This window comes from Camelus dromedarius, chromosome 8, assembly GCF_036321535.1.
Source record: "Camelus dromedarius isolate mCamDro1 chromosome 8, mCamDro1.pat, whole genome shotgun sequence".
NCBI lineage: Eukaryota > Metazoa > Chordata > Mammalia > Artiodactyla > Camelidae > Camelus > Camelus dromedarius.
Genome location: NC_087443.1, coordinates 6,720,336 through 7,297,051, shown reverse-complemented (window position 1 = coordinate 7,297,051; position 576,716 = coordinate 6,720,336). Strand labels below are relative to the sequence as shown.

At 42.7% G+C, this 576,716-nt stretch overlaps 1 protein-coding gene, 1 long non-coding RNA gene and 2 other non-coding genes across 10 annotated transcripts in view; 2 read left to right on the top strand and 2 right to left on the bottom strand.

Annotated features, from left to right (window-relative positions):
* Positions 1-115,942: 115,942 nt before the first annotated feature.
* On the bottom strand, positions 115,943-510,919 carry TSNAX (translin associated factor X). Of its 6 annotated transcripts, XM_064487870.1 has the most exons (17): positions 510,715-510,918; positions 510,070-510,174; positions 507,526-507,640; positions 503,049-503,179; positions 390,628-391,634; positions 383,611-383,680; positions 349,456-349,591; positions 339,469-339,598; positions 334,963-335,198; positions 314,238-314,292; positions 308,516-308,618; positions 297,065-297,253; positions 191,445-191,505; positions 149,970-150,246; positions 131,176-131,292; positions 121,143-121,308; positions 115,947-119,600 (listed from the first exon to the last, which is right to left on the bottom strand). In XM_064487870.1, exons 1-16 carry the CDS (start codon positions 510,728-510,730, stop codon positions 121,168-121,170), a joined length of 2,889 nt encoding a protein of 962 aa, XP_064343940.1. In that variant the 5' UTR covers positions 510,731-510,918; the 3' UTR covers positions 115,947-119,600; positions 121,143-121,167. The 6 variants fall into 6 exon arrangements, 4 of the variants coding, with proteins under 4 accessions (XP_064343941.1, XP_064343940.1, XP_010993726.1 ...); XM_064487871.1 differs by lacking the exons at positions 503,049-503,179; positions 507,526-507,640; positions 510,070-510,174; positions 510,715-510,918 and adding an exon at positions 430,409-430,509 and having other exon boundaries at positions 115,943-119,600; XR_010381833.1 differs by lacking the exons at positions 115,947-119,600; positions 121,143-121,308; positions 131,176-131,292; ... (1 more) ...; positions 191,445-191,505; positions 314,238-314,292 and having other exon boundaries at positions 297,235-297,253; positions 510,715-510,919.
* On the top strand, positions 346,771-346,844 carry TRNAS-AGA (transfer RNA serine (anticodon AGA)). The gene has a single exon. It is a non-coding gene; the product is annotated as a tRNA-Ser (tRNA).
* Positions 365,291-365,364, top strand: TRNAA-GGC (transfer RNA alanine (anticodon GGC)). The gene has a single exon. It is a non-coding gene; the product is annotated as a tRNA-Ala (tRNA).
* Positions 510,920-563,612: 52,693 nt separating the features above from the next.
* Positions 563,613-576,716, bottom strand: part of LOC105102154 (uncharacterized) — a 16,345-nt gene continuing 3,241 nt past the window's right edge. For both annotated transcript variants that reach the window (XR_010381832.1, XR_838355.3), the window contains exons 2-3: positions 566,483-566,533; positions 563,613-564,859 (exon numbers count right to left, since the gene is read on the bottom strand). This is a non-coding gene — a long non-coding RNA (uncharacterized LOC105102154). The remainder of the gene's footprint in view (positions 564,860-566,482; positions 566,534-576,716) is intronic.

The window sequence follows — 576,716 nt, the reverse complement described above, 5'->3', positions numbered from 1 at the left end:
CACAAACTGGATGGTAGATACTGAGATATTCCAGCCCTGTCTTTCAAAACACCCCAGGTTTCCTCTCTTACTCATCTCTGAGTCTTCAGCCTCCCTTAAACACCAGAAAACTTTCTTACTAGAATACCTGATCTAGTGACTAATTTCCTAAAGCTGCATATCATGCTGGTATCTGTCAGTGGTTGTTCCGCTGCTCCCTAGCTTTGTGACTTTGAGCAAGTGTCTTAACCTCTCTGAGCCTTGTTTTCACTATAAAAGCCACCTTTAAGGAGTTCCATGAGGAGTAAATGAGACAGTATGTATAAAATGCTTAGCACAGTTCCTGGTCCAAGACTGCCTTTTAAGAAAGGTCAGCTGTTACTATGGCTGCTGTAATTTTAGAAAGAAATTAAATATACTCACAGAAAAGTGAACACAACTATGAAATCAGCACCCAGATTAAGAAACACAACATTACCAACACCCCAGGTGACCCCCACCCTTTCCCTTCCCGGTCACTAACTACCCCTTTCCCAAGGGAAATCATTCTTCTGCCCTCCGACATCATGGATTGATTTTTGAACTTTCTGAAAATGGAATCAAACCATATGTTCTCTTTCTTTCACTCAGCACCGTTCGCAGGACCCATCCACTCGGGTGCACGCCGTTGTAGTTTGCTCTCAGTGCCGTATGTGATTTTATGGTATGATCTACAATGATTTATTTATTTTTCCTGCTCTACGGATAGTTGGATTGCTTTCAGTTTGGGGATCCTCCTCATTCTGCTGTGAATACTCTTGTTTCTGCATCTTAATGAACACGTGGAGAGCATATACTGAGAGCAGGAATGCCTGGTCACGGGGCCACCAAATGCGCTGTTAATAATTGCAGGCAGAAAACATCCTCCACTTCTCATGAAACTTTCACCCCCTATAAGGAGACCGAGCAATTACTGATAAATCGATCCAGATCCCAGACACAATGTATATTTCAGAAACTAAGGGGTGAAGCGTCTCTAAACGGTTTGACTAGAAAATAAAACTTCTTCTCGATCATACAACGCACGCTTTGCTCTGAAGCCACTTTAGCTGAAGAGGTAGGAAAGGGCCTTGAGCCCCAGGTGACATGCTGGCTGTCTTTATAAATAAAGTTTTATTGGGACACAGCCACACCCATTCATGCACTGGAGAGTCTGTGGCTGCTTTCCCACTGCAGCCACGGAGCTGAGGATTATAATGGAGACTAGGCGACGCACAAAGCGTAAATTATTTACTATCTGGCTATTTCAAGAAAAAGTTTGCTGAAGCCTAAAGGAAAGAATATTTCAAGGTAGGACGAAGGTAATCCCAGCTCTCCTGATGCCTTGGGCAGTGTCCTCAATTCCATCTCCTCACTGCAACACAAGTCCTCCGCTCCTGTTGCTCAGAGGTCATCTCTAGGTGGGGGGGAGGGAGAGCCTTTACTTTGTCCAAAGGTCTTAGCTGACAGTGATCATTTATGTCTTTGATAGAAAAAAAGTTAAATAGGATCAAAATAGTGTTACAGAAAAGTATACAGAAGATATGGCAGTCGGAAGGAAGGGAGCTGGCCAGCCAAGGAAGGGAGGAAAACAGGAATGAGAGGTCGCTGCTGGCAGGGTGCCTCCATCCTTGCTCAGGAATGAGGGCAGCCTGGTCCAGGATCACAGGTGGCCCCTCCGCAGGTGGTATGGCATGGAAGAGAGGGTCAAGTCAGGGGGTCCCAGGTCAGTGATTTCAGCATTTCAAGTCCTGTAAATCTCCCCCTGCTCCTTTAGGGTCCACATCTGCAATGAAAAATTCTCATTTTAATTTGATTTCCCTGTACATTTGCCTAGAGGGTAGAATAAACTGAGCAGCAAACATGACTCTCCAATCTGCTTGTTGATTTTATTTCTCATTACGAATGAATACACCGATGCTCTGTTTTCTACAAAATCATTGCATATTCAAATGAGCGCTTTTGTTCTTATTTAACGTTCAATGGGACCAGGGTTAGCATAGAACATACAAAAGACGTATCCCCTCTTCCTTCTGGCCTAAACTATCCTCATTTATTTATATCTTTGTTTGCATACTTAAGAAGCTGGGTGAGGTTATCCTAACCTTTTTTTTAAACTTCTTTTTGTTTTTAATGGAGGTACGGGGGGAATTGAACCTAGGACGTCACGCATGCTAATCGCGTGCTCTACCCCTGAGCTATACCCCAACCTCTCATCCTAATCTTTTCCATTGAAACCCACTTACTCTTCCACAGCATCATGCTCTTTCTTCTCTGTCTCTTGAATCTAAATCTTAAACTATCACCTTAGGCAAAATGTACCTAAATTGTATTTTAGCCAAAATGTACACTTGGCCATTGCCACTTCAATCAACTAACTTGGTGGAACGACCGTCTCTATTTTGTAGTTAGGTTTGTGTTCCAAATCTAGGCTGCAGTGATAGCTCATAACCCTTTTCACCTTGGGAATCTTGGATATAAATTATGCACAAAAAAGAAAAAACAAAAGGTATTGCTTCTCAAAGCTTATCCGTGAAAATACCTTCTGTACTTTTCTGAGGATGGTCACGGGGGTCTCGATGTTGGCATGTAACTTCTTGTTCATGCAAATACCTCAGGCCCTTCAGGTGGTGTCTTAGGCCAAGTTCCCTAGAGGCAGAAGCTGAGAGTTACTGGGATTCAGGCACCTGTGATTTACAGAGCTTGTGCTGCCTGGGGCAGGATGGAGGGACCACGGTAGGCAGAGGAGGACATTAACTAAGGACATAGTCTTGGCTGGAATCTCACCAGCCTGACCCCACGAGGAGCTCTGAGCAGGAACTGCACCAAAGATGGGTCCCACCTTGAGCAAGGGGGTTGGTTTTCTGTGCGGGCTTCCTCCATCATCCCATCATCACGTGTGGGGTGGGGCAGAGCTAGAGGAGGAGGTATAATTTCCCGGGCCGGGGCTCCCGTTCATCCAAGGGCCATTCTTTGGAGAAGGGGCAGCTTTGAGCCTTTAGCCGGCAACAGTCAGAGCAATTGGAGGATGAACACAGTCAGTAAAGGAGTCCGCATGGGGCAAGAACGGCCTTCCCTCCAACGGAGAGACGTAACGTCCCTGAGTGAATGTGGGCCGGACTTTCTCCGATAATGTGTTGGAAGGCATTCTTTTATGCCCTACCCTGGGCTACAAAATAAAGAATAAAAACAACAACAACAACAAAAGTACATTATCTCTGAGAGGCTTTGGCTTTAGAAGACCTGAGAATTAATTGGCTGCTGTCTGGATTGTATGTTCAAAACGGAAGAAGTCTTTCAGTCTTTAAGTATATATACATATATACACACATACATACACACACACGTATATATATATATACACACATATATACACACATATATATATACGTGTGTGTGTGTGTGTGTGTGTGTAAAAATCAAGATTAAAAACAGAAAAAAACGGGAGGGTATAGCTCAGTGGTAGAGTGCATTCTCAGCATGCATGAGGTCCTGGGTTCAATCCCCAGTCCCTCCATTAAACACAGAAATAAATAAGTAAATAAATAAATCCTAATCACCTTCCCCCTCTCAAAAGACAAGTCCATTTAAAAAGAAAACAGCAGAAAAAAAAATCTTTCTTCTGCCGTATTTAAATTTACTAAAATAAATGTCCCCGTTTTCCCACAAAATGTGCCCCTGGGAGATGTACCAGTGGCAGACTTCTCAGATAGTGTCTTGCAAAGGAATCAGATGAAATTACACTAAACTTAGCTTTTAGTATTCAATACTGGGAGACTTTATTAAAGACACGGAAAAGTTATAAACCTGGGCCAAAGCCTCCCCTTAGTATAGTTAAGAGATTAATTTCTCTCTGAGAGGATCATTGAGAATCATTTATAGAAGACGCTTTTGAGATGCTTTTTAAAAATCAAATGAAAACTTACTCAAAAACGAGTTAGCTCAGGCGTGCCAATTAGTCCCGCATTAGATCTGTGTCAGATGACAAGCATTTCTTCCTGAAGAGCCACACAGCTGACCCCACCACGGGGTCAGCCCTCCTCCCATCCTGAAGGCTGCCTCCTCCTCCAGCCCAGCTGGAGGGGCTTAGGTTCCGTGCCAGGTTCTGCCTCCTTTGACTGAAAACTCATTAAGGGCCATTTCCTTCACTCTGAAAGATCCTGTGGGTGTAAACTCAATAGGGGATGAGAGAAGGCTGGTTCCCCAACGCAACCTTTCTGGAAGGTGGCCAAGAATTGAAAGGCTGTGGTTGAGAGAACCAAACAAAATTCTCTTGGGAAACCAGAAAAGCTCAGAAAATATCCCAGTCCAGCTCTCCATCAGCACAACGGCAAATGCAGAACGCACTCCTTGTGGGGCAATTTCAGTAATCGCCTTGGTTTATTTCATTTTAACATATTACTCTGGGTGTGGCGGGACAGCCAACTTGGCTCCACAGCTTTGAATTAAGAAATTTACTCATGGAGTCCTTCAGCCCATACTTACCTCATCCCACCCTGAAAACTTTGAAGAAAAAAGATAGTTACAGTCATCAAATTCTGATCTTTTGTCTTAAAAATGTATACTGATGTAAGATGATGACAAATTCGAATATAAATATATATTTAAATTTGGTCAGTGGGTGGAGCTGTTTTTAGCTCTCATGGACAGTGATTTCCTTTCAGATGCAGAAAACCCACATTTGGATTTTCCGGTAGAGACAGCAGTCAGTCCTTCTCCAAAGCGGGTCCCTAGAGGAGGAGACTCTGGTCCACCCCCCGACCCAGAAATGACCTCCCTACCAAAACTAAGCCTGCCCAGCAGGTACACAGAGGGTCCCAGGCTGCTCCCACTGTAGCTGCTTAAAACCACAAACCAGCGTCCCTCCCAGATGTGTGACAGCTTTGGAAAGGAGAGGGGCTTCTGCGGACCTGCTGGGCTTCATTTCAGGAAGGGGCTTTCATTTAAAAGATAAAGCCTGATTAGCTTTTCATCTGTGAACCTTACTGCATTAAATGCCACCCAGATTGCAAGCGTTTCCTTTGAGCTGGGAGTGGAACCAGGCAAGGAATGCTCCAGTCCCAAAGGAGGTCACGGGCTGGGGCCGTGCGGAATGGCAGGGTGGCCAGGACAGGAGGGCAGGTTCCTTCAGCAGCTCCAGACACCAGGCTCCTGGTAAATTCTCTGCTCAAGGACCCCAGAGCAGGTGATGCCATCAGCCTGCATAAGCCCTGAGATAGATGACTCAATAAGGAATTCAAGCCATTAGGAAATCAGCTGGGCTTAAACAAAAAATTCAAATGAGAGCAATGGAGGGAAGGATGTTAAAAATGGTTTTTAACATGAAAAAGCTAACCAGGAACCCAGAGACCGAAATGACAGGCACCAGGCTCACGGAGAAGCCCACCTCCAGCGGAGGAGGGTAGGAACTTGGAATCTCAGGGCTGGGCACGGGATGCCCTGGGTTGACAGGGATCCACTGCCAGACTTGGCCGAAGGGGACACTCAGACCACCTGGAGCCCTTTCCAACGTCATTACCACCAGCTCAGTTTCCATCATTCTCTCACTGATTAATAATTAAAATGGCCAGCAAATGGAGTTCCCTGCCGCGAATCTCTCGCCCTCACTCCTTTCCTCCTCCTCCCGTCCTTCCTTCCATCTGTGCGCGCATGACTCACTCCGAGAACGTTACGGAGCTACACACAGCAGGCGTTACGTCTACCGCACGTCAGGCATTGTACCTGCTACACATCGGTCATTTTTCTAGTTCCTGGGAAATCACATTGATTGAAACTCATAGGGTCAACATTTTAGTGCGGGAGAAAGATGATAAACAAGATAAAGAAAAAAGATAGAGACCACATAGGATGAAGATCAATTTTTTAAACGGAGGGGGTATAGTGCAGGAAGAGATCAAATTAATTATGCAAATTCATTGAGGTACACTGTCTACATCTTAGAGAGATGAACTAAAACACAGTTCCTCACTTGGGAGAAGACACAGCTGGGTCTTTGTGTCCCGTTACACACCCTTCCTCTGGGGGGTGAGGCCCCCAGGGCTCGGGCTTGGCAGGTGGGTGAGGGATGGACTAGAGATGGGTTTCGGAACCCGCCTGCCCCTCCATCAGAGGCCACGCAGCTATGGGCTGGGGGGGTGGGGCGTGAGGGCACCTGCGTGTGCATGCGCCCGTGATTTTGGGTCCTAAGGCCCAGGCAGCCCTCCTGGGGAGGTGACAGTAGATGGAGACTGGGGGAGGGAGGTGGCAGGACGAGCGGGACCTGAGGAGGGAGCCTGCCAGGTGGGGTCCAGAAAGGGGGTGGGGCAGGGTGATGGGTGTGGGCGGAGCAAGGGGCGGGGAGGGCGTGTCAGGACGCGGGCTGCGCTGGGACAGTGGCAGCAGGCACAGGCGGCTTTGGCCCTGGGCCTGCCTGACGTGTGGCTGCTGAGCGGAGGGCGGGCTGCGCAAAGTGAAGAGGCGGTAGCATCATCCGAGCACCGGAGGCCCCACGCCGCGTCTTCCCTAGTTCATCTTCCACTGCAGCGAGCAGACTTTAACAAACGCCTAATGTGATTTAGCATCTTCCTGATTAAAACAAAAAACAAAAAACAAAAAACAAAAACAAAACAAAAACAAAACAAAAACCGTAGCGGTTCTGCAGCGCCCATGGAATGACTCCCCTTGACGGAATAACAGGCTGGTCCGAGCTTCGCGTTCAGCCTCCTGGCCTGGCCCCTTCCCTCCCCGCCTCAGCTCCCTCTGACACCCCGCTTTCCCGGATCTCTAGCTCAGAGGTCTCAAACAGGCAATCTAAAGGCCGCCTCGGGACTGCAGACCTGGATGCTTAACACTGCAGGTGACAGGTCAGGTTCAACGGATGTCGTGCCTGGGACCGGGCTTGGATGCTTTCGGAAAACACCTGTGATGGAGGAAAATGCACGGGCTGGGAAGGGGAGAAGGGGGTGTGCAGGGGTGGGGAGAGTGGCCTGGGAAGCAGAGAGCCAGCCAACACAGAGAGTGACCGAGGGGTACCGGGCTCTGAATGGGGCTTAAATTGTCTTTTCTTTTTAATTAGTTTTTTAAAATTAGTTACCAACGATTAAAAAACAAGACATTTGTAGAAAATCTGCACTGCTGACATCTTTCTGAAGATGAGAGATGAGCTCCTCCTGGACCTGCTGTCTTGCAGGGTGACAGCTGTCCCCTCCACACAGGCCTTTGCGTCCCACAGCCTCTCTGGCCTGTTGCATTCCCTCACACCTGCTGGACCTGCCCCACAGCCCTCATTGCCCAGGTGTGAGTGTGTGCCTTCATGTCCTGTGTCTTTGAAAAGTCTGCCCCAAGCTTCTGGCAATATACCTGCAGATTCCTACCTGGTGCTATGGCCTGAAAGTGTGTCCCCCTGAGAACCCCCCCCACCCCCCGCCACTTTCCTAGGTTGAACTATCTTATTGCTGGTGCCGAGGTCATGAGGTCATGAGGGTGGAGCCCTCACAAATGGGATTATGTCTTGTGAAACAGGGTCCCCAGCGCTCCCACCCCCTTCTACCTTGTGAGGATACAGAAAGGATGAGATGATTGTGAACCAGGAAGAGGGCCCTCACCCGACCCTGCTGGTGCCTTGATCTTAAGACTTCATGCCTCCAGAACTGTGAGCAATAAATTTCTGTATTTTATAAGCCACCCATTCGATGGTAGGTTGTTACAGCATTTGGAAGGGACTAAGACACCTTGCAAAATATATACCCTTTGAGACTCTGCTCAAAGACCTCCTCCTCAGTGGGGCCTTGCAGGACACCCCCAGGAAGCTCACTCCTCCTCTCAAAGCCCTTCTGCAGGGTCGGTGAGAGCCCAGAGGCACAACCCATCCACAGTTGTACGTCCCTCCAGCTTCTAATGTGGCACCTGGCTCAGAGCAGGGAACCCGGGACCTCTTGTTCAGATGAAATCAACCCGAGTTAGGTGAATACAGACCTTCCTGAGTCACAAAATCTCCAGTATCTCATTGGAAAGAGACTCACATTACTAAATATTCAAGGTTTAGGGAGCTAATTTTCAAGGTTTCAGAAGGGAGTTCATCTTGCATCCGTCCTTCTGGTTTTCCTCCGAGGTGAGGCGATGGGTCCCCGGCACCCAGCAGAGGAAGCAGGCAGTGCACACAGGTCGGGGCAAACAGCCCCCCTCCCGCGAGCTGCCCAGTTCTCATCAACATCTGCATTTATTTTTGCCACAACTCCACACACCCACCATTTCTATGATGTCTGTCCAGGAGCACTGAGGGGAGGGGTGTGGAGTGGAGGGATGGGGTGGACGGAGGTGAACCTGGGAGGGAGAGTCACTGACGCATGTCAGCCAGGGACACAGTCAGATGGCGTTTCTGCTGCAGCGAGCAACTGCGTGGCCTGGAGACTGTAAGACAGGGTGGTCGGGGGGGCTGACCCGGGGGACGGCCGGACCACACGTGCTGTACTGTGAGACACTGTTAACTGTGCAGCCATTGATCTGTGACCACCACCGGCTGCATCACTGTTGTTTCCACCTTTAATCTCTTAATGGGGCCCCCATTTTTCATATTCAAAGGTGAACTGCAAACAGAGAGCAGATGAAGATGAATGTATTGGAGGATCCTAGCACTGATGTAGGATATATTTATAGTTTGCTATTTGCAAAGGCTCTCCGTGTATGTTAATCTGTCACCACGACAGCCCCCTGCTTGGAGCAGGAAAGGTAATGGAATCTGCTCGAAGTCACCTGACGAGGATGTCATTGGTTTTGAACTCATGTCTCATGGCCCCAGGACAGGTGCCCTTGTGGGGTATTAGTCGGGCTCACTCAAGGTGGTCAGGCAGGGCACCCAGGAGGAGCTGGGGCGGCCACCAGGCTTCCTGCCTGCCTCTGTGCTCCTTGGGCTCTGCAAACAGTTGGCACGTTGCTGGTGCCGGCTGGCTGACTTTCCGTCCAGCTCTGCCATCTGGCATCATGCCCTTCCTGCTCACCAGCCTCTCTTCTGCCTAGGTGGCTGGGCCTGCTGCTCCTGTCTGGCAGGACCTGAGTGGCAGAGGGTTAGCTGTGAGGTCCCGGGCATTGGCTTCCGGTGAGGCTGTGGTCGTTCAGTCCTCCTGGAAGTCTGTCCTCCTCAGCTTTGGCCGGAGGCTCACACAGCCCTCCCATTGCCAACTCCTATCATCATTGATGAAATGGGCTCCTCCTGCCCAGAGAGGAAAAGTTTGGGGCTCCAGTCCCCTCTGTGGTCAGCATTCTGTCCTGGAAACCCTGCCTGGCCTATGCTCTGTGCCCTTCTGCAGTACATTCTGGAAAATGGGGCTGTGTTAGCAGAGAGGTCTTTCCTGTGTGTGCGGTCAGCCCTACACACATACACGGCCTTCCAGATTCCAAGCAATGTGTCTGAGCTCTTCAAAGCCCCTATGGACATCTCATTCCTCAGTTTTTCTTTCTAGCTTTTTGGTTAACCTATTGTTTGCCCCAACCGTTATCCACTGCCTCAGACAGCCAAGATGCTAAAAAATTGCCTCTGATGGTTTTCAACAAATGCTCCCACTCTCACTCCCACCCTGCAAAAAAACTGTTTGCATTAGGCAAACTGAGTCATACCAAATAAAAACAGCCTTTCAGGGAACTACAAGACAGGTCGAGTAATAACAACTATCTGGGAATGAAGATTTAAGACCAAAATGTTTGCGTGATTCGCCTCTAATTTCAGAATAAAATGGAAAATTCAATAACAGAGTGTGTAAATTCTTTTAGAATCTGGTCTCTGCCTGAATCTCCAGCCTCATGCACTAACCAGCTCCTTAATTGCTAAGCTCCTCCTCCAGCTGGCTGCCACATTGCCGGTTTCACCTGATCGTGACTTTGGGTTTCAAGACTGTTGTGGAGCAGGGAAGGGGGGTTTGGACCAGGGCAATTAAAGTCATATGGAGCTCTCTGTTCTTACTGAGATTCAGCAGTTTTCCCTGAAAAATGCTCCTTGGATTGCTGCAAGTGTTTGGCTCAGTTTGAGACTTCTGAAAATGGCCGTTCTTACAATTTTTTTTCCACCAGTGTTCTCATTGTTTTTATGGAGAAGAGACTTTTCAGAGGACTTTACTCTGCCATTTTCACCAATATCCAAACTAATTTTGAAAGAGTGGATAGAGGAGTTTATCACTACAGAGATGACAGCTTGGAAAAAGGAAACAGATGGGAGAAACAGTGGACACTCAGGGGAACTACAGGCAAGTTGGTCTTGGTGGCTCATACAGTTGCAGCAAAAGGGTGAAAGGGGAAAAGGCTGAGGGAGTCGATCAGATAATGTGTCGCTTGTGTGCTACATTAAAAGGTATTTAAGCTTTTTTCCCCCTCTCAGCCACTTTCCGCCCAGGGCCAATTTCAAATCTCAGCTATTGCAGGAACACTGACATAGCCACTCAGGGTCACAAGTTTTGAATTCTCTGACACTACTAACCTTCCTCACCAGCCAAACATTGCTTTCCTACTGTCCATACTCCAATTAAATGATCTTTCAAGTCTTTCAAATATAGTCTTAGCTGATCCTAGCTAGGAATCTTCATTGCAGTATTATTCACAATACCCAAAAGGCGAAACAACTCAGGTCTCCACAGATGGAAAAGAGATTTTTGAAAATGTGGTCTATCACTTACCGTATAACCCAGGAATCCCGCTCCTGGGCGTATATCCAGAAGGAACCCTACTTCAAAATGACACCTGCACCCCAACATTCACAGCAGCACTATTTACAACAACCAAGACATGGAAACAGCCTAAATGTCCATCAACGGATGACTGGATAAAGAAGATGACTGGATAAAGAAGATGTGGTATATTTATACAATGGAATACTATTCAGACATAAAAATCGACAACATAACGCCATTTGCAGCAACATGGATGCTCCTGAAGAATGTCATTCTAAGTGAAGTAAGCCAGAAAGAGAAAGAAAAATACCATATGAGATTGCTCATATGTGGAATCTAAAAAGCAAAAACAAAAACAAAAAAACAAAGCATAAATACAAAATAGAAATAGACTCATAGACATAGAATACAAACTTGTGGTTGCCCATGGAGGAGAGGGTGGGAGGGGATAGATGGGATTTCAAAATTGTAGAATAGATAAACAAGATTATAGTGTATAGCACAGGGAGATATATACAAGATCTTGTGGTAGCTCACAGAGAAAATAATGTGACGATGAATATATGTATGTTCATGTATAAATTGTGCTCTACACTGGAATTTGACACAACATTGTAAAATGATTATAAATCAATAAAAAATGTTAAAAAAAAAAAGTGGTCTAGCCTTGAAAAGGAATATTATTCAGCCATTAAAAGAAAAGACATTCTGACACATGCCACAACATAGATGAACTTCATGCTACATGAAATAAACCAGACACCAAAGAACCAATATTGAATGATTCCACTTATGTGAGGTACCTAGGATAGGTAAATCCATACAGATAGAAAGCAGAACAGAGGTCACCAGGAGCTAGGGAAAGGGGAGAAACGGGGAGTTAGTACTTAACGGACACATTGTTTTCGTTTGGGACAATTAAAAAGTTGTAGAAATGGATAATGGTGATGGTTGCACAACACCATGAATGCACTTAATGCCAGTGAACTGTGCACTTAAAATGGTTAAAATGGTACATCTTATGTATATTTTGTCATAATTTTTTTTAAAAAGGAGATAAAGTACTGATACATGGTTCAACACTGATGAACCTGAAAACATTGTGTTAAATGAAAGTAGAGCAAAGAAACTCGTATTTTGTATGATTCAATTTACACAAAAGACACAAAATAGGCAAATTCATAGAGGCAGAAAGGTGGGTTGGTGCTTGCCAGGGGCTAGTGGGACGGGAAACTAGGGAGTAACTGCTAATGGCTACAGGATTTATTCTAGGGGTGATGAGAACATTCTGGAATTAGAGGCTGGTGATGATGGGGCAACATTTTGGATCTACTAAGAAGCACTAAATTGTACCCTTTAAACAGGTGAATATACGGAATGTAAATTGTATCTCAGTAAAATCTTGAAACTAATAAAAAATTATATAATCTTAGCTCCATCATCACTTTCTCCAGAAATGTTCCCACCTTCTTCCGTCTCTCCAAATTGGGTTTAGTAATTTTTTCTGTGATCCCTCAATGTTTCATAAATGATTTGATAGTTATGAGCATTATTTTTAAAAATCTTATTCTCCATTGATAGACTAAGAGCTCCTTGAAGGCGAGACACCACACTTTGTCTTGTAATCGCAAATGTTAATACAATATCGGGAACAGTAAAGGCGCTCAGTAAATTGTGGATAAAGGAAGAAAAAGAATAAACTTTTTAAGAGAAAACAATCCTGTCCTGAGGGATTTTTGCTTGTTTTAAATTGGGTTCCCTGGAAAAATAAACTCTGAATGGGGACCTGAAAAAAGGAAGTTCATTGGGATATAACTTGGATGGATGATTTTGGGGGAGTGAAGGAAGGAGAATTGTGGAGAGGTAGGAGTTTATCCTCGATGCAGTCACAACAGAGGCCCCAGCCAATCGGTGGGGAACTGGATGACCTTTCAGAGACCCTAAGGTGAAGGGTCCAGTTCTCTATGTATTTTCGATGAAGTAGTGTCTTGGGCGCAGGCATGACCTTGGCAGAGCAGCTCTGGCCGTCAGCCTCCAACAGTTCAGCAGCTCAGGAAGTGATTGGGTGCCCAAGTCCTGAAGAGAGATCTGGGCACCAGAGCATTTACGACCCTGCTCAGATCTGATGCGGCTGGACCAGCTGTGCTGAATCAGTGTAGGATCCCCTGGGGTAGGTGTCATGAGAGGCCAAGAATGATCTCCATCCTGTGTCCTCTTCTTGCTAACCGTGTTGCTTGGGTCAACATTTACCTTCCCTCAAGCTCTTTCTCCTTCCATGGCAAGTGGATATTCCTACTTAAATACTAGACAAGTGGCTGGCATGCTGGGATAACACAGGAATGGGGTCAAAGTTGAATGCACCGTGGCCAGGAAGGAAATCCAGTTCCTATGATTGCCTGGAAGGCCAGCCACCCTGTACTCCCTCCTCCTAACCCACCGAGGATCTCCCATACTTCTACCAGAAAAGTACAAAAGAGGTCTATCCTGGGCACATATCCAGAGAAAACTCTAATTCAAAAAGATACATGCACCCCAATGTTCATAGCAGCACTGTTTACAGTAGCCAAGACATGGAAGCAACCTAAATGTCCATCCACAGATGGCTGGATAAAGAAGATGTTTTATATATATATATATCTCCACACACAATGGAATACTACTCAGCCACAAAGAAAGAATGAAATAATGCCATTTGGAGCAACATGGATGGACCTAGAGATGATCATACTAAGCAAAATATGTCAGACAGAGAAAGACAAATATATAATATCACTTATATGTGGAGTCTAAAAATAAATGGAACAAACGAACCTATTTACAAGACACAAGCAGACTCACAGACACAGAAAATAACCTTATGACTACCAAAGGGGAAAAAGGGGAAGGAGGGGAGAGAGAAATCAGAAATTTGGGATTAGCAGATACAAACTACTATATATAAAACAGATAAACAACAAGGTCCCACTGTAGAGCACAGGGAACTATACTCAGTATCTTGTAACAACCTATAATGAAAAAGAATCTGAAGAAGAACTGAATCACTATGCTGTACGCCAGAAACTAAGCCAACACTGTGAATCAGCTATACTTCAATTAAAACAATTTTTTAAGGTGATAAAAAGAGATCTCGTTGCCTCTCCAGGGTACTGAGAAGTAGATCAACTGTGTTTTGAGATAGCTGGACCCTGATAAAAGTTAGACACTTTTGTTCTTTTTTCTGACACTGGTCAGTGAAAAATCAAAGTGGGAGAAATTTTTGTTGTTCCTCATCCTGTATCAAATCGTACATGGGTTAGTGTCTTGTTGGTAAGGAAAAAATGAGTCAATAGTCTATAGTAAATCTCTGTGAATGCCGAAGAAATCTGAGAATCAGAGATGTAGAGAATCCTGAGTGATGTAATTCCAACCTCTGCACTGTAGCTAATGGCTTCTCAAGGGGGACAGGCTGGAAGGGGAAGCTTATCAGAACCACAGGGGGAAGGTGGGCTCATGCAGTTTGAAAAAGCACACTGTGCTTTGTCCCCATAGGAGAGCTTTGCACAAAAGTCTTTCCTGTTGCAGGTATGCAGAAAATAGTTGGAGGGACTGTTTTAGGGGGAACAAAGTTCGAAAAAAGCAGTTGAGAAGTAGCTTTGGGAACATTCTGAGCCATCTGAAATGGCTGTTTGATGTCAAAAATTTTTATCTCTAGCAGCTATATTTGGCTTAAAATTACACACTTGTTTTTACAAAGCCTTAAGTTAAGGAGTGTAGTTACTCTTGCTATAAATGAGACTTCCAACCACGGGTAGGGAGCCTCTCAAAACTAAGGATGACAAAAGGATAACACGCTCTGAAAAATGTTTGAAGGTTGCTCTCAAATTAAAATCACCTGGATTTTTTTTTACAACTCCTGTTGGATGTGAACCTTTCGCTGAAGGAGATGAATCCTTGTCATCTCTGAAATGCCAACGGTGCCCAAACTTTCCTTTAAAGTCCAGAGTAAAGAATTGAAATAACAGCTCCTTTCAGAAGGACAGGGTCCCCCCAGGTAGGTAAAGAGACAGCATCAGCATCCTTCTTAAGACCATTATCTGGCGTTTCTGTGACTCAGTTACAGTTTCACCCCGCGTATCAGTTGCCGTGGCTGACAGCTCCCGACAGTGCCGGAGCTCACGTTCCTATGAGCCGCAAGGTGCAGGGAAGCTGCAGATGAAAGCAAATTTACTCAAATTTCCAGCAGCAGCACTTCTCAAGATTTGTTGGTTTAGAATATGAATCTGGACTATTTCCGTGGTGTCAGCAGCAACCAGGAGTATAGATTTCAGGAGCAATTAATAGTCTACACTCTAATTCTTTACTTACGAACAAGCAACACTAACATAGTTTCCATTGTTGTCTATTGATTCAATGTGTGTGAGTATAATATATATAAATTACACATATTACATTTATATAAACTACATACTGTAAAGTCTCTTAATGAAATGTCATTCCACTTACAAACTGTTTCTTGCTAATTTCTGCAAAAACTACCCAAGTGGATTTCATGTAACCAACTGTGCATGAAGATATCTCTAACCAAGTTTAATACCTCAGTTTTTCTTTCCAAAAGCTGGGCTAATATTTGCCAGGCTCGTCTCATGGACTAGAAGCAGGGGTCAGCATTTACAGCCCGCAGCCCACCACCTGTTTTTGCCTGGCTGGGGGACATTTTGAAATGGTTGAAGAAAAATCAAAGAAGAATAATAGTTTGTGACATATGACAGTTGTATGAAATGCCAGTTTCAGGTTTGGTCCATACAGTTTTATTGGACACGGCCACACCATTCGTTCACAGATTATCTGTAGCTACTTTCCTGATAAAAGGACAGAGGGGAGCGGTTGCAACAGACCCCAGAGAGCCTGTAAAGCCAAATCATTTACCACCTGGCTCTTCACAGAAAAGGTTTGTCAAGCCTTGACATGGCTTTCCTGGCCTTAGAAAGCCTTATTAACATTCTAGCCTGAGACTCCCTATTGAAAGTTCCAACACAGACAATTTAAAAGAGCCTATATGATCAAAATAATCAGACTTAACCTGTGAACAAATTAATCTTGATTTGGCTATATTTGAGAAAAATGAGGGTAACTTTAGAGAGAAAAAGATTATATTTTAGTGGATATTAAATTCTAGTTTTGTTAATTGAGGTCTATATTTACTAAGACACTTCCCAGGTCATTCCTTGCTGTTATGTCACATTGCTGCAAAGTTTAATTGAATTATTAAAAGGACACTCTAGGGGGACGGGGTTGGGAAGGGACTGGGATTTCAAAATGTAGAACAGATAAACAAGATTGTACTGTATAGCACAGGGAAATATATACAGGATCTTGTGGTGGCTCACAATGAAAGAGAATGTGACAATGAATGTATGTATGTTCATGTATAACTGAAAAATTGTGCTCTACGCTGGAATTTAACACAACATTGTAAAATGACTATAACTCAATTTTTAAAAAGTTAAAAAAAAAAAAAAAAAAGGACACTCGATTTGTTTCTGAAGCTCAGTAATCTTTCCTTGGATGAAGGTCTGATGCCCCATCACCTGCAACCAGGGGATTATACATACTGGAACAGGCATGATTTAAAGAATTATCTCCAACCTGAATGGAAGGATCCTTTATCAGGTACTCTTAACTAGACCATACACAGCAAAAGCTGAAGGAAACGGACTTTTGGATTTGTTTCCAATCAGAAAGAGCCCTTGCAGTGGACTGGTCTATAGAGTAGAGCTCACCTTAAAACAATGCTCAAATGGAGAAGAAGCTACCAGGCCAGGATGAGAAGAAGATGACATCTGAGGTAGACAGCTGACCCAAGACACCGGACCAGGCCTGTATACCAATTACTTTGATAACTGCTCCTACCTTTGATTATGAACTATCCAATTGCTAGGTTTATGATAAATTACCTATACCTGGTACATCTGTGTTACCTTGGTGGGTTTCCCTGTTCCAAGGCTCTAACTAGATAGCCCTCAGAAAATTTATTCTAAAAAGAAATTATAGTTCTGTTTAGGCCACTATTGACATTACAAGGTGGATAACTCACCTGGCCAATTAATAATACCTGCTCTGAGCCTGACCATGAATATAAATTTTCCTATAAGATCAATCAAGCTCAATCAGAAACACAAGCAAAATTTTAACCCAAAAATGTAACTTCTCAACTATTAAATCCTTACTCGTGACTTTATTAACGTTACTAGCTGTATTACTTATATCCTGTGTATTTTTTTAAGATTGTTTTCTCTTATACTCCCCAATGTGTAACTAGGCCCCCAACAAGACTGATGATGGCTAAACATCTTGAGGAAAAAAATAAAATGTATAACCCTGCATAGAATAATTGTAATAGTGTGATTCTAGGTATGGGAATGAGCAACGAGGGGTAAACATTTCCTGGATCATAATAAACTAGTAAGATAGGTGATCTAGAGAATTTTTAATATCAACAGGGCCTGATCCAAAAACCTAACACTTTGAGTGGCATGTCAACAGATTCTTCACCTGATCTAGGAATGAGCCTTCCTACTAGCACCGTGGGACAAAATTGGTCATGAAATGTCTCCCAAAATATTGGTCGAATTTAGGACCAAGGGGGAGCACTGTGAACGAAAATACTGCAACCATATCAGTAAACAAAGAATGCTGAAACCAAGTCATCAGCGGCTGCCGCCACCCCCCAGTGAGGACAGGCCTGCAGCCCGGCCTCTGCAGCCACTCACAATGGTGCACTCAGAGCATACTCAGAATAAGAAAGGACAAAATAATGGCCCTAGATGGCTAGATGCTTGTCTTAGGAATAAATTCAATGAGCCCAAACGTTTGCTTCCTCCCATACATAGAAAAGCACTACATTCTTGAAGTTGAGGTACCTGGTTTTCTTTAGATAACAAGTAATCTTTTATTGTTCCAACTCCCTGGTCTTTGTTGTAAAGCTCCTATATATCCTAGCTCCTCCCCTACCTCTTTGGAGCAGTCCCTCAGAGCCATCTGAGGGGCTGTCAACCGGGCTTGAGTCCTCCAGCCAAATAAAACATAACTCTCAACTTTTTATTTTATTAAAAAAAAGAAAAGAAAAGAAAAGAAAAGGTTTGTCAGCCCCTGGCCCAGAGCATTTCTCTATCTGTTGCTAGTTGTTTTAGAGCCTCCTTAAAGATTAGAGCATTGCAACTGTAGAGACCTCATACAGTGACTCCTGGACATATACTGGGTTAATATAACCCAGGTCTACGTAACTTCACATGACACCCATCTATGTGTAAATAGCATTTTTAAAAAATCACATTTAACCACATTCTTCTCTTTATAACAAAAACTATTGAATTCTATTGGGAAGAATCCTCACTACCTAATTTCTTTTTTTAGGATAATCAGATCTGTATAAAACAGATTTGTTTAAAGTAAGATTATAACTATCAGCAAATAAAAAGGTTTTCTTCTAAATGTTAAAAAACATCCTTTCGTTAGTAAATTAATTGTAGAAAACAAAAGGAGTAGTGCTGTTGTGTTCTGTTTAAATGTAAGGTATTGTTGGGTCTAACAGACACTGAAGACCCTTAGTTATTGAGAAGTAATGCGTTTATCCCATCAGCTCAGGAAAGGCACAAAACCCTGAAGGACAAAATTATATTGTACATGATCCTTCATTTTAATTCTGAAATACTTGGTGGGAGGGAGATGATTGGAAAAAGGAGGGACAGGGGCCCTCAACCAGAGCAACGAGCTGTCAGAGAGCAAATACGAGTTCATTTTTTAATGCTTTGAAAGAACGATGCTTGTCTAAATATGGTCAACTGAGGATTCCAGTTAAACTTTTTATTCTGAGATCAGCGTAGGGCCACACGTAGTTGTAAGAAATAATACAGAGAGAGATCACATGGGCCCTTCACCCTCTTTCACCTCCATCCATCGCACCGTGACGCACCCCTCAATTTCAGCTCAGTTCTGATTCCCCTCCTCTAAGAAGGGATCCTACACATAGCAGACAGGAAGCGGTCATTCCTGGTCTGAGCCTTATTCGTATTTTATATTTATCCAAGGTGTTGGCCAAACTCCTTCTATCTGACCTGTCAGATTTGGAGGCAAAGGCAGTTGGTCTATGTTTCTCAGTTTCTGCCCGGCCACAGTGCTGGTACACCTAGCAACACACACACACACACACACACACACACACACACACACACACACACAGCACTGCTTACCTCCCGGTGCGCACTCCCCAGTCATATACCAGCATAGGCTGTCTGGCCAGTAGTTGGGACGAATCACACAGGGGAATCTCTGGTGTGTGGTCGCCATGACTGCGTGATGGAATTGTGAAACGAAAAAGGAACACTGTCTGTAATGAGAAATTCCATTAGAAGAATCTATTACTCCAAGTTAATGAAACAAACCTATCTTCAGCTGGTTATTAGGGTCCAAAATTCCAGGCTCCTTTGCCCGAAGGCTTTATGGATCACAGTTAAGTAGGGAAATTTAATAAAGCCACAGCCTCGGGTATGATTATTCTCAAAGTACAGCATTCACATCACTTCACCAGAATTTTTCCTCTAGGCCACAATGTTTCAGTATTTTGGGTCTTTAGTAGGGGAGACAACATTTTTTTGGCAGGCTATAGGTTCTTTTCTTTCTTTTAGGTATGTTTTTCTGCAGCCAATGCCAAACCAAGAATGTTAACAGGCCATCAATTTAGCTTTGATTCCATTAAGTGTGAGGAACGTGGTGGCAGGCTGTGGCACTTTTGCCAGGGGGCAGCAATTAGGCAGGTTGAGAGGAGACTTGAGCAAGGCAGGGACTCACTCTGAAATGAAATTACGGGAATTTGCTCTGTCGGAACTGTGATTCACACAGAGATCTGAGAGGCAAGCCTAAAAGACCAATAAAACTGCCTTCCTTTAAACTCCAAGCTAAGAAGCTGACCAGCTCTCTTAGCCTTGTTGGCGATGTCAGAATTTTTCCAGCTCTCACGGCAGAAGTTGTCTGTGATAACCGTGTCTAGAATATTCCACGTTGATGGAGAACCTTCCTTTTCCACTTATTCACATGGTGGCTGCATATGCACGTGTCTCTTAGGGACTTTTAATGGCAGTAAACTGCAAAGGCTTGGGGATTGCGTACAGCTCAGTGGTAGAGCGTGTGCTTAGCATGCACGAGGCCCTGGGTTCAATCCCCCGTTCCTCCATTAAAAAAACAAAACAAAACTGCAAAGGCTTCCTGAGGCCTTTGCCTGGAAGACTTGCCACAAGGGATTTCTGGACCTTGACTGAGGTGCCCTCTGGGACTCCAGGCTTGTTCACGGGATCACCAAGTTCCAAGACCCATGTCTCAGTCCAGAAGATACAGAACTCAGCCATCAAGGGGACCCAACACTTTTGCTATCAAAAGATCAATTTATTAACTTACATGAGTGGATCAGCTTAGGACCTGATGCTGGGCATTTACCTGAAATATCATTGCCTTTCCAGGTAGGATGCCCAAGAGACAGATACAATTACGGCTCAAATGTTGTAGTATGTACAAAAGAGTAAAAGATACTTTGAAATTGCTGGATTTGTTCCAACCAACATTCTCTGAGACATCTCGCATCACAGTTATCTTTTTATGTCTCCACCGTTCTTGTTATAACATTAACTCTTAAGCTCAAATTCTGGGTATGACTCCGCAGTGGGTCCCTAGTCCTTAAAACAGAGTCAGCACTCACGAAAGGCTTGCTGATACCTACTGAATCAAAGAAAGAAGCATTTGTTTTTGTCCTTGATAAACAAGCTGGTTTTAGGGCAGGGAAATTATTCCATATGATACTATGTACAGCGGATGCATCATTATGGCCCATAGAACATACAATGGCAAGAGTGAATCCCAGTGTGAACTCTGGCCTCCGGGTGATGAAGAGGTGTCAGCGCTGGCTCATCTCTTGTAACAGAGGTGACACTCTGGTGGGGGCTGTTGATAATGAGGGAGGCTCTGCATGCGGGGTCGGGGGGCAGCTTCGTACTTCCCACTCAATTTTGCTTCGAACCTAAAACTGCTCTGAAAATAAAGTCTATCTAAGAAACTAAGTTGGATTTCAACATGGAGTGATGGTGAGTGAAGCTATTCCGGGCAGAGAGGACAGCACAGGGAAGCGTACCCCAGTGGTGGTTTTGGGTGGGATGGGGGATTAGGAACACGGACTCTGGAAAATCAATGGCAGTTCAGTTCGGCTTGAGGAAACCATAGATGTAAGGCAAATATCAGAGATAAGAACAGAAAAATAGTCAAAGGGTGGAGGCTGAGGGTCTTGTATGACAAGTGAAAACAGTCAACTTCATCAAGGAGGCAACAGGAAGCCGCTGAACGTTTTCAGGTTATGTTGTAGTGAGGATTAAAGTTGCGGCGGTCAGATGATCAGGTTTCTTTATTCCTTCTAGACTGGAGATCTCCAAGTGGACTGCACCAATGTCTTCTTCAGATATGAGCAATGGAAACACTCCAAATGTATCTGCCTAGAGTCACACTGTGACTCCACCTCCTTCCTGTGCAGTCAGGTAATTTCAAAGTGGCTTCTTACCTGGGCTACACTCATGGTGCCATCTATCACTTTTCCCCACTTTTACCCTTCTTTTTAGCCGAAATCCAGTACCCAGCCAAGATCTCCTACCAGAGGTGTCCCGGGGAGAAGGAGGAGAGAGGCAGAGGTCTGGTCAGAGAGGGTGGAGGGGAGCCAAACGGCACAGCACCCAGGCAGCATGAAAAGCACTGATCTCAAAATTTCCCAAAGCCCAGACTGCAGAGCCCACCCCACGGGAATGCGGAACCAAAGAGAAGTCTCCCTCGGGATTAAGAGGCGCTCACAGAAGGCAGACACCCTTCCCCAGGGAAGAGAACTCACCCCAGCTGTGTTACTGTCACGAGAAAGAGCTTCTCCATCCACTGCAGGGCAGCGGCCATGGACCACGATGTGGGTGCAAGGCCCCTGTGACTGGACCTTCTTACTGGGCTTCTGGGAAAGCCTGCCTCCTGCATAAAGGTTGGCCTTTAAAACTCCTTCCATTTTAGCCATTAGTATTAACATCATTCAAATTTTGGCCTCCTCAGGACTCTTCCTAGCCTAGCAAACTTTGTCCTGGCCACTCCCTGTCTACCTAGCAGTCAGTCCCCACCATGGTTAGAACCCCAGAGGAAGTTAGGGGCTTTCCCAGGGAAAGCAGTGGAGGCTGCTGTCAGCGCCCAGCCCGATTTACCCAAACCCGGTTTCTTTCACCATCTCTCCTCTGTGCTTCAGGGTTGCAGATAATTGACTTTCTTTCCTAGCAGCTCAGCATCCCTGACCATCCCAGTACCCCGTCTCAGCCCGCACCTGGCATCCTCACGGGTGCTTCTCATGTCCGGAGCGATTCCCCATAATGCAGCCTTCCCCAGAAGCCCAGTTAGAGGATCCAGTCACAGGGCAATCACAGACAGACGGACGGACAGACAGACAGATGGACTCCACCATTTGCTTGTAAACCTCGTGTCCCCATCTGTAAGAGGGGCTTAATCATGGCACCCTGCCTTCCAGTATCTGTGAAGCCTGAAGAGGAATGAAGATCTTTTCAGACTAGCTCCCTCCTTCCTCCTTGGGCTGAGACCAAGAATCCAGAGAAGTCATTTGTTTTCCAATAACATAAGATCGATAATTCCATTTTGGTCTTCCAGAGCCTTGAATTCAGTCAGGAAACCATCCAATAATGAACAGAGCAGCGTGGAAAGAGGACAGGGTCAGAGAGAGGGATGTGAACTCAAACTTCCGGCTCCACGCCGACAAGCCAGGTGACCGTGGGTGAGTTACTATCCCATCAGTTCCTCACCTGAGGAATATGTGGTTCATCCCAGACAATGTAGAGAGTCGTCACGGGCGTGAAGTTCACGTTTCCCAGGACTAACCCTATGCTTGCACCATGGCTGGCCGTAGGAAGTGCCAGGAATTCTTTATTAATTCTTACAATCGTCAGATGCGTATCCGGTGTTAGGTAGCCTCCTGGAGACAATGTTATGCCCAAAAAGAGGCATAAACAGGTGCTGGGATGCTGTGGAACACCATGAATATGGACGAGTTCTTTTTCTTCCAAGAGTGTCCCTCCACTTGGTTAAAAAGGCTTCCAAAATACAAACAAGAAATGCATCATATAGAAGGGTCCCAAGGTAAGGCAGGTCCCTGCGCCACATCCCTCCGTCTGGCAGGTTAACCGAGTGTTTCTCTGACGTGCAGTGACTCTGCGCTCAAGGCTTACAGTCTCGTGAATGTTTGGGAAGTTTGTGCAGAGGAGACCCGTTCCAGGACACAAGGAAAGAATTGGGGGAAGTCCAGTGTCCACCCCCTCTATTTCTACTCTCCCCTCCCGGCTTCCCACCCTCATGGTTTCCTTCCTTCCCAAGGTCTTACTTTTTGCTTCAATCACAGTGGTTAACAGTTTCCTAACCAAGAATCCTGACCCTGAAATTTCAATCCGGTCCAGAAACTAAACAAGAAACAATAATTATACTCTGACCAGGCAGCATCTCCAATTGGCTTTGACCCCATCGGACCAGCCCTCGGAGAAGCTGGTGAGGAGGCAGCAGGACCTGCCTGGTTGGGAACAAGAGGGGCACTGCCCAGATGGTGAGCGCAGAAGGAGGGGAGCCAGGCGGGCAGTCTGGTTCCAGACCCATGATTGTGATCACACTGGGGGTCCCACAGGGGTGTCATTGCACAGAGGCAAAACCTGGTAACAAGGATGCCGAGGGGACAGCGGGGCTTAAAGCCAGCGTGCCCCGCCCCCACGGGAGTTGTAGGAAGACAGGAAGATAAAAATCCCAGCTATGGGGAAAGCGAGGAAGGAACAGATTATCAAGAAACAAACTCGAGCACAGGAAATAAAGCGGAACCACTTACTCGAGCCCTAAGAAGGGGCCCCTTGGTCATGGACATGAAAGGGGGGCCGCTGGCTGAACTACGACTCAGGGCAGAAAAGCCTATAAGAAGGACGGAGTGGGGGCACCTCACCCGAGTAGCTGAACCCCTGCCACCAGTGAACCCCGCCGCAGCTCATCATCACATCGCCCCCTCCTGGGAGTGTAGCTTTCTCAGACCCCAACCCAGAAATGTCTGCGAGCTGCCCGACACCTCTGTTCGCGAGGGGCAGGCGGGGAACCGAAGATGCCCCCGTGGGACAAGCCCAGAGGTGACAGGTGGGGACCCCCAGTGCAGCTGGAGAGGGTGGGGTCATGTCCCCCCAGCGCTTCTGTGGTCAGAATTAGCGGCATCGTCACCTGCGCTTTGGATGGAGAAACAGAACGTTTGCCGTGGGGCCTGCCTGTAACCTAATTCTGGAGGGCAGAGAAGACAGAACGACTCCGGCTGTTGGTCGAAGTTTGCCTTCATCGGAATCCTCGGGGGCCTGGACGGAACTGGAAGCTCTGGGGCCGGGGCAGGGGGCAGGAGAGGCATTTACGCCCCCACCCCCGCCCCGACCCTCCCCCTCTCCCCCGGCCACCCCTGCTCAGGACTGATCGGCTCTGCTTAGACAGCGGACAGCCGGCAAGTCGAGTCCCAGCCCCGGTGTGGGTCTCTGTCTCCATCCCTCCATCCGGGCCCTGGCCAGGCAGGGGTGAGCGCATTGCAGGGGTGGATATTATGGATTGGATCTTGGGTTTTGGCTTCTGAGTGTGAGCGGTCCTCGGGAGCCTGTGGCATCCCTTCCTCCACCTCTCCATCCCAGGAGGAAGGGAAACCAATTATCCCTGCTAAGCTCTGCGTTACGTGGAGCTCAAAATATTTCCCCCAGATTCACCTGTTTAAGAGAGAAGCTTATAAATAAACGCTATTGTTGCCACTTCTGCCCACGTCCCAGCGCACATCCCTTTTTGGGGCGCTGCCATCACAAACGCTGGAGCTGCGTACGATGGCACTGAAGCATGAACGCCGATGGCAGCTGGTTGCAGGGAAATGAATTTGCTATTTCCTCCTTCCTGAGGATCGTGACAGCATCGAGAGAACCACGTAGGTGCCCGCCTGTGATCCCCTCAATTGTCCCTGGGTCCCAAGGGGTGACCCAATAAACTTGTGTTGGATGGAGGTAGGAAGGAATCTGGGGCTGAATCCCACAGCTATGTTGGCAGGATGTGGGTTACAAGGTTAACCTTACGCCTGTGTCCAGGATCACTGGGCATGAGAAATATTCCTGCCTGCTCAGCTCAAAGGGAAATCCTGTTGGAGGCTGAAAGAATAGCTCACAGAACCCTGGCAGGGGCTGGAGCCAGGACCTGCAGACTCAAGGACAGAGGTTTCTCAGCCCACTTTCTCCAGGGCTGTTCACTCATCTCTGCACCCCTCAACCCCTATCTTCCCTCTGTGTTTCTCTCTGAAAACTGAATGTACTCTTTCCTCCATGTGTGGATCAGACACGGCTGCCCCAGCCTGGGTGTTAAATCACCTCATATTTCAAGACCCCAAAGGGAATTATGAGAGTCTCAGGTCCTAATTCCAAATTCTAAGAGAGAAGATGCAGTGGGTCTATCTGAGTGGGGGAGGGGAGGGCGTGTCCAGGCCGGGTCCGACTAACTGTGGCTTGAGGCAAATTCCACCTTCCTTCTGTCCACCCAGCGGGGGTGCAAAAGGCTCACTGCAGGAGGGATGTGGCAAATTCTATAAGAAGTCGAGCCACCTGCCCAGGAAAGTGAACGGTGTCTCTCCCCACGTGGCTCTCAGTAGAGCCTGCTCTGGTCCTGGCTGGCACTGGCACACTATACAGAGGGAAGGCATCAGAGCCTTCACTGCAGTCCTCACAAATGTTAGGACATGCATGGCTCGCAGAATCTAATGTCACATCACACCCCTGCTTCCTGTGTCCCACCCCTCCCCCACAGGACCGCTCTGTTAACCTGGAGTCCCGGGCCCCGTCGGAAGGAAGGTCTGCACCCTTTTTTGTGCCCAGTGCTTTTTCAGAGCTCATAGAAAATAGCTCTAGGACAAAGAACAACTCTAGGACGAAAAAATTCCTCTCCTTGGCTGAGACCCCTTTTTACATATATATATGTATTTTTTTTTTAAACAAAAAACATGGAATGATGTTTTAAAAATGCATATGGTACCCATACAAAGAGACCATCCAGGACCAGCAGGCTTGTTTCTGCTAATTTCAGAGCCACCGGGTCAGCTCTCCTGGCCCAGGTCCACACCCACTAGAGCCCAGGAGGCACAGAACCTCAGCCGGATTCGAGTTAGGGATGAATGGAGGTTGGGTTCCACCTCACGCTCCCCTGCACATAACCTGCTGTTGCCATTTGGTGTGTGCTCTCTACCCTTGGAGTTTTCAATATTTTATGAATGACACCTTCCAAGCTTTGCTGGCCCACGCCGGGACACCTGCCGGGCTGAGGTCCTGATGTGCTCTCGGGAAGAGGCTGTGCACGCTGAGAAGGTCCAGATGGCACTGGCTGGCCTCCACCAGCACTAGCTCCTTGCCAAGCGAGACAAATGCAGGTTCCTGACCTCATGGAAGTAGGATTCTCGGGGTATTTTTTTTCTTCCTGTGGAACATTTACCTGGCCTCCCACTGGGTCAATGCCACACTCAGCGGACAGAGTGCTAACCAGAGATCCTGGGGTTCTGAAGCCTTCATCACCCCCTCCATGTCTCAGCCCCGACTGGACGTGAATGTAGAAAAAATGAGCCTTTGGGGAGAGGATATAGCTCAATGGCAGAGCTGTTGCTTAGCACGCACAAGGTTCTGGGTTCAATCCCCAATACCTCCATTTTAAACAAACAAACAAACAAATAAATAAATAAAAACCTAATTACTCTCCACCCCCCACAAAAAAAATTTAAAAACTTACAGCGTGCCTTCTACTGGTCTTCTGAGCTTTCGACCTCGCAGTGCCTCATGATGAAGCTGTGGATAAAGTGTGGGCTCAGAACTTTCCCCGCCTTCCCGAATGTCCCTGCCCATCAAAGGACTCTGTCCCTGAAGCATGTCTGGCCCACCATCTGCAGGCAATCTAGAGCATGGTCTGGACCAGGTCTCAAAGGAGAGCATGTCCACCCTTCAGTGACAAGATGATCTGCCAAGGGAGGGAGGAAATAGAGAAACTCATTTACTTTTTTCTACCTCAATAGATAGAAAATGAATCCTCCTTTACTTCTGTTGGTGTACATAGTGATCTTAGCACACACATAAAATGTAATTAAAAACTGGTTTGTGTGTGTGTTTCTTTTTTCCTTCTGATGGAGTACACAGTTCAAAACACCTGGAGACAAGCGATTCAGAGCAGGGATCTGGGTCAGACAGAGCTGCCTGTGTGTCCTGGCTCTGCTGCTCTCAGCTTGTGTGACCCTCTGCTGCTGCTTACCCTCTCAACAGCCCTGTTTCCTCGTTTACAGAATGAACTCGATGGGAGACTCTCACTCACGAGACTGTTTGAGGATGCAATGAGACCACGCAGCAAGAGCTCTGTGCCTGGAACACGGGGAGCCCTGGATGAGCAGCAGCTGTCCTTGTCACTGTCACTGCTCACCTCCGTCCTCAGCAAACGGCAAAAGCCAAAGCCCCCAGACGGCTCCAGCTCAGTTGAGTCTCCAACCCTTCACCTAAACTCTGACCCCAGAAGGGACTTCATAGACTCAGGAGTTATCCTGTGTCCATTCCGTGGTTCAGCTGCATCTGTCCCGCCATGAGTAGCACTGGAAGCAGAAATAGAGGTGGAACCCGCATGGTAGATGGAGTGGGAGCCGTCGGTGGGACTTGTGTTGAAAGGAAGGATGCCTGAGCGGTCCAGGGGTTCCGAGGGAGTTGGGCAGATATGAATTATTGCCAGTCTTCCCACTCCCTGGCTGTGTGATCTTGGCTAAGTTACTTCCCCTCTCTGTTTTAGTTGGATAACACTAGCTGCTGTGTGACATATGAACTTCAGAATCTCAGGAGCTTGGCGTGATAAATGTTTGCTCCTGATTTACATCTGCACTCCACCACAAGGGCTCCTGGTTGGAGCACAGCTTCCCTCCACATCCTGATTGGGGGATTTTGCCTCCCTCTGTCTTGAGGCCCCAAAAAGGGCTCAGAGTTGTCAGCAACCAGCAGACACGGGGCCAGAGGGAAGGCATGTTCTATTGCAAGGAGAGTTGAGAAACGTCATCTCTGAACAGGCAGCCACTTCTCCACAACCCCTGGGAACGTGACAATGGGCAGGGGGACAAATTTTGGTGGACTATAACCTCTGTGGGCCACAGTTGCTTCCTCAGTGAACTGGGGGTCATAATTATAATACTGGATTCCTGCGGTTGGCGTGAAGATTAGATTACCATGAGGAACTAGACCTTGTTATCATTTACCAAAGTTGACAGCAAATCTACATGCCCATGGGGCTGAGTTCTGGGGGCTTAAGGAGCAATTCAGGTACAAAGCTCCATGCAGAGAAATCAGGATTTTTTTTAACGAAAGTATAGTCAGTTATAATGTGTCAGTTTCTGGTGTACAGCACAGTGTCCCAGAGAGAGGTCAGTTCTGATCGCAGGTCCTTCACCTGGCTGTCCTATGCCCCCGCTGTTTTACACCCACGTGTGCCTTGCGTATTGGTCATGTCCACTGTCCTGGTGGCCGCCTCCTCCCCACACAACATTTTGCCTCCCCCATCTCTGTCTCCTCCAGCTCTCTAACCCCCTAGTCTGCCCACTGGTTTCCGGCTATGTATTTGCTGCTGTGGTGTTCCCAGCCCTCCCAGCTGGACCTCTCATTCCACACAGACAGAGCACTGCCCCCAGGGCCAGACCCTGTGTGACTGGGGTAGCTGATTTATTGAACTGTCTGAATCCAGAGTGAGTTCAAATGTGAAGTGATTTTTATGGGTTTGTTTTTTTTTTTTTAATTATCACTCCCTGCAACTATAGCTTTTCCCATCACTTACAGACACTGGGGGCGGCTTTCATCACATTCCAGGCACTTGCAGTAACCGGAACAGTGCAGGTCAAGTTTCACATGCCAATTTCACACCCAGTTTAATGATCACTTTCTCCCTCCCCCTCCTGCTCACAACCAGACTCCAGCCAGTGGACTAGAAGAGGAGGGAAGTGGTTTTCTCTCCTTTCTTCCTACCCCCTGTCTTCTGGGTGTCTCCCCTGTAGAATTCTTTCAGGAAGAAGGACGGGGGAAAGGGTCAGGGTCCCACAGGTGTCCGGCAGGTGCTACCTCTCTGGCAGGGGCAGGTGCCGTATGTCTTGTAGACCCTGGAGCGAGGACCGAACCAGCGACCTTCTGCAGCAGCCTGCGGGCCCTCACACTCTTTGCCAGGCCCATCTGTGGGAATACTGACCGCCCCATCCTCTCTGCCCGCCCTCTGGGCACCGTCTCCTTTCCACCTGCTCACCGGGTCAATCTGCTGCCTGCGTAGATATTCACCTGGCTAAGGAAACAGCCGTCTCCTCTTCTCCCCTGGGCACCCCTCCCTTGTTGGAGACTTGGCTTCACAGAGGACATTTGCAGGTTAGCTCCCTGGGGCAGGGCTATCTGGGAACACCCTGAGATGCCCTGGAAAATTGACCAGAGGGCATGAAACCCCATCTTGGCCTCCAGACCCTCATGGAATAGGCTTGGCTGTTGCCCGGCCCCCAGCTTGGCCCTATGCTGACCTTTTCTGACCTTCCCTCTGTCATCCCAGCCAGATTTGCCATGCTGGCTCCTATTCCTATTTGAAACTAGGGCCAGACAGGCATGTGGACACCCTAGGCGGGCTCGCAACTTGGCACGCCTTCAAGATAAAGCACTTCGAATATTGGTTAAATAAAAATTTAGTAGGGCTGAGGAGAACTTGATTTTTTGTTAATGATGAGAGTAAAACAGATTTCATTTATCATTTACTTCTACTGGCCACAGAATTAGCGTTCCAAAAAAGAAAAAGCCAATGTCTGGTAAAACAGGTCTCACCGTTTTCTGTTCATTTTCTTTTCAGGCTTTCCTGTAGTTTCTGAAAGAAAGTAGCTTCTTAGGAGGCATAAACAAGAGTTTGAATTTAAATAACAGAACAGAACTCATTATTTTTTTAATTGAAGTCTAGTTGATTTACAATGCTATGTTAGTTTCAGGTGTACAGCAAAGTGATTCGTTTATATATATACATATACATTCTTTTTATTTGTTTTTATTAAAGTACAGTAAGTTACAATGTGTCGATCTCTGGTGCACAGCACAATGTCCCAGTCATGCATTTACATACATCTATTCGTTTTCATATTCTTTTTCATTAAAGGTTATTACAAGATATTGAATTCAGTCCTGTCTTATACAGAAGAAATTTGTTTTTTACCAATTTTTATATATGGTAGCTAACATTTGCAAATCTCAAACTACCAAATTTATCCCTTCCCACCCCCTTTCCCCCCCCGGTAACCATAAGATTGTTTACTATGTCTGCAAGTCAGTTTCTGTTTTTTGATGAATTCATTAGTGTCCTCTTTTGTCTTCTTTTTTTTCTTTTAGGACGCATAAATAAGAATTTAAAATGTAAATAACAGAACAGAAATTCTTGTTTTTTTTAATTGAAGCACAGTTGATTTACAATATTGTGTTAGTTTCAGGTGTACAGCACAGTGATTCTGTCATATACATACATATATATTGGTTTTCATATTCTTTTCATTGTAGCTTATTACAAGATACTGAACGTATTTCCCCGTGCTAGACAGTAGGACCTTGCTGTTCATCTATTTTCTATGTAGAGTTTAGGATTAGCCGAGCTCCTTCTTAATACAGAGCACCACTCTGCTTTATTTGTCTTCAAAATTCAAACTGACTGCGTCTGTCAGCTTCTAGCTGCTATCAGTGTGAAAGTGATGAACGCATGGAGGACAGAAGTCTGGCTGGGTGAGAAATATGTTTACTTCCTTCTTTCTTTTTCTTTTCTCTCTTGTCTTTTTGTTGCTTGTTTGTTGTAAATGTCCACTCCAGCCTGTCCATGTGAGAGTGGGAAACATTTGCACCCATGGTTAGGTGAGGCGGGCATAGGGACCTGCGTCAACCAGGTTTATTCTGGAGATGCTTTCGTGCCTTCAGGTGCTTCCTAGCAGGCACATTCCTGCTCTGGACCCTTTATAGGGACCCCCACCCCTGCTCCAAGGAGCACCTCCAACTCTCATTCTCCCGGTCTCACCCTCAACCCAGGTTGTCCCCCTCGGCCTCACCTCCAGTTCTTGGACAGCTGTGCCATCTACACACATTTCCCCTGGTGAGTTCCTAAACTGACTCTTGACACATTAATGATTGCAATAGGGGGGAAAATGTTGTTCACCTGTTTAAACTTGCCTGGCCCGAATCCAGACCCATCCTTTTACTAGCTGTGTGACTCAGCAAGGAATTTAGCCTCTCTGAACCTATGCTTAGTCAGCTATAGACGGAGCAATGGTCCCGACCTCCCCAAATTATCCAGAGGATTCCAGGAAACTCGCAGCTCAGGGATCCTAGTCCTCTTAGGGTTACCAGCTCTGTGGCTGACTTCCTTGCAAGTGAAATCAAAGTTCCTCAACTTCCATGTAAAGATCTCAGGCTGCTAACTTCTGACCATGATTGGAAGGTCACCCAGAGGTTGGTTCTGATTTCCCCCTTTCATGTCTTGATACCTCTAGGTGGAATTAATTAATTCTTGTCAGTGTGGAAGTGTTGATGGGGACCCAATCTTGCATGCACCAGCCAGACCCCATCTCCTGCCCGTGATGACATCACATCAAAACACACCAAAGGGGAGAGACCACAGACGGTCAGTCACCATCCCAAACTCTGGACATGTACTTTCCTGCGTCCTAAGCAATGACTTAATTCCTCTAACCAGCGGATTGCTCTGGGCACACTGGAAGAGGGCCATCTTCATCACTGGCTTTTGTGAGGACTGAATAGGGTGATGGACCTAGCGCTCGCAGCCTAAGTCCAACAGGAATGACTAATCCTGTCCCTGCTCCCCTGCTCAAGCTGGCCTGTTGCTGGTGCTTGATTTGTTTCTTGGAACTTATTCTGTTAAGTAAATTAAGAGCCCACTATCTGACCATAGTTACTTGAGGGAAGGGGGGCCTGGACCCCATTATGCCTCTAGGAAGCATTTGAGGAGGCTCCGAGCCACTAGGCAGTGTCACCGAGTGCTTGCCAATCTCTTCTGAGAGGCAACTAAGCTCTCACCTATGACACTTATAAGCAGTGATGGTGACAGAGTAGAGACTGTCCACAATGCCCAGGCTTTGTCCGTCCCAGAGTTGGAAGGACGAGTCTCCGGGATGAACTTCAGGTCAGTACCGCCCCCACACCAGCGCTGAGCAGGGCTGGCTGCCCGAGCACAGGGAGCCCGGGGCAGAACTGCAGGCACAGGTCAGAAGCAGACACGTAAGCATCACATTTCAAGCAAGCCAAGAAAGCAACCCACGCCTGTCAGGGAAAGCCAAGCTGTCTGTTGGAATAATTAAGTATCAGGGGGAAAAAAATCACAATTGTATCAAGGAAGGAAAACAAAGAACCTTGAAATACCTCCTGTGACTTGGAGAGTGGTTCTGCGTAGATTTCCTGGTAAGGTAAAGCTGTGCTGAGTCAGAGGGAGAGAAAGAGCTCTGAACAAGATAATGACACGTGTGGCTCGCAAGGAAGTAACAGAGATAAGGTTAGTCAAAAGGGTTAAAGGAATAGGAGGGTTTTTTGCTAATGCATCAGGGGAAAACAGATAACTGATGCGAAGATAGGTCTGCAAATAAATCAGGCTGGGTGTGAAATTAACGATGGGTCTGAAATGACCAAGATATTGAACTCATTCTTCAAAACTGTCTTTGGCAATAGAAATAAAAAGGAAAATGCAGACAGTGATGGGGGTAATAGAAGCCTTTTGAAAATAACTACTGGCAGAAGCAGATGTGGGACCCTTGGAGCATCTAAGGACCATACTGAACAAGGATAGACATGCTTCTCGGGGCTATGAGACATCGATTACTATCCACGGGATCATTTTAAAGAGTGCCTAAAAATGGCTTTGTTATCATTATTGTTATTTTAAATCAATAAAGTTAGAGGAGGTTCTGAAAGAAGATGGCCAACATTCTTGGTGGAAACATTCAAAGGAGAGGGAAGTCCAAAGAAGCTGTGATCCTGTTTGGTAAACCTGATAGCAGTTACCGGGGAAAACCATGACGCCACGCTGAGGATCACCTCGGAGCTCAAGGGGTTAAATAAGCATTACACTTATTTGAAACAAGATGTGTTTTAAAGAAAGTGGTTTCCTGCCCTCTCTTCCCCACCCCAAATGCCAAACTGGCAAAGAAAAGCGCTGCTCGCTGGTCTACTTGTATTTTCCGTATCTTTGCATCCGCTAAGTTCACAGGACACAGCAGAAGACACCAGAACAGCCGATGCTCTCCCACCGGGGAGCCAGGGTGTAAACGTTCACCTCGAGTGTCCCACTATTGTCAAGGCCACCTCTGGGTCCTGGAAGCTGAGGCATACAGAGCTCCTGTCCCCTCCCTCGAGGCCCCCTCCTTCTCTCGACCGTGCAGGCACAGTCATTGCTCCCTGCTCTGCCCCGTCCGGGTACCCATGAGACTTAGCATCTTTCAGTCAATCTTCATGCCCCTGCCCAGAACTCCAGGCTGGCCTTGTTCCCAGCTTTACCCACTTAGAACCTCACTAGCTGTGGGGTAACAAACTGAATTATGCTAAATGCTGAGTGGGTCAATGTGCCGGCATTAGTAAGTCCCTTTAAATGGTAAAGTCTTTTTTCTTTTTTTAGTGGAGGTACTGGGGATTGAACCCAGGACCTTGTGCATGCTAAGCACGTGTTCTACCACTGAGCTACACCACCCTCCTTAACTGATAGAGTCTTAATCCAGAGAAATAACTCATGTGCTAATTCAGGCTCTGTGTCAAATTAATGGAGATGGGTGAGGCTGTTAGGAGTCTCTTAACTCATAGTCAAGGCAGTTGCCCCTAAGTAGGGTCAGTTCTGCTCCGATGACAGGCGTTACTCATGGCTGGACCCAGGGCCAGGGTTGTGGCTTTCTAATCAGGGGCCACATGTCTGTATATCAGGGACACAAAGAGTGAGTCCCCCTCAATAGGACTACGAAGTCCTGACTAGCATTTTGATTATCTCACTACTGACCTTTCAGAGAAGGAAGAGGCAGTGAGACAATCTCATTTGTGCAAATCCCTGCGTGGTACCACCAAATATTATTATGTCAGGGCATGCATTTATTTGGCCATAAATTATGGAATTAATTTTGCTAAAGCATAATTCAATGTGCATGTCAAATCTGCACACACCCCTGGGCTTCTGGTGTGAGGAAAATGATGATACGTACTAGACGCAGTCTTGAAAAGTCACACGGAAATATAAATGGATACCATTTTTAAATGCACTCAGACATCCTACTATTTAAAGAAAGCCTATAATGATACCTATTTTAAAATAAGAGTCCTTTATAAAATGACTAATCACCTCTAAATTTAGATTTTTAAGCTGCAATTTCTCTTACAAGTCTACTTGAACATGCACGAATATACCATGACTGTATACATGTAATATATGTAATATGTATTAGCTACATGTACTTAAACCAGTGGTAAATTCCTCCCCTCGATCTTGCAGTTTTTGGATTTGTGCCCTAATCTGCAGCTTTGAACAATTCATATCCTACTGAAGGCCAGAGCAGCTGTCCCTGCGTCTTCCATGGGAAGGATGCTCCCCGGGGCCCCGGCATGCAAACAAATCAATATAGCTCCCCGTGGTGGGTAATTATTAAAAAAAAAAAAAAATAAGACCTTCTATTTCCAAGAAAGATTCTGCAAACTGAGTCTTTTTGTTACAGCATTTCCTTTCCGGCAAATTGTTTTTCTTCTTTGGCTTCTGATTCTGTCTGGGACCAGGGAGACCTGAGTGGACCATTTCAGATGGAAATGTTGCTTGGTTCAGCTTGGTTGGGAAAAGGGAGGACCGTAACCTTATAGATTTGACTGCAATTTCCTGCCCAGCTTCCTGAACAGAGGCTTTCAGAACCTCTTAATCCTGTTATTTATTATCCGGACTTACTGGTTTTGTGAGCCACTGACTGTTACTTTATTCTCTTGCTGTTTTAATGAGCAAGTCCAGAAGCTTCCAGTCTCAAAAATGTCAAACAGTTACATCTGTGATTTCTGGGCTGGCTGTAACTGCCATATACGAATACGTTTTAGGAACACTTTAAGCACAGAATTAAGATGTTTAATTTACAGAAAATACAACGTGACACTCAGGGAGTCAGTAAGGAAGGGAAAGGAATGTCTAGTTCCTTTCTTAGCTATTCCATTTTGTTTCTTTTTTGACTCAATGCTAATATCATGGACCGGGGTTCTCTAGGATATTGAAAGATTGTATCTTCCCACTAAATTAAAGTAACTTCTCTGCATGCCATTCCTTGTTGAATACTATGAAAAGTCTTCCTCTGTGATGTCAGTCATTTCCCCAAATGTCTACTTACTTTTTCTCGTCTACCTCCATATGCCTCCAAATTGATCATCACATTTTCTAACAGCCCACTTCTTTTTTGTTGTTGTTGTTGTTGTTGTTAAAGTATAGTTGATTTACAATGTGGTGTCAGTTTCTGGTATACAGCAAAGGGATTCAGGTGTATATATATATTCATGTATACATATTCATGTATACATATATATGTATTTTATTTCATTATAGGCTATTACAAGATATTGAGTACCTGTGCTCTACAGTAGGTCCTTGTTTTTTATTCTATATATAGTAGTTAGTATCTGCTAATCCCAAACTCCTAATTTATCCCTCTCCTCTCCTTTCCCCATTAGTAACTATGTTTGTTTTCTATGTCTGTGAGTCTGTTTCTGCTTTATAAATAAGTTCGTTTGTGTCATATTTTACATTCCACATATAAGTGATATCACATGATATTTGTCTTTCTCTTCCTGACTTACTTCACTTAGTATGATCATCTCTAGGTCCATTCATGTTGCTGCAAATCGTATTATTTCATTCTTTTTTATGGCTGAGTAATATTCCATTGTGTATATACACCACATCTTCTTTATCCATTCATCTGTTGATAGACGTTTAGATTGTTACCATATCTTGGCTATTGTAAATAGTGCTGCTATGGACGTTGGGGTGCATATATCTTTTCAAATTAAAGTTTTTTTTCCAGATATATGCCCAGGAGTGGAATTGCTGGATCATATGGTAAGTCTATTTTTATTTTGTTCTTTTTTCCTCAGGATTGCTTTGGCAATTCTGGGTCTTTTGTGATTCCATATAAATTTTAGGATTATTTGTTCTAGTTCTGTGAAAAATGTCCCATGGAATTTGATAGGGATTGCATTAAATCTATAGATTGCTTTGGGTAGTATGGCCATTTTTACAATATGAATTCTTCCAATTCAAGAGCATGGGATATTTTTTCAATTCTTTAAATCATCTTCAATTTCTTTAATCAAATGTTTTGTAGTCCTCAGTATACACGTCTTTCACTTCCTTGGTCAGGTTTATTTGGGAATATTTGTGTGTGTGTGTGATGCAGTTCAAAAGGGATCTAACAGCCCACTTCTATGCCAATGCTATGAAATCCAGGAAGCTCTTATATTATATACTCTGATTCAAGCTTTGAAAAAATATAATCACAGTACTTATGAGCAAAGAAGCTCCAAGTCACAAGGGGAGTGGGAGAGCAGAGGCGCAGGGGTGAGGCACGTGTGTAGTTACATGGAATGATTTACAGTGATGTCAGCTCACTCTGCCCCTCTTTCTGTGGCTAAATCAGAGAAGGATCACCAACAGGCAGCTCCAACTGACCCTCTTACACCAACACAGGGAGCAAACTTGGGAATGAATAATCCTCAGAGCAGGAAGGGAAATATTTCACCTTATCACTTGCACATCCAGAAAGATTCCATGTTCTGAAGATGAGGGTAGAAACGCTAATCAGATTTTTGTTCATAAATTGTTGAGTTGGTGCCTCTATTTGGATGGCAGAGTTAAAATGTTAATGATATTCAAAATGGACGGCATGTAATTAATTTATAAATCACCTCATTTATATTTCATAGGCATTGGATTTTGGGTCTTTCTTTCCAACTGTCTCTCCTTGATGTAAAAGAGCTGTAATACAATGACAGGGGAGAATCCAGGCAGTGCCATCACAGTTTCCTTTTTTAAGTACACGTATTGATTGTACTTTAATGTGCATTTTCTCCTTTATACGATGGGGAATTCTAATGAAGTAGGAGCACTGGGTCATAACACTGGCACTCAGATGCTCACATAGCATCTCCTGCTGGATCGGATAGGTTCTTGTACCAAAAAGACAAGTCAGGCTTTGGAATGTGACAGAGACTCAGAAAGAAAAAACCAAAGTAAGAGACCAGAGTCCCAGCGTTGGTCACTAGCTCTGTGGCTCTGGACAAAGTCATCTCAGCTTCATTTGGCAAATGACAGGACAGCAGCCAGTAGTCTCCAAGACCCCTTACAGCACTGACATTTTATGTGCCCGTGGCATGGAAGCTCTAATTGTCAGGGAAATGGAGAAGTCAGGAGTGGCAAAATGTCACTGAGTTCCTTGTTGTGGGGCGGCTGAGTAAGAGGGCCATCTGGTCACAGTAGGGGCATCTTGGGGACAAGCTAAATCAGGAAGACTCATAAACAGGGGAAAACTAGAATTATTGTCAAGGGGAGCCAAGGTTCTGATGAGAAAATCAGCACTCAGCAGCAAACCAAAACTTGTGATTCAAGGGCAAACCTGGGCCATCGTCAATATCTGGGAGACTCCAGGCAGACGACTTCACGCTTGAGAAATGACCCCAGAATCAAGACCACAGGTGGTGGGTGTGTCCTGGGCCCCCCTTGAAGCAGCTCCAGGCTGGTTATCTCAGCATGGGCATTGCTTAATAGAATTGCAGATGCTGTACGGTGATATCCTATTTTTGGAAATCCAAATGACGGTACCAACCAGGGTTTTTGAGGACGTTCTCAGAGCAATGTTTCAGCATCAGTGGCTGAACCAAATTGCTCATGTCACCCAGCTTTCTTTAATAAAGGACAAATAATTAGCAATTAGTCTTTTTAAGGGAAGATGGATTATTCAATAAGTGATGTTAAAAGATGGGAGAGAAAAAAACCAGAATTTAGATAAAAAAGTAGACTCCCTACTTCATATCCTATGCCAAAATAAATTCCAAAAGAATCCAATATTTGAGTGAAAAAAAATAACTAACTGGAAAAAAAGTTTTTAGTTATTCCTGGGGACAAAGTTTAATATCTTTAATGTACAAATCCTGCTTATAAGTTAATAAAAGAGGAATTTCCTAATGAAAAAAAGCAATGAAGAACAGAAGAAGTCAACTCCTAAATTAAGACATAAAATGGACCAGTAAGCTGATGAAAAAATGTTCAACCTCATACAAGAATCAAAGAAAATGCAAATTGAAACATTTGAAATACCACTTAAGTCCGTCAAAGATTTTACTTTAAATGGTGTTCGGTGTTGGAGAAGATTTGAGGCAAGCGTGAATCTGCTTTTAATAGATTGTGGGTTGCTTGTTGGGTGTCCAGGCCCCTGGGCTGCCTTCACATGGGTTATACTGGTACCCTGGCATGGAGAGAAGCCACTGTTCGCCAAACCTGTTTTTCTTCCTTCTGGACTTACAGCTAAACCACATTTTCCAGCCATCCTTGAAGAGAGGTGTGGCCACACGACTAAATTTTGGCCAAAGTAATGTAGGCAACAGTGAGGTCCACCACTTCCAGGCCTGCCCACAGACGTCAGGCATGGGACCTCTTCACTGCCTTCCCCTTGTCTGCTGACCAGAGGCAGAGGACCCAGGAGAGGACCCCAAGGCCCTACGAAGCCACCAGATAGAAAAAGCCTGTGAAAACCATTTCCCTCTCAGCTCTCTGCTGCCGTTTTGTTCTTCATGGACAAGGAATATAATTCTTTTGTGTTAAAGCCCTGAAGATGGAGGCTTATTGTTATCTCAGCTAATGAGCACTGCTCTCAGAGAGCTTTTTTTTTTAATAGTGCCTCCAAATCAGGTGATGTCATGAAAAACTTGGCAAGTGGCTTAGTGGTTGAATTGCAGGTGGAGAAGGAAGTGGACGGAGTAGGCTGGATGTCTTGCAAGCTGTGTAAATACAGCAAATATTTGGTAAATCCGTTGCCTAGAATGTCTTAGAAGGGAGACCTCAGGCCTACTGAGCCACAGCTCCGGGCAAAGTGGTGGTAGGAATTAAGGTGACCTACTAAGACTGTTACTGGATGACTTGAGGAAAGTGTTACAAGAAAGAGATGACCTCTAGCATCAACTGACTGGTTTTCCAGCAGAGACAAAAGGAAGGAGAAAATCCACAAATAAAAGATCCTAAAGGTAGAAATGTCAATTGTTTCTGGACCCCAAATAATAAGACATAAGACTAGAAAGTTCTCATCAACCTCCTCAGTCAAACAAAGAGATGTGGCTGGTGGCAATGATCCAATTACCAAATCACATTCAGGGAATCACCCTGAATTTGAGAGATGGAAGCTTGGCGAGGAAACCTCAAGAAAAGGCAGATTTGAGAACGCTGCAAGGAGAGGCCCCCAGTGAAGCTGGCTCGAGGCATTGCCTGGAAAAGACAATGAACAGCCACTCAATATTTGGGGAAACCATACTGTTGTGGAAACCAAAAGACTAGACCAGAAAGGTCTTTCATTTGTTGAGACTCAAACACTTGGGTCTTGAGCGGGAAGTGGATTATACAGACTGAGCATTCTCCTCTATTAACCATGTCTTTTATCTTCTGCATTCTGATGCTTTGACATATGTGGACTCATGTGTGGACTTGCCCACCCTGGAGGAACTGCCCCTTCCAGGGTTTGCCAATTCGATTCCTTGAGATAGTAAACAACTCTGGAGCACCAAATCTTTTGAATGCAAATGAACCAATCCAGAGCTCCCATCCCCACAACCTTCTCTGTAAGGTTTTAACTCTATAAGTCACTATCCATCGGCCCCAATCACCTGGAGCTGGGTACCAGACAACTAGGGACAGCCTCTATGTCCCTGAGACCTGAAATGATTCAAACCAGCCAGTCCTGAGCCTGCATGACCGGTCTCACCCATCCCTCCCTGTGGGAACCACAGTAAAGGCTCTTGCCCATCCTCCCCCTGCACCCATGCACCTGCTGACCCCAGTGCTTCCCTGTGTGGCCCCAATGTGGCATGGTGTCCCCCCTCCTCTTGGGAGCTGTAAGTAACCTTTTCAATAGCAGTCATTCCCTGATCTGTTGGCCTTACTATATTTCAATTTTTCTATTAATACATTCTATTTTAAAACAACCCCAGGAATGGCAAACTCATTAATCCCATTTTACATGTGGCCATGAAGAAAAATGGGTGAATAAAGTCCTTTCAATGAACAGAACCAGGTTTAATTGAGGAGCCTCCCTATCTTCAGGGTAGCAAGCTCTAATGACACCTGTCTGGCAGGATTTCAAAATTGCTATGGACAAGTGGCTGCTCTGTGTTTCCTGTCCTTCCCTCCTCTGAATGAGAGTCTTATTGTGTTACCCTGTCCCTGGTCCACAATTCTGTGCTGGGGATAAAGAAGTTGGGGGGAGACAAGTTGTCTTTTGACTTTATAGGTGCTGGTCATGGGGAGCTGCATAGGGATGAAGAGAGTGACTTATTACCCAGAGATCCTGGACTTGGGGGATGGGTGGGTCTCTGGGTTATTCTCCATTGGGAGGTTAAGTTTCCTTTCCAAGTGGAAAAGAAAAAGGGAAAATAAATCATTGGTGATCAGAAAGGTGGACCACAGCTGAGACAATTAAGTTCTTTCTGAGATTCTTCCTGTTTCCTAGACTCACAGCTGATTTCCATCTCTCAGTCTCCATTGGCAGCAAACATGATGACATGTCTGACATCAAGCCAGGGGATGGTGCTGAAATGATGAGTGCAATTTCCAGCCCTGGCTTGGCCTCCTCTCTTTCCCTGGAGGAATAGAGGAAGAACCCAGCATAGGAATCTAGGGCCCTGGAGACACAGGATGGAAGGAGCCTGGGTCCCTGAATGACTGCCTGGAGCAGAGCTCTCTCTGCTGCTACGTGGACATTATGTGAATGAACACACTTACTCCCTAGAGAGTAGTGTCACATGGCAGCCCTGACAAGGGCAATCTGGAAACATACCACGAGCCTTACCACCTGGTATAACCCTGATCCATTGCAGAGTAGTTACAAAGAACACGAGATCCAAAGCCATGCACCTTAGCTGTGTGACTTTAGGCAAGTTATTCAATTACTTTGTGCCTCTGTGTTCTCATCCATGCAATATGTATTCTAACAGTATCTTGTTCAAAGCGTTGTGGGGAAGATTCAGTGAATTAATATTTGTAAAGATTTTAGAACAGAGCTAGGCTGCAAATGTTGTATAAGTAACTTTCATTTGAATTTTCAATTTCACGTCTACTATTACTCTAAGGTTGAAAGTGTAAATTTTATTTATTTCTTCAACAAACATTTAGAGACCTCTGACCATCTGCCAGATGATCTGATAAGCACTAAGAAAATAATAGTGAAAACCAGATGTGACAAATGACTTAGAAACAAGAATTTTATTGCTATATTGTTTGTGCCAAGAAAAATCTAAGAACAACTTGGATGTCCCCAGACAAGAGATTATTACATAAATGATGCTATATCCATGCAGGAGAATAAAATGTTGACACTAAGTGGATCAAACAGAAAAGTTTCTAAATGCCTAGAAATATTGAAAGATCTTCACAATGTAAATGCCTACCCCAGGGCCTTTGTATATGAGCTTTTTTCTACTTGGAAAACCTGAAACATAGAAATTGCTAATTTTTTAATAATTGTGAATGAATGAATTAAGTGAAAGAGACAAATTGTTAACACTACATACCATATGAGTGTATTTTCTGAATGCATACATATTAGAAAGGCTTTAGAGTTTATACGAAAATATTACAGCTGTGGTTGTTTGATAGGATTGTGGGTGACTTTGATTTTATTCCTGCCTATCTATATTTTCATAATTTTCTAGAACAACTATGTATTTTTAATTTTAAAAGGTAATTCATTTTTAAAAGGGAGTCTAGGTATGAAGGATCAAATGCAGTTCACTTTCTGAGTAAAAATAGTAACATAAGACAGAATCCTGCCCCCACCAGAAAAACAATATAGGCTAATTTTATCAAATGCTGACCATGGGCCATACCATGTGCTACTGTTCCATGCACATTATTCCCTTTAAGCATCACCACAATCTTACATGGTGGGTACAACTGTTATCCAGCAGTGTCTGGCTGAAACTATCCTGAGATTCCTATGCCTGGAGTAACTTGTTCTCCCCAGAAACACATGATTTTCTTTTAGTCTATGGCCTAGCAATTTTTAAACTTAAAAAAATTATGGTTAAACATATATAACATGGAATCTACCATTTAACCATTTTGAGTATAAGGTTCGGTGGTATTAAATTCATATTATTGTGCAACCATCACCACCATCCATCTCCAGAACTTTGTTGTCTTCCCAAACAGAAACTCTGCCCCAACTAAAGCCTCACTCTCCACGCCCCCCTCCCCCAGCCCCTGGCAACCACCATCCTACTTCCTGTCTCTATGAATTTGGGACATCACAGAAGTGGAATCATACGGCATTTGTCCTTACTGTGTCTGCCTTATTTCACTTAGTATAATGTCTTCAAGTTTCATCCACGTGTCAGAATTTATTTCCTTTTTAAGGCTGAATAATAGTTTATTATATGTCTATACCACACTGCATATCCATTCATCTGTTAATGAATACTGGATTATTTTCACCTTTTGGCAATCATGAATAACGCTGCTATGAACAGGGAAGTAGAATATAAGTTTGAGTTCCTGATTTCGGTTCTTTTGAGTATATATATCCAGAAGTGGGATTGCTAGATCACTGGGAATGCTAAGTTTAACTTTTTGAGAAACAGGCATACTGTTTTCCATACTGGCTGCATCAAACCACGGAACTCAGAGGAAGCCATTCAGGGTGCCACTTTCTTGGTCTCTCAACACTCCTGGTCTTACTGTTTAGCAATTCACTGCTTTCCTTAGAGAAGGCCACAGGGGAGAAAATGGTGTTAAGTAGTTGCAACAGCTCAATGCCAAACTTGAAGTAAGATGCTTTTTTTTTTTTTTAACATTTTTTATTGATTTATAATCATTTTACAATGTTGTGTCAAATTCCAGTGTTCAGCACAATTTTTCAGTCATACATGGACATATACACACTCATTGTCACATTTTTTTCTCTGTGAGCTACCATAACATTTTGTATATATTTCCCTGTGCTATACAGTATAATCTTGTTTATCCATTCTACAATTCTGAAATCCCTGTCTATCCCTTCCCACCCTCTGCCTCTCTGGCAACCACAACTCTGTATTCTCTGTCTATGAGTCTATTTCTGTCCTGTATTTATACTTTGTTTTTGTTTGTTTGTTTGTTTTGTTTTTGTTTTTTAGATTCCACATCTCATATGGTATTTTTCTTTCTCTTTCTGGCTTACTTCACTTAGAATGACATTCTCCAGGAGCATCCATGTTGCTGCAAAACAGCCTAAATGTCCATCAACAGGTGACTGGATAAAGAAGATGTGGTATATTTATACAATGGAATACTACTCAGCCATAAAAACTGACAACATAATGCCATTTAAAGTAAGATGCTTTTGTACTCACTTTCTTCCTGCATAAGGAAGCTAAGACCCTGTGTGTCCTCGAGTTCTGTGAAGATGGCAGTCATGTTGGGACTCTAGCCCTGACTTCACAGATTACTAACTGGAAAGCACTCCAGGAAAAGTCAGAAGCTCACTTTTCTTCTCTATAAAATGCCTTTTCTTTCTGGTTCTCAGAACTAGGCTCCAGGTGATAACTCTAGACATAAGCTTGTGTGGACTAGAATGAAATGTTCTGCAGAAATATTTCAGTTTTGATGAAATGCTGCTCTGAGCAAGGAATATTGTCTCACTGTTGGGATAACAGTCCTGACCACAGACTGAATCCATCAGGGGCCAACTCGGGTAATGACATACCTGGACCCTCCATCCTGCCACCACTGGCTCACGGGACCCTGCGCACCATGGACACTTTCTCTCCCTCCTGCAGGGGCGCTGCCCCTCTCTGTTGCATATCACCAGAGTTTTTTATGCTGAAAAGATAAAGTCTTAGAGGTGATACTTGAAAAGTAGCTGAATCAGAAAACCCACAACAGCTACAACAGCTAAGACACTGGGAACCGAAAGGAAAATGCTGTCTTCTTTGTATCTAATGGGTGGCCAGACTCTTTTATGGTCCATGTATCACTTTTCCTTTCCTTGCTTCTCCTTAGAGATGAGGTTACACTCCACCACTCAGGGACTGACCATCACAGTCAGGTGAGCAGACTGGCAGCCTTTCTGGCCCCTCCATTGCAGAGGACTGACGAATCTGCATGAGGGGAGGGGAGGGGGCCCCCCAAAGGACCTCAAAAGATGGACCCGGGAGATTTCCCACAGATTGCCCTAGCCCTGGCCCTAAAGGGATTTAGCTTGGTTTATGGTTTCTCTTCCAGATGTTTGTTTTTCAGAATTACTTAAATTGATCTTCTGAATGTGCAGCTGCCTGGACTGAGCACACCTTCAAGTCTGGTTGTAAACCAGACAACCTACTTAATCCATCACCTCGGGTCTACACTGACCACGGACCAACCAAGAAGGAGTGGTAGCTACTCTGTCCTATGGCCTTTTCTGTTATTGTTATGACTGTATGCTTTGCAATAAATTACAGGTCCACTTTTCCCCACCCTCAGTCTGCCTTCTTTCTGCTCCAGGAACAGAGAGAGAATATTGCAGCAGATGAAAGTGGGTGACCTATAAACCTGGCCTTTCTACTCACCTGCTCTGAAAACTTCACTGCATTGCCAACTCTAATTTGAAAAGATGCATGCACACCGATGTTCATAGCAGCACTACTTACACTAGCCAAGGCATGGAAGCAATCTAAGTGTGCACTGACAGACAGCTGGATAAAGAAGTTGTGGTGTGTATATACAATGGAATACTACTCAGCCATAAAAAAGGAATGAAATAATGCCATTTGCAGTAACATGGATAGACCTGGAGATCGTCATAGTAAGTGAAGTAAGCCAGAAAGAGAGAGAAAAATACCATATGGTATCACTTACATGTGAAATCTAAAAAAAATGATACAAATGAACTTATTTACAAAACAGAAACAGACTCACAGACATGGAAAACAAACTTATGATTACCAGTAGGGAAGAGGGGTGGGGAGGGAAAAATTGGGAGTTTTGAATTTGCAGATACACACTACTATATATATATATATATAAAATAGATAAACACCAAGGTCCTACTCTGTAGCACAGGGAACTATATTCAGTGTCTTGTAATAGCCTATAATGAAAAAGAATATATATGTATATACACATATAACTGAATCACTATGCTGTACGCCAGGAACACAACATTGTAAATGATCTATACTTCAATAAAAAAATTAAAACTTCACTCCATTGTTAAAAATATTTCTAAATGATAGCATCCTAATGACAGCTTGGACTGGAGGCGTGGTGACGACTTTTGTCCTAATTTACTTTTAGTGCCCCTTCCCCCACCCTTCCACTGCCCTCCTATTTGGCTTGACAGTGATGTTCTCCAGTGGAGGAACCTCCTGTCTTAACTCATCTTTGTAGCATGTCATAGATGCCAGACAAATGGTCGTGGGGAAGAGACATAAGCTCCTGCAATCTCAGATTCAGCGCAAAGTGGCTCTTGGAGCAGATCTGGAAGCGCACCATCCTTGGAATGGCAAGCGGGGACTTAAGAAGTCTGAGGATCCGCCGTGCTGACCCAGAGCTCCCCTCCAGTCCTCGTGTCCGGATGGAGGCCTGCCCTCTCTCAGGCGGAATAGCTGCACACTAGCAGAGGAGAGGAGGGGTCTGGCTTACTGCGTTCTCCCACACGTTCCGAAGCCCTTGCTACATCTCAACAAACTCAGCCTTGAGCCTCACAGTAATGAGGGCTCCCAAGTTCTCACAGGTGGCAGCAACCTTGAAACCCCATCTCGTTGTCTTTACCTCCTGAGCTCAAGAGAATGAACACTGACATCATTACTTTTCGTGTTTTATAATGCTAGGGCCACCGTACCTCATACGCCTTGTAAAGTAAATGCATTTACCTGTGATGATGCGTTCGTTTAATTTGGATGCTAAATAGAAAATGAGTAATGTGATAAAGACAGCGCTGACTGATTCCGAGGAACCCTTCATTTCTTGCAATTGTTCAAGAAGGAAATTGAAGGGAAATACTAGTGCTTTTTATAATGATTACTGCACTTGGGGTAAGCAGAAAGCCACAGTTTTCTCCTAGGATATTGCTTGTCCCAATTTGATGTAATAAATTCAATTAGAGGCCCTAGGGCCATTTTAAAAGCCATCTTTTAGCAGATGGAGAATGTTTTTAAGCTTTCATGTGGATACATGAGACTGTAGAACTAGAAATTACCTTTGAAGTTACGGAGTCCAATAGTCATGACAGACAAGGAAACAGAAGCCGCGTTCATTAAAGACCCTGTCCAGGGTCCTACGGGTAATAGTGACAGAGTGGCATGTTTTAGGGAAAAATATTTGGAGAATAGATTCTGTCCACTGGAGCATGTGTCATTGACAGGTCTTGGCAATCATATAAACCAGGCTCATTCATCTTTAGCCAAATGAAAGCCTTTAGCGAGGTACCACACACTGCTTCTCTCTTATGTGCCTCTCCCAGGCTCACTTCTCCCCACAAAGCTATCAGATGTCTCTCTGACATGGTCCAAGAGGGGAGAACTCAGTCTGGGGTTGCAGACTCTATGAAAGGGATTTGGGAGGAAATTAGCAGGTACTCGGAGGAGGGCTTCCCATCTCCTTTCATATACGCACCACCCAGACCACGTTCTGGGATGCTGACCAGGTGCTCCTGGCTGGGCGCAGCTGACTCAGGGTGTCCAGCTGTCCCGGGCTCAGGAGATCAATACCTCCTCACCCCTCCACCTGTTCCTGAAACACCACCTGGATAGCTGGGGTCTACCTATAAATGTGTCCCAGCAACTGGGACCCAGTTCTGAGGGGTCACCAAGACCCAGCTCCTTGAGGCATCGGTGGCAGAACTTCCTTCCTTTCCCTTCTGTGTTCACAGTGAGCGATCAGTCATCAAATAACGCCTTCAGTATAGTCTTGACCTAACCGGAGCCTAGCAGCTCACCACCCTGTGAGGTCATGTAGATCTAAGTATTTCAGTATTCGCAGTGACCTTGGGTATCTCAAAAGGACTGCCAGGTGAGAACTCAAAAGATTAACCCTGCAGGACAGGGTTGGATAAGGAGCTGCCCCCGAAAGGCTTGCTTCATTGCTGTCTTGATTCCTTTGGTGAGCTGTATCTTTAAGCATGTTCATTGCTACGTCTAGTCAAGAGGCCAATAAGGTATTGGGGATTTCATCTGACCTGTCCCAAAAGAGACAGCATTTGTCACACATCCAGCTTGATGTGCAGCCTCTAACAGCCACTCTAGAAATGCACCTTTCCTGCCTTCCTTTTCTCTGCCTCTTTATATAGTTTTTGGTGGTGGTGGTGTTGGTGTGTGTGTGTGTGTGTGTGTGTGTGTGTGTGTGTGTGTGTGTGTGTGTGTGTGTTTGTGTGTGAAAAATAGTACCTAAAAATTTTTAGAACTTTTAGAGGGCTTGCTATATGCTGGCCACTCTTCTAGGGACTGTGCCTGTTGCTGCAAATATTATAAATTGTTACCAATAGCCATTCCAACTTGGCTCTGTACTATAGAGGCTGAAAGATGAACTCTGTATTTGCCGAACTTCCTTGCAGGTAGGATGCTATGTGTGAGCTGGGTTCTGATTAGTGGATGTACCTGGTAGGTCTGGGCTTTGGCCACGAGCAATGTGAGCAAGGGAAGGGTGTCGTCTGCTGGAGCGAGCAGACCTCTCCAGGCCGGCACAGCAGACGTTCAGGGGTGCAGCAGGCATGGTCAGATTTGCTGAGGGGGAGGAGCTGATGGGAGTTGTTCACTACTTGGGGCGTCCTGTTCCACACTGGGCATTTTCCCCAGCCAAGCCTGGTTCTCAGACACTCTCAGAAATTCTCAAAGCTAACAGATACCTTTCATTGCCCATTTGCTTGTGGCAGCTGAAGTTGACCCTGTTGTCTTCAGTTAAAAACCCCAACTAGTACTACCATTAGTACCAGAAGTGATCGTAGGTAATAGAGGCTTGAGTAGAGGGCGATCTAGGATGGGTTACACAAAGACCCAGTTGACATTAGAAGGTGGAGCAGTGTTGGTCCACGGGATGTGGTGGTGAAATATTTGCTTATTGTCTGTGTTCATCTGAAATGGAGAGTCACGAAGGCAAGGCTCCTGCTCTGGACCAATATGGAGGACATTAAGAATATCAAACCCGTGATGCAGTTTGACTACTTCCACCTGCTGGAAGCTTAATGAAAGAAAATAACAAACTCAAGGTTTTAAACTCTCAACTCAAGGCACAGGGGAGCAGGCTGCCTCCAGGAGGGCCTCACTGATCCTTGTCCCCTAGTGTTCACACCTTGTGTTTTCCCTCCCAATGAGTGTGGGCTGGATCTACGGACTCGTTTCTGATGATGGAATACGGAGAAGTGAAGGGATGTCACTTTCAAGACTAGGTGATAACAAGATGGTGGCTTCCATCTTGGGTGCAGTCTCTTCTTGGTCTTGGAAGGTTCACTATCCAGCTGGAAGCCAGCCGACATGGCATGAGGCAGCCCTGGGAAGAGGCCCATATGTTTAGGGACCAAGACCTGCCAACAACCACATGCGTAAGCTTGGATGAAAACCCCTCCCCCATCCCCAAGAGAGTCTTCAGATGAAACCAGAGCCCCAGCACAGAGGTTGACTGAAAACTCGTGGAAGGCCTTGAACCAGAGGCACTCAGCTAAGCCACACTGGGATCTGTGACCCACAGAAAAAATGCGAGCTAGTAAATGTTTGTCACTTTATGCCACTAAGTTTTGGGTAGTTTGCTACATGGCAATAATAACTAATGCAGATTTCTTGGAAGACCACGATGTTTCTTTGATGGTCCTAAAAGAATGCCTTACCTGTTTTAGTTACAGGTAAAGGCAGATTCTGAGTGTGATTTTGCAAGGCAATGGATTTCCAAAGTCCTCCTGTGCAGAGGAGCTCTCAATAATCAGGTGAACAAGAGGAATGTCTCTGAGCCTCTTCCCGGCCACTCTAATGCTTGTCCAGTGAGTTCATGAATAAAGCAGCCATAGCAGCAGGGAGAAGAGGGTACATGGGCTCTGAAACTGAACTTAACTTCACCAAGACTTTGCTAGCTACCTTCCAGTAGAAACAAAATTGAGCCCCCAAGACAACACCACATCTCATGGGAATCTAGCTGAACCAGAGGCAGGTTTTTATTTTTAACTCTTTCCATCATTGAAGAAGAAGGGATTTGTTCTCATGAAAAGGGCATACGTTCTAGATTTACATTTGTGTTGTCTATCTGCCAGGCTTCTGCAAGGAATGCAAGCCATGCAAGCCATGTAACTATTATTCATCACAATAGTATCTTACACAATATTGCTTCTGTGCAAGGATCTGACTTGACAGTGAATACACACATCAGGCAATGAGCTGATCTGGGTGATGTTTTAAAATGTGAGCTTTATTGTTATTCAGGTATGCTGAGGCTAAAAGATCAGGAGAAGAATGCCATGGAGAAGACAGCTTATTACTGATGGCTCCCAAGAGGAGGGGGCATGCCACACCATGGAGGGGTGCATGGGGAAGCATCAGGACCTGTCAGGGATCAAAGGGAGAGGGGAAACCATGGTTGGCAGCATTTATTTGGGGTTTTTGCAGAGGGGATCAAGGGAGAAGGGTAAGAAGGGTAGACTGAATCATTTCAGGGCTCCGAGGCACAGGGCTGTCCCTAGTTGTCTGGAACCTGATTCTCATGTGATTAAGGCAGAGAGATAGTAGCCTGGAGCATAAAAGCCAGAGAGAGGGGATGGTGGGAGTGGGGGCCCTGGACTGGTTGGTTTGCGTATGAAAGATATCCTCACGCTTGTTTTTACAACTTCCAGGATCTGGCTATTCTGGAGGATCTCTTCAGGGGTCAGCAAGACCTTAGATGTCCAAGCACCAGAATATGAAAATTTAAAAATATGATGGATACAGATGGGATTCTCTGCTCCAGCATGCATCCCTTTACCCAGAAAGCCTTAGAGGACATGAAAATTAACATATTAAAGACTCAGGGATGACTGTACCTGAGAGACACCTCATGAAGTTGGAGTTTTATCCTACAAGAGGGAGTATATGCTCCATATTGCTATTTCTTTCACAGCCAGAATTCAAGAGTCCAGAAACCAAGAGGTGGAAGTGGAGGTGCCTTTTTGCACTATTACAATTAATAATCCATCTGCAAAATGGTTACTTCCTAGCCCCAGGGCTTCAGGCACCTCTAGGTTAGAGGAAATAGGAGCTCATACTCTAGGGTTATAATGTTGGTTCTACTTGGAAGGAGTTGAGACTTGCTCCAAGTCTTCTGACCTTCCTCATGCTCTGGAATGAAAGGCAATAAAGGATAAGGTGACAGATCCTGATGATGGAGGGAAAATGAGATTGAGGCTCTGAAGACGTGGCTCAAGAAGTGAGGACCCAGGCCATCCTTCAGGATGTCTCCCTGCAGAGCCCTGCTGAGTTATAAGACTTAACAGATGACTACAGCAGCTTACACCACCAAGAAATCCGAGGGGCAAGACCACTCAGGAAGCAAAGTCTGGGTCCTAGGTAAAAACCTCAAATGAGTGAGGTGATACCTGAAGGCAAAGAGAAAAATGGAATGACCAGTAGAGGAAGAAGTTTTAAATTCCAGCTAGAGCCTTGTGACCAGTTGCAGAAATGAGGACTGCAAGACTACGGACATTTTCTTTCCTGCTTTTTCCCTCCCACTCCCCCATTACTTCCTGGAGGGATGTCAGTGGTGATTCCATCGTCATATCAATGTGGTCTGTAGTTATAAGATATGAAGCAGGGATCATGGCTACACTAAATAACCAAGAATATGGACACAATGACTGTTGAGACCTGGGGCTCCTGTCATGAGGGAAAGGTTGAGAGATTTTCCATTCTTGTTAGAGATGGTTAAGTGGGAGCATATTGTTCAGTAAACTTAAGTATGGGAAGAGCATGAATATTGAGAACCCCAAAGTATGGACTGTGGCAAATACTCTTACTTGGCTCTCATCATCACTATCTTCTAATTTTTCTACTTATAATTTAGAGACAGGTAGGTTTACAAAACACATTTTCCAGACTCTCTTGCAGCTAAAATTTCACCTGTGATGACGGCTTCCCCAGAAGTCTGGAAGGCGCATTTGACAACCTAAAATGGTGACAGTACATGGAAGGACTGGGTCATCTGACTGCATGGTGGCAGTTATAATGGTGTTTTGGGCATCCAGTCCCTAACAAGACCCTGGTGTTTATGCAGGTGATATGACTGGAAATATTCTCTGGGTTTTTTGTTTTATTTTGTCTTTTATTTTTTTTTCTGGAGTAGGGAGGTTATTTATTTATTTATTTATTTATTTATTTATTTATTTATTTAGATGGAGGGACTGGGGATTGAACCCAGGACCTCGTGCATGCTAAGCACGTGCTCTACCCCTAAGCTAAACCCTCCCCCACCCCGAGAATATTCTCTGGATGATTTGTACTCTGTAACTTCTAAGCCTGGTTCCCTGAATGACTCTCTAAGAAATTCTATAGGAAAATGAATATCTTTTGATAAGCCATTTTTATGTTAAAACTAGTTAGGATGGATATTTCTCTACACCTAAGAGCCCTGTTGCATTCAAACTGAACTTCATCACAATTATGAGGAAGGGTCTATTATTAATGCAGTTCTACAGATGAAAAACGGGGCACCCCATGGCTCAGGGCCACCGAGCTAATAAGCAGAAAGGATTTGAATGTAGATGGTTTGATTCCAAAGCCCACACTATTGTCCTTTATGTTATGTTACCTCCATGAATCTATCCGACCAGGCGAAGATCATGAAAGGGAAAAAGAGGGGGTAGGAGAAACAGACAAAGAAACAGGTGCTGGGAGAGTTTAAATAACTTATCCATAGCCAAAATTGTAAGTGGCAGATGCTAGGTTCAAACACAAATGTATGGATTCAAATCTCATGTTCTTTTTATGACACCACATTTAAATTACAAGTTGCATTCATCTGAAATTAAAAGCTTACTGATGGTAAAGCTCTCCTATACACCAGCATGAGAGCATGAGGACACTTAGCAGTATGGATACTCCTGACAGTTCTGGAAGGCTTAATGAAAGGGAAAAAAAAAAAACACTCTCAAAGTTTAAATTCTTAGTTCAAGCCATGGTTTGAGAACCAGAGAAACAAGAGTATTCATCCTCCATCTGAGCATCAATTTGGCAATTAAGTTTTTGAATGAAGGATTCATCCACATTTAGGAATATTAGATGCAATTAAATTTAGCTACGTTTCTCACAAGGATTACGTAAAACTAAGTTAAATGCTAAGGGAACTATTATAATTAAGATTGCTCTAATTATTCAAAATACTTAACATAGTTTGATTGACTCATCCCTCTATAAGTCTATAATGGCCATGAGAGATTTGCTTCAACTAAAAATTCAGTAGATGAGGAGTATTATTGTCTAACTCAGCTTCCTTCCACCATATTTAAGTCCAGCTCATATCTCCTTGAATATTGTCAGTAATTTCTCAAAGTTTCTGGTCCACTATCATGACTTTTTGTGCCCCTCGCATGGTTATGTTAAATTTAAAAAAAACCCTAGGCTCTGTCATTTACTAAGGTGAAGCTTAGAAAGATGGGGAGATGGATGCTTCTGCCATTCATATGAGAAGCATCGTAAGCAGGTTTTGCTAGTGTTGTCAAGAAGACACACTTGCCTAGAATTCAGATACTTTATCACTGAAATTCTGTAGCTACTGAACATATGAATCAGTGATATACGTCATTTAAAAGCATATCCAATTATTTTATTTATATCAGTTTGGACTCATTACAAGCTACCATTCAATGCTATTTTTTATTTTTCTCAGATTTTCTCAGAGATGGACTTTTGATATGTCCCCATTCTTTTTAGAGATCTTCCTTACTTTCTATCACCTCCAGATGTTCCAGACTTCCCTGGTACTTTCCTCGGCCCAGGCCTGGAATCAGAATGGGACAGAAGCTTGGGGCACCAGGTGCATTTATTGGCATCAGTTGCCACTGCTTCTACCCCTCCCAGTGACTGGAACTGGGAACACATCCATGATTCCACTGACATCAACATGTAATTGAGCAAAGAAGTCAATGGAGAAGGGGCAGCCCTTTGCTCAGTAGATTTCCAATTAATAAATGTAGAAGACATGAAGAAAGGAAAAGAATCACCATATGGCAAATACTACAGAGATAATTATCCTGAGCAAGAATCATCAACAGAGGCTAAAATTAATGGGCAAAAGTGTGATAAGAAACAGGACACTTACATCATCTCAAGGTATCTCCCCATGAGACATTTACTACTTACAAAGAAAAAGTAATCAATTTACAGTGAAGGAAACTGGCAGACACACAACTTAACTGAGTGATTGGAGTTTCCATCACCAGGAGCAGGACAGGCAAATTGGTATTGTGCGATCCTTCACAGTGATGCTCTGAAAAAGACACGTGACTTCCGTGCTGTGTCTGCCCAAAGTCCTGAATCTGAATCTCATCACCAGGAAACCGCAGGCAAACCCAAACTGAGGAGCGTTATCCAAAATAACTGGCCAGTTTTCCTGACATGTGTCAAGATCAGAACAGACAAATGAAAGACTAAGGGTCAATTCCAGGGTAGCGGTGACAGGAAACAAGACAATAAAAGACAACGTGGGATCTGAAATTGGATCCTGGATTAGAGAGGTCTCAGAGGACAATTGGCGAAATTTCAATAAAGTCTGCAGATTAGGTAACAGTACTGAGTCAGTCTCAATTCTTGATTTTGTGAATTATTCTGTGGTCAAGTAACATTCTAACCTTTGGGGAATCTAGGTAAAGGGTCATACTGAAAATTCTATTACTATTTTGGAAACTTCTTTTCTAAATCTGAAATTCCTTTCAATGGAAAGCTAAAATATTCCAAACATTTTCAAAAGCATAACCAGAAATACCTATACAAGAGGAACCAAACACCTGGGAACGAAGCGTTGATGGTGGTACTCACAGAGACCAGGCAGAGCCAGCTCAGAACCATGAGCCATTTACGACCGACCCTTAACATTTCTTTCATCTGCAGGTTATGTGTATCAGCATCAAAATGCCGTCTTCCATGATCATAGAAGAATCTGGAAGCTATACCTTCCAGAAGGCCAAGTAGAGGAAGGGTACCTTACAGGATATTTCTGTTAGAAAAGACAGTACTTTTTTGTTTGAAATGTACTTTTTAATACCATCTCCAGCTCCCAGAAAATCACTCTTGACATGATATATATTGTTCATTTTTATTTTTTGCAACTTGGCCGCTATGGTCCAAAGAGCTGGTGAAACCCGGAGCAAGGGATATTTAGAAATCTGGCCTAGGTTAGATTTACATTATGGAGGATAAGCACTTTTTCTCAGCACGAGAAAATGTTTTCTGAGTTCAAGCACTTGTAATAAAAGGCAATATTAGTGAAATGGTAATATTTTTATCACATCCCTGAGGGCAAGGACTTTAATGACCTGTCCTTTACCCATGATTTATACAGCACTAGACTCATAATAGATTCTCAAATAGGTTTTTAAATGATTTAATATTTGTTTGACTCTCAAAGCTCATTTGTTTTGGAATGTTGGCCTCTACATTGACTTTTTAAATTTATTTGTTGTGTTTGACATCTACCTTGGTGTGTGTTGTCCTCATTAGAACAAATATCTAACTGATTCTCAATGAAAACAAGCTTATTTTTGAATTGAGAATTCAGTCTTGTTTTTCACTTTTGATCGTTTTCAGTGACTGTAACCTCCAGGGAGGGACTTGTGGTGACCTCTTGTCTCCCTGGCCTCTCCCTGAACTCTCCTGGATGGGCCCAGGGTTCCAGACCCTTCTTTTTCTCCGGTATGTCTAAACACAATCATGCTTTCATTTTTTACCTCGTAAAAAGGAGGCTTCTGCCATGCTGAGTAGCCTTAACAAGGTCTGCGAGCCAACTGTTAATCTGTAGGCTGCACAGAGGATATCTGAGATATTTTGGTGTGTTATAAACCGGGTAGCCGATATACCACATGCATTCACTCATGCATGCAATTCTGGGTGTTTATACGCATCCAACTAGGAATCAAGAAGTTGAAGCTTGCATAGATGAAGCAGACCCTTTGCTGAAGCCATGATGTCTTAGCTAATGAACAGTAAATCCCTGACACTCACAAGAGCTCCAGCTAGGACAAATGTGTACCCTATATTCAAGTAACTGGTAACTTTTAAATGTTGGAGGTTGGCACTGTGGATGAGTGAGTGGAGGGAATACTGGACTTGAATTTAAAATACACAGATTCCAATCCTGACTCTGCTGCCTTTTAAAGCCTCATCCAACTTGTCTGCGTCTCAGTGTCTTTATTTATCACATGAAGTAAATATGCCTATCTTCCAAGTCAGAGTGGTTTAAATAGGAAATGAATGTCGTCACTCTCTGTAAATATGAAACTGCTTTTTTCAGGCATTCCTCAAATATGTATTGAGTGCCTGTGCATCACATTCTAGGGACATAGCAGTGAATAGGTGAGAAGTTACCCTGCCCTGACAGACTGTACCTTTGATGGAAGGCAAACATTGAACAATAAGCCCTTGACAAGAGGATCTGACCTGGCTGGGGCCGGGCAGTCAGAGAAAGCTTTCTTGGGTCGATGCGTGCTGAGCTGAGTAGGAATCAGAAGTAAAAGTGGGAGTGGGGAGGAGAGATTTCCAGGCAAAGGAAACAGCACGTCCAAGGGCCCAGTGCCTCGTGCTTCATGGTAATGACAGTGATAACTCATTTATCCCAAATGCAATGGGAAAGCATCCAGCGTTGTTGTCATTGTCTTAAGAGATTTATTTTTTTTAGAGTAGTTTCAGGTTCACAGCACAACTGAGCAGAAAGTAGCTTCACACACTCCTCCACAACATACGTGCTCAGACACCCAACTGTTGACGCTCCCCACCAGAGGGGGACATGTCTTAAAATGGATGAGCCAGGAGTCCACAGTTTACACTGGGGCTCACTCTTAGTGCTGCATATCCTATGGACTTTGACAAATGTATGACATGTGTCCATCGTTATAGCACCATACAAAGTAGTTTCACTGTCCTGAGAGTGTTTTTTTTAATTTTTTTAAATCTACAATTTAACAGTTTGTAGTTTATTCATAAAGTTGTGCAACGACCACTGCAATCAACTTTAGAACATTTTCATCACCTCAAAAAGAAATCCTGTACCTATGAGCAGTTACCCCCATCTCTCCTCAACCCTCTCCCCTAGTCCTACACAACCACTACATCGACTTTCTACCTCTGTGGATTTGCCTGTTTTGAACATTTCATATAAATGGAATCCTATGTGGTCTTTGCAATTGGTTTCTTTCATTTAGTATAGTGTTTTCAGGGTTTGTCCATGTGGTAGCCTGTTTCAGTATGTCATGCATTTTCATGGCTGAATAATATTCCCATGTGCTGGGCGAGGCTGTCTGAAGCCTGGCACTCAGTCCCTGGGGTAGGAGGGCTGGCAAGGAGTGTTGGGAAGGAGGGCAGGTGGCCTCCAGAACCGCCCCCCCCCAAAGAGGCCCAAGAGGGAGAGCTGAATACCTCCAGGCGGATGCATTTTACTGGATCTGGTATCATCACAGATGAGGGGATTTGAGGAGTAAAGACACATGTCTTGGAAAAATAAATCACATTACTGTTGGAAATATTTGCAAATTGTGATCTCCATACCATGAGGTGCTCCTGAGAAGCCTTCCCTTTCTCGCTGTTAACTTGTCTCCTCTGTGTTTTGTGGGGTTGCGTGCTCCTCCCGGATGCACGTTGAGTCTTATTTTCAGGAACATCCTACTCACAATAATCCATCAGCAAATATTCTCCAAATTTGGAACATTTGTCTTTTTGTAAATGGAAAACGTCTAATTCATCATTCAACTTTACAACTTCAATTTATTTGCCTTGAGATTACTTATGTATAAATTATTTTCATGGTCACTCTCTCATTTCGGTACAAAATATTCCAATAAGCCCTTTTTCTAAGATAATATCTGTAGGACGATTGACAAAGGGTCTAGCCTGGCCCAAACTCTAGCCCATTCCTCTGAGTCTGATACTCAAGTAAGGACTTGAACAAACACTGATGTACTTTCTAACATCCATTGGATGACCTTCACTCACCTCCCTTAAAGAGCCCGTCTGAGAAAACTCAAGGCTGCCAAAGGAATTTACTGCCAACCCCTAAGGATAGGGCACCTGTCTTCCAGCCTTGGTGGGAGGGTAGGAACCTAGCTCGATAAGTGCCAGTCAGCAAACCCAGCTGGTTTCGTATCTCCATATTTCCTATCTCTCCTTCCAGTTTTGTGTAATTTTCCCTGACTCTACCTGCTCCCTCATTTTCCCTTTAGAATGCCCAGTCACGTCTGTGCAAATCGGAGTTCAGTTTCTTATTACCATAGTATATCACCAATTAAAATCTGCCCTTCCCACTTTAACCAGTGTCCAGCTTTGTTTGCCTTTGACACTATTTAAGCCAAAAATAGGTTAACTGCAGTAGGAAGAATAAGCACGAGAGATGGCTGCTGTTAACACCGAAGCCACGCGGAATTCCCAGGGAAGAGCAGTTGCTTGATACAGACTACGTCGAAACCCAGGTGTCAACCTACGTATTAAATACCAGTAAAGCTTACATTAAAAAAAATTTATTAGACCGAAAAACAAGTGACGATCGACCTAGTATTTTCCTTCTGCCCTCCTGTGGACCATCCTGCCCATCCCCCAGTGCATACACCGTGCTTGATCTAAGGAGCGAACTTCTGTGCAGGGAAGCTGAGTTAAAATCCATGCCCCATGGTCCCTGCCCCATGGGAGATGGATTCCGTACGGGGTGACTCAGACTTCACCCCAGTCAGGCCCCCTCCCAGAAATGCCAGGCTCTCCCCCGGCCTTGACATCATGAGCACATATGGTATTTCCATCTGACAAGCAGGCTTTCTTGGACCCACTGGCACTATGCCCGGGAGATGAAAAATGCAAGCAGGACAGATTCAAGCCACTCTTGTCTTCTTAAAATAAGCAATTCATTTTTTTTTTTAAGGGAGGAAGAGCTATTTTTAATAGCATTAGTTCCTTGGCAGCTGTTTCCAAAATGGCTCCCACAATTCTAAGAAGCTGTGATTCATCCTCTGGCCGGGTGAGGTCCTGGGTACATGGAAATTCCAGTGGGAGTTATAAATGTCACTTTTCATGCTCAGAGTTCACAAAGTCCTCTGTAAGGCCAAGAATGAGAGTCCACAAATTCCATGACAATGGGAGACAAGAGCCAGTATTCAACTGGTTGCCGGTCAGACGCTCTTGTGTTGCCCTGTATCCTGGCGGAATCACAGTCACAAGCGACAGGAAACCGCTGAGGTCTGTGAGTCTGTTCCCCGGGTGCCTGGAGGGAACATTTCCTCACGAGTTGTTGTCTGGCAGATATTTGTCCCCACATTTGTTTGTATTACTTTTTTCTTCCATTCTTATTATGTAAATATATTTTAGAAAATCATAAAGTATGTGTAAATGTCTTTTACTTTCTGACTGTATTTTTTCCCACAAGCAACATTTATTTGTTTATTGTTCAAAGAATGCATGTATAATTACATTAAGACTTCCTTTTCCAAAAATATGAATAGACAGCATTTTTTAAAGATAAAATTCCAAATAAACTTAAAGAAAATCTATGATACTCTGGTTCTCATTTTAAGTAGATTTCCTTTAAGTGGCCCCCTTTCCAGTAGTTGTTCTTGGATACCTAGAGTGCCCCTGGTGCTTAATTAACCTCCCCAGAGGTGGGACCAATTTGTGTTTCCACCCACAGTGTATGAGAGTGCGTGTTACTCCTCGTCTTGTGAGCTTCTGAATTATTGACAATCTGATGGGTGAAAAAGGCACCTTCATTGCTGTTTGTCTTTGCATTTCATTCATCATGAATGAAGCTGAGCATCTTTTCAAATGTTCAATAGCCATTTGTATTTCTTTTCCTGAGAAATGCCTGTTAAAATCGTTTGCCTGATTTTCTTTGAGGGGTGTTCATTCTTTAGTCATCGATTTGCACAATCTTATTATAAATGAAGGGACATGGTCATTTGTCATATGCAAGCACTCTTCCAGTCTGTCTTTTGTTTTTGACATTTTCAGTTAAAAAAAAAAAAAAAACCTTACATTTGTTTGTGGTAAATTTTACTTGTCTTTTTCTCTTTGGATTCTGAGATTTGTATCCAGCTTAGAAACCACTTCTAACATCAAATTTATGAAATAATCTCCATAAGTTTTCACCTCATAATTTTATTGTTTTGTTTTTTTCACTGTTGAAATAGTTGATCCATTGAGGATTTATTTTATTATAATAAATGAGGAAGAAAGTAAGCGCTTTTCTGAGAGTCACATCACATTACTGTCATGAAATAAATTAAACATGTCTTCTTTGCTGATAAGAAATGCCACCTTTGTCTTACACTAAATCTTCACGTGTATACTCCCAAGGGGGTGGGGGATGGGAAGGGACAGACTGGGAGTTCAAAATCTGTAGATACTGACAGGCATATGCAGAATAGATAAACAAGATTATACTGTATAGAATTGGGAAATATATACAAGATCTTGTGGTAGCTCACAGTGAAAAAAAATGTGACAATGAATATATGTATGTTCATGTATAACTGAAAAATTGTGCTCTGCACTGGAATTTGACACATTATAAAATGGTTATAATTCAATTTGTTTCAGTTACTTTTACTTGCCCTTCATATTTAGTATAAAAAAATGTAAGCAATACAAAAGTGTGGAAAATGAAAAGTAAAAGTCCTGCAGTCGACAGCCCCTTCCTCGCCCACATTTTTCAGAGTTAAACACTGCTTGGGTTTGTCTTTTTTCCCTTTTTATATGTGAGTTTATTACGCTATGTTTAAGACAGATGAGGTAAGCACTATTACATTTTGCTAGATATGCTTTGATTGTCCAAGCAGACACATACACACACCTATATTTATGTATTTATTATGTTTATTCTCCTGTTTTTAATGGGATTTCACTATGTACACTGATCTGCATTCTCTATTTTGCACATTTAACTTTGTATTTCTTTCCACATTGACATAATTGCCCTTATAATGGTTGCACAGCATTTCTTTTATGGAAGCACTATAATTTATTTAATTGCCTCATTTAATAGAAATTCAGGTTGCTGCAGGTTCTGAGACAATGTGCTACAGTTAACATCCACACACTTAGCAATCTTAGCAAATTGGTAAATTTCTAGCCACATTGGGTCATTAATATGTGAATTGGAAATGGACTAAATAACACCCAAATGCATTTGGAGAAAATTTCGCCTTAATAGTCCCACCAATCATCATCCCTGTTGGCATGGAGAATTATGATTAATGTAATTTTAAATTTTTTTAAATTGTGGTTAAATACACATAACATAAAATTTATCATCTTAACCATTTTTAAATGTTCTGTTCAAGGGCATTAAGAACATTCACATTGTTGAGCTACCATCACCACCATTCAAGAAACTCTTTTTACCTTGTAAAACTCAAACACTACTTATTTTAAACATTAACTCCCCATTCCTCTCCACCCCCCAGCCCCTGGCAACGACCATTCTACTTGCTGTTTCTCTGAATTGCATTCCTCTAGGTACCTCATATGAGTGGAATCATATACTATTTGTCTTTTTGTGACTGACTTATTTGATTCCACACTATGTCCTCAAAGTTCATCTATGTTGTAACCTGTGTCAGAATTTCCTTCCTTTTTAAGGCTGAGTAATATTCCATTGCATGAATATGCCACCTTTTGTGTATCCATTGCAAATTTTCTGTGCTTGAAGTTTGGTCTAACTTCAAATGGAGAAATGTAAGAAAAACATACACAATGTAATCAAAAGTCTATAATCCCCTGCCTCCCCTCACAGACAAGGGTGTATCTATGCTTTGTGCTTTTCCTATACAAGTATCTTTGGAAAATTCCTTCACGGGGAAGATGCCATTGCCACCCTCCTCACTGAACCAGAGGACTCAGACTTTACCCTCTGTCCACTTTGCAGGCACAGCCCATGACCCTGCTACCCAGTCAAAGGAATGCATTGCGTCTTTGCTAATATTAATGAGGAGATCGTTGAACAGTATGATTATTCCACTATTGTATTTTTTCTGCATTTTTTCTTAATTTCCATGAAAATTTGCAGAGAAATTTAAGAACTATAGTCAAAGTATTTGGAATTGAATTTTGAGTCCCTCATCTGTATTCAGAGAGATGCTATGGGCTTAAACTGCCACATGACTTTGTCAGGTTAGATTTGGGGAACTCATTTTGTCAAAATTCCAATGGGATTACTTGTATTGACATTTTTTTAAGTAAAACTTTCCCTCCCAAATAATTATAGAACACAGAATCTTGATTCCCTCTTACTTACTGCCTTGAAACTCCCAAGTCCACCTCACAACCAGACTAATAAATGGCAAAACTGAGATGGAAAACAAATTGCAAATGCATTCCAGCTGCTGCATGATGGAAACTAATAAATCTAATTTTTAAATAAAGCAAAGAAAATTATTTTTAGCAATAACTGTTGTCCTCAAATCCCAAGATTTTCTACAGTGATTTCCTCTTAAGTTTTTTTAAAGGCACCATGAAATAGACAAGGTACATTAGGCTGAGAGAACAACCAAGGCTTTGAGCAGGCAGGCACCAGATAACTATTTAATGAAGAAAAGGCTAAAGTGTGTAACAAGCCATGTTACAAACCACAAAGTTATTTATTCTACCACTGGGTAAGAATCTCCATCTTTAAAGCCACAGGCTTTCCTACATACACTTTTTGTCAAAACCGAATACTTCGAAGTAGTTACACTGTTTTATTAAAACCAATTTATAAAGGGTGTTTATAGAAAAGAGCCTCCCAGCACATTACCTCTTATAGTTTACAGATACCTTATTTTTCAGAAACATTTCTAGTACCAAAACCAGTATACAGTTATATCGCATTTCCTCTCAGATGGCTTCCTGTTCTTTAAAAAAATTTTTTCTTGTCACTATTTTAATTTCTTATTATAAAGTTTCCTTAGAAAACATGATGACCATTCTTCCAAGGAAATGAGCAAAGCATAACTTTTTTTTTAAGGGTATAGGCTTAAGGAAGTCAAGAATTCCCTGGATGAAATGAGAAGCTTTTATTTAGATACATCAATAGAAAAGACATCTAGAAAATATGAAGAAAATGGTTTTCAAGGTCCACACGTGTTCAGAGGTTGGCCGACTTTTTAGACAGAAAGCAGACAAAACTATTGGATGTGAATGCACCAAACAACATGAATAAAACAGGCATCCGCAGATTCCCCCACCTGTCCCTCAGCTGGGTCTGCGGCAGGTAGGCACGTACCCTCCCTGCATGACTGGGGATGATTTTGCTAAGCAGGGGGGACAGTGGCCCTCATAACACTGAACAGAGGCAGGAGAGGGGAGCAGGGCAGGATGCAGGGAGCAGGGCCCAGGATTCTGTGGAATCACTCTGCAAGGTAAGTGCTGAAATCAGAACTTTGAGGGCAACCACCTCAATAGACTATTTTTTCTTTAAAAAAATTTTTTAATGGAAGTACTGGGAATTGAACCCAGGACCTCGTGCATGCTAAGCAGGTGCTCTACCACTGAGCTATTACTCTCCCACCTCAGTAGACTTTTGGTGGTAACTATCCTGTCACCACAACACTGGAATGGAAGACAAATAGGAAAGGCAGCGACATCTTCTACATCCCTCTCTCTTTGCCTCCATTTTAGAGCAATTCACATTTTCCCAAGTAAACTTCTAAAGGCAATTAGAAAAATTGACTCGTAGGCTTGTTTTTTGAACACATCATAGATAGATCAAGGCATGATTTAAGACAAAAAGAAGAAATTAAATGAAATTAAGCAAGCAGGTCTTCTTTTATCTCAATACTGACAATCTTCAAGAAACCATAATCCACAAAGAAACATAATATCCTACTGAAAGCTTGGGCATCAGGGTTGTGAGCGGTCAGCTGTGTCCCCTGCAGTCAAACAGTGCATGTGAATGCTCTTGTGTTACTCTATGGGCCCTTCACTGCCGTAATTTTTTAAAATTTTTATAGAATATTTTTAAGCTTGTGTTTTATTTTGTGGGGGTGGGGGTAGTTATTTAGGTATTTACTTATTGGTAATGGAGGGGCTGGGGATTGAACCTAGGACCTCATGCATGCTAAGCATGCGCTCTACCATTGAGCTACACCCTCCCCACCTGCCATAGTTTTAACTTTACCCTCTCTCTCCTGTTCTTTCAATGCGAGGACTTCAGCTATATCTCAGCAAGAAGAAGTGTTTGTTTTCTTAAACCCTCCCGCGTCCTGAGCCTGCTTATGCTTGAATGTGGGTTTTGCCTCCCTCTTCCCATCACTAGACTTTGCTTAGGATTTATGCTCACCAGGAGCCAGAGGAACAGCAGAACAAAACGAAAGGCCAGCATGAGGGAAAAATAAACATGGTGGCACTTTTGTGCAGCCCGAGATCAAATTATAATGATCAGGCCCAGCTCTCAATGGTAATAGCTGAAAAGAGCAGCTTTGGGAGGCAAGAGCCTGCACAGGAGGGAGGGAGGTGGCCCTGAATGTGCACCACAGCTTCCTGCCCCCCGACCAGGGACAGTCATTGCGGTAAAGCTCCTCAGAGGAGCGAGTGTGACTAACCTAGGTTGCTGGCGCAGCAAGTCATCCACCTGCCTCCCCATCCTCCCTTTCCTCCCAAGATGATAGAAAGTGATTTCATTCAGCACTGGAAACACAGCCCAGCACACAGGGCCTCCTGCTTTCCTCACAGAAGCTTCCCAGCCAACAACAGGACTTGGGTTTGGCTGAAGAGGAGGAAAGAAGCCTCTGCCATGGTGAACATTTCAGAACTTGAGCTCCCGAGAGTTCACCACCCACTACAGGACCACAGGTCCTCTTGGGGTGACTGACACTGCAGGCAACATGATCCCAACTCCCAGAAGCTGGCACCACACGAATGCACAGGCTCCAAGCAAAGTAACAGAGATCGTCTTAATGCTGCTCATTTTGCCTTAAGTTTTTCTTTCAGGATTTTATTTGCATCTCAGATGAATATGGTATTAACTACTTTTTGTATTCTGATAGTTTGATACCTGGGGCCTTACTGACCCTGTCTGGACTGCCCATCCCAGGGTTAGAGAGTTTCCAGAGATGGTAAACAACTGATCTGAGAGCAGGCCTTTTAGTCCACAGTGCACACCTGGCCTCCTCATGCTATTTCCTCCACCTTAGGGCTAATATCAGAAAACCAGAGACAGCCTGTCCACCCAGAGTCCGCTGATATTATTCAAACTGGCCAGTCCTGAGCCTGCTGGCTCTGTCTCACCAGTTCCCGCTCATGGAAAACACAACAAAAGCTTCTGTCTATGTTTCTTCCTCCACCTGCCTCCTGACCGACCCTGGTGCTGCTCCTGTGGCCCTGCATAGCACAGTCTGCCTGTCTCCTCTTCTCGGGAACTCTCAATAACAAACTCCCTTTCCCACAGCAGTCATCTTCTGATCTGTTGGCCTTATGATACCTCAAGTTTTTCTTATTAATACATTTTATTTTAGAACAAGTATCAGCCAGAGTGTGTCCCTGAGGACCACCGTGGTGTTTCCACAAGAGCTGAATATAATCTCAGCGTGCCGTAGGCTTAAAATCTGGGCTTCCAGAGAGTCAGCAGTGGGGGAAGGAGACCAGGACAGTGTTCAGGGCCCGGCTCCCGGAAGGGACCCAGGGCCGGCTGTCTGCACATCAGTGTCCAGCCTGTGAAGGGTGTGCGGCCCCTGCTGCAGGACCCCTGCTTTATCCGTGAGGTCCAACCTGCTCTTGACGGCTCTGGCCTTCCAAACAAGCTCTTCCAAAAGGCTTTTATTATTACTAATTTAAAAGGTTATTATTATTATTTTAAAATTTATTTATATAAATTTATTGTTTGGTTCGTTGCTGTTACTTTGGGTATTTTTTAAGTAAACTTGGACATGCCTGTGATGTTTGCCATCGTTTGATCCTTAAATTTGCAAAACCAGCTCTGTAGAGGTTGCCTTCTTTCCTTCCTCTTTCTTTTATGTTTTCTTTCTAATATTTCTTTTAATTTTGAAAACTTTCAACAATTTTAGAAAAGTAGAGAAAATCCTGAAATAAACATATGTGTGCCTCCTTCCCAGATTAGCAATCATTATTTATCATGTTTGTTCTGACTTTATTTTTTAATTCTTTTTTTTTTCCATTGTACCATATTTTGGAGGGGGAATACTTTGGTTTGTTTGTTTGTTTAATTTTTTTAATGGAGGGACTGAGGACTGAACCCAGGACCTTGTGCATGCTAAGCACACACTCTACCTTTGAGCTATACCCCCCCCTTGTCTTTTTTAATAAATGAAATCAAACATTAACAAATAAAACTACAGATTCCTTTGTTGTCTATTCCAGGCCAATCACGTCCCTTCTTCTTAAAACTTACCACTGTTATCATCTTGATATATGTCTTTCTAGTCCATTTCTTATAACTTTACATTGCATACACATGAATCTCTGAGCAGGAGAAGTATTGTGCTTTGAACTTTGGCATACATGGTTTCATGCTGTAAGCAGTATTTTGCACCTTGTGGAGTTTTTAAAGCTCTATCTGTCTATTTCATCTCTTTCAGTAATTTATTAATGATTATATTGTATTCTATCATATGAACTGTCATATTGATTTAGACAATCCCTTAGTGATTCTGCAATGAAAACTCTTCTATGTGTCTCTCAGGTAGACATGCCAGGCTTCTCTTGGTAAAGTCATAGAACTAAAGTATGCTGGGTCTGAAATTATGTTCATTTAATGGATGGACCTGGAGATCATCATACTAAGTGAAGTAAGCCAGAAAGAGAAAAAAAATACCATAGGATATCACTTATATGTGGGATCTAAAAAAATGGCACAAATGAACTTATTTACAAAACAGAAACAGACTCACAGACATAGAAAACAAACTTATGGTTACCAGGAAGGAAAGGGGGAAGGGAGGGATAAATTAGGAGTTTGATATTTTCAGATACACACTACTATATACAAAACAGATAAACAACAAAGTCCTACCATAGAGCACAAGGAACTATATTCAATACTTTGTAACAGCCTATAATGAAAAGGAGTATGTATATATATGTATAACTGAATCACTATGCTGTACATCAGAAACCAATGCAACATTGTAAAGTATCTATACTGCAATAAAAATAAAATAAAATAAAAAGCTTATGCAGCCACTGTCAAATTTCCCTCCAAAGGGGTGGTGCTGGTCATCTCTTTATCCATGAAATTGATCCTTGCAAGGTCACTGTCTATTCAAAGCAGGCTGTTAGGCCCCCAGAATTTTTGGAAAAGTAAGAGAAATGCAAATGAGTTTGTGAAACTCCAAAGTTCTATTAAATAATGACAGGAAACATTAACAAGTTATCACTACTCCCTTTTATTATGTAAACTTAGGTCGAGATAAAGTGCCCTTAAATTTGAGATCATATAAACGCTTGGTACCCAGGCCAACTCTCACGCACAACCATGTCACTCATGTTTCTTTTCCACCCTCTCTGCTTTAAGGAAAAGTCCTTACTTTTCCATTCTCTCTGTCACATCTCGCAGTTGCACGACCTAGCTCTTATAACTGCACAGCTCCTCACAGGCTCACTTCTGGGACTTCCATCAATGCCTCATTCTACGGCTGTAGCCACCCTGGCCCCGGCACTTTGAGAGACTGTGTGTTCACAAGCTCTCACCGCACGGCTTGTTTCGTGCTTCATCCTTGCCCTTAAATTGCCCTTCGAGACATTCTAGTTTATTCTCATCTTCATGGGCAAGGCAGATTTTAGGGAAAACCATCTTTAGCTTTTTTTTTTTTTTTTTTTAATATTATTAATGCCTAAGATACTCTCTTTCCAATCAGAAAAAGAAAAACCCGTAATGGTTATTTCACCTGTTAATCACTCACTCAATTCTAACTGAAATGAAAAGGTAGGGATGTTAGAAAATAATAAATGTACACGGCTGACTTTAGGGGGCAAACATGTAAAAATGTTAACTGCCTTTTTAGAGTTTTTCTCACTCTTAAGTTGAATTTTTCCCATTATAGTTGAAAATATTAAAATTCATTTCAATTAAATAAAACTTATACAATTTAAAAAGTTTTTAAGGATTTTAAAAAATTCTTAACTGAGCATAATTTACCCAACTTTAAGCTTAATTTGTACTTTTTATTCATTAAATGATCAATGGGGTTTTCAGAAAAAAAGCAAACCCAAGAAAAAAGTGAATAGATTTGAAATTCTTCAATTACATGTATTATATAGGAAGTCCACTAAGCATTCTAACATGTATACTTTGTACAGTGTGCTCAAGCAGGTTGACAAATGCTGTGGGTATGACATATCATGACCAAGAAAGGGCATCCCCAGAGCTATAGTATTGCTTATTTTAGCCCCTGACCACTCAAGGAAGTAAATATGATATTTGGAGTGAATCAGACTCCAAATAATGTCTACATCAATTAGATCCAGCCAGAAAGCTTACATTAAAAAGGAGCACCTTCATAAGCAGGGCCAGAATCTATAGTTTCTGCCTTTGGTCTACAGATCTCCATCTCTCTTTTTAATATTTTTTCTTTTACTATCTTTACAAGCCAAGTGGCCAGCTTTCCTGGTTTGCCTGGAACTGAAGAGGTCTCCAGGACACAGGATTTCCAGTTTTAAAATGGTGGAAGTTCTAGGGAAGTCAGGTGAGTTGGTTACTATATTTTTACGATTACAAATACAATCAGTTTGGCTGCTGCAAGATCAGAGGAATCTCCACCAGGCAAAGATGGAAGAGAGTAGCTGGTTTGGGGGAATCTCCTGGGGACACTCAGCTGACGAGTGATGTCAGTGGCCTAGTTGTAAGGTCTAAAGCTAGATGAGAAAGCTTGGGACATGATTAGTCGAGATGGAGAGGGAATGAGAGTCAAGATCAGACATGAGCCAGGATGTCAGCAAGAGTCCCAGAAGTCAGATAGCATTAAACACTTCCACACCAAGGCTTCTCCTTTGCTTTTCTTTCCTCCTTCCTTCTCTTACTTGTGGATGTGCTATCAAAGAGCTTGGGTGGGTTAGCCATGTGGGCTTACATGGCAAAGGAAGGTTACTGGACAATTATACACTAGAGCTAGGTTGCTACGGTACATTATACAGATTCACTCTTGGAAAGTGAAAACTTACTTCTTGTTGCTTCCTATTAGACTCTGCCCATTCTTTCAAGATCTCAGACTTACTGTGTTGGGATAGTCAAGGGCTTTAACAACAATTGGTAATATCTTAATGTTTGCTTAATACACTTAGTTTCTCAAGATACTTTATGTATATTTTTATTATTAGCTCTAGGAAGTGCATAGAGAATTATTATTACCTCCTTTCTTGTAGGTGAAGAAAATAAAGACAAAATGATGATAAACACTATTAAAATTCCAAGGCTGTAAACAGAAGAACCAGCCTAGAATCTATATATTCAAATTTCTAATCCTCTCCTGAATTAGACTATGCACTTGAAAGAAGTACAGAAAAGATTTTTTTTATCTGAAAGAAAGCTTAGAGATTATCTAATTCAATGGTTTCAAATTTTAAAGTTGCAGAAGTTGTATTTTCAAATAAAATCTTACATGGAACTCGAATAAATAAAGCATTTACAAGTGGAGCATCTCAGACTGGTGTGGGGAGCCTGGAAATCCCTCCAGTTGCCCCAGTCTCCCTGGGAACTTCTTCCAGCTTCCTGGGAACTCAGTTTGGAAACCACTGATGAGGTCCATCCATCCCAGTCACTTGCCAGGAGAGGACAAGCCAGAGAGAGGTCACTGGGATGTGCCTCAGGCTACCCAGCTGGTTAAAGGAAGACCTGGAATGAGGCCCTAGAGCTCAGGATTCCCAGTCCATAACTATTTACCATTGCTTGAGTTTTTCATAGTCTTCCACATCCAAGCAGCTACCATATGCTGTGCTCTTGTATAAATTCTTTTATTTTCCTGACTTCATTTGTGGTTGCCTATTTCTTCGTAGAGCAAAATTGAAAATGTAAATGAGGAAATTATTTCACACTTTACTCCTTTAGTTTGTTTTTCTAAAATGCTGTGTTCTTTGTTGTTGTTGTTTTGGCTTTTTAATCATTCCTTTACTTTCTTGGGTTTTTTGTGGGGGGAGGGGGATAATTAGGTTTTCTCATTTATTTTTAAAGCAGGTACTGGGGATTAGGGATTGAACCCAGGACCTCATGCATGCTAAGCATGCACTCTACCACTGAGCTATACCCTCCCTGCCTTCATGTAGTTTGTTAGTGGAATTCTTTTCAAGCATTTAAGCAATCACATGGGTAAGCTACTGTAGACACTATAAAATATGATACTTGGCAAACTGAGCCTATCAGTATCAACATATTGAACGGAGAAAAGTTTTCTCAAGAAAAAATTACAGTGATAACAGCAAAATGCAGAGTAGGTAGCTCCAAGTTTGCATCCCTCCATAGAAACATTAAAAAAAAAAAAAAAAAAAAAAGTAGAACAGCCAGAACTAACATTGACAAAACTCTTGAAAACAGTCAAAGGTTTATAGAACCAGGTGAATGCTGAATCAAGGAAAAGACAACTTAAAAATTCTATTAATCAAAAAGAATAAAATATCCAGGAATAAATTGAGCAAAGAGGTAAAATATAGGCCAAACTGCAAAATATTGTTGAAATTTAAGAAAACCTAAATAAATGGAAAGATATCCTGTGTTTATGGAAGACTTGGTATTTTTGAGAGGCCATTATTTTACCCAAAGCAATCTAGAAAGTCAATGCAATCCTATCAAAATTGCAACCTCATTTTTCACAGAAATGGAAAAGATGATCCTTATATTCATATGGAAATGCTAGAGACCTAGACTGGTCAAAACAATCTTGAAAAAGAAAAAGTTGGAGAACTGACATTTGCTCATTTCCAAACTTATTGCAAAGCTACAGTTATCAAAAGAGTGTGGCAACAGCATAAGGATATACATATAGACCAACTGAATAGAATTGAGAATCCAGAAATAACCCACACATCTGTGACCATTTGATTATCAACAGGTGTGGCAAAACCATTCAATGAGGCAAGAATTGTCTCTTCAAAAAAATGATGCTTGGACAACTGCTCATCCCATGCAAGAGAGTGAATTTGAGCTTCTGCTTCCGGCTCTATGCAAATTTTAACTTAAATTGGGTTAATGACCTAAATGCAAGAGCTAAAGCCATAAAACTCTTAGAGAAAAAACATAAGGTTTCCATGATCTTGGATTTGGCCATGAGTTCTAAAGTATGACACTCAAAGCACAAGCTACAAAAGATAAACTAGATAAATTGGACTTCATCAAAATAAAAAAAAAAAAACTTTTATGACATCAAGAAAGTGAAAAGACAGCCTACAGAAGAGAAGAAAATATTTGCTAATCACATATCATACTCAGAATGCCTAAAGAGCTACAACTCAACAGCAAGAAGACAACCCAATTAAAAACTGGATAATGGACTCAAGTAGACATTTCTCCAAAGAAGATATACGAATGGACAATAAGTTCACACAAACATGCTCACCATCACTAGTTGGATATGCAACGCAAAACCAAAATGAGGTACCATTTCACAGCAACTAGGATGGCTATAAAAAATTTAAATAGAGAGAAAGGGACAGAGACAGAGAGAAAGAGAGAGAGTGAGAGAAACAAGTGTTAGCAAGACTGTGGAGAAATTGGAACCCTAATATATTGCTGATGAGAATGTGCAGTTGCTGTGGAAAACCAGTCTATAAAAAGAAATCAATAATTTCACACTCAGCTGGCTAATGTCAACTGTTTGGTGGTTCCTCTAAAAGTTAAACATAGAGTTTCCACTATTCCACTCTTATGTTTATACCCCAAAGGATTGAAAATGGGTACTCAAACAAGTACATGTACTTGGATCATCTATTTAGCCAAAAAGGACATTATCTGATTATTTGGGGAACATATTTTTCCTGATGTTACTTGGAACCCTAGTTAATAATTTTGATTAATCAGATAACCCTAAAGTTAGCCAAATCTTGCCATTAACCAAGCATTCCCACATGTAATGGGTTTTGCTGATACTGACAGTGGTTGTACAACGTTATTTAGACAGGAGTTGTCCTGTGTCCTTTATTTATTTCAAAATCCATTAGGTCTGGGTTAGGCACAGAGTAAGCAAAATCTGTAACTCAAAATAATTATCCCAAACCAGGCAAATGCATAAACTATGTGCCTTTTCATTTCCAGTGAAGTCTTTCATGAATTTAGCTATTGGTTCAGTCTTGAATGTCCTCTCTAGACTTTATTGTGTAAACATATGCATTAGTTACATATTATCAACAGAGAGATGTCCTAACTTTATTGTAACTGGTATGACACAAATTAAAATGACCCATGGGAAGAGACCTTGATGTGCTCAACTGAATACTCAAATCTTGAGCACCTTGTCATCTCATTCTGAACCTGCTCTGCTGTGTGTATTGAGAGCAAAATTAATGCTGTTGCCAAACAAGGCATGATTTAGGTCTTTTCAAATGATAACTTTCTAATCTCTCTTTATAAAGCTAGACTCTTCTAACTCTTTCCCTACTAAATGTCATAATCAAATTCAGGATGCTGGGGGAAAAAAAGCTGACTTGGTAGCTAAGATGCTAAGTCCAAATTGTATTGTGTATGGACTGCAAGTATTACATCAGGAGTCAAAGGGATAAGAGATTACTCAGAAGGTGGTGATAAGAGATTACTCAGAAGGTGGTGGTGAATAAAAATGCTCAGTAAATTGCCTGCTCTCATGACCTTGGGTTGGAATATCTGGTAGTAACTAATAATAACAATAATGATCATGTATTAAAGACTTATTGTGTGCTGGGCCCTGGGCTAAATGATTTATTCTACATAAGTCCATCTTACAAAGAAAGGAACAAAAAAGTTAAATATTTCACTTTTCTGTAGCAGAGCCAGGATCTGAGCCCAGGTCAGTATGACTCCTTCGTGTGACTCCTTGACCATCACCATGTTCTAGAAACTTTCACACCATGTTTCTCTTAACCTCCAGAGAGGACAGGCATGAGGTGGAGTGAGATTATCCCTTTGGCCAATTTCAACTTGATTTAATGAAAGAGGGTTAGGAACTAAAAAGGTACTTTGTACAACTGGCTAGAACGTTAAAAATGTCTCTAAGATTCCTTGCGAAGATCTTAACAAGGTACATATAAAGGGAAAAAACAAAATCATTAACATAAACTATTGACTGAATCTCACCTTTATCAAGGGTTTAGCCTTGAAATGTCCATGGGCTTTATTGCCAGTCACTTCTGAACCACCACCTGCCAGTCTGGTGTATATGGCCCTGTGCTATCTCAGTTGGATGGAAAAAGAGAGGTTCACTTGAGTTTGGGGTTTGATGCTTGAAAGCATCTCACTCCCTGGACTAACTCAGGCTGGGTAAAGAACAGTTTCAACATCAATGCATCACTGTAGCATTTCTTTTATGGAAGCCACTGAAAAGGGCGATCTAACTCTCAATTCAACTCCACACTAATCCAATCCAACTGGTAAATATTTACTATGTGCCTTTGACATCACATGGGACACAGACTCAAGGAAAAGATCCCTGAACACAAAGAACTCACAGGCAAGTGTCCAAGACAGTGAGTCAACTTGGATTCCACCCTGGGAGACAGAATCTGAGATTGTTAACTCAACCAGGGAAAGAGAAGGGCTTCCCAGAGAAGGCCGTCACTGAGCTGAGTTTTGTGGGATAGGTCAGACTTTGTGGATGAACAAAGACACAGTGATCATCAGAGGGACTGGAAGGGCATAGTGCTAAAACATAGCAGAGCTGTTCAGGAAACTATAAGTAGTTCTAGAAAGGATCCTATCCACATGGTCCTAACCCATCCCTGCACTCTCGATTTTGATCCACCCTCTCTTGCATCTGAGTCTGCACCTCCCCACAGCCCCTCCTGGGCACAGTTTATCCAGGGTCATTCATACCTACTCTCGGTTTAGGGAGGGACCAGTAAAGACCCAAGACTCCCAGCGTGAGGCTGGACAGACTGGGAAAAGCTTTACATTCTATTTTTTCTGATGAAGCCAAGATAAAAAGTCTCTCCCAGCAAGATACTATTATTATTCTTGGATGGTTCTCTATTTTTGAAATTTGGGCCAGATCACGCCTATTGCTTTGGAGTTAGGTCAACTAAGATCATTCTACTTCCCAGCCCACTTTATTTTTAAAATCTCCGTCTGTATTGAATTTGAACTTGAGCAGGATCTGTCTCTGAGATTATCTTGTCACAGCTGACAGTGCTCTGGTGCCCTCTTGCTTTGTATAGGTTGGCTTATACGGTTTACTGGCTGGTTTAAAGCTAGCGTTCGGGCCTTTTCATCTTTCCATGTTCTTTATGCAGAAAGTCAGGGCAAGGAAGGGTAAGAAAAAAGGAGGGGGGTTCCGGGAGAGGAGAAAAACAATGAATAGGCCATTCTTTCAATATGCTTAGCCTGATATACATAATTCAGGCTGAGGGGAAGAATTACACTGTAAATAGAAACATCTCAGCCATCTGCACAAAGCTCCTCCAACATAATTACATCACACTGCAGCTGATGGCTGGTTGTTGATCCAAATATTTGGCAGAGAGAGTGATACCCTCCTGGGATGTCACAGCCATCCACAGCTTCCTGCCTCATTATCTTTTAACCAGTTTTATATAGACAATTAGGATCAGTAGAGAATCCAAAGCTTTTACTAGGATGAAAAGTCTCTGACTTGGTAAGTTAAATTGGCAATTGAGAATGTCTCAGACTAGCAGCCTGTGTGGTTTCAAGATTTTTTAACGTAACGGGAAACACATTCAACCTGAAAAAAAAATGCCCAAGAAAAATTTAAAAGCCTCTTTCATGGTCATCAGTCATTAAACTCAAGTGTTTACACACTGCAGCCTAGTCAGCCTCTTCATTTTGTTAACAGTTAAAGATCCTTTCTGATTCTTTTCCATTATAGTTTATAACAAGATACTGAATACAGTTCCCTGTGTGATACATTAGGGCCTTGTTGTTTATATGTTTTATGTACAGTAGTTTGTATCTGTTAATCCCAAACTCCTAATTTACCCCCCCTTCTCCTTTGATAACTATAAGTTTGTTTTCTATGTCTGTGAGTCTGTTTCTGTTTTCTACATATGTTTTGGATTCCATGCGTAAGTGATAGCATATTACATTTGCTTTTCTCCATCTGACTTACCTCACTTAGATATACATATATATGTGTGTTAACCGAATCACTTTGCTGTGCACCTGAAACTAACACAATACTGTAAAACAACTATACTTCAATTTAAAAATTAAATTAAAAATTTTAAAAAGGTCCCTTCCCTCCAGTCTGCCTGGAAAAGAAGAAGGAGTTTGAGTTTCAATCACGGAGATTTAAATCAAATTTGAAAGAAGAAGAGGGCCAGCCTCTTAGCGTTTTTCCCTTGGAAGAGAAGTCCACTTTCTCTAATTGCCTCCCAGAGTCTCTGGAGATCCTTACTACTTTCTGGATAGTCTACTGGGCTAAACGTCCCCCAGAAACATGAAAATGAGGCAAGCCAGGCCTTGAGCACCCTGATCCCTCTGCCTCCACAGTTATCCTGCAACCTGGCCTGACCTCCAAACAGAACGGTTGAGTTTATTGGTTTGCTCATCTCCCCCTCTTGATTGCCAACTGAACTTATCTGAAGTGGCCCTCCTGGGTCAGATTTCTTGCACCGGGTCAACAAAAGATGTGGGGCAGACTTCCAGCCCCTCAGAAAGCCCTACAGCCCACATCATTAGGTCATCCTGAGTACTGCTGTTTATTCTATCCCAACCCTTTTATAAACACAGACACAGCCTGGTGTGGAACTGATGATAGTATTTTTTCTTTCTCACCCCCCTTTTAGGTTTCTGTCTTTTTATCCACAACACCACACAGCAGACAGGATGGACTCACAGCTGGAACCTGGGGTTACAAATTGCTCAGATGGCCAAGAGGTGAAAAGGCAGGGTAGTGTCTGTGCAGGGTTCCCAGACGTCCACTCCTCCTGCTCCACGGCTCTGAGGCCTCTAGCCAACACTGGACTCCCCTGATGACGGTGGGAGATCAAAGTCAACATTCGGGGCAGACAGATGACCATGCTGAACAACTGCCCAGAGGTGCAGCTGTGAGCAGGCAGCTGGTTGGTGGTGGAGAAAAGTATTGGCGTCTCCCCTTCAGAGGGAAGCGGAAATGGTATTGGTACCTGAGGGACGAGATCACAGCTGGGGGCCTGGTTCCCTTACTCAAGCGAAGTTGCTGGTTTGGGGGCAATGGTGCGTCTTATTCAGTCCTGGGGCCAAGTTGCTTTTCTTTCAGTTGCATTTCATGCTGCTGGCCCCCAACTGTGGGCATCATTCTTTCATCCCATGTGGGGTCCAGATGTATATGACCGAAGGGAAATTCTTTTCCCTAGAGATGCTGGGTAGATAGGAAAATTACTTCAGAATTTCATATTTTTTTAATTAATTAATTATTTTAATTGAAGTATAGTCAGTTCCAATGTGTCGATTTCTGGTGCACAGCACAATGTCCCAGTCACGCATATACATACATATGTTCGTTTTTTACATGCCTTCTTTAGCACTCCATAGTAATGGGACGGGGCCCCGGGGATTGGGAGCAGCGTTCATAAAGGAGTTGAGCTTACTCAAGCCAAACAGTGAAAAAGAAAGAAAAAGACTAAAAACAAACTCCAAGAGCTTGGCAGAGGGTAGACAAAAAGAAGTAAGAAAGAAGCAAGGACTGAATTTGGGAAGATTCTTGGTTGGTCAATTGCTTGTATGATCAACTCAATAAGAAGATGAGAGGGAAAATGATTTTAATTGACTTGAGAGAACCCAGTCCTTCCATAAGCACAATCATCAGATCTGTCATCTCCTCTCCTCTGACAATGGCAACACCAGTAACCTAAGAGTTCTAACAATAACTTACATTTTCTTAGAACTCCTGCTTTCAAAGTCTTTTCTCCTTGTTTCTATAGACTTTCATATGCACTATTTCATTTACCATCTTCAGTCCTCCAACCCCATCCCAGGGCTCAGAATCACCCTTGGGCTTGTAGAAAAGGCACAGGAGGCAAGGAATTCTGAGAATCAGATAGACCTGGGTCCAGATCTCCACTTTGTTGCTCACTACATGTGACTTAGAGCAAATTACTTAACCCTGACTGTCCTCAGTTTCCTCATCTGTGAAATGGGGGAAAACAAGGTGTAATCCACACCACACTTTTGCTTAAAGGCTTAAAAGAGGCACACCTAAACACTCAACAAATGGTAGCTATTAGCTTCTAAGCCCATTTTACCTACAAGGAAGTTTGTCTAATTTTCCAACTCTGCACTTCAAGCCGAAATTGCCTGTTGAGATCTGTGGTCACCAAGCCTGCAAATTAAAACAAAAATGTGTTCAAAGAAACACTGAAGTATAGTAGAATGCATGATGGCATAGAGTGAAGAGACCCTGGTTTGCCCTAGCTCTTAAAGTGTTTAATGAATTAATTGAGATAATTCACGCAAAATACTTAACATGGTGTCTAGTACATCAAATACACGATCTCTAAGTGTTCTTTCCTTCTTGCTTTACATTCAATTGGCTAGAAATCCCGTTGAATAAATAGATGATACATAGATAGATAGATAGATAGATAGATAGATAGATAGATAGATAGATAGATAGATAGACAGACAAAGCAGATGGATGGATGGATAGATAAATGGATGGATGGACAGATGGATGGATGGATGAATGAATGGATAGATAGATACAGAGATAGAGAGATAGAGAGAGAGAGAGATAGAGAGAGAGAGAGGATAGATAGATAGATAGATAGATAGATAGATAGATAGACAGACAGATAGATAATATTAGAGAGAGAGAAATAGAGAGAGAGAGATACACTAACTCCTCACCATCCTCACTGCTATCATCTGATTTAATATGCACCATCTCTGGGTTACTGACCATAGATTCCTAACCAGGCTTCCTGTTTGTTCCCTGACTTCCTACTGTCTATACTTAACTTAGCAGCCAGCATAACACTTAAAAAAATAATTCAAACCATGCCATGCCTCTGTGCAGAGCATTCCAAAGGCCCCCAGCCTCACTCATAGTAAAAGCAAATATTCTTAAAATGGCCTATGATGTCCAGCCTAATCCACTTCCTGCCTTCCCCTCTCCCCTACAGATCCCCTTACCGCTCTGATCTCTGACAGCACCTCTCATCACCCTCCTTCTGGTCACTCTGCCACAGACCCCGGGATTCCTGGCAGTTCCTCCAGCCCATCCCACAGCAGGACTCGGCACTGGCTGGTCCCTCTCCCTGCGTCACCTCCCACTCGTATCTGCGTGGGTCACTTCCATACCTCCTTCACCTCAATGCTCAAATGTCACTTTGTCAAAAGACCTACCCTGACCACCCTCTGGAAACGTGTACTGCCCCCAGCTTGCTGCCCCTTCAACTGCCCTGAACCTGCTCCCTTTCCCCTCAGCCCTCACCACTCCATACCTCACCTCCAAAGGTCTAGGGATTCTTGTCAATCTATATACACTTCTCTCAATAACACCTACCTCAACCTCCTTCACTTACTGGTTTACAAATATGCTTCTTCCAGTAAATCAGGAATTTCTTGATATTAGAGAATCCATTACATTTACTTTTTTTTTTTTTGCATCCCCAGCATTTGGTAAATGCTCAATAAATATTTCTTTAACAAATGAAGGAATGGATACATGAATAAATTTTAATTGACTTCCAGAGCTAAAAGACATTTTTCAAATTCACTTATTTTATTCCCCCACCCCCATCACCTTTATACAGAAGGAGAATGACTAATGCTCAAAGGTTGAGACTTTCAAAAGATGATCACTTCTCAATTTACTCAGCAGAAATTTATTGAGTCCCGACGGTGGGATGACACTGTTTTTGTTGCTCAGGATATTGTGGACATGGACACAACAGACCACAGAAGTGTCTGCCCTGATGGAGATGGGAGGTTGGGAATGGGAGTAGAGAGAAGAATCAATTGGAAAAGACTTTACAGAGGAAATTTATCAGCTGAGTTTGGAAAGATGGATACGAATCTGTAGGTTGACATAGAAGGACGGCATTCCAGGCAAAGGTGTACAGCTCCCTGGAGGAGTCAGTGATGGACTTGGGTAGAAATGATAACCACAAGGTAGAGAGGGGGCTAAAGCCACTCGTGGGAGCCCCCGACTTGATTTCAAGCTGGGCGGTGATGTGATCACACTTAAACTGCCAATTGTCTACTACGTCAGAAAAAGTTAGAGATGAGGAAATACAGGTGGAAGTCACTACATTGATCTGGTCCTTGTATGTAACGGTCGTGAGCCCAGTGGCCAAGACTCAGATGCTTCATAGAGGTCACATCCAAATATATTATTTTATAATCTACTTTTGTATCACTAACTACATTATAACCATTTTTATGTCAATCTATATAGATAAACCTCATTCTTGCCCTTAGTGATTGCAGGATTCCATTCTCTGGTATACCTAATATATTTAACAGTTCTCCTAAATCATATTACAATATCATGAGTTTTTAAAGCATTCATACCTATATTTACCAATTTGACTGTAATTGTATTAGCTTGCAGTCTCGGATAGCCTTAACTAATTCTGACCTATAGCAACTTGACAATGACTCCTTGTGGTAGGTACCCTGATTTTCATTTAGTAGACGTGGAGACAAAGGTTTAGTGGGATAATTCCCTTGCTTAAAACAACAGAGCTACAAATGACAAAACCAGATTCCAATGCAATGTATGTATGAACTTTCAAGCTCGGCCCACTGCATTAACGTTCATGGAATCCTGTAGCTGGAAAAACAATTTATAGTCATGTAATTCATTCTCACCAAAGTTCTATCAGGTGGGCAAGTCTCTTTATAAGTAAGGATTTAGATATTTTGTATCTTGCCCTCCTTTGTAGAGCAATTTTACCCTAAACTAAGCAGCCAGTGACCAGTCTGGAGCACAGTGTCTCCTAACCCGCTGTCAGGTGGAGTTCCAGCCTGCAGAGGTCTTGTCAACATCACAGATTCCCTTCCAAGTTGTTTTTATTTTTTCCCCCACAGTTTTGCCTCTGAAAGTAGTTCAGGTTCATTGTCTGGAAAAGAAACTAAGAACTCGATGCTACATTCAGAAGGAAAACACACTCTAATTTTGTTAGCAGCTGGACCTCCGAGCCCTGTATCCTCCGGCCTGAGATGAGATGTACTGGGTGGATCTTTGCAAGCACACTTGCTCAGCTGCACCACTGCCTCAGAGCATCTTGTCCCTGGCGCCTGGTACCCATGGCGACTATACACTCTGCTTGTCCAACCTCCCTTACTACCCACAGTGTGCTTTCAGATGGATTACTCCATCTGATCTTAGCTGAAATCATGGATTCGAAAACTGCAGCTAGAAGACACTATAACTTGACACGTGGGAGGGAGTAGGTCAATTTTCATCCACTAAATGTCAAGCAAGTGGCTTCACTGATTGTTTTTTACTTGACTTGGCCAGATCCGTAGGTTGTTAAGTCATCGTGTTGACAGTAATTGAATCAATGCAGTTTGATTTGGAGGGAAGAAGGCAGATGATTGCAGCCAACATTTAAGCAGCAAGCATTCGAGGGCTTATTGTGTGTCCTGTAGTCCTCATGCTCCATCAGCATCCCCTCCATACTCTCACTAACTCTGCAAGGTGGGCGTTCTCATTAGCCTCATCTTACACGTGAGGAAACTGAGTTTGAGAAAAGTGATGCACCTTGCCCCAGATCATCCGGGTGGTGACAGGGCCAGAATTTGAGCCTGGTGCTTAACCATTATACTTACTCTCTGGCAAATTGCTTGAGAAAGAGTGCAGGACTCAGCCCTTGGTGGAGGCACATGGCCCCGTCGGGGCCCCCCTGCCCTCCAGATGAAGGGCAGAGAAGGAGCCCCAAACCTTCACCAGACCCCCCCCCCCTTCAACAGTGAGCAAATCAATGCTTAGACTGCATTTGTGGCACCAACGGGTCATTGCTGTGCTTTCTTTTGTAGCCGAGTGACAAAAGTGTGTCTTGGAAGTTGCACACGAAGATGGAGGGAGTTGATTTATTTGGATTTTCATGGTTCAATGCCTTGGGGTTGGAGGTGGGGAAATAGAAGGGCTTAAGCTTCGGAAAACTCACTCAGCTGGGCGCCTCCCATGCACAGCTCCGCCCCATGTGTGTGTTTGTAGATATTTATTTCCGATCCTGTGTCAAAATCATTTGAGCCCCTGTGCTTTGTACTTGAAAGGATCTTCAAAGGGTGACAGCCTCTCAGATGTCTGGACTTCAAGCTTCTTTCCTCCTGCTCTTTGTCTGGTTGCTTCACATCACGGTGGATTATCACGTCTCCCCAGACTGCCGTCTCACTGTTCTTGCAGCCCCAGACAGACTCAGTGTTCTGCACCTGTCCCCGCCAAACTGCCCTGGTGTCCGGTAGGCTTCAGCAGAAGGAAAGGAAAACAGTGCTCAAAGTTTGGAGCCATTTAAAAACTTTTGTTTACCTCGTTTTTGCTCATTATTTTTAAAAAATTTATTGAATTATAGTCAGTTCACAATTATAGTCAGTTTACAATGTTAATTTCTGGTATACAGCACAGTGATTCATATATATTCTTTCTCATATCCTTTTTTATTATAGGCCATGATAAGGTATGAAGTATAGTTCCCCGTGCTCTACAGTAGGACCTTGCTGTTTATTTATTTTATATATAGTACTTAGTATCTGCTAATCCCAAACTCCCGATTTATCCCTTCCCACCCCATCCCCCCTGGTAACCATAAGTTTGTTTTCTACGTCTGTGAGTCTGTCTCTATTTCATAAATAAATTCATTTGTGTCCTTTTTTCCCCTTAGATTCCACATATAAGTGATATCATATGATATTTGTCTTTCTCTGTCTGACTAACTTCATTTAGTATGACAATCTCCAGGTCCATCTATGTTGCCACAAATGGCATTGTTTCATTCTTTTTTATAGCTGAATAGTAGTCCGCTGTATGTATGTATGTATGTGTGTGTATGTGTGTGTATATATATATAGATAGATAGATAGATAGATAGATAGATATAGATATATCCCACAATTTCTTTATCCAGCCGTCTATCGATAGTTGATGGACATTTAGTTTGTTTCCATGTCTTGGTTGTTGTAAATAGTGCTGCTGTGAACACAGGGGTGCATGTATATTTTTGAATTTGAGTTTCCTCCAAATACATGTCCAGGAGTGCATCCCACTGTATCATTGGGTAAGTCTATTTACAATTTTTTAAGGAATCTCCATACCATCCTCCATAGTGCCTGCACCAAACTACATTCCCATCAACAGCGTAGGAGGGTTCCCTTTTCTCCAGCATTTATCATTTGTGGACTTTTTTGGGGGAGGGATGTCACAGGAACAGGTATTGGGACTTTTTATTCTATCATTTTTTTTGACTGCACATATACATTGTATTGCATGTAAATACATATAGACAGTATACTGCACATTATTTTTAGTTGTCATATATGTACTAATTAATATTCCTAAGAACAGATTAGATCTTTAGCTTTGTAAATTTACATAGTTATCAAAGGAATAAAGCCAACTACAAAATAAGAATCAACAGAATGCGTAATCCAATCTTCAAGGACAGTCAGATGTGCTCACACATATTCGAGAAATCAAAATAATAATTAGTTCATTTGTGTCATTATTATTGTTATTACTTTTAGATTCCTCATATAACTAATTTCCTATGTCATTTTTCTTTTTCCTTCTGACCCACTTCACTTAGAATGACAATCTTCAGGTCCATCCATGTTGCTGCAAATGGCATTATTTTAGTCTTTTTTATGGCTGAGTATGTTCCATTGTATATATGTACCCCATCTTTATCCAGTCATCTGTTGATGGACATTTGGATTGTTTCCATGTCTTGGCTATCATAACAGCGCTTCTATGAACACTGGAGTGCATGTGTCTTCTTGAATTTTATTTTTCTCCAGATATATGCCCAGGAATGGGATTGCTGTATCACACGGTAAGTCTATTTTCCATTTTTAAAGGAAACTCCATACTGTTTTCCATAGTGACTGCACCAATCTGTTAGAGTAGGCAGATAGCTAGAGATGGGCAGAGAAAGGGGGACACAGACCAATGGCAGGAATTGGGCAGAAAGGAGGGGCACAAGCCAAATACAGAAAACCATACATCATGTAAGCACCAGGGGTCCCTGGGCAGAGAAAGAAAAGCAGGAACTTTTGGGCTGGTAAGGGGTCACACCTTTTGGGGTGATGAGTGGCCTGGAGACCGACAAAGGTGAGAAAAGGCAGGAATTTCCAGTGTCCAAATGTAACTTTTTGTTCATTATGCCCTCATTTAAATAAAATTAACCTTGCAGATTAGAAGTACCCATCATGCACCAATCCCATGACACTTGCAGTCCAGACTAAATAAGGACAAAAATCCCTCCTCCCCTTGGGAGGGTGGAGTTGGGATGATAATCAGGGAACACGACCCCAAACCCTTCCCTCCCTAGTGAATATTCCACCCATTCATTTTTACACCCTGTGTAACCAACTTGCCAAAGAAATTCAGGGCAGCCGCTCACCTGAGCCTGCCCGCTCTCGCCTTGAGAGTGTACTACCCATCCTTTAATAAATCCTCACTTTACTTTTTTTAACCACTATGTCTTGTCTCTGAATTCTTTCTGGGGTGGGACAAGAACCTGGAACACCAGTTGCACTCACCAGCAACAAATCTACTCTCCCACCAACAGGGTAGGAGGGTTCCCTTTTCCCCACACCCTCTCCCGCATCTAGCATTTGTAGACTTCTCAATGATGGCCATTCTGGCTGGTGTGAGGTGATACCTCATTGTAGTTTTGATCTGCATTTCTCTGACAATTAGCGATGCTGAGCATTTTTTCATGTGCCTATTGGCCATTCGTATGTCTTCACTGGAGAATTGCTTGTTTAGGTCTTCTGCCCATGTTTGGATTGGGTTGCTTGTTTCTTTATATTAAGGTGTATGAACTATTTGTATACTTAGGAAATTAGTCCCTTGTCAGTCACATCATTTGCAAATATTTTCTCCCATTCTGTAGGCTGTGTTTTCATTTTGTTGATGGTATCCTTAGCTGTGCAAAAGCTTTTAAGTTTAATTAGAACCTATTTGTTTATTTTTGCTTTTATTTCCAATACTCCAGGAGCTGGTTCAAAAAATATATTGCTGTAATGTATGTTATTTGTGGACTTTGTAATGATGGCCATTCTGACTGGTGTGAGGTGATACCTCATTGTAGTTTTGATTTGCCTTTCTCTGATAATTAGCAATATTGAGTGTTTTTTTTTCTTTTGTCTATGGGACATTTGTGTGTCTTCATTGTAGAAATGCTCATTATTTTTATTTCAGTGGGCAGAGATATAATAGTACAGTCAAGAAGCCATTTCCTTGGGGTTTCTGATGTCCCTGTGAGACCTGTATCTCCTCCATCCTCCACAAAGTTATGACTGAAGAAGAGGAGAGGAGAGGAACCAGCAAAAAGAAACAATTTTCCCAGTGAAAATGGAGTTTTAATGCTCTTTCTGCTATTTAGGAAGTTCAGTGACCGATAAAAGGCCATGACTTTCTACAAAAGGACACTCATCTGAAGCCTGGGAGGACAGCATGGAGGAAGCCTGCTTTGGAGGATTGGAATAAGGAAACGTAGCCCGGCCACCTCTTCAGGAAACATTGCAGTGGGTCAGAAAGAGTCGAGATTGGAAATAACAAAGGGTATGCCAGTCGTAGAGGGTGGGAGGTGGTGGATTGCAGTAGGAGTGGTGATGGAACAAGAGATGGAAGACTTGGACTTGAGTTGGTGTCAGCAGTCCTTGTGTTAGCTAAATGCACCTGCAGAATGACATCGCTCAAAGAACGTTGAGAATCTGGTAGCTGAAATCTCCAAAAATAAAAGAATCAAAGTTAACACTGGGGAAAAAAATTAAAATTTTATCTCACTTCTTCATGCTTATTTTATGGTTGTGCATTGCATTGACATTTCTTTGTGTGCCGGGGAGTTGAGTGCTGGTAGGTGGCACTCAAATTCTTTGATGCCTGGGACATCTAAAGGTCAGTCTTTCTCAGACTCTCTCCTGGAATCGGCCACCATCTGTGTGAGTCTCTGAGGCTTGGCTTCCTTCTTTGTGGTTGGACAGGGTTTGGTGGCATCAGGGGGTTGAGGTGGAGGGCAGGTAAGCTTTAAACTTAAAAAGTGTGGGATCCCAATTAATGTGGACTCACATCCTTCTCCCCAAAAGAAAGATTGTTGCTACAAAGTGTAGACTGGTTAAAAGAAGATTCATATTCCAAAGGACTAGGTGATTGGAAAGCCATCATAATTTCAGACAGAGGGGGCTTTGCTGGAATGTGGCGTCTACCAAAACATCAAAAGGGGACAGAGTGGATCTAACCTTAGGAACTAGTCCCAGGGATCATTTAACACCTCTTGTTAGAGATGTGAGAACAACACTTAAACATTTCTAGTGGTGACTTCATTGTTGCTTCAGGTCTAGAAAAGAAAACGCAGATCCACAATTGATTTTCTCAAGTATCACTGTCCTTTGACAAGCATTGCTCAGGAGCTGGCTCTCCCAGTGCTCCATCCACCAGATAGGACAGCCTCCCAGGTACACGTGGGACTGCCGACCCAGAGCCCACGCCAGGAGAACTCCTCATATACTTTGTGTTGAAGACTTAAATCTTCATGGCCTTAATAGGTAATTTCCAGTATTTTGCACACAAGAGAAAGAAGTTTATGCCAACCCATTTCTGCCTGGATATTTAACCTCGGAGAAGAGTCACCCCACCCCACCTACCCACATCCATCAAACTAGTCAAGGAGTCCAGCAGCAGTCAGTAGCCCACCAGAGAGTGTGCAGTAAATGTTGGTTCTCCTTTTAGTAATAGTTAAGAGGTTAACTGAAATAAAATCATGCTGTAACAGTTGCCACCACTTGTCATAAAATGCCCTTCCTGAAAACGCACACTGTCGGGGCAGCAGTAAAAACCATGGCCTTTCTAGACCTGCTGTTTTTTCTTGCTGTCTCTTTCCAAACTGAACATTCCATCTTGAACCATTTATTTACCTATTTCATAAGAGTAAATTTTATAGTCCCCAAGGCACGATTACATTCTCCCTCCCAGGAAGCGTGCCTTCTGCTTCCTTTAGATTGCCTCAAAAAAAAAAAAAAAAAGTGTGCAATGATTGGTACATAACAAGTGCCAGCTGAGATGAAGACATTATTTAGAGCTAATGGTAAGAGGAAGTCTTTTTTAATTTTATTTTTTATTGACGTGTAGTTGATTTACAATGTTAGTTTCAGGTGTACAGCAAAGCGATTCAGTTATACATACACATACATTTTTTTCATTTTTTTTCTTTTCAGATTCTTTTCCATTAGAGCTTATTACAAGAAACTGAATATAATTCCCTGTGCCATGCAGTAGGTCCTTGTTGTTTATCTCTTTTATATACAGTAGTGTGTGTCTGTTAATCCCAAACTCCTAATTTACCGCTCCCCACCCCTTTCCCCTTTGGTAACCAGTTTGTTTTCTATGCCCCTGAGTCTATACATAACAAACACAAGCTGAGATGAGGACATCATTTACAGCTAGTGACCAAAGAAAGTCTTTTTTTTTTTTTTTTAAGTTTTAATCCTCTTTTATTTACATGTTTTAAAAACATATTCTTCTGGTTTGTTTTTGCTGTTTCTGTATAGTACCCACTATTAAACAGAAGTCTTTAATGTTCTTGTAACCAAATCTATTAATTTCCTTCTGTTTGTGATTAATCCATTTGTTCCTTATTTAAGAAATATCCTCCAGATCCAAGGTCTAAAGATACTTTTCTGAATTTTGTTCTCATAGTTGTATAACATTTCCTTTCAAGTTTGGGTCTTTAATCAATTTAAAATTTATTTTATTTTATTTTTTATTGAAGTGTCATTGATAAAAGAACGTCTTAGCAGAGCTCCTGGTGAATCATTCTGGGCTCCCTCCTGTGTGCTGTTGGGCTCTGTACACTGCAGGGTAGGCTGCTGCCTAATTTACTCAAGGTCACGGGGATTGTACGTGGGGAGAAAAGGGATCCAACCTTTGTCTCTGAGCCTCAGGTGCTCCTGCCAAAATCTTTTCTGCCCACTTGTCAGTTCCCTCTGTCTCTGATCAAGCGTCTACCGAGAAGCTTTATTACGGGAGGTAGAAGGAAACACAGCCTCATGTATATACGGCCCCATGGCATGCAGTAGGGAACCCAGAAACTGGCCTAAACATACAGTGGAACGTGACATAGGATGAAGGTGGCACTCTAATTTATAGTGAGGAGTAAAGTTGTCAATAGAGGTGCCGTGGCAATTGGTTGCCCATGTGAACCAAAATAAATCCAGGTTTCCTATCTTACAGCACACCATTCTAGATCTATTAAGGAACAAAGGTGAAACATATAACTTGAAGCTTTTGGAGAAAAGAGATTGGATTTCAAAAGGGAGAGATATTTTTCTTCTCCAGGGGTGGTGGTATGGATTCTGGAAAGGCCACCCCCACTGAGAATGCGGCCAGGGATGTGACCAGCCACCTCAGGAAGGCAGGAGACACCTCTGTCAGGGGCTGTGTTTTCCTGGGCCCCTCTTGACCTGGTTTTCTTGAAGTCTGGGGAGATCGATAAGGATGGGGTGGCTTCCCTGTGGCCACTCCTCCAGGGTGTAGGAGGAGGATGGAGGGCACTGAGCCTCAAGATCACGGCCACACCGGGAAGCTCCGAAGCTAAAGTTTGCTTCTTGATGCCCCCTCCGGTTTACAATGTGCTCTTAGGTCTTCAACGTAAAAGTCCACGGGGGCCCTCAGTGCCCCTGGAGGAGCTGGGCGACGCTGGCTTGAAATCCCCAAGCCCTCATCACACGTTCCGCACATGCTTTTGTTCTCGCGGCCATGCTGGACGCCGCTCCCCATCACACTGCCTCCACTGGGCATCTTTCCAACTCAGATTTAGAGCCCAAGCTCCCGCGCAGTTGCCACAGGCAAGGCTTCTCACGGGCACGGCCAAGTGTGAGCGAAGTAACTGAGGTCTGGGAGGAAGAGGGGCCAGCACCACGGCAACAGCACCTCAGGGGAAATCATTCTCGGCACCAGGGACCGCCCACCGCTGTGCAGCCGCCTCCTGTCTGGCCCCCCTTCCCACCCATCCTGCAGCCTCCCGTCTTCCCATCCTCCTTTCCCTCCTCCATTCACTTCATTTCTTTTTAACAGAGGGAAATTTTAAAGCAGTTTTAGGTTCATGGCAAAACCGAGCAGAAAGTACAGAGAATTCCCTTCGACCCCCTGCCTGACACATGGACAGCCCCCCCCCCCCGCAGGATCACCCGCCCCCCGAGTGGTGCGTCTGTTACGATCAACAAACCTGCACTGACACATTGTCATCGCCCAAAGTGCGTCGTTTACGTTGGGGTTCACTCTTGGTGGTGTACATTCTATGGGTTTTGACAAATGTATAATGACACGTACCCACTATTACCACCACCTACTGCATAGTTTCATGGCCCTAAAACTCCTCTGAGCTCCACCTGTCCATCCCTCCTTTCCCCCCAGAAACCCCTGATCTTTTTACTGTCTCTGTGGTCTTGCCTTTTCCAGAATATCATAAAGTTGCAGTCATACAGTATGTAGCCTTTTCAGATTGGCTTCTGTCACTTAGCAATATGCATTGAATCCTCCTCCTCATCTTTCCATGGCTGAAGAGCTCATGTCTTTTTAGCCTTGAATAAAATCCCGTTGTCTGGGTGTCCAAGAGTTTATTTATCCACTCACCTATGAAAGGACAGCTTGGTTGCTTCCAGGCTTTGGTGACTATGAATAAAAGCCGCTGTAAACATCCTTGCTATTTGGTTCCTTTAGAGTAAAAAAATACCCAGTAATTCCGCTTTCCCATGCAGAGCCCCACCCTTGGCCCTCTGGAGGTCTGAGGCCTCCGCCGTCCTCAGAGTCTAACCCCTCCCCTCCCGCGTGGACTTCCCGGGGAGTGTTCTCAAAGACACTGTCCCCCACGGTGGACGTGAAGCCAGTCATCCAGATAAGCCTCTTGGCTCACTCTGGCCCACAAAGAAATTAAATGAATTCTTATAACATAGCTTCATGCCTGGCGTAGCCATGAGGGGGTGGAAACTCACAGAGCTTGGGCGAAGGTCGTCACTGCATCACCATGGGGACTGGCCACAGACGCTCTTGGTCCTCTGTCTGCCCAGATGCCCTCGGACCCTTTTCACAGCTGTGAGCCCCCCACACCCCAACTTCTGCCCCCTTTGCTGCCATTAGCAGCACCTGTAACTTCAGAAGGTCCCGTCGGGCACAGGGGTAGCCTCTCCCTTCAGGGACCTGGATGTACATGGGAGTTCTAGACTCCCCTGCCCTCCCCCAGGGCAGCCCATCGGTGGTGACTAGATGAGGAGGACCTTGATGAGGGACAAACTCTGAGGTGTCGTCTTCCCACTGGGGATTCCCAGGAGGTCAGGTGGAGCTCGGGGCTTTACCTGAAAGCCACCTCTGCCTGGGGCCCTTCTCCTTCCTACCCTGCTCCATCCCCCCCAGCAGATTCTCCTGGGAGCACTTCCTATATAAAGTGGTTGCATCGTCACAAATTCTGGCTTTGAGTCTGCTTCTGGGAGGACCCAACCTAAGATGGTAGGGAAGCAAGGAAAGACTCAGTGTGTTCCCCTCTCCCAGGCCCCCGCAGAGGGAGTGCAGACAGCCAAGGGGAAGGCCGGGGCATTCGGGCTTTCCATCTCTGAGGTCGAGCTACATTGGCTGACCTGTCACACGCACAGGTCCGCTAGTCAGCTTTTCTCTTACTTTAGTCTTGAGAAAGGACAGAAATACGAGATGACTCAAGATCACAAGGTAGTCAAGGAAAGCCTTTTTAAGAGGATCAAAAGAGCCAAATAAATAACAGCAACAATTAACAACAAAAACCTGACTTTGGAAGAAATGGGCTAATGTAGAGAATAGAAAAGAACTTCAAAATAAATTCACTGAATTTATTTGAAGTTCAATAAGTTAGTGTGCCCAAAAAGTAAGCAAAAAAAAAAAGGGGGGGGAAGCAGAGAATCAGAAAATGGTCTTAACATTTAACAAAAGTTGATTGTGAAATAACAGAAATTCAGAACAAAGGTTGGAAGATAAAGTCAAAGTGATCTCCCAGGAAGTTGACTCAACATATCAAGAGATGAGACAAATAAAGAGAAAAGATGAAAGGGGTCTGGAGATGGGTCCAGCACTCCACTACTAACAGTTCCAGAAAGAGATAACCAAGAAAACAGATATATTATCAAAAAAACAACATAAGAAAAGTCCCTAAGCAGAAGAGAGGCACACATCTTCCCCATGAAAGCCAAATGCATGAAAAGCAACACAAGAAACATCCTCGGGAAACCCCAGGACACAGCGGACAAAGACAAGATCCGAACAGCTTTGAGAAAGACAGCAGGGGAGAAACGGATCCGCACTTCCAGAGACGTGAGAATCAAGTTGCTATTTGCTAAAAGGGGTTGGATGGAACCAGACTGGCATCAAAAGCTACAGGAAAACAGTGATGACAAACTGTGTAAGAAAAATATGGCCCAAATATGGCATAATTTTTAGCAAATCATGAATACTAGAGAAAGAAGCTCTTTTCGAACAGTGTTTGGTGTTGGATGTTGACATTGGAAAGGTGGAGGTGTGCGCATACCATTGTGCAAACAACTTCACAAAGCAGGTGACGTTCAGAGGCCCAGATGAAAGTTCCAGGAGAAAGTCTCTGTCACAAGAGGACTCACAGAGGATGGAGGGTTGAGGGCTGTCACTTCAAGTCCCTCCTTACACTATAACTCCCTTTCACAGGCACCTGGTAGGGGTTTAAACTACACCGGGAGCTTACGAGGGAGTTAAGGTAGTATGTATCTCATGCTGGCGTTTGTGCTAATGCAAAAGGCAGATTTCCTCTCCTCCTCTGGGTTCAGCTACTTGGGAACAATGTTAAAGGTGGTATCCCATCCTCCTTGCCATCAGGATGGTGAAATGGGCAACGAGTGAGACGTCAGAAGGGGAAAGTGCATCTGAGGCTAGAAAGGAGTGGCATAATGCACCTGCCCTTCCCCACAAGGACAGTCTCCGTTGTCAATCATGAGAGTATAGATTTTCATGGTTTTTATTCATTTATCCAACTATCACTTGCTGAGTAGCTACTTTGTGCCAGCACTGTTCATAGGTGCTGGATAGTAAGTGGTGAACAAGATGAAATCTGTACTCCAGTGGACAAAAGGAGACAGTATCCTTATCACAAGAATATAGGAAAAGTGTTAGATAAAATTCAAAATTCACTCATAAAATTTCTTTGCAAACCAAAAGAAGCAGACCCCTATCTTACCATGATGAATCATTTCTATCAGAAACCTATATAAACATTGCATGGAACGGTTGAGGGCAGGAAGACAGAGACCCCCTCATCACCAAGCATCATCCTCGGAAGTCTGATTGTTACCATAGAAAAGGAAAAGAAATGGAAAGTAATAATCCGAAAGAAAAAGGAAGATATTGTTTTTATTTCCAGGTAAAATGTCCACATACATAACCTAAAGAAACATTAGACAAGTTATCCAAATTACTATGAGACTCCAGTAACGTGGTTATGTAAAAATAGACCAAAAGACACTTTGGACTATTTTGAAGAAAATCTAGGGGGGCATTTTTTGTCACTTCTGAGTGAGAAAGTATTTCTTAAAACAAAATGTTAAAAGATGGGATATTTGATCACATTAAAGGGTTTAAATTTGTTGGCATGAAAAAGCTTCATAATTAAAGTGAAAAAATAAAGCCAAAGTCTGTAAGGAGATGTTGGAAGTCATATGACTGGAAAAGGATTAGTCTTTAAGATGCATACACACATATATATCCATGCATGCATGTATACACACATATATAACAGGATATAGATAGATAGATAGATAGATAGATAGATAGATAGATAGATAGATAGATAAAATTTAAGATATATAAAGTATATAAGTATTTGTCTATAAACTACTATTAAACTATTTTAAAACTGTTAAAACAATTATTAAACTATAAAATTAGTTTGATATATGTATATGTATAGTAAGAAATGAATAAACCTATTTTTTTAAAGGTTAAAACAAATAAATTCACAGAGTAGGAAACCTGAATGCCAGTGAGGATGTAGGAGAAGAATTCTCATGCAGACAGACCTATAAAATGGATAGGATCGTATTTTGGAGAGTGGATTGGCAATATCTCGTGCATTAGTCTGGGTTCTCCAGAACCTATAGGATACTATGGGGGCGGGGAGCAATTGGCTATGTGACTTGGAGACAGAGAAGTCTAAGATCTGCAGTTAACAAGGTGGAGACCCAGAGAGCAATGGTATGCATCCCGTCCAAGTCCAAAGGCCTCGGAACCAGGAAAGCAGACACTGTAAGTGCCAATCCGAAGACCAAGGAAGATCCAGACACCAGCTCAAAGACAGCTGGACACAAAGAGAGAATTCTTTCCTACTCAGCTTTTTGTTCTATTCAGGGCTTCAGTGGATTGCATGAGGCTTACCTACACTGGGGAGCGCCATCTCTTTAATTGTGCCGATTGGTTCAAACGTTAATCTTATCCAGAATCATCCTCACAGGCACGCCCAGAATAATGTGTACCCAAGTATCCCAGCACCCTGTGGCCCAATCAAGTAGATACACAAGATCAGCCATCACAAGCCAATCCCTTGTCAGTATGGCACCCTACTTAACCTCCAGATAAACACAGTAACAAGATCGTAATTCCACCTCACGTGATACAGCTATCTTATGTCCAACTGGAAACACACTAACCTTTTCCCTAGAAGAGGAAGTGAAGTCCTTGAGTGATGTTTACTTTTCTCTTTGCTGTCCCATAACTTAAATACTAGGATATAAAGTTCATACACCTTGGGTTCCATGAGAAGGGACTAAGAGAGGGAAGAATACAAAGATTATACATATAACATATAATACACAGACACAAATATATTCAAACAAATAACCCAGCAGTTCCACTTCTATTAGTGACTAATGTAACCAGTTGTTTTCTCTGATCAAGAGCTGACTGCTCATTATTTTGAGGGCTGAGATAGCAAAACAGCAAACTAACACAGTAAAAATCCACAAATGTGTACTATTTTAAAGGAGTACAATCTTACCTAATGAAAATGCCAAACTGCAAAGTTTGGTATAGTGTTGCATAGTTTAATTGACTTTCTTTTTTTTCAATAATAATTATAACTCAGCTATAAAATGTTGTAAACCTTTGAGAACTTTGCTTTAATGAAAATAAGAACACAAGGTAACTAGCCCCTCTCTGATCTGTAGAACATTTTTTAAAAGTTGGTTCTCCAAATGCGTAGGTATTTTTCTTAAACTTGTCGATATTCTGTGCTTAACAAAGCTTTGCTTTTGCTGCCCTTCGAGTTGTAACTAGGATCTGGCTAGAATTATTTCATTTCCAGGCCTAAAGACTTGTATAGAACCACTGCAATGCAACGTCCTACAATAGAAATAAAGGTAATTATTAAAAGGTGGCGCTATTTCATTATTTCAGATCTACTTCCTATGAGATCGAGCAATGCTAGGTTCTCATTGGTGGTCTAAGGTTTTTATAGAGGATTAAAAAAAAAAAGAGGGAATGGAAAATATGAAATGGATTGAAAATAGGATTAAATGAAAGAATGGAGGGAAAGAGCATTAGAGAGAGAAATAGAATAAAAGGAAAGAATGGAGAAATGGTGAAGGGAGAGGAGAGAGAGAGAAAGGAGAAGCAGATAACTGAAAAATGAGGATAAAGATGTCAAATTGTCATTGGCATTAGGGTCTTGATCTGTCTCCACGTGGCAGAATGCCCTTTTTTCAGGATACCCTTTGTATTACAATTAAATCAAGACACATGTCACTCTAATGCCACATCAGAACATTCTTTTCAGATAACGGTTTATTGGACTAGAGAACTCCACTAATCTCTTCACTTCCACAAAGATTCTGGTGAAAAATAGCCTCAAAAGACAGTCGACAATCTGATATTTCCATATTAGCTCCATGAAAAGGGAGTCTTTCAAATAGCGACAGGCATTACACGTGTGTGACTGTGGATTGTGTTCACAGCATGGAAGTCAGTACAATGCAGCCTATGTCCCTTAAAGCCAAATGATCTGCTCTTTTTAGTTGCTGGTATCAGAAAAAAATAGCAAGACTGTCCAACAGATAATCCCAGAATCATGGCAAGTAATAAATCTGCCTGCTGAAAAATCTTTAAGAAAACTTCCTCTGAGGAAAGAGAAGACGTGGGAGGTAAAACCACATGTGCAGAGTTGCTGATATCAAAATTGTAATATTGCTCCCAGCTCAAATTTCATGTCTTATCCTTGTTCAAATAAGAGATAGGACGATGCTGTGAAGCCACCTTTATGGAACTTGAATTTTTAATGCAGCGTGGCCCATGAACCAGCCTGAAAGGAAACAGCAGGAAACCAGTACACTTCTGGCAAATGTTATTTTTGAAAAAATAGTGGCAGTAATAAGACATCAAAATTGTCTTTTAAATTCTGTCTTCAGCGTGAAGCTTCTACCCTGGAGTGGGGAAACCGAAAACTCCAACTGACTTTGTTGATTAATGGAAATTTATGATCATACAATGTCACCCCTAGAAGAACGGGCATCATTTTGGAAGCTCAGGAACCGGAAGGAGGCAGTTCCTGGTACTTGCCTCTGGGGAGGTCACATGATGGGGGTACAAGGATGCTAGTTTATGGAAACAGAACATGAATCCCCACCCTTCTGTGATTCAACATCCTGACACAAATTTGGGGTTGGATGGGGAAAATGGAAAAGGGCATTGTTCATTATTGGATCTTTTCAAGTCTACTTATGACTCAGTATGTACCATGAGGTCCTACAGGTAATTCTTACATGTTTCCCCTACTTAAACAGTTCTTACTTTTTCCTAAATGTATTTAGAGTAAATCTACAATTCTGTCCAGTTAGCCTGCAAGCTACCAACTTCAAAGAAAAAAACCCTCAAACTATAATGACTGTCCTTTAAACCAAGTCCTCCCCATCATTGACCTCTCTCTCGGACACCCAAAATCTGGAAGGGCTCTTTAAGCCCTCTCCTCAAAATTTATACCATAAACATCCTCAATGGAGGCAACCTGAAGGGGCACCTGCCACTTTCTCATTATCTTTCTTTATTTGCACAAAGTTAAAACCATCCCTTCAGTCTTCAAGCAAAATGTAACCCCCAGGAGGGTCTACTTCATTCAACCTCTGAATTTTACTTTCCCAGACACACCCTCCAGTCTCCATACTATAGTTTGAAAAAAATGCAGATTTGGGCGTCTTTTGTTGTAAATACTGCTAAAAGAGATGACTAGATAAAGAAGTTGTGGTATATTTATACAATGGAATACTACTCGGCCATAAAAAAGAATAAAACAATGCCACTTGCTGCAACATGGATGGACCTGGAGATGGTCACAAATGAACTTATTTGCAAAACAGAAACAAACTCAAGACATAGAAAGTAAACTTATGGTTACCAGGAGGGAAAAGGGGTGAGAAGGGATAAACTGGGAGTTCGGGATTTGCAAATACTAACTACTATATACAAAATAGACAAACAACAAGATTCTTCTGTCTAGCACAGGGAACTATATTCAGTATCTTATAGTAACCTATAATGGAAAAGAATCTGAAAAAGAATATATGTATGCACATGAATGACTGAAACATGATGCTGTGCAAGCACCAGAAATTGAACAACATTGTAAACTGACTCATCTTGGCAAATGCGCACTCTGTGTGAGGCGGACTCGTCACCACAGAAAAACAGGAGAAAGGAATCACTTTCATTTTCCTTTCACGACATTCATTCCCTCAACAATATCTGCTAAGCCTCTATTATCTGCCAGGTACAACAAAGTTCCTGTTTTTCCAAGAAATATAATAATCATATTCTTATTGATTGAGAAAAAATCTTGCAAATGTATATGAATTTGCTGATTATTTTTATACACACTATGGAAATTAAATTCATGAATATGGATTTATGTATCCCCCTACCCCTAGCCTTCCCACGCATACACACATGCACACACTCCATTCACGTCTATGAGTCTCTTTTGTGGGAAAAACAGGTAAGGTGAGATGCAATTGCATGTCAATGTCAGCGAGCCAGCAAGCCAGAGATGAAGGGGGTGTCTCCTGGGGAACAGTCATAGAACCACCTGCCCCGGGGAGAGAGGGAAAGGTGTGTGTGCACCAGGGAGGAGGCAGGAAGCCCCGTACCTTTCATTCCTTTGCTCGCAGAAGGTGTCCCACATGGTCTGGGGTGCTAACCCTGAGTCAGTGCTGGCACCGCAGGGCTGGCTTGGGTGGGAGAATTGGTGACATGAGTCTTTCGTGAGCAGTGGAGCCATGCAGAGATGGGCTCCCTTGGATGTCACAGCCTGCTGACAGCAGTCGGGTTCAGGGAGAGGAAATGGAGAGACGGTTACCTGGTGCCACCATGGCCCAGTTTGTCCCCATGTAAGCGTTTTATATCTTGAAGGGCTGTGTAATACAGGGGAGTATGTGGATTGTGAGAAGTCATTAACCTTTACAAGTATGTCATTATATGTAATTAAACCCCAGCAAAATAATAAAACTACAAAAAGGGAAATTCAACACTCTATACACAAAAAAAATATATCAAAGTTAATCAATACAAGCAAGCTCTTTCAAAGAAAAAATGATAAAAGATATGGAAAAAATCAGCTCACAAAAGGAGAAATACAGCATCCCTATGACGCAATGACTGTCTTGAAGCCATGCAAGCATTTAGTGGCAGAGCAAGGGCTAAAATTCAGACCTCCTGATGCCTCTTTTGTTATATCAAGGGAGTGGTGATTGATGTCAGCAGATGTTGAAAACATTTAAGGGTAGGAGACAACAAAGTACAATAATAATAGTTATCTCCAAATGAATTACATGGTTATATATCAACAGAATTTGCTTCTTGTACCCCAAATAAGAAATTCTGAATTTTGACAGGACAATCACTATGGAAGAATATGGAGACAATTCTGGGAGAAAACCTTTTAAATTGGCAAATAACAATGAGTTACAGACATGTTACAATGTAATCATAATTAAAATGTACTGGTGCAAGAGTACAAAAATAAGTTATTGGAAGAGAATATATACCTCCTTTGTGGATAGAATTTTTTAAAGGAAGGACACTGCTAGTTAATAAGTTGCATTGGAATAACAAGTAAGTAATTTGGGGGAAATGTGTTTAGATTCTCACACCATATAAAGATTTGATATAAATATTTAAACATACAGAAAGCTAGAAGAAAATAGTATGGAATATAAATAAAATATCTCGGGTTAACGTTCTAGGCATAGAAGCAATTGAAAAAAAAATCTTCAAGGAAAGATGTAGCATTCTTGACTTGTTAGATTATGATGAGCTTCTGCCGATTTCTCATAAATTCAAAGAGAATAAGAGGCAGGATTTACCAGGGAAAAGATTACTTTTAAATAAGATTTTAATTTTAATTGAAGTATAACATTTAAATGAAAAGGTGCACAAATCAGCAGTGTGAAGTCATTAACCTCTACTTAAAAGTGAATAGCAGCACTATTTACAATAGCCAAGACGTCATGGAAACAGCCTAAATGTCCATCGACAGATGACTGGATAAAGATGTGGTATATTTATACAATGGAATACTATTCAGCCATAAAAATGACAAAATAATGCCATTTGCAGCAAGATGGATGTCCCTGGAGAATGTCATTCTAAGTGAAGTAAGCCAGAAAGAGAATGAAAAATACCACATGAGATTGCTCATATGTGGAATCTTAAAAAAGAAAAGAAGAGAAAAAGACAAATGAACATAAATACAAAACAGAAACAGACACATAGACATAGAATACAAACTTGTGGTTGCTGGGGCGGGGGTGGTGGGTGGGAAGGAACAGACTGGGAGTTTGAAATTTGTAGATACTGACAGGCATATGTAGAATAGATAAAAAGATTATACTGTATAGCACAGGGAAATATATGTAAGATCTTGTGGTAGCTCACAGTGAAAAAGAATGAAACAGTGAATATACGTATGTTTACGTACAACCGAAAAATTGTGCTCTACACTGAAAGTTGACACAACATTGTAAACTGACTATAACTCAATAAAATAAAAAAATTTTTAAAAGAATATATTTGTGATGAATCAGAAAAAAAAAAGTAACCTAAATTCCAGTTTCTAATACCATAGATTAGGTTTGACTGTTTTTGAACTTTACAGACATGGAATCACATGGTATATACTATTTGGGGAATGACTCATTTCAGGAAACATGTTTGTGAAATTCCTCCATGTAATTGGATATAGCAGTAACTCATTCATTTCCATGGTTGCATAGTATTCATTTTACCATTTGCAATTTTGATGCATTAAAAATAATGGTGCTATGAACATTGTTACACATGTGTGTTCATTTGGTGCACATATGCGTTCATTTTTGCTGGTATATATCTAAGGTAGACTTGCTGGCTTATAGGAATATATATTACCTACTTAGGTATATCCACCAAACAGGAGATCAGAGTCCCCACTCATATGTTCTGTATTTGGTATTTCTGCCACCTTTTTCAGCTGTTCAAGGATGGGGGTGAGCAGTCAGGGGTGCTGTAATATCTTGCATTTTTATTTCCTATTCCTTCAATTAGTAATGATGTTGAGCTGCTTGGTACATCTTTTATAAAGCATCCGTCGATATTTTTGACTCATTTTTTACTTGGTTGTCTATCTTTTTCTTAATGATTTTTGGGAGTTTTGAAAAAATATTCTGAATTGAGTCCTTTGTCAGCTACATATATTGTAAATATCTTTCTCTTGCTCAGTGGATTTCCTTTTTCATATCTTTTGATCAAAAAGTGTTCTATGTTTTAATGAGGTACAGTTTATCAGTCTTTTATGCTGTTTTTTTTTTTTTTAACATACATCCTTTTAAAAAAAATCTTTGTTTTTCTCAGGGTCATGAAGTTACTCTCTTATGTTGTCTTCTAGAAATTTACTGCCTTACCTTGCACATTTAGAGCCACAGTCCACCTGGAATTTAGTTTTGTATGTGGTGTGAGGAAGGATTTAAGTTTTGTGGGGTTTTCTAGTGCAGGTATTCTTCTAGCATACCCCTTTCTGCCCACTCCCACATGCATATTTATTGAGAAGACCATCTTTTCCCCTTGCGCTGTAAGAGCATCTTAAGTCAAGCACCCATATAGATACAGGTTTGTTGAAATAGACTCCATCTATCTATTTAGAGTTGAAGATGTAGTCAATGAGCTGATTAGCAACCACCAAAATGAGTGTAGTGGATTATTATTAGTGCCATTTGTTCATAGTATTCCCTATTTCTGTTTACATTTGAATGAAAATTCTGTCAGAAGTTGGGAGTTCCAAATTCCTAGCATTGTCCATTGTTTCTGTTTCCCTGAAATAGGAATTAATAACCTAGTTTGAAAAAAAGAGTCACTAAAGAAGGATTTTTGTTTTTTGATGAGGGTAATGAAATGATGAGTAAGAAAGAGGAGAATAATTTGGAATTTGAGAATGGCAAACTTCTAGATATAGTTAGGATAATAACTTTATAAAAATATAACTTTGTATTTTCAATTATTTAGATTTGGAAGTGACTTTTTGTGCCTGCTATATATAGCCAATAAATGTTTCATTCCCAGAGAGCTAAAAATATTTTAAAACCCCCATTTACCACACACTTGAGATCCGGCCGTTGGTACTTAATTTAGTATCTCCCATGATCACCTTTGCTCCTTTCCTTCCCGAGTGAACATGCTATTGACGGGCTCACGTCCAATAACTGTCTTGCTGAGGCTGAAGGTTTGATACTTTGGGCCCATCTTAATGCTCTGTCTTTGTATCAACTCAGTTAATCTTCTCATCACTGGAGCACCAGTACTTTTATCTGCCCATTTCCTACTCATTTTATAAATTAAAAAATGAAAAAATAAGTAAATAAATGTTGCATGAGCCAAGACCAAGGAGTGAAGATGGCAGATTTGCCCAAAAGAAGCCATGGACTGGGAGATGCATGCTCACAAACCAGACCTTGAGGGGTCCCACTCTCTGCTGATGTAATGGGGCACATTGGGAGGGGGCATTGCCTTCAGATCACTTACAGATTGACTGTGCAATATTTGAAGTCCCTTTGTCATTACATGCTGCCTCTTAAACAGTTCCATCTTTTTTTTTTAACATTTTTTATTGATTTACAGTCATTTTACTATGTTGTATCAAATTCCAGTGCAGAGCACAATTTTTCAGTTATACGTGAACATACATATATTCATTGTCACATTTTTTTCACTGTGAGCTACCACAGGATCTTGTACATATTTCCCTGTGCTGTACAGTATAATCTTGTTTATCTATTCTACATTTTGAAATCCCTTTCTAAACAGTTCCATCTTTATTTGAAGTATCTACAAATAGGAGAAGGATGTGAGACTGAAACTTCAAGTCCAGGTTAAAAAAGGAATGATCAGGAGGAAGGAGTATCTTGAGGTGAAGATGTAGAGCAAAGAAGGTGCCAAGAAGGAGGGTTTCACCTATAATTTAAAAGTAGGGAAAATTTTAGTTTTAGCAAATTGTATCTATATAGTTGCACATAGGTATATGTACATATGAATACAATTAGGTGTATATGTTTACCAGTGTGCATATATATAGAGAGAGAGAAAAAGAAACTATTTCATTTCTCCAGAGCTTCCTTCTCAGACTATGTACCATAACATTAACAGTACCCTTGAATAATAGTAATTCAGATATGGGTTTTTTTTCCCCTTCTGAATTTTCTACATTATGTACAATGAACAGGTATTACTTTAATAAAAAGAAAATATATATATGGAATTTTAAATTATTGATTGGAAAAATAAATCTCCAGGGAGCATTGTATTTTCAAGTAGGAAGACTGTGCTAGGAGTGAAGAGACTTTCCCTCTGTAGGTAGAGACCCCAGGAGAATCTCTACAGGAAAAAGTCTCTAAACAGAAAAGCTCAGATGTGGGTAGGGTCGGGTAGAGCTCAGTGGTAGAGCACACGCTTAGCATACATGAGGTCCTGGGCTCAACCCCCAGCACATCCATTAAAAAAAAACAAAAAAACACCTTGGGTGTCACAAAGCAGCAATAGCTTTATGTCAGTGCATTATTTAACCTTTTTCATTTTGAATCAAATTATATCTGGCTTCAATTTGTCAACTTTGGTAAAAGATTCAATCTCCAGATCCCACTGCTGCCACCAAAAGAAGAAAAAAAAAAACCAGATTTAATCTTGGCCATTTTCAGGAACCCCTCCCTTCTTCTGGACTTCCTGGGGTTTTATAAAAGCCTCATGGCTAATGCAGCCCAGGACACTGGAGAAGGCCTTCTGGATTTCAGTCTTTGGAGACTGCACCCCAGCACTCTGGCTGCTAGTGCCCTGCCCTCCCCAACCCTCCCTCCATCAGACTCCGCCATGGGGACATTTGCTACTTGCCTCCACCCACAGCAACCATCCATCCACCTTGAAGCTCTGCTGTCTCCAGGCTGGGGGATCTTCCAATATTTCCAAGAGAAACCAGAAAACTATAATTTAGGGGAAACTGTCCCCCGTATTCTAAGACTGGAAACACAGTAAACTTTTTATGTGCCCTAGAGCTGTCGGCTTGCCCAGGGGGTGACTGGCCGGAACCCAGACCACAGTGACCCAGCGGTCCTTCCTGTGAAGATGCAGTAGACAATCCTGCGTTCTCTTTTTTGCGGATGAGCCAGAAGAGCAAAAAAGGACAGCACTACTATTAATTTTTCAGTAACTCATCCTGGCATAAAAGGGAGCGTAGGCGCTCACTGCACGTGTTCCAGTTTCCAGGCAATACTAACACCATTATCTCTAAAATGGGGCTAGTAAAGCCCTTGCCTTACAGACTTTACAAGGTTGCTGTGAAGATCAAGTGCGTTATGAGATGCTAAACAGCTCCCGATACATAAACACATTATACAAAATCCGGGTAGTGCCTGGTGGAAGAAGAGAAAAGACAGGAGGCTGGGAGCAGCTGAGGGTTCTCCCCTGCCCCGGCTGAGGCTCTGTCGCTGGTCGGAGCCACTCTTACTTTCTTTGTATTTAAAATAACTGCTGGTGACAGTGAGCAGGGCCGGGGCCATGCAGCTGGGGAGGAAACGGACAGTCCCCCTCCCATGTCAAGTAGCTTTGGAAAAAAATTACACATTAAATGGACACAAATCACAGGTTGCATTACCCAGAAAGAGCAAAATCGTGAGCCGTAGCAACATCATGTTTTATGGATGAGAACGTAGTCATGACTCATAGTCCCGTCTCCCTGCAGGAAGGTCAGCCAGCCAGGGTATGTCCATTCTAGAGTGAAGATGTGGTCCCACGCACATTGCTCAGCCCCCTGGTGCTCAGACAGGGAAAGGGACCGGAGCTGGAGCGGCCAGGAAAAGCGATTCCGAGCATCCTGTGTGTCTTCTCCTTCTTCTTTGTTGTTCTGCTGGCGTTATTTATTCATGATACCAGGTAATTGGACTGTGTCCTTCAGGGCCAGCTCAACAGATGTGAAGTGAGGAAAATGAGCCTCTGTGTGTGTGAGTGTGAGTGTGTGTGTGTGTGTGTGTGTGTGTGTGTGTGTGTAAATGTACATGAAATATGGATGGGGATACATAAAAGCTTCATAAATCACACCACAAATATTTTATATGTTTTACAAAGCTTTAAAATTTTCAAAGCCCTTTCTCCTGTGTTCTTTCATAAATTATGCATTTGGATGAACGTCGTTATGTCTGTGGGGTTGGACAGAGGGACACGCAGGTATTGGAGATCTCGGGTCACAGGCACTAGCAAAAGGAGTCAGGTCTCTCTTGAAATGGCCATCAGACTCCAGGACTGCCTCCTCCTTTTGCAGACACATGCAGACACACCGATATACACAGGCAGACACTTTCAGGCCCGGTGTCCTCCCAAAGATTCACCTGGTGTGGACAGCTGGCTGGCTCTCAGGAGGGAGAGTCGGAATAGAACGGAGCAGATGTTAGCCACAGGAAGATGCTGAAGGGGAAACTCAGAAGGACATGCCCAGCCAGAGCAGGAGGAAGAAGGTGTTTGAGAAACTGCAGTTAGCAGTCGTGAAGTGGTACCTGAGTCTGGGTACCACACCAGCTCCCAGCCAGAGAGCAGAGGGCCTTCCTAGCATCCCTGGAGAGGGGCTGTCACTTCCATTCTGGCTGAGGAAATGCATTAAGGGAAAAGAACTGGATCCACTTGACCAAGGGCAATGGGTAATCCTGATGGGGAAAGTGCCCCGGGTCCTTGCCCTGAGCCCTCTCTGTTAGATTGGTCCAAATGCCTGGGAGCCCAGCCTGCACCGTGACTCCAAGCATCCTCACCCTGGGCACCCCTAGTGACCCCGGGTTGGAGAACTTTCTCTTGCATTAATTACAAATCACATGCCACAGAAAGGGAGGTTCATAGTCAAGGGCTTTGTCTTGAGCCCCACCCTGCTAAACATTTCTAATGATTTTTATAAAAACCAACCCACTTACCAAATTTGCAGCCATCAAAATCCTGGGGAGAGGGCTCATTTCTTGGATGACAGAATTGCACTGTGAAAAAGCTTTTTTTTTAATTGGAATAATGAACCCTAAAACTAACATGATAAAATTTAAAAGGAATTGATGTGAGGTCTTTCACATCAGCCTCGCTGGTTGGTACATGACGTAAGAAATCAATGATCCCAATCTCTGTGAAAAGGACCTCGAGTGTCTAGTTGAAGCCAATGTTCATAAAAAATTTCCATGAAAGCTAATTCGACCAAAGTCAAGTTCATGGATGTATATGGTGACGTAGTCATAGAGAAGTATTACCCTAGGTGACAGTAGAGGTCATCTGACCCACCTTTTTCATTACGTCATGGAACTGAGGTCTTGAGAGATTACATAGACCAGTAGATGGAAAGGATATGAGATGTGTTGCATCTTGGGTACCAACTCTAATTGATGGGAAGTCAGTCACTACCTGGAGGAGTGATTTTGAGAAGGATGCTGTATCCTTGCCTGGGCTCAGCAGAAGGGAGGGCTGTGATGGTTGAGTGATTCTGTCATAGTCTAGAGAGGGAGCCTTAGGGCTATTCATGCAGACACTGTGGGGGTGCCCCCCCACCTCCCCAGCCCCATGGAGCTCACCATTCCAGCTTGCAGTGCATCGTGTCCTATTACAAGCTCCTGTGGTCTCTGCCTGGAGACCTGCACCGAGGGCTGGCTGGAGCCATGGAGTAGATCCCTCTGATGGATGAGAGCTGGAGGATTAACATCCTTAACTTCCGCACCCCTTGGAGGGGACTGTTCAGAGGCGTGCTCTCCGCTCTCCCAGAGCTGGCCAGCAGGGTCACGGCTCGGTGCTCAGGGCAGTAACTTCCTCAGCAGTGCGTCCTTGACTTTCTGGTCTGTCTCACCTCCACTCTCCCTACAGGGGCTTCCTGGAATCACCTCCCCAATAAACCACGTGCTCTCAAACTCTTCTCTTAAGATCTGCTTCTGCGGGAGCTGACCTAAGACAGCTACACATTTGCCATCGTGCCAGAACGAGGGAAATAATATTCACCCCAGGTGACCCGATAGTGTCAAGCCCCAGATCAGGGTCGGACCAGGAGGAAACCTAAGGACGGAGAGCAGGGTCATGAAGGGGTTGGTGTCCCTCAGGCAGTAAGGCAGGGCTCCGATCAAAAAGGGCACTGGGTCTGGAAAATAGAGAGGGTGAGTCTTTAACAACATAAAGATAATTTAGCACCGACTTTGGTTCATCGGTCCTGGGTATACAGGTCAGATCTGCCACTGACCAGATGTGGGGTCTTGGGTGAGTTTTTCAAATTTTTCAAAACTTCTCTAAACCTTAGCATCCTTATTCATAACATATGAGTTGTAATAATGTCTACCTCTTAGAGTGACTTGGTGAATTAGATGTGATAAATGCCAGACTCATAGTAAGAACAAAGTCAGCCTTAGCGATCCATAAGAAAAGTAAGATGTCCTTTTTGGCTCTTGGAGGCATTGCTGGAGCCAGTGTTTTAACAGTATAGACAGATGCAGCCATAGGCTAATCAGGGGTGATCATCATATTTAAATCAAACTAATAGTGTCATCTGGTGATGAGACTGGCTTCCTTATGACTGGCCAGGAGGAGACGCACGTCAGCTGTGGGTGGGGTTGGGAGAATGACCTCGGTTGGCCAAGATTCTAACTGCCCCTCTGCCCACCTCCAGCCCTTTCTGCCAGCTTTCTTCCTTCCCTCCCCTGTTGACCATCCCAGGCCTTAGGCTGTTTAAAACCCCCGAGGGCTCCTTTGTTGTCTCTCCTTATAAGCATGTTCCCTGCAAATGCCCATCTCAAGAGGCTCATTTGGTGCCATCTGGAGACAGCGCTTCCGTCCCTGCCCCCAGCAGTGCGCTTCAGAGCTGCGTTTGCAGGGAAACTCAAGGCAAGTAGGCTCACAGTTTTGGGGAACATATGGAAGAGGGAAGCTGTCCATGGGCATCCTGGAGAGGAGCTAAAAGAGGACTTCCTTTCACCACTGAGCTGGGCTGTGAACAAAACCAGTGTCTGGCCATCACCCCAGAGTGGGAGCCAGCCTGTAAGGACTGGGCAGCTCAGACTGGCTGGATTTTAACACCAACCAAAGCTACCTCCTTCTTTATCCTCCATGACATCTACGTTCACTGCCTCTCCCCATCCCACAGGGCTGCAGGGATCTTTAGATTTTAGGGAGAGAGTATACACACACACACAAATTGTTACTTTATAAAAATATCTAAAATATGAAAAAAATTTGGCTCCAGATCACACACCAAATACTCCCAACATCAAAATTAACAAAGGATTATTCACATAATATTAGATCTATTCATTACACATGTAAGTTACTACTCATAGAAATATACTGTATTTGCAAATAATTTGCAGGTGAGAATTTCTAACCGCCCAAGTTCTGGCATAGGCTTAGGATGCTAAATAAAACACAGCCAGCCACACACTGCTGACAGCCAGTCTCCCATTCAACAAGGGTTGGTTGACCATCTTCACACAGGCACTATTTTAGGTGCTGGAGATTCAACCTTGAATGAAAAAAAAAGAAAAAAGTCCTTGCCCCCATGAAGAATCTCTTTCAAACACAAGATAGCATTTAGTGTGGGGCATAATTGTCTCATGATGTGGGTGGAACTGTCAAAGACAGAGTGCCCGGGCCTCCAGAAGTCTCGACACACCAGCCCTAAATGTTGCCTGGACCATCTTGTACATTGTTAAATCATAACTAAGGAAAGTGCTCAAGTTTGAAAGTCTCACGGTGGGGAAGTTTTCCTTTTCGTATGAGGTCATCTAGAGAAACGAGTAGAGATGGTCCACCAAGTGGTAATTCCCTGGACCCCACGGTTATTTTTCATTATTTTTACGTCTCCAGCACTTAGCACATCGCAAGAGCTCAATAAATGGTTGTTAAACTGAAAAACCTCAACTGTAAGGCTGGTGTTACAGTTAGTTTTTTATCCTTAAGACTCTACTCCTGAATGTTGTTTGATTTACTGGTCTCTGCAAATCCCCTGATTATAATTACATGGGAGCTATTCTTACACACGGTGAGGTATTTCTTAATTATTTCTCACTTTAGCCTCTTAAAACTTACATGTTTAATTGCAAGAGAAGCTGAGTCCATTGCAAAAAAAAATCAACAAACAGAAGAAAAGGAAAAATGTTCCTTTGCCTGCCACCCAGCAGTAACCAGCATGGTACTTTTTTGTGACGTGTAACTGGCTCAGTCCAAAGGGGATAAAGGAAGCTACAGAGATACAAAGACATAGCTGATAAGGGCATGGACACAAACACACAGATATCTCCCTGACCAGGAACAAGAGATCATACATTTTTATGCTGGTTATTGTCAATTTTCAGGCACACTTGGGGGACTCTCTCCTGCCAAACCTTTCTCCAGCCCAGTGTTGTTTCAAAGTTTAGTCCTATCCGTGTGTGGCCCTAGGTTGGCCACTGAAGGCGGATGGCTGTGTTGTTAGAAGATGCATCACGTTGCAGGGAGCGTGCAGCTCAAGTGGTGGCATGTTTAGCATGCATGAAGTCCTGGGCTCCATCCGGGTGTCCTCCCTGAGAATAAATAAATAAACCTAATTACTTCCCTCCTCACTAAACAAACAAACTATTGAGTAGTTGGGAAAAAAATCAAAATAATAATAAAAGATGTATTAAAAAAAATAAGTTGTGTTTTCCATCATAATTTCAATGCCACTGGCACCCCCGAAACATTTACTGGTACATAATTCCTTGTTCTCAGGGTTGGGGTATAGCTCAGGGGTAGATCACGTGCTCAGCATGCGCAGGATCCTGGGTTCAATCCCCACTACCTCTATTAAAATAAATAAAGTCTAATTACCTCCAAATAAATAAATAAATAAATGTCACTTGAAAAAAAAAAGAAAAAGAAAAGGCATCGTGCCGGACCCTGTTTCTCGTGCATCGGGAGAGCTTTGGCGGAGTCTGAAAGCAAGAGGCAGAACAAGTTAGAACTGATACTCCTCTGCATGAACTTTATCTCTGGTGTGGGCGAGGCAACTTTTGGAGATGTTGTTGCATCGCAGAGAACGTTTCTCTTCCTTACTGTAGATTTAAATCCTGGACCCTGTTGCAAGCCTGTGTGTTTCGTCCAGCAGGTGGCCAGCGGAGGGTCCCAGGACGGATGAGGCTCATGCACACCTCACAGCAGGTGAATGACCCATCGGGAGGCAGTGCTGACTCGAAGTGAAATTTCAAATATCTTCCTGGAAGTCCCCACTTCTCCACTCACTTCCCAGCGTAGACTCTTCTCTGAATTGTTCAGAATTTGGGAGGCATTATTGCCCTGGCGGTTGAAGGCAAGAGGATTCTAATCCTGTAAGTAGGTAGTGAGATTTTCCCCAAAGAAGGATGTAGTTTGTGTTATGTAAGATAGAGGTAAGGGGCTCTCCTTCCAAGGAAAGGAGAGAGGGCAGATTTCAACACAAGGGGGCACCCCCATAAAATGTTAATTTCTTCTTTAGACTCCCAGAGTAACATATTCAGCACCCAGGGTAACTTTCAGCTGTCAGTCCCATTCGTTATCCTAATCCTACAGGTAAACATGCACGGACTCACACCGGGGAAGTCACAGGCCTCGATGAAGGGCAGTAAAGGAAAACGTGCCCCCACGTCAGCGCTTCCCAGGGCTGGTCTCTACCCTCAGAGTCCAGCCCAGTATGTTTTTCCATTTATTTAATTCTATCTTAGCGTCTTTCAGGACTGTTTCTAAGTTTCCTTCATGTAGGTCTTAAGTGTATCTCTTTGTTAAAATACATATATTCTTTATGCCTCATCATTACTGTAGGTGAAGTCTTTCTTTTCATTACATATTCTAATTGGTAGCCTCCTCTTTTCTGTTGTGTTCTATTCTATGCCCCTATATAGAGATTACTGGATTTATGTAAGTTAAATTGTTGGCTGATATTTCAAATACAATGTGAAATAGTAGTGACTTGGTGTTCCTGACTTTAGCAGGAATGTCAGTGTTCTCTCACTAAATAAGATGCTAGTTTGGGGACAGAGATACTGAAATACTGGTGTACTTCTTACGTTTAGGAAGTATCCAATTTCTATTTTTTTTCAGGGTTTTTAATCATAAACGGTGTGAATTTTTTCAAATGCTTTTTCAGCATCTATAGAGGAGGTCATGTGATTTTTCCCTCAGATCTAGTAATTTTTGAATTACATTAATGGATTTAAAGATACTGCATTATCCTCGTATTCCTGCAATAAGTCCCATCTGGTCATAATGTATTGTTAGGTATTCTTGGAACTATTCTCTGGTCATATAGTTTTCTGGGAACAAACATTAAGTAAGGTCTTACCCTGTGAATTTATCCATAATCCTAAAATAAATAAAAAGAAAAATCAATTAAATGGTAACGTACAATCTTTTTCTCCCTTTGTGTATTAGTCCTTTGTAATTTTCTAAAGATTACTTCGAGTGGTTCTTCGATAATTTCAACCAACCCCTTGAGCAATCTAGGATATAAATTGTTGGATTTTTCAGGTTTGAACACCTTCCATTAATCTCAGCAATGTTTAAAACTATATTCTTCCCAAATTCTGTGTGTATGGTAGCAACACAGCTGTTTGTGACATGGATCAGGTCAAAATTATATGATATCCAAAGAATCTTTGGAAATTTCTATATTTTCAGTCTCCAAAGATTTCTTTCCTTTTTAGTTACATGTGGACCAATGTATTCCTATTTCCTTTTATGGCTCTTGGAAAATGCATTTTGCTTTCCAGTTTTGTTCTTATTACATTGGTTCTTTGGCGAGTTTGCTTCCTTCCCCTCTTCTTCTTTTTTCATAAACTCTTACGATAGATTATCTTGTTTTTTCCAAATATTTCCTTCCCCCTATGCTGTGCTGCCTAATGGGAGAAGCATCCATCCCACCGCACTGCTGTTGGACTTGGCCCTGTGATGTGCTTTGACCAATGAGAGTAAGCGGAGGTTGACAGATGCCATCTTTGAGCAGAAACTTTAAGAACCGTTGCAAGTTTCTTAATTTATACAAACCACCAAAATGGTGCTGACTCTTTGGGAAGCCCTTTATCCTTTCTAGTGATACCACTATAACGCAAAATAGTTTTGAAACTTCTCTTTTGGAATTGTCTTCAGAGTCATCTAGGGAAATCTTTTTTTTTTTTTTTCATTTTTCAGTCCTATTAGGTAAAATTGTTACAGTCTGACTGCACATATACAATATATTGCATGTGAATACATATATATAATATACTGCATGTTTTAAAAAACTTACATGTATATACTTTTCATTGTTTCTAGGAACATTTAGAGCTTTGACTTTTTAAACTTATATAGTTATAAAAGGAATATACCCAAGAACAAAATAAGAATCAACAGAATGCAGTAATCCAATCATAAAGGACAGTCAGATGTGATTACACATATTCACAAAATCAATCGTGTAAGTTATAAATAATAAGTAGTTCATTTGTGTCCTTTTTTTAAGATTCCATATATTAGTGATGTCATACGGCATTTTTCTTTCTCCTTCTGGTTTACTTCACTTAGAATGATGATCTTCAGGTTCACCCATGTTGCTGCAAATGGCATTATTTTATTCTTTTTTATGGCCAAGTAGTATTCGTGTGTGTGTGTGTGTGTGTGTGTGTGTATACCACATCATCTTTATCCAGTCATCTGTTGACGGACATTTAGGTAGTTTCCATGTCTTGGCTGTTGTAATTAGTGCTGCTATGAACATTGGGGTGTGTGTGTCTTTTTGAATTATATTTTTCTCCAGGTATATGCCCAGGAATGGGAAGGGGGAAGGCATATTTACTTTCTGAAAACAATGTAAAGTCAATCACAGCCAAGTACATTGTAATGGTTAAGAACACGAGCTTAGATTAGGGTAAACCTGTATTCAAGTTATGGTTCTGCCCTTTAGTGACAGTTTACTCATCTGCAAATGGGAGCAATAATGGTGCTGGATATTTTTGGTCACAAGCATTCATTCTCACTTCCTTCTAATCTCTTCATTGTATCACAGGAAAGAACTACATTTCCCAGGCGATCTTGCCTCTGACCATCTGCATGGACTGAGATAATCCCTTGAGAAAATCGGACACAGAGGTCAAATCCACGTTACTTCTCTGGTTGAGGGCAGGGGTGCCCAGGCATGGGGAGCTTCTGCAGTGACCTCCAGGCTCTCCCTCTGCATTCACTCACCTTTGTGCTGTAGGCTGACTAGGACACTGATGGAGTGTCTCATGCTGTCCTAACATGGACTGTCGTAGCAAGTTCCTGGTTCTCTGAGCCATAATGGTGAACCTGAAGGTTAGCGGTAACCATCCATAACTTACTCCCCTCTAGTTCTTCTACTGGCTTCTTCCTTACATTAAATCCTAAACTGCTTGGAATACTTAGCAACGTTCTGTTTTTCTGAGTAAATGTATTTAAAATGCTTAAGATGTTCCCCCCAAATATACCATGGGTATTATGACTATTACAAAAGTGATCAAAATTGGTAACTCACCCTTAAGTTAAAAAAGAAGTGTGACTATCTAGGTGAGATGGGCATTCACGCCTGGTGTAGGAGTTGTATCTGAAGACAATTGGGAAAGAGGAATTCGACTCACTAAAGCAAGGCTATCATCTCCTGGAAGCCCTGCGTTTTGAATGATACTCACTTGGATGCTAAGTTCTGATATATCGGTTGTTGTATACTTCATTAGTTTTTGACCGTGCTTTGGAGTATTCTGCTCAGTTCTTGCTTTTATGTTAGGAAACATAAGGCTTGTGAATCAGGGGGAAAAAAGCATCTCCTACCACCATCATTTCGACTACTTTTTCTTCTCCTTCTCAAACCCCAGGAACAGGGAAGAATTGAATTGACCAGCATCTTATTATATTTCCCATGACTATTGTCCTGAAACTCAACGGCATCAGACAAAACTCCAACCATTGCTTGCGCCTTGAGAAGGGATTTACCTTATTCCCATTTGATGTGTGTATCCAGGCTTCCTGGACAAGGAGAGGAGAGGAGTGGGGAGCAGAGGTGGCCTCCTTACGGGCAGATTAGGCTGTCACATACCTGTAAATGTGGAGCACCAGAGAAGTCTGATTGCTGCAAAGGACCGAGAACATGGGTCGAGGAACTGAAGTGCCTCAAAGGGGAGAAAATGATGTAGAAAGAAGCAGGAGGACCCGAATATGAATGTGAAGTAAGCTGAGATCTTGTTGAAGATGGACTCCCCTGCCAAGGACAATTAAGCAATTTACCGGTTAACAGCGGGGCACTCCTCAGCTCCCACTGTTCCAAGGATCAGGATCGCTGCAGACAACAATTCGTTCATGTAAATCACAAGCTGTGGATGTATTAGTTCTGTTCCTACCTAAATACTGTCTAATTTGCAATAAGGGAAGGAGCAGATCTGCCTGTGCGTTAGCTAAAAGTTGCTCTGTTTTAATCATGAGACAGCACAGAAATGAAGGAGAGGTGTTTTTGTTTTCTACTAATGTTGCTCTTTTTGAATGTCTGAACTGAGGGAATCCAGTATATCCTCCTTGAATGCAGCGGCCTGTAAGTTTAAGTTTCCTCATCTGTAGAAGAGGGTAATAGTAACTACCTTGCAGGATTAAGATTATTTATGCAAATCGCTGGGAGGCTCCCTGCCATCTACTGCACCATGTGTCTGCCATTCTTTACATCAAACCCTGCCAAGTACAGTTCCCTGTGCTCTACAGAAGACATTTTTGAATCTATTTTTATATATAGTGGTTAACACTTGAAAATCTCAAACTCCCAAATTTATCCCTTCCCACCCCCTTTCCCTCAATGACCAGAAGATTGTTTACTATGTCTTGGAGTCTGTTTCTGTTTTGTAGATGAGTTCATTAGTGTCCTCTTTTTTTTCTTTTTCTTTTTTTTTCCTTAGATTCCACATATGAGTGACATATCTTGTAACAACCCTTAATGAAAAAGAATATGAAAACAAATATATGTATGTATATGCATGACTGGGACACTGTGCTGCACACCAGAAATTGACACATTGCAATTGACTAGACTTCAATTTAAAAAAACCCTCCCCCGAGCATACTGTTAATGGTCTCCCGTGACTCTCCTTTTCTCCCCTTGGACATCTCTCTCTTTTAAACAGTCCTCTCTCCCTAATTGTTCTTTCACAGTACTACAGCTTTAAGTACCATCTACGTGACATGACTCCACAATCCAATTCAAACTCCTTCCACCAGCTCATCATCTCCACTAGTAAGTCTGAAAAACATGTCAGCTCAACATGGCAAAACTACGGAGACCCTTTCTCCTTCCCTGCACCCCTCCCATAAACACACACACACACACACACACACACACACACACACACACACACACAACACAGCCTCTCTTCAAGGCCTTCTCTGTCTCAACAAATGATATTGTCATTGACCCACTTGCTCAGAACCCAAACCTAGCAGCTCATATTTGATGTCTTTTTTCCCTCACACTCTTGACAAATGAGCGTAATGAGATACTTGAAGACCGGGATTCAAGGCTGAGAGCACAGCCATGAGAAAAGGCCTAGGTGGAAACAGAGGGGAAGCTGAGGAATGGTGAGTAACTCAGAGCAGTTGGAAGGAGGCCGTTCAGGATGAGTTTGGAAGGGTGATTCAGTTACAGACAATGATCATCCTTGAATTAAAACCTTTATTTTTTGGGGCAACAGCAAATCCTTGAAAGATTTTGAGTGATCCAACCATTGGTTTAGGAAAATAAACTTTGACCATGAATTTAAATTATGAGAAATGAAAGCTAAACCAGTTAGAAATGTCTGGTGATGGTACAAGAAAGTATAATAGAGTCTGGAGTAGGCAGTAGACAGAGAGAATGAGAGAGAGAGGAAAGCTTAAAATGCTGAAAACACTACGACTTGCCTGCTTGGATACGGGACAAAGGCGGAGGGGGAGCATAAGGTAATTGTGAGGGTTCCAGCCAGTGTCCCTTGGAAGATGGGAGTGCCAGGAACTGTGGCAAAAGACAGCTGGATGGTAGGCAGATTTTTAGAAGGAAGAAAATGAAGCTGGTTTTTGACATGTTGAATTTGAGACACGTGTAATGTAGTGACGGGATGTGCAGCAGACTCTAAAGTTCAGAAAAGAAGATAAAATCCGAGAATGACCTGAGGGTCCTGGACCACACACGGTTTGGAATTTAGGACTGAACCCAGGACCTCACATATGGTGGGCACTCAATAAATCTTGCCCACTGAATCTTATACCTTGGGGAATAATCACTATAAAGATGATGTTAAAATTGTCAGAGCATATGAGATTGCCCAATAAGAAGAGAGATCTGAGGACAGGTCCTTGGGGTATCTGTCCTTTAAGCACAAGAAAGAACAGTCAAGCTGGAACACTGAGGAAGGATGAGACATTACAGGGATGTAGGGGCCCAGATCCCCAGAGATAAGGGCGATTCAACAAGGAAGAGGTTTGTTTCAACACCAGATGTTGCCTTCAAACTGCAGTCGAACGAGGGCAAAGAAAATGCAGTTGGATGTGGCAGATCATGTGTAAGAAGAGTTTTAATGAAATGGGGGGAGCCAGAGCAGTGCTGCAGGGGCTACAAAGTGAACATGTGATATCCGAGGACAGTGAGGTATTACTGAATCTTTGTAAACCATCCCGTATGTTTCCATGGTCAAGTTTCATAGCTGCATGGGCATGGATGAATTTCTTAGCCCTTCTATCCAAGGATGTCATCTTGAACATAGGAAATATGCCCATTTTGACAGTTCCATTCAAGCTTTCCATCACAATTCAAAACCAAAGTACGAATTTTCCCCCAATAGCATGATTTGGCTGCCATGTAGGAATCACGTCTGCCCCAGAAAATGTCTGGGGAATAAAAGCTTTCATTCTGTGTGTCTTTATAAACTTCTTTTTCCCCTAATTTGGGAAGTCTTTCAGTAGTTCAAGAGAATCCTTTATTTCCTCTGCAGGATGGAGGAATCTCTTTAGGATTGAAGAAACACATCACGGTAGAGTGAGTCATAGTCTCTTGATAGCATAACAAAGTGACAAATAAGAACTAGGCATTTGAGAGTGATTATAGCAATCTTCTTAGGGGCTGTGATTTCAGATTGGCTGTAACTATCGTAAATGAACAGATGATTTAACAAGAGTTTTAACGAGAAAGGGAGAGGGTGTGGGGTGGGAGGAGCAAGCAAATGATTCAGTGTTGGCCCCCCAACCTTCCCAACTGAGTGACTTCTAATTCCACAAGTGGATGATCTGGTGTCACCCCCAAGGACACTTGCTTCAGGTCAGTCTTCCACTGGTCCGTGCCCTGCCTGCCTTTGGAATTCTTCCCTGGGCTCCTGGCACAGCACAAACTCCAAAGGCAAGGACGCTTGTTCCCTGTCCTGCCCCTCGCCTACTGCTTGAAACCAAATGAGCCCTTTCACGTGACTTTGTAGACTAGCTGAGCATCTCCCTCACAGCTGAGACATACTGTACGTGGTTCCCCGAGCCTGGAAGAGATGCCTTCCTATACTTGCCCTTAAAAGTCAAAACCCCACCTGGCAAGATCCCAATTGGCACACATCCTCTGCGTGTCTGACTTTTCCTAGTGTGAAAAGTCATAAATCAGAGATTGTTCTCTGTGCCTTGTGTAGCACATGCCATTGTACAAAGGTCTTTTATGTCTTTTTTTTTCCCCATAGGCTACAACACGTCATTTGCCTCCCCCTGGCCTCTGGACTGATTTCTTTTATTGTTTTTCTTTTATTTCTTTTTCTTTGATTTGTATCTCTTTTATTGCCTGAATTTTGTAAGGGTGCATTATTTTGTGGTCATCTTCCTGTTTTCAAACACCCTCTTCATACCTCCAGCAGCATCTCTGCCCACAGCGTGTATGATCCACATCTCTCCATCTCCCCTCGTGTTCCTCTGTCAAGGAGTTCTTCCTCATCCTGCTTGTAAAGAACAGAACTCTGGGGGCAGACACAAAGCATCGGACGCTTCCGTCTCAGTGGTGAAGGACCTGGTGCAGGGTTGGTATTTACAGAAGGCTCACAGGGAAGCAGTGTGGTCCCCATTCCCAGCATCCCCAGCTGTGTGGTTGTTACAGATGTTCTGGTTCTGCTGGAGGGCGGGAGCCCCCACTCAAGGCGGAGATAAACCCCAGAGCCCCAGCCAGAGTCCCTTCAAGGTCGTTAGTAAATGAAGAGGGTGCTTTAGAATCCCTGAGTCACCTTGGAGCTCTCAAGGCATCAGGAACTCCCACTTTTTCTTTCTCCTCCAAAACAGGAAATGCAAATAAATGAGGAAAGACAAAGAGGTCTAAATAATAAAACCCAGGGCGGAAGTATTAGTAAAAATTAGGAACGTGGGTCATTGAAGTCGGTTGGAGATCAAAAGAATGGGAAAACAAAGAGACAGATGTTGAAATGCAACTTTAGTACACCTGGAACTTATGCAATATTGTAAATCAACTATACACATTTTTTAAAAAAAGAAATGCATCTTTGGGAAAGAGACCAAGAGCTGGGGTAACTCACAGGGGCTTGGAACCCACATCGCCACATCGCTTGGGAGCTAAGGATGTGAAATGTGTCGGGTACCAGTGCTCTGGCCCTGGTCGTCTGAAGCCAAGCTCAGGTCCATGGGCAAATCTGAGGTTGGGAAGGATGCTTTAGAAAGACCTTTGGGTGTTTATGTTTCCCCTTCAGACAGGTGAGTAGATTTAGTAAAAGTTACTCAAAGCACTCTCTGTTTCAACCTTTCATGTTCTCCTGAGTGTCTGAGACCCCCTTGGGAACCGGGGGATGAAGGGCGGCACAAAGCCACAAATGTGAAACACCCCTTTTTATACAAAAATAACCGCTTGAATTGCCATGTACATCACAAGGCTTATTCCCAGCTGCATTCTCTGTTGGACTGATTCTTTTCATTCCCTACTCTAGAAACTTTCCTCACTTTAAAAACCTTTCTTAAATTTTTATTTAGTTTTTATTGATATACAGTCAGTTTACAATGTTGTGTCAATTTCTGGTGTACAGCATAGTGTTTCAGTCATACATATACATACAGATATTCCTTTTCAAGTTCTTTTTCATTATTAGGTTACTATGAGATATTGAATATAGTTCCCTATGCTATACAGTATCAATTTGTTATTTATTTTATATATAGTAGTTAGTATCTGCAAATCTTGAGGTCCCAATTTATCCCTTCCCAACCCTTTTTCTCCCCTGGTAACATAAGTTTGCTTTCTATGTCTGTGAGTCTGTTTCTGTTTTGTAAATATGTTCATTTGTGTCATTTTTTCTCTCTTTTTTTTTTAGATTCCTCATTTTTAAATGCCTGTATCTGTTGCTTTATTTTTAAAAAGCCTTTCCTATACATTGACTTTGGGTTTTTCCACACCCTTGAATGGCTGGCTTTATTATTATCATCTTCATTTTGCAAAAGTTCAAACAAAAGTTCAAGAAGACAGCTGGCAAAGTGGAAAAACTTTGTGGTCTTTAAATCCTGGATCCTTGTGTGACTCGGCACATGTTATCTGGAGACAAAACAGCGTGGCCTCAGACCAACAAGAGCAGCAGTGAAGGAGATCAGTGAAATGGGGCTGCAGGCTCCACACTGCTCATTTTAATGGTAGAAACTGTGCATCTGTGATTTGCCTGATGCGGTGATCGTGGGTATATTCATGAGAGGAAACACCAAAAAACCAACTGAACCAATCACTAGCTGGCTGGGAGTCCCGCCAGCAGAGGAGGGGGCTGCTTGCGGGGCTGGCTGTTACCTTCAGTTTGCTCTCTAATGCATGTTCCATTTCAAATGTGGTACTCACAGTAGGGTGGAGGGGGAGGGTACAGCTCAGGGGTAGAGTGCATGCCTAGCACGCACGAGGTCCTGGGTTCAATCCCCAGCACCTCCATTAAAATAAATAAATAAACCTAGTGATCCCCCGCCCCTGCCAAAAAAAAAAAAGAAGAAATAAGTGATGACAGAATAAAAACTTCAAAAAAAAAAAGTGGCACTCTCTCTTACCTTTTATTTCGGCATTCTCACTCCTGGGAATTTCCCCTAGGGACATAATTCAATGGAAAGAAAAGGCCATATGCATGAAGATGTGGTTGCAGCTTTATCTATAATAGCAAAATATTGGAAAGACTCAATGCCATTTACATAGCAATACCTAAACGATAGTGGATCAATTTGATAGCATATTATGCAGCAACAGATACAATGATTATAACGATTCTGTAGAAAAATGGAAAATACCATAATGTTAAGCATAAAAAACAGAATAAAAAAAAAAGGCTGGCTACAGTTTGGTGAAAATCTGTTTTTGTACAAAGACTGGAAAACATGAAGATAGTGGATTGGTTATACATGAGTCTTTCTGAACACTTAGTGATAATGTTATTTTCAACTTCCTCAAAGGGTCTGGAATAGAAAATTCCACTGCTTCCTGACTGGTTGAGATCTGAAAGTAAACACATACACAGTTTTTTAGCACTGCTTTATTAGAAACATTTCGTGTGATGTAAGTAACTGTACAATGAATCGTCCTGGAACAGAAAGATGAGATGAGTCAAGGTGATAAAAATGTTTCTATCACCCACATCCTAGAAGTCAAAAGAAAAATGTTAAATATCCAACCATGGCTTGGATCACAGTTTTAATTTCACATAACGAAAAGTAAATTTCATGAAGTAATAAATTATATAATAAAATTCAAAGATTAGATAAGGTGAGGTTATTAAACATGAGTATCAAATCGTTTATACAAGGAGGCATTAACCAATGGGCACAATGTTGCTTCCTGAAATGCTTTCTGAAAAATACCAATTGGATGGGGATTTTCAAGAAAATCTGCATGATGTCAGGCAGTAAGTGGTTGTTCCTGGCATGGCGTTTGAGGTGGATGGGGAATGAACGATTGGTGAGGACGGTGATGGGTGGTAGGCTCAGATTCTCTGATTCTCAAGGCAGGATTCCCAAGGTGGACATGTGTTCTTTTTATTTTTTTTTTTAATGGAGGGACTGGGGATTGAACCCAGGACCTCGTGCATGCTAAGCACGTGCTCTACCACTGAGCTATACACCCCTGCCCCCAACATGTGTTCTTAAGCGAGCAAATATGCTCCATGGCTCATAGTCCCCAAAAGACATTACAAGTACGCTAGGAAGAACACAGTTAGAAGCATTCTACCTGTCCCCAAATGCCGCTGCCAGTCCACTGCCCTCCACCTCCGTGCTGTGGGGTACATTAGCAGTCTCCTAAGGCTCAATTTCACCAACTACAAACACCCACCCTGTAAGACTGAAATGAGGATTAAAGGCGATAATGATTAGAAAGGTCTTAGGACAGTCCCAGCGCCCCCATGTGAGCCTCTCCATGCTCCTGGGGCGGGGAAACCAGCCCTACTGCCCAGGAAGAAAAGCTCCCAACGTTACACGTTAACTTGATTTGAGGAAGATCATTATGATGTTGAAATTTCAGGACGTAGGAAGGAACCAGGACTGTTACTGACTCGGAAGACGCCCCGCTAAGTCGGGCTGGAGGAAGTGCATAAGTGGCCATTTGGATGCCGGCATCTCAGCACGGAGGACCCTGTAATATCTCATCTGTTCTCTCGCACGGGCCACAGTGGACTCAGACCCAAAGCCATCATTCTCCACCTGCACCTTTGCTTGTGGTCTTGATTGTCTCCACGAAAGCTTGGATTTGTGTCCTTATTGCTTTGCTGCTTTTAGATTCAAGCTCTCATCTCTTTTGAGGTTGCTCTGCAGACACTGCCCTAGGGTTTGAGATGTACAGTCCTGGGTCTTCTAGGGTCACAGTGACTGAAGAGGGGCTTGTCCTGAGAAGGTCAGAGGGTCAGAGGAAACACCCTGGCCTCGGGCAGGCTTCCTGGCTGCCTCTGACAACAGCATAGACTGCGGATGAGCTGAGCTTGTAGTTAAAGCATCATTCACCTGCCTGGGTCAGGGTCTCAACAAGGAAATGGGCACACTGCCCACTGGAGGCACTGGAGACCCCTTATTTGGGGCACACTCAGACAGTAATTAGCTTCTAGAATTTTCAAGGCATAATGACCTCTCAGAATTATTCATGATGATACCTGAGTAATAGAAAACGCTCGGGTTAGTGACTGTTAAGATGTCTTGTGGGGCTTGTTAAAACAACGCTTGTCAAAGTAGGGATTTATTAGAGACAGTCTTGACTCGTCCCAAATTTTGCTTCACTGGAATTAATTCAAGGACTCAAGAATTCCATGTGCCATGTGACTTGTACATAATATTTTTTTAGACATGATTATAAATAATTTAGGCATTTGCTCTATTATTGAAAAACCAAACACTCCTGGAACAAACTAATTATACGTCTTAAAATACGTATAGTGTATTTTTTAATGCTCAGCAGAAAACTGTCAGAAACACAATGAGAAAATTCATGTTGTGCTTTTGCTTCATTCCCTGGACCCTGGCCACTTGCTGGCTTAAGCAGGGGCATCTTCTGATGGAAGACGGAAGCGCCACACAGCACAGAAGGCTTAGCAAAGAAGCAGGTGCCTCCCAGGAATGCCAGTGTGACTTCGGGAAATGACAGAGATCGTTCGGTGTCCCTGGATCCAAATGAAGACAGGAGCATCACTGTTCTGTGGGTATTAACGAGACAGAAGTGCAAAAAGACCGATTAGTCGATTACACTTCCCAAGTACGGCAAGGAGGGATGAAGCTCAACCCTGCGAAGGGTTCGGGTTTGGTCTCTAACACACGTGTATAAGTGATGTAAATCAGCGTTCGGACCACAACTCCCCCAGAGAATGCAGCGCTGCACAACACTAGACTGATGTGCTATGAAATGAAATGAAATGAAGTGAAAAAAAAGCTATGAGCCATTAAACTTGGGAAGTTAGCGGCTGGAAAAGATCAGGAGGGCTCACAGGCTGACATGCTAATTGCGCCTGGCTCTGCAAGCGGAGACCATGGCGACGCACGTTTCCCAAAGGGGCCTGAGCCACGGGAGCGCTGTGGGTCTTTGGGGCCTCTCTCGAGGCTGCCTTCCTCGGTGCACTTTGGGAAGTGCTGCCTAATTGTGCTCAGCCTGTTTTATAGCTGCCTGAGCCGGGACGGGCTTGCGATGCCCCATGTCACTGAGTATACTGTCTTACTGAGTACAGCTCTGCTTTACTGAGTGCTACAGTGCTTTACTGAGTACAGCTCTGCTTTACTGAGTACTACAGTGCTTTACTGAGTACTACAGTGCTTTACTGAGTGCTACAGTGCTTTACTGAGGACTACAGTGCTTTACTGAGTGCTACAGTGCTTTACTGAGTATGGCTCTGCTTTACTGAGTAGCGCACTGCTGAGAACTATACTGCCTCATTGGATACCAGACTGCACTGATGGTTTCCACCTCCACGTCCTGCCTGGCACTGAGTGAAACCAGTTCAGGAGGGAAACAGGAGAGGCTCGAAAGTTTAAATACATCACCTGACCCATTCCTGCCCCCTCCTCCCTTCCTGCTCTCATTGTAGGTGGATTTCAGAATTTCCTGATGAATTTTCAGGGGCCCCATGCTGGGGAGACAGGCATTGTCACCACAGAAGAACCGCAAGGCTGCCCATGAGAGGCTGTTACTTAAAAAAAAAAAAAAATCTTTCAGTTTTCATCTTGATTCTTCTGAGATTACAGAGAATTGCAGGGGAAGGAAGGAGAAAAACCGCTCAGTCCAGACTCAGGTTAATTAGCTCCCTTATATCCTGTGCCTGGAAGGAAAATGTAACAGGTACACATGTTTGGTTTCTTTCTTAGAGCTTCTTAAATCAGGAGATGCTTTAATTGCGGCAGAAAGCAAGATGGTACAGGAAAAGGGACATTTTTCTAGCAGAACTCACCCCACCTTCTGCCTGACGGGGACTGAAAGGAAAAGACTTTTCAAGTCCGGTGTGGGACGCTCCTGTTAGTGACACAGTCAAGGTGCCCCTTGACTGGCATTTAGAAGGGAATCAGCAGATCACTGCCCCGCCTTATTCCAACTGGCTCCCTGATCTCAGTCCCAGGACAGCGAATGTGGACCACCTTCCTCCTGGGCGACATCCGGGCTCCGCGTCTCCATCACTGGTCCATCACATCGGCTTTGCAGCGGAGGCGGAAGAGGCCCCCTGAGCACCCGTGTCGATGACGTGGTCACTCACCCTCCTTCCCCCATCCTGTCACGCCTCAGGCCTGTGACTCCTGGATGCCAGCTGTCACACAGGAAGCAGCGGGCTCCCTCTCTCCCACCTCCTTTGCCGGCTGGAGCTGCAGGATCATGGCCTGCAGAGTCTCCTTCACCATCTGGAGCTCCCTCTTGAGAGACTGTGCACATATTGTTAAGGAACACATGTGAAGGTGACGGGCGGCCCCTGCAGCCTCCGAGGGGCCTGGTAGGAGCCACGTGCCTGCTGGCAACAGATGGGCCCGGCTGTCTAATTGCACTTTCAAGTTCTTCCAAATTGTAGGAATTAAATATTAATACAAAAGTGTCTTTTAAGAGCGATTGGGATTTCAACGAGGCCTGGGGTCATGAACTATCTCAAGTAAGGCGTCCAAAAGGGAAAGGAAGAGTCAGCTCTTAGACCAAGACAGATGGCAAACGGGCTGCTCTAAGGTGTATGGTCAGCGTGACGGTAATTCCCGCTAAACCCCCGCGGGGGCAGGGCAACTGTCTCATCCCAGTGTTCGGACTGCGGAAAGGGCAGGCGGCGGGAAATCGGAGCCTCCTGGAGCAATCCAGGGTTTGGGGCCGCCATAGGTCCAGACTCAGAGTCAGGAGTTACAGTCCCTGTTGGTCAGTCACCTGCCTTGTTACCTGTGCAAATCACTCTCAGCCTCAGTTTTCTCATGAAACAATGACTTCTAAACCACTTCAGATTCTAATCTGCTGACCCGTGGTATTATACTCCCGGGTACTTGCAAAATAGCTATTCAGGGCACCCAAGATTTGATGGAGTGCAGGGAGCTTGCTTTTTCTGGGTTGGTTAGTTGGTTTTTCTCTAAACTGTTGGGTTCCTAGTTTCTTAATCTGTAAAGTTATGTCACATAGAGATAAAACAATCACAGAGAACTTAGCAAATAATTATATGGAATAAATAAGGCTGTTTAAGCTGGGGGAACATTTAACCAATGGTGGTTTTTCTGTCTATCCAGTTAGACCCCTCTGTTCTTTCCTTTTGTACCTGTAGTCCGAACAGTTCTAAGACAGGTACAGGATGAGAGATGGATTGAATTCTTTTAATTCAATCAGTAAACTGACTGAACTTCATCCAACAGAAACTAAGAGAAAACATAGACGTGTGTTAACACCACTGAAGTGCTGGTAAATCACCACATGAGGTCAGACCATTTGAATATCACGAGATCAGACATGGGGAAAACAGAAAGCTGTGGGGAGAGTAGTTTGCAGAAATCTCACTGTTCCCAGATGTCTGCATCTACTGCAGCGTTGCTTTATCCAAGTACAATGTCAATGCAATGTCAAGAGAAAGAGACGCCTTAGGTTATGACGAAAGAAAGCATCCTTTTTCCTTTTTTAAATAAGGAACTCCAGAGGATCTTGGGAATTATGCAAATGAACCTGTCCTAAGCCAAAAATGCAGAACCACCTGACAAGCTTTCGGCAGCTTTTCATCCTCTTAAAGCTTCGCCAGATTTCATCATTACGTAATTTACACACATTTACTACAATGATTAACTCCTTGCACGTGAACTTGGGGGAATAAGGGCGTAAGGGAAGGAAGTATCCAATACTTGTCCTTTTTCTCTTTTTTTCTTTTTGAGAAGGCTTCGTTTCCCTCCATTTCTCAGGACAGCTCTTGCTGAGCTTTTATGAAAACACACAGGACTTTATACAAGGAACAGCATAAGTGGTCCCAGACGGACAACCAAGCTGCAAATTAATCACGAAGTTCTGCTACACTGACAAAGAGTAAGCAAGGAGCTTAAGCGGCTTATGAATCTCAACACACTCCTGAGACTTCGTCACCTTTGATACGCAGCCCGGGACTCCCGGCCCCTCTCTGTGATCTGCTCAATGACAGCAAAGGTTTTCCGAGAGAGACACTGAACCAAAACGAGATGCTTCTTAAAGAATTCTTAAAAGAATGCATAAAATTTCTTCTATGGGCAGAACACACTGAAAACGTTTTAGAAAAGAGAGTGAGAGAGAAGCCACAAGAGAAAATGACTAAATTATCATCTAAGGTAACATCAGCCCCTCAAACGTCAATCTCCACGGGCACAGGGAGGAGTGAGAGGGCGGGGAGTAGAGGGTCTCACCACCAGCTGGGGGAAGCCGGCCAGTCACTTCATGCTTTAATTGTCTCACTTACAAAATGCAGATTCGCATGCCTTCTGCACGGGGCTGGGGTTAAAAACATTTTTTTTTTTTCTTGTGAGATTATAACGCTTTTTGTGAGGCACCACGAGATTTAAGGTTTATTTGCTGATACAGCAGAGGTAGCAAACAGCTCCGGTTCTGTCTAAGCAGGGCTAGACATCAGAAATCCTGGAAACCTCAATTTAGTGAGCCTATGGAGTCATACTCATCAAAATGATTAAAATCATGTTTTTATTTACAACTACCTCTCTGTAATCAATTCGCCTGTATGATTCCATACTACATGTGAGTTCCAAAACATTCTGAATGTACTTATACAAAAGGGAGTCCAGGAGAAAATGTGGAGTGAGGGGGGGGGGAAGCAAGCTGCAGAACAATTTGTGTGCAATGATCCTAATTTTGCCAAAAAAAAAAAAAAAAAAGAAAGAAAGAAAGAAAGAAAAAGACTACAGAGGTAAGCCATTTCTGGCTAGAAGGCACCTTAGGAGGACACAGAGGTGGACTTCTAGATACTGGTACTGGGAGGAAGATAGAGTTCCTTTTTCTCCCCCCATACTTCTGTAATATTCACGGTGGATGTGCGTCCTTTCATACTTTCATATTTAAATCAATGTGTTTACCAAAAAAAATAAATAAATAAATAAAAACACACTGGAAATATTTCCCCAATAAGCATCTGGGCAAATAAAAGTGTAGCCAGAGTTCCTCATTCTTCCCTTCATTTTGTTCAGATATTCAGGCATATCCAGAGCTCCTACTGTGTGCTCAGACACCGTCTGGAGGCGGGAACTATGGGAGTGAAAGGAACAAAGTCACCGCCATCCTGGCGCTGACCTGCGTGAGCGGAAAATGAACACACGTGGGCACGTGGCTAGATCGGGAGTCAGGAGCCATGGGAGGGTTTGGAGCAGGGGAGGGTCATGATCACTCTGGCTGCTTTAATCCTTAATAGAGTTAAGGTGCGAGGGCAGAAATATGGAAATAAGAGGAGGCAAAAAAAGATGATGGTTTGGAGGCAGTGGAGATGCCACGAGGTGGTCAGATTCTGGGTGTTTTTTGAAGACAGAGCCAACAGCACACGGTAGTGGACTCGGTCTAGAATGTTGGAAGAAGGAAGGGGCATCAAGAGTGGCTCTCAGATTTCTCTCTAAGCCATGAACTGAGAAAAGACTTGCAGTTTATCAAAAAGGAGGAGACTTGGGAATGAGTCTGGTTTTCGGGGCAGGAAGGGGGAGGAATTGGATTTTGGACACGTTAAGTTGGAAAAGCCCATTTGTCAGCCAAGTGGAGGTGCTGAGTAGGAAGTGGACGTGAGTGTGAAGGTCAGGAGCGGTCCAGGCTACAGACGTGCCCTTGGAGGTTATGCTGAAAACCTTTTTTGCAATATTTTCTCACTGACTTACAGAAAAATAAACTATCTCTTTGATACATCTCACTAAAATCTTAAGGCTACTAAGAGGTAGAGTAGGACTAGATCAGATTTTCTCCTTGCTGTCCAACAAGCTCATGGTCAAAGCCAGTGGATATATTTGACCTTGATTTTTGTCAAAGTGCTGAACAAATAAAGTAAAACTCCAGCACTGGAATTTATGTATATATGACAGAGAGGTTCACTACATCTACGTGCAAAACAGGTCTCAAACGAGTTAAATGATTCTTAGAATGTCTCTCCATCGAACCCTCTCTAGCTAAGTATGTATACAGTTCTCCTGTAACAGATATGCCACCAGACATCTGTGGCATCTACGAAAATTAGCACATTAATTACAACAGTGGCACCAGGATGGGCGTGCCAATGTCTTTAAAAACACTTTTGGAACCAAAGACCATTCCTTACTACCTTGAGATAGACTACACATGTATTCGGTAAGTGCATAACTTCTTGATAGCAAAGTTGTGCAGATTTGTGTTTGCAATGAGTGAAAGGAAACATGTTCCACAGATGTCTTCCGGTGGCGAGGCAGTCTCGTCCTTTAGGGCAGTCGTGTGCAAAGGTCCTCAAATGCTTTCAAGGGGGTCTTTTGTTTATATATAAAAACAATCGAAGATCTGTCCAATGGTGTCAGTGGAGTGTTATAAAACAGATAAACAAGGTCCTACTGTAGAGCACAGGGAACTGTATTCAATTCCTTGTAATAACCTATAATGAAAAAGACTATGAAAAGAAATATATGTGTGTATAACTGAATCACTATGCTGTGCACCAGAAATTAACACAACATTGTAAACTGACTATACTTCAATTAAAAAAAAAAAAAAACCAAGCAAAAAGCAATTGAATGTTTTCCTGCCAATGGAGATTCCAGGCGGATTGTTTTAGTCAAAAATAGGTCTTCATTTGTCTGACCTAGTTTGCTTCAAAAAGAAACAACAATACATCCTTGGAAACAGCTTTTCATTTGCTAGATTCTTTCTTCTTATCAACAGGGATTCCTCTGCAGCCACCACCGCCACAGTGCTGGGAATTCTCCTTCGTGGAACAGCCAAAGGTGAGGAACACAATTGCTGAAGAGCAAAGAGCAAATTCTCGCCCACACACGCCCTGCTTCAGTGGATGTGATGGCGGTGAGCACACGCTCTCCTAGGCTCCCTCTTCCCCCCGCATTACAGTGCGCCAACTCCTCCTCTTCCCGCCCCACTCCCATGGGTGGGGGCCCGAGGGTGGCCCTGGACACCAGAAGCGCATCAGCCCAGCATACACCATGCTTAACAGCAAACTCCTAGGGTCCCCATCTTCTCATCTATAACACACATGGAGCCCCGTGTTTTTCAGCTTTTTAGCTCTAGAAGCAGAAAGCATTTCCAAGGAGACAGAGCAAGTTCCCCAAACTCTCATTACCTTTGTCTCCTTAAGCTGCACATCTGAAAATGCCCTTTAAGGGGATGATGTGGTGTGTGTGCTGCGCCTGGATGTATTCAGGCTATTTGCAGCCATCGGGTACCACCAAAACGAACTGACTGGGCACCACGCATCCCAAATAAGGAAAGAGAAGAGAATTCCAGGAGGCTTTCCCAGACGGGGATGTAAATAGAGCCACAGATAGAATCAGTCTGTCCCCATCTCTTCTGTGACTCAGAGGCAGGCAGAACTACCCTGTGGGGTCTGAAATATTCGAGCAGTGTCCCAGTCCCGGGCGCACTTCTGTTCTTTTGAAAGTGCATTGTAGAAGCTGAAGGAGAAAAAGTAAGCAAAATCTCTGTGAAAAAAATAAAAATCCGCCGAACTGAGATGGTTTGCGCTTCAAGTGTTTCAAACGTGGAGGAGCCATTCCACACCCTCAACATGTTTTTCAAAACCTACCTGCTAATTAGGACCCCAAATGGCTGTGAAATTGTACTAGAGACTCGGGCTAGCGCTCCTGGAAACCCTGGCTTGAGTGGCAGTGCAGTCACACCTCCCCTCCTCGCCTCAGACACCAGGCGTGTCACCTCTGGGAGGCTGGCTTTTCCAATTAATGGTGCAGACTCTTAGATGCTGGGCGCCGCGGTGGCTGAAGGGCTGGTGTCACTGTTTGGTCGCGCTACGTGTAATTCACTGAGCCTGTCAAGACGATGAAGAGACCAGCCCTGTCTCCTCCCCCTTCTCCGATCTGTCAACCCAGGGTCTTCTCCATAAAAGCAAGAGACCCCCAGCAGGCTGCCTGTGGCTCTGATGTTAAGTCAGGGTACCCGGAGGGTCTGTTTGGAAACAACTCCACTGCTGGCGACTGGCCTACCCTCTGCTGATACTACACTAACAGTGCTTTCTCATGCACATGCCTTATGCAAAGTTCCCTGCCTGCCACACAGGGAACGAGTGTCCATAGCACCCAAGACTTGAAACTTCTGAACCTGGACGTCCGACGTGGACTCAGGTTAATCAGATGCATCCCGCATCTAATGCATGGGCGGCTCTGGCCGAGCACTTAATGGAATCAAACAAAAATATTACCCTTGCTGGGAAATGCTTCTGCGTTGTTGACAGCGAGCTGTTTCTTTCATTCAGATTCAGCTTTGTCTCTTTGATCAAAAATGGGAACACAAAACAGTCGGAGTCTGGCTGGAGGATTCCAGCAGCCCCTTTGAATCTCCAGATCAGTTCTAATTTGAAACGAGCGCTTTGGTTTGTGTAAGAAGCGTCCGCAGAGTAAAGATGTCTTTCTATCTTAGGGCATCACGTTCCACTCAAATCCAAGCACCGCTTCTTATGAATTCAAAGATGCCTTCTGCGTATTTACCTGCAATCCCTGACACCCAACAAAGCCAGGGTTTCAGAGGAAAGTCGGGGTTGAAATCTATGTTGTGGTGTAGATTTTATTTGAGGGGAGTGGGTGACTTCACTACCTAAGCTTGTGTTTCCCAATCTTGGTTTGGCACAGTCCCTCTGTGTCTCCACTTTCCCCAGCAAGGATGAGCAAAAGTCTCACAAAAACGTAGCTTTGTTAGGTAGTTAGATAAGTGGGGGCACCAGACAGAAAGATGGGGGAGAAGGGGGGTGGTCTGGAAGACGGCGGTGTGCCTGCCTCTGGCATAAAGGGGCTTTACCTCCTCTAAATGAGCGCCAGCAAGAAACCAGTTAGAACTCGGCAGCCGCAACTGTGCAGTAGCGACAAGGACCTAACCAGACATGACCCAGCGCTCACTGTAATGTAATTAACACTGTGGTTTAGCGCCGCCCCCCACCATGGGCTTTCCTGTGTGCATCATGGGCAAGGACATGGGGAAAGGGGGACGAGCATGACTAAGAACTCCAGGGGCGAGAGCCGTCCGTCAATCAAGAGCCCACCTCTAAGCGAGGGTGTGAGAGGAGGGGGCAAACCAAGCCCGCTGCTGTGTGCCCTGGGATCAGCCCGCCTCCCGTTCCTGGGGTGTCCTTTCCCTTTGCTAATAAATCCTTTCAAATCTTTTGCTACACAGCACTTCTGTCTCGCATCTGAATTCTTATCTTTCAGGTAAGACAGGAACTGGGGTCTTTCCTCTTCCTCTTTTTGGGGTAACACCTTCACTCAACAACTTTTATTACAGCTTAAAATTTTCATAGTAAAATTTTATGTACGTTCCGCATGTTCCGCAGAACAGGCTTGTCCATCTACTTAGAGGCATAGCTGCTTCCTGTGTGGCCAAGAAGGGCCAGGGGATGGGGTGGCTGGAAGATTCCACCACTCCCCAGAAATGACTTTGGACCAGCTGTGTCATTTCTAAGCCTCAGTTTTGTCAACTGTCAAGTAGGAACAATAATCCCTATCTATGAACAGCAGTTTTATTTGAATCAATAGAATCAATTGACTTTTCATGTAAGTCATTGTGTAGTTACCAATCAGTTCTTTCAAGCATTTATGCAAAACAGTTGAATCAGCCTATCTTGAAACCTCATATAAAAATGAGATGTAGATCAGCTTGTGACAAAGACTTTAAGAATGATTTTCTACCTAAAACCAAGCACTTGACAGTATATAAGAACTGCGTTAAACATACTTTCTGAACATAGTCTCGTTTAGTCCTCATGAAAACCTTAGAGGTACGTGGTATTATCTGAGTTGTACGGATGAGGAAGTTGATGCTTAGAGTGGCTTTATCAGTTGTCCGTGATTCCACGGCTACTGAATCTGGCTTGGATTGGCTGTGAGAAAACTAAAAAGATCTTACTTACGCACAGCTCTGTCCCCTCTCAGCCTCCTCCCCACAACCCAAATCTACTCAAGAAAAAAAAAAAAAATTCTCTAGAATGAAACTAACCTTCTGGAAAATTGCTAAACAAGGGACTAACACAACCTCCGACCTGCTACCGGAGCCCACCACAAGCCCGGGGTGTTTCCCACGGGAAACAAGCCCACCTGCCGGGGTGGGGCCAGAAAGCCCTCCAAACGCACTGGCTCTCTGCCTGGCGCTGCTCCCAGGCGCCAGCCACAGATAGTCACTTGCCGTCTGCTGGAGGCCACGCCCCCTGATAACTGCTCAGATCTGCGCTCCATGAATGTGGAGTACACAAAAGCACAAAACAGAATTGCCTCTACTGTTTCTTTGGCCGACCTTCTAATAAGAGCTTAAACATTAGTTCATAGGAGGCAGGAAGTTGTGGAAAACAGAAGATCTGCTTTTAAAAATCTACCTTGAGTAATGTGGCAACAATCACGGATTAAGCTGAAGAAATTTCCTGCTAAGTTTAATAAGCAAGGTGAAAGATTTAAGGTTATAAAGAGGAAGGAAACATAGCATTGAATCTGTCATTAAACTGCAGATCTGAATACTTGTGGTTAAGATTCATCCTTGACCAGAGCTATTAAAAATACACAGACTTACACACACACACACACACACACACACACATAAGATAAAGTATGGTAAGAACTGGTCTTTTGGAAAGTAAGACAGCAACAAGAAGCCAAATCCAAAACAGCTGCGTTTCTCACAAATACCTCTAATAAAAGTCATACTACTGGGTAGGATGCGAACAGAGAAGTTCTTTCATCTAGAGGAGTGTCAGCTTGTGACTACAGGTTACGCCGAGCCATTGAAAACACTCTCTGTGCTCTACAGCAGGACCTTGCTGTTTATCTGCTCTGTATACAGTAGTTAGTATCTGCCAATCCCACACTCCCAGGTTCTCCCTCCCTCCCCCCTGCCCTTCTGGTAACCAGAAGGTTTTTTTCTGTCTATCTGTGAGTCTCCTTCTGTTTTGGAATGAAGTTCATTTGTGTCATTTTTTATTCTTACTTTTTATTGAAGTGTAGTTGATTTACAATGTTAGTTTCAGGTGTACACAAAGCGACTCAGTTATAGGTACACATACAAATGTATATATTTTTCCAGGTCCTTTTCCATTACGGCTCATTACAAGAAATTGAATCTAGTTCCCTGTGCTATGCAGCAGGCCCTTGTTGTTTATCTATTTTACATACAGTAATGTGTGTCTATTAATCCCAAACTCCTAACCTATCCCTCCCCACTTCCCATCCCCCCATTTATGTCATTTTTTAGACACATTCAGTGGCTTGTATGCAACCTATAAAGAGAGCGAGTATGGAAAAGAATATGTACGTATGTATAACTGGATCACTATGCTGTATTCCGGAAACTAATACAACATAGTAAATCAACTGTACTTCAATTAAAAAAATAATAATAATTTTATTTAATTTTTAAAACTTGTGATTAAATAACTAAAAGATATAGGACGGGGCTGTGTATCCCTTTATCCATCCTGTGCCCACTCATCTGTCCTCAGAAGAGCTACCCGGAGGCAAACTGACTGCACCCACAGACCAGCAGGAGGTCCAGGGCTCCACGCGAACCCACACCTAAGCTAGTCGAGTCCCGTGACAGCTTGCCCACTGGCAACCAGTTTCGTTGATGAAGGTACTTGCAGGTGTGACACCAAGTGCATCCAGTCTTGTACAAGAAAAAACTGGAAAGGAGCGATCCAAAGTCCTGTTAGTTGTGCTATTTTTCTGCCCACTACATGGCGGAATTGTAAGGTAAAGAAAACCGAAGCTGGACTTGGGTTTCTCGATATTACGAAAGCCCCTAGGAAACTGAGCCAGTCAGACCCATGACCCTTTGAACCCTGCACATCCAGTTCACATCCTATGAAAACTTCATTTTCTTTGGCTTCACTGTGTGCATGTCTGGAACTCACTGATATTTTTAGTTGTCAGATCAGTTAATCATCACATATGTTGACTATCAAGAACTGGAGAGAAGACATTGTGAACTGGATAATCTCAGAAATCAGAGGTAGGCTGATCTATAAATAGTAGCAGCAACTATTTGCTTCCACCTGCAGAGGCATGGGGAAGGGATTTTTTTTTAAGACTTTCTTTTACAAAATAACCTAAAACAGGTGCTTAATCTGCCAGATTAAAAAGGATATGAATGAGGTCTTCATCGTGACTGTGGATCGCTGTGTGAAGCTGATCGTCTAGGTACAATAACTTCTTGCCTATGGCTTCGCATTTTTCTCCAAGTTCTGCAGAAAGGATGTAGGAGTCCTGGCCAGAGAAAAAGAAAAAGATCGTGTGTAAGTGACAGATTTTTTCAGGGCCATGAGCACATCTGTAACTGACCCAGGGGTCCACAAGGGGAAGATTTCCCTGCAGAGTTCCACCAGCTTCTGCACCCCATTCAAATTGTGCCAGAACCTTCGTCTTTTCTGGAGGTCATCCTTGAGAGGACACGAACAGGTTTCAGGTTATGACCGAATGAGAAACTGTGTCTATGTAGCTGCACAGTTTACCTCCCATATCTGGTCATTTCAAAGAGACATTTCCAGTATATCAACTCCTAAAATGGATTCATAAAGGGGAAGCCTGAGTGTTTAAGCTGTATCCCCGAGGAAACTCACAATATAACAGGAATTCTAACCAAAGAGGGACTGGGCAAGTCACAGGAGCAACTGGGCTGACCTGTAAGAACAAAAGATGTTCCTTTGTGGGGGTCAGGGGTCTAATAGGGCACTGAACATGTGTTTCCATGCTGCTCACAGCCCCTGAAAGCAAGAATATTAAGGAGACTTTCAGTGCCATAGCTGTGTATTATATGCACAGCCCCTGCCACCGCCAGCAATGGTATTAATTTTCTCTCTCCCTTGCTGGAGCATATCCCCAGAAGAGCAAGGACAATGGATGCCAAGCCCTGTATGAGTCTGGACGATGATGTCTTGCTCGGGCTGGGGCCAGAGCTCCTGGCGCAATGTCAGACACATGGTGGGCACATGGCATTCGTTGGTTCTATGAATGAATGAACAGCCGCTTCTCAGAGCTCCCTCCTTCTCAAGTGTTTCCCCTTCATACTTCCATCCCACACATGAACCAGCCAAGAGCCCTCAGACCCAGTCAGACCCAAGACCCTTTGCACCTGCACAGAACTGTAACAGAAAAGAACAAATCTGACTCCATATTAGATCTGTTTCTTTAGCTCTAACCCTGTGCTCTGTTTCCCTTGCTGAGTCATGCTGGCTCTGCACCTTTTGTAAAAGAATGTTGCCTAGAGCCTGAAATAGGCAGTACAGCCCATTCTCAAGGCTCTGACCTTTAAGGGTATAACACTTTCCCATTCATATAAAGATAAAAAGTTGCAGAATAGAAAATAACATTTGTCTTGTTGGAGGTTTATGGGGGCACCATGACCTGACCTAGGTGGACAGCTGCAAGAACAAAGGATTCAGACACCAAGAAGTTTGCAACAACCAACCACACCCCCTCCCCTTTTAGTATAAAACGAGCCTGAATTCTGACTTGGGGAAGCTGGTTCTCCAGGACATTAGTCCCCCATCTTCTCAGTCTGCTGGCTTTCTGAATAAAGTCGTTATTCCTTGCTCCAACACCTCATCTCCTGATTTATTGGTCAGTTGTGTGGTGAGCAGAAAGAGTTTGGACTCGGTAACAAAACCACCACAGAGCAGAGACGAAACTCTGCCCTTCCACAACATGGCACTAGGCCCATCCTTCATTTGGTCCCCTCCGCCCCCTTCTCTGCAACCCGACTGTGCCAACTGATCCGACCCTCATTGCCTTCCATCACACTGTTCTTCCTGCCTGTGCCCCCTCTTCCTTTCCTTCAAGGCCCCCAAACAGTGTTTCCACCTGTAGCATAGATTCTGATGTATGTCAATTTCTCACAAGAGACTGCAAGCTCCTTGGGGGCAGGGGCCCTGGGTGATTCATTCATCCCGGGCCCTCAGTGTGATCCTTGGCATGGATTTTTAAAAAGAAAAGAATACACAAGGTCCAGAAAATAAGGAAAGAAAATAGAGACTCTAAGAATAAAGGAAACAGGGGAAAAGGCAGCATTATGCTTTGCGAGATAAGCCAGAGAAAGACAAATACTGTATGATACTAGTTCTATGTGGAACCTTAAAAAGCTGAACTGGTAGAAACAGAAAGTAGAGTGGTGGGTGTTTGCCAGGGGCTGAGGGTGCGGGAATTGGAGAAATGATATTAAAATTGCAGTTAAAAGATGAGTAAGATTTGGATCTAATGCATAGCATGGTGATTGCAGCCAACAATACTATACTGTATTATATAATTCAAAAATGCAAAGAGACTAGAGTTTAAATGTTCTCACTACAAAAAAAGAAATGGTATGTGTCAACAGAGGTGTTAGCTAAAGCTCCAGCGGTAATCAGTTGCATAGGGATGTATCAAACCAACACGCTGCCCACCTTTAACTTACACAATGTTATATGTCAGTTATATCACAATAAAATTATAATAAACAAACGAATAAATAAAATACATAAGCAGCAAAAGTGAGCTCAGAATTAAAATTTAACCAAATGGAAAAGTAATATTTCACCAACAAATAGCAAAAAGTCTTAGGTCTACTAAAAATAATTTTGCCTAAGGGACGCAATTAAGACACACATTCAAACTAAACTGCAGAGTTGCTACAAAAGCTGCAATTAGCATCCAACAAAAACAACAAAATGCCCAGGTGTGGTGACATTTTAAAAGTCCTTGGAGATCAGGAGTTATATAATATTATAACCGGAGTCCAAGAATAGCCATTTAGTCCAGTTATGTAAGTTAACATTCACCATATTAATTCCAGAGGGCTCTAAAGCTTATATCCCAAATGATCAAGTACATCAGGAGAAAACAGTGCTGATGGGAACTATAAATAACTACTGTAAATATTGGAGAAATCTAATAGACTGCAAATAAATGAATGTACCAGAGAAATCTAGAGACAGCAACATACAATTTGGGGGACAAATGGACACAATTCTACAAGAAGGCATGTGAACCATGCATGAAGGTTTGCTCATCATCGACCACAGCAGTGACAATGAGAAAAAAAAAAAAGCACATATATAAAAATCCCATATACACTAATTCTAAAAGTGGTAACATCATCATTCGAAGATGCAGAATTACAGAGCAGACAAATTGCATGGAAGCTGAGACAATGAGCAATAAGTAATGCCATCATAGTGCGTGAACTAAATGAGACACCAAGAAAAAGAACATCTGGAGAAGAATGACTGACAGCGGCAAAAACCAGTCATACACGAAGGAGAAAAACAGTGTGAGTGGGAAAAGACACAAGACCGAGAACACACTTGCAAGAGACAAAAAAGCGTAGAATCAGAACATGGAAGAACCAAGGAATTTAAAACATTCTTTGATGGAATCAAATGATTCAACCCTCCTCTTGAGGCTAAAACAAATATAAATCAAAGCGGAGTGAAAGCCATTTAAAATATGGCTTTACATGTTCCCCCAAACACATAATCCCTGCCTGTTTTCCTTTTTAAATTATGTACAGATTGATAGTAACTCCATCAATTTGGGAAAGCAACTTTAGACCAGAAACTTTCAATTGTTTTTATATCCTATGATCCAATATTCCCCTTCTGGAAATCTATCAAAAAGAAAATTTATGTATTTTCATTTAAGTGATTTTTATTAAGCATTTTTAACATGTATAGAAAAATCTTCATCATGTATGTTTGAAATATATTTTAGTAATGCAAAATAATTGCATTAAAACTATGAGAAAGTAGAAATAACATAAACGCCCAACAATAAAGAGGATGAGTAAACTAAGTTCTGATGTATTCAATTTGTATTTAGCCTTTAATGGAATTTTAATACAAGAATATTTAATGAGGAGGAAATACTCAAATAGGCAAAGCACTAAACTAATAACAATCATTATTTGGAAGGGCCGTATTGCAGCACATTTTTATTTTTGTCTCTGTACTCTGTTGTATTTTCCACTTCTCTGAATAATAAAGGAAAAAGTTACTAAGAACACTAATTTGAATCATAATGGTAAGGTACGGAAGAAATATACCTGAATATTTTTAAAAAAACATTCTTAAAGATTAAAAAGCACAAAGAGGTAGAAGGAAATGAACTCAGCGAGCTCAATTTTCTCTGATCAGTAACAGATCCTACTGGCACTCCCTCAAGGGGCTGCTCCTCCCAGTTACGGATGCTCCCCCGGGCTCCTGCACCAACCACTACTTGTTGATCTGAGAAGATGCTGACCGTGACTTGGGTCAGCATCCTCTGAGTGGTTTATGGCTTTATACCGTGATGCGCTCTCACAGAATCTTGGGAATAGAATTAGTTTAAGACCTAACACTGGGAAGTGCCAGCTGATCAGAAGGCAGATTGACATGTTTTATCAATCTGACGAAGAATTCTGCTCTGTCCGAAGCAACCCCATCCGTCCACGGAGGGCAGGACAGGACCAGAGTCATGAGTATCAGAGGGACAAAGTTGCTGAGGTCCTGCCTGTTAACCCTCCACTTCGGGGGGCTGCAGAATTTTCTTGTCTGTTTCCATATGGTGCCCGAGCATCACAAAGTGCATGTGTATCCATAGCAACAGTGCCTTCCGGAACCTTGCCCCCCTGCCATCAACAGTTTATTACTTCTCCTCCTTGAACTTGGATGGGCCTTTAAGGACCCTCTGATGGAAAGAACACTGTGGAAGTGGCATGCCTGACTTCCAAAGCTAGATCATACTAGGTGACACGTCTTCTCAGCTCACTTGCCCTAGAACCCAGTCTCCATGTCGTGAGGAAGCCCAGGCCACCTGGACAGGCCAGGTATAGGAGTCTGGTTGAGAATCTCAGCTCAAGCCCCTGCCAACAGTCAGGTATGGGAGGGACTGAGTCTTTTAACAATTTCAGGCTCCACCTTCACATGATCTAGCGAATACCCAGACATTGTGGGACCAAGAGAGTCTCCCCACAGTGCCCTGTCCAAATTCCTGACCCAAGGAGCCGTGAATCTAATACATGGTTGTCTTAAATCCCTAAGTTGGGGGTGATCTGTTATGCAGGCATAGTAACTTAAACAGATGAATACATGGGTATCCCCTACACAGAATCCCACCTGGACGGACAAGACCATTGCAAAATGCTAGTGAGAAGTGCACCCTCACTGGTCCCTGGATGGACTGGATTTTGAAGCTTGTAAAAAATGCTAATGCCCAGACTTTTCTCAGGATGGGAAGCTCCTAGCTATGCTGGGAACTGTGGCCGTGAGGCTGAAAAGTACAAGACAGGGCTTTCCGTGAGTGGCCATTGCCGCTGGTCACTTGTCCCCAGATCCCTGGCTTCTGGTCAATTGTGCAGGCACGTATTTGCTTGCATTACGACCAATGGGACCTCACTTCGGGAGAAATGACTCTTTAGTGGACCCTGCACAGCAAGATGCTTCCATTACAAGAGGCAGGAGGGTAAGAGACAAATGGATTCCTGTCTCGGGATCTCACACTCACGTTGGGGGCACACTCACTGTGTGGGATGAAGGACAAAATCGCCACCCTGCTTAAATGATTACATCCTCCTGGGAACTTGAGCGTGTGGAAGCTGCGGTCCCATGGGATGGCAGAGTCTCTCTGCAGGAAGCATCAAGCCTGCTACGTCACCACTGGTCTCTCTCTTGCTTTGAGAACACTTTTCTCAAGTGTGCCCTTGTAAGCCAGTGGGTTTTAGGCTTAGTCTGCAGAGATTCTCCTGGCAGCAGAACAGGGGGCTTTCTCATCAACGCTACCCCAGTCTCTAATTTTATCCATGTTATCTAAGTCATGCTGGAAAGTTAAAAGTAAGTAAAGGAAATAGGAGTTATTGGCAGGGGGTGGTGTTTGCTTGTTAGTCTTAACAGAAAGGAAACTTCAAAGAAGAGCTTTGGAAACACCAGCAATTCTCGTTAAGCCAAAATAATGAACTGTAAAGAGAGGCGCACCGCTCAGGAGGCTCTAGCTTGGATGTAACTGCACGAAAGTGCAGCCCCTCATTTTCCTTCCCATCTTCTTTCCCAGGACATCAAACACCAGCATTTCCAAAGGACCGTCTCAGTCAGGGCTGCTGAGAATGCCACAAACCCTTCCCCGAGCATCTCTATACGGAGCAGCAGAGGATCGGAGCAGGCAGGGGGCTTAGGAAACCCAAGGTGGACCATCTAGTTCAATTCCTCCTTATCCACCCATGGAAAGTGTCTCCAAGCGCCCCCATGACTTGCTGAAGGTCACACAAGGCGAAAGTGGTGGGGTGGGATCCAAGACGCAGGTCTCCCCACAACTAGCCGGCTCTTTCCTCTGGATCTGACTTCGCCGCACTGGGAGCAGGGGAACGCAGAAAGGGATTGTGTTGGGCTGACCCCGGCGGCGGGGAGGGGGGGGTAGTGAAGGGGCCACAAAGTGGGGACAGAAAGAAATCAGGGAAGCACACAGCGCCTGAAGATGGCGCTCCTCCTCCTTCCTCGGGCAGCGCTCCGCGAAGGCGGCTGATTCCCCCAGGGCTCAGCCTCGCCCAGAGGGGCCGCTCCCCGCGGAATTCGATACACGTAACCGGAAGTGGTGATGACAGTAACCAGGGCAACCTGGGATGCTGCGGTGAGCAAGGGACCTTTGGTCCCCATGTCAACACAAGGCTGGAAGCGGAGGCCAGCAGGTGAGTCACACGGGAAAGCCCGTGAATTTCTTCTTTCTAAATAAGACCGTGAAATCCTTGATCTATCATCGCTTCCATTGCCTTCCAGATTCCCAGTGAACACTCCCTGATCCCCATGACCAGTAGCTCTTCCTGTACTGTGCTCTTCTCAGCAAAAAATTTGTAATGTTTGCTTCCATTTTTATGGTTCAATTAAATGTGGCAAAAAAAAAAAAAAAAGAAACCTGACATGACTGATACGTGAAAATTAAAACATCGTTCACGAAAAAGTCATTGGTATTCCTAGCTGAAATGGAGTTTTGTAGGATTTGCAATTCTGAATGGATGAAGTACAGGTTGTTTGGCATTTCAAAGTGTCTTTGAAAACTCTCCAGTAATTTGTCCCATGAGGCAGTCTCTTCAGCAATTCAAATTATTGTGGTTTTTTTTCCTTTCTCTACATCCACTCCATCATTTAGCCCTAGGAATAACTATTTCCCCCATGGGCCAGAATGAAAGAAGCCATACCAGGAAAAGAGTCTCGTTACGGAGACTTTCCGTTCTCTGCAAAGCCCTGCAGATCCCACTTCTTCCAGGCAGACTTTCGGATCCCCGAATCTCCTATCACTTCAAATCCGGGTTGTGGGTGTTCCTCCAGCATCACGCACTTCCCTCAAGCATAGAACTTCTTCCGTACGTCTAGACTTGCCTGTTTCCTCCACAGGACAGTAGCAGAATGGGGTCCTGCCATCCGTGTAGCTCCAGTGTAACCTGCCTACCTCTCAAAAGATGCTCCAAACACATTTGTTAAAGAAAGGAATGGACACTGTTCTGTTTCACTGGTCTTGAGGAAGCTATGCTGTTGCTCAGAGTGCATTAGCCAGGGCTTCCTCCCAAAGATGAAGAACCAGGCAGAGACAGGTAGAAGACCTCTCTGAACACAGGTCCTTTCCCTCCATGCAGCCAAGAACAGCCTTGCCTGGAATAATTCCCCTTTCCAGGGCAGCCGGCAGGCCCTGTGTCCCTGCCACCACCCTTCCACCCAAACCTGTCTGTTATTGGCCTTAGAAAGAGCCATCAAATGAAGTAAACCATACAGAAAAATACCAAACACTGCATGGTATCACTTATATGTGGAATTTTAAAGTCGAACTCATAGGAAAAGAGAGTAGAATGGCCATCATTCCAAAGTCCACAAATGACAAATGCTGGAGAGGCTGGAGAGAAAAGGGAACCCTGCTACACTGCTGGTGGGAATGCAGGTTGGTGCAGCCACTGTGGAAAACAGTATGGAGATTCCTCAAAAGACTAGGAATAGACTTACCATATGACCCAGGAATCCCGCTCCTGGGCATATATCCAGAAGGAGCCCTACTTCAAAAAGACACCTGCACCCCAATGTTCATAGCAGCAGTATTTACAATAGCCAAGACATGGAGACAGCCTAAATGTCCATCAACAGATGACTGAATGAAGAAGATGTGGTATATTTATTCAATGGAATACTACTCAGCCATAAAAACGGACAACATAACGCCATTTGCAGCAACATAGATGTCCATGGAGAATGTCATTCTAAGGGAAGTAAGCCAGAAAGAGAAGGAAAAATACCATATGAGATCACTCATATGTGGAATCTGAAGAAGAAAAAAAAAAAAAAAAGAACAGAATACAAAACAGAAACAGACTCATAGACACAGAATACAAACTTGTGGTTGCCAGGGGGAGGGGGGTGGGAAGGGACAGACTGGGAGTTCGAAATTTGTAGATACTGATAGGCATATGCAGAATAGATAAACAAGATTACACTGTATAGCACAGGGAAATATATACAAGACCTTGTGGTAGCTCACAGTGAAAAAGAATGTGACAATGAATATATGTATGTTCACGAATAACTGAAAAGTTGTGCACTACACTGCAATTTGACACAACATTGTAAACTGACTGTAACTCAATAAAAAAAAGAAAGAAAGAAAAAGAGAGTAGAATGGTGATGGCCATGGACTGGGGGGTGGGGGGAAATTGGGAGAGGCTGGTAATAGGGTACAAATCTTCAGTTAAAATATGAGTAATATCTGAGGATCTAATGTATAACAGGGTGACTATAGTTGATAACATTGTGCTGTATAATTGAAATGTGCCAAGAGAGTAGAACTTAAGTAAAATAAAAAAAAAGGTAAATATGTGAGTGATGGATGTGTTAATAAACTCAGTGGTAGAAATCCTTTCACAATACATACATAGAGCAAATCATCACACTGTACCCTGTAATATATTGCAATTTTATGTAATTATACCTCAATGAAGCTGGAAAAAAATCCTAAAAAAAAAAGCCCTAAGTCTTCCCTCCCGTCCCTCCACACATGGATGACTCGGTAGCCCTAACTCGGTTGGGTGATATTTCAAATATAATTTGCTTAACTCACGTCATGATCAAAACCTGTAGCCTTGAGTGCGTGGGCAGAAATGCTCAGCTGTGTTGCATTAGAGCCGATGTCAACTTTCTGTCCTACTCACCAAAGCCAGGAGGCGTGATTTAGAACAGAAAAGAGGATTTCCTAGGTTGGGCAGGATTTTCTCATTAAAATGACTTTCTGAAAAGCTTTATCTGTAAAAGTTTATACTCAGATCTAAAAATGCATTCCATTGCTAGCCTGATCCCTGTTGCCCCACACGCTGGTGGAAACCACAGCCGCCAACTCCAGGGCCAGGCTCCCCAGGGACTTTGTGCAGTTTCACTTCGTGATATTTCTCATAAAGAAAGTTACGGCCTTGCCTATGAAATTTGGAAAATATCAACATTTAAAGTTTTAAAGCTAGAGCTCATATTGAAAGGGTAGGGATATAATACATAATAATAATAATAATTGTTTTGATAAGAGCAAGTTTCTGGTAACAATGCCTCCTCTGGCCTTATCTAGAGTGATGAGGAAATCAGATAGATGTATGTATGTATGTATGTATGTATCTGTCTGTCTATATTTTCCTGAATAGAAAAAGTGTTCGGAATAGAAACTGTTTAGGTTAAATTATTAGTTAGGTACAGCTATACCTGCCAGCTCTACTTACAAAAGACCACCACACCTAATAGAGCATATGTTACTGAAGGCAAGTTCATGTGCCCTATGCACATGAGGCCAGAGAAACTGAAACATCAGAGCTTGGAGCAGAGAAAGGTTTACTGCAGCGCCGAGCAAGGAGGACAGGGTGGCTTATGCCCAAGAAAACCCCGAACTCCTTGAAGAGTTTCAGCAAAGCATATTTAAAGGCAGGTAAGGGCTGGGGGTCAGAGGGTACCATGATCAGCTCGTGCATGATTCTCTGACCGGTTGATGAAGAAGGAACAGGGAGTCAACACCATCAACCCCCAGGCGCCAGAAGGTCTGGGGGCCATGTGCTCATGATCATCGAATAGTTAATTTCTTCCCTTTGGTGGTGGTTTTTAGCATCTGAAAAACTCAGGAAATACACATGAGATACTATGATCTGGGTGCTTCAGAGAGGGGCTGCAGCAGAGGACATGGGGGAGGGGTCTGTCCGGGGAAGGCCCCCCAGGGTCCTGCTCGGTCACACATTCATTTTCAGAGATACTATTCATCAGTGGTGATCTGCCACAGATTGGAGCAGACAGGCTCCACCTTGGGTGAAGTCACTGGGTCAAGAATATCGAAAGAGTTGATGTTTTAAAATGCCGTCAGAAGTAGTTCTAGAGGGAGAGGCAGTGTGATGTCTGAAATGGTATCAAGTAGCAGAACAAGAAAAATGTCACAGCTGAAGTCAGGGGTATCGCTATGATTTAAAAATTAATCTGAGGAAATCCACGTACCTATGAGGGCCACCCTCCACGTGGGAAATGCACTGTGCTGGGTGCTCTGTTTAAAGTCATCAATTGTCCCCACCCTTGCTAGGATCGTTGGTGCAGAGGGAGGTCCCGTCTTGGATAGACCATTCTTCGCTATAACCCAACCAGCTTACTCAGATCCCTGTTTTGCTTGGCCACGTAATACGGCATCAACAATAGCCGTCTATCCATAAAAATATTTAATTCCTGCAGTGAAAGTCACAGGCTACACCATAAAGAAAGGACAGGTGACAGAGCATCTCCCCTCACGGCTGTCAAGCCATCTGCATTGATGGATGGCTGAGCCCCCACAGTACTTCAGCACAAAAATTGATTTAAAACCCTGCACGGCACACACATACCTACTTAGGAACCAAAAGTGCTGCGACTTGAGCCTCCTGCTGTTCTGTTGCTAAGTTTCATTCCCTCTCCTACAGCCTGAAGTAAACCAGATGTGATTACCACCATCCGTGGGCTTAGCTGAGGCATTAAAGCATTTCCTTAGTTCGGTATTAAAATCACAGCCTTAAATACATTCCTTTGGGCTGTTTTCCAAAATATTTGCTTGGCAAATACATTCCAGAAATGCTATATGGTTTTCTTTCTTTCTTTTTTTTTTTTTGTCCACATAGAGAATATTTATCTCAAACTCCTGTCCACGCCACAAAGAATGTCTTTCACATCTATTTGAGATAGAGTTTTCTAAGTATTCGTGTTTTCACGGAAGTGCTGAGTCCTGCAGTCATTAGGTAACGCCAACCAGCGGAGAGGCACAAATTAAGACACTGAAGGTACATCTTGACTACTCCATAATACAAGTATTCATCCAAATATGCAAATTATATGGTTACACCCTGAGTAAGTGCGCATTTCTTTTAAAAGCATCCAGATGTTGTAAGTGGTAAAGAAACATCTGAAATATTTAGATGTCTTTAGGTCAAAATGAGAAATGAATTTTCTTGAAGTATCTGCATGCTTATTACACAGAAGATGCCGAGAAACAAGCTCTGAATAGACCCATTAACGGAATGAAAAATATTGATGAAGAAGAAATGCCCTGATAATTCTGGAACGTTCATTGGCCTGAGACTTCTACGTCACACGAAGGGCGATCTTTAGAAAGCTGCATTCTCTTTTTTTTAAAAAAAATTTAAATATTTTGTTTTGGGGGTGTTGGGCAGGAGGGGAAGTAATTAGGTTTGTTTGTTTACTTACTGGAGGCGCTGGGGATTGAACCCAGGGCCTCGCGCATGCTAGGCACGCACTCTACCACTGAGCTCTACCCTCCCCCATTGGAAAGCTCTATTTTCTTCTCCATGATCGTGCGAGAGAATATGGACTGCCTCCCCTTTCAGCACACTTTGGTTGAGCCCCCAGCATTGAATTAGGCCAAACTCTACTAGAAACTTCTGAAGAAAAATCTATTGGTAAGTAAGGAGTACTTAAATAATCTCTATTTAAAACGAAGATTCAGATTCTGGAGAGAGCGGCGTCCAGCGCTAAGCTCCCTTTGCATGAGCAAATGAAGACAGAGCCCAGCTGGGGGGTTTCCATTTCAGGGGATGCGCCCTGGGAGCTGCCCACTGCTAAGAACTACTAAACTCCAAGGAGGACAGAGTCACATGCCAACTTTCCTCGGTGTTCATTTTAGATTAAAACATTTCTGCATTTCTAAATGTTTTTTTGTGCATGGTTTTATGCAACTCTGAGACTACCAGAATTACCGGTAATTTGACAGAGTCTTCATTCATTCTCCGGAAATGTCAACTCCTGGATTGAAAAAAATCTCAGCTACTCAAAGGAGGCCCCTGCCTGCTCATGAGACAAGCCGCCTGCATCACAAATGCCGTAAGTTCATCCTCGCCATCCAGGTGGTGACCATCCCCTGTCGATCTCTCAGTGTTCATCAGTGAATGACAAGGAATTTCCAAGGTGGAAGAGACTCCGAGGGCCCTGAGGTGGTTTTCCCCAGAAGCACTGAAGTATTTTTTATTAGTAGAAGAAGTGTCACAGTTAGGCCCTGGAGCACAGAAAGTGGTTCCGTAATTTTCCAAAAGCAGGGAAAGCAGGCAGATCAGAAGAGTCTACTTGCTTTCCTAGGGCGGGAGGTTGGCAAGCTGAAAACATTAATTAACCAAGAGAACAGGCAGGAACCGGCTAACCCACGGCCCAGAAGCCCCCTCTCCCCACCTGCCAGCTTGTCCCGAGGCTCTGTTTCCTCCCTCAAAGGCGGGGACCAAGGCCAGGGCCAGAGCGCAGCCTGGTGAGCCCAGAACTTCCATTCTTATTGCTTGAGTTGCTTCTTAATCTATTTCTGCCAGTTGTGCCTAAAATTCCAATTTTTTAGAATTTTAATACATACTACATAAAGCAACGAAACACTAGTGTGAAAAGGGAGTTCTTGTCTCCGTTGTAAACCAAGTTGAAACCCCTGGGAAAACTCAATTAACATTTAAGAGAGGGCAAGCATGGGGAAGGCTGAGGACTGCTTTGCAAGTGCTCTTGGAATTTCCAGTCCACTTGAAAGAAGCGCAAACTGGAAATTGTCAATGACGCCTTATTGGCAATGTTTCTGCGTGGAGGCCCATGTGAAAAGCCAGCCAGTAAGACCTCTACAAACAAAATGCCTTGGTTTTACATCAAATAACTAGTAAATGAATGTGTGCTTTCGGTTTTAAAAAATAAAGTTTAAAATGCACACGTATCATGTTTTTATGATTCTCTGGCTTTTTAATTAATCAACCAGTTACTAAGCCTGACGGCATCCTGATTGCTCCAACTGGCCTACTCTCAGGGCAGGGCAACTGGGTTTGCGACACAAAATACTAAATTGTAGAGAAGGTGGAACATCTCTTCACGCTCTGATTGTCTGCTTTCTCCCCAAAGGCGCCAAACAAAAAGAGTAAAACTGTTAGCAAGTCCAAACTCGTTCTGCTCACCACACAACTGGCCAGTAAATCAGGAGACGAGGTGCTGGGGCAAAGAATAACAACTTTATTCAGAAAGCCGGCAGCCCGAGAAGAGGGGGGACTAACGTCCCAGAGAACCATCTTCCTCAAGTCAAAATTAAGGCTCCTTTTCTACTAAAAAGGGGAGGGGTTGTGGTTGGTTGTTGGAAACTTCTTGGTGTCGGAATCCTTTGTTCTTGCAGCTGTCCGTGAGGGTCAGGTCATGGTGCCCCTGTGAACCTCCCACAAGACAGACGTTATTCTCTGTTCTGCACCGTTTTCTCTATGTGAATGGCAAAGTGTTAAAACTTTAGAGGCCAGAGCTTGAGAATGGGCTGCCCTGCCTATTTCAGGCTCTGGGCAACATTCTTTTACAAAAGGTGCAGAAGCAGCATGACTCAGCACAGGAAACAGAGCACAGGGTGACAGCCAAAGGAACAGATCTAATACGGAGTCGGATTTGTTCCTGCTGATGACAGCGTCATCTGATGACTAAGTGAGCATTTTCCCTAGGGGGCTGTCCCGCAGATTCGGAGGTGGAAGAGCTGTCAAGAGGACACGTAGTTCAGGACTTGTTCTTTTTACGCTGCTTAACTTAACCTTTGAGAGCTCAGTTGAGCCAGGAAGTGACAGAGAAGAAAGAGAATCGGGTCTATGGCTGCCCTGACTGAAGAGGAAGCCCTCTGACCACTAGAGATGTTTCTAGAATTAGCGATCGGTTTCAAACAGTGAGGACACCTGTCTTCACCACAGAACCCCTTTCCCAGCTATCTTTTCACATGACATGGAGTAAAAAGGAAGTGGGAGAAACTGACAATACTGTTTGGAGACCTCTATGATTTAATAAATACAGCAACAATGCATCTTATTGCTAATTCCTTTCATTGCAGACATTGTAACGCACTGGCCACTCAAATGCTGCTGGGTGAGGTGGCTCAAAGCTGCTGGGCCTTTAGGGGACCTCTTTTGCCATGGGGAAGAACAAATCTGACTCCACATTAGATCTGTTTCTTTAGCTCTCACCCTGTGCTCTGTTGCCGGCACTGAGTCATGCTGGTTCCGCACCTTTTGTAAAAGAATGAAATATACAGAGTAGCCCGTTCTCCAGGCTCTGACCTTTAAGGTTATAACACTTTCCCATTCATATAATGATAAAAAGTTGCAGAATAGAAAATAACATTTGTCTGGTTGGAGGTTTACAGGGACACCGTGATGTGACCTACGTGACAGCTACAAGAACAAAGGATTCCAACAGTTTGCAACAACCTCCCTTTTTAGTATAAAAGGAGCCTGAATTCTGACCTGGGGAAGATGATTCTCCCGGACATTAGTCCCCCATCTTCTAGGTCTGATGGCTTTCTGAATAAAGTCATTATTCATTGCCCCAAAACCTCGTGTCCCGATTTATTGGCCAGTTGTGCAGTGAGCAGAACGAGTTTGGACTCGGTAACACTTTGAGCCTCTTTGGTGGCAGCTGCCGGCTGGGAAGGGAAGCAGCTGGAGTGAGAAGTCAGGGGAGAGGGAGGCAGTCCAGGGAACTCTGTGGGAGGGGGGCCTGCTTCGTCGTGAAAACAGAAAGCTCCCCAGCAGGACAGGCTGCAGACAGGAAAGCAAGACTTACGCAGGCATAACGGCCAGAACAGGGAGTACAAACGCACAACTTCAGAGCAGAGGAAGCTGGCTCACTGATTTCCCCAGCTCCTGTCTGGCCCCCATGTAATTTCTGTAATGTCTATAAAGCAGGGCCAGCAGCAGCTGATTGTTTCCAGAGTCCGAGGAAAAGCCTGCAGGAGGGCTGTAATGAAACCGAAAAAGAAGAGGGCTCCTACCATTTGAGGAAGCGCATGCTGAAATTGGCCCTTCGCCCCACGGCCGGCTTCCTCTGTAACAAAGCCCACAGCAAATTACTTTGCCTTAATGGGCCCAGCTGTAAAATGGGGGAAACGGTGCTGAGAAGCCGGGTGGGACCGTAAACACAGCCAAAGCTTTAATTAATGGTAAAGCACTTGCTATAACCAGAGTACAACCGGAACACATATAACCACGCGGGACAGATAAGCACAGGGAAGGCTTTGAAAATCCATCTCCCTGTGGACCACCGTAAGAAGGCAGCGATTTTTCATGGAAGATTTGGGTTAAAAAGAAATTGACTGCCTTCGAGGCATCCTGCTTCAAAAGAGAAACCAGTGCAGGGTGGCCAGACCCAGCAGGGAGTTCCACACCCAAGCCAGTGCAGGGCTGCAAAGCAAACAGGGACTGCAGCCACACAAGAACCCAGACTTCAATGGCTCCCCGGAAAACCCAGGCAGGAAAACAAAAACACCTTCCAAATGAGACCCCGGGTTATCGTTTCTCTGCGCCTCAGAGCCTCCATCCAAACACAAACAAGACTTTTCTTTTATTGAGCCTTTCTTTTCTTGGGTATCTTCCACTAATTCACTGCTCACTTCTGCTTCTTGATAAAGGAAGCAAGCTATATTATTTTTAAAAAAAGGTCTTACCGAGACTTGTGACTTCCAGAAAGAGTGATACACACACACACACACAGCACAAAGACTAAGCCTCTACCATGTATGTATCACTTTTAAGATGCATTATTTTTTTAAATCTTCACAACAGCATCATGAGATAGTTTTCGTTATCCTCATTCTTCGTCTTTTTTTTTTTTTAGCAGATAAGGAAATGCAACCTGTAAATGACCTAGAAGCCTTGGGCCCCACCCTCCCTACCGTACTGTCTTCTGATAGCCCTGAGCCAAATGCAACTCGTCCACAGCCTCGTTTTTACATAGGTAGGTGCCATGTTTTTAATCGTGATCACGTTTGTAATGTTATATACAGTAAAGATTTGGGGGTAAAGTGACAGATTCAGACACAGTTCTGCTACCACGGCCAAGATGCAGAATAGTTCTGTAAAAGGGAAGAAGAAATCCAACTCCATGTGAGATCTGTTCCTTTGGCTCTAACCCTGTGCTATTTCCTGTGCTGAGTCATGCTGCTTCTGCACCTTTTGTAAAAGAATGAAATATACAGGGTAGCCCATTCTTGAGGCTCTGACCTTTAAGGGTGTTAACACTTTCCCATTTATATAACAATAACAAGTTGCAGAATAGAAAATAACATTTGTCTTGTTGGAGGTTTACAGGGACACATGACCTGACCCACGCAGACAGCTGCAAGAACAAAGGATTCCGACACCAAGACGTCTGCAACAACCAACCACACCCCCTCCCCTTTTTAGTAGAAAAGGAGCCTGAATTCTGACTTGGAGAAGATGGTTCTCCAGGACATTAGTCCCCCATCTTCTCGGTCTGCTGGCTTTCCGAATAAAGTTGTTATTCCTACCCCAACATCTCATCTCCCTGTTTACTGGCCTGTCATGCAGTGAGCAGAACAAGTTTGGACTTGGCAACAGTTCTCTCACATACTCTCCCTCAAAATTCCTTCATGTCACCCTCTGTGATCAACCCCTTCCCCTAACCCCAATTCCTGGTAACAATCAATCTGTTTTCTGTTCCATAATTTTGCCCTTCCCAGAAGATAGCTACCATCTTAACACTCTGGCTACCCATGAGTTCAAAAGATGCCCACCTTCCTCTGTGAATATCCACCCAGAAGAGCAATGCAGGAACAGCACGTGGGACAGGGCAGGGCACAGGATGACATGGGCACCGTGAGGAGGGGAGGAAGGAAGGAAGGGAGGGAGGGAGGGAGGGAGGGAGGGAAGGAGGGAGGGAGGGAGGAAGGGAGGGAGGGAGGGAGGGAGGGAGGGAGGGAGGAAGGGAGGGAGGGAGGGAGGGAGGAAGGGAGGGAGGGAGGGAGGGAAGGAGGAAGGGAGGGAGGGAGGGAGGGAAGGAGGAAGGGAGGGAGGGAGGGAGGAAGGGAGGAAGGGAGGGAGGGAGGGAGGGAGGAAAGGAGGGAGGGAGGGAGGGAGGGAGGGAGGAAGGGAGGAAGGAAGGGAGGGAGGGAGGAAGGGAGGAGACTTCTCCCACACAGTTGGATCTGCTGAGTCAGGTGTGACCTCCAGTGGTGTCCACCGTCCCAGCAGACCCCACCACAGACCTGGCTTGGGTCCTGCCTGTCCTGGCCCTGAGCTCCCGGGAGCTCACTTTGGAGAGTCAGTTCTACCTTCAAAGACCTGGCCCCAGGGCCTGCAGTTCCCTTCACCCAGGGCTCCCAACCCTTTCTTCCGACGGCACATTCCTCTGCACCAGAATATTCTTTCAAGCTGCCCAACTGCAACCGGTGGCAAGATTTCAACCAGTCTACCTAGAGTACTGGCAGCCAGGCGTTGGAGGAGGGTTCCACCTGCGGCACCTCAGCTAACAAAGATGTTATCATCCTCTATCGTTCAGCGCAGAGCCTAATGTTATGAGGCCAGCAGGGTTCCAGAGAGTGACAACAGCCTGCTTTCTCAGAAGGTTATTCAATCCAAATACAGGATCAAGTATCAATTTTCCAAGCAGTCCAGAAGGCAGGGACTGTCACCACACGGTGTCAGAGAGTGTGTGCTCTGTAAAGACCATGGTCTAGCAGACAGGACGGGGAGGCCCACCCAAATGGGGCAGGAAGGGGGGGGGCTTTCCCTAGTGAGCCGTGGCAAAGGCCCTACAAGGAGGCACAGCTAACATCACGTGTGAGATATGAGCGTGAAGTGACACGTTCCTCCAGCTTCGCCCAGGAAGATTTGTTTTCTTTAATATTCAGATCACTTGGGAAGCTGGCCAGAAAAGGGCTCTGAAGCCTCCTATCATGGCACTAAAATTGGAAAAAAAATTCCTAGAGCCCTTCCATTGAAAGGGTCTTCTTAGGGTTAGAGGGGAAAGCGTGTGAGAGGGGAGGGGAAAGAGGAGAGGTGAACCGGGGGCGGCAGGGGAGCGGAGATAGAGACCTGGGAGGCGAGGGGCAGGGAACTCTTCTCTGTTAATCTAGGTCAGCCTTGGGGTAAAGTAGTAAATAAATCTGCACATTAATTTTTAATGCATATATCACAGATTAAGTATTAGGTTTTTTTTAATGAAAAGAGAAGATTCTAATAATCATTATGTTCTTGCTTTGGCAAAAACTGTTAATGGAATATACACATATATTTGATTCTGAAGAATAATGATATATTGTAAGATGGATTCTAAATATAGAATTAAATATCATATATGACATATAATATATAGTATATATAACAATATGTTGTATATGACATATAATATGGGCCATAAATATATAGTAATTACACATTAAACTCTATATTTGAACTAGAACCATGAAATTAGAATAAAAAAACTAAACATGCCCAAAGTTATTCTTTTCGCTCTTCTATGTTTTAAACAATTTCTACAAAAATTCTACATAAATCTGTAATTACATTGAAGAGTTATTAAAACTTTAAAGAGTTTGGGTGGTTCATTGGGAAGCCCACCCACTATTGCTGCTCTCCCAAAGCACCCCTCAGAGTAAGGCCCCTACTGAGACTATGAGGATGGACAGACCTCTTTCTGTTCACTGCCAGCACAGTGAGGAGAGGGGGTCAGGTGCACCTTCCATTCTTCACATGCTTGCAAAGGGGTCTTCCTCTCATCTTCAGAGTGGAGCCTGTGGGGGGTGGCCAGAGATGTTGTACAAGTACCTCCCCCTAAGTCATCCACCTGCCTCGCGTCCTCTGCAGACAGGCTGCCCCTGGCCTCCTGGAGCTGCAGGCTCTGGATAAGCAACCGACAAGCTTCCAAGTCAGCTTCCCACACTTTTCCAAGCAGCGGACACTTGCAGCTAAAACACAGAGGAAACAAAGACATAAAAATGAATTCAGTGATGTTTCATCGTACCAACTCAACAGCTTGTCTACCTGGCTAATGGTTAGCTAGTCATCTTAGAGTTAACAATGTCATTTTGCACAGTGATGCAACTTCAACCAGAAGACTCAGAGGGGCCAAGTTTGTACACCATCAAGTAACAGGGAAATAAGTATTGTCCTTCTTAGCTACTTGATCTGCAAGGACATCCAAGAGCTAAGGATTTTTGCAGACTTGGTGGCCCAATACAACACCCGCTGTGCTCCAGCTCTGCTGGTTTTCTTTGAGTTCCCAGACCTGCCCAACTCCCCTGGGGTTAAGTACTTTTTCATGTACGATTTCAACTGCCTCCCCTACCATTTCCCCCTCCCAACACACACTCACCAGGTGATGTAAATGAGTGAAGCAATGCAGGGGCAATATAAACCGTAACGACTGATATTCAGCCTCAGTGGCAGAAAATAATAGAAAGGAGTGAACTTTTGAGCCCTTTATCAGCTCAGACCAAGTAAAGCTATGCAGAATATAGATTCAAAGTTCACAAAAATTTTGATTTTTCACGGAAAGCCAAAAATTGGGAATTTTAAATGAAAATATGTAGTTTTCATCCATCCATTCAGCTTTAAGCTGGATATTTTTATACACCTATCTTCCACTTAATAACCCTTCCTTCTGCTGTGTCTAATCTGCTATTCAACTTATCTCTTGTGTTTTCAATTTGAGTTACTTTATTTTTCAGTTCTATAATTTCTGTGTGATTTTTTGAATATATTTCAGTTCTCTGCTGAAATTATCCATCATGTCCTCTATCTTCCTGAACATATGTATCATTATTTTAAAGCCTGTATCTATAAATGATAAATCCAGAAGGAAAAAAGAAAGAACGAGGCAGAAACAATATAAGGAGAGCTCTTAGCTCAGCATTTTCAGATAATTGACAAGGGACATCAAACTACACACTCAGGCAGCATTATAATCTCAAAGTGGGGGAAATCAAAGATAAAACACACTTAGGTTCATCTTAGTGAAACTGCTGAACAGCAAAGAAACAGATCAAAGCTCTTAAAAACAGCAAGGGGGGAAATACTAACAACTATATATAAAATAGATAAAAACCAAATGTCTTCTGTGCAGCACAGGGAACTATATTCAATATCTTGTAGTAAGCTATAATGAAAAAGAATATATGTATGTGTATGTATGACTAAAACATTATGCTGTATGTCAGAAATTGACACATTGTAACTGACTATACAATTTAAAAATCAGAAAAAAAAACAGCTGGGGGGGAAAAACAGACATTCACTTCAAGACAATAACATGGGTGAGAGAAATGGATGCCAGGAGATAATAAAGCTACACCTTTAAAATAGTGGAAAAAACCTAACAATCTATAAATTACACAATTATTTTTAAAAGCCTTCAAAAATAAAAGTAAAAGAAAGATATCTTCAGATAAATAAAAACGGAAAGAATTCCTTGGCAACACATCCATGATAAAGGAAACGATCCCAGCTGGAAGCACGGACATGCATAAAGGAAAGAAAAACAATAAAAAGACTAAACATGTGGGTAAATCTAAGTGAACAGTGATGCAAAAAATGGCAATAATAATTTATTTTGCAGTCTAACATATATGAAGAATTAAAATACATACCACCCAGCCTAAAGAGAAGGAAGGAACAAAAGGAATTAAAATAGCTTCAAGTCCTTGTGTTGTCTGGAAAGTAGTAAAGTGTTCATTTGCATTAGATTTTAAAAAGCCACAGATTCATATTGAAACCCTTATGGTAGTCATAAAACTGAGATTAAAAGAATGTATAACTGGCAAGCTAATATGGGAGAAATATTCCTAAATTTAAAAAATACTGAAGTCTTATTTTGATGAAAGCAATAAAGACAGGAATAAACATGATACAGATAGGGAAAATGGTAAAATATAACTATTTATGCCCAAATATATTAGGAATTATATTAAATATAAATAGGTAAATACTGTATTTAAAAGGCAAAGATTTTAGACTAGAATAAAATAAATCAAAATCTAATTACATATTGTCTATAAAAGACACACATTAAATATAAGACACAAACAGGCTTCAGATAAAAAGATGGAAATTGTATGTCATCAAAGTATCAGAGATAAAGTATAATGGGAAGAGGACAGTCTTTAAACACATGTACTACGTCAACTGGATTATCACTACAGGGAAAAAGTCAAATCATGATTATTGGCTCACATCATCCAAACATCAATTTCAGGTGCATTATAGATGAAAATGTGAAAGATAAAAGAATAAAACGTTTAGAACATAATGCAGGCATACCTCGCTTGTTTGTGCTTCATTTTACTGCACTTCACAGGTAGTGCATTTTTTTTACAAATTGAAGGTTTGTGGCAACCCTGTGTCCAGCAAGTCTGTCAGCGTCATTATTTTCACAGCATTTGCTCACTTCATGTCTCTGTGTCATATTTCGGAAGTTCTCACAATATTTCAAACCTTCCATCAGCAGAAAGATTATGCTGTTACTCGTTGAAGTTTTAGCTGATGGTTAGCATTTTTTAGCAATAAAGTATTTTTTAAATTAAGATACATACCTTGTTTTTTAAGACTGCTATTTGCACACTTAATAGGCTATAATATAGTGCAAACATAAATTTTATATGCACTGAGAAATCCAAATATTCATGTGACTCACTTCATTGCGATATTTGCTTTATCGTCATGGTCTGTAGCCGAACCTGCAGTGTCTCTGAGGTGTGCCTGTACAGAACATCTTTATGACTTTGCAATAAGCAAAGGTCTCTCAAACAGGATATAAAAAGTACTAACTATAAAGAAAACACATGATAAATTTGACTATTAATATTAAGAACTTGTATTCATCCAAAAACACCACTGAGGGAATGAAATGGTAAGCCACAGAGTGGAAGAAATTATTTGTTAACATATACAACCAATGAAAGACTGATTCCAGAATATAAACAGGACTCCTACAGACAACTCACTTTTTTAAAAGGGTGAAGACTTGGACAGACACTTCACAAAAGAGGGCATCTAATTGGCCAATGAGTAACTTATAAAAAGATACTCAACGCCATTTATCATCAGGAAAATGCATATTCAACTACAGTGCGATGTACTGTACATTCAACAAAATGGCTAAAATTTAAAATCCTGACAATACCAAGTGTCAGGAAAGGCGCAGAATTATCTGTACTCTCCTATACCGCTGATAGGAGTGTACACGAATGCAGTGTCTTTGAAATCTCTTTGACAGATGTACTAATGTTGAAAGTGTCAATCGTATGACCCAGCAGCAGATTGCCTAGGTATACACTCATGAAATGCACACACGGTCCGTTCTCATTATTCACAGTAGTCACGTTCTGTCACCTCACCACTGCAAGCACTGAAATAGCAGATGCTGAAACATTGCTCCCAGGGGATATGCAGGGTTAGAGTCCCACGAGCTTGTGGTGAGAAAATTATCATCAACATATTGATTTATAACCTTGTTTTATGTTAGTTTCTGTTTAAAGACTCCTTATTTGATATAAATCGTTGATTCACTAATACTGGACTCTCGGTCAGGAGCATCGTAACTCAGTTCTGAACAGAGCTTACCTAACACATGTGTTTTCTCCACAAGGCACGTCACAGCCCTCCTGCACCTGGGAACACCAGACGGCACCTCAGTGCTATGCTGGGGCCACCATTTGAACAGCAGAATCACCAAGAAAAAGCACAAAGATGTGGGGAAAAAAAGGCATTAAGTAGACAGCAGAAAGGACACTTTGTACAGAATAAGAACTATAACAAGAAAGCAGGGCATTGCCTTGTTTGACCTCACCTGGGATCGTGTGCATCAGAGGACCCAAGTTTTCAGCCACTCTGGCCACATCCATGAATGACCGTGAAAGGTCTGTAGGTATTGATTTTAGGGTCACAAATAAATCTGAGTAAGTAGACAAACTCACACATACAGAGTCCACAAATAATGAAGATCAACTGTCTGTGTGATCAGACAACATCATTTGTAACATCCAAAACCCAGGAGGGGAAACAAATGTCCATAAGTAGAAGAATGGATAAACTGTGGACTGTTCTTTTGTTAGAATGTCACATTGCAAAGAAGGTGAATTAGGACATTTGCAACAATACGGGTGAATTCTTAAAAACATAAGGTTAGACAAAAACAAAGAGGAGGCGTTATGATTCCATCTATTTTATATTTCAAAATCTGCAAAGCTAATTCATCGCGTTCAACACTAGGATGGTGGCTACTTTGGGGAGGAGTGGGGTCACGACAGGGAGAGATGTGAGCAGGGCTGCGTTTTATTTTTCAGCGGTAGTGGCGACGAGCATGTTCATTATATACAAACTCATCAAGCTGTATATGCGTGATGTGTGCACTTTCTGATTGTGTTATGTGCTGGTAAAAGTGAAAAAGGGAGAAAGAGAAGGCAGACGTTCCGAGCCGTGTCCTGGAGCAGGAGAGCAGGAGTGGGGTCTGGTCCACAAGGGAAGAGACTGTCCGTTTTAGGAACACTGGACTCTATTTTCCAGCCTCCCATTTGTAGCCAATCTGATAGGTGACAACTGGCATCTTGTTGGAAGCTGTGTTTCTCCACTATGGTCGCTTCACAGCCACTCCGATTTTCTTCTGTGACTCGTCTCTTCCCATCCGTTGCCTGTTTATTCCGTTCTTGGGTTCTCCGACCTTTTCCTAAGGCTTTTGTCGCAGGACGAGTTTTACTGCCACATCAATATGATCATTTTTATAGTCTACTCAATTTTCTCTTTCTTCTTGTGTCCAGTTTACCACTTTATATCTTTGATAGAAATCAATCCATTTTCTCATAGGTCTCATATGAACTGTGATGCTTGTTCATAAATTTACAAATAATTTTTTAAATCACTTGTCTCCATAGACATTCCCCGTTTTCATTCTGTATTTTATTTATTTAACTCTTTTCTGATTTACCTTGCTCAGTCTTACCAGAGGCTTGCTACCTTATTAATCTTTTTGCTTTGGTAATCTTTGATACTGATTTTTGTTCTCTAGTTTCTTGTTTGCTGATCTTGTCTTTATCTTTACTTTTCTCTCATTTCTTTAGATTTATTATTTTTTATTAGCTGCTTCCGTTAAACACTTGTTTTCTTTCTTTCATGTTCCTCTTGCTATTTTAATTTTCTAATAAATGTGTTTAAAGCTCTAAATTTTCACCTAGTAGTACTTTAATCATGTTTAATATTTTTAAGTTTTATTATAACATGCTTTTTCAATTTTAAAAAGTATTAAATATTATAAATATCCAGAAAATATGGAAAATAGCTTAAGAAACACTTGTATACCTACCATCAAACTTACTGGTTTTTCATACTTTCCTGTAATTGAATCTGATTCCCAGCATTGGCAACATTATTGTCCCCAAATTTGACACATAGTGTTTTCACTGTCTTTCCTCATGAGTCCCTCTTTAACTCAAGGGCGATTTAGCAATAGTTTTGCAATTTCTAGACAGAAGCCTTTATCAGCTCCTTCTGTGTTAGATTAATATCTGATTTTATTAAATAGTTGGAAATCTGCTTTATAAACTGTAGACTTCCTCTCTCGCCTAGGAGTGCATGCTCACTCTGTGTAAATGTTCTTTATGTCCCAAGAAAATGAGTGCTCTGTTCACTGACTCTAAAGTTACAGCATACTATGTTATTGAATTTAATTATATATTTGCTTTTATTTTGTCTGCTTTATCTACCATTTTCTGAAATGAATGTTTGAAATTTCCAGCCTCTGTTTTTCAATTGAAGTATAATTGACGTACGAAGTATTAGTTTCAGGTGTATAACAAATGGTTTGAGATTTACATACATTGTAAAGTGATCATCACCTTAAGACTAGGTAACATCCATCACCACACAGAGTTACACAGTTTGTTTTTCTTGTGAGAACTTTTAAGATCTACTTTCTTAGCAACTTTCAAATATACAATACAGTATTGTTAACTCTAATCACCATGCTGTATTTTACACTCCCAGGACTTAACTATTTTATACTGGGAAGTTTGTAACTTTTGACTCACTTTATCCATTTCACCCAACCTCTTCCCCACATCAAATAGTATGGAGATTCCTCAAAAGACTAAGAATAGACTTATCATATGACCCAGGAGTCCCGCTCCTGGGCATATATCCAGAAGGAACCCTACTTCAAAAGGACACCTGCACCCCAATGTTCACAGCAGCACTATTTACAATAGTCAAGACATGGAAACAGCCTAAATGTCCATTGACAGATGACTGGATAAAGAAGATGTGGTATATTTATACAATGGAATACTACTCAGCCATGAAAACTTGACAACATAACACCATTTGCAGCAACATGGATGTTCCTGGAGAATGTCATTCTAGGTGAAGTAAGCCAGAAAGAGAAAAAAAATACCATAAGAGATCGCTCATATGTGGAATCCAATTTCAATTTTTGATTCATCTATTTTCTCCCAAAGTGCTATTGATTGTTTTATGTATTTCAGATTTTGTTAGATGTATATGTTTCAATCATTAATTTTTCTACTGCTTCTTTTAAGTATATGATGATCTTATTTGTTGATACAATATTTTTTCCTTAAAATCTATTTTGTCTGATATTATAATTGTTACTCCAATATTCTTTTAGTTCAATTTGTTCCTGGCTTCTATTTTAACCACCCTTTATTTTCAACTTGTTTTTTACATTCTTTTTTCAAAAATGAATGCAATACAAAACATTTGGCTGAATTATATAAAAATCCATTCTGGAATTTTATCTTTGGGATTGGTGACCTTAACCCAATTGTTCACAGTTACTGTAATTACTGTTTAATTGTTACTATTTTCCTGATTGATTACAACTAAGATTTTTAATTTTTTTAAACTTTTGTCTTTATTTCTTTTTTCCTACCTTCCTCTTTCTTTTTATTAATTCACATAAAACTGTGAGAAACAATAGAGAGAGCGCCACGTATCCTTTACTCAGTTGTCCGCAATGGTAACATTTTGCAAAAATAAAATAGTGTCACAAGCAGGGAATTGGCATTGATACAATCCACTCATCTTATTTGGATGTCCTCTCATTTGCATGTATGTGTGCATGTGTGTGTGTGTGTGTGTCTACAGTTCTATATAATTTCACCCTTGTGTAAGTTCATGTATCTACCACCACATTCAAGATACAGACCAATTCCACCATCATCACAGGTACCCCTAAGTCCCATTTTATAACCACACCATCTACATCCCACCCTGACCCTCCCCCCATCCCGAGTCTCTGGAAACCACTAAATCTGTTCTCCATTTCTAAAATTTTGTCATTTCAAAAATGGTACAGAAATGGCATCATAAAGTATGCACCTTTGGGGACCGGCTGTTTTCATTCAACGTAATTCCCTGGAAAGCCACGTATGTATCAATAGTTTATTCCTTTCTACTGCTGAGCCGTGTTCCGTGCTACATCTGGACCACAGCTTACTCAGCCATTCCCCCACTGAAAGACATCTGCGATGCTCCCAATCTGGGACTGTGAATACAGCTGCCATGAGCATTTGTGTACTGGTTTTGCATGAAATTAAATTTTCATTTGCTGTCTGAGGGACTCCCACTAGGTCAGGGGACGAATGAGCCTACCTGGGCGGCACCATAGCAAACTTTCACCTCGCTCTCCTTCGATCCCCATCCCATCTCAAAGGTGATGCAGTTATATGTGTTTTGAGGCTTCATTTGAGTTCTAAATTTTTACTATGATATGTTTTTATTTGTAAGTTCTCCATTTCATCAACACTAAAATTACTAAAGATTTTTTTTCCCCTGGACTCTCTCATATAACTCAAACTGTCCTCCTGAACTTACTTTTCATCTTGTTGAAATATTTCCTTTAAGAATGCTTCAAAAAAGATACATACTGTAAATCTTTTAAGGACTTACAGGTCTGAGAACACCTCAATTTCACACTCAAACACTAAATAATGGTTTAGCTTAATACTCTGCCTTCCTGAATTTCCTGCTGTTACTTGAAAGTCTGAGATCAGTTTAATTCTTATCCTTTTCTAGATGATCTGCCCTTAGAATTTTCTTTTTATCTTTGGTATATATAAATTTTAATTGCAAACCCAGTAGGCTCCCCACTTTTTTCTATTCTGTGAGAGTTATTAAGCCCATCAGTAAAAGATCGTATATCTTTTCCTTTTTTCTGAGCAATTTTCAGTCATTAGTCTCTCAAATATTTCCTCTTTCTCCTCGACTAATTGTTTTCTTTTCTTCTGGGATTCATTTCATAGGAACGTTGATCAAATAACTCTATTCTGTATATGCTTAATTTATCTTTTTTTCCTTTCTGTCTATTCCTCAGGCCCTCAGAGTTTTTTGATCATCTGGTTCACTAATTGGTTCTTCAACTGAATCTGTTTGGCTATTGAACTCATTTACTGAGAACTTTTTTTTTTCCTTCAATTTTTAAATTTTGCATTCTCTAAATTTGCACTTGGGTTTCTTTATGACTTCTTGTTTTGCTTCCTGGCTCCAATATCTTCCCTTCTCTTTGGGAAATATTTGATCCATCTATCTTGTGTCTAATTATGCTTCACCCAGTGAGAGTCCTTCCATTTGCTGTTGTAATTCTACAGCAGTGGCCCTGCTAAGAGTCTCATGCATTTTCCCTATGAGTTCATGTTTCTGCAGCCGTGTTCACCTCCTTGGCTGCTGAGGAGTCTTCGGAGAAGGGGAGCATGCCAAGGCCCTAAGTTGTGCCCAACCTAATAGGTTTAGGTGGTGGAAGGGTGGGGCACCATCCCAAGGAAAAGAACTTCTGTTTGGAATAATCTGTATGTCTGTGCCTGCAGAAATACACAGACTTCCTCAGTGGTGATGATCTACCTCTCACAGAACAGGGAGGGCTGGGGGTACACTCATGATCCAAGCCGTCAGTTTGATACCCTCCCATGTCAGTCCTTCTCTGATGCTGGCTTTCTGGTCCTGTCTCCCCTGATACACCGGCCAGCAGGTGCTTGTCTCTTTCCAGAAGCAGCACGGTGGGCACTGGCCTTCTCAGGCAACACGGGAAAAGGAAAAGGGCATGCCTGAAAACCTTCACTTTATCATCTGCTTCTTTCCCACGCGGAGACCAAATCACCTTCAGTTGCCTGGGCGGCTCTCTGTTACTTTTTGTTATTAATTTGTCAGATCCATCAGAATCACTCATGGCTTCCAGTGGTGCGTGCAGGGCTGGGTTTAAGGGAAAGAGCCGACAGCCCACCTCTCATAAGTTTCCTAGGGGAGGAGAGCTTGCTGATTCTGTAAGCAAGTTTTGACATTATAGTGATTTGAATACTGTAACTTTGTGTCCACCTTCTATTTGACAAAATATAGTATGTGTAGTCTTTGAGTCAGTGGGGCTTATCCTGAAGTCTCTCTTAGGATGCCGACATCAAAATTTGGAAACCAATTTTAGAGACACATGCTGAATGGAGAGTAAATCCTGTAGGTGTAAAATTGCAGTGCCTCCTTACGGCTCACGTAATAATCTCATGGAGCTTTCAATGTTTTAAATACCTTCTTATTGAATCCATTTGTACAAAAGAGAGAAGCCGTTAATTTCAAAGCCTTGAGATGTGCTATTCCCGTTCAGGAGAATAATTAGGTCATTTAGTAAAATCATCCCTTAAATGAATGACTCCCTGCTATTTGAACTATGTGAGGTCTTCGGTGATGTTCTCACAACCCAAAATGAGGCAATTTGAAGATACAGTTTCAGCGTTTGGGGGAAAGCTCTTCAACAGAGAATTGAGACTCAACATTTTTGTTATTCCTCACAGTTGGAAGTCAAATGAGGTCCAAGAGAGATCATCTAATTGTAGCTTGAATCTTCATGGAACTGAAGCATGTGTGTGTTATTTACAGAGAATGATGTTAAGAGAGAGGAGGCAGGAAGTTAGCAGGCAAGCGTCTATCCATTTTAGGAATGGACATACTGAATTCTAACACAGACACCAATCATTTCAGCTCTTATCACCAAACTCTCTCTCCTGATTTATTAATATTTATTAATATTTTCACTAAAAGAAACACTGAAGACAGCCAAGTCTTTTTACAGAACCATAATGGAGTAAAATATCAAGCTAATATGTGAATGCCCAACGGTGCAAAGCTTTCAACTGCAAATTGCTTAACCACTTCTAGTCCTCGTGTGTCTGAAATCTTTTCCTTCCTTGGTCAACAAAGACTTAATCTCTAATTTTTAAAATAAAGGTTTTATTGGAAATATTTAAATTTTATCCCTCTGTCTTCAGTTTCCCAAGAAAGGAAGATGAACACAATTCTCCACCAAACAAAGACGGTTGGATATTTCAGCCTACTTCCCAAAATTTCACCTGACAATATGACAAGAGGAAATGTAGTATATATGAAAGAGTGTTTGTCTTGGAAACTGTAGTGGACACTGTTGTCTGCTGAGCCAATGTCCCTTCCTCTTTGTCCTTCCTAACAGAACTCAGGGAGTATTCAGGTAACCATCCCTCCCTCCTTGGGACATATTGGATGGTAGCCCCTCCCTGACTCCTCAGGTAAACTGTGATTAGATGAAAACAGCTGACCTGTGACATTCCACTGGACAGGCTTTTACAGTCCAGGGGTCGCCAACCCCAGACAGCTGAACTAAACTCAGGCAGACCGTGTTCTGTGGCCCACGCTGGGACGGTGGTCAGTGGGGGGTAGGTTTTACTTTCTCTCGCAATAGTATGAACCAAGAAACCGCTGCATCTATCTTGTGATCCTTATGGAGTCAGCCTATGGACAAAGCTGATGCATTACAAATGGAAATGGCTGAAAAAAGAAATGGAAAGAATCTGGTTTTTTGATGACAAGTCTGAACTGCTGAACCAACCAACCCAGGTGTCCATCCTACTCTTGTTTAATCCAGTTAGAGCTGGTTTTCCTCTTAATTGTGGCTGAACACAGAGTTGATTCAATCAAAATCAGATGACTGTGATTGGAGTTTAGTCTCTAAAGGAATATTTTATCTCAATCTGAGTTTCTACATTTTTAATCTAAGATGTCTTATGTCTATCTTAGAGGATAGATTGTAGAAAAGGAAATACAAAATGATGTATACAATATATAAAAGAGCAGTAATAATAGAAAAAGGACACAACTTCTCAAATCTTGAACAGTAGGAGGCACTAATAAAATGAAAATCAGTCTTAAATGTGCACATATGATGGTAAAGACGTGATCATTGTGGGCCATATCTATTTATTATTCTCCTATTGTTAGGTAAGGAATACAGATTGGGTGAGACCAATAATTAATTCCATCCAAGGTGCAATCTGCCATCAGTAATAAAAGATATTGTGCAGAAGAGCAGAGCAGGTCCTCATCACCATCATCATCGTCATCGTCCTCATCTCCATGACAACCACCACCATCATCACGATCGTGAGTTAACAGTGATTAGTCAGGTGCTGTTCTGAAAGTTGTTAGTCCTCAAAATAACCTTATAAGGTAGATAGTGCTGCAGCACTGTGGCCGTATTAAAACATAATTCAAATTCTTTGACGTTCCAATGATTGAGAGATGGAGTCTTAGCTCTCTCCTCTTGATTTTGGGCTGCCCTTAGTGACTTTCTTGTAACCAATGGATCGCAGAGAAAGTAATGCCATATAACTCTAAGGATAAGCCAGAAGAGGACATGCATCACCCACCAACGGTTCTGGGACCCTTGTTCTGAGAGAAGCCAGCTGCCTTGCAAGAAGTCTGTCCATCCTGAGATCGCCACACTGCAGAGACTACATGCAACTCCTTGATCGAAGGCACCAGCTACAATCTCAGCTGCTGGCCACCACCAGCTGCTAGCCGTGTGAGTGAGGCAACTTCTTGCCTGTCCAGCCTAGCCGAGCTAACATGAACACAACCTCAGTCTCATGACTGTGACCGCAACCCCTAGGGAGAACTGCCTCGCCATGTCCTTCTCCAGTTATGACCCACAAAATTCTGAGCAAAGTAGAATGATCACGCTGGCTGGGACAGACCTCCATTTTACAGGTGAGAAAGCTAAGGCATCCTCAAAAGTCAAAGATCTACTCTGATCCTGAGTCTGCTCAGCCAATCAGCCACGGATTTTAGAAATCCTTTCCAAATTTGCAGCCTCTTTAAAACTCCAAGCAACAAGTTACTTTTCTTTTTCCTGCATCACTCAGTAGTAAACACCCAGATAAAGAAGGAAAGAGAGTATCACCAGAAATAACTGGAGAGAGAAATATTTGGAACAACAGAACACTCAGTTTTCGAACATGAAATTAAAGTCAGTAGGGATCTCCATCAACTCAGCTCCTCCTCTTAATTTCTCCATTTATATTCATGGTCTCTTTATTCCTGCCTCACTCTGGCTTATTCATTGTTCTCTCATCATTAGAAGTCAATCCTTTGAGAGAAGCAACCCTGTCTGCTGTGCCGACCACTTTGTTCCCAGGACCCAGCACATGAGACATGTCCTGGGCACTCAACATGTGTTAAGAGTGTCTGGGACATTGTGCTGCACACCAGAAACCGACACATTGTAACTGACTATACTTCAATTTAAAAAAAAAAAGTGAGTTGATAGAAGGCCTGAAATCATGGTCACTTTCAACCTCTTCCTCCCTCAGTCCAACCATAGATCATAAATTGAGAATATTGCTGAGGTCTGTTTCCCACCTCTTGGGCTGCTGTCCCAAATTAAGCCATTCATTTCTTCACCCCTGCAATTAATGATGAATCTTTCTGCCTTCAGCTATTTCACTCTTCCAACCTATCCCATCTGTTATTGCTCCAAAAATGTTAGTGGCTCTCATTGCTTGCCAGGCGGAAAGCAAAGTCCTTCAAGATCTCTCCCAAGCTGACCTCAGCCCTGCTCTGGATGCCTCCTCACTGCTCTCCTGTGTGTTCCAAGATGTCAGCCAAGGGGACCACTTGCTTTTCCCAGGACAAATGCACAAGGGTCTAATTTCAGATGCCTTCTTCTCATGCCTTTTCTTTTCCAAAATCTCCACCCATTAAAAAGCCAACCAGTTCATCAAGGCCCATCTCGAATGTCACTTTAATAAGGAACTCTTCCTTGATCCCACACCATATACAGCTTCCTTTCTCTGAACCCTATGGGATTTGGTAGAAGTCTTAACACAGATATTACATTCTGTCTTAATGTCTGGGTTTTGTGCACATATGCCGTCTTCTACTGTAGGTGCTTAATGAGGTTGGAGAATAGTTTATACTCTTTTTTTTTTAATCCTATGACTCATATAATCGAGCAAGGTATTAACCACGATAGGAGCTCAATAATTATTTAATTAACTGGATGACCTTCCAGGGAAGTTACTCTTAAAGGATTCTGCCAATTTGAAGCAAAGAAAACAATTAACTTAAAAAAATATATCCATCCTAAGAAAGTTAATAGGGGAAAAGCTTTCCTGATAAGTGATCCCAGTGGACTAACTACATTAAAAATTAAAGGCTCAGGGTAAATCTCAATATGCCACTCGACTTTGCCAGTGTTGCAGTGTTTCCTCTGCTGTTCAGTGACTAAGCGGAAATTTTAAATCATTTGATGACAGTTTTGAAGTGGGGAAAACACAAAAACTGGGAAGTCAAAAAGGAAAAAAAAAAGTGATGAATCTGGATAGATATAAATTTCAACTTCTACATGGCAAAGATACCATACATGAAAATCAAAATCTATCAATGATTTATTATGAGAAAATGTTTCTAATACATGGCATAGTCCGAGAGTCAAACTCCTTAACCTTCAAGAGTTTTGAAAAATCAATAAGAAAAGCAAACATCCCAGGTGAATATAGGCAGACGAGGCAGAAGAAGAAATACACAATGACCAGTAAATAGATAAAAAGGTAATTAGCCACATTCAAGGTGAAGGTGTGCAAATGAATCAGTACCGTCTTTTTTGAGGAAAATCATTTGGCAATGCTTGTCAAGATTAAAAAAGCACATGGTCTTTGAGCTAGCTTTTCTAACGCAAAGTGTGTACAGTATAGATATATTCGACCAGAAAAAAAAAGAGCTGTGTGGAAAAGAACAGTAATTGCATCGTGAGAAACAACTGGAAAAACCAAACGGAGAAAATCAACCCGTTACTGCTACATGCCATGCAACCATTCACAACAGAAAGCTAAGCCCTGCCTCTTAAAATAGAAAGCTTTCCAAGAAAAATTAAGTGAAATTAGGTAAAGTACAGAATAGTATTCTGTTAAGATCTCATTGGAACTTTTAAAAAACAGCAGGCACATACAGCCACATATGCCCATGTGTGAGTGAAATATTTCTGGAAGGATCTACTTGAAACTGTTTCCTTGTGGTTGGGGGAGGGGCAGGGGATTTTGCTTTATATTTTATCCCTCTCTGTTGTATTACTTTTTTTTTTCTTTTAAATAAACCACATGCATCCTCACTTGTATAACAAGAAGGAAATGTAAAAAAAAAAAAAAATTTTTTTTTAATTTGTCCCCTTCTTTTCCTTTGGCCATTTTACCAAAGTTTGCACAATCTTACCTTCAGTGCTAAACACCCCCCCCCCCGCCCCCAACCCCGTGCCAAGCCCTTGTCGTGGTTTGTGGGGACACATTTGATGAGACCAAGCTGGCAGTCAGGGAAAGGGCTTCCTAATCAGAGCTCTTCAGAAGTCCGAGAGCTGCGCTGAGTCCTGAGAGCTGGAGGATAAATGGAAACACGTGCCACCCGGAGGGCAGCCAAGGAATTTTAAAGGGAAACAGGAGCAAAAGGCGGAGGAGCGCGCAACTCGCAAATCGCGTCTCGGCGCATCTCCCGGCGCGATCCAGGAGCTCGGTCCATGATTCTTCTACGCTTTCCAAGGAGAGCCCAGGAGAGGCACCTGACAGAGAGCCCCCACCTGAGTGTTTCATGTGACAAACCAGGGAGTCAAGGAAGCAGGGCTTCTGGGTAGCTCCGAACACGTGCCTCTGGCCGCACGGAAAAGAGAGAAACGTCCCCAAGTCGTGTTCCAGCGAGAACAGTAAGAGCTGCTGGGCAGTGAGCGGAGCCGCGACGCCCCGTGTACCAGCCTGGAGATGCTCCGGCTCGGCGTGGGGACGGCGGGGACACAGCCGGCCGGAGCCGGGCAAGCGGTCAGCGCGTCCCGTCACTGTGGGCGCCTCGGGTGGGCGTTCCCTGGTATTCTCTGGCCTCAAACTGCAGGAGGTTTACCGTGAGCTCCAAACAGACAGTACTCAGGGCTCAGGAGACGGTGAACAACCTGCTTGCGAGGGAGGGAGCCTCTGTATCTAACTTTAAAAAGAGGGCCCAGCAAGCCAGTGGCAGCTTCATTGGGGTGTGGCCACAGGCTGGGCCCGGGCAGAGTAACTTCCAATCTCGAGAACAGAAGAGGGGATCAAGAGCTAGCTCGAGCAGAAGCAGCTCATAAACTCGACTTCTTTGCAAAATAGGCCACAGGGGCGAGAAGAAAAGGGCAGAAGGGGTCACCTGTGCAGTCTGACAGCGCACGCGTGGCGGCAGTGAGGCACGGAGGGAAACCGGATGCTAATATAATGGCGGTGCGCACCGTGCACATCTGTCTCCCTCCCCAGCAGCCTCTCTTATTCACCCCCAGGTTCCTGCGGTGTGAACACAGTCCCTGTGAGAACAGTAGTGCCTGGAGAGGCGGGGGCGGGAAGGGGGAAAGGGCGGGATGTGGAGGTGGGGGCGGGGGGTGATGGGCACCGGCAGGCTGCTGCGCATTTGCTATCATTTGGCCATCTTTTAACAAATGGCTCAGACAACTCAGAATCAAAAAAACAAACAATCCAGTCAATAAATGGGCAGAAGAGTTAAACAGACATTTTTCCAAAGAACACATACAGATGTCTAACAGAAACGTGAAAAGATGCTCAACGTGGCTAATTTTAGAGAAATGCAAATCAAAATCGCAATGAAGTTATCACCTCACAACTGTGAGAATGGCCATCAAATGACTATTATCAAAAAAGACAAGAAATAACAAATGTTTGTTAAGGGTGTGGAGAAAAGGGAACCCTTTTCATTGCTGATCAGAAGGTAAATTGATGCAGCCACTGTGAAAAGCAGTATGAAGGTTTCTCAAAAAAACTAAAAATAGAACTACTTTATGATCTAGCAATTCTACCCTTGGCTATATACCCAGAGAAAAACAAAAACAGTAATTCAAAAACATACATGCACCCCAATGTTCATACACAGCATTATCTGTAATAGCCAAGACATAGAAGCAACCCAAGTGCCCATCAACAGACAACTGGGTTAAAAACACTTGTGTGTGTATACACACACACACACACACACACACACATACACGTAATGGAATATTATTGGTATATACTATATATATATATAATATATGTATGTAATGGAATATTACTCAGGCATAAAAAATGAGATACTACCATTCACAGCAACATGGATAGACCTAGAGAATGTTATACTTAGTGAACTAGGTCAGACAGAGAAAGACAAATACTATGTATTATCACTCATATGTGGAACCTAAAAAAAAATACAAATTAATGTATATATAAAACAGAAACAGACTCAAAGATATAGAAAACAAACAAACAAACAAAAACCTTGTGTTTACCAAAGGGGAGAGGGAAGGGAACAGGGTTAACAGACACACACTACTGTATATAAAACAGATAAGCACCAAGGACCTGTATAGCACAAGGAATTACACCCATTACCTTGTAATAACCTATAATGGAGTATAATCTGCAAAAATACTGAATCACTATGCTGCACACCTGAAGCTAACACATTATTGTAAATCAACTATACTTCGATTGGAAAAAAAAAAGACCTCGCCGGTGGCCAGGCGCTGTCATCTGCAGTGAGTGGCATGCCCCTCACGCACGCCTTGTGTGTGTTTCAGATTCCCCCCAAAGTGGAGAACAGAAATACTAGATGGTCCAGGTGCCTTCCATCTCCGCTGAACAAAGATAACCTGGAGTCCCAGGTGTCTGGGCCTTTCTTGATAGTTTGGAAGGAAATCCAGCAAAGAGAGAGTTTCCCTCATTCTGGCTTTCATCTAACGCCTCTGGGAAACTGGCAAGAAAAGCAAGAATGGTCAAGTGAACTCATTTTGTTTATGGAGAATTTGTGCAGCACTGAATATCTATACAGGTGAAAGATGAGAATAAACCTTCCGGGGGAAACTGCAGCCTGGGTGGTTGCTGGTAGCAAGTTCCACTGGCAAACGCTGTTGACACACAGTGTGTCTTAACCCCCTCGGCCTGGCTGGGCATTCAGCCCACAAGGAGGGCACTGCGGCTGAGTGATGCTGAGATCTGGTCCCCGGAGAGAAAGTCTGCCGGGGCAGGTAGAGACCCGAGTGTTTGACAGCGGAATTGTACACCAACTGCTCCATTCCCCCGTATACAAAGTATCATAAAGGCTGAAATCCAAATTGAAGTCTAAAAATAGCGCCTGGAAATTATTTCCTTCCTTTCCTCCACCAGAGAGCAGAGCGGCTGACACCAATATCTGCGGGGCACGGCTGACTTCTCCGAGTTTACGGGGAAAGAACAGTTACGCAACTGCCCTTTCTCACTGGCAGGCCGACTGCCCCAGAAAAATAAGGAAGGGGAAGCAATTACACTGTTGCTGAAAAACCAATAATGGATGTTTGATTATGATTATTAATGGGGAAAGCAGGAGCCAGACCGCTGAGCGGCAACCAACCAGGAAGGGAATCCGCATGAGATTCCGAGAGGGGGATGACTTTTTTGTTGTCTTTTCATCTCTCAGCCAGTCGTTAGAATGTGACACCAAACTTTAAGCATGGCCTGTCACATCCTTGTCAGTATTCAATGCCACTGCACCGTGGTCACATTATCTCCCCTGGATTCCCAGGTGACAGGCTCCTCGCTGTGGGGGACTGTCTTCCCTTTTCCTCTAAATGCGCGGCGGATGGAGCAGGGAACCGACTTGTCAGGTGCTGGAAATTAGCTAGTTTTCAAGACGTCAGAAAGACGTTTTGCAGCAAATATTTCTCTGTTTCTTTCCTACTGCTACTGAACATACATTATCTAATCTGGAGGATGCTGGATTTACAGTCTCTGTGAACAAAGGGATGTTATGGTTCATTCTTAAAAAAAAAAAAAAAAAAAAAAGAATGCTGTGAATTCCTTCAGCCCCTGGTGAAAACACTACACCAGCATCAAGTACATTTGTCACAAATGAGCAGAAGGGAAGGTGAGGGATCTAGACAGAGAGGAGAGTGTGCAATTTTTCTGACTTTCTATGGCGCCCTGAAAACCCGTTCCCCAATTACTGCCTACCTATTCATTGAATTTCCAATTACTGTCTGCCTCAAGGTCCACATAAACATGGCAGCTTCATCCAAAGTGGGCCATGAGCAACTCGAGATCCCCAGAGGGGAAGGCTGGGAACAGGGAGGACAGAAAGAGGATGCTGGGTGAGGAGGAGGCTGGTGTGTACCATGCTCTCTGTGCCCGGCGGGGTTCCAGGCAATTTTCAAGTATTATTTCACTCTGTGGTACGACTTCACCATGAGGTGAGTATTGTGGGGAGGATGCTGTCAACCTGACAGATCAGGACGTGGACTCAGGAGATTCTGGTGAGTGCTCAGTTACCCAGCTAGCTAGTTGGTGGAGCTGAGACTGAATCCCAGCCTGATGACAAAACCCACGACCTGATGGCACCAGGCGGTCACTCATTTTATGAGAAATATTTGGTCTTCTCCACCTGCGAATCTCAATTTCCTCTTCTCTACTGAAACCGAACAGAACACTGAGGAACTCATTTGACTGGTCTCAGATACACCGAATAAGACCCATAAAGCCACCCTTACCCAGTAATTTTTGTGTGTGCTCGATCTGGCTCATTCTTGTGCAAATACAGGAACATTTCTCGTGAGATGACAGAAATAACAGGACTTGTTGTAAACGGTAACAGACAAAACAGGCATTCATTATTATGTGCGAAACTGAACATTTCCTGGGCTGCCTGTTACAAAAACAGAGATTTCAACTGAAAACTATTTCAAAATTCTATATTCATATACACACATGCACGTCTATGCCCATACATGTTATAAAACACTTTTTATCTAATCCTTATTATTGTTTCCCTGACTCTAATATTCAGCCTTTTTCAATAGTAATAGTAATAATTATTATCATAATTGTAATGTATCAATAATATATTAATAAATATAATATAATAAATGTATAAATATTATAAATAATATTATTGTTGCAAATATGACAGTAAACATTTACTGAGCATGTGTCATTATTGGTGGAAACAGGCTTTAAGTATCTCATTTAATCAGCATAATAGCTCTGTGCAGAGGTTACTATTATATTTCTTTTTATAAACAGGCAAATTGAAACTTAGATAAGAATAATTTTCCCAAGGGCACAGAATTAGAAAGGATAGAGGAAGCCAGGATTAGGTCATCTGACCCCGGAACCCATATTCTCGGCCCCATGTCACCATTTTTCCTCAAACCCGCATCAGTCCAGGTCCTTGCTAGGCACTGGCCCTAAACCGACAGCATCTTCCTGTCCCCGGCTGTCCTGGCCAGCTCTTCACCTAGCTCCCCTATTGCCACCTTCCCTTGACGCCCTCCCCAGGCAGAGCCACTTGGCGCTAACACCTTGCCTTGGACCTGAAGAAGATGCCCTGTCTCTCCCAGACTTCTCCTTTTTCTGCTTAGATAGCCCGGTGTCCGGTCCACCATAGGGCTGCCCACAGCCCCGTTCTCTGGGCCCATGTTTCTGTGCCCCCTCCCCACCCATTAGTGACAGGAGTTACATGGTCAAAATCTTCAGCGGGACATCTCTTCACACCCCTGACAATACTTGTGAACTTGCCCCCTTTTCTATTTTTGTTAAGCCAAAGGAGCCCCCAGTCCATCAAACCATACTCAAAATATATTATTTTCTAGTATTTTAATCACTTTGGTCACCCAATGTCTTCACCTTCCCCATGTGACCTATTCTAATGTGTTCCCTGGTATATTTGTACCTTATTTTAAAACTGATGAAAATGTCTGCATTTATAAAATATATAAAAACAGAGGTGGCTGGCTTAATCACATAAGGGTCAACTGCAAAGTTTTCTTAAGTACTTATCTTTCCTGAGAGATTTCTCTGTTTGCTCAAAGATCAGTAATGAGCTGATAGTCTGCCAGGCAGATGTCAAGTCAGACTGCCCACCTTTGAATCTGGGCTCCATCCCTAACTAGCATTCGACTGCGGGCAAGTGACTTAACCTCTCTGTGCTCCTGTTACCTCACCTGTGAAGTGGGGATAATGACAGCAACCGCCTCACTGGATTGTGAAGATAAAATGAGTTTAAAATATGTAAAGCACTGGGGGAGGGTAGAGCCCAGTGGTAGAGTGCATGCTTAGCCTGCACGAGGTCCTGGGTTTGATCCCCTGTACTTCCATTAAAAAAAAACATTACCTGCCTCCCCCAACTAAAAATATAAATTAATTAAAATTAAACAAACAAACAAAATATGTAAAGCACTAAGAACAGTGCCTAGACATGATGGAGACCATCACCAATGCTTCCACTCTCACCACCACCGTTACACGGCCCTCCAGGGCCAGGGCACTGATGACCGCTACATGCCAGTTACGAGTGTATTGCTTCTCAGCTCCAAATTTGTCCCTCACTGCCTGCTCTGCAAAAGTTTAGCTGGGCCCTTTAAAAATGTTTCCTTTGCCGGCTGGCACAGTGTTAAGTATTGCCAGTAGGGGGAGCTGGAGAGACCATCTAAGAGGAGGAGGTTTCCCTCCCGGTTCTGGTGTGCTATCAGCAGGCTCCCAACGGGGCTGGCTTCCCTGGACGCTGCTCCCCCAGCATGCACAGCTGCTCCAGCGCCCAGCTCCTGAAGCACATGCGGTCTCCCGGTCCCCAGCTCCTGGTGTGTGGGTGGTTTCCCCTGGCTCCTTCAGGTACAGCTCCCCTGGCGTCCGGCTGCTGCTGTGTGGGCAGCTTCTCCAGCACAAGCCTCTGCAGCACACACAGCTCCTCCGGCACCTGGATGTCAGCAGCTCCCAGAAGTTTCCCTGAAAACCCCCGCAAGCACTCCGTTAGCTGACTGCCACTGGAGAGAAAACTCCTTGTGAACAGTCTTCTTTGGCAGCCTGGAACGTAGGTTCCGGAAAGTTCCAGGGAGAGGGCTCCCAGCAAGGTGCACTCGTGTGGCACCACAGGGACTCCCTTGTTCTCCAGATTGCCATTGCCACACCCTCTCTAAGGTGGTCTGCATCTTAGCCTGGGGGCGGGGGTTCCCGATCCTGGCCCTGTGGGTGGGGGCGGTGCTGTATCTGCTGCTCCTGTGTTCTCTTTGCTTCTCACTGGTAGACCTCTCGTTACCCCAGTCCTTTGTTATAGTGAGTAATTCTTCATATTGCACTACCACTGTTGGGGTTCCGTCTCCTGATTAGACCTTGACCGAAACCCTCTGCCCTCACCTCCTTGCCCTCATTCAGGACCGTCCAGTACCCTCAGCCTTCTTTTCCTTTCACACACTCCAAGTCTATCCTTGTCTTAAGAGAGCTGTTTTTTTTTTCATTTTCCAGAATGTCCTGAAAAGCCACCAAGCCTTCACAAAGCTGGTTCCTTGGGCGCTTCCTCTGCGTTGCTGTCCAGAGTTTCCAACCTACAGGAGTCCCGCCTTGTCCTTACAACCTCCATCACCATCAAGCACATGGTTTCACTGTCTTCGCAGCACTCACCACTGCATGAGTTACCTTATTCTTTCCTCTGCCTCCCTCCCTAATTAAATGCAAGTTCAGTGACAGCAAGACTGTGCCTGTACTGTTTACTACTGGAGCTCCAGGGAATAGCTGTCAGATATAAGGGCACTTGATAGATGGTTGTATAAAAAATATGAGAAGGATTAAAACAGAAAAGAATCCGAAAATATACGTAGCCACAGATATAAGTGTATGTGTATATATGTATGTATATTTATAACTGAATCACTGATGTACACCTGAAACTAACACCATAAGTCAACTACACTTCAATAAAATAAAATTAAATTAAAAAAAAAAAGATAAGAAGGAAGAGGAAAGTTTAAAAAAAAAAAAAAAAAGGAGGAATCTAGTTCTCAGGTGTAATGCCCCTGATTTAATCAACCGCTTTTATAACCATTCTCCCAATCACTGATGCTTCAAATCCTGGAATCACCACTGTCTGTTACTTCCCAAGCTCAGTCACTATGACCCAGAAATTTTTTTCTTTAAATCTGTCTTTATTTCTATTCTTTCTTCTCCAGTAGTTTCATCATTTTCCTCCATACAGCATCCTATCGCTATGAAATCATGACTTATTATCTTAGTAGCCTCCTTACTGGCATCTCTATTTCCAAGTTCCTTCTCCTTTTTAATCTGTTCTGAATAGTATTGCCAACCAATTTTTTCTTTTCCTCGAGCCCTTCCCCTCTTGTTTGCAGCCCATTGTTACTTATTTCATCCAGTTTAGACATATTCGTCTCCTTCCTGAAGCCCTTCTACATGGGTCCATGCTACCTAAAAAGCCACACTGCCCATCAAGCCACAAGCACCCTTCCTGTCTGTTCAGACTGGTTCTCCTCAGCCCCATGGAGGAGCCATGCCATCTCCACCCAAGGGCCCCCTCACAGGGGCTCTCTTCCTCCAATATTCTGGAAGGGGGCAGCTCAAACTCTCCACCCTACAAAGGTCTCTTTGGTAATCTTGGGATCACTGGTCAACCCCTTCTCTGACATCTTATGCTCCAGAAAACATCTGGAAATTTTTTAACATAAATGTATGTTGCCTTCTCCCCATCTTATCAAAAGAAATGTGTCAACTCCTCAGTTCTCGGTGGCTTCAGGTAAGGTACGGAACAAGCAGTGGAGGATGAATAACGATAAACAATTGACAGCCTCCTGGTTGAGGATCAATATAAATTCTAGGACCCAGAGAACCTGCCTTGAGCAATCTAAGATCATATTTCACTAGAACACTGAGTCTTCTGAGCAAAATCACAGCCTTTCTTATTCTTCACATACTAAAACTAATATGACACATTTTACATGTACCTTGTAGAAAAAATTTATTTTAGAAAAAAAATCAAAAGAGAATTTCACACACAGTTTTTTGTTCTGTTTAAAGGGCTTCCTCTGGTCTATTTCCATCCCCTGTACATTTCATATTTTCCTTCATTTGAAATTGTTAAGAAAAAAGACTTTCTTTGGGAAGACCTACATCTTTCCTCATATTTCCACCCGTGGACACAAGGACCTGAGGAATGAACACAGGTGCCTGTTAGTGAAATGGTGACAGTCCCATCAGGTCAAAGCTTCAAGGCTCTTAAGCAAAGAAAGAGGAATTTTTAAATTTACTGTATAGCAAAAAAGTTGGAAAACAACAAAATGTCCTTCAATGAAATATATAGTTCAGCAAATTGGAGTATGTGTGCTTATTGAAATGTTAATTACTGTTAAAATTGTGGTTGTAATTATAACATTAGAAAAATATTTTTGACAAACTATCTGCTTGAAAAAAAAGGGGCAGTATTTCCAAAACCAGTACAGACAATAACTGTTGTGAGTCCTGGGAGATCTTCGGGTGGTATGCTCCAAGTATGACGAGGAAAAGGTAAATGTCAGCACAGAATGGGTCACAAACAGAGCTCTGCAAAATTGAAATCTAAAGAGGACCCTGGCTCCCGGTTCTTTAGGACTTGACCTCCTTCTGATTAAATGGACTGCTGGGCTTACGATACAAAGATGCTAATAACATGCAGGTTCTATTTCCTATGCTCTGGAGGTTTTACATTCAAAAGTCATGTTGGCAGGTGTAGAACAGCATATATAGAACTGCATCTTTTTCATCTAAGAGGGGATTACGAACACATACGTCTACGTCATTAAAAAGTAGTGGATCTGTACATTTAACTTTGAACTATACGTTTGTGTTACATATTTCTAAAAGCAGAACCCACTCACCTAAAAGGCAAAATAAAAGAGGTTAGCCTACTGTGCACTGAGCTAACTATGCATCAAGTTGATGGCTGAACTACACCAAGGGGAACTAATTAAAGTGACTTTAAAACTCTGTAATTTAACTGTGCACCGCTAGTGGAATATATCTTAAGAACAAAAAGACTGCAAAGAAGTCTTAAGTTGTTTTCAGTTATGACATTATTAGTAATAATGTCAGCATTATTATTCTGCAACTATATATAAAATGGTTATACCAAATATATTATATATAATCTATATACTACATATAGTCAGTCAAATATACTTCATACTAGATAGATAAATAGAGAAATAGGTATAGAAGTTTTTTAATGATATTACAAACAAAATCGTTCAGCATAAGAGAAAATAAATGCAAGTATAAAATCAAAGAAGTAAAACCATGTAATCCTAAATTTGAGTGAGAAATAACACTATGAATCTGTGATATAATTTCTTTGTCTAAAAAAAATCCTAGCTCTATCAACTTAAAAGCCAAGAAATAATGACCAATCCAGGAGCTTTTAGCACCCCCAGAGCCCAGACTGTGGTCTCTAAATATCATTTACCACTAAAAGTAACAAGAGCTCCTCGCAGAAAGTGCTGATTCCCGCTCTGGGCCATGAAATGTACAAGATGAGACTGAAACATCTTGTTACATCAGAAAACTAGGAAGCTTCTAGGTCGATGTTAAGAGATGCAGGAGCCAATTTGAAAAGGGCCCTCAGTCAAAGATGAGAAAATTAGAAAAATAATAATTTCTGCAAAGAATTGAAACATAAAAAATACGTTAAAAATCCATGACCTCATAATGATATACACACATGTGCATGCACACACACACTTTTTTATTCCCCTTTAGAGGATGCTAGAAAACCAATTATAACTCTGAATCTGGCGCATGAAGAGAAAGAATCAAAGTTTTTTTTTTCATAAATTGTAACTTGGGACAATCAAACCAACGTCGGAGGAGATTTTTTAAAAGTTGGAGACATTTCCCTACTTTCCCACAGCACCCGTCATGGATTATCATGAATGAACTTCAGTGTCTGCCTCTTTTCATCTCTTCGGGAAAACATAGCACTATCAAACGACTATGACATCTTACAGAGAAACTTTGATCTTTGGTTATAGTGTTTGTTGACATTCCTGGTTTCACAAAGCCACAAACCCTCTTTAAAATGACCTAAAGAAATTTCTTTTTTCCATAGAAGAATTTGAGGTTAAAAAAATGAGGACTGTGATGGAATTAGAATATTGCTGTTTTGCAAGCCACTAATCAAATAATGAATCTAGTCAATAACCATCAATTTAAGTAAAAAGCTGATGGGGAATTTGATACAGAGAGGGCAGGGCTCCCAACAGCTGAACCCAACAATCAACCTCAACACCACAGGAGAGAAAGAACAGATGGTTTTGGCTTCCTTATAGGATTCAGTAGAAAATTACAACACTATCATTGAAGCACTTGTGACAATACAATCAAATCTCAATATAATCAAATCTATAGATCTAACTGTCAGTTTATGGGAAATACATGAGAAAAAGAAACATGTTGTGACAGCAAGGATACAATTAGCCAAATTCTGTAGGGCAAAAATATTGGTTTATTCAACTACAAGTCAATAAAGTAAAAGGGATGGGAACCTGTATGTTAAAAGAGATTTATGACACATTTCTTAATTTGAACAAGTCACATGTCAAAATACAATTATGAGACAATTTGGGAAAATTGGAACACTGACTGGACATCTGATAATATTATGAAAGTCTTAATGTTTTTAGGTCTGATAATGGTATCATTGGGCTTTTTTATTTTTGTTTTTATCTTTCGAAGATATGTACTGACGTATTTATGGTTAAATAAAATGGCTTGAGGTTTGCTTCAAAATATTTTTGTGGCGGGTATGGTGGCTAAGGTAGGCTGAATAATAGCTCCCCAAAAATGTCCACGTCCTAAACTTCAGAACCTGTGAGTGCTACCTTATATGGCAAAGGGGACTTTGTAGATGTAATAAGGATTGTGGGGATGGGGGAGATTATCCTGGACTACCTGGGAGGCCCAATGATGTAGTCACAGTGGTCCTTGTAAGAAGGATGCAAAAGGGTCAGAATCAGAGGAGAAGGTGATGTGATCCCAGAAGCAGAGATTGGAGGGATATGCTTTGAAGACAGAGGAGGGGGCTGCAAGCCAAAGAATCCAGGTGGCCACTAGCAGCTCAAAAATGTAATGAAGCAGATCCTCCCCTCAGAGCCTCCAGAAGGAACCAGCCCCGCCAACATCTTGACCACAGACCAGTGAGCCCTGCATCAGTCTTCTGAACTCCAGAACTGGAAGAGGATCAGCTTGTGTTGTTTCAAGCTACTAAATTCACAGCCATCTGTTTCAGCAGCAGTAGGAAACTAGCACAGTGGGGAAGTGGAGGGGAGTATACCTGAGATCAGTTTGGCCATGTCTTGAAAATAGTTGAATTTGTGTGATGTGTACATAGGGGTTCATATAATTTCTCTAGTGTTGTATATGCTTGAAATTCATCCCTTCCCCCCTTTGGTAACCGTAAGTTTTCTATGTCTGTGAGTCTATTTCTGTTTTGTAAATAAGTTCATTTATATCATATTTTATATTCCACATATAAGAAATATCACATGATACTTGACTTACTTCATTTAGTGTGATCACCATCCATGTTGCTGCAAATGGCATTCCTTCATTCTTTTCTATGGCTGAGTAGTATTCCATTGTATGTATATACCCCAACTTCTTTATCCAGTCATCTGCTGATGGACATTTAGGTTGCTTCCAAGCCTTGACTTTTGTAAATAGTGCTACTATGAACACTGGGATGCATGTATCTTTTTGAATTAGAGTTTTCTCTGGATATATGCCCAGGAGTGGGATGGCTGGATCATATGGTAAGTCTATTTTTAGTTTTTTAAGGTATCTCCATACTGTTCTCCATAGTGGCTGCCCAAACTTCATTCCCACCAACAGTGTAGGAGGGTTCCCTTTTCTCCACACCATCTCCAGCATTTATCATCTGTGAACTTTTGAATGATGGCCATTCTGGCTGGTGTGAGGTGATCCCTCATTGTAGTTTTGATTTGCATTTCTCTAATAATTAGCAATGTTGAACATCTTTTCATGTGCCTGTTGGTCACCTGTATGTCTTCACTGGAGATATGTCTATTTAGGTCTTCTGCCCATTTTTTTTTATTGGGTTGTTTGTTTTTTTAATTATTGAGTTGTATGAGCTGTTTGTATATTTTGGAAATTAAGCCCTTGTCAGTCACATCGTTTGCAAGTATTTTCTCCCATTCCACAGGTTATCTTTTCATTTTATTTATGACTTCTTTTACTATGCAGAAGCTTGTAAGTTTGATTAAGTCCCATTTGTTTGTTTATTTTTGCTTTTATTTCTATTGCCTTGGGAGACGGACCTAGGAAAACACTTCTATGATTTATGTCGGAGACTGTTTTGTCTATGTTCTCACCTAGGAGGTTTATGGTGTCACGTCTTATGCTTATGTCTTTAAGCCATTTTGAATTTACTTGTGTGTATGGTGTGAGGGGGTGTTCTAACTGCACTGATTTATATGTGGCTTGGTTCATTTCCCTATAATGCTAAACTAGATTTAAAAGAGCTGGCAGAAAAATCACTGGTTGACAAAAGAAAGTGTGACTATAAAAGTTTAAATCAATGCCATCACCCTTCTTTTAGTGGTATTTAGGTCTTTCTCAGGCTTCTTATTATGGAAATTAAGAGGACAGAAGCATCCACCAAACTGGACATACAGTAAGGTTCTCCTTACTACCCACATGAATGTGAGAGGTAAGGTAACGTCCTTTACCAGGTTTTCATCAGGCTCATTTTTCACATTTTGAGGAACAGAACATAGGGATGGTATTTATTCTCATGACTTAAAAAAAAAAAAGACTAATCCAATGGGCCAGTAAAAAAAAAAAAAAAAAAACCATAATGTTGATTTTAAAGGTTGTTGAGTTTATTTTACATGCCTGACATGACTTGATTGTCTATTTTTGTTGCTCTTGTTCAATCAAGCTCAAACTCTGAGATGATGTAGAGGCCACACATGCAGAGAAGGGCTGGCCTGACCACATGGGGACCACGGGAAGACCAGCCCAGTGAACACACACACATGCCCTCCAGACCCCCGAATCATGCTTCTCTCCCACTGTCACTCCACGGGACCCTGCTTGGTTTGGGAGCTCTGGAGGTGACAGTGCGAGGCGTGCAGCTGCAGGTAATGCCATGTTGCAGGCACAAATATCTATACCTACAGGGAAGAGAAGTTACGACTAACTCAGAAGCACAGAAACAGCCACAGGTGCAGAGAAAGATAGCAACAGCTTGGGTGGGACTAAGGAGGGTCTCTCCTGCTGTAACTTGCCTGCCAATAATTAAAAAGTGGATATTCTAGCTTTCGACCCCTTGAGCCCTGGAATTACGGAGTACCGTGTAGAGTATCGCACTGTCATTGTTATTAACACGACTGTTTCTTTGTAAACAGATGCCTGGCTTCCATCCTGAATCTGACAGCCTCCGTTGGTAAGGAGACGGGAACCCCACTGCTCCGGGTGTGGGGAGAGCAGGTGCAGGGCTGGGAAAACGCACCTGACTGTGCAGTTGACACAGATCTGGGTCCAGGGCTTCTCTCAAGAGGCAAGAGGAAGCAATGGAAGCTTTGGGGGGCTGTTGATGATGTTCGTAAACCACATCCTTAAAGACAACCTGTGTGCCTGTGTGGGAACTAGGTCAGCAGTACCAATGCCCCACGTGATGTGGCAGATTGGAAGGACCTTGACCAAAGTTATCCCGAACGAGCAGTCCCCGTCCCAGTAATTCCTGCATCTACACCTTTGAATAAAGTTGTGTCCATCTCCCAAATGTTTATTGATTCTTCCTTGAAAGAATGAGGCATTGACCTTAGCCTCACAGTCCCCCAAATTACAACTGACCAGGCTCTGTCAAATGAGGCTAACGGGGGCTGGTTATCAAGGGTGCGGAAAGGGCACGTGAGAAAGACACAGACATGGAACTGTGGCCCGCGTGCCCTGGAAGAAACATATGGTTGCCACTCTCTGGGGCAGCTTATTTGCTTTTTCTTTTCTTTTAGATTTTTTTTTAAGTTTTTTGAGGGGGAGATAATTAGGTTTGTTTATTTATTTATTTAATGGAGGGACTGGGGATTGAAGCCAGGACTTCATGCATGCTAAGCACACACTCTACCACTGAGCTATACCCTCCCCGCCCCCATCTGCTTTTTCTTGAACCTTATAGTCACTTTCATTCTCTCCGTTTTACTCTTGAGTTCAGGTGATGCTCACACTTCAGCACAGACGGCGGTAGCAACAGACTGATACAAAAATTGCCCCTTTCCGTCTCTGCCTCCACCATCCTCATGTCCCAGGCGTGGTGACTGTTATCAAAGAGTCCAACCCGGAGAGGGAAGCACAGAGTCTGGAGACACGTGGCTGGCTGATTCGCTTTCAGGATGTAAATCTCTCACATTGTCCCACTGATCTCAGAGGAGAGTCCTTTCTCCTAGACGGACTCACGTGGCTAGAGAAGAAGTCAAGCTTCCATTGTCACAGCTGCCATGGAAGGGTCTACATTCTGACAACCCGGAAAACAAAGATGGAACCAAATTCATTCTGAAGTCATGCAGTTAACACTTGAGTAAACCCTTCTAGCTGAAAGGATTCGTAGTCACAGAGGGACAGAGTTAGATGAAACACTCCAGGTGGGACCCTGCCCCTCGGCAAGCAAGACAACTTGCACAAACCCATGTCCCCTTCATTCTCCAATAAGCCACACAAATGAGGACAAGGGCACCAAAGCAACATCCTAGGACAATTGCCATCCCATAACTCCAAGAGCTGACAAGCGCCATCATCAAAACAAAAGTAAATTCCCCCGAATGGCAATACCTCAAGAAAATTCTAGATCAAGGGTGTCAATGAAAGGAAACAAGCCTGAATCCCCTCACAAAGTGAGATGGTGTGTCACTAAGACCAGTCTGCGCTGGTGGGACACAATCGTGCAAAACCACAGCTTCTAGCTGGCGGAGAACTTCACTCACTGCCCCATTTACAGAATAACAAAGAAAATAATTCATTCTCTGTGTCTTTGCATCTAACTTTGCATCTTTGTCCCAAGTAATTATCTTCATCATTCTCTTCTCCTCCTTAGCCCACTAACATTTTATGATTTCTTTGGGAGACTTTTTTTTTTTTTTAAAGAAGCACAACTAAAAGGAAGCTAGAGAATTTTCTTTGGTGATGAATGAAAGCTACCGAATTATCTTCAGCAGTTTAGCATACAATACAATCACATACAATTCTCCCTGCTCAAGAAATGTCATCCTTACATCAGCAGCAACAGAGGGAAAATAAAAACTGTCTCCTGCCTGAGGCAGTTGTGATAAGGAATTTAGAACCCAGCCTGGGGGTGAGTTCCCAGAGAGAAGGGGACACAGCCCAGAACAGAAAGAGTCTGCAGGTCACTACTCTGCAGGTTGGTCCGCCCCGCTGTTGTATGACTCGGGGTGACTGGGAGGGGTAGGGGAGTGAGAAGGGAAAAAGCAAGTCACAGAGAACATTCGGTGTGCTATTTCGCCTAACCCACATCTGCCAAGGCAGAGCTGCCAGCTCTTTTTACCTAAGGTAAGAGCACTGAGCTGAGTCTTAGAAATGACTGCACGCTAGAAGCCAGCATCAGAGAAATTCCAGGAGGAGTTTTGCTCAGATTAATCATGCGTCTCAGGCTAACAGGTTCATACCATATGAGCAAATTAAACTATCACACCATCTTGACAATGCTTCCTCGAGTCGTTAAAAGTCTTCTCATTTTAATTAATGACAAATTGGGTATCTACCTACTGGGGCTTCCATTGATACTGCAATTAATTTTTCTTTCAGGTTTCTCAGCTCCCTGCCAAAAATGCATCAAAAACACTCAAGCTATAATGGTTTCTCTTGAGTTTGTAAAAAAATCATCTTAGTTTGGACATTCCCTATTGATTAACTATAATTGCCTTTTTAAGGATGGGAGAGGGCCCTTGAAATGAGCATGACGTGGCGCACCCCGGCGTATCCGGGGGACAAGGCACACGGGCCCATGGAGCAAGGGGACATAACTGCACTCCACTGCCTTCCCAAGTTCAGTCTTACACAGTAGTCGCAGCGGAATGGCTTTCTGCCACCTCAACCGAATGTAATAAAGAAAAAGGCATCACTGGGCATCTTGCCAAGCCTCAGGCCTCCTTAAATATTGGTTGATTTCTTAATTGATCTCAGTGGGCAGAGGGATCGCATCTTTGCTTTAAAACAGACACACTTTTGGTTGAACCGCACGAACCACAGTGGAGTCTGTGAGCACAGCCTTCTGTTTTAAGTACCAGTCAATCTCCTGTCTATTTCCTATCAGGCAAGATCACGGTCATCTTTCTTTCTTTTTTTTTTTTTTTTTTAATTTTTCAGGCTATGTTTGAAGAACAGCCCCACATCCAAGTAAATGTTGAAATATCAGTGACAAAGAAAATGATGACAGGTGCCTAAGACCCCTCCTCACAGGCAGTCCAAAAATCTGTCTTCATGGACCAGCCACATGGCTAACGCTACCTGGCTTCTTCCCATCATGCATCGGGCAGAAGCCCCTCACCAGACAAGTGCAAAGGATGTCCAACCAATCCTTCATCTTCTTTCCTTCTGCCTCCCTCTTCTCTAGGGCAACATTTTTACTTTCTGGAAGGAAAATATCAGAGGGAGAGAAGCAAGTACATTGGAGTCCTCCCCAGAATGCTCTCCCCAAAAGGCTCCCCTTCTCTCTGAGACTGAAGTGTTTTCACTCTTGGAGTAAGGAAGAATAAATCTGACTCCACATGAGATCTGTGCCTTTGCCTCTCACCCTGGGTTCTGTTTCCTGGGCTCAGTCATGCTGATTCTGCACCTTTTGTAAAAGAATGTTGCCTATAGCTTGAAATATACAGAACAGCCCATTCTCAAGGCTCTGACCTTTAAGCCTAGGACACTTTCCCATTCATATAGAGATAAAAGTTGCAGAACAAAGAGTAACATTTGTCTTGTTGGAGGTTTACAGGGACACCGTGACCTGACTCATGTGGACAGATGCAAGGATTCTGACACCAAGAAGTTTGCAACATCCAACCACACACCCCCCGCCCCTTTTTTTTTAGTATAAAAGGAGCCTGAATTCTGACTTGGGGAAGATGGTTCTCCAGGACATTAGTCCCCCATCTTCTCGGTCTGCTGGCTTTCCAAATAAAGTCATTATTCCTTGCCCCAGCACCTTGTCTCCAGATTTATTGTCCTGTCATGTGGCAAGCAGAACAAGTTTGGACTCGGTAACATTCTGAGCTCCATGTAGGGTCAAGATGAAGGGCTTGAAGCTCCGTGAATCAGAGGAGTTGATCAATTCCTGGGGCTCTGGAGCTAGGACTTTCTCTGTTTCAAACACCCCAAAACCAGCCAGAAGTCTGTGCTGGATTCTTCCCATTATGTACCGGGCAGAAGACCACTCCCCTCTTTGAAGCTCTTCACTGGACAAGTCCAAAGGATGTCCGACCAATCCTTCATCATGCCCCCTGGTCATAGAAACCCTGGGAGGCTCCAACCCTCAGCCATTAACAACTCAATTACTTCATCTCTTTTCCTTTCCAGCCTCTGCAGGGGGTGCTAACAGCTGGCCAAGTGGCAGGCAGTGGAAAAAGCTAAGAGGTTAGATTATCAACAAGGTTTGGCAGACCCTTAATGGAGGCAATTTGCTACAAAGCAAACATCTCTTCTCTCTCCACAATTTCACTAGGAGGGTAAGAGATTCTCTTCTGCTTTCATTTAAAAAAAAAAAAAAGGATTTTTTAATGTAGATTTTTTTTTTTTGGTTTCATAATTTTCATGGTGGTATAGCTGCTAGTAAAGTAATAATAGCATTTATTAAGTCCTCTTTTTAGATGAGAATCATTAAATCTTTGCTCTCTTCTTGGTCTATTTTCATGACAGCTCAGAATTGGCCACACGTGAATTCAGACAATCTGCTTCCAGATGCTGCACTTCATCTAAATGTCTCAGCTTCTACACATTAGTCAGGAGAGAGATGATGTGTTTGTTTGAAGGTTATTTTTTTTCTTAATGGCGAAACTTCCGGAGGAGGGAGACCCTTCATCTTAATTCCCATGTCTGGGCGGCACTGCTCAGCATCCTTAGACGGGAAGAGTGGACCCCGTGCCCCGTCCGTGGACCAGACGTAGATGGGGGTGCGCTTCAGGGGCGGAGCTTCTTCTCTCGCCTCGGTGGGGGGAGCTGGGTGGGGTTCCAGAGGCACGCGCTCTGCTTCCTCTTTCTGAAGCACTACATGTAGGTTTTTAAAAATTGGCTGGAGCGTTCTGGAAACTAAATTCATCATGAGCTGAACATTTCAGGGGAAAAGGTTATTTCTGAGTAAGAATTCATTACTAGACTTCTCAGAGAATGGAAAGTTTTATAGTGACTTGTAAGGCAAATGCAGACCTCCAAGGTTTATTATAAATTATACCACTTACATATACTTTAAAAAATATTACTTAGTTTTATACATATATCAGTCACACGTCACACCACATCTAGAACAGTAAACCTCATGGTGGTGACTATAATCCCTATAAAAATGTTACCAAAATTTACGTACGCTTGTTTTTCCTTCTTTTTCTTCCTACTTTTTAAATTCATGCCATCTTGTTGTTTTTTTTTTTAATTTTCTGTGGGGGGAAAGAATTAGGCTTATTTATATTTTTAATGGAGGGACAAGGATTGAACCTAGGACCTCATGCAGGCAAAGCACACGCTCTACCAGTGAGCTATACCCACCCCCCACCTTGTTATTTTTTATATATTATTCTTCTGTACGTATGTATCTTTATATATTTAGCATCATTATTTTAAGTATACTTAAGGATTTTCTGGTATAAGATGAAATAAGGTTAAAAATTAAATGTAAACAGTCCATAGTTATATATTAAATTAATGATTTTGCAGAACTCTGTAGAATTAAGTGCTTTATGATTTCTTATCAGTTAGAATTTCAAAATAGTAAGATATTTTAGATCCTTGTTTCCCCCTGGAAAATTAGACAATCTAGTCAGATTGCTTCAATATTCAAAAGTGGGCGCATCTAGCCATGAATATTCTCATGAAGGCTTTCATGTGCAAGACCTATAGGACTGATTTATCTGGTTTTGGAAAGGAAATGTGGGCTTGCAACAAACGTCTCTTTCAGCCAGGGGGTGAAGCCACAGTGTTTCCTGTGTGTGAGGACTGAGCCCCGGGAGGGCAACTGAGGTGAGAAGGCAGAACTTGGGACAGATAAAAGAAAAATTCATGTTCTAAGACGGTGTGATCAAAGGACAGGAGAGAGGTAGACAGGAGACGAGAGAGGAGCCAGAGGACGGGGAAATCCCTGCAGGCTGCGCCGTCTTAAATAGAGCCTGAAGGACAGACAGGATTCAAGTCAGCAGAGAGACTAGTGATCAGGCAGGAACGAAAAGGTGCGATGTGCTTCCCAGCCTCTACATCTTGAACGCCTCCTTCTGCTAATGAGAGAGAGAGAGACAGAGACAGAGAGAGACACACAGAGATAGAGAGAGAGACACAAAGACAGAGAGAGAGACAGAGAGTGACAGAAAGAGACAGAGACAGATACACACAGAGAGAGACAGGCACAGAGACAGAGACAGACAGGGAGAGACAGAGATAGAGAGAGAGACACAGAGACAGAGAGTGACAGAGACAGACACACACAGAGAGACAGGCACACAGAGACAGACAGGGAGAGACAGAGACAGAGAGGCAGAGAGACAGAGACAGACTGACAGACACAGAGAGACGGACAGAGATACAAAGAGACAGAGAGGCAAAGAGACAGAGAGACAGACAGGGAGAGACAGAGATAGAGAGACAGACAGAGGCAGAGGCAGAGATACAGAGACAGAAAGGCAGAGAGACAGAGACAGAAAGACAAAGAGAGACAAAGGCAGAGAGCCAGAGAGGCAGAGAGACAGACAGCCTGCTGATACGAACACAGACAGCCTCCGCTGAGGAGGGTCACGGCATCGCAGGAGGGCAGCCGCCGAGCATCCGAGAGCATCCGCGCACCCGCCTCCCTGAGGCGGCACCGGGAGGAGGGCGCACGGCTGCAAGGCACAGCGAAGGGCACCGAGCTCCCCGAGGAGCAAGGAGGTCTGGGGAGAGAGCGGGACTTGTTCCCGTTCAGAGGGAGCGGAGGAAGGCCTGTGTCGGCAACAAAACAAAGCAGTAACAGTGCGAAAACGCAGAAGGAGGTGCCCGCGCGCGCCTGCTCTCTTCCTGGGCGCCGAGCGGGGAGGGCTCCCGTGGCAGCCGGTGGCCTATCTGCGGGGCTGCCATTTCTTTTATTCACTTCCCTCCGCAGCGTTTGAAATCGGGTCAGTGCGGGTTGAAAAGGGCCGGTGGCAGGTGCCCAGGAACACCACGAGCTGCCCTGCATGACTGGGAACGAAGAGCACTCTAGGTGGGACCCCGGAGGAGTCCATCCTGTGTTAAGCTCCTGTCGGGAAGCCGGTGAGCAGCCCCCACGCCCGCCTCGAGAGCCAGCGTAGCTCCCCGGGTAAGGGCACGCGTGGGCGTCCGGCTCCTCTGCCATTTAAGGGCCACACACCTGAACAAGGCTCCCGAGTTCTTGCCTCAAGTTACCCATAGCTCCACATTTAAAGTTCCGTCTCCTGTGCCGTTTGTAACCCTTCTCCCTCCGTCTTGGTGTCTCTGCGTCTTTCATCTTCTTTGTGTAATCTGAGTGCTGACTCTTCCGTTGCGGAATTAACTCCCTTTTCCCTTTGTGGATGTGAAGACGAAGTCGGCTGCCGCACAGGGTAGACGTGACATTGGGTTCAGTGCTGGGAAGTAAGTGAATGAATGTGACTGTCTCTGATTTTTTTTTTTTTTTTTTTTTTTTACGTGTGCACTCTTATCAGTAAGAAAATCATGAAATTGCACTCAGGTATTTGTTTCCTGAATTGCATACATGGGCTACTGTCTGTAAAACATTTTCAAAGACAAAAATGAAGTGGGTGAAATGAAAAAGTAAAATGGGAATTCTAAACTGTTCTCCCCACATCTTGATGGACTATCTTGTATGCAGCTGCCTTGGAAACAAGGATTCTAGGGACCCCATCTTCCCCACTGATTTCCATCATCATTAGATCGTGGACTGAGAGGCTCTGGGAGCCGCGCATGAGGGGACAGACCTTGGACTCTGAGGCACGCATGGGAGCGTCCCCTCACTGGCCTGGTTCCGCGTGTGACACTGCCTCTGCCCCAGATGGCACGCCCTTTGGCCACAGAAACGTTGCCTTAGTCTTCTGTAATGTACCCTGTGCCAGCTTAGAGAGAAGGTCAGGACAGCTGTCTAACTCTCTGGTTTTGCTGACTCTGTCCGGTTAGACAAGGTGGGAAGGTGGTAGGGGGCCCAGGCAAGTGTTACCAGGGCTCTCCCCTCCCGGCTTCCCCCTGCTGTTCACCAGTAGAGTGAGTTCACTGAGCTACCATTTCCCATCAAGCTGTCCATATTGAAATTTCAGGGGGACGGTATCACTCAGTGGTAGAGAGCATGCTTAGGATGCAAGAAGTCTTGGGTTCAATCCCCAGTACCTTCAAGAAGAAAGGAAGAAAGAGAAAGAAAGAAAGAGAGGAAGGGAGGAAAGGAAAGGAAAGGAAAGGAAAGGAAAAGAAAGGAAAGGAAAGGAAAGGAAAGGAAGAAGGAAGGAAGGAAGAAGGGAAGGGAGGAGGGAAGGGAGGAAGAGACAGAGGAAGAGACAGAGGAAGAGAGAGAGAGAAAGCCAGCCAAAATCCATTTTAAAAAAGAAATTTCAGAATAATGCAAAACTAAACATTATTTTAAAAAAAACTAAATTAGGAAAATAAATGTCTCCAAATAAATTTCAGGTAAGACCAATGAGTCCCCTCCAAAGCTAAGAAGGTCCCTAAGAAAGTTTCTAACTACCTCCATATTCAAAACAGACTGTAATGATTTTTTCCGTTTTCTCTTCGGCTTATAAAAGTATGATGCACACTCAAAACAAAAACAAAAACACCTCAGAAAAGGAAAGAAAAATAACTTATAATCCATTAACCTGCATCTATAGTTTCTGGCAATTTGTATGTTCAACTTCAGAAAAAAAATGGTAGAAAAAAGAAATTTTCCCATTGGTCTTGCTTACAAGAGACTCCACGAGTTTAAGTGAAACAATTACACATAGCCATAGGGTGGAGGGCTTGGTGCCACAAGCCAGACACAAGAGTCGTCCATTAGACAATAATAAATGTCCCCTGCACAATAGTTAGAGACACAAGATATAACATATGATCAATAAAAAAATGTAACCCATTTACAAGCCTTTTGAATATTTCTTTGGCCCCTTTGAAAAACATGGCTACAGAATACTTAGTAATTGAGAAAATAGATACCACATCTTCCATATACAATGGAATACTACTCAGCCATAAAAAGAATGAAATCATGCCATTTGCAGCAACACAGATGGACCTGGAGATGATCATACTAAGTGAAGTTAAGTCAGGCAGAGAAAAACACTGCATGTTTTCACCTCTATGTGGAATCTAAAAACTAAAACAAATGAACAAATAGAACCCACCAAATAATAATAATTGTGAAAACAGAAATTTAAATGAGGTTCGGCTGTAAAGGGAAATGAGCTAGACCAAAATACCATGTTAGCTGCTGCCTCTGGAAACAATTCACTTAAGGAGTAAGAATAAGCAGAGAAAGCTCCTTAAGGGTAGAATTTTTTCCCCTTTTCTATTATATACCACTAAGATTTGATAGACATAGTAAACAAACTTATGGTTATGTAGGGGAAAGAGGGTGAGAAGGGATAAATTGAGAGTTCAAGATTTGCAAATATTAACTACTACATATAAAACAGATTTTAAAAAATCTGTATAGCACAGGGAACTATTCAATATCTTGTACTAACCTTTAAAGAGAAAGACTATGAAAACGAATATATGTATGTATATGCATGACTGGGACACTGTGCTGTGCACCAGACATTGACACATTGTAACTGACTAGACCTCAATTTAAAAGAAAAACACTTGATGCCAAGACAAATGGAGTCCTGGAGTATTGCATCTTCTTAGGCTGCCTCCAGTCTTTGAATCTCATGGTTGAAAATAACATTTCAAGATACAGTTGCTATGTATCCATTCATTCTTGCATTAAATATAATTGTATTGGATATTTGCATTAAATATAATTGGACTGAATTTTACCATCTGCCAAACAGCATGCCAGCCACTTGGAATACAAAGCAAGTGAGGCATGGACCCCACCCTCAAGGAGCTCACGGTCCAACAGAATCAGACAGAAGTCAATACAGCTGATTGTTGTTAAGAGGCTCCTGCTGTGTGGACCAAGAAGGAAGCCAGAAAAGTAGAGAAGGGATATTGTGCTGAGTGCGAGGGTGAGTGCAAATCCAACAGCTAGGAGGGGGAGGGCTCCCCAGAGGCACTGCGTGGGAGGTGAGCTGGGGAATTGAAAGCATCAGGGTAATTTGGAGCACTGAGCCCCCGGAGAAGGTGGGGATACAGCGATGAGGTGGGCAGTAGCCTGGGGCTGCTGCATGGAGAGCCCTGGGGGTGGGGGTGGGGCTGATGAGGACCTTGGTATTTCTATTGGCTGCAAAAGGAGTCTAGAAGGATTGTAAGCAGGACAATTAATAGGCACTCTGGCTACGGGGGGAAAGTGCACAGAAGTGGTGTGAGGCCACCAGATTTAATGAGCCCAGTCCAGGGCAGCAGCAGTGGGGATGGAGCAGGTCTGACTGCAGCTGCCCTCCTAGCTATCTGAAACAGGTGGGAAAAAAATCCACAAATCCTGTCCCCTTAGTAGAAGTGGGGAACAGGAACACACATGCATCTAACTTACAACTCAGATTGTTTTTTCATCAGTTCATTTTCTTCTTGAGAGCACAGTGTGTTTGCCAGCGGTTTGCTTCTCTACCGCTCACTGATGGAGGAATAATAAGCCAGGTTCTCCCCAGCATCCAAGCCGCTCCTGGAGAGTAAGGTTGGGGAATGCCACTTCCTGCCGATCCACAAACTCAAAGGCATAGTTATGAAAAGGGGATTTTCAAAATAAATGGAATGACTATGAAAATGTTTATTCTTTTTCAATTGCAAGTCTGTGTGTTTACATATGTGTACGTGTGCACACACATACATAGAGGTAATATGTTTATATTTATTCTCCTGTATATTATATGAAACAAAGAGTTTATGGGTATAATTTACAAATGATGATTCTACTACTTATGTATTTACAAGTATCCTTGACTGAATAGATACAAAGTAAATTAATCGAGATACTTTTAAGCACATCAGATATTTGGCAGCTTCAACATGGTTTGACAGCAAATAAAATCATGGTTTTAAAAATACAGGTTTTAGACTCACAGACATAGAAAACTGTGGTTACCAAAGGGGGAAGGGCAAGGTGGGGTAAAGGAGGGCTGGGGATTAATAGACACACACTACTGTATATAAAAGAGATAAACAACAAGGACCTACTGTGCAGCACAGGGAACTATATTCAATTTCTTGTAATAACCTATAATGGAAAAGAATCTGAAAAGAAAAAACATGTATGTATATGTATGTATAACTGAATGGTGTTGCTGTACACCTGAAACTCACATTGAAATCAACTACACTTTAATAAAAAAAAATTTTTTAATTGCAGCTCTACCACGTATCAGCTGCCTACCCTCAGGTAAACATTCACCTGCATTTTCTTTATCTACAAAACTGAAGGAAGAGTGCCTCCTCCAGTAGGTCCACAGAGCTGCCATTTAGATGGGCGTCTCTCTACCTATGCCCAAGTCTTCCAACTTCAACCTGCTGTCCAGTAACCTAATGGGACATACGGTGTGTCTGGGGCTTTTGGCTAAAAAACAAATGGTAACCGGGGTTAAGTTCAAAAGGGATCTGCAGAAACCTGCCTCGGCAGAATACATGGGAGAGGAGGATGCTGGATTCAAGGCAGTGCACCTGACCCAGGTGGGTGTCCTACTGTCTCAGGATGAGAGATCTTCCTTCGGAGGATGCCTCTTACCTACACACCCTCTTACCCCATACTCTCCACTGGCTGCCTCCCCACATCTGGGGCATGGGAGGCAGGGAAATGCCAGCCAGTGGTTAGGAGAACTTGCTTTCCAATCATCAGAATCCATCCTGCAGTACCCTACTTGCCCGGAGGAGCAGAGCTCAGTAAGGCAGCCCCTCTCAGCATCTCTTAAGGGAGAAGCAGTATCTGAGCCAACGGCATTCTACGAGCAGACAAAGGTTTAAGGCATAGCCTATTTAAAGAGTTACTTAACAATTTTCAAAATAGTAGCGAAACATTTTCCGGAAAGCCGACTGACTCCCAGGGAAGAAAGCACGTACCACATTCTCGTCTTGTTCCCCTAATTAGGAGCAGATCCAGTGGCTGGGATTTATTTTCCTGAGTACACAGCCACAAAAACCAGAAACATCTTGACATGCTGCAGCATCGCTAATGTTTCTCAAATCTGAATTCCTAATTGGGTTTTTTTTAAAAAAAGGCAACCAAGAATTTTCATGCTGGTTTTGATTCAGGATTCAAAACAGAACCTAAGATGTGCTTTTTTCTATTGTTCCAAAACATGTATAAACTGGGTCAAAATCCAGAAGCCCCATTGCAGACATTTAAAGGAACAGAAAATCAGACCAAGGCATGAATTCTGAATTGAACGTACCCGGGAAAAGTCTTCTTCTGAAACATGAAAACTATCCTGTGATCTCCCACAGACACTTTTCGACATCTTCATCTAGTTACTTTTTATAAGAAGAAAAAAGCATCGGGAGGGGTTTGTATGGTACCCACTTCTTCCGTTACAGGAGTCAAAGGACTCCTTTTCTGTGTTGTTCTTTGTTGATTTATTACAGACATTGGCTACCCTTTTCCTCCGCTTTCACTAAATCCTGTTGTCATAAGGAATCCAGACATGCCCTGGAGTCTGTCATGACGGCATCATCATCCCTACCTGCACAGTTTGTCCTCCAGCACCTCCATATACTTCGTAGCGCTCTCCTTCACGCTCGTTTCTGCAAAACAAAAATCCAGCGTTGATGCAACCATCATCAAAGATTGGACGGAAGTCAGAACTGCTCAACTAAAAGCCCCAGACCAAAGGATCGTGGTCAAGTCACTAACAATGATAACACCCTATGTTTGGAAAACACTCGAATCCATGGGAGGGGCTGCCTGGAAGGATGCGGTGGAAGGAGTCAGAGCCAGGAAGCAGGAGTGTCATGCCTTGCTCCAAGCATTAAGCAAGCTTGGTACTTTCAAAGGCAGCTCATTCGGTGTCTGGCCCCTCACCTTTCCCACCTGGTAGCCAACAGCCTGGCTGTAGAATTTGGGAAAGGGAACTAGAGCAAGGGACAGTCCCATCCTATGGATGAACCAGAGACCCTCACCAGTGGTCACTGAGGACGACAGACCCTTCAGTTGCAAAACAAACAGAAACCCGATCCAGCCAGTAAGCAGACACTCACCACTCGGCTCCCAAAGCTGTGAGATTGCCTACCTCGTAGAGATAAACTCAGTGCCTTGTAACCACCAAGCACTGAAGGAATAGATGGCTGTTATGGTTCAGTGGGTCAAAGAGGCACTTTATTAATAAAAAAAAAATGGTACATTTTAGGCAAGTTCTGATACCCTTTGGTCAACATGTCTGTGTTGGAGTGAGGGACAGGAGCTGTACTGGAAAAAGTACCTTGAAATTTCTCATAAAGAAACCAAATCTTTCAAGAGAAATCAAAACAAAAGTTCTGGTTCATTCATTGATAACTGTTAAGACAGAAATTCACACAATGAAAGGAACTGTTCCAGTTGGTCCCTTCTCTTATTGATCTGGGTTGGCTGAACCTAAGAGTTAAGTTGTGTTAAGTTTTCTCTCCAGAGAAACTAGTTCAGTATTTAGTTTCAGTTCCTCCCATGTGCCAGGGAGTGCACCACTGTGGGGATTTAGTCATGGTGATGTGGGTCCAGAAAGTGGACATCTCACTGGCTCATCCAGAGCGAGGACTGCACATTTGGAATACCCCAACCAGCGATGCTCCATTTCAATCCTGTCCATATTTATGTGCCCTGAATACATATTCTAAGCCTTGAGTATAAGCCAGTGAACAGAATCAATAAAGATTCCTGCCTACGTAGTGCTTCATTCCGGTAGGGGTGGGAAATAAAGAGGAAACATAAAGTTCCATTGACAGCGGGAGGGCAGTAAGTTTTATAAAGCAAGAGGAGGGGAGGGGAGTGAGTTTGCAGAGTGATCAGAGCAGACTTCAGTGAGAAAGTGACATTTCAGTAAAAGCACGAAGCTGGTGCAGGGAGCACGTGTGCAGGCAGGCTGGGAAGAGCAGGGCAGCAGAAGTGCCACCCAGGGCAGAGCCTGAGGGCTCCAGCAATGTGTGGCTGGAGCAGAATGCTCTCCGGGGAGAAGTGATGAGGCCAGAGAAACAGCCCAGGTCCGGTCGTGTAGGTCACCGTAGCAGACTGTATTTCCAAACATGGCCACAGTGATATTTCCAGTCCCACCCTCTCTTCCAGAATTTGATCACTCTCCATCAAGCAGGGAAATATATTTCCCTCCCCTTGAATCTAGACAAGCTAAGACTATTCCAACCAACGGAGTATGACAGGAAAGAAGGATGCTGCAGAACTTCTGAGGCTGGGGTCCAGCTTCTGCCCTGCTCTTCCTCCTGGGAGCCCAGCCGCCACGCTGTGAGGAAGCCCTAGCCTCCCACAGAGCCTTCGTGTAGCTGTTCCAGCTGATGGCCAGGGCACAGGTCTCAGCCTACAGCCCAAATCAACCACCAGACATGTGAGGGGCTGAGCTTTCAGAAGATCTGAGCCTTGCAGTCAGAGGGACCTGGACATCGTGGAATGGAAGACAGGTCATCCCTGCTGCTTCCGGTCTAAATTCCTGCCTCACAGAGTTTGTGCAAGTAATAAACGATTGTGGGTGATTTGTTACACAGCTGTAGCAACTGGAAAGCTATGTCAGGATTTTGAGTGTTCTGACTGAAACGGGAAAATACTACCTAAGAAAGGCAACAAATCGGCTGATGGCTGCTATGCTGAGAAGAGCCTGCAGGAGGACACATGAGAATCAGAGAGATACAGGGAGGTTAGTGCCATCATCCAGGACAAGGTGATGGGGACTGAGACCAGGGTGTCAGCAGGAGCTGGTGATAAGAGCAGATTTTAGATATATTTTAAAGATAGAGACAACAGGAGTTCCTGCTGGACTTGGATTTGGATGTGTGAAAAAGAGATAAGTCAAGAATGACTGTCTGTATAACTGGAACATGATGCTGTACACCAGGAACCGATGCAACATTGTAAACTGATTAGACTACAATTAAAAAAAAAAAAAAAGAAACACAGTACAAACACTAAAAAAAAAAAAAAAAGAAAAAAGAAACAGTACAAATACTTAAAAAAAAAAAAATGACTGACTAAGAAGGTTTTTGCCCTGAGCCACCGAAATAAAAATAGAGTTGCCATCAACTGAGATGGGAAGATAGCGGGTGAAACCGGTTTGGGGTTCAATTTTGGATTGAAATTTGCAAAGAAAGTAGAACTTACATGTTCTCATCAAAGAAAAAACAAAGGTAACCATGGGCGGTGATGGATGTGCTAATTAACCTGATGAGGGGAAATTCTTTCACAATGTACATGAAACATCATGTTATTCACTTTAACGATCTTACAATATCACTTTTCAATTATACCTCCATAAAGTTGGGAGGTATAAAAGCACTTGAGAAACTTAAAAAAAAAAAAAAGAGTCCAATTTGGGATATGACAAATTCAGGTTTATTAGACATCTGTGGGGTGCCAAGTATGATGTTGGATAGATGAGTCTAGAAAGGGTCTGGAATGCAGGTGGATAGTTGGAAGATACTGGCAGTTGAAGCAATGTGATGAGATGACACCCTTCTGGGAGTGAGAGTAGCTTAAGAAGCTTGTGGTTCTAAGATTCTAGTTTCTGATGTGATAGTACTTTTCATCCAAGCGACAAATACTCACAGCACTGCCCTTGTGGAAAAGCGAGCCACACTCTCAAGTTTAAAACAATCCAGAGGTATCTCCTAGGAATGATTCTACTGAGACATCAAATGCTGAATGCTTGACTCATCTAAGCATTGGAAACTCCAGTCAGGGACACTCGGGACCTACACAGGAACATCCAGGCAGTTGCACGTGCTTTTCCACTGGCCTGGAGGCTGTGACCAGCAGAAGATGCAGCGTTGATTGTCTTCACTGGATCCTGGCCCGTCTCCCAGGCCAGCTATGCACACACATTCACAGGTGGACTCACAGCCTTCCAGGACTGTAGACAGGGAGTCTAGGCTTCTAACTTCCTGAATGATGTGTCCACAGACACACCAATTGAGAATAGAGCTCATCTTTTCTTCCCTTCTCACCCTCCCTCCTTTTCCTTCCTTTTCCCAACATCCTAGAGCAGGGGCCAAGAGCATGGTAGTGAGGGTGAGGCAAGGTTCCAAGAACCAAGGATGATGCTAAGGGAAGCTGAATATGAAAGGAACAAGGAGACCAGGGCTCACCAGCCATCCTGATGGGGGAAAGGCAGGATATTTCCCCACCTCCCCGCATGCTGAGGGAATCTGCTATCCAGAATTGGGCCAAAATATCAGAATGAACTTCATATGACCAGTTTTATGAATCCAATTAAACAAAAACTGATTGATAATTAAACGCGGTAAATCTACAAAAACATTTATAAGAGTGCATGGCACACACACAAATCTGTTACAGGAATTTAACCTGGGTCCTACTTCATGCAAGACATTATATTAGGCACTATTTAAGTACAGAAGAGACATGGCTTCGATGGGCACAGAGAGCTCTGTGGGGCCAGGCACCAGGACTGATTTCTCCCTGGAGCACACAGAAACCTTTTCCATAAATCTTCATCATAACCAATAACCCACAAATGTTCCTGTGAGTCTAATGAAAACAAATTACCAAGCTACCCAGTAACATCCATTTTCAGTGTAAACAAGGAAGGTAGGAGAATGTCAAGAGCAAGCAGATCTAACTAGGTCTCACCGCATTACATCCTTTATTTGCATCATAAAAGGACAGCAGTGTTTGTCATAATAATAGTACAGGTAATGAGTGACACCCAGGCAGACTCACCAACAGATTGAATGAAGCGGTGGTTCTGAAGAACTTCAGCCCCATCACCCTCAATTAATAAGGACAGCGTCATGAGACCATTTCAATATGATCTTACATTTGAAAATGGAAGCCAAGAGGATCTCATCAGTTTGGCATCAATCACAAATTTTGTCTAACATTAGCCATTTTATTGAAGTTTTCTAAAATGACATAAGTACCAAGTGAGACCTGACCTTGTTATACAAAACCAAGTCACTGGATTTCAAAGATCATTATTCAAGGACTGATTTAGACAAGATTAAGAAGGAAGATGTCAAAGACAAAGGAGAAATTTTAGAATTCTGAGAAACTTTTGAACATCTTAAGTATTATTCTTCTGCTTGAGTTGATGAAAGGACTTCTGTTTATCTGGGTAATTAAATCACACACGGAGATGAAGTAGTAAGGTAGTACTGACAAAGATCCAGGGAGGACAACCACTTAGAAAAATGGACTTGCAGTTGAACTTCTATCATAAGTGGGATGGAATACAATTGTGTGACCTTGAGAGCTGGCAGAATCTGGTATAGGAGGTGCTATGCAACTCAAATTTTACTGAAGATGGAAATATCAGCCTGAACACCTGCTGATACCAAAGTGATCTTGACTGTCACACTGGAAACCCAACATACAGAAATTCTTGATACCCAGATAATGACTTTGAGATAGGAGGGAAGTGGGCAGGGCACAACCATTAAAAGAATGACACAGCCATTGAGGATACGACATAAACTGGTTAAAACCAACTCAGCCCAAGATGGTGGGAGATTTGATTTCCAGCAGACTTTAAGCCTCATTATAGGTTCACTGTAATACATTAGCTGCCAAATGACTCACCCACAGCCACCATGACAGCGCCCAGGCTGACTATTAAAGGTCAAAAATGGGTGGTGGCCCAATTCCTAGAAACCCCCACCCCTGCCTCAAAATAGTTCAAATAATCCTCCCACTCATTAGCATATGAACCTTCCCAGCCTATAAGAACTAACCATCCTCTCCCTGGGGCCACCTCTCTGGCCTTCTGAGACAGCCTGCACTGTGTCTATGGAGTGTGTACCTCTCTGAATAAAGCTACTTTCACATTACTAGGGCTCACTTTTGAATTCTTTCCTACTCGCATCCAAGGAGCCTCCCTTGATGGGGTGCATCCCAGGGACTCACCAGAGACCTGGGACGTGACCATCCTCTTCTGTCCCATTTTCCTGCAGCAACATCAATTTAGTTAACATTCTACTCAGCAATTCCTCGGTGTCAGGTACCATCCAAAACGCCTTGTTCTAAAGGCAAAACCACGACAGTACCTATGAAATGGCTCTATCGTCACCACCACCACCCCTTTTTACAGTTAAAGAAACACGCGGGCAGCAAGGATCCGAGTCACACAGCTGGTGAGGGACAATCCCAGAGCCCGCAGTTACAGAACACAACCTCCATCCTAAATGATGTAAGAGGGGCTAGGACGTGCGCATTGAATAAACGCATGGGGAATTTCAGCCACCGGCAAAATGAAAGCAGGTGTTCAAAGACAGAGTAAATTCAGGAGGGGCCAAAGACTGCTGTAAAAAAGTCAGCATTACAGAGAACACTGGCAATTATAAGGAACAGCCATCCACAAATGGAAATCAAATTATATGTAAAGTGTAGGGAAGAATTCTGCTAACATATCAGCATAAAATACATTACCATTGTGTAATATGTATGTATATATTGTATATATGTATATATACACCATATATACACATCTATATCTATATTTATGTCAATAAATATATATGTGTGTGTATATATATATGTATGTATGTGTGTGTGTGTGTGTATATATATATATATATATATATATTGTGTATATATATATATATATATATATATAAATATAATAGGCCAAGGTGATTTCAAAGTAGTTTGCAATGAGAAAATGATGAATAATTTTCCAAGGTTCACATTCATGTTGGGTCATGCCTCCCAATAATAAGATGTCAAATTCATGTAGTTTTACAGAAACATTTATATTTTCCCCTATAGATTTGTTTACAGCATTTTTCTGCCATCACTACGCCTGGTGGTCATTTCCACAGAACTCCCAAGAGAGGGCTCCTGAGTTCAACAGGACATAATCTGCCCTAGGCTTCAGACTAGTCACTGCAAATTCTCTAAGGTTGGAACCAGAGAAACACATCTTCCCTAGGTGAGCAATGGATTCACTTCTCATCAGCAAGACCTCATCATTCAACGTGTTCTTGTTCATTCTCTCACTCCCTCTGATGTGGAGAAGAGATTTGCAGAGAAAAGAAAAACGGTCAGATGTGGGACCTACAGAATTAATCGGTGCTGACAAAGACAAGGCTTATCTCCGGAGTTTATCTGCCTCTTATTCGTACAACCATCTAATGTGTCTGAAACGCCTGCCATGTGGCAGGTGGTGCGTTAGGCACCGGGGCTGCAGAGAGGAGTGTGACGCTGCCCTGAGCCTGGAAAAAACCCACTTTGGTGACAAAGATAGTCACACAAACAGATGGCTAATAAAAGCCTCCAGTTCGGTCCAACGATAGAAACTTACAGCAGCATTCACCCGGGGAGGACCATGGGAGGCGATTCCATCCAGCTTGAGGGGGTGGAAAATGACTCCCAGAGGAAGTGACTGAAGTTGAGATCTTAAAGGGTTTTCCATGCTGGCTGAAGCCGGAGGAGGCGTGCATAATCCAAAACAGCAGTTGCACATAAAATAAGATCTGTGTTTTAGAATATCAGGCATTTAATGCCATATCCCATTTTCCCTTCCCAATAATTTCTGAATCACTTTTCCTGGAGTTTTACATCATGATCAGTCAGTGGAGAGCACGACCCCACAGCCCACGCCAAAAGAAGACAAGGTGGGTAGAGGAGATGGGCAGGTCCCAAACCCCAGGCTCCGAGCTACCATCACCCCTGTGCCAACTACACTCGGAAGTGGACGGAGGGAGTCGCTCCTTGATCCAGGTTCTCAGAACTGGAGCATCATAATACGATTCAGGTGTCCGTGAAGAAAGTAAAACCAATTGCTCTGAGCTGTGTTGATTTTGAAGCATCTACTTCCACTGTTTCGCCCTGGGTGATGGCTGCATCTGCGCAGTGAGAAGCCCTGCCCTGTCGCCCTCGAACCCAGAGCGCATCTCAGGGACTTGGAAAGTCACGTCTGTAGAAACCATGTCGGCTTAGATAGGAAGAGACAGTGGGCAGGAGGAAATGGAGGAGGATGAGTAGGTATGCTCCCCCAGGTTTAAAAACTTTACATACACAGCGAGTGCTTATGCTCCGTAGCAGATAAAGCCCCAGCTCCAACTTCACCTGCTGTGCTTGTCACCAGTTAATTGGTGTCATCTGATACCGTCATTCTCACTTTCGCAGCTCGGACCTGCTCCTACACGCTGTGTGCCCTTGAAGCCCACAGCCTAATAAATCAGCACTATTCAACGACAGAGAGAAAACCAAGCGTGCGTGGTATGGAAAGCAGATCGCAAGAAAGCTAACACCATAGGTTCCGAGCATCGTCCCTCCACAGACCCCCATGCACGTGCCCTCTCCTGCCACGAGCCCCCCACTCACTCCCCCCAGCTCGCCCAGCTGAGAGCAGGGCTCGGGTTTGCTGTCTTGCCGTCTAGTGTGCATCCTTGAAAGCACTGTGACCTGGAGATCCATTTACCACATTTTTTAAGTTGCTTCAAATCTTTATTTTTTAAATTGAAGTATAGTTGATTTACAATGTTGTGTTAATTTCTGGTGTACAGCATAGTGATTTGGTTATACATATATTCTTTTTCATAATAGGTTATTGCAAGCTATTGAATATAGTCCCCTGGGCTGTACAGTAGGCCCTTGTTGTTTATCTCTTTTATATACAGTAGTGTGTGTCTGCTAATCCCGAACTCTCAATTTAGTCTTGCCTGGTCATGTACACTCATGAACACACACCCTGGTTCTTTGATTCCTTCTCCCTGCTTCCCACAAACACACACACACCCCACACGCATTCTTTTCAAAAGGCAGACAAGGAATGGAATTGGGGACTTTATTTTGAAAGTGGAACACGATTTTCTTCAACAATATATATTCAAACAAATTTTTTAGAGCCCAAATCCACACTTGATCTTCTTAAGCTAAGGAAAGGAAGCGCACACGAGCTTCGGGCATGAGCCTCTCACTTGCGTGCATTATCTGGCTTAATTCGCACAGTCCCTCTCTAAATCCCTTTTGAGGATAAGGAGACTGAGGCTGAAGGAAGTTTATTCAAAGAATATATTAAAAAAATAATAAAGCTGCATTTGCTTTCATTCCAAAGTGTATGGTGGTTTTTTTTTTTCAAATATGCAATACCGCTGCCCAATTGTTAGGGAACATGATACACGAATTTCACGGATGGAAATTCTGTATTTCACAGAACAAAAGAATGTACTTTTCCCTCTGAAGCAGAGACTTTAAATCTCTTGAAGGTTTGAAACTGGAATCTCTCTATTTGACACAAAAGCATCCTGCGTCTGACGATCTGTCTGAGCTATTGCCCTTGGAAGGCTGGCAGGACAAGTCAGAATGTGCTCCAGGGTTGGGAAGGGCAACCGTGTTATGCTGAGCAGATCCCCAACGACACATGATGTCTCCTGTATTGGAGGCGCCCTCCTGGACCACCTAGGGAAGTAACTGGCACCCAGGGGATTCTGGCAGGGTGGCACTTGGGAAGGGGAGGGGAGGGTTTCACATCGACTCCTCTGCTTACTGACAGGTAGTGCATGGCACCCAGGTTCACCTCCTCCGGCAGAGGGACTCCTACCAGACACCTTTCCCTTTGGGGGCTATTCCTCCTCATCCCAGCCCTCTGCCAGCAGGTCCGAGCCCTCACCACCTTCTTGGCAGAGTCTGTCCTCCACTTAAGGGGACATGCATCCAATCAGGCTCACTGCCTCTGAGTTTCCAAAGCTGAGCTAACTGAAGGTCCTTCCCTCTCCAGTGTCCACGCTGGAGAATGAGGGCTGGACCTGCCCGCAAGCCTGGTTCAGTCACAGGAGGGGGATGAAGCAACACTCAGAGGTCAGCAAAGAAGGGAAGGAGGGCGTCTGCACAGCTCCCGAGGCCCCTCCCAGCACCCTACCGCCACCCCCGGGGGGCTCACCTGGGCCAGTATAGTGCCTCAGACTTGCACCTTTGCTCCTACTGTTTCCTCTGCCTGGAATACCCTCCTCAAAGTGTTTTCTGCTTTTCTCCCCAACAAGATGCTCCTGGGTTCCCAGACATGGTAAAATGCAATGATTAGATTGATGAATCTTCTCTATGCACTTTGGGAAGGCACTAGCTACAGTTTTTTCACTGCCTTATTTCACAAGCCTTTTACAGAAGACGTGGGTTTTCAGTTGGCTGTGAGATTCCTTCCACCACTAGTGACACCCCCCCCAACACACACACACACACTGCCTACATCCCCGCCTGCCATCGCCCCACGTGGCCCCATGACCGGGCCACACAGGACTGGACACCTCCTGCTTACAGACCACGTTTTATCAGAGGCAAAATGCCAAACAGTGTGCCTGCCCTCTCTTTCATCATTGGACGGATGGGCAATGCCTGAGCGACAAAACAAATATGTTTATAAAATTAACAGACGAAAAGTAGGAATCTATGCCTGCCGGCTTCCTTGAGACAAACACACTCCAGGGGTGAAAGGACCAGGCAATAAAAAATCTTATAGGAAAACAGCCTGGATGGCACTCATGGTGAGGCGCTCATGGTGAGGGATGACAGAGATGTGTAAAGAAGAGAGGCAGCCCTTGAGGGCAGGGGGAGGCTGGGGGCTGGGGCCAATTCTCCGTCACTTCTCCCTTCCAGCACAGAACCCAGAGGATCCAAGAATTCTAAACTCATACCTGCACTCCTAGCCATTAAGGAGCCATTAGTTTTCAGCTGTGTTCACCATGTTTTTTATTTTCCGTATTTTAGGGTGCTCTGACATCTGGGCTTTGCTGACCCTGGAGGGACTGCAAACCCTGGGATGGCTGGCTCCTAGAGAGAGAACACAGCTAACCTGAGAACTAACCTTTCATCTGAAAACCCACCAATCCAGAGCCTAGATCCCCAGCCACCTCCTCTCTGGTTCTTATTCTCCAGGCCACGATCCCCCTGCCCTAATCGCCCAGGGCTGGGCACCAGACAACTAGGGACAGTCCTACACCCTGGAGCCCTGAAATGATTCAAACCAGCCAGTCCCGAGCCTTCTGACTCTGCCTCTCCCGTTCCTTCCCCCAGAAACTGCAGTAAAGGCTGGTGCCTGTTTCCCCGCTCCCTCTGCCTCCTGACCAACCCCGGTGCTTCCTCTGGTGGCCCTGCATAGTGCAGTGTGTCCCCTTCTCTCAGGAATGGCAAGTAACAAACTCTCTTTTAATTTTTTTTAATTGCAGTATAGTCAGCTTACAATGTTGTGTTAGTTTCCAGTGTACAGCACAGTGATTCAGATATATAAAGATATATATATTCCTTTTCATTTTCTTTTTCATTATATGCTATTACAAGATATTATATATAGTTCCCTGTGCTATATAGCAGGACCTTGTTGTTTATCTATTTTTGCAAATAATAGTTTGTATCTGCAAATCCAAGACTCCTAATTTATCCCTCCACCACCCGCCTCACCCTTTCCCCGTTGGTAAACATAAGTTTGTTTTCTATGTCTGTGAGTCCAAACTCTCTTTTATTATTTTTTAAGGTTTTTTTGTTTGTTTGTTCTCATTTGTTTAATTGAATGATTGTCAGTTTACAATGTTGTGTTAATTGCTGGTGCACAGCACAGTGATTCAGTTATACATACACACATTCCTTTTCATATTCTTTTTCATTACAGGCTATTATAAGGTATTAAATATAGTTCCCTGTGCTCTACAGTAGGACCCTGCTGTTTATCTATTACATATATAGTACTTAGTATCTGCAAATCCCAAATTCCCAATTTATCCTTCCACGCCCCCTCCCCCCCCCCCCCGGTAACCACAAGCTTGTTTTCTACGTCTGTGAGTCTGTCTGTTTTGTAAATAAGTTCATCTGTCTCGTTCTTTCAGATTCCACATGTAAGTGACTTCATACAGTGCTTTACAGCCGTGGTCTGACCTGCTGGCCTCCACATAATAATAAAGCCTACAATTTAAGCCTCAAGTTAGGACAACAGGACATGCCGCACTTAGCCACCTACCAGACTGATACACAACTTTAAACACCCAGATATACCGTGTGTGGGGTTCATGCTGCATCGCTGCCCAGCCCCACGGGTGTTCGTGATGAGCCTTCTCTCTCCCGCATTTGCAGCAAATTCTATACCCGACAAAGGGAAAGGAAGAGACAAGCCTGATCAGCTCCAAACACAACGTTGTGAAAGAGCTGAACTTCAGCCTTATCGAGACAGCTGACAGGGAGCATCACCCCTGATCTTTCACAGCCCAGCCTACGACGACGCGTGTTAGGAGGCACCCAGATGGCACCTTCCTGGGGGGAACAGTCAGGGATGGAGCCCCCTCGTGTTGGGGGCTCAGCACAGGGGGAGTGAGTTGGCAGCTGAGAAGGTTCACCTTGGCTGTGCCCCTGATGACCCCAACACAGTGTCCTAAATCAAGGTTTGGCACATCTGGCTCCTGGATTTGCCATTTCCATGCAGCAGAGCTGGGAGACACAGAAGCTGAATGCAGAAGTCTCATGGAGACTTCGAGAGCTCCCTCCTCCAGGTGCACAGCTGGGCTCCAACTTCCCCTTTTCACACCACCCTTCTCATTGGAGAGAGAACCCATGAAAATCTGTCTAACACTCAGCCTTGGCTTCCCTTTGTCCTTGGAACAAAACCCAAACCCTCCTCAACGCCTGCAGACACTGCGGATCGGCCCCCTGGTCTCCCTGTATGCATGTGGTCCTCTCATCACCTCGGCCCTGATCTGGCTTCATCTTCGACACACAGACACACCAGGCTTTTTCTCCATCCTCGCCTGGCACGCCTCCCCTGCCACCCACCACAGGAGGGTATCCTATCCTTTCGGCCTCAACCTAAATGTCACCCCCTTAGAGGATGCTTCCCCTGCAGTCATTGGCTGCTTGTCACTTGATTATTTCCCCCCGATCCTTGATTGTTGCCTCCATAGGCCTTGTAGCATCTTGTAATTATTTTATTTATGGGTTCACTGATATGTGGCTGTTGTTTTCTGTTTCTATTTTTTTGTCCCTCCCATTAGAATTCAACTTTCAGGAAGACAGCAAGCCAAAGTGGGTTCTCCTTATGTGTGTGCGGTAGTTAGATTATTTATTAGCTCTATTACAAAGTGTGTCTGATTTCATTTTCCTGGCCTTGCTGCTGAGTTCCGCTGTTTTCATAAAGCTGAGGAGGGCACCTGGGGAAGCATCCTGGTTATGAGCACAGGCAGTGGGCATTTGGCACCCGTGGGGAAAGCCCAGAAGCCAGCTGGGTGCCAGGCATTAGGGGCCACTGGCGCCTTAGACGCTCAACCTCAGTGTCAACACTCAGCGCTGCCCAGCTGCGAGGAAGCTCAAACTCACACTCCAGGTGTGCAGAGCAGCTCGAGGAGGCAGAAATATATGTGAGATCGGAAGGCTTTGTGCCAACTCCTAACCTGAGAGCAGGGATTCAGGACTGTGGATGAAGAGGAACCCCTGCCCCATTCACAAGGATGCTGTGAAAGCCGTGTCTGTAAGCCGGGGGCTCTGACCTTACTGCTGAAACACGGCCTCCGTACCCCACTGACCAAATTGAGACTCGAGGACAGAATTTTGGATGAAGCAGAAAAGGCAGCTTTCTTTCTTTGCCAGGCAAAGGAGGCACAGTGGGCTACTGCCTCTAAGACTGTGAGCCTGCTGGGGAGAGAAGGCAGGGGGTTTTATAGTAAGAGTACAAGAGTTCAAGGGGCGGAGCTAGTTTCCATAGAGATCGCTACAGGGTAACAAATTGTTGCAAAGTTGTTCTTGTTTTTGCCGATGCAGTGGTACCCTTCCTTCTGCTGCGTATGAAGTTCACCTCTGGATTTGGGACTCTCTTATTATTCTTGTACCTAGAACAAAGGATGCATAGGAAAGGGGTCTGTGGAAAAGAGCTCTATAGAAAAACTTGTGCAGTTTAAAGTCAGATTGGTAAACACTTTTAGCCTTTTAAGCAGGCTGAGGCCTGGGACCTCAAACAACAGGATACAAGGAAACCACAAGGGTCCAAAAACAATGGCAGACAAGCACAGTTGGGGTGAGTTATGAACAACAAGGTGCACAAAACACCCAACAGCCATTTCTGAGGTGTTGGGGTCAGGAGCAGGGCACTGAGATTGATCCCTGCACACAGCACCCGCACCACAGGGAGGCTGAGTGGGCCACTCAGGCCTCCCTCCTCTCCAGCCCAACCCTGGTCAGCAAGAGCCTGAGAAAAACCCTTTAAACCATCATACAGTTAAGCAGTTACAAGCACCAATACAGATGTCAGATGGTCACCGATGACAATAGGGTCCTGCCTGGTTAAAACCCCCTGCCAGTGTTGAGGCTGACTCTGATGTTCAGTATTTGACTCTGGTCATTGTATTTGGGGTCATGCTAATGTGAAAACTGAAGGCATTAAAAACAAAGTGCTAAAACATCTCTAACAGCGTACAAGCGCCCTCCATCCTGCCCCCCACACACACACCCGAAAGAGCACAAGATCCACGAGAGTTTAAAAATAGCCTAACACGGATTTCAAGCAGAGTAAACGAAATGAGTCCAATTTTCTATGCCTTTCATTTTAAATTATGTGCTAACTGTCTTGAAGCCTGAGATGCGAGTGAGGAGGAGGGGACATTTAAAATCTAATTTTCAAAAATTGGGTCCTAAGGCAGAACAGTGAAAATGCATTTACACATACAATTGCACCTGCAAATCAATCCTGGCAGAACCAGTGTCCCTTCGGCTGGTGAGAGCGCCTGGCCTGGGCTCACCTAGCTTCCAAAAGCCAATTCACTGGCTCACAGGAATTCGCTGAGCCCCTGCTGGGTGCCAGCTGGTGTGCTAGGTGATGGAGGAGACCCTGCTTTCCAGCCCACTGCCTCAAGAACCTTGTAAACTCACCAGGGCACGGCACAGGTAAAGAGGTCTTTACAACACACGGAGAGAGGCCAGGATGGACTAGCTGGTGAGCAGAAGACAGGCACTTCCCACGGTGGAGATGGGTGGAGGCTGGGGGGTGTCATGGGGAGGGAAACAGCCAAGTAGAAATAGGGCAGGTAGCAAGGAGTGAGAGGGGCAAGGAGCCATATGCAAAGGCTTGGAAGTCAAGGGAGAAGGAGCCTATTTGGGACACTGAACACTGAGGCCAACTGAAGATAAAAGTGTCAGGCAGGGGAGGAGGGTAAGAGGGAGTGGTGAGAAATGAGGATGAGGAAAGTATGTCGGGGGAGGGGGAGGGGACAGCTCAGGAGCAGAGCATGTGCCTAGCATGCACGAGGTCCTGGGTTCAATCCCCAGTCCCTCATTAAAAAATTAAATAAATAAATCTAATTACCTCCCCCCAACAAAATAAAATAAAATAATTAATTTAAAAAAAAGAAAGCATGTGAAGAAGGGTCATTCAAAGGTCTACCAAGGAGCATGATGCGGCCAGGCTTCTTGTCCCTGAGAATAATCTCCCTACAATATACAGAGAAGATTGTAGAGGAGAATGGGATTGGACGTAAGAGGGTCAATTAAATACTGCTGCTGGGATGCAGGAGGCTTGTGAGACGGATAAAGGTGGGTTGATACCAAAAATATTAAGAAAATAGAATTGACTGCATTTAGTGTTCAGTTGAATTCATTCATTCTTTCATTCACTCAACTACTGTATAGCGAGCAGCGACTATGAGCTGGGCACTATTCCAGAAGCTAGACACACAACACTGAAAAAAAGAGTGTCAAATAAGTGGATTTTTTTTTTAAATGCTTAAAGTCGTGCCTGGTATTTGGGAACTATTAGGTTATGGCTTAAATAGAATGAATAAAATAAAACATACGTGGAGCTTACGTTCCAAGTGGGGAGAGAGAGATGCAAAGCAGTAAGTATAATACACCAGCAGCTGCGAAGTGAAAAAGGACCCCATGTGTAGTGGCCGAGGGCCGCTATTGTAAACAGGGTGGTCTGGGGAGACCTCCTTGAGGCAGTGACAGTTCAACAAAGAAGTGAAACTACACAAAAAAAGTCAAAGCAGAGGGAAGGACCAGCCTGATGCCAGGCTTCTGGCTTGGTCAATTGGCAGAACCCTCAAAAAAGAAAGATTTGGGAGGAGAGAAAGTGCATTCCCTCTTTAGTGTATGGAGTTGGGTGTGTCCTTAACATACCCAAGTAGAGGTGCTCAAGAGAAGGTGGTCATGAGGGGAAGGAATCCAGCGAGGTGGTGGGTAGGGATTCAGCCAGGAGTGGTTCTCAGCTTCTAGAAGCTGCCCAGATTCCCTGGCTCACGGCCCCTCCCTCCGTCTCCACCGCCAGCAATCCCACGTCCAGCCCCTTCACGTCCCAGGTCTCTCCGACTCCCCTTCTGCCTTCTCTCCCCTCTGCTCCCAGCCTGAGAAAGTCCTCTGCTTTTACAGGCTCTTAGGATTAGATTGGGCCCCTCCTTTATAACCCAGGACACCTTCTCCACATCAAGGTCCTTAACCTTAATCATGTCTGCAAAGTCCCTTTGGACTAGGGAGTGGACACTGTCGAATGAAATAAAATGCACAACCTAAAAGTTGAGAGTTATGTTTTATTTGGCAGACATCTCTGAGGACTTAAGCCCAGGATGACAGCCTCTCAGATCTCTCTGAGGGAATGCTCCAAAGTGGCAAGGGAGAAGCCAGGATACATGAATTTTTGCAACAAAGACCAGGTGGTTGGAACATCAAAAGATTACCATTAGTTAAAGAAAACCAGGCATCTCAAGTTAAGGAACTTAGCACCTTTCTGTGTACGGGAAGGTGCAAGAGTCTGGGCTCGCTGAAATCATTCCTTTGAGATGCACCTGGCTATTTAGGGCCAGTGTCCTCTTCTTTCCCATCCTGAGTTCCCTCAGGGAGCACCACTGGGGGTGGCTGCCAAGGCCAGGCAGCCTTTTTGTCTGCATCCTGAGTTCCCTCTACTCCCTGCCGGGGGTAGCGGTAGCGGCTGATGACTTGATGGCCACAGCATCCTTGGTTTACTGACATGGCTGGCAATACTTCTCATTCATAATTTCTTTGGGGGCTGTTATTCTACCTGACATGCCAGCCATGCAGCATGAAAAGAAAACGTGACTGGGGACAGAATCCCAAGGAACAAAACCTTAAAAAGACGGGCAGAGAAGGAGGAGGTAGCAATGGTCACAGAGATGGAATATGGTCAGAGAAGTAGTAGGGCCCCAGAAGGGCAGGGTCTATAGAGGCAAATAAAGGACGAAGTGTCTCCAAGGGTCAGTAGGACTAGATGCGACCCAGAGGGTTGGAAAGCGTCACCTGGGTTTTGCAATAAAAGCATAATTGGTGATCTACAGCTGCCTTCACACACACACACACGCACACGCACACGCACACGCGCGCGCGCAGAAATTGCTCTTTTACATTGCTTTCTACCAAGCTGCGGTGCCCCAGCCCCTCAAAGCTTCCCCGCCCTGCCATCCATCCATCCGGCTCCACCTAGGATGCGGTGGCCGAGCTGCGAGGAGGGGACGAGGTTTCAGTGATGTCTCGCTGGCTGGGTACCAGGACCTCATCAGTCAAACAGACATGAGTCTGGTTTTAAAATAATCAGCATGACTTTCACCCCACGTGCACACTGTCCCTCCATGGGACAAAATGAAAGGTTTGTGTGCGGAGGAAGCGAGGAGGGAGCCCTTTTTCACTAGATCCGCTGAAATTGATCCTCCCGATACGGGAAAGCACTAAATGCTGACAGAAAATCCATTCTCCAATCCCCACAGCCTCCTGGTATTTGTTTTAAGTATTTAAAATGCATCAAGCTTGACATGAGAATGGTTAATAAGTTAACATCCCAAACAGTTAGGAGAAGGTAGGTATAAAATGATTGGCTTAAAATGATCCCAGTGAAACCATTTCTTCTGACAAGATCATAAAATGCACTTTCCCTGTGAGTCAGACGTAACTAACTCAGCTCTGTCATAAAGCGGGATGCTGGCTTCATGCAAGGCAGAATCTGTTAGACTGCAGATTAAAGTGTAATTTCCCTCTCGCATCGCCGTGTGGCTGAGGGATGGCAGTGCCTTTTCTGACACTCTTTCTGTCATCGGACGCAGAGATAAGTGAGCAGTTCCTCCTTATCACGGGGCCACGTTATAAATACGTGAGTTGCACACCTACGGCCAATCAATCTTCAACGAAGGAGGCAAGAACATACAATGAAGAAAAGGCAGTCTCTTTGGCAAGTGGTGCTGGGAAAGCTGGACAGCTGCGTGGAAATCAGTGAACTAAGAACACTCCCTCCCACCACACACAAAAATAAACTCACAATGGCTTAAAGGCTTAAACATAAGACAAGACACCATAAATCTCCTAGAAGAAAACATAGGCAAAACATTCTCTGACATAAATCACAGCAATGGTCTCCTAGGTCAGTCTCCCCAGGCAATAGAAATAAAAGCAAAAATAAACAAATGGGATCTAATCAAACTTACAAGTTTTTGCACAGCGAAGGAAACCATAAACAAAAGGAAGAGGCAGCCTGTGGACTGGGAGAAGATATTTTCAAATGATGCAACTGACATTGGCTTGATTTCCAGAATATACAAACAGTTCATACAACTCAATAACAAAAAATAACAAACAGCCCAATTCAAAAATGGGCAGAAGACCTAAATAGATATTTCTCCAGAGAAGCCATACAGATGGCCAATAAGCACATGAAAAGAGGCTCCAATATGGCTAATTATCAGAGAAATGCAAATCAAAACTACCATGAGGTATCACCTCACACCGGTCTTACACGGTCAGAAAGGCCATCACCAAAAAGCCTACAAATGGTAAATGCTGGAGAGGGTGTGAAGAAAAGGGAGCCCTCCTGCACTGCTGGTGGGGATGTAATCTGGTGCAGCCACTGTGGAGAACAGTATGGAGATTCCTTAAAAAAAAATAAAAATAGTTACCATATGATCCAGCAATCTCACTCCTGGGCATGTATCCAGAGAAGACTCTAGTTTGAAGAGGTACATGCACCCCAATGTTCACAGCAGCACTATTTACAACAGCCAAGACATGGAAGCCGCCTAAATGCCCATCGACAGATGAATGAAGAAGATATATATATGTATGTATACATATTGCCATTTGCAGCAACACAGATAGACCCAGAGGTGATCATACTAAGTGAAGCAAGTCAATCAGAGAAAGACAAATATCGTATATCACTTATATGTGGAATCTAAAAAAAATGATACAGAACAGAAACAGACTCACAGATATAGAAAATAAACATTGTTACCAAAGGGGAAGGGGGGGAGGTTAGGGACAAATTGGGAGTTTGGGATTAGCAGATACAAACTACTATATATAAAACAGATAAACAACAAGGTCCTACTGTACAGCACAGGGAACTATATTAGATATGTTGTAATAACCAATAACAAAAAAGAATATATTTTATGTATCTATATATACATACATACATATATGTACAACTGAATCACTTTGCTGTACACCAGAAATTAACACAACATTGTAAATTAACTACACTTCAATTTAAAAATTAAAAATAAACAAATAAATAAATAGGTGAGTTGGATGGTGACCCCTTTGGCCAAAATAAAAAAGAAAAACTAGGAAACCCACATTTTCTATTTTACAGACAATATAGGAAGGCCCTGTTACCACTCGAGGATCCCACTGAGGTTTTAAGAAGAAGTTCGTCTTAAGGGTTGCAAAAGTAGATTTGTTTTGTTTAAATATCAAGAAACAATGTGGGTGAAACTCCTATGGGCTTATTCTATTTTTTTTTTTTAACTTTGTTGAAGTCTAGCTGATTTATGATATTGTGTTGGTTTCAGGTACACAGCAAAGTGATTCGGTTATACATATACCTACATTGTTTTCTGATTCATTGCCATTATAGCTTATTACAAGACATTGGATAGAGTTCCCTGCTGGGCTAATTCTTAATTACAGGTGTCGAGATCCAGAGACATTAAGGAAAGTGGCCTCAGCCTCTAGCAGGGTAGTTGCCACCTTGACAGTGGACGATTTTGATAGGTTTGTCTGCCTTTTCGTAAACCCAGCCCGGTCAGTTTCCCACCTGTATCATTTCATCCTGCCTTTCTTTCTGCCATCTACCTTCCAACAATAAAAACATTTAAAAAAAACCTCTCTCAAAATGAAGAGTGCAGTGTTGTCACTGCTCTTCCTGGTGTGGGTGGAGGGGCGGCTTAGGGACGAGCTCCAACCGACACACTCGCATGTGACCACCCGGTACCCAGAACGTGTCACTGGTCTTCTGGACACAGCATATTGTTCTGGCCTCCGTGGCATTCCCACCTCTGTCCTCTCTGGGCTGCTCTGAGGGGTGGCAGAACTAAGAACAGGGGCCGGGTGGGATGGGGGCTGGGAGATCGTGGACAGGACGAAAGCAGCAGGTCTGTGTGGCGGAAGCAGAGTAGAGGGCGGCTGGGCTGGGTTCAAGGTGCTGCAGGTAAGTCCCCTGAACTCAGCGAGGTGTGCTATGTGGCTGTTTCATGCACAAAAAACACTGGAAAATTACATTTTGCAAGCAGATTCCATTACAGGTCGTGCACTGTACCCTTATACATACTCAAATTAGGAAAAAGACATATATATATATATACACACACACACCTATATATAGAAAATCTTGTATATTTTATTTCGTGGGCATCTTAGGAGATTTCAAGGGCAACTTTCAATGTGATTCATTTTTGCCGTAAGTGTTACCTTTAGAACACAACCCCTGCGTAAGGTAAATGTCCCTCTACCAACTGAACTGGCTTTATAAGGCAGAGCAGTTAACCCCAGGATTACACAGGGACACACAGTGTTTGAAAGGTGTTTTCTCGGTTTTCCTCGTAAAATGACATTCTCTGAAATACAACTGGTGCATTTGGGAGACCTTCCCAACCTTCAATCTAAACTTTCCTGCTTTGGAAAATCCAGGATCTGAATTTTGAGAACAATAAAATTTAGTGATTTCTCCCCACCCTTTTGTGGATTGCTTTCCCTTGCCTTCATGAGGTGGTTGGAAAAATAAATAAATCTGTGTTTTTAAAAAAAAGAAGGGTCCACTCATCTTTGTTCCCAAGTGATTGGGCTTCCCCTAATAGATGCCACTTGGCTATTAAACCCTCAGGATACACTACGGTGCCCTGAGGCTCAGCTCTGGGCTCCCCATAAAGTCCAGAGAACAGACTGGATCATTCTGCTGTATTAAGATATCCTGAACTCTCTTTACCACAATCCTTCCTTGTCCCATTTTGGCAAGTGCTCCCTCTGAAAGTGAGCACACAACGGCTGTGGCCGCGTCGTTTATCTCTCTGGCTCAGACCCAACCACAAGTTAATCCCTGCAGGCTGTTCAAACAAGAGCAGGAGGCTCAGAGATAAATTCGTTCCTCGGTTTCACCCAACCCCTCTCTAAGTCACCTCCAGTGGAAGGTGCACCTCCCAGGAGGCAGCCCTGCCTTCCAGCAGGGGGGGTCCGGACACCCGCTTCCCTGCTGGAAACTTCAAATCACCTCCGCAGAGATAGATATCAGCTTTGATTGTGAAATTAAACCCTTTTCCACCTGATCAAAATAAGGAATGACCCATTTTCTGTAATTTCATTAAACAGATCATTCACATAAGACTCCTAACAATAATTGATTTAACTGGTTTTTGTCCGGTTAAGTGACCATGTATAAAATACACATCTTACAACTCCAAAGGAGTGTATATTTAAGAAAAATACCACTAAGAAGATTTCACCTTACAAGTTTAATATTTCTACTGGGATTTGTTACTTAAAAAAAAAAAATTCCCGATAAACAAATTTCTACCATACAGCACAGGGAACTATATTCAATATCTTGTAGTAACCTATAATGGCAAAGAACATGAAAATGAATATATATGTATATGTATGACTGAAATAGTATGCTGTACACAAGAAACTGACACACTGTAAGTTGATATACATCAATAAAAAATAAAATATTTTAATTTAAAAAATTGTTTTAATAAAATAAAAATCATTCTCGTTTTCTTTCGTTTATCTGTACTATGCAGTGTCCATTGAGATCCAGCACAGACACTCTGTCTTGGACTCTTAGAAAACGTGGTTCCCCAAGTATAGTGGACAGGCGATGGGTCTACACTGAGGAGGAAAACTAATCCCTTAAAACAAAAAGGAGATGAAGGGGACAGATGGAAATGCTGGCCCTAGACCAGAGGGTATGCCTGACCGCGACTGGGTGGCCCTCAGAGCTACTGCAGCGCATCCGTTTCTCTTCCTCTGCTCCCCCTTTCTCTCCCTCTCCCACTTCCCTTGCTGTCTCCTTCCCCTGCCCTTCCTTCCAGAAACACCATGGGCTGAGGCAGCTGTGCTGAAGGCTGAAGAGGTGGGTTAACCTCGGCTTCCTGCCTTCTGCCTCCTCCTCAAGTCTCACTGTCACAACTAGAATTTGGGGGGGTCTGCCAGCAGAGCCTTAGAGGCTGTGAATGACGGCTCGTCCAGTGATGCATGTCCCAGGGGAGGTGCTCAGTGACCCAAGCTCACTCAGATCTGGGGACAGTGGGAGACCCGGTTGAGGAGATGACTCTGGCCAGTGCGGGAACTAACTGCTCCATTTTGTCCCAAACTTCCGGACTGTACGCAACTTCTGGACCTACCCCTACTTAATGTAGGACACCAGGTCTACCCCGCTGTCTTAGTCCATTCAGGTAGCTACAACAAAAGCACTGTACACCGGGTAGTTTGTAAACAACAGAAATTGTGCATTTCTCACCATTCTGGAGGCTGGGAAGTCCAAGATCAAGGTACTACTGGGCTTGGAGTCTGATTAGAGCTCTTTCTGGTCAGTTCACTGTATCCTCACATGGTAGGAAGGGCAAGGGACTTCTCTGGGGTCTCTTTTATAAGGACACTAATTCCATTCCTAAGGGCTCCACCCTCATGACTTAATCACCTCCCAAAGGACCCCCCCCCATGCCACCACACTGGGCATTAAGATTTAACATATGAATTGGAGGGGGGCAGAAACATTCAGTCTATAGCACCAAACAATATGCTTAATGCAATGCATATTTAATTTTAAAAGAAGCCAGGTTAAAATGAGCTTGGAGAATTTTCTGGAAATTCACAAATCAACCTTACAAAAATCAGACACCATGAAATGTCACCAAACTCGGGATATGAATAAATGTTTGAAGAAGATGCAGCTGATGGGTCATACTCCAAAGGACAGATGCTTTTCCCAGAATCGTTACAGAGGTGACACTAGAGAACTGGATGATTGCCTTTTAGGGTTATTGTTATAATTCTTGTACCAATTACAATACTATTACTTGTATTATAGTACTTGTTTTTGCTTCTTATAATTGAAGGACAGTACAGTAGAAGTGGTTAAGAGTAAGTCTCCGAGCTCAGGCTAATCTGGATTAATTGAGCAACTTCTCAGCTCAGTCAACTTGCGCAAACGAATCAGTGTCTCCACATGAAAATCAGGACAATGCTTGTACTTCCCTCATAAGGGTGGCTGTCAGGAATAAATGGTACCTAATGACTTGTATCATTTCTTGCTATTGACGTTATCATCAGATACACCAACATCATCATGATGGGGATGCTGGGGTGGCACAGGGACATTGGTCTCCATTTCACATATTATGACCTTGGATTTTTCTAATATCACTATAAATTGAGCTTTATTTATAGAGGAGCTTTACCACTCGATTGGAGCTCTCCAGGGTTGAGAATCAGAAACATGGTATGGTTTTTCACAGGCTTCAAGAAGAATAGAAGTTTTTAATTATAGTATATTAATACTAGATAAATATTCAGTACATCTAGTACAGGATATATTATGCATTTTAGGATTATTTCACAGCCTCGGTCACACACTGAATTTAGAATACTGAGCAGACATACGGAATCAGCTCCTGAAGGGTCCGTGGGGTGAGGTAGAAAGAGGACAGTTGCATGTTGCACAACTTCAGAAGCACAGTGCACACGAACTCAATGTGGATGGTGCCCCTGGAGTTAGGAGGTGCCACTGAGGCTCAGAGGAAGAGCACAGACTTTGAGGTCAGACAAAATGGGACTCAAACCCCAGCCCCTGCTATGAACTCGGGCATATTCCCTAACCTTGGATCCACTTCCTAATATGTAAAATGAAAAAAATTAGTCCTGGGTTCGCTTATTGTCCGAATTAGAAATTGAATCCAGACCATTTAACCAGATGGACCTAATTATGCAGCCCTAAGAGAGGACAAGAGGCTCACTGTCATTTTAGTAGGTTATTTTGCAAGATTTCACCTTCCTAGGTAGGGCGACCACTCTGCGTTAACTCCGAGCGCACCATTCTCATGGAATAACACGCCATGATACCGCCACTGATTTAATGGGCATCGTGCTTGCAATTAAGGACATGGCCAGTAGGTGTCGGCACTGAGCAACAAGCACGTGGTACAAACAGTTCAGCCCGGCTCTCCACAGCCAGGAGCAATTCACAGGTCAGTGCTGAAACTGAACTGTAGGACAGGTAGATTAACGTGTGTGAGAACAGCACAGACATCCCACTGCTCCGGAAACACTTATTAGCCTACTTTGGTTCATTCACTCACTCGCTGAATCAACAAATACTTACTGACCCCGCCAGGAACTGCTGAGTCAAGTTAAAGGCTCCTAAGCAAGCCCTCTCCTGGGCACCATGACATAAGCAAGTCCCTGAGTCAGCTTCTGTAGATCCACATCCCCACAAACGCATCACAACAGGGAGGAGCCGGGCAGACTCACCCACTCCTGCACCAACATTAGCGCCATTCCTAGCAAGGGCTGGAGGAGGCTTGAAGGCGGGGAAGCAGGAGGAGGCGGAGCTCACCCTCTCCCACGAGTACATCAAAAATACATCTGCGTGTGGGACAATTCTCACAGAATATCTACTGAACTTGGACAGAAGATCTTGTACAGCTGGAACGACAAAGAAAATCTTCACAAAACCTGACAGACAACAAGGTCCTACTGTACAGCACAGGGAACTATATTCAATACCTTGTAATAGCTTATAATGAAAAAGAATATGAAAAGGAATGTATATATGTATAACTGAACTGTGCTGTACACCCGCAACTAATGCAACACTGTTAACCGACTAGACTTCAAGTTTTTTTAAGTAAATAATTAATTTAAAAAAAAAAAAAAAGATCTAACTAGGGCTCTGAACATCTTGAGTCCAGGCTGGTTCCGGCTTCTTTCACACAAGAAACCACCAGGGAATCGGGACCACCTTAAAGTAGCCAGGGATGGTCCAGCTCCACAACCTAGAACCAGCTCAATCTCCTGGGGTTCCTCCCAGGATGAAACATGCCCCCAGGGTTCAGCTACAGTGAGTCTCTGAGGCATAGTCTAGTTTGGGAATCAACATTCAGAGGTGGATCAAAAGGGGAATGACTGAAAGGGAAGGACATTTCCCAGCCTTGAGTTTGTCAGGTGAGGGGCAGAAAGGTGACAACAGCACGTGGGAAACTGAGAGTAAACCCACGTGGTTTCCGGTCCTCCGTCCAGCCCTCTGCTCAGCAGTGGAGCCCTGAAACCAGACTTGCGTCAGGATTACAATCTCCTGCGCTCAGTTCTCAAGCCATCAGCGCCTCGTATGACATCATTCTGCATCCTTTCTGCCAAACAGCTGCAGCGAGCAACAGCCCTGAGTTCCCGTGTCCCCTCGGTGCCCATCTGTGCTGAAGAGTCCCTTCTTTCTCAGTAACTAGAACACACGTCTCCCCCAGGGATAGGATGATACAGCTGGTGACCAGGATCTCAGACCAGCTACCTAAGGGCTGAGCACGCTGTGTGGGGTAGCGGCCAGGGCGCAGCTCTGAGGCTCAGCGCCTGGCTGCAATCCCGCTGTCACTCCCCAGCTGTGGGACTCGGGGCCACAGACTGAAGCCCTGCTATGCCTCAGGCTCATGGTCTAAAAGTGGATCCAAAGAAAGGCAGCAACTTTGCACCTTTACAGTGAAGATTTGTAGATACATACTACTATACATAAAATAAACAACAAGGTCCTACTGTACAGCAGAGGGAACTATATTCAATACCTTGTAATGACCTATAATGGAAAAGAATCTGAAAAGGACAGATATATATGTATAACTGAATCACTGTGCTGTGCACCTGGAACTAACACAACATTGTAAACCGACTAGACTTCAACACAGAAAAAAATGATTAAATATGTTTAATGTGCAGATCACTTAGATTGATGTCACAGAAACATAAACGCTCAGAAAATGTTAGAGTGAAAAGAATCTTGGACCAGCGGCCGGAAGAGTCACATGTGGCTCCCTGTGAACTCAGGCCTCTGAAGCCACCACTAAACTTGTCCGACCTCACCCATCTTATCTGGAAGTTGGAAGGAATCAAATCCCTGATCTCTGAGGTCCTTCCAATTCAAAAGCCAAAGGAAAAGGATAATGGGGAGACTTTGTCAGTTTGTTTTCTGAAATTCCCTATTTAGTAGGGTTTTTTTTTTTCTTTATCAGTGATGCTGATGGTTAGAGCCTGGTTGATCTCAAATCCCCTGCCTTGTAAGAGGCCCCAGAGGTTTCGGGCGACCTCTCATCCCGGGCTTGAGGTCCACAGCCTACAGCTGGGGTCCACGGGCCCCTGTTTCCCCCAGACCCCTGGCACCATATTAGCAGTCAGGTTCCGGAAGCCACTGCCCCCACCACACGCTCATCAAATGACCTGGGCAAAGTCAGGAGTAGCTGTCCTTCAAGGAAAAAAAAAATGGTGGAAGGCCCGCTTTTTTGTTTGTTTATTTGTTTTTCTTTTCATTCATTTTAAATATTTTCTCATTTCCCCTGTGATTTCTTCTTTGATCCACTGGTTGTTTAAAAATGTGTTGTTTAACTTCCAAAATCTTGTGAATTCTCCGTTTTCTTTGTTACTGATTTCTAACACCATCTCATTGTGATCAGAGAAGACACTCTGTTATGATATCTATCTCTTTAAATCTTCTGAGACTTCATTTGTGGCATAACATGGTTTATCGGGGAAAATGTCCTATGAGCACTTGGGAAGAATATGCGTGCTGCTGCTGTTGGCTGGACTGTTCCGTGTATGTCGGTTAGGTCTAGACGGTTTACGGTGTGGTTCAGATCCTCTGTTTCCTTACTCATCTTCTGTTTGGTTGTTCCATCCACGATCATGAGCCTGGTATGACGTCTCCAACTATTGTTGTACAACCATCTGTTTCTCTGGAAGGCCCTCTTTCAAAGCAACTTTCTCTCACAGTCTCCAAGAAAACCAGGCTTCCCCTTCCTTTGTTTCCTTCTTCCCATCTGGTTCTCCGGCTCCCAGAGCCCCTTTCCTGCCCCCGGCACTCCCTGAGCCACACTGTGCTTCCTGACCCAGGATCTGCTGAAAAGGACCAGCGAAAAGCATCTGCCGGCTGGTCCTGAGCCCCTTTCCCTGGCGGTTCCAGGAAAGGCTTTTGACTTGAACTTGGAAGAGCGGGTCTGTCTGAGCTGCCAGGGCTGTGAAGCCTGGGAAAAAAACCAACCCAGCGGCAGACTAACAGAGACGGCGGCAATGATTTACGCCACTTTCGAAGTCTCGGGGTTAAAAATACATTCTTTTGGCTGTGAGATGGCGTATTGTGATCAACACGACTTTGGGGACAGGATTTCCATATTTTGTCCGGAGTCGGGGAGGCGGCAGGACAGGAAGGGTTACGGAACAATGGGCTTGCTGGAGGCTGGCTGTGCGCAGGGCTCGCACGTCGCAAGCGCCAGAGGGCACAGCCCTCACGCCCAGGGCCCCCAGGCAGAAAGCAAGCAGAGGGTCCTCTCCACACCACCGTCCTTCTCACGACACCAGTCACCTTACCGGTCCCTCCAGAAGCTCTGCGTCATCACGTCGCCCCTGCCATCGCCTGTGCCTTCCGGCTCCAGTTTTAATATCAGGGGAGCAGAGATCGTCTCCTACTTTTCCCTTTAGAGGATGTCTCAGAGCCCCTCACTAAGTAGGCGCTTTCCTGAACTTAGCGGAATAAACACAGAATGGAGTGTTCATGAGATGATCGAATAAATCTTCTCTGCAGAAAAGTCTTCCTAGGGGAAAGGATACAGCTCAGTGGTAGAGTGTGTGCTTAGCATGCACAAGGTCATGGGTTTGATCCCCAGTACCTCCGTTAAAAAAATAATAATAAATAAATCTGATTATCTTACTCCCTCCAAAAAAAACCAAAAAAGTTTTTTAAAAAGTCTCCCTAAACCAGAGCACATGCTCCCCACTTAGGGTGGCCTCGACAGAGACCCAGGAGTTGCAAGGGACTTTCTAGTCCCAGAGCAGGTCCCAGCATGAGACTCTAAAGGATGGAGTGTCCTGGGAGGGGCAGGGACCCGGAACTATACCCTTGAATTTCTTCCCGTTTTTTTTTTAAATTATAGTTGATTTACAGTGTTGTGTTAGTTTCTGGTGTACAGCAGAGTGATTCAGTCATACATACAAATATATACCTATTCTTTTTCATATACTTTTTCATCACAGGTTATTACAACCCATTGAATATAGTTCCCTGTGCTATACAGTAAGACCTTGTTGTTTACCTATTCTGGGCATAGTAGTTTGCATCTGCCAATCCCAAACTTCCAGGTTATCCTTCCCCTCCCCTCCCCTTTCCCCACCACCAGTAACCATAAATTTGTTATCTATGTCTGTGAGTCTGTTTCTGTTTTATAAATAAGTTCATTAGCATCATTTTTTAGATTCCACATAGAAGTGATGTTATATGATATTTGTCTTTCTCTGACTGACTTCACTTGGTATGAGCATCTCTAGGCCCATCCATGTGGCTGCAAATGGCATTAGTTCATTTTTTACGGCTGAGTAGCATTCCATTGTTTGTGTGTATATATGTACACACACACCCTGGAATTTCAGTGAGACAGGATGGGACTCTAGCCAGCTGCAGGTGTTAGGAGGAACTTGAGTCTGCCCAACAGAGCCCATTACCAAAGGGGTCCAGCACGTGGAAGTAAGTTCCTGGGCCACTTGCCCAGCCTCTCTGTTCCTGAAGAAATCCACCTACGTAACTCTCATCACATTTCACTGGGGGCTATCAACTTAGTTCTATGTCCTCTCCATCACTTACCTCCTTGGCCTTCTAAGTGTTTGGCACAGTCCTTGGCACAGAATGAGCACCCCTGAGTGGCGTCCAAGGAAGGGTGATCCGGGAACAGGAAATGTTGGCAATGCAGACAGGTGAGTTTCCAGGAAGACTGAGTCCACAAAGAGGCAGAACTACCCCAGATAAGACAGCAGTACAGCAAGACTGATACAAGTTCCCTAATTCTTGGGGCACCAGACATGCCCAAGAGAGGATGTGATATCCAGAACATGGTAAGTTTCCAACGACCTCAACTACCCTGTGTAGGAACTAGGTCTCGGGAAGTTGAAGCATCAGGTTATGCACAGATATATCAACAGTAAGAATAACCTGATGACTGAGAAATGCAAATCAAACCACAAGGTGCTGTCACCGCACCCTTCTCAGAATGGCCATCATCCAAAAGACCACAACTAACAAATACTGGTGAGGATGCGGAGAAAAAGGAACCCTTGTACACTGTTGGTGGGAATGTAAATTGGTGCAGCCAATGTGGAAAACAGTACGGAGGTGTCTCAGAAAGTCTAAAGATAGAGCTACCGTATGATCCAGCAATCCCACTTCTGGGTATATATTCAAAGAAAACAAAAATATGTATTTGAAAAGACGGATTCACTTCAATGTTCATATTCATAGTAGCATTATTTTACAATAGCCAAGATATGACAGCAACCTAAGAGTCCATCAACAGATAAGTGGTAAAGATGATATACACATACATATATGCATATGTCAATTATATGTACATATCATCTTGTATACATCATATGAGATCATACAGATACATACGTGTGTGTGTGTGTGTGTGTAATGGAATACTACTCAACCATAACAAAGAACAAAATTCGGCCATTTGAAACAATGTGCATGGACCTAGAGAGTATTATGCTTAGTGAAATAAGCCAGACAGAGAAAGACACATACTCTATGTTGTCACTTACACGTGGATTCCAAAAAAATAAAACAAATGTATACAACAAAGCAGAAAGAGACTCACAGATACAAAGAAAAAACTAGAAGCTACCAGTGGGGAGAGGGAAGGTGGGAGGGACAAGTTAGGGGCAGGGGATTAAGAGATACAAATGACTATGTATAAAACAGATAAGCAATAAAGGTATATTGCACAGCACAGAGAAACACAGCCATTATTTTGCAAATACTTTAAATGGAGTATAATCTATAAAAAATATTAAATCATGGGGGAGGGTATAGCTCAAGTGGTAGAGCACGTGCTCAGCACAGACAAGATTCTGGTTCAATCTCCAGTACCTCCTCTAGAACTAAATAAGTAAACCACATTACTTCCGCCCTTAAAAATATTTTAAAATAAATAAAATAAAATAAATTGAATCGCTATGCTGTACACCTGAAACTAACATAAAAGTGTAAATCAACTATACTTCAATAGAAAGAAATTTTAAAAATCAAATAAATCATCTGATGATTAAGATGAAATAAATAACCTGGTGTTTTCACGCTGCTAATCTCGAAGTGTGTGTATATATATGCCTCGCGCTTCAGATCAGGCTTGGTCTTGCAATTATAGGCCAATAAATGGAGATGCTGTGACCCCAACTGCAGCAGGATGGAAATCGAGACAGGGAATAAGATTGGCTGAGCCTTTCCATCCTTTGTCTCTAAGCGAAGAGGACTGTCCTTTGCAGCTGGAGGACACTGTTGGAAGGACAACCCAGAGCACTATTTCACCATTCCCAAAGGCTTTGTGATTAGGCTAGAGAAACACACTACGGCCAAAACGTGCCAGTGTGGCATGGGTGAAAATCATGGCACTTAAAAAAAACCCATTGTTGGGCTAGCTGGAATTCTCAGTAAAAATTCCAGGAAACCAATGGAGTTCTGAGAAAAGTACATGCAGTGATGAAGACAATGTATCATCCCCTTGGGAAAGCTTCATTTTTCAAAGCTGGTCTTTCTTACAGGAGGTCACACGGGGAGCATGAGAATTGAATTCACACTTGAACCCTCTCGCCATCCAGGCTTTCAGTCCTTAGATCTGCCCCTGCCTCTAAGTCCAAGGAGCTTCCTCTATCTTTGTTCCTCTTGGCTTTCCTCCTCCTGTGTGTAAAAGTGTTGGTACTCCCCCAGCACTCTCTTCAGCCTGATCTCTTGACATCCAGACTCAAAGGCAGCCCTTGAAATTGGGTCAAGTACAGATATGAGTGCCTGAGACCAGCCGTCAAGTTTGTAAAAGTTGTGAATTGCAACGGCTCAATCTCCACAACCCATTTGGCTGTCCTGTGCCGTGAGGATGCAAGCGGTTGGGATGAAGCAACGTGCAGGGAAGACAGACTTCCCTCGCCCAGGCCACAACTGATGTGGTAATCCTGGAGCCGACATTCAGAATTTTACCCTCTTGAACACACTAGTGCTTTTTTACATAAACCTACCTTGGACATGGGTTTGGATTGGAGAGACATCCTAGCGATTAATACCACAAGGGGTTGATTTGTTTATTCCTAAGTCAGCATCCTGTTCTCTGAAGTCTGTCCACGAACGGGAAGCAGGAGAGCTTGTGTTTTCAGCGGGTTAGCTGACACCAACAATCTGGGCTCAGGACCGTTCTTGGAAGTGGAATAACAGATTCCGTGGGAACACGCAGTCCTCCTGGAGCGGGCGGCCACCACAGTGGCCGTCTTAACAGCTGGCATTCATGGGACGCTTACTACAGGTCAGGTATTGTACAAGTTTCCTGAGGCTGTGGTAACAATGTGCCACGAACCCAGCGGCTTAAAATAACAGAAACGGATTGTCTCGCAGCTCCACCCACAAGTCCAAAATGATGGTGTGACAGGGTTGGTTCCTTCCGGAGGCTCCCAGGGAGACTCAATCCCATGCCTCCCTGCCAGCTTCTGGTGGTTGCCAGCAAGCCTCCACGAGCCTTGGCTGCAGGTGCCTCACCCCAGTCCCTGCCTCCGCCTTCCCGTGGCTTTCCCCTCTCTGGGTCTCCGTGCCTCAGATCTCCTTCTCCTTTCCCTTGAAGGAACGCCAGTCATCGGATTCAGGGTCCACCCCAACTCCAGGATACTTCCACCACAAGATGCTTAAATGAATTATATCTTCAAAGGCCCTGTCCCCGAAGTTCACGTTCACAGTTACCAGAGGCTAGAACCTGTACATACTTCTCTGGCAGCGGACGCAGTTCTCCCTCCTTACAGGTATGATGAGGTGCACCTTGTGAGTGTTAACTCGCTCGCAGAGGAAGCCTCTGAGGTCATCTTGCCCCCGCCTCCAGGACCGGCCGTGAGCACGGCTCCGCCCCTTATCCCTGACGACAGCCAATCAGCTGCAGCTTCACTAGCCCAGCGCGAGGGAACCTCGACTGTGACGCAAGCCTTGCCTGCTTCAGACTGTTCTAGCGTTTCTGCAGATCTTCCTGGGAGCATAACTTCACCATGGAGTTAGTAGCCTTATTATTACCATTTTTTAGATGAAGAAACCCAGGCGAGGGCAGCCTCCTGCAGGCAGAGTGAGGGGGAGGAGGCAACGTTTCCAGACCAGTTCCGAAGTCCTTCCGTAACATCATAAAGATGAACCTCGAGGTGCCAGAGTCACCTTGCCGAATATAACGCTGTCCCAGCCTCACTTTGTCCATAAGACAAACGCTGAGCTCACTGAAGCTGTATCAATAATCAAGGAGAATCATTTAAAAAAAAAAAAAGTTACAAACATCCTTCGGTGCTATCAACCATGCCTTTTTGACAAGGATGTACCTTTCCCTCCCAGTTCCAACATGTGAACACACGCACAGCCTCCCTTGTATGTATAACTCTGCACACTGGGCTGCCAAAGATCTGGGAGCACCAGGTGTGGGCGGCCCTCCCAGAGACAGAGGGACAGCAGGTGGGGGGGCCTTCCTTGGACCTGTCTTCTGCTGCTTTACTTTAAAAAAAAGTTACTGAAGTGGAGTTGACTTACAATGGGAGTTTCAGGTGTACAGCAAAGTGATTCAGTTATACATACACATACATATATATTTTTCTTTTTAGATTCTTTTCCTTTATAGGTTATTACAAGAAATTTAATATAGGGATTGGGGGTTAACAGACACACACACTACTATATATAAAAAAGGTAAACAACAAGGGCCTACTGTAGAGCACAAGGAGCTATATAAGTATGTTCCAAAATTGCTCAGAACATATTTTTACTAAAAAAAAGAATCATTCATAAGCATTAATGTTCATGACAGCACTATTCAAAATAGTTAAAATGCAGAAACAACCCAAATGTCCATCAACAGATATATGGATAAACAAAACTGTGGTACAGGCATACATTGGAATATTATTCAGCCTTGAAAAGGAAGGAAGTTGTGACACACACCACAGTGTGAATGAAGCTTGAAGACATGATGCTAAGGAAAATAAGCTAAATGCAAAAGGACAAATACCATCTGATTCCACATGCATGAGGTCCCTAGACTAGTCAAATTCATAGAGACAGAAAGTAGAAAGGTGGTTGCCAGGGGCTGGGGTGGAGGTGACAGGAGAGAATGGGGGCTAGTGTTTAATGCAGACAGAGTTTCACTCAGGGACGATGTTCTAGCATTGGATGGTGGTGATGGTTGCACAATAACATTATTGTACTTAACACTACTGAGCTCTACACTTAAAAATGGTTTAAATGGTCATTTTCATGCTATGCATAATTAACCACAATAAAAAAAATTTATGGTCTAACCTGAAATTCACATTTAACTAGGAGCCCTGTGTTTTTACTTGCTAACTCCAGCAGCCCTAACCCCAGGGGACATTTGGCAAATTCTGGAGACACCTGTGACTCCCATATGTAACTCCAATGCTCAACCATGCCTTCTTTGACAAGGATGTCCCTGTTGTGACTGAGGAGGAGATGCTACTGGCATCTCAAAGGCAGAGGCCAGAGGCACCGCTGAACATCCTTCAAGGCACTGGACAGCCTCTAGCAAAAAGGAGTATTTGGTCCAAAACCTCTAGAGCACAGAGGTTGAGAAACCTGCCCTAGAGGGACGCAGGGAACACTCACTGGAAATTTAAACTTCAGTCACTGAGTGCAAACAATAGGTTCCCACAGGAAAATAAAAGTACACAAGTCCTATTTGTCTCTAGGTACACCTAAAAATTATTTTTAATCACTTGGCACATTATTTTTATGCACAAAACTTTGTTTGTGAGAGAGACTATAACAGCTATTACTCAGAGCCCAAACCGGGCGCCCTGAAAGAACTCGTTTTGACTCACTCCCATAAAGATTAAGAACTTGTCAGAAAAGGTCTTTCTGTCCAGTCACAGCAGCAATAATGCTGGGCGAGGCACTTCGGCCACAAAAAATAAAATCAGGAGATTAGCTACGGATGGATTTAACCCAAATCCCCATAGCAAAGTTCCATGCAGTAGCCAGAAAGACAGGCCACTGAGACCAAAACACCCAAGCGGAAAGTCCACGTGCCAGGGAGAGGCTCAGCTGTCCCCACGTGGCCTTCCATCCACTTGCTCAATCTTTTAAGCATCAGAAGAAAACGGAAATCCGCCAAGAACTCGAGAACCAGCCCGGGGACACCTGAAGCTCATTTTTCACTACCATCGATGACAACCCAAGTGGACATTTGATCAACGCTGAATTCAGAATCAAAGACAAAGGAGCAGCTTCTTGTCAAAGCGGTCTAAAGAACCACAGCACAACGAGATTAGTGCCACTGAGCTGTGTATAAACTATACTCACGATCCATCAAGAAAATCAGTCAGTGAGGAGAGAAAATGGCATTTCCTGCTTCCAGTCATCAACAAAGTTTTTTTCAGTGCAACCAAAAGGGTGAAATCAGAAGGAAAATAGACACTGGACAACTTAAGCACTAGGACTGGGAAAATCACAATTTCTTTAAAATTTATGGTCTAACCTGAAATTCAAATTTAAATTTTAAACACAATTCACTTTGAATTAAGTAAATTTTAATTTTTAATTTTAATTTTTAAATTTAATAATTTTGATTTTTAATTTTTAATTTAATAATTTAAATTTTTAATTGTATTTTTAAAATTTTAATGTAATAATTAAATTTTTAATTTTAATTATTAAATTAAAATTTAAAATAAATTCTAATTTTTAGATTTAAATTAAATTTTAATTTTTAAATTTTAAAATTAAACATACTGTAATTTTTAACTTAAAGAAAGTTATACAAGGAAAAAACTTGATAGAGAGTGAAATGTAAAAAACACATATTAAGGAAATCTATAGCCAAAATTAGGTCACAATGGGACAGCTGCTACTGAGGTTCCGGAGGTGGGCACGGGTGCACGCTGCCCCCTGGGTGTGGAACTCGGCATTTGTTTCCTCTGGCTGCTCCCACCTCTCACCTTCCTTCCTCAACTGTCTCTTCCTTCCTGCTGGCCTAGGGTCTCCTGGTCACTGAAAGCATTCAAAGAGACGTTGAAATATATCAAGAAACACTCAAAGCAAGAGAGATATATTTCTCCTAACTGAGGGTCTTCCAGGATAACCGTCGGTGAAACGCAAACTTTAAAACCATCTTCAGATTTTACAAATGTTCTATGCCAGCATAACACCTGCTCGGGACCAGTTTCCTACAGTCACAAGGGTAAGATGCGTGCGCACAGAGGAACGGCAACAATTGTGAGCTCGGATGGAACGCAGCCATCACAAGCTGAGAACCAGGAATCAAACCTGAACAGCCACCTGGGGACCCACCAGGGAGGCCACGGAGTTTGCGGACTTTGTGGAGAGACTACAGCTCAGTTCAGGGTCTGTGCTCCTGACACATTAAAAGTTCTAGTCGTCTTAGTTCCCTCATTTCTGAGGTCCTAGCAGGTGAAGAGAAATTAAAATAGGAAAGGGCTGAAATAGACAGGAACATCACTCACACGAATGTAGCTCGTAAGCTGGAAGCGGGGAGCGGGAGAAGACAGAAAATGATGAGGGCAATCACATCTCAAAACACAGCAGCCCCTCAGCCTCCCGTGAGGAGGCCTGGGCCACGCACCCTCCACAGACCCTGAGGGTGTTGCCGTGCAGACACAGCCGTGGCCTTGGAGTCAGGTGTTCCGGCTCCGATTCTAATTTTTGGTGTTACAAGATAAGCACAAGTAATTTAGCATCTTTAAATCTTCATTCATCAACTGAAGATAATCACATTGTCTTCCTGATCGTCATGCTGAGTATGAAAACTGTCTTAGAAATAAAGTGCGGTCATGACGGAGACTGTTCCTTAATCGTTAGTATACACGAAATTAACCCGAAGTCACTGAGAAGAGGTGAAGGTCTGTTTCTGGAAAGCAAATACTCTATTTTTTTATAGCTGTGCAGGGAGGGTGCAGGGAAGGCTCTGTAGGGGGAGCAAAATCTGCCACCCCAAAATGTGCCACTCTGGGATGCAGATTATTTGAAAACAGTCAAGGCCCAAAAGACTAAGGAAGAAGCTCTAACCTTCCCCTTCACGGACTAAGAGAATCTGGCTACCCAAACAGGACCTGCTTCAGGAAGGGAGCTTCCCCCGTGGATCACTGTAGTGTGAACCAGGTGTGTGGGCACGGGAACCCAGCAAACTACGTTAAATTCCTCTCTGAGTTCCACTGTTCCTATATGGCTCAGCGAGCATCTCTTTACCAAACATTTGCTCTTCCGTCTCCCTGTGAACTGTCTTCCTCGGCTCTGGAGTCCCAGACCGCCCCCCTTCTCCCTTCTCCTGAGCTCAGAATAGCATATAAACCTCAGTTGCCTGATTATCCCGTGTTCTCACAGAGTCCCCATACGTAGGGAAATCTGTCTTTTCCTCCTGTTGATCAGTCTCATGTCAATTTAGTTATGAAGCCAGCCAGAAGGACCCAGAGGAGGACAATTATCCCTCCCGATCAGCTCATCTCTCTGGGGTCAGGCACTGTGCTCCCGACCCCCGGCCCTCGCCCCCTTCATGGTGACCCACCCCTGCCTTCCTCGCATTTGCGGGATGCCAGACAGAAAGCTACAACAGCAGCAGGAGGAAGGAACGTGCTCTTCCTGCGGAACCTCAGGAAAGTGAACAAAGCTTTTAACTGGAATTCTCCTCTTTCTAAAAATGCCTGCCTGTGGGATTCTTAATTGTACATTATCCTATCTGCTGCCCACAATACCACAGACATCTGCCTGGAAGCTGTAACACACTCCTCCAGTGTAAGAGAGAGCGCTGGGAGTTATAGTGGCCCGAGCACCGGGCACGAACACACACCTGTGTTTTCCTTCTGGAAACTGACATATACTCACTCAGTGAGCATGAAATACACTCCGTCTCAAATTTGCCTTCTCCGCAGTAGAACAGAGGCCCTTCAAACAATTAGAATTGTCCAGTGCAGCTCTAAGAAAGAGGTGGGATGACCCTTTCTCAAGCACATCAGAGAGAGAGACAGCCTTCGTATGGGGAAGAAGGCTGGTATTTCCAACCCTTCTTTGCTTTTAATGATTTAATGAGAAAGTATTTGTGTTTTAACATTATGATCATTCCTGCAGCTTTTCCATTTCCATTTCTCTGTCACACCCCAAAAGAGAGTTGGATGAGCCAACTAGGCCTAAAAAAGGTGTTTCTGGCCCAACAGAATCCCTATAAAAAGGCAGATTCTGAGAAGAGGCCAGTAGGGTGTGTGACTCTTAGGGAGAGTCAGATATACAGAAGCCTATCTACCAGCTCAAATGTTCATCTGGGGGGTGTCCCCCGGTAATCAACTTGCCTGACAACACTCCGCCACTAGAGCTGAACTCATCATCTCAGGGAGAATAAACTCATTGCCCACTGGATTGGCATCAGCAAGAGGGGTGGGTTAAATACAGCTTTGGCAGCTTTTCTCGACACAGCTAGAGGCTGTCCAAAGAGAAGCAAAAGGGAGCATCAAATAAGAGGTCTCAGGTCAAATGAAATGTGCCTCTGGGGTCACAGAAGGCATCCCATGTCGGGCAAATACTATACAGAAAAAAAAAACGGCAAGAGATTTGAGATCTAAGAGCTCAGAATCCTTTCAAGAAGTTCCGACCTACAAAATCTGCTGCTACGATGCCTCCTTGGAGCATTCCGTTAGGTGACTTCCATGTGGAAACTTGCTATGACTCCTTTCCAAGTTGGCTGAAAAATCAGTGAAACTTCCTTTGGCTGCAAGGGTTTGGAAGTGGTCCCACGGAGAAGAGCGATTCTTCATAACCCAGGAAGAGCTGCTGCTGACGCACTCCACGCTGTTTTCAGAGGTACAGTTCACCCCTTGGAGGAAATGCCCACAGGCTGCTGGCGGAGGTAAATATAGATTCACACGAACAAGGCACCCCTGGAAACCGTGGCTTAGAGATGCCCACGGTGACCTTCAGATAGAGCCACTGAGAAAGCACTTGTGCCTCCCAATATCCGTTCTCCCATCCATCCACAGCATAGAGCTTGGAGCTGGGCCTCCCAAAATACATTTCTTGGCCTCCTTGCAGCTAGGCATAACCACGTGACTGAGACCGGGACAAAGGGCCTGAAGGGGAAGCGCCACGGGGCGGCTTCTGCGACCTTTCCTTAGGGGACAGCACATACATGCGCCTTCTGCTTTGTCTCTGCCCCTACCCTGACGCCTAGATCAAGCGTCTACAGGCCAGGAGGTTGACACCATGTGCAGAGAAGCAAGGGAGCAGGAGCTTGGGGCTCTGAAACAGTGAGGCCCCACCCAAGCCAGCCCTGGATGGCCTCCCTGCGCTTTTATGTGAGAGAAGACAAAAATCATGTCTATTTTAAGTAACCATGTAAGTAATGATCATTTGAGATTCTTCTATCACAGCAGAACCTAATGCTAGCTACTGTCAAAAAAAAGAGAGGGTGTGGAGAAAAGGGAGCCATCCTGAGTGGGAATGTAAATTTGTGCAGCCACTATGGAGAACAGTATGGAGGTTCCTTAAAAAAATAAAAATTGCCTTACCCAATGATTCAGCAATCCCCCTCTTGGGCTCATATCCAGAGAAAACTCTAATTTAAAAAGATGCATGCACCCCAATGTTCATAGCAGCACTATTTACAGTAGCCAAGACATGGAAACAGCCTAAATGTCCATCAACAGGTGACTGGATAAAGAAGATGTGGTATATTTATACAATGGAATACTACTCAGCCATAAAAAGAGAATGAAATAATGCCATTTGCAGCAACATGAATGGACCTGGAGATGATCATACTAAATGAAGTAAGTCAGACAGAGAAAGACAAATATCATATGATATCACTTAAATGTGGAATCTAAAAAAATGACACAAATGAACTTATTTACAAAACAGAAAGTGACAGACATAGGAAACAAACTTATGGTTCTGAAAGGGGAAAGGAGAGAGCGATAAATTAGGAGTTTGGGATTAGCAGATGCACACTACTATATATAAAAGAGATAAATAACAAAATCCTACTGTATAGCACGGGGAACTAAATTCACTATCTTGTAATAACCTGTAATGAAAAAGAATATGGGAAAGAATACATATATATATATGCGTGTGTCTGAATCACTATGTTGCACACCAGAAACTAATGCAACATTGTAGATCAACTATACTTCAATAAAAAAGAAAAAAAGTATTATTTGTAGCCTCTCCCAGTTATCTGATGACACCCACTGGTGCTTGACATAAGATGCATTTCCAGCAGACCAGGACTGTATTGTTCCCCAAATGAGGAAAGGGTGCTAGCCTGCCTATGGACAAAGAGGATGTGAGCTTGAATTTTTCAGGCCTCAGTGTCAGCTGCTAATAGCCATCTCCTATTTACAGACAAGGAGGAAGAAGAAGATTAAACTATAGTCCCTTCCAAAAACAGACATGAAAGGTGCAGGGGGCAAGAGAAATTTAAATCTCAGACCCAAGCTGGGCTCTTCAGAAGAATGCATCTTACTTTAAAGCTGTAATACATAAAACAATTTTATCTGCACAGCTTCAGAAGCTTTTACTCTGGAAAGAAACTCTTCATCCTAGATACACTAAAATCACTTACATACTACTGTATAAATCACGAAAATCTAATAAATCTAGTCTTCTATGTTTATTTTGGGAAGTAGGGGAGGAGTGGGATGTATAAGCTAACATGGAATGAAAAGCCTCTACTTTCGGTCATTGTGGACAAACCTACCTGGTACTATATGTACAAAAAGTACTTTTTTATTGGCAATTAGTGCAACATTTGACAAACTCAACAGAAAACAATAATCAAATGCTTGCGCTTAGATACTAAAAATACACTGGGGTGATGGTGATCTTTGATGGCTAATTTCAGCTCTTACAATGATGACAATCAAAATATATGCAGAAAGAAATCAAACCTCAGGCTTTGAGAGGGAGAGGAGCCAAGCTCTAAAGAAAAAATTCTTGTGGTAGGAGTCATTTCATCCTCAAATTAATCAGAGAATCCAAACCCCAAAGCAGCATTTTAATCACGTAAAACTTACAGCCAGATGAAGTCAAAAAATGAAATGCACAGATCAAGTGGTCGACCAAGATCTTCTTACACGGTTTGATTTTTTTCCCCCCAAAGTTATCTCAGTGTTGAAAAGAGCCAAGGAGCCAATGCGAGGAACCTGGAAGTAGGTCCTGGGCCACACTCACCCAGAGAAGTGGTTCTCAAAAAACGGTCCCTGGACTAGCGCATCAGTATTTCCTGGGAATCTCTTATAAATGCACATCCTCAGGCCCTACCCACTACCTGTAGAATCAGAAACTCTGAGGGCCCAGCAATCTGTGTTTCAATGTGATTCAAACCAGATGAATTGGATGCACACTGTAGTTTGAGAACCACTGCCCAGGAGCCCCAGGTAGGGAGTGTAAGAGAGAATTCTATCCTTTTCCTGAGTCCTTGGGAACTCGTCTGAAGATCCTCAGGACAGACAAGCAGTTAGTGGCTGACTGATGGGAAAAGCACACTGTTCATGAAAATTATCTGCAATATTTGTTGCCTGGCTCTCCCATCTGGTCTAGTTAGTTACTGATGTGGAACAGTCAGCAAGTATTTCCAACTTTACTTTCAACATCAATTCCCACATTACATTTTATTTTACGGTAGTTTATTGACTCCAGAACTTTCCAAGGGGAAGGAATAAAAGTGCAGGTTTTTCTCCTCTTTGCCTCCCTGGCAATTCAGTTAAAGGAAATTTTTGTTCCATCAACATATCCTTCTTTCAGTTCCCCTGCTCAGCTCAGACCCGGCCCTTCCTGGCCGCGCATCCCTGGTCCTCTGGACAGGCCGTCCACTTGAGCCAGCTGCAATCCCCCTCAACACGAACATCAGTGGAAAATCAAGAATATGTGATTCTCTCTTTCTAGAATCAGTATGTTACTTTTTCAGGCTCCTAAGGGCAGAGACATGTACATGGTTGGATAATCATATGTGGTAGTATGAAATCTTACAATTACCATTACTTAACATTCGCTGGAGGTCAAAGTCATGACTGACCTAAATCTTATAGATGTAGGTCATATAGATTTAGTCATACAGACTGACCTAAATATATAGATTTAGCCCTTTCTCAGCTCACATGCCTGTGTACATTTTATACAGCTTTAATTCCCTCGATTACCTTGCTATTTTATCTAATACTAACCTCTAATATCCAACACAGTTCTCCATGGTTCTGTTACAAGTTCTTTGAGGGCCACAGCCAGACCTCTACTTTCCCATGAAGTAGAAAAGCACGTGTAATGAGATTTAATAAATATTGGCTTGAGTAGATTTGATAAAGCACCTCCTCGCCACCTTGCCCCAGGAATGAGCCTCTGAAATCCTACTTTGGTGATTTACCACTTGAAATGAGATCTTCTCTGATTTTAGGGGGAAAAACAAAACAAAACAAAATGAAACACCCCTGGTTGACACTAACCCTAAAGGAGAAACTGACAGATCAACCTTTCTCTGTTCCTAAGTCTGCCGGCGATCGGGTGTGAAATAAACAGGGTGTCACAATGCACCGAGGGGCCTGCCTGTCACCGCAGCATATGGCGACCAGCACAGGATCAGCCCCGTAACTGGGCTTTCGAGCAGCGACAGCAGCCCACGGCGGTAGACTCGCCAGGAAGTGACTGCAAAAATGTCACTGCAAAGAAGCTTCTCAGCTGCTACAAGCAGGCTGAAGGTTGTTGCAGAAAAAGGCAAGGAAAGGACAATTCAGTCAGCGCTCCTGGTGCGAGAGAAATATTTTGGCCTTGTTTCCTTACATGATTACTGAAATACTATCTGGACCAGTCAATGTATCCGGGGAAAACAAAGCAACCTGCCACAGTAACCCCGAGAGCAGACAAACCAGGATAAGAGATGAAAAAGCTCTACTTGTTTCAAAGAAAAGACACAGTGACAAGGAAATGGCAGCAAGGTCGTCTGTGAATTCAAGACCTCGTGTTATTCTCGCAGAAGTGCGCCCAAGTCAGGTCACCGAGGGCTGGCTGCAGGCCCTGGCCACAGCCTCTAGCTGATGAAATTTCACTCTTCCTTCCAGATTTGCCTCCAGGGCCACTTCCTCTCTGAAGCCTTAAAAAACCCTGCCGAGCAAAATTCATCACCTGCCCCTTCCCGCTTCCAGCTCCCACTGCTCCCCGGGTACAGCACCGACCCTCTGGGTTCAGGTGCTGATCATGTATGATTCTCAATCCCATGCCAACCAATGATGCCGGAGGGGTGGGGCCCATTTCTCAATCGCCTTATTTTTGCGCACGGAAACTGACCAAAGCCCTGGCAACTCACAAGTCCGTGCTCAAAAAAATCTTCTATTAAATTGCTCAACTGAATTACAGGACTTCCATCCCTAGTGGTGGAAAATTTAGTGAACGTATTTTACAGATATCAACTGAACAACGCAGTGTAGGACACTATACTTTACGTAGCACCTACTTTAATTTCCCAGGTCAGTCCTGTGAGGAAACAGATGCTCAAAGAAGTGAAGAAACCACACACTGAGAACAAAACCAAGTCCACCGTCAGGCATATTTCACCTCCCTCCTCTACTGCATGGCCACATGTGCCCCGGGGCCACTCGCACAATCTTTGTCGGCCTCCCTGCCCTCCTCAATAAAACTGGAATGATTCTCTCCTTTTTTTTGAACTCTTTCTTTATTCAGGTAAAATTGACATATAACATTATATTAGTTTCAGGTGTACAATATAATGATTTGATATTTGTATGTCTTGCAAAATGATTAACACAATAAATCTAGTTAGCATCTGTCACCAGGCAGTTACAAAATATTCTTCTTGTGATGAGAACTTTTAATATCCACTCTTAGCAACTTTCAAATATGCAATACTTGTCACTATGCTGACCATTAGATCCCCGTGACTTATTTTTTTAAAAAAGGACACAAGTGAACTTACCTACAAAACAGAAACAGACTCATAGACATAGAGAACAAACATGGTTACCAAGGGGGAATGGGGTGGGAAGGGATAAATTGGGAATTCAAAATTTGCACCTCTTGGGGAATGATGGAAGTGTTAGCTACCTTGATTGTGGTGGTGGTTTCATGGGTGTGTACATCTATCAAAATTCATCAAATTGTACATCTGAAATATGTGTAGTTTACTGTACAGAAATCATACCACAATAAAGGTGTTTTTAAAAAGTGGAATGATTATCTTTTACTGTAACAGCCCGATTTCTACAAGGGCAACGGAAGGTAAAGGAAGTTCCACCATTTATTTAAGGAAGAACAGTGAAAAGCGTAAACTACAATGGAAAAAAAAATATTGCACTGGACATAGTTCTTTTCCCAAAGTTTCAGAAATGGCTCCTTATCTGCATCCCCGGCAGGAACAGCTCTCAGGAGAAGCTATAGCTTCGAGGGTTGTCTCCCCCTCTGTGAAGACGCAGCTTTAAAATGGACAGATTTTTATACCAATTATTTCAACACTCTATCTATCTCTGTTGTAAAAGTCTGCCCTGGACCCTAAATTCAGAGAAAATGCAGAGAATGTCAGGTCGCTGCACCTGCAGTGCCACACTCACACCCATTCCCTGAATGTCCCCCATCCAGCTAGACCCCGGATCATTCCACACAAGTCACTGCGTGAAAAACGGTGGCGGGGTGGTAGCTGTTAACACCACCCTCGGTGACACGGAAACATTGTAGAAAGTGGGGGTCTAGTGACCTACACAAAGATGCACACACACACACACACACACACACACACAATCGTGGCAGACCCGCAGATGACCCACAAGACCATGGATGAGTAAGAAACACGTTTTTAGGTAAACAAACAACTGAGAATTGGGGGTGTTTGTTCCACTTCACATCATCAAAACAACTGACTAATTAATATCTTTGTATTAAAGGATCATTTCGAGACCATTTTATTCCCTAGACTCTGTTATTCTATGTTGAGAACTGCAATGATTGCCTGCTAGACTGAGATGGTCCTTTCTTTGTCCCGTTGAAAGCCTTCTAGACCGCGGAATTTCACTAGCCACACACAAACACGTGACCCGAGGTCTTTTAAATCTGGGTTCCCGCTTCCATTGTACCCTTACCTGATCCTGTGATCGCCCACAGCTGCCACCTACCATGCTTTTAATTCCAGAGCGTGCTGAGTTTGGAAACATCCGTTGGGCTTGGCGATCATCTGCGTGGGACGCTCCCTACGCAGAGAACTGTCTTCCTCCCTTTATCCACTCAATACTTTTAATGTATCCATTCACACTCGGTTCAAATATCTTTTTCAAATGGGGTTATGACCCTGACAAACCCAGAAAGTGAGGTCCTTCCTCCTGTACGCTCCATATGAGGAAACTCATCGAGTTGTTCTGTAATTGCCTGTCTTTATACTCATTTCTTCCAGTCGATCCCATGAGAGTGGGGACTACATCTCACTTGCCTTTTGTTTTTTGGAGGAGGAGGTAATTAGGTTTCTTTATTTGATGGAAGTACTGGGGATTGAACCCAGGACCTCTTGCATGCTAAGCAGGCACTCTACGACTGAGCTACACCCTCCCCTCCCCTCCCCTCCCCTCCTCAACGTCTCACTTGTCTTAATACCCAGCACAGATAACAGAGCAAATCGCCCTTATCACCATCCTCTCTAACATTTATCATTCTGATCGTTGTACCAGTGCTCTCATTCTGTCCTTACAAGAACCCTATGACCTTCGTATTATTATCTTTATTTTACAGGCAAGGATACCAAGGCACTGAGCGGTGTAGCAATTTACTCAAGGACGCAGTGTGCAAGTGAGGGAGCCACCGATAGGCCCCGTGGACTTCACCCTCCGCACCTTTCACCATCATAAGTGCTGCCTCCTGTGGAAATGTTCCGAAATGAATAAATCGACCAAGAATTCTCTGTTCCATGCTTAACAGGAAAAAAAATCATTTTTAACGGAATCAGTGTTACTGAGCAGTCATTATGGGGGACGAGGCATTACTCCTGCAGAATAATACATCCCCCTTCTTGTTTCTGACACCCACCTCCTCCCCCTGAGACATCAACACTGTCCACCTTTGCGTAGTCACTCCCAAGTGTGTAAATATGCTGTTGAACATTAGATTTTCTCTCTGCAGAGCAATGAAGCCAAGAAAAGCTTCTGAGGGGCGGCGAGGCGAGGTCTCTTTCTAACAGGGACCTCTTCTTGTGATGTATTTAGAACCTCTAGCCCAAGACATTCATGGCACTGGGCCAAACAACCCCTCTGGGTCTGTCAACTGGGGTAAGCCCCTGCAAAGACAGCTGTGAAGTCTCTGTTGAACTGAAGCCAGAGTCTGCCTTGCTGTGTAACCCAACAGCCACTTCTCAAACTCGGATGCTGAAGGCCCCGTGGATTTGCGGTGCTGGAAGGAAATGATCACTTTCTGCTGGGAAGAGATGGCCTGATAGGTGTTAATAGAGTTATTTAAAACATTCTCTTGACCCAGTTTTAAGGTCCTGGCTAGACGCTAGTCAGTTCCCCCTTGAGCAGCGAATTAAGTCCACACGCCCAACCACCTCCTTTATTGGCCTTTCACTGTCCCTTCTGCCCTAGTCACCCCAGGGCCAGACAGCAGACAGCGAGGGACAGCCCCTACACCCAGAGCCCTGAAATGACCCAAAGCAGCCAGTCCTGAGCCTGCTGACCCTGCCTCTCTGGTTACTTCCTGCAGAAACCACACTGAAGGCTCCTGCTACAGTTCCCCCCTCTCACTCCGCCTCCTGACCAACCCTGGAGCCTCCCCACGTGGCTCCCCACGGCTCGGTCCCCTCCCTCTTGGAATCTGTGAGTAACAAGCCACCTTTTGTCTGTTGCCCTAACTCATCCTCAAATTTTCTATTTAATATACTATACTTTAACACAGTGGAAGGCAGGTTTCTCCCGAGCTGGTGGGCGAGGACGTGGCAGAGCTGATTTCACGTGAGCATCCTTACCCTTCCATAAGGCTTCAGTAGGGCTGTCAAGCAGATGGTGAGAGATGAATGCCCTGATTCCCACTCTCTGCTATGGGAGGAGAGTGTGAGCATAGCTTTAGTTATTAAGAAAAAATGTTAAATGCTGAACACAGCACCCAAAGGAAAAGAATCAAAAATGCATTCAGCATAGAGAGAGAATGCATGCTTAGGTAGGATTGTCCGTAAGTGGGAAAATCATCTGAAATTACCAGGATAAAGTGCCATTTAAAAAATTTTTATTGTAGTAAAATATAAATAACATAAAATTTATCATTTTATCCATTTTTCAGTGCATGATTTAGTAGCATTAAGTATATTCACATTATTGGGCAACCATCACCACCATCCATTTCCAGAACCTTTCCATCTTCCCAAACTGAAACTCTGTCCCCATTAAACACCAACTCCTCACTCCCCTCCCAGCCCCTGACAACCACCATTCTACTTTCTGTCTCTATGAATCTGACTCCTCTAGGGACCTGATGTAAGTGGAATGACATAGGTTGTAACTTTTAAGGAATTCCAAGTACTCTGTGATGTTATTTAAAAAATAAAAAAAAATGCAGCAGATGTGCCTTCTTTCTTTGACTTTTATTTTTGCTTTGTGAAGGTAAATTTGTGCTTGATGAATGCTGTGTAGACAATTTCATGTTTTGTGGATATGCAGGACATCATTTCACAGGGGCTTTACTAAAAAAGAAATCTTCTTCCCTGTATCTCGGCTGTCACTGCGCTTTTTGCTTACACAAGAGCAGAGCCATCAAAGGTCCAGATCAACCGCATGTGCAGAGCTAAAATATGCACAGCTTACATTAAAGCTCGGTACAGTGAAAAAGCAATTATTATACAAGTTATGGCCCCCTTTGAAAAATCCACGAGAGGAAATCAAATTTTTTAGCAAATCAGAGAGAAAAACACTCCCTATGAAAAATCTGGGGTCTAGGAGAAATAATTTCTCCTAACAATTCCCAAATCCAAAAAGTACTAAAACAACCAACATGGAACAAACCACAGCTCCCTTTAGTATTCTCCGATTTCAGACTTTTGAGCACAATCTGAATTATGGACTATGCATGTGATAAGCAACATTGCTTTTCTAAAAAGCTGTTGGGAAGGTGATTTTTCAAAGGGAGCTCCTGGTACTTCTTATAATCAAAGTCATCGCCATCGGTTCATGAAATGCCTTCTATTACAGGCCCTACTTGCTTTACAGAGAGACATTAAGAGTAGATGGGCACAATGGAATATTACTCAGCCATAAAAAAGAATGAAATCATGCCATTTGCCACAACATGGATGGACCTAGAGATGATCATACTAAGTGAAGTAAGTCAGACAGAGAAAGACAAATACCATATGATATCATTTATATGTGGAATCTAAAAAAAGGGCACAAATGAACTTATTTACAAAACAGGAATGGACCCACAAAAGTAGAAAACAAACTTATGGTTACCAAGGGAGGAAGCAGGGGGAGGGATAAATTCGCAGTCATTCTTCCTGACTTATAAATCCCTCCCTGTCCTTTCTGATACCTCATCCATTGCCAGCGCTTCTCCTATTTAAACGTGTTATGCGATACTGAAAACAAATGAGGAAAGAAGATTATAAAACAAGCACCACCAGCCAATGGTCCAGTTTGTAAAATATTTTACTGAAACTGTTGAAGCCCCCCAGACTGCACTGTGCTCCACCCCCTGCCCCAGAGGTGACGGTTTTTAGATGCTTCTCATTCTCATTCATGGATTTACATAAAATATTGTTTTGTGTAATTTTAAATTAAATAATTGATATTCTACTTTATGTATATTTCTGGAACTTGCTTTCCTCACTGAGATTATGTATATGGAATTTGTCCACATTGATATGTGTAGCTATAGTCCATTCACTTTCATAACTGTATAGAATTTTTTATATAACTCACTTATTCATAAAAGAAATACTTTCAACTATAAAGCAAGGATTGTGGGTATCAAATCGATGTGAGGGGGAAACATAAAGGGTCCTAAAAGTAGAAAGGAACAGATACAGCTGTCAGTCTCTGCTTTGTTTTCCTACCCCTGCACATCAACTTGAAATTCATGATTAATTTAAATGCCAGGTTTGTTTCTAGAGTGATTACTTACAGGTAATCCCATGTTCTAAATAACAGAAATAGGTATTTGTAGTAGAATACAGAAAACTGGACTAATGGCCAGATAGCAACTACCTGGTTCCCTAGATTTAGTGGCATAACTCAAAACAGACACATTTGAGGGAAAAGGTGTGGGGAGAAGGTAACACATCCATGGAAAGGATGGGCCAGGACTCGGATGCTCCATAGAGGGAACGAACTCTTACACAAGTGGGACAAATCCATCTGTCAAGGAGTCCAACAATCCAGTCTGGCACCTTATTTATGTCCCTCTTCCCAACATCCAATGGAAATAAAAAGTGAACTCTGGAAAACTGCCTGGTGTCAAGGAGAACTGGGGTTGGCGTGTGAAGATGTCATGGCACTGAGAGAGTCGGGAACTTGGCGGCCAAAGGAAACGCCATTGCTTTGAAGAAATGGTTGGTCCATCTGTCTTTACAAGTGGCTTCAAGAAGGAACCAGCTATGTGATATTGGGGAAAGTAGAGCCATAACTCTGCATTTAAAATAAAATGATATCAGAAAGCAGACTGTGCTGTTTGATTTGTTTCCAAATCACCTCCAATGTCTTCATCCTGTTTTATTGGCTTTCAGGGGATGAGCTCTGGGCATTTAAAATCATTTTGCAGAATTTAGCTAAGAGGAAGAAACTGCCAGAAAACTTGACAAATCTACATTATTTGTATTCCGTAAGACTGGAAATACGTATGTGAACTGGACTGACTCAGCCATGGTGGTCAGTGCCCAGGGGAAGGAAGAGGAGAAAAGGACATTTTTGTTGGCCTCATGTTTGTGTCCTTTCCTTAAAAACTCTGGCACACCTTTCCTTCGTGAAAATTTTCCTTAATAACCATCCTCACCTGGAACTTTTAACCCACAGAAACTACCCAAGGGTTTTGAAGATATATCATAAGCAAACCCTAAAGAGGGAGCTTTGCCAATATTGTTTAGTAAGTAAAACCACCACGAGGTTATTTCTCATGGTTATAAAGGAGTCCAACAGCTGAGTAAGCTCATCTGAGATACATGCACCCCAATGTCCACAGCAGCACTAACTACAACAGCCAAGACAGGGAAGCAACCTAAATGCCCATCGACAGAGGAAGGGACAAAGACGATGTGGTCTATATGTACACAAGGGAGTACTATTCAGTCACAAAAAGACTGAAATGATGCCATTTGCAGCCTCACGGATGGGCCTAGAGATGATCATACTAAGTGAAGTAAGTCAGACAAAGACAAATATCACATGATATCACTTATTTGTGGAATCTAAAAAAATGACACAAATGAACTTATCTACAAAACAGAAGCAGACTCATAGACATAGAAAACAAACCTATGGTTACCAGAGGGGGAAAGGAGGGGGAGGATAAATTAGGAGTTTGGGATGAGCAGATACAATCTATTATACATAAAACAGATAAACAGCAAGGTCCTACTGTACAGCACAGGGAACGACATTCAGTATTTTGCAATAACCTGTAATGAAAAAGGATATGAGAAAGAATATATATGTGTGTGTAACTGACCCACTGTGCCACACACCAGAAATTAACACAACATTGTAAATCAACTATAATTCAATTTAAAAAAGAATGATTTGACTTCAGCCTCCATTCCTTTGATTTTTGCAGTAAGCTCTCCAGAGTCTTTCCCCTTGCTCGTTCCTCCTCCTCCTCCTCCTTTTCTACTGCCACCACAGACACGATCAGGGAGAAAATTTCCGAGAACCCCATTCATTCCTAGAATGCATAACCACAGGGTTGACACATAGACTTACTCGCTCAAGACAGATCCGGATAACGGTGGCAGAGACCACACACACACACTCCCAGGCCATCCACAGGCAGTGAGGGACGTGAGAAGGCACTGTTTCCAGCTTTTGAAAGAGGGGAGCCTAGACGTAATGCCATAGTCCTCCGCGGAGGTGTCGAGTCCCCCCTGGGTTCCTTGGGACCGGCTACTCTGGGCTCGGATGTCTGGCCTCACATTTTCAGACAGAATAATTATCACAGGAGGGGGGCAGCAACTTACACCCCTCCTGTACTCCTCTCAGTCTCAGCTCCATAGTTCAAAAACGCTAAAAATATAAGCTATGATTCAGCTTTTAAAAATCCTGTGGTTCTGTCATCATAACAGCAAGCGAGACGCAAGGGGGCCAGAGAGAAAGAGCCAATTAATCCTTCCCCTGTGGGCAAAGCGCCTTATCAGATATTTTCCTTGAACCCTAGCAGAAGTTTTGCATGGAAGATCCCACCTGTCAGGTTTTCATACGTTTCAGTCCAAAATCTCAGAGGCAGCATTTTTATTTCAACTCAGAGGGGAGTTTTATTAAAAATGCTGGTTACAGCCAGCTGGTGTCAAACTGCTGGTTTGCTAACTACGCGGCAGAGGAAGCGCCTGGAATTCTCTCTGTGTCAGGAAGATGAGCACTGCAGAGTGTTCATCTCAACCTCCAGAGCGGGTCTGCCGTGAGCCAGGCGGACGGCGGACCCCAGAAGAGGGGAAGTGGGTGGAGGAGAGAGAGGGGAACCTCCCTTTACAGCCTCTCCAAGTCACATGCTCCTGTCTTAACTCCATTCTTTCTCCCACCCTGGACTGCTTCCTTCTATAAAACCAGGTCACCCACAAAGACACAACCCCGATCTGCCTTCCCATTCTCCTGTTACTGGATTTGTTACATTAGCATAACATACATCATCACACTCCAACAACATACGTGTCAGACACAAAAAGCACCAGAAAAGACTCAGATTTGTGCATGCAGGGAGGGTATTTCCATGAGTGGGAGCATCACCACCCAGAGAACTTACCCACTGGACATCGGCAGACGTACTCGGGGTGGAGGGGATAGTGGGTGCAGACACAGCATTTCTCGGATACACAGTTCAGACCTGCCCTTCCCCGTCACCCTCCTGAGACACAGGACCCTGAGAGCATCACTTCAGGACACCTGGGGTTGCCATCCATCAGGCTGACCTTCAGCCGTGCGCATCCTGAGGCTGCAGCGGGCAACCTGGGTACAAACTGGGTGGTTTTAGAGTCAGAGCACTACATCAGGAGCCGTTAACCAGGGTTCACACTCTGGCTCGCCACACGCTGATTTTTAACAAGCGTGAGTCTTGGTTTTCCTTTCCTTACAGTGGAGGTGTTAATCATGAGCCCCTCACACACGGAGGGCATCCGACATCTTTCATGGACATACTTTGGAAGCGGAAAAAGATTCACAGACATTAAAAAACAAACTTATGGTTATCAAAGGGGAAAGGGGTGGGAAGGGATAAATTAGGAGTTAAAGATTAGCAGATACCAACTACTATATATAGAACAGGTAAACAAAAAGTCCTGCTGTACAGCACAGGGAACTCTAGTTAATATCCTGTAATAAACCATAATGGAAAAGAAAATGGAAAAGAATATATGTGTGCATAACTGAATCACTCTGCTGTACACCTGAAACTAACACAACATCGTGAACCGATTGTATTTCATAAAAAAATTTTTAAATACCCTTTGGAAAAAAGCTTCCCTAGTCAAACACCAGTAAGAAGTTCTTGTACCTCTGACGTGCCCTTGGGTGAAACAGACAGAATTCCAGAATTCACAAGGAAGATGGCCAAGCCTGAACTGGTCACGTTCCCCGAGACCTCATCATTTTCATCGACTCCACCCCTCAGCCGATGGCACCATCACCTGGAGGAAAGCTAGAACTCGGGGGTCACCCGGAAATCCTCATTCCTACCCTCCCCCTGTGCCCCCAACTATGAAATCGATCACAAGAGCCTGCTGACCTCCAGCCCCCGTGACCCGTGAGTGTGTCCACAGGTGCGGGCCCCCCTCCTGAGGTCAGGCTGTGAGCTCTCGCCAGGCCTCTGCCCTGTGTCCTGAGTGGGCTCTGCCCCAGCACTGCCCCTCCACCCTGCACGTGGCCACCAAGTTCAACAGCATGACCCATGTGGAAACCAGCAGGGCTCTGGGCGGCCCTCAGAAGACATTTCATGCTCCCGGGCTGGGCATACAGATGCCTGACTGGGGATGTGACACTGGCCCTGCCTGCCTCCCTCCGACCCACTCCGAATCCACTGGGTTGTGCAAACCTCACTCCAAGGCCCTGTGGGATGGCCTGCGGGGTTCACCGCCCCTGGCCCGCCCCTCCGGCCTGGCTGCCAGCTACCCAACACCGACAAGGACGGGAGGTCCCCAGGGCCAAGCGGCAGGGTGGGGACATCTTTTTTGTCCATTGATCTATCTCCTGTATCCAGAACCACGTCTGGTACATTTTAGCAGGACTCCAGTGAATAGGGTTGAAAGAATAAAAGAATGGTCATTCAAGATTCCGAACATTTCTCCGTTACTGGTCTTAATCCTAGGGGCCCCAAATCTGCTGTCCCCCACTCACGTGCCTCTTTCTGCCCACATCGGCCGGCAGGTGCCTGTCATTCAACATCTACGGCTCTGCCTTCTGCCGGCTCTGTCTCCCCGCGTGCCTTCCGCACCGCTCGATGGGCCTCCTGGGAGCGGGCGCTGTCTCCTGTTTGCTCCTGTGTTCTCTCTCCATCTCTTCCCCTCTCCCCCATTCCATTGTCTCCGGCATATCTGATACAAACAGATAGGTCCTCGGCCCTGCATCCTCTGTGCAGTGAGCATCTCCAGCGTCAAGCACAGAGACGAGTGCATCACGGGCCACTCCACACTCACGTCCAGATAAGGAATCTTTTTCCTGAGTTAACTCATGGACCTAACGTTACCGGGGACACGTTCAAATGCACACCATCCATTCAGTTCCACGAGGCAAATCTGATGAGGGACAGTGATTGAAGCTTTCTCGGATATGTAAAACCACCCTGTTGTCCAGACAACAGATGATGTACAAATGACCACACACAGCTACTACAGCGAGACAGGCCGCGATAAACGTTATGTCCTTTCCTATTTAATATGCTTTGTTTATTCAAGTGATGCCTGAAGGATTCGTGCAAGAAAAAAGTGAGACAAAGAGACAGAGGAGACGGGTACAAAGTCAACTGTTCTGAGGTGTAGGACAGAAAAACTCAAACACGTTTTTTTCTGCACGTTTTCCAAATCTTATTCCAGTCGAGTTCACTTCTCTTTTTCATGAACGAACGAGACAGGATGTGGGCAAATCTGGAGATCACTTAGTTTGAAGTGATGGGAAGCCTCGCTCTGTGCTACCTTTCCAGAAAGATACTTCTTTCTCTGGTGTTCCTCATGGCTCTGGGGCGTATTTAAGATTCTCTCCTTCCCCAGCCAGAGGAGCCCTGACTATGAGCCCTGGCACGTAAGTCAGCCTGGGCTGTGGAGAACAGCACGCTCAGAAAGGTAACTGTGAAAAATCGTTGTGCCGAGATTTGCTCTGTCCGGCTAAATCGTGTGTGTGAGATCTGGGCGAGGAGCCAGGCCCTCCTGCAGCAGGAAGGAGAGGGGCCGGCCAGCGGGCTGGGGTGCAGACGCCACATCTCCACTGACCAAGCGTGCGGCCTGGGTCCCAGGTGCTGCTCATCAGGTCAATGAGGTGGGAAATCATACCCCCGATCATGATTATCATGGTTTTGCTTCAAAATTTCTGGTTGTTTAGAGGCCTTGAATGACAAGAAAATTTTCACCGAATCTGGGAAGTGTAACTGACTAGCTTGGTTGCCAGGGAGACACAAGCGGGTACCAGTTAGAGTCCTCTGAATATATGTGGTGAAGGACGTGGTGAAGGTAAGCTCTGGCCTGGATGCAAGACCTTGGCTGAGAGGGTATCACAGGACGTCCCCCTAGGAAAGATAGGTTGGACTCCTTAACCGCCAGGACCTCAGAACGTAACCTTACTAGGGGACCGGGTCTTTAAAGAGGCAATCAAGTCATCAGACCGGGCCCTAACCCTGCAGGGACTGCTTTCCCTATAAGAGGAGATGAGGACACAGACAGGCACAGAGGGAGGACCACGTGAGGACACTGGGAGAAGACGGACACTGACAAGCCAAGGAGAGAGGCCTCAGAAGGGACCAGCCCTGCCAACACCTTGATCTTGGACTTCCAGCTTCCAGAACAGTGAAGATAGAAATTGTTGCAGACACCCCCGGTGTGCTCCAGCCACACTGGCTTCATTGCTCTCTCCGTCCCTCGCAGCCACAGCTCCTCCAGGCCTGGAGTCCTCGCAGGGGCTGCATGCTCAGCTGGCCTGGTCAGCAGGTCCTCTCCCTTCCCCCATTATCTTCTAAACCCATCCTTCAGATCTCAACTCAAGCCTCACTTCCTTGGACAGATCCTCCCCTGGCCCCTGGCTCCAGACTGCATGCCCTCTTTACTCTCTTATAAACCTTCCTTCCTGGCACTTGGCACAGTTTATAATCACCTGTTTGTGTCTTTGATTAATATCTGTCTCCCCCACTAGACTTAAAAGCCGTGTGGTCGGGGAGCGTGTCTGTCTGTCCATCACTGTAACTGTAGCATCCAGCTCAGCACCTGCCTTTCAGCATCTGCTCACCCCGTAACTACTGACAAGCCCTGGGAAGACTGCAGGGGTGCCGCTTTGCATCAGCCGTCCCAAAAGACGACCCTCCAAAGTTATGAAGTTTTCTTCTTAATGTCTGATTCCTTTCTGCTGCCATCTGAGTCCATTTCTCCCCATCTTGCCCTCGGTGAGTACAAATTGAGATGACACTAAATTTTCATTCTCCATACACTCTTTCCATCTTTGAAATTATCTATTAAGTCACTTTGGATTTTCATCTGTTCAGTCAAAAGACGCTGATCCACACGGATCAGTCATTCACTCCTGTTCTCAAACTGTGTTTTGTTTAAATGTAGACTCAGACACGCAACGTTACGTGGGGGTTGGGGGAGGAATGGACCTGAACATCTATGTTTCACCATTGATGGTGGACATCTGCCTCGCACAACCTCATGGAACGTACCTAAAGTAATACTGACACCCAACCTCCACTGATCGGTTCCTGGATGAGGAACTGGGACCTCAGAGCACTGGAGTGTGTCTCCAGTAACCAGCCCCAAAGAACCCATGACAGGGACAGGATGAGGATCCAGCAACATCCCAACATCCCAACCCTGACTCCGTGAGAACACAGTGATGCTTCTTACTTTCCTTCCACCAGTAAATAAGCCACAAAAAACACCAAAACTTTGCATGCCTCTATCTTGACTTTTCATTAAACAGTAAGGGAGTTAAGTTTTAGTCCCACTGCCCATGGAAGTTAGCCATTACTTCGTGATAATTCACTAAGCAGAACACGATCCCATCCCCTTAGTGCTCAGAGTCATACCATAACTTGTCGACAACCTAGGTCAGGAACACTGTAAAATAAAAAAACATATGGGACCATCCAGTGACTCCCCCAGGGCTCTAAGACCTTTTTCAGCCTGCAGTCCCCCTGGCTCTGCCATCAGATTGTCTTTGCCATTGCTAGAATGGTGGGGGTAATGCCTTCTCGATGAGAAAAGGCATCCTCTTAGTAAACAAAATGTCCCCCTTCTCATTTTCTATTCAGCATTTATGGGGGAAGAGTTCCTTGTGACTTGGCCCTTGGATCATGGAACCCCCGTCCACTCTCCCCCCAAAGTGGTCCTGTAACTGGGTATAATGTAAGCATCCATTCTATGGCTCGCGCTAGTGTGACAGGGAAGAACAAATCTGACTCTATGTAAGTTCTGTTTCTTTTACTTTAACCTTTGTATCCCATTGCTTGTTAATCACTAAAGGGATGCTGCCTATAAGTTTAAATTGTGCATAATGGCCCATCTCTGGGAACCAACCTCCCAGATGATGAGTGTTAAGCTAAAACACTTCTGTCCAGCTCACAGGAAACCTGACCAGGGCCACCTGGGAGTGACTGCGGGAAGGAAGAAATGAACACATCCCCTCAGGAGTCTGACCAGAACCGGGAGATGTCTGACTTCACTCCCTCCCCTTTTAGTATAAAGGAAGCCTGAATTCTAACTCACGTGAGATGGTTCTTCGGGACAGTAGTCCACCACCTTCTTAGCCTGCTGGCTTTCCAAATAAATTTGCTATTTCTTGTCCCAACAACTCATCCCTCTATTTACTGGTCTGCTGTGCAGCGAGCAGTATGAGCCTGCACTCCATCCAGACAGAACCATCTCTCCTAAGCTGTGGGCACGCTGCACACACCCACAACCCCCCAGACTCCACACTTCACCATCAGCAATGGGGGAAGCAGAGGGAGGGCAGGGGGACAAGAGAGGTCCACACACCAGTCCCTGCGGCAGCATGAGGCAGAAAAGAACCACAGAGCCATGACTCACCACAGCTCCCTGTGTGCCTCCAACCTGGCTGCAGAAACGACACACTAGTTACAGAGATTCCTCAAAAGACTAGGAACAGACTTACCGTGTGACCCAGGAATCCCGCTCCTGGGCATATATCCAGAAGGAACCCTACTTCAAAAAGACACCTGCACCCCAGGGTTCATAGCAGCACTATTTACAATAGCCAAGACATGGAAACAGCCTAAATGTCCATCGATAGATGACCGGATAAAGAAGATGTGGTATATTTATACAATGGAATACTATTCAGCCACAAAAACCAACAACATAACGCCATTTGCAGCAACATGGTTGTCCCTGGAGAATGTCATTCTAAGTGAAGTAAGCCAGAAAGTGAAAGAAAAATACCATATGAGATCGCTTATATGTGGAATCTAGAAAAAAAAAAGAAAAGAACATAAACACAAAACAGAAACAGGCTCATAGACATAGAATACAAACTTGTGGTTGTCAAGGGGGCGGGGGGTGGGAAGGGACTGGGATTTCAAAATGTAAAATAGATAAACAAGATTGTACTGTGTAGCACAGGGAAACACATACAGGATCTTGTGGTGGCTCACAGTGAAAGAGAATGTGACAATGAATGTATGTATGTTCATGTATAACTGAAAAATTGTGCTCTACACTGGAATTTGACACAACATTGTAAAATGACTATAACTCATTTAAAAAAAGTAAAAAAAAATAAATAAAACCAAGAAAGAAAGAAAGAAAGAGAGGGAGGGAGGGAGGGAGGGAGAAACAACACACTACGGCCCCTGAAAACCACAAGCCCTCCACGGGCTCACTTGCCACACAGAATGCTAGGCCCTGGAATGCTGAAATCCGTGGGGATGCTCAGACACAAAGCTTTAAAAGGCAGAATGCAGCTGCTGGATCAGTGACACCCATGCCATTTCTTCAAAAGATACGGCGGCTCCTCACAATTGCTAGGATGGTTGGGGACCACCACTGTTGCCACATCGAGTTAGAAACTTAAGGTGCTAAAGGAAATAAGAGATGGGAGGTCTTCAGAGCCGTACCACGTGCCAGCGCTCTCAGACCTTTTTCAGCCTGCATTCCACATCATTTCCAACTGGGACCCAGTTCAGAAGCAGTCCTGGGAAATGCAGTTAACGGGCTACAGGTGGACCTATTGGCCAATGTGACTAGCCATTCCTGTGCCTCCTGGGAGAGTTTCCTCTAATCTTTCTTTCCCTTTGGTTCTATTTATTCGCAGCCTCACCTCCAAGGCCAAACTAGACAGGGGACTCGTGAGCTTTCTGAATTCTCCCTGATGGACCTTAGGAGAAGGGCTGAAGGGAGAAGAGCAAAGCCAAGCAGTACTTGGCCCTGCCAGAGAGGGAAGAGGGCGTGACCATGACTGTGGGTCTTCACCTTTGCAATTCAGGGTGAGAACAATTTACTTACATTTACATCAATCAGGTAGGTTTAGATAATGACAGACCCAGAAGAGCTGGAGCGGGAACTGACGACCATCTCAGCTATTCTGCTTATTTACAAAAAAGAAAACACGAGGTCAAAACCAGGAGCGTGAACTGCCCGGGACCCCTCCAGGGGTCACAGCATCAAAGCTGCAGCCTCGGTAGACATGGCAGGCAGACACTCAGCCAATGCACCCAGGCTCCAGGACGCAGAGTCCCAGGGTGGCTGACACCCAATGGCAGGTGACCTCAGTCACCAAAGCCCATGATGGGCTGGAGGCTGGCTCCCCTACGGACTCAGCTGTGGGGACACCTCTCCTTCCGACCGACAGCATCTCTGGTCAATTCCTCCAAACACTACCGCTGTAAGTGTCTGTCGCAGGCTTAATGAAAATTCACTTTGCCACCAGGCAGGGCAGATTGATTTCTCTATCAATGTTTACATCCATGTATTAACCAACTCTGAGGTCAGAGTGGGGTCAGGGAGAGCATCCTATGGTCACAGCCAGAGGATGCTTTGAATAGACCCTGTGGGTTTCTAGCGTCTGCACTCCAAATCCTGATGGAAATAGTTTAGTGTTTTCATTAGCGTCTCACTTAAAACTATGATGTTTTTAATGATTTAGATGGTTACTAAAGGGATGCATTGGGTTTTATTTTCTCAAACTGGACGGCTATGAAAAAAAATGTCTTGAATGGTGAAGACAAAATCAACGGAAGTGAGTTAGCTACTAAGTCTTTGGCCAGGACAGACACGAGCATCTCTATTTAAGATTATGTAAGATGCCTTCCTTCCAGTTGCAAAATTGGAATTTGAGCATTTCAGTTACATTTCCCCTCACCCTTCTTCTGCCTTTCGTTCTGGGAGTCCATCTCCCATATAGAGAAAACCTCTACAGGAAAGATCTGATTATGAGGTTGATTTTCCTTAATAGCTTGAAATTCATTACTTGACTGTCCCTTAATGGGTTTCCTAAGATGCTTTATCATGAGTAAAAGCTGTCTTTACAATTCTAAACCCATTCAGTACAGTTCCTTACCTGATGGCTCCACTACATTTTTTTTAATTGACGTCTAGTCAGTTTACAACATTGTGTCAATTTCCGGTGTGCAGCATAAAGTTTCAGTCATACATAGACACACATATATTAATTTTCATAGTCTTTTTCACTATAGGTTACTATAAGATATTGAATATACTTCCCCATGCTACACAGTAGGTCTTTGTTGTTTATTTATTCTATATACAGTAGTGTGTATCTATTAATCCCAAACTCCCAGTTTATCCCTCTCCCCCACTTCCCCCACTGGTAACCATAAGTTTCTTCTCTGTGTCTGTGAGTCTGTTTCTCTTTGGTAAATAAGTTCACTTGTGTCTTTTTTTTTTTTTTTTTTTTTTTTTTGTAGATTGCTCCATTACATTTTACAAGAACTGCATTCTCTCTCGATTTCACATCACTAGTGGACTGTCATGTAAGTCCCACTACTATGGGTCACTGGAGAGGGATGCAAGGTGGGTGCTTGGCCAGAGGTGCCAAGACACAGTCCTCTCTCTGCTCACCTGGCTGACTTCAGCTCCGCTTCTGATGTGCAGCCCCATTATAAATGGCTAACCTGTTCTCAGCTTTAGCATCAGAATCAGGGGCCACAGTTGATCATTCTGCCCCCGTCTCTTCCCCGCCTCTCAACAGACCCTGATGAGAAAGGAAGCCCAGATCTTTCGTGGTGACTTGATATCAGATAATGAGCTTCCCCTTCTCAGGGTTCCTTAAAACAGTGATGGACAGCAAGAGATCTTGTCAGGGTCTGGGCACAGAGGAGACACTTGTGGGACGGGGTCCCCGGTGTGAAGTCCCTTCCATGGTGGCATGGGAAGAGTGTCAGCACCCCCCTTGTGATCTTCTTCCAGAATCACCTCTGCATGATACACACGGAAGCTCGAGAGAGGATGTCTAGGATACATCTTCATACGAGTTCGTGGGAAATTACACACAACAGGACATGATTTTAGAATGCAAAAGGAAATATTAAAGCCGAAAGCATATGTCAAAACCAATTTCTTAAACCATTTGCTTATCTGGGGTAAAAGAACCTGTCTCAGAAACATGCCATCATCTTGAACTGTGCAGTAGCCCCAGTAATAGATGGTGTATGGAAAATGAGTTGAATAAGGAGGTGAGTAATTTAACAAGAAGATTTCCACTGGTTTCCAGATCATTGTCAAGATTATGCTCCTGTCATCTGGAATGGATTAAAATAAAACTCACTTGGTTTTTTTTTTTGTGTGTTGTTTTTTTTTTTAAGAACAGATGGAAAGAGGGACAGAAAGGCAAACGGTATGCAAACAACAGCCGAATTGCAAACATTAGTGGGTAAAGAAATGGAAAATAAACATAAGGCTAGGAAATAGCTAAAACTTCAACACATTCTTCAACCTATCATGCAAGTGGAAAGACATTCTTCAACCTATTATGCAAGTGGGAGACTGAAGAAGATAAACTTTGAAGATAAAGAACTTCCGTTACTCTGTCTTCAGTTGACACATCAGACCATGGGTCTGTTAGGGACCTAGAGCCGGGGGGGGGGGGGGGGGCCGCAGGCAGACACGCGGGGACCGGGAGACCAGAGCTGGACTCGTAGGAGCTTTGTGAGTAGTTAAATCAACCAAAGGGCCTGGGAGCAATAAGAAAACGTTTTCAAGCGAATGGAGAGAAATCACCTGACCACAAGGACCAGTGTGACATACACATTTTTTTTCATTACTAAGATGAGGAATTTCTTAAAGAAAGAATGAAAGGCAATGTTACAGGGAGTAGAACGCCTCCATAATTCAGGAGAGTACGATGATCAAGTACCATCACGAAATTCTCATTTTTGAGACATGGGGACTGATCTGCCCAGACAGTAACATCTGCGCGTCCGGCGCCCACCAGGCTGTCTCCCGGCTCCAGGCCAGGGGGCCGCGGCCCCCGCACAACAGCCGCTCAACCCCAGGAACAAACACACCTCCTCAAGCGAGACGGGGCGTCTCCAGCCTCCCGGGGGGAGCCTGGTGCAAACCTCGGGGGCTCACCCTTCAGATCAGGACAGGCCGGGGGCGGGGGGGACGGAGACCACATGGGGCGAGGGCAGTTCCCAGTTGCTCTCACTCCCCAACCCCACCCCCACCCCACACGCACACACATATACACCACACACACCACATGCACATACACACACATACACACACCACACACCGCACGCATATACACACATACACACACACATACACCACACACACACACCACACACACACCTCCTCTTCCAGCTCTAACTCTCTTCTCAGCGCCTCTACTCTCTCTCTCCTTGTCACTCTTGGCTCCCCACAACCTGGACATCAGCCCGGGGGCCACCCTCACAGGCACCAGTGGTCTGACGGTGTCACTTACGTTCGCAGGTGAACCAGGTCCTGCCCTTGGTTGGCACAAGCGTGTCTAGAGGCAGCAGGTGTGGGATGGGCCAGCCCAGCCCGGGGAGCATCCGGCTCAGATGAGCCCTTCAGACACCCCATCCCCACCCCTGACGACTCACAGAAAGCTGAGGTTACACACTACATGTTTCAGGGAGTACACAATATCCCAAAGTTTTCATTGGTTACCAAGTACGGGTTCAATCCCTAAAACAAAGGACTCAGAAATAACACCCGAAAGCCAGGGGACCTGAGACGAGACCGGCAGGAGGAGGAGGGGGTGGCCTTGGGGACACCTCAGCTGGCATCTTCCTGTCATACTGGTGTATGAGCCTGGGTGGGCAGACAGTCTGGACTCAGAATGCTATGCCTGTGTTACCTAAAAGCAAACCATATTGTTAAAAGGAAGGAAAAAACGTAAGAGATGACCTTCGATCAAATGCCTCCTGAAATACACTGAGCCCGACGACCCGGAAGCAAAAGCTGGGGCGGCGCAGCCCGGCGAGGGGAAGAGCCCGTTAACAGCCAGGGATCAAAACGAGGGCTTAAAGTTTTTTTTTATTTAAATAAATTAAGTTTAAAATTTAAAAATAAAAAGACTTTAAAGTTAATTTTTTTTTAATTTAGAAATTAAAAAATTAAATTTTTTAAAAAAGAGCTAAAGGTGAGGGAATTATATGGGGCGTGAGGGAGACATGGAGAACACCCCAGAAGCAAATTCAAACCTTGTGGCAGACCCAGAGGCTGCTGGAATTGACTGCCCCAGCAGACAGGTATGCCTGCAAGGCTGCAGTCTGGGGCCGGCTGACTTCTTTCAAGGCAGAAACAGGGCGGATCAGCAGATAAAGAGGTGGGGATGAAAACACAGTCGGCCAACTGTGGTAGACCCCGCCAACAGGAAGGGGCCACCAGCCACAGGTTGTTCGAATTCAGCTGTTTCCTCTCCCACAAATGGCGCGAGTCTGGCCAAAGAGAACCACCTCCCAACGGCGGGCAGAAGGGGGTGCTGCTGTTGGCCGCCCCCTGACAAAATGCATGGAGGGGAAGCAGGGGGAGTGGGGCCGTCCAGCTTCTGCTTCCTTATCCTTCCCTCCCCCGACTGGGTCTCCTCTCTTGACGAAGGCCCAGACCTTTCTCTCACCCCATACCTAGTGCTGCCCTCGGAAACTCTGAGGAGACTATGACAGCTAAGGACAACCCTCTGCACCACAGAGCCGAATCCACAGGAAACGCATGACTCTAGACTTCCAGGCGACGGCCCAGCTAGAAAGGGAAGCGGGCAAGGACCCCGGCCCTCGGCACCAGTGAGTCAAATCCGGTCCAAAGACCCTGAGGTCTGGGTGAGCCTGTTCCACGCACCTGCCCCCCCACCACCTCCCCCACACCTACGTCCCCAACAGCCACATCAGGAAACTGGACGTGTGGGTTTAGTCTCAGAAACTGGATTCCACAAGCAAAATTTGTCACACTATTCCAAAAATAAGATAACTTTAAGAAGCAGATTTCTTCTTTAACATACCCAAATCAATGTTGAAAATAAGTCATTTTGACCGCTTATAAAGACCACCAGGCATATCTCAGTTTAGGAAGGAAGGAAGGACAGTGGTGGAATAATTTAATGGGAAAAAAAATGTTCATTGCTAATCTCTGAAAACAGAGTTTGTGATAAATTAACCGGATAGCAACCGTGAGGATATGTCCGCCATTCTTGTCTGTCTTCTTTAACAGGTTTCTGTGGTCTTCAGAGGCTGCTGTGAATTTTCACCCGCTTCTAATGTGCGAGTTTTTGTAGCTACTCATCAAGCCGGAGGGAGCCCCGCCGGCCACACGCCCGGGACCAGCCGCCTCGGCCACGCACACTTCAGCTGACAGCGGCAGGTCCCAGGAGGCGGGCACAGGAGGGCCGCCTGCTGAGCCCACGTGGGTGGGACGCGGCACAAACCCAGCCCTCAGGAGATCATCAGATGCGCTCAGGGGAAAGCACGTTAGAGGGGCATCTCTACTTAGAACTGCCTGCCTCGCTGGTCCAGGGAAGGACGTTAACCTTGCAACGGCCTGTCCGTGTTCTATTCTGAGCACCGGGAGCCCGAGAGAGCCTCATGCGCATGCTTACCAGGCTGGCTCCCGCCTCCGGGAGCAAGAGGGCCACTCCTGCCCCCTCAGTGAAGGCAGATGTCTTTGGCACCTTGGTGTCCCGCCCAAGGAAGGATGCTCCCCGCGGCAAGAGCTCTCCTGGTGGTCCCGGCTCCTTCTCCAGCCCCGTCCCCCAGAGGCCCACCTGTCCCCAGGCTTCCAGAACCTTCAGGCTTCCCACACCCACCGCCTGTGGACTCGAGTAGTGCCCCCTAGAGGTGGTTCCTTCCTTAACGTCTTCCCACTTGAAGTTCAGCCTTGCGCTGTGGTCATCAGATGCCAGCTCTCCTCCAGGGACAAAGGATAGTAAGAGCTTTTACCCAAAAACCATGGTGACCGCTGAGTAAAGCTGGACCCGCCTCGGGAACCAGGGCCCGAACCGTTTTATCTCAAGATCTCCACGTGGAGGCTCTGACACTGAAAACCTCCAGGCGGATGGTTACATAATCCTCACCAGGATCTACGCGGCACATCCCAGATTCACACTAACAGCCACAACTGTGCCTCTGAGTTACGCAGCGTCTGCAAAACACGAGACAGACTCACGTGGGGTCGTCTGCCCTTCAGGGAGACGCTCCTCTCGGGTCCCACCTCTGCTGACGTCACTGCCCTCCCCCTCCCTCCCCCCACCCTCCCTCATTCCAGCCACCCGATGCTTTCGCAGTATTCTGCATCCTAGAAGATGTCGCTTCAAGATCAGCGGAGGCGGTACCTATCTCAGTGCGAGGCCTAATTACGACCAGCTCTGGTAGAGCGTTTCCCACTCCTAGTTTCCAAAAACATAACCCTTGATCCTTTCCAAAGGCCCTGAATTGGATTTCACGTGATGATCGACTTCGCCTCTCTCGCAAAGAGACAGCAAAATGAAAGCGTGTTTATGCTCAAGGCCGCTTTGAGGATGCGCAGCTGGAGGGGGCTGACGTCAGCCTAAGAGCCCAGTCCCGCCCAACGGGACCACAACACCCACAGGAGGAGCAAAGAAAAAGATAGAAAAGAAATAAAACAAGGAGAAAAGGGATCGGAGAGGAAAAGAGTAATAAAGGAAGGTGTGAAATAGGGGGAGGGAAGAAATAGGTAAAAATGAGAGACACAGATGAGGACAGCAGAGGAGGAGACTGACAGAGGGAAGGGGGTGTTGGAGACCAGGTGCTAATCGGGGATCCCCCTCACCTACTCCTGAATCCCAGCCACATGTGCATGGTTTTTTTTTTGTTTTCAAAAGCAGAAATAGCTGTTTTTTATTTACCCAGCAATAAGTGTCTGCTGAGGTTTGTTATTTTATGTGTTTTTTGGTTTGGTCTTTGGTTGGATTTGGGTTTGCTGCCCCGTCTGCCAATCAGCTCAGCAGGAACGTTAAAGTTCTCCAAGCACCAAGACACATTCATTGCAAAAGAGATGGGCTGTGAGCAGGGGGTGCCAAGGGGAGTGGGAGGCTTCCTTCTGTCCCTCCCCAAGAGTGGGGTTTCACTGGTTCTGCTCACTTGCTAGAGATGGTCTTAGCCAAACGAACGATTCAAGGCTTAGTGGATTGAAAAGATGGTGTCCTTGTATGTAAGCCAAACACAGTGCTCTGGGTACTTCCTAACCAGGCTTTCCAGTGGTTCCCTTTAGAATCATTTGCAAGGACGTAACATTTTCTTCTAAGCAAATAGAATTCTGTGGGACGATATGTTTTCTGTCCCGACACAAGAGGAGGGGTAACCCAACAGTGACATGTGGGCCATGGGGCTGAGGGCCAGAGCTACACCTTTCTCAGGCTTGAAAATGAATTCTTCCTGCCCTGTGCACTCAGGAGGGTTTACCAGCAGCCTAATGGATGCACAGTACTATATAAAAATGAGACAAACAACACGGTCCAACTGTATAGCACAGGGAACTGTATTCAGTTTCTTGTAATAACATATAATGGAAAAGAATCCAAAAAGAAAAATATGTATATATGTATGTAAATAACTGAATCACTTTGCTGTACACCTGAAACTAACATTGTAAATCAACTACACTTCAATACAAAATTAATAATAATAATAATAGTAATAATAATAAAGCATCTATATATCTGACAGGACTCTCCGGTGGCTTGAATAGGGGCCACTGCTTCTCCTGGATCCCTTGTTACTCCCTCTCCTCTTATTTTTAAACATAAGTCCAAATGGCTCTTTACTGCTCCCAGGATCTAGCCCTGGGGAGCTTCCACGATGCAAAATCGGTATATCCATTAAATATTAAACAATTACTTTCTTCCAGTCTGTCTCATTTCCAATCACATGGAATGGCAGTGTGAGAACAAACCATACATGTGAGTAAGTAATGAAAGCTAAAGAGTGGATTTAAATAAAATCTCCCTCATTATCACGCTCAATGCTATCCACTGCTAAGAAGACAGCCATCTGGAGCATTCCAGCAAGGTGGGTTCTAAGAAGCCACTCGCAGCCCAGGCCAGGACAGCCAGAGACTTGAAGGCAGGCCTTAGGAGACCAGGGATGTTCTCAAGGAAGAGGGTGACTGTGTTGATTTATCTGTTAATTTTATCCAAAACTGCACAGGAATCATGACTGGCTGACCCACGTGGATGAATGATGTCCTAGAAATGCCGTATTTCTTTTGAAGTCGGTCCTAGGAAGTTGTGCCCTGGGAAGGCTGCTGATTCGCGGACAGTAAGCTTTGCCAGGGCGCCCTCTAGTGTCCAAAGAGCCGCAACGACGCTATTCCCGAATTCCCCTCCCTGCCTAAGAAACCCTGTTATTACTTTTAATTACAGATTAATTAAACCCTTTCATCAAGGTTAGGCGAGTTCATACAAAGCATGACGGCTGCAGAGTAGGAGACATGCTTTTTGCTTCTTATTGTGACATCATTTCTTTTCAACGCTCTTTCCATTTGAGAATTGGGCTCTGGGGTCGGACTCCATGCTCAAGGCACAGTTCTCCCGCTTACAGGCTGTCCTTGAGCAAATTACTAACTTCTCTGTGTCCAGTACCTATTTCCCAAGGTAGCTGTCACAGTAAATACAGAGGACTCTGAACGTGCCTGAACCATGTAACACACATTAACTGTTGGTCGTTACTGTCCTTTTTTTCATAAAGCAGAGAATTGTTACACTTGTACTTGAAGTGAGTCCAGATATGCAAAATCCAACCTCCTCAAGTGACAGATGAGAAATCTCCAGTTCGAAGGAGCCAAGGGACCAGCCCACAGTCACTAAGCCATTCGATGGCAGAGCTGAAGTGAGAATTCCGTTTCCCTGGCTTTGTAAGATCTAAGTCCTGTGCCCCCAAGCACCCAGGGTGTGCACTGCTGGGGCAGGACCACCAGGGAGTGAGGGATGCTGGAGGATCAGTGCCCAGCCTCACAGCCAGAGGTCTGGGCAAAGGACTGGTGGTAATCCCCATCCATTTTTCACTCAGATACTGTCAGGACGATGACACTATGATCCCATAACCCAAGACTGAGAACAGGACGATTGAACCATGGTTGCCCTAGAAGTACTGGCCTGAAAACGACCCACTTTCTAGAAAGCCTAAGATGACCACACACAGACAATTAAAATCTAGTGCTTGTAAATGTGTTTTCAGACTACCCAGACTCCCAACCCTCCACGTCTTCTGAGATGACATTTGATTCCAACGGCCAAGGTTCCAGAGGGCTTTGTACAAATGTGGAGCAAAGAGGCACAGCGTCAAGTAATTTCTTCAATGTGGACTTCTGAACGTACCACCGTGTACAGCTCGCTAAAGCTGCTTTGAGTTTTATTGAGGTTTACACTCTTAGGGACATATTACACGCATCAGTCCAAGGCACCTAGAAGAGTGTGTACCCTGTAGTCTCGCCATCAGTGTTCACATTTGCCTAGTTCTACTCTGTTTTACGTGACACTCTTGGTAGATGCAGTAGTTTGTTCTTGTGATTGCAAAGGCATAAACTGAGTACAATTGGACTGGATAAAGAAGATATGGTGTATATATATGTACAATGGAATACTACTCAGCCATAAAAAAGAATGAAATAATGCCATTTGCAGCAACATGGATGGACCTAGAGATGATCACACTAAGTGAAGTAAGTCAGACAGAGAAAGACAAATACCATATGATATCACTTATATGTGAATCTCAAAAAAAATGATACAAATTCTATTTAGAAACCAAAAACAGACTCATGGACATAGAAAACAAACTATAGTTACCAAAGGGGAAAGGGCAGGGAGGGATAAATTAGGGGTTGAGGATTAACAGACACACATTACTATATATAAAATAAACAACAAGCATTGTAAAATGACTATAACTCAATAAAAAAATGTAAAAAAAAAAAAAACCAAGGGCCTACTGCAGAGCACAGGAAACAACATTCAATATCTTATAATAACCTGCAATGGAAAAGAATCTGAAAAGAAAATATATATATATATATATATATATATATATATATATGTGTATGTATATCTGAAACACTTCGCTGTATACCTGAAACTAACATTGTAAATCAACTCCACATCAATTAAATTTTTTTTTAAAAAAAGCTCTGGTGTGTCCTTTTTATCTACAATAAAACCTTATAGCAGAATAAAAAAAAGAAGCACATTGTGCATGGAACTGACTTCTCTCATGGAAAAATTCTGTTCATCTTGCTTTCAAAGAAGACACTGGACCACTGAAGGACAAGTGCTGTACGACCCTATTTGCACAGGGAACCTAAAATAGGCAAGTTTGTAGAGCCAGAAAGTAGAACTGAGGTTACCAGAGGCTGGGGAAAGGGGACTGAGGCGTTGCTGTTTGATGGGTGTGGCCAACACGGCCAAGGAAACACACACCAGTCTGCACGTGGGTTAGCTCTGACACTTTTAAATCTCAGCCTAATGTTTATTTTATTGGGCTAAAGATTCTTTTACCTTAGATTAAGACTCATAAGACAACAAAGACCTAAGGAGGCAACACATTAATTGTGAATGAATCTCTGGGATTTCCTAACCTCTGACAGCACCTAATACTGACTTATCAACAAACAGGTACAAACACAATTATGGGTCAATGTATTTGGTGGTCTTGGGCAAACACGAAGAGTGGCCATTAAGGAATAGTACAAGAAAACCCCCTTCCAAAGCAGACAAAGACATGTGGACTTCAGATATGAACATCAGCACATGACAACACCAGGTTCACCAAGTCATCATGTTTGTGTGAAAAGAGCTCCACCATCAGGATGGGAAGACTGGGTTCTCATCACAGCTCAACCACTCACGAGCTGCAGGCCCCTGGCCAGTAGCATGATTTCTCTGGGCCTCAGCTTACTCTGCTATACAATGGACTCAGCAGGTGACCTTTAAAGGCTTTGAGTCATCATTCTGTGATCTGGGCCAAAAACCGGTCTTGAATCTACCACGATCATGGTGGATGGTACTATCCACAGCTATGTAACTGAAATGCTTCCTCAGAAGATTTAATTGTACTAAGGTCACAATATTATCCGCCAAATTTTTAAAATTCCATCTTCACTTTGTGGAACAATCTGAAAATGCAGAATGAAAAACTGAACACAGGGTTTCACAGATCCAAACGACAAGAAAGTTGGAGGAACAATGTACAAGACTTTTGTAAAAGATAGTCTTCTCACTACTCACCCATTCTTTTTAAACGCTCGTGCATGCAGTGCAGCACTGGAAGATGACGTCCTATCCCAGCCTAGGGGTTCCTGATGGCAATACCAATAGGTAGAAAATAGAGGCGACTCTGACAAGCCATATAAGTGGGAGAGCAATCTTCCACTGGAAGCAATACAAAACAGGCATGGCTCAGCCTACTTACAAAATGACACTCATAATTGTTCATTACTCTCTTTTCTGAGGGAAATTTTTTTAAGCTCAGATATTCATCTATTGTTGAGTAGCTGTACTCTGCAAAATGATGTATAAAAAAGACCTTCATTCAAAAATCTCTACAGTGCCAGCCATTGCAGTCCATTCACATGAACCAGCACTAAAACAGAATTCTCCTGTGCAAGAGTAAAGCAGCACACTGATCTCCCCAAGAAAGGGAAGCACTGAATCCCCTCTTTATTCTGAGCTTCCTCCCCTGGACTTCTGATCTAGCCAGCTCTTTCTCTCCCCATCACCCCCCGCCCCGGGGGGGACTGGAAATAGACCAGACATTGGCAGAACATCTTTTTATTCTTACAGAGAGTAGAAAGAAGAGACTCATTACCCTACTTTCTTAAAAGTTCAGGACAGAGAAACAAATGAGCTAGCCTTAAGATTCTGGTATTGGGAAAAAAATGTGATCTGTCTCTTGACAGTTTTATGACTTTAATCTACACACAGGGTCTGAAAGAAACCACACTGTCTTATTAAAAGTAATCGTTCAAATGGACGTGAATTTGACATGAAACTATGCTTTGGTTACAAGAACGTTTTATAAACTATGTCCACCATGATGGAATTCTTATTAATCCAATATTTTTGTGGCAATGAGGCTGCAGGCCCCAAGGCAACATCCCTATGAACCTTGTACATGCTGCTACTTGGTACGGATCTGGAAGCTAATGAAGACATGTTTGTTGTTTATTATCCCTTATCAAAACAGGGTGACCAACTTTATCATATGGAAACCATATAAGCCTTTTGGAATCAGGAAAAAAACTGGTTCAAATACTAGCTGTCACTTATTTGCTGTGTTGCTACACAAGCCTTCATCTCAGCAAACTGAAAATCTTAACATCTACCTTCAAGGTGACAAGCCAACAAGATAATATCAATAAACTCCTCCCAGATACACCTGGCATATGGGACATCTCTAGCAAATGGTAGTTGCTGCTGTCACTCCACACTGCAAGTCATTTTGAGATGATCACATTCATGTTGCAAAAATATTGCCAAACTAGATGTTTTTCCACATGCAACAGAAATAACCAAAAGCCCATGGAAAGGTGCTCAGTATCGCTAACTATCAGAGAAATGCAAATCAAAACTACAGTGAGGTATCACCTCACACCAGTCACAATGGCCATCATTAAAAGTCTACAAATAATAAATGCTAGAGAATGTGTGGATAAAAAGGGACCCTCCTACACTGTGGGTGGGAATGTAAATTGGTGCAGCCACTAAGGAAGACAGTATGGAGATTCTTCAAAAGACTAGGAATAGACTTACCATATGACCCAGGAATCCCACTCCTGGGCACATATCCAGAAGGAACCCTAATTCAAAAAGACACCTGCACCCCAATGTTCATAGCAGCATTATGTACAATAGCCAAGACATGGAAACAGCCTAAATGTCCATCAATAGATTACTGGATAAAGAACATGTGGTATATACAAACAATGGAATATTGCTCAGCCATAAAAAGGAATGAAATAATGCCATTTGCAGCAAGATGGATGGACCTAGAGATGATCATACTAAGTGAAGTAAGTCAGACAGAGAAAGACAAATATCCTATGACATCACGTATATGTAGAATCTAAGAAAATGACACAAATGAACTTATTTACAAAACAGAAACTGATTCATAGACATAGAAAATAAACTTATGGTTACCAAAGAGGAAAGAGGGAAGAGAGATAAATTAGGAGTTAGAAATTAAAAGACAGACACTACTATATACAAAATAGATAAACAGCAAGACCCTACTGTATAGCATAGGGAACTATATACAGTATCTTGTAATAACCAATAATGAAAAAGAATATAGATATATGTATAGTCTGAATCACTCTGCTGTACACCAGAAACTAACACAACATTGTAAATTGACTAGACTTCATTAAAAAAAAAAAAAGGAAAGAAAAGAAATGGCCAAAAGTTTCCCAGATCGCTTGACGTAGTTCAGAGACATTTATTAAATCCTCTGTAAGGAAAGAGAGATGAAGAAGTTCTGGTTCTGCTTCTGTAACATTAAATAAGAGCTCCCTAAACACTGCCCTCGAGTAATAAAATATTACAAAGCAACTTTATCCAAAACATTTTATTTGAAGACAAAAATGACACCCAGAGAACACAGGGGAGAAACTCACCAAGCTTCTTCAGAAGCTGGCCATTGATTGATATTCTCAAACAACTAAAAATGAGTCATCTACTAAAACAATAGAAAGCAAACCAGTCATTTCTTGAGCCCACCTCTTTAGGGTTCAAATACGACACCACTCAGGGAATCCTCCCAATGGAAGCCAGCTGCCAGGAGCGACCAGGGCACCAGGAATGCTAAGCTCAAGTGCAGAATTCCACCCCGGCTCTGCCTGATAACAGCCGGCCGAGTCATTCCCTGCCCTGGAGAATCTTCACGAACACCACGACTAACACCAAGGCCGACTTTGTAAATCAGAAATGAAATCATTATTACAAAGCTCTTCATCATCTTTAAAGTAATCTAACTGCTGGTACCTATGGTGTTCGGAGCCAGCTCATACCACCTGGTAGAAGGCCAAATGACAAATTTCAAGACTTTTTAGATACTTGTCAAATCATCGGTAGCTGGAAATCAGCCATTTATACTGCGGAAATGGGCAGACATTGCAACTCAGTGCTTTTTTTCCTTTCTTTTTTTTTTTTCCTAGAAAGCTGGTTATGAAACACTGACCAGCATACCACTGGCTCTAACCAACACTGTAAATGTCTATGAAGTTCCCTAAGCCTACAGATGAGGGAACAAAAGTTCAGGGAAAAGGAACGTACTGTGAAGTGATGTATCTCAATCTGATTCTTAATGAAGTAGAGTATTCAGAGAGAATGGACGCAGTGGAGCACATCTTCAGACATGTTGAATCAAAAGGTGACAGAAGAGTATTCACCTTATTAACAATGCAAGTAATACAAGAGCGTACTAAGAGATGAAAATGGGAGAAAAAACACAAGTCACTGCAATCTTTGTACATCCTGTGGTCTGAACTTGATTTTGAGTGACATCATAATCATTAAAGATCTACCAAAGTGTAAAAACAAGTTAAAAGCTGGGTAAATGGTGCACAAAATATAGAGGCTATTTGTAGCGAAACCAAGAAAAAAAGCACAAAGAAGTGAATAATAATTCACCAGGGTAAGTATGTCCTTTCTGAGAAAGGAGCTTACAAAGCAATTAACAACAAAAAATCTTAAGGAAAACAATGCCAGGAAAGGTTCTTACAGGACCCAAAAATGTAAGCAACACTCTACCTAGAGGAAATTTCATCATATATCATTGGATCTCTTTTTTTTAAACTGAATTACAGTCAATTTACAATGTTGTGTTAGTCTCTGGTGTACAGCATAGTGATTCAGTTACACATATACATGTATATATTCTTTTTCAGATTCTTTTTCATTATAGGCTATTACAAGATTTTGACTATAGTTCCCTGTGCTATAGAGTAGGACCTTGTTGTTTATCTTTTTTATGTATAGTAGTGTGTATCTGCTAATCCCAAACTCCTAATTTATCCCTTCCCCCTTCCCCCTTGGTAACCATAGATTTGTTTTCTATGTGAGTCTGTCTCTGTTTTGCAAGTAAGTTCATCTGTATCACTGGATCTTTGCTGGACACACAACCAGTCTCCATGCTGAAGGATCTCCGCTCATACAGAGCTGCACCAGGGATCCTGGATAAAAGCTCTGTTGCTACCAATGCTCCTCAGGGCTTGCATGTGCCCACATTTACAGGAACAGAGAAAAATAACAGTGAAGAGTTTCTTAAGATACAGAAAACAAGACAAAGGTGCTTTTTACTAATATCATTTGAAGGCAAAAATGCCCTTTAAAAACTGCTGATGACGCAAAAACCATTTCCAGAAGACTGGTCGGAGACTGCCTTCTGGAATTCTGCCAGACACATCCCAGTCCTGTGGTTGCCCTGGAGTGGGAGCCAGACTGTGATCCCTGGTTCCTCACCAGGGACTGGTGACCCCACCACCTATGACATGTGGCAGCAAACAGGCTATGACTAGAAAGATCTGCCCGAATTCAAGGAATGGACCGGGGAGACACAAGGGGCAGAGAAATGAGGTGTGTTGAAGCCAAATTTCAGTTGTTATATGTTCTTATAAGTTGTATAGAGCACAAAAAATGGCAAAAATGAGGAATGAGAGGAATATAAAGTGCCTGGTAGTGGTAGGTCTGAAGATAGAAATTAGTAGAAAGTCTTCAATGGGCAAACATGTTACAACTTGGAGCCAGGGCAGGGAGAAAGTCGGCCCTTTTTTCCTAAGAATGTGGGTTTTTCATATCTGCTTGACTCTGAGGAGGTTCCAAAAATGCCTCTACCTCCCTCTCCCTCCGTCTCTCTCTCTCTCTCTCTCTCAGACACACACACCCGACAGAGACGTTACTTATATATTATGACGTTGAATGTATCGTTGGCTTACAGTACTGTCAGTTTGCCCTTAACTAGAAAAATCAATCAGATGCCAGATTCCTTAAAGTAGCTTTATAGATTACTTTACAACAAACCTTAAACAATTTAAATAATAGTCTGCAAGTAAAAGACATCACTACCTTTCAGAATGTAAGCATTTCCATTTGGGGAATTTTTAAGAATCTTTTCTGCCATCGTTTCTGACAATTTCTTAAAGACACCTCTCCATCTCACCCCTGATTTCCAAATGGCTATGGAACAGACGTAAGACCTCCACCCAAAGCCAAGTTAAAGCACTAAATTAAGCCTCCTTCCTCATCAAGCCTTTTACGGGCCACAAAAGTACAAGATACTGAGCTGTACAGGAGGACCTTGTTATTTACCTCTTTTACATATAATAGTTTGTATCTGCTAATCCCAAACTCCTGATTTACCCCTCCCTCTTTTTCCCTTTCATAACCATAAGTTTGTTTCCTATGTCTGTGAGTCTGTTTCTGTTTTGTAAATAAATTCATTTGTTTCATTCTTTTAGATTCCACATATAAGTAATATTATATGATATTTGTCTTTCTCTGACTCACTTCCGTCAGTATGATCATCTCCAGGTCCGTCCGTGTTGCTGCAAATGGCATTATCTCATTCCTTCTATGGCTGAGCAGTATTCCTTTGTAAACATAATACCACCTTTTCTTTATCCAGTCATCTGTTGATGGACATTTAGGTTGTCTCCATGTCTTGGCTGTTGTAAATAGTGCTGCTAAGAACATTGGGCACAGGTATCTTTTTGAATTAGACTTTCCTCTGGATATATGCTCAGAAGTGGGTTTGCTGGATCATAGGGTAACTCTATTTTTCGATTTTTAGGGCACCTCCATACTGTTCTCCTTAGGGGCTGCACCAATTTACATTCTCAACAACAATGTAGGACGGTTCCCTTTTCTCCACACCCTCTCCAGCATTTACTCTTTGAGGGTTTTTGAATGGTGGCCATTCTGACTGGTGTGAGGTGACACCTCACTGTAGTTTTGACTTGCACTACTCTGATAATTAGCAGTGTTGAGCATCTTTTCATGTGCTATCGGCCATCTGTGTGTCTTCTTTGGAGAAATGTCTGTTTAGATCTTCTGGCCATTTTTTGATTGGGTTGTTTGTCTTTTTGTTATTGAGTTATATGAGCTGTTTGCATATTCTGGAAATTAAGCCCTTGTAAACTGACTAAACATTAGAGTCACCTGGTCAGCTCTGGAATGACTGCTGAGTTTGATCCAGCCACCCACCTCCACCCCCACCACAGATTTATGACCAGAAGGAGGCTCTGAGTGCCTGGGAGAAAAACATGGCTACAAATGGGCCTCTGACCACGTGGCAGAAGAGTCAACTAGGCTCTATTTTATGGGCTACAGAATTATTGGTTGAGTTAGTAAAACCGGTTTGACATTTCTGTTGAAACAACTAAATTGGCACAAATGGTCACTTGTTCTGATGTCCTGTGGGCTGGATCTAAAACTGCCTTGAGTCCAGCAGGCCCTGGGAAGAAGTCCCCTTGGGAGCTGCCCTGGGCAGACGCTGAGTTAGATTCCTCTCTCTGCTCCACATGGGACGCAGGTGACTTCAGGGCTGGGTGGTGGCAGGTGGTGGTGGCAGGAGCAGGGCACATGGTGTCTCTTCATCCAGATTTACAGGGTGCTTGGAAAATGCGGGCACAGAAAACAAGTGACATTGAACACGGGAAGCAGCCTCCCTTGCCCGCAGCCCTGCTCCAGCCTTTGTCAGTGCGACATGTCCATCTCTGACAATGGAAAATCACAACTGCGTTTGTGCCAGAAGAAAGTAAGCCGACTGCAGCTAACTTCAGGATTCTAGCTAACAATGTTAGGTTCTTGTTTGCCTGTGTTAGTTATAAATTCACAGCATCTCACACACACAAAGAAAACACTGCTAAGCCTCTTGCCTGGTATCTAGTACAAATCCTTACTTTTGCCTCAAGGAAACCGAGGCTCGGGGTGTTTAAATGACATGCTCACTGTCACTCAGCTGATTAGCGACTGTGATTCCCAGGCTGGTGGCCTCCCCACACACCAGAGGAACTGACACGTCACATTCTTCTTTCCCAGAAGTGGATTCAGTGACAGTCATCCAGGTAAAGTAACAGGGAAGAACAAATCTGACTCCACATTAGATCTGTTCCTTTGGCTCTAACCCTGTGCTCTGTCTCCTGTGCTGAGTCATGCTGGTTCTGCACCTTTTGTAAAAGAACCTTGCCTAGAGCCTGAAATAGACAGGAGAGTCCATTCTCAAGGCTCTGACCTTTAAGGGTACAACACTTTCCCATTCATACAGAGATAACAAGTTGCAGAACAGGGAGTAACATTTGTCTTGTTGGAGGTTTACAAGTACACAGTGACCTTACCTATGCGGACAGCTGCGAGAACAAAGGACTCCGACACCAAGAAGTCTGCAACAACCAACCACATGCCCTCCCCTTTCTAGTATGAAAGGAGCCTGAATTCTGACTTGGGTGATATGGTTCTCTAGGACATGAGTCCCCCACCTTCCGGGTCGGCTGGCTTTCTGAATAAAGTCACTATTCCTTGCCCCAACACCTCGTCCTGATTTATTGGCCTGTCGAGTGGTGAACAGAACGATTTTGGAGTAACAGTAATCAATTATAAAATTTTACAATCAGTGAAGTAGATTGGCGTTTCCCCGTGCTCGATAGGTTACGAGTCCAGCACGACTCCAACAAATGACTATTGGAAAACTGTAAGATTGCAAGAGTAGCATTTTCATTTCTGATGGAGATTTGTGCCTGAAAAGCCATGGCTGCCACTGGAGTCTCTGAGTCACAACATGAGGCTCAGAGAGGGCACAGGAAGGGAAAATCCCTGCCTCCAGTCCCCTACCCTCTCCACCAGAAGAACTAAGAACTTCCCCACAAGCTGTTCATGCAGGGACCCCCAAGCTCCCCGGGGACCTGGCTATATGAGGACCCGCAGCCTTCGTGGGGCAGGCTTCAACCAGAAGTCATGCTTCTGAGCATCACAGAATCCACCTGGAGCAGTACTAGGTGAGGAAAGCCATGCACAGGACTGCAGCAGCTGAGCAAACATACAAGCAAATCCATCATCCAAACAATGAAGACAGATTCCCACACAGTTGTTTGAACAGCTTTGATTTTGAAACAGCTTTTGCATCATCCACCGCATTTTAATCAGTAACCCAGAAAAACAGAGGGAAACACAGAGTTGAGGGAGGGGAGATTTAATGTCCTCATCTCCCAGTCGTGCCACCATCTTCCCCCCTCTTCACTGCACTGAGTTTCCACCTTTCACCATCCTGCAGGTCACAGGAGTCATTAAATTTCAAGACACCATGACACATAAATATGCAATCCAATTAAGAGCTCAGAAAGGTCACCATCCAAATTGGGCAGCCTGCATCCTACCCAGTAACTCCAGCAGCTAATGAACTGTTTAGGCTCCCATCACTCGACAAACCTTGGTAGGAATTTATATTGTGTGAAGCCATCAGCCTGCACGCCAAGCCCAAAACAAAGCTATACGTAAAGGAGACTTACTAATCACAAGGAGGGTCGCAGCCCAGGTTTCCCAGCCCTCACATTTTCAGGGCTATTTTCGGAGTTGAATTTAAACAGGAAGGTGGCTGTTGGATTTGGATATTACATAAAATGGCCTCTCGAGGAGAACTGTTTTTAGAATAACGCATGTGAACGGGTCCAGTGAAGAAAGATGTATTGGCTTTCCAGGCTTTGAATCAGGTTCCAAATTGGAGGCTCCCTTTTGTGGGCTGTGAAATGGATCAACTGAAGAAAAACAAGGAGGAAGGGGACTTCCTTTTGGGTAGAATCATCTATAAAATAATCTCATGGTTAGCAAAGCAAATCATACTCAGGAAACAGCAGGCAAGAGTTTGGGTTTAAGGAATATGATAGCATCCCAGTTGTATTCCTCTGCCCAGTCCCTGCCCTCCAATATGTGTGGTGAGTTGTACACTGAACACAAGGAAAGTGACTGCTTTATGAAGAGAGAGCAAAAAAAGAAGTGGAATTTCAAGTTTTGGTAAGAAGATTGTTTGCTTGGATGAAAACTTAGTTTAATTGCTTGTATCAAATGGGGAACATTTTATCATTATGGGTGAGGTGATTTGAGCTCATTTAAAGGGGGTATTACTTAAATATAAAATTTTTGTGATTCTTCATACTAGAGTAAAAATTAATAAGGAAGCCTAGAATAAAGTAAATTTGCAGAAGTGTCATTGACAAATTAAAAAGTTTGTGAAGGGCAGTGTGGCCATTTTGATAGTGTTGAGTCTTCCAATCCAAGAGCACAAGAAATCTGTCCATTTCTTTGTGTCATTTCGGTTTTCAGAGTATAGGTAACCTCCTTGGATAAGTTTATTTCTAGGTATTTTGTTGTTTTTGATGTAACGCAAATGTCTCTGCCAGTTATAAAATTCTGGTTTTCAAAGTGAAAAAAAAAGTGAATGAAAGGCCACAAATGGCAACATATCCTTTTTTATGGGTGAGTTGTATTCCATTACATATATATATGTCGCATCTCCGTTATCTATTCAACTACTGATGTGCACTTAGGATGCTTCCATATCATGGCAATTATAAATAACGTTGCTATTAATAGCAGGGTGTACATATCTTTTTGAATTAACTCTTATTTTGTGGTTGGCTTTATTCCTTTGATAACTATGTAAATTTAAAAAGCTAAAGCTCTAAATGTTCTTAGAAACAATGAACAGTACATATTTGTAAATTTTAAAATATATGTGCAGTAAAAAAAAAACCTATCAAGCCATGAAAGACATGGAAGACACTTAAAAGACATATTGCTAAATGAAAGAAGCCAGTCTGAAAAAGCTACGAACTGTACGATTCCAACCAAATGACATTCTGGAAAAGGCACAGCTACAGAAACAAAAAACAACCGTGGTTTCCAGGGGTTTGGGGAGAGGGAGGGAGGGAGGGAAGAATAGATGGAGCACAAGGGATTTCTAGGGCAAGGAAATTACTCTGTGTGATACTATAGTGGCTACATGTCATTACACATTTGTCAAAACCCATAGGATGTACAGTATCAAGAGTGAACCCTAATGTAAACTATGGACTTTGGTTGATAATAATGTGCACACGTGGCTTCATCGATTGTACCAAATATGCCACATGATGAGGGATGTTGACGGTAGGGGAGTATATACATGAGTGGGTGGGGAGGGCTATGTGGGAACTCTGTATTTTCTGCTCAATTCTGCTGTGAACCTGAAACTGCTCTAGAAGAATAAAGTCTGTTAAAAAAAAAAAAAACTGCATCAACATTGAAAACCACAATTACCTCTATTTTAAAAACCTACTCAATAAACCTCTCTCCTTATCTAGAAAGTTTCCTTAGATCCTTATATTACTTACCACCAAGTATATAGTAACATACTATGCACCACATGGAATTAAGAAATAACTTTGAAGTCTCAGATGCAAAGCTGAACATCTTCAGTACATAACAAATATAGGACACTCATTTGCAAAGATTTACAAAAGAATGAAAAGCTAGAAGCAGGGAGGGCACATGAGAATTCATAATTGCAGCCAAGTATTTTATTAGAAGTTTTATATAAATTCCTTTATATGTTGTATAAATTAAATGCAATAGTATATGTAATATGCATATGTAATTTACATATAACTGTAATAGTGAAGAACAAATCTGACTCCATCTCAGATCTGTTTCTCTTCCTTTAACCTTTGCGTTCTATTGCTTTTGCTACAAGTTCATCACTAAAGGGATGTTGCTTGTAAGTTTAAATGATACATAATGGCCCACCGCTGGGAACTCTGCCTTTCAGGTAATGAGCGTTAATCTAAAATATCTCTGTTTAGCTCACAGGAAATATCCTGACCAGGCCCACCTGTGAGCGACTGTAAGAAGGAAGAAATTAACACATCCCCTGGGGAGGCTGACCGGAAACAGGAAATGTTTGACATTATTCCCTCCCCATTTACTATAAAAGAAGTCTGAATTCTCACTCAGGTGAGATAGTTCTTTGGGACACTAGTCCACCATCTTCTTGGTCTGCTGGCTTTCCAAATAAAATCACTCTTCCTTCTCCAACAACTCATCACTTGATTTATTGGCCTGCTGTGCAGCAAGCAGTATGAGCTTGGACTCCATAACATTATATGTATATTACATAAAGGAGCGGTAATATGTACTATGGATATCTGTAGGTTTGTGTGCTAGGAGTTGTACACACATTTTATAATTTACCAGGCATTTTACTAAAAGTTTTACACATTTTGTACTGTCACATCTATGATATTTTATATTATCATATATATTACCCCAGTTATCCCTCACAATTAACAGGATTTACTCTCATTTGATAGGTGGAGAATCTGAGACTCAGAGAGACAGAGAAGTTAAGGGAATTAACACCATCAAACAGCCAGGGAGAGGTTAATCAGGGTTAAAACTCAGATTCAGGGAACTATATTCACTATCTTGTAGTAACTTATAATGAAAAAGAATATGAAAAGGAGTATGTATGTATACACATGTATGACTAAAACATTATGCTGTACACCAGAAATTGACACAACATTGTAAACTGACTATACTTCAATTAAAAAAAATTTTTTTAATTAAAAAAAAAAATCTTAGGTTCACCAAGCAGCAAAGCCGATGCAGAAGCTGGTCTCATTTTGTGTGTTTGTTAGTTTGTGGGTTGGTTTCAGCCCCAGGGTAACCATCCACCCTTAGGCTCCTGTGCCTTTGTGTTGAGCACTGCCACCCTGGCCTGCTACCCACACATGTGGATCCACAGCTTGGCTCTTTTTGGGGGATATTACCATACTTGTCCCAACCCTTTACAAAAGACAGCTGATTATATTTTCAATTCAGCTGTAAAAGAGGTTAAAGGAGGCCTCTCTAGTCCCATCGGGGCCACAATTACCTCCATTTAGAAGACTTACTCAATAAATCTCCTTCCTTACCTAGAAAGTTTCCTGAGATTCTTATATTACCTACCACAGAGTATACAGTAATATACTATGCACCACATGGAATTAGAGAGACAGCTTTGAAGTCTCAGATGCAGAGCTGAACATCTTCAGTACACAGCAAATATAGGGCATTCCTGCAAAGATTTACAGAAGGATGAAAAGCTAGAAACAGGGAGGGCACATGAGAATTCATAATTGCAGCCAAGATTCAAGCTCAACCATAAATTCAGGGATGCAGGCAAGGGAAACCCAGAGCCAGCACTGAGCTGAATCTTGGCCTCAGGTCAAGCCTGGAGCCCACGTACAGCCCACCGGCTCTGTGTTACCAGTCTCACCACTCAAACGCCTTTAGGAAAAGAAGCCACACCTGTTTCCTCTCCGCCCTGCCAGTTCCAAAGCATTTCCTGACTAGCGTCTGATTATTTTGTCTCTGACAAGTATTTCTCTCTCCAGTCCTTTTTCCAAGGACAGCAGCATTTTATTAAAGTCTAAATACCTCCAGAAAGAATGCTAATGGCAAGTATCAGCAGAGTTGCCCAGCGCAGCCCTCACACATCCCCAAACAGCATCCCTCTTAGAAGCAAAAAAATGAGTGGAATTAATTTGTTCTGTTTCAACATCAAATCCAGAGGGCATTCTCCACCAAACTGCAGTCTAATCTCGGAGAGTTGCTGTAAGGTCAAATATTGGGCCCAAAGCCAAAACGATCTGGTTTAATCCCCTGTCATTTAAAATGGGATTTGCACAGTGGAGAAACTGAAACTTAGTTACAATTTCATTTCCTGTTCATGCTGATAAAAAAAAAAGGTGGGGCAGATTGACTAGTTTCTCATTATCACTGATAATCTGACAAGTGCATTCTCCCCAGTAATCTTCACTCCTGACTTCATCCCACATGGGGACGAAATTGGCAGACATCCTCATCATCACCAAGTGGACGGGCTACATGCAGCCCAGGAAGCTAATGCCGGATTAGGCAGAGAGGAAACCTACGTTGAAAAGCAAATGTGACTGTTAAACTCTGAAGCCGAGGCCCAGAAGCACATCCCCCTCTTGCCCATCTGACCCGTGATTTAAACAAGACCAAGGACATTTCACTTCCCCCAAGATCAACATCTAATACAAAATATTAGAAAAATTAATCATGATACTGTCTCTCTCTCTCTCTTTTTTTTTTTCGGTTAAAGCTGAGATGTATCAGGAAGAGGCATATAAAAGCTGCGTTTATATGCTTGGAACCCTTGCTGTATTCATCTCTATACTTGGTTCCCCTCCTCTCTACTGATGCAAACAAATGGGACACCGATCAATAGCTTTCCAGAGCCTTCCAAATGCAAAACCTACGGTCCAGCTCAGAAATAACCATCCCGGATAACTGAAGAAATGACCAATTTCAAACGCAACCTTCAGATACTATGATGTAAGATCCCCCTAGTTCATTGCATTAGAAAGGTACAACTAATGAGAATTTTTTGGTCAGTCCTGTTTTGCAGGTTCTCCCACTTTTACTTGCTGTATGATCTTGAGCCCGTCACTGAATCTAAGCCTGTTTTCCCTGCTGTGAAATGGGAATATCAACCCCCCCAACACACACACACACACACAGTGCTGCTGCTACCGCACCTGGGGAACGTTCCAGGCAGGCACACGCCTCAGAGATCTCCTGCTAAGAACCCTTCTCAGTACAGGAAACCGTGCCGGCCCTGGCGGTCCTTCCACCTTGTCTTCCAAAACTGCCTTTATTCCATCTTCACCTAGGTTAATGCCTGGCTCCCCCCTCTTCAAATACAGTCAGTCCTGATTTTATATTCCAGGGGCTCAGAAGACTGGGGGACTCCACTCTCCTTAAAGGATGCTCTGAAGGGATGCGATCCCTCCTCCAGCCTGCTTTCTCACGCCACCTGCCTTTAATGCTCTGTTCTTTCATCATCTCCCTCAACCCTGTTATCCTTTAAAATTTATAAAATGGTTATAAATGTCCTGGGGGAGACCCCACTCTCCCTTCAGATCTGTGGTTCCACTGCATGTATGAAATGGTTGCATTTGCACCCATTCTGAATGTGAGTGAAGGTCTCCCCCGCCTGGGTCTGGCCGTGCCGGCGGGGGGCGTATTCAGTTGCCTGCAGCTGGGGGCCACCTCTGTTTCACACCGCGTCTTGCAGCCTTCTTTCTCTTCCCAGCTCTACTTCCTGTGGCAGGAGGCTCGGGAGGGCCAGGGGAGTCACCTCTGCGCTCACAGTGTCTCCAGGACGCACAATCGAGGAAAAGAAGTGAGTTATCCACTCAGCAGACTTCCAGATCGAAAGGTAGATACCACCTGCATACAAGTGGGTTCGTAGGCACTTCAAGTTGTAATGGAAAAATACAACTCAAGAATGGACTCAAGATGCTCTTGTAATCCAAAATACTGTAGACATGGAAGAATATTGACCGAAACAATGACACGATGCATGCATTGAGATGTACGGAGGTGCAGATAAAGCACTCGGGACATCCTATCCTATGGAATGCAGGCCCTTTGGAAACTCAGGGGCCTCACCAGACACAGACCTCACCAGGCGCATGCTCCTGGACACACCGTCGCCCTTGCTCTGACCTTCACGCACGCCTGATGCTGGTCTCCCTGCAAAGGTGTCAGAGATGGCCAGGTGACGGTGCCAGCCTAGGGAAATCTAAAATTAAAACAATGAGCCATTTGTGGTTCCCACCCCTACTGATGACGGGGTGAAAGAAAGCAAAAGCCAGGCCCTCAGATCTTCCCCAAAGGGAAAGATATCAGAAGAATTCAAGATTAAAAACAAATAAATAAACCAGATGTGCTCCCTTTAAATAGAAGTGTCCCCACTTCCACCGTATTTCAAACAACCCTGATACATACTCTTTTGCAACTTCATCAAAGACAGAAAACTCTTTTTTTTCTTTTTTTAGTGCATTCCTTAATAGAGAGACAGGGTACTCAGCATTCATGCAGTACCAATATCTCTAGTGTTTATCTTTTTTCCACCTGTCACTGTCCACACAGCCATTTCAGAAGAGTCCCTGTCAAGATCAAAGCATGGCTCTCTTGTGTGTTCTGTCCAACTATGGAAGAGTTCCCTCCTCCCAAAGACACATGAGAGACATGTTTGGTTTACTGGAGTTGTAAGCCACTCAGGCCCGAACTTGTCTGAGACGTGCATTTCACAGACGGGCAAGTCTTTCAAAAGGCACCAGATTTACCTGATGGCAAACTCTGGCCTCATTCCTGACTCCCTAAGAGCTGTCTGTCCTAGGAGCGTATCTTCTGCCTCTGTCTGACCCTGATTTAGCCATCAGTGAAGCCAGCGGGGACAGAGCAAACATAGCAGGAGGGAAACCCTGCCCAGAGCACACAGTATGCACCAATCCAGTCCTAACTCCCTGGCTCTCAGCAAAGCGCCGGGGTCCTCTCTGCGTTGAGCCTGGCCTTCCCACAGGCATTTCCTCTTTCATAGAGCACTAGAAATCAAAGCTAATCAAGAACAGGAGAGCCTCCAGCATCCACAGGCTTGGTGACCTCTGTACACCACAGTGAGCGCTGGGGAGGTCATTTACGGATAGAGCCTGACCTCATGTTTCCCAAATCCTGTTCAGTTCAAACCACCACCACCACCACCACAACAAATAACAATTGAGTATTGTAGGAAGGAAGTGGAAAGCAAGACCTGGTCCCTGCTCTTACCCATCTATAGCCCACAGGAGAGAACTGCGCATGTGCCCACGAGAGTACGATTTTAGTACCTGAAGTCAAGATCAATGGGCTGTAGTGGTTAAAAGAGAAAGATTTACTAAGAAGCAAAAAAGTGTCTGGACTCTGTGAATGGAAGGCATTGCCAGCCATATCAGTAAACAAAGGATGCTGTGGCCATCAAGTCATCAGCTGCTACCCCACCCCCTGCCGCCCTGACAGTGAGCGGAGGGAACTCAGGATGCAGACAAGCAGGCAGTGGCCTCTGCAGCCACCCCCAGCATGCACCCTGAGGGGACTCAGGATGTGGAAGAATAGGACACTGGCCCTAGACAGCTAGGGGCACATCAAAGGAATGATCTCAGTGACCCCAGATCTTTGCACCTTCCAATACATAGAAAAGCGCTAAATTCCTTAACTCGAGATGTTTGCTTTTCTTTAATTAGCAGTAATCTTTTGAGGTTCCAACTACTCGGTCTTGGTTGCAAAAACTCCTGTGTATCCTGGCTCCTCCCTTGCCTGGGCGGAACAGTCTCTGAGCGATCTGAGAGGCCACCTGCAGGTTCCAGGCCTCAGAAAGTCCACCGAATAAAACACAACTCTCAGCTTTTAGGGTATGCATTTTTCAGCCGACAACTCCTTTGCAAACTGAAAATCACATACCTAAAAATTATCTAAATGATTATTTGACAAGCAAAGTGATGTGAGGAACACACATACAGACGCGCACACACACATACACATGCACACACACACGCACACGCACATCCTCGGAGCCCTGCAGGGTGCTGACTTGGGCATCTTGGGGCTGCTGTGGAACCTCCATGAGCTTCAGTTCCCTCTTCCATCAAATCAGGGTAACAATTCCATCTGGCAGGACTGTTGTGCTAAATTTACACGTATCAAAAAGCCCCTCAAGCAGGATCTGCTTACAAAGTAACATATATTGAAATCTCAGTTCCTGGGATAGTAACTGAAGATGAAGAGAGATTAAGCAAAACTGCTGAGAGGTTAAGCAAACTGCCGAAAGCTGCATGTGTCATTTTCGGACAAACTAGGATAAGAAAACCCAGGTCTTCCAACCACCAGTCAACTTCCAAGATCGTCCCTGATCCTGCAGGCAGACCTCCCAGCACACACACCAGAGCCCTGCTGGGTGGAGGAAGGCACAGGGACCAGCAGCGGGGGGGGAGGGGGGGGGAACGCTGGCTCTCAGCCCCCTACACCCTCCTGAATCAGAATCAGCATTTTTACAAGCTCGTCGGGTGATTCAGAGACACATTGAAGTTTGAGTCCTGCCCTAGGACAGCCAGCCCTTATCATTTTTTTAAAAATTTGTATTGAAGTGTAATTGATTTACAATGTTAGTTTCAGGTGTACAGCAAAGCGATTCAGTTATACATATACGTACATTTTTTCAGATTCTTTTCCATGATATGTTTTTACAAGAAATTGAATATTGTTCCCTGGGTTACATAGTACGTCCTTGTTATTTATCTATTTTATAAATAGTAGTGTGTATCTGTTAATCCTCAACTCCTAATTTATCCCTCCCCTGTCCTTTCCCCTTTGGTAACCATAGGTTGTTTTCCATGTCTGGGAGTCTATTTTTGGTTTGTAAATAAGATTTGCATTACTTTTTTTTTAGATTCCACATATAAGTGATATCATATGATATTTTGTCTTTGACCTACTTCACTTAGTATGATCATCTCTAGGTCCATCCATGTTGCTGCAAATGGCATTATTTCATTCTTTTTTATTAGCCCTTATCATTTAAGTATTTGCTCATTGAGTCATCATTTCACTCTGCAAACATTACGGTAGGCCTACTATGCACACGACACTGCAGGGGCGGAGAACCACACAATCCCTGCATCACAGGATATGGTCCAGTGGCTGTAATTCGATGCTGCCCCACATTTGATCCCAAATACCAGGTATGATATGCTAGGGGCAGGGGAGAAATGGGGCATCTGTACACATCTCCAGGTCACACTGTGTGCAGCAATCAGCCTCCTGTTAAAACAGTCATGGTCACGGAAAGGCCAAGTGCCGGCATCAGACCAGCCTGGTGCCGCCTCTCCCCAGTGTGGGCCCCTGGCCAAGCTGCCTCCCTGTGATGGGTCCCACCTGAAAAAAGTCTTGGACTTGAGGAACTCCCAGAGTCTGCCCAGCTTTCTTAGTTTTTCCCCTAACCCATCTAACGTTACTCATTCATTCAGCAAATACTTGAGCAGAACTCAGCTGGGGATCGCTTCAGTGCTGGGAGGACTTAGGTGACAGGTACCTGAGCCCTAGAAGCTGCTGCTAAGTGCTTTTCAGGGAACAGTAACAGGTGATGAGCCACAGGGTGGCTGGGAGGGGCTCTAGGGGATGCACAGGGGGCCTCAGGGAGGGGCAGGATGCAACAACCTGAAGCTCCAATGGCAAAAAGACAGAGCCATGTACAACTGTGGGGAAGAATTCCAGGATGTGGGGACGAGCCCTGGAGCCTGGCATCCAGGCAGTAAGAGGTAAGGAGTGCCCCAGGTCTGTGGGAAGAGAGGAGGCAGGAGGTGGGCTCTGACAGAGAGGGAGCCTGCACAGCCAAGTTACAGATCTGGATTATTTCCTGTGTGTGAGCAGAAGCCACAGAGAGTGTTAGGCACTGACCTGATTTTAAATCCTCTTACTATAAAACGTCGTATTGAGTAACCCATTAAGGCCTGAATTGTGTCCCCTCCCCTAAATTCGTATGTTGAAGTCCTCACCCCAGGACCTCAGAATGTGACTGTATTTAGAGACAGGGTCTTTAGAGAGGTAATGAAGGTTAAATGAGGTCATCAGGGTGGACCCTGATCCAATCTGACTGGTGTCCTTATAAGAAGAGGAGATTTGGACACAGACACACACAGAAAAGACGTGAAGGCCCAGAGGGAAGACTGTCATCTACAAGCCAAGGGCAAAAGCCTCAGAAGGAACCAACCCTGCTGATACCTTGATCTTGGACTTCCAGCCTCCAGAATGGTGAGAAATAAACATCTGTTGTTTAAGCTCCTTAGTCTGCAGCACTTTTGTTACAGCAGCCCCAGCTGACTAATACATACTCAATGTAAATTTAAGAACATCAATCTTTGTAATGATACAAAGGAAACAGGAAACTCTCCTGTATTCCTCTAATTGATCACATGCCTGTAAATGTTCTTATCAACCTTCTTAACTCTGTGAATCTTCATCTGGCCTCAAAGTCCCCCGGCCATTGCTCTAAACTCCGAGCCCTGCCTGATACCCAGAGCCCTTTACCGACAGTTCCTACACGAATCAGGGGGCAGTGTGTGAGTTTCCCTCTCAAGTCATCCCACCCGAGTTTCTCTCAGCTAAAAAATAAATTCATGCTTTTTGCTCTGGTTTCAGATAAAATTCTCTCATCATTTTAGTTATTATTGCCTACATTCTAAGACGCACATTTTTCCCCACTTTTTTTAAAACTCAAGAGGCAATCCAGAACTAGTGTGAGAGTGCAGCCTGACTGTCTCCCTCCCTGAAAGCTGCAGTACATCTCACAGCTGCTGGCGTCACCGTGGGAGTCAGAGAACAGGGCGACATTGTTTCTTTTGAAAAGGGCAGTAAAAAGCCAGTGAAGGGGCCCTTTTTCCTTTCCAAATTTTGGCAGCAATGGAGGGGCGTGCATGACGAGAAAAGGATAGACTTTGATTCCAGTATTCAACCCCGAGCCTGGCCTTGCAGGGTGGGCAGTGAGGCGGGGCCGGGCAGCATCCTCACAGCCATCCTGTCACGTGAGCCCCCACTCCAGGGCTGTGCTGTCTGGACCGCTCATGATCTGGTCACCGAGCTCTGCATCTTCCTGAGGCTTCCTCTTAGTCTTTGCCCTAAAAATGATCTGGTTGTCCCTAGAGGGTCTCACGGCCCTTGCAGCCCACTCAAGTGCAGGCTCTTCCACACGTCCCCCCGCCCCACCCCACCCCATCCCACCTAAGGGTTCAGTGTCCCCCGGGGCCCTGGGATGGCTCTACATCAGGTCCGATCAGGGCTCCTCCAAGGCTCAGAGCCTGCAGCTTTGTTCACACCATCTGGGCCCCCTCCTCGCTGCCATCCTGGCTGGTCCCTTCCCTGGGCTCTGAGCCTGGATCTCTGTCTCTGAAGCCATGCTCCGAAAACAGATCAATGCCCTGGCTTCTCAGTTCCTTGGCCTCACTTCACAGTGACCTTGGCCTCCACCCGGCCCCGGCACTCCCTGGAGTCCACCACTCTGGACCCGCCCCCTCCCTCCCCCACCTCGGTGGTTTCAGCCCCGGTTCTCTGCCCACATCAGGCCATCTGTCCCTGCACCCCGCCACTCTCCCCTCTTTCTCAGCCTCCATCCACGTTCTTGAATGCACTTGGCATTGTCAGTACTTTCTATCTGAGCCATAATAGGTGTGTCATGTTAGTTTTTTTTTTTTAAGATTTACATATTACAGTAGCTAACCATCTACTTTATAAGATAAAAAATGTTCAGAAGCAGTTGAGGTCACAGAAATCAAGTTTCTTTCTTTTTTTTTTTTTTCCATTTTATCTATTACGGAAGTGTAGTTGATTCACAACATCAGTTTCAGGGGAGAAACAGGGTTTCTCTACTGGCTAACCACCGCTTTCCAAAAATCTTGAAAATTCCAGCCTGCCACAAAGGCGTCTCACGGTCTGGCTCCTCCCCTTCTTCAGTCTCATCTCCTGCACTCTTCAACCAGCCAGATCAGTGTATTAAGATTAACTGAGTCCCCATCACGTGCCAGGGCACTAAGCCACGTCTGTCCCAGGTATGATTTCATTTCCTCCTCTTACGCACTGCGAGGCCCATGTGAGCAGCCGTCTCACTGTACTGATAGTCAGAGAGGTGGGGAAACGTAACCCAAGACACACAGCTGCTCGGCAGCAGGGCTGGGACTCGATCCCTTGTCCACACGGGTTCCAAACATGAGGTGCTCCCCTGACCTCGGGGTCTGGGCTCTCCTCTTCCCTAGAGCCCCCCAGTCTTCCCACCCTCATCTGCCTTTAAGCACCGCTCAGACCTTGCCTTCTCTGTGAAGCTGCCTCAGGATCTTTCAAGGCACACATCGTGGTCCTCATCTCAGCTTCCTCGTCAGCCTCTGTTTCTTTATCTCATTCCTCTCCACTCAGTGTCCTGTCTGCTGTGTATGCCTGCCTGCCCCCCACCAATGAGCACAAGCATCTCAAGGCAGGAACCAGACCTTTCAGCCTCCTTTTCCCAGCACCCAGCACCGACAAGGTGCCCAAGCCCGGCCAGAGCTGTCAAGGGACCACCACGCTGCACACATGACCAGGCAGGTCCTACAAGAAACGCTGCTGCGTGGGAATTTTAAACACAAGCTGATAGTCTTTCGAAACACATCTGTATAAGACCATCATCTACTGAGTAAAAACTTCAAGAAAGGACATTATACAAACTTACACATAACTCTTGAGACAGCCTCAGACCTCCATCTCCATCAGCATCAAATGGAATTTGGGATATAATTCAAGATGACAACAGGGACACTCACCCAAGGCTAACAGCTTCAAACCAAAGGGGAAAAAAAGGAGTGGAGGAAAGAAGGAAAGAGGAGTCTCTCTTATTCATGCCACAGTTTTCCTTCTCATTTACATAAACATCATGGTCTTTTTTTTTCCCTCTATTTACCCGTGGCAGGGCTATTCCAATGTTTTATTCCTCTCTTTCCATCACTCTCAATTTCAAAACATCATCTTTGATAGTAAAAAGAATTAAGAGCAATTCATTAACCCAGGAAGCACCTTGAGGGATGTGGTCTAATTCTTTGCCTCTGGAATATCTGACCATGAACCATTCCAGAAAGATGGAGATTCAGCCCCGAGGCAACAGCTCAAACCCAAGAAAGTCCTGGAAGAGGCGGCTTTCCACAGCATCTGCAGTCTGTGAATAAAGCTGGACCAACAGATTAATCTTTTCGATTGAGGCATTTAATAGTATCAAATGGCAATAATCAGATGTTTCAAGGACCACAAGGCCTTCTCTGGTACTCTCCCAAGCAGGGAAATTGAAAACCACAGAGACAAATGCACAAACTAAGGAATCCAAGACTGTCTTATCCACCTTTCCTATCTATTGATAAATGTTTGTAAATCCTAAAGGCTTGAGTACAGACGTTCACCCTCTCACATTTCAGAGCAAAGCAGCTCAGGAAACAAAAAGAGAAAACGACGGGTGTCTGGACACAGAAATATATTAACATTTCAACTATGGCAACCTAATTTGCTGTTCCCAAGCCAGGAAAAGAACCATTTCCTCCAGTATCAGCTCCCGTGACCCACCCCTCCAATGGCAATATCAGGTTCCCGAGAATCACCTGCTTTAGTTCGAGTGTATGTTTGTCCCTGGACAATCTCTGTGAGAAGCCCCATCACCTTGACTCGGGGCCACCTCCCCACCTTCTCCTCATCCTGTCATCAAAGTACATATGTGGAGAATTAAATACAAAATAATCCCCATACTTTAATGCAGGTAATCGACTTTTTAAGGAAGGCAGGGAAAAAAAAAAAAGATCAGAAACAAACCCATGCCTTGATGTCAAATTTCTCTATCCAACGGTTTAGAGACCCCATCACCATCATGCCTCAAGGAAGGGAAAATAATCTTATATAATTGAGTCACGAAGAACGCAGAGGGGGATTTGCCTTAGAAGTTTCAGTCTTTACCCACATGTCATCTAAGGCCAAACATTAGCATGGTTCCTGTTTGTAATTAGATGTAAACAGTTACAGATTGGGATTAAAAAGTATTATGTCTTCCCCAAACTCTGTACACACAAGTGCCCTAATGCATTCACCCTGGCAGCCAGGAGCTGGCTTCTACACCTAACACAGCCTGGCAAGACAAGATGACCTTTCTAATTGTCATTATGAGAAGCACAATTGCAAGTGACTTTGAAACATGTGGTAAACTTCATGATGCTAAAATATAATAGCTGCTTCTTTGAGGCTCCTGATGAATATTAATGTCAGGGCTCCTGAGGAAACTGTGCTCTAAATTTCATATTGTATAAAACCCTTTCAATACCAAAGAGACCGTTTATTTATAGTCTTCAGGCTTCTTCATAGATGCTATTAAATATTCCATTAAACATGGCAAAACAGAATGAATAATCACAGAACAGGAGGGGAGGAATAATGATCACCTTTGCAGTATCAAGCCAAGCTCCAGGCAGGGCAAGAACAAAAAGACTTGGACTACAAGTGTGGGTGCAAGGAGGACAGAATCATGTGCAGGTGAGTCAGTGGGCTCTGCTGCGGGAGGGCATCCTGACGGACAAACTCAGGGCAGCGGCTCCTGGAAACGTGGAGCTGGCTTCATACGCTGCATCCAGAGCACGTGGAGACCAGGGGAAGTTTAGAGGGGCAGAGGGAGCAGCCAGGATGAAGCTCGGAAGGAATGTAGGACGAAGGGAGTGGGCACTTGGGTGGATAAGGATGCGGGACATTCCAAAGGTGGAGGGAAGAAACCCACCCAGCCGGGAGCAGCAGAAAGCGGCAGGAAGCCGTGCTTGGCGTGATGGGAAAATCTGATACCCAACAGCTGCAACAGGCCAGGCGGCGCCTTCATAAAGCCCAAACCATGTCGTTTATGACGATGACACACCATCAATGGAAAGGGATCTTTGACTTAACACCCGGGCTGCTCATTGTCCATGGAGAGAAGGGGAGGGAGCGGCTGCAGACCCAACGACTTTCCCTGAAAAGCCCACGACAGTTTAAAAGGTCACCCCACTCCGCCTGGCCCCCTTCCAGCCTGGCTGCCCTCCACCCATCACGAAGCCCCGTGACTCTCCCGCAAACGGCAGCTTCGGGGGCCCCACACGCCATAAACAGACACTCTCCTTTAGTCTGTGAAATAACAGCAAGCTTGGGAAGAACAAAATTCCGATGGGCAGGAGCTATTTTTCCTAATGAACCTGTTTAAGAAAATGGGAAATTAAAAAAAAATAAAAAAGGCCAAATACATTGAAGGACTAAACATGAGATGCATCAGACAAAAAAAGTAAGGCAAATGAGTATGAAACTGCACATTTCTCTCTGCTTCTTTATTTCAATGGTCATGAAAATGTAAAATAGTGCCTTCCATAGATTTACTGTAAAAAGCGAAATTGGCTTATTATGGGCCCAATTGCAGCTGTTCCCCATAGGCTGCATTTGTTTTAAAGGCCAGGCCGAATGAATATTAATGCACAGAGTGGAAACAGAATGCCTTTACTCAGGAAAATCTATGTTGTTGGTTAAATCATTTGTACCCTTAAGCCTTAAGAAGTTTCATAATTGATTCCAAACTGTTAACCTCAACGTGTTATCTTTGTAAAGATTTCTTTTCTGGGTCCATTATTAATCATGATAGTGGGTTAATTGCACACACATACACACAACACAAAAACAGGGGGGAAAAAGATAATAACCATCTTATATAAAGATGAAAAAACCATCAAGTTCCCTTCCCCCTCTCGGCCCCGGCCCCCCCCCCAAAAAAAAATAAAAAATGGATGCAGGACAAGGACAATACACAATGAAAAAAATTATAAAGGCACGAAAAAGGCAAGTTCAATCTCATTATTAGTCAAATATATGCCAAAAGAAAGCATGAATTCAACACCATTTATCATTGTTGTTACACTAAATTTTTTTCTATACTAAATAATTTTTTAAGAAAGAACAACTGGTGTGGTAAAGGACAGATTGACAGTGTCAATTAAACTGGTATAATCCTTCTGAAAGTCAATTCGCAGCATGTATCAAGCCATAAAAATGATTATTCTGTTTGGCCCAGTAATCCCAGTCTCATTTTATCTTCAGAGAGGAATTCATAAAATGATCATTAAGCACATCAGAATAAGGAGAGAGTTAAGTAGGTCATGGTATATTGACTCTTGGAATGTTGTAAAGATGATAAACACTAAATTGGAAGCTAAGTTACAACAAGGAAATGTAAGTGTATGATGTACTGTATATGATGTAAGAGATGTACCGTATATGATGTCAGAGATGAAGCACTGCTTCAGAGCCAGCCAGGTCTGATTCATGTCCCAGCTCCCCAAGTCCATCGACAACCCTCCTAGCTCACTAAGCCTCGATTTCAGCCTCAGCAGAATAGGATGATAATTTTTTCTGAACGTACGGCAGTGCGGATTTGCATGATGGAACATTTTCATTACAGTCACACAAGGCTAATGGCAGACAGAACATTGGCTTGTGCCCACACTCTGAGTACAAATGTATCAAAGGTCTGCATGTGCTCCAGGCACTGGCGGGACACCGAAAATGCAACCAGGGGCTCTACTGCAGAAATTGAATGATGGACATTTTTGTTCCATTTTTAGAATGTGTTTTATTCTTTTGTTGTTGTTGTTGTTAATTGATATTTTATTTATTTACTTATTTATTTAACATTTTTTATTGAGCTATAGTCAGTTTACAATGTTGTGTCAAATTCCAGTGTAGAGCACAATTTTTCAGTTATACATGAACATACATATATTGACTGTCACATTTTTTATCACTGTGAGCTACCACAAGATCTTATATATATTTCCCTGTGTAATCTTGTTTATCTATTCTGCATATGCCTGTCAGTATCTACAAATTGTGTTTTATTCTTATGGAATTTTGCAAAATAGATTAAAAGTTGGGGGAAAAAATACACTGGAGTAACTCCCGGAATTTCATAAGCTTCTACTTCAGAGGATCCTTGTGTACTCCATCAGGGAAATTATTTCACCTCCAAAGGTTGATGCAGTCTCCAGATTCCTGACACTGGGGAATTCCAGTGTTGGGGGACCTTCCTGGGGCAGACCTAGAGCTTAGTTTCAGCCCATACTGTCCCTCGATGTCTGAACAAAAATACAGAGTTGAGTGAAGGGCAAACAGACATCTACCAAATTCTAATTTATCTGCCTTGCCGATACAGTTGGGACATGCAGACCGAAGTCAAATGCTGGATCAGATGCAAAGTTAAAAAGAGGCTCAAGACTCCAGTCACCTTGTCTCAGCAAGGCCAGGCTTCCTTTCATTAATTATACCCTGAAATCATACTATGTGTGCATTAGATTCTTTCATGGGAAGGGTAATATGATATTGGAAATACGCAGTGTGAAGCGGTCACAGTAACACGTACGAAAAAGAGAGATGTTCAAAATAGGCTGAAAGAGCCAAAAGTTTAACGTCATTTGGCAAACGGGAAGGGAAAAAATGTTTCGGTTATAATGAAATCTAAAAGCAAAGCAGGCAGTCAGTTGTTAACCTGTTATAAAGACTGGAGAGTATGATGTCAAAAGACAAATAAAACGGAAGCAGCCTAAATGTCCATCAACAGGTGACTGGATAAAGAAGAGGTGGTATATTTATACAATGGAATACTACTCAGCCATAAAAACCGACAACATAATGCCATTTGCAGCAACATGGATGTCCCTGGAGAATGTCATTCTAAGTGAAGTAAGCCAGAAAGAGAAAGAAAAATACCATATGAGATCACGCATATGTGGAATCTAAAAAAAAAAAAAAAAAAAAAAGAACATAAATACAAAACAGAAACAGACTCACAGGCATAGAATACAAACTTGTGGTTGCCAAGGGGGAGGGGGGAGGGAAGGGACAGACTGGGAGTTCGAAATCTGTAGATACTGACAGGCATATGCAGAATAGATCAACAAGATTACACTGTACAGCACAGGGAAATACATACAAGATCTTGCGGTAGCTCACAGTGAATAAAGATGTGAATATATGTATGTTCATGTATAACTGAAAAACTGTGCTCTACAATGGAATTAGACACAACATTGCAAACTGATTATAACTCAATAAAAAATGTTAAAAAATTATTAGCAATAAGAAAAACAGACGGGACCATTCCTTCCTTTCAAAGAATATATTATTACTCAGCCATAAAAAAGGATGAAATAATGCCATTTGCAGCAACATGGATGGACCTAGGGATGATCATATAAAGTGAAATAAGTCAGACAGAGACGAATATCATATGATATCACTTACATGTGGGATCTGAAAAAAATAATACAAATGAACTTATTTACAAAACAGAAAGAGACTCACAGACATAGAAAACAAACTTACGGTTACCAAAGGGGAAAGGGGAGGGGAAGGAGAAATCAGTAGTTTGGGATTAGGAGATACACACTACTATATATAAAACAGATAAACAACAAGGTCCTGCTGTATAGCACAGGGAACTATATTCAATAGCTTGTTATGATGTTATATATAACATAATGTTATATATTACACATATATGTTATATATAATATGTTATAATGAAAAAGAATATGAAGAATACATACATACATGTATGTATGAATCACTCTGCTGTACACCAGAAACAAACACAACATTGTAAATCAACTATACTTCAATGAAAAAACAACATATTAAATCCATAACAGCTATAGCTAACGTGTGCACATGACAAAGGATCTAATAAATATAAGCTGGATAAATACAGTAAAAAGCAAAATCCTAAAAGAACTCATTTTTAAACCTATAAGGATTTAGCTAAAAGATATATGAATAAGAGAACTAAGTTCTACAAATTCTAATTAAGTTCTAATAATCATAACAATAACGATCTATTTTCAGATCATAACATAATGCTAAGTTGTTCAGATAACTGAGGGTGGTACCACCGCCACCCAGGGATGTTTAAAAACGGGTGTGGGAGGAAGAGTTGCACAGAAGTCAGTGACGAGGGATATGAAACGTTCTGCAATACAGGTTTCAGGCCCCTGCAACAAATAGTTCCCGCAGCTAACCGAGGCCGATGGGCTCCCTTGTAGAAATCACGGCGTCCCACTTACCATCATTCTTAGCTTAATCTTCAGGAGGGAGTATATGAGTGTGCATGCGTGTGTGCACACACCAAGGTCATCGAGAGCCCAGAGTCCAAATGAAATGTTGAAAGAGACGATCTAGGCACTGGTTGCCAAGAATGATTGCACAAAGCAGGACATCTGTCAGATACTTAAGAGTCGCATGTACCCACCCTAGTATATAGAATCAAGTTCCTGCTCCAAACAAATCAGCAGATCAAAAAGCTGCCCATTGTAACTGGGTATGAAATACCGTTGAAATCGTCTCTGCTTTCCCACCTAAAAGCTACGTGACTGAGGTATTGCAAAGGGAGTATGGAGGCAAATGGAGAGTGTAAATCAACTATACTTCAATTTTAAAAAGCAAAGGTAGAGACAGGTGGAAAGGGAAGTAACAATAGTAAGGATTTCTAAAAAAAAAAAAAATTGCATGAATAAAAACAGGAGAAGGAAATCAGGAACAGTGGAGAGCAAGGAAAAAAGGAACACAGTTGGAAATAATCATGGAAATTAAAGACCAGAAGGGACTAGAATAAGTGGTGAGTTTATTAGCCACAGGGACTGTCTGGTCATTCTGGACCACAAAGGCAAGCGTGGTGCCTGGCCTATTGTAAGGGCTCAGTAAATGCTTATTAAAATGATGGATGGATGGATGGATGGATGGAAATGAAATGTAGAGATCTGGTTCTCCTGTGTCACACGTAAAACAACTGGGAAGCAGAGAGAATTCACTCATCAGACCTCACACCGTGATTCTATCTATGCCAGGTGCGACACAGACAATGGCAACCAACAGAACTGAAACTAAGCTGAGCCTCCCCGCAGACCGATACCGGCTTTGTGCATGGTAGCGGAGGTGCCTCCCAAAGGACGTATTTATTAACAGAGGAAGAAAGTTCACTGCAGATTTCAAGCTTACACAGTCACAGGCAAAAGTGGCTGAAGAGAAACAGCCGCACTCATAGTGCTGGAGGAAGACAGCTGGAAAGAAGAGAACCATGCAGAGACAGTAAAAATACACATGCATATTTAACTGGGATCCTGACGGTGTAATAAATAGGATGAAACAAAGGTGAGTGACCAGAGGTGTGAAACCTCAGCCTGCAGACAAACCTGAGAAAAAAAGATTTTGAAATTTTTAAAAAGAGGTTTTCCTCCAAAAGTTTGTATTATTTAAAGGGAACCCTCCTACACTGCTGGTGGGAATGTAATTTGGTGCAGCCACTATGGAGAACAGTACGGAGATTCCTCAAAAAACTAAAAACAGACTTACCCTATGATCCAGCAATCCCACTCCTGGGCATATATCTGCAGAGAAGTCTAATTCAAAAAGACAACATGCACTCCAATGTTCATAGCAGCACCATATACAAAAGCCAAGTCATAGAAGCAACCTAAATGTCCATCAACAGATGACTGGATAAAGAAGTTGTGGTATATTTATGCAGTGGAATACTACTCGGCCATAAAAAGGAATGAAAGAATGTCATTTGCAGCAACATGGATGGACCTAGAGATCGTCATTCTAAGCGAAGTAAGCCAGAAAGAGAAAGAAAAATGTCATACGATATCACTCATATGTGGAATCTAAAAAAAAAAAGAAAAGAGGACACTAATGAACTCATCTATATATACAGATCAATCGTATTCAAATGTATATAAATTGTGTTATTCATATATATATTAACTTAAGCAGAGATTTCCAGTTTAGAAAGGCAGACACAAATAAGATATTTGCCATGTAACAATCTAAGTTCCTCCACATACAGAAACTGCAACACTCATCTGGTTCCCAAACATACAGCTCTGGTCTCAGTGATGGAGAATGCCACCATCATTCTGGCCCAAAGAGAGCCACACTGTCTACCAAGCGGATCTCAGGCAAAGCTCAGCAAAGAGAAGAGACATTTGGTGTGTCTACAGAACATGACCTCTAACCACTTCTGTAGGTTCTAAGTCCATCTTCAAATGATGTCAGATTACCAGATTTCATATTTAAACTCAATTAGCCTGAGCCCTTACAATTCACACCAATGGCATTATATTTTAATGGAATGTTTCTTAAAATTTGAGAGAACTTTGAATGACTCCTTTAACCATTGGCTGGGAAGTTGGATCTTTTGTGGAAAAAATGGACATCCCCAGAGATCTGATATTTGTGTATTTCACAGTCTATGTCCATGAACTCCTGCTTTCATTTCCTATTTTGTCCCCCAGAGGTGGTCCGTAAAGCCATATGTGCCTTTGCATTGGTTATAAATCTGTTCATGAGGACATTCCATTATGCACTCAAAACAAAAAACCATCTTTAAGAATTTAACACCACTCCGTGTTCCTGAAAACTTCTTGCTTTAAGCTACTTTTGAGAAGGACGGATAATGCTTCACCTGTTTGTTTGGTTTGGTTTGGTTTGGTTTGGTTTAGTTTGTTTTTTGGTTCTGGCTTCTAGGAAGCTGTTAATTACATCATATTCTCAACCCAAATAATTACAACTCATTAGCAATTTTCTTCAGTCTTAACTTTTAAACTTAATTTTTATTTGTTAATTTTGTTGTTTATCTTTCTGCTATGTATATATGTATTTTTTCTTCCCCCACTCCCCAAAAAAGACACATAGATTTTATTCTTCTGTTCTAATTTTTCTTGTAAATTTTATCTAAATATATTGGATAAATGTGGAAAAGGAATGATTGCCTATATTTGCAGAACCTGCAAAGCACACAATCTTTAAACTGTGGCTTCTTCTTAAAGTGACTTACACAAGAAGTTTCACCCATGGACTTTGGAGTTAAAAAAAACTAGTAGCTCAGGGGTATATCTGAGGAAATCTTAATTCAAAAAGACACATGTACCCCAGTGTTCACAGCAGCACTACTTACAATAGCCAAGACATGGAAACAGCCTAAATGTCCATCAACAGATGGCTAGATAAAGATGTGGTATATATGTGTGTGTGTGTGTCTCTCTCACTCTCTCTCTCTCTCTCTCTCTATATATATATATATATCGGAATACTACTCAGCCATAAAAAAGAAATGAAATAATGTCATTTGCAGCAACATGGATGGACTTGGAGATCATCATACTAAGTGAAGTAAGTAGAAAGAGAAAAACAAGATACTGTATGATATCACTTATATGTGAAATCTAAAACAAAAAAAAAGGGCACAAATGAACTTACTTACAAAACAGAGACAGACTTACAGACATAGAAAACAAACTTATGGCTACCAGCAAATGGGGGTAGTGGGCAGGAAGGGATAAACTGGGAGACCTGCAGATACTAACTACTATATATAAAATACATAAACAGCAAGTTCCTACTGTACAGCACAGGGAACTATATTCAACACCTTATAATAGCCTATAATGAAAAAGAATATGAAAAGGAATATATATGTGTATAACTGAATCACTATGCTGTACACCAGAAACTAACACAACACTAAACCGATTAGACTTCAATTATTAATTAATTAATTAAAAAACTGATAGCTCACTAAAGGGCATCATACTCCCTTTTATTAGCTATTTCAATCTCAAAAATTAGGTGATAGTCCAAAAATAAGGGCAGGATTGTGTCGGTGTGGACACATGGCCTTTCTAATCTAAAGCAAGAGGTAAGTATTAGTTCCAAACCATAACAGAAAAGTTGACTCCACTTCAACTTAATTGCCCTTAAAAAGTGCCCCTTATCTGCCTTCCACTTTGTCCTCACTCGCTGAAAGGCAAATGAGTTTAAGCTGGAGACAGCTGACCATCACTCCCAGAAAAAAACGCCATTTGACACTCACACTGAGAATCCTTTTACATATTTCACAAATCCTCTACTCAGGTTCCTGACAGCTCACCGGGCCACAGACCTCACCGGATTTCTGAGCTACAGCTGTAGTGTCTTTTCTACCCGGGCAGCTGGCGTAAAGTGAGAAAATTCATTAACATGCTAATGATGTCCTATTTAAAATTCTAGCCCTGATTATTATGTGATTAAATCCCTCCCCTTGACGTCTGCTTCCTTTATATCTGAGTTACAGTACGAAATCAACAATATTAAGAAAGTACAATGCAGATTACCAACTTACACACAAGGGATGGAAAAAGTTATGTAAATCTCAGAGTTGTCTTTTTTTCTGAAAAGCAGACCTAGCAAAGCGCAAAAAGTTACTGATTTTTTTAATCCCACTCTCCCTTTAAAAAAAATCATTGAAATCTACAATAATTAAAGGTTTATAGTTAATTTCCATAAGTATTCAGGGGCTGAAAGATAGATTTAGGTTTTCATTCTATTTCACCGCACCTAAATTGCTCAGAATTCAAACATATTCTCCTGAAGTCTTTAGAACCGCATACAGGGGTTAAAGCACACCCTTTCCTCCCCTTCTTACAGACTGTGTGCCAGTGAGACGAAAGTCAATGGATTCAGTGATGATTTCTGCCTCCTTTGCCTCCTGCATACTTTGGCACATTTCAGTCCTTTTCATCATGCTGTTCTGTCTGCCGACACCCTAATCTGAATATCTGACTCAGACAACTCAAGCATCTTCCATGAAAGACTATCAAACATATCACTGCTCTCATTAAATTGGAAGATGAATTCAAAATTTTTTTTTTAAAAAAGAAGATCTCAGGTCTGGGTCTGTGATTCAAAATAAAGGAAGAAAGAATTCATGTTTCATTTTAACATCTGGCCCTAGTAAATGAATAAATATTTGTGGTACATTTACTGTTTTTAATGCCAGCGTGATGCTGGCTACTGCAACAAGACAAATGAAACATAAGGACAATGCTTTCACCTCGAAGGACTTACAGCTGAGCCAGAGACACAAGCTGTAATGACATTGTAAATGCTCAGCAAAGCAAGTTTATCTGTGATGAGTCATTACATGCACTCTTCCTGTTAGGTAGTCAGATAAGCGAGGGCACCAGGCAGATAAGGTGGAGGACAGGGAGGGTGGTCCAGAAGATGGCTGTATGTCCGCCTTCAGCATAAAGGGGCTTTACTTCCTCTAAATGAGCGCCAGCAAGAAATCGGTTAGAAGCTAACAGCGGCAACTGCGCAGTAGCTACAAGGACCTAACCAGACACGACCCAGTGCTCATTGTAATATAATCAGCATGCGGTTTAGGCCCCGCCCCCGTGGGTTTTTCCTGTGTGCATCATGGGTAAGGACATGTGCAAAGGGGAGGAGCATGACTGAGCACTCCAGGGGCAAAAGCCATCCATCAATCAAGAGACCAACTCTAAGCCACGGTCTAAGAGGAGGGGCCAAAGACCATTCCTATCTGCCTTACATCAGCCTGCTTTCTGTTCTTAGAGGTGTATTTTCCCTTTGCTAATAAAACCTTTAAAATCTTTTGTACACAACACTTCCATCTCCCATCTGAATTCTTATCTTTCAGATAAGACAAGAATTAGGGTCTTTTCCCTTCCCCTTTTGGGGTAACATTCCCATCAGCAAGAATCCTCTGAACGCTAATTCAGACTGCAGATTGTTCCCTAAGACTGCAGATCTCCCCTTCCGCTGCAGAAACGGAATCCTGGCTGGACTTGGACAGACACGTGGCTGCATCAGCTGACTTGGAGCAAACTTCGCAGAACCTGGGTCCCAGACCACCATGGAGCTGAACTGCCTTTTCCTCCTGAACGCTGCATTCTGCAACCATTGCTGAAAATCAAAGTCTATTTTGAAGAGCACTACACATTGCTCATTTTTTGAATAGTCTTAATTTTAAATGTTTTTTCTAAGATGAAAAAGGATCAGCTCACGGTAATACATGCATAGGCACACTATTTCTCTGTATTTGCTCTACATTTAAACTTGAGTGGAGAGCTCCTTCTGGATTTTTTTTTTATTTCTTTTTTTGGGGGATAATTAGTTTTATTTATTTCTTTAATTTTAGGGGAGGTACTGGGGGTTGAACCCAAGACCTTGTGCATGCTAAGCATGTGCTCTACCACTTGAGCTATCACCTCCCCACCACCTTCCAGATTTTTAACTCTCAAAACCCAACCAATGACAGAATATGGACTTTGGCCTAGCTTTATTACATATCAATAGATAAAAGCTTCAGTTTACTACGGAATTCTTTCTTCCTTTGTCTCCCACAGTCTCATCAACCCAAGATTATTCATTTGGCTCACCCAAAGCCAAATCATCTCAGATGGCTTAAAAATTAGCTTCAGCCTAAAGCACAGGGAAAAGGGTAGCTGACCCAGCAAAATCCAAGCACAAAACAAAAAGAATGCCTTCACAACAGTAATGAGCCATCTGCAATTTAGAATCATCCATGGTAACAATCTCTCATTCCATTGGTTTATGTTTTATTCATCATTTTGAAAATACTTAGTGAAGTGACAATAATGAGATTCAAAAATTACTATATAGCTCTTTAAAAAAAAAAAAGAGAGAGAGAGATTAATGATTTTCAAGGGCTCAAATGTTCAAATGAAAATATCGCTGGACTAAATTTGCCCAAATTTGTTTACATCTTCTTTCTTCTCAAATATAAATTCCTCATTTGGGGCTAAAAACCTTGTGGTGATTACTTATTTCATGCTTTTCATTGCTTATATGTTTTAAAAATTGGTAGCAAAAAATTAACTTAAAATGTACAAGGCTCATTCTATCGTAATGCAATAAACTGCACTGTGACATCTGGGGGACATGTCACCATTTCTCAGGACTACAGTGATATATTAAGGTTCAAATGCACAGTCTCTACATATTTGGCAAAAACAAAGCTTTGACCTGCAAAAGGAGAGAAAAAAAAAAGATAAAGTGTTCTGAGTCATTGAGCCAACTTGAAGGTGTCCACCTCTGAAGACACAGTAGGGTTCCTTCTGGGTATATGCCCAGGAGTGGGATTCCTGGGTCATACGGAACCCTACTTCAAAGTGACACCTGCACCCCAATGTTCACAGCAGTACTCTTTACAGTAGCCAAGACATGGAAACAGCCTAAATGTCTATCGACAGATGACTGGATAAAGAAGATGTGGTATATTTATACAATGCAATACTATTCAGCCATAAAAACCAACAATGTAATGCCATTTGCAGCAACATGGATGTTCCTGGAGAATGTCATTCTAAGTGAAGTAAGCCAGAAAGAGAAAGAAAAATACCATATGAGATCACTCATATGCAGAATCTTAAAAAAAAAAAAAAAAAAACCATACATACAAAACAGAAACAGACTCATAGACATAGAATACAAACTTGTGGTTGCCAAGGGGGCGGGGGGTGGGAACAGACAGACTGGGATTTCAGAATGTAGAATAGATAAACAAGATTATACTGTATAGTACAGGGAAATATACACAAGATCTTACGGTTGCTCACAGAGAAAACAATGTGACAATGAATATATATATATGTTCATGTATAATTGAAAAATTGTGCTCTACATTGGAATTTGACACAACATTGTAAAATGATCATAAAATAAGTAAGAAATGTTAAAAAAAAAAAGATTGTACTGTGTAGCACAGGGAAATATATACAGGATCTTGTCATGGCTCACAATGAAAGAGAATGTGACCATGAATGTATGTATGTTCATGTATAACTGAAAAATTGTGCTCTACACTGGAATTTGACACAACATTGTAGAATGACTATAACTCAATAAAAAAAAGTTTAAATAAATAAATAAAATAATAAAAAAAAAAAGATGTGGCTGGAAGGAAAAAAAAGAAGACACAGTTAACAGCTGACCATCCCATCTGTCATTCAAATCACTCTGTAAAGACACCTCTCCCTGCACAACTGACTAAGCCGTCAAAACAAAATAGATTCACAGTGAAAATGACACACCGACTTCTACAAGTTGATTTCCTGTTTATTTGGTTTTCAACACTCATCTTCATGTACTTCAATTTGTGGAGTATTTTCAAATAGCCCTATTTCAAATCTGGCTACCTAATATCCCCATTCTTGTCGTATTTCTTTTTTAAGGAAGCATACTTCGTAAGTACAGAACTTTATTAGTGCAGATGTCTTTCATCTTCCTAGTAAACATTTATTTAGGGCCCATGATTTACCATGTATGACCTTTGACTTCTAACAACCTCTAGTTCCCAGGGAAAGTACGACGACGCGTGTACGCACAAGCGCACGCGCGCGCACACACACGTATCTCAGGATCTTTGAAAGTTACCTCCCTTAATCCATACCACTTAACCAGCCCATGATGTGGATAATATTCTTCTCATTTTACTGGTGAGGAAACAGGTGGCAGAATCTCATGTATTTTAAATCTGAATTTGTTTCTTAAGATTTCATTCTGCATATTAGAAATTGAATCATCAGAAATTCTTTACTATGTTTTTTAAGAACTAGGTTTTCAAGTTACATTTTTCTATGGGGTGCAACACAAAAGACTATGGTCATTTAAGACATACTGATATTGAACCATGCTGGCCAGATTTATTGAAACAATATCCTTTCCATATTAAATTGCCTTGTTGCATCCGTGAAATATGAATTGATGTTACATGTATTGATCTATTCCAAAATCACGCATTCTGTTCCATTATCCTAGATTCCTAATCCTCAAGCAATTACTGTTATTTTCATTGCTATGGATTTATAAAAAGTTCTGAAATTAGGTAAAAAAAAAAAAAAAAGAAAAAGAAAGAAAGAAATAGGGTTTTGCTTTATCCATTTGGATTAAACAGGCATCTTCTGAGATTGTCCCCCAAAGTGAAACCTCAAGGTGACCCCACTGGCTCTTAACAACTGGACAGGAAAAGAGCAAAACCATTTAACTCCTCCCATGAGCCAATACTTTGGCTGAGGCACCACTGGCATCTTCTACCTCATTCTTCCTGGGGAAAGCAGCTCTCAGAAAAGCCCACACATAGAACAGCAACTTAATGGTCTTAGTTTTTTCCCAGAGTCAGCCTGCTTTTGTCTGTGATGGTGCAAGCCAGAAGGCTGAGCCAAGGAGCAAAGGGAAGATAATTGTCCAACAGAGAAAATTCTCAAGACCTGTGCCAAGGGGGAGATTGCTCTAAGTAATCGCAAGGCCATTAGCAAATCCAGGGTAGAGGAGGGGGAAAGAAACAGCACATGAAAAGCCATCACATGTGATAGCAAAACAAAAGCTGACAAGAAATTCCGCCCCATTTGCCAAGGCTCCTGCCAAAATATCCTCCCGGGAATGTGCCGTGTGGCTCCAGGACACCCTTTGGCAGTGACGTTCACACGAAGCACAGAACATCCGGCCCGACACACAGTACCGTAAATATCATAAATGTTTCACCGGGAGACCGCTGGGATGACTTACCATAGGCAGTTCTCCCGTGGTCCAGTTCTCTTCTCAGTCTGTTGTAATCTTCTTCAACATTTCCCAACTTTTTGACGTTCCTTGAACTCAGCACCGACAGCTTGTGGAGAAGTCCCTCCAGCCCTTCCCTCTCAGATGTTAAGGATCTGATCTCCTCCGTGAGCTCCTTAGCCGTACAGAAATGGTTTCCTGCAGCACATCGCCGGGGAGAAGGGGGGAAAACAAGCGTTACAGCACCCCTACACGGGAAAGGTTCAGCAACAGCTAAATGCACTGACTGTGTGGATACAGGGGGCTGAGCTTGGCAACTGCAACCAGCTGCATGAACAGTCTTCCGTGGAGGAATCGGGAAAAACACTGTCCTCAAGCTGTAAGTCTCTTTAACTCTCGTACATCTCTCTCTCACCTTATTCTTGTTGTGTTCTGTTTTAGGGGTTCCACTGGCTAATCCACATCCTTGGGAAGCATAATGACACAAAAATGTCCCAATGAAACCCAGGGAAGCCAAATGATATCGCTCCATTCAAATATCCAAATGTCAAAGAGGTGAAATATTATAGAAGGGTGGAAAGAGACTGGGCCTTGGAACCAGACTGTAACTCAATAAAATAAAATTTTTAAAAAATAAAAATAAAAAAATAAAGTGTTGAAAGAACCCCCCCCCAAAAAAAGACCTCAGTTCAAATCCTAATCCCCCATTACTCAAACTGCATGATCTTGAGCAAAGAAATTAGCATATGGAATTTCAGTGCAAACTTCTAATAAAATATGATCGTGCTAACACCTGCATTATAGAAGTCTGCAAGAATAGACATGAAATTCTAGAAAGCTCTGAGCAACATAGATGGTACATTTAATTTAGAAGGATTACAGGCTACAAGGTCAACATACAAAATTCAGTCGTTATACATGAACATACACATATTCATTGTGTAACTGAAAAATTGTGCTCTACACTGGACTTTGACACAACATTGTAAAATGACTATAACTCAATAAAAAAAAGTTTAAAAAAAATCAGTCGTATTTCCAAATATGAGCAGCAAACAATGGGAAGATGACTTTTTAAAAAATTCCATGTACAAGACATTTTAAAACTCAAAATATTTAGGGTAAATTTAAAGAAACTCATGCAAAACCTCTACGCAGAAAATCACTGTAAAACTTCCCCAGGAAATTAAAGGAGGATCTGTGTACGGATGAACATCCGCCTTTCCATCCAGCAGCACACGTGCCCGCCTGCTATGCACCAAGGGAGCCACGCTTGGGCCTTCACGTGGGTCTTTTGAAGCACCTGTCAAAACATTTTATTCTACAAATAACACCATTAAAAACTTCTAGATATGCAAATCAAAACTACAATGAGGTATCGCCTCACACCAGTCAGAATGGCTATCATTCAAAAATCCACAAATGACAAATGCTGGAGAGGCCGTGGAGAAAAGGGAACCCTCCTACACTGCTGGTGGGAATGCAGGTTGGTGCAGCCACTGTGGAAAACAGTATGGAGATTCCTCAAAAGACTAGGAATAGACTTACCATATGACCCAGGAATCCCACTCCTGGGCTTATATCCAGAAGGAACCCTACTTCAGGATGACACCTGCACCCCATTGTTCATAGCAGCACTATTTACAATAGCCAAGACATGGAGACAGCCTAAACATCCATCAACAGATGACTGGATAAAGATGTGGTATATATTTATACAACGGAATACTACTCAGCCATAAAAACTGACAACATAATGCCATTTGCAGCAACATGGATGCTCCTGGAGAATGTCATTCTAAATGAAGTTAGCCAGAAAGAGAAAGAAAAATACCATATGAGATCGCTCATATATGGAATCTAAAAACAAACAAACAAACAAAGCATAAATACAAAATAGAAACAGACTCACAGACATAGAATACAAACTTGTGGTTGCCAAGGGGGCGGGGGGTGGGAAGGGATAGACGGGATTTCAAAATTGCAGAATAGATAAACAAGATTATACTGTACAGCACAGGGAAATATACACAAGATCTTATGGTAGCTCACAGAGAAAAAAATGTGACAATGAATATATATATGTCCATGTATAACTGAAAAATTGTGCTCTACACTGGAATTTGACACAACATTATAAAATGATTATAAATCAATAAAAAATGTTAAAAAAAATATCTCTAGATAAAGAAAAAAAAACCAACCCCTAGGTGTATGCCAAAGCCAAAACTGACCTTACCCGTCCCGCTCCTTCTAACGACATCCTCGACATCTCTGAATTTAATTACTGACCCTCCTCAACCTCCCAGTATCTGGAGCTCATTTTTGAGGTCAGTACTTGAGAGTCTGATTTTATAGATCACAGAGCTCTCGGTGCATGACATCTCACTTAGGCTTCCCATTAATCCAGGACATGACTGTCCTTGGTCTCCAGTGGAAGAAACTGAGACCCAGAGGGTGGCCTTCCCCAGGTCATGAGGCTTTGGAGTTCAAAGATCTCACGTAAGAGTAGTGAACTTGAACTTGGTTTTTCCAACTTCAGGTTAGGTGCTTGTCCTACCAAATACAGCTCAATAAGGGACTTGGCCAAAACGTGGCCACAAATCACCCATAAAGGGAGGGAGCACCAGGGAGGCTGGGGGCGGATCTCACACTCAGATGGGCGGTTTCACCCCATCAGCCCCCAGGCCTCACCACGACTTTCTCCCTGGGGGGAGAGCACACACACCATCCTCGCTGGGCCACAGACCTTCTTCCCCTTTGTGACAACCCTCCTAAAATTACCCTCTTCCACCCACCCGAATTTGGGCCCTACTTCTTTATGAAGGAAAGAGAAATAAAGCCAGTGTTGAATATAACCAAAATAAAGCCCAAATAACAAAGTCCTGCTTCTCTTCTCTGGCAGGACGCCAGATCCTTCCAGGAAGCAAAACAATAACTTCTGTAACAATTCACCCAAAATAGCCAGGACCTGATTAAGAACTGACCACTTCTCTAATTTGCGTCCCTACACCCAACTTAGGACCAACCAGAGAAAGCCAGATATGCTCCTTAGGCAATCACATAGGATGCTCCAGGCACCTACGTCCGGCTTCTCCCGGCCAACAGCCTCCAGTCACACCTGGAACCTTCCTTTCCCCCCTCACCAAGTCTCCCTCTCCTCTGCCTGCCTTGGAGCCACCGCCAAAGCACAGATGATGGTGGTAGAGCCCCTTGCTTTAGTCAGTCTGAACAATACCCTTTCCTTCTCATCTGGTGGGTCTTTATTTCCACCCTGGATAAACATCATCTTTGAAAAAACATCTTTACTGAGCTTCTTAGCTCCCCCAGCCATTGATCTAAGCCGTGAAATTTCTGAGAGAGAAGGAAGTATTTTGTACTTATCTAGGAAAATCTAGTTCATTTCTAAGAAACTTCTCAGTTCCCTCCAAATCATAAACTAAGAAAGAAGATTTCAGGCTGCTATTTAGACACATTTGTCTCTAATACATGTGTGTTAAGTGTAGATAATTGTTATTCTCTATAAAGGAAGAGTCAAATCAGATAGAACCATATTTTAAAAAAGAAAAACTGGCTTGGAATATCTTGACATGCTGTTTAAGAATAAATAATTTCAAAACATGAGCAGAAGACCTAAGCAGACATTTCTCCAAAGATGATGTACAGATGGCCAATAGGCACATGAAAAGATGTTCAATATAGCTAATTAGCAGAGAAATGCAAATCAAAACTACAGCGAGATATCACCTCACACCAGTCAGAATGGCCATCGTTCAAAAGTCTACAAACAATAAATGCTGGAGAGGGTGTGGAGAAAAGGGAACCCTCCTACACTGTTTGTGGGAATGTAAACTGGTGCAGCCACCATGGAAAACAGTACTGAGATTCCTTAAAAAACTAAGATAGACTTACCATATGATCCAGCAATCTCACTCCTGGGCAATCTCACTCCTGGGCATACATCTGGAGAAAACTCTCATTTAAAAAGATACCTGCACCCCAGTGTTCATAGCAGCACTATTTACAATAGCAAAGACACGGAAGCAACCTAAATGTCCATTCACAGATGACTCGGTAAAGAAGATGTGAGATAGATAGATAGATACACAGATACGCGCGCGTGCGTGCACACACACACACACACAGTGGAATACTGTTCAGCCATAGAAAAGAATGAAATAATGCCATCTGCAGCAACATGGATGAACCTGGAGATCATCATACTAAGCGAAGTAAGTCAGACAGAGAAAGACAAATACCATATGATATCACTTACATGTGGAATCTAAAAAAATGACACAAATGAACTTATTTACGAAACAGAGACAGACTCACAGACATAGAAAACAAACTTATGGTTACCAAAGGGGAAGGAGGGGAAGGGATAAATTAGGAGTTTAGGATTAGCAGATATTAACTGCTATATATAAAACAGATAAACAAAAAGATCCTACTATGCAGCACAGGGAACTATATTCAATATACTGTAATAGCCTATAATGGAAAAGTACGAAAAAGAATATGTGTGTATATATATGTACAACTGAATCACTATGCTGTACACCAAAACCTAACACAACATTGTAAATCAACATACTTCAATTAAAAAAAGAGTAAATGATTATTTGAACTGTTAATAGGAGGCAGGTGGGAAAGAAAATACGCCACAAACTGAGAGGAAACTCACATGAAATACGGATATAACAGATTCTGAGGACCAGAAATCAACAAATGAGGGCTCGTTTTTTAAAAAACAATTATTCTTACTGTCTCCTGAGTACCAGACATTAGGCAAAGCCCAAGGGAAAAAAAAAAAAAAAAACAGCAAAATGACTCAACAGAGGGACCAGATCAATAAAGGTGGATGACTCCAGCAGGGCAGGGCTGGAACCAGGAGGGCATGCGTCACGTCAACACTGGAAAGTTTCAGAGGCAGGCAGCAGAGGGCCTTGATGCTGGCTAGGGGCAGGCAAAGGTCAGACACGCGCAAAGTGAAGATGGGACACTAGGCGGTTACAGAGCTCGGAAGGAGGCACAGCCCAGTTCCAGGAGCCTGAGCCCCGGCCCGGACCGTGTCTCAGCTACACTGCGGACCCGGAGTCCACGGCGCGAGGCCGACGGCAGGCAGGAAGGATGCTTGTTGCTGAGTCACAGGCGTGGGTTCCCGCCACTTAAAAGTCTCCTGCTTCTGGGAACCAGGGGCGGGTTGAAGAGGCCACGGCTACGAAAGGCGGGCAGAGGGGGGACCCAGGCTAAGCTCCAGCCACGAGCCTTCATCACTGGAGGTCAAAGGGTGCAGCACAGTTCTAGGCGAGAGAGGCCCCTGCTTCTGATGGTGAGATCTTAACCACTGAGCCTGGGGCAGCCACACCCACCACACTCTCTAGAGGACACTAAGCCGGTCCCCGAGCTCTGTCCCCGAGCTCTGTCCCCAGCAGCCCCCGCCCAACCCGCCCATCCTGGGGCGGAGGGCGAAGCTGTCAGTGAGGGCAGCAGAGAGGCAAGGAGCCCTTGTCCGGGCACCTGGGGGGATCTTCGCTCTCACTTCCTTTCCAGGCGGCCACTCAACAAGGTGGGCCTGGGGCTGCCTCTTGAGGAAAGAGGCCTCTCAACCTCCACCCAGAAAAACCTCGGTGAGGCCCAGGGGAAAGGGGCCTGAAGTGGGCAGCTAGACCGCACCTGCTCCAGTCCCCGGGCAGATGCTCATCTCCTGGGCTCAGCTTACCAGGCAGGACCCAGCCGTGACAGTGACCAGACCTGCAGGGCTCAGGTTAGCACCCGGCCTGGGGAGGGGACACCGCAGGGCTCCACGCTTTTAGTATCAGTGCTGAAAACCAAACGGACAAACGAATCTTCACCGTCAACAAGTAGCCCAGCCTAGCACAGCAGGCAGGGGGCTGCACAGGCATTTGGGGCCAAAGCCACTTTGTGATAAGGGGTGTAGATGCCACCACAGCCCTCTGCTACAGGTACACGAGCCAGGAACCCGCAGCAGGGAGTGACAGCCGGTCAAGGGCTCACCTCCCGGCCACACCTCCTCCCACTCAGGTGCATGGCTGCCAATTGCTAGCTCATTCTATGCAAGGAGCTCTCATTTGTATATTGATTATTCATTTATCAGTATAATAATGCACCATATTATCCTAATTCACGACCTCACTTAATTCTTACAGCACACTAATGTAATAGTGTTGCTATTACACTCATTTTACAGATGGGAAAAAAACAAGATTTCCAAAGATTAAATAATTTGCCCAAAGTCACCCAGCCAGGTAATGATGAAGCCGGACTTGAACACAGACCTCTCAGATCCCATAGCCAAAGCTTCCATCTGCTACACAGTATGGCCTCTGGTCTCAAGAACTGAGAGATGTGGAGGCCCCCAGTCAGCTCCTCATTCTATGCCACTGTGCACAGAGCTGGGGGTCTCCTTCTGGTGATAAAAGATGCTTGAGTGCTTTCAACTGAGCCATTCTCTGCCAAACATCACAAGAGTTAAGGCAGAAATAGAGAAGGGCAAGAAAAGAGATGAGTAAGATACAGTTGAGTCAAGATTTGTGTAGGCTGATGAAGACAAGGGAGAAATCTAGGGTCCCTGGAGTATTTGAAAGCCTGAGCAGTGGCGAAGTGGACTGGTAGTTACTTGGAGAATCCACTGTGTACGTTACAGAACAAAGCTGGAGGACCATCGCTTCCGATGTGTCACCATCATCTGTGTTCTTATCTCGATGACTTATACTTGGAAAGAAGTGATGGGCTTTCTAGGTTATTTTTCCTAGTTTTTAGAATACCACATTCAGCTGGCTAGATAAATACCACCTAGATCTTCTAAGCACCTGTAGAAGATTTCAAATGCTAACCTTCTTTTCTTCTTTTTTCTTCTTCTTTTTTTTATTGAAGTATATAGTCAGTTACAATGTGTCAATTTCTGGTGTACAGCATCATGTCCCAGTCGTGTATGTGTATATATACATATATATTCATTTTCGTAGACTTTTTCATTGTAAGTTACTACAAGATATTGAATACAGTTCCCTGTGCTCTACAGAAGAAATTTGTTTTTTATCTATTATTATATATAGTACTTACTATTTGCAAATCTCAAACTCCCAAATCTATCCCTCCCCACCGCCTTTCCCCTGGTATCCATAAGGTTGTTTACTGTGTCTGCGAGTCTGTTTCTGTTTTGTAGATGAGTTCATAGTATCTTCTTTCTTTTCTTTTTAAGATTCCATGCATGAGTGATCTTTTCTTCCTTTTTTAATGCCAGGATCTTAAAGTCAGTGAGTCCCAGTCCCCAGACATTCCCGCCTCTACCCCACCATGTACCCACCGCCTGACTGAGCTTCCTCAAGTCTGGCTTTGGTCATGCCTTTGCTTTGCTTAAAAATAAATTATAACAGCTCCCCAATGCTTTCATCCTTAGCCTGCAGAACAGAGCCCTGGACATCCGGTCCTAACCAAGGATAACAAGCCTCTTCCTACCACAACACGGATCCTATACCAGCATCAATCTAGACGACCCTTCCTCCCCAGACAGAACCGTGCTCTCCTCCACAAACAGGCCAGGCATATCCATTCTATTCCACAACTACCACAAAAGGAGGGATGGTGTCCTGTCCGCAGCTGCACCCTCAGGACCGAGAGCCAGGCCTGGTGCTTAGTAGGTGCCTGATGCCACTCTCTGTCCCTGAAAAACTTTCTGCCCCCATCGTTAGTTTGCAGAACCCTACAGGCTCCTAGGTCGCTGTGGCACATTGTAAAACACGGCCCCCAAACTCTTGGCACACCTCCCACTTGTCCCCTGTGTCCCTTTCCCTTGAGTCAGGGCCCCAGGACTGCTCGAGCAATAAAATAAAACAGCAGCTGGGATGGTTTTTAAAAATGTGCCCATCAGGTTCTTTAATCCTCCTCCTTTGGGGTGGAAACTGTTTTCCCTTTCACTGAGTGTGAGCTGCACTTAGGATGCGTTCCTGGTCACCAAGGCAGAGGTGACTGGGAGCCTTTGGAAATGAAGGCCCGACAAACCTGGGATCTTCAGTCTTCTTTGCCTTCACTCTCAGATCACCTGCTCTGGGGGGCATCAGCCACCATGGTCTGAGCCACCCATGGCCTGGCCCACATGGCTACCGAGCCCTTCCACCGACAGCCAGAAAAATCTGGAAGCAGATTTTTCAGGCCCCATGATGCCTTCAGGCCCCACATCTCGCAGCACCTCCTAGAGATCCTGAGCTAGAATCGCCCAGCTAAGCTGCTTCTGGGTTCCTAACTTCCAGAAACTGTGCGCTATAATAAACATTTGTTGTTTCAAGTTACTAAGATTTGGGGTAACGTATCACTTACTAAAAGAGACTCCTGCCAGTTTCTAAGTCCAGGCTTTAAGAAATAAGAATCTTCCATGCCCTGTCTCTTGGGACACTCCCTCTTAGAACCTAGCAGCCATGTTGTAAGGAAGCCAAGCTGGCTATCGCGAGGCTCACGTGGACAGGAACCGACAGACAGACAGACCAACCTGCTAGTCATGAGCTCCCCCACAGCTGCCCCTGCCCTGCCCTGCCCAGCCCTAACTGCAGATTCACGAGCAAAATAAATGACTGGGGATGTTTTAAGTCACTGAGTCTCGAAGTGGTTTATTCCACAGCGATCAGTAACAAGAACAGATTTTGGCGTCTGGAAGTGGAGTGCTGCTGTAACAAATCCCTAAAGTCGGAGGCACTGACTTGGGGACCAGGTGGCGGGCGGAAGGCTAACGGGTCTCAGTGAAGGCTGAAAGGAAAGGAAGAAAAGCATTATCGGAAGCTGGAGGAAACGGGAGCCCTGGCATATAGTGACAGAAAGTCTGATGACATTACCAATGAGGTAACACAGAAAAGAGTTCCTGATGAAGCTAATTAAGCAGGCAAGGAGGTTTCCAGGCAGAATACAGGCGTGCCAGCCAGTGCTTCTGATCACTGCCTGTGACAAAGTGCAAGAAAAGAGAGATGAGCTAAAGAACATACTGGTAAATAGAAAGGAGCTTGGACTTGCTGGGCTTGAAAATAAAACTATTTCTCGTCCCCCGTCTCTGCAGGGAGCCAGTGATTCTCAAATTAAGAAAAGCCCTCATTGGGAGTTCGAGATTTGCAGATACTGACTGGTATATACAAAACGGATAAACAAGTTTATACCGTATAGTGCAGGGAACTTGTAGTCGCTCGCGGTGAAAAAGAATATGAAAACGCACATATGTATGTTCACGTATGACCGAAGCAGTGTGCTGTACGCCAGAAACTGACACAACATTGTAAACTGACTAGACTTCAATAAAAAAATGAATTAAATAAATAAAATAAGTTTTCTTAACTAGCAGCCTCTCAAGGGACGAAAAAAAAGGCCTCAGTCCAAAGATGAAATTCAGAATGGGAGCGCTAAGACGGAATCTTAGAAATGTTCAGACAGACAAAAGGCCCTCTGAGAACCTAAGGGCACCCCTTAAGAGCCTCTCCATTCAATAGGGCTTCTCAGCATCTCATGGGCGTTGGCCCAGCGTCCTCACAGAGAGCCCCAGTGAGAGAAAGGCCTCTCTTGGAGAGGTTTGTTGTGGCTTCTGTCTAATGGAGTGAGGGTTGCCACTCTGAAGGCAATAAAATAGTCCCGTGAGGATCCTAAGGGAAGTGCCTTTTCCGGCCGCAGCCCCTCCCTGCTAAGGAGTCTAGCTCGAGAGAAAACGCAAATCGCATTAGGCGCAGAAGATGTGAAGTAAGGATGACCAGGAGGAGGAGCGCCCGCTGACCAAAAGGTCCGTTCACCAAGGGGCTCCAGAGTCATCAGGAAGGGGAGGGTACAGCTCAGTGGCAGAGCGCATGCCTAGCATGCGTAAGGTCCTGGGTTCAATCCTCAGTACCTCCATTTGAAAAAAAAAAAAAGAAGAGTGATCAGGAAATAGGGGGTTGGCAGGTGAGTTCCCATCCCCATTAATTCAGGTGCTCTGTCATCTGATTAGGCCCCACTGATTTCCCAGCCAATCTAAGAACTAAACAGAAAACCCGGGCCCCATATGCAATATACCACCTTAAGAATTTTCCCTGGGATTCTAAAAAGGGATGATTCACATGAGAGGCAGGGTTTCTCTGCTGCCTGAATGATACATCTCCTCCCTTGGGCTTAACAGAGACACATCCACCTGTATCCCTGGGCAAGACAGATTGATTAAGAAAGACAAAAACCCTAACTCAGAAGCAAGATTGTGTTCAATCTTCTTTTTTTCCTCCTAGCAAATGGGGCCATAATTCCAACTAAATGGCACGTGAAGCTGTTAAGAGCCAAGCCCTACATTCACGTCGCAGTGTTCCACGGGTTGTAAGTAACACGTGTGACTGCGCCAGGAACCAAATTGCTCGTTAGCTGCCAACGTTAGTTGTTTAACGGTCTGAAGGGCAGAAGCTGCCAATTATTGTATCCCTTCTTAAAATGCCATTTAAAACCCACACATGTAATTATTATACCTTTTCATTAAATTTTTATGATTCTTCTGACACTGATGAGCTGTGGATTCACTCAACCTATAAAACTCAGACTACCTGGAGGATGTCATTACCTAACTGGGTTAAAAATCCACGTATCCCACCTGGACTGTAGTCCCTGGTCTAGCACCACTTAGCCAGTTGAGTGAACGTAACCAAAGGACATACCCCGGGCCCTCAATCTCCCCATCTGTTCCTTGAGCTCAGTCTCTCGCTCACCTACCTAATAGAGCTGATGTGAAAATAAAACAAAATAAAATAAAATAAAATAAGGAATAAGATAGAATAAAATAAAACAGAATGGAATAGAATAGAATACAGAATAAGAATAAAATAAGATAACAAATGCAGAAGAATGTTCAAAAGTACTATTCAAATGATAGGATAAGACACTATTTTCAAAGACTCATATTTTCCACCTACTAATTAATGGAAAATATATCCTTTAAGAACTACCAGATTAAGGAAGGATAGTGATCCACTGAGAAGCCTCCAAAAATTTGCGGTCTGTGATGAGACTGTTACACCAAGTACGTCAGTTTGTCTCCTGTTTTCATTCTTTCCCCCATAGGAAGGGGCTGATCACATCCAATAACCCTCACTGAGCATCTACAGATACGTAACATAGAAACATCAGCCTGAATTACATGGCAAAGTACATCTAGTCTCTAAACTCTTAAAAGAAACAGGAACTGGAAGTCCAAAATATGGTACCTACACAAATAACATATTTTGTATTATGCACGCATATGTATTTTGAAGAGTGCTATCCATCCCTTACAAGGAAACCATGCTGCCCATCTATGCTGTGGGTTACAGCAAAACTCCCCAGAAAGGCTTTGAGCTGTCAAGTATGACAGAAGCTACAGGCAGAATGTTAACCAAGGACAAGACATGGATGTGGTGGTTGTCATCATTCCACTCCAACCACCTCCCTGTCCCCTCTGTTTCCAGGTACCTGCTATGGCAAGCATTTTGGCTTCCAGCAACGCCGGCATTTGGATTTCAATGTCGTTAAGCTTCTTCCTCAGAGTGCTGCAGAGTCTCTCGCTCATACACACCTGGAGGGAGAGAGACAGGCACGTGTCATCACTTACTCAGGTGGAAGTCGGTGGGCAACAGAGCACCAGGTCAGAGATTCCTGGGTTTATAAGTAATGCAGCAGGGTGGTAACGAATGACTGCAAGAGAGTTCTGGAAAAGCAAGCAAGGCATTAAGGAAGGAGGGAAAGAAGGAACGGAGGGAAGGAAGGAGGGAACGAAAGAAAGAAGGACTAAGTAAAGCAGGCGCTGACACAGTCCAAGCATAGGTCCTGCACCTTTCACACACCTGAACACAAAACTGAGATGAGCCATGTGACAGGGAAGAACAAATCTGACTCCATATTAGACCTGTTCCTTTGGCTGTCACCCTGTGCTCTGTCTCCTGTACTGAGTCATGCTGGTTCTGCACCTTTTGTATAAGAACCTTGCCTAGAGCCTGAAATAGCCCATTCTCAAGGCCCTGACTTTTAAGAGTATAACTCTTTTCCATTCATATAAAGATAAAAAGTTGCAGAACAAAGAATAACATTTGTCTTGTGGGAGGTTCACAGGGACACCATGACCTGACCCACGCGGACAGCTGCAAGAACAAAGGATTCCGACACCAAGAAGTTTGCAACAACCAACCACACCCCCTCCCCTTTTTAGTAGAAAAGGAGCCTGAATTCTGACTTGCGGAAGATGGTTCTCCGGGACATTAGTCCCCCATCTTCTTGATCTGCCAGCTTTCCGAATAAAGTCATTATTCCTTTCCCCAACACCTCATCTCCCGATTTATCGGGACTCCATTACACTCGCACAACAGAGGGCAATCGCAAACTACAATAACTTCAGCACTCTGTCCCATCTTGCACCCTTACTTCACCCTTCTGAAATACTCTCAAAATGCTCTCATCTCTGCTGGCTCAGTGTACTCACACCCCTCAGGGCTCTGCTCTGAGAATGAAGACCTTGACTTTACCTACAGAAAAACAGCACTCCCCTCAGCCCTCCGGCCCCTTCCACCTTTACCTTGCCTTCCTCTCCAGCTGACACACTATTTGTTTTTATTCCTTCATTTTCCTACTGTCTCTCTCCGCTAGAACACAAGCTCTAGGAAAGTGGGGATTTCATTCCGTGTCTGGCACAGAGTAGGCAGCAAAGAAGGGTGAGATCAAGGGCAGAGCATTACTGGTCAATGCTGTCTAATAAAACTTGAGAGTGAAGGGAGGTTACAGCTCAGTGGCAGAGTGTGTGCTTAGCATGCACATGGTCCTGGGTTCAAACCCCAGTACCTCCATTAATAATAATAATAATAAATAAATAAACCTAATTACCTCCCCTCCCCCCACCACAAAAAAAGGATAAAATACAGGGCTTTAAAAAAGAAAGAAAGAAAGAAAAAAAATGTAGAAAAAAGAATAAGAAAAAAAACTTGAGGGCAGATATTGCTGACAAGTCAGATTTGAAAAATAGACCAGTAGACCTTAGTGAAGTTTGTAGATTTTATCATTTATTTTTCCAGGAGACTCCCAACATGTCCTATAACTTTCTTTGTTTCACAACAGCAAAACTTAAATCTCTGTTTCTTTTTCTAGACGTCTTAGGTCATTTTGTATTTGTTTGGAGCGAAAATATTGAAAATATTTTTTTCTTTGTTTAAAGCAAAAACACTCAGATTAATGAGCTACCTAAAAAAATTTCCAGTTGAAAAAGCATGAGAACAATGAACATGCATGTGGAGACATTTTGGGGTGATCCACAAAAGATGTTACCTAGAAGCATCCATCTTTTCTTGTTAAAAATCTAAGATTCTGTTCAAAAACTGAAATTAACCCAGGGGGGTTCACAGAGCTCAGAGAAAGTATAAGATTTGGTTTCCCCAGCAGTTTCCAGATTTAGCTTGATTCCATCAACTTGACATGTTTTTATCTCTGAAATTGAGTTTGTTTTTAGAATCAAAGCAGACCTCTCCCAACCTGTTCTTTGCCATTAAGTAGCTGCAATTTCTGAAATGTCTTTATAAAACTCACTTTCAGGATGAAGACGGCAGTGTGGTCTACCCAGACTTGCAACAGCAGAGCTGCGCACCCATCGTGCAAAGTGACTAATTCCGAGACACACTCTCAACGGTCCTGAGATCTGTCAGGATGTCAGGACTGGGACTGAGAAGGAAGGTACTCCGAACGCCCTCCCCCAGCAGTAAGTTTCAGGTGGGCTCCACGGACTGGTACCACCCCTTCCATCCGTCTAAGAATGTCGTCGGAAGTCTGAGGACAAGTCTGTTAACTCCGTAACACCAGCCATAATTCTGTCTCATCCAAGGGACAGCCAGTATTTCTGACTTTCACTAACAGTCTCTCTTAATGATAATTGGGTCAGTTTCTCTTTTGTGAGAAAGCTGTGACTTTTTTCAGTTTTATTTTTTTTATTGAAGTACAGTTGATTTACAATGTTTCAGGTGTGCAGCAAAATGATTCAGTTATGTGTATATGTACATGTATGCATTCTTTTTTAGATTCTTTTCCATTATAGGTTATCATAAGATATTGAATACAGTTCCCTGTGCTATACAGTAGGACCTTGTTGTTTATCTATTTTATATATAGGAGTATGTATCTGTTAATCCCAAACTCCAAGTTTATCCCTCCCCACACTGTACTCCCCTTTGGGAACCATAAGTCTGTTTTCTACGTCTGTGAGTCCCTTTCTATTTCGTAAATAAGTTTAGTTGTATCATTTTCTTAGATTCCACATATAAGTGATATCACACGATATTTATCTTTCTCTTCTCAGCTGTCACCGTTAATATGAAGCAACCTTTCTAAATCTTCTTATTAAATTGCAATGTACGTTCTCACAAGCACTGCTGGACGTAATCTAATACGTACCAACCTCCGGATGCCCCATTTATTTCCAACTCTTCCTTCCATCTCCTTTATCCCTTAATTACCTTTGGTTTGGGTAACCCGTAAGAGTCCAAAAAAATACATGATGAGTGGAAGGAAGGTGCCATCTCTCTTTAAGGGAGAAATTGAGAAAATACAGGTCTATGTATAGAATACACTGAAAAAAACAAAACTGTGCTAAAGCTGCAGCTTCTACTCAAGGTCAGCAGTCAGTCGAGAAAAGTGGAGAAAAGGTTGTGTGTTTTGTGTGACTGAACAGTTTTAACTCTCTGTAGACTGATCTATGCCCCCCCATACACACACACATTCATGTATGTGCACGCAGACACTCCCTTATATAGACAGACACACGCGTGCCCCAGAAAATCTGCATCTCTTCTTTATTTCCAAATAAAATTGGACCCTGAGGAACTCATTATCAAATGGAGCTTTTGCATTTACACTTTAAAATCTTCAGCATGAATTCCTTAATCTTACGGAAAATCCAGGGAATTAGAAGGTTTTTGTAAATGCGTTAGGGAAGGTATGCAAACCAAGAAGCCACCTTTGGCATTTGGGCCAATGACAGTAGCTGCAGAGTATCAACAAATCCCAGTGTCATGTGCACATGTGTACGTGTGTGTACACAATATAAAACAGGCACAGAAAAACACCACCTGTGTTATGTAGCGTGCACACCTGCATCCTCACTGCTGGGATACAGACTCACTCATGTTACACACACAGCATGGTCTCACGCTCAAGAAACCCAAGCCCAAGAGTCCTTCCACATTTTCATTCTCTATAGAAATTAAGACGCACTTCATTTGCGGCAACGTGGATGGACCTGGAGATTGTCATACTAAGTGAAGTCAGCCAGGCAGAGAAAGAAAAATAGCATGTGATACCACTTATATGTGGAACCTAATGACACAAAGGAACTTATTACAAAACAGAAACAGACTCACAGACATAGGTAATAAACTTATGGTTACAGTAGGGGGAGTAGGGGTTGAGGGATAACTTGGGAGTTCAAGATTGGCAGATACTAACAAATATAAATAAAATAGATAAACACCAAGTTCCTTCTGTAGAGCACAGGGAACTATATTCAGTACCTTGTAGTAACCTATAATGGAAAAGAACATGAAAAGGAATATACATATGTATAACTGAACCACTATGCTGTACACCAGAAATTAACACAATGTTACAAACCAACTATACTGCAATTAAAAAGGATTAAAAATAAAGAATATGAAAATGAATACATGTATGTACATGCATGACTGGGACATTGTGCTGTGCACCAGAAATTGACACATTGTAACTGACAGTACTTCAATTAAAAAAAATTTAAACAAATAAAAGAAATTAGAATGCACCTGATAAATGGCACAATTTACAGTAGGAGATACAGGAGGCTACATCTACCACATCCCCCATCCAGGAAGCTTTGACCTCCCCTCACCCTCCCAGGGGTTCCACGCAGAGATCACAGTAGCAGACACTGAGAGGCCATGAATGCCAGTGAGTGACATCACCAGTCACTTAAAAGGCAGAAATTCAGGTCAGCTCTCTAACATCCCCTCCTGCTTCACATCACAAAACTGGTAAAGCGAGTCAGTCGTCCTTGACCAGCAGCTGGGCAGGGGCCGAAGGTCTCAGCCCCGCTCAGCATGGGAGCCTGAGATAGAGCTCTGCCCGCAGATGCAAGTCCTCATCCTGCCCTTCTTCCCTGGGTGAATGTCTCTGGAAAGGCAGAGCGGGCTTCAAGCACTCCAGGGTCCGGGGTCCCAGTGCCGTCTAATGGACAGACAGGAAGCTCACATTCCACGCAGGGCAGGACAGCCCATCAAACTGCTGCTGTGTGATTTTTAGCAAAATCATTTAATGCTGTTTTCAGAAATAAAGTAGACACAAAAACCGGGAAAAGGGCCAGAGGAACTGTGGACACACCCACAGCCTCGGCTCAGCTGGGGTGGTCTGCAAGAACCCCCCACACTGAGAACAAGGAAAGGTTCCTAGACCAGTGGACTCTTGTCTGCTTGGCTCTCTGCACAGAAACCTATTCTTTTCACATTTCAACCATCTTATAACCACCCTGGTTCCCAGACCGAACACAAATAATTAAAGATTTATACTCAGTTCTCTGCCAAACATCCAGTAATCATTCGCAGGGTAATTGATCCTCCTTCACACTTTGTCAATAACTCGGTGAGGGGTAACTATCTCTGTGGAGAAGGGTTTTGTTTTGTAAACTGTGGTTATCCTAACTAACCACAACACTGACTAAGGGAATTGGCTATGTGCACCCAGGCAACAGGCAATATGATTCCACGGTCAACTTAAAAACTTTCAAAAATGGAAAACAATCACCTCCTATACCATTTCCATATGTTTGTGAAAAATCTAAATCCTTCCCTCCAGGAAGGAAACATAATTAACTTCTCAGATTACTCCCATCCTGAAAGCCTTTTGAAGCAAAGGCATTTGTGCACAGCGTCAATCGTTTCCCATTTTCCAGCACAGCGGCTCCTTCTGAAGCAAAGGACAGCCCAGCCAATCCCTGGGGGAACCACATGTCAGGACCTCCACCTTGGGGACAGCCCTCAGCCCTGGCTCTCTTGGCTCATTGCTTGGCTGGCAGAATGGCTTTACCAAGTCTCTGTGTCTTCCCGAGCCCAGGTGTCCTGTGAGCTAGACAAGAAATTAAGTCAAAAGAAATTTCAGAGGCTTCTTTAGGAAGAGGGCATATAAAGGTACTTACCTTAGCAGTGATTTCTTTAAGTGACAAGTTGAGGGATTTTATCCCTTCCTGGAGGCTAGAAGAATTAGAAAGAGGACATTGGTCTCCTGGGTATCACAGTTCAACAGTACCACATGCAGGAACACCACGGAACCATGACCCTCCCATCAGCCCAGCGGCTGAAGAACCGTGGGAAAGACACTGCCATATTGGCTCCATCTGACTGTGGAATTAATATGTTACCGAGTCAGGCTGGGACCTGGGACCTGCAGTGCTTGCACCTGGACAAACATCTCCTCGAGCAACAGAATGCAAAGGAACTATAAGGGACTGAAAAATAACTGCGTACCTGTGCAGCTGGGGCAAATTATGAACAAGAAGATGCAAAAGACCAAAGGCCCAGCTGCTACTTCTGAGATGTCAGAAGCAGAAGCAGGGGACTGGGCATGATCCCTGCACAGAGCACCATCAAGGGGATGGGCAGACCACCTAAGACACCCCTCTGGCCTCACCCCTGGATCCACCCCTACCCTCCCCCACTCACGGGACCAGCTCACTGCCCCTCAGGGAGGGAGCAAGGGAAACTGTTCCTTGTTTTTCCACCCTGGCGCTGCAGCATGAGTCCCAATGAAACCTTGCCTGAATTTCTCATCTGGCTTCTTGTCAATTTCTATTGATTAAAGAGTCCAAGAACCCTGGTCAGTAAATTACTAGGAAGTCAATTTTTCCCTCCCAAATTACACCCTCCTTAGGCTGGTATTAAAATCTGTTATCATTTCCACTGTGCACATCTGCTGATAGGCAAAGGAACAACCCATACGTGCTCCCAGGAGCAGAGGATTAAAATTACATTCCTACAACTACCTCCCAAGAAGGGTGGTCTCCACAGGGTAGCATTTCACAAGCAGGTAGTCCAATATTATCTACTTGGGTTTACTGTGCAATTCAACCACCATGTTCCACGCACCTGATGAATTTAGCAGGGAGGAGCAGCCTGGAGAAGATACACACACACATATATAAACTACCTAAAATGGAATTCCCTTACTCTTTAGGGCTCCCTGCTTTTTTCTCCTTAGCACTGTGTACCTTGACACATTCATTCATGTAAGTTCTCTTCCCCCAGTTGGAATATAAACTCCACAGTTGTAGCAACAGCCCGTATCCTCCTGTGTCCACTCCTGAATCCTCAGTACTTAAAGCAATTCCTGGTGCTTAAAGGAGGGCACTCAGCCAATATCTGCAGAATGAATGAATGAATGAAAATGACTCACTCTTATTTCCCACTTTGTTACCTAATGGAGTAGACACAGACAATCAACTATGATATGAAGCCAGATGAAAAAAATTACTCTACGGGGAATAGAAACCCATCGCTAGGATCCAACTGCTACATTAAAACTGTCACAGATGGAATATTGTCCCCAAGTGGGCCATAGGAAAATAACTTGCATGTAGCAATTTAGAAACCAGGGGATTGTTGGGAAAGCTCCCTGGAAAAGGTGGAAAGTAAATCGGGAGTCAAAGAAAAAAGGAGGAAGTGAAATTTCAGGGTGAAGAACCCAAATGGCCAAATGGTTCACATGGGTGGATTCTGAGAGATAAAGGTACACAGGGGAATGACTGTTTGTACTGAAGGAGGGAAAGGGATGTGGGGGACAGGAATGGGAGTTCTACCTGCATTGGTGATGCTTGTTTATTTATTTATTAGGAAAATAAATGGGGGGAAATGCCGATACCTGTTCAATCTCCATGGTAGGTAAATGAGCACCTATGATGTTTTTCAATATGTTTGGGATTTTTGCAATTCAAATTAGTTTTTGAAGGAATATAAAGGACAAGCCATCATCAGTACTAAATGCCTAGCTGAGGGGCTCTGAGTTTCATCCCGCAGAGTGTGGGAAATCATCCCATTTCTGAGCAGGAGAGGGATAGGAAAGAGATGGCTTTTTTTTTCCTGAAAAATTAATTGGGCAGGACCGGGAGAGGTGACCTGGAAGACAAAACACTGAATGTGACAAACCAGGCAGGCACCTTCAGTGAAAATTGTGACGTCTAAGGGCCTGCACAGTGACAGACGTCAGCAAGGAGAGGAAGGAGGGGGTCCTTTAACGATGCTGATGTGGAAAAGCACTGAGAGCATCTGATCTAGAACTTTGCATTCATTCATTCATTCATTCACAAACTCATTAACTCTTCCCTTTTCTACTGGGCAGCCTGAGAGTTGGAGCTTGGAGCATGATGGACAAAAGAGGGTCTTGCCTTCAACACCTCAAAGCTGGTAGATGGAAGCCCTCCTCAAAAACAAAAACGAAACAGTTAGAGGTACTAGATGAGAAGCGGTCACTGAGAAAACTAGTGAGCTGCAAAAGGGGAAGGTCGGGTTTTCTGGAGTCTGTGTGGGTGGGCTGGGGAGGAAGGAGTTGGGAAAAACTCCCATCACAGGGGCTGCAGAGCGTCAGAGCCAGGCTGCCAATTTGCTGATTGTAGCCCATTCTCCAACTTTAAGAACTGGCCTTGAATGTTATCACCTCCACCGATCTGGGATTTCTGAGCACAAGCAAGTTCGTTTCCAATGCAAATGCCGTGAAGCTGGTGCAAGTACGTTCTAAACACGGACATCCCCACTTGAGATCTCCATGTATCAGAGAAGGGTGTCCCAGAGGCGCTGAGGTCAGCCCGGGTGGAGGAGATCACAGTTGACAAACAGCGACGCAGAGGGCAGTGGATTTTTCTGAATTCAGGAGCCACAGTGTGACAAAAATCAGTGTCCTCGATGTGGAAGTCCCCCACTAGAGAATTCTAGACGCTGGCCGGATGGAGCTTGGTCTTTGGAAGGGAGGTCAGTCTGAGAGGCAGGCTCCCCCGGAGAGCAGGGATCAGACCAAGCTGTGTGAGCTCTTGCGGAGGGAAATGGAGAGGATGCCAGAGAGGGGCCTGAACTGGTTCTGCCTCCGATTCTAGAAGATGCACCAGTTTTGTGCTGCTGATGTCTGCTCTCCAAACTTAAAACCCTTCTTGGGCACAAACGCACTTCCTTTGCCAGGCTCATGGGAGCCCATTCAACTAATAACTTTTCAATAAATGGTTCACCACAAAATTATGAGCATTTACTAGTATCTTACAAATAGCCTTTCCCAGCTGCACGCAAAGACCAGTTCATGCATTAACAAATAATACAGAATTTAGCTGACCAAAATGGTAGCACCTTTAGCTAACACCCAACGGGTCAAGCACTGTCCTTCCAGGGGTTGACGCAATTCATTGGTCCTGGCTCAGAGCGGGCCCTATCCCGGGAAGGAAATTAGTCTCCACTCAAATATCCATGTTACAGCAGGGAGGCAGTGATGCAGATAATTAAATGCATTGTTTTATATTTGATTTGATTTATACTTAATTTTTTTAATTTATGCAATATTACTTTTTGCAGTAGATTTACCTTCCTAATTACGTTTTGCTCAGGCTAATATTAACATTAGTGGCATCCTGGGGTGTACAGAGAATGGAAGCAATGAGGGGTGGAAGACTGAATGATCTATAGAATTTGCTAGTGGTTTTCAAGCTATTTTTAGTAGTAGCGCTCTTGGAAATGAAATTTTACAGAGAACGATAGATCATAGATCACAGGCAATCTGTACTGACTGATTTGGGAGGTCTAGCCCAGGGTACAAATGTCATCCCACTGACTGCTACCACCATCACCCAGGGGTCCCTAAACCATGATCCCCAGAGCAGGAACACAAATTGAAAACGACCCAATTAGATGAGCTAAATGTTTATAAACAAGAGTTAGATGTACTTCAATAATTAAAAGGAACCCCCATGTTTCTCTTAAGCTTGCATATTGTTAATGACAAATAAAGCTGTCCTCTCAGATCAAATTACACCGTACCCTGGAAACACATGTTGTCTCCACAAATCAGCAGATAATGTTTTAACAAACAGACCAGACCTAATTTACTCCAATGAGGAGCTTCATTCAACGCAGCCACGCTAGGAATAAGAGTGTCAAATATTTATTAAGTACTTACTGTGTACCAGGCACTCTTCCCTGGATTCCTTACATAGATTCATGTTCTAAATTCTCAAACTCTGCGAAGTACATACTGTTATGTCTCCATTTTCAGACAAGACAACTCAAAGAGAGATTTAAGTAGCTTTCCCAGGGTTAGTCAGCTGGTCAGAGGGTAAACGATAACCCAGAAAGTCTAGCTGTCTGTTCTCCTAACTACTAAACTACACTACCTCTCCCAGAAGATGTGCACTTATCTGAAATATGCCATCATCGCCCAGGCTGGTTTTTAAAATTCTATTTTAGAGTGGCGCTGCATTCTAGTACAGTCAATGTCGTTACTTGTAAGCGGACGTCATTCTTTACTTACAAACGGGTGTTTCAATCAAATGACCAAAATTCACCCTCAACAAATGAAGCCTTAGGGAAGCTGAGGCTATCGACAAAAATGGGCTGCAGAGAAAGCATATCGGGGGGGCTGAGCCTGGCGCTGGCAGCACTGAGAGGAAACTGAAGGCAAAGGGGTCTGTTGAGGGTTGACTGTATCCCCCTACAACCCCAACTCATTATGTTGATGTCCTCAGAATGGGATCTTACTGGAAACAGAGTTTTACAGAGGCAATCAAGTCAAAGTGAGGTCACTAGGGTGGGCCCTAGTCCAACATGACTGGGGTCCTTCTGAAAAGGGGAAATTTGGACACAGAGACAGACGCACACACAGGGAAGATGATGTGGAGAGACACAGGGAGAAAACACTGTCTACGAGCCAAGGAGAGAGGCCTGGAGTGGATGGTTCCCTCACAGCCCTCAGGAGGAACCAACCCTGGGGACACCCTGATCTCGGACTTCCAGCCTCCAGACCATGAGAAAATGAATTACTGATCCGTAAGCCGCCCGGTCTGCGGGGCTTTGTTACAGCAGCGCCGGGAAACTCACACAGAGCCCAGGGAAGCGCTGTCGGCGGGGGGAGGGGGGGCCTATCTTCTAGATCTCGATTTTGGCGGCAGTTACAAGACTGCATCCAGTGACTAAGATTCTCCGAGCTTACACCTGAAACTGGTAGATTTTACTGCATATAAATAATACTTTGATCAACAAAAAAGAGGGGACATCAGCTGCAGTCTGAAGACAAGCCCAACTGAGAAATTTCACAATGTTCTGAGCCGTGGGAGGATGGTTGGAAGGCAGAGGATACCCGCTCAGATGACACAATGTCCCACAGGACTTGGAACTTCAGATGACTTTGTGCCAGAGTCAGCCCTGTTGCTTTAGATCACACTCGACTTCTATCAGTGGCCCAGAGCATCGACGGCTGACAGCCGGGAGGAAGAACCACCTCCCCCAGCCTCAGACAGGAGGGCCTGCTTCTCAGGTGGGGTAAATACATGTGCTCCGTTCAGTTATACAGGAGATAAATCCTCCTCCACTGATGTTTGTCTCCAAATAATCACCCCTAGGGGGCCTTGGGGTATCAGGGAACTAAGGAGAAAAACTACCCTCCTCTCAAAGTAAACATAGAACATTAGCTTACTGTGGAGTTACGAGCTCAGCTGTGTGACTCTAAATTTCCTGTTTGGAAGCCTTAACCTCCAGTACCCCAGAATGTGCTGTGTTTGGAGACTGAGACTTTAAAGAGATAATTAAGTTAAAATGAGACCGTTAGGATGGGGCCTAACCCAGTACGACTGGTGTCCTCATAAGAAAAGAAAAGGAAAAATGAAAGGAGAGAGAGAGAGAAAAGGAAGGAAAGAAAGAAAAGAAGGAAGGAAGGAAGAGAGGAAGGAAGGAGGGAAGGAAGGAAGGGAGAAAGAAAGAAAAAGAAAGAAAGAAAGAGAAAGAAAGAAAGAAAGAAAGAAAGAAAGAGCAGAAAGAAAGAGAAGAAAGGAAGAGAAGAAAGGAAGAAAAAAGAAAGAAAGAAAGAAAGAAAGAAAAAGAAAGAAAGAAAGAAAGAAAAAGAAGAAAGAAAAAGAAAGAAAGAAAGAGAGAGAGAAAGAGAGAGAGAGAGAAGAAAGGAAGAAAGGAAGGAAGGAAGGAAAGGAAATGAAATTAGGACTCAGAGGGAAGACCATGCAAAGACCAGAGAGAAGACCATCATCTCCAAGCCAAGAAGGGCTCAGGAGAAACCAGCCCTGCCAACACCCTGATCTTGAACTCCTCGTCTCCAGAACAGTGAGACAATAGAGTCCTATGATTTAAGCTACCCAGTCTGTGGGGCTTTGTCATGGCAGCCCTTAGCAAACTAATGCATGCAGGATTTTCCATTTTTAGTAGTACAATTAATTGTATGTGTTAGTAAGATCCTACACCCTGATGCTCCAGGATCCAAGAAAAAAAAAATCACTACTCTCTGTGGCAGCAGCCAGACAACAGGAGACACAATAGCCCTTCTGTTTGCTTCAGACTAAGAGATGGTTTCATTTTCAACCCACAAAAGGGAATGACTGAGAGACACTCCAACAATAGCTGATAAATATTCTTTTCTTATAGCATAGGAGCTAAGAACTAAGAGGATGGCTCTAAGACAATTGTATATAAGAATGTCCTTGATGTCTTTGATACCTTTAAAAATGATTATGGGGCCGCTGGGTTAATACAGGAGCCTGGCACATAGTAGGTGCTTGATGAATGATGGGCATCCTCTCCTCTTCTTTCTAGTCCAGGTGGGGCATGGTAGGAAGATCCCCACCACTATTAGAGACGCTCTCAAACCCCAGGATGGCAGGCAGCTCCCTCTTTGTCCCACTTCCCATACCCTCTGCCTCAGCACGAGTGGGGATTAAAGGCCATCTCTGCTTGTCACCACATTGCTCTGGGTGGAGCTTTATATGAGAGAGAAAGGAGCAGTCAAAGACTTGGAACCTACTCAGTGTAAGATCTCCTCTCCTCTTTCTAAATCCCATCTCTTGGAAGTCCCACTCTCTTTGACCTACATTTTTTGGATGGTTTCTTCTCCTAAACTGTATTTGGGTTGAACTGTGTTCCCCTAAAATTCATATGATAAAGTCCTACTTCCCCCATCCCAACTGTCAGAATGTAACCTTCCTTAGAAATAGGGTCACTGCAAATGCCATTAGTTAAGATGAGGCTGCTAGCGTGGGCCTGACTCCAATAAATGGTGGAGAAATGTGGACTCAGAAACACACACAGAGGGAAGACTGCGTGAAGACCATTAGAGACCTGGAACAGATCCTTCTCTCAAAGCCCCCAGAAGTAACCAACGCCTCCTCCACCGTCACCTTGATCTTGGACATCTAACCACAGTAACTTTCTCTGTTTAAGCCACCCACCTATAGTACTTGGTTACGGCAGCCCTGACAAATTAATGCTCACTGGGATGGGAAGGGAGACATGTGGACAGCTACAAGGCTGGAAGTGCGGTCCAGGGCTGTACAAAAGACAATGGAGGTCTCAGCCTGGAGCCTCGAGCCAATGTCAAAACAGTCCTCACTGCTAATAAACTGCCAAGGTCACTTTGTAAAATTCAGAGTGACTGTGCTTATGGCATCTTGCTAATCTTCCTCAAAAACCTACAGCTGCATTAAGACAAATACTGTATGTTATCACTTTTACATAGAATCTGAAAAAAAATGAATAAATATAACAAAAACAGACACAGACTCACAGACACAGTAAAAAAAAAAAACTGGTTAGTGGGGAAAGGGACAAGATAAGGGTAGGGGATTAAAAGGTACAAACTATTATGTAAAAAATAAATAAGCTATAAAGATATATCATACAGCACAGGGGTGGCATTATTTTATAATAAATTTAAATGGAGTATAGTCTATAAAACTATTGAATCACTATGCTCTACACCTCAAACTAATATACTATTGTAAATACACTATGCTTCAATTTAAAAAATAATTTAAAAAAAGAAAAGAAGCCCCTGCCCCAGTTTAATAGCAACTAACAATTGTTTACTCCCTGTTTCTCCAGATGCTGGCACTGAGGGAGGCATAACTCAAAAGCCTTATAAGAACCTTGAATCGGTCCCCTCCCATAGTATTACTTCAAGGCATCTCAAGGATCCAGGAGTTAGAGGGCCCTTCCCTGACCCTCCTTATTCTTGGCGTGAAGTCTTTAAGGAGCCAAGGGTACATGCCCACCCAGATCTGGTCCAGGCCACCAAGACCAGAAGTGCCTTCCCAAAGAGCCCACCCGCGTCCTGCCAGGCCCTCTTCTCAAGGCCTTCCTCCCAAGGGTGGACCACACTGCAGTGGTCAAGCAGTGGCTACTTGGACAGTGTGGGTACTTCTTGAACATGCAGGGCAGGGGTCCCATCATGGTGCAGGACAGATCCCAGGATGGAAAGACAGGTCAAGAGTTCCAGGGTCCTCATTTTCTGGGCCATGATGGCAGGGGGCCTGGAGGACTCCTCTGTGTTCATGTCCTAGAGAAACCACCTCCCGTCCATGTGCTCTTCCACTGTTTCTTGTTTCCTCCCACCAGCAGGGACCCAGCCACAACCACCCTCAGCACCAGCCTCAGCCACAGCATTAGACTCACACCTAAGATGCCAACTGTACACCTGCCCCAAAGACTAGCCTTTGGAGGACAAACTCTGTTGCTACTCTTGTCTGACTTCTGATGCACAAGAATATTAATGGCATGCAGAGAATGCCACCACCACCCACTAACTTTCTGCAGAACTTTGAATAAGTCACTTTCTTCTGGGGCTGTTTCTTCATCTGCAAAGTGAGGAAGTTGGACCAGGTTATTTCTAAAAATCTCCCAGCCCTGCCATCCAAGATTCTTCTGCTCGTATGATTTTATCTGTAAAGATCTGGAGAATCTAAAGAACAAAGATGTTATGTAAAGTGCCAGGTAACCTTAGTGACAGAGGCGGAAATACAGGCCATTTCTTTCCTGTCATTTTTACTGAGCCAGACACGAGTGTTTCAGCCCTCAGAACAGACTTGTGCAGAAAGCCTGCTGTCTGCTGGCAGTCACCCATCCGTCTTCCCGCCTGTGTATATGTGGCCTTGTGCCAAAGACCCGTTTTGCAGAAAGCTACAGGATGAGTGTCATTTTCATCTCCAGTCTTCTCCCTGTCCCTGTCCCCATTCCCAGCGCCATCCCCCGTGTCTTGTTTAGTAACAGTAAGATGAAGAATGAGTGTTCCTGAAGCAAGCTAGAAATACCATAAAGGGCAAAGGGACAGCATAGGTGCTACTTGGGTCTTGAATTAAATACACACACACACACACACACACACACACACACACACACACACACACACAACAATCCTTGACATTAACAGCCTTGCCAATTACTGCTCAGTCTTCTAACCTTCTGTCAAGGGCAAGTGGTTAAGAAAATGACAGCAAAAATGGCTTTAGGAAATGCAGGATTTTATCTACTTGGCCTTTTTCCTTCCTTCAACCCTTCTCTCCTCACAGCTGATAATGTCACATGTCACCAGTGAGACATAACATGGGGCACAGACAACAAAAATGACAAGAATTCCTCCAGGCTTGAGATGATCTTGGAAAGGCGCAATGGGACACATACATGCGTCAGAGGCGAGTCATTCCACGTGGCTGTGAAAGCTGTCGAGCTGGCCATCTGAGACACGGACTCTTGGGAAAGGGTGCCTGGTGCAGGGGAGAGAGATTTCTCATCCCCTTGGGCGCAGCACACAAGCTCCGTCCAGCTCAGCGGCGGGACAGGAGTGTGGTGACTGCGCACATGACAGACCCACTCATGCCCGTCACACAGCTCAGCTCCTACCATGGGGTCCTCGGGCAGAATGAAGCATAGAAAGTTTTTTTTAACAAAACAGCCGTACCTATATTAAAGTAAGCAGCATTTTTGCATAATCCGATAAAAATTGAGCATGTGAATTTTTAACAAGGGTGGAGTAAATACATTTGATGCTTTCCTCTCTGGCCCAAGTGAAAAAGATCAAACGAAAGAACCAAAGCAAAATCGGCCAGAGAACAACTTGGACTTAAGAGCCCTTTGATTCTTTCTTTGAATATGAATCATATTCGTGACTCATCCCCTCATTGAACGTTTCTCTGAATTTCAGGGATCCTGTGTGTAAACTTTAACTGGGATGCTACACTCTGTTAAGCTTGAGTCTTGGTGGTAAAGTCCAAATTCTCCAAATAACTCAGCAAACTGAGACTGAGATGTTATGTGTCATTAGACCATAAACTCTTTGTAATTAAATACATCTACGTAGCTCATAGAAGAGCTCCTCAGAGGATATCAGAGAGAGAGAATTCAAGGATTTTCAATTTCTTAGAAAAGACCTCCTGGGATCGAGGTGCTGATATAAAGATACTGAGCAGAGAAAACAGCCCTAATACTGAATTTACTGGATTTGCAGAATTCCCCAAATTAGCTACTATGAATAAGATAGTGCACACCTGCGCACACACACATGCACACACGCCTTGGTCCCATGCCATCTCTTGCTAATTTCCACCGGGAAATTCTGCCCGACATGGCAGAGTTACAGCTTGCATCTAAGTCCAGTTCCATCAAGAATCACAGCCTTAAGTGCTTTTTGAATAAATAAATTACTAAAGCATCTTTGTATTAAAAAAAAATCACAGCTTTATAGCCAACTGATTATTAATTTGGTATTTGGCTCATCCAAATATTCCAAGCGTCAATTCAACCAGCTCTGTCTCACTGCCTCTCAAACAATCCTATTCCAAACTGAAACCATAACTCATATGCCAAAAACATTTTGACTTATAGATTGTAAGAGATGCTGGTTATTGAATAAAGAAGAAATGGGAGGAATAAAGAAGAAATATGAACAGTCTTAAGTTTAGATCATAACTACTCTTCTTTCTACCCCTTCCTCCCAAGTTGTTTAAAGATACCTTCTGACATACAATGAGAAAATAAATCACCAGCCCCTTTATGTCTTGAGGACTGGCTTCCAAGATGGCTCCGGACTTTCAACGATTGTCAACGATTTGAATCTATTTAAAGAGTCAAAAAGATTTCAATTCTTGGGCCTTTAGAGCTTTTCTCCACAAAATTCCTGTGAGTTCAATCCTTAAAACAGTACAATTTGATCCAGGGGGAGCACGATCCTGCCCCTGGGTTTATTCTGTTAAATGATGGAAAGGCAACGTTGAATTTCCATTTCAATCACTGTCCCCCTAGTTCTGACGGCTTAATAAGTAATGTCCCATTGCTCCCAGGGTTTTTAAAAGAAATACTTGCAGTGGGGAGAGTATAGCTCAAGTGGTAGAGCACATGCTTAGCATGCACAAGGTCCTGGGCTCAATCCCCAGTCCCTCCTCTAAGAATAAATAAACCTAATTACCTCTCTGCCCCCACCAAAAAAAGAAAAAAAGAAAAGAAATGCTTGCATTTCCATTTAATCCTAATTTTCTTAAATACAAGTTGTTTCTCCTAAATTTCCCAACATGTATGCTTACCTAAACTATAAAGTTTATCCAAAAGGTTTTACCTTCTGCTTTGGGTTTATGATGCTTTTCTGAGTCATCTTGGACTCCCTGCTGTCTGGCCAAGAACTAGCATATGCACATAAAGCTGCGAAAACAGTTTAAACCTTACGTGTCTTTCCAGCTCTTTCAAAATCTGCTGATGAAGCAACATATCAGTCGGATTCCCGAAACTGCGGAATACTGCAAATTTCATTTCCTAAAATGTTTCAGTGAGTAAGCTAAAGATGTACACCTTTTATTGGATAAAGACTGCAAAAATAGATGGCTGATGAACAAAACGAATACACAGCAGGGGGAAAAAACCCAGTGGACTGGACAAGTAACTGAAGGGGGAGTCAAACACCGATAACAACACAGCTCAAAAAGGAAGCTGAGGAAATCTGCCAAAAAGGACACGCAAGGTCGTAATGATAGTGGCAGCCGAAAAGACACTGTAACAAAAACGGCCCCCTCGTGTGGGGCACAGGGAGCCCTGCCAGCATCTAAAGGAAACCTGGAGGGTCTGCTTCTGGTCATCCCAGCAGCTTGGGAGTCAGCACAGGGCAGACCCATCAGCCCTTCTGCAACTTGGAAAGGACGTGCTTCTAACTGACTAACATCCCAGCAAGAGATGGGCTGGCATCCCCAGCCCAGGATATGTGCTGCAGCCCCTGGAAAAGGGCCCTCTGAGCAGAACTGGATGACTCTGCTGGAAGACGGTTAAACCTTCAGCCCAAGGTCTGAAGGGCAGTTTCCCCTGAAGTACTTCTTTAACACCTGAAAAGTCAGAGCAGGGACTAAGAGCATACACGCCGCAGACTGGACAGCCTTCTCAGGATACGTCAGGAGGAAGAAAATTTGATGAAAGAGAAGAGAGGCTTGCAGAAGATGCCCAGATTACAAAGAAATTAGGCGTGGAACATTTCTCAAGTGGATAAAAAATGAAAAATAAAAATAGAAATTGACCACAAGAAAAAAACTCTTAAACTAGGCTGTGTTAATTCTCATATGCCAAGAGCCAGCTACAACCATTTTAAGGTGATTATGTATTTCTTTGAGAATCCAGGAGGCTCTACCAGAAATAAATCCACAGACCTATGGTCAACTAATCTTTGACAAAGGAGGCAAGAACGTACAATGGAGTAGAGACAGTCTCTTCAGCAAGTGGTGTTGGGAAAACTGGACAGCAGCATGTAAATCAGTGAAGCTAGAACACTCCGTACACCATACACAAAAATACACTCTAAATGGATTAAAGACTTAAATATAAGATGAGGCACGATAAATCTCCTAAAAGAAAACATAGGCAAAACATTCTCTGACATAAATCTTAGCAACGGTCTCCTAGGGCAGTCTACCCAGGCAATGGAAATAAGAGCAGAAATTAATGAATGGGACCTAATCAAACTCATAAGCTTTTGCACAGCAAAGGTAACCATAAGAAAAATGAGAATCCAGGAGGCTCTAGTGAAAATAATTTATCATATACCTAAGTTATAAAAGAGGAGTGGGTGTGTCTGCATACTACAAGCTTCCCAAAAGAACTACCTAAATAACAACAATAAATAATAATAATAACCCATGTAGTAAATTTCTTGAAATAAACAAAGCACAGAGATTTTGTAAAACATTAAAATAAAAGTTAAAAATACAGAGCCACTTTTCCAGCCTTTTTAATTGTATGAGTTATTTTTAATCATAGTAGATTTACTGGAGAACAAAATACAGTATTTTTTTAATCTGTAAGTAAGATAAAGTTCCTCCCTTGAATTTCTCAAATACATACAACAAAAACCAGAATTCACGGTCCTGTTTTCGTGGAGTGAGTGGCGTCTGGACCCGCCCAGACAGATGGTAGTTTCAAGTCTCTTGCCTCTTTTCCAACCCTTTTCTTCTTTCCCAGGTTGTGGTTTGGGAAATGTTTCTCGTTGCCCGTAATGATGACTTTTCAAAGGAAACGGCGGTGAGTGAGTTCCCCACTCTGGACAGCGGCCGCAGGGCAGGTTTCTGCTCCCTCCCTGTCTAATGCCTGCTCCTTGTCAGCAGTGACTCATTTAGAGAAGGGAGAAGTTGAGCACTGTGGCCGGGATGGTTCCAGGGAACGTTACAGGGGAACTTATCTGGGGGCTAGGAGAAACAGAATTACTGGTTTTCTAAAAGCAGTTTATTTTAACCTATTTCACAAAATCTGAAAGTGCAAAGTGTTCTCGATCTGGAAGGGACCTTCAGCATCATCTAGTTCAAACCTTCATTTCATAAAGAAAACTTCCGGTTCCTCTGGCCCCAGGCACCTCCTCGCCTGCTCTCCTGTCTTTGGAACCGCAAGCCGACCCCTCGGGCCTGAGCCAGTCGCCTGGTGGTCTCCACGGGCTGCCTGTGTTTCGACATCCATTTGCTCCAATCTCTCCCAGGTGACACCAGGCGATCTGTGGGGCGCAGAGACAACTCGCTGGCCTGAAATGGCATCATTCTCTTTTGCTTGGACCCATGACCCAAGTTCTGCCCGGCTGGACTCCTTCCATCGCTTGCTTGAGCACTTGGCTCCAAGCCCTGCTCTCTCCCAGGCTGTCAGCATTAACCATCTCTCTCCCCCTATTTCAAAAGCTGAAAAAAGATGTCAGGACAGGGCTGCTATGTGAATCTGAACCCTCAGTAGCCTTATTAGCAAAATATATTGCAAAAGCCAATGTTTTGTCTCATATACCTTATAGGATTATGGTGAGCAAAAATAAGCATTCTGTAAACAACAGTGATATTTAAAGTAATGTATTATTACTACAAATCTAAATAAGAAAGACACACATGATACATAGGAGAGTTGTCTCGAATACTGAGGATGCATCTAAGCAAGGACGACTTCCTGCAGGAAGCGTCAGTCTCACGCTGCTCCTATGCTCCGAACTCACTGCACTGACTCTCTGGGCAAGGCTCTGCCTGCCTCCTGAATTCCTGGGGAAAGCAAAGTCTCTGCTTTAAAGCAAAGGAGGAAAAGTCAGAACCTCCTCCTCCTGCAGTTTTAGCAACACAGAGCAGTGCTGCTCCCTCAGGTGATTCCCGACGCTCTGAGTCCCGTCAAGCCACGTGCTTGACAAACCAACCAGGTGAAAGACAGAGGCAGAGAAGGAAGGAGAGCAAAGACCAGAAGCAGAGGCTGAAGGACACAGCCACAGGAAGTGGAGAGGAAGCTCGGAGAGCTCGGGCACTTCTTCGGAGGGCTCTCCTGATCCGGCGCTGTCGCCCGGGTGCCTCCACGGGCGCCGCACAGCTGGCCCCCAGCGCACACCCTTCGAGACTCCTGCCCACTCCCGCGGCTCCGGGAGTCTGTTTTCCGATGCAGGCTTTGCAATTTGACTGTCTCTCCTCACTCTAAAAAGATCCGTATCTGAGGGGAAAGTGGGACTGCTGATTTTTTTTTTTTTCCCAGTCAGTTGTGAACTTCAAATCTCATGTGAAAGGCAGGCTGACATCAGCCGGGATCACTCGTCGTGGGCTGGGAGCATGTGTGCTGGGGACGCCAGGGCACCTGCACTCCTCGGTCGGCCTCACCCGGGGGCTCTGAGCCATTAAGCAACGGGGAGGCGGGAGCAGGCCCGGCTCACTGCCCACTCGCCCCTGCCCCCTGCCCGCACCCCAGAGCTCAGATGCACCCACCGAGGTCCAGCCATCCTCGCTATAACCGGAGGTTGATTTTGTGTCAGTTTGTGCCAATGGTTTATAAAAAGATGTGACGTGTTTCTTCCAAATGTACGAAAGGCAATTCATCCATGAGCTGCCAGGACACATTTCTTGCGAAGCATGAGAAGTTCCAGGAGCTGAGGAATGAAGAACTCAGCCACAGACTAATACAAACCAGTCAGGCATCTCTAAAGAATGTTGGAGAGGACCGTCCGCAGCCCGAGCTCATCTGTTGTTACTACCCTGATTGTTCATTCCTTCCTCGCTCTACAGTTCAGGGTCACAGTCCGCCCTGCCCTGAGGTTCAAGGCCACAGACCAACAAAACGGGAGCGCAGCTGACAGCCCAGGAGACAGAGGAGCTGCAGAGCACAGCAGTTTACCGAAATAAACAGACGGACACTCACACCCAGTGTGCAGGGACGTGGTCCAGGAAAAGCCCAGAAACTGTCACCTCCTTCCTCCCTGTGTCCCCATCCTTTCCCTCCCCCACCCCACACCCCAACCCCATTACAGAAGAGGGGAGTCCAGTCAGCATGGGAGGGAATTGAGAAGGACCCGCCAACATGGGGGACGATCAGACTGAGTAGAGAAAAGCCGTCTGGACCTCTCCCATCAGAGGAGGCCTTGCAGGAGGAAACAAGACGTTTGCTTTAAAGCCAAGGGCCTAGAATCCCAGGGATGAGGGAAACTGAAACTTTCGAGTGGCTTCTGTCCTTCACACATCCCTGCCCTGCCAGCCTCCAGATTGTGGAGTTCAGGTGTTTAAACATGCTCTCCTCCTTACCTAGAGGTCACCATATTGAGTGAAGTAAGTCAGAGAAAGACAAACATCGCATGATATCACTTATATATGGAATAAAAAAATGATGCAAATTCTATTTACAAACCAAAAACAGACTCACAGACATAGAAAACAGACTATGGTTACCAAAGGGGAAAGGGCGGGGAGGGATAAATTAGGGGTTGGGGATTAACAGACACACATCACTAGACATAAAGTAGATAAACAACAAGGTCCTGCTGTACAGCACAGGGAATTATAGTCAATTTCTTGTAATAACATATAATGGAAAAGAATTCGAAAGAAAATATACATGTATATATCTGTTTAGCTGAATCACTTCGCTGTACTCCGGAAACTAACATTGTAAATCAATTACATTTCAATAAAAAAAAATTTTTTTAAAGTTCTTCTCTTGGAGAGGCGAGGGTCTAGCTCAATTGGTAGACTGTATGCTTAGCATGCGTGAGGTCCTGGGTTCAATTCCCCAGGACCTCCATTAAAGAATAAATAAATAAACCTAATTACCCATCCCCTCACACACACAAAAAAAATGTTCTCCCCTCATTCATCAGGAGAAAACCAGTCTCTCTGGCTCTCTCAGAAGAAAGCTATAATGTCTGAGAAGGTGCCTCCTCACCCCATCCTGCTAAGACATTTGCTCCAAGACCCAGACATCAGAAAATTCAACTTGCTGCTTTGACTCCTATTGTCACAGCCAAACAAAAAGCCACCAAGTCTCTCGTCCCCAGCGCGTGCTCTCGGCCAAAACATTCCCCACAAGCCACAGCCAGAAATGATGACTCAGTCTCCATCAGCGATTCGCGCCCTAACGCCAAGCACTCAGGAAGTTCCTTCTCAAGCCCAACAGGGTTTTTAACCAGGGAGAGAACCACAGCCCTCCCTGCGAACGTGCACAGTACCGAGCTGACTACTTCAGAAGCGGCTCCTTCCCAGAGAGCACCCTGCGTTCTTAGCCGGTCTCTACAAGAAATCTTTGCGGATGATGATGATCGGATGTTCAGTGGTCTGTTTCTCCAGACTTCTGTCACAAGACTGGTTTCTGTAACCTCTCTTCATAAGACCAAGATTTTCCTCTTTCCTAGTTTGTCTGGATGTCTCCATCTGGCCTGGGAAGAAGCTACAACTGACCCTTGAACGATACGGGCTTGAACTTTGAGGATCCACTTAACACGCAGATATTTTTCCAAAGTAAACACTGCAGGAGTACGCAGTTGGTGGTTGATTGAATCCATGGATGAAGAGGGACCACAGACCCAGAGGGCCGACTATGAATTATATGTAGATTAATCCCCACATTGTTCAGGGGTCAACCGTACTCTTACAAAAAAACAACTATTGATGCAGGTGAGATGTGTTCTTCTGGCTGGGGCACCTCTGGGACACAGCCTCCAAGTCAGCATTCCGAAAGGTAACCAGTCCCTCATAGCAAAAACTACGTTAGTGGCACCGTGATCAATTAGTTAGAAACACCAGGCCAAGCAATCTCTGATCTGCTGACCTGATAAAACTCTACATTGGTTTCTTTCAAATGCTCCATTTTCAGGAGTCTGTACCATAGCCTGTCTGCTCAGAAAAAGCGTGTCTTCCCTCTTGCGGAAATCCCACGGAACAACGATGGTTTTTCTAATCGATGTTTACGGCCAGGAACCACACGATGCCTCACCTCCCCGGGGGAGAAAGGAAACTGACCAGTCCAAACCTGCACCTACACACCCCGAACTCCCCGGAGGCAGAGAGGTGCCTCCCTGCACCTGCACTGCGTACATAAAGGAGACGCCAAGGTCAGCTCTTGCAGGGTCGCCCAGATGACGAGGATGCCTCAGGGTGGTCCTCCTCCAGCCACACAAGATGCCACTGAGCGCTGGAGGTGCTCCGCTCACAATGAGGGTCCCACACTGTGTGCACCTACATGACCTCAGCACCAGGGGGAGGCCACGCTATCAACCAGCCACTTCATTTCCCGTGTTGCTTTTTATCTTTAACCGCTCCAGGAACTTCCCTCCCACCCTCTGCAGGCAACTCCATATTCCTAAGAGCCCTCTGGGTTCAGGGTCACGGAGATGCCCAGGTGTTCCCACAGGCATATCTCACAAAAAGCCAGAGCCTGCTCTTGACCTGAACTCTGTGACCTCAGTGGGAGTGGGTAGGTTTGGAGATGCTGGGTCCCCAGACAGCATCCCACCACATTCAAGAACCATCCTCATCATATCCCAATTTTCTAACAGCATCATCAGATCGGATTGCCACAAACTTTGAAAGGTCTTTCCAGAGCCTGTTTGGTTGATTAGAGCATCGGATGACGGGGCTAAAGTCACACGTTTATTTTGTCTGCGTCTCATCCTGATTCAAAGGCAAGTTGGAGCCCGTGGGGAGAATAACAGACCAAAAATGAGAAGATCTGAGTTCAGGGGTCCAGCTCCGTCAGCCCACCACACTACGGAGTTCCTTGTATTTAAGAGTAAGAAATCTGTAGGTGGAAACTATCTTCTATTGGCTCAGACCGGAGGGCAACTAAAGGCGTACACGAGTAAGTCTCTTACTAGGAAACTGTCTGGATTTTTATTTCCTCAACCGTCAAGGAGGATTCCAAGAACAGCCTGCCCGCCACGCCAGGCGGCTCTGCGCACGGTGGGTCGGCACCTGTGAAAGCAGCCCTCGGCCACCTGCGCCCCTCTGTAGAGGGACAGGGCACACCTGCCGGGAGGGAGCCCATGGATTCAGCTCAACACATAGAGGCTTGGTTAAATACTGCAGCGGGTTCTAAGTTAAGCCAGCCCTAGCTTTTTCCCACCGAGAGCTTGTGGGAGAGACGAGAGGAGTAAAACTGACCTCTGCGGTGATAAAAGCAAAAGGAGGAATAAGAGGACACATCTGGATGGTGGGACTGCAAAAGGCTCACTTTCAAGCCTCATGTATAAATATATGCATTTATAAACATAAAAATAAATGGACATGTATATTTCATCTTAGATATTATGCATATTCCATGTACACAAGTGATGTCTAACATAATGTATATATTGCATGTGTGCACATACATGTGATGTGTAGTATCATGTGTGTGTGTGCAGAGTGGCTTCCCCAGGAGGACAAGGGAAGCGGGAGTAAGACAGACCCGTAGAGGTCAAGGACGCAGACCAAGGTAAAGGGGAAAGCACAGGCAAACTCGATGATCAGTTTCCTTCAGCTGAAATTCGACAGCAACCCACATCCCTCCCCCTTCTCCAAGGGCACGAGCCACGGGGTGGGAGTTCTGCAGGGAAAGATTAGGGCCGGAAGGGGAACAGGAGGACAGTGTGGCTTGCTTGGATAGGCTGGACCAGGTGTGACACTTGTGTCAGAGGGGACAGTAACGCACCAAACATCCTAAGACACATCTGAAAGTCACGCTGACAGCCTGTAGGAGACCGAAATCTCCGAGATAAAACTGCAGTGAGCAGAATAAAGCACTGGCTGCCACCCAGGCACCACTGCAGGAGTTTTGTACGTATTAACTCAGTTCATCCACGTAATGGCCCGTCCCTTCCCCCAGATACTAAGTAGTTCCCAGCCAACAAGCGGTTGAGCAAGGATGCAACCCCAGGGAATCAGGTGGCAGAGTCAGGTTCTCAGCTGCTGCAGGGGCTGAAGTTTTCCCAGGTTTTTTCTTTGGCATAATGACCAGCAGAATATTGACCCCTCTCATTGCTCTGGACCCACAGCACCTGTGGTCCTTACCACCATCTGCACATTCACCCAGGAGCTACTCACTTGTCTGTCTACGTCAGTGTGGGTTCTGACTTTAGCCAGAATAGGATCATGACCTCCTGCAGGGTGAGATCAGAAGCGCAGCAGAGAGCACGGGGAAGACCCTCCCTCCGCAGTAAGTGGACAAGAAACTAGGCTTAAAGAATGAATGGGAATTTAAGCATCAGTTTTGCCTCTTATTCTTTGGGACTTTGGGCAAAGTTTTCAACCTTTTTTTAATCACTTAAAAAATTTTTTTATTTTTTTTTTTTAATGGAGGTCCTGGGGATTAGAACCCCGGACCTCGTGCGGGCTAAGCACACGCTCTCCCACTGAGCTATTTCCTTCGTTCCTGTTTAACCTTCTTAAACTTTCTTTTCCTTATCTGTAAAATGGATATACTAATAGAAGGAACCCATAGGGTAAAATTTAGCACAGTGCCTGGCACACAGGAAGGCTCAGTAAATGTTAGCTATCATGAACAGTAATTATTCACCATTATTAACCATTAATTATTAATCAATCATTGATTAATTATTAAGCATTAATAATCATTGTATTTCATAATACATTTATTCTATGTATTATATCATTATTATAATTATGCATATTATAATTATAATAATATTTATATATTATTATATAAATATTGTAATATTATTATTATTTTTCATAATTAATTATTATTATAATTAATTATTAATCATGGATTAAGAAGGTCTGCTTCTTAATGGCTCACCCCCTCCCCACTCTGTAGATGATCGTCCTCAGCGAAGGTTGGCATCAGAATCTCCAACCAACTGAGCTCCAGGAGATCTCAGAGTGGGAGAAGGCACCCATGGGGTGTTTGGAAATGAGTTCGGTGCACATTAGAATGGAGAGGAGTAATGGCATTTAGTGGGCTGGGCAGCCAGGGTGGAAATGATCTCGCAATGAGCAGGACTGCCTCACGCTGTCAAGAATTTTGCCACTCAAAATACCAACAGTGCTTTTGTTGCAAAAATATTGCAAGCACTGCTTGGAAAGTATTTATATCTGAGGGCTAGCAGACCAAATCAATCCCATAAACATACACAAGTATCAGTATCAGTGAGGAAGGCATCAGTACCTTCTTATGGCTTCGGGCGGCTCTGCACGCAGGGGAACCCGGCTGGCTGAGGCCAGGGTGTCCCGCAAGGTGTCGTGGACCTCCTGCAGCTCGCGCGGGGTCAGCCCGCCCAGCAGGGGGCTCAGGTCGCAGCCCTGCCACGGGAGGAGCTGCTCCTGCTCGTCTATCTCCTGCCTCAGCTGCTGCTCTTTTGCTTCCAGCACAGACATCCTGGCCTGGAGGGCTTCGATCTCCTTCTGCAGAGGAGGGAGAGAGCAGATGTGATCAGTTAATCCTGCTCACGGCGGACTGCGCTGCTGCTGGGTCCTACACACGGGGGCCAGCCACGTGCACGAGAGCCGGGAAGCCCCCTTCGGAGGCAGGCGGAAGGCAGGAGGTTTGCTGACCTGCAAAAATCAGGCCAGCTTTGTATTTCTCATGAGTTGGCATAAGGAAAAACATACCCTCCCCAGCATTAAATACTCATAAAAATAATAATTTTTTTAAAGGGACAGAACATAGCACCCAGTCAGCTCTTTTTCCAATTGCTTTATTACACGTGACAAAGATCACAGGCACAGTCGTGCCAGCCCACCCCCCTGCCGAGCATGTGATCTGAGACAGCGTGGTGTGGTCCCTGAACTCCATGACGATCAGGTACCGTTGCTGGAGGACATGTCACAGCATGTGATGGAGGGTGTCTCGGCTGCCGGGACCACCAGGGTCACCGTGGGCATGCTGTGGATGCTGACCAGATGAGACTCATTTAATTAACACATTCCCAAGTTCCTGGCGAGAGGAGGGGGGTGTGCAGTGAACCAAGAATTTGCCTTGGAAGAACCCAGCAAATATATAAACAACTTACTTCATTTCAGGGGCTACCAGCTAAGCGGGTAACACCAGCCACAGACCAGAAAAGAAAAGCAAACAATCCTTGGCTGGCCTGTTCCCAAACATGCAAATTTAGCATGGAGAGAAAGATTAAAAATCATAGCTTCTTCAGTCTACAGGATCCGAGATGCCGCAGATAGCGTTATGCCATCCAAATTTCATAGAAATATTAAATAAGTTGAATTTCCACTAACATGACAAACGGAAATCCAAAGAATCCACAGAGCACCATCCAATCTTGAGGTCGATGAATAAAACAAGCAGCAGGTAACTGAGGGCCCACAGGGCACACAGCACTGGGGCAGATAAGCATCTCGCTGCCCAGAGGATTCTGCATTTAAAATGAGACTCTTAATTAACACACTCCCATGTTCTGTGCACTGGTCTCTAGCTGATAAGCACACGGTGCTGGTCCTGGCTGTCTCCCCATCTCTGGCCCATGTCCTCCAACCCCCAAGGTACAGGTCACCCACAGCTCTGCCCACTGACCCTGATTCCAGCAGGGGAGGGAGGAGAAGGAGGAGGTACTGAAAAGCCACCACTAAGACACTCTAAGAAAACAGCATGTACGCCATCGGTCCAAGATGATAGTATTATTGACAGTCTCTCTGCCAATCTCCCTACGTCCAACCTTTGAATTCCCATCCTCTATTCTTTTCTCTTTTAATTTTTTTTTAACTGTGGTAAAATGCATGTAACAGGAAAGGTACCATCTTAACCATTTTTAGGTGCAATTGAGCTGCATTCAGCACATTCACAGTGTTGTTCTACCATCACCCCCATCCATCTCCAGAAGCCTCTTCGTCCTGCAAAACTGAAACTCCGTCCCCATGAAACACTAACCCCGCATTTCCACCCCAACCCCCAGCCCTGGCAACCACCAGTCTACTTTCTGTCTCTGTGAATCCAACTCCTCTAGGGACCTCCTATCAACGGAATCACACTGTAGTTGATTTTTTGTGGCTGGTTTACTTCACTTAGTGGAATGCCCACAGCCATGTTGTAGCACGTGTCCGAATCTTCTTTCAATGGCTGAGTAATATTTCAGTTCCTGGGGGGAGGGGGGATCTACCCAGGAGTGGAAATGCTCAATCACATGGTAATTCTACTCCTCATTTTTTAAAGAACCACCGTATTGTTTTCCACAGTGACTCTACACCCTACTCTTACAGAGAAGTCAAAGTGACTCTATAAAATGTGGTCAGATTATGTCACTTCACTGCTTAAAACCCTCCCAGGGCCCCCCATTCCAATCAGAGACAAAGGCCTGTGTCAGTCAAGGGGGGCTGATGTGGGGTTCTAGAAGGTGAGCGGCCCAAATGAAAAAATGCACGAGGAGTTGCCATACCGCCAGACATCATGGGGGTAACAACACTTTATTCTATTGCCACAGGGAGGTGCGTGCCTGTGATGCACCTGTCCTGCTTTTTATCTGTTCTCGGCCAGCACATGCGCAATGCAAATTTCTTTGTTCATTAGGCTTACAGAATATCTCTAGCACATGCATACTTCTATTTTCTTTGTTCTAAATCTTATATAATTGACGCATGCGTACAGCAATTATTTACTGCAAACTACAAACATGCTCTGATCATGGCCTTGGGTCCCACAGCCTTAACTCATCTCAAGGCCAGCTCACAGCCTGCAAGGCCCCTTTTATCTCTGACCTTCCCCTCTGCCCTCCATCCCGACCCTGGCCTCCTGGCTGCCTTTGAATGCCTGGGACATGCTGCCACCACAGGCCTTCACATGCCTGTTTCCTCTGCCAGGGATGCTCTTACTGGAGATTTCTGCAAGGCCCACTCCCCTCTCCCATCAAGTGTTTGCTTCAGTCTCACTTCTCAGTGAGCAGACCCCGCTACCCCAACACCCTCGTCCATGCCTGGGAGCTCCAACCACCCAACAGCAAACTAGGGATATAATTTAGGTCTTTATTGTGTTTGCCATTTCTCCTTCTTTTTAAACACCTTTATTGTGGTATGGCTACTGTACAGTAAACTGCATATATTTCAGATGTACAACTTGATTGATTTTGATAGATGTATACACCAATGGAACTACCACCACAATCAAGATAGCTAGCATTTCCATCACTCCCCAAGAGGTGCAATTTTCAAATTCCCAATTTATCCTTTCCCACCCTGTTTACCCCCTGCTAACCATAAGTTTGTTGTCTATGTCTGTGATTCTGTTTCTGGTTTGTAGATAAGTGCATTTGTGGCTTTTTTTTTTTAATTCCTCATATGAGTGATATCATATGGCATTTTTCTTTCTCTTTCTGGCTTACTTCACTTAGAATAACAATCTCCAGGTCCATCCATGTTGCTGCAAATGGCATTATTTTATTCCTTTTTATGGCTGAGTAGTATTCCATTGTATATATACATATACCACATCTTCTTTATGTTTGCCATTTCTTCTCTATCTCCCCCCTACCCTCACCAGCACAGAAACACCACAGGAATTCTTAGCAGCACAAATGGTACCTGGCACACAGCAGACACTCAATAAACACCCACTGAATCAATGAATAGCCACCTTCCCCCAGAGTTCTGCCAAGAATGCTCCCTAAGTTCCCTAAGCCACAGTGGTGTTCTGACATCACCAGGAATTGGGTAGACCTTCAGCTGGCAAAGATCCTTCAGAACCTAAAACCAGATTTCACACGTGCAGCTCACCGAGCTTTGCAGTAATACTCACTGAATATGAAAGCATTAGTTTATTGTAGAATATTTTCAACTTGCGATGACTTTTGCTTCCCTTTGCCACCTTGCTATTGTATGGACTTGGAGGGGCAAACCCAGACAACAGGAACACTCGACATGATGGGAAGGGGCTCCTGGTAACTTGTCCAAGCCCCACTGACTGGTCTAAGTTCATTCAGCTGTTTAGAGCCTTTGCCTGGTTTTGGACTTGGGTGTGAAAGACCTAGGCTCTTTCCAAAAGTCCTATCGCCTCCAATCAGTGTTTCCTACCTGCTCCTTACTCCTGCCTCAGGCCTCCGAGCTCAAGCAGGTGTGGACAGAGCTTCAAGGTTCTCTCCCCCTAGGGTGTAGGGGGACCTGTCAACTTCCAGCATTCCTGGCTGCCTCCTGGCTTTAAATCGGGGCTGCACCAAGATTTCTAGCCCCCAGATGATTCTCGGCCAACTGGTATCCACTCCTCTGGGTCAACCTGGAGCCTCCGTGATGCCCCAGTCATTCTCAGTCATGCCTGCCTCACCCAGTTGGTACTTATACCTCTGACGACTGCTACTCACGGTCCAACCTGATAGCAATTTCCATAAAGGATTTCCACAACTCAAGATTTTTTTTTCTGCCTTCCAAAAGAACCTTCTAAAGGTCAAAATGATAAGAGGTGACAAATTGGCCTGGAAGACAAGGAAAGTATATTCAAAAGGTAATGAGGAGTATCAAAAACGGACACAAACACTGGCGAGGTTTTAACCTCTCATTTGTAACAAGACTCCTGCAAACCCTCCAGTCACTGCCACCCATCACTCTGCCTCTTACTTCCCAGGCGGACAGCCAAAGCTCTCTAATTGCCACACTCAAGCAAAGACCCTCCCCCTGCGCTTTGGCTCAAATGGGTAAGAAAAACGCTGTCCTATTTCCTGAAGATCCTTCACCCACTTACCTGCAACTGTTGCTTTTCTTGGAGAAGCCAGTCTCGCCTGGTGACAGACACACGCAGGTTGTCCTGAGTGGTGGGTTCCACGGTCTTGGCTTCCACTCTGAGCTGGGCTTGGCTGTCATCCCCGCCAGCCCTTAAAATAAAACATACATATTGGTACAGATGTGGACGAGCTGAAAGCCTCAGATCTACAAGAATGTTCAGGGAAAGAAGTTCCACAGAGTGGCCCCCAGCTGTTCTCAACCTTAGGAGGCCCCCAGGCATGAGATGCCTAATATAAGTTTTTGTCTGTACGACATGGCTTTTTCCCCATAGCCAGCTTGCTTTCTTGGACTTGCCACTGCCCAGGACCGCATGTGGCTATCTGTGCTGAAAGCATAAAATACGCACCAGATTTTAAAGTCTAAGTATGAAAAGAGAGAGTGCAAAATATCTCCTTAGTGATATTTTTGTGTTCATTACATGGTAGAATGACATTTTTTGATATGTTGGGTTAATTACGTGTATTTTAATAATTAATTTCACTTGTTTCTTCTTACTTTTTAAAATGTGGCTATCCAGATGTGGATACCAGCAATGGAATACTACTCAGCCATAAAAAGGAATGAAATAATGCCATTTGCAGCAACATGGATGGACCTAGAGATGATCATACTAAGTGAAGTAAGTCAGACTGAGAAAGATAAATATATGATACCATGTATATGTGGAATCTTAAAAAAAATCATACAAATTCTATTTACAAACCAAAAACAGATACACGAACATAGAAAACAAACCATGGTTACCAAAGGGGAAAGGGCGAGGAGGGATAAATTAGGGATTGGTGATTAACAGACACACATTACTATATATAAAGTAGATAAACAATAAGGACCTACTGTGTAGCACAGGGAATTATATTCAATTTCTTGTAATAACATATAAAGGAAAAGAATCTGAAAAGAAAAAATATGTATGTATGCATAGGTATAACTGAATCACTTTGCTGTATACCTGAAACTAACATTGTAAGTCAACCACAGTTCAATAAAAAATTTAAAAATAAATATAACAAACAAATAAATACATAAAATCATGCATGTGGTTTGCAATATATTTCATGGGACAGCTCTGCATTCACCATTCAAGACAGAGTCAAATTCCAGGGCTGATCTTGGCCATGGAGATTTAAAAGAGGAATGACAGATTTGCAGATGCTTGGATCAGAGCTTCTCGGAAAAGGCTTGCTAAAACCTGTCAAAAACCGCTTAAACCCTGTTTGGCTCTTCTTACTCCCATTCCTGCAGGAGTTGGCATATTTGGTCAAAGCAACACTGGTGAAGATGCAGCCTTGAGTTGCCTTTGCAGGAGCCCTGTGGGTATTTCCCATCAAAGGATGACAAATCCAGCCTTCAAGTCGATTCCTAACTCAGTGCAGTTGGATGAAAAAAATTTCACCCTAAGCAAAACTGCGTTACCAATTCAAGGAAACTATGTCTAAGAAAACATCATCAAGTAAAATTAAAAAGGCAAAAAATTGGGGAACATATGGCCACATGTGTGTCAGAAAAAGGGGAAATAGTCCTAGTGTCAATCAAGAGGGCTAGCAAATCAGGAAGAAAAATATGAGTGCATCTATCAGAAATTCAAACAAACAAACAAAAAGAATGAAATGAACATAAATACAAAACAGAAACAGACTCATAGACACAGAATACAAACTTGCGGTTGCCAAGGGGGCGGGGGGTGGGAAGGGACAGACTGGGATTTCAAAATGTAGAATAAATAAACAAGATTACACTGTATAACACAGGGATATAAGCAAGATCTTATGATAAATCACAGCAAAAAAAATGTGACAATGAATATATGTATGTTCATGTATAACTGAAAAATTGTGCTCTACATTGGAATTTGACACAACATTGTAAAATGACTATAACTCAATAAAAAAATGTTTAAAAAAACTTTTAATTTGAAGTATAGTCAGTTTACAATGGGTCAATTTCTGGTGTACAGCATAATGTTTCATAGATATACATATATATTTGTTTTCATATTCTTTTTCATTATAGGTTACTATAAGATATGGAATACAGTTCCCTGTGCTGTACAGTAGAAACTTATTATTCACTATTTTATATATAGTAGTGTGTATCTGCAAATCTCGAACTCCCAATTTATCCCTTCTCACCCCCTTTCTATCCTGGTAATCATGAGCCTGTTTTCTATGTCTGTGAGTCTGTTTATCAAAAACGGTTTTAAATGCAAATTTAAACAACACAAAATATCATGTTTCACCGGACAGCCTGGCAAAAGTTTCCAGAAACCATAATTCCTCGGTGAGCACAGGAAATAAGAATTAGATCTACAATGCAATATAACTGGATCATAATGTTCCCATTCTGAGAATCCACTATATGTAAATAATCACAGATAAACACAAAGAACAGCTACCAAAAGAAAAAAAAAAAAACTCAACATATTTTACCTTGGTAGCCAAAAACTGAACACACCATACCTGTGGTCCCAGATGAGAATCAGAGGGGAACACCACGGCACAGCCACCGGAGGAGGGCCACGCCACCACTAAAGTCAGGCCACCAAAGAAGATAACACTGTGTGGAAAACGTTCACTATACATCGCTGTCTTTTACAGCAGGTGTTACAGTATTCTGTATAACGTGAACCAACTACTATAAAAACAGCACGTATATAAAATAAAAGACAGGAAAATAGCCACCAAAATATTATCAGCCCTTATCTCTGGGCGGTGGGATTAGTTCTTTTGGCCCGTCTTTTATTTTCTAAGTGTTCTATAATGAACACATATTATTCCTACAACTATAATAAAAATGTCTTCTACCCCAAACACTAAGTAGCTGTGCTGTTTATTTAAACCATCACCAATCTTTTGTAGGCTTTGGACATTTAAATTGACAGTCTGTGTCTGAATGTGTTAATGATCAAGGGCGTCGCCCCTGCAGAGAGGCCGGTCCCTACGGCTCTGAGAGTCTGAGGCATAAACTAGCCCTGTCCCCTCTCGCTGGGATCTCCCTCCTTGCAGCTGGAACCTGGCTGCCACACACGTGCCGATTTCAGGGCTCCTCACGTGGAAGCGTGAAGCTCTCTGTTCTGACTTGTACATTCACGCAGGATCTCACAGCCGCCACATTTCTTAGGAAAGAAGTTGAGTGCCGATCCAAATACGCTCCGTCCAGCTCTTTCCCTCCTACCCACTTCATCCATTCGTTCATTCAGAAAAAGAAAAACCATCATTAAGCCCACCCGCCAAGCGCCATGGACTGGGCTTGGTGCCAGAGACACAGCGGCAAAAGGATGTGGTTCCTACACGGAGCAGAAGTGATGGATAAACCAAGACAACAGATAAACGCTCACCCCAAGGCTCAGACTTACTCACTGCAGGAGTGGCAAGGTGGAAGTCATGCTCCCACTTCCTAAATCTCAACGCGGCACTTAGAAAGCAAGCAACCCTACCGAGCACAGCGATGAAGCAACACCACTTCTAAGACTTTTAGAAGCGATGGCTGAAAATAGTCACTTCAGCTTTCTTTCTTGAAAGCAGCTGACTTACTGTAACACACCACGCAGCTTCGACATTTATTTTAAGACCTGTTACTCTCTGTTCCATGCGCGTAAAGACAAATTACGACAGTAGTAGTAGCATTAAGTATTTCGTAAACTGATAATAAAAAGATCAGCCAGTACGAACGGAGAATTTACTGCACACCAGATGCTATCAGTCCTATCGCACTCACCCCTCACTGCAGACCTAAGATGAGAATGGTGTTACTGCAGTTTTGCCAGGGAGGACACGGTGCCAGGGAGATTGAGCGACTCGCTCTGAGCAAAAAGCAGAATTGAGGAGTCAGTCAACGGGGCGTCAGGCTGAGTCCCACTTTCCAGCCCCTTCCAGGATACCATGTGCCGTTTAGGCTCTCAGCAAGATTATAAACTTGTGTTTCCTCCTGGCGTCTAGCCACATGCCACGCACACTGATGATCAAGTCCCCTGGCTCCTTGTTTAACGGGCAGCTGAGAATGACAGGCACAGGGAGTGGACATCCATGGCTGAAGCCTTAACTCCACCTTTTTCTAGCTGTGTGTCCTTGGACTTACCAAATCTGTCTGAAACTTACCTCCCTCATTTTCAAAACGAGGATGACGGTGATGGTGATGATGACGATGTCTTCCCTATATGGCTGATTACAGGGATCAGATTTATTCAACAAATGGCCACTGAGCACCTGCTGTGTGCAGTCTCCACCCTCGCACCGGGGCCACATGGGCTGAGAGAAGGAGCACCTCTGTCCTCGGGAAGCTGGCCGCTCCCCTCCCACCTCAGTGTTCGCATCTGGAAAGTGAACGCTGTGCGCAGGTGCAGGGGACACACTGTCCTTACGGGGTAATGAAGGTTAAAGACGAGGTGCTTCTGAGGTCCTTCACACGTATCAGAAGAGGAGGTCCCTGGGAGGCAACCATCATCGGCTATAGCGGGAAGGGGACCCACTTCCTCCTCTGGGACCCAGTCTCAGCCCGGCCACCCAGCCAAGCCTCGGAAGTTTTTGTCCCTCGTGCCCAGCACTGAGTGGGGCTCAGCAGATATATCTTGAGTGACTTAATGAGTCCATGCCCTAGAAAACCCAGAAGTCCTTTATATTCAGCTTTCTATTGCATTAGATCATTTCTTTGCGCTAATTTATTTCCCAATTTGCTCTGCTTATGCAAATATTGAGTTGTCTGAATTTCCTAAATAGATACCATCTGGGTCGGGGTGGGAGTTATTGAAGGAAATCAACACAGAATTGAAAATCAGCTGCAGAGGAGTCACAGGTGGGTAACCGGGAATTCTCTCTTTTTGTTAATCACATTCATTACTTAATCTGGAAGAAAAGCCCCTGTGATTACCCAAAACTCCTCTCTGTTCCTCTCAGACTTTGACTCTGGGTGGGGAAAGCATCCACAGACAGCGGAGGGATGGCCCCAGGACACACCACAGCTCAGTAATGAAGCAAGGGACAGGCTTCCAGCTCAGCTCTCCCGTGCTCGGAGCCAGGCTCCCCCTTCCCTCTGCAGTGTGGTTCCCTTTATTTTAATAAACCTCAATGTGTAATCCCAAACGTCAGTGCAAATTAGTGTCGCTTCTATAAACTAATCAGTGTGGAAGACGAGCAAATCCCTCGGGGCAAGGATTAAAAACGCGTGGTTTGGAATGTTAGCGTGGCACTTGGTGCCAACAGGGACTCGGGGTGTCTAAGACACCACCGTCAGCCTGAGGTTTCACGCAAGCCCCCATCGGGGGGCCGTGCAGCGCTGGAACAGTCTTGGCCTTTCTACTTTCTTCTCCACTGATCGTTTAAAGACAGATGAAACCCATTTGTATAATAAGACCCTGTACCCCTAAAATAAGTTTAGCTCCAAATTGCAGAGGACATTTTTCATCCCAGGGAATAAGATTCACCCTGTGACTTTGGTGAGCACAGAGCTCAGTAACATTGAGACGAGAATGAATCCCCCAACCGTAACCTGAAAGTCAGGATGCTTCCTGAGCCTGGTGGTTAATGGGGGTGCGTGAGTGACGAATGCACGTGGCCACCTCCTCCCCAGCATGCTGGGGTCCAGGACCCCCCAGTGTCCTGCCCTTGCTCAGAGGACCGCCTTCAGGAAGGTCTAGAGTGAGAACAACAGGGCAGAGGGGACCCCAGATGTTTCACCCGTTGGGACATCTCCTGCCAATTGCTGTTTATACATATGGACATATAACACAGAGGGTCCCCTTCAGACACAGAGTCTTCGTGATGCCAGCAAAATTGCTCTTTGGTGCCACTGCTAGGACCGGTGCTTTTAATGGAAGGAAGGACCAAAAACTGATGCTCTCACTGTCACAGAGAGGAAAACCTCGGTTCAGAAGATGACTTCTGGCAGCAAGTCTGGGGTAGGACCTTCTGAATAGCTTTGCAAACTGCTCTCCGTGTCGACAACTCTTCTGTCAAATTTACATCATCTGACCTAGGTGTTCCCACCCCTCCCTCACTGGGAAGACGGTGAGAGGGAAGTGGTTTGGGCCGGTCATACAGTCATTGAAGGGTGCTTTAAAGCTAGAAATAGCTTCCTCAGCCAGCAACTGACGTCACAAATTACTGAGGTCACTCTGACGGCACAAACAAATATTGTAAACTTGCCAGACACGATACAGGTAACTTTACGGTTCTTCCTTATATATCTGATTTGGGTCTAAAAGTAAAAAGAATGGAGTAAACATGATACACCTGAGGAGAGGGGGCACCCCTGTTCTCTACTGTCCTATCCCACCCACAGTGGTGACGCCAGGAGGGGCGCATGGATATTTCCTCAGGTTTGTAATAACTACGCCTGATACCACTGGCTTCAGACAGACCTCAGGTGAATTTGAGCGAAGAGGGTGACATGGAGAGCGTAACTGGGAAGCTTTTATTTATAACCCACTGATTTTTACAAGTTCTGAGGAGTCCTCTGTGACTCACTTCAGCTGATTTTTCTCGTCTTTTCCTTCCTCTCATATCTTCTCGAGGTGATGACAAGGGGTCGGGAGGGGGGTTTCCTGGGAGGGACACAGGCCACACTCATCCCCATTTGGCCCAAGCTGTGATCAGGGGTCCCGAAACATCTCCCAAACAACACTGTTGTTTGTTGGCAGCAATGATCACTTTTATGCTGTGCCATAATGTAGCCAACTCGTTTTATACCTCTGGTAAAATGTGTCTGTGCCAGTTACTTGGTAGTCTTTGGGACATCGTCCCAGCCCATGCACTCAGAGCAGACTGTCACTGGATTCTACAGCATGATGGTCCCCGACATGACAATTAAACAGAAATACAGAATCACATGTTTCAAAAGGAAGACAGGAAGAACTCGTCAGAGGAGAAGTGACGCAGCCCAGAAACCCGGTGAGCTGCACATTTCTCTGTCCTGTTCCCATCGCAAAGGAAGTAGGTGCACAGGAGATAGTTGGACAGGCAAACCAGAGCTCTGCCTCGATAAGCCCACAATGGAAAAACCATTGTATGTCTTTGTTTCTAAACTTTGTTGCATTTTGCTCATTTCACGTACATGCTGGTGTTGGTCCAATGGGAAAACACGTAGGGCGCACAGTCAGAGAAATGCAGAGCGTGAATGGGAAAATTATCCGTCACAGGTGCGATCGTAGACCAAACCCCTCTCTTGGGAGAAAGGAAAAGAGAACCGTCTTTGGACCGGGTGAAAGATACAGCAGGAGCAGGACACGGAAAGATCTGAACTGGATGTGTAATTGAAGTTTCAGGGGGGAGGGTATAGCTCAGTGGTAGAGTGCATACTTAGAAATGCATGAGGTCCTGGGTTCAATCCCCAGTCCCTCCTCTATGAATGAATGAATGAATGAATGAATGAATAAATAAATAAATAAATAAATAAATAAATACCCAAAAAATAAGTAAATAAATAAGTTTCAAACTGGACTGGACTGGATGAGCATCAGCAACTAAAAATGCCCTGGACGTCTGTATTATCTACCCAAGATATCACAAAGAAATAGGAGAGATGGGTTCCACAGAGCACAGCAAACCAGGGAACAGTTCAACCTGACGCTTTTGAACCCCGCTGAGCAGAGACCCCCCCACCCCGCCCCAGGGCAGCAGTCAGAGTACAGAGCAGTGCGGAACCAAAAACCGAGAGCGACACATGCCAAACCCTCTGAGCACCAACACCTGCTTTGAGAGGAGCCCCGTGAACGCCCTCGGTGACAGCCAACACTCTCTGGGCTGCTGGAAGGACCTGGACAAATCGAGTGTGAGTCAGATATTCTACACAAGCTCAGAGAATTCAACGGCGCTTTCTAAAGAGCTGAGCTCAGACAGGGATTATGAAGACCCGAGGGGCAGTGAAAATAAAAGGTGAGGTACCTGACTGTACGCGGGCGTGGACACTTCCTCCAATCTTATTCTAAACCAAATGTTCTTCACCGGAGACCCAAAGACCCCCCCCCCCCCGAGAGGGAATGAATAAGCTCAGAAGACCCGTGGGTCTCGCCAAACCGCACGCCGTCCCCCGTGTGTGTGTACGGATGCGATGTCGCGATGGAAGTCTGCAGCTTCTCTTACGTTGTCCAGGAAACACTTGACCCCAACAAGGTGAAGAGGCACTACTGTGTTATTAATTAGTATTGAGCATTTGCCAAGTCTATACAACTGTTTGATTTCTACAGGAAAACTACCAGCATGGGAAAGCATCCTCTGTCCCCCTGGACTCAGAGACCGCCCCCCGCGGCCGAGAAGCCTTTCTGTCCAGGCTCCGGCTGTGGGAGCTCCGGCCTGACACCGTGTCCCCCTGGCGGCCGCCGTGAGAACTGTAGCCAAAGCCGCTGGTTCAGAGGAAACTGCAAGTCCAGATAATCCTACCGGTGACAAATGTCACAGGCTGGCTGGGCAGTTGGCACATTGAAAGATAATTTTATAGACTGAGTTTCTTGTTAGTTTTATTAGTTTTTTTTTTAATTTAAGTGTAGTTGATGTACAATGTTGTGTTCGTTTCTGGTGCAAAGTGATTCAGTTATACATAAGCGTTGATGTGTATTTTTCATATTCTTTTCCATTATAGGTTATTGACTATCATTATAGGATATCCATTATAGGATATTGAATATCATTACCTGTGCTGTACAGTAGGAGCTTGTTGTTTATCTCTTTTATATACAGTAGTGTGTATCTGCTAATCCTAAACTCCTAATTTATCCCCCTTCCTTTCCCCTTTCTTAACCATAAGTTTGTTTTCTATGCCTGAGTCTATTTCCTTTTATAAATAAGTTCACTTGTGGCATATTTTGGACTCCACATATAAGTGATATCATGATATTGGTCTTTCTCTGTCTGACTTCCTTCACTTAATATGATTATTTCTAGGCCCACCCAGGTTACAGCAAATGGCATTATTTCATTCTTTTTTATGGCTGACTAGTATTCCATTGTGTGTGTGTATGTGTATTTGTAACTGATGCTGTACACTAGAAATTAACACAACATTTTAAACCAACTATACTTCAATTTAAAAAAACATTTATAAGGAAGCACCTACGAGGTACCAGGCACTCTGCTCCATGCTACCCTCAAAACTACAGGACAAAATGACTAGCCTCGCTGTTAAGACAGGCTCTGGGGTGACCCCAAGATAAACTGAATGTAAAATGAGGAATTGGCTAGACAGGCTTGTGACTGTCAGAGCCAACCGGGAATTGGAAATACAGTATAATTGCTGTGGCCACATTTATATCTAAGTAGAAGCAGACCTGCGCTGTGATTAGGCTGACAGTCTTCATCGCAACTGGTTCTGTCCCAGCCTTTATCCGAGGAGAGAGGTAACCAGCAGGCAGATGAGAACAGTGGTTCCCAGACTTCTCAAACAGTCTGGTGCCTGGGACTCACCCCTAGACTGCCTGACTAAGTTGGTCTGGGGTGGAAGGGGGATATTTAAAAGCTCTCCAGGTGACTCAAACGTGGAGCCAGGATTGAGAACCACCGAATCAGCAATAGTGACTGCTCCCCCCCTACTCATCCAGGGCGCCTCTGGGTAGCAGAAGCAGGGGAAGATGCTCAGGAGCTGGAGGCCGAGTTAGGAGGAAGATGTCTTCGTGTTTTCATCCCTCAGTCAGAGAGGACCATCTGTGGATCTTACTGGTGTCACACAATGACAGAAGACCCTGCTGCCCTGGACAGGGGGACATCCACCCCCACTTTCTCAGGGAGGGGGGCGCCCAGGGGGAGTTTAGCACCTGGCCGTGCCTGGGCTTGTTGAAGCTCCCTCCTGCCACTGAGCGGAAGGCTTCTTAGGGCACGTGACCCACACTGGTCCCTCCCTCTGGAAGGAACCCCCACCTGCTCAACCAAAAGAATGGTGCTTCCCAGGGAAAGGCAGCTAAAGGTCTCTGGGGCTCAGCCCCTCCCAGCTTGGAAAAGAGCCCACAGGGGAGAGTACTTACCGCTGAGCCCCCCGGCGCAGGACAGCCCCCAGGTGGCCCAGGAGGCCACTAAGGGCCGGCTGCCTCGAAGGAAGCTGAAAGTTCAGGCTGCCTCTCTCTTTCTCCAGGTCCTCTAATCTCCGTTGGATCATCTCGGCTGGAAACCCAAAATGATGAGAGAGGAATAAAGAACCACGAAACTCAAAATAGACAACCCAGTGTCCCTTGGCTCCCCTCCCAGTCAATGGTCACCTCGGTGACATCACACAAAGCCACCTGTTTCTAGGTCAGCATTTTCATCTCTCAGCGCATGCTTTTAAGAATCTTCAGTCCTTTTATTGAAAAGACGGCCCTCTTAGCTTTCGTTCACCTAACTCTCAGAGTTGATGGTCTATGAATTCACATGAAGACCATGATTACAAGCATCACATTGAAGGATACTTAATACTAATCATTTTTAAAACCATGGTGATCACTTGGGAGAAAACCTGGTAATTTTGATGAGTTCTATATTAACCAGATGTAAAAAAACAATCAGTGCCCAAGAGTGATTTTGAGAATGTTTCCTTAGAAACCGTCCATCAAGAAAGACCCCGTCAGTTACTAAAGTCAAAGATGTGATGTTCAAAATCTATCAGGCCATAGGCGACCAGAGACCCACTTCTGCTTAAAGCAGGCATCCTATTATTTATTTTTCAATGACCTTAAGTCTCCAGAGAGAAGGTATAAATACAGAATCACTATAAAACAAGTTTTCTTTTAAAAAAAAATAAACTGCAGAAATTGGCATCCTCTCCACTGAGAACTTATTTTTATAATCAAACACCTCAAGAACTGGAAAGCTTCCCATAAAGCTATTTTTGCAGAAATGTATGGACTGGGTTTAAAAATGTCATCCATCAGAGCTTCCCTCCTGGTCCTTGACAGCTGGGGAGGACCTTGATCTCTTCCACCCTTGGGTAGCAGGTGGGCTCTGGGCCCCCAAGATCCCAGGCAGCCTCTGGTCAGCAGTGCCAACTGCTTACCCCACGTGCAATGTAAATATTATCCTCTTATACGTGAGCCATGCTGAGATACAGCAGACACTCTACCCTAGATCACAAAACCCATTTACATTCCTACGGCCCTACTATCCATTTTCCAAGCAAGCCACTTCTGCAAGACTCAACTTCATCTCTTTTTTTTTAATTGAAGTATAATCAATTTACAATGTTGTGTTAATTTCTGATGTACAGCATAGTGACGCAATTATACATATATTCTATATTCCTTTTCATATTCTGTTTCATTTAAGCCATTATAAGGTATTAAATATATCCCTGAGCTATACAATAGGACCTTGTTGTTTAGCTACTTTATATACAATAGTGTATGGCTGCAAATCCCAATTTACCCCTTTATCCCTTCCGATCTCCTTCCCCTACCCTCCCGTAACCATAAGTTTGTTTTCTATGACAACTTCAAATTAAAACACTGTTTCAACAAGCTTGTTACTTTGAAAACTCTTTGAACAAAACTTTTTATTATACACCAGCAGGGGTCAACACTAATCAAGGTACACCCCTCTCGGGCAGTGACACACACCTGGGTGGGGGAGATGCAGACCCCAGGGGTCGTGAGCAGCAACCCTGAATCTCCAAGGATGTCAGTTACCAGACCTCCCCATCAGCTTGCCCTATGCCTTGTGACCAAAAGCCAGAAACTCGCTAAGAGAATTTGCCAAGGGTTCGTTCTAGTAATACCAGAAAGGGTCGTCTATTTCTTCAAGACAAAGGGACAGGTACTGCCAGGGCTCTTGGTCTGGGCCACCTTCTTCAAAGAGACAGCAAGGGGACAGCTAATTCAGATGCCACACGTACAACACACAGTGGAGGTCTTCTAGGATAACGCTGAAAGATACCTGCCCTGTTCTCTAACACCAAGCTTCATCCTTTTTAAAGATTTTGTTTTAATAATTTTTTTAAACATTTATTTATTTTACTTTAGTTATTTACTGTTTTATTGCTCCATAAAATCAAAACTTCTTACCTTACTTGCTTTAAAATAGCCTACTGATAAAATCACAATGCAGAAGATAAAGTTGTGTCAAGACGCTATGCCATAGGGACTGGGAGGAAACTGGGTTTGTACCTCAATGCTGCCATTTCTGGCTGTCTGACCTTCAAGTCACTTAACCTTTCTAAGCTTCAACTTCCTAATCTGCAGAAACAGGCCTAATAATAGTCTGTGTATCATAAGGTTTTCTGAGGATTAAACAAGATCATCTAACCAAGGCGTTTATCCACTCCTGGCACCCAGCACGTGTCCAAAAGCCTTGGCTATTGTTAGCAGTGCCACTAAGTGTTGACCTTCAAATGCTCACCAGAAAGTTTCTACCCAGGCTGGCCTCCCTCTGCTGTCCACCATATTCTTTTTTTTTTTTTTTAATATGTGATACTTTTATTTGCCTATGTAATTAACATTTTTTAATGGAAGTACTGGGGATTGAACCCAGGACCCCATGCATGCTGAGCACATGCTTTACCACTGAGCTGTACCCCCACCCCCTACCCACCATATTCTAAACTGGACCTTCCCACTTAGGGGTGGAAGGTCCTCAGAAAACACAACCTGATCCAGCAAAATCAAATAATGGAACTGGGAAACGGGCAACCAAAAATCATATTCACAATGAATTCCGAAGGAAAATACAAATTATCCCAGGAAATGTGTGTGATTGGCTCCGCTCTACGCTGCCACCCACCTTCAGAAGTGTGGCTATCTTAAATTATGTCTCTTTTATGATTTTTAAAAGTGCACTAGAATGTCACCATCGATGTTATAGCTTATTACTATCTCCAACTTCTAATGTAGCTCCTGCTCCAGGCTCCCCAGTGGCGCTCAGCTCCACATGCTAACATCACCTCGGCTTGGCGTGAGGGTCAAATCTGCTGGGTCCCCCAAGTGACACCCCTACTGGAATAGAGCCAATGTTTCAGAACCGCCATAAAGGGAGGAAAACCTTTAGAAACAGTACACCTGTAACTTCTATAATGTTGTACAGCAAGTCTATCTCAATTTTTTTTAAAAAAAGGAGGACAAAATAAAAAGCCAACAGTCCTTTAAGGTGATAGTTGACATTTAACAGTAGGATGATTGATGTTTTATATTTTCTTTCTTGGCATGGTTCATTTGATTTTGAACCTGATGGACCAGTATCTGAATTATCTTGAATATCATCATCATTATTTTTCCTTCTAAGAATAAACTCATTTTAAGCCAGTGGGGAAAAAAGCACACCCCTCTTCACTAATTATGATACCCCTGGCAGATGGAGCACCCAGCCAGGGCAAAGGCGAGGAGGGGAGGGGCTACGGGGTGGGCCTGACCATCAGACCCGAAGGCCATTTTAAGGACTTGTTACCAAAGGTGAGTTCGTGTACCCACCACACCATGAGGCCAAACAAACTGAAACGTCAGAGTTTGGAGCACAGAAAGGTTTATTGCAGGGCCGAGCAAGGAGGATGGGGTGGGTCAGGCCCAAGAAAACCCCGAACTCCCTAAAGGGTGTCAGCAAAGCATATTTAAAGGGGGGGTCGCAGGGTGTGTGATCAGCTCGTGCACAGACCTCTGATTGGTTGATGTGGAGGGAACAGGGCATCAACACCATCAACCTCTAAGAGCCAGAAGGCCTGGGGACCACGTGCTCTCCATCATCAGGTAGTTAATTTCTACCCTTTGGTAGTGGTTTTTAGCATCTGAAAAACTCAGGAAATACACCTGAGATACTATGATCTGGGTCCTTCAGAGAGGGGCTGCAGCAGAGGATGTGGGGGCGGGAGCCTGGCCCAGGAAGGCCCCACAGGGTCCTACTTGGTTATAGACTTTGGCGTTTACTTTAAGGGAGTCAGGATCCCCTGGAGGGTTTGGAGCAGTTAGTGACAGGATCTGCTCACATTTAGCAGGAAACCGGATGCTTTGTTGGGAAGAGACCACAAAGGACAGAAGCCTGCAGGCCAGCCCCAAGGTCCTTGCAGTTTCCTAGACCAGACCTGGAGGTGGCCGCCTAGAAGCAAAAGTGGGGGAGCAGGAGGTGCTAGGATCCCGAATGTTCTCTGACAGATCTGACCTAGGGGACGAGGGAAGGCGATATCCAGAGGCACTCCAGTGCTTTTGGCCTGAGCAGCCAGAAGAATGGGGATCGGATATTCCCACTCCCAGGAACATCCTTCCTCCTCCAGCCTCCGGGTCTGGGCATCCGCTCCGCAGGCGCCTTCCCGGCACCGCCCCGACTCCCCAGGCGGGCTCCCTAGGACCCCGGACCTCTCCTCCCACGAGGTGCCTCAGGCTTCTCGCCACTTGGTCCAGGCCTTCTGTGTGCATGACTGAAGGACTGCGTCACCGTGCCTGTCATGGTTCAGCGCCCCATACCAGGCGTGCCCCTAGCTGGGAGCAACTGTGCAAACGGTCCAAATAATCTTGAGTGCAGATGCCCGCACGGTGTTTCTTGTTTTGTGTATTTTCACAAGCAGCTGGATGGATACAAAAATGTAACACTCATCAAAACTAAAATTCACCGCCTCCCTTGCAAGGATTTCGCTTCTCTGAAAGATGTCCCAGCCCATCAGCCCGGTCAGCAGATCTTTAACAACTTAATGCTATATTTGTGACTTTACATCATTGGTACAAATCCGGCTGTGCCTTTAAGAAAATCTCTCTTATTCTCTTTGGCCAGTGGTTGAGGAAATATCACCCATGTTGTCGGATTTTTCTTTCTTCTAAACCCCTGCAAGCTTTCTGCAGACACGGTTCATCTGATTTCAGTTTGTGGCTCAAGGTTTAAAGCTAGAATTGTCGAGGGCGCTGCACACAGCAGGTGCTGACCATCCGACTGATAAGACAGCCACAATATTAGAACTGGGGGTTGCATTTTGCAAACACAACTGAAGACCAAAACCAAACTCGAAGTTCACCATGAAAGATATCACCATGCGATATCACGAAAACCGAGCAAAATGATACATTAAATAATATGTTCTAAATGATACTAAATATTTAATTTACCAATCGAACACACTTTATTTGTAGGACCTCAGCAATAAAAATTTTAACCCTCAGCTCATTCCATTTTGGATCAAGCAAATGCATTTTTGGATGCCGCTACAAAATATTTATTAACGTTTAATTGAGGGTCAGTGTTCATCTGCTATTCCTCAGCACATCAGTCCTAAGTAAGTGCCTATTATTCCGGCTACAACACAGAAACAGAGTGAAAGAAGCATACTTTCTACGTCTATGAATAAGCAAGCATTTACACAGCAGCAAGAAATCCTCACGCATGAAGCCTTCCTGCCAAAGAGATTTAACTCCTACTGCCTCGCTCTCTCCGTGGGATGATAGACTATATGGTGCAAACCATTTTCTGTTTTCTACCTTCTAAGGAGGCCCTTTAAAGCTAGGAAGCAATCAGTGTCTGCCTAAGTCATTTTTCTTGGTTCTTCCATAATAGCCAAGAAACGCTATTCACTGAGAGCCGAATATTGTTAACAACTCCACATTACCATACCCCTCCTGGGATGACCAGTTTACAAAGAATAAGACTGTGATAAAACGTATTTCAGACTAACCTGAGCTAGTTTCTGACTTTCAGTCTGTTGGAATTTGCTGGACTCATTATCATAAAAATCAGCCACTACTGGGGCACGGAAGACTTTCAGCATAATCGTCATTTTTGAGCATTTATTACATGCCCGGCCCCACACAGACATCACTTCTGAGCTTCCCAGTAACTTGGAGAGTAGGAATACAAATGCAGAACCTAAAATGCGGAGACGTTAAGGAATTTGCCCAAAGCCTCAGAATGAGTAAATGGCAAAGTCAGAATTTGAATCTTGAGCTCTTCTGGCGCCAGACTCTGGGCTTTTCCTATTAGATTTCCCAGGAAGCATCCCTGAAGCAGCGTGTGCTCCCGTAGTATTTCCCCATCACACAGGGATCCCATCTGTCTATTCATTTGTTTGGGTCCCTGGAGACCACGGGATACACTGGGCAGGGACTGAGCCTTATGCATCTCTGTCTCGCTGATGCAGCTCGGCACCAGGCACACACAGTAGGTACTGCGTAAACGATGACTAAAGAAATTAACGTTTATATTTGGATGAAGAACGCTGTAGACACAGGAAGATAACACTCATGTCGCAAGCACTGCTATGTGCCAAGCACCTGGCTGTCTATCCATCATGTTATCCTCACAATGACGTCATGAAGGAGACATGCGTGGTTGTCCCCACTTTGCAGATCAAAAGACCGAGGCTCGTGGAAAGTTTAAGATTTTGGTCTGGGTTAGTTACCCAGCTCTGTGGATTCAGAAATAAAGCCAAGGTCTGTCTGATTCCAAAACCTGTGGGCCTCTGTATCCTATGGGGAAGATCACATTCTATAATTTACCCCATACCCCGAAATACAGACCCAAATGCACTATAAAAATGCAAACAACTCTGTCAACACATTTTTCCACCTGAATCACCTTTCTCACAAAAAGCATTCAGTAGCCAAAACAAACAAAAAAACTGACAAAGGTGGAAACAAATGAAAAAGAATACGAAAAGGAATATATATGTATAACTCAATCATTATGACGTACACCAGAAATTAACACAACATTGGAAATCAACTATACTGCAATTTTTTTAAAAAAGAGGAAACAGCCTCAAATCGAATTCTAGGGGAATATTGAAATGAATTATGGTATATCCACTCACGTGGAATGGTATGTAGCAAGTCAAAAAAATTAGAAAAATTCTGAGCAAATATTCTCAAATTATAAGAGAAAAACGGGATACAAAATTATATGCATATAGTATCTGTGTTTTATGATTATAAATATGTTTTTCTACAAAGCTGGGGAGAACTGAGAGTTTTGGCCATCAGCTGTGTGATTCTGGGTGACTTTTTCTCCATTCCACTTCTTATAAAATCACCTGTAAAACCTTGAGCTGTTTATGATTTAGAGAAGTATCCTATTTTTAAAAAAGCCTACTGGTGACTTATATCACTCTTTGATTTCTGCATAAAAAATGGAGATTTGGTTTCCTCGCGTTCTTAATGCTAAACTGCTTAGGGTAGGCTTGGTCTCCCTGGGTCATAGGTCTTTTCAGTGTGTGCCAAAGAGGATTTCCAGAAATGTTATAGTTTAAGCTCACCGCTGTGTGGAAAGAAGACTAAAAAAATCCCTTTGGTTGTGGTATCAGGGGAAAAACAAACATTTGGGGGAGATACAAAAACTTCCAGAACAAGCAATCATTTCACCGTGGTGCTTGCCTGCCAAAAACTTAGCCTGTCATCTTGTTCTCAGAACATATTTGTTGATTTGTTCTGAAATATTTGTGTAGACTATTAAGTTTCAAGCACCTGTTGTTCTTCAGCAAAAATTTACCAGGCAAAATGAATTGAGAGTGGTCAAAACAGCAAAAGGAATGCAACCTCCAGTTTCTTCCCCAGGTCTTGGGTGTGTCATAAGACTAACAAGTTCTGTGTGTGTGTGTGTGTGTGTGTGTGTGTGTGTGCATGCACATTCATGCACACAAATGCTGTCAACTGGCTTCCAGCCAATGCTTCAAGTTGCAGTCTTCAGACACATCAGAAAACACACAAAATTCCTCAGGATCATGAGCTTCTGAAAGGGTGGCTTGGCTATGGGTCACTCCAAAATGCTTTTGCCTCACTTCTTTTTTTTTTTAATTGAAGTATAGTTGATTTACAAGTTGTGTACAGCGCAGTGATTCAGTTATATATAAATATACATATTCTTTTCCAGATTCTTTTTCATTACAGGTTATTACAAGCTACTGAATATAGTTCCCAGTGCTCTACAGTAGGACTTTGCTGTATCTTTTATGTGTACTAGTTTGTATCTGCTAACCCCAAAACTCCTAATTTATCCCTCCCCGCCTTTCCCCTTTGGTAACCGTAAGATTGTTTTCTATGTCTGTGAGTCTGTTTCTGCTTTATAAATAAGTTCATTTGTGTCATTTTTTTAGATTCCAGATATATTTGTCTTTGTCTGTCTGACTTACTTCACTTAGTGTGATCATCTCTAGGTCCATCTGTGTTGCTACAGATGGCATTATTTTATTCTTTTTTACGGCTGAGTAGTATTCCATTGTATATTTGTACCTCATCTTCTGTATCCAGTCATCTATCAATGAACATTTAGGTTGATTCCATGTCTTGGCTAATGTAAATAGTGCTGCTATGAACACTGGGGTTTTGCCTCAACTCTTAAAGCTAAATTCAGCTTTAAGCTGAATCTTTAAAGCTAAGAAAATGTTTCTTTCACCGAATGTCAATCACCAAATATCCTAGGGAAGTAACTGATCAATGGGATTTTGGTTACTTTCTTATTAAAGCCTCAGATTTCCAGAACTACAAAATTTTTCTCTATGGTAGGTTTTCACAGATGCTGTGGAAAACTGCATATATGTGATTCGTTTTCATTGTTCAGGATCTGCGGTGGCTGAATTTCCATTGGCAACTGTCAGTTGTCCACGTCTCTGTTTACAAGCCATGGGACTTGCCCCACCAGCATGCTGACCACTTCCAGCATCCCCTCCACCAGCTCCTTTACGACCAGCGTCAGCACCAGCCCTGCCCCAACTCCTATCACCACTGCCTCACCCCTGCTCAGTGCATCAGGGAGACAGACCCACCCTACTCTCCAGCTGCTTATTGGGAGATACGAGTTGAAAGCACAAGGTGGAAGAACCTTCTTCAGATCATTTCCAAAGAGCTATGATGTAGCAAACCCAAAAGACAGGACCACAGAGGAAAAGCCACTTAGCAGCACAAAAAAAGAGTTAAAAAGAGCACACCCCAAAATATTAACAGTGGCTATCACTTCATCATGAGAATAAAGGCCATTTTTTTCTTTTATTTATATTTCTAAACTTTCTCAATGTTTTCACAATGATCACATACTGCCTTAATGACTAGTTTAAAAATTCCATTTTAATGCCATATATCACTTATATGTGGAATCTAAAATAAAGTAAAATAAAATAAAATAAGGACACAAATGAACTACTTATTATTTATAACTTAGATGATTAGATGGTTTCTTGAATATGTGTGAGCACATCTGACTGTCCTTTATGATTGGATTACTGCATTCTGTTAATTCTTATTTTGCAGTTGGCTTTATTCCTTTGATAACTATGTAAGTTTAAAAAGCTAAAGCTCTAATCTGTTCTTAGAAACAATGATCAGTACACATACATAAACTAAAAATAATTGTGGTATATTGTATATATGTATTTACATGCAATATAATGTATATGTGCAGTCAAACTGTAATAAGTCTACCTAATAAAACTGAAAAAGAAAAAAAATTTTTTAAGAAAACAAATTAAAAAAAAATAACTAGACTTCTCCAACCTCTCAAAAAATATTCCATTTTTAGAAACAAAAGGCAATTATAGCTGATTCATTCAGGCAATAGCCAGCAGCGTCCCTTCCTGGGGCCAATTCGCACGGATTACAAAGTCAAACACGGTTGGGTGTGATTTGGTTTTTTTCAGTCATTTAAAAATTTGTGAGCCCCAAAAGAAACTCTTGTTTGAAATGTAGTGGCGGATCCTCCTACACAAAATCATTTTTTATGCCCTTCATTTTAATTGAATTTAGATATACGACCAGTCATCATCAAAATGGCTTAATCACTTAGGCAATTACTAACTCACTTAGCTGATCAACGGAACAAGTCTGTAGACTGAGTACTGAAGTTTATTAGATATAGTCTAGTTAAGAGAAAAGTGAGAACGGTGCTTTGTAGCTGACTGACCACACCAACGGGGCTATGTGTGGGAAATCTCTGGAAGGCAATCATATAACTTAAAGATTTGGTCAGTGATTCCTGGGTCTCTCGTAGAATGACACCATTGACAATCCAAATGGTCACGTCTGAGTGTCTCCTTCACGGGCCTCCTTCTCTTTCTCCACCTCTGTTAACAGGTGTGGGAACCATTTGACAGATCGATGCCCCTCTCAGGCAAGGGAACATACGATTGGCGTGGAGGCTATTTTTAAGAAATCATACAAATGAAAGTGTTCAAATGCCTCGTCATTATCTCTCTCCGGTGGTTCTGGTGGCACTCCATTTTCACGATTACACTGGACACAGCATTCAATTAGTTCCTACGAACAGACTTTTCGTGAGGAATTTGCTCTGCTGTTGTTTTCATGCAAAATATACGTCTGCTTGTCCCTGCTCAACAATCAGAGGTTCTCTCACCCTCTTACTAGTCATCGCTGTAACCTGGAATCCTGTGAGGCATCATTGTTTTGTGTAGAACGTCTTTAAACACATTACTGTCATTACTTTAAAAATATAATGCAAACTATAACTGAAAAATTGTGCTCTACACTGGAAATTGACACAACATTGTAAACTGACTATAACTCAATAAAATGTAGAAAGAAATATCTTGAAGCAAAAAAATATATATATAATGCAAACCACATTAATGTGTCTATCCTTTTCTGCAGTGGACAATTGGAACCCACCAGTGTCACACTCAGTGCCAAGAGGATTGCACTAAATTGATCTCTGGCTAAAGACATGGCAACATGAACAGCTTAAATTCTTTGAATGGCATAAAAGGATCTACATAAAATGGCATATTCCACCAAAATAAAACTAAGAAGATTAAATCAGTTATTTCCATTGGTCTGAGCCATTCCAGTTAGGCTGAAATCCAATCAGGAGGAATAAAGCATGCGAGAATATTAGTTTCTTGGAACAAACTAGAATTAAGCTGTTTTCTTTTGGCTGAAGCACCACAATACAAATAAAACAGTGACCTTCGAATCAAAGGCGATGTTAATGGAGAGAAATCACAAAACAGCAGCCAGTGATAAAAATGACCTGCGGGTCCACTGGATTCAAGCAATGCCTCTGTAAATAGTAAGGAGAAGTTATAGGACTTAGAAGGCTCTGTAGAACCAGTTTTAAAAGCATCGTCGACCACCAAGGGATTAATTTCCAAAATACACAAACAGCTCATACAGCTCAATATCAAAAAAACAAGCCACCCAATCCAAAAATGGACAGAACACCTAAAAAGCAATTCTCTAATGAAGACATACGAATGGCCAATAGGGAAGTGGAAAAATGCTCAGCATTGCTAATTGTCAGAGAAATGCAGATCAAAACTACACTGAGATATCACCTCACACCAGTCAGAATGGCCATCACTGAAAAGTCTACAAATGATAAATGCTGGAGAGGGTGTGGAGAAAAGGGAACCCTCCTACACTGTGGGTGGGAATGTAAACTGGTACAGCCACTATGGAAAACAGCTTGGGGATTCCTTAAAAAACTAAAAATAGACTTACCATATGATCCAGCAATCCCACTCCTGGGCATGTATCTGGAGAAAACTCTCATTCAAAAAGATACACGCACCCCAATGTTCACAGCAGCACTATTTACAATAACAAAGACATAGAAGCGACCTAAACGTCCATCAAGACATAAGTGGATAAAGAAGCTGTGGTATATATATATATATACACACACAATGGAATACTACTGAGCCATAAAAAGGAATGAAATAATGCCTTTTGCAGCAACATGGATGGATGTAGAGACTATCATACTAAGTGAAGTAAGTCAGACAGAGAAAGACAAATATCATATGATATCACTTATATATGGAATACAAAAAAATGAGGCAAATGAACTTATTTATAAAACAGAAACAAACTCACAGAGATAGAAACAAAATTCTGGTTACCAAGGGGAAAGGCAGGGAGGGATGAATTAGGAGTTTGGGATCAACATATACACACTCCTAGATATAAAACAGATAAACAACAAGGTCCTACTGTATAGCACAGGGAATTCTATTCAATATCTTGTAATGGCCTATAATGAAAAAGAATATGAAAAGGAATAAATATGCTTAACTGAATCACTATGCTGTACACCAGAAACTAACACAACATTGTAAATCAACTATACTTCAATTTAAAAAAAATTAGAAGCATCTTCACAGAGTCCTTAGATACCTGGCAGAATTTAGAAATAAAACTGGAGTTACTAGGAACATTTTCCCAAGGCAGGAATGCAACAGTAACAGGAAGCAGGTACAAAAAACATCTCGAGTCCCTTGGAACCAACTAAATTTCCCATGTGGTAACACGAGGCATGTGGTTCCCAGCCGTCAAGCAGAGCTCCAAGAAGAGAGCTTCCAAACCCTTGAGCTCCAACCATAAGAGTAGTTGACAGCTCAGTGACCCTTCCTTGGTGGAGAAGTCTAACTCCTGGACCCAGATGGGAACTCCTGGCAGGTGCTGACCAGGAGCAGGAGGACTGAACTGGAGGCCCCTAAAGGCAAAAGACAATGTCACCTTGTTGATTGATGGCTGTGTCCCCAGTACTAAAGCAGCGTGTGCTACAAAAGGCACTTGGTATTTATGGAATGAGTCAGGGTGGCTGCGTGCAGACTCTAAGAACAGGCTTTATAATCCCGAGAGCTAGAATATTAAAGATAAACGTCATAGATTTATATTATCCTGAAGCTAAGTAGCTAAGAATGTAGCTATTTAGCTTCAGGATAATATAAATCTATGACGTTTATCTCTATGATTATATATGTCAAATGATCAAATAAACAATTTATTTATAGGGGAGTGCTGTGATTCTTCTCTTTCTCTCTACATAAGATCTTCTAGTGTAAGAAGAAAATCAAATATTTTAAATGATTTATTTGCTTAAGGACCAGAAGACTCAGATTTCAGTCTGGGGTTCACTGGGACCATCTTTGTCATCTTGGGATTATTCAATTCCTCTAAGACTCAGTTTCCTCATCTTATATTATGAGAATAATAATATTTACCCAACTTGGGCCACTGGCTTGTTGTGAAATGGCCAGAGAAGAATGCCTGTGAATGGTTCGGAAAGAGACATGTTAGAAACAGTTAAAAAAAAAAAAATTCAGAGAGACTATTGTGATGGTCCAACTTGTTGATTTGATTCAGATTTAATTCAGCTCAAAGGGCATCTCTTTAAAACTCACCGTATGTGGCCCAACACCTGGAAGACTGAAATCTGGCCCGTGGCAGTCCTGCTCTCTGCATCCTTTATCATAAAGTAAACTGTGCACATGTAGGCAGTACAGGCTGCCTTTAGCTCCCCAGGTACCAGTGGTTCTGAACCACCTGGAAGTCATGAGGCCCTTTGAGGGACATCAGGACACACTAATGTACTAAATTCCATCATATGCATCACCAACAATATCCACAAGCAGAAATACCTGGGCAGGATAAAATTATAGAGAGGAACACTGGCGGCCATGAAGAAGAGAGAGAGAAAAAAAGCAGCTCTATTTCCCACTGGTCATCTTTTGCTACATGTTCATTCATTTTATTATCTTGCAGACATCAGTGATAAACCAGAATGGGAACAATATTTTAGAATGTCTGCTCTGGGTCAACTATGACTGAATTCTGATGTAGTCATCGTGTTGTAAGACATCTGGCCTTTGATGGAAGTGTGAGAAGGAAGGTCTCTCCTTTCAACTGGACCAGAAATAAGTTCCACTAAAAGAGTAAGGGGCCAGTGCATCTGATCTCACAGCAAAACTTCTAGAAGAGGCAGGTTTTAGATGGTCATCACCTTGCAGACCTGCATTTGCAGGGCAAGGGACTTCCTGCCCAGATATTCTGCCTGCAATTAGCACACACTGCCACCAGGGGGAGAAAGAGCGCTTTATCATGGTCCCAAAGATCCCAAAATTCAACTCCTGTTAACACGTTAATCATGACATATTTTTCCATTCATTTTTAAGGCAGGGGGAGTTTCCCTATAAAAATCTAACTGTCTGGGGGGGAGGGTATAGTGCATGTGGTAGAGCACATGCTAAGCATTCATGAGGTGCTGGGTTCAATCCCCAGTACCTCCTCTAAAAATAAACCTAATTACCTCCCCCCAAATAAAATAATTACAATAATACATGGAATGGAATGGAATGGAATGGAATGGAATGGAATGGAATAAAGCTAAGTGTCCAAACACAGATGTTGAACAACAGTGGTTTTTCACGCCATAATGGGGGGCTGGAACATTAGAGGGAGAAGTCTTAGGGTGGGCAGAAATGCCCAGTTGACGTTTGTCGGGCCCACAGCCAGCATCCAAACAACTGCTGTTTTGAAAGAGACAGAGAGAGAGAGGACCAGGGTGCCACCCTGATCTTAAACGTGTCTCCTTCCATCTAAATCCTTTTTCTTTTGTCTAAAGGAGTAACGGCTGGCTCTGTGTGCATCTCTTTGTTTTTGTTTTATTTAAGTTCTGGAAGTGTCCTTAATAGGACTTCGGTACAGGATGTTGAGGCTTGCACGGGAGATCCAAAGGAATTGGCTCCAGCTGCCGAGAAGAAAATGAATCCCTCTAAATGGCATGGACACGGAATAACATCCTTGACGGGGAATGAACAGTGTTCGAAGCTCACTGCTGTTTATGCTGGAAAACCAGCCTCGTAAGAGCCCACGGGAAGCACTTGTGCTGGGGGGACAACCGGACAGATTTGTTTCACAGCAAAGCACACTTGGCAGTCCTGCCCTCCCCGTTCAGGACTCAGATAGAGTCAGATGCCATCATCCTTCTAGGCTGAACCCCTCCAGCCAGCCTCCTGTGTTTTTGGGCACCTCAAATGTCAAGCTTCTATTAAATATGAAAAAGAAACCGAGATGCAGAAGGAATCTCGTCCTTCCTCTCAACAAGCTTTCAGGGCTGTTGAGGTATCACCTTTAAGCCTTCACCGCAGGGCTTTTCAAGTGCTTTTGTTTACTGCTTGGTTTTTTTGCTTTGGTTTGGTTTGGTGTTTTTGCTTTGACTTTTTAGCAACGGAACCCTTTTTGAGATGAAACCTTTCAGGAGACCTAAGAACAGATAAAGCCGAGGCACTCTGGATGGTACCCTCTTCCAGCCTCCCCCAAGGCATTCCTGGGACCCTCTCAGAACACAGCTCGAAAATCACATCCTTTTGGCATTCTGAAGAAAATACACAGATTCAACAGTGTTGAGGAGCTGTAAATACTGCCAGCTCCAAGTTGCCTAGTTTTTGTTGCTATCCCAAGTTCATGTGACGTAAGTGAATATTTCATGGCACAGGGTCTTTAAGAACAACAAGAGGTTAGCATCTTCATCCCCTGTTTGGTAGAGACAGACTCATTTCAAAGATGCTAGTAAGGAGTGGGAAGGGTACAGCTCAGTGGTAGAGCGCATGCTTAGTATGCATGAGGTCCTGGGTTCAATCCCCAGCACCTCCATTAAAGAAAAAAAGTGAGTGAATTTGTGATTCCACAGATGTGAATAAAATATTAATCTCAGTAAGATTCACTTACTTGGAACATGAGACCAAATCCTCAGCTGTAGTACTAATGGTTTTAACAGATCTCTAACGTTCCAAAGCATTTTTCAGTACTTCCTTCTAATTTTTTTCTCTCTTAAAATCTTTTTCCTTTTTCTTTTTTTTTTCTTTTTTCCATTTGTAGTGTGGGAAAGATTAACAAGCAAAGACCATTATCCACAGCTTCCCAGCCAGAGACGGGCTTAGCTAACACGGCAAAGTTAATTCAATCAGCACGCTTTTCTTTTGTGTCTTTTTCCGTTTGTCTCTCTCGTGGCCCCACAGAGTGGACAGGGTGGATGTTATGGTGCCCCTTCAGCAGACGATGAGGTGATTTCTCACATCCAATAGATCTTGGCTCTGGAAAAAGTTCCAGAATGACACGCTCCTTTTCCATTTTTAATTTGCATGATCGGGACCAATGCAGCCACCCACTCCAAACAAAAATTTAACCCTCCCGGCGAGGGGTGGGGGAGATATAGCTCAGTGGTAGAGCATGTGCTTGGCATGCACGAGGTCCTGGGTTCAATCCCCAGTCCCTCCAACAACAAAAAAAATTAATTAACCTAATTACCTCCCCCCAAAAGAAAAACAAATAAATAAAACCAAAAATATATTCGAAAAGAAAAAGAAAAAACTGTAATCCTCCCACTGGCTTCCAGAAGAGGTGAAGCTGATTACCTGTGGTTATCCATGCAGTCAGTACCAGAATGAGCTGACTGATTCTCAGTCACCTCCCCCCCAAAACCCGCAAGGCTGAACCTATGCCCCCCAGAACCCCTCTGCCCCACTGCCGCCTACAGGAGACGCAAACTTGAGAAGTTCACCGTCTCCTCCTTCAATGGTAGAAAACTAAAGGAAAAGAGTACAGTGTAGGGAAAGGCAAAAATGAAGCTATGGAGATGATGAGAAAAACCATCCTGGGACGTTCTGGCAAAGAGAGGAAGAGAGCTAACAAAGACAGAAAGTCACAGGAACACAGAGTGCTCAAGTCCACGGCAACAACAATTTATTCTTAACGAACCTCACTAAAAACAAGCTCCCAGAGGGACCAATTACACGTGGCAGCGCTCTGGCAGTGACTCGGGGAGCAGTCATTCGAAGCCACCCCCGGGGATGAGAAAGTCACCATGTCCCACAGCTAACGGGCTGCCTCGGTGCCCACCTCCTTCCAAACCATAAGCTTGTGCTGGCTTAGCGTTGTCTCAAGCCCGTCAGTTGTAACACAGTTTGTGTCAGGAGACAAGCTGGCACGTTGAATAAAGGTCAAGTGGAAAACTGTCCTTTCTCCTACATCACTGTCATCGACGGGTAAAGGTCATTCTACCCAAGCCACTGCCGTGACAGAAAATAACTTTGTCTGCTATGACATATTAAAAAGCCCCTCTGCCATGGGCTTTCTGATTCCTCTTACACTTGAAGGGCATTAAACTACTTCCTTCAAGGTATTCCAGCTGCTGCGATGACAATAATTTGTTTGCAAACAAATTTGAGCAGAAAAACAGCAAAACTACTATATATAAAGTAAACAACAAGGTCCTATTGTGTAGCCCTGGGAACTACATCCAGTATCTTGTAGTGACCTATAATGAAAAAGAATATATGTGTGTATATGTAGAACTGAATCACTGTGCTGTACACTAGAAATTAACACAGCATTGTAAATCAACTATACTTCAATTTTTTTAGTTTTTAAATTAAAAAAAAAAAAACACTGTGTCAAGGCTCCTGGTCATGACGCCCAGCAAACTGGCACCAATGCAAAGACAAATGGCCCCTCCTAGAACTTCCCACCCACCACCCAGGGGATGTCCTTTCATCCTGCAGAGTGTCTGCCTCCTTCTGACTGAAGACCCCGGGAAACCTTCAGATATTTATATACCATAAAGGTTTTGGTTTCCAAGTCTTATAGAAAACTTATTCCAAATTCCCTGGATAACTTTTTTTAAAGGAAGGTCACAAGGAAGCTCCCAAAGGCAGGGCGTCCGGAGCAGCTGCGTTCACGCCATGCTTTCGGCCCCCGTGGACATGGGAGCAGGGGCACCAGGCAGATGGGGCAGCAGAAGCTGGGCTGCAGACTTGTGAAACCCGGAGGGAACAGCCACCCGTTTTCTTCCGGTGTGTCTCTGTCCTCCAGAATGTGCTGGTAGTACTGTTTGCTGTCAATTTTCTATTAGAGGGGATGCAAGATTTAATTAAGTGCCTGGACAGTTCATAAAAAAAATGATCTGTCCAATGATGTATCACACAGTGCAGGACGCCCTACGAAAGAAAAGGGGCACCATGTCATTGCTTTTATGCAGAGGACATGGATGCCACGTCTGTAAGTGACCGTGTCAAATGGATCAAGTCGTTGTCTAGGAACTGCAGCTTCACCCTCTCTGCCCGTGAGGCTGCAGGTCACAAAACAGCAGAGACCAATAGAAAAATGACTAGAACGAGGACCTGTCTCTCGTCTGTCTCTTCTTCTTCACTCTCGTCTTCAGCACTGCTCCATTTATGTCTCGTTTTCTGCCTTTTCCATTTCTTTCCATCCACCTGCCAAACCCAGAAAACCAGCTCTTTCAAAGCCTAAGCAGAGTTTCCCCTTCATGTTCTCAATGTCATCCAATGTCAGGCCACGGAGAATGAAGCCGAGAAGGAGAGACTTAAGGTCACGAACTGGAGACTGCAGAGAAGGAAAACTGCCGCTGGAGATGCGAAGGAGTTCAGCTCTAAATGCCTCACAATCATTTGCATGTTTTAAAACACAGGGCTTTCCCTCGATACTGAATTTTTTTGCAGCTTGAAAGAAATCAAGCTATGTGCAAATAAGCTGCTTATGGCTGAACAGAAAAAAAGAAGCCAAACCATCCTACCTGATTTTCCGCATGCTTTTGATGCTAACTGCAGGCAGAGAGATTATGCAGACGCAGTCACACTTTACATCGTGTTTTCTTTCTTTTTTTCTTTTTCGTTTTTTTTGGGGGGGGGGGCAGAGGAGGTAATTAGGTTTATTTATTTATTTTAATCCAAGTACTGGGGATTGAACCCAGGACCTCATGCATGCTAAGCACACGCTCTACCACTGAGCTGTACCCTCCCCCATGACACTGCATTTTCTAATGTGTGGTACCCGGGAGGGGGGGATGAGGCTGAGGGGTGGGCAAAGAAAGAAGAGAACAAATAATCCATCAATACCTGCGCACCAGGCACCCGGTAGGTACCTCACGTACCTCGTGACCCCAGTTAGCCTTTCACCCACACAGCAGGAGCACAGGTGTTATCATTCCTAGCTGATCCAGGAGCAAACTGGGATCCAAGGATGGATGACAGGACGAGAGGGCACAGCCACCACACTGCCCTGGGGTCTCCTCCCCTTGTCCTGGGACTCTGTTCTGCCTGCTGAGCGGGTTAGCAGACACTTCACCGCTCATCAAAAGTCAATTCTACCTCAACTAAAAATACATAGAATTAAAACTAAATACGTAAATAAACACTTGTTAAAATTCTTCACAGTTCCCGAAGGTGTTTCAAACTACTGACTCTCCCTGGTTGAATAAGAGTAAATTGTTTCTAATTGTCACTTCATGTAGAAATAGAAGAGCTGATTCTGCCAGTTGAATTCATCAGTCCATCAATTCAGAGACAGGACATGGGCCAATCAGCCTCACATTATATACATAATAACTCGCTGATGGATTCAACGCTTTCTGAGTCTAACCCTCGAAGCCCGCCCAGACATGGCCACAGTCAGAGATAAATCAGAGGTTATATTGTTTCCCTGGGAGGATGAGGACCAACCTCTGGAAAATCTCTAAATAGAGGCAACTTCAATTCAATCTGCGAGAGCAGGTTTGGGAAAGGACGGACTGTGTGATCCACCGCACTTCCCTCGGTCCAGCAGAGTTCAGGCATTCGGTCAGTGTTCCCTGGCCGAACGAATGAACTCTGTCTGGTGTTTTTATCATAATCTTCTTGTATATTTTTAACATCCCTCATTTAGAAATGCCTATGTTGCTCTCAATCATTCTTTTAAAAAAACGTTATAGCTCAAAGTGTAGTTAATATTATCATTTTATTTTTTGGTTTTTCCTTACTTCTTCTATTAACATTAACTATAAATTATATTGCTTTTTGGAGCTTACATTTTACACCAAATTTGCATGTGTTGTATTTCTGATTGAAAACTGAAATCTCTAGGTCTCATACTAAGGTACTCTATTTCCAGTTTCAGAGATAATTCCTGGTACTGGTTAAAACCAAAAATATTGATAAAAGAGATTCTGGTGATATTAAATTAATTAACTATATCACTATGCTGTACACCAGAAACTAACAGAACGTTGTAAATCAACTATACTTCAATTTAAAAAACTATTAAAAAAAAAAAAAAGATGATAGAGCTTCCTCTCTCTCTCTCCCTCTCTCCCTTTCTCTCTCTGTCTCTCTCTTTCCCACTACATTCACCATCACATTGTGAGGAAGCTGAGCAGCCCCATGGAAAAGCCACGAATAGCTGTTCCAGCCACAGCCCTCTCTGAGCCCCAGCGGACAGCCGGTGCCACCTGCCTGATGGGAAAGTGAGAGCTCAGATGACCCCAGGCCCCAGTTACACAAATGGAGCAAAGAAGGGCTACCTCTACTGAGACTGCTTCAAATGGTAGATTTTTTAGCACAATTAATGTCATTTTGATAAGCTACTAAGCTTGGGGGAAGTTTGTTATGCAGCACTAGCTAACAGGCACAGATTTTGGTGCCACAGTGAGCACTGCCACAACAAAGCCCCAAACATGTGGCAATAGATTTGGGGCTGGTGGGAAGTTGGAAGGGCCTTGAAGAAGATGGTTAGGAGAAGTATGATTGATCTCGAGGAGGCTACTGGTGAGGACTTAAAGAAAGAAAAATGTTACTGGAAACTGGAAAAAAGGACCCTTGTTCAGCAGCTGAAAGTTTAGAAACACCGTCACCTGAGGTGGAAAACAGAACATGCCCCTATTGAGCTGGGTGGTCTGGCTAGGGAGACTTCCAGGCAGGGCACTGAAGGGACCACCTGGTGGCTTCTCACTACCCACAGTCTAATGTCAGGAGAGAGAAATAAGCCGAAGAAATAATTATGAGTATAAAGGAGTCAGGACTTGCTGGGCTGGAAATTCAAATTATTTCTCATTTCCAGCCTCTCCAGAGGACAAACAACATTAAGATTGAGAAATGGCTTCTAGGCAAAGATCAGATCCAGAGAGCTGTCCGGAAGATACGGTCAAACGAGGAAGCCAACCAAGGACATAAACCGTAAAACCCTTTTTAAGAGCTCAGAAAGATTTAAAGAAATGCATCACAGATCCTTTCAAAAAGTCACACAGCCCTTTAAGACTCTGAGGAGAATGACCCCAACTCCTCCAAGCCTTCCAGGAAGCCTGAAAAAGGATGCTCACCTTGAAGAGATTTGTGGGTATAGCTTCTGTCTGATGGAGATTACAGATTGATTCATAAAAAACCCAAAATGTTTTAAAAAAAGAATTATGCCCATTTGGAAAAAGAGACAAAGTGCAAAATGAAAAAAAAAAAAAAAAAAACAAGAAAAAGCATTTGGGCCACCCAACTGGTATGAGTGGAAAGCCAGCTACAAACTCAGGCTACTTCTTAGGGAGAAGGAAGGATGACCTGGAGTGTAGAGCCAAGAGCCCACAGGTCAGAGCCACAGGAGATCATTTCCAGGCAGTAGGGCTAAACACTAATCAAGGAGCTGACAAGAGCTGGACTTCAGAACTGCTCTGCACCGGCGGCTGCTGTATGCCACCCACGCCCCGCTTTGTGAACAAGGGTCTTTAGCAGTTATCCCGCCCCGCCCACCATCGTAGGCTGGGATCATGGCGGTTGACAGCCCAACTCATCAGTGCACAGGTGTTCAGATCATCAAGGGAAACTGTACTTGAGAAGCTGGGCTCAAGGAGACACATCTGAGGAGCCTCACCTTCACCTGCACCTGACTTTGACGTGGAGATCACAGACACCAACCCCCAGCCAAATGCCTTATTATACGAGACTTTTGAAAGGTCTTGAGAGGGAGTGAATCTATTTCTCATGTGGAAAGAATGTCAAAGCATATGAGAATAGAGGGCAATCTGTGGGGGTTTTAAAAGATGCCGACAAGATCTTTGGATGCTCCTCCCATCAACAGATGGAGTCTAATGACCCTATGCTTGCATGTGGGTCACCTTTAGTGACTGACTTCTACAAAGAGAAGGCAGCAGGAGTAACACTCCTTGACTTCCAAGGTCAGTCCAGAATAAGTGATAGTTTCTGCCTACATCTTTCTTTTGGGATGCCATCACTGTACTATGAGGAAGGCACATGGAACGGCTACAGTGTAGCCCTGGCCCCAGCTAAGCAGTCAGCATCAACCAGCAGAAATGTGAGTGAGCACGATTCCAACCTCGTTCAACCTGCCAGGTCAACGCCTGTGAGTAGAGATGACCTGTCCCCACTGAGCCCTGCCCAATTGTAGGTTCGTGGGCAACATAAATGGTGTCATTGTTTTTCTTAAACAGCTTAATCGAGTATAACCTACGTACCACACAATTCACCCCTTTAGGGTATACAATTCAATGGGTATTGGTACATTACATTAATGTTTTAAATTGTGGTCAAATATATGTAACATAAATTTTGCCATTTTAACTATTTTTAACTGTACATTCAACAGCCGTAGGTACATTCACAATGTTGAGCAAACATCACCACCTTCCATTTCTAAAACCTTTTATTATCTCAAACAGAAAGTGTGTACCCATTGAGCAATAACTCCCCTTTCCCCCATCTCTATTAACCCCTAATCTGCTTTCTGTTTCTGAATTTGCCTGTTCTAGGCATTTCATATAGGTGGAATCAAGTATTTGTCCTTTTGTATCCGGGTTATTTCACTTAACATAACGTTTTTAAGACCCATTTATGCTGCAGGATGTATCAGAACTTGATTCCTTTTTATGGATGAATAATTGTATGTATATATCATTGTATGTATGTATATTCCATTATATGTATGTATCACAGTTTATCCATTCATCTATTTATGGGCACGTGGTTGTTTCCACATTTTGGCTAATGTGAAAAATGCTGCAATGAACACTGGCATACAAATGTCTGTTGGAGCCCTGCTTTCAATTCCTTTGGAAATATACTTAGGAGTAAAATTGCTTAGTCATAAGGTAATTCTGTTTAGCTTCTTGACAATGATCAAAGTGCATTCCTTTGGCAATGTATGAGGTTCCAGTTTCTCCATATCTTCCCCAACACTTGCTAATTTCCATTTTTTTATAGTAGCCATTCTAGTGGGTATCTCATTATGGTTTTGATTTGTATTCCCCTAATGATTATGATGCTGACAATCATTCCATTTGTTTATTGACCATCCATAAATCTTCATCATCTTGGAAAAATGTCTATTGAAGTCCTTTACCCATTTTGGGGGAGGGAGTAATTAGCTTTATTTATTCTGTTTTTTAATTGGGGGTAGTTTTTTTTTTTTCAGTCAGGTAATCAGTCAGGTAATTTACATTTTTCAAGGAATGAGTTTATTTCATCTAGTTTATCTAATTTTTGGCACAAAATTGTTCATAGTATTCTCTTTTAGTCATGTTTATTTTCATATGTTTCATAGTGGTATCCTCATTTTCATCTCTAATTTTAGTTATTTCCATCTTCTATTTTTTTTTTACCAATTTTGCTGATTTTTCAAAGAACTAAGTTTTGTTTTTATTGATTTTGTCTATTGGTTTTCTACTCTATTCTATTGATCTCTGCTCTAATCTTTATTATTTCCTTCCTGCTGCTAGCTTTGGGTTTAGTTTGATCTTTTTTTCTAGAACCTCAATATATTAAGTGAGATTATTGATTCTGAGATTTTTTTTTAAATGTAGGTATTTATGGCTGTAAATTTCCCTCTGACCACTACCTTTGCTACATCTCATGGGTTCTAAAATGTTGGATTTTCCTTTTCATTCATCTTTAAATGTTTTCTAATTTCTTTTGAGATTTCTTCTTTACCCATTGGCTGCTGAGGAGTATGTTTTTAATTTCTACATGTTTGTGAGTTTTCCAGTTGTCCTTCTGGTTTTCATCTCTACATTCATTTCATTGTGGTTGGAGAAGATACTTTGTATGATTATAATCTGTTCAGTTTATTGAGATTTGTTTTGTGGCCTAACATGTGGTCTCTCCTGGGGAACATTCCATGTGTACTTGAGAAAAATATGTATTCTGCTGACGTTGGTGGGGTATTCTGCATATGCCTGCTAGGTCTAGTAGGTTTATAGTCTTAGTCAAACACTCTATATCCTTATTGATCTGTTTAGATGTTTTATGTATTATTGAACGTCATGTATTGAAGTCTCTAACTATAATTGGAGCACCATTTCTCTCTTCAGTTCTGTTGCTATTTGCTTCATTTTGGGCCTCTGTTGTTTGGTAGGTATATGTTGAAAATTGTTACAGCGTCTTGAGGAATTGATGCTTTTATCAAAATATAATGCTTCTTCTGTCTCCTAACAGTATTTTATTTAAAGTCTATTTTGTGTGATAGCATGGACATCCCAGCGCTCTTATGGTTACTCTTTGCATGGAACATCCTTTTCTGTCCTTTCACATCAATCTATTTGTTTCCTTGGGTCTAAAGTGAGTCTCTTGTAGACAACATATCAGTAGATTTTTTTTTAATCTATTCTGCCAATCTCTGCCTTTTGATTAGAAAGTTTATCCCATTACATCTAAAGTAATTATTGACAAGGGAAGGATTTAATTTCTGCCATTGTTATTAACTTACTGTATGTCTTTCTTTTTGTCCCTCATCACCTCCATTACTGTATTTTAGTGCATTTAGTTGATTTTTTTAATACTGAACTCTTTTGATTTCTTTATAATTTCTTTTTGTGTATATTTTGTTGGTAGCCTTTTGTTGTTGCCAAGAGGATTATTTTTACCATAATAAAGTTATAACAATCTGATTTGAACTGATACCAACTTAACTTCAATAGCATCTAAAAACTCTACTGTTATACAGCACCATTTACATTATTGTTGTCACAAATTACATCCTTTTAAATATAATAACTATAAATTACATTATGCATTTATCCTTTAAATCATGTAGAAAATAAAAAGTGGAGTTACAAACCAAAATTACAGTAATACTAGCTTTTACATTTGCCCATGTATTTTTCATCATTGAATTCTTTATTTCTTCGTAAAGCTTCAAGTAACTGTCTAGTGTCCTTTTATTTCAACCCACGGGCCTCCCATTAACATTTCTTGCAGGGCAGGTCTAGTGGTAATGAACTCTTTCAGGTTTTGTTATCTGGGAATGTCTTAATAGCTCCCTCATTTCTGAAGGGCAGTTTTGCTGGATATAGAATTCCTGATGGACAGTTTTTTCTGTCCACACTTCAAATATATCTTCCCACTGCCTTCTGGTCTCCATGGTTTCTGATGAGGAATGGCTGTCAGTCTTACTGAGGATCACTTGTATGTGAGGAGTTGCTTCTCTCTTGCTGCTTTCTAGAGTTTCTGTCCCTGGCTTTTGACAATTTGATTATAATGTGTTCCCATGTGGGTCTCTTTAAAGTTTATCTTACTTGTAATTCACTGAGTTGTTGAATTTGTAGATTCAAGTCTTTCATAAAATTTAGGAAGTGTTCCACCACTATTTTTTCCAAAAATTCTTCTGCTCTTTTCTCTCTTCTTCTTCTGGGACTCCCAGATTTAAATGCTGGTCTGCTTGATGACGTCCTAGAGGTCTCTCAGGCTATCTTCAATGTTCTTCTTTCTTCTTTCTACTCCTTAGACTCAGATTGTTCAGTTGTATCTTCAAGTTTGCTGATTCTTTCTTCTGCCTGGTCAACTCTTCTGTTGAACTTCTGTAGTAAATATTTCATTTTATTTATTACACTTTTCAGCTCCAGAATCCATTCCATCCATTTTTATAATTTCTACCTCTTTATTGACATCCTTATTTTGTTCACACATCGTTTTTCTGAATTCCTTTCTTTAGTTCTATGTCCATGTTTCCTTTAGCTCTTTGGACATCATTAAGATAGTTGTTTTAAACTCTTAATGTAATAAATCTGATGCCTGGGCTTCCTTGGGGATGGTTTTGGTCCAGGTATGTTGCCTCTTTCAATGGGCCATGTGTTCCTGTTTATTTGTATATCTTTTGATATTTTGTTGAAAATTCGACATTTAGATATGTGGTAACATGTTAAATAATGTGGTGACTCTGGAAGTCAGCTTCTACGCCTTCCTCATGGCTTTCCGAGCTTTGCAGGTTTTACTGTTGAAGGCTGTAGTGGTCCATCTGTTTAGGTACTTTTCAAATTATTTTGCCTCTTCCAGCTTCCAGTGGCTACCAGTGTTCCTTGGCTTGTGGTCACATCACCTCCCCATCTTCTGTTTGTCTAATCTCCCTCTGCCTTGCTCTCATAAGGACACATGTGATGGCATTTAAGGCCCACCCAGATAATCCACGATAATTTCCTCATCTGAAGATCCTTAAGTTAGTCACATCTTCAAAGCTCCTTTTCCAAATAATGTAACATCTACAAATTCCTGGGATTAAGATGGGATATATTTCATAGGGGTCCATTTTTCAGTGTACCACATGTAGCAACAGATGAGTGAAACAGTGGTTTGAGGGAATAAGTCAAAACACAAGGAGAAAAGTGAGGGTCTTGACACCGTTTACCCCCTGACTCCACCCTCTCCATCAGTAAGTCCTGTTTTCTACTAGTACTAGTTTGAATTGGGTCTCTTTCTCTCCAAAGTAGAGAGTCCTCATGCAAAAAAAAAAAAAATCAATTCTAATGTTAACTGAAGTTTCACATATTTATATAGCAATAGTTTACCCCAACGAAGCTGGCACGCCTTGAAGGGAGGTCATCTCGTATACCTATCCGGGTTCACTGCAGCAGAGTAAACCCAGCAAATTCCAGCAAAGAGCTGCTCTGTACACGATACACTGGCTTGAGGACCAGGCTCTGCTCTTAACTTAAATTCTGCTGAGGAGTTTCGGACAAAACAAGATGCCAGTAACAGTCAGGCTCATTTGTGGGCAGGGAACGGAATAGTCAACCCAGTTACTCAAGTCACAAGAGTCTGCCTTTTTTTTTTTTTTAACGCTTCTGTCAAATGTCTGCATATGACCACAGAGTGGTCAAACCAAGTGATTCAAACTTTTGTGGAAACACCTGCATGTGTTTAGCATTTAGCTCAGCTCTGAGTCAATTAGGCCTCATGTTATGGGTTTAATTGTGTGCTCCCAAAATTCGTATTTTGCAATCCTAATCTCCAGAACCTCAGAATGGGACTGCATTTGGAGGTAAGATCTTTAAAGAGTTCCTAAGTCCAAATGAAGTCATTAGGGTGGGCCTTAATCCAATCTGACTGCTGTGCTTATAAGAGGAAGAGAGGAGGACACACACACACACAGAGGGAGGACCATGTGAGGACACAGGGCGAAAATGGCCATCTGCACACTAGGAGAGAGGCCTCAGAAGGAACCAACCCTGCTGATTCCTCAGTCTTGGATTTCCAGCCTCCAGAATGGTGAGAAATAAATGTCTGCAGGTTCAGCCACCCAGTCTGCAGTCACTTGGTTACAGCAGCCCAAGCGACTAGCACGCTCCTTCTGTTAAGGGAAAAGCAGCCATGTGTACTGAAATAGAGAGAGGTTGGACGTGGAAGGATTGTAGGGGGAGATTCAGTCCTGTTTAGGTTTTTGCCCCTGGTCGCAGGCACACCCCTTCCAGGTCTGTCGGCTATCCCATAGACCTGTAGAAAGAGGGGGAATGCTCCGTAAAAACATTTGCGAAGTGAAATTGTTGACATTTCTAAAGCCCTGAGGGCCCTCCCTGAGGGGTGATCACTCTATCCCAGTGAGCTGGCCTCAGACAATCTAAGTCATTCCTTTATCCTGTATGGCCACCCTCAGAGCAGCTGAATTCCTTGGGCCCAGAAGGAACAGTCTCTCAAGTGAGCTTGCTGTCCTGGGATCGCAGCCAGCCTCTCGGCCACTCTAGGAAGGAGGCATGAACACAGAAAACCAGTGGGAGCAGCTTCAAAATCCATCTTCTAAGTACAGGAGGGACTTCCTGCCCACCCTCCCACTCCATCAACCAGAGGCTACAGCTTGTGTCACTTGCAGAGTCTCATAGGCAGATACACAGAAAGAGACTAAGATGTGTCCACTATTAGCACAACCATCTGTAACCGTGCAGAAGCCTATGGGGCCTCCCCAGAACAGATCCCCCTGCCACCATGTCCTTTGCCTGCCTCTTGTCTATAGAAAAACTTTAGTCTCCTAGGCTTCTCCAAGTTTCAAAGAGTACATTTAATCAGAGAAGTGAGAAAATGCAGAAAGAAAGGAAAACAGTCAAGTAAGACAAAATAATAATAGTTTAGCCATTAAACAAAGTCAAGGACCTTTAGTTCCTCCTCAAGAGCTATAGATAATATTCTGAGTCATGTCTTTTGAGCTGTTTTGCAGACACTGAAACTCCCACCAGGTAGAAGTTAACCGTGTGCTGCCCACAAGCACGGAGACCCCAGACTGGTTGGAACCAGAAGGTTGATGATTTTGACTCCCCATGACCTCACCACCAACCAATAAGAAGACTGTCCACAAGCTGATCACACCCCACAACCCACCTCCCTCACCCTGTCTTTAAAAACCTTTCCCTGAAACCCATCATGGAGTTCGCATCTTTTGAGCACTAGCTGCCTGGACTCCTTGCTGGGTGCCTACAATAAATGCTGCACTTTCCTTCACCAAAACCAGGGGGCAGTAGATTGGCTTTACTGCCCTCGGGTGTGCGGACCCAAGTTTGGTTCAGTAAGACTTAGTAACATCCATTTAAAAAGTGCTGCATTTTAGCCAGAAGGAAAATGTGTCCATGTTCCAACTAAGTACCTAGTTAAGGAGAGGAGATGGGAAAAGAAGAATTCTTTTTAAATTTGTCTTGATGTTTTGTATTCAGCAGCACATCAAACCCTGGTGCTACCAGGTTTCACCATGAATAACACACCTGAGAATAATGCGCGTGATCCTTGCAGGACAAACTGATTTCCTTACAGCCGGGGAAGCAAAGCAGAGACCCACCTGGGGACCTGTGATGTGGCCAAGAAGAGGGACAGCCACTCCCCGGTGCTTCGACCCCTACAGCTCCAGGGGGGTCTAACATAGTCCACATTTTCACACCAAGACATACGGAGCTGGGTGTACACCCAGCTGGAACACGGGGGAGAAAAGGTATCTCACTGAGATCATGTTTTAATCTGCTACAAATGAAAGGGATGCATGTCACATGCAGATAAACCAGCTGGGTCCGTGCGCAAAGCTCAAATCTCAAGTTGGTGGCATAAGACTGAATGCACCCTTAGTACTCATGGAAAATGCCAGTACACAAGTCTGCAAACAGAACGGTGATGCTGTTGGCTGAGATTCCTGCCCTTCACTCACAGAATCAGAAATTCTCCTATAAACATGAAAAGAAGCTCAGACAACGTAACCAAGGGAAGTAAATGGCATTCTGTACACATTGTCTTTCTATGGTGTTTGTTTTTATGTATTGCTTATCTCTCAATTTTCAAGTTTTTACCTAAAATAAGACGAGGCAGACACACAAGCTGTCTCTCCTGTGAGAATGATGCTAGAGGTTAACACTGAAATTATGCAAGTGCTCATTTCCTAAAAGCCTAGTTTTGGAGGGTTTTTTTAGATAAAATCATGAACTTTTTCTGATGCCTCCCAGCGTGAGGCCCTCATCTGTTCCTTCCCCGGCTTCTTATGTAAATAAGAGTTTCTAGCATCCAAAAACTCCCCAGATAGGTTTTGTCCCCACAACTCCTACAAAGTTGTCTTCCACTTTGCGGTGCAAAATGCTCTCAAGCCAGAGAGGCGCGAGGCAGAGCCGAAGGGCGGCCAGAGCGCACGCGCGGGTCCCCTCCGCGCAGCCTCCACTGCCTCGCGGGAGAAAGGGGCGGTGACGATTGTTCCCGAGAAATGGCCGAGATCTCAGCCACGGGTGACTTGGCAGGGTCGTGGGTGGGCGTGTTTCACAAGTGCTAAGAATGCAGTCATTCAACCAACACCGACTTGAGACTCGAGCTGTTGTTTTTCGTGGGTTTTAGTGGAAGCCTCGTCATCCCAGGACAAGGGGAGCCTTAGTGCCAGCACCCCTCGGAGCCATGCAGGGGGAGCCCTGTGGGTAACAGGCCAGGAGGATGACATTTCCAGATCCCGGACGCAGGGAGAGGAGGGAGGGGCGTGGGCGGGGGCTGCGGACGGAAGATGCACCCACATTCACGACGGGGCTCACCGCTGCTCTTGCTTCTGGGAACCTGTTTAAATGCCAGGCTGGACAGGTGTCTCCGAGCAGATACCAAACGCAGCCCACTTTTCAAGTCAGAACACAAAACAATTCAGGCTGGACCCCCTGATGGCGCCCACGGTCCCACTGCCTCTGCTGTCCCGCGGGTACCAGGATGACCCGATTCTACTCAATCCTGTTTCCCGTTTCCTCCGCTCCCCGTGAAATGAGGTGAAATGGCATCAGTGCGTTTCCGCTGCGCTCAGTCACGTCTCCCAATCTGAGAAGAGACAGCATTAGACTCCAGGAAGCCACTCAGACACCAAGCCCTCAAGGATATGCAGGGTGGGGTCCCCGGGAAAGAAAGGGCTGTCGGCTTGAATCAATCGCACTCCACCACCAAGGAGCCACAGTGGATGGAGAAATCTCGCTAAAGAAAAAAATTCAGAAAAAAAAAATGATGAGAGTTTCGACAAGAACTGGTCCTTTGCTAGAGTGGTTTCATGCTTGGCCTGTGCCATGATCATTGTTCACTCGGTGCCTCACATTTTTACTGTACTAGAACTCTGTCATCACGGATATCAGCTGAGACAAGGACAGAGACACAGATTCAGCGGCGGCCCCTTTCCAGTCGGAGGAGGAAAAGTCCAAACAAGCAGGTTAGGCCAGCGATGCTACGCGTCACATCGACGTGAGTCACGGAAGCGCTGAGGTCCACGTCCTCACAACCCCACCCCTACAACCCTTGAGCAGTGGACATGGCCCCCGGTGGACACGGGTGGGCAGGCGGGCCTTAGAGGCCATGAATCAATGCAGGAGCAGCCAGGACAATACCCATATCGAAAATCGTTGTCTACGCTCTCACTCCCTCCCGCCCAGCACATCTCAGATCCTGGCCCTTCCTCACCCATCTCTGGATGGCAGTGTCTTCCTCTATGGGACCGCGAGGGCGCATCCTCGCCCCTCCGCTGACCGCAGATGTGGGACAAGCAAAAATGCGATGAAACCAATGAAGCATCCTGAGCCTCTTGGAGAAAGAGCCTACACGAATCCCAAACAGCACGATTCTTTTTCTCCCAAGCCCTCCTAGCTTCACGAAAGAAAATAAGGAAATATTAACTTTCCTTCCCTGGCCGGGGAGAGATGTCATTAGAGGCCTGAGAAGGGTTTTTCCTACAAGGCACCAGTGGGGAAATCTGCCAGCACTTTGTTGAGCTAAAACGTGGAACTTTCTATTCTGCTTCAACTGTTCCTTTCTCTGCAACCCAAAGGCATTTTTATGAGGAAAACTAGAAAGAGAAAAGCAAAAAAACCCAGAGTTTAAAGTCAATTTCTAGATGCTCCTGGCAAACCACGTGGACCCATCAGACCCCTTCCCCTGAGACACCGCACAGCTGCACAGCTGCACAGCTGCTCCGGACAGAAAAAGCAGGAAGTCCAAGCAAAGACGGTGAAAAGTGAGAGTGAAGTATCTGAGCAACTCCGAAAGTGTGTGTCAGGAATCCTGGGTAAACGAGATGAGCAAGGAACTTTTACTCAAATCCTACTTCCACAATCTCATTACAGCAAATTCTCCCCCTCAGCGCTGTCTGATCTTCCCTAATGACTCAGCAATCAATTTATGAGACTGTATTGATCACCTACGATGTGCCAGTCCAAGCCTTGGGCCCTGCCGTGATCCGTTTCAGACCCTCAGGCATGGTGACCGGGGACTTAGCAGGCAGAGGCAGGGGACCACGCCATTATTTGGGGGGGGGCGGTTATTAGGTTTATGTATTTATTTTTTCATGGAGGTTCTAGGGATTGAACCCAGGACCATGTGGAGCATGCGCTCTACCACTGAGCTGTATCCTCCCCCAAACCCCGTTTCAGACAACAGCCAGTTTCAAATCTCATTCAAGGCAACCCGACTCTTGGATAGTGGCTCGTAGAGATGGGGGCCCTTCCATCTCTTTGCCCTCCTATAAAATATCCTTCTGGTGCATCTTACACATCCTCCAGGGCCCGGCTAAATTGTCACCTCCAGCAAAAGGGACACAGCCCATGTGGACTGAACCCCACCTGCCAGACCAGCCGGCTACCATACCACAAGTCTGATTCTCCACAAAGGAAAGTCCCACACCAGGGTTTTCCCAAACCTCAGCACGTAGCCCAGTCACCCAGGAGGCTTGACAAAACACAGAATGCTGGGCCGGTCCCAAAACTTCTCATCCGGTAGACATACGAACAAGGGGGGACAAAAAGGCAGAAACACGACGTAAAGATGCCTTTACATTTGCAACGTGGGTCATTTGCAGCAACATGGATGAACCTAGAGATCATCATTCTAAGTGATGCAAGTCAGACAGAGAAAGACAAATACCACACATCACTCATATGTGGAATCTAAAAAAAAAAAAAGAAAAAGAAAAGAAAAGAAAGGACACTATCAACTCATCTACAAAACAGAAACAGACTCACAACAGACATAGTAAACAATCTTATGGTTACCAGGGGAAAGAGGGTGGGAAGGGGTAAATTTGGGAGTTTGAGATTTACAAATGTTAGCCACTATATATAAAAACAGATTTTTTTTTAAAAGTTTCTTCTGTGCAGCACAGGGAACTACGTTCAATCTCTTGTAATAACCTTTAATGGAAAAGAATATGAAAACGAATATATGTATGCATATGCATGACTGGGGCACTGTGCTGTGCACCAGAAATTGACACACTGTAACTGACTATACTTCAGTTTTTTTAATTTTTTAATAAAATAGTGGAATAATTTTTTTTAAGATGCCTTTATTCTTCTAGCTTCCCTGTGAGGTGGGTTCCCTTCGGTGTTCCAGAGATATTTGGAGAAAAGACTAAAGACATGAGGGTGTCCTTTAATGAAGCCCATTGAGAGAACCACGTCCAGAAAGTTCACTGGGCCTTGATCAGAAAAAGAGAGCGGTTTTCCACCTGTGTCAGAAGCTTTGTGTCTTGCAGAGAGAGCTATGTGCTTAAAGGTAAACGAATGAAAACTCAGCCTATGAACGGGAAAAAAAAATGTGTGCAATTGTGGGAGGCCTCAAAAACGAGGTTTAATTGTCTTGCACACACAAAAGTCAGCAGGTGCACCTGGGGCCAGGAGTAACACCTTTGCTCCCTGTCTACAGTGGTGCAGGATTAACAGGGCTACTTCCCTGAGCCTCAGGTTTGCCTCCCATACCTCATCCTCTACCCGGGGTCATTGCGAAATTGAAACAGCCTGTCAACAGAAGGGTGGCAGAGTTGGCAGAGTTCCACCTCCATTCCCAAATTCCTCTCCTTCCATCTCTCTTTCTAAGCCCAACCTCAGTGGCATATGTACATAATGAGGCCCCCAGACAGCATCAGCTCGGGGTGTTGCTTAAAATAGGATGTGCAACCTCCTTTTAGAAGTCACGCGCCCCGTTCCTGTAGCACCCCAATTCCTAACAGTCTGTGACGTCTCTACTGGGAATACCAAGATACGGGCCGATGAGTTTGAAGACCAGCTAACAGCTTCCAGAGCATCCTCAGATCCATGGTATTTCCACACTAGTCCTCGGTGCATTACACTTGGTTATCACCAGCAGCATCCTTCAAGTTCATGAGTGTCCAGGGGAACCTGGAAGTCATTTTCAGCCCCCTTTTTCACCCCTGACCCAGCAGAAATGGATGTGAAATCCTACAATCGGCACTCAAGTCCTTAAGCTCCTTTCCAGGCCAACTACACCTGCAGTCCTTCCTTTGACACGGTCCACCATGTGTCCACCCTGCTGCCATGACCACCCTTGTCTGCTTCTGACCCAAATCCTATTCCAGTGCCTCATTTTAACTGTTTCTTCTGACTTCTGACCAACTCCCCCATCTTCATGTCATTGCGTCTCCTGTCCAGCTTGGGTATTTCAGGCCATCTAGACGGGAATAAGATACATTCGGCCCTACTGGCACAGCCTGGCATCATCTTAAAATCACCCCATCTCCTACACCTGGTCCCAACGAGCATCAAGTCAGAAAGCCCCATGAGGTTTTATATTCACAGGAATCACAAGGTCAATACTATGTCCACCTTACGTTCCTTTCCCTGCCGCAGTGCTGAGCACATAGTAGGTGTTCAACAAACATTTTTTGATGAGTGGATGAAGTATAGATATCCCACACCTTGGGCAGGCAGATCATCACCTGTTAATATCAAGTTAATATCACTTTTTATTGGGCAAGTACTCAGAGTGTTTCTGGACAATCAATAAAGTCATGCTTGTCACCCAAGGGAGTACTGCTCACAGCGCGCTCTGAAATCCACAAAACAATAATGCTGTGAAAGAGTCAGCTGTCACTGAGTGGAGCTGATCACAGGAACAGATTACACAGTGCATCCGGGCTGCAGAAGACAGAGGTGAACAAAGAGGGAAATTGAACCTCGTGGGGAAAAGAAGAAAGAATCAATAAAAAAGCAGAACTCACCCTTCTCATAATCATCGTCCTCAACTGCTTTTTCCTGAAGTTTCTGAAGCTTTAATCTTAAGGATTTTACCTATGTTGAAGAGGGGAGAAGATGAAACCAAATTACGATAGCGCTCACACAAACTTATTTTCTTAAAGCTAAGAGCACTTAGAAGCTATTTTGAAACCAAACCACTCTATTCTCCTTTAAAAAAAGAACCACAAATGTACATTTTTTTCCAATACCAGATGCATTCGTGTCTCCAAAAAAAAAAAAAAGGTTATATAAAGAAAAAGTGTAATTTGAGCATACAATCCACAAAAAGAGAATGTTATTTTAAACAAAAACATCCCACTGTTCCCTTAGCTGTGTGGGAAAAAATGCATAATAAAAAGGAATACAAATTTCCAGACCTGACCAAATGGTTTCTGTTCTAAAAAAATCGCATTAAAATTATAAAGGTAAACACACTGAAGTTGGAAGAGAAACCAAGGGAAGAAAAGCATGAACTTCAACTCAGCAGACTGTGCTGCTGGCTGGGTGACAATGACAAGAGGGACTTCACAGAGGAAGTCTGGAGGTTCACATACTTTCCACTGTAGACAGGGGCAGTCAATGTCTATGTAACCCACAGGTAGACCCAATGATCCCATCATGTATCTGACAGTTACAATATGTTCATTGCGTAATTATTTTTATTCTCAGCAGGAGGTCCAGAGATTTTCTTTTTTTTAATTGAAGTATAGTTGGTTTATAATGTTGTGTTAGTTTCTGGTGGACAAAGCAGTGATTCAGTTATATGTTTATACAGATTCTTTTTCATATTCTTTTTCATTATAGGTTATGACAAGCTATTGAATGTCGTTCCCTGAGCTGTACAATAGGACCTTGTTATTTACCTATTCCGTTTATAGTACTTTGTATCTGCTAATTCCAAACTCCTAATTTATCCCTCCCCCACCTTTCCCCTTTGGTAACCCTAAGTTTGTTTTCTATGTCTGTGAGTCTGCTTGTTTTGTAAATAAGTTCATTTGTGTGATACTTTAGATTTCACATATAAGTGATACCATACGACATTTGTCTTTCTCTGTCTGACTTACTTCACTTAGCATGATCATCTCTAGGCCTAATTATCAGAGAAATGTGAATCAAAACTATAATGAGGGATCATCTCACACCAGTCAGAATGGCCATCATTTAAAAGTCCACAAATAATAAATGCTGGAGAGGCTGTGGAGGAAAGGGAACCCTCCTGCACTGCTGGTGGAGCGTAATTTGGTGCAGCCACTATGGAGAACAGTACGGAGGTGCCTTAAAAAACTAAAAATAGTTACCCTATGATCGATCCAGCAATCCCATTCCTGGGCATATATCCAGACAAAACTTCAATTCAAAAAGATACACGCACCCCAATGTTCAGAGCAGCGCTATTTACAACAGCCAAGACGAGGAAGCGCTTCCCTCCCGGCCTTGTCCTGCTTAACGGGATGTGAGTGGAAGGGACAGAGGTCGCCTGTGCTCTGAAGCCCTGAACTGCTCTTGTAGGATCCAGCTGCCTTCTCCTCCTTGTCTCAGAGACGGAAGGGGCCGTATGCTCAGAGGGTGCAGGCTGGGGTCCTGAGTGACTCTGTGGAGCAGAGCCCCAGCCAGCTTTGTGGAACATGACGTGTAGGCAAGAAACACAATTTTGTCACATGAAGCCTTCTATTGCATTACTGCCTGATACTAACCTATTTCAACTAATCCAACCTCCGAAGCCAGGCACGAGGTGTTGTCTTATGACTGGTAGGCAAATATTTTCCGAATGAATGAATGATTGTGTTAACCCCTTCATCCTTGAGTTGTTCCATGTGACAAGCGTGGATTTTCCCAGGAACTTAGTCTTAAATCTCTTTGGCAAAGGAGATGGGCTGGGTAGGTGGTCCAGTTGCCATGTAAATTTATAGCATTCCCATCAGCACATCCAAATGATGAGATTATTAGACCCCAGAGCCACAGCAGAAGAACTGCAGGAAAGAAGGTCCAAGGAAGATCCACTGCCCACCTCACCTTACCCCCTCATCCAGTTATCCCTGCAGGACCCTGAACGGATACCCTGAGATATGTTTGAATATCCACCTTGGCTAGAAACACAGCCACTGACGGGCATGTCTCATCCAACAACACAACCCATGTGAGACGGGCAATTTCCTTCCTTCTCCAGCTCCACCACCTCAGGTAGGACCCAGCATGTGGGGTCCTCCCCACTTCTGTCCTGCACAACCCAGTGAGTGTGTCCTTTCCTCACAATTTTCTAAGCCCCACCCAGCCCCTGGCAATGTCCCTGGGTGGCTATTTCTAAACAGCATAAAATACACAGTTGATTCTCTTTCGTGGCAGGAATGCTCTATAAAGTCACAGGGATCCCTCAACGAGAAAATACGGAACCACTGCTTGCAGGGGAAATACTGGGTTAGGTCCCAATATGTTCATCAACAGATCAATTACACAACTTTGTTTTACGTGTGTCTCAGTTTAAGGTTTATTTAATATTTACTTCTGTTTCATGAACATTGAACACACAGCAAACAGCACGACAACTCACACCTGAACGAAGCACACCTCACACACGGATTTTCTCCATCAGGCACATTTCTGCCCCCTGTGCTCAGCAGCGCCAGAAAGCACCGCAGCTCAGACCGTGGGGGCCAGTGTAAACCACCAAAAAAAAAAAAAAAAACCAAAATGTGAAAGGCATTTAAATAGTCCACAGAAAGGACACTAATTTACCATCTTGAGCAGAAACAAGACCTCAGCTGTGCCCGCACACATCAGGAGACTCAATTTTTCAGCCATGAATGACCAGGAAAGCCCTACATGCACTGACTTTGGACTTCAGTAAATGTTAGCACGTAGGCAAATTCCCAAATGTGGAATCTACAAACATGGAGGCTGCACTGTATTTTAAATGGAGCTAAAACTTAAATTCCTGAGATTTGCATTTTTATAAAAGAAGAGGGGGGAGGGGTTAAGGAATTAGACTGTAATATCCAGAAGGCTCCAAGTGTAACTGCCGTGGCCACAAGTCTGCTAGCTGCCCCTGATGCTCGAACAGTGTTGTTTATCGCCCTGCCTACATTCTGGACTCCTTGCCAAGACTGTTTAACCTGAAGATTCAAGAAACTATTGCAAATGGCAGTGAATCAGAACCTAAGAGTGGTCAAATATTATGTGCAACTTTTTTGTAAAGAAGTTTTAATTTATAATAAAGTTTAACAGTTTAGAGAACAGTTAATATTTGACCAGCTTTGTATTGTAATGCTATTTTGTTGTATTAAGATTGTTTATAAAAAATACTTTTAATAAGTGAACTTTAATAAATAAATAATTTTTTTTAATAAGTAAATAAGTGAAAGGCTCCAGGACACTAGAATCCCAGTCTTTCAAAGGATCTTTTTGAAGACCCTTAGCCCAACCCTCTCCTCAATCCTGAAGACCTCCCGGGGGCCCCTGCACAACCATGATGGGGAAAGCAATGCCTCCCAGGGCGACGCCTCACTGCGGGGAACTCCTGCAGGCCCGACCCCCCGGGCAGAGCCCCTCCTGTCCCTCCCGCCGCCCTAAATAAAGTCCCCCCTCCCCCACAGGGCACACATTCACATCACTGACCAGGGCATCACATGTCTCCCTGTCCAGGTGCTGGATCACCATAAACCAAGAGCCTCAAACTACAGGGAAACTGGGTCCGGGTCATCATTTAAGACACGGTATGAATTTAATCTGAATTCTGGGGAGAAGAGTGAATTTACTTCTTGACTCAGATTCTCTGAATCTGAGCCATTTCTCTTATGACAGTAATAGCAACATTCCAGGCTCCTGTTGGGCGCGAGAGCTGGTCTGATGCTCTGTGCCAAGATGGGCACGTTTCATCCTGACAGCAATCTGATGAGGTAGGGGCTGTGGTTGCCTCCACCTTCAACAAGAGCACCTTGAGGCACAGAACAACAAAACAAATGCCCTCAGGTCACACAACTAGGAAGGGAAAGCGCCAGGCCACCCCGCAGGCAGCCCCACCAGCCCGCCAGGAGGGCCAGCCCGTGGGTGACCCAGCAGCGACCACACCCTTCGTCCCCACAGAGTAGCTCTCCAGTGGGTTCTGTCTAACCAATTAGTTATCTTGAAGAGCTGCATTTGGGCCATACAGGAAAAAAAAAGAAAAGAAGAGCTATATCTAGGGTGGTTTTATTTCTTTTCAATGCTAAAAATCATGAAATTCAAAAAGTGAGTGGGGGTGGTTTCCTGAGGCCACAGCTCCCGGAATTCCAGGTCCCAGGGCCTCGGGTGTCGCAGTGGCTCAGAGACTGGCCTGGTGAGCCCGTGGCATAGCTGGGCCCCCAGAGAGCACATTTCTGCTCAGGGTTTCACAGATTCCAATTTATCACAGCTCCTCCGTTCTCAGGAGGGCGTGATCTATATCCAGGTAAGAGGAATTAAGAGGAAGAAAAAAAACTGTTGGTGCTACCAAAACCCAGGGGGCTGAATCTTGTGGTCTGACTGCCGGGGACTTGCTGGCAAGTGAGTTTCTGTTTGTTTGGTTATTTGGGAGGGAGGGGAGCTGGTCATTAGATCAGCTTTTGCTTGACTTGGGTTAAATCTTGGATTTTTGGAATGGAGAGATACAGATACATTGCTGAGTTGTTGTTTTTTTTTACGATCTCGGAAATGAAATGTTAGAAATTGTCATTTAATATATAAAACAGATAAACAACAAGGTCCCACTGTATGTCACAGGGAACTACATTCAGTATCTTGTCATAACCTATAATGGAAAAGAATACATACATACCTGTGTGTATATAAAACTGAATCACTGTGCTGTACACCAGAAACTAACACAACACTGTAAATCAACTACACTTCAATTGAAAAAAAGGTTTTAAATTGGCATTTACAGTCCCAAAAGCCTGATGGTACAAACCTCAATTTGGTGTCTTTATCCTCGAATGCGTGCTTCGCAGTCTCTCCTTATGCCTTAGACAGTCAATTCAAGAAACCTGTTAATTAGGTATCTGTGGCCCATCTTAACAAGATAAATTATTTCACTTAATGCAAAAACTGATCAGGCACCAGGCACGATGCCCAGCATCAGGCATCAAAAAAATGTCTAAGAGAAGTGACCGGTAGTTAAGGAGTTCACGGTCAGGTGCGGAACATGGGCCCAGAAACAAATGCTCATTAATGTGGTAACTGCTCTAACAGGGCATGTCCAAAGGGCTGTGGGGATGGAGCCGAAGGAAGGGTTCATCTGGTCTATGGAGGGTAGGAGAGGTCTCACAAGGAAGTGGCTTTGGAGTCACACCAAAAGGGATAAGGACAGCTTGGCAGGAGGAACAGGGCTGGAACGTCATTCTGGGCAGAGGCCGGAGGCACAGGACCAGGAAGCAGCCCCCATTGGCTGAGCCAGTGAGAGTCAGGCATTGGGGCAGCTGGAGCAGGCTGAGAAAAGTCTCAATTATCAGGATGAGGAATTTGGATACCACCTCAAGTGGAGCAAAAAGCCAGCAAAGGCTTTCAGCCAAGGAACGACACCATCCCACCAGTGCTCTGGAAGATGACCCCGCTGGCCACGCAGAGTGTGAATTGGGGGAGAGAGACACTGGAGGGAGGTAAACACATCGAGGACCTCTTGCAGAACCCAGCTGAAAGATAAGGAGGATTTGAGCCAGGCAGGGGCCATGGCTGTGACCACGAGAGGCAGGAGTGCTTGGAGACGGACCCAAGCTGGGAGTGAGGGAGAGGCAGGTGTTGAAGAAAGCTGCAATTTCTTTCTCTAAGGAATTATATGGGTTCTATTCATTCAAATCAACAATTGTATCTCAAAAGCCAGGCCCATTGGAGCAGGTTTGGTGGGGAAGACCATGGCTTCGGGTTTGGGTGCATCTAACTCAAGGATTCCACTCATCGCCAGGGAACAGAGACCTGTTGGCTGGAGCAGCTGAGCCATCTCCCTGGGTAATCAATCCCATGGCTGGGCTGGAACGGGGCCAGCGGGGTGAGGGGGTGGCCAGGATATCAGTCCACAGGTAAGGAATGGCGAGGAAGTGCGATCGATTGCTGGGAACGAACCTGAGTGTCACATTTTCCTACCAAATCCTGCTGAGAGGAGGCTCCATTTCCCTCTCTCAGGCACATATGCCATACACACACACACACACACACACACACACACACACACACACACACACACACACACACACACACACACACACGTGCACAGACCCCAGGAGGAAAGCAGTCTTTCAACAGGATGAGCCAGTAGGTTCCCACAGAGCATCTCTGCCCGGGTTTCTCTGCGAACTTTCTGGGGACAGAACAACTTGCCTACCCCTCCCAGGTGCCCCCACCCCTCAGATAACTGGGTGAACACTCATAACCCTAGGACTTAAATCTATATAGTTTATCCCAATTTCCAAAGCACTTGCATTCCCATTTGAGCCACAGAATAATCCTCTGTGGTGTTATCATCTCTAAGTAAAGAAAACTGAGGGGCTGAGAGGGGCAGTGACCACAAAGGAAGCCTCCGGACTCTCCATCAGTTCTCGCAGCCACAGGACGAGCTGAGGTGAGTGCGGTGAAGGCTAGTGAGGCTCAGGGTCACCCCTCCCCATCCAGGGCATCACCGTCTTTACCTCCCCATCCTTGTCCACACCCCAGCCAGCTTCATCGCCTGCTTCCTGGCCCCAGTCTCCCGTCTCAAAGCAGACCCAGGGTGAGCTAACCGTGCACTGCCCAGGCCAGACACTGCAAAGGAGCCCACAGCCCAACCGAGACCAAGTCCGCAGCACCGAGACCGGATCTGAGAATCTCAGGGGCAGAGAAGACAAAAACGGGAACAGATCTTGAGCTCACGCTGAGAGAGAAGAAACAGAAGGGCAGAACCTCTTTTGCCATCAGCCACCAAAGCAGCTGCGGCAGGTGCCGGCGGGGAGCCGGTCAACCCCAGGACCAACGATCTGGGCTCCGACCATAACGGGCCCCGAGGCTGGGGAGACACCCACCTCCAGCCGCCTCCGCTGGCCCTGCAGGCAGTGCAGCAGCGCGGGCTCCAGTTTGCTGAGCAGAGTGTCCCAACGGCGAGGGTCCCCCGGGCGGCAGCCGCCCGAGCACGCGGGATCCGGCGAGCAGGCGGAGGCAGCACCCCGGTCCAGCCACGGAAGCATCTCTCGCTGCAGCCCGCAGCTGCCCTCCGCGGTCTGCGCAGCATCTGCCAGGCCCCGAGGAGCCTTGAGAGTGAACGTGGGCGAGTGCAGCCGAGGGTGCTCGTGGGGCCCGTCCACGCTGGCGGCCTTGGCCTCCGCCTCCTCCGGGCTCTGACGAGGGCCCTCGGCCTCTCTGCACGGCGGGCAGCCCTCTGCTTCTCCGCGCTCCCCCGCAGAGCCCAGGGAGAGGCGAATGAAACTAAAGCTGGAGGTAAAGACGTCCTGAGAGCTGGTGGGGGCGGTGGGGGCCTTGGGGCCGCTTCTGAGGCTGCAGCTGGTGCCGCTCACCTCGTCCGGGGACAGGCAGCCTTTGGTCCGAGTGCCCCGTGCTCCTTCACCACGGGCTGCTTCCCGGCTAGGGCTCGGGGCCGCGCAGCTGTCCATGGATGGAAGCTCCCCCTGACGCCCGGCGTCCGCAGGGCCACACGACCTGGTTAGCCGGTTGGGTTGGGGGGTGCCAGCTCTGAGCTGAATCCCAAAGAGCCCTGGGGTCCCTCTCCCGGCCGTCAGAGCCAGGCCTCGGTGGCCCGCGGAGGTCAGAGCCGAGGCTGCGACGCTCTTGGGAACACGGCTCCTAGCAGAAGGACCGCGCCACCGGCCTCCAGGCTCAAGGCCACACAGTCCAGCCCTGGACTCAGAGTGCTGGGACTCCTCACCGTACGCCCCTCCCTGGGCCTGGCACGGAGTGCCCACCGCCGGGGAGAGGAACGCGGTCTGGGGCCCAGCTGTGCTCCTCAGGTAGCCCGGTCTCCGTGACAGCCGTCTCCTCCGATAAGATGCTGCAGGTGGTACACAGTCGTGGCTGCCTGGGAAGAAAGCGAAAACAGCACCGTAAACACGCAGGTCTCCCAGCTCAGCTGGGGAGCTGCGCTTGGAGGACGCCCGCGGTGCAGCGGTCAGCCTCCCGGAGCATCCTTCAGAGAGAGACGCAGGCTCCGTGGTCACGGGGCCAAGCTGGGGCGGGAACGCTGATGATCCTTGGGAAGCATCGGAAGGTGCAGAAACAGCACAGCTTCCCAGCTCCTCTGTTCAGCGGAACAGCTGGCACTGCAGGGAGTTATGCGGCCATGTCAGCCGGCATGTTGGAGACACAATCCCCCCAGCTCCGCTGGGCCTCCAGCATCCTGCCTGTTGGTCTTTGGGGCACATCAGTGCTTTCACCCTGGAGTGGCCCGGAAAGCAAACGACCTGAAGCCCCGTGCCAGCGCACTCCTCAAAATGAGATCCGGTCACCTGCTCTGGTTACTCTCTGAACACATGCATTTTTATGATCTGAGCTATCCGGTCCCTGCGTGCCTGTGGGCCCTGGAGACCTGGCTGTGACACAGTTTATGCCCAACAATTCATCTCACAGTGAATTACAGGAGGCCCTGCCTGCTCTGTTCTCTGACCCAGGGGCTGTGGTCCCCTCCCAGCTACGCCAGCGGAATAAAACCAGTGAAAAACGCTGAGACCTCTCAGAGGCACAATGGTGTGGCAGTTGAGAGTGGAGGCTCTAGCACCTCACTGCCTGGTTCTAACTTACCTGTGCCATTGCTGGCTGTGTGACTTTCTGCAAGTTATTTAACCTCTCTGTGCCTCAGTTTGCTTATCCATAAAGTGGAGATATTAACAGTACTGCTATCACAGGATGGTTGTGAGCATTAAATTAAATGAGTTACTACAGGGAGACAGGTCAGAACAGTGCCTGGCACTGATTGTAGGTGTACTGAAAGTGTTAGTTACTATTTTTACATTTTATAGCACTTGTTACTCACGATGGATCTCATCTACCTTAATTTCATTTGTTCCCCACCGAAGTCATGTGAATCAACCAAACCAGAATTGTAACTTTCCTTTTACCGTTAAGGAAACTGAGGCTCAGAGAAATTAAATTGAAATAACCCCAAGGGTCCAAGTGACCGGGGCCAAAGTCTTCCGATTCCAGCAGCCCACGTGCTGTTACACACACACACACACACACACACACACACACACACACACACACACACACAGAGAGAGAGAGAGAAAGAGAGAGAGAGAGAGAGAGAGAGAAATAACAAGTGTTGAGGAGGATGTTGAACAATTGAAGCCAGTGTACCAGTGTAAAATGGTAGAGTTGAAAAGAGTATAGGAGTTCCTCTACAAATTTAAAAGAGAATTACTACATGGTCCAGCAACTCCACTTCTTGGTATAGATCCAAAAGAACTGAAAGCAGGGTCTCAAAGAGATACCTGTACATCCATGTTGACAGCGGGGCATACGACTTTGATACAATGTTTCCGGTTAACCAAAGATTCTGTACCATAATGAAACCACACCTCCCTGTGGATTAACTTGTTTTCAAGGAATCAGAATCCAGTCATATACACTAAGCACAGACACTCTACCAAGCCCGAGTTCATCTTTCTTGGGTAGTTCAGAGAGCACCTGGGGATTCGGAAGTGCCTTCAGGTCAGTGCAATAAGCACCCTGTGAGTAAGGCAAGGGCGGAGGATAAATCAAGCATTATTCTGTTTCTATTTAATCGTGTGAATCCACTTCAATAAACCCAGTCCCTACTGAACACTAGATGCTGGGTGGGGATGCAGACAGGATCAAGGCATCACCCCCACCTCCAGCTCTCTTGCACCGAAGCGGGGTATGTAAGCCCTGCCCACAAACACAGTGGCAGGATGGAATGACTACTTCAGTCCCAGAGGAAGGAGAATTCAGTGTGAAGTTAAACAAGTGGGCTTACCTAGTTGGCTCAGTTAGTCCATCTGACAGTTCTTTGCCCTTCAGCAAAGCAGAGGACTCCATAGGCCCGCATTTATGTGTCACCCCAAAAATCCACCACCTGGGATTGAAGGTCCCTTCCGTGGGAGGCACGGCGGCTCTGATGAGCAACTTTGGCTCAAGAGCACCCCCGTCAGCCTGATCAGAGTTTCCCGGGTCTGAGACCTCCTTCCTTCCCCATCTCCTGGGCGGGCTCTCCTGCCTACCCCTGCCCCCCGCTCCTCTATCCTTCACTCGCATCTCCCTCAGTCTCTCACGTGTCTCGGTCCCTCTCTGCGTCTGCGTCTCGGAGGACCCCACACCCTGTCCTAGACAGAGCACAGCGAGCAGTCACAGTGGCCCTGCCCTCCTGGGGTTGGCGGTACAGCAGGGAGCACACGGATGAGCACGGATGGGCGGGTGACAGACAGATCCCGGTGCTGAGCCACGTGCGACAGAGACCCCAGCTTTGTCCAGAGGGGATCTTGGACTGGCATTTGGCTGAGATCCGACAGGTGAGTGGGAGCTACGGAGGTCACGGGGGAGGCTGCTGGGAAGAGCCTAAGAGATGAAGGAACAGGGCTGGAGGAGCGGGTGGGGGACGATGATGACAGGCAGGGGAGAGGATGGAGCCAGACTCTGCAGTGCAGATCGGCTGCATCAGGACCGGACCTCTGCCCTGAGAGCGATGGGAGGGCTTTGAAGGACATTAAGCAGGAGAGAGGCACCATCTGATCTGCTTTGTTTTAAGAGGTCCCTCTGTGGAGAACAAACCAGACTGGAGCAAGAAAGGGCACAGGGCAAGCAGTCAGGGGGCATCACACCGAGGACAACAGCTGGGAAGGAAGCCTGCAGCCCACGCGGCGATGTGGGTACTTCCCAGAGGGGAGGCGCCCAGGCAGGAGGGACTGCCCCCTGATACCTGCATGACTCTGTGCTCCACATCGGTCCCAGGTCTCTTCTGCGATGATGGGCAAGGAGCTCACTTTCTCTGAGCATTCTGGGTACACCTCCCACCCTCTACCACCCCCGCCACAAATATTTAGACACATAAATACTCTGGAGCCAAACCAGTGATAGTCTCAATCCTTCTACAAAGAACGGCTTCCAGGTACATCCTAACTAGTTATCCAGACGCCTACATTTTTTTAAATATTACTTAGGTCTGCAGCGTCTTTTTTTTCACTTTTCCTCCTCCACTATTTTCACTATTACACACACGTCCATATTAAGCACCCCCTTAACCAACACAAGCCAGTATCATCCTCAAGAGCCGAAGCCTAAATCGCGCCTAAAATTGCAAGTCCAACAGGAAGTACGCGCCATCTATGGGCAGGAAAGACCGAGGTGTGTGTGTGTCTGTGTGTGGGCACGTGCACTCGCACACTCATGGGTCCACATGTGCCCCAGTGTAATAAAAATACACATGTAATCTCCTGGGCATATATCCAAAGAGAACTCTAATTTGAAAAGACACCTGCACCCCAATGTTCACAGCAGCACTATTTATGACAGCCAAGATGTGGAAGCAACCTGAATGTCCACTGACAGATGACTATATAAAAAAGTTGTGATGTATTTATACAATGAGATGCCATGAAATAATGCTATTTGCAGGAACATGAATGGACCTAGACATGATCATACTAAATGAAGGAAGTCAGGCAGAGAAAGACAAGTATCACATGATACCACTTATATGTGGAATCTAAAAAAAAATGAGACAAATTAGCTTATTTACAAAAAAGAAACAGACTCGTAGACATAAAAAACAAATTTATGGTTACCAAAGGGAAAAGCAGGGATAGGGTGGGGGATAAATCAGGAGTTTGGGATTAACAGATACACACTACTAAATACAGAACAGATAAACAAGGTCCTACTGTAGAGCACAGGGAACTATGATCAATAGCTTGTAATAACCTATAACAGAAAATAGTCAGAAAAAATATATACAACTGAATCACTTTGCTGTACACCTGAAGGTAACACAACATTGTACATCAACTAGACTTCAATTTAAAACTTTTTAAAAAATTTTTAAAAAGTTGGTTACCACTGTGGGGGTCACAGAATTTAATATCTCTGGTTAACTCTGGAAAACGGCATAAAACAGAGGTTTGCAGGCTACAGTCCATGGCAAATCTGGCTTACCATCTGCTTTTGTAAATAAAGTTTTGTTGGAATACAGGGGAAAAAATACACTTGGAAGTGTGCATGTACATACACAAATGTTTATACGGAATGTAGATACACATACAGAGAGAGAGAGAATGTCACATGAGGGAAGCAGTCCTTCCATCTCCCTTTCAAATCGGCCTCCTGATTTGGCCAATAAAGTAAGCGGCACAGAATCTTGCACTGGGCTGGCCGACATTTCAAATTCTCACACTGACACTCTCCATCCTTTTGAAGGCAGACTGTTTTCCCAGACACAGAGATTCACCAGCTGCTCTTGGCAAGCAGAGCCTCTCTGCCCTGATCTAGCATCTCTGTCATCTTCAAAGCCACATGCACCACAGATACAGATGCCAACAGGTCTGCAGGGCTTGGCCCTCCTGGCCACCGGGGGTCCCGTGACAGCAAAGCTCTGTCTGTCCCATCAGCCTCCTGGTCACCAAACGCAGGAGTTTTGACTCCGTGCGGGGCTGCAGACATCACTTGTAACAGCCTCACCATGAAAGGGATGAATCCCACACTGAATTGTGATTTAACTGGCTACAGTGTCAGCTCCGAGTCAACGACACTGGGAAGACTTCTGCTGGAAACACAGGGCAGGGATATGTGCTAAAAAGTATGAAGAAAAGCAAAAAAAAAAAAAAAAAAGATAAATACAGTATACACCTGTCGGGGGAGAGGGAAAGGATACAGGAGGAATTTAAAGGGTAACATTCCACTGCTTAAGCTGGGTGGCGCTGACTGGGTTACTAGTCTCAAATGGTGTCTGCAAATCTAAGAATTATATACTAGACACACAATAATAATTTTTATAACTGTGAGATATTCTATCACAGTTTTTCCCTGAATCAAGGAGCTCAGAGTCCCTTGGAGAAGACATCAATGTCCACAAGCAGGTGCAAACCAGCCTGGGAGCAACTCCTCATGGGAGGCAGGGAAAAGGCCTCACGGAGGAGGTGCCCCTGGGGAGGGAACTGAACTGAAAGAATGAGGCTACAGCAGCCAAAAGGGAGGGTGAGGCCACGGCTTATGGAGGGGACAACAATGTGAAGACATTCAGAAGGGCTGTGCGCAGTCTTGGGGGGCTTCCAGGTGGAGGCGGCATGAGGCAGGGCTGGAGAGAAGAGGGCTGGTTTGGAAGCACACTGTGTGCAAGCAGAAAAGCCAGGAAAGTCAACGATGCCACTCAAGGAGAAACTCTGGAAGAAGGGGAGGGCTTGGGAAAGAAGGAACCAGAAGGGACCCAAGGAAGCCATACGCGCTTCCAGGAGGCGTCAGCTGAGGGACGTCCGTCATGCCACATGCAGCCCGGGTGTCCAGCCCTGCTCCGCTGAGTGTGTGCGCACTGCCCCGCCGTCCTCGGCTTCATCCCTGCAGCTAAAACACTGAGCTTTTGGCTCACATGAGAGTCATTTTCAAAAGTCATCTTTTACAAATTCCAAAGTCCAGGCCTCACCCTAGACCGAAGAAATCACACTGTTGGGGACTGGGAGCCAGGCCTGGGTGCCTCTTGATGCTCCCCAAGGGGCTCCAGTGGGCAGCCAGGGCCGGGAGCCTCTGCTTTAGGGGCCAGTCCTCCGTGACATCCTAGTACACTTGAACTCAAATGCGTTACAAACTTAACACTCACAGCACAGCAGATGGTGCTTCCTGGCAGAACCTTCCTCTCCCCCAGCCTCTTTTGTTTCTTGAACTGTGGCTGTAGCTGCCAACTGCTACATGTGGACAAATTGTGGTCTGTATTTAAAATCCGTCCCCATACATCTGTTCTGAATCTCCTCCCCCCACACAGGGTTACTTGCAAGCAGGCAGTGGAAGTCCCGGGCCCCACGACATGACATCCCATGAAGGGCGGGGAGGCAGGCAGCTGGTGGGCCCTGTCTCACTTCCCCAATCTGCAGTGAGGAGAACGGGACCCCAGAGCAGTTCAACATTCAGCCCACTTTGTGTTTAAGGATCAAAGCCCACAAGTGCAACATACAGTGTGGAATCCTGGATTGGATCTGGGAACAAAGAAAGGATAATGGTGAAAAACTGGTAACAGGGAAGAACAAATCTGACTCCATATTAGATCTGTTCCTTTGGCTGTCACCCTGTGCTCTGTCTCCTGTGCTCAGTCCTGCTGGTTCTGTACCTTTTGTAAAAGAATGTTGCCTAGAGCCTGAAATAGGCAGGGTAGCCCACTCCTAAGGCTCTGACCTTTAAGGGTGCAATACTTTCCCATTCATATAGAGATAGAAGTTGCACCTTGTGGCCTCTCTTGCTCCCTCTGTCTACCGGAGTGTGTATCTACTTTTCCTTTAACCTGAGCACCCAACCCCCAAACCTCATGGCCTTACTCGCGCCTTCTGAAACAGCCTACACTGAATGTAGTAGGTATCTCTCAAAACAAATCTATCTTTAATCAAAAAAAAAAAAAAAGGTGCAGAACAGAGGGTAACATTTGTCTTGTTGGAGGTTTACAGGGACACCATGACCTGACCTATGTGGACAGCTGCAAGAACAAAGGATTCCAACACCCAGAAGTTTGCAAGAACAAACCACAGCCCCTCCACTTTTTAGTATAAAAGGAGCCTGAATGCTGACTTGGGTGAGATGTTTCTCCAGGACATGAGTCTGCCATCTTCTTGATTTCAAATAAAGTTATTCCTTGCCCCAACACCTAGTCTCCTGATTTATTGGCCTGTCACGCAGCGAGCAGAACGAGTTTGGACTCGGTAACAGATACTGGTGGAACACTGGTGAGATCCGAATAAAATCAGTAGTTTAGTTCATTGTACCAATGTTAACTTTTGAGTTTTCATGACCAGACCATGATTATACATATATAAAGCTGTTAGCACAGGGGAAGCCAGATGAAGGGAACTCTGTATTATCTTTGCAACTTTTATATAAATTTACAAATATTCCAAAATAAAACATTGATTTAAAAGGCATGTATATACACATATACACATGATTTATGGACCTGTGTTTTGCAGTAGGAAAGGGTACCAGTTCTGGAGACAGATGACCTGAGTTTAAAATGGAGCTCTGCTGTTTCTGAGTGAGGGCTGTTGGATTACTTTCCTCCACTGGTTGCACTGTCTGGTTTGTAACATGGGACTTTGCCTCACAGGACTTCTGGGAGAGCAGAGAAGATTATGAATTTCACTGCTCTATACCATGCCTGGTGTTCAAAAACTATTTTTATTTTCAGTCCAGAACAGAGCATAGCCAAGAATGTCATCCAGAAGCAAAGGCACTTAACACGGCCACCTGGAGGTAGGGTTCATGGCAAAGATAAACCAGAGCAGCCTCGCTCCTGACTGTACGCTGTTTTCTGGACTGGAGGGGCTCCTGGGGGCCAACAGGGACACACACACACAGTCCAGCATGGTGTCCCTGGACAGTCAACCTGAGACAGGCTGGGACCTGGAACCTGGGACCCTGTGCTACAGGGCTCACACCTGGACATCTCCTCTCCTCGAGCAACAGAACACAAAGAAATGATAAGGGATTTAAAAATAACTGCATACGTGTGCAGTTGGGGCAAATTATGAACAACAAGATACAAAAAGACCAAAAACCCAACTGCCACTTCTGAGGTGTCAGAAGCAAAAGCAGGGGACTGGGCATGATCCCTGCACACAGTACCACAAAGAGGGTGGGCGGACCTCCCTAAGCCACCCCTCCAGCCCCACCCACTGATCTGCCCCAACTCTCACCCCATTTAAGGGACCAGCTCACCCCCACCCAGGGAGGGAGCAAGGGACCTGTTACTTGTTTTCACTCCCTCCTGCTGCAGCAGGAGTCCCAGTACAGCCTTGCCTGAATGCCTCATCTGGACTCTTGTCAATTTCTGTTGATTACAGAGTCCAGGCACCCTGGTCAGTATCACACCCATGTTCTCCCGTTGGCCGGTACCCACCCAGCTCCCTGATCCAATTTTCTGTGTTCCATTTTCTTTCCTTTTAATACTAAGATCTCCTTCCTCCAGTTAAAGCAGGTAGTTGAGGAACTTAGCAGCAAGAAGACTCATTAAACCATGTGCAAAGGTTTGCTCTAAAATCACTGAGCAGGCTTTCTCCATGGTGCTATTAATTCTCATAAACGATTGTCTTTCTCTTTTCATGTAAAGTGCTGCTCAAAAATCTGATCACCATCTGAACCCCCTCAAGAGTGCTGCTAGCTACAGATGGGTGTCTCTAATGAATTTTTTAACGGCTGCCTTAATAAAATATAGATGAGGCAGAAGGAGCCCTCTCTGCAGCTGTTATTTCAAAACAACTAAACAACTTACGTTTCTGCTCTTGTTTTTGCAGGAAAAAGCTGCAAGCTCTCGCATCCACCCTAACAAAAGATCGTTTCTCTCCTCCTAGACCATCTGTAAAGTTCACAGTTCCTTTTTTAATGCCATATTTTCTGCAGAGGCTTATTTTCATGCTTTTCTCAATGCCCCGCTTTGCATGCCAAATTTGAGATGTTTTTATTAAAATATGATCTTAAATTGTCAGCACTTCCCACATAAGTAGTACCCTAGAGACTAGAACATCTCTCAAGGAAGTCCCTGCTTTGCACTAAATTTTTATAATACTCAGAATTTAAGCCCACATCAAAGGCTTGTGCCACTTCAAATGCCTGACCTTAAAAATGGGATACAATTACAGCATTGCAAACGCCTGCTCTATGGTCCTACTAGAAAACAAGAGGAAATTCAGGAGGTTTTTCCCCCCACATTCCAGCATTGGAATTTGGTGCACTGGTGTGAAAGAGTAAGAAAGAAATGAGATGTGCAAATACTACTATATATAAAATAGATACAAAACAAAATTTCTTCTGCATAACACAGGGAACTATATTCAATATCTTGTAGTAACCCATAATGAGAAAGAATATGAAAACAATTATATGTATGTATATGTTGACTGAAACATTATGCTGTACACCAGAAATTGACACATTGTAACTGACTATACTAGAAAGAAAGAAAGAAAAAAAGAAAGAAAGAAAGAAAGAAAGAAAGCAAGCAGCATCAAGTGATTCCTATGTTACAAAGATGCGCACACGGGGGTGGGAGCTGAGGATGACCTGTCACTTAACTGGGTCTCAGACATAAGGAAACATTTTATAATAGACGGTGACTGTCTTTTGTCTACACTTGAGGCTTCTTCTTTCATAAAACTGCTCTGGTCTCACTTCATATCGAGATACTATATACAACTTCCAAGTTTGAGGAGGCTACCTCTATATCCAGAAAGCTCAGATCTTTCCGATTGCTTCAAACACCATTAGCATTTGGTGCTGATGACAACCAGGCAAGGACTGGACTGGAGTTAACCTTTGCACTACCTACAGATAAAGGCTCTGTTTAATCAGTAATCCTTGACGGAAGGTTACAGTGGGGAATACTTAGGATGTTTAAGAGAGCAAACTGTTTTCAAGTCCCTATTCACATTCACTCGGCGCAAACTAATTATACAGCATTCTTGTCTCATCTCGCCTTTATAGTGCCTCTTCACTGCGGAATCATCTTGAACAAAGCAGTACATTTTACTGTTAAGAGTAAGTCTCCGTGGATGCTTTGATGCTTAAATATCTGAAGTGTGCTTTGGTTCTATCAGTATGTTTCCGCGCGGTGGAAAGCAACGAGACATCCTCACTAAACTCCTTTTGAAGGCTTTTGTTCCCAAAGTGGCATATTTTATGATTTTTTTTATTAAGATGAGATGCTGGTTAAAAAAAGAGAGAGACAGAGAGACAAATGAACTTACCTACAAAACAGAAACAGACTCACAGACATAGTAAACAAACTGTAGCCTCCAGGGGTAAAAGGGGTGGGAAGGGATAAACTAGGACTTCAAGAATTGCTATTATTAACTACTATATACAAAATAGACTTTTTAAAAATTTCTTCTGCATAGCACAGGGGACCATATTCAATATCTTAGAGTAACCTATAATGAAAAAGAATTTGAAAACAAATATATGTATGTATATGTATGACTGAAACATTATCCCGTACACCAGAAATTGACACACTGAAACTAGCTATATTTCAATAAATTAAAAAATTTTTAAAAAACAGATGAGATGCTGGCGTCTCTGCCAGCCACTACTATCAGGTAGATAGTACATGAACTCTCAGATCAGGGCCATCTGGCAGAGGAGGCAAAGAGCCGGCCGTCCGCTCCCCTGAGGGCTGGAATGCAGAATGTAGTGATGGCACACTAGGATATCCCAGCCGGACGCAGGCCAGCACTGAGCAAGGTCCCGGGGGGATGTCCCTCCTGCAGTGCAAGGCCTCCCAGGGAGATGAGCATGCGTCACAGGGATGCAGTCCCCCAGCGGGCACACACAGCCTCCCTCCATGGAATTCAATTCACCCTTGTAACCCAAGCCCCGCAGTCAACCAGCCACTAGGAAAGAACTAAGGCTCGGGGTCCCAGGGCTGACAAGACTTGAAAGAGGCAGAACAACCTCTGAGGGTAGACTGGGTTTTGAGCTTGACTTTCTCATCTGGGGAACAGTCATGATCTCTTCCTTGCAACGGGAGGTCCCCTCGAGAGCGTTGCTCTGGACCACTGGTCCACACCGCCTTCTCCCAGCACATCCACGATCTCGCAGCCGCACATCAACCACCACACGGAGCTGCCTGCCTGCCCGGCAGACGGGAAGTTTCCCACCAGTCCTCAACCTCCGACCCCAGGCCCTTCTCCCTCCTGTTCACAGCTCAGAGCTGACCCACCCTCTCTGCCCAGGTCTTTCTTCAGATAAGACCCATACAGTGTGTTAGATGTCATTTGCAATCTCATTCTTGTCCCGGGATGGCAGGGAACTGTGCCTCAGTTCATGTGTGCATAAAATGGGCATAATCCCCATACCCTGAGGATACCATCAAATCACTAACATTCATTTTCAAAAGCCCATCAGAGCTTAAAGCAAGTGGTGATCCATGCTCAGTAAATTTTAGCTTCTTTCCTCCAGCTCTTCCAGTTACCTGTCATCGCTGCTGTATTCTAGCAACCTCTTACGATTTTCCTGGACAGTGTTATTCAGTATTATTCAACAGTCTGCTTCAGAGCTAGTTTTGTGCTGAGGGCTTTTTTCCCCCCTTCTTGTCTTCCTAATAGGGTAGAAGACAGTGAAGAGAAAATAAACGGGTGAGTGTAAAAGCACAGAAGTCCATGGAAATTTCCAAACTATCAGAAAAATGTCAGACGAACTGTAAGCAATTTCTGACAAATGTAAGAAACTCACGAAGAGTCACTGACCTATACATTCCCCCAGGGCTACAGAAATCCTCTCCGGGTACGTGCCTCGAGCAGCCACTGCTTTAAAAATCTCATTTTAGGAAGGTGCGTATAGCTCAGTGGTGGATCATGCGCTTAGCATGCAGGAGGGCCTGGGTTCAATCCCCAGTACCTCCCTCAGATAAATAAATAAACCTAATTACCTCCCCCCAAAACAAAACAAATAAAAACAAACAAAAAAACAACAACAAAATAGTCATATTTCAAGACAGAAGTGTTCAGATGAGGTTACGAAATAAAATACAATGGTACACTTTAAAAATAATTCTCATTTTCCTTAGGGGAGCAGACATTTTACACTGTTTTTTAAATGCTCAGAATCAGGGTTTTGTCCCTCTCTCTTCATTCACCTTGTCAGCCTTTGGGTTATTTTTCTGACCCTCCAGCAGATCCAAAATCCTATTCTCTCTTTTTTTTTTTTAAAGATGTTTAACAGCTAAAACGAACTAGATGAGTCTCTTTTTCTCTAGAATGGATTTTAAAACCTGAGGGAACTCTCTCGAAGGGAATAGAGTTTCTTCTGTACGCAGCCTGTTTTGAAATACATGAGGCACTCCTGGGTAATACATTGGCTTTAACTCACTTATTATACTGAAGGAAAATGTGAAAATGAGATGGGTCTGTTGCTGAGACGTTCTTTGAGGAATCTAGGAGAACAGGAGACATGTCGACAGACTAGAGACACACAAATACACTCCCGTGTTCTCAACAGGGAGACGTTCCTGCAAATTGAAGTCCAGAGAATTCCAAGCCAATGACATGACGCAGACACCAGATGAGTTTCTGAAGATGAACAGTAGGGTTGTCTGTGGGCACATACAAAGGGAAAGAGCCTATCTGGGGCTATTAAAAATCAATCACATCCAACTAACTTTATTTAAATAGGAAATAATCCAAAGAAAAAGACAATGGAGATCAGCCAAGATAGCGGAGCGGGAAGACCCTGAGCTCACTTCTTCTCACGGGTGCCCCAGAATCACAACTATTCACAGAACAGTCACTGATGGAAGAGACCAGAACCTACCAGGAAAGCTCTGCCACAACTAAAGATGTAAAGAAGGAACCAGAACCAGACGGGCAGGAAGAGCAGGCTCGTGACACAGTCAAACCCTATGCACCCAGGGCAGGCAACCCAGAAACAAGATGCAGAGATTCTCCCCGAGGAGTGAGGGGTCCAAGCCCCACTTCGGGCTCCCTAGTCAGGCACTCAGAGACAGGGGTCCCCAGAGCATTTGACTATGGGGCAAATTAATGCGAGGAGTCCCAGAGGGAGGAATGGAGACTCCGCTCTTACAGGGCACATGCAAAATCTCACCTGCTCCGAGACCCAGGAGCAGTCATCCGATGAGAGCCCGGGTCAGACCTACCCGCTGATGCTGGAGAGTCTCCTGGAGAGGCAGGAGGCAAGGGCAGCTCACCCTGGGGACACAGGCGCTGGCGGCAGTCGTCCTGGGGAGCTCGTTCTACCATGTGACAATCGGTGCCGGTAAACGCCACTGGGGGCCCTTCCTCTAGCTTAGCCCCAGGACCCAGTCCTGCCCTGGCCCAACAGCCTGCAGGCAACAGTGCCTGGATGCGGGGACAGAGCCCCACTCACCATCTGACAAGGTGCCTTAAGAGCCCCCTAAGCCCACAGCCACCTCTGGACACTGCCCTGCCCACCAGAGGGCCCAGGACCACAGCCCCACCCACCTGTGGGCAAGAACCAGCTCCTGGGTCCCCGCCCTGCCCTCCAGGAAGCCTGCAGAAGCCTCTAGACCAGTCTCATCCATCAAGGAGCAGACACCAGACTCAAAAAAACCAAAGTCCCACAGCCAGCAGAACCAGTCCACCCACCAGCAGGCTTGATCCTGAACTGGGATCAGCTGGGCCCTGGCCCTGCCCACTAGCAGGCCAACACAAGCTTTGGGACACCTCAGACCCAGCACCAAATATGTCAGGAACCAGCCCCACTCACTCACCAGCGATCCAACACCAGCTCAGCCAAGAGATCAGCCAGGGTCAAAGGGGCCATGAAGCAATGAGAAAAATGTCAAAAGACTAGAGGGCAGAAAGGCAGTTCCACCTTCCGTAAATATGCTAAGGACAGCAGAAAGGTGTGCTTCCAACCAACCAATCACCCAACCGGCCAACCAGCTAACCAGGACAGGAAAGTCAAGCCGGCGGGGACAGGCCCACTAGTTAGGGCACAATGGTAATGGAGAAGATAGAAGATGGGGCAGAATTACACAGCTCTAATTATCAGCCTCGTCTCAATTAAAGAAAAAGATCCTTGGATGGGAAAAGACTGGTCGTATCCTTTAGGAGGAACTGAAGCTCAAGAGAGGCAAAAACTTAGAAAGAGAACACCTAGCCACATCAAGTGAGATCAAGACCCAAATGAGGTCAGAGAAATTACCATCTAGTACTAACGAACTCAGGGACATGCCCACGGAAATGGCCCCAGTGGGCTTGGAGAAATCATGGCCCAGGACCAGCCAGCGTGCTGGTTTCCGGAAGGAAAAGTAGAATCCAAGTGCTCTAGACGGCCAGCCAGGCATACAACCTAGACACAGTGCTTTTATTTATTTGCGGGGGGGGGGGGTGGTAATTAAGTTTATTTACTTATTTTTTGAGTAGGTACTGGGGATTGAACCCAGGACCTCATACATGCTAAGCATGTGCTCTAGCATTTGATCTATATCCTCCTTGGCCCCTGGATACAATGCTAAATAAATGCTTAAATGAGCAAACACGTTCAGCAAGAGAATGGAAAAAAAGGCAAGTTAATTGCACTTCTGTGAAGCTACCTGAAATAGACAAATAATGAGAAATTGGGGAGAAAACTTTATCGGCAATGCATGATCACACGCCATAGGAATTTAATAGGCCTTTAGAGGGTGCCTACTTATCATTTGTGCCAAGCACTGTTACCAACATTTTATAAATATTAGTTCATTTCATTCTCATATCAACCCTATTTCTAGCCTCTTTTGACAGATGAGGAAGACTGGTTAGTTGAGAGGTTAATTAACTTGCCTAACCTCACACAGGGGGTAGCCAGCAAGGCAGGAATGAAAACCCTGGCAGTGTGCTCCAGTACTGAGACAGGCTGGGACCTGGGATCTGGGACCTCTTGCTGGAGGGCTCGCACCTGGACAAATGTCTCCTCGAGCAACAAAACACAAAGAAACTATAAGGGACTAAATGTAATTACATGCATGCACTGTTGGGGCAAATTATGAGCAAGTCACAAGAAGACCAAAACCCAACTGCCACTTCTGAGGTGCCAGGAGCAGACGCAGGGGACTGCATACAATCCCCGCACACTGCACCACCAAGGGGGTGGGCAGACCACCTAAGCCACCCCTCCAGCCCCACCCACCAATCCACCCCACCCTCATCCCATGTAAGGGACCAGCTTGCTCACCCTCAGGGAGGGAGCAAGGGAACCTGCTAATGGTTTTCGCTCCCTGATCTGCAGCACAAATTCCAAAAAGCCTTGCCTGAATTTCTCATCTGGCCTCTTACCAATTTCAATTGATTTGAGAGTCCAAAAACCCCGTCCAATAACAGAACCATGCTTTTAACACAATGCTGCTTCTCAAAACTACAAGGAATATCCTCCAAACACCATGAAAATTGGATGAAATGAATAGCAGATGCCCACTCGATACATTCCTTTCCAATTCCTGACAAGGAAAGAAGTGTCCAAAGTTCTTGGGCAGTTCTTGGCAACTGGAGAAATTTCCTCCTCCAATTCTTGAGAAGGAAAGAAGTTTCCAAAGTACTTCACTCATAAGAATGAAAGAATGTGACAATGAATATATGTATGTTCATGTATGACTGAAAAATTGTGCTCTACACTGGAAATTGACACAACACTGTAAACTGACTATAACTCAATAAAATAAAATTTAAAAAAAAAGAGATACCTGGTCAGACACACACACACACACACACACACACACACACACACACAAAAGAAGAATGAAGGATACTGGGATGAGCTGGGAAACATGCAGCTGCTGACCAATTGTTAATTTGAGAAACAGTAACATCACAATTTTTAGAAAACAATGCCTAGGAAGAGCTACCACAGGCCACTTGATGCCTGCCTGGGTGTTCTGTTCAGTTTATTCACAAAATCAATCTGTCTCAGAAGCAGCAAGAGTATAGTTTCAGCTGAAAATAGAGTCAATAACTTGGACTATTAGCTTAAGAAAATGATAAAATGCAAGGGTAAAGGAAAAGAAAAAATAAAGAGATGATATACCTACTAGGTCACAAATATACAGAAGACAGGTGTCCCTCAAGAAGAAAAAAGACATAAGGGAACCAAAGATACAACAGAAGAAAAAGGATATAATTGAACACACACAAAAAGATATAATAGAAGAAAACACCTATGGAATAAAAAAAAAATCTAAATCTACAGATAAAAAATATACATAGCACCCAGGGAAAAAACTGAAATATTACGACCAACACCAAGATATCTGGTAAAACCACTGAACTCCAAAGAAAAAGTATGAATTCTATGTAAATCTCAGAGAAAACTCATATATTATGTGTAAAATACAAGCTAGCTTCCAAATTAACATTCAATGCCAAGTGATGTTGTCAATACAGCTTAGGGGTAGAGGTGGGGACATACAATGTTGGAGATGAGAAACCTTTAAGCTCAGAGAAGCAAGCCATAGAGACACTCTTGCAGACTTTCCAATCTATATCTTAAGAGTTTCCACGTTCACTGCCTGATATGAATGTTTCAATTTCATTTTGCTTATGATCTCTGTTTTGTGCACCGATATAAAGACATCCGCAGACATAAATGTCACTCCTGAATCTGTACCTAGTTGCTCCTACAAATAATTCCCAGGCACCTCCCCTGCTGTGATCCTTCTTTCTATGTCACACCTATTGGTCCCTGATCTCCCTTTCCTGTCTAGTTTGAGGAACTGCTCTCTAATATCAGAACAAGGACTGCTCCTATACACACGATGAACAGGGAGCTTCCCTAAGACAGAAACTGACAGACTCACACACTCCTAGGGCAGGGCACAACACACACAGAACACGGGGAGAACTGGAAAGGTGACACATAATAGAAGAAAGTCCTATGGGGAACATAAGCACTGTCTTCAGATATTTAAAAGACTGCCACGTGAAACAGAGTAAATTGTGTTTTGTCTGCTATGAGGGACAGAGCTCTGATCAGTGGCCCATCTCTCAAGGACCACGGAGAGCCACGTGTCCAACACAACCTCACGGTGTTTGTTACAGCAGAGCACCACCTGTAATATGTTCTTCATACTTTTGCTTAAATTGGCTCATTCTTTTTGCTCAAATAAATATATTTTAAAGAATATTTTTATGGTATTACTACCATAAATGGGATATGACAATCATTTGCCATAATTAGAAAACAGCCCAAATAAAGGCGTATTTTTTTTTGGTGTCAGCCAAAGAGTTTTGGGGGCAGAAGCCAGCTCAGCTCCGTCTTTATTACAAAGGGAAATTAGTTTTAAAGAGGGTTAAGGAGACACTAACAGCAAACTGAGGCTTTCTCCTTGGCAGCAAGAACATGTAAGAAGGTGAGTCAATGGCATTCCATGTCACGTCCTGTGACTCTGAAAATCATCTCTCATACCACTGGGAATGCCCCTTTCACCTGTACAGGAATGAGTGCATGATGCAAAAAAATGTTACTAAACAATGCATAAAGTTATTTTAACTTACATTCACAAAACACAAGATAGGAGTTCAATATGAAAAATGCATGTTATATAAATCTTAGCAATGTTCTCCTAGGGCAATCTAGCAGGCAACAGAAATAAAAGCAAAAATAAACAAATGGGACCTAATTACACTTACAAGTTTTTGCACAGAAAAGGAAACTATAAACAAAATGAAACAACAACCTACGAAATGGGAGAAAATATTTGCAAATGATGCAACTGACATGGGCTTAATTTCCAGAACATGCATAGAGCTCATACAACTTAATAACAAAAAAACAAGCAACCCAATCCAAAAATGGGCAGAAAACCTAAACAAACACTTTCCATTTGTTGGAAACAGTTCTCCATTGAAAACATACAAATGGCCAATAGGCATATGAAAAAATGCTCAATTTCACTAATTATCAGAGAAATGCAAATCAAAACTAAAATGAGATACCACCTCACACCAGTCAGAATGGCCAGCATTAAAAAGTCCACAAATGATAAATGCTAGAGAGGGTGTGGAGAAAAAGGAACCCTCCTACACTGCTGGTGAGAATGTAGTTTGGTGCAGCCACAATGGAAAACAGTATGAAGATTCCTTAAAAAAAACTGAAAACAGACTTACCATATGATCCAGCAATCCCACTCCTGGGAAGATATCCAGAGGGAACTCTAATTTGAAAAGATACATGCACCTCAATGTTCATAGCAGCACTATTTACAATAGCCAAGACAAGGAAGCAACCTAAGTGTCCATCGACAGATAACTGGACAGAGAAGCTGTGGTATATATACATACACACAATGGAATATTACTCAGTCATAAAAAAGAATAAAATAATGCCATTTGTAGCAACATGGATGAACCTGGAGATCATCATACTAAGTGAAGTAAGTCAGAGAAAGAAAAATACCATATACCACTTATATGTGGAATCTTTAAAAACGACACAAATGAACTTATTTACAAAACAGAAACAGAATCACAGGCATAGAAAGCAAACTTATGGTTAATGGCAGTGGGGGAGGGAGAGGAGGGATAAACTGGGAGTCTGGGATTTGCAGACACTACTGTATATAAAATAGATAAACAACAAGTCCTACTGCAGAGCACAGGGAACTATATTCAATGCTTTGTGACAGCCTATAATGAAAACAAATACAAAAAGGAATATATATATATAAAACTGAATCACTGTGCTGTACACCAGAAATTAACACAACATTGTAAACCGACTATACTTCAATTAAAAAAAAGAAAATGCATGTTATAGTAAGTTTCATGGCAACGATGGAAAAAGCGTCTTTACAAATGCTAATAATAGTTAATATTTGTTGAATCAACTGTGCTTCCATAAAAAAAATTAATATGTGTTGAATGCTCTGCAATGTTTACAAGACATTTTTATTTACATGATTACATAGAAATCTATTTAAAGTAGTGACTATTCTGTCCCCAGAATTCCACAAAGCATCCCTCAGGGCAGATGACAGCGAAGGCCCCTTTCAACACCAACAGTCTTGGAATCCGGGCTGCCTTACCAACCTTGCAACTTGAATTGCTAATTTTTAAAAGAAAAGGAATGTTAAATGAGAACTTTGCCCTATGGTCAGTTAGAAATCTGAACCGGATTTACCAAAATAGAAAGCAATTTGATCTTAACTCAGCAAGGACGAAGCACACCCAAGGGAAGTGAAAACAGGGGTCACTCTGTGTGTTAACACAACAGCAGATCATACAAGAGCAGGGGAGCTTCCTGCAGCTGTCAGGGACGTGGGCTGAGGAGAGGTCACTGACAATGGGGAGGAACTGAAGCCCTGCCTCTGCCATTTAAAGAGAGATAAACTCCAAAGGGGTCAGATGGTCTCTGAAGCTCAAGTGTGCAAATTAAAATTTTCTTCCTACATCCCTTGGCAACCTTTGGACTGCTGTAGATTTATCCAAACCAGACCCCCATGATCCTCTTGGGGACCTTCAACTTCATGGACATCATCTCACCATCTGCTAGCCTCCTTCTTTCAGGGGTATTAAATCCTAGCTGTTCTATAAGGACCTCCTTCAGGACATGAGTTCCTGCACTGCCTTCTCTCCACCAGGCTGGGCAAGGCGATCACACCAGGGGAACCAGCTGCTCTGCTCATGTGAATGAAAAATATTACCTGTCACAGCAGTAAACAAAGGATGCCGTGGCCATTAAATCATCAGCCGCTAATGCCACCCACCAACAGTGAGCGAAAGGAACTCAGGATGTGGACAAGCAGGCAGCCCAGCCTCTACAGCCACCTCCAAGGGTGCACCCTGAGGGAACCCAGGATATAACAGACAGGACACTGGCCCTAGATAGCTAGGTGCATATCAAAGGAATGATTTCAATGAGCCCAGAAATTTGCACCTTCCCATACGTAGGAAAGCACTAAATTCCTTAACTTGAGATATCTGGTTTTCTTTAATTAACAGTAATCTTTTGATGGTCCAACTACCTGGTCTTTGTTGCCAAAAAAAAAAAAAAAAAAAAAAAAACTCCTATGTATCCTGGCTTCTCCCTTGCCTGGGTGGAACAGTCTCTTAGAGCGATCGGAGAGGCTGTGTCCTGGGCTCGAGTCCCCAGGAAGACCAACAAATAAAATGTAACTCAACTTATAGGTAGGTTGTGCATTTCATTTCAGTTACACACGCTTTGGAGGTACTGCATCTTAGCTGCTTTCTTTGAAATATTTTCCTGGGAATGCATAAACCTTTAAATACAAGATTTTAGGAAGCCCAGAGGGTCCAGGGCACAGCCGATTTGAATGCTAAAGGCAAGAACTATTCCGCCTCTGAGAATTCTCAATAATCCCAACATCCTCCTCTTCTGAAGCTAGCCCTGCGCTCTCGTCTCCAGATTCTCAGGTTTCCAGTCATCCTCAGAGCCCAGAATGACGGGGCGAGGATGAAAGCCTCTTCTTTTCCCTAAGAGCATTTTACTTTACTCTTCAAGCTGGCAATGTCACAGACGTGTCAGGGACTGAAGTGGTTGGGAGATCCCAACCTGAAGAGCTGGAGCTGGGGGCGGCACAGAGGATGGACAGACGCCTACACAGTGTCTGCTTCTCTCCACTTCTTTTATATCAAACCACTACTCGTTTACAAATAAGCTTTCTGTGTGATGCGTAAAACAATATGAGATTAGGTGTCCGCTGATTGTTTCTTAGCTGACACTGATTGTCATGTTTTATGCACCAGTGAAAAGTTATCATAGCCTTTTAATTGGATTAGCTCTAGAATTTGCCATCTTTTGCTCAGAATTCCATCTGTCTCTCCTGATCGGCCCAGTCTTTAAATCTTTCCCTGGAGACTTTAATTCAGTCCATTCTTTTTCCCTTTGTGAGCTAAAAACTACATGACTCAAGATGGCAGACATTCTACAAGATACAAGAACAATTTCTAATGTCTTTTGCTTCAATATGGTGCGAAAGGCATAGGGATTGCAGTTAACAGTGAACTCAACTTGAGTGGCCAGGGTGATGTGATGTCTTGGCTTGCACTGAAGAGCCTTGGCGTTCAGATTAAAGGCGGTGGGAGACCTCTTGCTCCCTGTTCTGCTGAGACCACACGTGGACCGTTCTTTCCCTTTCTTGGCACCACTTTTTAAGAGACAAGAACCAGGAAGGTAATTAGCATGGCATGGCGTTAAGCAGAAGCAAGAACCATTCCACTGCGCCCTCAGAGTGATGACCCAGCTGGTGAAGGAGAGCCCTGAAATATGACTTGGAATGATGACAAAAGGAGGGAGAGAGAGATGTGAAGGAAAAGAGGACAAGGACAGCAAAAAAAAAAAAAAAAAAAAAAACTATTGTATTAGCTTCCTGTTACTGCCATAACAAATCACTGCACACTTACCAGATTAAAGGAGCACAGATTTAGTATCTTAAAGTCCTGAAAGTCAGAAACCCAAAATGGCTTTCACTGAGCTAAAATCGAGGTGCCAGCAGGTCTTATGGAGGTTCTAGGGGGAAATCTGTTTTCTCAACTTTTGCTTTTCGGGAAGCTGCCTGAATTCCTTGTTTGGGGGCCCATTCCTCCATCTTTAAAACCAGCAGCAGAGCATCTCCGCCTTTGACTCCTGCCTCTCCATTCCATCATAAGGATGATGTGTTCTGTGAGCACACTGGGTGCACCAGGATAATCCAAGACAGCCTCCTCATCTCAAGAGTCTTAATCACATCTTCAAAGTCTCTTTTGCCATGTAAGGCAGCATACTCACAGGTTCCCGGGATGAGGAGGAAACGTCTCTGAAGAGGCATCATTCTGCCTACCACAGCGACCACCGGGGGAGGGGGAGAAGCCACGGAGATCACAGGCAAGATGAGGAAGTTAAAGGACTGAACGGTAAGTATCTGTGTATCTTTAAAATAATAATAAGCAAAGGAGTTGGGGAGACCTGGGTTCAAATTCCAGCTCTTCCATTTATCAGCTGGGCAACTTTGGAAAGTTACTTAATGTCTCAGGGCGTCAGTTCACTGATCAGAAAAATGGGCAGGAGAATAAAACTCCATTCCTTAGGATGTTATGATACTTAAGTGCGAGAATTAGCACATGGTATTATACATAGTAGAGGCACAATAAATGGACCCTCAGATCCAAAACTAAGGAACCTGAGGCTAACAAAATTAAGTAGCTTAGCTATGTCTGTCAAACCTAATATCTGTGAAGCTTCCATTAGCTAAGCCTCAGGGTTAAGATCAATGTTTGGAATACTACTCAGCCATAAAAAAGAATAAAGTAATGCCATTTGCAGCAACATGGATGGACCTAGAGATTGTCATTCTAAGTGAAGTAAGCCAGAAAGAGAAAGAAAAATACCATATGAGATCACTCATAGGTGGAATCCAAAAGAAAAAGAAGAAAAGAAAAAAAGGACACTATGAACTCATCTACAAAACAGAAACAAACTCACAGACATAGCAAACAGTCTTACGGTTACCGGAGAAAGTGGATGGGAAGTTTGGGAGTTTGAGATTTATGAATATTAGCCACTATATATAAAAATAGATTTTTTTAAACTTTCTGCTGTATAGCACCAGGCACTATGTTCAATATCTTGTAATAACCTTTAATGAAAAAAATATGAAAAAATATGTGTATGTATATGCATCACTGGGACATTGTGCTGTGTACCAGAAATTGACACATGATAACTCACGGTACTTAAATATAGATGGATAGATAGATAGATATAGATAGATAGATAGATAGATAGATAGATAGATAGATAGATCGATCGATAAATATCAATGTTTTGGCCTAATTTTAAAAAGACATCTATTGATTCAATAGGAAAATAAGATTCTACATCCAGATCACAGTGCTGAGTGCCAGTGATTTAAAGGAGACTTAGCCCCCGAGGAACTCAAGATCTGGTTGGGGAGATCAGACAAAATATAAATACATATGTCAAATAAACACCACATATGATGTGATAAATGAGTAGTACAGACAATCTGGGCACTAAGCCAAGGATGCAAGCCATTAATGTGGGTTTATAAAACAGTTCCTTGAGGGGGTGGAGTTTGGAGGAAAGAGGGGATTTTCAGGCAGAAGGGTGGGATGTGATACAACCAAGGTAGGCATACTCATCACCAAGTAGTCAGGACAGCGCAGCCAAAGTCAGAAGTCACATGCAGTAGAGGGACTTTAATGCCAGCAGGCAGCAGGGAGCTACTGAGGACCACAGATGCCCAGGGCAAGTGATGTAGGAACGGTGAGGGAGGCTGGACTGGCCTGCATGCTGCACGATGCAGACATTTTATTGTAGAGCTATGTCTCCCTTCAATTCTGTCAATGTTGTGTCATACACTTTGGAGCTCTGTTATTTGGTACATATATGTTTACAATTATCAGTTTGTTGGTGATTTGAGACTTTCATCAATATATCATGTCCTTCTTTGTTTCTTGTAACGGTTTTTTACTTAACATCTATTTTGTCTGATGTTAATATAGATACCTCAGCTCTCTTTGGGTTACTGTTTGCAGGGAATTTCTTTCTCCACCTCTTCACATTGACTCTGCGTCTCCTTAGACCTAAAGTAAATCTCTTATAGTCAACCTGTAGTTGGATCATTTTTTTAATCCATTCTTCAAATTTATGCCTTTTGATTGAGAGTTTAATCTACTTACATTAAGGTAGTTACTGATTGGGAAGGACTTAACTTCTGCCACTTTGCTGTTTTCTGCATGTCTGATAGCTTTTTGTCCCTTGGTTCCTCCTTTATTGCCTTCATTTTTGTCTAGTTGGTTTTTTTATAGTGGCACATTTTGATTCCCTTAACAACTGCTTTTGTGTATTCTATAGATATTTTCTTTGTGGCTACATTAAGGTTTACATCTAATATCTAAAGTTGTAATAATCTAATTTGAATTGATACCGACTTTACTTCAATAGAAAACAAGAAGTCTACTTCTACACAGCTCCATTCCTCCCTTTACATTAGTGATGTCACAAAGTCCATCTTTTGTTAGAACATTCCCTCACACCATACACAAAAATAAACTCAAAATAACTTGAAGACTTAAACATAAGACAAGATACTTTAAACCTCCTAGAAAAAAATATAGGCAAAATATTTTCCGACATAAATTTTAGCAACGTTCTCCTAGGGAAGTCTACCCAGGCAATGTAAATAAAAGCAAAAATAAACAAATGGGACCTAATTAAACTTACAAGCTTTTGCACAGTAGAGGAAACCAAAAGCAAAACAAAACAACAACCTATGGAATGGGAGAAAGTATTTGCAAATGATGTGACTGACAAAGTTTTAATTTCCAGAATATATAAACAGCTCATACAACTTAATAACAAAAAAATAAGCAACCCAATCCAAAAATGAGCAGAAGACCTAAACAAGAAATTCTCCAATAAATACACACAAATAGCCAACCAATTAGGCACATTAAAAAATGTTCAAGATCACTAATTATCAAAGAAATGCAAATCAAAACTACAATGAGGTATCACCTCACACTAGTCAGAATGGCCATTACTCAAAATTGCACAAACAATAAATGCTGGAGAGAGTATACAGAAAAGGGAACCCTCCTACATTGTTGGTGGGAATGTAGTTTGATGCAGCCATTATGGAAAACAGTATGGAGATTCCTCAAAAAACTAAAAATAGACTTACTATAAGATCCAGCGGTCCCACTCCTGGGCATATATCCAGAGGGAATTCTAATTCAAAAAAATACATGCACCCCTAGTGTTCACAGCAGCACTATTTACAATAGTCAAGACATGGAAACAACCTAAATGTCCATCAACAGATGACTGGATAAAAAAACTGTGGTGTATTTATACAACAGAATACTACTCAGTCATAAGAATAAAATAATGCCATTTGCAGCGACATGGATGGACCTGGAGATCATCATTCTAAGTGAAGTAAGCCAGAAAGAGAAAGAAAAATACCATACGATATCACTTATATGTGGAATCTAAAAAAAAAGAAAGAAAAGAAAAGAAAAAGGAAAAAGAGGACACTAATGAACACATCTACAAAACAGAAACAGACTCACAGACATAGTAAACAACCTTATGGTTACTGGGAGAAAGGGGTGGGAAGGGGTAAATTTGGGAGTTTGAGATTTGCACATGATAACCACTATATATAAAAATAGATAAAAAGTAAATTTCTTTTGCATAGCACAGGGAACTATATTTGATATTTTGTAATAACCTTTAATGAAAAAGAATATGAAAATAAAAATACATGTATATATATACACACGCATAACTGGGACATTGTGCTGCACACAAGAAATTGACACATTGTAACTGACTGTATTTCAGTTTTTAAAAAAGTACAGCTTTACACATTCTGTACTCACTCATGTCGATTTACAATTATTCTTTATGCATTTATCATTAAATTCTGTAGAACCTACCATTTTGAATGTGGCTCCTAACTGGGCATTCACTTAAGTTGCACAGACCTTTGACTATTTTCCAGAGCTCCTGTAAAGTTATTTGAGTCAGTCTCTAATTGTTATTTGTTGGCTTTTTGTTTGTTTGTAAATTTCCATGAAGCAAGAGCCTGATGCTTCCAATTTTGACATTTTGCTGACATCACCCCCACTCAGGCACTGTAGGGCCTGCAAAGGAGGGGAGACCCCAGTCTCTCAGCCTTGAGAGTGTCTACTGGGGACCCCTAATCACAGGGGTTGATTTAGTTCGGAGTGCTCTGAAAGCAGAATTTATGTTGCTACTTATTTTACCTGTTGATGTGACTATTTTAAAAATTCTATAGTCTTCTAAACAGTCTGTAATTTTCCTATTATTTTAGTTTCATTTATCATTTTGTGGTTTTAAGTTTAACTTTTTTCTTTTCTGGAATACAGGAAGTTTCTCTCTTCGTTGTTTTTAACTTCAGGTGTATCGTGTCTTACTGAATATTGAGTCCTGAGTTTGCCTTTCTTAATATTTTCATTTTCAGAGGAGGGTATAGCTCAAGTGGTAGAGTGCAGGCTTAGCATGCAGAAGGTCCTGGGTTCAATCCCCAGTACCTCCTCTAAAAATAAATACACCTAATTACCTCTCCCCTACAAGATAAAATAATTAAATAATATAATAATAAAAAAGTTTTATTTTCACTTATTTAACTCTTACTTTCACTTATTTAATATTTTTATTCTTTTGTATTATTTCACTATTTTTTAAATTTCATCTTTGTGCTTTTTTTTCTTTTTGGTTTACAAGATTTTATAAGCATTTTGGGAGATTTTCCCCCCTAATTTCTACTTTCTTTAATCTTTATCCATAGTGTTTCATTTATCACATTTTATCCTTACATTACAGTAAAGGCTGCATATGATCCTTTTAAGGTTGTATTCTTTGTTTCTCAATAACAGTTATTTCTCTTTATTTTATGTAGTTTTTAAATTTATCACTTCTAATTCTCCCTTTTATAACTTTTGACCCTGTGATCTTCACCTTTGTCAATTTTTTATATTTTACGTTTATGTTTTAACCATATTCTATTTTATCAGCATAGAGTAGTCATTAAGGTCGCAGGCCAGGCAAGGTAGTCTGGGTTCAAATCCCGTCTCCACCACGGACAAGCTGTGTGACTTTTGGTGACTACTTAACCACCCAGTGCCTCAATTTCCTATCTGTAAAATGAGGATATCAGCAGTTTCTACCTCACAGAATTAAAGGAGTTCATAAATGTAAGGTTTTTAGAAGTCTCTGCTACACAGGGAGCCAGGTGGAAACTGATAGCTGATCACCGACCTGTTCCCCTTTTCTCCAGGACACACAGCTGAACTACATTTCCCAGCCTCCCTTGAGAGTCTGTGTAGCCATGTGACTGAGTCCTGGCCAATGAGACCGTGGACAGAAATGATGACCACCACGTCCAGGCCTGGCCTGGAAGAACCTCCTCTGTATTCATCCCACACTCTTCCTTCCCTGTCTGTCGATTAGATGTTGATGCTCTGAGAGACCACGGAAGCCATCTGTAGAAAACGGAGGTGCACTGGTCCACCTGAATCACAGGATGATCGAACAGAGTAGAACCCCTCCCTCCAGACACCACCACCACCACCCCTGCCTCACAGTGTAATTTATATGAGCAAGAAATAGACTTTGAAAGTGACATGCTACTGAGAATCTAGGTTTTAGATTACAACAGCAGGTGTTAACTAACGCAAAAATTGGTGCCTTACAATAGATGCCAATAAAGTAGGTGGCGCTGGCCTAGGCATTGGGCAGAGTGGAGAGCAAGGAAACTGCGCTCAGCGACTGGAAGAGTGGAAATGCGAATTACGCAACAGAAAAATATTTGGTAAAACCGTCACCGGCAATAACTAAGAAGGCAGACCTCGTGCCTACCAAGCTTGCAGCTCTAGAGGGAAACGCTGGGAAGCAAAGAAGTCGTAATAAAATGAAAGTGATAGTAAAGATAATATGAAAGTAAGAGGAAAGAAAAAGACGTGCTCAGTCAAGGATTTGTGGGTTTTCAAGCATAAATGAAAGGATAGAATCCAGAAGTTTGTGAGCTTAAAGGGTTGGAAAAACTGACTGCTCCTAAGTCTGAAACAGTAAGAAATAAGATAGAAAGTGGTAGAGTGCATGGTTAGCATGTCTGAGGTCCCGGGTTCAATCCCCAGTCCTTCCTCTTAAAAAGATACATAAATTTTAGAAAACCAGTTAGCCCCTCAAAAAATTTTTAAAATAATAATAGTACGGAGGGCCTGGAGCTAAGAAGATGCTCGAGTCAGGTCCTCACTCATATGACCACAGATGATTCTCACAACCATATGAAGTGGCCTTACTACCGTCAGTTCACCCGCCAACCACCTGCTCCTAGGAGAACTGGGGCCGCAGGCCCAGGGGAAGCACCTGGCCTGCGTGCTGTGCACACGGCACCTGTGCTTGACCCCAGCCACCTCGAACCGCATCCTTTCATTTCCGTATCTTCTGTGTGAGTCACTGCCTCCCTCAGAGGAGGTCCAAGCACAGGCAGCTCTGATGGGACAATGAGACCGCACGGGAACATCTGAAGCTAGGATTTCCTGTGGGCTTTTCTACCAGTGAAACAAAAAGCCCCTTTGACTCTGGCTCCCTTGGGGATTCCAGGGAACAAGCTGGCATTATCTTTGCACCGAGGCGCCTCTGACTCCCACACTCACGGCAGACAATGCTGAAAGAACACCCATCGAATCAGCCGCCTGCCAAGTCCCCAGCCGCACAGAACTTCTCCCTCAGTGCAAGCAGCTCACCAGTGACAGCTCCAAAAGTGTACAGGGAGCAGACAAGGTCTGGTGGGAGGGCGGGCAGCCGGCTCCCTCTCTGTCCCCGTCTGCGCTCAGGTTGGCTTCATCTCCAGACCAGTTTTATTAAATAAACGGGAACTGTGACCATTTCCTCCCTGGAGCCAAAACACCTGAGAAGCCAAGGAAGAGGGCAAACTCTGCTTAGACAGAATGGCACTGCTGAGCTGAACTTCTTTTAAGGTTACAATGCCCTCTTTGGGTGTGAAATGATACCAGCAGGAGCCACAAATTATCTGCAACCTGAGAGGCAACTTATCAGAGGGGATTCTGAGAAACCCAAATCCAAACGGTGTCCTGATGAAGAATCTTACAGCGTGTACATTTCATACAGATGAAAATTTTAGAAAGACAAAACCAAAATTAAATTAGACCTTGAAAAAGCAAAGACTGACTGGCTCTGGAACCAGAATTCCCTTCCCAGAGCTAACGCACATGTGATCCATTAAACAACCAAACTTCACTCTCCAGGATCCTTGGGTATCAGTTAGCTGGGTGAAGCCTTATCGCAAGTAGCCCTAGGGAGCTCACGACCCAAGACAGCATCTAGGAGCCAGAGGAATCACTCACCTTGATTATTGGTGGTGGGGGGCATTTAAGGAGGCACCTGGACAGCTCCAGCTCTTTATCAATGACAGCATTTGTCCTGTGCTTCCCGCCAAGACAAGGAGGGTCTATGGGTCCAGGGTAAGGTATTGTTTGCCCTTGGGCTGAAAAATGTGGCACCAAAGGACGGACCCAAGAGGTGGCATCAAGAGAAGAACCAAAACCAGTGCAGGGCAGTGGACATAAGCTGACCCTCCCAAAGGGCTAGGCAAAGCCGGAGAATCCAAGTGTCAGAGCAAGGATCAAAAACCAGGAAGTCCTGGTGAGCACACCGTCCTGGAAGCTGAATCTAGGACCCCCTCCCCGACCCTCCGCCCTCCACCTCAGAGCAGACTCCCCCTCCTAATACTGACTTGTAGAGAAGCCAGTCTGCCCTCCTGCTCCAGAAACTTGCTGAATCCGTACTGAACGGTACACCCCTCTGAGGGCCTGTTCCCATCCTCCCTGTAACCCGGCCTCCATCCCTCTGCTCACCCTTAGGCAGGCTGGGCTTGTAGCTCACAACAAAGGCAGCATTATCAGGCACGCATCTCAGAAACAGTGGAGATAACACAGACAGTAAGTGAGGCTAAGAATTGGAAATGGAGGAGAAGGAAATGAGGGGAAGAGGAGAGGCAAAACAGTTACAACTATCAAGCACAAGCTCGCGTCGCATCGTCTGAAATTCCAGAACTCCAGAAGTCCCTGCTGAGAACCGCAAGCTTCACCTCCCACGGCCTGCAGCAGTCAGCAAATCCTCACGTGCACAGACGCAAAGCGGTGGACAGTCTCTTTATCCCCCTGAGTTAAGGGCAAAAGCATCTATAAGGATCAGGGATCTGGACCAGGGTGTGAGGGACAAGCTATAAGGCAAACTGAGATTATAGGCAGGATTGATGTTAAGGACGTATCAGCAACCTTGTGATAAAGGGTATGCTTTACACATAAATATTACAGTTTACTACACGCTGATATATATGATTGTATTAGACCTTTACCCCAATTCTACACTGAGGGCTGATATTTTCATCCCCGAGTCCACAAGGCAGGACCCTAAAATCCAGAGAGATTAAAGGACTTGCCCAAGGTCATGACTCCCAGCCCGATCCATCACAGTTAACCATCACTTATCCACAACAATGATGAGTAATTGATCACAACTTACATGAAATTTGCAATGTATCTCTGAGCTTCCATTAGGAGAAGCACTGGTCAGTGTTTCAGGAACTCACAGGACCTCTTGATAAGTGATGAGTGATTAAGATCAAGGAGGTGAGAGGGCAGGGGCAGTGCCAAGGGTCAGCTGGGGGTGCTCCCGCCCCCACCTGCTTCATCCGTCCTCTAAAGCCGCTCCAAACTAAAATTATGAAGATGTGCTTTGATACAGGTAGCTGACATTCTTCTCTTAGGGAATGTGTGAATGGCAGACCCTGTAGAGATTTTCGCCACTTGTCGTGATCTAGAACATGCATTCTATATAAAGAGGGTGTTCTCAAGCCAAAGCAACTTCAAGACACATAACCTATCCTCCCTTTTCTAACCCAATAGCTGCCTGAGCCTCCCCAGCGCAGCGTTTCAGGAGCCACCCCTGGCTGGGAAGCAATTCTCCTGCACACTGTGGTGGCCGTATTATACATGTTAGTTTTAACCAATGAAATTCAGTAAGTCTTTATTTCTACTACAGATCTAACACAAATGTAAAACGATAAGACAAGAAATTCAGCCCAGACTATTGCAAAGGCATATCCAAAAGAGTGTGTTTCTCTCCACTAAATTTCTGTTGACTCACCCCTCCCCTGGCTCTGTGATGATGAATAATTACTCATTTATTGGGAAAGGCAGTCTCCTAATTTGGATAGGATATTGTTGTTGGGTTTTTTTAAGGATCTTATGCTCCTTAAAAAGCAGAACAGAACTGTACACGCGGAGTCAACGTAGAGGAATCCCAAGATAAGCCTTCGGTAAGTAGCTCCCTCGGGATATCTCATTTTATTTTCACTCAGCCCTACTCCACCTCAGCAAAATGGGAAAAGAAGGGGTAACAGCAATACCTTTCCTTATATATCACCTTATGCTTTTCAAAGAAGTTTCAAAAATATTTTCATACAATAAATATCTGAATGAATGTGCTTAGATAATCCCAAATCATAAAGTCAAGAAAATATAACAGTTGGATTAAAATGATAGAATTTGTCCATTTTTCCATTCAGATGACTACCTGAGTCCAGCAGAGAAAGACACACCAAAGCTGCACGCTGGGAAATAGTTCAGCGCTCATCCCACCATCCCCCAAGGCCAGCTGGGCGGTTGAGCAGAGGATGAGCTCATGAGTGTGGGAGAGTGTGGGATAAGTGGGAGACACTCCCCTTTGACCCAGACCCCGGCAGCTGTGCCCCCCCCCCCACCCCGGTGTGGGAAACGCAGGTCCTACGTACTACACCACCCAGCTGCCTGAGAAGAGAATGCTTATGGAATTGAGCGAATGTAACACCACGGCCAGGAAATGAACACAGGGTTTCTACAGCCCGAGAACTTGTATCTCTCTTCCCACATGAAGAGCAGCACATTTTATATACAAGGGTGGAAATCCACACTCGAGTAAATTATCTTCAAAATTATTACATCTGGGAGGATCACTAAAATCGATAAATTCTAAATTTAAAGGATTCCTTCTTCTTCTACTTACCTATCCATCCATCCATCCATCCATCCATCCATCCTATAAACTATTCAGTGGGTATCCACTCAGGGCTGGTTACTTTTTAACAATTTTGGTGGATCCCAATTGCCAATCACTCTGATGAAACAACATCCAGAAACATCAAAAGGATTAATTCTCTTTTCTCCACTGAACGACAGGCTTCTCAAGGGTATGGACAATGATCTACATATCTTTTTTTTTTTTTAATCTTAAAGAGCTACCACTGTATCCCGCAATGTGATTTGCACATTTCAATAAACTTTTGAACTGAAATGAACTGCTAGAACTCTTAATTGGTTTCAAAAGATCTAAAAATAACAGACATGGTTAATTTGCACACTGGATTGCTCATTCTAAAACACAATATAGCACAGGGAACTATGATCAATATCTTGTAATAACCTTTAATGGAAAAAATATGAAAATGAATATATGTATGTATATGCATGACTGGGACGTGCTGTATATCAGAGATTGACACATTGTAATTAACTGTACCTCAATAAAAAATTTTTTAAATTAAAAAAATAAAATGCAATAAAGAGTTTAATTCAATTCAACACGAGTAGAGTAAACTCTACATGGAGGTGGGGTAAGGACATAAACCATATAGCTTCCTTGTGCTGAAGGAATTTACACTGGACTTGGAAAAGCAGGTAAATACATAACAAACCAGAAGTGAGGAAGTAGGAGAGTCATGGTTCCAGAGGATCAAGGAAGGCTGGACAGTATTACTGGCTAGATCTTTTTTTTTTAACTTTTATTTATTTATTATTGAAGTATAGTCAGTTGACAATATTGTGTTAATCTCTGATGCGCAGCACAGTGACTCAGGTATGCATACATATATATTCTTCTTCATATTCTTTTTCACTATGGGTTATTACAAGGTATTGCATATAGTTCCCTGTGCTATACCATGAGTCCTTGCTGTTTATCTATTTTGGCTAGATCTTAAATGAAGGGTAAGATTTTGATGTGGAGAGCCTGGGGACAAAGAGAATAGATTCCATCATGTTCTTGATGGGCAGAATAAAGCGAGAGTATCCACTTAAGAGATTTAGTGGCCTGTTTACGTAAGGCCTGGAAAGGAATGCTAAGAATTTGCTTGCAGGACAATAATGAGTCTTTGCACAGGGGAACAGTGACCTGATCAGCTCTGTGCTTTGGGAAGATTATCCGGGCAGCAGAGTGCAGGCCTGACTGGCAGGAGTTACCCAGCAGAGAAATATCAACACAATCAAGTGTCAGGACTGGGGAGACACAGGAAGAAGGTGAGACACCTTCGAAGAAGCATCCTAACAGTGCCTGTGAAGCTGAGGGTTGCCTTAAATCACTTGGAAAGAACACCAGGCTTCGTTAGATCTTTCCCTTTAACTGCCCTGCACACAGTGAGAGCAAACAAACCGAAACATCAGACTTTGGAGCAGAAAAAGGTTTCTTGCAGGGGACGATGAGTGGCTTATGCCCCAAAAACCCTGAATTCCTTGAAGGGTTTCAGCAAAGCATTTTTAAAGGCCAAATGAGAAAGGGCAACCCAGGGTGTGTGACCAGCTGGTGCACAAGCCTCTGATTGGTTGATGTGGAGGGAACAGGGAGTCAACACCATCAACCCCCGAGGCGCCAAGAGGCCTGGGGCCACGGGCTCAAGATCATCAAGTAGTTTCTTCCCTTTGGTGGTGGTTTTTAGCATCTGAAAAACTCAGGGAATACTCATCATATTCTATTATCAGAGAGAAGCTACAGCAGAGGACATGGGGGAGGGGTCTGTCCCAGGAAGGCCCCACAGGGTCCTGCTCAGTTACACCCTTTCGACTGGATGATGATCCTCGAGGACAATCTGATAGATCTTGAAACACTCTGCTGTGTACACCACAGTGCCATGCACACAGTAAGTGCTAAATAAATGTTCTTGATTGGGTGAATAAACATGGTGGTATGAAGAAATGAATAAATTAGTGTCTCTAGAAGAGAATTCTATAACCACACAAAGGAAAGCAAAAGGATTAATAAGAGTCAGGTGATTGGAGGCCCCAAATCTACTGTTTGGATTCAGTGTGGATTATCTGTGCCCAACACTGCCTCACCTTTCATGATGGCTGGCCCGTGACTATGCTAAAAAGCAAAAGGGAAACATTAACAATTATACGGAGTTGCTAAGAGAGTAGATCTTAAAAGTTCTCATCACAAGAAAAAAAACCTTTCTAAGTATGTGAGGCGGCAAATGTTAACTAGACTTATTACGGTGACGATCATTTCACAATGTAATACAAATGTCTAATCATGATGCTGTGCACCTGAAACTAATTATAATGGTAGTGTCAATTACATCTCAATCGAAAAACAAAATTGTACTAAAATACAAAAACTTCTTTTTCATCTGAGATTTGTAATCTCAAAACAGCTTTCACAATTCTGTTTCCAGTGTATTAGCAACAGCACCCCAAATTACCTCCATCTTTACTCTTTTCCTGATTTGACCACTGTGAAATAGACCTCCTTTTCCTATCAGGGTTTTGGTAAGAGGAGGCATGCTTTCACTTATAAATTCAAAACACTACACTCTCCTGTGTCAAAAACCAAGCCTAATAATTATGCCAAATCATCTTATCTATCTACTCACAAAGTAAGAGACGACAGGGATGAAAAAGCAAAGTTAGGTTGGTGTGCATGTCCCAAAACTAAATTTAAACTCAAGTTCTACATTCAGGACACAATTCACTCATTAAATTTATGATATCTCATCTTTCAACCTGTGAAAGCAATTAGACTCCATGCAGGGCCACCTGTCAAACACACGTTTCTATTCCTGGTCGATTTGTTCACCTGGGTGAACATGATCATGTTAATGATGACTATCAATCCTGGATTCAGGTAACCCTGGAGTTAAAGTACCTACTGCATTCAGGCAGCTGACTGCAGAGAGCTGTTCCAGCCTCTTGAAATGGAACCACCTGGGTGGGAGGAGGGGGCAAAATGTGAAACCCCACAGATCACGGAATAGGAAGTTTACACAGTTGCCCAAATCCTGGACAACCTCAATCCTCCAGGACAAAAACCACAGAATAGGAGAGCTGGAAGGGCCCAAACACATCACATCATCCACTGCAGCTCCCTTCCCACCTGCAGACTCGCTTATCACAGTCAGCAGAGAACCCTCCAACTCTTACATGCTGCCAATGGCAAAAAGCTCGCTGATTTTCAAGATGGTCTACTCCACTGACGGACCGCTTTGCAGCAAGTTTTTCTCTAAGTCAGCATTTGATACCCCACCCTACTAATGTGTGGCTCTGTTTCTAATTCTGGACCAAGAAGGCACTCTAAATGTGGAATGAATGACCCATGAACTCATGAACAAATGGATTCTTACAGATAAAGGACAAGATGAAAAAGTAACTGCTCAAAAATGTAAGTTTGTAAGCACCATGATGGCTCAAAAATAGATAGGAATTTAGTTCAATTCAATTAATATTTCTTAAGCAGAGATGAATTATGCAGGACTATGGAATGAAGTGGGCTTAATGGAAACAGCTCTAAATAAGAGAACCCAGGTCCTAATCCTCACTCTGCTGCTCTTACTCACTTCCCACTCCTGTAAAATAATCAGGACTCTGTGATCCCCACTGTCACTTACAGCCGTCAGTCCTCCCAGACTGCTGTGCTGCGCCTCCCGGAGGTTTCCACCTTAACTGCATTTCTCTGAGAGTTCAAACCCATCTGCAAATAAAGGGTAAAAATCCTACCATGACAGGCAAATATTGGGGTTGATTAACAGGTAGAATTTTATCCATGTACTTTCAGGATGAGCACAAGACTGTGGCTGGGACATTAACCTGAAGTTGACTGGGAAGGACAATGGAGGGCTGTTTATTTCAATGAGCTCCTTTGAGACCAGATATCCTACACCTTACGGTTACCATGATAAGGACCAAATACGTATTTCTCCGCAGCTGCACTTGGTAAATGCCCTTGTGCATGCCTCACCTGACAAAACTCAAGAGGTCTGACCACTTGATTATTCGAAGCTTCATAAGTTCTGTGATTCTGCTCGTAACAGCTGATGACGAAGCGACCCTGGCGATTTCAGGAAGGCCCACCATCTCCACCATCCACTTCTGAGCCCTGACGGGAGGCAAGTGGCCAGAAGGACGGAGGGCGGGGCAGAAAGGGAGCAGACAGAAAACCAGTGGTCATGTCAGCAGCTGAGCACACCATGTGAGCCCCTGACTGCCTTCCAAAGCCAAACAGAAATAATATTTCAGTCTCTGGTCAGCCAAAGTTCTGCTTTCCCCACCTCCACGTGGTATGAAAAATGGGAAGCGGCTTGCGAAGTCTGTGCACAAAGCAGCAGCTGGTAAACTCTGATTTCAAAAGAGAAGATGGATTCAGAATGGTCAAAGCATCTATGGCAGGTATTTTAAAAATTGCATGAATATTGCACGAGATATTTGCTGAGAAATTTTTATACAGTCATTAAAGTCAAGAACAGCAGAAGTCTCCCAAAGGCTAGGAGTCTTACGTTACTAAATGGTGCTGGCTTAGAAAATGACTGGTCACAGGCGGCCCTGGTGGTGCCAGAGGGGACCCTCCCCACCCCCACAGTGCCTGCCAAAAGCATCTCTGGAAACAGTGCCCTCTGCTGGCTTTGCTTGAGAACCCAGCATATAAACTGAATTATTACCGTCATTGTCAAAAAAATTATTCTAATTTTGGTCTAATGACCCTAATCTAAAAATTTTATGCTCAGAAACTGTGTTCTGTGCTGGTCTTTAGGTCTGATTATTTAAAGGTCACCACTCTACCCTCTCTTTGCTCTGAAGATCTTTCCAACTTTGTCCAAAATCACAATAAAATTCAAGCATCAAAAATTTAATCTCTAATCCTTCTTCATCCCAAATTATGTTTTTTTAAAAGGACAAGTGTTAATGAATATAATAAATTGAGCTGCTGTTTTCTAAATTAATATCTTACTGTTTGAGCAATGAGCAGGTAGTGTTTTGTCATTTAACAAAACCACCATAGCATGCAATTTTTTTGGAAATAGACATTAAACTGATGAACATAGAACAGAAATGGGATGACAAGAACAGAAACACCAAACTATTGGTCTGCACTGGTGAAATTAAAGACATTTTCAATGTCCTTTTTCTTCTTTGTACTTTTCTGTGCATCTGGTAATGAGCACACGTTGTTTTTGGAACAAGAGAAAAAGAGTAAGAGAAATAATTGAGTTGGGAACTGTTTCTGCAGCACAGAAACCTGGCATTCACTCTCCCTCTCCCTCAGGTGCACAGACTTTCTCTGAAGGTCCATTTCCCTCTGGGAGCATCTCAGGTGAGCAGTGAGGTCCCTGCAGAAATGTCCTGGGTCCCAGCCCTGCCAGGTAACCATGATATCAAAAGCCTCAATCCCAAGTTACCTCTCTTGTGTCGTCCTAAGTGTCCTGGCAAATTTAAGTGTTAAAATTAAACATTCATACTGATTCCACTTCGTCTTGAGATTGCTGTTGAGTTCTTGTGATACGTTCTTTGAAGGTTTTAATACCTTTTTTCTCTGCAAATTTTCACTGTGTGTTTTTTGCAAGAAGACCACTTAAAATTCACTCATAGTTTAGAGGCTCTAAATATGTAGGATGTATTATTACCAATAATCTAATGTAGGTCTGCTCTGAACCACGGCTCATCTCCATAACTTCAGTGTGGCCAGGGGTTGAGAACACAATTGTGAGAGGCACCCACACCAGGGTCCCAATCCTGGCCCTACCCTTAACGACTATGTGACCTTGGAAAAGAAGCAGGGTGACCTTGCAGCTCAGCTTTATACAGGGAAAATGAGGGTTATTAAGTATCTACCTTACAAAGGTTTGGGGCGGATTTTATCAAAGCAATTCCTCATTGACTGTCTAGCACATTGTAAGCTCTAAAAAAACTGCAAGTATTATTTCATCCTGGGAGCAGTGATGCCTTATATTCGCATAGTGACTCACTTCTCAAAGTGCTGTCAGATCTTTTACCTCATTTGACTCTCAGGCAACTCTATTAGCACTGCAAACTGAGAGTATAGCTCAAGTGGCAGAGTACATGCTTAGCATGCATGAGGTCCTGGGTTCAATCCCTGGTGTTGCCATTGAAGAAATAAATAAACCTAATTACCTCCCTCCCACCCAAATAATAACAAAATAAATAATTTTTTTAAACGGTGGTTAGTGTCTTCATTTTTCTTTTATCTTTTTTATAAACAGATGAGGAAACTGAGGCTCAAGGTCAGAGTTTAGAAAGCAGAGCCAGACCTCTCTGCTCAGTGACAAATTCTCCACAGATCCTCCAAAGACTTTCCATGCCTAATCTTAACAAGACTAAATTTATTTTTCAAATACTCTGCTATTCATACTTTAATCAAATCAAACCAGTTTGGTTTTTTTTTTACATCACACCAAATTAACTCAGTTTTGCTTAGTTTAAAGAAAAGCAACTAAGGTTGTGATTTAGAGCTGACTGTGTGTCTCAGCACTGGGCTGGGTGTTTCACATCCACTGCCAGCTTTAAACCCTTAACAGCCCCTAGGAGGTGGGCACTGTCATTGTCCCCATCTCATCAATGGGGAAACTAAGGCACAGCTAAGTCCAGGATTGAGATGCAGGCTGTTTCAAACCCAAGCTCTGAAGATTCTGGTATTATCCAAATCGCATTTGCCCAAATGATCATATGTTTTGAAAAAGCTCTTTCATACGTGAAAAATCTATAGGACGGCCGGGGGCAGGGGGTGTGGTTAGCAGTGTTCTCTTCTGCACTGGAGGAAACTGAGGCTCAGAAATGTTAAGGGATGCGTCAAAGTTACCGGGCCCTCTTTGGGCCCCGCCAGGACACACACAGCACTCCCTGACTGCAAATCTCACTTTCCAATTCCTTTGCGGGGATTTTAAGCGTGAGGTGGTATGAGACGTCCTGCCATTCTTGAAAGCAACCCTGCACTTAACAGCCTCGGTGTCAACCCTGAGAGTTGACAGCGTGAGCAGCGCTCCAAGGAAGTGGGAGGTTTGCAAAGCAGCCCCTCGGGGGAGGTGCCAGCAGCACGTTCCTCAGCCCACCCCCAACCTCCTCCCTCCAGATCTCGGATGGCTGGGTGTCGGGACACGGTCTCGGGGCCGGGAGGCGGGGTGTCCGCTGTCCCGCGGGTGCGCGGATGAGGACGCACCGCGACGCGAGGCTCGGGCGGCGCGGGTCCCCGGATGAATCCAAACCCACGCGCGCCCCTGCCGCTTCCTCGGCCACCGGGAAGCCCGGGGGCGGGTCCGACCCGCGCTGCTCGGAAAACTGCAGCTCCCGGGATCCCAGCACGGTCTTCGGGGAGGACCCGGCCCGGCTCGGCGCTGCCTGGCCGCCCCAGACCCGACATCCACCCGAACTAGGCACGCCACGCGCCCTGCCTCAGTTTCCCTCGCCTCGCAAGGGCGCACCGGACCCAAGTTGGTAACGGAGGCACACCCCGGACCTGCACCCTCCCCACCCCGGACCTGCACCCTCCCCACCCGGATCCTCTCGACCCGCCGGACCGCCGTGACAGCGCCCCTACCTGCGCGGTGGGCCCCGCCGCCACCGGCCGGGGCGCCCTGGGGACCCGAGCCCGGCATGCGCCCCGCCGGCTCCTCCCGCTGCGCCTCTGCAGCCTCCAGCTCCGCGGCGGCCCGCGGGCTCCGCGCGCCCCGAGGCCGGTGGCGGGGGGCGGGGGGCGGGGGGGGCGGGAAGCGAGCGGCGGGGCTGGACGGGAAGTGGGGAGGGGGCGGGCGAGGAAGGGGGAGGCTCCTTCCTCCTCCCGGGCCCGGCCGGCCGTTTCCTCTCCAGCCTCGGCCCTGGCACGCGCGCGCGCGCACACAGACACACACGCACACACACTCACACACACACACGCAAGCGGCTGGGGAGGGCGGGGCCGGCAGGCCCACAGCCTGGGTCCCGTCCTCTGAAAGTTTTTCACTCTCGCTCATCGCTGGACGAAAACGAGAGGGGAAGTGCGGTGGGGGGACCGGCTGTACAGGAAAGGAGAGACTGGGAGGACTTCCTGGGGGAGGGGGCAGCCTCCGAGGGTGCCTCCCAGACACTAACTAGGGAAGTGATCAAAGTGTTGATGGAAGAGGCGGAGGGGACGAGAGGGGCTCGTTTAGCAAGGAGGGAGGGGAGGAGGACGTGGGGAGGTGGCAGACCACACTGAAAAAGAGAGCGGTGCGGGCAGTTGTTCAAAATGAAACGAGAATCCAACAGTTTGAATCTTCCGGCAGCGCTGGACCCAGATCCCCCTCCCCACGGTGGGCAACCATCCCGGGACACAGCTGCGATCCACGCCGAGCTCCTCAGCCAGCCCACTCACCTCGTTCCCCTTCTCTTTGGTTCGTTCTAGGAGGCTCCTGGAGCATCCCTGATGCCGCACCTGCCAGATAGGTTGTTGCCCTTAAGAAGCTCCCTTGCAGCGGGGATGATAAACATGTCCGTATAAAACTAAATTACAACATACGGTAGAAGATGCCAAGAGTCAGAGGTTTGGGGGAAAACGTTGCAGAAGTTCGGGATAAGAGGAAGCAATGTGAAGGAGGGTCAGAAAGGCTCTCTGGAGGAAGGGGAAGGATCTTGCTACGACCAGAGGAGGGTCAAGGTCCTTCAGAAGACAAGAACCTTGTGAGTGAAGACGCCTGGATGTGCTTAAAGTCAGTGTTGTGACACAGAATGGATATAAGCGTGGATATGAAGAATGTGGGAAGATGGGAGAAGAAATGAAAAGCTGGATGGGGCTGAATTTAACAAACCACGGAGCAGAGATCTGGATTCAACGCTGTAGTTGGAGAGATCAGAAAAGGCTCTCTTTGTTTAGCTAGTTGAAACTTGAAATTTAATTAGTAGAAGCATGGGGCAAGAGGTGACCTACACTAGATGAAGTGGAAATGCCAGACTTGCCTTGGTCTACTGTAAAGGAATTATCTACAGGCTTAGGGAGATTGGAATACTAGCGTGGGTTTATGACGTCAGACCTTCTTACTTACTCCGGGAGCGTCCAGAGGACACACCATTGACCATGACTCTGAGTAATAACTTTGCGACCCAGCATCCTCAGTCACTCTTCTCCGTAGGTCGGAAATTACAGTGGGTCCATGCCACGGAACTGGGCTTCTTAAATGCAATGGATCTCAGATCACTGGGGCTGGGTGGTGGCAATGGATCACTGAAGGCTGGATGGGCGTGGTTTCTGTAACAGACAGCAGAGGCAAGCAGCCATCCAGCAGTCTGACTCCCCTGGCCTGTGGTATCGGCAAGTTGATAATGGTGTTCCTGGGAGTCTGGGTCAAGGGAGTAAACGCTTGACTTGAATTACCAAAACAGAGAGACTGGAGCCAGTTTGCAGACCTTGCAACACTGCCAAAAATGTATACTATTAATTTTTCTTCTAGCCTTCCCCAAAGGGACATATGACCTTTTACCAGGGTGACTGTGCACAGGGTGACTGTGCACAAGGAAATAATCGGACTTTTCAGGAATTACTGGACACTGGCCCTGAACTGACAGATGCCAAGAGACCCAAAACAACACTACTCCACCAGTCGGAATAGGGGCTTATGGAGGTCAGGTGATTAATGGAGTTTTAGCTAAGCCCGTCTTATGGTGGGTCTCTGCACCCATCCTGTGGTTATTTCTCCAGTTTTAGAATGTATGCATTCGCATAGGCAGAGCAACTGGCAGAATCCCAGTTTCGGTTCTGTGCCCTGTGGAGTGAGGGCCATTAAGGTAGGAAAGGCCAGGTGGAAGCCACTATAAGGGCCTCTACCTAGGAAAAGAGTCAACCAAAAGCCGTGCCGCGTTCCTGGAGGGATGGCAGAGATTACTGCCACCATCAGGGACTTGAAAGATGCGAGGGAGGAGGGGGGAAGAAGGGTGGCTCCCACCACATCCCCTTCAACATGCCCATGTGGCCTGTGCAGAAGACAGACGGATCTTGGAGAGTGCCAGTGGATTATCATAAACTGAACCAGACGGTGATTCCAATTGCAACTGCTACACCAGATGTAATTTCATTGTTTAAGCAAGTGAACACATCCCCTAGTATCTGGTGTGCAGCTGCTGACCCAGCAAATGTTCTTCTCTCCACATCTATTAGTAAAGACCACCGGGGCAACTTTCTTTCAGCTGGCAAATCCAATGAGGCAGTGAAGGCTTTCCTACCTCAGGGGCACATCCATTCTCCAGATCTGCCTGGCCAAGCAAGGACCTCGTCGCCTTTCCCTTCCATAAGACTTCCCAGTGGTCCATGACACTGATGACATTATGCTGACTGGACCTGGCAAGGCGGGAATAGTCGCTATTCTAGGCTTATTGGTGAGACATTTGTATGGCAGAGGGTGGAAAATAACTCCAACAAAAATTCAAGGGCCATCTCAGTGAGTTTTCTAGAGGTCCGCTAGGGTGGTAGAGGGTATTCCTTCTAAGGCAGGTTACTGTATTTGGCCCTTCCTACAACCAAAAAAGGAGACACAACACTAAACGGCCCTCTTTGGGTCTGGGAAGAAATACATTCCTTATGTGGGCGGGTTACTCAGGCCCGATTACCAAGTGAGCAGAAAAGCTGCTAGTTTTGAGTGGGGCCCCAAACAAGAGAAGACTCTACACCAGGTCTGGGCTGCCATGGGAGGCCATCCCACGTGCCCCTGGAGCCACGTGATCCAGCAGGTCCAATGGTCAGGGGTGACAGGTGCTGATGGCGGCCTTGTCAGACCCCTGTAGGCGAGTCACATTCCAGACCCTTCAGATGATGGAGCAAAGCCCAGCCATCCTCTGTGGATGAGTCCTCTCATTTTGAGAAACAGCTTTTTACTTACTCCCGGGCCTTAGTAGCGACTGCACGGTTAACCGTGGGCCACCACGTTACCACGCAAGCTGAGCTGCCCGTCATGACCTGGGTGTGGTCTGACCCACAAGCATAAAGCTGGGCGCGCACAGCCGCACTCTGTCATCCAGTGGGAGCGGTACACGTGAGATCCGGCTCAAGCAGACCTCCAAGGCACAAGTACGTTACATGAGGAAGTGGCCCCAAAGTCCACCGTCCCCGCACCTGCTACGCTACCTCCTCTCCCCCAGTCTGCACCTGCGATCCGTGGGGAGTTCCCTGTGATCAGCTGGCTGAGGAAGAGGAAACCTGGGCCCAGGTTACAGGTAGTCCTGCGTACTATCCAGGCACCACCCTAAAGTAGGCAGCAGCGGTGCTGTGGTTCCTTCTGGGACATCTCTGAAAGACAGTGGGGACGGAAAACCCTCCCGGTGGGCAGAGCTTTGAGCAGTGAACCTTGGTGTTCAGTTGGCCCGAAGGGAGAGACGGCCAGGAGTACAGGATTAGGCCAGTTCATGGCCTGTGGCCAATGGTTTGGCCGGGTGCTCAGGGATTTGAAAGGAGGGTGATTGGCAAACTGGTGACAAGGAGATCTGAGGAGGAGGCGTGTGGATAGACCTCTTTGAGTGGGCAAGCGCCTTGAAGATGCTTGTGCCCCGTGTGACTGTTCTGATCTCAGCAGAGGAGGGCTGTAACCATCAAGCAGATAGGATGACCCTTTCTGTGGACCATGTGACATCACTTCTATGTGGAATCTAAAATATATATATATACAAATGAACTGATTTACAAAACAGAAATAGACTCACAGACATAGAAAACAAACATACGCTTACCAAAGGGGAAAGCAGGGGGAGGGATAAATTAGGAGCTTGGGATTAACAGATACACACTACTACATACAAAACAGATAACCAACAAGGACCTACTGTACAGCACAGGGAACTCTATTCAATATCTTGTAATAACCTATGATGGAAAAGAATCTGAAAAAGAATAGATATGTACAACTGAATCACTATGCTGTACACCTGAAGCTAACACAACATTGCAAATCAACTATATACTTCAATTAAAAAGATAATTTAAAAAACAAACAAACACACACCAGCTCCACCCAGGTGACCAGGCACAAAACTGAAGCCTAGTTGTCATGAGAACCTCTTCCTTATTTTGCTATGACTGTGTTTATATATAGATAAGGAAGGGGAAAAGAGAAAGACATTTGATGTATTGTTTTATATTTTACCTTTGTTTGCTCCTCTTCCTTAGCCACTTATATAACATATGACAGATTAATAATTAAATTTACAACAGTATTTAGGTTCTAGGATGTGACGGAGAAGAGTGAGCATCACCCATGGACTGTGCATCGTCTTCTGGGGAGAAAGTGCATTTGGGGTTACGCTGAGAGTAGTTATATCATGTTAAGTGGAAGAACTTTGTTACCGTCTTTATTTGGAGGCTAAGAATGGCTTAAGATGTGTAGGAGCTAAACTGACAAGAGATGGGCTGTGATGTGGGTCTTACTGTGTTAGCCTGGCTGGGCTGTGGGACCCAGCTATTTAGCCAAACACCAATCCAGGTGTTCCTGTGGAGGTACTTTTGTAGATGTGGTTATATCTACAGTCAGCTGACTTTAAGTAAAAGAGAACACCCTTGATAATGTGGGTGTGTCTCACCCAATCAGTTAAAGTCCGTAAGAGTGAAAACCAAGGTTCCCCAAAGAAGAAAAAAATTCTGCTTCAAGACTGAAACCTCAGGGGGAGGGTAGAGCTCCGTGGTAGAGCGTGTGCTTAGCGTGCATGAGGTTCTGGGTTCAATCCCCAGTGCCTCCATTAGATAAACAAACAAACAAACCAACCTAATTACCTCTTCCTCTCCCCCCAAAAAAATTATTTAAAAAACTGAAGCTTCAAATCCTGAGGTTTCCAGCCTGCAAACCTGCCCTACGGATTTCAGACCTGCCAGCCCTGACAATTGCATGCACTAATTCCTTAAAAGAAATCTCTATCTTCTATCTGTTATCTCTCTGTCTACACCTATCCATCCATCCCTGGCTGTGTCCGTTGTCTGCTCCTTCTTTCGGGTCTCTTTCTTTGGCTTCCTCTTTCTCCCCTTCCCATTAGGTAGTCTTCCCCAGAATGACATCCTTGGCCCTCCTCTCTTCCTGAGCAACCCTCACCCTCCATCTGACTGTCTCAGCCCTTTCCAAGGTTTACACTACCCTGACACAACCTCAGTCAGTATCTCTGACTGCAACCTCTCTCCCAGACTCCATATTCGTGTTTCCAAACTCATGGCTCTGCTGGTCTCTCAAAATAATATCTCCAAAAGAATTCTCACTGTCCTCTCCCACCCATTCCCAAAACTTCCACTTTCCCAGTGTTAACCTCTTTGCAAGGTAGCTGGACGCTCCTCTTGTCCCCTGCCCTCAAGCTGGAAACCCGGGAGACAATGGTTCATACTCCTCCTCCTCATCTCTTGCGTGCACCAAATCCTGTCCATTCTACCTCAGAACTGTCTTTTGTGTCCATCCCGCCCCTCCATCCCTGCTATCCCTCATTAAGTTCCAGCTGCTGCCTGAACATCACCACTTGGTTGTCTAAGAAGCCATTCCAACCAACCAAGCTCAAAGCTATTCTCGTTAACTGTCCCTCAGCCCTACACTTCCAACTGTGTTCCCCACTTCTTCTGCTGGCCCTACCGTCCACCTAGTCAACCCAGCTGCACGGGAAGCCTCCTCCATGTGGTTGTGGATACTTTGGAAGGCATCCTGCATATGGTTAGGAGCACAGGCTCTACCCTCAGATAATTACATGCATATCTAAGCGCCACTACTTCTTGGCCGTGAACCCTGGGGAGTTATTTAACCTCGTTCTTCTTCAATTTGCTCATCTGCACATCAAAATTAATGATAGTATGACCCACATAAGGTTGTTGTTAGAGGGTCTCATAGATGGTCTGGGTGCGGCATAAACTGTGTTTTTTAGAAGTCTCCTAGCTGATTCTAAGTGCAGTCAGGGTTAGGACCACTGATTTAATGGTAGTTTGGGTGGGTTTGTGGTAGGGGCAGAAAGACCAGTTAGGTAGAGTTAGAAAGACCAGACAGGCCAGCGAAGAGATCACGAGCACTTATAATGAGAGAGCAGAGGGGCCCACGTGCAAGAAATACTTCAGGAAGCAACATCACGTAAACTTTGGGGACCGGATGTTGAGGGTCCTGGGGAGGAAAGCGTCTCTGACGACTCTGGCTTCTAACGTGGCTGACTAGGCTGAGTGGCTGGTGGTGCCAGAAAGCCATGGTCCCCAAATACATTTTTTTACTATAATCACTTGGGGAAATTTGTCTATTTTTTCCTAGTCTCATATCTTACCTACAGGGTTGCGGGATTGTTTATTCCTAGTCTACCAAAGACTTGTGTGCAGGATTGTTCTATCATCAGCCTGATTATGCTGAGAACTCTGTTTGGCAGAGTCCCCTCCCTGAATAGTTCCCAGGTGTGCTTGGCCAAAAACAGGATATTTGAAAGGGGGCAGTGAAGCAGCTGCCATTTTGTTTGAAGGGTCACTGTTGGTTCGAGGCAGTGGAGACAGATGTCGCTGTGCTGGTGGGTTCTACTTTGTCCTTTCCCCTCCCCGTCCAAAGCCCAGGCATCCTTCCCACCTACTAATCTGGCTGACCAACAGCAACCCCAGGTTCCCAAGCACACACAGGAGGCATCAACCTGCCAAAGACTTCTACACCAACCCTTCATGGTTCTGGTCACACAGCTGGACAGACACAGCTTCCCGATTTCCTGCAACCCCAACACCCTCACCCACGCCAGAGCTGGTTAGAGGCCTCACAGATTCTCCAGGTGCCCCTCCTAGACTCTTGCCTCCCCAGAAACTCCCATAATTGTGTTAGGTCTGATCTCTCTAATATATTTCCTGTTCCATGGTGCTCAGAGGTACCACTTCTCCAACTCAGTCCTCACTTACAAACCTACTGATGCCAAATCTCTGGCAAGGAGATCACAGAAATCTTCCCTGGGTTTCATGACCGCCTTCTCACTCCAGCACGATGCTGTGCTAATTAGGACTCTTTCATTACAACGAACCCAAACCAATAGACTCTAAAGTGAGTAAAAAGAAATTTGGTGAGGCTACAGCGGATGTTTCAGAGTCCAAAGGCGTAATGAAGTCGGGTCTCTGGGAAGATGAGGGTCAACTTCTGGACAGGCAGCAGGACCCTGGCAGTTTCACTCCTCCTGGCTTTGTCTGCACGTCTGCTTCTGTTGCTCCCAAGTCTCCGTGTTCGTTAGCCAGCCACGTGGAAAGCCCGACCCTCGTGGAGACAATTCGAAATCTCTACTAACAAGATCCTGACTCATCCAGAGCAGGTCAGGGGCCCCTCTGGCTGCCAGCCGGTGTCACCAAGGAAGTGAGGCCACACGGGAACCAGGACAAGCATAGCCCCTGGAAAGCACCTGGGGCACACAGGGGTGACAGGCAGGGAGGGGACCACTGTGAGCCGGACAGCCAATCCAAACCGCGTCTGCTCCCAGTGTTGTGGCGAGGCTCCGGCACCAAGGCGCCGAGGCGCCGGGTCTCCCGCTGCCTGTGAGCAAACAGGTGACACCTTTAGTTTCCCTCTGCTTTTTTTTTTTTTTTTTTTTGGAAGGGGGAGATAATTTGGTTTATTTATTTATTTTTAGAGGAGGTACTGGGAATTGAACCTAGGACCTTATATATGCTAAGCATGCACTCTACTCCCTCTCCCTCTACTTTTAATATTGTTTCCATCCTGGTTATCACGTGGCAGGGTTTGCCATGAAGTTAAATTCTGGGTAGTGAGATAAGTAAAGAGTGTCTTACAGGAAGGATCATTGAGAGCAAAGGATGATGGGATAATTATTCCAGCAGTATTTTTTAATTTAAATTTTTGGAAAGCTTTTCCTCATGAATACAACCAAAATCATCGTGAGAGCAGAGACGGAGTGACATCACTGAGGCCAATGCAGTCTGGGGCTGTAGCCTAGAATTCTGTCCCCACGTTCTGCTCTATTGAAGTTACACATATCTCCAGATTTCAGTTCCGGAGACAATGAACATTAAATACTATAGGTGGAAATTTGAAGCAAGAAGCTAGGAGCTCAGAGGGGAAAAATAAATATACCGTTCTTTTGCCACGATAGTGAAAATCAAAGATTGTGTTTAAGAATGCATCAGTCTCTCAGACATTTCCTAATAACAGCTAATGTTTACTGCGCACTTGCTGCAAGCCAGACACGGTTCTACACAATTGAAACTTGTTTAACTTATTTCACTTTTGCAACCACCAAGTTGTGACACCCATTTTCAGAGTAGATAACTGAGGCAGAGAGAGTTGAGAACTTGCCCGAGATCAGAAACATAGTGAGTGGCAGAAGAGGGATCTGAATGAGATAATTCAGCAGGAGAGTTGAATGGACATTCCTAACTACGATGATGTATTATCTCTCACTAGGCAAAATGACACTTTCTGATGCCTGAGAACAAATCATCACTGTCCTTTCATATGACGTGACTTATAATGAAATAGTAAGTCTTCATACGGGTGCATTTCCATGCGTACTACCCTTCACCCCACCATCTCCTTCGTTTCATCCTCAGAAGTGGGTTAGAGAGAAAGCCAGACGTGACAATCACGCCTTCGATGTCACGAGTGTCCCTTAGCATCTCCCCTTCTAAACTGTAAGCTCTTTGAGGGCAAATGCCATCCCTGTTCAGCCTCGCATCCTCTGGCCAGGAATGTGTCAGAATGAACATTCTTAATTGGGATTCTGCTACTTGACAGGCTAGATGATTTATTTCTCCAGTCTCTTGCCAATGATCTGAGCATGGTGGTGATGGATGGATACTGACCAGAATTCCCGCTGAGGGACAGAGCTAGGGTTCAACAGGAAACATTCTCATTGAGAACCATAACAGTGCTTAAACCATTCCGGGAAACTTCATTGTCTCAGGGAGAACTTTTCTTATAAAAAAAATAATAAACTTGAATGAACTGGAGAAAAGAGATCTGTCTTTGACTCAGGAAGTAACATCAGACAACATGAAGACCTTCATTTGTCAATGCATGGAAGCAGGAAGTTGGTTCAGTTTCAAATACCATCAGATTAAGGCCATGCCAAAGGATGTTATCATAGTTTTAGGCTAAGTGGATAATATAAATAACCTTCCTTTTCCGATGGGCATTGTCTGAAAGCTTTAATAGTGAGATCGTGCGTGGGGCGCAAGGGCGCTCATTCTAGACTTGTCTTCCTGAGGCACCCCTAGCTTGTGGCCCATCTTCATCTGCTAGTGACTAGTGTCCGCTGAGAGCTGGCATTCAAAACAGGTTTGTATGGCCAAATGGCTAAAGCCATTAAGGAAGCGTGCCTCCATTTATTCTGCATTAAGATCCACCACTCGGTGTGTTTTACCTGCTTACACCTAGTCTAACCTTAGACACCTATCTAACACTCAGCCTTAATACCTGCCAGTTCCACCAAATAGCTACCATCCGCTGTTCATCTTGTTGTGCAGTTGACTGTCTCACGTGACCCCTGACAGATGACACTGTTGCTCACACTGTTCTCATACACAAGGGACAATGCGGATTGCCACACAAGTACGTGGCAACCTTATTGTCATTAAAAAGCTCTGGTAACCTCAAGGCGTCTCTTCTGACTTTTTAAAAATTAGTTAATTTTTATTGCTGTCTAGTTGGTTTACAATGTTGTGTTAGTTTCAGGTGTACAGCAAAGTGATGCAGTTATACATATACACATACATATATTCTTTTTCAGATTCTTTTCCATTATAGGTTCTTAGAAGACAGTGAACATAGTCCCCTCTGCCATGCAGTAGGTCCTGGTTTCTTCTGACTTTTTATCTTCCCTCCCAGTGATTAAGAGAGCTTTGCCAACTCTCTCCACGGCATCACTACTCTGATTTTCACACAGCTGATTTCCACGTTGTCTGATCAGAATACATTCCCGGCTCACCTTCTCCTGCTGGGAGAAAGGCAGCCCCCACACCCCAAACTGATAAGCCCACAGCCTTCAGGAGCTTGTAATGCCCCCGTGAACAAGTCACGTTCGTGAAGAACACAGCTCCGCAAATCCCAGGAAGTCATTCAAGCACTTCCAAAGTAGACAACTTAAGCGGACCTCAGTCCAAAGTGATGAGGCAGTCTCATTCATAAAGAGCCTGGAGTTTAGCCACCGGCAAAGTGCTTTCCCGGACAGCCCTTTCTCTGCGCGTTTCAGGATGGTTAAGCCAAAGTGTTCTTTAAACTTCTCTGCACGAATATATGTATGTATACGCATGACTGGGACATTGTGCGGTACACCAGGAATTGACACATTGTAACTGACTGTACTTCAATAAAAATAAATTAATTAACTTCTCTGGCAAGCACTGTCAATGGTCACATCTCTATAAGGCTGTTGTTGGAAAAGAAAGGTTTACATCATTTAGCCAAACTGAAATTTGATTCCAAGAATGGATGGAGGATTCTTTTTCCAATTAAATGTGTGTATTGGGGTGGGGGGTGGGGGTGAATTCTTTTATTTCTTAGTTTCCTTCTTTGCAAACAAGAGGGAAACCAGATGAGTGGCTATTAGACTGACAGAGTCAGTGAACGATCGGTAAAGTTCAAGAAAAAAATAGGATGATCAGACACATCATATTACTAACATTTTATTTTGCCAAGGACGTTTACTTTTTAAAAACCTTTCACCAACTTCCATCACCACTATTTCATAAAGAAAAGCCTTTTTAACCTCAAAAAAATAAAGTCATAGTATCACAATAAAGGGCACTCCCTTAAATGGCATGAATTTTTGATTTCTGAAAACTTTATTACTGTATCCTGGGGTTTTTTTTTTTCATCATTTTGCTTTGACCCACTGAAACGTCCATGGTAGGCAGGACCAGCCTCCCCGTGGGCTCTTAGGGGCAAACTAACACGACCGCGTCTGAGCCCAGGGGCCCAGGAAGCCTCCATCTTAGGTGTGATACACAATTTTATGACCATAAATCCATGAATATAATTAGGCTTCATGTTATTAAAACTGTTTGTCAGGTATAAACCTGTTCAGAAGGTTTTGAACTTTGGATTTGGGCTTGGCACATAGCTGGGGACAGAACGAAACCACTGGTAGCCATGGTGGCATTTGTCAAATGATTCTGAGCTGCTGCCTTCCGGGAAAATGGTGGGAAAACCCTCCCGACCCCCTGGAAGCTGGTGTAGACATGTGACTTGTTTGGTCAATGGAACGTGAGCAGAGGTGGCAGGTGTCCCATTGGTGGAAGCTGTAGAGACACAGAACAGCCTAGCATGCCAAAACCTGTTACCTGGACGGCCACAGGATGTTCCAGATGATGAGTCTGGAACTGGGAGACACCTTCCGACTGTCACCAATAATTCACACATTTTCAGCGATATGAATTCCCCCCAATTCTAACTCAACTTGTTCTAATGTCCAGCAGGCATTCCACCAGGAATGAAAGCTTCATCTTGGCACTAGGAAGAGCACACAGAATGGTCTCATGACAGCATTGTGGGGAGGAAGTTTCACAGGGAGACTGGAGGACTCCTTGCTCTGGGTTACAGTGTAAAGGTTAAAAGAACTTCCAATCTGGTCTCATCGTGTTTTATGGGATGTCCATCAAATCTCCTTAAAAGGAAATGGAAGACTGTTCTTTCTTCCATCCATCCTGCATCCTGAATTATGGGTATGATGGCTGGAGCAATAGAAGCCATTTTGGGCCATGAAAACAAGAACCACAGCCCAGGGATGGCAGAGCAGAGAGGTGGAATTAGTCTGGTTCCTTCACAGATTTGCAAAATTGACATTTTGCTCCTGGATCGCCTTCCTTTAGATTTTCTTTACATGGTAAAGAAAAAACCCTTTTCTTGTTTATGCTCCTATTAGTTTATTTTTTCTTTCTTGAAACCAGATCTAAATCTATTATAGATTATAAGTTTTTAAAAATTATTTTAAAAAGACCATGTATATCATTCTCTTTTAATTTCTGTTTTTAGGGGTTTTATAATTTAAAGTAATGTATATAACTACCTAAGGTAAGTAATGTATAATCTTCTTGCCTAAATGATTTACATAAATTTTTCCGAAACCTGCAATATAATCCTACGCAGTTATAAAAAAGAATAAAATAAGGCATGTAATCGAGGTTAATCGTTGTTAATTTCTACCTCCCTTTTGCCTGTTCTAATGCTGTTCATTTCACTTCTCCAACTGAGAAATAAGATGGTCCAGGAGAAGTTCACAGGAAGCATTATAAACACTTGACCACCTTACTAGCAAGACATTTCAATCCATTCATTCTTCAAAGGAAATGATCCCTAGAAATCAAAATTATCCATGGTCCTTACCTGACTTACCAGGAAATGACATGGAATGCGTTGGTGCTATTGACGGGGAAATTTTTTTTTTTTTTTTTTTGCTATTGTTGCTAGATTTCACTGCTGCTTTACAAAGAAGCTTTGCTCACTCCTGGAGCATCTGCCGGGAGCCACCCGAGAACCCTGCACCTGCTAAAGCCCTTACTGAACAAAGTGCAGGCTCACTGACAGCCCAGCTGCTCCTCTGGCCCAGGGCCAACGCCAGGAGCTCCTCTGACCGGTTTCCTCCCTGGGCCCTTTAAACAGCAAAGCAGCACACTGTGATCAAACCACAGCCCCTCCCAGGAGACGCTGACTACAGCCTTTTGCCCATCAAGAAGATTTTGTCCTAACCCAGAGGCTCCCTGCCTTCCTGCTCATAAAAAGCTGAGAACATCCCATGATTTGCTAGAGACTGTGATTCCAGAAGACATGTCTGAACACACCAGGCATGGATATTGATAACCACACAGACACTCAATCCATGGTTTCATCTTTTTGATTACTGTTGCCGTTAACCAGCCAACCTGTACGTAATTAGCACCTCCTGGATACACAGCCCTGTTCCAGGCACTGTAGGGGACATAAAAATTAACAGGTACACAGGGGATGGGGAAAGGGGGAAAGGAATGAAAAGATGGAACACAGGGGAATTTTAGGGCAGTGAGACCACTCTGTATGATATTGTCACAGGAGATACCTGTCACTATGCATTTGGCAAAATCCACAGAAGGCACAGTACAAAGAGTGAACCCTAATATAAATCTGGATTTGGGTAATAATGATATGCTAATATTGGCTCACCAATTGTGACAAATGTAAGACATTAATAACAAAATGTTGGGCCAGGGCAGGGGCTGGGGGAGGAGTAGGTAAGAACTCTATACTTTCTATTCAAGTTTTCCACAAACCTAAAACTACTCTAAGAACGTGAGCCCATCAATTAAAAACATTTTTAAAAGGATGCTTGAAGAGATAAGATTGGTCCACCCCAAACAAACAGGGCGTGGGATGAGGCAGCAGGTGAGCAGGCGGGCGGCAGGTGAGCAGGTGGGCGGCAGGTGAGCAGATAGGCAGCAGGATGGTGCAGGCACCAGGTTCAGCCGTTTCTTCCACCGCTTGTAACTCTCTGTGTTTTAAATTCTAGGACTATGCGCTCTACGGCAGTGAGGACAGACTAAGAATAAGCCTATAAAATTGGCTTGAGGGCTGTCCAGCACTAGACGTTGCTAAATAAAGTTAACTCAGTTTGTCATTTTTAATCCTAACTTGGGGAAACTGGGGAGGAGGAAATAAGGGCCAAGGAGATTGACACGTCTGCCAGTTTGAGAAAAGCCTTGGACAGGGGCGACCACCGGACGGTGGTGGCGAGAAGAGCCAGCAGAGACTGAACACCCGCATCCCGCAGTGGGGCAGAGGATGCGCGAGGGTCGGGGCCACGCGGGGAAGAGGGCCGTCTTGTGTCACGCATGCCCGAGATCCGGGGGGTCACAGCTGCGGGAGCTGGGCGTCGTCAGCTTAGAATCTGAGCTGCGTCCTTGCGCAGAAGCCAGACGCCTTGACAGATGGCAAGTCTCTGCTCCTCCGGGGCACCCCGTCATCCGAGCGGCGCGGCAGAAGGAGCCGGCTCCCTGTGCCCAGCTGGTAATCTTCTTATGTCCTGGGGTTTAAGGAGCGATAGCCCTTGGTGGTTGTTCTTTCCAAGCAATGCTTAAAACGGCGCAGTCTGATTTAGACCTGACAGTTTACACCAAGAAAGAGACATGGATAGACAGACAAATAAGGGGCCGTGGAGGGATCATAAAAGACCACCCACCATAGCTGACGTTTGTACGTTCCTATAGTTTCAAAGCATTTTCCCATCCGTTAGCTCTCTCCGTGATTACAACAGCCATATGAGGAGGCAGGAAGGCATCATCCCAATTTTATTTTTTAAAATACAAAGAAACGCAGTAACCATAATGAAAAAGAATATGAAAAGAAATACATGTATGTATATGTATGACTGAAACATGATGCTGTGCACCAGAAATTGACACAATGTAACTGACTATACTTCAATTTAAAAAAATTTTTTTTTACATATAGAAAAAAGAAAGAAAGATGACACAACGAAAAAAAAAGAAAAGAAAGAAAGGGCAGTACAGAGAGCTGTCCACGCTATGGTTAGGAACTGGTGGCGCATGCGTGAATCCTGATTGTCCAAAACACCTTCTGCAGCCAGGTGAGATCCACATTCTGGCTGCCGGGGGTCTCAGCTCTTTGGAGAATATTCAAGAACCAGGAAAAAGTGAGTTAGAAATATAGCGGAGGCAGAAAGGCACCACAGGCTCAGATGGCTGGGGAAGTCTTCCTAAAAGTAGGGGAGGGGTCCCCAGGCAAGGGGAAGATGGGGTGAGGGGGCAGCTTGTTGAATCCACCCACCTGGACCTGAGAGCTCATCTCCCTGAGGATTCGGAGGCAGCAGGTTTAGGCATGGAGTTTAAGGCCAGAAGGGAAGGGCCTTTAATGCCAGGCTAAGGAATTTTGGGCGTTTTTCCCCCTCTGTTGGCAAGTAGGAGCCAGTAAGGATTTTGGGGTGAAGGATGAGATGAACAAAGCAGGTTTTTGGAGAAAAAAGGAGCTGAGGGGGTAAAAAAAAAAAAAAAAAGGAGGCAGCAGAGAGAGGGGCACAGGGAAGAGATGGGAAGACCGAAGTCAGGGAGATGGCAGGGATGCAAGGAATTTAAAGGAAAGGGTCAAAGTGCGAGACGGTGTGAAGGAATGATGGTAACATGGACGCTGTTTCAGATGGAAGTGGACACAGCTGGAAACCCCTCACAAGTGATAAAAATGAGGATCAGACGCTCCAGAGAAGGGTTCAGGAGAGCTATCTGTGTAGATACGATCCTAGAAGCATGCAGAGCAAAGAGAAAGTAGAATGAGAAAAGGACACTGGAACCCGGGTTCCACCGCTTTTGAGGATGCAACCAGGAAGCGGGGCAAGAAGGAGACGGGAGAGATGGGAGGAGAAGCAGGCAGAGTGAAGGCATCACTTCCAGGAAACCTTCCCCATCGGGCACCGGGCTCGCTCCCCCACGTCTCAGCGGGTGTGTGCCCCCGGCACCCACAGCCCCCAGGGCCATCGGGCTGATGACACGCTGAGCAAACTCCTGAAGTTAACCAGACCTGCGGCAATCCACAGCAAAGTCATGGAAACCAGAAAAAGAGATTTCAAAAAGGAAGGAGAAAAACCACCAAAAACGTTAACCAGCGTGAGGACAGAGGACGGCTTGCGGGAGCCGCTCTTGGAGAGCTCAGGAGGGGATGGAAGCAAAAGCCCACTGGACCACCTCCTCTCTGAAGAAGTTTTGCAGAGAAGGAAAGGAAAGTTTAGCGCAGGATCTTCAGTGGGAAGCGGGAAAACAAGAAGATTCTTTCAGGATAGGGTAAACATGTTTATTAGCAGGAACAAGATAAAACAAAGCAATTTTTAAAAAGGAATAGAAAGATTATAGAACGAGTTGGGGGAGGCCCAGGGAGAGCGGAGACTGGCGGTGAGAACGTCCAGCAAGCTGAGCGCAAACGGAAAAGGGGTGCAGGCTGGGTTCCTCCCACGCAGGGTGGGGGCGGGGAGCGGGGCGGGTGACATGAGTCTCCCAGCTGAGCTGTCCTTTCTAAGGAATGCTCAGAGGCGGCCCAGGTAACTGCGCTCGTCTGCACGGGCCACACTGGGATGATGCTCCTCGTATAAGTAGACACCTGGAGAGCAACAGGTGCAGGGAGGCAAACAAAGAATAAGAAAAGCCGACAGAGATGAAGAACTTACCTATGGCTTCTCACCACTATGCTACGGACTTGACTTTGCCATTGTATTCAGTCCTCACAACGCCCCTGCAGACGAGACACTGACGTGAACTATTACCCCCATTTTACAAATGCACAAACTGAGGCTTCCAAGAGGCTAAATACTATGCCCACACGCAGGGGGTAAGCCATGGAGTTGGATAGTGTGGGACTCCATGATCCTGGGAGGGCTCACTGCCTCCTGGGGAGCTGGAGTGACCAGAGTAATGGGAACCAGAGAGGTGAGCTGGGAAGCAGTCCCCAGAGTGGTCCGTTTGGTGCATGCCATGTTTGGGGGTGAAAGGTGAAGCTGGATGCATTTCAGGGAAGAGGCTATCAGAACGCAGGTATCTTGTTAAAGGGGAGTCACACGTGCAACGTGTATGTATGCAGCATGGTCATGCAAGAGCCTAACTGAATGGCGTTCTAATCCAATATAGACAACGCCCAGATTCTGTTAGAGACGCCTCTCGCTTCCAGAAAATCTGACGTCCCAAATCCACACTTAAGATGTAGAAACAATGCCTTGCTCAATGAGTGTCTACTGTGTGGTGTGCCTGGCGCTGTCCCAGGGCTTTCTAAAAGTGCCCTCGCAACCACACAGTTCTGCAGGGTGGAGATTACCAGTCATGCTTCCAAACCAGGTGTCATAGGCTGAACTGTATCCCCCCCAAAATTTGTATGTTGAAGTCTTAACCTCCAGCACCTCAGAACGTGACTATATTTGGAGAGAGGGCTTTGAAGGGTTAATTAAGGTAAAATGAGGTCATTAAGCTGAGCCCTCATGCAGTATGACTGGTGTCCTTCTAAGAGGAGATTTGGACACAGATACACACAGAGGGAAGATGATGTGAAAAGGCCCAAGGAGAAGGCAGCCATCCACAAGCCAGGAGAAGAAGCCTCAGAAGAAAGCAACCCTGCCAACGCCTTGATCTTGGACTCTCCAAGTCCAAGCTCCTACACACCTGTGAGGAAATAAACGTCCGTTGTTCAAGCCACCCAGTGTGTGGTACTTGTGATGTCAACCCTAGCCAAGTAATCCACCAGGGAATCAGGTCCAGGGAGCCTATCTCTTGTTCTAGACGACAAAGATTGAGTTAGAGCCAAGATGAGAACTCAGCCAGTGAGACATCAGAACCGACCCAACAGAAGACCCTCTGCTGTACCGTAAGGTTTGCTCCAGCCTTCCTCTGAGAATCAAAAATCCAATTCATTTTATAAAAGCAACTTGTCCTTTTGGCAACAGGTATTTCAAGCAAAGAAAATTCTACTGATTTCATTCATGTTCCTTTTGTAGATGGTGATATTTCCATAATGATGCGTTTACGATTCTGAAAATCCAAATTGACTCTTGTATTATTTGGGTAAAAACTACATTTGCATATGGATTAACTAAGGAAAAGAACTGAAAATGTCAGCAAGTTCATTTGTTGAAGTGGAGGGGAGTGAATTTTTATTTTTCAGATGCTGTATAAAGGTTATCTGAAAAACAATCATTGTAAATGTTTTTCTTTTTAACCTTTTCTTCACATGCATATTCAACACTCCTTTTGCCTTAATTGCCAAAAATTATTCTTCAAGTTGTCCCCTACTTATGTATATTTTTTAACTCTTTTTTTTTTCGGAGCAGTTTTCGGTGCACAGCCGATCCCAATCGACGTTAGTATCAACAATGTGCCAACGTAAGGGTGGTACAGCTTTTACAATCAATGGACTTACACTGACACATCATAGTCACCCAGGCTCCACAGTTTACATTAGGGTTCACTCTTGATATTGTACATTCTGTGAGTTTGTGCAAATGCATAATGACATGTATCCACCATTACGGCATCATACAGACTAGTTCCATGGCCCTAAAACTCCCTGGTGCGCTTTCTGTTCATTTACACTAGCAACAACTCATCTTTTACTGTCTCCATAGTTTCACCTTTTCTAGAACGTCATATAGTTGGAATCACACAGTAGGTAGCCTTTTCTGATTAGCTTCTCTCACTTAGTAAATATGCATTGTAGTTTCCGCCATGTCTTTTTCAGAACTGAATAATATTCCATTATCTGGATGAACTACAGTTGGTTAATCCATTCATCTACGGAAGGACATCTTGGTTGCTCCCAAGTTTTGGCAAATAAGGCTGCTACATATAATCATGTGGAGGTTTTTATGTGAACATAGTTTCCAACTTCTTTTGATTAAATACCAAGGAACAAATGCAACTGCTAGCTCATACAATAAGAGTATGTTTAGTTTTCTAAGAAACCACTGAACTGTCTTCCAAAGTGGCTGCGCCATTTTGCCTTCCCACGAGCAATGAATGAGAGTTCCTGTCGCTCCACATCCTCTCCAGCACTTGGTGTTGTCAGAGTTTTGAATTCTCACCATTCTAATTGGTATGCAATGGTATCTCACTGTTGCTTCAATTTGCATTTTCCTAATGGCATTATTATGTGGAGCATCTTTTTCTATGCTCCTTTGCCATCTGTACATCTCCTTTGGTGAGGTGTCTGTTAAGGTCTTTGGCCCATTTTTAAATTGGGCTGTTTGTTTTCTTACAGTTGAGTTCTCCTATTTATATTTTTAACAAGTTTTTCCTCAATTTAAAAACTTAAACTATCTATTATAAAAGGATCATACACACATGACAATACAAATTCAAATAGTATAGAAGGGAACTGACTAAAACACACGTGTGCCCCCAAGAACCCACTCTGAGCATCTCTGAGTTTTAGTGCTTGCGGTGGTTACTTCCCTTTGTGACACTGTGTTATTTCGCTCTTAACATCATTACAGAACACATGAATGGTCAGATATGAATGTCTCGGTATACGCAAAAACTTTTTAAAATAAAGGAAGGGGGAAGAGCTTCTCAGAAGCGGCCACTAGGTGGTGGAAGTTGACTAAAAAATGCCATCCAGGGTACCACCATCACAAACTGCTCCAGGTAACTTTTCTCCCTTAAGGAGGTGCTTATGGGAGAAAACTTTTCCAGGGTCCTCCCCCAAGATACCCACGTCCCCTCCTCCAGACCCCTTGCTTAGGCTGCCCCGTGGCCATTTCAGACCGTGCACAAAAGGAGATGAGACAACCCACATCTCACCTTCCCTGAGAGCAGGACAAGCAGATCTTTCCAAGTGGAAAAGATCGCTGTCCCATTCAGCGTGTCCGGGTGTCTGGTGGCTCTGTATAAGCGATGGCGGGCATCCCACCCCTCAACCCCATCAAGGTGAAGCTGCCACTAGGAAGAGACTAGCTCTTGGTACAAGCCCACCTCTGGTTCAGGAAGAAGGAAACTTGCAAACAGTAGCCTGAGGACTAGTGGAGAGAATGAGTTAATTCAAATCAAAGTTTTCCAGAATCTCTTCATTAGAGGTTCCTTAAGCTAACACAAGTGACTAAACAACAGGAAAAGTGATCTTAAATATAAATGAAACGAGGGGGAGGGTATAGCTCAGTGGTAGAGCACGTGCTTAGCATGCACGAGGTCTTGGGTTCAATCCCCAGTCCCTCCATTAAATAAAAATAAAAAAGGTAACTGAAATGAGAACATTCTGTGTACTCTTCTTTATGACCCCAAATTTTATGACTCTAAAAAATGAAAGCAAAAACAGTCAAGCAAGTAAGAGAGGGGGAAAAAAAGTTTAAATAAGAAAAATAAATAAATATGAACAAGCCTGTAATCCAAGAATTTTACTCCCAGAAATTTATTGTAACAAACTATGTCAATAGAGACAAAGTATTACAAAAGGAAAAGAAAAAAAGTAGAAATATATACTTAAGTATCCAATGATTGAATAATGAATTATAACATATTAATTTCCAGATTATTATGTATAGTGGAAATTTGATGAAAAATGATAAATCACGCATTGCAGGTTTATTTTTTTTAGACATGAGTATAATCAGGTTCACTAAAAGGCAAAGCAGACTAAGAAAGACAAAGTTTTCCCATAACAGAATGCCAACAGTAAGAGTCAGAAGTTTGACCAAAGCACTGTGTTTTCCTAACAATTACCAGGAATTCAATCTCTCAACCCTAATCTCGTGTCACCTACAAATGGGATATAGGGTCACACGACAGTTATCTTTTATTTACTGTTTTTGCATTTTATCATTGCTGTAGCAGTAAAACTTATTTCAAGAGAATTATTACATTTTCCTTTACTAATCAAAGTATATTTTATTTATTTTTAAACCATAGCAATATAAATTGGCTCTCAGTGCTGCCATCACAATGTTTGGTTCAGATTTTCAGTGTGTAATAAAATGTTTGTAAACATGTAAATGTGCTCTGCGGGCCAGGTGGGGAATTGACTGCCTTACCAACAAAAGGGTTCAGATGCTCTTGGCCAGCAGGATAGAGTATGTTTCCCCAAGGAGAAAAATCCATCATTATGGTAAGGTTTTTTTATGCCAGTGTTTATATGGGAGAAGGAATGATACTCAAATTCATACTTTAAAAAAAAGGGAAAGTGATCTCCTGCCAGTTGTTATTTGCATGTATTTTGGCAAGGAAATTGAGCTTCCCTGGACCAGGGCCGGAACCTGCAGTCCCAGGACCCCAACAAAGACCGAAGGGCAGTGGAGGCGACTAAGCCCCGCAGAGAGACCTGTTTCCTGCCTGGTTCACAGACACGGGCTTCTGACCCGACACGCTCTCCCAGTGTGCACAGAGCAGGAGTGGGAAGTTTCGTTGTTTAGAAGGAATCAGCCAACAGTCCTAAGGGGTCTCCCTGTCCCTTTCCCGTTAGGGCAGGGGGCTGGCGGGGTCATCATGACATCAGGAACCTGAAGGGGCCCCTGAGATCGCACATCTTTCATTCAGGTCCGTTCATTTCCTCCTAAAAACCTTTTGCTCTAAAATACAGAGAAAGGCATATAATGTGTGCGGTTCAGTGGATTCCTTCATATATATACCATATATTATAATATATAATCTCAAATATATGTGCGTATTTATGAGAAGTTATTTGCTTTAAAAAATGAGATTGTCCACCAGAAGCCTTGTGATTATAATCGAATGAGGTGGAACTGAGTCAAATTTTGAGTCAAATTTTGGTCTTCCAAGAGAATGGACTATCCCTGACCATCTGAAAAGCTCATTTACAATTACCAATTTTTTATTTCCACCCATATCAAAATAACATATTTTTTCTTTCTTTCTATTTTTTATTGAAGTATATTCAATTTACAACATTGTGTTAATTTCTGGCATAAAGCATACTGATTCCGTTATACAGATATATTTTTTTTTCATATTCTTTTTCATTATAGGCTATCACCAGGTATTGAATATAGTTCCCTGCATGTTTCTTAACTGTACTGGATGTTAAATGAATAAACAACCACATGTATTCATTGAGCAAATACATGAGGCTAAAATTAACATCCTTGTCATAAAACATTGACTTGTTCCAAGATTTGGAGCTAGGCTGGCTAGCAAACAAACGAATGCCCTAGCCCTGTTACCCTAAATCTGCTCTCTGAGCCCTTGGAGCATGGGCGACCCCAGACCCATTCCCCACTAAGAGTGGAGAGTTACTGAGGAAACTTCTAGGCCACTGCTGGGACTCCAGATGTGGTCTGCAGGCACACAACCTCCTCCTCAGCTCCAAACAACCCAGACCCACTGCTCTATGAACCTGCCACTGTGTAGAGGTCTTTTTTTTTTTTTTTTTAGTTTTTTTTTTAACATTTTTTTATTGAGTTATAGTCATTTTACAATGTTGTGTCAAATTCTACCGTAGAGCACAATTTTTCAGTTACACATGAACATACATATATTAATTATCACATTTTTTTCGCTGTGAGCTACCACAAGATCTTGTATATTTCCCTGTGCTATGCAGTATAATCTTGTTCATCTATTCTACATTTTGAAATCCCAGTCTGTCCCTTCCCACCCCCGCCCCCTTGGCAACCACAAGTTTGTATTCTATGCCTATGAGTCTGTTTCTGTTTTGTATTTATGCTTTGTTTGCTTGTTTTGTTTGTTTGTTTGTTTGTTTGTTTTTTAGATTCCACATATAAGCGATCTCATATGGTATTTTTCTTTCTCTTTCTGGCTTACTTCACTTAGAATGACATTCTCCAGGAACATCCATGTTGCTGCAAATGGCGTTATGTTATCGGTTTTTATGGCTGAGTAGTATTCCATTGTATAAATATACCACATCTTCTCTATCCTGTCATCTGTTGATGGACATTTAGGCTGTTTCCATGTCTTGGCTATTGTAAATAGTGCTGCTATGAACATTGGGGTGCAGGTGTCATCCTGAAGTAGATTTCCTTCGGGATATAAGCCCAGGAGTGGGATTCCTGGGTCATATGGTAAGTCTATTCCTAGTCTTTTGATGAATCTCCATACTGTTTTCCACAGTGGCTGCACTAAATTGCATTCCCACCAGCAGTGTAGGAGAGTTCCCTTTTCTCCACAGGCTCTCCAGCATTTGTCATTTGTGGACTTTTGAATGACGGCCATTCTGACTGGTGTGAGGTGATACCTCATTGCAGTTTTGATTTGCATTTCTCTGATAATTAGTGATATTGAGCATTTTTTCATGTGCCTATTGATCATTTGTATGTCTTCCTTGGAGAATTGCTCGTTCAGGTCTTTTGCCCATTTTTGGTTTGGGTTGTTTGGTTGTTTCTTACTAAGTCATATGAGCTGCTTATATATACTGGAGATCAAGCCTTTGTCGGTTTCATTTGCAAAAATTTTATCCCATTCCGTAGGTTGTCTTTTTGTTTTACTTATGGTTTCCTTTGCTGTGCAGAAGCTTATAAGTTTAATTAGGTCCCATTTGTAGGGAGGTTTTTATTGCTAATTCTGTTTCATTTCTAGTGATCAGTTTGTTCAAGTGGTCAGTTTCTTCTTGGTTCAGTCTTGGTGCACTGTATGTTTCCAGAAACTTGTCCATCTCCTCTAGGTTATCCAGTTTGGTTCCATATGGTTTTTCATAATATTCTCGTATGATATTCTGTATTTCTATGTTATTTGTTGTAATTTCTCCATTTTCTTTTCTTATTTTTGCTTATTTGTGCTCTCTCTTTTTTATTCTTTGTGAGTTTGGCCAGAGGTTTGTCAATTTATTTACTTTTTCAAAAAACCAGCTTTTGGTTTGATTGAGTTTTTTTATTTTTTTAATCTCTATTTTTCAAAATTACATATTTTAAAATACAATGAGAAGGAAAAGAGTATAGAAAGGGATTTGTATGTATAGTAAGAATATGTATGCTGAGTAGGAAATTAGAGTTTTTAAAGAAAATGCATTAATTTGGAGGAAACTATAAACTCACAAAATAATACATAATATTATTATAACACATTTCCCTCTTACAATGCCTACAAATTCAACAAAGGAAATATATATAACATACATATTATATTACATATCATAATATATATTATATATTACATATATCTATATTATACTATATTATATATAAGTATTATATCAAGAGATACTTAGTATAGTACTTAAAACATATTTGAGATGGCAAATTCTTTGCAAATAAGAATCAGAGCCAGGTGCTTATTCCAGGAAAGAAATGTCTGTGTTGGAACCAAGGACCTATGTGCAAATAAATAATCACCTCTGTTAAATTAAAGGGTCAAAGACTAGCTTGGCAGCTGAAATAAAGAGAAATTCATCATGAAAACTCTTTGGCCCTTCTTTTCTAAAGTAAATTTGGAGCTAATTAGCTTTGAAGACTTTTCCAAGACTTTTTTCACAGTGACAAGACAAAGAAACACACTTATGATAAAAAACAGATGTTCAAGTTTACTGGTCATTTGTTCATGCACATCATGTGTCACTTTGTTAAAGCTTTGGTTTGGCCAGGGTCCAAACTTGGCAGGCGATATGGACCTTGTGGATCCTATTCTAATTGTGATTTGACATTCAATGTGTGAGATGCCAGTCTAGCAAGGCTGGAGCCTTCCTGGACTGAAATACACTGCCCTGCTGTGTTAGATGTTCCTCGCTCCAGTCGCCTCTGGGTGCTCTGTAAGGATTCCGAACAACCACAGGGATCGTAGAAAGTTTCTACATCTTACATGGGCCTCCACACCTTCATCTCACCCTCTCTGTCCTGTCAAACCATGAATTTTGGCCACTTCATACTAGGCTCTGAGAATACAAGAAGAAAACACAGCAAGAATTTCCCCATACAATGTCAAAGAAAATCCAGTAAGAGGAGCGATAAAAAGACAAACGGGAACACTCCTACTCTGCTGGTGGGAATGTAGTTTGGTGCAGCCGTTATGGAAAACAGTATGGAGATTCCTCAAAAAACTAAAAATAGACTTACCATATGATCTAGCAAGCCCATATATCCAGAGGGAACTCTAATGCAAAAAGACACCTGCACCCCAATATCCATAGCAGCACTATTTACAATAGCTAAGACATAGAAACAACCTAAATGTCCATTGACATATGACTAGATAAAGAAGTTGTGGTATATTTATACAATGGAATACTATTCAGCCATTAAAATGACAACATAGTGGCATTTGCTGCAACATGGATGCTCCTAGAGAATGTCATTCTAAGTGAAGTAAGCCAGGAAGAGAAAGAAAAATATCATACGAGATCACTCATATGTGGAATCTAAAGAAAAAAAAAGAGACACTATGAACTCGTCTACAAAACAGAAACAGACACACAGACATAGTAAACAATCTTATGGTTACTGGGGAAAGGAGATGGGAAGGGATAAATTTGGGTGTTTGAGATTTACAAATGTTAGCCACTATATATAAAAACAGATTTTTAAAGTTTCTTCTGTATAGCACAGGGAACTATGTTCAATCTCTTGTAATAACCTTTAATTTAAAAAAAAAAGAAAACGAATATATGTATGTATACGCATGACTGGGACATTGTGTTGCACACCAGAGATTGATACAGTGCAACTGACTGTACTTCAGTTAAAAAAAAAAAGATAAACAGGACATGCCTAAATTCTCCAAGGATCGCTGTCTAATTTCTCTAAGATCCTGAACCCAGGTTTCACTTTGGTTATTAATTAATAATGTTTATACTCCGTGACGACTAACAGATACTTTAGGACATCATGTCTCTGTGCAGCTAAGGGCCCTGTTCAGCAGTTGATCCAAGATGCTGGAGGAAGGTATAGCTTGGGGGTTGAGCGCATGCTTATTAGCATGCACGAGGTCCTGAGTTCAATCCCCAGTACCTGAATTTAAAAAAAAAAAAAAATCTCAGAAGGAAAGGGTAGAGAGAATATTTCTGGAAGAAATATACTTGAATAAATGAATTTATATTTGAATAATAAATATATACATTACGGGTTCTAGAACTCTCCTTACTCAAAATTCTAAATGAGATGCGACTAAAGACAATGAAGGACAATTCTCCTAGTAAATAAATGGTTTGCACCTCCAAGTTTACACACAAATAGTTCTTTCCTTTAAAAACTGGGTAGGCTCTACAACTGTATTCTACAGAGCATTTGAAGAAGAGTTAATACCGATCCTTCTCAAACTATTCCTAAATATTGAAGAGAAAGGAACACTTCCAAACTCCTCTCTATGAGGCCAGCATCACCCTGATAACAAGATGGGAAAGAGGGAGAAATTGAGTTTGGGGTTGGCACATACAAACTCCTAAGTACAGAGTAGAGAAACAAGGTCCTACTGTACAGCACAGGGAACTATATTCAATATCTTGTAGTAACTTCTGGTGAAAAAGAATATGAAAACGAATATATGTATGTCCATGTATGACTGAAGCATTGTGCTGCACACCAGAAACTACCACAACGTTATAAATCAACTATATTTCAGTTTAAAAAAAAAGAAAAGGAACTAAATTCTTCGAAGTATATGAAGTATGAATAAAATTTTACATTGAATTTAATAATGGAAAAACAGGAACATTTAGTCCCTCCACCTCCCCCCAAAACAGCCCCCTGCTGTTTACATTATTTTATCTTTATACTGGCTCTGGGACATGGCAAGCCATGTACTGTCACTCCTTTTTATCCCCCGGATGAGATGACTGTGAAACTCACGAATCGTGTAACCCACGATTTCTGACTCTTGCTTCAGACGACTTCCCGCACACAAGTGAGAACACCTGCACGGCTGTACCACAGAGACTTTGGAATGAATGACCGTGTGTAGAAAATACACACGGAGATCTATTTGGGGGAAAAAATGACTGGGTGTGCAACCCGCAATGTTGACTAAATAGGATTTGCAGCAAAGTCAATACACACCTTTATTTTATTTATTTACTTTGTCTTGCATGGTGCCTTGGAAATATATCTATGGAGGGAGCTTCCCCCGCCCCTGCATGGAGACTTTGGGCAGAGCCCGTGACTTCTGGGCTCAGTCTTCAGTAACGGATGGTTCTATGTTGCTACATCACATAACCAGCATTAGTTCAGATCTGCAGGTTCCAGTGCAAGACACTAACAAACCCGTCAGCCCCCATTCAGAGTCCTCCCTTCCTCCCTTGCTGACTAAGCAAGGCCGGGAGACTGTCCGCGTTCGGGGCGGGGGGGGGGGGGGGGGGTGGGGGGTGGGGTGGGGTGTGGATGACCGCCTCTTCCCCTCCGCATTCACTAGCTGCACTCTGGAGCTCCGCCTGGGAGGGGGTGGGTCTCCCTTGGCTGGGCGGCTTCCTGTACTCTGGGCCTGACGGTGAAAGCAAACACTTTCTTCCAAGAAGCAATTTCACGAGTTTTTGTTTTAAATTACTCAGGCCTCTCCCCTAATTCTCGGACTTTGAACAACACACTTTGTGCCCCAGGTGGCTGCCCACACAGCGGTTTGTTTTTTGTTTTTTTTTTTAAATTTAAGTATAGTCAGTTACAATGTGTCAATTTCTGGTGTACAGCATAATGCTTCAGGTATACATGGACATACATATGTTCCTTTTCATATTCTTTTCCATTATAGGTTACTACAAGGTACTGAACACAGTTTCCTGTGCTCTACAATAGGACCTCGTTGATTATCTATTTTATATGCAGTAGTTAGTATCTGCAGATCCGGGACTCCCAATTTGAGGTACATCTTATAAGTGACATCACATAGTATTTGTCCTTTTGTGTCTGGCTTAGTCGACTCAGCATAACACCCTTCAGGTTCATCACGCTGGAGCATGTGTCAGAATGTCGTTCCTTTTTAAGGCTGAATAATATTCCATATTGTGTTTATACCACATTTCGTTTATCCGTTCATCCGTTGATGGACACTTGGGTTGCTCCCACCTTCTGGCTACTGTGAATAATGCTGCTATGAACATGGGTGTGCAAAGATCTTTTCTGATTCTCCTTTTATATCCTTGAACTTTTCTCAGTTTTGCCCACGTGGGTTTCAGTCTCAGGTGCATTTTGGTATTTGATGCCCATTACTTTAGTACCTCAGTCAAAACTCAGGCAGGAAGAAACTCATCTTAACATTCTGCTAGAGTAAGACTGGAAGGTAACCTCAGAGCTCTACACAAAGTCGTGTAACTTAAGACATTATTCCAGACAGGTCTTGTCCTTGGGGAAAAGGAGCCTGAGGGACAAGGGCGCCTAATGCTTATGACTCCATCGTTCTAGTGGAAGTTTTCAGTACAGATGGATCCCACTCAGCTCCTCAAGAATATAATGCAAATGTTAACGTGGAGTTCACACATGACCCAGCAATCCCACTCCAGTGTACACACGGAGAAATGGAAAAAAGTCCACACAAAACCTTGTGGACAAACGTGCATTATTCAGAACAGTTGAAAAGCAGAAAAAAAATCAAATGTCCATCAGCTGACAAATGCACAGACAAAATGTGTTATATCCAATCTATGAACTACTCACTATTGATCAACAAAAATAATGAAGGACTGATACACTTACGATACAGATGAACCTCAAAAATATTACACTAAGTGAAAGAAACCAAACACAAAAGCCCGCAGAGTGTGTGATTCTATACATATGGAATGTACAGAAAAAGCAAATTCTTGGAGACAGAAAGTAGATTCATGGTTGCCTAAGGCTGGTCGGTGAGGATGGGAAGTGACTGCAAATGGACACAAACAGAAAGAAAGGGCCTCTTCTGGGAGTGATGAAAATGTTCTAAAATTAGACGGTGGTGAGATTGCACAACTCTTTGCTTTTACTAAAAATCACTTACTTTAAATGAGTGAAATTTATGGTATAACCATTTCACCTCAATAAAAATTTTTTAATATAATTCAAATATTTAACAAGGATAATTCATGACATAATCAAAACACAACCTTAATTAATTATTGCATAGAATTGAAGACTGGAACTTTTGGGGCAAAATGTTCATAGTAACTATCTCTGGAAATTAGACCATAAGAATTTTCTTTTTGCTTATGTGTATTTTACAAACTTTCTTCATTGAACATATGATTTTCCTAACAATAAAAGGGGCGTATTTGTGTGTGTGTGTGTTTTAAATAAAAGGCATGGGTGAATTAATTGATTGATTGTGGTGAGGGAGGCCTTTCAAAATAAAACAAACCTTCTACAAGCATAAAGGTACTTGGCCAAATTTGCCATATAAAATGTTAAAAATTTTCTCTGTTGCAAAAACCAAAGCGAACTAAAACCAATAACTAAAAATAAAGTTAAAACACAGAAGACAAATTGGGGATAACATTTGCAAAACACAATGACAGATAAAAAGCTAACTTCCTTTGTTTACGAGCCCAGCCAAATCAGTAAGAAAAGTACGAAGAATATGAACAAGCAACTCACAGAAAAGGAAAACTGACTGTCACTTTACATTTAAAAAGAGGTTGGACTGCAGTCATATTTTGGTAAGGGTATAAACGTTTGCAACTTTTTAGAAGGGCAATTTAACAAAATCTACTGATGCCTTTTTTAACTGTATTTCTATACCGTACGACTTAGCACTTCCACCCCTAGGGAGACTTTAGTTTTGCTTCCAAGGAATGACAGGTTCATGTTTGGTGGCATTAAATTAAATGATTTCATGAAGATGTACTGGTGGCACTTTTGTAAATGAATTGCTTTTAGATCACCAAGCCTAAAACTTATCTAACTACGAATGCTTAGCTTTGTAGATTAAGTGCATTCTAGATTTGTGAGTTGAGTGACAAAGCACTTGAACAAAAATTGTGACATTTAATTTCTGCATTTTAGATAAAATATAATACTTTACAAGTGGAATTCTATGCACCCTTAAGAATGATTAGGTCTAGACGTGCCAATGAGGAAACATCCCTAATTAATATGAAGCAGAAAAAAAAAAACCCAGAAGAATGAATAGTAAAAATCCATATTGTATAACTATTTAAAGGATAAGAATATATACATATGTAAATATGCACATATTTGGGGGGACATAAGATTGTCTTTGGAAAGGACTGTTGGGAAGGAGCGCTACTTACTTTTCATTTTGAGCCTCTTTTCTATGCTGTTTTGCATGTTTTAAGCCTGTGTCTGTAATTTCTTTAATGTCCAGAAAGGTGTTAGCTAGGCAGTGAGATAGTGAGAATTTTTTTCTCTTAATTTTTATTTTTCTATATTTGAAAGCAACTGAATGCATTTGTTATTTAGATAGGTTATTTTCTTTTCTTTTCTCTTCTTTTTTGCGATATGGTTGATTTACAATATTGTGTAAGTTTCTGGTGCACAGCAAAATGATTCAGTCATATACATATAATATATATATTCTTTTCCAAGTTCTTTTTCATTATAGGATATTACAAGATAGAGTGTAGTTCTCTGTGCTATGTATCAGGACGTTGTTGTTTATCTAGTTTATATACAGTATTTTGTATCTGCTAACCCCAAACTCCTAATTTATCCCTCCTCCCGCCCTTTCCCCTTTGTAAACAAGTTATTTTCTGCTCCACCTCCTGTCCCAGAGATGCCAGATGAGGTCGAGGAGGAGTCCAGCTGCAGCCAGGGCGCACGGCCGTCAGAGCCCACCGGCAGCTGTGCTCGGAGCATCCCGCGGGCTGGCTCAGGTCGCGCTCGCACCCCGCGCTGCGGCGTCGGCGGGCGAGCCTGCTGTGCGCATGCGCCTGGGAGGACCGCCCGGAAGCAGTGGGAGGAGGAGAGCCCGGAGCGAGCGCCGCGGGGTTGGGCGCGGTCCGCAGCTCGACTCCTGTACAACTCACTTTCTCCTTTCTTGCAATACTTTGCCTTCCCCTGCCAGTATTTCTCGCCGAAGCCCACTCTCCAACGGGGACCCCTGCCTACTTAAAATAAGTAATAATCCAGGTGCGGAGATGGTGGGGTCCTTTCACTTTTCTGTACGTTCCAAAGTTTCTACAATATGCATGTCATAAAAGTCTGTTTAAAAAGATCAATCATGGATATAGGTCTGTCTGTATTAAGGCATGATGTCTACTGGGCTCTGCAGAGATTTTCTATAATCGACTCCCCGCCCCTCCCCGCATGGACATATCCGCAGAAGGATGTGGCTGGTGGAAGGGCGGCCAAGGATGGCTGCGCCCTCCCTCGGAGGAGGGGCTGGAGCAGAGGGGGATGAAAACAGGAGGGGAGGGTGAGGAAGGGCCGGGAACGGAGACAAGCAGGTGCGTGCAAGCTCTGCGGCCCACTTCACTATATTCTCCCAGTTTCTTTCTTCAGTCGTTACAGAATTTGCCCTGAATCTGCTGTACGCAGCTCCACCCGTCTGATTTTACATTTTTCTCACACTCAATCAGTATGCATACATTTACAAAGGAAGCGACGATAAAGAGGCGTGGTGACCCCTCCCGCGAGGCACTAGATGGCGGCAGCGCCCAGGAAATCTCCGCAGTCACACCGTCACTTCCCAAAACGCGCGAGGAGGGAACCGCTCCCACCCGATTGTGGCCACTGTGGCTTAAGTGCCTAAAACCATGTCACTGGCTTACTCTTCTCTCAAAATTCTGTCTCATGATGAAAGAAAGAGGAAAAGAAAGGAAGAAAAAGAACGCACAACTTTGCTCCTTTCGGTGCTGGCCACATTAGGCTGAGACTGCATCCGTTCTTTCATACAGACCGGATTCCCCAAGCGTTCCCTAGGGGTTCTCACGTCTGGACGCTGGGTATCCCTTGGCTGTGCTCTTCTGGGCAGTGTTCGCTTCAGCACAGGATGACTGCTGCGCATTTTAGCTCTGAGAACCGGAGTTCATTCAGGATGGAGGGTGTATACACAGGAGGGGGAACTGGGGCACAAAGAGAGGAAACTGGTCCCCATTCTTTCGCTTACTCCCCGTTCCGGCCTTCTTCTAACACAAAGGCAGGCGTCGCTGGCAGATGTCAGAGGGGGTCTAATGAGGTCTTCGACTTCCTGGCTTCAGGTTGACTCGGAATTGCCTCGTCAGCTTTCTTCCAACAGCCTCCTGTGTCCCCAGGTCTTTTGACCTGATCCTTGCTCTTCTGTGTGTCCCCACCTACAGTGTCCCTAGCCCTGACTGGGTCACCTCCTTGGTCATCTTCTGGAGTCTCTCCTTCGAGCCACTCTGCCCACAACATCTGGCCTAGCAGTATCTTTCAATTTCAGCTGTCACCTTCTCAGTGAATCCCCCCTCAAAACGAGGTTTTGCTTCCACCATACCTTTGGAATGGAATGACTCAAACCATCAGGCTTCTGAGTGCCGCCACCAGGTCACAACATTGTAGAGCTCCAGGAAATCCTGTGCTTTCCCACCATTTGTTGTTTTTTTGTTTCTGTTATTAGTGAAGTTCAGTTGAATTACAAATATTAGTTTCTGGTGTACAGCATAGTGATTCAATTACATATATATTCTTTTTCGTTGTAGGTTATTACAGGATATTGAACGTGGTTCCCTGCGCTATAAGGCAGGACCTTGCTGTGTATCTGCTTTATATACAGTAGTGTGTATCTGCTAGTCCCAAATCCCCACCATTTGTTGTTAATCGGCAAACAGTTTTTTGTTTTTGTCGGGGGATTCAAAACGAGACTAACAAGATTTTTGCTTTCTGAAATACTGGCACGTACAACAACCAGAGAGGAATTTAGAATGACATGTTAGGACAACGATTTTTAAAATTATTTTAAAAATAAAGTGTAATTAAACAACCGTGGTTGAAAAGAAGTCTACTTGGGTAGATCTTATCTAAAAACTGCACAGAAATAGAGACCATTGAAGGACGGTGCCTTCAGTTAACGGAGGTCCAAAGACACCTTGAGCGTTTGGATGAAACCCTAGAATAGGATCGTGAGTATGAACAACGGCTGGGCTTCCAGGTTAATTTGAGTCCCACGAGCCCAAGTCGCTGGCGCATCCTGGTTTACAGGTTGCTGCCGCCGGCGCCCCGCCCAGAAGAGTCTGTGTGGAGCTTCCGGACTGAATGAGGTTTCCCGCGGGGGAGGAGAATGACAGGAAGTCCTCCCTGGGAGCGAGCTCGGAGCGGAGGCAGGCAAAGGCTCCGGGGGCTTCTGCGAGGGCGGTGAGCCAGGGTCTCTCATCACGGTGCCTGCCCGCTCAAAGCACTGGCTTCTCATTGCCTCAAGCAGCATTTCAAAAGTGAATGCCAAAGAACAACTGTGTTATTCCATGAAAAGAGGGTCCAGGGGTAATCGGAAGCTGGAAGACCTGAAGAATATTTTCTCCTAAATTTTAGTGCGTCTCATCACCGTCCCAGGCCTCGGTTCTAGTAACCCCAGAGTGATGCTGTGACCTGACGGTACTCTAATGAAGGTTAAAAAAACAGCATCTGTTAATCTCATTAAGTTCACTGAGGCAGGATGGGGCTGGGTGCTGGTAAATGGAGCAGATAAATGGGAGGCATATATACTTTTTTTCATGTTGAAAAGTAATCATAGAGAACACTTTCTCCTTCACCGCACGTACTGATGTGTGACACATGGGATTCCTATTAACTATGACAGGGTGGAGTTACGTAGGAAAGTCATGCCAGGCAGTATCTCTTAGTAACCTTGGGAGAAAATGATAGGTTAAGCCTACAACTCTGGGAAGAGACGCACAAAATACATGTTCATGTCATTCAGATCTTGGATATCTGGAAAACAAGAATTTAGGAACGGGAGTCTCGCTGATAACTGTTCCAGAAGAAAACAACTCAATTTGCCAGTAAATAACAAAAACATTCCTATGATCCAGCTATTCTGCTTTCGGCAACTTATCCTAAATAAATAAACCACAGATGCAGGCAAAGAGGCACTTCTCAGGTCATTTGTGTCAGTATTGTTCATAATCAAAACATTTTTTTAAAAGTTCAACAACAGAATTGGTTGAATAAATTGCATTAGAACACCATGATGGGATACTTTGCAGCCTTTAAAAGCACCTGGTAGGAATACACCGATTAACATGTAAATGTTTTTGACATTATCTTTAGTGAAAAAAATTGTTATAAAATAGTACAATGAGCATAATTCCTCTTTAACTATGATTATATATGTGTAGATATACAAAAATCTGAGATGCACATGAACTGACAATGCTCATGATTGAAGGTGCAGTAGAGACAGGACCCAGGTAATAACACTGGGAGCTTGGGTTTTAATGACACACAGGACAGGAGATGAAATGTTAGGTTAAGTGGTAAACTAAAAATTTTTCAACTGTACAATATGCCTGAAAAAATGAGCCCCATTCAGGCGGCAGGATTAGCCCATCAGGAATTTGGTTAACAGAACAGTCTGAAAAGAAAATGAAATAAGTATGATTAAAGGTATTAGAGAGATTTTAAAAATAAAAGGATAGAAACTATGAGAAAAGGAGAAGACACTACGAAAAAAGAACAGGAAGATTTGAAAAATACATAAAACTTACAGGAACTAAATAGCAATTGAAACAAAAAACTCAACAAATAGATTCTCTCCCCCTAAAAAGTTTAATAGATGGATTTAATAGTAAAATTAAGTTCCAGTGAAGAAGTTTTGAGGGATCAGCAAGATAGCATTGAGAAAATTATCCAGAAAGAATCCAAAAATTAAAAAGAGAAATGTGAAAAGGAGGCCAAGAGTTACGATGGATAAAACACAAAAGTCCAAGATACAAACAGAAGGGGAAGGAAGAACATAGACAATGGGGTGAAAGCAGTATTTTACGAGAATATGCTTAGAAATTTCCTGAATTGATGGAAGACATACCCATGGAAACCCAATGCGTCCCAAGAAGTATAAACAAAAAGAAATAGATTTCCATATTTGCAAATGATGTGACTGACAAGGGCTTAATTTCCACAGTATATAAACAGCTCATACAACTTAATAACAAAAAACAAACAACGCAATCCAAAGATGGGCAGAAGACTTAAGCAAGCAATTCTCCAATGAAGACGTACAAATGGCCAACAGATACATGAAAAAATGCTCAGTATCATTAATTATCAGAGAAATGCAAATCAAAACTGCAATGAGTTATCACCTCACACCAGTCAGAATGCCCATGATTTAAAAGTCCACAAACAATAAATGTTGGAGAGGGTGTGGAGAAAAGGGAACCCTCCCACATTGTTAGTGGGAATGTAGTTGGGTGCAGCCATAATGGAAAACAGCTTGGAGATTCCTTAAAAAACTAAAAATAGACTTACCATATGATCCAGCAATCCCACTCCTGGGCATATATCCAGGGTAACTCTAACTCGAAAAGATACATGCACCCTAATGTTCACAGCAGCACTATTTACAGTAGCCAGGACATGGAAACAAACTAAATGTCTATCAACAGATAACTGGATAAAGAAGCTGTTGGTATATTTATACAATGGAATACTATTCAGCCATTAAAAAGAATAAAATAATGCCATTTGTAGCAACATGGATGGACCTAGAGATCATCATTCTAAGTAAGCCAGAAAGAGAAAGAAAAATATCATATGATATCACATATATGTGGAATCTAAAAAAAAAAGACAAACGAACTGATTTACAAAACAGAAACAGACATAGTAAACAAACTTATGGTTACCAGGGGAGGGATAAATTGGGAGTTTGAGATTTGCAAATACTATCACTGTATGTAAATAGATAAAAACAAGTTTTTCTGTACAGCACAGGTAACTATATTCTATACCTTGTAGTAACCTATAGTGAAAAAAGAATATGAGAACAAATACATGTATGTATATGTATGACTGAAACAGTATGCTGTACATCAGAAATTGACACATTGTAAACTGACTATTTCAATTTAAAAAAAAAGAAATACATTTCTAAACCTATTGTAGTGACATTGCAAGAGACCAAGAAAAATATCTTTAAAATAACTAGGGGGAAAACACAGAATTTCTACAATGGAAAAACATAAATAGCACAGTAGAGACCAGAAGATAATAGAATATTATTTTCAAAGTGCTTCCAGGAAAATTACCGTAAAATGACAATTCTCTCCTCAGGTAACGTGCTATTTGATAGTAGAAACAACATCAAAAGATTTTAAGGCAGAGACAGTTTAACATCTACAGAACTTAGTAAAGAACTAATCAAACCCTGAAAGAAAGAAATGAGAGCAAGGGGCTGTGATAAGGCAAGAATCCGGTCACTGTGTGCAAATCTCAGTGAGCACTGACTGTAACTAAAACAACACCACCCTGGGGACGGTGAGGATGGGAGGAAGCAAGTGCCACTAAGAGACCGGACGACCGCAGGAACATACAGCACCAGGGGGTGCCAAGAGTCAAAGCATCCCAGGGGCTCACGTAATTCAGAAGGAAGGCAGGAACACTACTTAATCTTGGACTTTAAGAAGGCAGGAGAGTGGGGGAAGGTATAGCTCAGTGGAAGAGTGTCTGCCTACCATGCCTGAGGTCCTGGGTTCAATCCCCAGTACAGCCATTAAAAATAAATAAAAATAAAACTTAATAACCAACCGCCACCCCCCAAGGGAAAAAGAAGGCAGGAAAGAAGCAACAAGAAATGAACAACTCCAAAGGAAGGCTTGGTAAACAGAAAATAAAAAGTGAGAAGAGGAAAAAAATCTAAATCTAATGGCAAACACAATAAAGTGTTAGAGTCAAATTAATGAAGGAGACTCCTGGGTGTAACCCCACCCCCCCAAAGTATTATAAATAATCAAGGAAAAGCTTCCCACCCACTGACCAAGTCTAGAAAACCTTGATAACAAAACCAGAGAAGGACCGCACGAGAGGGGAAACTGAAGGCCAATCTCATTTGTAAATGTGGATGCAAAAATCCTAAGTATCAGCAAAACCAGACCAGAAGTGTGTGCTTTTCAAAAGAAAGAAAGGAAAACATCCTTGCATTATTCCAGGATTAGCCCAGGAACACAAGAAGAGGTAAACATTGGAAAATCGATGAACATAACCCACCATATAAACAGATTAAAGTACAGAAACGACGTGATCTTCCTAACAGACACAAGAAAGTGTGACTGAATGAGCACAATCATGGTTTTAGAAAGAAAAAGTCTTAGCAAACCTAGGAAGAGAAGGGTACTTCTCTAAGGAGTACATCAAAACCCTACACAGACGTCATAGCAGATGTCATATTTACAAGTGTTTCACTCAATCAGAAGACCCTATACCTTATGCTTCTATAATGAAGGTTCTACCTATACAAGACAAGAAAAAGAAAGGGTATGTGGAAAGCAGACATATGTGGGTCCTAAACTCATTGCTTTACCCCTGGTTAGCAAGACCCATTTGACTCCGAGGCTGCCAGGAATAGTTAGCAATCGCTACTAAGAGACTTGGGGAAGTGGCGGGAGAGAGCTGGGCAGTCTTGTTGCCAAACCCTGAACTAGCCCTGACATCTTGTCAGGCAGATAAAGAAAAGGTTAATAAAAACTCACCAGCCTGTGGTTATAAAAGTTAAATCTTACTTACTCTGTACCTTGACATCATAAAGTCATGCCTTCCTGTAATACTAATTTTCATTTCAATCGTTCAGGGACTGTTGATTTGTAACTCTGCTGCTGGAACATGCAAGTTATAGGAAAGTTACAATGTTTGCTGTAGAAAATGGATCACTTATTGTCATAACCTTTTTTTGTCACGGGCGGTTGATTTTTCCCTGCCAACTTTGGTGAGAATTAATTCACTCTGATTCCACATCATAGGTCACACTGATGAATCCGGCCTGTATTAAAGGAACAGAGATATTTTCCTCCTTATGAAAAGGCATATACAAGCAAAAATAAAGTGACTAGCTGATACACTTAAAAACACAGTGCAAAATTCTATCAGATACTGAAAGAGGAAATAATACAAGAACATTAAGACAATTTTGAAGAAAAACAAGGTGGGAGTAGTTGCCCTCCCATTCATCAAAACTCATTGTAAATTTATAGTAATTAACAAGTGTGTTATTGGTGCAAAGATAGGCAAATAGACCAAGGGGATAGAAAAGAGGGTGTCTAGAAAGAAACCCATGTTTCTTGTGAGAATGTAAGGTAATAGATGACACTGCAAACTGATGAAGAAAGGATAAAGTTTCAATCCACATGGGAAAGAAGGACCCCCTTAGCTTATCCATGCCACACACCACACCTTGGAATACCAAAAGAAATTCCAGGTTGATTCCAAACCTGCTGGAAAAAGCAAAATTTTAAAACTTCTAAAAACGTATAGACAAAAATATAGGATAATATATTTATGATCTCAGGATATGGTTGAAGTTCTCAAGTAAGACAATAAAAACACAAATCCAACAAGACTGGTAAATTTGATGGCATTAAAATAACACATTTCTGTTGTTTTATTTATATTCTGAGGAAAGAAAATGTACTCCCAACCACAGACCAAGAGAAGATATTTATATAAAGAAGAACTACAAAAATGGGGAGAGGCCACGAGAGGTCTGGGGACAGCAATCTAATAGAAAAATGTCACAGTTATGTGAACAAGTAATTTACGAAAGAAGAAATATGAATGGCAAAGAGTTTTAATTACAGAGACAGTCACTGCTAGATTAAACCACATTAAATTGTCAATATTCAATAGTTTGGGCCTAAGAAAAATGCAATTTCATACAGTTAAAACTAGGAGCAGTAAAGGACACAAACATTTAAAGAGACACCACTTAAAACTCATTGGGTTGGTCATTAGGATTGGCAAAATTATGTGGAAACAAACTCTTACACAGTTGCAGAAAGAAGTATAGATTGGTACAGGATTTGGGCAATATCTAATAAAATTTACCAAGTCTGTACTTAAAGATCAAGAAATTTCACCCCCATGTGAAATTTCCTACCAAAAATGTAACCTACCCAGATAAATTCTTACACACACTCACAAGGAGATAAGCTAAGAATATTTTATTAGTCAGGGTTTTACAGAGAAACAGAACCAGTAGGGTGTGTGCGTGTGTGTCTGTCAGACGATCCATGGATGGTTCAGTATGTTTGGGATACACCAGTGGGTAAGAGACAAACATTCCTCCCCCTGGAGAGCTTCCTATTAGTTAAGAGAGGCAAACAACAAGCCTAATACATACGCTAGTTGCATGTTACGTAACAAGGGAATGGTACTTCCCATAACATCAAGGATGCCATTCACAGCATGTTCCATGTAGATGCCACCCTCTGAAAATGTACTGGGAGTGGGTGGCACATGGTGATTTAAATGATCAAGGCAGGTGTCATTTGGAAGGTGGCTTGTCAGAGCAAACGTAAAAGTGATGAGGGAAATAGCATGCAGATGTCTGGAAGAAAAAGAGCAAACAGGCAGAAGAAATAGACCTTGTAAAGAAAAAGTCGGAGGCCAGTGAAGCTGGAGTGCAGTGATTCAAAGGGAGAATATGAGGTTGAAGTGAAGAAGGGAGGGCAGATTGTGAAGTCTTGTGGGTTTTGCAAGGACTTGGGCATTGTAATTGCCACTGTAAGGATTTAAATAGCGATGCAAAGCGATCTGACTGCGTGTGAAAAGGACCACTCTGCAGGAAAGAAGGATGGAAGCAGGACATATCGTGGCCATCCAAGTGAGCAGTGGGGGTGGCTTGGACCAGGATGATAAAAAATGTTAGATTCTGGGTATATTTTAAATATAGCGCCTACAGAATTCTTAACAGATTGGATGTGGAACATGAGTCAAAGAGAGAAGCCCAGATGAATTGACAGCAGACCTGATGAATCGGAAGGATGAAGCTGCCACCAACTGAGAAGACACAGATGACGGGTGGAGCAGGTTTGAAGGGAGACGATAAGCTACTTTCTGGATGTGTTAACTTTGACGTGTGTATCAGACATCCAAGTGGAGATGTCGAATTGGGAGTTGAACATGTGCATCTGGCGTTCAGAAGGGATGTGGACATACGAATAGTATATATGAAGTTGTCAACATATAGACAGCATATACATCTATATGGAAAAATCCATACAACTGCACAAAACCACTAAAGGGATGGATGCAGTTAGGAGAAGAGGTTCAAGGACTGAGCCTTTGACACACCAATGGGAGAAAGTTGAGGGGATGAGAAGGAGCCAGCAAAGGAGGCTGAGAAGCAGCTGCAGAAACAGGAGGAAGACCAGGAAGGCGGCATCTGGAAGTCAGTGGGAAAAGTGTCCCAAGGAGAAGGGAACGATGACCTGTGTCAGATGCTGCTGACAGACTGAGTACAAGGCAGGCAGACAGTTATATATTAAACTAAACAAAATAAAGGGTATTTGGAGAAAAGCAGTTCTGGTGAATTGTTAGGGACAAAAATGAGTGGATCCAAGAAAGAATGGGAGGAGAGGAATGGGATTCAGAAAGTATACACAGATCTTTCAGGGAGTTTTTTGTTTTTTTTTTTAAGATATGTTTGTATGCTGATGGGAAATTCCAGTAGAAAGGAAAAAAATTAATCCTCAGAAGAGAGGTGAGGATTGCTGGAGCAGCCAGTGAAGAGATGGGAGGGGACCCGATACACAAGTGGAGAGCTTGACCTCAGAGGAGAGCACAGATTGTGGGAAGCAGGAAGGCAGAGGGTGTGAATGCATTAAGTATGATGAGATGGTGGAAATTCTCTGTTTACTTCAATTTTCTTAGCCATTGGCCAAGTGGGAGGATGGGGAGGTGATACAGGAGTTAAATGGAGGAGGAAACGATGAGAAATTGTCACCTACGAGAGAGGAAGGATGAATGCACTAAGGAAACACAGCATGATAGGCAGGCAGTATTTAGACCCACATGAAATTCATGGTCATAAAGTGAGATCAGTCAGTATGATTGTCTGCTTTTCCTGTATTTCCTTCAGCATTACAGGGCAAGCGTGGGGTCGTTAAAGAGAGGGGTCTAGTCTGGGTTTCAGTTTTGCCAATGAGTATGATGAGGTAGGAGAGAGCATGAGAGCTGAAGGGGTATACAAGGGAAGAGGAACCATCAGCAATGAAGTTGAAGTGGGGAGGTGGGTGTAGCTCAAGCGGTAGAGTGCATGCTTAGCATGCACAAGGTCCTGGGTTCAATCCCCGGTACCTCCTCCAAATATAAATAAAACCTAATTACCTCTCCCTACCTCCAACCAGAATAAAATAATTAAATACTACAATGCAACAAATAAAATATTTTTTTAAAAAAGAAATTGAAGCCAGGAAATAAAGGAAAAAAGGCTCCTAAGAGGTTAATGAGCAGTGGAAAGGTCACTGAATTGATGAATTAAAGGTCCCAGTGGAATCTAAGAACTGTTGAAATTGGAATCCAGGAAAGGGGTAAACTGATTAAAGAAAAAAAAAAAAAAGACAGGAAGCAGAGAATGGGGTGCCTAACATTGAGAATATAAATGAGTAGTGACAGGGTAACAGTAAGGTCTTGGGTGTAACCAAGGGAGTGAATGGCAGCGGTACAGTGGAGGAAATACAGATGGAAGAAGAAAGTTCAAGTGAGAAGCTAGTATGTGAGAAATATCCTCATGTATCTTGAACTTGTCATTGAACTAAAATGGGTCTAATGTTAGAAGGAGATTAAACCAGGATGGGTGGTCTGGGATACAGCAGACTAGTGCAGAAGGGAAAGGATAAACTGGTTTATTCCTAAAAATAGAATACCACATAGCAGCTAAAACAAGTTAACTAGAATTTACATGTATCCATGTGGATAGGATGTCATTCAAAACCCTAATATTAGATGAAAAAAAAATCTAGCTGCAAAGAGATATGTATCCTGTGACACTATTTACATAAATTTTAAAAGCAAACAAAAGTTGTTTATGGATTAATATGTAAGTAATAAAAACATAAAAATAAATATCAGAAGAATATATACTCCAATCTTCTGGTTGGTAAGTTGCCTCTGGGGATGGTGGTGGTAGAGTGAAACTCTGTAACATCTTCTTTAAAAACAGTCTGGAGCAAATGTGGCTTTAAAAGTTTAGAGCAAGCAGCTGTGGACACTCTTTCATGTGTTTTCTATCAAACTCGGGATCAAAAAATGATTCTAGCAGCCATTCTCATTGTTTCATAAACACGAAGTTTTGGGCTTCTCTGTTTTACATAAACTCACATCTTTTTACCTCTCAGATCTTCCCTATGGAAGACTGAAACAAAGTTAATAAAAAGAAAAACAACAGTAGTACCAATATGCTCCTCGGTTTCCAGCTCTTTCCATCACAGAAAGCCTACAAACGTGAGACCTATTTTTCACCCTCGCTCACTGATTCACATCTGAAAGCATTCTTGTCACTTTGTGTATTTTTCTGGACATATTCTGTGCATTAACAGAAACATATAGACGTATTATTTTAACCTTTTCCACAGTAGTAGACTATTTACAGTTTGCTATTTTCAGTTAAAATAACATGGACATCTTTCCATAACAGGACACACTGAGCTGTCTCATTCTTTTCAGTGGCTGTCTAGAGCATTTAATTGTATGGTTGCACCACAATTTATTTAACTTGTCCTGCATGGAAGGACACTCATATTTCAAACTTTTTAATATTCCAAACAGTGCTGTAAGGAGTATTTTTTTGAGCATGTTATTTCACAAACGTACAAATAAATGTGATAGATATTACGAAAACACCCTCATGGAGAGCAGTGTCAGTTTCATAGATCAGTGTCAGTTTCCACTTTGCACAGCAATGGGAGGGCCCATTTCCCCCACATCAGCATGGTGTTACCAAGTCTTCAACTCTTAACCCACCTGATAGGTGAAAAGTGCTAACTTGTAGGGTTTTTTGTGGGGGGAGTATAGGTAATTAGGTTTACTTACTTACTTTTAATGGAGGTACTGGGGATTGAACCCAGGATCTTGTGCATGCTAAACACACACTCTGTTACTGTATGCCCTCCCCCTCTAACTTGTAGTTTTAACTTGCATTTCTCTTATGTGAGAGATCGGGCACCTCTTCTCAGGCTTAAGAACCATTTGTTCTCTGGTCGTCAGCACTGAGTCAGGGAAACAGAAAGCACTCGAGGTATCACACAGGAAAGAATTTAACACAGGTGCTTCCAAAACCTTGGAAGGGCTGGGTGAAAGGAAGGTCAGGGAAAGCTGCCAGTGAATTCAGGAAATCAAGAAGTCACAGGAATTGCAGGAAACCGTGGCTGATGATCTCAGCTGCCTGCAGCACTGAAGCAGGTGATCAGCAGAGTGCAGAAGTTCCTGCAAAACCTCACGTATGCCCTTTCAACAAGCCTTGCCCTGCCTCTGATGCTGCAGGAACAATGATGGCTTCTGCTTCTCTTTTGTTTATTGAATATTACACGTGCTTCTCACCAGGAGACTGCAAATAAACCCTCTTATAGCAAGAGAATCAGGGAAGAGTGTGGCTTCCAGGCTTTCTGCCTCTACAGTAAAGAGAGCTTAGAAGGCGAGCCTGGTACCGAGTAGCAACAGGCAATGCCCCCGGCATGGTCCACTCCCCTGGCTACCCGGCCCTCACACCCACCCTTCCAGCTAGGTTCAAACTTGCAAACAACTTCATGCTTCCACCCTAATGTGATGCAACTATCCTTCACATATTCAATCTTCCTAAGACGGGAGGGATGAAGTCCTATCAGTCACCCGCCATCTCTGTCCTTCATTCCCCTTTCAGTTCAATACAACTGGCCTTGGCCATCCTGTAACTTGATGATTAAATGAAAAGGTTACTCAACAACAACACGCCCTCTATGAAATAACGCAGGAAAAGGAGAGGAAGAAAAAAGACACAACTGATGAATATATGAACTGTCCACATTACAGAGCAATGAGAACGTATGCATTGTCACTAAAGTCCGTTTCGGAAACTGCTCCCAAGGTGATAGCTAATATTTACAATTTGCTTCTTCTGTTACTCCTTCTATGTTTCCTTTGCCTTCAGCCCAAACCTTAGTTAATTGAGAGTCTTTAACCAGTGGGTGACCTGAATCTTGATTCCGGAGGGATCAGGGCCATTAGAGTTCTGCCTCTTGGACGCTGCTGCCACTTTCTATCCATCTTCCCTCCACACAGGGCAGTTCTAAGAGGTGTCCGGAGAAACCACTGTGGGTATGTGTGTGCACGCATGCACGCACGTGCATGGATGGGTTCTACTAGGTAAATGAGGAGTTTCAGAGGCTTCTATTTGCATTGTGAATATTATAAAGAAGTTCAGGACTTTGAGTCCTGTGTTCTTGTATTTCCCAGATACTGTTCTGTCATGTTTCATAAAGCAACACTTGGGATTTGGCATCTGTAATAGCTTAATGACTCAAAAAATCATTAAGATGGGTTACAAATAGGATTCTTCCACAAAAAGGAGACTGGTAAAAAATAAACACTTTTGATGGCAAAAGTACAAGCAACAAAAGCAAGAACAAACGAGTGGGACTACATCAAACTAAGAAGCTTCTGCACAGCAAAAGAAACAACCAACAAAATGAAAAGGCAACCTACCGAATGGGAGAAAATATGTGCAAGTCATGTAACTGAACAGGGGTTAATATCCAAAATATATAAAGAACTCACACAACTCAACAGCAAGGAGACTAACAACCTGATTTAAAAATGGGCTGAGGAACTGAACAGTTTTCCAAAGAGGACATACAAATGGCAACAGACACATGGAAAGGTGCTCAACAGCACTAATCATCAGGGAAACGCAAATCAAACCACAGTGAGATGTCACCTCACGCCTGTCAGAATGGCCATTACCAAAAAGACAAGAGATAATAAATGGGGGCAAGGGTGTGGAGAAAAGGGAACCCTCCTGCACTGCTGGTGGAATGTGAATTGATACAGCCACTATGGAAAACAGCGTGGAGGGTCCTCAAAAACATTAAGCATAGAACTACCATATGATCCAGCAACTCCACTTCTGAGTATAAACCCAAAGGAAATGAAAACAGGATCTCAAAAAGATTATCTGCACTGCCATGTTTATGCATTATTCACAACAGTCAAGGTGTGGAAACAAGCTGAGTGTCCAGCAATGGATAAATGGATCAAGACATGATACATATACAGTCATTTCTCAGTATCCAAGGATGGGCAATTGGTTCCAGGATGCAGCTGCAGATACCAAAATCCATGGACACTCAAGTCACTTATATAAAATGATGCAATATTTGCATATAACCCATATGCATCCTCCCACATATTTTAAATCATCTCTAAGTTACTTATTATACCTAATACAATGTGTTATGTAAACAGTTGTAAATGTAATGTAAATAGTTGTCAGTATATGGCAAATCCAAGGCTTGCTTTTTGAGAACATGAAAACGAATATATGTATGTATATGCATGGCCCTGGGACATTGTGCTGCACACCAGAGATTGACACATTGTAACTGACTGTACTTCAATTTAAAAAAATTTTAAGTTTTGCTTTTTGGAAATTTCTGGAATTTTTTTGATCTGCAGTTGGTTGAATCCACAGATGCAGAACCTGAAGACACAAAGGGCTGACTGTATACAATGGAATATTATTCAACCATGAGAAAGAAGGAAATCCTGTGATTTACAACAACCTGGGAGGAATCTGAGGGCATTGTAGTAAGTGAAACAAGGCAGACAGAGAAAGACAAGCACTATATGGTATTATTTAGACGTGGAATCTTAAAAGGACAAACTCAGGGAAACAGAGAACAGAGTGGTGGTTGCTAGGGACTGGGAGGTAGGGGAAGTGGGAGATACTGTTCAAAGAGTACAAAGTCCCAATGATAAAATTAACACGTTTGGGGATCTAAGGCACAGCATGGTGATGACAATTAATAACACTGTATTACATACTTGGATGTTGCTGAAAGGGTAGATCTTAAATGTTCTCATCACCAAAAAGCAATGGTTTATATCGATGTACCGTGATGGACATTTAAAAAAAGGTAACTACATACTGGCATGGGGGTCAAAGGAGATGGGAGCTAATATTGTGATGGTTGGTAATCATTTATAAATGCATCAAATCAGCACATTTTACACCTTAAACTTACACAGTGTTATGTGTCTATTATATCTCAATTAAGCTGGAAAAAATACTGAATAATAATCAAGGTAAAAAAATGCTATTACCCTAAAATTTGAAGATGGTATGACTGAAAATTAACTATATATATTTATTTTATTCTGCAAAGGCAAAAAATCTTTTCCTCTTGAGACACACCAGCTATATATACATAGAGAACAATCACAGTTGGTAATTTCTGAATTAAAATACCAGCGTGATTCTACAAAATGAGAACTTTCATTAGGGGACAAGGGAAGCTACGACTGTGGAATATTCATTCAACTGAACTTCATGTATCGTTTCAAAAACAAACGAACCAAAGAAACCCCCACTACTTCATACATCCTAGGAATTGCTTCATCTAGTCAGGAGCTTTGGATTTATAAAGTCTTTGATGGTGCCTGGGACCTTAAGAAATCATCTACACTAGTGATGCTTGGCTTTTTAAGGTCAAAAACATTTGAGAATGACATGAAAGTCATGGACATTTCTCACTCGAGAAACTCGCTAACATACCAGAATTTTACTCACATAAATACACCAAAGTTGAGTATCTGCCGCTTTCAAAGTATCACCATGGAAGCTACATGCTCATACACGTCTACAATGTGAGAGACATTTCTGGATACCTCCAGTGACAAGGTCTCTTAATCTGGATTTCAGGGACTTAGTTTTAGAGCACCCATAGATGGATGCAAAATTTTTCGGGTACAGTCTACTCAGTAAGTTGTATTCCTGGGTTCTCCATGCCCTGTAATACATTTTCACACAGCTTATGCTGTTCAATCATAAAGACACCTGACAAAAGTAAGGCAGGTATTATTTAACAGATGGTAAAACTAAGGTTCAGAAAGAGTAAGGCTTAAGGTGAGCCTGCTCAAGGTCACGTGTAATATTAAGAACCACAAAAAGTAGTGTGCTTTTGCAGAAAAGCTGTAATCTTAAGTTTCCTTAGGCCTGGTTTCTGCTGGGTCTTTGTCTAACGTGTGGTAAGTAACCTTGAGCGAGTTACTTAACCTCTCTGGGTGTTAGTCACATTACTTACATATAAAGAGGGTTGGCGGGGGGATATTCCCATTCTCTGCCTACCTCAGAGCTCTAAGAATTACTTGAATTTATATAAATGTACTTTTAGACAAAAGCTAAGTCCTATTGTTACCTGTGGGTTGGAATTTAATGTATAAATCTAAAAACTTTCAAGTCTCAACTGAAAAAAAAAACCAAGATCATGAATTGCAAATGTGACATGTATTGTCCTGACCAAATTGTTGACCATGAGGTACTTTCTAGACTTCTGGGTGGCTCTAAGGATAGTGGATCCAAGGACCCTGATCCTGTCCATAATCTCTCCAGGGACTGACAGAGCCACAAAGGAAAGTGTGCTGAACGGTGATAACAAAGCTCTCACCAACCCTGATGGAAACTAGGACCTCATCTGTTGTTTGGAGAGCCGCTCCAAATCAGGAACCGACAGGGGATTATACACAGGTAAGGCTGTCTGCAGACCAACAGAGCTCTCATCTGGCAGCAATGCTACTGATCCGGGCTGCAACAGTTACCACTGTCGTAATTCTGGATGCAACAACCTGTGCACGCACAGAAAGACAGATCCAAGTGTTTCTTCAGAAATAAACTACAGGACTTCCACAAGAATTCAATGGTATTTTTTTAAAGTAGATTTCTGAAAAGTCTGTCAAGAGATAGAAAGGTGGTACCAATAGAAACCACAGGATTAACAGTTAAATTGGGGAGGAAAACAATAAAAGTCAGCTAACAAGAGCTAATTAGCATCTACTAATTCCCAGGTTGCAGGGGAGAGGGGAGAGGGACCCCTTAGTCCTCTGAAAATAAAGGCTCAAGGCGGCTCAGTGCAGGATTACACAGAAAGTAGACTGGCCGGCACAGGGTCTTGCCAAGAAAAGCAGTCCACAAACACTTACTGAAAAGTAATTATAAAACCAATGGAAAAAGTCTGAAAATAACTAAACAAAAATATTAAAAGATAATATATATCACAAAAATATTAGAACATAAACCCCCCCCAAATCAGAAGGAAATAGTAACAGTATAAATCAATGAAACAGAAAACAGGCTCTCAAATACCAAAGCCAAATAAAGGAGGAGTTAATTCTTCAAAAAGACTAACATCATGGAGAAACATCTGGCAAAACTGACTTAAAAAAATAGAGACAACACAAATATGTATTATGAAACAGATATAGATAGCCAAGATATAAATATAATAAAATAATACTAACAAAACACTTTGTATCCCCCCAAAAATTGAAAATGAAGACAAAATGGACTAACCCTGTGAAAAATATAATTTATCAAAACTTACCATTAAGAAACGATGAAAAACTTGTATTGTCCTATAGATAATTAAAGAAACTGAATAATTTTTAAAAATCTTCCCATGGGAGGAGGGTATAGCTCAGTGGTAAAGTGCATGCTTAGCATGCACAAGGTTCTGGGTTCAATCCTCAGTATCTCCGTTAAAAAATAATAATAACAAAATAAGTAAATAAATAAACCTAATTACCTCCTTCCCCCCCCCCAAAAAAATAAAATATTAAAGAAAATTTCCCATAAGTAAAATACCAGCCAATTACAAAGATTTCAGGGAACCAATAAATCCACTTTTTAAAAAACATTTAAAAATTATTACAGGAATACAATTCACATAACATAAAGTTCACCATCTTAACGTGTACAATTCAGTGGTTTTTAGTATACTCACAAGATTGCACTATTCCTACTGAGTTTGAGTGTTTATATCATCAAAGAGTGTTGGATTTTGTCAAGTGACTTTTCTGTTTCCATGGAGATGAACCATGTTTTTTTCCTCTTCATGTTATTAATATGATGTGTCACATTTATTGATTTTCATGTTGAACCAACCTTGCATTCCTGAGATGAAGTTCCATCTGGCCATGGTGTACAATCATTTTTTATTCGTGATGGAATTTGGTTTCCTAGCATATTGCTGGGGATTTTTGCATTTATATTCACAAAGAATACTTGTCTATAGTTCTCTCTGGCTTCGGTATGAGGATGATACTGGCCTCATAAAATGAGTTAGAAAGTGTTCCTTACTTTTTTGGAAAGAATTTGAGGACTGGTGCTAATCTGTGAATGTTTGGTAGAATTCAACAGTGAAGCCATTTTGTCTTGGGCTTTTATTCACTGGGAGTTCTTTTTATTACAAACAGTCTCTTTGTGATAATTCCATTTAGATTTTCAATGTCTTCTTGATACTTGCATCACAGATGAGCCTAGAAAACTATGTTAAGAGAAAGAAACTTGATTCAAAAGGCCACAGATGGTATGATTCCACTGATATGAAATACTGATGGGGTGGGGGGTTTGGAGTGACTGCTAACAATATGGGGTTTCTTGATGAGGTGATGGAAATGTTCTGGAAATTAGTGGGAATGTTCCCTTATAAACTTTGTTTCTGTAAGGTTAGTAGTAATGTCTCTTCTTTCACTCCTGATCTTAGTAATCTGAATCATCTTTTTCTTGGTCAGTTCAGCCAAAGGTTTGTTAGTTTTGTTCATCTTTTCAAAGAACCAACTTTTGGTCCAGTATTCTCTATTGCTTTTCTGTTCTCTGCTTCATTTATATCTCCTGTAATCTTTATTTTCTTTCTTCTGCTTGCTTTGTGGTTTGGTCTGCTATTATTCCCTGTCTAGTTTCTTAAGACAGAAGTTTAGGTTGTTTGGGATCATTCTTTTTAAATGTAGGGATTTAAAGCTATAAAGTTCCCTTTGGCACTGTTTTTGTTGAATCCCGTAAGTTGTATAGTGTCTTCTTCATTCCTCTCAAAATATTTTTTAATTTCCCTGTGATTTCGTCTTTGACTCACTGATTATTTAGGAGTATGTTGCTTAATTTCCACATATTTGTGAATTTTCCTATCTTACTTCTATTATTAATTTCACTCCATTTGTGGTCAGAGAACATACTTTGTATAACTTCAGTCTTTTCAATTGTATTGAGACTTGTTCTGTGGCCTGAAACTTTCTGGATAATGTTCCACACGTACTTGAGAAAAATGTCATCTCCTCTTGTTCTGAATGCCTGTGTTATGTCTAACTGGATTCTAGTGTTGTTCAAGTCCTCTATTTCCTTACTGATCTAACTTGTCCTTCTATCCACTATTGGAAGTCGGGTATTAAAGTCTCCAACTATTACTGCTGAATTGTCAATTTCTCCCTTCAGTTATCTCAGATTTTGCTTCATGTATTTTGGAGCTCTGTTGTTTTATATAGCTGTAATTGTTATATATTTGTAACTGTTATCTAGTCTCAATAGATTGAACCTTTTACATTACATGTTGTTTTTTGTCTCTAGCCAAAAAAAAAAAAAAATTAGTCTTAAAGTCTATTTGTCTAGCTCTCTTTTGGCTATTGTTTGCATAAAATTTGTTTTCTCATTCTTTTAATCTATTTGTGTCTCTGAACCTAAAGTGAGTCTTTTGTAGACAGCAAAGATTTTGAATCAAGTTTTCATATCCATTCTGCCAATCTCTCATTTATGCCTTTCTATGTCTTCCACAGTAATGGCAAGTCTACTGTTACTTAACCATTCTTATACTGATGGGTATTTGGGTTTTCTACCTTCTGTTATTAACAATGGTACTACGAATGTGCTATGAGCATCATCATCATCATCATAATGAACATTGTTTCAGACAGTTAAAAATAAATAAATAACACCTTTCTTTGAGGCATCTTCAAAAAGCCCTAGGGCTCCGCAATGTATAATGTGAAAAAACACTGACTTAATACATGCAGCAGTTACTTATGAAGGAAAGAACACAATTTTATTTCAGAATTTGTCAGGAACTTGCCATGTTACCTAGAACCAGTTTCTTTTTATAATAAGGATGAAAAACATTACCGCAGGTGATATCAGAGCAATCACTTAAAAGCTGGGAGACATCCAGGGTAGATTTAGAGATCCTCTCGCGCCCTGGTCCGACACCCACTGTGTCAGCACACGATGCGACGTGCAAACGTACCAGCAGCAGTGATGCCTGTAGCAGACGCTGCTGACTGCCCACCCAAAGGCCATTCTCCTTCTCCCATACTGGAAGTGCCCTAATTCGGTTTCTGCGTCTGCTCTTCCCTCAGGGAAAGGGCACCTGGGTCCAGCAGGGTGATCTCATTCCCCTTCCCACATGTTCAGAGGGATGGGAACGTTACCTAGTTTGTGTCAATGAGATGTGAAGAGGTATCTCTCCTCAAACTCTCCCTACCTCTGGGGCTTACTTTAAGAAATCATAAATCTCCATGTTAAGCTAGTCTATATCAGGTTTCCTGTTTCGGCCAAAAGTTCTGTAACAGTTTAAGTATTTCTCACTTGATCAAAAAATAAGCTTAACTTCTGTATTTTATTATTTTATTCAAAGAGTTTAGTTATAAACATCTGTAAGACATTGATCAATCCATTATTTTACTTTTAACATTAAAAAATTTAACTTCAAGTGGCAGAGGAAACAAAAACATGTAGTCAGACTATCTGAGCTGTGTATCAAGTAGGGAAATCAAAAAAACTTATTACCATGAAAACAAACAAACAAACCTAGTCTATTAGGCATATATATATTTTATTTTCCTTTAGGTGATCATTTTTGGAAAATTACACTTTCAAAGAATAAGTCCTTGCAAATAGAGCTGCTAAATCTTCCCAAAAATAAAATCCAGTATTAGATTCTCAAAACTTGCAAAAACCAAATGAAAATGTCTAGTTGTCGGCCAACAGTGTCATGCTCAAGTCAGTTTCACATCACAGGGAATAATCTAATTAACTAATTTCAGTAGGCAAATTCCAATTCTAAATATTGCTAGTGAGACTACTTCTATTTCTAGTGATACTGCTTTTATTCCCAACTGTGCTGACAACTGTCTTATTGCTGAATTGTACGTGATAAAGTTTCCTTGGCAACTTTTTATACTATCCATTAACACAACTGGACAACTATGAAGACTTGGATTAACTTAATATTTCAAAAAGTTCAAAACTCCACTATAATTATTTAGATGTAATTTCTTATAGGTGTTAAAACAGGAAAGCCTCCAAACATGCCTAATGAAACCTAACAACAACAAAAATTGCTAAATAACCCCTACTGCCTTTTCAGCTGTATGTGTAAGTGTGTAATTCAACTCTAATACCAGTGAAAATATTACAGTGTCAGTGCCAATTCTCTATCAAGACTTTCTGTGATAAAGGACAAAAATTAAGTGTAGAAAGTGACACCTGGGTGTCTGTCACTTTTTCTGGAAGGCTATTTCCTATGGACGCAAAATGGTCTAGAATTAGCCAGAATATAACACGAATTCTCACTACAATACCTCATAAAATTAAGGTATATTGGTAACTTAATAACTTTTAATCCTTGTCCTATGGAATAAGCCTATTTTGGAGGCTTGGCACGATATTTCCAAGAAATTTAAACAGGAAGCTCAAGTCCAGATGTATAACTAAGAAATCTTTTCTACATATAACAAAATCACCAACTTAAAATCATAAACAGCTTCCACTGAATATTATCACTCCAAATTCGTACAAAGTAAATTAAAATAGGTATGGCAGAAAGTGCACCCTGAAGCATGTTTACATGTACAAAGATAAGTGATGAAGTCTAGCCAGCAAAAATTCAAATAGGCATCTATACAAACATCCGTACGCAAATTTTCACAAGATATAAGAAATGATTCATTTCGGTAATTTTATGTACAGCCTGTACACAATTTAAAACAAGTACAACTGAAAACATTTCTGTGTCAAAGCCACAATGAAGTCAAATGATATGCTCAATAACAGTCTTACAAATTGGTCTCTCTCAGGAGTTCTTAAGAGTAAATAACAACTGAGTAATGTCATTCTAAGAAATGCCCTCTTCTTGATCAATCATTTCTGTTTTAACTGAAAAGACATCCGCCAGCATATGTTTCGGAATTTCTGAACCTCTGACTTTCAAAGCATAACAAGCATTCTCCACTTTGGCCAAACTTTGTTTCAAGGTATACAGTTTCTTAGAAACCTCATAAGGCCCAGTATTGCCAATGAACGAAAACCCGTCGTAAACCTGACGTAAAAACTGGCTCACTTCAAAGGGGGTGTCAATGTCCCCGTTCCCGACACTGTTTATGCACATCCGCATCAACTCTCCAGTCAGATCAGCCACTCCCAGAAGGTAATCAACAGGTGTGATTTTCAGTCTCCAAGTACCACACTGCTTATCCTGTGTATCGGAGGAGGGCTGGTAAAAAACATACACACACACACACACAAAGAAAACACACCGTGAAAAGGACTGATTATGCGTGTGATCACATACAAGGTACAAAATCAACAGCAGATCAATCATACTAATCTCTAAATAACATGATCCATTTTGTTAAATGACCATTCAAGATGTTACACGAGGAATTCATGCCCTCTGTAGGGAGTTGAACTTACGGCTTCAAGGTAATTTTGAAATCTAATACTGTATTATTATAAAAATCAACAATTTCCAACTTCACTTGACTATAAAATAAAATTAAAACATTCTTAAACAAGGCCTAATGACTTTACTGCATGACAATGACTGACTTATTCAAATGACAGATCATAAGGCCCATCATTATGGCCACTCATGTTCTCCTAAGTCACCGAGTCCCCTTCTGGCCTCTCTTCCATCCCCACTCAGGACTGAGCGTCCTGATTTACTACTCTCTCACTGCATCCTCCTCAGTTCCTTTAGGCTCCTATTTTTCTACTGCACCTGCCCAGCAAAAACACAACCCTGAAATCAGTACTAAAATCTACTCTTGTTAGTGCTTTATTCAAGTGGCTGAGCTAAAAAAATCACTGGGCTAAAAAATCATCATCATCACAAACTATATAGAGTTTGTACCACTATTTATTTATTCTTAGACAGTTCTCTCCAGTCTCTTCAAACACCATTCCAAACCTTCACCACTCTCCTTGTCAGCCCCCTACTCAATCCCAAAGTTCCTCACCCTCAGTAAGCAATTGCCTACTTTCACTGGTCTGGTTATCGGCCAGGATCACCTGGCACAAGCTCTCTCAATTACCTTATCCCTAAAAAAAAAAACCAAAAACAAACCAAAAAAAACTTATGTCCACATCCATCTTTACCTTCTATCCTCCAGTCTCAGATGATGAGTTGTCCCTCCTCTTGTTTGAGGTTAACTCTTCCAAATGACCTTGACCCATCTCCTCCCACCTCTTCCAGGACCTTGCTTCATAAGGTGTATGCCCTTGGGCAAGTTATTTCATCTCTCTAAACCTCAGTTTCCTCATCTGTAAAATGGGATAACAGTACCTACCTCAGAGGCTTATTTTAAGGATGAGATAACATTTACCAAGTTCTTGGCATATTGCCCAACACAAAGTAAATACTCAAAGAGTGTTAATAACTGCCATCACCATTACCCATCGTCATGTCAATCTCCTCTCTCCACATCAATTTGTCTCTCTCTATTGGATTCTTTCAGAAAGAGGCAATGTCTAAATTATTATTAAAAGTCTGTATGAGACTTAGCTAGGTGGGCTGCAATTGTACTAGAAGACATTTTAGGCAGAGGGAACTGCAGAAGCACACAGGCGAAAATTCTGTATTTCAGGAACTAGTGAGGTATTTTGAGTAAAATTTAAAATAAGAAGTAGTACAGGATGTGTCTCGAAAGATAGAGAAGGGGAGAAGGTCACATTAAGACATTAGAACTTTACCTATAGGTAACACAGCCATTGAGATTTAAGCGAGGAAATGACAGAATCGAATTTAGGTTTTGCTAAAATCGCTCTGGTTGCCGTGTATCCAACACATGAACCCTAACATTGTTGAACTCTTCAGAGACCATCTGGTTCAATCTTCTCAATGCAAAGTATGAGAAATGACGGCCAAGAAAGACTGTGGGTAATATAACTAGTCAGCGGCAGAGCCAAAGCCAGCTTCCCACTTACCCCGCCTGCTACGTTTTGTTTCTACTCACTGTTAAGGGAACTGGCATTTTTTTGGAAAGGATAGATTGGCGGGGGCGGGGTGGGGGCAGCATTTTCATAAGTCATTTATAAAAATATGTTTTGCTTAAGAAAATATTAATGTTCTTTGTTTCCATCATTAGACAGAAGGAATTCTCGGGTTATAACTAAGAAGCTGGTTTTAAAGAAAAAAGTATGTTAAAAAAGTAACAAATTTCAACTAACTGTCAAGGAAATTAAACTCTGCTTTACTGATAATATATATTAGAAACAAGGGAAAAGACAATTACTTAAAATGTAGCTTTTCAAGATGAATCTTGAAGTATTTAGGGGTTAAATACTATGACAACTGTAATTTAGTTTAGCAAAAAATATTTTGATGAATCAAATATGGCAAAATGTTAATAACTATTGAATCCAGGTAGTGGGTTCACAGTTCATACCGTTCTCTCCACTTCTGCATATACTTGAAATTTCTCATAATAAAAAGTTTTAAAAATATTAAATGGTTTTGACAATATGCTCCATAGGCAAGTCAGAGCAAAATACCTTCCCCTATTGAATTCTCAGAATTTTCAGCACCGGGAAGCTTCAGCACTAAGAGGAAAAATTATTTGACTATGGTCTTAAAAATATGAGACATGTATATACGTGAATATTATGACAAAACAATCTTAGAATAACTTACTACCTAAATCCCCAGAACAGTGTGTTTACTCTCTGTTTCTCTTTACCTTTTTGCCCTGGTATTTCCACCATGAATTAGAACTTGAAAGAAGGGTGTGGAAACCTCCCTAATATATTTAAGAAGCAGGATCAAATAGGCTTACCTTACTCCTTCTGTAACTCAATTTTACTAATTTAATCAAAAATAAGGAGAAATTTTACTTCTCAAGATGAATTCCTTCCTAATAAGCTTCACATAATTTTCTATTTTAAAAACATAATTTTCCTCAAAGTAAGTTATATCTGTCATGTCAAATTAAGCCTCACTTTTCAATATTAATGTTTTAGTAAATATTCAAGAAAACATAATTTCCCCACCTTCTGCCTACCTATCCTGACTCTGGGTGATTTTTTTTAAAATATTAACAAAAGAAAAAATGATGAAAAATAAAGAAAGGAAAAACAGTTTAATTTTTTTTTTTAGTATATTGGTATCTATCTTAGGAGATACCAAATATTCAAAATCTTGCCTCATTGCCTGAATACTGTCTCTTGAAACTCAGGGGGAAGAAAAAGTATTTATATAAAAGTTGAACTGCATATAAGTTCCTCTTTTCTTAATTTAGAAGAACTGCATAATAATGCAGATACAGGCATTACAAACTGAGTAGGTGATTACGTTAATCTCTCACCATGACAACTAACCAACGAGCACTTACTTGTCATGTGCTGTATGCACACTGCCTGGTTTAAAACCTTTAAATCAAATCCTTTAAAACACTCCTTTGAGGCAGATACTTGGTGCAGGGGTCCCTCCAGCACACTTGGAGAAACACTGCCAGGGTGGACAAGGACACACCCTGGCTCTGGATCCCAGACACCTGGTTTCAAAGTTAGCCGTTACACTTACTAGTTGTGTAGCTTTTGGTAAGTTACTTAAAACTCTCTAAAAGCCTGTTTCCTTCTTTGTAAAATGAGGGTAATAATTCCTACCTTAGAAGGTTAGTAAAAGGATTACATGGGATAGTACTTATAAAAGGCACACAGTAAACACACAATAAAACTGAAGGTGGACTTACAGTAATCACTCAATAATGCTTCGGGTAAAGAGTATTATTTTCCCCCAACAAACCCAGGTATGTTTTATCCACTAGCTATTTAAAAGGACCATGTCCCTAGCTGGCAATCTATGAAATCACACTTCAGAAAGAACATTCCACTCTCAATATTCCTAATCCTACAATCATTATACCGTTACATAAATTATGTAATAAATGTGAAATATGATTTTAAATTCTTACAGTCTTATTTTCTTTCCCATTGTCTTCTGTTGAAAAAATCAACTGTTTATTAATTTCATCCATACTGATAAGTGATCGTGTTTTGATGAAGTGTTGAAAAGAGACAGCCTCCACATACTCTTGCAGTCCTGAAAAATCAACCCAGAAAATTACTGAAGAACCACCACTAAATTTGTAAGAACGTCATAATAATGAACTTCAAACTAATCATCACCTAGCTCAACAAAAGCTTAACAGATGCCTACCGCAATACGAGCACTAGATCTGATTCTTCGCATGCAAGGAATCCCCAGGGATGGACGGTGGGGACTAGCACTGAGTACAGCAAACTTCTCTGCGCCGGAACTTAAGACGGCGCAGAGGTAAGTGTACTCAACTTCTTTGTACTTCGTGAGTCCCTTAGTCTTAATAATCTACTCTCGTTCCTACAGAGAAATGGCAAAGATTTTGAGAAAAATATTTTTTAAAGAATTTAAGAACTGTTACAAAAATTCTGGTAGGCCTTAACAGAAACTATACAGAGTATTTTCTGCCCCCTTAAGCAGCAAAACAGACAATGATTCAATGAAATGAGACATAAAATTAGAGATCATGTGGCTTTCTTAAAATTTTAGTTGTAAAAAAACACTGTAAATAATGCAGATTAGCATCAAAATTCAAAATACTGCTTTTCTCTTATTTCAAAATCAATCCTTTCTGCTTTAGTAGTTTAAGTTTAAAAAATAAAAACAAAAAAAATTATGAGTAATACCAGTGTAGCAGATGTAAATTCTTGAGTCCACACTGAATTAAAAATGTATCTTGGCAAAGGTCAAAAATAGGACTAATAAATATTTTTTCACATGTTTTAAAACAACCAAATTCTACCGCCACAATTTTCAGCATTATTTTATTACATCTTCATCTATAAGGAAATATTTACAGGGTAAAAGCATCTCTTAAAGTGATTATCATTATTGTCAGGTTAAGAAACAGTCTTCTGTTTGAAGGCTTTATTGTAGAAACAGGAAGAGGAGAATAAATTCAGAAAGAAAACTCAGAACCTGGGAGAGTGGTCAGTGCTGTAACACTCCGTCTCACGGTCCTGCCCTCACGGAACAGCCCAGCAGCTGACACTAAAAGCCAGCAGCTCCGAGGAGGCTGAGCACTGTGGTAGCATGACGTCGAAGCCACATGAGGGTCAAAGCCACACAAGGAAATGGATGCCCTGGGTTTTACAGCAGTAAGAGGAAACAGCCAAGTGAAAATATCCTGACTCATTCTGAGCAGCAAATGATGTAGAAGTTAGGTCAGAAAATAGGTGCCTTCAGCTGACAGAGTAAGACAGGACAACTCTGTTTAGTAAACTGGAATACGCTTAGAAATGAAACAATAAAGTTGAATTTAACAAAGTAGGTAACATCTTTTACATTCACCAAAAAAAAAAATTTGTAAAATTTTACTTTTATGAATAGGTTCATAAAACCCAGTTCCCTTCCCTAAAGACAATCTATGTTTCTCCTTTCCCTCCAGAAATACTTCCTGTATACAAAAGCAAACAGCAAAACGTAAGAACCACTCATCACATCTTATCTAAGCATGCTCCAAAGTGATCAGCTCGTAGGTATGAGAGTTACAGAAGATACATATGTGCACAAAGATTTATGTACAAGGATATTCATCACTACACTCATTACAACAGAAAAACCAGAAAAACTTGAATGATCAGTAACAGATGGGCCCCCGCCAACTTGCTGCGTCTCAGCTCCATGGCTGCTGATGGCAGAGGTGGACCCTGAAACGGTTCTCCTTCGGCAGCTGGCACAGTATCGAGCTTCCCTGCCGCCAGTGCCCCATGACTTCAGCCAGGGAGGGAAAGCGGGGCTGAGGGTGGACTCTTCCACACATGCTCCTTCCCCGGATGCTCTGCCGGAGCGCCGGGGTGGCAGATGCCGTCTCTCCTGTTCCTGTCCTCTGCAGAGCTCATGCTTCCTCTTATAAAGTAATTTCCTACAGTTAATTCTTTATATTAAACTTCCCCTGTTCAAATTACTATGCAGTTTCTGTTTCCTGTTTGGACATCGATGAATACAGCAGGGACTGAGGAAAATAAACAATGGTCCTTTTCCTTCACCCCTACCACCACAGATGAGGTGTGGCATCTTGGGAGGCCAGCCACCACTCCCGGCCTCAGGATCAAGGTGCACTCCTAGCAGGAACCGCAGCGTGGATTCCCCCTTGCATGTATCAGATTCCCCACCAGACGTTCTCTGCTGGCTGCTGTCAACATTTAAACTCACTCGGGTCTCTCCCGTCCACCGGCCCTATCTTTCCTCCCAGTGATTGTGCCACCTCTCGCTTCTCCTTCAGAGTTAAATTTCTTGAAGTAGCTCCTCTCGACAACCTCACCTCACACTTTTCAGCCGGTTTCATTCTAGCTTGAGAGCATCTCTACATCAAAACACCTCTCACTAAAATGATCATATTTAGTAAGCCTAATGGACACTTTTTCAGTCTTAATTGTAGCAGCATTCAGCATTTTGACCACTTTATTTTACTTCTTCAAACAAGCTCCCCTTTGGTTCCTCTGATAGCATCATCTCCTGGTTCCCCTTTCTTCTGCCTCTCTGGCCATGTCTTCTTAGTTTCTCTCTCAATTAGTCTTAGACTCTCAAATTCATCTACACTTGGCTTCAATTAACCCTGCCATCTCGCAAGTTTACATCTCTGGCTTAGAGTCACATATATCCAAATGCATATTTGACAGTCCCATCAGAAGACCTCAAAATCAACATGTCCAACAATGAATTCACAATCTTCCTTCCAAACCCAGTCCTCTTTGTTTTGTCAATTCCAAGAGCCTCCCAGCCTTCCCTCCATCCAGTTCTTACCTCTTCTCATCCATTCTCACACCACAGACTGTTTGCCTTTTTAATAACTATGACCACATCACTTCCCTGCTTAAAGCCCAAATCACTTTCCATGACTCTCAGGATACAGAGCAAAATCATTCACATGCTTTATAAGAACCTGCTTAATTCCACCTCACCACTGACATCACCAGCCTCAACTCATGCTACAGTCAAGTTATAACTCACAAAGTATACATTTCAAAGATGGGTACATAAACCCATATTTGTATGTCAGAATTGCTCTTAAGATTCTTTACATCAGCAGAAGTACAAGGCTTGTATGTACTGTATAATATGAATTATCCTACAGTTAAGTTAAATCACAACTACTTTAATATTTCTAGGCATAATTCTGCCCCCAAATTCCTATGATTGGCTTATATTTCAGGGCCATGCTGAACAAAAATAGCAGTGCTTTAAATGCTGGAATCACACGCAAGGAGCAAGGTCTTTGTTACACGTGCGGGAATTGATGAGGTGGGAGCCTTCCGTGTGAGCCAATTCATAGCATGGAAAATTATTTTAATGAATATATTTTTAAATGATATGTAGATAATAAAATCAACTTAAATACAACTTCCAGGACTGTGTCTCAGTTATAATCCCAAAGTATTAGACACCATGATCTCTGTGGTACTTTTCCAATTTAGATTGGTATGAACTATTCCTTCTACTGAAACATCAAAAAAAAAAAAAAAATTCATCTCAGTGAAACCAAATTATATGGCAACCAAATAGGAACGCCATTTCCTTCTGCAACAAAGCACTACTGAATGATGTTGATAAAATGTTTGTAGTCTTATGAACAAATGCTTATGAAATAATATTAAATCCACCACATAGGGTAAACAACGTAAAATTTACCATTTTAACCATTTTCAAGTGTAGAGGTATGCTGCATTAAGTTTATTAAAACTGTTGTGCCACCAAAACCACCATGAATTTCCAGAACTCTGTCTTACAAAACTGCATCACTATACCCATTAAATAACTTCTCATTTCCTCTCCCTCAGCCTCTAACAATCAGCGTTCTACTTTGTCCCCATGAATTCCACTCCTCTGGGTACCTGAGAGAAATGGACCATACTGTATTTATTCACTTGTGACTGCCTTATTTCCCTCAGCATAATGTCCTCAGAGTTCACCCATGTTGTGGCATGTGTCAGAATTCCCTTCCTTTACAAGGCTGAATAGTACTCCATTATGAAATCACCACATGGTGTTTATCTATTCATCCATCCACGGACATTTGGGTTACTTCTGCCTTCCTGGTGTTGTGAATAATGCTGTTGTGAACATGAGCATAAATAAACCTTCAGGAGTCCCTGCTTTCAGTTCTTTTGGGTACTACTCAGAAGACTCCAAGACTTTAATTTTTTTCTTTTTTTGGAGGGGGGAGGTAATTAGATTTATTTATTTATTTTTGGAAGAGGTACTGGGGATTGAACCCTGGACCTCGTGCATGCTAAGCATGTGCTCTACCACTTGAGCTATTCCCTCCCTCCTGAAAAAATATATAAATAAAATATCGGTATACCTAAGTCTTGAGTGTCAACTATATGTAAGATAATGTATCTGGTATGTTACATCCACCTTTTTAAAGTTCCTCATAACCTTACATGGCTGTATTACTATCCTCCTTTATGGATGAACACACTGAGGCTGTAAGAAATTGAGAAATTCACCTTGGTCACATTATGAGTAGGGAAACAGCATTTCTGTCATTCAAAAGCTCACGCCCCTCCCACCTCACCTGCTTCTTTACATTCAACTCCATATAAAACATACCCACTTTTTCTGACTTGTTTCCCTCCACTAAGCCCCCAGTTGAGCTTTTCTCCATGCTTGGTTTAACCTTATTCTCTAATTTCCTGTACTATACACTTACGGGTTCTGCTAGTCTGTGCCTACAGTGCCTTCTCTCAAATCTTTTTCTACCTGTAAAAAAAGTTTACGTGTTTTGATACACTCCAATCAAGGCAGCACTCACTTCTTCAAACCCACTATCTAAGACTCATCCTTCAGTTAAATGTTTCGGCCGGCTCTGTGCTGCCAACAGCTGCAGGACCACCTACTTTGCACCCTAGAACCTGGAGGCCAGAATCATCCCTGTGTTACAGCTTTGTTCCTCCCCCCATTCCCAAAGACAGCACTTCATATACAGAACAGATTCAAATGCTTTGTGAATTGCTTATAATAATCTTCCTCGTTCCTCATTAGCTTTACGAAACTCTAAGTGTTTTGACAAAAACATTTTAAAATGTGGTATTCAAATGTTCAGATCTAACTGTACTTAATTTATAGTACTTTGGATTTAAGTCCACTAAAAAAGAAATATTCTTCCAAGACTGGAGTTCAAACTGATGAAGTTCAGACTTGGAGGTCTTACAGTTGTCTGATTTATTTTTTATAGAGGAAAAGAGAGGACAGGGGACAAGAGCCCTCAAAATTCATCTGTGGTATCAATGTCTACTAATGCGAATGGCTACCAAATATTATGTTTTCAAGTATATCTAACGTCATTACTTAAGTTGTCCTTGGGGTCTGTTTGATTAAAGCTACTTCAGAGATGTGCCCATACCTAATCCATATAAATTAGGTTTCGAGATATACCACGGAGAAAGTTCAAGGCCACCCTGGTCCCAAACACTGAAAGCATTTTTGGTCACATCTAGGTAAAAGGATGTTTAAACAAGTTATGTTTCAACTTGATGAAAAGGACATCCGCTATTTTCAGTGAATAATCCCCAAGGTGAAAATTTTCAATCTATGGCCATATTCCATCAAACAATGCCTTCCCCTTCTGCTTCTGCCTTGGACAAAGTCCAAAATCAGCTGCCAGTGAGAGCGAGGTCTGTAGGCTGCTTTTATGTAATTTGTTATTATTCTCCTTGCTATATTAGAACATATACAAGGAAACCTAATTAAAGGTTTCTGATTACTCTTACAATATTCTTATTTAATTTTCAAAGGTTTACTTATTCTTATAATATTTAAGCAACATACATCCAGGCCAAATCTCAATCAAAAACCATATATAATGGTAAACAGACAAAACAGAGGTTTCATCATAAATTCGTATTTCAGGTCTCAGCTTTCTTCCTAGACTTTTAGTGTTTTAGAATACTGTCTGCCATTTGACCCAACAATTCCACTCCCAGGTATATAACCAACAGAACTGAAAGCGTATGTTCACACAAAGACTTGTATGAATGTTTACAGCAGTGTTACTAACAATAGCCAAGAAGTGGAAACAATCCAAAGGTCCATCAGCTGAAGAACAGATAAACAAGATGTGGTACATACGTACAATGGGATGTTCTTCAGCCATAAAAAGGAATGCTGACATAGATTAACTCTGAAACGTGAGGCTAAGTGAAAGATGCCAGTCACAAGAAGTCACACATTTCATGATTCTAGATGTGATGTCCAGAACAGGCAAATCCATGGAGACAGAAAGTAGACTGGTGGCTGCCGAGGGCAGAGGTACTGGAGTGGGGGAAGGGAGATGGGGAGTGACTGATAGTGGGTACAGCTCAGTGGTAGAAAATGAGTCGTCAGGTGAGTGGGGGTCCTGCCCATGTGGGGATTCACAGGCTGGCCTCCATTTCAGCTTCCAACTCTCCTCACCATTCATCAAATCTCTGAACTGTTCCCATCACCCTCCCTCCTCTAACCATGGGGGGACAGAGAAGAGTAGAGGAGGAAAAAAAGGAGGCTTCTGATGTCACTTGTTGGGGGCGTGTGCTGTCCTCTGTTCATTCAGTAAGACCCGGGGCAGGTTCCCCTCCCCAGACCTATGTGCAGAGACAGCCCCTCCCCTCTCTACCAGGGGTTTTCATTTTTTGGTCTCAAATAAAGCAAAGCTCCCCGAACCCCCCTCAAAGCCCATTACTTCACCCTGAGATGAACGTGCTCGGGGTGAAAGACGTATTTACATCCCGGTCCAGGGAGACTTCCCAAACACCTGAGGGCACTTCTTTTGGAGGGGCCACAGCTCAGCTGCACCACACAAATCCCCCCACCCAACCCCAGGACTTAGAGCAACTCCCCAGTCTCCCCACCCAGAAATACCGTACTATCTGCAGCCTGCCCCCAGCTGCAATGCACAAATCAGAAAGTACCTGTTATGGGCTGAATTATGCCCCACTAAGATTCGTATGCTGAAGCCCTAACCCCTAGTCCCTCAGAATGTGACTCTACTTGGGGATAGGGCCTTTAAAGGTTATTCAGGTAAAACGAGGACACTAGCGGGAGCCCTGACTCAACCTGAGTGGTGTCTGGACAAGGAGAGACCAGGGACGCACAGAGGGAAGGCCAGGTGAGGACACAGAGAATGGCCACCTTCAAGTCAAAGAGAGAGGCTTCAGGAAAAAACCAACCCTGCTGACACCCTGAACTTGGACTTCAAGCCTCCAAAACTGAGAAAATAAATTTCTGTTTGTTAAGCCACCCAGTCTGTGGCAGTTCTAGCAAACTAATATGGCATCTTGGAATCACAGTGTATGTTTGGCTTTGGAGATCAATCAGTTACATTGAAATCTGTATTATAAATTCATTTGGAGGGTAATTAGGGTTGGTTAGTTTGTTTATTTACTTTAATGGAGGGACTGGGGGTTGAACCCAGGACCTCGTGTATGCCAAGCCCATGCTCTACCTCTGAGCTGTACCCATCCCCCCACCCCTGGCATTATAAATTAATTTCACTACTCATAATAGTTAATAACATGCTAGTTACCAACAGATACAGAAGTATGTTTTTCTTTTAACAACCAGAATGCTCATAACAGTGTCTCAAGCTGGCTCTCTTGCCCTGCTTCTCTCAGCGTCTCTCTGCTGCAGCTAACTAGCAAGATCCCAACCATGAATTACTCTAACCGTTCTACCTCATTCATCCCTACTGCTCTACAGGAAAGATCATATTTATTGATCAGGTAAACTTTCAAAAATGATTAACGATAACTATCAGATGTTCCTGGTTAAGCCCTCCTTGTTATCTCCAGCCTCCCATCACTTCTAAACCACTGTTCCACCTCCCACCCCTTCTCAGCACAAGACTGGAAAGGAGACATTTACTGAGCAAGAATTTTCTAAACTGCTTGCCTCTACACCCATCCCTAAACACCCATCTCAAAAGAGGCAGCCTTCCTCTAGGTCGTCAATCCCACCCTCCTCTGGTTCTCCAGGGACCTATCCCATCAAATGTTCCATTCTATTTCCTTCAGTTAAGGTGCCAGGACCCCATCTTTGGCTTTCTTCTCACTCTACACACTCTTTGGACAAAATGACCCATTTCTATAAATCCTACAAATTCTACAGCTTATAAGCAGATGACTCCAAGGCTGTAACTGCACGCTGAGTTCTCTAGACGAACAGACTCAACTGCCTATTAGGACGCTGCTTGGATGCTCCATTATGTCCAATTAATCACATCCCAAACCCGCTCTGTCTCCCTGTTTTCTTCTTTTAGCAAATATCACTCCCATTCAACCAGCTGTCGAGACCAGAAACCTAAAGGTTTTCCCAGACTGTTCCCTTTGCCCTGCACTTTAAAAAAAAATCATGTCCTAAAAACATGGCCTTTCCTCTTTGTCCCCACTGCTAACACCAAACTGGAGGCCTGTTCACTTCACACCAAGAATGACCACCAGAGCCTCCTTACTCGCCCCGCTGCCTCCAGCCTTCCTCTAAATAAAATATGATAAAGCCACAAGGGAAAGCACAGGCTTGAAATGAGGATGCCCCAGGTTCAAAAGCCAGCTCAGCCTCTTGCTAGCTGTGTGAACTAAGGTAAGTTTACTAAGTTACTGAACTTCAATTTCCCCATTTGTAAAGTACAAACATCTACCTACGTTACAAGATTTACAGAAAATAGTGTGTCAGTGTCTGTAACTGCTGAATTAAACTGAGGTGGGAACAATTAAAATGAGAATGACGGGCGTTACTTTTGTTAGTCAACATTTAAAACTTCTTTAAAGAAAGCAATGGTTTGGTTCTTTTTTCGTTTTCTTTTCAATGTATTAGTTCACAATTAAGAGAGACTATCGTTCTTCGAAAATGTTACCTGAGCCCAACATGCGCTATGATTCTAAGAAGTAATAGTAAATTATGTTAAGAGGACACTCACGTTTATCCTGTTAAGGCATGGTAAACCGAAGACAGTTTGTCAAGGAATAGGAAGCTCTTTGACTTGATGCTTATGTCCAAACTGAGCAAGAAGCCGTCTCTTCCCATGTTCCCTGCTTAGCCCCATCCTTACCAACTGACAGACCCCAGCTCAAAGAGCAACTTTCTGGAACAGGATTTCAGAAAAGCAGTAAGACTGTCAGAGATGAAAGAGAAACTGGGTTAAAAGACCTTCCTATACTTGGCCAGTCTAAGTAATGGGTTTCGGACATTTATCTAAAAAGAATGGTCACAAACTGAGTCTTTGCAACCCACAAAATGCCTACAAGAGATTTTCTCATGGTCACAGGATTCACCACAGAAGTTTGTAGTATAAGGTAAAGACTTACTAAATTGTAATGAAAACAGTCACAAAAAATGTTTACTGACTCATCACATCTGAACGCAAACTTAAACATCTATCTTACATATATGGGTAAAATTAAAGGAAGTATGAGTCTTTAACCAGATATAGGATCTGATATCTTCCAATAAAAGCCTCTGGCTTTGGAGAAAACAATTACAGTACAAAGGGCCAAATACAACCTAGCAGAGAGGAGACGGCTGAGCAGAAAGTTTACCAGAGCGGACGGAACCAGTCAGACTGCAATTCCAATACCGTCTCTAAGCTCATTTACAAAACGAGGTGGTGGCACTAGGTGTCCTTCAACCACTCTCTCAGTTGTAAAATTATTTTCAAATTAGGCAAATGAATGCTTTCAAACCAAATTCAAACATATTCAGAAAAAAATTTAAATCCAACAACATGCATATGCCTGGATTTCCCACTAAACCAAATGGACATCAAACTACTGTACTGGGCAGAGAAAAGTCAACCATTTCATATTTCACTGTCTTTGGCACAGAGACCACATTTCTCACTGTCCCTTGAAGTTAGGTGTGGCCATGTGACTGGTCAATAAAATGTGGGCAGAAGCGATCCAGGCCACTTCGTGGGCTGGCCCCTAAAAACCCCAGGCAACCCTACACCCCTCCTTCCACAACCTGCCAGTTGTATGCTGATGCCCTGGCCCATCTTGGAAACCGTGTACTGGTAACTCCAGAGCCCCAAGATGCTGGGTCCCTGAACGACCAAGCGGGCAGAACATACTCAAACCACGATCACAAAGCCTGGACTTAAGTGAGAAGGAAACGAGTCCTATTTTGTCACGCCACCAAAATGTCACAGGTCTATACACTTGTCTCAGTACTTAGCTTTACCTGAACTAACATCTTGCACACTTAATCTCACTTATAAACAGGAAAATCCCATTTTTAGCTATCATCTCTCCCTTCACTAAATTCTTCCATTATTTATTCCAAAGGCTTCATATCCTGGTTCATTTTTCCAGCGAGCCTTTGCAAGTTTGCTCTTATGCTAAAATGATATCCACTTTCTTTATACTGATATAATCAGCTTTAGAACCTCCCTAACTATTACTGTTGACCCTGTTCTGCCATTATGCCTACAAAACAGCCCCTGGAAACATGTTTCCTTTTGGAAGGAACAAAACAGCAGTCAAACAAAAACATGCAAAAGCAAACCATCAAATAAAAGACTTGGTTGAACAACAACAAAAGCCCTTATAAAACCGTTTCGCTCTTCCTTCTGTCAACATTTATCAAAGTTAAGCTAGATTAAGTGTCTGGGATACATCAGTTAACAGTAGCAACAAACTTCTGTAGAGATGTGCAGAGTCCACATTCTAGTAGAGGAGAGAGAAACAAGAAATATAAGAAATAAGGAGGTTACAGAATATGTCAAAAGATGCCAAATGCTACGGGAAAACAAGAGCCACAATGAGTGCTGGGTTTATAAGAAAAACCTTCATATTTGGGGGAAAGGGTTTTTAAGCAAAGATAAAGCCTTTACTAGGAGTTAGGTTCTAAAGTCACTAAGTAAATTAAATCCATATGATAAGAAACCAGTGGCACCACTTACTAGCTTACAACCTTGGATAAGCTGCTTAACTCCTGTCTCAATTTCCCCACTTACGAAGCAGTAAAAATAGTATCTGTGACTAGGGAGACTGCAAAGGTTATGAATATAAAGAACAACCATTTAAAAAAAATTGTAACTGGCCCAAAAGACCCACTTAACCCATCATTTACATTCTTGCAGAAGAGAATTTAAATATTAGTTAGGGTCTAAACAGTTTTGTGCACGAGAATGTCTCAAAGTTAAATGACAATTTTTAATATGATCACAGTGATATAAACTAAACTAATAAAAGAAAAGAAATATTTTTTCCTCTGAGATGGAAGACATTTTCCCCAACTGTTACTTTTTCAACAAGAGAAAAAAAAAAAAAAGACAAACAAAAACATGACAAGGCACACACACAAGAAAATTTAAGTGACCTATTTCAAGCAACTAATTATTTGTCATTTGTTTATCCATCCCCCGGGACCATCTGTAATCTACTCTGATAAGAAATGTGTAGAAAACAGACCTAACTTTTTGTTGTTGTTCAGTTATGAGTAGGATACTCGCTGCCTGAGCGCAGACAAGTGTCCCTCAGGGAAATGCTCTGCGTGCCATTAGCACTATTCTTAATGAGGAAAAGCACACAGCGCCTTTAGTTCAGTGCCAGAATTGTTTTATCTTCAAGTCAAAAGAACAACTGTTTGGAGTAACACCAAAACAAGCACTTAACAATCACAAGCCGCAAGCTATTCATAAGCATTGCATTGTTAACGCTACTCTGATTATAAATAACCTTATTTTATCAAATAAAATATCTGTCAGCAAATTTTTCAGTCCCAGACACCTACTTGACTGCTTTATTCCTTAATTTTTAAGAAAAAACATCTTTATTGCTTCAATTGCAAGAACCTCATTTTATTTTAAAGGCTTCCTACAGAAAAGTAAGACACAGAAGATCCTAAAATTTTTACTCCGTGAGTTGGTAATCTTCAAAGAAAATTTTCAAATCCTAAACAAAGGTCGTAACCAGACCATGGTGCTTATAATGACCTTCAATGACAGAGTGAAGGGGGCACCTGAAGAAAGACTGCTCCCACTTTACTAATGCCCTATCTAAACCTTCTCCTGATTTAAGAAATACTCTGCTGACAATGAAATGTCCCTTTTGCCCTTCTTCCTCCATTTCTCCATTTTGTTCTAAAAGCCAAGCACAACTTTCTGGGTTTCTTTTTGTGTCACTATCTCTATGGTCCTTGCCCTTATGTAATGCCTTTGCTTACACTTCACTCACTGGTGAATAAAGGACACACAAAATAGATTACTGACTGGGCCAAAGACAGCAAATCTACACTATCCCCCCAGATGTCTAGGGAACTTTCAGTGGTCAGGACTAGTGGGCTTAATCATGAACTAATAAGGAATTGAAAAGTTTAATCTAAACATGACGTCATATAATGACACACTAACACTGTGAGGGAAATATACAAGTCTTGTAACAGTACAAAAGTTTTAAGCACAGAGTGAAGTCAAAAGTGAAGACAACTGTGGTCAGCTTTTATTTAACACGCATTACACTGCCATGACTTTTTACAGGATAAGCTTACTCTGTGAGGTGATGGGAAAAAACGATCGAGGTTATGGAAGCTTTTCAAACTTACCTTTAGTTACCCAAGTTAGTAAGGATACTTGAAGCTACAGGACGGGATTTCTATTAACTCTGATGCAGTAAGAGATTCAGACTGTGCCGCTTCTTCAGATGAAGAACTTTCTAGGGTGGGGGGCAGGGTGAGTGTGGGACAGCTCAGTGGTAGAGTGCATGCTTAGTATGCTTGAGGTCCTGGGTTCAATCCCCAGTACCTCCATTAAAAAAAATTTTTTTAATAAAAAATAAATAAATAAAAAATTTTTTAAAGAACTTTCTAGAAACTCGCTCCAACTTGCTGCCCCACCACCAACTCCACCACCCAGCAGCCCCCAAGACTGTAAGTGTGTATCTATTCACACACAGCAGGACCACTGTGACTGAACTATTTAACCTCCACGGCTCTCGCTCTAGTACAGTTAAAGACAGGGGAGGGCGAGGGTACAGCTCAGAGGCAGAGATGTGTGCTTCGCATGCTCAGGTCCTGGGTTCGATCCCCAGTACCTCCATTAAAAAAATAAATACATAAACTTAGTTACCTCCCCCGTTCAAAAAAAGAAATAAAAGAAAAAAAAATAGTAAAAGACAGGGGAAGGAACAATAGTGATAATTCCCTGGGACACCCTTTGGTAGCATAATACTCACATATAAACTGATAAATACCACTGCTCCAAATCTGTATCCCTGACAAGAGTCTACAACACACTCCTGGATGCCAACCTCCCTGAGGACTGACCGAGGTGAACCTGCGAGATGTTCCAGGTTACCTCCCCGCTCCGCCTCCACTTCCACTGGAAAACGCACATGAAAACTTTCAATCAAAAAGAACATGGCAAAAGTTGCCCCCAACATCATCTGCCCTGTCAACCAACTAGAAAGGACAGAGTACCCAAGAGAGGTTTCACCAAATGGGTTTAGACAGAGCAGCATCAATGTGAAAGGCATGGCTGTTTTCACCAAACATACACATCCTTTCACCACAGGAATACCATGCAGGGAGTTATTACTGATATGATTTCCTGATACAAAGAACTGCTCTGGAAAAAGAAGCTAAGAGCTCATCAGTTAACACTGATTCTTTTTGTTAAAAAAATGAGTAGTAATTTACATAAAGCACGTAAGTCTTAACTATGTAACTCAATGAATTTGTACGTATGGGTTACACCTATGTAACTCCACCCAGATCGAAATACAAAACATTTCTATGGTTCCTGAAGGTTCCCTCGTGCCTCTAGTTTATAACCCTGCCCGCAATCTCCACCCTCAGGTAACCACTAGTCTGGCTTTTATCTCCCTAGATTAACTGTGCCTCTTTTGAACGTCAGAATTACAGTTAGATACTCTTTCGTGTCTGCATATTTTGTCAACAGAATGTGAAATTTGTATGTGCTGCTGCATAAATTTCTCACTTTTTACCGCTGTGCAGTACTACACTGCACAACCACACCAGTGTATTCATTTTCCTATGGCTGGGCAGCTGGGCCACCTTTTGCTTTCAGGGTATCACAATTACAGCTGTTACGTACTTTCCTGCACATGTCTCCTGGTGACGTAAGCCTCACTCCTCTTGGCTACGCACCCAGAAGTGATCACACGGCAGTCACGTGTTTTTAGCTACAAAGTGCCAAAGTCTTTATATGGCGGTGTCGGTATTTATAAGTCAGTCACGCTGGTGAGTGAATGGCATTCCCTCATGGTTTTACTTTACATTTCTCTAATGAATAATGATGCTGAGCACTTTTTCATATCTCAGTAGTCATCTGAATATTCACATTTTTGAGGCTCCTATTTAAGTTTTTTTGGTCCATTTTTAAAATCGTCTTCTTGTTGATTTGTGGGACTTCTTCACATATTCTGTATGTGAGTCCTCTATTTAATGTATTTAAATGTCTTCTCAGACTTCAACTGGCTTTTTTGCTTCCTTAAAGATGTCTTTTGATAAACAGAATTTCTTAATTTTAATGGAATTCAATTGATCTGTTTTTCCTTTAGTAGTTAATGCTTTTTTTGTCATTAAAAAAAAAATCTTTCCTCCCACAAGATCATGAAGATATTCTCCTGTGTTTGCCTCCATACGCTTGTTTTAGCTTTGACTTCACTCTTCTTGCCACCAGGATCTCTCATCTTCTCTCCCAGCCCTGCCAAGTCTGTCATGTGCAAGGGTGTGCCACCTGGCCACACAAACTGAATTCATAAATCTTTTTTTATTATGTGTGCTATTACTTTAAAAACCAAATAAATCTCCAATAGTAAATAAAAAATCATGATGATGGGAATGTATCTCCTTTGGGAATATACTGCAGTGACTCCTGAATAAAACTGTTTTGAGTTATCACTTTAGTTTATAATCATACACCTCCAGCTTCAACTGATGTATGCAGGCATTTCCTCTGATATGAAGACATTTCAACACAGTACACATTGACATTTCTGAAGAACAAGTGCTGAAATTACAAACATTTAGACTAAAATTGGACATACACTGAGCAGATACCAAATAAACTCATTTGCCACTCACTGGAACTGACCTGAGCTCAGTGGAGTCAGCTATTTGACAGAGGAACACAGAACTTTCATATACTTCTAAAAATATGAATCGACCTGTGACTTTGTCTTTTCTGCAAATTTCAGGGTACATCTGAATTATACAGTGTCTCTCCTATCAGTGAATTCTCATTAAGAAAAGGATGAAGAGGATCGGATCAAGCACTTTAAATATTCATGCAGCTAATTTGCAAATAATGATCATCACCAAGATCCAGTACTTCCTGAAACTTTTAAAATGAATATATGAAACCCAATATGATCCTAGAACCCCAGTATGGAGCAATACTACGAGCTGCTTTGGCCCCCCTGGCTGGTTAAACGTTCTCTTCTGGGAACCTACTGTAACCAAAACATGGAACCACAAGTGAGATACACCCGAGTGGGAAATGAGGCGTGCCCGGCCTGAATACACCCTGCACACTCAAGAACAAGTTCATCTGTTAACTCTTCCCTCAATTACTTCATTAAAATCTATCAATGACTACTCCCACACAGAAAAATAAAGCCAATTTAACAATTTTTGATTACCTTTACATTACTATTCAAAGTCCTAATTTTTTGAACCAGTAATATTCCATCAAGCGCCAATTAAAATTCATGCAACTCACACATGAATCATGTGACACACTATGTTTTTTAAGAACATTTATCGCTGAAGGGAGCCGAGGCTTACCTGTGGTCATGGCTCTGTGGAACTGATGCATGTCTTCCCCTGAGAGCTCTTGGGCCGCCTGCAGTATCTTCTGTCTGACGCCATCCACTTTCATTTCTGATTCAGTGAGTATTTCTTCCATATCAGGAGCACTATAATCAAGATATTGGGAACTTTTAAAACATCAGTCAGATGTTTCAATAGTGAAAAACTGAAATACTCTACATATCAATCAAACAGAGCTAAGTAAATATTCGATGTATTTGGCTACTAACTCAAAAGTATAATTATATTCTATTAAAAGTATGTAAAAACTTGAAAAATGATGTAAGTAATGAAAATGAATACATGTATGTATATGTATGACCAGGACATTGTACTGTGCACCAGAAACTGACACAATGTAACTGGCTACACTTCAATTAAAAAAAAAGTGTGACAGCTAGTATCAAGTGAAAAGAGAAGAATAAAAAGTTGTGCAGATAATACGACCATAACTGCAAGAAAAATTACGTTCATAAAAATATGACATCTGGAGATGCCCACTTTTAGTCAGGATGGAGTTACATGAATAGGATTTATCCTCCCACCATTAACAACTAAGAAAAATACATAAATACACAGACACACAAAACAGTGGTTTTCAGACACTGGACAACAGGCAGTAGGAGACAGTGATCTCTGATTAAGGGTGAAAAAAAGGACATGTGCCCTAAGACTGTCCCATCTGATTGCCTGGAGGGTTTCCAAGTGACAGTGTGCGGATAAGAAACCTAGGTGAAGCCTGCATGTCTCCCTCAGCAGACAAGGAGTTGGGATTCAGGGTGATCAAGGCGGCTAAAACTTGCAAGGCAGAATAACAAATGGAGAAAACTACACAGATAGAGTTTCAGAGATCTACACAGGGGACCCACTCAAGTCTGCAGCTGAATTCTGATCAGTGCAGACTTAGAGGAAACTATCCACAGCTGAAAAAAGACGCACCCTAAGTGAGCAGGCATACCAAGCTCCCAGCTCACCCAAGGCCAGAAACAGCTGAGGCACCACCAGCAGACAGACACCACAACAAATATTAAAGGACGTTCTTCAGGCAAAAGGAAAATGATACCAGATGAAAATGTGAATCTATACATAAAGGAATAAAGGATGCCAGAAATGGTAAATATGTGGATAAGTTTTAATTTAAAAATTAAAAAATCATACTGTTTAAGTAAAAATAATAACGTATTTTGAAGGAGCACAAAAGCCAAGCTTGTAGAGGTGAAACGGAAAAGGAAGTATACCATTACAGTGTTCCTATACTATATCTGAAGTGACATGCAGGCTGTCTTTATTTCTCATAGTATCACGTTAACTGAAATCTGTGCATATCAACATTGTGATCTCAATTTGCAAAGTAACTGTTACCACAGACCCCTGCAAAGGAAAGACATGATTCTAATATGTGTAAGTTTCAATTAATACAGTATTGTGCAAATTAAGGATAGTAGACTCACAAGTTATATGTTAGGAACCATAAAACAATCACTATAAAAACAAAATAAAAACCTATAGCTAATAAGCTAACAAGTAAGATAAGGTGGAATTACAAAAAATACTCAATCCAAAATAAGGCAAAAAAGTGAAAAGTGAATCACAGACTTAAATCCAACCATATTCAATAATCACATTAACTGTAAATGGTCTAAAAACCTCCATAAAATGCACAGATTGGATAAAATGGATAAATGGATTAAAAAACAAGATAAGAAATCCTCTTTAAATAGACACAAATAGATTAAAAATAAAAGGATGAAAAAAAGATATACTCTATCAACACTAATCAAAAGAAAACTAGAGTAGCTATATTAACTTCAAAACAAAGACTATTTCCAGGGATACTATCAAAACAATAGTGGGTCAAGTCATCAAGAGAACAGAACAATCCTAAATGTTAATGCAGCAAAGAGCTCAAATACATCAAGCAAAAACTGTTAGAATTGCAAAAGGAGACAAATCAACAATTATAGTGAAGAGATTTCAACTCCTCTCTCAGTAACTGATAGAACAAGTATACAGAAAGTCATGAATGACACAGATGACTTGAACAACCCTATCAGCCAACTTGACTTAACTGACATTTACAGAACACTACATCCAACAACAGCAGAATACACACTGTTTTCAAGTGCACAATATCCAGACAGACCATATTCTGAGCCAAACCAACTTTCAGTAAATTTAAAAGAACTCAAATCATGGAAAGTATGGTATCCTTTCTGACAACAATAAAATCAAAAACTTAAAGATGTTTGGAAAATTCCTAAATATTTGGAAACATACCTCTAAACAATCAATGAGTCAAAGATGAACTCAGAAAGAAAAATAGAGTATTCTGAACTAAATAAAAAATTTTTATAATATTTGGAGTACTAAATGCCTGTTAAAAAAGAAATGATCTGTTTAATTTTTGATCTCAGCTTCCATCTTAAGAAACTCTTTAGAAGAGGAGCAAGTGAATTCAAAGTAAGCAGAAAAAAGAAAATAACAGAAATCAATGTGCAAGAAAACCAAAACATACAGAATATCAATGAAATCAACAGGAGGCCTTTAAGATCAACAGAACTGATAAACCTCTAGCCGGACAGATCAGGAAAGAGAGGATACAAATTACCAAGATCAGGAATGAGAGAGAGGACATGACAACAGATTCTACAGAAATAAAAGGATAATCCAAGAATATCATGAGATGAAACGAAAAAAATTCCTTGAAACACCCAACTATCAAAGCTCACCGGTAAAGAGCTATCTACCTACACCCATTAAAGAAAATAAAAGTACAGTTAAAATAGGAAACCTGATCATTAATAGTAATTATCTTTATGTCCTCTGACTGATTTCCTTCATAAAACAGTTTTACTCTCTGTAGTTTGTAAGTTTTCTGAAGTTTACGATCTTCTTAGTTTACTAATCCAAAAATGTAAATATGGACACAACTATGACTTTTTTAAAATTGCATAAAATATGAAATCTGCTCACTGATAGTGCTTATCTTAGCACATTGTCACTGACTGACTTCTTTCACTCAGTGTCTACTTCTCTGTCATTTTTTACTTTTCTAAAGATTACTATATCCTATGTTTACTAATGAATATTTACTTTTTTTGGAGAACACATATTTAAAAGATGACTTTACATAATAATGTGGCTTTTTCTAAAATACCAAGTTCTGACGTTACAATTCTATTATTTATTTAAACTGCTGAATAGTGACAGCAATTGTTTTAGAATTGCAATTTTCACTGAAAAAAAGTGTTCATAATTATGATTAATTATGATCAGTGATGCTTCTTTCCATAACATAAGCTCAAGTGTGTATAAGCTGTCTGAAAACTTCTTAAGAAAATAAGCAAACACCAATTTTAGACTCAAGTATGAAAAAGAAAAGGTTAACAGTGCCACCTTCCAATAAATCTACATATGGCAAATTTGCTTCCACTTAATGGAATAAAAATTAAATCATCTGAGAGTTAACCTAAAAGCTGTAAGGTAGTGAACAGAATACTTCAATAATACTTTAATAATGAAAAGCTCATAAATTATATTTGGTCTTTCTTAAATACTTTGTAAGATACATTTGTGGAAAGCCAATCATTGCTATCCTTGAGGCATCTGGAATGTGTAATGTAACAAGAATGTCTCCTTGGGAGTTGCAGAGTAAGTGATTTCCACCCCCATGGAGAAGAGAGAAGCAAAGAAAACTAGTCAAATGAAATATGAAGCAAATAAAGACCAGAAATGGAGATTCATAAAATATTCCTGAATCTCTATAATTCACTTCTCTCCTCTTGAACTTTGACTTGTTTAGTCTGGCCTCTGTTACTTACAACCAAGAAATCTATTAAATACACAGCGCCTACCTAGAAAAACAGTGAAGTCCTAGAGAAAGAAATTTCAAAGAAAAATGAATGTCACAGAGCTGAAGGTAGAAGAACTTTCATAGAATTAAGTAGTCAACGCTATCATTCACTATGAAAATATAAGTAAGAAAACAGCAGAAGAGTGTGTACTAGATTTAGCAATATGAAGGTAACAAAGGCAATTTCAATTTCAATTCTGAGGCAGAAAGCCAAACTGCAATGAGCTGAAAAATGAACGGGAAGGTAAGTGAAGCAGAATTTAAAGTTTATCTGATATTAAAATTTTTCCAACTATCATCCAGGCAAAGCTTTAATGTATAGGCCCTAAGAAGCCATTAAGATTTTAATATTTTCACAAACAACAGCTCTATGTTGGTGAATGATCTTCACAGAACACAAATCTCTAGCTGCTCTGAAAGTAAGAATTCTTCCCTCCTATTTCTATTAAAATGTTTACTCTTACAATCTAACTGCTAATATCCTCTGATCCCAGTGTTCACAGAGCAAGTCAGCAAGTTACTGTCCATTGACTTACAATACATATAAAATATGCCCCAAACTGTATCCAATTTGAACAAATTTTAAAGATATTTACTGACCTTGTAATCCTATGGAGGAGAAAAATTGTCCTCTTACTTTCAACAGTTATATCCCGACTAAGTTTCACGAGTCTCTCATATTTGTCATGTCTTGCATCAAGTTCCTGTTGAAATGCTAAGAACACATCATCATGCCATAAGCATGCTTATTCTATACCCAAAGGCTGTCAAACAATATTGTCACTATACACAAGAAGGCAACTATTACTTTATGAAAATGAAGGGGACAAAGCCATCTTATTTATTTTTAAAGTACTTGGAAATCAAACATTTTGCTTTGAATAGCCAAGAATAACCAAGATATTCTTTAAATACGGTATGCCATAACTGGATTTCACCACTCAGAGCCTCACAATGAGACGTATACTATTGTAAAAGAGTTTGTTGTATTAAACATGACATTGTCATCACAAAATTATCACACGTAACTACTTACAAAATTTTCTTTCAATTACCTCAGTAAATTATATGAAGTTATTTTTAATTACCTTGTCATATACAATACAAATATCTACAAAAAAGAAACTGAAGTTTTTAAATTAAAAGTTTATAAACTTTAATAGCATCAAATTTCCCAATTTTAAGAAATAGTTGTTGAAATACCCATAAACCACTTAACTGTCTTAATAACCACTTTATTTGAGAAGCATTGTCACTCCAAAGACCTAGCAAGTTGCCTGTCCCATAAGGAGCAATCCACACATCTATTTTGCATGAAAAAAACCCCAGAACATGAATAAAGTATTAACCACATTAGTAGCTGGCAAGGACCTAAATATATCTAGTCTTTTATTACTGAGATAATAATTAGGCTAGGATTTTGCCTGATATTTCAAGATAATCAAATGTATCCACTACTTATTATAAACACATTAGTGACCACTGTGAACTAGATACTATGAATACAAAGTTAAATAAGGCAGTTTTTATCCTTAAGCTCAGTCCAATGAGGTAGAGATGTAAACAAATAATTAAATGTGTTCATGCTGTAATAAACATATATAAAAGGTTCAGTAAAGCAGGAACTACATTTTTCTTGTTCATGACCTACACATGCTAGAACTCGGATGCTCAATAAATATTGCATGACTGAATGGGTGAATGTTCAACAAATGCAATGTTTGTCATCAAGTTTGCTTGAGCAGAAAATCAGACAGGCTTCGAAGGGAAGAAGCTACTTGCGCTGGGACTTGAAGAAAACCACAGCACAACAGATGGGCAAGGGGGCACCATGTCAGAAGCCATCTCAAGCTTAAAGAGAACTATGTGCACAAAGGCAGGCAGAAACCTGTAAGAACAAAACATGCTTGGAAACAAGCAGCTCGGTACAGGGTGTGTGAGTAAAAGGTGGGCAAATACCTAACCCGATGTAGTTTTTCCACTGAGGATACAGCTTTTTCAGTATGCTCTCTACTCAATTACAACTAGTTGTCTCACTCCCTGAAGATCACTGTAGGTGCTGTGGTGGTTTTAAAATACGTCCGCAAATTAATTTGACTCCACCCTTCAAAAAGGGGACCCTAATTCCCTTCCACTTAAATACGAGGCAGCGTTTTTAAACTGCCTCATTTCTAACAAATAGAATGTAGCAAAAGTGACAGCGTATGACGTCCAAGATTAAGATAGGAGAACTGTGGTCTCCTCCTTTCTCTCAGTCTAGAGATGCCAAAACGAGGACATTCAAGCAGTACTACGGAGGGGGCCACATGCAGAGGAACCCAGAGCTGGTCATTGGCAGAGGCATAACTTGCCAACAGCTGTGGATCCTCCAGCCCAATTCCGGCCTTCAGGTGACTGCCTCTCTTAGATTCCTGAACCACAAAAACTATAAAGAATAGGATGCTGGACAGAAGACGAGAGTTAGGTGAATTCTGTTTTGTTTTGTTTTGAAAAGAGAAACAACGTGACCAAGTTAATATATTGAGAAAACGTAACAGTGAATACATATACATGTTTGATTTACTAACAGATGAGTTCCCACACTGTGCAAAGTGCTACAAAACAAAAACGCAGTCCCCGTCTTCCAAAGTCTAGCTGAGGGGTGGAGTGGTATAGCTCAGTGGTAGAGCGCATGCTTAGCATGCACGAGGTCCTGGATTCAATCCCCAGTAACTTAATTTAAAAAAAAACAACCCTCAAAGTCTAGCTGAGGAAACAAAACCAATACACGGTAAAAATTAAATATATGTACACATATAGCTAATACATACACACTTAATACATACACCTGATATAAATAAGCATATATACCTGATATATATATATACACACACACACCTGGCATATATGTATGTATCACGTACGCAGTAATTTTTAGTTACGTGGCATGTTTGATGTTAATTAACCATGTTTACCAGTGAAAGTATAATGGGAAAAAAAGTCAAGACTTTTGTAACCTCAACTTTTACGGTAGACCTAGATCCACCGCAAACCCTCCAGGAAAATTCTTGAAGCTGTTTCCGTGGGCACAACATGGATAAATGACTCTCGTCACAATCTCTTTAGCTGTCTTCCGTTCACCAGCTTACATGATGGAGAACTTACATTTGAAGGCCAACATCACGGGTGAAGATGAATGAACATCCTTCCCTTCTCTTCTCTGGTTATGTGGGAAATTGTCATGCTTCCTTTTCCTGAACCCTCCTGACCCTTACGTAGAGAAGGAGAAAACGGTTGGACAGGGCTCTTCCATCACCAAGAGTTGACAAAAACGTAACACAGGCAGTAGGGGAGAGTATAGCTCAAGTGGTAGAGAGCATGCTTAGCCTGCACAAGGTCCTGAGTTCAATCCCCCGGACCTCCTCTAAAATTAAATAAACCTAATTACTTCCCCTCACCAAAAATAAGAAACACAGGCAAACCCCTCCTTCCCTTTAAAACCAGCTATCTACGGGCCCTCGCGAAGCAGAGGCTTTCTCAGCTGATATTATGACATTAGAGCAGCTCTGCCCTCCCCTCTCCAAACCTTTGGCTCCACCAAGGGGACCCTTGATCTGGCCATTACCCCACCAAGATAAAAACGGCCCGAGGGTGTAAGAAAACGAGGAGGTGTAAATAGTGCCAATGTGGCCAGGAAAGTCACCAGGGCCGCAGCCCCCCGAGCATGCAAGGGGAGAGGGTAGCCCTCAAGGGTGGGAAGTGGGAAATGCGACAAAAATTATTAACACCCAAGGCTGCAAAGGACGCCACCTTCTTTGCTGCTCATGTCGTCACGGCCTACGGCGAGGAGAGAGGAAAATGAGCGCCCGGGAACGAGCGGAGCGCGTAAAGCGGCGGCGGAAGACCCCCAAGCGGCGCCCTTTTCAGCCGGCCGACGTCGACGCACTGGCCGGAAGTGTGAGCCGCAGCCACTCAAGCTTCTCCCTTCGCGCTCGCACACTTCCGGCCTGCGTCCCGGCCCCGCCGCCGCTGGTTCCGCCCCGCGCGTGGCCCGGGGGGACCTCGCGCCCGCGCGGCGGCGTCGCGCCTGCCCTCTGTCACGCCTGAACACAGAAGCGACTGTACACGCTTCTCTGCGTGAGCTGTTCATAAAAAAAACACGATACCTCCTCCTGAGGGTGAGCTAGTGTGAAGGTGAGAAAGAGACGGAAAATGTACGTGATTTTTTTTTTCTCAAGGCACCTTCGGAACACCCCTGCGTGGACCCCGCCTCCCGCGCGGTGCATACTGGGGGTTGTAGTTCGCCGCTGGAGTCGGCCCTGCGAGGCTCGGGATAGGACGGGGAGGAAAGGAGCAGGCTCGCGTCTCTCGTGGGAAGGTCTTCTCGGGATCGAGGCCGAGTTGGGAATTACAGAGTTAGGAGTTTTTTAATTAGGTGACGCCAGCAGCTAAAGGATGGCAATAAGCAAATCAATAAGCGGATAGCGTCGTTGGTATTTTCTCAGATGAAAGAAAACCCGCCCCTGTATCCCCCGCCCCGGAGCCCGCCGTCTTCCCCTTTCCGCTCCCTCCTTCCCGGTCGTCCCGCCGCGCGCCTTCTCTCCCGGCAGCGTGGGGCCAGGCTGCCTGCGTTCACAGGGGTCTCGCCCCCGAGTGGTTGTGTGACCTCGAGGACGTGATTCGCTTGTAGCTCAGTTTCTTGGTCTGTAAGATAGGAGGAGAGTTGGACCCTCCTTGGAGGATTATCTGACCACTACATGAGTTACTGCCAAGGCGCACAGCAGGGCCTTCCACATAGTAAATGCTCAGTTAGTTATTAGCCTTGATCTCATTCTCCCACCCTCGCTTTCCAAAAAGAGAAAGAGAAGTTAGTAATAATAATAGCGAGTGCGCACCGCTAAATTGTGAGCATTTAGTTACGGGCAGGTACTGCCATCTCTTCCTAGACCTTGTGGCCACCGCAACCCTGACCCCGTCTTAGCAACAGGGCCCTTGTAAGCCTCCATAACGGTCTGTTGATGAACGACGGTCCCAGCCTGAAGATGGGCCCCTAAATGGCAATCCAGCATCTTCTGGATTAAAAACTCAGGCTGGGGCTTAGTTCATCGGGTGGCCAAGGCCCGGTAGGGAAAACACAAGTACTGTATTTTATTACGTTTGAATAACCTCCATATTGTAAGCGCCTCTTGTGCACAAGATCTTAACTCCTTGTTGATTTAGGAACAAAGGAACAGTAAATGAAACAACTTGACTAGTATATGGCAGTGATCTCAAGCCTGCGACAGGCCTGTGTCATAGGAAGGTTTTCTGCTTTAGGTAATCGAGGGTCTCTTCCAGCCCTAAAGCAAGAAGCTTGCAAAGTCCATCTATTGACTGGCCACATGCCTTGTGGATGAAATAGGTTCCGGAGGACCTGGGCTGAACTCTTGCTTTGTGGATGTTGGGCATGTAATTCTGAGTTTGTGTGAGGTCTCACCCTACAGATGTTTTCTACCAGGATCCCCCTCCTCTTTGATTAGAGATCACTTGAGCATCAAGAGGGAGGGAGGGAAAAAGGCAACTTTGATATAATTGTAATCATTTTAATGTGACTCTTAGATCCAAGGAAGCCAGTAAGTTATGAACATTTTTAGGGTCAATGCTATTTTAACTATAGTCTGGGAATAGGGTATTTTTCCTCGGTCTACCTGTGTAGCAGCTCCCAAGACCTCAACTTCCAAAACCTGGATCAGTCATATTTCTTTTCTTTCTCCAGCCACCACTCCTGTTCAGCTGTTCAACTGCAACAGTGTTACTGAACAGCTTTTCACTGCTTCCCCCTAAGTGTAAGGATTACAACACTAAGTTTCATAACCTGTAGTGACTTCTCCAGGTACTTCATGGAGATGAATCCCACAGATACTTTCCCAGCACCTATTTGCTTAAGCAGTTACCCCAGGTGTCCAAAGTGTAGCTCCTCCTTTGTGGAGAAATGCTCTTCAGCCTGCGTGGCGACCTGCAGAAGGCATCTCCACCCTGACTGTCTCCCTGTTTTATTGCTTCAAGTGTGTGCACATAGCTTTGGTATTTGGTGGAACGTATTTGCGTTTGTGTTTACAGGAAAACCACCGCCCTGAGTAAGGGAGAGGAAAGTAAAGGTTTTCAGTAAGATCTCACTTCCAAGATGCAGTTCTTTCCTCCTCCTCCTGTTGCGTTGCCATTGCCCACATCTGACTCTGGAGCATGCACTAAACCTTTCAAATGCACCTTTTCTATTCACTTTATAAATCCTCACCTTTGTAGGAAAAAAATCACATATCAAAATCTGTTTGCATTATTTAAAAACCCATACAACCAAGGAAGATAAGAAATCTAGGGCCTCAAGACAGTTTCTACTTCAGCATTTACCTGATTATGTGTTTATTACCTAAACTGGGGTGGGAGGGGGGGGTGGACCGGGGGGTATCGTGAGGAATTGCCAGAACCTTGAGTGACCATTTCTAAAATGATAACCATAGTATTTAAAAGATACCTGTAGGGTCTGAAGTGGTATTGTGAAGTGTACACATACCATTTCATAGATTTCTTTTTCAAGCAATGCTAGCACGTAGGAGGAGAAAATTGATGCTCTAGTTCTTTACTGGAGAGGGAAGCTGGTGTTTGAGGCAGTAAAAAGGGACGGGCAAAACCACAATGAGATACCACCCACCAGGATGGCCATAATCAAGAATTACAGGGAATGACAAGTGTTAGTGGGGATAGAGGGAAATTATACCTCTCATCCATTGCTGGTAGGAATGTAAAATGATGCAGCTGCTGTAGAAGACAGTTTGGCAGTCTCAAAGAGTTAAACATAGAATTATCATATGCCCCAGTATTTCCACTTTTAGACGTATACCTAGTACACAAACGTTCATAGCCGTGCTATTCACAATAATCAAAAGGTGAAAACCGCCCAAATGATCATCAACAGATGAGTAGATAATCAAAATGTGGTATATCCACACAATGAATAGAAAGGAATGAAATACTATTTACACTACCATATGGGTGAACCTCGACAACATGAGACTAAGTGAAAGAAGCCAGTCACATAAGACTACATTTTAGAAACATTTTGGGGGAGGGTATAGCTCAACGGCAGAGTGCATGCTTGGCATGCATGAGGTCCTGGGTTCAATCCCCAGGACCTCCATTAAAATAAAGAAAGAAACCTAATTACCTACCCCTCCCCCCCAAAAAAATGTTTTTTGTTTTTGTTTTTGTTTTTTTTCAAAAAAATGTTTAAACCAGTTACATACAAGAGACTAGCAAAATTTGTAAACAACTTTATAAGGATAGGCAGGTTAAGTTGTATAAATTATGATGTGTCCATCTGAAAGATAATTATGTAACCATTATAAACACATTTTACAAAAAGACTCTAGTGTTTTTTCTCACCCAATTGCGATAAACTACTTTTGTCAGAGCCTGAAATTTTACCTTTCTTAACAACTAGTAAGTTAGCCTCTTACTATCTGATGGAAGCTGGCAGAGGATGGGAGACGCCTGGGTCCGAGATAAAGAACTGCTACTTTGTATCGTGTTGCATTGTGTATTGTGTTGCGTTGAGTATTGTGTTGCGTTGATTTTCCTTGCTCCCCAAGTTCCACGGGCGCAATGCAGGGTAGGTCGATGGATTCTTTGCACACAGTGGAGTTGCACCACAGCCGAGGAACACTGAATTGGCAACTGTACTGCTTTTATAGAAAGGAGTAAACAAGCTTGTATTTTTCTTAGAGGCAGATGTGACCTCATGTCTCAGGTTTGCTTGTTGCAAACAACTCAGAAGACTAGACCACTGATGTAATATGTATTTGTATGTTTAAAAAGACTAGTTAAAAAACACTGGGCTCTGGGCAAATATATGGGTGTGTGCGTGTGTGAGCGCGCGCGCGCACACACGCACACAGCCACAAAATGTTCCTGGCATCGCTGTAATATTAAAAGATTGGAAATCATTTTAATGTGCACCAGTACATTAATTAACTAAATTTGAATGCACTTATATAATGCAATGCTATACTAACTTTAAAAAGACTTGTAAAAGTGGTGTGTTTACACTAAAAAATATCCAAGATATATCATCAGGAGAAAAAGGAAAGCTGCAAAACAGTATTTAGAGGGAGATATTATTTCATAATTTTTAAGAAATGTAAGTTAGGTTATATGTAGGAAAAGATACACCAAAATATTAGCAGTGTTGTATCCGGAGTCAGAAATGGCGAGAACTTTCACTTTCTAATGTATAAATTCCTATGATGCTTGACTGTTACATTAACCAAGTATTATTTTATACTATAAGATACAGGTTTTAAATTTTGTGGCAAAGACTGAAGCAAATATATATACATAAATTTATATATATATAAATATAAATATATATATGTATCAGTGTTAAAACATGTTTCTTTTTCTGAATGATGTGATTATGGGAAACTTCATTTTTGTTTTCCCAGTAGTTTATAGTGAATATACATTATATTTATAATAAGGGAGAAAATGTTATTTTTAAAAGTATTAGTACTGTTTGTCTTCTAATGTTGACATATAGAGACTTTTTCCCCTTCTCTCTGTATAATTCAAATTTTCTCTTTTTAAAGTCTTTACTTTTTAATGGAGGTACCCGGGATTGAACCCAGAACCTCCAGCATGCCAAGCGTGTGCTCTACCACTGAGCTATACCCTACTCCTCAAATTTTATATGACAAATTTATTGCTTAATGTAAAATGGATGGAGTGAACTTCTACTCCTCTGTTCTGCCCAGCATCCGTTCCCTGCTTGAATTGCCCTGTCACACTCCAGTGGTAAGTTGCCCTTCAGCACTTCCGGTGTGGCTGATACTTGGAACATCGTCAACATTCCAAGCATAGGTTTTGCTGGTCAAGAAGTGATAGTAACCGGAAAAGAGCATTCACTGCAGGAGACACTGAGCATTTCCTGAGGCTGAGACTCTCCCCTGTCCCTTTGGGGCTTTTCAAACCACTAAACCAATCTTTCTCAACAAAAGATGATTTTTCCACCCTGGGCACATCTGGCAATGTCTCGAGATCTTTTCGGTTGTCATAGCTGGGGGCTGAGAGTAGGGTTGCTACTGGCATCCGGAGGCCAGGGATAGTGCTAAACATTCTACAACACACGGAACAGCCCCCCACAACCAAGAATTTAGCAGTCCAAAATGTCAATAGCACAGAGGTTGAGAAACGCAGCGCTAAACAAACAGGTGCAGGGGGGTAGGGGGTAGGGGTGCGGTTCTACTAACTGACCTTGACTATCAAAAGGAAATAGAGTTGCTGTTTCACAATAGATGCTGGGAGAATTACCGCTGGAACGGAAGAGATCCCCAGGGGTCCTTTGTTGTATATCACGTGCAACGGTCAAAATAATCAGTGGACAAAATTTACAGGCAGGACCACTAAGGATTTAAGGATTTAAGCCCCACAGAAATAAAGGTGTAGGTTATCCCATTGGGCAAAGGACTTCAGCCAACTACAGTGTTAGCCAAAGACAGGCAAAAACATGGGATGGGAGATAGGGGAGGAAGATGCCAGTTATAGCCTCAAGACAGCTGCGGAAATAAGAACTGTAGACTCCACCTCTATTTCCTGGCTTGCTGCATCTTATATAAAATGCTTTCTTTCCTTTACCTAAGCCATTGTATCTACAGGGTAATGGTGGCTGTTAACATTTATTGTTTTCCCATAGGTATGGAGAAGGTATTGACCATCAACTAGGTAGAAATTAACTGAGGCTCCCCAGCTCAGGACACAGTGACCCACAGTATCACATGAGATAATTTTTATTCCTTGTCCTATCAATGGCACATAAATTAAAAATAAGAATTTCCTGAGAAATCAAATCTCTCTAGATGCTTGAGAATAGAAACCACAAACTTTGGCTAGGACAGAAGACAGAAAAAAAAAAAAAAAAGGAAGGTGTTTGCGGGTAGCTAGGTACAGAGAATTAAAGATCCCATGGATACCTTTTATAGAAAAAAAATGTATTCATGTTAATAAAGCCCAAGTCGGGTGGGAGTATTTTACCCTTTCAGGAAATTGTTAATGAAGAATAGGTTTTATTTCATAAATGTGTTTTGAGATGTTTGGGAGGGAGGGAGAGGAGCTAACAGCTGCATTTTCAGGATAATCCCTAAGTATGAAATCACACAGGTAGATTTCAAGGGTTGTGCTTCAGTAAAAAGCATCTTCCTCTTAGACGAACTACTCCTTCAATTTTGGAGGCTAGTCCAAAGTCCTTTAACAAATCCTTTTCTGATAAACTAATTGGAAATGATTGTAAGTTGCAAAGAAAAACTCTGATAAAGAAATTGTTCTGAGGAATAGTCGCAGGCACAGATCCTACAAGAAATAGCTATTGGGCTTAGCTGGATCCGAAGGCACTGAGGATTCAGTGAGTATTTCTCAGGTAGACCATGACACGCAGAGGCAAAAGAGTTACTTAAGTGATAACCTATGAAGTGTCTGTTGGAGGAAGGCTTTGGGCAACAAGTTCCTAATAAAAAGATAATGACAGGCTTAAGTTAAAATTCTTGGCTTCCAGTAGAGAACCAGGAACTGTCTTTGTGTTGTAATAACTTTTAGGTTATTAGCCTCAGAACGGAGGAGGCATAAAATCAGGATCCAAAATTGATCTTGTGGATTGCAAAATTGCAAAGGTCAGTTGCGTTTAGAGCATCAACAGATCTCATGCAAAATGAGAGTGTGAACTGAGATGGAATGGAAGACCTCAGGAATTGAAATGGGGAAATAGAGGAGTGTTGGGATGACTTAGACCAGTCCGCACTCCACTGAGCATCCCTTGCAAGCAGAAGTGGAACCTCCCACCGCACACATCTGAAGATGTTCCTGCTTTGCCTGGAGATCATAATGACCTTGCCTCCGACAGTCGCTGAGTTAGAGGTGGCCACACTGCATCACACTTCATTTCTATGTTTTTTCTCATTTGCCTCTGTGTCTACAGTTAGGGTCAAATCCCAGCAGGCACCTGGAAGCCAGTTACAAAGTCAGACTCTGACACAGAGGCCTCACACAACAAAGACTTTTGTTCACTGATATGGCAAACACCTGAAGAAAATCAGTGACAATGCATTCTCTGGCTGTTAGACTAGGGAGTGAGGAATGCTTTTCGGTAGAACCAAATTTATTGATGGGTACTCAAGCAGGTGAGAGTGATTCTAACCGTTTGCTTACTCCATTATCTGAAACCTGCACTCAGTGGTGACCAGTGCTAAATGGAATGAAGTTATAAGAAATTCCTTTTTATAAAATGGAGGAAGGGAGACAGGAACACCAGGATGGGTTTATCAAGTCTATCTACTCACTCATTCTTTACTTATGTCCAATAAGAGGACCCTGAATACATTGTGTTCATTACAGCAGTGAGAAGTACAATATGAGGGCTATATTAGAATTTCTGAAGTGCTGTAGTGACGGCTTTCAGTCATCTGGGGCTGCAGGGAGGTGATTCTGCCATTGAAATGGGCTCCTTAATTTCAGCAAGGTTAATGGAGTCCCAGGCAGTGGCCAGAAGAAACTTAAAAATCAAAGTGGACATGATTACTGCAATTACTACAATAGACAGCATCGTAGAAGCAACAGTCAGAATGGTTCTAGATCACATAGACCTGAGCGCCCAACTGCCCACTAAGTTCCTAGCAGAGAGGCTTCACTTAAGTAGATACATGATTGAACGTCACTGCCCCTCACCTAATTCCCACCCTGGGTAAGTTTATTGACTTAGAGCCCCTTGAAGAAAAAGGAGGTAAGATACTCTTAAAGAAGGCACCAGTGGTACCATCACCAGTACATTCTGTAAATTATCCCCTTAGTCTTCCCTTAAGGGACTTGTGCTCATTTACCAGGATAATTACAGCAAAGACTAGCTGGCATACAGAACGCTACTATGATCTACTGGGAAGTGTGCGTTGTATTGGGATTAGGTTGTGAATGGAGTCTTTAATCTGAGTCTGCCTTGTGGTGGGCTCAGTGGGATCACCAGCCTGTTTCATAGCTGGTCCGCTTTTCTAGCTGCACTCTTTTCTAGTGCAAATCCAAACAGCCCCCAACACCTGAAATTATAGCCATTGACCTGACTGTTTACTTTCACCTTACGGGGACACTACAACACACTCACTTTCTTCCTTCAAGGTTGTGACTGTGCAAAAATTCAGCCTGCAAAGACCTTGCTTATCTCACTAACTTATGTAGGACACTATTCTGGTCTACTCATTGAGAGAATCATCATGCCAATAGGACCTAAATAATATTTTTAAATGTTTTCAGATGTTCAGAGCTCCATCATCTAGCAAAGAGTAAATCAAGAAATTGTCTAAAGATCCAACAATAAGGGCATACACCAAATCGTAGCCCACTTATGTAGTGTAACAGGAAAAGAAATTTACGAAGAGCTTGAAAGACCTTGGAAAGTTGTTTATATTATTATACTAAGTGAATTAATGAAACAATATAATTATACACAGAAAGTTTTTCTCAATATAGCCGATAGTAAGGGTCCAGCAATCCAGGTACTCACGTTGCTGATGTAAACGTAAACTCCACAACCTTTTCAAAAAATAGTTTGTCAGTATATAACAAGATGGGGGAAGGTATAGCTCAAAGGGCAGAGTGCATGCTTAGCATGTAGGAGGTCCTAGGTTCAATCCCCAGTACCTCCCCTAAAAAAAAAAAAATCAAGAGCCTTAAATAATGTGCATATTATTTGCTCCAATGACTTCACTTCCAGGAATAGCTCCTAAAATTATTCAGAAATGCAAATTAAGCTTTAGAAACAAAAATGTTCAATGCAGAATTATTTCTATTAACCAAACTTGGGAACAACTTGAAACCCTCAAATGGAGGAACAATTATGTTAATTAAATTATGATGCCTGTATAAAATGGAATATTATATAGAGATTCTATTTAACTCACATTTTGATACTATTTTGAAAAGTCTTTGACATGGTAACAAAGCAAGATATAAATTTACATACACTACGATGCCAGTCTATTCAGCGTGTGTATTTCTATAGAAAGACTGATTCAGAACCCTAAGTAGGTTAAATTTACGGTCATGGATTTTTCACTGAAGCACTATTTGTAGTAGTGAAAAATCTGAAAGGACTTAAATGTCTATCAGTAGGATTAGTTCAATAAATTATGGTATATCCATTCAATAGAATACTAAAGGGCTGATGAAAAGAATGAGATTAAAATAAATGTACTAGGGGGAGGGTATAGCTCAAGTGGCAGAGCACATGTGTAGCATCCATGAGGTCCTGGATTCAATCCCCAGTACCTTCTCTAAAAAATAAACCTAATTATCTCCTCCCCTAAAAAAAATGTTTTTAATAAATAAATAAGTAAAGTAAATGTACTAACATGAGGATACTCTCTAAGATACAGAGTTATGTGGCACTTGTTGGGGAACACAGCAGGCCAGTGCCATGGGTGGTAAAAGAATTTACAGAGACAAAAAAGAGTTTTAGAAACAAAGGAAAAGTCTGACAGATGCGCTGCTACAGGCAACAGCGGGCCACACAGATGAGAGGTGCCCGTGTAAGCCCCCGGGTGAACGTGTAGGGTCTCGTATTAGGAAGGGGTTGTGCACACCAAGGGTAGGAGCTGCATGATCAATTCATGCACAGGTACCTGATTGGTGGTAAGTGAGATAAGACTGGTCCGGGGCTCCCCTGAGTAATGGGATTTAGGACTCCGATAGGGGCAGGATGTGCAGGGAGCCCTGTCCACCTAGGGGACTGTGAGATTAGCCATTTCCTGGGGACGGGCGGTTAGCACTGTTAGGGTAAACACCCATCAAGAAAAGATGTTTTCATCCTGAAGAAATGCAGGCACGTGGAGAGTCCAGGAGTGGAGGTTTTATGGCAGAGTGGCTTCAGGGAGCACGAGCCGGCCCCACAGCACTTAATGAAGTATTTAATGACAGCATTTAGTGAAGGAACAATAGAATCCAATTTTTATTAAATTAATAACATATGCATATGTAAAAATGGTGAGGAAAAAAATCTGAAACATTTAACAGGGATTATCTCAGGAAGTCAGAATTACAGGAAACATTTGCGCGACCCTTCATATATTTCTACAATGTAACCAGCATGTATTATGTTTGTAATAAAAACAAAAACCTTTTAACTTTAATTTTAAGGAAAGCCTGAATACCACCAAAATGTAAGATCTTTTTGTACTGGCATATTTATTGGCAATTTTAATGTGTTGTATACATTTGAATTATTTCAAATTATAGTGTTTTCTCCTAATCTATTGAGGAAAATATTTAGAAAAATCAACAGTATTTAGAAAAGTAATTCTAACACTTTTTAGAAAAATAATAATAACAGAGTATCTTTGGTAACTGAAACATGGTCGGTTTCCATACCCCCTTTCTCTAGATTTTTCATATTTCCAAAAATGGGTGTGGATTTGAATGTGTTATTCTGTTATTGTATGATTGAATTCTATAATACATTGTTTTTGCCCTGCTCAATATCACTTCCTTTAGGTATTATTTTTCTTCTCTATGCCATCTAATCCTAAATAAATCTATTCTCTCACTCAGAATTTGACTTCCAAAAAGACACACTCTGGATGGAAAAACTGAGTCATTTGCAGGTCCATGGCTTTCTTTTGGCAGGTGACAATTTTTCTTCAAAGAAACCACCTGCTTAGCTCACAAGCATTCAGCCTTACTTCTTTCATAATGTTTCGATTCAGTGCCACAAATATCCTACTAAGCATCGCTGTACTTGCATCCCCAACACTTTCATATGTAATTTTTAATTTCTTTCACAGTTTGAATTTCCAGTGTGATTTCTTCTTTGGCCTCTTACGTATTTATTTTAAATGTACTCTCAAATGTCCAAATGTATGCTACTTTTTGTTTGCTTTAGCTGTCTTTTGTTGTTACTTTCTAAATTTAATTGCATTCTGGTCAGAAAATGTGGTCTTTATCAGACAAATTCTAAAATTTCTTGAGATTCATTTTGTAATTAATACATTGCCTGTTTTCATAAATGCTTTTTGTCTTTTACAACTATTGGCTATAGGGTTCTACAGGGTTCATTAGAGTTAGCTTGTTAATTGTCTTGTTCAATTCTTCCATATCATTACTTTGCTTGTTTGATTACCCTTCAATTACTCAGTGTATGAAAATCTGCGCCTGTGGCAGATACTAGAAGTAAGAAAACAATCATCTCAAAGCCCGTGGAAGGAATCCACAAACACATAGAAAGATAGGCGATATGAGGCGGCAAAGGAATATCTCCCAGACCAAGGCACAAGATAAAATCCCAGAATAAGAAATAAGTGATGAGGAGACAGGCAATTTATCTGACAAAGAGTTTAAAGTCATGATAGCCAAGATGTTCTGAGAACTCAAGAGGAGTACAGATGCACAGAGTGAAGTTTTTACCAAAAAGTTGGAAAATATAAAGAATACCCAGTGTTGAAGAATAAAATCACTGAAATAAACAATACGCTAGAAGGAACCAAGAATAGGCTAAATGAGGCAGAAGAACGCATCAGTGAGCTAGAAAACAGATTAGTGGAAATCACTACTGCAGAACAGAAAAAAGAAAAAAGGATAAAAAGTAATGAGGATAGTTTAAGAGAACTCTGGGACAACTTGAAGCACTCTAATATTTGCATTATAGGGGTCCCAGAAAGAGAAGAGAGAGAGAAAGGGCCTGAGAAAATTTCTGAAGAGCTAATAACTGAAAACTTCCCCAACTTGGGAAAGGAAACAGTCACTCAAGTCCTGGAAGCACAGAGAGTCCCACACGGAATCAGCCCAAAGAGAAGCACACCAAGGCATGTAGTCATCAAATTGACAGTTAAGGATAAGGAGAAAATATTAAAATTAGCAAGAGAAAAGCAATGAATAACATACAAGGGAATTCCTATAAGGTTATCAGCTGATTTTTCAGCAGAAACTCTACAGGCCAGAAAGGAGTGTCACTATATATTTAAAGTAATACAAGGGGGCAACTTACAACCAAGAATACTCTATCCAGAAGGGCTGGATACTTTATCCAGAAAGGCTGATGGAGAAATCAAAAGCTTCACAGAAAAACAAAAGCTAAAAGATTTCAGCACCACCAAACCAGCTTTATTACAGATGTTAAAGGACCTTCTCTCATCATCAAACCATAAGAAAAGAGAACAAAAAGAAGAAAGGGGGGGAAAAAAGGAGACCTACAAAAGGTTGCTTTGGCTGCTTGGGGTCTTTTGTGGTTCCTTATAAATTTTGGAATTGTTTGTTCTAGTTCTGTGCAGAATGTCACAAGTATTTTGATGGGAGTTGCACTGGATCTGTGGATTGCTTTGGGTAGTGTGGCCATTTTGATAGTGTTGATTCTTCCAATCCAAGAGCACAAGAAATCTGTCCATTTCTTTGTGTCTTTTCAGTTTTTGGAGTATAGGTAACCTCCTTGGTTAAGTTTATTTCTAAGTATTTTGTTGTTTTTGATGTAATGAATATGTCCCTGATAGTTATAAAATTCTGGTTTTTGAAGTGAAAAACAAAAAGTGAATGAAGGTCCGCCAATGGCCAAATAGCCTTCTTTTTTATGGGTGAGTTGTATTCTGTTACATATATATATATATAAAATATTTATATATATTTAGTATATAGTATATATATATTTACTGATTGTATTTCATTGTATCAAACTGTTAGATACATTGTCTACTATTTTTCTAACTCCTACAATTTAAACTTTACTAGCTTCTTATGTACCATATATATATATATATATATATATATATATATATATATATACACACATACACACTGCATCTCCATTATTCAACTATTGATGCACACTTAGGATGCTTCCTTATCTTGGCAATTATAAATAATGTTGCTTTTAATAGCAGGTTGTAGGTATCTTTTTGAGTTAATTCTTACTTTGTGGTTGGCTTTATTCCTTTGATAACTATGTAAGTTTAAAAAGCTAAAGCTCTAAACTGTCTTAGAAACAATAAACAGGACATATATGTATGTAAATTAAAAATATATGTGCAGTAAAAAGAAAAAGATCTATCAAGCCATGAAAGACACAGAAGAAACTTAAAAGACATTACTAAATGAAAGAAGCCAGTCTGAAAAGGCTACAAACTGTACGATTCCAACCAGATGACACTCTAGAAAAGGCACAGCTACAGAAACAATAAAAAGATCGTGGTTTCCAGGGGTTTGGGGAGAGGGAGGGAGGGAGGGATGAATAGATGGAGCACAAGGGATTTTTTAGGGCAATGAAATTATTCTGTGTGATACTGTAGTGGTGGCTACATGTCATTATGCATTTGTCAAAACCCATGGAATGTACACCATCAAGACTGAGCCCTGATGTAAATAAATAAATAAATAAATAAATAAATAAATAAATAAATAAATAAATAAAATCTGCACCTGTGATGATGGCTATATCACTTTATCATTTTTGAACTTCTGCCACATTTTATTGTATTGATTTTTGAAGATATGTTATTGGGTGCATAAAAAATTGGAACTGTTACGTCCCCTTGGTGAATCGCCTTTTGCCATCATATAATACAAATTAAATCCTTAGATTGCTACTCTTTATACCTAGTTATCCTTTTTACCTTAAAGTCTATTTGTCCAAAATTAAAATAGAGCTATGCTGACTTTCTTTTGACTTGCTTGGAATATTTTTTTCATCATTTACATTCCATCCTTTTTCTGGCACTATGTTTCAGGAATGTCTCTTATAAACGACTTTTTTTTTTTTTTTTTCAATCTAGTCTAACAACAACATATGCATTTCAACTGGACAGTTAAGTACATTCTCATTGTCTGTGACATGATTCATATTAATTTCTGCCAAATTATTTTATGTTTTCTACTTGTCTAACTTTTCCTAATCTTTTTCTTTCTCTTTTTTTCCATCATTAAAAAATTGATTGTGGGCTTTTTGTTCTATTTTTATTTTTTGGTAATGGAGGTAATTAGGTTTACTGATTTATTTTAATGAAGATACTAGGGATTGAACTCAGGGCCTCGTGAATGCTAAGCATGCACTCTACCACTGAGCTGTGTCATCCGCACCTGACAGTGGGTTTTATTTCTCATTGTACTTTTCTTCTTCACTAGATTGGAAGCTATGTGTGTCTGTTTGATGGCTTTCTTTGAAATTGTAATGTTTATACTTAACAATATGAAACAATATATCCTTCATCTGTAAGAAATACACTGTATTAACTCTAAATCACTTCTTCCCAGACTTACATGCATTGTACTGTATTTCATTGTATCACACTGTTAGATACATTGTCTAGTATTTCTCTAACCCTTACAATTTAAACTTTATTATCTTCTTATGTACCATCAGTTTGTTCATTTTTACCACTTTCTTATCTCTTCATATCTTCTTGAATCTTAGATTTTTCTTCTGAGATAATTATCCTCCTAAAAAAAACCTTTTAAATTGCAAAATATAACTCACAGGCAGAGGAAAATACAAACAAATATTGCATTCCCTGTGAATGATTACAGGATCCATTGTAACATTCTTTGTAACATATATCCAGTGTAACATCCATCCAGTCAAGAAATAGAACATCTCCAGCACCTCAGAAGCCTTCCCTACTGCCTTCTCCCAGTCACTGTCTTTCAAATAAATGTAAACATTAAGCTGACTTACATTAGTTTTAGTTTAGTTTTTGTGTTTCACACTTTCTATAAAACAATTGGGTATTTATTCTTTTATGTACGTCTTCTTTCATTTGACATTATAGTTTTGAAATTCAGCCACGTTGATGAATGTGGCTGTGGTATGTTCATTTTAACTGCTGAAAATTTGCTTTCCATTCTAATGTTAATGGAAATTCGAGTCCTTTTCAATCTTTGGCTACTGCAAATAATGCTGCTACGAACATTCTCATGTAAACCTCTTGGTGCATGAGTGTACCAAGTGTAAAATGTCTGGGTAATAAAATATGCATAGGTTCAACCTCCAAAGAAAATGTCAAAATATTACACAAATTCTTGGACCAATTTACATGCCTACCAGCAATGTACAAGAGTTCTGATGCTTCACATCCTTACCAACCCTTTCGTATTATTATTTACATTTTTACTGTTCCACAGAGTATGTAATGATATTCTACTGTGATTTAAATCTGCATTTTCTAAGAGGGGAGGATATAGCTTACTGGTAGAGCACGTACTTAGCATGCACGAGGTCCAGGATTCAATCCCCAGTCTTTCTGTTAAAAAAATAAATAAATAAAAACTGAATTACCTCCCCCTCAAAAATGTTTTTTTAAAAAGCACATCTGTACCAAAAAAAGTCTACATTTTCTTATGATCAATGATGAAATAAGTTTTCATCCATTCAGTGGTCATTTGGATATCTTCTCATGGGAAGGATTTGTTACCCACTTTTAAATTGGATTTTTTTTTCATTATTCTGTAAAATTTTTTTGTCTATTCAGCACACAAGTTTTTTTGCCAGTTATATGTATTGAAAGTACTTTCTTCAACTCTTTGGACTGAATTTTTACTCTGTTGATGGTGTCTCTTGAAGAATAAAAGTCTTTATTTTTAAAGTCTATCTTTTTATGGCTAGGGTATTGTGTGTCACCTTTAAGAAGTGTTGCCCTATCCCAAAGTAATGAAGATATTTTCCTCTATCAACTCTTCTCTGTCAAATAGCTTTGCTATTTTGCCTTTCACACTTAAAGCCACAATCCATTTAGAACTGATTATTGAGTATAGCATAAGAGCTTAATTTCATTTTCTTCCAATTTAGATATCCAGTTAAGCATACTTTATTAAAAAATTCATTTCCCTGCTGCTCTATATTACCTGTATCCACATACTACACTGTCTAAATTATCATAACTATATATTGTCTTGATATTTGGTATGGCAAATGTTAAACCTAGCTGTCACTTCAAAAATAAGTCCAAATTTGTTGGAATCCATTATCCTCTTAGCCAGAGCTGAATTTGCTCTGCTATTGTTTTGTTTAGGATTTTTGCATCTATCTTCATGAAAGAGATTGTCCCTTAATTCTTCTTTTGTGTGATTTCATTGTTGGGTTTGGGTATCAAGATGCTGGCTTCATAAAACAAAAATGGATAGGAAAAAAAAGTGATTCTTCTTTTCCTGTTCCATTTCTCTGAGAGAATTCTTGTAATTTTGGTGTTATTTATTCCTTAAATGTCAGAATTTATCACAGAAATAATTAGTTCATGCATTGAGTGTTTGTAGTGTGTGTGTGAAAGTTTTAAATTATGGATCAAATTTCTTTAATAATTACAGGACATTTCAAATTTTTACTTCATGTTGCATTTTTGAAAAGAAACTGTGTTCTACAATTGTTAAGTGCCATGATCAATACACAGAAATTAGGTTAAATTTGTTCACTGTGTTGTTCAAATCTTCTGTATCTGTCCTGATTTTTTTAATCTGCTTATTCTATTAGTTACTAAGAAAAGTGTATGAAAAACCTATAATATTATGGATTTGCCTATTTCTTCTTATAATTCTGTCAATTTTGAGATATATGTATATATTTCTTATATATATATTTGAGATATGTCTCTTTATATAGAAACAGTTTGCTAACCCCTGCTCAGCCGTATAAGAATGGGCCTTGGGTCTGGAACACTTCCTCACTGGGAGATAAAATGTCCTGCAGCCTGTGCTGGGCTCACAGCCTGGAGAGGGAATACCTTTTCCTGTTCTGAGCTTGATGGATACACGCTCCTTTGTTCTGCTTAAGCTTGTGTGTCGGTGGCCCTCAGGCACGCCCCCAGCTTTCTGTATTTAGCCCCTGCGTGGGAGGGGTCAGGGTCCTTCACCGCCGCTGGAAGTGAGGTGATGCACTCACCCAGTCGGCTGCAGCACGGACCCTCCGGCTGTGAGGGACCCTGGATCTGGTTCACGTTTTATCACTCCCTCTTCTTGCTATAAGTAAACACCGGACCACCTGAGCCTGGTGTTTGTGCCTTCTGCTCTCGGCGACCTTGAATCGTGCACGGGTCTCTTCCTTGGGAGGCGCTAATCTGCCTCGTAACCTTGACCACACTTACGGTAACATAACGCTCTATCCTGCGGCGCAGCCTGACCACCAGTGAGCAGGGGAACTATCCATATGTGTATATATCGCTCTATACAATTATATTCTATCTATTTATTAGTTCTACACAAATTATATATATTTATATGCAAATTCTGTGTGTGTGTGTGTGTGTGTATTCCTGCTAAACTGAAAGCTTGGTTTAACATTTGCTGTTTTTCATTCAGAAGTGAACTTCTTTATCTTCAGTAACAACTTCTGCTTTAAAATAAACTTTTTATATATTAATATCGAAGCAATCCGCTTTCTCTGGGTTAGGGCTTGCACAGTACATTTTTCCATATCCGTGCATTGTAACTGAACCAGCTAGTTAATTACATTTAGTGTAATTACTGATGTATTCAGTTTTTTTTAATTGAAGTCTAGTGTCAATTACAGCGTGTCAGTTTCTCGTGTACAGCACAGTGTCCTAGTCGTGCGTATACATACACATACTCGGATACATTCAGTTTAAATCTGCTGAGTCTGTACTTGCTTTTTATTTGTTTCGTCTATTCTGTGTCCCTCCTTCCTTCCTTCCTTGCATTCTTTTGAATCCACTCAAATTTTTTTATAGTTATTTCTCCCCTAGTCCTTAAATTTCTTAGTCTTGTAGTTACATCCCCTCTTACTAGCCTGCCAGCGGTTCCTAATGACTGCAGTATGCATCCTAGACTCATCAAAACCTAATGTTATTTGGTAATTTTAGCCACCTCTTGAACAATAGAAGTACCATTTTCCCCCTTTCGATGTATATGCTATTGTTGTCATGTTTAAAATTTTTCTATTATTTTAAATCCCACAACACATTATTATTATTTCGTTTAGAGAATCAATATTTTTTTCATATTGCTTTTCAAATTTTTATTTATTTTTTTGATGGGGAGGTAATTAGGGTTATTAATTTACTTACTTATTTTTAGGAGGAGGCACTGGGGATTGAACCCAGGACCTTCTCCATTCTAAACATGCGCTCTACCACTTGAGCTATATCCTCTCCACCTAGCTAATCAATATAGATTGGATTAACTCAAATGTTTACCATTTTCATTGTTCTTTATTCCTTGCATTTCTGATCTTCCATCTGGAATTGTATTTCCATCTGCCTAAATAATACCATTTAGTATTTCCTTCGAGGCAGATCTATTCAGTACAGTTCTCATGGTTTTTGTTGCTCTAAAAAAAATTGTTTTTTTCTCTTGACTAGTTGAAGGATATTTTCTAAGCTGGTAGTTATTTTCTTTCAGCTGTTTAAAAATACCATTCCATTGTATTTTGGCTTGCACTGCTTTTCAGTTGTCAGTCAGTCTAACTGTGGTTCTTTGTTATCTTTATTAACAAATATTTTTAGAGCCCTTTGTTTTGGTCTTTTGGAACAGAAAATAGAAAAATAGAATAAGAAGCATGTTTATTTGCCAGTCCCTCTGTGAGCCATCGGTTTCTGCTAGTAACAGGCCTTTAGGAAGCGGAGGGAATGTTAAGAGCTATTTTTCAAATATATTGCTTATTTCTTGTTACTTAAAATCACCTTCAAATTACTTACGGTAAATTAAACTAGTCAAGCAGAACTATCTCTATCGGTCATATTTTAAGAGCTATCAGTTTTATTTCTTTGTAAATCTTTGTTCTGTTTTTAACCACAGAACACTGCGTGGGATTGTTTATTTGTTGAAAACACTGGATTCTTCACGAGAAGGCATTTTCTGTAGTCTGGATTTTGCTGACTGCACCTGTGTGGCATGGTTTAACATGTCCCTCTTTACTCACACACTGCATTGGCAGTTCTTGAGGTTCAGGTTAAATTTTTTGGCAAGTCTGCTTCAAAGATTGCTGTATGTTCTTCCCTCAGGACACACAGACTATTTGATTGTTTTTTGTGTGTAATGTTAGTAGCCATTGACCATCAGCGGTAAGATCCATCGATGGATTGCAGATGAATACAGTGCAATTGAATCATTTCCTTTTTGTTTATTATCGGAATTACTTCTCTAAAAAAATAACTTCTTCTCATCTACTATTTAGTTACTATTTAGTAGCAGAGAATGTATAGGAAAGACAGAAAAACATGCCTGATTATTTCCTTTTATTTACCAGTTTTCTGAATGATGGATTGGTTTACTGGCATCCTCTAAGGATGACCTATAGGGGCTTTTTTGGGGGGTGGGGTGGGGATGGGACTGTAATTATGAACTTGTGTATTTAAATATATTTGATGTGTTTCAATCTATTGCAGCAATCTTTCTTTGTTCTCAAATTGTCCCATCTTTGTCTTGTCTTATTTCTTAACATTCTGGGGTTTTTTTTATAAATTCTCAGTTTTCCACTAGCATTTGATTGGTTTCTTCAAGCTCTCTGAATGTATTTTTTAAGTCCAGCTATTTCTTCGGGAAGATTCTAATTCTGTGACTTGGTTTCATAAAATATGTATCTCCTTCTCTGATCATCTAGTTCAAATTTGACATCTTTTTAAAATTTCTTTTTTTCTTTCAAATTATTTTTAAAGTCTGTGAAACCATTTTTCAGACACAGTGTATTCTAGGAAGGGGATATGAGAGGTAATGTATAAAGCCCTCAGTGTTTGTTTGGTTTTTTTCAGTCTTTTTTTTTAATACAGTACTTTTATTGTAACTAGATTTACTAAACATCAACTAAGATCTTATTATTTCCTTTTTTTTAAATTGAAGTATAGTTGATTAACAATGTTGTGTTAGTTTCAGGTGCCCAGCCCAGTGACTTAGTTATACATACACATATATATTCTTTTTCATGAATTCTTTAATTCTGAGATCATTCCTCTTCCTAGCTGTGAGATGTGGTAACTCCACTGTACTTCTTTTCAACTGGACTTGCCTGTTTAGAGGTGTATGTTCTGTTGAGTTACCCCTGTGGCAAAATTTTTCACATCTCCACTTCTTTGGGTACTTCTGTGATGGCCAGACCATCTTCTGAGGCAGTGATGTTTCTGTTCTGACACAGATCCCAAGATCCTAGATCTTTCAACATGTCTATCCCTTCTTCAAGGATTTTTCCTTCTAAACTATTTGTTCTTTCTCCAGAAGCTTCTTCTTTTTCTCATAACTTCTGCCGAGAAATAATCTTCATTTATTCATCTAGGCTTAACTTCAGGTTTACTTACCATAGTTTTACACGTCTCACAGAACTTTCATTTGATATTTCAGCAGTGGCCGGTGGTGCACTTGCCTTCACCGACGCAGGAAAAGAGCATACTGTGGGTACCACACAGCACAACAGCCTCTTTATCGCACTTGCTATGAATTGCTTTCCTGCTCCACCCTTGAACTTTGGCCATGGAAGAGTCAAACTTCGTCTCTACCACATCCAGAAAGTGTAACTTCCAAAAATGAAAGCCTTTGATCACCACGAGATCAGGCAGCTTCAATCTTTGGTCCCGTGGTGTGCGATGCGGAGTCTATCTGAAGGATATGCTGACGTCGGAAGTATTTCTTCTGTTTTTGTACAGAAAGGCAGTCGTTTTATGCTGACACCGTTCTCTCCCTCCACAGATCTCCTTTTCATGGACTCTGAAGGACTAAGTTGTCTTCAGTTCTAGAGTTTTTCCCCCCAGCATCCACAATATTGAGAGAATGCTTCTATTACAAACTTACAAATTTCTCTTTTTTGTTTTCTATACTGTTCCCTATTTTATTATTCAAAACTCTTTAGAAAAAGTCTTGGAGATGAATGTTTTGACATTAAGGAATTAAGGAAGTACACAAATGAGAATCAGTTTCCATTGCGAATGACAGAAAACTAAAAACATGGCTTAAACAAGATAACGCATTTATTTCTCACACACATAAATAAATTACGATCTGAGAGGCTCTGTATTTGGTGAGTTTATCCCAGTATTTCTTATTGTAATATTATATGATGACGTATTTCCCAACCTATTCCATACCTTCCAATTCCTTAACTTTATTTCCTTTTTTCTCCCTTTCCTATATTCCATTGGCTAGACCCAGTTTTCTTCTGTTGGTTTAAAAGTTTTCCATTTTGTATTTTTTTTCTAACATTTTATTTATTTAGGGGGAAGTAATTAGGTTTTTCTTTATTTATTTTAATGGAGGTACTGCAGATTGAACCCAGGACCTCGCCCATGCTAAGCACCCGCTCTAGCACTGAGCTGTACCCTCCCCGCTCCATTTTGTGTTTTTTTTAATCTTATGATAGTTGCCCTTATCTTAAGGGCCAAACTGAACTGATTTTTTTTTTTGGTAGGGGGAGGAGGTAACTAGATTTGTTTGTTTGTTTCTTTCTTATTATTTTTTTTAATGGAGGTACTGAGGATTGAACCCAGGCCCTCCAGCTTGCTAAGTACACACTCTGCTACTGAGCTATGCCTTCCCCCCCTTGAATTGATTTTTTAGACTTCTCCATACCGATATCTTCCCCCATTGAGACCAGTAGTTTGGCAGAGTCACAGCACGTTAATCATCCCTCTGACAAACCCACATTTATAGAGGTAGAATTTCAGTTTAGTTCTGGGGAATTTTTTAATCTGCTTTTCTTTAAACATTTTTTTTCTCATCTTTGCTTCCTTATTAATTTGTTTCAACATGTTTATTTTCTATCGCTATTGCGGCATTCTCAGGGATTATTCTCCTTTGAGTGCTTCTCCAGTAATATTTTTTAAATGGATTTTTGTCTGGCAAACCTGAAGAGTTTCATGCCTGGGAAGGACTTTAATGCTTAGTGTACATATTTAAATGACCATTCGGCTGAATAAAAATTCTAGGTACAAAGAACATCTTCAATGCTTCAAAAATCTTACCCCACTGTCTCCCTGTATCTAAAGTCCCTTTAAATATATGATGTCAATTAATTCTGGTTTCTTTGAAGAAGACTGGCTCTTTGTGAGAGCTTTGTAATGTTACTGTTGCCTTTGCTCTTCTGAAATTTTATTATAATATGTCTAAGTATAGTTTTTTCTTATCCGTCCTCTTTGGTATTCTCTAAGCCCTTTACAGAGTCTTTCATCTTTAATTTTGCAGAATTTTTCAACACTCATTTCAAAGACCTCCTTTCTTGAGGTTTTTTTTTTTCCTCTACTTCATAGGCCCTTTTTGCCAGATATTGGCATACACTTCATTCCACTTACCTTCATCCTCTTCTCTCTGCTATCTGACCTCTTTCATGAATTCCTGCTTTGGGTGTACTCGTCAATATTTGTTTCATGGAGCCATAATATCTGTGGTTTTTTTTTATTTTAATTTTTTAACACCTTTATTGTGGTATGGTTCCTGTACAGTAAACCACATATATTTCAGAAGTACAGTTTGATGAATTTTGATAGATGTGTACACCAGTGAAACTGATGCAGGAAAAATGGATGTGGGGAATGAAGAAGGCTGTGTCCCAGGTCTCAGTGGAGTCCCTGGGACATGCCCCACCACATGTGGGTCCTTGGCTTCGCCCAGGAAAGAATTCAAGAGTGAGCCACAGGTGAGTAAAGGTAGATCTATTTAGAGAGATACATACTGCGTAGAGTGCAGGCTGCTTCAGAAGGAAGAGGAAGGCCACGAGGTGTGGGGGTTGGGTGCCCAGATTAGAGTAGGAGTAGGTAACACACTCCATACACAGAGTACAGGCCGTCTTCAAAGGGGAGGGAGTGAGAGAGGCCACAAGGTGCTGTGTTGCCAGTTTTTATGGGCTTGGTAGCGTCACATGCTAACAAGTGGGAGGACCATTTTAACAACCCTGGGGAAGGGGCTGGGATTCCCAGGAAGTTGGCCATTGCCCAGTCTTTGACCTTTAATGGTTAGCCTTGGAGCTGTCATGGCACCTATAGGCATGTTATTTATCATGTTAATATATTACAATGGGCGTATAATGAAGTTCAAGTTCTACTAGAAGTCAAACCTCCCACCATCTAGAGCCTCAAGGCCAACTGGGAGTTGAATCTTCCACCATTTTGGTGTTAATTGCTGCGTCATTTCTTGAATGGCTGTGCCCTGCCCCCTTCCCTCCTGTCTCAAAACCACTACCACAGTCAAGCTAGCTAACATTTCCATCACTCCCCAAGAGGTGCAATTTTTGAATATCTGTGCTTAAATCCCAGTTCCACCTGGGGCAATTTATTTCATCTCTTTATGCCTCAATTTCTTCACCTATAAAGTGGAACTAATACCAGTTCCTACCTCACAGAGCTGTAGAAACCAAACGTGTTACTATATGAAATACATGTACAGTATTGCTGCGTACAATGTAAATAATATATTCATTCTAGCGGTTACTGTTATTATTATCAATTGTGTCCTTTTTTTTAGGTTTTTTTGGGGGGGGGAGATAATTAGTTTTTTAATTAATTTTTTTTCTTTTTTTTTTAATGAGAGGGAGGTAATTGGGTTTTATTTATTTATTTATATTTTTGGAGGAGGCACTGGGGATTGAACCCAGGACCCTGTACATGCTGAGCATGCGCTCTACCACTTGAGCTATACCCTCCCGCAAGTTGTGTTCTTTTCATACCTGTTATTTCTACTTATCTTTTTTTGACCTCGTGTGTCAGCTTTGTATTACCAATGTCTTCTGTGAGGATACTGGTTGCTTATATTAAATTCATGGTCCATCTGTACCAGCAGTTCTGCTTTCAGCATTCATGTAGTGTATGCTGTTCAGTTTTGTTGTTTTTCTAGTTAGCTGTACTTTTTGGGGAAGAGCCAATGCCTGGGAGGATTTGTCTTCGTCTTGGTGACTTTAAAATAATAGAGAAGATGAGCCACAGGGCAGAGAGCCCTGGACACTACGCCACAGCCAACCACAGCCCAGTTTTCTGCCACCACACTGGGAAACTCCTCTGGTCTGGGATTTGCTCTTAAAAAAAACCTTAGCAAGACGATGCTGTTCTGAGCAGAAACAGTCTTAGAATGGGATGCGCAAATCCTGCTGTTTGGAGAGGGAGTGGGTGCAGGAGTGAGTGCTTAAGAAAGTCAGATCCATCAGCACCTGTTTGCTCCCATCAGTGCCTCACCTCACCCACCCCCGCAGGGCTTCTGGGCAGTCCTGAAACTCTATCCTGAGACCCCAGCCAGCCTGGCCATGGCTTCTGGGATGATCCTCCCAAGGCCTTGTGAGAAGCCAGGTTAGAATTTAAAGTTCTGGTCTCCTGGAGATGGTCATACTAACGGAAGCCAGCCAGAAAAAAAAAGACAAATACCATATGATATCACTTACATGTGGGATCTTAAATTAAAAAAAAAAAAAAAAGGACACAAACGAACTGATTTACAAAACAGAAACAGACTCACAGACATAGAAAACAAACTTATGGTCACCAGTGGGGAAAAGGGGGTAGGAAGAGATAAATGGGGAGTTCAAGACTTGCAGGTACTAACTACTATATATAAAATAGATGAACAGCAAGGGCCTGCTGTACAGCACAGGGAACTATCTTCAATACCTTGTAATAGCCCATAATGAAAAAGAATATGGAAAGGAAAATACAATTTTTCAAATCTCAGAAAATATCATTGATGGGGCAAAAGTGACTTGTTCCAAGGGGCCGGCCTGAGCGAGACTCAGCTCCAACCCCAGGTCTGTGCTGCCTTCAGAGTTAGAGAACAAGGGTTGGAGGCAATTTTGTTATGTTAATAGCCTTTAGCTAATTGCCTTCTTGCCTCTCTGTTTTGGAGAAATAAATTAAAGGTGTTAAGCAGAAAAAAGAAAAGAAAAGAAATATTGATCGATCAATCAATCAAACTGAACCACTATGCTATATACCCAGAAATTAACACAATATTGTAAACCAGCTATATACTTCAATTAAAAAAAAAGTTCTGGTCTGATTTCCTTGGCCCCAGGGCAATTTCCCCAGGCTGAGGCTCCCTCCAGCCACCCCCTTACTCACAGCAGTTTGTGAATCCTTGTGTCTGTACCAGAGTTTCTCACGATTTTTATGATGGGTCCTCAGATCCTTGCTTGGCTCTCACTTCTGATCTGAGGAGACAGAACCAGCAGCCTATGCTGGTTGCCTTCTTATCAGGAGCCAGGAGTCTTCTCTTCACAGGAAATTTCTAGGCCTTTTTCTCTTTGGTTTCAAAGATAAACTTGGCTGTCAAACTCTAGGGGTTTTGTGGATGAAAGGTACTTTGAAAGATGCGGTCGTTTGGAAGCTCAGTCTGACCCTATTGATTCTTTTTTTTTTTTTTTTTGGATTTCTTTTTTTTTTTATTGAGTTATAGCCAGTTTACAATGTTGTGTCAATTTCTGGTGTACAGCACAATTCTTCAGTCATACATGAATATATATGTATATTCATTTTCATATTCTTTTTCACCATGAGCTACTGCAAGATCTTGAGTATATTTCCCTGTGCTCTACGGTGTAAACTGGTTTATCTATTCTATATATACCTGTCAGTATATGATTCTTAAGGGCACCATTGACCCGGGCACTTTGAAATAGGGTTTCCACACGCTTCCCACCCCATTTCCAGAGGAGATACTGTTTTTTCTTTCCTTTCTCTTTTTTTTTTTTTTTTTGCCTTTCTTTTCTTCTTCTCCCTCTCCCCTTCCTCCTTCACCTCTATCCCCCTTTCCTCCCCCCCCCACACCTTTTCTTTCCTTCCACGGTACCTTGCATGGAATGCCCACTGGATAAATACATACTGACTTGATTTGGATCTATAGCTAACTCTCACCATGCAATGTGTTCAAATGAACTCATTAAACCATCTGTAATAGAAAGAGTCTGCCTCTCTTTCCTTAATTTTAAGTCTGAGGAACTGCAACTTCTGTTGAAGGGTGTGCACCGGTGTTGAACAAATTCTTTGTGTGATTAGTCAAGCTACCTGACTTCAAACGAGTTTTGTTTTTGTCTCGATTCCTGGTAGACTGCTGGCCTACTTCTGCTGGGCTCAGATCAAGTTTGATCAACGTGTTTGGCACATAAATTAGTTTATCCCTAAATCAATCAACTTGTTTGGGCAAAACAGATGAATCTATTATGACATGAGCCAAGCAGAAACTTCCCCTGCAACTTTCCTATGCGTATGACACACGTTTACTGTCTAAAGGTTTCGCCCACTACTGCGGGGAGCAGAGGTGTACCTGGCTCCCCGCACGTTGAAGTGCACCCAGCCTGTGTCATCCTGTTGCTCTGACTCAGAACTGAGTGATGGACAGATTCATGTGACCTGGAGAGCATCTGATCGCAATCTCAAATCTGCCTCTGGTTTTGGTGACTCTGTTGAGGAAGAACTCTGAGAAAGAGAACAGAAGTGCTCTCTGAATCCAGCATGTGAGAAACAAATGAAATATGGAGCTTTAATTCTTAACAGCGCTCTTTTGAAAGTGCCCAGATAAGCCCATGGAAGCAGGAGCTTCTCCCACATGCATGTTGCTTTCGAGTCTACTGAAAATATAGTTCCTCACCTTGGAATTTCATAATGAATTACCTTGGTCTTCAGCGATGAGTGGGAACCTGGGTCACAAGAAGATCTGTGGCTCTTGATGGTTCACACATAGCCTCAGAATCTCTATGCTCAGTTGCGTGTATTTGAGATGCTCACTGGCAGCCCATATATAGTCTTGGATTACAAAAGGGCTTCTTTTAGAGGCAGCGTTGGAAGCAAAATAACAGTTTCGGGAATTAGAAAGATATCACTTTGAGCACTGGCTCTGTCACCAAATTCTAGCTCCAGGCATGTGACTTCATCTCTCTGGTCTCCATTTCCTCATCTGCCTATGATGCTAATTGAGATGATGTATGGAAAGTGTCTGTTACATAAGAGATGATTAATGGTGGGATGGAGGGATAAACTGGGAGTTCGGGATTTGCTGAGAGTAACTATTATATATAAAATATATAAACAACAAGGTCCTACTGTAGAGCACAGGGAACTGTATTTCATAGCTTCTAATAGCCTATAATGGAAAAGAATATGAAAAGGAATATATACGTATGTATAACTGAATCACTATGCTGTACACCTGAGATCAACACAACATTGTAAACCAACTACACTTCAATTTTAAAAAACAGGAAAAAAAAAGATGATTAATGAATAGTTGGAATGAGCCATTAAAGTTATAACATTCACTTAATAAGCATTTATGTATTCACATTGTATGCTTATTTACAGGAAAGAATAAAATACAAATGTTTTCTGTCTTTCAAACATGTATATCTCAATATATAGAAAATTTACATTACATATTTGCATGTTGGATTCAGGCATATGAATAAATTTGCCACATACCTCCCACATAACTCTGAAAATTAGAAATTGGAGAGTCAGTAGGAAATTCCGCTTCTTTTTTCAGAGTTTGAATTGCCCTAGATCCTTGGAATGACTATAATCTCAACTGAATATAAATCGAAGTATTATATTTCTTATTTATCACATTCACCTGTTCAGAAATGCAATAAAATCGAAGTATTATATTTCTTATTTATCACATTCACCTGTTCAGAAATGCAATAAAATGTTATGACATCTTATTTCATCACTTTTATTCATGCCCTTAGCTTCAGTACTTTTTATTACAAGTTTCAGAGATATATGAAATAAATTATTTCAGACCTGTTTTTTAAAATTTTGCATAAGAAAGAATACTTTCAATATTTTAATAACATTAATATAATATTGTTATATCATATTAAAACTTGATAAAGGTAGCACTAAAAAGAAAAAACCTTATCGCCCATCTCACTAATAAATGTCACTGCAAAAATTGTAAATAAATTACTTTCAATGGAGCACAGTAATACATTCATTAAATAATTCATAAATATCAAGTAGAGTACATTATAGGAATGTAAGAATGGTGCAAAATTGATAATTCTATAAATACAGTTCCCTGTATTATTATGTAAAAAGCATATGATATGCAGTGGCTTTGTAATGTGTCAACATGTCTAGGCTGAACCAAGTTCCACTGAATTCCCTTCCTTTGATTATAGAATAATTCAGTTGAAGTGATGGAAATATTTACAGTATGAACAATTTGTGCAAATAGAAACAATGACAACTCCGTCACCTGGGCAAAGGCAGTAATCTAATATTCCCAATTTTAAGACATATGGTGATTTCAGAGGCTTTAAAATGTCAAAATGGTGATCAATGAAATATTGCATACAGCGTTTCAAATGGTTGAGGAAAAGGTGGGATTATTCATTACAATTAATGTATTTGACAATACCAAAACATTTCTCTGTGACAAAATAAGAACATACACAAATCCCAAGACAAATGACAAATTGTAAAAGTTATTTAAGAAAACATGGCAAAGGGGAGAGGAAGCATGACAAAGAGTTAATTACCTTACTATAAAAAGAATTCTTGTAAATTATTAAGAAAATGATCAATAGTTTTAAAAAAATGGGTAAAAGACATAAGCAGACAGATCTCTGCAAAGGAGATATATGGATAATAAATCAGTGACAGTGTACTCAGATTCACCCTTAATTAAAGAAATGTAAATTAAAACAAAATGCTAGTTACGCTTATCAGAGTGGCAAAAATCTTAAAGTCTGGTAACACCCAGTGTAGCTAAGAGTAAGGAAAAATAAAAGACATTCATACATTATTATTGGAAGAACTGTCAATGGCATATCCTTTTTTTAGAAGTATAGTTGATTTATAGTGTTGCATTAGTTTCAGGTGTACAACAAAGTGATTCAGTGTATATATATATATATATATATTCTTTTTCAGATTCTTTTCCATTATGGGTTATTACAAGATATTGAATACAGTTCCCTGTGCTATGCAGTAAGTCCTTGTTGTTTCTCTCTTTTATACATAGTAGTTTGTATCTGTCAATCCCAGACTCCTAATTTATTCCTCCCCTGCCCTTTCCCCTTTGGTAACCATAAGTTTGCTTTCTTTTCTTTTTATTTTAATTGAATTTTAAAAATTCTTAGGGAGGTAATTAGGTTTATTTATTTATTTACTTAATGGAGGTACTGGGGATTGAACTCAGGGCCTCATGCATGCTGAGCATGCACTCTACCAGTTAAGCTGTACCTACCTCCCATAAGTCTTTTTCTATGTCTGATGACACATCCTTTTTTGAGATAAACTGTCATGATACATCAAAGTTTAAAATGTGTTCTTGGCTTTAGAGAAATGAATTGATGTCAGTCGTTTGTAAAGTCCTCTAGAATAAAGTGTTTGAACTCAAACTGATCAACTATGTGCTTTTGCAATTAAATCAATCTAGAGAAAGTCTGGCCTTAGGATGTGATGTAGAGAAGGAAAAAAAGCTGGGCTTCCAGTAGCCTGAAATCTATACACTCAGGGTTTTCTTTAAGGTTCATTCGCGATTCCATGTAAGTACTTATAAACATAGTTCTGCCAGTCACAAGAAAAATGCACTTGTTGTTGCTTGAAGTTGTGGAGACACCCCAGAGCCTGGAATCAGGCAGACCTCTGAGTGCCTCTCATTTCTGGCTCTTACTGGCCATGGGACTTGGGTAAGACATTTTCATTAAGACTTGGAAAACAGGTAGAACTATATCTACCCCACAGAATTATGATAAGGATGGAATGAGACAGCAGATCTAAAGCTTTTACGATGTTACCTGACACATAGTATACTCAATGAATACTAGTCTTTTTTTTTTTTTCTCAGCTCACAATTTTGGCTATTGATCCATTTAAAAATGCTGTCTCGTGCTTAATTGAATAGAGTTCTGGAGAAAATAAAGCTTTTTAAATTCAGGTCAATTTTTTAAATTTTAAATTCATCAGTAATGCCTTTCTTTTTATAGGCATCCATGTGCTGTTTGTTGTTTTTGTTTTCATTCTTGCCGTAAGGTTCTCACCTCATATCTTCAGTCAACACGCAAATTCTGTTCCTCTTATCTTATGATGACTTTAGGTCAGGACAGTCATGTGCATTTCATGATGGTTTAACTTCTCCATAGTAGCCAAATTGACAGAAGAAGGGACAGCTAAGCCCAAAGAATGTCACGATTTGCCGGTGTTGGAATCTGCAGTTGGAACTCAAGTAGTATCTATTCATAGCAGTGCCCTGGTGACACTGCATTTGTATTTGGGAGACTATCAGAGGAAAAGCTTGTCCTTGCAGAGCTGAAAAAACTCCAGGTGAAAATCAGCTACAGTGAAATTTTTATTTAATCAGAATAAAGTCGTAACTTGCTTTGAAATAAGAGAATCTGACATATTTCAGTCAGGAAGGAAGAGTGGAGATTTGAATGGTCTGGGTGAAGACCTTAGATTGAACCAAATAGTTGAGCATGAAGTGATGTTTATCCCTGGAGTGTGTTCATGTCAGTTGATACGTACAGATGCCCTGTTATACGGGAGAGTGAGAACTAAACTAAAAACACACGCGTTGTGCTAATTAAGTGATGCCATCTTAACCATGGAATATCTTGTAGGTCTCAAGCAGAAAGAGTTAATTATTGCTGAGCCCAAAACTGCTCTGAAATCATTGGTTTTAATATATCTTAATGGAGAAGGAAGGAATCAGAAGGGATGGTGAGCATCAGAAAGCGAGAGGTCAGGAGGGCACGTCCAGCTCTGTCTAAAGTAAATTGATGAAGTGTACAAGTTAGAATCAGTTTCCATGGTGAATGACAGAAAACTCAAAAAATGACTTAACTAAGATACACATTTATGTGGGTGACTACACAGTTCAAGGCCTGTGGACTGGCCCTGAGCTTAATTAAGGGAATAGATTCTGGAGCTGGAATGCTTGGGTTCAAATCCCAGCTCTCCTGCTTCTTAGCTGATGATCTGATGCAAGTTACTTCATCACTGTCTGCCTCAGTTTCCTCATCTGCTAAATGAGGAAATTAAAATACCTGTCTCATAAGGTTACTGTGATGTTAAATGAATTATTATTTTTTTAATGTTTTAAATTGGCACCTGGGGAACACTCAATAACTGGTAACAATGATTACCATTTATTTTAATTTTTCTACTGAGCCCTATGAGATGGGTGGTATTATTATTCCATTGGAGACGAGGGACCGACTGTAAGTGTCTTGTTCACTAATGTGTCCCCAGGGTCCAACCCAGGAGTTGGTGCTTTCATTGTATTAAAGCCACTGAAAATTTGAGGCTAAGCTGTAGTGGCAACGCACTTAACCTCAATACACTAGTATTGTGTATGTGTGTGTGTGTGCGTGTGCATGTGTGTGTGTGTTTTAATTGCAGTATAGTTGGTTTAAAAAGTTGTGCTAATTTCTGGTGTACAGAATAATGATTCAATTATGCATATAAAAATATATATTCCTTTTCACATTCTTTTTCATTATAGGCTATTACAAGATATTGAATAGAGTTCCCAGTGCTGTACAGTAGGACCTTGCTGTTCATCTATTTTATATATAGTAGTGTGTATCTGCAAATCCTGAACTTCCAATTTATCCCTCTACCCCACTTTTCTCCTCTGAGAATCATAAGTTTATTTTCTACGTCTGTGAGTCTGTATTTGTTTTGTAAATAATTTTGTCTTTTTTTTTAGATTCCACATATAAGTTATATTATATGATATTTTTATTTCTCTTTCTCTGCCTTACTTCACTTATAATGATGATCTCCAAGTCCAAACATGTTGCTGCAAATGGCATTATTTTATTCTTTTTAATGGCTGAGTAATATTCCATAATATATATATATATCTACGCACCACATCTTCTTTATCCATTCATCTGTTGATGGACATTTAGGTTGTTTCCATGTCTTGGCTATTGTAAATAGTGCTTTTATGAACATTGGGGTGCATGTATCTTTTCGAATTGGAGTTTTCTACAGATATATGTCCAGGAGTGGGATTTCTGAATCACATGATAACTCTATTTTTAGTTTTTTAAGGAATCTCCATACTGTTTTCCATAATGGCTGCACCAAACTACATTCCCATCAACAGTGTAGGAGAGTTCTCTTTTCTCCACACCCTCTCCAGCATTTATCATTTGTGGACTTTTTAATGATGGCCAGTCTGACTGATGAGAGGTGAAACATCACTGTAGTTTTGATTTGCATTTCTCTGATAAGCAGTGATACTAAGCGTTTTTTCATGAATACACTAGTAGTGGTACTTGAAGCTGTGTCAGAAGGACTCAAAAGTCCAACAGTTTTTAATGTTGGAAAGAGTATATGCAAGACTCTTCCCAACATTAAAAACTCAAAGGAAAAGGTTAAGGAAAAAATTGATGTAAATCAGACAAGAAGATTCAATAGCAACCGGTTTCACATTTCCATGTACCCTCCCTGGAAGATTTGAAGTGCTCATATCCACACGATGCACTTCTGCCACTGTGTCCTGGGAGTGGGACTCCATCGCTGCTCTAGTCTGCTTAAGAAAAAGTGACTTCACCCAAGACCTTCTTCCTGTTCACAGTAAACCCTCCCCCATGTTGGTTAACTAAATGAATGCATCCTCATTTCACTCATGAAGAAAGTAAGGTTTGGAAAGACTTGATAGTGTGCCCGACTTTACATACTGAGCAACTGGTCAAGCCAAGATTTGCACTTTGATGTCTTAGAGTTTCTAATCTTTCTATTCTATTACATAGCCTCCCAAACACATTTCATCCCTTTTGCTGCTTCTTCCACAAGCCAAGAGCTGCTTGAACTGTAGCAAAACACGTAATTCTGGGCATGGAGATAAGGCCAGTTTCTAGCCTTTCTTTTCTCCACCCCCGCCACATTTAGCTCCATCAGACTCTTATCAGATATAGAACTTAGATAATCATTCTGGAACGCAGTTAAAAAAAATAAAGACACTATGCATTGCTTACTCTTGTTCGGAGAGCTCCATTGTTGGAGTAATTCATTCTGACTGTTGGATACAAATATTCAATCATTTTAAAGTAGCCACTTTCAACTATATTCAATTTCTTCTAATAACATAAAGGAAAAGAATCTGAAAAGAAAAAATGTATATATGTATGTGTATGTATAACTGAATCACTTTGCTGTACACCTGAAACTAACATTGTAAATCAACTATAGGTCAATAAAAAATTAAAAAATAATAAAGTGGCCACTTTCATGAAGAATCAAATCAGGATTTTGGAAAAGGATGGCACAACATGCCTAAGTCACAATCTCAGTGCAATTTTCCACAAGGAAATGATCTGTTTATCCTTTGCTTACAGAATCCACATTCTGGAAACTTCTCTGACCCCGTAACAGAGATGGCGGCTCTCAAGACTTTGTGCATAAAGTTACCAATCTAGCATAATAATAGCTGATCAAATTTACAGAAGTTTGTGACTTCTCACTAGTTTTATGAGCAGAGAGAATATGGGAATATCTAGTTTCTTAGTTTTCCCAGGATGATAAAATTTGCCAGTATGATAAAATGAGTCCTAAATTTACTCCTGTGGATGCCTGCTTTTAATGGGAAGCCTGAGGGAGGCAGTCATCAGCAAGCCAGTAGGGCTTGTGGGTGGTGGGACGGATGTTGTGAATTCCTTTCCTTATGAAAGCAATGTTGGCGCATCCACTTCCGATACCAAAGTGAATCTGTCTTATTATATGATGAAGCAACAAGCGATTCACAGTCCTCACCACCTTCAGAAAGTTTTGAAAATAGATTCAGAATATTAGATTTTTGTTAACTGGCTGCTTTAATAAGTGTAAAAACCATACCCACCTAGAGAACAGTCAAAGTAAACTTTATTCTGAAGTTTTCTTTTCTCTTCAAATATACTGAAAAGATTTTATGGTTTGTTTTCATGGGGACATCTTACATTTTATTGGTGGAAAAAGAATCACAGCTGGTCATCAATGATGTGTTCAGAATTATTGTCAGATTAATTCTGGGTAAACTGTGGAGAAGAACCCAATATTCTTTTTTGGTTGATTCACAATCCATTAGCCACACTGAACTATGAGGTAACATTAATCAGTTATAAGAATCTGAAAACGAATATGTGTATGTATATATATGACTGGGACATTGTGCTGTACACCAGACATTGATATGTTGTAAATGACTGTATTTCAATTTTTAAAAAAAAAGAGAATAATAGATTTTTTAAAAAAATGAAACATAAAATAAAACTAAAAAAAAAAAGAATACATGACTGGTGGAGAAAGGATACAGCTCAGGGGTAGAGTGCGTGCTTAGCATGCACAAAGTCTTGGGTTAAATCCTCAGTATTGCCATTAAAATAAATAAATAAATAAATAAACCTAATTATTTCCTCCTACCAAAATTAAAAATAAAAAGAATATATGACTCTGGAAGCAACCTAAATGTCCATCGACAGATGACAGGATAAAGAAATTGTGGTATATATTACAATGAAATACTACTCAGCCATAAATAGAATGAAATAATGCCATTTGCAGCAACATGGATGGACCTGGAGATGATTATACAAAGTGAAATAAGTCAGACAGACAAATATCATATGACATCACTCATAGAAGAAATCTAAAATATGATACAAATGAATTTATTTACAAAACAGAAACAGACTCTTAGACATAGAAAACAAACTTGTGATTACCAAAGGGGAAAAGGGGGTGGGAAGGGATGAGTTAGGAGTTTGGGATTAGCAGATACAAAGGACTATATATAAAATAGATAAACAACAAGTCCTACTGTATAGCACAGGGAGCTCTCAACATCCTGTAATATTTCAACATCCTGTAATAAACCATAATGGAAAAAAATACAGAAGAGAATATACATATATATGTATAACTGAATCACTTTGCTGTACACCAGAAACTAACACAATATTGTAAATCAACTATACTTCAATAAAAAATTTAAAGATAAAAAAATTTTAAAAAAAGAATATATGACCCTTCTACATCAAAGTTTAAAACTTCTTTTCATCAAAGGACACAATCAACAGAGTGAAAAGGCAACCTACCGAATGGGAGAAAATACTTGCAAATCACATATCTGATAAGGGGTTAATATTCAAAATATATTAAGAATTCCTGTAACTCAACAACAACAACAACAACAAAACAATTAAAAAGCAGGCAAAGAACTTGGATGGATGTTTCCCCCAAAGAAGCTACACAAATGGCCAATAAGCTAACACAGCTAATCATTAAGGACATTCAAATCAAAACCATAGTGAGATACCATCTCATACCCACTAGGATGACTATTATCAAAAAAATAGAAAACAGTAAGTGTTGGTGAGGATGTGGAGAAATTGACACCCTTGTGCATTGTTGGTAGGGATGTAAAATGATGCAGCCACTGTGGAAAACAGTATGTCGGTTCCTCAAAATGTCAATAATAGAATATACAATCCAGCAATCCTCTTCTGAGTATATGCCCCAAAGAATTAACAAGAGGGTCTCCAAGAAATATTTGTACACTCATATTCATGGCACCATTATTTACAACAGCCAAAAGGTGGAAGCAACCTCCGCGCACATCAACTGACAAGAATAAACAAATGTATTGTACAGATACAATGGAAAATTACTCAGCCTTCAAAAGGAAGGGAATTCTGACGTATGCTGCAACATGGGTGAATCTTGAAGGCATCATGCTAAGTGAAATAATTCTGTCATGAAAGAACAAAGACTATAGTTCTATTTATAGAGAGGTACCTCGAATAGGGCTGGGACTCAGGGAAGAGGGAACAGGGGAGTTACTGGTTAATGGAGACAGAGTCTTGGTTTTGCAAAACGAAAGCGTTCTGGAGAAGGATGGTGGTGATGGTTACCCAACAATGTGAATGTACTTATTGCCACTGAACTGCATGCTTAAAAATGGTTAAGATGGTATATCTTATGTCATGTGTATTTTAACACAGTTTAGGAAATAAAACAATACATGATTCTTATTAAAGCGGCTTGTATAGGTTCATTGCCATTAACTCCATATTCAATTGACCTGAACCCTTTTTGAAAATAACCTATTTCTGTTTTGTTTTTTTTTTAATTTTTGAGGGGGGGGGTAATTAGGTTTGTTTTATTTCTTTATTTAATGGAGGGACTGGAGATTGAACCCAGGACCTCATGCATGCTAACCACATGCTCTACCTTCCCGCTGAAAATAAACGTATTTCTTCTTTTTGTGTTTGTGACCTTGGGTTGATGCTCAGTTCTGTTTAAGACAATGCACAAGAGAGTTAATTCAGGGGAGGGTGTAGCTCAGTGGTAGAGCCCGGGCTTAGCATGCAGGAGGTTCTGGGTTCAATCCCCAGTACCTCTTCTAAAAATACATAAGCCTGGTTACCTCCCCACCATCGCCAAAATAAAATAAATAATACAATAATAAATAAATAAAAATTTAAGAAAAACAAAACAAGAGAGTTAATTAAATACTAGATGTCTCAGCAACTGTAGATGGAAAAACTCTCCACTGGCAGCTTCCAAGCGATGACACTCTTTTGGTTTTCTTTCCATCTTACTGAGAATTCTTTTTCAATCTGTCCTGGTCTTTCTCTTCTACTTGATCTCGACCATTTCAAGTTCATTTAGAATACCCTGGGCTTCTGTTCCTCTCCAAGCGTACTCCCTCCTTGGGGGATCACATCTATTCCATGGCTTTAAAACCCACTGAGAAATCCTGACAGGGAAGTGGTACGGATGTAATGTGCAGACGGGAGGATGCTGGTGGGCGTTCCTGGCACAGGAAGCCAGGCACACTCCAGCTAAACTCTCTTGTGCTGGAGCGTTTACGGTGATGGAGCCCCACAAACAACTGAAACTGTGTTCTCTGATACTCCTAGACGCTTTATAACAGAACGCTCAGACCAACTCTTTTCTAGCTGCTACATGATTATTTTACAAAAAACAAAACAAAACAAAACCTTACAAAAACCAGTAAGGTTCACTGTACTCAGACTGTCCACATTCTTTTTGTTGTTGTTAGTTTTATCCTTTTCCCTTCCTTCCTTCTCTCTTACCAGCCCTGTTTTTGTCTTGGTTCCTTGACATCAGCAGTCTTTGACTGTGTCACTCGCATGAATTTATTTTGAAACCATCAATCAGCTATTTCTCAGAACCGTCTTGACTGAGCCTGTCTTCTTGTTAAATTTTTTTTTTTTTTGGTGGGGGAAAGGAGGTGATTAAGTGTATTTATTTATTTATCTATTTTTAACAGAGATACTGGGGATTGAACCCAGGACCTCGTGCATGCTAAGCACACGCTCTACCACTGAGCTACACCCTCCCCCTGAACCTGTCTTCTAAGCCCCATAACATATATGGAGGCCCAAAGGAAGACCTGGTAACTTGACGTCATGGGATGCTGGTATTAACTCTTAGGAAGCGCCCTCCCAAGGCGCTATCCAAGTGCCCTCAAGTCTCTCCCTCTCAGTCATCCCCTCCTCAGTAAACGGCGCAGACATCCACCCAGTTGCTCAAATAGAAGCAGGGAAACATCCTTGAGTCTTCTTTTCACTCTCTGGTTCCGTCTTCCATAACGGCAAACATTTTCCTGAGGAATGAATTAAGTTAACCAATGAATGATTTACTGCAAAGGAACACATTTTGTAGGTGAGTTTAATGGCGAAATATGACATGATCGATATTTTGCACTGATTAATGTATACGTGCAAATAATTGATCTTAACGATCTACTGCGGACATAGAACCAACAGAAGAAACAAACATGGTCCATATCCTTAAAAACACACTAGAGGAGTAAAATAAGACAGTGTGTGAAGAAATTCTTCAACAATGAATTAGCTGGAACTTTACCCAAGGCTATGGAATGCAAGAGAAAAAAACTTGAACACCAAGATGAGAAAGGAACTTTGAGAAAGAGATAGTGGTAGGTACGGCTGCATGCAGAGAGGTCACCAGATGGATGGTTTTACCGATTCGCTAAGGATTTTGTATCTGTGCCAGTAATAGCGGGGAGACGCTGGAATTTATTGGGCATGCAAGTGACTTGATATTTTAGAGTAAGTTCATCTATAATCTGACACAAATTCACGGAAAATATTCACGATGGTGGATGGTTTTCTTCTATTTTTAGATACCTTTAGGTTCTTTTCTGTTCAAAATCCAATAATTCTGTGGCTTTCTTATACTGAAAATAACAAATACTTGTGTAGGATCTATCCCCATCCCGCCGCCTCCATGCCTGACGTCTTATAGAGTCGCTGACAGATGGGCCTTTCCTTTTGGACTGAGGAAGGGAGGAAGAATTTTTTGTGCTTAGGCACCTGGCTGGAAACACAAAGCCACGAGAGGATATGGAAGAGGCTGGCTGACTCGGGTACCCTGAGCTGCACAGCAGAGAGCAGACCTGCGGCAGGGCTGAACAAGGCTCCCCAGGGCATCGTTGACATCAGACCAAGAGGCAGCTGGAGCAGAGATGCACAAGTAGGCTTGGCTTTGAACACACGTCAGACATCCCTGGGAACTCAGTCTCTAGAGGGAGAGCGTAAGGAGTCAGCCATGTGGATATTAACATCAATATTATCTGTTAACCCCACAGGCTGGTGAGAGAAGGCTTCTGAGAGGGTGATATTTGAGCAGAGAGCTAAAGGAAGTTGAACGAGGGAGTCTCATGGATATTTGGGGCAGAGCATTGCAGGCAGGGTGTACAGTAAGTGCAAAGGCTAAGAGGGGCAGGGAGAAAGGCAGAGGGTAGGGGGTGGCGGTGGGGCTCAGATCCGGGAAGGCATAACATATTCATGGATCAACTAGGAGTCACTGTAATCCAGTGACACCAGGGAGGGTGACAATATTTGAAAGCAAGATCCAGTGGAGGGAGTTTAAGCGGTAGGTGACTGTGAGCTTCATAAACCATGTAAGTGTTGAGATTTTATTTTTCTGAATGACAAGGAAGTTTCAAGCAAAGGAGGACAAGATCTAATGACATTTTAGAATGGCTCTTTCGAGCTGCTCTGTAGAGCATAAACAGTAAAGGGTTGGGGTAGAAACTGAAAGGCCAGTGAGGAAGCTATTGTAATAGTCCCAGCAACAGGGGAAGGCGAGCTGTGCCATTCTCTCAGCCGTGGAGAGAAGTGTTAGGTTTGAGATGTAATCCCAGAGGAACGTGGACAGAATATTCTTGTAGACTGAGCGTAAGAGGTGACCCCCCCCCAGGTTATGATCAGTCTCAGCCTCTAGAAGAATGGACTTGCATTTCATAAGATGGGAAAGAGAGGAGAGGGGAAAACTGGAGGGAGGTGGGATGAAGAATTTTATTTTTGGACATGTTAAATTTGAATTGACTACTAGATGTCTACATGGAAATGGAGAGTGAGATGTTGGATGTATTAGACTGAAATTCAAGGGAGAGTCACCCTACAATGCAATGCCTGGAGGAATCTGTGTATCAATGGTATTTATTTTTTAATTTTTTTTATTGAGTTATAGTCAGTTTACAATGTTGTGTCAATTTCTGATGTACAGCACAATTTTTCAGTCATACGTGAATACACATATATTTGTTTTCATATAATTTTCCCCTATGAGCTACTACAAGATCTTGTATATATTTCCCTGTGCTATACAGTACAAACTTGTTTCTCTATTCTATATATACCTGTCAGTATCTACAAATCTTGAACTCCCAGTCTGTACCTTCCCACCCACCTCCCCTCTGGCAACCACAAGTTTGTAGTCTGTCTGTGAGCTGTGAGTCTGTTTCTGTTTGATATTTAAGTTCATTTTTCTCCTTCTCCTCCTCCTCCTCCTTCTTCTTCCTCTTCCTCTTCTTCTTCTTCTTCTTTTTTTTTTTTTTTTTGAGATTCCACATATGAGCGATCTCATATGGTATTTTTCTTTCTGTTTCCAGCTTACTTCACTTAGAATGACATTCTCCAGGGACATCATGTTGCTGCAAATGGCATTATGTTGTCATTTTTATGGCTGAATAGTATTCCATTGTACAAATACACCACAACTTCTTTATCCAGTCATCTGTCAATGGACATTTAGGCGGTTTCCATGTCTTGGCTACTGTAAATAGTGCTGCTGTGAATATTGGGGTACCGGTGTCTTTTTAAATTAGGGTTCCTTCTGGTTATACACCCAGGAGCGGGATTCCTGGGTCATGTGGTAAGTCTATTCCTAGTCTTTTGAGGAATCTCCATATTGTTTTCCACAATGGCTGCACCAACCTGCATTCCCACCAGCAGTGTAGGAGGGTTCCCTTTTTTCCACAGCCTCTCCAGCATTTATCATCTGTGGACTTTTGAATGATGGCCATTCTGACTGGTGTGAGGTGATACCTCATTGCACTTTTGATTTGCATCTCTCTGATAATTAGTGATATTGAGGATTTTTTCATGTGCCTATTGGTCATTTGTATGTCTTCATTGGAGAATTGCTTGTTTAGGCTTTCTGCCCATTTTTGGATTGGGTAGCTTGTTTTTTTCTTATTAAGTCATGTGAGCTGTTTATATATTCTGGAGATCAAGCCTTTGTCAATTTTATCTTTTGCAAAAATTTTCTCCCATTCCGTAGGTTGTCATTTTGTTTTGCTTATGGTTTCCTTTGCTGGGCAAAAGCTTGTAAATTTACTTAGGTCCCATTTATTTATTTTTGCTTTTATTTCTATTTCTTGGGTAGACTGCCCTAGGAGAACATTTTTGAGATATATGTGAGATAATGTTTTGCCTATGTTTTCTTCTAGGAGGTTTATTGTGTCTTGTCTTATGTTTAGGTCTTTAATCCATTTTGAATTTATTATTTTGTTTGGTGTGAGGGAATATTCTAGCTTCATTGATTTACATGCTGCCATCCAATTTTCCCAACACCATTTGCTGAAGACACTGTCTTTATTCCATTGTATGTTCTTGCCTTCTTTGTCAAAGATGAATTGATGAAAAGTTTGTGAGTTCATTTCTGGGCTCTCTATTCTGTTTCATTGATCCGTATATCTGTTTTTGTACCAATACCATGCTGTTTGGATGATTGTACCTCTGTAGTATAGTCTGAAGTCCAGAAGGGTTATCCTTCCAGCCTCTTTCTTTTTCTTCAGTAATGCTTTGGCAATTCTGGGTGTTTTGTGGTTCCATATAAATTTCATTATGATTTGTTCCAGCTCTGTGAAATATGTCCTGGGTAATTTGATAGGGATTGCATTAAATCTGTAGATTGCCTTGGGCAGTGTGACCATTTTAACAATATTGATTCTTCCAATCCAGGAGCATGGGATATCTTTCCAATTTTTAGGTCTTCTTTAATTTCCTTAATTAATATTTTGTAGTTCTGCATGTATAATTCTTTCACCTCCTTGAATAGATTTATTCCTAGGTATCTTATTACTTTGGGTGCTATTTTAAAAGGAACTGTTTCTTTACCTTCTTTTCCTGTTGATTTGTTGTTAATGTAAAGAAATGCAACTGATTTTTGTACATTAATCTTCTAACCTGCTACCTTGCTGAGTTCTTTGATTAGTTCTCATAGCTTTTGTGTAGAACTTTTCGGGTTTTCTATATATATAGTATCTTGTCATCTGCATATATTGACACTTTTACCTCTTCTTTTCTAATTTGGATCCCTTTTATTTCTTTCTCTTGCCTGATTGCTGTGGCTATCAATGGCATTTAAAGCCACAGGACTACAAGAGATCATGAGGCCAAATGAGTATTGGGAGGGAAGAGAGGACTGGCGGCTGGCTGCTTGCTGCTGAGCTAGTATGAAACGTTCTGTTATAGCCACAAATGGCTATAACAGAAATATGCTTGTCAATATCATGGATTTTGCTCCCATCAGAGCAGAAATATGCTTGTCAATATCATGGATTTTGCAAACATACCAAGAATCATTTAGTTGAATTTGTTCCAAAATCTATCATGGCAGTTGATTTCTTTCTATATAACATTAAAGCAAACATTAGAAAAACTGACTAATACTTATCTAATATAAGACCTGTTTCTTTGAAAACAAATTTGAAGGTTTTAGATACCCTCAAGAATGGCAAATTGCTTAAAAAAAAGGTTTAATTAAAAAAACAAATTCTGTAAAATTAAGTATGAGTAGGACAATTAGAAGAGATTAGGGGAAAATGAGAATTTGGATAAAGTCTGCACTCAAAATGATTCTCTTCACGGTGTCTTTTGTCTCTGTCTTTAACTCGAAGAACTAAGACTGGAAAATTAAAAAATGATGATTTGTGTATGTAGTTTGCATAAGAAAGATGACATGGATCTCTGATCAGGGGACCTATATTCAAAGGAAGGTCCTTGACTTTACATCAATGTTAGGGTATCCACTGCTTTCCCGTCAGATGTTCAGAACTTCTCTCTCAGAGCCTGTCCTCCCAGAGGCCAGGCTGCCTGGCACAGTCCTGTGCCCGGGATGCCCTCGGGAATTTGAGAGCTGCAGGCAAGGTGAAATGCCCCAACCTGAGCCTTCAGAAAAAGACAGATGGCAGCAGAGGTGAGCAACCCACTGGCTTCATCATTTACAGGTGGATGTATATCTCTACATTGGCTTGTCTCTGGATATATTCCTTTTTTCCTTAATTGATGTATAGTTGATTTACAATGTGTTAGTTTCAGATGTACAGCATAGTGATTCATATACACACATATATTCTTTTTCATTATAGGTTATTACAAGGTATTGAATGTAGTTCCCTGTGCTATAAGTAGGTCCTTGTTGTTTATCTCTCTTATATACAGTAGTTTGTATCTACTAATCCAAACTCCTAATTTATCCCTCCCCACCCTTTCTCCTTTAGCAACCATAAGTTTATTTTGTACATCTGTGAGTCTGTTTCTGTTTTGTAAATAAGTTCATTTGTATCATTTTTTTAGATTCCACGTATAAGTGAGATCATCTGCTATTTGTCTTTCTCTGTCTGACTTCACTTAGTGTGATCATCTCTAGATCCATCTGTGTTGTTGCAAATGAGATTATTTCACCTGAATATATTCTTTAGTATAATCTAATCAGAGGAAATTGATATTTAAAGTTTTAGTTAATCCTCACCTCAACATAGCTACAATACGATGTTAAAAATTCAGAATACCATATTTAGTCATTAAATATAAACAATGTCTCCCAGCAACCTCACTGGAAATCCCCAGGATGTTAATTTACACTCATGACTTTATTATGAGCCTAACCCTATCATTATCTACAGAGGGCTATTTGAGGAACCAGACTTGGCAAAGTCCCAAGACCACTACCAAACTTCTGCAAAATTCCCTCGTTTCTTTTGTTATTATAATTTTTTAAGTGTGGCAAAATACACATAACATAAAATTTGCCATTTTAACCCTTTTTAAGTGCTCAGTTAATTGTGATGCAACCAATCTCCAGAACCTTTTCATATCAATAAACGCTAATTCCCCCGTTCTCCCCTCCCCCAGCCCCTCGTAAACACCATTCTACTTTTTACCTCTATGAAGTTGACAACTAGGAACCTTGTATAAGTGGAATCATACAGTATCTATCCTTTGGCACTGGCTCATTTCACTTAGCACAATGTCCTCAAGGTTCACCTATATGGTAACATGTGTCAGAATTTCCTTTCTTTTTAAAGGCTGAATAATATCCCATTGGATGGATACACCACATTTTGTTTACCCTTTCACTTGTCAGTGGATTCTTGGGTTGCTTCCACCTTTTGGCTGCTGTGAATGATGCTGCTGTGAACATGGAGATACATGGCTGTACAAATATCTTTTCATGTCCCTAGTGTCAATGACTGTGGCTGTATACTGTTATTATACTTTGGATATCATTTTTAAGTTTATAATTGCTTTATCCCATTATCATTTTCCATATTACTTTGTATAATTTGAATGATGGAGTTGTAAGGGACTTTCCAGATGACCTGGCCCAACGCTCATTTTTCAGATGAAGAACCTAACACCCAGGAGGCTTTAGCAGATGAAGTCTCATGATTATCTGGTGGCGGAATTAAGACTAGAACCAAAGATTCCATGTTACTGAGTCCAAACTTGTTCTGCTCGTGTTATGGCAGGCCAATAAATCAAGAGACAAGTTGCTGGGGCAAGGAATAATGCCTTTATTCAGAAAGCCAACAGACCGAGAAGATAGGGGACTCATGTCATGGAGAACTATCTTCCCCAAGTCAGGATTCAGGCTCCTTTTACACTAAAAAGGGGAGGGGGTGTGGTTAGTTGTTGTGTTGTTGCGTGCTTCTTGGTGTTGGAATCCTTTGTTCTTGCAGCTGTCCATGTAGGTCAGGCCATGATGCTCCCGTAAAAGACAAACATAATTCCATATCCAGTGAAAATATCCTTTAAAAACCAGGGCAAAATGAAGACATGAAGATGAGATTGAAATGATAATGCTACACAAAATGTAAAAACTGGTGAAATCTAAATAAGTTCTTTACTTTAGTTAATTGTGTTGTACCAATGTCAATTTCCTGGTTCTGACAATTGTGCTGGACCATATAGTAGTTATATTTTTAATTTTTCTGGATCCTTAATATTTAAAAAAAATCTTTCTTTCGCTCCTCTCTCTCTCACCTGTGCTTTCTGATAAGGAACTTAAAGAAACTAGGTGGTATTTGTGAAATCTGACTGGAAATCTCCTTGGCTGGCTCCATCAGTCCATTAGGTACATCACATACTTTCCATGTTATCACAGATAACAGCACTGCTAGACTTTTCACCACTGCATAACAAACATCTCTCTCCTTCCAGCTTCCAATAACATTTCCCCCACTTTCCTTTAAGCCCTCACCAACAGTCTCCTTAAAGGCAATCAGGCTTCAGCTAAGAGTATCTTTGTGACGCTCTACCCTTCTCCCACTGCCTGCTCCCAAAGCCAGTTCTTGTTTTATTACAGCAGCACCCACCTGCAGTTAGCAGAATCTGCTCCAGTTATATATGCTGCAGAGTGAATCACCCGATTCTTAAGGGCATAAAGTGACAATGATCGTGGCATTAATATTTCTCATGGTTTGGACTAGGGGGTTGAATGGGCTCAGATACCTCTTGCTTGGGAGTTCTCAAAAAGTCAGACTGGGGCTAGAGTCATCTCAAAGCTTTCCTCATTCCTATCTCTGGTGGTTGATATTGGTTGTCATCAGGGACCTCATTTGGGCCAATAGCTGGAACATTTTTACGTGACCTCTCTGGGTTCCTTGCTCAAGGCACTAAAATTCAAGGGTGCAATCCCAAAGAGAAAAACAGAGCCACGTGGGAGCTGTATTTTCTTTTATGACTTAACTTTGGAGATCTTCTTTCTGGGGTCATTACAGACAATCACCACATTCAAAGGTAAAAGATCTACCTCTTAATTGGGGGAGAGGGAGGTTTCTGGAAGAGCATGTAAGACTGGAAATACTGTTGTAGTAATTTTTGGAAAAGACAAAAATACACCACAGGTCCCATTTGATAAGGTGGTGGCTTGGTCAGTTTTCAGGTGCTAAGCCATTACAAGGCATCTCTCTTCAATTACAGGTGGTCAGTTATCTCCACGATCAGTGGTGGACAGGATCCTCTAACGTTCACAGGGGCTTGGCTAAGGGGGATGTTTTGATCATGCTTTCTAAATGAAGTAGCACCAAGGTCTAGATATGAAGCAACCTTTTTTTTTATCAGAGAGATCAGGGCTTGGCAAACTATTACTTGAGGGCCAAATCCAGCTGCAACATGTTTTCGTAAATAAAATTTTATTGGCACACAGCCATGCCCATCTGTTTATATATTACTGGTGACTGTTTTCATATTACAATAGCAGAGTTGAGTAGTTCCAACAAGACCATATAGCAAAACCTACAGTATTTTCTATATGGCCCTTTACGGAAAAAGTTTGCTCATCCCTGAGAACCTGCTACCTCATCAGAAAAACAGATAGGTGTACTTTCCTGTCTCAGGATTTCACAATCAGAAAGGAGATTTTTCCCAGTCTCCTTCAGTCTCATCTTTTTGATTAAAGTGCACTAGGGGAGGAGCCGGTAGGATGCTCTACCATTAAGAGGTGGGAGGATGGTGGACATCTTGGCCGCCAAGTGTACTGATGAAGCTAAACAGATCATAGATCAGAAGTAGATGTTTACAGAGATACTTCTTAAGAAGATCTCAGACTAGGTGGAGTCCTAGCCACAGACTCCAGGTAACTTCTTGTCACGTCTATTTACTGAGAGTAGATGACAGAATCAATGAAACAGCCTTTAGTTGGGGGGGGGGGGTAGGCTGACCCAGGAATGAATCAATGAATCAGAAAACTTCTCTGTGGAGAGACTGGATGCTCAGGTCTTCCTGGTCACTGCTCTTTAAGCAGAGCTATTTTTTGCTTTTTCTTTCTATCTTTTTTTTTTTTAATTGAAGTATAGTCAGTTTACAACGTGTATTAATTTCTGGTGCACAGCATAGTGATTCAGTTATACATATATTTGTACATTCCTTTCCATGTTCTTTTTCATTATAAGCTATTACAAGATATTGAATAGGGCTCCCTCTGCTTTACAGTAGGACCTGGTTGTTTATCTGGTTTTTCTTTCTGTCTTATGCTGAAAAGTTTTTCCTTCTCTCCAGTCGGGGCTCTTTCTGTAACATAAACAGTGAGTCATGGGCTCTCCCTTAATAACAGCAAGTTTTTACTGAAGGAAACTGTATTTCATGAAATCATCCTCCATGTCTTGAATTCTCTGCCTGTAAGTATTTGTTTCCTCTCCACTGACCATTTCTGTTCCGTCTTTACATTCTTCCTGAATCGGTTTCTTTGAAAGAATGTTCGTCTGCTCAGGGTGTTCTTTCAGAGCTTCTATTTCCAGGGCTTTGCATTTATTTTCCAGTTGTGCTCTTGTTAACTGCAGTGATCAAAAGTCAAGCCACAGCTTTTTGTGGCTGTTCTCCCTGTCCATTCCTAGCTCCCGTCCCATCACTCGTGGATTGTAGATGGTCTGTATCATTCTCAGCTAATATTGGTGTAGATTTTGCACATGTGGCATAAGTCATCTCTCTTTTCTGATCTTTTACCACATCATTCCAATGATCTACCAGTTGTCCATTAATTCATTTACACCTTTCACTTTCCCTTTTGTTATACTGTATTTGCCCCCTGGCTCAGAATGAAGATCTGGCTGCTTCAGTTGGACAGTGCAATGATTAAAATGTTCAGTTTCTTTTTCCTTGTAAACAAGAGTTCTGTGTCTTTCTGAGTCTTCTGAATTAGTTAGGTTTGTCTTCTGGGTAAGTTTTGAATTCCCAGCTGCTGCTTCCTCCTCCGTGCTGTTCTCCAGTCTTGCATTTCTTCTTCAGTAGGAAGCAGGACTCTAAATTCTACCTTCTCTTCATGGACTTTACTTCATTGGGGATATTTTATATTTTTGAAAAAATTTTAGAGTTCCTTATGACATCTGTATAGATTTTTTTTCTTTTCTATGTTTTATCCCATTTCTTTACATAATATTATTTCTTGGTTTCAACATAACAAGCAGATATTTCAACACGTTTTCTCCGTCTTCTTCAAGCCCAAGGGTTATATCTTTAATCCCAATCCCTCCCTTAGAGATATTTGCATTTTTGTTTATTAGTTTCTTCAAATATTTGTTTACTCTTAGTGTTCTCTTTTTCAAAAAACATTTTTGTCCTCTAGTATTTTAGTCAAACTCCCAGCTTTTCAAATAATCTAGAGTCTCAGGTTTATATCCAGTGCGTGTGTCTTTAAAGAACTGAAGTTCTTGTCCAGGTTATTTCCCACATTGTTGGCTAGAATTTCTGCCTGGACCAAATTTAACTTTGGCTCTATGGCATGTAGCATGACTTTAATCAGGAGGAATGTTGAGAACCAATATATTTCTCGAACTATCTTACAGTCCATTTGTCAACACGAGACGTCTTTATTATAAGCATGAATGTCTTTATTGTAAGTTTTTCATGGGATAACTTATTCTTTACTCCAGTAGAAGCAGAATAATCAAGTTGTACTCAAGTTCCTTTGAACTGATTGATTTTCTTTATGTATAAATTTCTTCAAGTCCCCATGATGTGTGTAGTTTAATTCTGTGTTAGGCTCCTACTCAGTAAGGCTGAAGATTTTTGTTTTCCACAGAGTGCTCATTTTTTTTTACTCTACTGAAACTCTTAACTTAAGTAGTAAATATCTCTCTGTCTCTGTTTCTCTCTACCAGGCAGTAAAGAAGCGGCGGGACTCCCAGGCAGAAGAAAGAATGTAACCAAAGACAGAGGCATGAGGGAACTGCATTTATTTGTGGAAGAACTTCTGTGGTTATAATGGGAGAGGTGGCAGGAGATAAGGCTAGGAAAATAGAGTGCAGCCACTGTGGGGAAGGTCCCATGTGGTACCCTAATGAGTCTGCCTTACCGTGCTGATTGGGGAATCACCAACATTTGTTTATTTGAACACAGGAGCAGTGTATAGCTTCCACGTTGAGAAAGATAATTCTCCACTAGCAGTTTTGGAAGGTGGTTTGATAGCGGGTGAAAGGGATTGCAAGCAGGGAGACTGTTCAGGAGATGGCTACAGTAATCTAGGGAGAGCTGGGGAAGGTCAGTGTGTCCCAGATTGCAGCATCCTTGAAACACTGAAGGGAAATCTCCAGTGATTCTCACGAGTGGTCCCACTTGGTGGGCCTATGAGGAGGAGGGGTGGCATGGGAGAGAACTGGATGCTGGAAGAACTTTCGGTAGCCTGACTACTGCCTGCCTGTCCTTCAAGACACTTCCCCGACTGGATTCAGTCTTGCTGACTTTTCTGCCTGAGCCAGAGCCCACTTCGATCTTGTTAATGCCCTGCACTCTGTGTCTTTTACCAACACTACATTCACATTCCCCTTGTGGATTAACTGGAGCTGACAACAGTGCCGTCCCAGTTTCCGCCTGTGCAGCCCCGACGCTGCACCAGGTACGACATGGTGATGGGGACACTCAGGAGGCTGCCTGGCAGGGCTTACTTGACAACCAAACAGATGTGGAGAGAGAAACAGCAAGAAGAAGCAGCCAATGGCCACTCTGATGAGTCCATCTCAGACAACCGCATGATTAGCAAAGGCTTGAAATGAAAGAAGAGGCTGGCGTGAGAGCTGTTTTAAACTGTTGGAGTTTGAAGTGCCCGCAGGACATCAGGGTAGCTCTCTAGCAGAGAGCTGGAAGCACCGAGAGGGTTTTCTCCATTTGGAACTCTTTACCGGCGGCCAAATGCCTGTATGTCATGTCACAGAGTATGTAAGCGCCTAGCCAGAAGCTTCCTGTCTAAAACACTTACCAAGGGTGCATTGCACCCTTTGTTTTTCTATTATGATCTTTCTAGTGTTTCAATTCCTCGACTATATACTCCAACTCGTCCTGGTATCTTCTTGGTTTGACAACCACGTGGTACCTTCTTCCTTGATTTATAGACCACCTTGCTTACTCGCCAAATTATCATCATCTGTCCTGGAAAATGGTGATAATTAAATTATGCCTATTCCACTGACTTCCAAGAAGTTGTGAGAATTAAGTGGACATAAGTAGATGAAAATTGCTTTAACTGTATGTTTCATGAACAGAAATAATTTTATGAAGTTTTTGATATAGGCTGATGGTGATCTTTCTGAAATCTGTCTTAAATTATAACGCCTTCAGCCTCATATTGAATTACTGTGTTTGTGTACAACTCTATATAAATGAAGTGGTGTGTCTATACATTTTATATATATTTATTTATACCTTGCCTCAATAATTCAGATATGTCTCTGTGAATGTACAAATTCGGGGTTCCAAGGCCAATGTGAATCCTTTAAAGTTTATGCTGAAAGTCAAAAAAGAAAGTGAGTGGAAAAGATGATTATCAGCCCTGATGGGAAAGATAGAATTGAAACTCACTTAGGAAAGGTCATTTGGGGAGGGTGGGAAGTACCATATCACGCTTCCAGAAAAACCTTCCCCGGCCATTGCAAAGTGGATTGGCTGCCTCTTCCAGCTCCTAGCACCGTGTGCACAGCTCCTTTCAGCCCTGCTTACCTGTACCGTGACCACTCTTTGGCCACACATGCTCTGGCCCTTGCCTGATTCTTTGACTCCCTTTTCTCTTCCTGCCCCACAGGTTGTATATTTCCCATCTGTTGCTTTAGTAAGCAACCTGTATGTTTCCTGGGGTGTGATAAGCTCAAGGACTATTAGAACTGGAATTTGGGGTTTTCAACTATTTATATCATACATCGAACAATGTCCGATATATAGCACTCACTAGAGCAACGTATAGCATCAATTTTGTATGCCTGTGTATACAGAAATGGTATGGGAGTCCCATGTATATGTATGTATACACACACTATAACTGAAGGTCACTGTGGAATATATATACATGATATGTGTGTAGACAGTTTTATAATAATGTACTATATATAGTTACATATACGTGGTGTGTGTTGTGTGTGTAGACAGCTGTATAATATTGTATGTTACTATATGTACAATACATATAGCTGTGTATTTATATATACACACGCCCGCGCTATATCCACACCTGTCTGTCTGTCTAATCCGTCTATCGCGTGCACTATAGCAGTGTATAGCAATGACCTCCAACGCAGATGAAGTGAATGCTATAGAAGTGACAGCTGAAGATGAAGCATCACACAGAGTGTCAAGGCTCTTTAACAAACGGACCATGGCTAATTGTGAGGGAAATCTTAATCACCGACCACAACCACAACCACAGCTCCTTTGTCGCATACACTGCGGCTGCCCTCAGGAGATGACTTGCACTTTAATTCCCCCCCTTCCCCACTCTCTCCCACTGCCCCGACTGTCATCCCAGCATTGCAAAGAAATTCATGAGTCAATGTTTGACATTCTTTTTACAAGGATTCCCTAGATCATTCCTATTAGCAAACATGTTTTTGCTCCCATCTTCCAAAAAAAAATCCCTTGATGGCCTCCACCACCCCCTTCAATTACTGCCTTAATTTATAGACGACTTTGTCGTCTTTAGAGTAAAAATTCTATATTCATTGTCTACAATTCTCTGTCAAATCTACTACAATCAGAGATGCACCCAGCCCACTCCTAAACTGGTCTCCTCGGGTCACTGGTCATCTGCATTTTTGCTAATCCACCGGTCAGTCCCAGCCCTTGCCTTACTCTCCCTGTCAGCCGCATCTGTGATGGTCGGCCACTTCCTCCTCCTTGCATCATCGCTTGTTTCACTCAGCTTGCAGGACACTGCTTTCTTCCGGTCCTTCCCACATTTTCCTGCCAACTCTTCCTCAGTCTTTCTTTCATAGTCCTCCTCATCTCTCTAGCCTGTAAATGTGAGAGTTCCCCTACCACAGTCTTTGGTTCTCTTCTCTTTCTTTCTAATCCACTTGGTAATCCTTTTTTGACTCTCATGGCTTTAAATATCATCTATATGCAGGGGACCCCCCGAATTTATCTCTCCAGCCTGGACCTCTCCTCCAATTCCAGATCTGGATATCCAACTGCCTGCCTGCCACCACCATTTACAGCAGTAATATAACGCTCAAATTTTACAGGCCTGAAACTGATCTCCTGATAGCCACCCTCCCCAAACCGCATCTCCAGCAAATCCTCCTGCTTCGGCTAATGGTAACTCCATTCTATTCAGGTACAAAAACAAACATTAAAATGCTGATGTCATTTGACTTGGACTCACCTCTCTCTCTCATAGCTGATCTGTTAGTAAGCCATGCCAAATCCACCTAACAGGATAATTGAGCCACTTATCAATCCCATGACCACCACCACGGTCCAGGCCACCACTGTCTCTCGCCCAGATGATTACAATAGCCTCCTAGATGTTTCCCCATGTCTTCCCTTGCTCCCTATAGTCTTTTTCTGTTAAAAATGTAAGTCAGGGGGAGGGTATAGCTCAGGGGTAGAGTGCATGCTTAGCATGCATGAGGTCCTGGGTTCAATCCCCAGTACTTCCATTAAAAAAACAAATTTAAGTCAGACCTTGCCACTCCCCTACTGAAAACCCTCCAATGATACGGTTTTTCACTGCGTTCAGAGTAAAAGCCGAAGTTCTTTATAACAGCCACCACGCCCTATGCGATCTGGCTGCCCGATAGTGATGTCTGTTCTCTGATCTCCTGCTGGTCTAACCCCTGTTTTCTCTGCCCAGCACAGGCATGACGCTACCAAAGACCAGGACTTGGTACCTGCTCCTTCCTCTACCTGAGGTGTTTCTCCCCACATGTCTGTGTGATGAGCTCCCCACTGCCTTCCCCCTCGGTTCAGAAGTCACCTTCCCAGGGCTTCCCCAGCCACACTAAGCAACAATTCAATTTTCCCAAACATTAACCCTCTCCATTGCTTTATTTTTTTCGTTTAGCATGATCAGTTTCTAACATCCTGTAATTATATTTACCTTTGGTTGGGGAGTAATTAGGATTATTTCTTTCTTTACTTTAATGGAGGTACTGGGGATTGAACCAGGACCTCATGCACTCTACCACTGAGCTATACCCTCCCCCCTTATATTTACCCTTTTGATTGTCTTTCTCACTGTGTGCTACATACAAATAAGGATTACCTTTCTGTTTTATTCATTATTGTATCCCTAATGACCAGAACAGCATCTCACACAACCCAGGCACTTAAAAAATGTCTGTTGAACAAATAAAAGAAAAATAACTTAAAAAAATTTCCTGTATATTCAAACCCTATATCCATTAGCAAGTAGGCACACGAGTGGAATTATAAAAATCACTATACGATATTTGTAAATATATTTATTAAAACAATGATTATACATTACACTGATTACACTGATTCCAGATCTAATTACACTTAAGGAGTAAAGTTAAATTATAATTAATTGCTTTAAGTTCCAACTAGAGATTTATCAAAATGATAGCCTTAGGATATTAATATTATTTCCTAAACTATTTAATTTGCTTGTTCATATAAGTTAAACAGTGAACGATCAGCAGGCCAGAAAGCAATTTTGTTTGATGAAGTTGGTCTTAGTGTTTTGGTTTAAATTCACTTGATATAAAACGACATTATCTTTAGAGAGCCTCTAAATTTCATATGGATAACTGTTATAAAATATTTCTAAAACGCAGTCATTTCATTGTTACAGGGTTACTCACGGGTTAAGATCCACTTGAGGAAGTCACATTTCCATTTCACTGTGGAACATTTAAAGTGTTCGCAAAACTGACTCATCAGAGAGCAGGGGAAATGTCATATGGGTCTCAATGACATAAACATTCTTGAAGAGTTTTGAAGTATTTTGATTCTTTTGAAAATAACTTTCAAACCCAACTTGTAAAGAATTGATTTTCTGAGGAGGGGGTGTGCGTATTGCTCAGTGCTAGAGCACGTGCTTAGCATGCATGAGGCCCTGTGTTCGATCCCCAGCCCCTCCATGCCAAAAAAAAAAAAAAAACCCCCAAAAAACAAGGACCCCACTCCCACAAATAAATAAAATAAAATGGTTTAAACAATTTTTTAAAAATGAAATTACATTTTAAACATTCTGTTCAAGAAGTAAGTCTTCTCTATAGCAATGAATTTCTCATCATCTTCACATTGTTTATTACATTTAAGTGATTTGTATTAATTTGCCCCCTTTTTGCACCTTCATTTTGAAGTCTGGTTGGAATTTGTTCAGTAAATTAAAACACTTAAATTTTCATTGAGTCTTTTCAGACTCTACATCTGCAAAAATATCCAAGGAATGATCCAGAGCTCCAGCTACTGCAAAAGAAGGATCTTGGTTGGAAACATGAAGAAGAAAGCATCCAATGCTGTTCATCATTTTCTTAATCCTTCCTACATCACTGCGGTAATTCCTAAGATATAACACTAACAGCATTTACTCGAACATTGGCATTGCTGTCATAAAAGCTTCCTTTACATTGACTCAATCAGGAGTCAAGTGCTGAGAAATATTTTTAGAGACCACTGTGCGCAGAAGATGCCTTCTTATTGTTTCTGGGATTATCATGCATAAGCAGAATTTGACCAAGAGAAGAGAAGCTGTGATGGACACTTTGCAAGGTCCCAATGATTCTGCAGCAAGAGAGAAGAGGAAGGGCCTAGTGAAAAAGCAATTTGCAGATCGATACATGAGTACAAGGTCATTTGTGTGAAAAAATTCAAATGCAAAACACTACACCCTTTTATTACATACACATAAAATGGTAATGGTGATGTAGCAAGTGCATGGTAGCAGTTTCCAGAAGGGTGCAGGATTTCACTTGGTGTTCTTTGAAGGTATGACCCTTATAATGATAAGCATTCACGGAATAAAAAGATGTAGAGAAAGACTTCATGTGATTATAGAAGAGAAGACAAAATGGGTCAAAAATTCAGCTCAAAACAAATTTTGAAGGTGTTCCTAAGGAATTAGTTTGGAACGCTAATGGAGTTGTAAGTCTGCTTTACAGAGCACTTTGAATTAGTTGTGTAAATTATCTCTTTTAATTCTTACCACAAGATTGAGGGAGATAATATTATTTCCTCTTTACCCAAGAAGGTGTCTCATTTTCAAGAATCACGTTAATACTAAAGGAGTTTGAATTTGAACTCAGTTATTTCCTCCAAAATCCATCCCTCCACTGGACCAGACTGCATCCAGTAATTTTGTCAAATTTCTTCTGTGGCCAACAACCAACATAACTTTTCCTTTTAAGTCTTTTAATTCTTTTATTATTGCAATACTGTTACTCTGTTACAAAAAAAATAACTACATTATTGCTTGCTTCTTTTAGATCAAAGCAAATATATTTAATGAATGTTGTACACATTTATTATTGAATCATTGCAGAATAAAGAAAGATTAAAGAAGGAAACAAAAATTGTGCATGGCCATACCATTTAAAAGCAGTCACTGTTAACATTTTGGTAAACATTTCGGCCTCTTCAACATCACACTGTAATATTGTTTTGTAATCAAGAATTACTCATTCAGCAAGTATTAATTGAATGCTGAAATGTGTTATTACATAACAACATATTGTGAACATTTCCCCATCATTAAACATCTTCTATGGTCATACTTGATACACTGTAAAGTTTTAAGATAGAGTTCTATCCTTCTGCTTATTTAATAGAGTATACAAGCTAATATTTTTGTATTTAATGAGAAACTCGAGAGACATTAAATTACTATTTTACTAACAAAATCTCTGAGTTTTCTATTGAACCACCTATCAAAACATTTGGAATTTGTTTTATCTGCTTTGAAGCCATTTCCTATGGGTTAATAGGTGCCAGAAGTTGGCAAACAATGGCCTGAGGGTCAGATCCGACCCAATGTCTGTTTTTGTTCTAGAGTTTATAAGAACACAGTCACACTCATGTGGTTACTTGTCTTTTGCGATTTTATGCTACCACAGTAGAGTTGCTGGTCCACAGAGACAGTATGGCCTCCAAAAGCCTAAAATATTTAATAGCTGGGCCTTTACAGAAAACGTTTGCTGGCCCCTGGTACAGACTAAAATGTTGATTCCTGCTCTGAAGCTCCTCTGGCCTATATGCTCACAAATCACCCTACTATGGTCCTAGAGAGGCAATTCCAAATAGAGATTCCAGCTCTCGAACATAACGTCAGATGCTTGAATCAGAATTTGTCTGCACAGCCTCCCCAAATCCATAAAATCAACAAAGAATGTAAATAAAACCATATATTACCCAGCCTTTGGCATTTGTAGGAGACAGGGAACAACTCGAACTTCAGATTACCTGTAAGTAGAGAAATAAACATCAAATTCCAACAGAAATCCCGCTCCTACAAGCCTGTGGATGCTTAGAGTAGGGGAACTGTGACTTAAACAAGTCCCTTCAAAAGAAAAGAGGGGAGCAAAGGACTTAAACAAAGCATTGACCAAAATCACCCCAGGAAGGAAATGTCCAACGTTGCGTGTTAAAACTCAGCTCTAGCAGGGAAGGGTAGAGCTCAGTGGTAGAGCGCACGCTTAGCATGCACGAGGTCCTGGGTTCAGTCCCCAGTCCCTCTATTAAAAACAAACAAACAAATAACAACAAAAGACTTCGGCTCTGGGAGGTGATCAGCATGCAGGAGGTCCAAAACCAAACCAAACCAAACCAAAATAAAACAAAACCTCAGCTCTGGGAGGTGTTGTTCACAATACTGGATACATGCAAGATGCCTGAAGGTGACTGGGACTGGAAACAGCTGCCTCAAATACAGCATTTCTTTTGTGAGGGCATCAGAGGAATAGAGGGGGGGGGGGGGCTTGGAGAAACTGCAGTGAGTGGAAAGAAGAAAGTTAAATTAAGGATCCAAAAAAAAAAAAAGATCCTGAAAAATAGGACACACCAACCCTTCCACCCTTCAACACCACCATAAGCTCATTTACTTAAAAAACGCTCCCAACAAAACCAACCCCAAAGCGGTGCGCTATAGCATAAAACTCTACACTGAATTATACATTCTTAAACCATCATGTAAAGATAATCAAACCACTCAGAATCATAAATTCAAACACTCACAAGAAATATGGACTGGAAAAAAAAAAAAAAGGAAAGAAATGCAATAAGAATTGACCAAACTCAGGAAAAAACTTGAATTAAAAAGCATATGTCTAAAAAAGATGAAGGACGACCAGGTGCCTAAGGAAGAAGGAATTCAAATAAAAACCTAATAAGGGACAATGAAGAAAGTGAGTAAAACAACGCGAGAATGAAGCTGAGATAAAGATATTTAAAAGGGGATTAACAAGAGTGTGAAAGGGACGGAAAACAGACACACACAGAATCAACATACACGTAACTGGAATCTCTGAAGAAGAGAAATGAAACAATGGAATAAAATGAGTGTTTAAAATTTTTAAAAAGCTCCCAGAAGTGAGAAAACTTAAAAATAAATATTGAAAGAAGCCACCACATACATGGGAAAAATGACCTGTAATGAAGAACCCTGACATGTACGTTAGAAAAACCACTAGACTTAAAAGAGAAAGGAAAAAGCCTCAGAGACCTCAGGCATAAAGATAACATTATTTATAAAGGTAAGAAAGGCTGGCATCAGACTTCTCGAGAGCAACATGCAACGCTTTAAAAAAGCTTCAAAAGGGTATATAATTCATACCAGAATAAATCTAACCCTCCTTAAGGAAAGACAATGAAATCTAGGGCCCGACAACAAAATAGTCACAATGTTTAAAATCCAATTAATAATTAGCAAATGTGCAAAGAAGCAGGGAAATGTAATCCATAAACAAAGAAAAATTAGCCCAAGTGCAACAGATCCAGAAATTGCATGGAATTAGCAGACAAATCCTTTAAAACACCATTTATAAAAATGCTCAAGGATGTAAACAAAAATATAGACAATAACTGAAGGGAGAAATGGAAGATATAGAAAGAGAAGGCCAGTTGGAAATTCCAGACCTGAAAAAGATGATGTAACTGAAATGAAGAAAAAAAAAAAAAAAAAAACCAGATTGAAAAAAAAAAGTATGTACCCGAAGATATAGCAATAGAAATGCTTTCAAATGAAAGTATAGAGGAAGGAAAAGACATAATAAGTCATCTAATATATATGTAAATTGAATCTCAGAAAAATGGGGGCAGAAAAATGTTTGAAGAAACAATAGTTATGAAGTCAGCCAGAAAGAGAAAGAAAAATGTCAGATGATATCACTCATATGTGGAATCTAAAAAAAGAAAGAAAAAAAAAGGCCACTATGAACTTGTCTACAAAACAGATACAGACTTGCAGACATAGTAAACAGTCTAATGGTTACTGGGGGAAAGAGGGTGAGAGGGGATAAATTTGGGAGTTTGAGATTTGCAAATGTTAGCCATTATATATAAAAATAGATTTAAAAAAACAAGTTTCTTCTGTATAGCACAGGAAACTATATTCAGTATCTTGTAATAAACTTTAATGAAGAAAAAGAAAATGAATATATGTATGTATATGCAAGATGAGGACCTTGCTCAGAATTAAAACAAAGAAAACAACACCAAGTCATGATATCATCAAGTTGCTGAAAACTAGTGAACAAGAGAAACTTTTAAAAGCATTTGGACAACATAACGCCTTTTGCAGCAACATGGATGTCCCTGGAGAATGTCATTCTAAGTGAAGTAAGCCAGAAAGAGAAAGAAAAATACCATATGAGATTGCGCATATGTAGAGTCTGAAAAGGAGGAAAGAAAGAAAGGAAGGAAGGAAGGTAGGTAGAAAGGAAGGAAGAAAGAAAGAAAGAAAGAAAGAGACAAATGAACATAAATACAAAACAGAAACAGACTCACAGACAGAATACAAACTTGTGGTTGCCAGTGGGGAGGGGGGTGGGAAGAGACAGACTGGGAGTTCAAAATTTGTAGATACTGACAGGCATATGCAGAATAGATAAACAAGATTATACTGTATAGCACAGGGAAATATATACAAGATCTTGTGGTAGCTCACAGTGAAAAAGAAGGTGACAATGAATGTATGTATGTTCATGTGTAACTGAAAAATTGTGCTCTATGCTGGAAATTGATACAACATTGTAAACTGACTATAACTCAATAAACAAACAAATAAACGTAAAAGGAAAAGCATTTGGAAAATAAAACACATTAGTTGTGGACCAAAAGTAATAAATGCCAAAGTAATTGTAAATAGTTGCATATCATTCCCCTGTATGTCAGTGTAGGTTGTCTCCAATTTTTTGCTCACTGCATATCCTTGAATGGAATGAAATGAAAATAGGGCATTTGAGGAAATTTATGTGAACATTTCTAAAGTCCCCTTCTTTCATAAGTCCCTCTTTCTGGTCCCTGTTACTGAATGCCCCAAATTCAGTAACTTGAATCCCCCAAATTAGTTTGCTTTTATCTCTTATGGAATTTATCATATTTTGCCATGGGAATATAAATCAGATCTTTCAGGTTAAATCCATCTCCCTCAGCTTGTGATCTCAGGAACTATGAAACTTCTTAGCACCTCATTCTCCCTCAATGTAAATACCCACAGCAAAGGTTTGTTATGAGGGTTAAATCACATGATACACACAAAGAATTTAGAACAGTGCCTAGCTCCGTGCTATATACTACATAATTAAAGTGCAATTATCCCGAAAAGGAAAAAAAAATCAATCCCCTAGAAACTGGAAATGTACTTGAAACTAAACTAACTATATCTCAAGTTGATGGCACAGCCACATGGAGAAAAGAACTAGATCAAATGACTTTATTTCTTTAAATATATTTTTATTGAAGTATATAGTCAGGTTACAATGTTGTGTCAGTTTCTGGTGTACAGCACAATGCTTCAGTCATACAGGAACAGACACATATTTGTTTTCATATTCTTTTTCACTGTAAGTTGCTACAAGATACTGAATACAGTTCCCTGTGCTACAAGTATAAACTTGTTGTCAGATGACTTTCAAACACAGTATTTTTACTGTCTTTCCCTAATCGGATATGTTATACAGACAAAAAGAATGCAATAAATCCTTAAAGTAGGATAAAGCAGATAAGTAGCTATGTAAATGTCATTAGGAAAAAAATTTTAGTGTAAGAGAAAAAAAGACACAAATATAAAATCAGAGAAATTAAACTAAAACCCTGTAATCTTATATTTGAACTGGAATAATACTATGGATTCAATTTGAAAAAATGACCTATTTCCTAGCTCTGTTCATTGGAAAGACCTAGAAGTAATCACAACCCAGTGACAATGGGAATCCCTGATGGTGGCTTCTAACTACCATTTTGTAGTAAAAGGAACCAGGGATCTTTGAAAAAAATGACTAATACTGGGTCAGGGGCAGGAAATGTACAAGATGAGTCTGGGCCATCTTGGGCCAGAAAGCAAGAAAATTATCCACAGTTAATGTGAACAAATCTAAAACACACAGGAACCAACTTGAATAATTTCTCATTGGACAGAAGTGCAACAATTTAATCATCAAAAAGAATAATTAAAACAATTCGAATATATGAAAATTGTATTTCAGGGTAAAAAAACAGTTGATGAAAAAAGTTCTCCACAGTAGAACTTCAGCTAATAAGTTCAGAAGGAATGCTAGAATTAGAAATTATTTTTTGTTCAATCTCTGATGAAACGTTGCAGCTAGCCATGGTTGTTATTGCTAAAACAGGTGAAAGGCTGATTAAAAAGTTCTAAGGCAAGGATCAAGCTGAAATCATTTGAACTCGTGAACAATATTTCATCACGAATAATGAAACTGCCACACATTATGTGCCTGAAGATGTTATGAAACAGGTATTACACAACAAGCACTATGAAGTATTCTTGGCTAAAACACAGAGCCTGAATCGAATAAAAATTCTGGATCCAGAATTCTAGAAAAGGAGGAATATCATGAGGAAGCAATCAGCTAAATCCCAGGAACATTCTACAGTACGAATGATATAGTTTCTCCAGCAAATTATGATATGAAAAAAGGGGGGACAGGGAACTAGTAAAATCAAGTAAAAGGGACTTAAAAACATGACACTCAAGTGCAATACATGAACCTGGTTTAGATCTTAAATAGAATGAAGCAACTGTGAAAAGAATCAGTGAGATAATCAGAAAAAATTAACACTTGCTGGACGATAGATGATAGCATGAAGAGGTTTTCTTAATTTTGGTGGTGAGATAATGGCATGGTGGATACGGTTTTATTTAAAATCCTTATCAAACATGTATATCAAAGTTTGGATATGCCTTATAATATTTCAGCCAAAAAAAGAAAACAAAATTAGAAACTACCATGAATTAAATGCCAACAAATTGGACAAGAAGAAGAAATGGATAAATTCCTAGAAACATACAACCAAGCAAGACTGGATCGTGAAGAAATAGAGTATCTGAACAGACCTACTGCTAGTAAGGAGATTGAATCAGTAACCAAAACCTTCCAGCAAGCAAAAGACTAGGACTGGAGAACTTCCCTGGTGCATTCCACCAAACATTTAAATAAGATTTAATATCTATCCTTCTCAAACTCTTCAAAAAATCAAAGAGGAAAGAACACTTCCAAGCTCATTTGATGAGGCCAAACCAAAACCAGACAAACATTTCACAGAAAAAAGAAAATTACAGGCCAATATTCCTGATGAATGTAGATGCAGAATCCTCATCAAAATATTAGCAAATCAAGTTCAACAATACATTAAAAGGATGAACACACTATGATCAAGCAGAATTTAATCCAGGTATGCAAGGATGGTTCACTACCAACAAATCAATCAACATGATACACATTAACAAAATGAAGGATAAAAATCATAGGACCATATCAATAGATATAGAAAGAGCATTTGACTAAGTTCAGCATCCATTTATGATAAAAACTCTCAACAAAGTGGGAGGAAGGGTAACCTACCTTAGCACAATAAGGGCTTATATGACAAGCCCAACAGCTAACATTCATACTCAATGGGGAAACGCTGAAAGCATTTCCTTTAAGATCAGGAACAAGACAAGACTGCCCACTCTCACCGCTTCCATTCAGCATACTGCTGGAAGTCCTGGCCTCAGCAATTAGGCAAGAAAATGAAATAAAAAGAATCCAAATCACAAAAGAAGTTTTCTCTATTTGCAAGTGACATGATATTAGATATAGAGAAGACCCTACCAAGAAACTGTCAGAACTAATAAATAAATTCAGGAAAGTTGCAGGATACAAAATTAATATACATATCAGTTGTGCTTCTATACACTAATAACAAACTATCAGAAAGAGAAATTAACAATCCCATTTATAATTTCATCACAGAGAATAAAGTGCCTAGGTATAAATATAACCAAGGAGGTGAAACACCTGTGTACTGATAACTATTTGACACTGATGGAAGTAGTTGGAAAAGATACAAATAAATAGAAAGATATTCTGTGTTCATGGATTGGAAGAACTAATATTGTCACAATGTCCATACTACCTAACTCAATCTACAGATTCCGTGTAATTTCTAGCTAAATTCCAATGGAATTTTTCACAGAAATAGAAAAAAAATCTAAAACTTGTATCGAACCACAAAATACCCTGAATAGCCAAAGCAATCCTGAGAAAGAACAAAAAAGCTGGAGACATCACACTTCCTGATTTCAAACTATATTACAAAGATATAGTAAAACAACAATAACAAAACCCCATAACCAATCGGACCTTAAGTGAAAGGGATCAAAAGGTAAAAGAAAAAAAAAGGTTTTCCCTGAAATGCAAAACTGTATCAATTTAACTGTATGTCCTTGGGCTAGTTGCTTGGCCGCACAAAGACTGAATTTTCTTATATGTAAAATGGAAGTCTGAATAACATGCATCCATAGTCTGTTAAGAACGTAAGAGCATCAAATGAGAATTTGTATGTGCAAGTCTTTTGTGAACTGTAAAAAACTACATTAAAACTAGCTGGGTGTTATAACTATGTAAGTTTAAAAAGCTAAAGCTCTTATCTGTTCTTAGAAACAATCATCAGTGTATCTATGTAAACAAAAAAATGTGCAAGATACTGTATATATGTATTTACATGCAATATAATGTGTATGTGCAGTTGAATTGTAATAATTCTACCTAATAAAACTGAAAAAGGAAAAAAATGAAAGAAAAAATTAGCTGGGCGTTTATTTATGCATGCTTTTGTATACACACATTTTGTGAGAGTAATGGGATTTCAGATGATCTTTGTAGAATGGGTAAAAGTTAAATTGGCAGAGAAGAGAAGAGATGAGTCAGTTGTGGTGGGAAAATGGTATGCTACAACAGAGAGCAGTTAAAAAACCAGAAAGGCTGTGGTGGATGAGAAAAAAACTTAATAAAATAAAATAATGACTATTAATAAGCAGGAATGTAATAAAGGAAAACCATTCTCATTTAGAATTTAGACTATGACTAGTTTTGCCTTCCTAAGTTGAGGAAAGGATGTGCAAGTAAACTGTATCAGTAGCAACAGAACTCACACATCACTTCCCTCCGTATCCAGGTACTAGTCACTAGGAGAGGCTGAAATTTCAAATTTGGCCAGTTCTGGGCTACTCAAGAGAAAGTCTCTGAGTATAAGACCTTGGAGATAATATGAGTGAGCAGTTGGATATCTGAAGGCCAGCCCAGAGTGCAGGGGGCAAGCTACACAGTAAGACAAATTCAGTTTCCTGCAGTGGTTTAGTGTCAAGGATCCCTGCCCCCAAAACGGAGTAGCCAGAGCCCTGTGAAGAGACCCCTGGGAGAGGCCAGAAGGAAAAGAGGTTTAAAAAGAGCTGAGTTTGGAACCTGGGTTCTTTTTGGAGCAGAAGGAAGGGAACAGGGAAAAGAAGGAGATCTTTGTTTTACAGGAGCAGAAATTCAGGGTCAGGGGTGGTCACGAGAATGAAAACTATGAATGCAAAACTGAAGATTTGCAGGTCCTTGGAGAAGGAATTGGCCTTCCCATTTGATGTGGGTTGAACATTTAAATAAGAATGTCTCCTGACAAAGAGATGAGACCAGGGAAAATGTATATAAAAGATGAAGAAAAAAACACACAAAAGTACAGTACTGGCATAGAAACAGATACACAGATCAAGGGAACAGAAAGACAGCCCAGAAATAAATCCACACGTATATGGTCAATTAATTTATGACAAAGGGGCCAAGAATATGGGAAAACTAGACAGTCACATGCAAAGGAATGAAACTGGACCCCTATCCTACACCAATGCCCCCAAATCAGCTCAAATGGACGAAAGATCGGAAATCATAAAGCTCCTGGAAGAAGATATAGGGGAAAAGCTCTCAGACGTGCATCTTGGCAGTATTTTTTTGGATGTGACAGCAAAAGCAAAGGCAACAAAAGCAAAATAACAAGTGGGACCACATCAAACCAAAAAGCTCTGTACAGCAAAAAGAAACCTTCAGCAAAATGAAACAGCATTCTACAGAATGAGAGACAATATTTGCAAATCGTATATCTGATATACGATTTGCATATATTTTACATTAGATATATGATTTGCAAATATATTTATACATGAATAGTAATACATGAATAGGCATTCTACAGCATGAGAAAACATTTGCAAATATTTGGTTGATTATGCTGATAAGCTATAGTATATCAGATAAATGATCTGCAAATATAGTATATCAGATATGATTTGCAAATATATCAGATATATGACTTTCAAATGTATTTATACATGAATAGGCATTCTACAGGAGGAGAGAAAATATTTGCAAATATTTGGTTGATTATGCTGAACTGTAGTATATCAGATACATGATTTGAAAATATATCAGACATGATTTGCAAATATAGCATATCAGATATATGATTTACGAATATATTTATATATGAATATTATTCATCCATAAAAATAAAGGCTATCTTTCCTTTTGTGACAGTGGGGATGGACCTCAAAGGCACTATGCTGAGTGAAATAAGTCAGACAAAGACAAATACCATATGATCTCACTTATGTGTGGTTTCTAAAAAAACAAAAATAAAAAAACTGAACTCATAGAGACCAAGAATAAATTAGTGGTTGCCAGAGGTGGGGGTTGAGGGTGAGGGAAATGGGTGAAGGGGGTTCAAAGGTACAACTTTCAGTTAGACATAAATCTTGGAGCTCTAATGTGCAGGATGGTGACTGTGGTTAACAATACTGTGTTGTAGATCTGAAAGTTGCTAAGAGAGTAGATCTTAAAAGTTCTCATCACAGGAAAAAAAATTTGATAACTACGTGAAGTGATGAAACTGTGATAATCATTTCACAAACTATACAATATATATATCAAATCATTATGTTGTACATCTAAAACTAACACAGTGGTATATGTCAAGTATAACTCTACAAAAAGTAAATAAAAAAGGCAAAATGGGAGAGACAAGGGTATAAAAATGTTGATAATTGTTGAAGTTGCTAATTATTGAACTAATCAGGGTTGAGGCTGATTATGCTGTTAACTCTATTTTTGTGCATGTTTACATTTTTTCACACACACAAAAATTACAGAAATAATTTAGCTGCCTCCAGTCTGGATTGGCATTAAGTTACTGATTGGGACTACATTAAAAGTTGGTTCAATGTTAAGGTTATGTTTGTTGTCAAAAAAAACCAACCAAAGAAAAAAGTCCCAGCTTTTTGTGTAATTACATTAACACATAATGTATATAGTAACCCATGTTTGTAATACAAAAAAATCACTATAATGACAAATGGTTGTAAAGTTTTGTATTTCTTGAAATGAGATGATTGATTTTTAACTGGGTTATAGTAGGTAAGTTTTAAATCATAAGCTGATGAAGTTGGGTGATAGAGACATTTTCCTGAATATATAGAAAGTCTATTTAAATCATTTATTTGCACGAGGAAACAACCTGAGAGACGGTAAAGCTGGTTCCATGGCCGTGGGGAAGCTCACAGCTCATGTGGGATCTGGCAGAACCCCCAGTACAGAGACGAGCAGGTGCTGTTTTCCAAAGACACCTACTTGTGCATGTCCCGATACTATAGTTAGAAAATGCCTCAGATTTTTAGCTGCTTTTCCCAGAACTCAAAGATCGTCTTCCTGTTTATCTTGGTGGGATGCCTATGTTATACTTGTGATTTTTTTTTCTGTTCTCTGTAATGTATTAAAACAAGATTGTCACAGATGGGGCCACAAGAGGTCATTAGTTAACAATCAGATGTTTGACTTCCTGAGCAGAGACTCTTTTGTGCATTTTTAACATATTTTTAAAGGAGAACGAGTGCTAGGTCCCTTGAAGGTAAAGCCTGTTCACTGGGCTTTCCTCAAGAGTCAACACAGTCATTTCTAAATTCACTTCCTCATTTAACTCTGTCCTTTGCATTTAATCTCAGCTTTGCCTCTCTTTGTAAGTCTTTTGTCAGGTCCCAGTGCTTACTGCTTTTTGTAGTTTCAGTAAACATTGCCAGAAGTAAGGGAAGCCAAATAGGCGGGCAGTTAGCTTT

Bases quoted from the DNA above. Each gene is read 5' to 3' on its own strand.
- TSNAX (XM_064487870.1), bottom strand. The intron at 308,619-314,237 runs GTAAGTACCTTT...CTCTCCCTCCAG, and splicing joins TTAAAGAAATCACTGCTAAG to GTGTGTATGAGCGAGAGACT. The intron at 131,293-149,969 runs GTCTGTCCATCC...TTCTCTGGCCAG, and splicing joins CTGGCAGTGAACAGAAAGAG to GACTCCTACATCCTTTCTGC.